Raw genomic sequence first — 576,716 nt, 5'->3', positions numbered from 1 at the left:
GATATTTAGCTGATGCTTTGACAAGTGGAATAAGAAATGACACCTGACTAGATCACAAACAACACAGAGCTGCTGCTATTCAGGAATTCTTTTTCAGTGCTGTGGCACCAGTTCTTAACTGGAGTTTATTTGAAACTTGTTCTTCAGTTTTCGTTTATTTCAAATCCCTTCCTACCATTGTTCTTTGTGAACACGCAGTAGTTCTGTTTAGCTGTACTGATGTTACAAGATGATCAAGAAAGCGGAACCAGTCTGGGTATTTCATGCTTTGGTCCATCAGGACAACTGTCACTGTCAAACAAAGGAAACTCTGAGTATAATCACGAATCAGTAATTCATTGTTTTGTTCAACCTGTTGTAAGATTCCCAGAAGAACAGTTTGTTAATGTCGAAATGAAAGCAAAGCTTTACAGAGCTTGTCTTCAATACTTCAATAACTAATATTTACGACTTACTGCAACCATAATTACAATGAGTTCCAGGGTCAATAATTAAGTTCTCCTGATGAAAATACTTTCTGTACTTTTCGACAGTTAATTGTTGAAGGTATGAAGCCGACAAAATGTTTTGCTTTATGCTACAATGAGCATGTTTTTCACGTCCTTAAAACTGCGCTTACTGTGAAGAGGTGCAGTCAAAGAACCTCTTTTAATTCTATATGTTCTGTGTGGAAAGTAATGATCTGAGTGTAGCACGTCTTAGTACTGGAGAGACAACCGTCATACAAACAAAAACAATGTGCCAATATTATTAATATTTAAAATCAACCATAAAAGAAAGCAAAGCGTATGAGCAATACTACACACCCCTATGGTTCAGCAGCAATACGTGTGGGATTAGAAACACTTTAGAAACTTGGCAACAATGACATCAAGTGACCACATTAGAAACCAGCAGGAGATATGGAAATAAGCTCAAAAACATCTAACACACTGTTCACAATTGAACTTGACATCTACTATAAGTAATATGCCTACAATGGAGAAGTATCTCATACAACCCCACTACCACCAACCTGAGTCTGATCAGGGGCCTTTTTAGTGCAAAGGAAGGGTTTTGAAGGACAGCATTTCAAAATGAAAACAGATGCTAAAATAACATTCAGGGACTCTGATTGGCACCGTACTGCTTCTTTTACCAAAATGTTAAACAATTAAGCATTTTGAAAGCAATAAGGTAGAAACAACTCTTACTTCTGAGTTCAACGTGGATTTATAATCAACAATTCTGGAGCTGAGGACACCATCAAACCAACACATTTAACAACCACCATGAATAAAACACTGGAAAATGTCAATATATTGAGCGGAAGTTGGCTTAGATGAAAGTCAGAACAATGCACCACCACTTGATTATTCAATAAGATAAGACAGTTCTAGCACTTTTAAGATATGAGAAAATGTTTGATTACTTAATCATTAAAAAATCTAATCACTTCTTAATTATCACCACAGTGTGGTTTTAGCTGATCTTGATTTAAAATATTAAAACTAGGAAATTTTAACACCTAAGAGCAGCAGTTGTTGGAGCAGCAGCAGCAGCAGTTGTTGCATCATTAATTTGTTGAGGAACCAGCAGTTGTAGTTGAGGAAGGGCTTGTGTTGCAGACAAAGGTTGTTGTTGTTGGTGGTGCTGCTGTTGTTGTTTGGGGAACAAAGTGGTTAATGATTCCGAATGGTGACACCTCCAGGAATGAATGAGTCCTGCCCCCTGGATATACCTACCTTAAAAAAGCCCCCACCACTGGTCGCATTGGGGGTCTAATCATAATCCACCATAAAGATTTGAAACTGTCATGCCTCCCTCCTCTGTGTAAACATCCACTCTCTAGTTTCATACTTATTATTTACCAGCCACCAAAGCAACACCCAGGTTTCATCAGAGAAATGTGTGAACTCCTTTCAACTTTCTGCACATCATCACCCAACGTGTTGATACTCGGAGACCTGAATATCCATGTGGACACACCTTCTAACCATTCTGCTGCTGAGTTCTTAGAACTGCTGGACTGCTTAAACCTGAAGCAGAAAGTTGAGGTCCCCACTCATAGGGCCACAACCTCGACTTAGTCATTACTGACTAAGTAATGACCCCATTTCTAACCGCCAAGTATACGACCTGGGTGTCTCGGACCACAAAATCATTTCAATGGACTTCCCTTCATATACATCATTTTCCAACTCCTCTTCTGCAAACTCTCTCCTTCCACTGCTATGCTGATGATACTCAGCTGTACGTGAGACTGAGCCCGACCCCACCGACACTTCCATCAACTCTCACCTGTTGCCTGGAGGACATCAAGGCGTGGATGACAGAGAACTTCCTTCAGCTGAACAGCATAAAAACCAAAGCCCTTCTAGTTGGTACCACCCACCAGCTTCATTCCTCCCCCATTAACTGTATCTCTTTTTGTGGTCGCACCATTACCCTCTTCAACTCTGTTAACAACCTGGGGGGTTAAGTTTGACCCTCACCTGTCATTTGAAACACATGTCCAACACCTCTGCAAAATTGCATTTTTTCATCTCAGAAACAGCCAAACTCCGCCCCTCCCTCTCCCTCTGCGACGCTGAAAGGCTGGTCCAGGCCTTTGTCTCCTCCAGGCTGGACTACTGCAATGCTCTTCTCATTGGGATCTCTGGCAGGAGCCTTCAAAAGCTCCAATATGTTCAAAACAATGCTACCAGGATCCTTATGAGGGTGCGAAATATGAGCACATCACTGCTGTTCTCCAGACACTTCACTAACTCCCCATCCACCTTTGCATTGAATTCAAACTCTGTCTACTTACCCACCAGAGCATCCATGGAAATGCCCCACAGTATCTTAATGAACTCCTCACATTGCAATCTACAACAAGACACCTTCGTTCTACCAACACTTATCACCTCTACCCCTCCACAACAGACTCCACTCAATGGGGGATCGAGCCTTCTCAGCAGCTGCTTCACGGCTCTGGAACACTCTACCTGAACCTGAGGGCACCACAGACTGTGGACTGTTTCAAAAAACAGTTAAAGACTTTTTTGTTTAGTAAAGCATTTTAAAGTGATCATTATCTTTTTTATATATTATTTTATGTTTTTTATGTTTCTATGCTTTACATGTTTTTATGTTTTATTCTTGCTTATAATCTGCTTGTGTAGCACTTTGAGATTTGTAAACAAACGTAAAGTGCTTTATAAATAAAATGAATTATTATTATTATTATTAAAAATGAGGTGGGGAAGGTGCCTGTTGTTAGAGATGTACGAATGATTTGTGTAATAGCTGGGATTAGTGTCTGTGCAACTGCATTAAGGAGAGTGGAGGGGATGGGATGCAGAGGACAGGTGGCAGGATGGTTAGAGAGGACGAGGGTGGATGAGTCGTCCTTGGTAACAGTTGGAAATGAGGAGAGTGATGCACAGTTTGAATAAGTTAGCAGGATGAAATCAGCAAGGTTGACTGATGACTGACATAAAGCAGGAGAAAAAAGAGGTCGAGGTGGAAGTGGTTTAGGTGAAAGTGCACGTTTGGGGGGAGGGGCTATCTGTGAGGAGGAAAATAGAATTAGTATTAGGAAGTGAAAAGACAGAGGAATTGGGATAAAGATAAAACTAAGTTGTCCTACGATGTCCCTGCTTGGTGCAGGTAAACTTCAGGTCTTTACAAATTTAGGGCTGAAGACAAGGGACCAATCTTCCACTGACACTCAGGCCAAACTGTCCCCTCATTGAAACCAAACTAATTTATGAGCCTTTGTTAGTCAAAGGTGAGAATGCTCTGTGATTACTAAGCTGCTACCACCACCAGCAGACTAATGTTTCTACATGAACAGCTGCTGGTAACCTGCCATATGCACTTTCAATCTGTTTATGTTCAACATTTTTTGGTGTGTGTTATATTTAGCTTGAAGATCTGAAGCAGTTTAGTGTTCTGTATTCTCAGAAATACATATGTAGATTGATAACTCAGTTATTTCCTAAAATATTTCGTCACTGTGGTTTTTATCTAATTTAAGTAGTGGATTTATGTGACACTACTTTCAGAAACATCAACCAACCAATGATTCAAACTGTATATAGCACTTTTTGTTCAGGCTAGTGCAATATGAAGTGCTTTACAGCTCAGTGGGTATCAGGCACACAGCAGGTATGGATGCTACTGTATCTGGGCCTGAGTCCTGAAGAATAACCTTTTTGTACGTCTCCAACAGTGTAAAGAGAAAAAAAATAATGTGAAAACTACAAACTTTCTGTCTTGTCAGAAAATGATCAGAGAAAATAATCAAACTTAGAAATGTAAAGTAACAACATCACTTACAGTAGAGGCAGTGGGTTGATGTCCAACATGAACCTGAAAAAAATGGTTGATATGAAAATGTCATTGTAGACTTTATCTTCCAACAGACTCGGTCAAAGTTGTAGTTCCAGTACAGACGTGAGGACTGGACAAGACTCACTGAGCAGTTCACTTTTCATACCTGTTCTATTCCTCAACAGCTGCACAAGTCCAACCAGAAACAGAACCAGGACAACCACAAAAGCCAGAACTGTTACGCCTGTGATATAGATAGAAGAAGTTAAATTCACATACAGACTGAAGGAGAAAACCTGATTTTAAATGTAAAGGCTACAGACCAGATACATAGAACTTTTCAAAAGGAGAAAATAATTATCAACTCATTTCACATTTGTGTTGAAAACAGCAAATGTTCAAAGAAGCATTTGCAGTAATGAATCGAAACTAAGGTCGAAGATCAGTGATACTATAAAAAGGCAGCGCATTGCATTTACCAAAGAAGAAAACTTTCTGGAGGCCTCGTGGTTCACTGTGTCACTCTGTATCTTTGTATCAGCAAGATGTGCAGGTGAGATGGAACAGCAGTGACCACACGAGGAAGAACATAACCAGAGTGATGCTGAATGTAGTGATTCAAATGACAAATGTGTCATTAGCTACAGCAGAGACAGGATCACAGTTTTTCTTTAATTCCTATCAATAATTTAAGTATCAGATCAAGAACAGTCTGGATCAGGAAATCCTACTGACTGCTGCTTCATCCATCAGCATGTATTAGTTCATTAGGTACTAAAGCTGTCAGATACAGAGCTGTTCTCTTCACACACCTGACACCTGAACAACACAGATTCATTATGGATGATCGATGGCTTTGACTCACCCAGAAGTTCAAAAGTAAATTGAATCGTCATGTTGTCTGGACTGAAGTGAAACCCGTCAGCACTGATCCTGGGTCTGACTGGCTCTTCCTCTTTCACACTTCACTAAGGTTTTGTCCTCTACAGGATTTGGACTATTCTCTTCTGAAATCTGCAGGACTCTCCAAAGATGAGATGGACAGTGACAGTTTGAAAACCAGATCCAAACTAATCTAGAGGTTGGACTGTGTTTAGTTGTAGTTGTCATCAGATGGGAGGAGTCAGAATTAAATTTAGCTTCACACTGAGGGGAAATGGGTGTAAGAGAAAAGCTTTTTTTTAAATAACACTATGTCAAAATATATCATTTCTCAGCATCTACAGCTCTTGGTTGTGTGATCTTACTACTTATACTGTCAAACACTGATGATCTTAGACAGTTATTACATCTACGTATGTGAGTGTGATTGAAAACAGCTTCATATTTGTTTTAACACTTTTAAAACCTTTAACAATATTTATTGCACTCACTTTATGTCACCTTATGGTGTTGTAGTTGTCAAAGCTCTCTCTCTGTCTGTACCCACCTGGGTTCCTGGGTTTGGTTCTTCTGCTTGACCTGTTGGACTTGGTTATACTGTGCAGCTCACACACCAGGTGTGTGAGAAGCGCTCAGTACTCACTTCCTAGGGGATTGTTCTCCCCCGTTGTGTTTGTTTTTCACTGATTTGGTCCAGAGTTGCTGATTGTTTCACTGTTAACAGAAATGTAGAAATGTGCAGGAAGTTCAGTTTTAGCTTCAGTTTGATCAGCAGCTGTTGATGTGTTCTAATGTTCACTCTGTACAACTCACTCATAGGAACAATCAGTCCATACAGAAAGAGCACTAAAGGTCAGAGGTCAGCTCACCTGCAGCAGGCAGCACAGTCAGGCGTAGAAAAGAACCCTGAGCCTGGTCTTGTTGGAGGTTTACTTCTTTACAGAGTTTTTCCTGTCCACTGTTGCCAGGTGCTGTTTAAGGGGCATTTATTGGATCTGTTCTGTGAATCTGTAAGGTCTCACCTTGCTTACCTGGGATTCTTTATTATTATGTAACTGTTTATTTTACTACTGTATTATATTTTACTGCACTGTTGGAGAAGATCACCCACAGTTTATGGGCAATGACAATAAAGCCTATTCTATCTATTCTATTTGAATTTTGTTGTAAATTGGGGGTAAATGGTAAAGAAATGGCCACTTAAATGGTGCTTTTATCCAAAGCACTTTACAATGTTGATTCCATTTATCCATACACACCGATGGTGGTGGCCACCATGCAAGGTGCTCACCTGACCCACCCTGGTGCTAAATCAACTGTGAAGCACCACAGTGCTTTTTTTTTACATTCACCCATCCTCTGTACATCCTCTCTACATCCTCTGTACATCCTCTACATCCTCTGTACATCCTCTGTACATCCTCTGTACATCCTCTGTACATCCTCTGTACATCCTTTGTACACTATGACAAGGGCATTTTTCAAAACTTAAAGAGCAACTTCCCAATTTTCAACTTGCTTTCTAAGGCTTTAGTTTAGAATGTAAATATTAACTTCACTCTGACTTTTCTATATTAAAATATTTCTGTTTCTAGCTGAGAACTCCTCCAAATGACATCACCCAGAGGACATCTTTTTATAATAAGGAGTTCAAGTGATGTCATCTGGAGGAATTTTTCAGCTACAAGTAGAGATATTTTGATGTGGGGAATTCAAAGAGAAGTTTAATGGCATTTATGTACATGTACTACCCAAACTAGCTGTGCTGACCCCTGAAGGGAAAGCTGAAAGCCGTTGATCTTTGACCTCCATTGCTCCACTTACCACTATCTTGCTTTTTTCTCCTCTTCTTCCTTTTTCGCTCCCAGAATTATAACTCGTCTTCCTTTTCCTCAGCTGGTCGTCCTTGTTCTTGTTGCAAGCTTTGCACACAGCCAGGGCTGTACAGAGTTTAACTTTGGTCAGCCCTTGGGGGCCCCCTACTGGTCTGGGACCCAACCAGTTGCTTGCCTTCCCTGCTGACATGGAGCCCCTCTGAATACATTCACAGTATTAGTATTAGTACACCAGTTGACCAGTCTGTGTGATCAGTTAGACACTTACCGAAAAGCAGAGGTTAAAGTGCTTGAACAGCTCTGTGAGCGAGCAGCAGAAGCTCTGCAGAGTAAACACTGAAATGATCAGGTTTGTTTGCTGATTTTTAGTAAAATAAATAGGGAAACCAAAAACACAAAATGACCCATTTTTCTTTTTTAAATTTCATGTTTGTTGCTTTGGGATGACATATGTCTTCAGTGTTCAGCATAATTTGACCTAATAAATACTTGCAGCCAATGGCGCCCGAATATAGTATCAAGTTCTAGTTCAGATTATTATTATTAGCCAACCACTAGCAATAATTAGCCTCATTTAATCTGTCAAATGCACAAGAAACTGGTTACGTTCAGAGATACTTGCAGTAAAGTTGTATCTGTCCACAACAGGGCTGGTTGCATTTAGCACACCAGTATTTACTAAAGAAGTGGAAAGTAAAGTTACCCCAGAGTCTAACAGTCTTCACACTTTAACATAACTGCGGTTTCTGCCTGGGAAGCTGCAAGTGTGAATGTTGTTACATCATGATGCAGCTGATGCAAGTGTTTTAACGCAATAATGTACTCGACTATTTCCAACAATATCACATTATGTTTTCGTTATAGTAATAGGTGCACTGAGAGAAACCATGAGCTGATGTGTCTCTGAGCAGCAGGAACTCACAGAAGAACAACATCGTTTACTCCATGAAGACAAGATGTTTTATTCAAGCATGTGAAAACTACAGTAGAAGCAAAGGAGTAACAGTTCTGAAAGATCATGACGGAAGATGGAAGGAGGCTGATTTTCCTGAGTATCTATGTGTGTTAACACAAACTATTTAGAGTGGAAGTATTCATCTTCATTATAATGGTTGTTGTTGTTGGAACAGCAGTTGTTGTTGTTGGGGAACAAAGTGGTTAATGATTCTGATTATGTCAAAAATTAGAATTTAAATCAAATGTCTGAGGTGTTTGATTATTTAAAATTCTTCCTGCTTTTAAAGAAGATTTGAGACATCAGGTAAAATGGTTATAGACCACAGATACAATCGAATAAGTCTTGTATTGTACTTTAACAAGTAATAATTTGTTTACTTTAAAGTCTGGAACAAATGCAGCTGCTGCTCTTGAATTAAAGTCAAACTAAAACAAACTCAACTGAAAGTAGGGACAAAAATTGAGATTGCTCACAGGCCACTTTATTAGGTACACTTGTACAGTTCAATCCAATTCAGCAGCTCTGTCATAATTTCAACTTTTTCAAGGTTATAATTGCTCAGTGTTTAGGTTGGAACTGTCAGAAAGGGGCTAATTCTACTGAGTGTTTATCATTGAGGTCACAGTGGATGGTGGAGAACCTCTTAATCTAATGCACTCAACCTTTCTGACAGTTTCATCTTAAAAACTGACTTAGGTTACAGTCTTGAAAAAGTACAATTCCTGGCAGGATTAGATTGTACAGTTGTACCTAATGAAGTGGCCAGTGAGTGTATGTCATCACAGTAACAACAAGTGGCACCTGTATTTAAGAATTTAGTCAGATTGATTTGGTTCAGTTTGATTTTGTTTGCTGACAAAGGCAAAAAGCCTTGATGCAATCATTTAATGTGTGTGCTGCTTTTATGCATTAAAAATGTTAAAACGGGTCGGTGGTGACCCCAACACAAGAGGAAGGTAAAACATGTAGCAGCAGATGTGGCAGCTGGCCCATCTTCACAATCACATTCATAAGAAAAGTTTACTGGCCCAAGACAAGAGAACTTGTTTGTCGAGTACATGACAATTCAAGTAGATCACAACAGAATGTGCTACAATGCCAAGTACATCCAGCTTATGTTCTGAAGAAAGCTTACTGGAACTATAATTACAGTGATCAGACAGTAGTAGTACACACCCCGAACAGTACAAATGACCAGAAAAGTGGTACAAATTATCACCTTCAACTTACAAACTGAGAAATTAGAACTTTGTCAAAGTAGAGCTCATGGCTGAGCTGCTGTATTGGTTTGCTCACGTGGTCATGAGGCCCGATCAGTGTACGTACAATCTACTGCTTGGGATGAGAATGTGTTGCTTGTGCCATGTCCTGTTTTTTTGGTTTTGTTTGTTTGTTTTTTGGACACATTTTTAAAAAAAGCCCTGATCTTATGACGTGGTTGGAAAAACGTATTTAAAGGTTTTACATAAGTATATTAACTGTTACTGTGTGTAGCAGGTGTTGACTGGACATTTTCCCACGAGGTATTTGCTTTTGCAGAAGACAATAAAGCAACCACAGAAATTGTCTTCTGGTCTGTCCTGCACATCAGCAGCACAGTGAGGGAAACATGTACAACAAATATTTTATAAGCCTTATATTCAGAGCTCTACACATTATCAGATACATCTCAATACACCAGGAAACATTCTTCTTTTAACAACAAATATTCATATTTTTAGAAACATGAACATAACTTCACAGTTTAAAGCATGAAAACCCCTTCAGAAATAGTCCACTTGTACCACCTAGTGGTCAGAGTGAAGACGTACATGTAGTTGGGTGACGGGACATGAACAACAGAAATGATAACAAAATAGAAAGAAACCTGCAGAAGACCTGCACATCTGACCCCTACATGCACAAAAAAGGAAAGTTTCCCCACAGTTACATTAGTCACACAGGACATGGCTCAATTACACACAAATACTAAGTTGAATTTTAAAAGTATGAATAACATTCACAACACAAATGGAAAATAATAATGATAAACAAAGTGCATTTGTAACCCTTTTACACCTGGACTACAATGTAATGTCACTAAAAGCACTACAATGACACAAAGAAGTAAAAGAAATGAAAGATGGAGGTTTTTTATCATACTCATGACAGTAAAAGAGCTCACAGGAGATTTGCCCTATATGTGTTCAATTAATGTGTAAACTTGGCAAAGTTGAATCAAAGCTCCATTTGAAAATGAAAATGTATTTTGATACATGTAGAAACAGTTAAAAATGAAAGTTTAACTTTCATCCAATTTGAAAAATTTGGGAAAAACTAGTTGCAGCACTTAACTACAATAATCTCTTTGAATCATTTCACTAACGATCTGCTGATGGACTGCTGACCATTCTGGTCCTGCTTGATTTGAGTGCAGCTTTCAACACCATTTCACATAACAGTTTGTTGGAGCGCGTAAAACTATTGGCATTAGTCGTGTTCCTCTCACCTGGTTTACTTCGTACCTCTCTGATCGCACGACTAAAAACGTTATTCACAGCCAGATCCTGTCAATAGTGATTTTCCACTGGGCTCCGTCGTCGGCCCTCTTTTGTTTTTAATCTCTTTGCCATATTTTCAGGGAATTAGTATTTATTTCCACTGCTATGCAGATGATACGCAACTTTATATGTCCACCAAGCCCAATGCTACTGCTCAGAAATCCCTCAGCTGTAAAGAACCTGCAGGAAGGCGGAGTTAAAGTGGAGAAAATCCAAATTGGAAACACGCCGGGTAAATTCCAGAGAAAAAATAAATAGGGTCACATGGTGGACGTGAACATTTGGAGTGTACAAGTGTAAAATAAGCATTATCTAATGTAGAAAAAGAGTATAAGAGCTCTAGGTTTTGGATTGTTAGACATGCATCCTTCGACTACATGGGTACACTGTGTCAGTCTGCTTCAGATAGCCAGAAGTTCACAGAGACCAACAGGGGATATCAACCTGTCTGACCTGATGAGGCTGCCAAAGGCAGTTAGACCTTTGAGCCTGACTGATGATGTTATTCCATTGCAAAGAAAGCAACCAGATAACTGCATCATGCATCAATTATCATTTTCTTACTCTTCAATCAGCCTTATTTGCCAAACATCACTGAGGTCGTGAGTAGACTGATAGTTGAGACAGGACAAGAAATGATACATCTGATGTTGTATTCATTTTATTACCTCAAATACTTTGATGGTTTGATTTTTTGCTTTTGCATTTTCTAAATAAAATACAACATCTGTAGTTAAACTAAAGGTTTCTTTCCTTTCATTCTGAGCTTTATAGGGGTTTAATTAAGTGTCTGTAGCCTCATCTTGTTGATCAAAACAAATAGATTGTGTGACTAAGCCTGGTAAAAGTACACTTGGAGCTTAAAAATATTCCAGCAACCATGACAACTGTTACTATAAGAAAGAATCTACTGTTAACCAGTGTGTCTCATGATTGTATTTTCACAGCTATGCAGGTGCTGGTGAAGACGTGAGGAGGAAGGTAGTGAACAGCTGGATGAAATTCGTTACCTCGGTCTAAGTAGAAACCTGTGGTTTGCTATGGGAACAAACTGTTTACTACCAAATACCAAAATCCCACTGTGAACATTCTATATTATACTATTGCTACTATGACTACCTCAATGTCTCCAGGCCAAAGTTTCCTTCTGTAGTTAGTAACATGCTGATTCATATGGATTTTTAACTGTTTACTATGTAAAGCAGCAGAGAAACTACAGTCACCACGTCTGTGAGTTTAAAGCGACATATTCAGATTTATTCTTTTCTTAAACCAACAATTTACACCCGTGACGATTGAAATAAACTTGAAAATAACCAAAGCAGCAAATACACATATGCAAGCAGAAGAAGAAGTGATGATGCTGCATTTTTCACATAAGTGCAAGTGTAAAAGCAAAACCAACTAACAGTGTTCTCACTACAGAATTACTGCTGTTTCTGCCTGGAAAGTTACAGTGTGAATCCAAAAGTTGTAACATTATGATGCATCAGCAATTGTAATAATGCAATACTGTCCTCGACTATATCTAATAAAATCACATTAATGCTTTAATCTAATGTTTATGCTTTAGCAATAGGTGCACGGAGAAGTAATGAGATTACAAGACAAACCATGAGCTGATGTGTCTCTGAGCAGCAGAAACTCACAGAGGAACATCATCATTTACCCCAAGAAGACAGGACGTTTTATTCAAACATGTAGTAGAAGCAAAGGAATAACAGTTCTACAAGATCATGAGAGAAGATGGAAGGATGCAGATTTTCCTGACTATGTGTGTTAACACAAACTATTTAGAGTGGAAGTATTCATCTTCATTTTTATTGTTGTTGTCAGAGCAGCTGTTTTGTTGAAGCAACAATTGTTGGAGCAGCACTTGTTGTTGTTGGAGCAGAAACAGTTGTTGTAGTTGGGGTGGTAGTTTGTTGTTGTTGATGTTGGGAGAGCAATTTGTTTCTGTCCTGGGAGCAGTAGTTGTTTTATTGTTGTTGTTGTTGGAGCAACAATTGTTGTTGTTGGAACAGCAGTTGTTGTTGTTGCAGCAGCAGTTGTTGTTCTTGGAGCAGCAGCAGTTGTTGTTGTTGGAGCAGAAACAGTTGTTGTTGTTGTTGGGATGGTAGTTTGTTGTTGTTGTTGTTGGGGGAGCAGTTCGTTCTTGTGGTTGAAGCAGTAGATGTTGGAGTAGTTGTTGTCCAAGGAGTAGTAGTAGTTGGGAAAGTTGTTGTCAAAGGAGTAGTAGTAGTTGGGAAAGTTGTTGTCAAAGGAGTAGTAGTAGTTGGGAAAGTTGTTGTCAAAGGAGTAGTAGTAGTTGGGAAAGTTGTTGTCAAAGGAGTAGTAGTAGTTGGGAAAGTTGTTGTCAAAGGAGTAGTAGTAGTTGGGAAAGTTGTTGTCAAAGGAGTAGTAGTAGTTGGGAAAGTTGTTGTCAAAGGAGTAGTAGTAGTTGGGGAAGTTGTTGTCAAAGGAGTAGTAGTAGTTGGGAAAGTTGTTGTCAAAGGAGTAGTAGTAGTTGGGAAAGTTGTTGTCAAAGGAGTAGTAGTAGTTGGGGAAGTTGTTGTCAAAGGAGTAGTAGTAGTTGGGAAAGTTGTTGTCAAAGGAGTAGTAGTAGTTGGGAAAGTTGTTGTCAAAGGAGTAGTAGTAGTTGGGAAAGTTGTTGTCAAAGGAGTAGTAGTAGTTGGGAAAGTTGTTGTCAAAGGAGTAGTAGTAGTTGGGAAAGTTGTTGTCAAAGGAGTAGTAGTAGTTGGGAAAGTTGTTGTCAAAGGAGTAGTAGTAGTTGGGAAAGTTGTTGTCAAAGGAGTAGTAGTAGTTGGGAAAGTTGTTGTCAAAGGAGTAGTAGTAGTTGGGAAAGTTGTTCTCAAAGGAGTAGTAGTAGTTGGGAAAGTTGTTGTCAAAGGAGTAGTAGTAGTTGGGAAAGTTGTTGTCAAAGGAGTAGTAGTAGTTGGGAAAGTTGTTGTCAAAGGAGTAGTAGTAGTTGGGAAAGTTGTTCTCAAAGGAGTAGTAGTAGTTGGGAAAGTTGTTGTCAAAGGAGTAGTAGTAGTTGGGAAAGTTGTTCTCAAAGGAGTAGTAGTAGTTGGGAAAGTTGTTGTCAAAGGAGTAGTAGTAGTTGGGAAAGTTGTTCTCAAAGGAGTAGTAGTAGTTGGGAAAGTTGTTGTCAAAGGAGTAGTAGTAGTTGGGAAAGTTGTTGTCAAAGGAGTAGTAGTAGTTGGGAAAGTTGTTGTCAAAGGAGTAGTAGTAGTTGGGAAAGTTGTTGTCAAAGGAGTAGTAGTAGTTGGGAAAGTTGTTGTCAAAGGAGTAGTAGTAGTTGGGAAAGTTGTTGTTGCTGTTATTGGTCCAGCTGTTGTTTGTGACTGTGCTGGTGCTGTTGTTGTTGGTGCTGCTGTTGTTGTTGGTGCTGCTGTTGTTGTTTGGGGAACAAAGTGGTTAATGATTCTGATTATGTCAAAAATTTGAATTGAACTCAAATGTCTGAGGTGTTAGATTATTTAAAATTCTTCCTGCTTTTAAAGAAGATTTGACACATCAGGTAAAATGGTTATAGACCACAGATACAATCTAATAAGTCTTGTATTGTACTTTACCAAATAATAATTTGCTTTAGTAAAATAAATATTCTGTTATTTTTCTAAAGAACTATTCAGTTTAAACTTCCTAAGGGTTTTAAATCAGTCTGTGTAAGACCTGTAGAACGTGTATAGTCAGAATAAGTCGAGTTACCTGCACAGAGCAGCATCCAGGTGAGAGTCAAAGAAACAAGCAGCTTCATTGTGATGATCTTGGATGTTGATGCTGTAAGTTCACCTGCTCTGTGCTGCAGCACTTTATATACTGTACAGGTGCTGGATAAATTCAGGAGCGACACATGACACCTCCAGGAATCGACGTGTTGCTGTCACTCACCTTTGTCACCAAAAATGTTTAATGACAACACCCACCACACCCACTTTTTAACATAGCAGACTTAAAATGTCACAGTAAAAATACTTATTACTTCCTCCTTGCATAAGTTAAAACAGTGTCCTTCTGAAAATGTGTCATTTGATTCACCCTAACAACATTTCATCCACAAGTCCCAGCAGGTTAAATATAGTGGAAGACACCATTTTCTCAGCGGAGCAGTAAGGTTTTATTTTAATGCTGATGGAGTTATTGTATTGTCTTTGCATCCACGTCTCCTGCAGAAGCTGCATTTCCTTCCTGCTGTATCTATTCTAGTTTACAAAAAGGTGGAAATGTTCACATTTAGTGAATAATAAATTCCTTGCTGTGGAATTAACCTTCAAACTCTGACTTTTGTTACTAGTTAATGAGTTACAAGGTCATTTGAAGCCTCTGTTGCAATGTGCCTTTGGGTTCCCATCTGGAATGTTGTTTGTTCTTTCTTATAAATACTTATAATTATTCATTTTGCTTGTAGCCTATAATTGTAAATGCACTTGTTCTCTTCTGCAAACACCTTGATACCACTTGAAGTGATTTTACACATTTGTGAGCACCTCTGTTGCACCATCACCCGTATTCATAGTTGACTTTTTATGTGCCTGTTGCTTTTAATGTGGAATGATGTGAAACTGGAATCTCATCATTACATCCAATGATTGTTTTGAGCACATACATTATAAAAGCTGTGTAGCAGGGTTATTGTGATTCAATGAAATGAAACTGAACTCACCACCTTTAGTTTTCATTTTCAGTAAATGAAACCAAAGAAGAAAATGACTTAAAAACCAACATGTCGTCATTGTTCTGTGAATAAGTTCATGCAAAGTTCTGCAGATACAGACAAAGAGTGAGATCTCTTTTACTTCAGACGTGTGGTCAGTGTAACGTGGAACCCAGTATAGTTGCCAGGGCAACATGTCACTTTCAAAACAAGTCAAGGATATTTAGCTGATGCTTTGACAAGTGGAATAAGAAATGACACCTGACTAGATCACAAACAACACAGAGCTGCTGCTATTCAGGAATTCTTTTTCAGTGCTGTGGCACCAGTTCTTAACTGGAGTTTATTTGAAACTTGTTCTTCAGTTTTGGTTTATTTCAAATCCCCTCCTACCATTGTTCTTTGTGAACACGCAATAGTTCTGTTTAGCTGTACTGATGTTACAAGATGATCAAGAAAGCGGAACCAGTCTGGGTATTTCATGCTTTGGTCCATCAGGACAACTGTCACTGTCAAACAAAGGACACTCTGAGTATAATCACGAATCAGTAATTCATTGTTTTGTTCAACCTGTTGTAAGATTCCCAGAAGAACAGTTTGTTAATGTCGAAATGAAAGCAAAGCTTTACAGAGCTTGTCTTCAATACTTCAATAACTAATATTTACGACTTACTGCAACCATAATTACAATGAGTTCCAGGGTCAATAATTAAGTTCTCCTGATGAAAATACTTTCTGTACTTTTTGACAGTTAATTGTTGAAGGTATGAAGCCGACAAAATGTTTTGCTTTATGCTACAATGAGCATGTTTTTTCACGTCCTTAAAACTGCGCTTACTGTGAAGAGGTGCAGTCAAAGAACCTCTTTTAATTCTATATGTTCTGTGTGGAAAGTAATGATCTGAGTGTAGCACGTCTTAGTACTGGACAGACAACCGTCATACAAACAAAAACAATGTGCCAATATTATTAATATTTAAAATCAACCATAAAAGAAAGCAAAGCGTATGAGCAATACTACACACCGCTATGGTTCAGCAGCAATACGTGTGGGATTAGAAACACTTTAGAAACTTGGCAACAATGACATCAAGTGACCACATTAGAAACCAGCAGGAGATATGGAAATAAGCTCAAAAACATCTAACACACTGTTCACAATTGAACTTGACATCTACTATAAGTAATATGCCTACAATGGAGAAGTATCTCATACAACCCCACTACCACCAACCTGAGTCTGATCAGGGGCCTTTTTAGTGCAAAGGAAGGGTTTTGAAGGACAGCATTTCAAAATGAAAACAGATGCTAAAATAACATTCAGGGACTCTGATTGGCACCGTACTGCTTCTTTTACCAAAATGTTAAACAATTAAGCATTTTGAAAGCAATAAGGTAGAAACAACTCTTACTTCTGAGTTCAACGTGGATTTATAATCAACAATTCTGGAGCTGAGGACACCATCAAACCAACACATTTAACAACCACCATGAATAAAACACTGGAAAATGTCAATATATTGAGCGGAAGTTGGCTTAGATGAAAGTCAGAACAATGCACCACCACTTGATTATTCAATAAGATAAGACAGTTCTAGCACTTTTAAGATATGAGAAAATGTTTGATTACTTAATCATTAAAAAATCTAATCACTTCTTAATTATCACCACAGTGTGGTTTTAGCTGATCTTGATTTAAAATATTAAAACTAGGAAATTTTAACCCCTAAGAGCAGCAGTTGTTGGAGCAGCAGCAGCAGCAGTTGTTGCATCATTAATTTGTTGAGGAACCAGCAGTTGTAGTTGAGGAAGGGCTTGTGTTGCAGACAAAGGTTGTTGTTGTTGGTGGTGCTGCTGTTGTTGTTTGGGGAACAAAGTGGTTAATGATTCCGAATGGTGACACCTCCAGGAATGAATGAGTCCTGCCCCCTGGATATACCTACCTTAAAAAAGCCCCCACCACTGGTCGCATTGGGGGTCTAATCATAATCCACCATAAAGATTTGAAACTGTCATGCCTCCCTCCTCTGTGTAAACATCCACTCTCTAGTTTCATACTTATTATTTACCAGCCACCAAAGCAACACCCAGGTTTCATCAGAGAAATGTGTGAACTCCTTTCAACTTTCTGCACATCATCACCCAACGTGTTGATACTCGGAGACCTGAACATCCATGTGGACGCACCTTCTAACCATTCTGCTGCTGAGTTCTTAGAACTGCTGGACTGCTTAAACCTGAAGCAGAAAGTTGAGGTCCCCACTCATAGGGCCACAACCTCGACTTAGTCATTACTGACTAAGTAATGACCCCATTTCTAACCGCCAAGTATACGACCTGGGTGTCTCGGACCACAAAATCATTTCAATGGACTTCCCTTCATATACATCATTTTCCAACCCACAATGTGAAAAACCTAAATGTCTCTGATTTAAATGCTGACATCAAAAATCTCTCCATTGTCCTAAAATTTCCCTCAGTGTCTGAACTGGTGGGCTACTATAACAACAGCCTCCAGAATATCCTTGAGGCCCCTGCTACCTTGAGCGTCTCTTTGTTTCAACCAACTTAACTGTCCATAACCTGAAGTTATGGCAAACTGTCGTCCAATGTTCCATTCCTATCAAAGGTCTTAGAAAAAGCTGTCTCAGTCCAGCTCCAGTATCACCTCAAAAGACACAATCTGTTTGAAAAATTTCAATCTGGCTTCCGCCCCTCCCACAGCACAGAGACAGCCCTGGTCAGGGTCACCAACGACCCCCTAATGGCTGCTGACCAGAGCTTCCCATCTCTCCTCATTCTTCTGGATCTCACTGCCGCTTTTGATACAGTTGACCACAAAATTCTCCTTCATCGTCTGCAGCATATTGTTGGATTTTCTGGCACTGCTTTGGGGTGGTTTGGTTCCTATCTCACAAATAGAGTATGAGTATGTGGCCATAGGGGATGCCAAATCTCAGTCACCTGTGGGGAGCCACAGGGGTTGGTTCGACCGACCCTTTTCAACGTCTATATGCTCCCACTGGGCCACGTCATTGGCAAGCATGGAATCTCCTTCCACTGCTATGCTGATGATACTCAGCTGTACGTGAGACTGAGCCCGACCCCACCGACACTTCCATCAACTCTCACCTGTTGCCTGGAGGACATCAAGGCGTGGATGACAGAGAACTTCCTTCAGCTGAACAGCATAAAAACCAAAGCCCTTCTAGTTGGTACCACCCACCAGCTTCATTCCTCCCCCATTAACTGTATCTCTTTTTGTGGTCGCACCATTACCCTCTTCAACTCTGTTAACAACCTGGGGGGTTAAGTTTGACCCTCACCTGTCATTTGAAACACATGTCCAACACCTCTGCAAAATTGCATTTTTTCATCTCAGAAACAGCCAAACTCCGCCCCTCCCTCTCCCTCTGCGACGCTGAAAGGCTGGTCCAGGCCTTTGTCTCCTCCAGGCTGGACTACTGCAATGCTCTTCTCATTGGGATCTCTGGCAGGAGCCTTCAAAAGCTCCAATATGTTCAAAACAATGCTACCAGGATCCTTATGAGGGTGCGAAATATGAGCACATCACTGCTGTTCTCCAGACACTTCACTAACTCCCCATCCACCTTTGCATTGAATTCAAACTCTGTCTACTTACCCACCAGAGCATCCATGGAAATGCCCCACAGTATCTTAATGAACTCCTCACATTGCAATCTACAACAAGACACCTTCGTTCTACCAACACTTATCACCTCTACCCCTCCACAACAGACTCCACTCAATGGGGGATCGAGCCTTCTCAGCAGCTGCTTCACGGCTCTGGAACACTCTACCTGAACCTGAGGGCACCACAGACTGTGGACTGTTTCAAAAAACAGTTAAAGACTTTTTTGTTTAGTAAAGCATTTTAAAGTGATCATTATCTTTTTTATATATTATTTTATGTTTTTTATGTTTCTATGCTTTACATGTTTTTATGTTTTATTCTTGCTTATAATCTGCTTGTGTAGCACTTTGAGATTTGTAAACAAACGTAAAGTGCTTTATAAATAAAATGAATTATTATTATTATTATTAAAAATGAGGTGGGGAAGGTGCCTGTTGTTAGAGATGTACGAATGATTTGTGTAATAGCTGGGATTAGTGTCTGTGCAACTGCATTAAGGAGAGTGGAGGGGATGGGATGCAGAGGACAGGTGGCAGGATGGTTAGAGAGGACGAGGGTGGATGAGTCGTCCTTGGTAAGAGTTGGAAATGAGGAGAGTGATGCACAGTTTGAATAAGTTAGCAGGATGAAATCAGCAAGGTTGACTGATGACTGACATAAAGCAGGAGAAAAAAGAGGTCGAGGTGGAAGTGGTTTAGGTGAAAGTGCACGTTTGGGGGGAGGGGCTATCTGTGAGGAGGAAAATAGAATTAGTATTAGGAAGTGAAAAGACAGAGGAATTGGGATAAAGATAAAACTAAGTTGTCCTACGATGTCCCTGCTTGGTGCAGGTAAACTTCAGGTCTTTACAAATTTAGGGCTGAAGACAAGGGACCAATCTTCCACTGACACTCAGGCCAAACTGTCCCCTCATTGAAACCAAACTAATTTATGAGCCTTTGTTAGTCAAAGGTGAGAATGCTCTGTGATTACTAAGCTGCTACCACCACCAGCAGACTAATGTTTCTACATGAACAGCTGCTGGTAACCTGCCATATGCACTTTCAATCTGTTTATGTTCAACATTTTTTGGTGTGTGTTATATTTAGCTTGAAGATCTGAAGCAGTTTAGTGTTCTGTATTCTCAGAAATACATATGTAGATTGATAACTCAGTTATTTCCTAAAATATTTCGTCACTGTGGTTTTTATCTAATTTAAGTAGTGGATTTATGTGACACTACTTTCAGAAACATCAACCAACCAATGATTCAAACTGTATATAGCACTTTTTGTTCAGGCTAGTGCAATATGAAGTGCTTTACAGCTCAGTGGGTATCAGGCACACAGCAGGTATGGATGCTACTGTATCTGGGCCTGAGTCCTGAAGAATAACCTTTTTGTACGTCTCCAACAGTGTAAAGAGAAAAAAAATAATGTGAAAACTACAAACTTTCTGTCTTGTCAGAAAATGATCAGAGAAAATAATCAAACTTAGAAATGTAAAGTAACAACATCACTTACAGTAGAGGCAGTGGGTTGATGTCCAACATGAACCTGAAAAAAATGGTTGATATGAAAATGTCATTGTAGACTTTATCTTCCAACAGACTCGGTCAAAGTTGTAGTTCCAGTACAGACGTGAGGACTGGACAAGACTCACTGAGCAGTTCACTTTTCATACCTGTTCTATTCCTCAACAGCTGCACAAGTCCAACCAGAAACAGAACCAGGACAACCACAAAAGCCAGAACTGTTACGCCTGTGATATAGATAGAAGAAGTTAAATTCACATACAGACTGAAGGAGAAAACCTGATTTTAAATGTAAAGGCTACAGACCAGATACATAGAACTTTTCAAAAGGAGAAAATAATTATCAACTCATTTCACATTTGTGTTGAAAACAGCAAATGTTCAAAGAAGCATTTGCAGTAATGAATCGAAACTAAGGTCGAAGATCAGTGATACTATAAAAAGGCAGCGCATTGCATTTACCAAAGAAGAAAACTTTCTGGAGGCCTCGTGGTTCACTGTGTCACTCTGTATCTTTGTATCAGCAAGATGTGCAGGTGAGATGGAACAGCAGTGACCACACGAGGAAGAACATAACCAGAGTGATGCTGAATGTAGTGCTTCAAATGACAAATGTGTCATTAGCTATAGCAGAGACAGGATCACATTCTTTAATTCCTATCAATAATTTAAGTATCAGATCAAGAACAGTCTGGATCAGGAAATCCTACTGACTGCTGCTTCATCCATCAGCATGTATTAGTTCATTAGGTACTAAAGCTGTCAGATACAGAGCTGTTCTCTTTACACACCTGACACCTGAACAACACAGATTCATTATGGATGATCGATGGCTTTGACTCACCCAGAAATTTAAAAGTAGATTGAATCGTCATGTTGTCTGGACTGAAGTGAAACCCGTCAGCACTGATCCTGGGTCTGACTGGCTCTTCCTCTTTCACACTTCACTAAGGTTTTGTCCTCTACAGGATTTGGACTATTCTCTTCTGAAATCTGCAGGACTCTCCAAAGATGAGATGGACAGTGACAGTTTGAAAACCAGATCCAAACTAATCTAGAGGTTGGACTGTGTTTAGTTGTAGTTGTCATCAGATGGGAGGAGTCAGAATTAAATTTAGCTTCACACTGAGGGGAAATGGGTGTAAGAGAAAAGCTTTTTTTTAAATAACACTATGTCAAAATATATCATTTCTCAGCATCTACAGCTCTTGGTTGTGTGATCTTACTACTTATACTGTCAAACACTGATGATCTTAGACAGTTATTACATCTACGTATGTGAGTGTGATTGAAAACAGCTTCATATTTGTTTTAACACTTTTAAAACCTTTAACAATATTTATTGCACTCACTTTATGTCACCTTATGGTGTTGTAGTTGTCAAAGCTCTCTCTCTGTCTGTACCCACCTGGGTTCCTGGGTTTGGTTCTTCTGCTTGACCTGTTGGACTTGGTTATACTGTGCAGCTCACACACCAGGTGTGTGAGAAGCGCTCAGTACTCACTTCCTAGGGGATTGTTCTCCCCCGTTGTGTTTGTTTTTCACTGATTTGGTCCAGAGTTGCTGATTGTTTCACTGTTAACAGAAATGTAGAAATGTGCAGGAAGTTCAGTTTTAGCTTCAGTTTGATCAGCAGCTGTTGATGTGTTCTAATGTTCACTCTGTACAACTCACTCATAGGAACAATCAGTCCATACAGAAAGAGCACTAAAGGTCAGAGGTCAGCTCACCTGCAGCAGGCAGCACAGTCAGGCGTAGAAAAGAACCCTGAGCCTGGTCTTGTTGGAGGTTTACTTCTTTACAGAGTTTTTCCTGTCCACTGTTGCCAGGTGCTGTTTAAGGGGCATTTATTGGATCTGTTCTGTGAATCTGTAAGGTCTCACCTTGCTTACCTGGGATTCTTTATTATTATGTAACTGTTTATTTTACTACTGTATTATATTTTACTGCACTGTTGGAGAAGATCACCCACAGTTTATGGGCAATGACAATAAAGCCTATTCTATCTATTCTATTTGAATTTTGTTGTAAATTGGGGGTAAATGGTAAAGAAATGGCCACTTAAATGGTGCTTTTATCCAAAGCACTTTACAATGTTGATTCCATTTATCCATACACACCGATGGTGGTGGCCACCATGCAAGGTGCTCACCTGACCCACCCTGGTGCTAAATCAACTGTGAAGCACCACAGTGCTTTTTTTCTACATTCACCCATCCTCTGTACATCCTCTACATCCTCTGTACATCCTCTGTACATCCTCTGTACATCCTCTGTACATCCTCTGTACATCCTTTGTACACTATGACAAGGGCATTTTTCAAAACTTAAAGAGCAACTTCCCAATTTTCAACTTGCTTTCTAAGGCTTTAGTTTAGAATGTAAATATTAACTTCACTCTGACTTTTCTATATTAAAATATTTCTGTTTCTAGCTGAGAACTCCTCCAAATGACATCACCCAGAGGACATCTTTTTATAATAAGGAGTTCAAGTGATGTCATCTGGAGGAATTTTTCAGCTACAAGTAGAGATATTTTGATGTGGGGAATTCAAAGAGAAGTTTAATGGCATTTATGTACATGTACTACCCAAACTAGCTGTGCTGACCCCTGAAGGGAAAGCTGAAAGCCGTTGATCTTTGACCTCCATTGCTCCACTTACCACTATCTTGCTTTTTTCTCCTCTTCTTCCTTTTTCGCTCCCAGAATTATAACTCGTCTTCCTTTTCCTCAGCTGGTCGTCCTTGTTCTTGTTGCAAGCTTTGCACACAGCCAGGGCTGTACAGAGTTTAACTTTGGTCAGCCCTTGGGGGCCCCCTACTGGTCTGGGACCCAACCAGTTGCTTGCCTTCCCTGCTGACATGGAGCCCCTCTGAATACATTCACAGTATTAGTATTAGTACACCAGTTGACCAGTCTGTGTGATCAGTTAGACACTTACCGAAAAGCAGAGGTTAAAGTGCTTGAACAGCTCTGTGAGCGAGCAGCAGAAGCTCTGCAGAGTAAACACTGAAATGATCAGGTTTGTTTGCTGATTTTTAGTAAAATAAATAGGGAAACCAAAAACACAAAATGACCCATTTTTCTTTTTTAAATTTCATGTTTGTTGCTTTGGGATGACATATGTCTTCAGTGTTCAGCATAATTTGACCTAATAAATACTTGCAGCCAATGGCGCCTGAATATAGTATCAAGTTCTAGTTCAGATTATTATTATTAGCCAACCACTAGCAATAATTAGCCTCATTTAATCTGTCAAATGCACAAGAAACTGGTTACGTTCAGAGATACTTGCAGTAAAGTTGTATCTGTCCACAACAGGGCTGGTTGCATTTAGCACACCAGTATTTACTAAAGAAGTGGAAAGTAAAGTTACCCCAGAGTCTAACAGTCTTCACACTTTAACATAACTGCGGTTTCTGCCTGGGAAGCTGCAAGTGTGAATGTTGTTACATCATGATGCAGCTGATGCAAGTGTTTTAACGCAATAATGTACTCGACTATTTCCAACAATATCACATTATGTTTTCGTTATAGTAATAGGTGCACTGAGAGAAACCATGAGCTGATGTGTCTCTGAGCAGCAGGAACTCACAGAAGAACAACATCATTTACTCCATGAAGACAAGATGTTTTATTCAAGCATGTGAAAACTACAGTAGAAGCAAAGGAGTAACAGTTCTGAAAGATCATGACGGAAGATGGAAGGAGGCTGATTTTCCTGAGTATCTATGTGTGTTAACACAAACTATTTAGAGTGGAAGTATTCATCTTCATTATAATGGTTGTTGTTGTTGGAACAGCAGTTGTTGTTGTTGGGGAACAAAGTGGTTAATGATTCTGATTATGTCAAAAATTAGAATTTAAATCAAATGTCTGAGGTGTTTGATTATTTAAAATTCTTCCTGCTTTTAAAGAAGATTTGAGACATCAGGTAAAATGGTTATAGACCACAGATACAATCGAATAAGTCTTGTATTGTACTTTAACAAGTAATAATTTGTTTACTTTAAAGTCTGGAACAAATGCAGCTGCTGCTCTTGAATTAAAGTCAAACTAAAACAAACTCAACTGAAAGTAGGGACAAAAATTGAGATTGCTCACAGGCCACTTTATTAGGTACACTTGTACAGTTCAATCCAATTCAGCAGCTCTGTCATAATTTCAACTTTTTCAAGGTTATAATTGCTCAGTGTTTAGGTTGGAACTGTCAGAAAGGGGCTAATTCTACTGAGTGTTTATCATTGAGGTCACAGTGGATGGTGGAGAACCTCTTAATCTAATGCACTCAACCTTTCTGACAGTTTCATCTTAAAAACTGACTTAGGTTAGAGTCTTGAAAAAGTACAATTCCTGGCAGGATTAGATTGTACAGTTGTACCTAATGAAGTGGCCAGTGAGTGTATGTCATCACAGTAACAACAAGTGGCACCTGTATTTAAGAATTTAGTCAGATTGATTTGGTTCAGTTTGATTTTGTTTGCTGACAAAGGCAAAAAGCCTTGATGCAATCATTTAATGTGTGTGCTGCTTTTATGCATTAAAAATGTTAAAACGGGTCGGTGGTGACCCCAACACAAGAGGAAGGTAAAACATGTAGCAGCAGATGTGGCAGCTGGCCCATCTTCACAATCACATTCATAAGAAAAGTTTACTGGCCCAAGACAAGAGAACTTGTTTGTCGAGTACATGACAATTCAAGTAGATCACAACAGAATGTGCTACAATGCCAAGTACATCCAGCTTATGTTCTGAAGAAAGCTTACTGGAACTATAATTACAGTGATCAGACAGTAGTAGTACACACCCCGAACAGTACAAATGACCAGAAAAGTGGTACAAATTATCACCTTCAACTTACAAACTGAGAAATTAGAACTTTGTCAAAGTAGAGCTCATGGCTGAGCTGCTGTATTGGTTTGCTCACGTGGTCATGAGGCCCGATCAGTGTACGTACAATCTACTGCTTGGGATGAGAATGTGTTGCTTGTGCCATGTCCTGTTTTTTTGGTTTTGTTTGTTTGTTTTTTGGACACATTTTTAAAAAAAGCCCTGATCTTATGACGTGGTTGGAAAAACGTATTTAAAGGTTTTACATAAGTATATTAATTGTTACTGTGTGTAGCAGGTGTTGACTGGACATTTTCCCATGATGTATTTGCTTTTGCAGAAGACAATAAAGCAACCACAGAAATCGTCTTCTGGTCTGTCCTGCACATCAGCAGCACAGTGAGGGAAACATGTACAACAAATATTTTATAAGCCTTATATTCAGAGCTCTACACATTATCAGATACATCTCAATACACCAGGAAACATTCTTCTTTTAACAACAAATATTCATATTTTTAGAAACATGAACATAACTTCACAGTTTAAAGCATGAAAACCCCTTCAGAAATAGTCCACTTGTACCACCTAGTGGTCAGAGTGAAGACGTACATGTAGTTGGGTGACGGGACATGAACAACAGAAATGATAACAAAATAGAAAGAAACCTGCAGAAGACCTGCACATCTGACCCCTACATGCACAAAAAAGGAAAGTTTCCCCACAGTTACATTAGTCACACAGGACATGGCTCAATTACACACAAATACTAAGTTGAATTTTAAAAGTATGAATAACATTCACAACACAAATGGAAAATAATAATGATAAACAAAGTGCATTTGTAACCCTTTTACACCTGGACTACAATGTAATGTCACTAAAAGCACTACAATGACACAAAGAAGTAAAAGAAATGAAAGATGGAGGTTTTTTATCATGATCATGACAGTAAAAGAGCTCACAGGAGATTTGCCCTATATGTGTTCAATTAATGTGTAAACTTGGCAAAGTTGAATCAAAGCTCCATTTGAAAATGAAAATGTATTTTGATACATGTAGAAACAGTTAAAAATGAAAGTTTAACTTTCATCCAATTTGAAAAATTTGGGAAAAACTAGTTGCAGCACTTAACTACAATAATCTCTTTGAATCATTTCACTAACGATCTGCTGATGGACTGCTGACCATTCTGGTCCTGCTTGATTTGAGTGCAGCTTTCAACACCATTTCACATAACAGTTTGTTGGAGCGCGTAAAACTATTGGCATTAGTCGTGTTCCTCTCACCTGGTTTACTTCGTACCTCTCTGATCGCACGACTAAAAACGTTATTCACAGCCAGATCCTGTCAATAGTGATTTTCCACTGGGCTCCGTCGTCGGCCCTCTTTTGTTTTTAATCTCTTTGCCATATTTTCAGGGAATTAGTATTTATTTCCACTGCTATGCAGATGATACGCAACTTTATATGTCCACCAAGCCCAATGCTACTGCTCAGAAATCCCTCAGCTGTAAAGAACCTGCAGGAAGGCGGAGTTAAAGTGGAGAAAATCCAAATTGGAAACACGCCGGGTAAATTCCAGAGAAAAAATAAATAGGGTCACATGGTGGACGTGAACATTTGGAGTGTACAAGTGTAAAATAAGCATTATCTAATGTAGAAAAAGAGTATAAGAGCTCTAGGTTTTGGATTGTTAGACATGCATCCTTCGACTACATGGGTACACTGTGTCAGTCTGCTTCAGATAGCCAGAAGTTCACAGAGACCAACAGGGGATATCAACCTGTCTGACCTGATGAGGCTGCCAAAGGCAGTTAGACCTTTGAGCCTGACTGATGATGTTATTCCATTGCAAAGAAAGCAACCAGATAACTGCATCATGCATCAATTATCATTTTCTTACTCTTCAATCAGCCTTATTTGCCAAACATCACTGAGGTCGTGAGTAGACTGATAGTTGAGACAGGACAAGAAATGATACATCTGATGTTGTATTCATTTTATTACCTCAAATACTTTGATGGTTTGATTTTTTGCTTTTGCATTTTCTAAATAAAATACAACATCTGTAGTTAAACTAAAGGTTTCTTTCCTTTCATTCTGAGCTTTATAGGGGTTTAATTAAGTGTCTGTAGCCTCATCTTGTTGATCAAAACAAATAGATTGTGTGACTAAGCCTGGTAAAAGTACACTTGGAGCTTAAAAATATTCCAGCAACCATGACAACTGTTACTATAAGAAAGAATCTACTGTTAACCAGTGTGTCTCATGATTGTAGTTTCACAGCTATGCAGGTGCTGGTGAAGACGTGAGGAGGAAGGTAGTGAACAGCTGGATGAAATTCGTTACGTCGGTCTAAGTAGAAACCTGTGGTTTGCTTTGGGAACAAACTGTTTACTACCAAATACCAAAATCCCACTGTGAACATTCTATATTATACTATTGCTACTATTACTACCACAATGTCTCCAGGCCAAAGTTTCCTTCTGTAGTTAGTAACATGCTGATTCATATGGATTTTTAACTGTTTACTATGTAAAGCAGCAGAGAAACTACAGTCACCACGTCTGTGAGTTTAAAGCGACATATTCAGATTTATTCTTTTCTTAAACCAACAATTTACACCCGTGACGATTGAAATAAACTTGAAAATAACCAAAGCAGCAAATACACACATGCAAGCAGAAGAAGAAGTGATGATGCTGCATTTTTCACATAAGTGCAAGTGTAAGTGCAAAACCCACTAACAGTGTTCTCACTACAGAATTACTGCTGTTTCTGCCTGGAAAGTTACAGTGTGAATCCAAAAGTTGTAACATTATGATGCATCAGCAATTGTAATAATGCAATACTGTCCTCGACTATATCTAATAAAATCACATTAATGCTTTAATCTAATGTTTATGCTTTAGCAATAGGTGCACGGAGAAGTAATGAGATTACAAGACAAACCATGAGCTGATGTGTCTCTGAGCAGCAGAAACTCACAGAGGAACATCATCATTTACCCCAAGAAGACAGGACGTTTTATTCAAACATGTAGTAGAAGCAAAGGAATAACAGTTCTACAAGATCATGACAAAAGATGGAAGGATGCTGATTTTCCTGACTATGTGTGTTAACACAAACTATTTAGAGTGGAAGTATTGATCTTCATTTTTATTGTTGTTGTCAGAGCAGCTGTTTTGATGAAGCAACAATTGTTGGAGCAGCACTTGTTGTTGTTGGAGCAGAAACAGTTGTTGTAGTTGGGGTGGTAGTTTGTTGCTGTTGATGTTGGGAGAGCAATTTGTTTCTGTCCTGGGAGCAGTAGTTGTTTTATTGTTGTTGTTGTTGGAGCAACAATTGTTGTTGTTGGAACAGCAGTTGTTGTTGTTGCAGCAGCAGTTGTTGTTCTTGGAGCAGCAGCAGTTGTTGTTGTTGGAGCAGAAACAGTTGTTGTTGTTCTTGGGATGGTAGTTTGTTGTTGTTGTTGTTGGGGGAGCAGTTTGTTGTTGTGGTGGAAGCAGTAGATGTTGGAGTAGTTGTTGTCCAAGGAGTAGTAGGGGTAGTTGTTGTCAAAGGAGTAGTAGTAGTTGGGGTAGTTGATGTCCAAGGAGTAGTAGTTGGGGTAGTTGATGTCCAAGGAGTAGTAGTAGTTGGAGTAGTTGATGTCCAAGGAGTAGTAGTTGGGAAAGTTGTTGTTCTGGCAGCTGTTGTTGTTGTTGTTGGTGCAGCTGGTGTTGCTGTTGTTGTTGGTGCAGCTGTTGTTGTTGTTGTTGTTGTTGTTGGTGCAGCTGTTGCTGTTGTTGTTGTTGGTGCAGCTGTTGTTGTTGTTGTTGTTGGTGGTGGTGCAGTTGTTGTTGTTGTTGTTGGTGGTGCAGCTGTTGTTGTTGTTGTTGTTTGTGACTGTGCTGTTGTTGTTGTTGTTTGGGGAACAAAGTAGTTAATGATTCTGATTATCTCAAAAATTAGAATTTAACTCAAATGTCTGAGGTGTTTGATTATTTAAAATTCTTCCTGCTTTTAAAGAAGATTTGAGACATCAGGTAAAATGGTTATAGACCACAGATACAATCTAATAAGTCTTGTATTGTACTTTAACAAGTAATAATTTGCTGTAGTAAAATAAATATTCTGTTATTTTTCTAAAGAACTATTCAGTTTAAACTTCCTAAGGGTTTTAAATCAGTCTGTGTAAGACCTGTAGAACGTGTATAGTCAGAATAAGTCGAGTTACCTGCACAGAGCAGCATCCAGGTGAGAGTCAAAGAAACAAGCAGCTTCATTGTGATGATCTTGGATGTTGATGCTGTAAGTTCACCTGCTCTGTGCTGCAGCACTTTATATACTGTACAGGTGCTGGATAAATTCAGGAGCGACACATGACACCTCCAGGAATCGACGTGTTGCTGTCACTCACCTTTGTCACCAAAAATGTTTAATGACAACACCCACCACACCCACTTTTTAACATAGCAGACTTAAAATGTCACAGTAAAAATACTTATTACTTCCTCCTTGGATAAGTTAAAACAGTGTCCTTCTGAAAATGTGTCATTTGATTCACACTAACAACATTTCATCCACAAGTCCCAGCAGGTTAAATATAGTGGAAAACAGTAAGGTTTTATTTTAATGCTGATGGAGTTATTGTATTGTCTTTGCATCCACGTCTCCTGCAGAAGCTGCATTTCCTTCCTGCTGTATCTATTCTAGTTTACAAAAAGGTGGAAATGTTCACATTTATTGAATAATAAATTCCTTGCTGTGGAATTAACCTTCAAACTCTGACTTTGGTTACTAGTAAATGAGTTACAAGGTCATTTGAAGCCTCTGTTGCAATGTGCCTTTGGGTTCCCATCTGGAATGTTGTTGGTTCTTTCTTATAAATACTTATAATTATTCATTTTGCTTGTAGCCTATAATTGTAAATGCACTTGTTCTCTTCTGCAAACACCTTGATACCACTTGAAGTGATTTTACACATTTGTGAGCACCTCTGTTGCACCATCACCCGTATTCATAGTTGACTTTTTATGTGCCTGTTGCTTTTAATGTGGAATGATGTGAAACTGGAATCTCATCATTACATCCAATGATTGTTTTGAGCACATACATTATAAAAGCTGTGTAGCAGGGTTATTGTGATTCAATGAAATGAAACTGAACTCACCACCTTTAGTTTTCATTTTCAGTAAATGAAACCAAAGAAGAAAATGACTTAAAAACCAACATGTCGTCATTGTTCTGTGAATAAGTTCATGCAAAGTTCTGCAGATACAGACAAAGAGTGAGATCTCTTTTACTTCAGACGTGTGGTCAGTGTAACGTGGAACCCAGTATAGTTGCCAGGGCAACATGTCCCTTTCAAAACAAGTCAAGGATATTTAGCTGATGCTTTTTCAAACAGTGGACAAAGAAAAGTGGAATAAGAAATGACACCTGACTAGATCACAAACAACACAGAGCTGCTGCTATTCAGGAATTCTTTTTCAGTGCTGTGGCACCAGTTCTTAACTGGAGTTTATTTGAAACTTGTTCTTCAGTTTTGGTTTATTTCAAATCCCCTCCTACCATTGTTCTTTGTGAACACGCAATAGTTCTGTTTAGCTGTACTGATGTTACAAGATGATCAAGAAAGCGGAACCAGTCTGGGTATTTCATGCTTTGGTCCATCAGGACAACTGTCACTGTCAAACAAAGGAAACTCTGAGTATAATCACGAATCAGTAATTCATTGTTTTGTTCAACCTGTTGTAAGATTCCCAGAAGAACAGTTTGTTAATGTCGAAATGAAAGCAAAGCTTTACAGAGCTTGTCTTCAATACTTCAATAACTAATATTTACGACTTACTGCAACCATAATTACAATGAGTTCCAGGGTCAATAATTAAGTTCTCCTGATGAAAATACTTTCTGTACTTTTTGACAGTTAATTGTTGAAGGTATGAAGCCGACAAAATGTTTTGCTTTATGCTACAATGAGCATGTTTTTTCACGTCCTTAAAACTGCGCTTACTGTGAAGAGGTGCAGTCAAAGAACCTCTTTTAATTCTATATGTTCTGTGTGGAAAGTAATGATCTGAGTGTAGCACGTTTTAGTACTGGAGAGACAACCGTCATACAAACAAAAACAATGTGCCAATATTATTAATATTTAAAATCAACCATAAAAGAAAGCAAAGCGTATGAGCAATACTACACACCCCTATGGTTCAGCAGCAATACGTGTGGGATTAGAAACACTTTAGAAACTTGGCAACAATGACATCAAGTGACCACATTAGAAACCAGCAGGAGATATGGAAATAAGCTCAAAAACATCTAACACACTGTTCACAATTGAACTTGACATCTACTATAAGTAATATGCCTACAATGGAGAAGTATCTCATACAACCCCACTACCACCAACCTGAGTCTGATCAGGGGCCTTTTGAGTGCAAAGGAAGGGTTTTGAAGGACAGCATTTCAAAATGAAAACAGATGCTAAAATAACATTCAGGGACTCTGATTGGCACCGTACTGCTTCTTTTACCAAAATGTTAAACAATTAAGCATTTTGAAAGCAATAAGGTAGAAACAACTCTGACTTCTGAGTTCAACGTGGATTTATTATCAACAATTTTGAAGCTGAGGACACCATCAAACCAACACATTTAACAACCCCCATGAATAAAACACTGGAAAATGTCAATATATTGAGCGGAAGTAGGCTTAGATGAAAGTCAGAACAATGCACCACCACTTGTTTATTCAATAAGATAAGACAGTTATAGCACTTTTAAGATATGAGAAAATGTTTAATTACTTATTAAAAAAATCTAATCACTTCTTCATTATCACCATAGTGTGGTTTTAGCTGATCTTGATTTAAAATATTAAAACTAGGAAATTTCAACAACTAAAAGCAGCAGTTGTTGGAGCAGCAGCAGCAGCAGCAGTTGTTGCACCATTAATTTGTTGACAAACCAGCAGTTGTAGTTGAGGAAGGGCTTGTGTTGCAGCCAAAGGTCGTTGTTGTTGTTGTTGGTGGTGGTGGTGTTTGGGGAACTGGCTTTTGCAGTGTTACTACTTCCTCCTTGGATAAGTTAAAACAGTGTCCTTCTGAAAATGTGTCATTTGATTCACCCTAACAACATTTCATCCACAAGTCCCAGCAGGTTAAATATAGTGGAAGACACCATTTTCTCAGCGGAGCAGTAAGGTTTTATTTTAATGCTGATGGAGTTATTGTATTGTCTTTGCATCCACGTCTCCTGCAGAAGCTGCATTTCCTTCCTGCTGTATCTATTCTAGTTTACAAAAAGGTGGAAATGTTCACATTTATTGAATAATAAATTCCTTGCTGTGGAATTAACCTTCAAACTCTGACTTTTGTTACCAGTAAATGAGTTACAAGGTCATTTGAAGCCTCTGTTGCAATGTGCCTTTGGGTTCCCATCTGGAATGTTGTAAAACCAGAACCTCATCCTTCCAACCTGTTCAGGAATGGTTTTAAGTGTCATGCTCATGCTGAAACTCCATAAAGGTGATGAGTAAACACATTAAGTCCTCGGCTTCAACTTGTCTGTCAAAGATGAAATACATTGTGAAAAATGGCAGCAACAAGGTCCCTGGGTTCAAACTGACAGACTGAGATTTTTTTAAGTTTCAATTTATCCCAGGAGCTGTGACTCACAGAGTAAGAACTGTCACAATGAATCCTAGAAGAGTGAACATGTTTGTCAGGAGACTAAAAATACAAGCAGATTATGACAGGAGGTGGCAGGATGCCAAGAACATCCAGGTTCAATCATCTGAAAAAAATACTGTTTAGCTTAAGTGAACACATTCTTATTCTGAACGACAAAGTTTGCAAACGTATTAAAAATAAAAAAAAAACCTTAAAAATTAAATAAATAAATTACACTCTTACGTCTAGATCGAGAACAACAGGGACTATTTTCTCCTTAAAGTTTCCTTAACTGTAACTTGGTTAACGTTAGAACTCGCAGTGCGGCTGTAGTAATTCTAAGTAATTATGTTCAGCTGTGCTGATGGTCCATCTGTGTGTTTCCACTGAATAAAAGTCACTATACTGATTGTAGCAGAAATGAGGAGACAAGGCAGCACAACTCGTCTGGCTCTAAAAAGCCGACTTACATTACACCAAATCATGTGTCATCACTCACGTGTTAAGTTCACTTTCTGTTCACAAGGGAATGATGTCACCAATCAATCACACATACCAACCCGTATCTAATATTGTGGTCTGGGCCTCTACTGCCTAGATAACTCTGAATTTTGTGTTACAAGTTCACTTGAAGCCTAATGACATGTTAAAGTATTTTACTCGTCACTTTCACAATGTGCCTACGGTTTCATTTTTCCATTGGAAAAAAAAAAGATCTAAATGAAAGAATCGTTCAAAGAAAACTACTAAAAAAAAGGCAAACACTAATTGGTGTCCTCATTTTGTGTGTAGCTTCACCTGCAGACACATGTCCCAGCAGCCTCTGAGACTACACACTGCATGTGGTGGATTAGTGCTGCAGCACCAAAAACTGCAGAAGTGAGATCAGTGTTTCAGCTTGTCAGGACTAAAAATGCAAAAGTAAACCAGAGTATCAGATTGTCGTTACCGTTTTCAGTGTTCAAACACCATCATATTGTTGATGCCTGTGTTTAACTCATCAATGTCCTCGACATTTATCAAGAGGTTTTTAGCCAGTCCACGAAACAAGACTAACGTAAGGATCTTTTAAAAAATGTTATTACATTCAAAACTCATTTAGAGCTGTTTCACCGTCAGTGTCACGCTCACACCGAAACTCCCCAAAGGTGAAAAGTTAATACATTAACCCCTGAGATTTGTCAGACTGACAGATTGAGATTCTTTCTATAGTTCAACCCGTCTCAGGACTTGCAGAGTAAGAAGTGTCAAAATGAATCCTCCATGAGAGAACATATTTGTTGGATAAGTAAAAATCAAAGCAGATGATAGTCTGCAACTAAGTTCAACTTGTGTTTCTCATTTGTAGTTTGGCTGCCAGTTGTCATCAGTTTTAGTGGCGCTGGTGTTTTATGGGCTGGTTTCTTTTGTTCACAGATAAAAAGCATCATCATCATCATCATGTCTGAAAAACTCCAGCTACTAGTATCAGGACCTACTGAACATACTAGTATTTCTTTAGTTCTCAAGTTCTTTAGTGCTGCGTACTACACACCATGAAGCCACAGTGAGGCAGGACACATGTGATACACATGTACTGAGAGACGCTGGTCCTCACAAAGTGCTCCTCTGGTCTTAAGTATACAACTTATGTAGGTGTGGCAGCTTTCACCCTGTACTCCAACTTGCCATAAGGAAAAAGAAGTAATTTTTTTCACTTCATCCTTACAGTTGTTTTTGTACAATTATAAAATCCCATTTAAAACAGACATGCAGATTTTTGGTTTAGTCTGTAAAGCATGACAATCACAATGTCTTGATAAGAGCAAAAGCAGCAAATACAAATGTGCAAAAAAGACAAACCAGAGAATTGATGACATTGTTGCATTTTTTATGTGATTTTCTAATGTGAAGTATTAACTACAACACAAAGTTACAGTGTTCACTATAGAATTACTGTTGCTTGGGAAGCTACAAGTTTAGATGTTACATGTTGATGTGAATCACGAGCTTGTGTATGAGAAGCAGGAACTCACAGAAGAACATTATTACCTCAGGAGGACAGGTTTTATTCAAGCATGCAAAAACTGCAGTAGAAGCATAAGAGTAGTATTTCTATTAGATCATGACAGATGGATGGTTGTGTGGACAGCGGTTGTTTTTCTAGCAGTAGTTTTAGGGACAACTGTTCTGGTTCCGGCAGGAGTTGTAGGGACAGCGGTTGTTTTTCTGGCAGCAGTTGTTGGGACCCTGGTTGCTGTTGGGGCAGCTGTTGCTTTTGGAACAGTAGTTGTTTAGGAGACAAAAGTGGTTAGTGAATTTAATGTGAAAAGTCAACATTTAATTGAAATGTCTGTGGTGTTTGACTATTTGAAAACTTCCTGCTGTTAACAATTAAATGGCTGTGGACCACAGAGACCAGTTTTTTAAATATTTTAAAACAAAATTTGCTGTTCTTTTAGTAAGAGATTATCAAATGTAGTCCCGGTGAAAATTTCATAGGAGTTTTAGATTAGTCAGTGTAATATCTGTAGACCACCCAAAAACCATTGAGCAGTCTTGTTGAGATGCTAACGTAAGCTCATAAGGACAAACATTATGTTGCTGTGCTTTGCAGGGAAAACAGCAACATATTCAGTGACCCAACGACCTGGCTGTACGGTGGCTCTCTAGCCCATGGAAAGGCCGTACATTTAGCCGCCCCTAGGAAACATCTCACATCTCAACTCCGAGATGGAAATGTATTTTCACTAAATAGCAACTTTGAAGATAAACTTAAAGATTAGTCTTTTTTTATTATTATTCTTACACCACAGAACCACTGAAGGGAAAACACATTGTTCATGGTAAAGAGCACAGAGGACAAAGGATGGAAACACACTCTGTGCTGTGACAGCAAATATGTCTGTGGCACTGCCAGATCAAGATTCCTTGTTTTGTTCAACCTGTTTCACCAGCAGTGATTCACAGAAGAACAATCAAATTTAATTCCAGAAGAGAGAATGTTTTATTCAAGTATGTGAAGTAGGTGAAGTCAAAGTCTTACAGAGCCAGTACTTGACATATTGCATAAATGTAAAGCTGTACTTATCACAACCTCACTGTCTGCTTTTTGTTTTTCATCGGGAATGTTGAGAAACTGGAAATGTCACCTCTGATGTAACTGTGATAAAGGTAAAGCATCGGTAGTGTTGCAATCGAAGGGTAAATCCCAATGATCACATTGAATCCTGGGAGACAGAATGTGTTTTTCAGCTATGAGAAGACAAAAGTACATGTTGAGAGACGCTGTTAATGATAAAAGAAACATTACAACACTTGTATTTACTTAGTAATACTAGATTACATGAAGTACCATGAAGTACCTTGTTTTGTTTTTTTAGTTCTTAAATCCAACCTTATGTTTTCTGAATAAAATCAATGTCTTCAAACGTCTGGAAACATCTGCAGCAAATTACACAGGAAGTTAGATTGTAATAGTAAAGTAAACGCAATTGTTATTACTAAGGTGCAAAGCTGTAAGAGTCAGAGCTGAACCCCCAACAACTTGACTCCTACATCCCAAAGAGATACCGCTAAGCTTGAGGCAGAAAAGTAAGGAGTTTCTGCCAGAGGTTTACAGTGCGATAGTATGTCAGCTGAACCCTTCTTCACTTGAGGGACAAGTGCTCAAATGCAAGCAGAGATTTACAGCTGAAGACATTTCAAAGCTGAGTTAATTTGCCTTTGTCAAAAGCAGAATTATTGAGGAAATTAAAGCTCTGCAAGAAGGAAAAGCTCACAAGAATGAAGATAGATCCATATTTGGAAGACAGAGGGTTAAGGATCACCCAGCTATCTTGTACATGGATGAATGAACTGCACACTGAGGTAGGAAGTACATTCTCACAGGATTTAGATAAGAAGAGTGTGCTCAGAAATACAAAGACGTATATCAGAGGATCGGTTCCTTTACAAGTACTGGTGTGGACTATTTTTGCCCCTTTGAGGTCAGCAGAGTGAAGACATGGTCTGCTTTACATTTATTCAGCTCACTCTCTGGATACCAGCTCATGTATTAATGCAGTATGGTGTCACCTGACCAGAAGAGGCCAAGAGGCACTTCTTCACCGAGAAAACAGATGAGCATTTACAGATCGGTACCAGTCCAAGATTGAGTGGCCCCCCCTGAAAACCACCATAAAGAACCTGCCCCCTTTAATTAATCAAATTCATTTCATACAAACTATATAGTCGTCTTCAATGACATAAATGCAAAACATGATGAATAAATAAAAAAAAAAAAACATAAGTAAATAAATAAATCAAAGAGGAGATTTATGGATGTAGTGAGGGAGGACATGAAGTTAGTTGGTGTGAGTGAAGAGGATGCAGAAGATAGAGTTAGATGGAGGCACATGATTCGCTGTGGCGACCCCTGAAAGGGAGCAGCCGAAAGGAAAAGAAGAAGAAGTCAAACAATCTGAATTTCAAGGACTTTAGATCTGTCTGGAACTTTTATTTTGAAAATCTGCATGTCTGTACATGTGTCGATACCGTTACAAATATTTGGAAAGATACACATAAAAATATTTTGTTATATTAACATTTTATGTTTGAAAGAGACCAAATTTATTTTATTTCTTGTGTTTCCTGTGTTCACTGCTGAATCAGAGGAACAGAACAGATTAGATGTAAAAAAGACAGACGATCACCAGATGGAGGAAGAGACTGATGACAGACACAGAGAGAGGAAGGACAACATCTGAACCAGGAGGTGGAGCAGCAGAGTTTGTAGATGATGTGGTGGTGTGAGGATCAGAGGTTGGAGGAGGATCTGTAGACAGAGGAGCAGAATCTGGTTCAGTGATCAGTTTATTATCAGGTCAGCAGGTTAGTTCATATCTTTAAACAGGAAGTGATGTCAGTGTCCTGACCTCTGACCCTCAGCTGGACCTGAGGAGATTTTCCATGGACATCAGTAGAACATGAGTAGAGACCTTCATCAGACCGTTGGACTTTGTGGATGATGAACACGATCTTAGGGTCAGATACAAGTTTGGTTTCATTAAAGAAGAAATAAGCTTTGACAAAGTCACCAATTGTCTTTTTACATTGAAGAGTGACATCACTTCCTGTCATCACAGGATTCTCAGAGAACTTCAGGACCAGACGATGATCTGAACAACAGAGACACAAACAGAGACAGGGTCCAGTGTTCACCCAGACTCTCAGAGAATGAAATCAGTCCTTACTGGCTCTGTGACATGTTACTGTTAGGACCAGGTGGAAAGTTACTGAGTCTCTACATCCTTGGTTTCACCTCCATCACTGCACTGATGGACAAATGTAAATGTTAAATGTTCAGGAGTTTAGTTTCATTCATGTTTTCACCTCCATCATCTCACCTGCAGAAACAGTGAGTCCAGACAGCAGCAGGACGACAGACACACCTGGAACAGGAGGACACAGGTCACTGAAGGTCAGAGGACAGAGGAGACTGTAATGTTTTGTTTGTTGCTGTTAGAATTTTACTCTCGTACAAGTTGATTATCTAGTTGATGCTTCTGCAGCCTCACTGCTTATGATACTAGATACTGTTGCTCCTCTGACAAAGAAAGCAGTGAATCAGAGGAGCCGACCTCCACGGTACAATTCACAAACACGCAACTTAAAGCAGGCGTCACTAAATTCAGAAAGGAAGTATCACGGCTGTGAGGCTGAGTCTTGTTGCCCTGGTGATCAGTGCTCTCTCCTCTCTCTCCTGATCTCCAATCAGCCTCACTCTGTTCACCTGTTCCTCTCTGCCAGATCGTCTTTTTCATCTCCTGGGTAAACAAGCCATTCTCTGGTCCTAAAAACCTGTATGCTAAAATGTAGCTTAAGTTCTCTGTTGTGTGATTTTTGAGTGTCTGAGTTTTTAGTTTGTTTGGTACTTTGTTACCTCCCTGCCTGGCAGCAGTGCTCCTGAGGACGCCTGTCAGTAAGTGACTTTTTGTGCTCTGTGCATGCAGAGTAGGAACTTTGTAGATAAACTGTTTAGGAAGAGGATTTTTATACAATTCTACGAATCAGGGTTTGAGTTTCCTTCTCCCCTGCATCTCTTTGTTGATACTTTACAGTATTTGTTTGGGTTTTTCTGTGTTTTGTCTTCCTGTTTTTTTTCTGGCAGCCGCCTTTAGTTGCTCTCCCCCTCCCCGGTCTCCCACTGTTGATTCTCCTGCTCTCCCTGGTCTACACCACAGCACCACCATCTCTCCTACAAGACTAGTAAGATACTTAATCCTGCCTAATTACCCCGTCCCTTGATTATCATTCACCTCTGTCTCTTTTTCTCTTCAGAGCACCCTACCACCTTACGGCCACCTCCACCTTCCTCCCCACTCCTGTTCGCTCCCCCTCGGTTATCACTGTCTGCTTCACTTTGCAATGAAGACTGTTTCTGCCGTCCATCCTTCTGTGTTCTGCTCCTTTCTGGGTCCAACTAAAACAAAACCCTTAAACAGGATAGGTAGTGATGTTCCAGAAATTTAGAAGAATCACATTTAGCCTGGAAAAATAGTTCAAAAATGTACAAAAAAGCCAGAACAGCATATTATTCATCATTAATAGAAGAAAACAAGAACAACCCCCGGTTTCTGTTCAGCACTGTAGCCAGGCTGACTAAGAGCCATAGTTCTGTTGAGCCTAGTTTTCCCTTAACTCTGAGCAGCAATGACTTCATGACCTTCTTTATGAATAAAATTGTAGCTATTAGAGAAAAACACCAGATCCTCCCCCCAAATATTACAGATAGATCTTCATGTACAGCAGTGCTGGAGTCATCAATAAGGCCCCAAACCCTGTTAGACTGCTTTTTACCCATAGATCTCTCTGAGCTAACTTCAATTATTACCTCATCTAAACCAACAACCTGTCTGCTAGACCCTATTCCAACTAAGCTGCTCAAGGAAGCTTTACCCTTAATAGATACGTTCATATTAGATATCATCAATCTATCTTTAGAAACAGGCTATGTACCACAGGCCTATAAGGTAGCTGTAATTGAACCATTACTTAACCCTCCTGTTATGTTCGTTTCTGAGGAACAGCCTTGATGTGTCCCTCGGGTCAAATTGACCCGGGGGACACTTAATTATACAAAAGTGTCAGAAACCAAAAAATCCCAAAGAACATTGTTTATATCTCATCATTAACTCCATTACTAACCATTTAAATCAATATTTAGTTCAATAATGTTGTTTACTGTTTACAGATCATGGTTCAATGAGCATAGGTCACTCGTTTATTACAAAAAGATCATGTTAAAACTTTTTTTAATGTAAACTGAAAAGACCTACACATAAATTACAATAGTTTTATATGCAATTGATTTTTAAAAAATTTATTTTATATTTTGAATTTTTTTTTGTTTATGGAGTGATGTTGATAAATTAAAATGAGACACTTCTTCTGTTCAGGGTCAAATTGACCCGTTTTAAAGTTAACAATCTAAAAAAAATACTTAAAAGTATTTTTTCACTTTGAAACTTTTCCTGCTTGGTTTAATTAGTGTAATCAACATATAAAATAAAAATGGTTCAGTTCACATATTTGTAACCTTCCTACATGTTTCTATTACAAAGCTACTGTTCGGGTCAATTTGACCCGGCGACAAAATAGAAGCTAAAAACAGTCAGATAGATCAAATACTGTTTGTTTCTTTGCAACTATGAGACATAATACACCCCTGTCTCACACTCACACTCACAAACACACACACACACACTCTCTCTCTCTCTCTCTCTCTCTCACACACACTCACACACACACACACTTACACACACACACCGAACACACACACACTCACACACACATGTATTCTCTTGACCTCATCTTTGAAGTGTGAGAATGCAGGTGTTGACTTTTGACAGGAACCTTCAAACTCTACCAACATTAAGTGGCCACTCAGATGTGTATTTGGGGATGAAGACCACTGATTTTAAACATTTTTTGATGTGAATGTCTTCAAAGATGAGGTCAAGAGAATGCGTGTGTGTGTGTGTGTGTGTGTGTGTGTCTGTGTGGTGTGAGTGTTGCTTCATGAATTCCTATCATGTTTAATTAATCATCAGGTCTTATTTTAGCTGGAGAGTGAGGATATCTACCTAACACCTCAAGACACCAGGAAAGAAAACAACTACATTCTACATTGCATTTATATTGAATTATTATAAGAACAGAAAATTGTTCCATACTGACAGAAATTTGAGCTTCTGCGATGACAAACTCTGCTTCAAATCATCTGCAGACTCCTGGTGAAGAATGTTCTAGAGGTGAAAAGAGCATCAGACAGTGTTTTACATGTGTTCAGGTATAGAACACATTTAAGTACCACAGGTGATAAAGATCATTATTTCTTCAAACCCATTTGGGTCACAGAAAAAACAGAGAAAAAACAATTACATTCAGTTTGAAGCTTCACGCGTCCATTATTAGACCTTATCCTGTTCATGGGGGAGCTGCAGCCGACACCCAGCTGCCACTGGACAGAAGTTGGAGTAAACCCTGGACAGTCCACCACACGGTCACACAAAGAGATACAACCATTTACCAGAGAACCCTGAGGAACCCACACATACATGAAGAAAAACAAATTCATTCTTTTTCCTTTTATTTTAAATTTGATCATTAAATTCTACTGCATCTTCAATAATTATCAGCTGAGTGTGGTTTTAGCCATTTTATCTTGATTTGGCACCGTCAGAACATGTCGCTGCTTATTTTAACTACTAACAGCAGCAGCTGTTGTTGCTGGGACGTGGTTGTAGTTTATGAAGGTCTTGGAAAACAATGGCTGTTGTTGCTGCAGTAGATCTTGTTGTCAGACTTGTCCAGCAGCTGTTGTTTCTAGGGAATCATATACTAGATTTTATCTGGTTATATGCTTATAAGAAATTACAACTTTTGTGCTTTGTAAAAATAAAACATTGGCTATTCCTCAATTAAGGATTATTACTGGGTCATCAGTTCTGGTGACAGTTAAAGGAGCCAGAGAAACAATCAGCTTCATCATGATGAACAGGTGAGAAATGCTGAGTAGTTTTCTGAGATGTTGATGCTGTGGTTCTGTTCACCTGCTCTGTATTGCTGCAGCTTATACACTGTTCAGGTGATGCATAAATTATGCATGAAGTCTCCAGGACTGGGCGTGTTCCTGTTTTTGTAGCACGAAAATGTGGAAAACGCTTTCTTTCAAAAACGCAAGACGTCAACACACAAAGCCTTTTGTTTGTTGCTATGACTCATTTTTCCAGCTGTTGGTTCTTTCTTATAAATACTTATAATTATTCATTTTGCTTGTAGCCTATAATTGTAAATGCACTTGTTCTCTTCTGCAAACACCTTGATACCACTTGAAGTGATTTTACACATTTGTGAGCACCTCTGTTGCACCATCACCCGTATTCATAGTTGACTTTTTATGTGCCTGTTGCTTTTAATGTGGAATGATGTGAAACTGGAATCTCATCATTACATCCAATGATTGTTTTGAGCACATACATTATAAAAGCTGTGTAGCAGGGTTATTGTGATTCAATGAAATGAAACTGAACTCACCACCTTTAGTTTTCATTTTCAGTAAATGAAACCAAAGAAGAAAATGACTTAAAAACCAACATGTCGTCATTGTTCTGTGAATAAGTTCATGCAAAGTTCTGCAGATACAGACAAAGAGTGAGATCTCTTTTACTTCAGACGTGTGGTCAGTGTAACGTGGAACCCAGTATAGTTGCCAGGGCAACATGTCCCTTTCAAAACAAGTCAAGGATATTTAGCTGATGCTTTTTCAAACAGTGGACAAACACAAGTGGAATAAGAAATGACACCTGACTAGATCACAAACAACACAGAGCTGCTGCTATTCAGGAATTCTTTTTCAGTGCTGTGGCACCAGTTCTTAACTGGAGTTTATTTGAAACTTGTTCTTCAGCTTTGGTTTATTTCAAATCCCCTCCTACCATTGTTCTTTGTGAACACGCAATAGTTCTGTTTAGCTGTACTGATGTTACAAGATGATCAAGAAAGCGGAACCAGTCTGGGTATTTCATGCTTTGGTCTATCAGGACAACTGTCACTGTCAAACAAAGGAAACTCTGAGTATAATCACGAATCAGTAATTCATTGTTTTGTTCAACCTGTTGTAAGATTCCCAGAAGAACAGTTTGTTAATGTCGAAATGAAAGCAAAGCTTTACAGAGCTTGTCTTCAATACTTCAATAACTAATATTTACGACTTACTGCAACCATAATTACAATGAGTTCCAGGGTCAATAATTAAGTTCTCCTGATGAAAATACTTTCTGTACTTTTCGACAGTTAATTGTTGAAGGTATGAAGCCGACAAAATGTTTTGCTTTATGCTACAATGAGCATGTTTTTCACGTCCTTAAAACTGCGCTTACTGTGAAGAGGTGCAGTCAAAGAACCTCTTTTAATTCTATATGTTCTGTGTGGAAAGTAATGATCTGAGTGTAGCACGTCTTAGTACTGGACAGACAACCGTCATACAAACAAAAACAATGTGCCAATATTATTAATATTTAAAATCAACCATAAAAGAAAGCAAAGCGTATGAGCAATACTACACACCCCTATGGTTCAGCAGCAATACGTGTGGGATTAGAAACACTTTAGAAACTTGGCAACAATGACATCAAGTGACCACATTAGAAACCAGCAGGAGATATGGAAATAAGCTCAAAAACATCTAACACACTGTTCACAATTGAACTTGACATCTACTATAAGTAATATGCCTACAATGGAGAAGTATCTCATACAACCCCACTACCACCAACCTGAGTCTGATCAGGGGCCTTTTGAGTGCAAAGGAAGGGTTTTGAAGGACAGCATTTCAAAATGAAAACAGATGCTAAAATAACATTCAGGGACTCTGATTGGCACCGTACTGCTTCTTTTACCAAAATGTTAAACAATTAAGCATTTTGAAAGCAATAAGGTAGAAACAACTCTGACTTCTGAGTTCAACGTGGATTTATTATCAACAATTTTGAAGCTGAGGACACCATCAAACCAACACATTTAACAACCCCCATGAATAAAACACTGGAAAATGTCAATATATTGAGCGGAAGTAGGCTTAGATGAAAGTCAGAACAATGCACCACCACTTGTTTATTCAATAAGATAAGACAGTTATAGCACTTTTAAGATATGAGAAAATGTTTAATTACTTATTAAAAAAATCTAATCACTTCTTCATTATCACCATAGTGTGGTTTTAGCTGATCTTGATTTAAAATATTAAAACTAGGAAATTTCAACAACTAAAAGCAGCAGTTGTTGGAGCAGCAGCAGTTGCTGCATCATTAATTTGTTGACAAACCAGCAGTTGTAGTTGAGGAAGGGCTTGTGTTGCAGCCAAAGGTTGTTGTTGGTGGTGGTGCTGTTGTTGTTGGTGCTGTTGTTTTTGGTGCTGCTGTTGTTTGGGGAACAAAGTGGGTAGTGATTCTGATTATGTCAAACATTTGATTTGAACTCAAACGTCTGAGGTGTTTGATTATTTAAATTCTTCCTGCTTTTAAAGAAGATTTGAGACATCAGGTAAAATGGTTATAGACCACAGATACAAGCTAATAAGTCTTGTATTGTACTTTAACAAATAATAATTTGCTTTAGTAAAATAAATATTCTGTTATTTTTCTAAAGAACTATTCAGTTTAAACTTCCTAAGGGTTTTAAATCAGTCTGTGTAAGACCTGTAGATGTCACACTTTGATGTGTATTTAATGTTTTGCGGACCCAGAAAGAGAGACGGAACCAGGCGGTTAGGAGGGCGTGAATGTTTATTTAGGGGAAGGTATAGTGGATTGGGTCGGGGGAAAAGGGGAGCGATTGGGCGGCGAGTCACAGGTGGAGGTTGAATGGTGACCGCGGGAGAAGGAGCCGTGGAGACGAGGAGCCGAGGGGATCGCTGAACACAGCAGGGCGGCCGGAGGATCTGAGGGCAGAGAGACAAAGAGCAGGTTAGCTGTTACTAACTAACGGGTCTTACCAAGAGCCTAATGTACACGAGTACCAAGGAGGTTACTGCGACGATTTGGCAACTTGTGGCGTGGAGGAGACGGTATATGAACTGCTGTCATCAGGATGAGTGATTGCTTGCAGGTGTGGCCGCCGCTGCAGTCCAGGTGCTCTGGGAGAAAGAAAACAAACAGGGAGAGAGAGAGAGCAGGGGGGAAGGGGAGGATAGAAGGGCGGATGCTGTGACAGTACCCCCCCTCAAGGGTCGCCTCTGGGCGACCGGCCAGGCTTGTCAGGGTCAGCCTGGTGGAAGGACCTGACAAACTTAGGATCCAAGATCCAAGCCCGGGGAACCCAGGAGCGTTCCTCCGGACCGTAACCTTCCCAGTCCACCAAATATTGGAGACCCCGGCCCCGAACGTCCAAGATGCAACGCACAGTGTAGGCGGGGTGATTGTCGATGAGCCGGGTGGGAGGTGGGGGGGGTCGGTCGGCGGGCACAAAGGACTGGAAGAGACTGGTTTTAACAGAGACGTGGAACACGGGATGCACTCTCATATTTCTGGGGAGTTTGAGCTGTACAGCGGATGGGTTAATTATTCTTACAACAGGGAAGGGGCCAATATATCTGGGGGCTAATTTACGAGATTCGATATGCAGAGGAATATTTTGAGTGGACAGATAGACAGTCTGACCTGGTGTATAGGTGGGGGCCGGGGTTCTCCGACGGTCGGCGAGGTGCTTGTTCCTTTGTGTCGTCCGGAGGAGGGCTGCCCGGGCCTCTCTCCATAGCCTACGGCAACGGCGGATGTGTGCGTTGACAGACGGAACTGCGATCTCCGTCTCCTGATTTGGGAACATTGGCGGTTGGTACCCTAAAGAGCACATAAAGGGCGAGAGACCTGTGGCAGAGGAAGTGAGAGAGTTATGAGCATATTCAATCCATGGAATGAATGAACTCCAGGTGGCGGGGTTAGATGAGGTGACGCATCTGAGGGCGGTTTCCAGACTCTGGTTTGCACGCTCAGTCTGGCCATTGGATTGGGGGTGGAACCCGGAAGACAAACTGACGGTTGCCCCCAGAGCCTTACAGAAGGCCTTCCAAACCTGGGAGACAAACTGTGGGCCACGGTCCGAAACAATATCGTGAGGATTCCATGGAGACGGAGAACATGCTGGGTGAGAAGCTCAGCTGTTTCAGTGGCTGTAGGTAATTTTGTCAGGGGGACAAAGTGGACAGCTTTGGAGAAGCGGTCGATGATGGTGAGGATAGTGGTATTTCCATGAGATGGTGGAAGTCCTGTGACGAAGTCCAGGGCAACGTGTGACCATGGGCGACTGGGTATAGGAAGGGGTTGAATGAGGCCATCAGGTGGTTTCTTGGGAGTTTTTCCCCGGGCACAGGTGGCACAGGCCGCCACGAACTCCGGGGTGTCCTTAACCAGAGACGGCCACCAGAAGTGTCTCCGGAGGAGGTGTATGGAACGGTCTGCCCCAGGGTGACAGGAGAACTTGGAGCAGTGGGCCCACTGGAGGACCTGGGAACGAACCCGAGAAGGAACGAAAAGGAGACCAGGAGGCCCGGTGCCGGGATCGGGCTCCTGCTGCTGGGCTGGCGCACAGTTCGTTCGATTTCCCAGGTGAGGGCCCCCAGTACACATGATGGGTGGAGAATGGGTTCGGGATCATGGGGGGGATGTCTCAGGGGCGTGGATGCGGGACAAATTGCCGGGTTTGATGTTCTTAGACCCGGGGCGGTAGGTGAGCGAAAAATTGAAGCGGTCAAAGAAAAGGGACCATCGGGCTTGGCGGGAATAGAGTCGCTTGGCGGTCCTGAGATGAGCGAGGTTTTTATGGTCAGTCCAAATGATAAATGGTTGTGGCGCCCCCTCTAGCCAATGGCGCCACTCCTCCAGTGCCAGCTTAATTGCCAGGAGCTCACGATCACCCACAGAATAGTTCCTCTCGGCAGGGGACAACTGGCACGAGAAGAAGGCGCAGGGCCGCAGCTTCTGGTCGCCCTCACTGCGCTGGGAAAGGACGGCACCCACGCCAACCTCTGAGGCATCCACCTCAACTACAAACTGGCGAGAGGTGTCGGGCTGAGACAGGATGGGAGGAGAGGTGAACTGCTCCTTAAGTTGGGTGAACGCTCCCTCGGCTTTCTCTGTCCAGCGGAATGGGGCAATGGGAGATGTTAGTTTTGTCAGGGGGGGCGGCAATTGTGCTGTAGTTCTTGATGAATCTGCGATAGAAATTGGCGAAGCCTAGAAAGCGTTGCAACTGCTTCCTGGTCCCAGATCTGGGCCATTCCGTGACTGCGCGTGTCTTCTCGGGGTCAGGCTTCACCTCTCCCTCACCAATAAGGAATCCTAGGGACGACACAGTTGAAACATGAAATTCACACTTCTCCGCCTTAACAAAGAGTCTGTTCTCCAGTAGCCTCTGTAATACCAGTCTAACATGTTGTTGGTGATCGTGAAGATTGCGTGAAAAAAATTAATATGTTATCCAGGTAAACAAAAACAAACGGTTGATGAAGTCACGGAGCACACTGTTGATCAGAGACTGAAAAACCGCTGGAGCATTAGTTAAACCAAAAGGCATTACCAAATACTCGAACTGGCCCAGTGGTGTGTTGAACGCTGTCTTCCACTCATCCCCCTCACGGATTCGGACCAGATGGTAGGCGTTACGGAGATCTAGCTTGGTGAAGATGGTTGCACCCTGTAAGGACTCAAAAGCAGAGTTAAGCAGAGGGTGAGGGTATTTGTTCTTAACCGTTATGTTGTTTAACCCCCGGTAATCTATACATGGGCGGAGAGTCTTATCCTTCTTACTGACAAAGAAAAAACCCGCAGCGACAGGGGAGGAAGATGGACGGATGAGACCGGCTTGTAGAGACTCCCTGATGTATTTCTCCATGGCCTCCCTTTCGGGGCGAGAGAGGTTGTACAGGCGACCGGTGGGTAACGGTGCCCCAGGCTGGAGATCAATAGCACAGTCAAATGGGCGGTGGGGAGGAAGTGACAGGGCTTGCTCTTTATTGAAGACTGGGGCGAGGTCATGATAGGCTGGGGGAATGAGGGACATATCCGGTGTGGGGGGAAGTGTCCACGGGAGGAGAGTGGCGACCAGGGAATGGTGCTGAAAGGAGACAAGAGTTGTGGCAAGAGATCCCCCAGCCAATTATTTTATTGGAGAACCAATCAATGTGGGGATTATGTTTCCTTAGCCAGGAGTAGCCCAGAACCAGGGGATTGTCAGGCGAATGCATAAGGAAAAAGGACATGTCTTCTTAATGGTTGCCAGAAACTAACAGGTGTAGAGGGGCTGTTTTGTGTGAAATCTCCGTGACCACTGATCCATCAAGGGTTCTGACCTTCAAAGGCTGATCCAGGGGAATAAGGGGAAGAGACCACTGTTTGGCTAGGGAGGGATCTAGTAGACTATGCTCTGCCCCAGAGTCTACTAGTGCCAATAGGGGGAGGGAGACTGACTGGTAAGAGAGGGTTGTGGACACTGTTAGCCGGGTTTGGGGGTTGTCGGGGAAAACGGCTCCGCTCATCAGGCCCCCCAGTCTCCCTGACAAGCTCCCCCTTTTGGCCGTGAGGGACACTGTGCAATGAAATGTCTGGTGGAACCACTCACCAGCCTGAAGCCGGCGTTGTCGCTCCGTGGGGGAAAGTGCACGAGCCAGTTCCATGGTTCCGCAGGGAGCTCAGAAGGGGCTGAAGCACTGGATACCGGAGAAACGAGACTCTTAAGGGGGGGAGTGCGCAGGCCCTGGGGAACAGATGCTGGTTTCTGTCCTCTCTCTCTCCGCCGCTCACGGATGCGGTTGTCCAGACGGATGGCTAGCTCAATTAGCTCGTCCAGGGAGTCGGGAGGATCCCGGTGTGTCAGCTCATCCTTCACCGGGTCGGACAGTCCGTGGCGAAAAACAATCCGCAGAGCGGCGTCGTCCCATTGGGCCTCCGTAGCGAGCACCCGGAACTCCACCGAGAAATCCGCCACACTACGAAAGCCCTGGCGGAGAGAGAGAAGCCTGTCGGCTGCGTTCTTCGAACGCGCTGGGTGATCAAAAATTGTTCTTAATTCCTCGACAAATGTGTGGAATGGAATCAGAAACGAGTTACCCAGCTTTGCCTCTGCCCACTCGAGAGCTCGTCCTCGGAGCAGTCCGACAACATAAGCGACCTTCGCTGCATCTGAGGCGTAGGTTTGGGGCTGCTGGGCGAAGACCAGACGACACTGGAGGAGGAAGCCCCGACACTTATCCAGGTCGCCGGAGAAGGGCTCGGGGGGAGGCACGTATAACTCGCGGACCGCGGGAGCGGTAGGCGGCTGCGGCGGTGGAGCAGGCTCAGCGGAAGAGGCCGACATGGAGCACTGAACCCTAAGTGTGTCCGTCACCTGTGAGAGCTGCTGGGAATTCCGGTCCAAGGCCTCCTCGATCCGCAGCATCCGGTGGTCATGCTGGGCCAGGAGAGCCCCCTGGCTGGAGACCGCGTGCTGCAGGTGGCTCGCGTCTGCTGGGTCTATTCTGCTGGCCAAATCGTTCTGTCACACTTTGATGTGCATTTAATGTTTTGCGGACCCAGAAAGAGAGACGGAACCAGGCGGTTCCGATGTCCGGAGAACGGAGAGGCTGGTCCGAGGAGCTCGATGCCTTGTGCGGGGGGGAGCGATTGGGCGGCGAGTCACAGGTGGAGGTTGAATGGTGACCGCTGGAGAAGGAGCCGTGGAGACGAGGAGCCGAGGGGATCGCTGAACACAGCAGGGCGGCCGGAAGATCGGAGGGCAGGGAGACAAAGAGCAGGTTAGCTGTTACTAACTAACGGGTTTTACCAAGAGCCTAATGTACACGAGTACCAAGGAGGTTACTGCGACGATTTGGCAACTTGTGGCGTGGAGGAGACCGGTATATGAACTGCTGTCATCAGGAAGAGTGATTGCTTGCAGGTGTGGCCGCCGCTGCAGTCCAGGTGCTCTGGGAGAAAGAAAACAAACAGGGAGAGAGAGAGAGCAGGAGGGAAGGGGAGGATAGAAGGGCGGATGCTGTGACAGTAGAACGTGTATAGTCAGAATAAGTCGAGTTACCTGCACAGAGCAGCATCCACGTGAGAGTCACAGAAACAAGCAGCTTCATTGTGATGATCTTGGATGTTGATGCTGTAAGTTCACCTGCTCTGTGCTGCAGCACTTTATATACTGTACAGGTGCTGGATAAATTCAGGAGCGACACATGACACCTCCAGGAATCGACGTGTTGCTGTCACTCACCTTTGTCACCAAAAATGTTTAATGACAACACCCACCACACCCACTTTTTAACATAGCAGACTTAAAATGTTACAGTATAAATACTTATTACTTCTGCACTCTAGAGACAGTGTAGCTGGTTTCAGAAGATAGATAGAAGCTACAGATGTTCAAGTTATCTGGTTCTTTTAACAATATCCAAACTTCTTTGTCCCGTTTCTTATATCTTTGAACACTTGTTTTTTTCATGGGATACTTCCTCCTTGGATAAGTTAAAACAGTGTCCTTCTGAAAATGTGTCATTTGATTCATTTCATATACGAATCCCATCAGGTTAAATATAGTGGAAGACACCATTTTCTCAGTGGAGCAGTAAGGTTTTATTTTAATGCTGATGGAGTTATTGTATTGTCTTTGCATCCACGTCTCCTGCAGAAGCTGCATTTCCTTCCTGCTGTATCTATTCTAGTTTACAAAAAGGTGAAAATGTTCACATTTATTGAATAATAAATTCCTTGCTGTGGAATTAACCTTCAAACTCTGACTTTTGTTACTAGTAAATGAGTTACAAGGTCATTTGAAGCCTCTGTTGCAATGTGCCTTTGGGTTCCCATCTGGAATGTTGTAAAACCAGAACCTCATCCTTATTAAATAATAATAATTTTAAAAATGTTATTTAAAAAAGAATAATGATCTAATAATAATTATAATGATAATTTTAAAATAATAATATAATAATATAATATAATAATAATGATAATTAAAAAATGTTATTACATTAAAAACTAATTTAAAAGTGTGCGGCAGCTGTTTCATCTTCAGTGTCACGCTCACACCGAAACTCCCCAAAGGTGAAAAGGTAATACATTAACCCCTGAGATTTGTCAGACTGACAGATTGAGATTCTTTCCATAGTTCAACGCGTCTCAGGACTCGCAGAGTAAGAAGTGTCAAAATGAATCCTTCTTTGTTGGATAAGTAAAGATAAGAGCAAATATTAGTCTGTACCTGTGTAGCACTAGTTACCTGAAGTGGAAAAAGTACTTGTACTTGTGTTTCACTTATCTTGGTTATGTATCTATTTTCATTCATTTGTATTTGTTCTGCACACTGTGAAAACTCAAATATAAAACATGTGTCTATACCAATTCACAACAGCCTGATTATCTAATCCATGACCCTGGGTCACCATGGAGACAGCTGCTATATTTCTGTCTTCCTGCTGCAGCGGATGGAAACCATCACAGACACAGAATAGGCCAAATCTGTGGAGTACGGTGACCTGTTCAGTTACTGTTCTAATAATGAAACAGCTCTCATGTGTTTTCCAGAACCTTCAAACCTTTTAGAATTAAAGTGATCTATGTGTTCAGTTCTCAGTTCCCGTGGAATGTTTGACCAGCAGACTGAGGAACTGTAAGTGGTCACATGTCGAAGTGTCCTTGAGCAAGACACTGAACCCCAACTTAGTTGCTTCCGGTGAGTGTTGGCCAGCTGCATAGCAGCTCCCCCATCGGTGTATGAATGTGTGTGTGATTGTGAGTGTGAATGGGTGAATAAGAAGCAGTGTAAAGCGCTTTGAGTGCCAATAGGTAGAAAAGCGCTATATAAGTGCAGAACATTTACCATTTACCATTTATGTTTCTCAACCCGTGCTCCACAAGGCTGTGTGTTAGGCCCCACTCCTCTTCTAGTTTAATTTAAATATTAGACCTGCCTGCACAGGTCCTGTTTTTATACTGTGTACAGATGACCCAGCGTTCCTGGTGTTTCAAAGACATAAAATAAAGAATCTTTGTCTCCATAATCTTTGAATATTCATTGTCTTACATAAGAAACTGTCAGATAATAGGCTTCTTGTACACTTATGTAAGACAGTCTCCTGGTGATCAGAGTCTAAGCTAAAAAGCGATTTGGGTTTGTCAGTGGAAGAAAGAATGAGGATCAGCGGCTCATAAAGCTTCACTAACTAGTTGGACTTCATTCTTGATAAGTGGCGGCTGATTCCTACTTCTTTAATGTCATTTTTAGTCTTTAAAACATGAGAATTTTCTCATCATTGGTGCACATTGGAAACAAGGCCCAGGAAAAGGTTGTGGGCTCTCGGTTCCCTCCAGCCGATCAACTAATCATTCACAAGCAGGTGACACAGAGTTACAACATATAACCATGTGCAAGGTCCCTATTTAAAAATCTAAAAATGTATTGTTCTATTTATAAATGCTTTGAATAAATAATTTTACATTAAAATAATTGATTAAATTATTAGTTTACTTAGATTAGTTGATTTTTTTTTTGATAAAATTAGCAAATTCTCTTTTAGTGTATAATTAATAATTAGTTAATGAAATCTTCTATATATTGCGTGACTCTTCTGGTCTTTCACAAATCATATAACCTATGTAGCAAAAGGTGTGGCAGCTTTCACCCTGTACTCCAACTTGCCATAAGGGAAAGAAGTACATTTTTTCACTTCATCCTTACAGTTGTTTTTCTACAATTATAAAATCCCATTTAAAACATGGTTTCAGTCACAGATTCCCTCTGTGGTGAATAACATGCAGATTTTTGGTTTAGTCTGTAAAGCATGACAATCACACTGTCTTGATAAGAGCAAAAGCAGCAAACACAAATGTGCAAAAAAGACAAACCAGAGAATTGATGACATTGTTGCATTTTTTATGTGAGTTTCTAATGTGAAGTATTAACTACAACACAAAGTTACATGTTACATGTTGATGTGAATCACGAGCTTGTGTATGAGAAGCAGGATCTCACAGAAGAACATTATTAACTCAGGAGGACAGGTTTTATTCAAGCATGCAAAAACTGCAGTAGAAGCATAAGAGTAGTATTTCTATTAGATCATGACAGATGGATGGTTGTGTGGACAGCAGCTGTTTTTCTGGCGGTAGTTTTAGGGACAGCAGTTCTGGTTCCGGCAGCAGTTGTAGGGACAGCAGTTGTTTTTCTCTCAGCAGTTGTTGGGACAGCAGTTGTTTTTCTGGCAGCAGTTGTAGGGACAACAGTTGTTTTTCTCTCAGCAGTTGTTGGGACAGCAGTTGTTTTTCTGGCAGCAGTTGTAGGGACCCTGGTTGCTTTTGGGGCAGCTGTTGCTTTTGGAACAGTAGTTGTTTAGGAGACAAAAGTGGTTAGTGAATTTAATGTGAAAAGTCAACATTTAATTGAAATGTCTGTGGTGTTTGACTATTGGAAAACTTCCTGCTGTTAAAGAGATACGATTAAATGGCTGTGGACCACAGAGACCATCTACTAAGTTTTTTATATATTTAAAAAAAAATTTGCTGTTCTTTTAGTAAGAGATTATCAAATGTAGTCCTGGTGAAAATTTCATAGGAGTTTTTAAATTAGTCAGTGTAATATCTGTAGAACCTATATAGTCAAAAGAAAGAGTTACCTGCACAGAGCAGCACACAGGTGAGAGTCAAGATAACAATCATCTTCGCCATGATTGACAGGTAAGAACTGCTGAGTAGCTTCCCTCGATGCTGATGCTGTAGCACTGCTCACCTACACGTTATATACTGTTCAGCTGGGGGATAAACTTAGACAGACACGTGACACCTCCATAAATGGGCGTGTTGCTGTTACAACATCGGAATTTAGACTGTCAGCTCAGACTTGTCAGTCAAAAACAAATCAATTCATCACACGCACCGGTTTTGTTCATGCGATTCAAACTTCCACTTTAGTTTTCAGCTTCAACTGTCTGATTGTTGGTGTCATTTGGATCATAGTCAACCACTGTAAACCTGCTTCTTACTTATTACATTCAGCATCAAGACTGCAAACACAGAGCTGCTGTTCTTCAGGAATTCCTTTGTTTTTCAGCAAACAACCTGCTCTTGGTCAGGGAAACTGATTCCACAGTGGCCCCAACTCTTTGCTGATCTACAGCCAAGAAATGCTTTTGTCGGGGGCTGGGGGTGGGGAAACTGTGACTGACCAGAGGAACTCAAGCTCTGTTGGAAAGCTAGAAATCTGGGTATCATTTATTGGATTGGTTGGTTAGCTGGTTAAAGGCTAAGAATAGGAGTTAGGAGCCAAAGTGTCCTACATGATTGCAGTTAGTGTCCAACATAATCATAGACCACCCAAAAACCATTGAGCAGTCTTGTTGAGATGCTAATGTAAGCTCATAAGGAGAAACATTATGTTGCTGTGCTTTGCAGGGAGAACAGCAACATATTCAGTGACCCAACGACCTGGCTGTACGGTGGCTCTCTAGCCCATGGAAAGGCCAAGTGCTTCTCAACAGGTTGAGTGGAACCAACTTTGAAGCGGTGCTAGCACCAGCCCAGAACTAGCATGTAGTTTGTCTCTGTCTCAACACATGACTCCTAATCCAGTGTCTTCAGCCGTACATTTAGCCGCCCGCCCCTAGAAAACATGGACAAAGGATGGAAACACACTCTGTGGTGTTTCTGTAGTGAGACAAAGCAAACGTTGAGTTAATTGACAGCAAATATGTCTGTGGCACTGCCAGATCAAGATTCCTTGTTTTGTTCAACCTGTTTCACCAGCAGTGATTCACAGAAGAACAATCAAATTTAATTCCAGAAGAGAGAATGTTTTATTCAAGTATGTGAAGTATGTGAAGTCAACATGTAACTAGTACATGGAACTTGGAAAGTGTCACTTCAGGCTCTCACAGCTATGATAATGGACGAGATGTCATCCATTAAAGCAACTGCACAACTCACTCAGTGGAAGGATGTGAACACAGCAGACAAACCCTGCAGATCAGGCATCTATGTGGTTGAGAAGTGAGGCCCTGATACAAAGCCCAAACTATACAGGGACCAGAATTCCTGTTAAGAGCAGAATGTGAATGTAAAGAACAACTAGGGTTGATCCGATAACCCAACGGACAAAGAGGCAGCCGGTGTTCCTCATACAGCCTGATGAAAAAACAGACAAACCCAAAGCAACGGCTTGACTCCAAAGTTACATCCCACAGAGATACAGCTAAGCTTGAGGCAGAAAAGTAAGGAGTTTCTGCCAGAGGTTTACAGTGTGATAGTATCTCTGCTGAACCCTTCTTCACTTGAGGAACAAGTGATCAAATGCAAGCAGAGATTTACAAACCACGTACTTGCAATATGGTGTCACCAGAAGAGGCCTAGAGGCACTTCTTCAGTGAGCAAACAGATGAGATGTTCGAGGGGGAACAAGAAACTTCAGATCATGCACAGATTCACCGACATCAAGAAACAAAAATTACAAAAGGCATAAAAAAAAGAAAAAGAAACCACAAAAATCCTTATTATCCCCAAAACCAACAACGTCCAAACAGCAAAAAGCAAAGTCATAGCCCACAACCAGGGGAATAAAACCACCAACATAACCACAATAGCAACGTGAGGCTTCAGCGTGTGGTGGTTGGATCAAACTTACTGAGGATGAGGAGCTGAATGGACAAACATAATTTTGGGGAGCAGTTCTTCACTGTTCACCACACAATAAACTGTACTTCCTTGTTTCTACGTCACATGTCACTGACTGAGCCAATCAGAAAGTAGGAGCATAAATGGAAACGACACCACACAAATTACTTAAACATGCTCATATGTAAATTAACTATAAATGTAAATTAGGTTTAAGTGAAATATATGGATTCACATATGTAAATAAAATTAATTCTTACACACATATATTTGCATGTCTTGGTTTTGTAGGTCAGTGTGTGTTAGTACCTGTTTCCCTGTAGTAGATGGACACAGTCAGACCAGCAGAGATGCAGTACTGACACAAGACCACAAGGTGGCACCTCAGTCTGACCACAGGCAACTGTTGATTGGACCCATGAGCAGGTAAAAACCACAAGTGACAGGGTTTGTTTCAGGTGTGTAGATGACAACCACAAACCAGTTTGTCATAGCTCCGTATAATACAGACAATGAAATATAATTCAGTGTGACACTCATTGTGCAGCTCCAGAAACTGAAACACATGCGCATGTAACTGGAATTCAGGTTTGTAGGGGTCTGTTGTGAGAAGCTGTGAAAACCTGTGAAGACATGGTTCCCCCTCAGTCATGTAGAGCTCGATTTAGAAGGGTGGGTATATACACAGTAGCTTAGGAAGCCAGAACTCTTCCAACTGGACTAAGAGGAGAGGGAGGAAGAAGTAGAGTCCTTTGTCTGTGAGCTGGGAATTCTAATCTTGTGGACTGGACTGGAACTGGAACCAAACTTGGAGGTTCCTCCACCTCAGCAGCATGTTGAAGTTTGACTTCACTGAAACATATTTACAAGTTTGAATCTTTTATCGTAACTGAAAAACCATAAAGCAGAAAGACATCAAGTGTTTAAACTGACAGAAACAATCTGAATTTTGAGGACTTTAGATCTGTCTGGAACTTTTATTTTGAAAATCTGTGTGTATGTACATGTGTAGACACTGTTACAAATATTTGGAAAAATACACATGAAAATATTCTGTTATATTAACATTTTATGTTGTTTGACTGAGCGCAAATGTATTTTATTTCTTGTGTTTCCTGTGTTCACTGCTGCAGCAGAGGAACTTCAGCAGAACAGATTAGATGTAAAAAAGACAGATGACCACAAGATGGAGGAAGAGACTGATGACAGACGCAGAGGGAGGAAGGACATCATCTGAACCAGGAGGTGGAGCAACAGAGGTTGTAGATGATGTGGTGGTGTGAGGATCAGAGGTTGTAGGAGGATCTGTAGACAGAGGAGGAGAATCTGGTTCAGTGATCAGTTTATCATCAGGTCAGCAGGTTATTTCATATCTTTAAACAGGAAGTGATGTTAGTGTCCTGACCTCTGACCCTCAGCCTGCTCTGAGGAGATTTTCCATAGACACCAGTAGAACATGAGTAGAGACCTTCATCAGACTGTTTGACTCTGTAGATGGTGAACATGACCTTAGGGTCAGATACAAGTTTGGTTTCATTAAAGTAGAAATAAGCTTTGACTATTTCACCATTTGTCTTTTCACAGTACAGAGTGACATCACTTCCTGCCATCACAGGATCCTCAGAGAACTTCAGGATCAAAAGATGATCTAAACAACAGAGACACAAACAGAGACAGGGTCCAGTGTTAATCCAGACTCTCAGAGAATGAAATCAGTCCTTACTGGCTCTGTGACATGTTACTGTTAGGACCAGGTGGAAAGTTACTGAGTCTCTACATCCTTGGTTTCACCTCCATCACTGCACTGATGGACAAATGTAAATGTTAAATGTTTAGGACTGTTTAGGTTTCTTGCTGTTAGAATTTTACTGTCGTACAAGTTGATTATCTAGTTGATGCTTCTGTAGCCTCACTGCTTATGATACTAGATACTGTTGCTCCTCTGACAAAGAAAGCAGTGAATCAGAGGAGCCGACCTCCATGGTACAATTCACAAACACAGCTCAAAACAGGCAACACGAAAGTTAGAAAGGAAGTGGTGTTCTAGAAATTTAGAAAAATGTCATTTCAACTTCAATTATTACCTCATCTAAACCAACAACCTGTCTGCTAGACCCTATTCCAACTAAGCTGCTCAAGGAAGCTTTAATGATGAATCCTCCATGCAAACAAAGGTTAGCTATGGAGTTCCACAAGGCTCTGTGTTAGGACCAATACTTTTTACTTTATATATGTCTCTTTTAGGCAACATTATTAGAAAACACTCCATAAATTTCCACTGCTATGCTGATGATACCCAGCTATATTTATCTATGGAATCAGAAGATACTAACCAATTAGTCAAACTTGAAGCATGTCTAAAAGTCCTGGATATCCTACAATTTCCTACTTCTAAACTCAGACCAAACTGAAATTATTCTCTTTGGGCCTAAAAACATGAGAAATGTGCTGTCTAACCATATAGTTACTTTAGATGACATAACTTTGGCCTCCAGTACTGCGGTGAGAAACCTTGGAGTTATTTTTGACCAGGATTTGTCCTTTAACTCACATATAAAACAAATTTCTAGAACAGCCTTCTTCCACCTACGGAACATTGCCAAAATTAGTAGTATCCTGTCTCAAAGTGATGCCGAAAAACTGGTCCATGCATTTGTTATCTCTAGGTTGGACTACTGTAATTCCCTACTTTCAGGATGCCCCACTAACTCCCTAAAGAGCCTGCAATTAATCCAAAATGCTGCAGCAAGAGTGCTGACTGGAACTAGCAAGAGAGATCATATTTCACCTTCACTAGCTTCTCTCCATTGGCTTCCCATTAAATCTAGAATAGAATTAAAAACCCTGCTTCTTACATATAAAGCTCTGAATGGTCAGGCTCCATCATATATAGAAGACTTCATAGCACCATATCATCCCAGTAGACCACTTCGATGTCAAAATGCAGGCCTACTTGTGGTTCCCAGAATTCCCAAAGGTAGAATGGGAGGCAGAGCCTTTAGCTATCAAGCTCCTCTCCTGTGGAACCAGCTTCAATCCAAATTCGGGGGGCCGACACCCTCTCTACTTTTAAGACAAGGCTTAAAACCTTCCTCTCTGATAAAGCTTATAGTTAAAACTGCTCACTCAACCTGAACTAGCTCCTACTTAAGATGCTATAGGTTAAGAGTGTTGGGGGACTCCTGCAAGTGCAATGAGCTCCCCTCCTCATTTTCTCTATACATTTATTTGTCTCCACTGTATGTTATTAATTTTGTGTCCTACCAACCTGTATGATGTTGTTGTTGATTTTGTTGTTGCTTTTGTTGTTGCTTTTCGTTGCTCTGTTCTTTTCTCCCTTCACTTTCCACTCACAACAAACCGGTCAACACAGATGGCCACCCACCCTGAGCCTGGTTCTGCTGGAGGTTTCTCCTGTTAAAGGGAGTTTTTCCTCTCCACTGTTGCCTATGGCTTGTTCTAGGGGGAATTGTTGGGTTCTCTCTATACATCTTTATAATCTTGACTTCATTCTGTAAAGTGCCCTGAGATGACTTTGTTGTAAATTGGTGCTTTATAAATAAAGTTGAAATGAACTGAATTGAATTTGGACTATTTCACACCGACTGCAACATGTTTAAAAGAGCATCATTAGCAGCTCTGTTCAACAGAGACTCTACTAAGAATGTGTGTGTTTGACTCACTGAGAAGAAGAGACACAGCTGGAGTCTTCATGTTGTCTGGATGAGGACTGAGGACTTATATCCAGTCGAACAGCACTTAACTTTAGCAGCATAAACAAAGATTTACTAAAGTGCATAAAACATATTACACGTGTATCAGTACAACAGATATCAACGTATGTGTAAATGAAAATACAAACTGGATGGAAAATGGCAGCTGCACTTAACGGATCAGAGATTTTCCTCCACTCACACATTCAACCAACATACAAAACACAGCTGCAACTAAAATACAATATGAATGTTATCCTGATACTCAAACACGTTAGAGAGTCATTACAAGCGTGTTTTGGCGTCAAACACTGTGAACATACCTGAAATAGGGAAGAAAGAGTCATGTGGGATGTTTCCTCAGTGAGAGATTTACTGCAGTGAGGAAAACAGGCGTAACTTCCCACGAGAACCTCAATGCAGATGTGCTGGTGAACTGCCAACGTCGGCAGGAAGTTAACTGTTGTAGCCTATTGTGAGCAAATGTCTTTCTCCAACAGCACATGTACATAACAAAAGGCTGCAGACTGCTTCAGAGCAGCACACGTTTCTTTATAATAACGGACACGACAGGTTTGATTTTAATTTAACTTCATGAATTCCTTTCATGTTTAATTAATCATCAGGTCTTATTTTAGCTGGAGAGTGAGGATATCTACCTAACACCTCAAGACACCAGGAAAGAAAACAACTAAATTCTAAATTGCATTTATATTGAATTATTATAAGAACAGAAAATTGTTCCATACTGACAGAAATTTGAGCTTCTGCCATGACAAACTCTGCTTCAAATCATCTGCAGACTCCTGGTGAGGAATGTTCTAGAGGTGAAAAGAGTATCAGACAGTGTTTTAGATGTGTCCAGGTATAGAACACATTTAAGTACCACAGGTGATAAAGATCATTATTTCTTCAAACTCATTTGGGTCACAGAAAAAACAATTACATTCAGTTTAAAGCTTCACGTGTCCATTATTAGAACTTATCCCGTTAAGGGTCATGGGGGAGCTGTGGGTAATGATACTACTACTCTCCTTTCGGCTTATCCCGTGAGTTCAGGGTCACCACAGCGGATCCTTGTCCGCATGTTGATGTGGCACAGTTTTTACGCCGGATGCCCTTCCTGACACAACCCTCCCCATTTTCTACCGGGCTTGGACTGGCACTGGGGTTCAGTGTCTTGCCCAGGGACACTTCGACATATAGCCAGGGTACCACAGGTGATAAAGATCATTATTTCTTCAAACAGAGAAAAAACAATTACATTCAGTTTAAAGCTTCACGCGTTCATTATTAGAACTTATCCCGTTAAGGGTCATGGGGGAGCTGCAGCCGACACCCAGCTGCCACTGGACAGAAGTTGGAGTAAACCCTGGACAGTCCACCACACGGTCACACAAAGAGATACAACCATTTACCAGAGAACTCTGAGGAACCCACACATACATGAAGAAAAACAAATTCATTCTTTTTCCTTTTATTTTAAATTTGATCATTAAATTCTACTGCATCTTCAATAATTATCAGCAGAGTGTGGTTTTAGCCATTTTATCTTGATTTGGCACCGTCAGAACATGTCGCTGCTTATTTTAACTACTAACAGCAGCAACTGTTGTTGCTGGGACGTGGTTGTAGTTTATGAAGGGCTTGGAAAACAATGGCTGTTGTTGCTGCAGTAGATCTTGTTGTCAGTGCAACAGTTGTAGTTGTTGGGGCAGCAGTTGTCACTTGTGCAGCCGCTGTTGTTTCTAGGGAATCATATACTAGATATTATCTGGTTAGAAACCAGCAGGAGATATGGAAATAAGCTCAAAAACATCTAACACACTGTTCACAATTGAACTTGACATCTACTATAAGTAATATGCCTACAATGGAGAAGTATCTCATACAACCCCACTACCACCAACCTGAGTCTGATCAGGGGCCTTTTGAGTGCAAAGGAAGGGTTTTGAAGGACAGCATTTCAAAATGAAAACAGATGCTAAAATAACATTCAGGGACTCTGATTGGCACCGTACTGCTTCTTTTACCAAAATGTTAAACAATTAAGCATTTTGAAAGCAATAAGGTAGAAACAACCCTTACTTCTGAGTTCAACGTGGATTTATTATCAACAATTCTGGAGCTAAGGACACCATCAAACCAACACATTTAACAACCACCATGAATAAAACACTGGAAAATGTCAATATATTGAGCGGAAGTAGGCTTAGATGAAAGTCAGAACAATGCACCACCACTTGTTTATTCAATAAGATAAGACTGTGCCAATGTGCCTTTGGGTTCCCATCTGGAATGTTGTAAAACCAGAACGTCAACCTTATCAAATAATAATAATTTTAAAAATGTTATTTAAAAAAGAATAATGATCTAATAATAATAATAATGATAATTTTAAAATAATAATATAATAATATAATATAATAATAATGATAATTAAAAAATGTTATTACATTAAAAACTAATTTTAAAGTGTGCGGCAGCTGTTTCATCTTCAGTGTCACGCTCACACCGAAACTCCCCAAAGGTGAAAAGGTAATACATTAACCCCTGAGATTTGTCAGACTGACAGATTGAGATTCTTTCCATAGTTCAACGCGTCTCTGGACTCGCAGAGTAAGAAGTGTCAAAATGAATCCTTCTTTGTTGGATAAGTAAAGATAAGAGCAAATATTAGTCTGTACCTGTGTAGCACTAGTTACCTGAAGTGGAAAAAGTACTTGTACTTGTGTTTCACTTATCTTGGTTATGTATCTATTTTCATTCATTTGTATTTGTTCTGCACACTGTGAAAACTCAAATATAAAACATGTGTCTATACCAATTCACAACAGCCTGATTATCTAATCCATGACCCTGGGTCACCATGGAGACAGCTGCTATATTTCTGTCTTCCTGCTGCAGCGGATGGAAACCATCACAGACACAGAATAGGCCAAATCTGTGGAGTACGGTGACCTGTTCAGTTACTGTTCTAATAATGAAACAGCTCTCATGTGTTTTCCAGAACCTTCAAACCTTTTAGAATTAAAGTGATCTATGTGTTCAGTTCTCAGTTCCCGTGGAATGTTTGACCAGCAGACTGAGGAACTGTAAGTGGTCACATGTCGAAGTGTCCTTGAGCAAGACACTGAACCCCAACTTAGTTGCTTCCGGTGAGTGTTGGCCAGCTGCATAGCAGCTCCCCCATCGGTGTATGAATGTGTGTGTGATTGTGAGTGTGAATGGGTGAATAAGAAGCAGTGTAAAGCGCTTTGAGTGCCAATAGGTAGAAAAGCGCTATATAAGTGCAGAACATTTACCATTTACCATTTATGTTTCTCAACCCGTGCTCCACAAGGCTGTGTGTTAGGCCCCACTCCTCTTCTAGTTTAATTTAAATATTAGACCTGCCTGCACAGGTCCTGTTTTTATACTGTGTACAGATGACCCAGCGTTCCTGGTGTTTCAAAGACATAAAATAAAGAATCTTTGTCTCCATAATCTTTGAATATTCATTGTCTTACATAAGAAACTGTCAGATAATAGGCTTCTTGTACACTTATGTAAGACAGTCTCCTGGTGATCAGAGTCTAAGCTAAAAAGCGATTTGGGTTTGTCAGTGGAAGAAAGAATGAGGATCAGCGGCTCATAAAGCTTCACTAACTAGTTGGACTTCATTCTTGATAAGTGGCGGCTGATTCCTACTTCTTTAATGTCATTTTTAGTCTTTAAAACATTAGAATTTTCTCATCATTGGTGCACATTGGAAACAAGGCCCAGGAAAACGTTGTGGGCTCTCGGTTCCCTCCAGCCAATCAACTAATCATTCACAAGCAGGTGACACAGAGTTACAACATATAACCATGTGCGAGGTCCCTATTTAAAAATCTAAAAATGTATTGTTCTATTTATAAATGCTTTGAATAAATAATTTTACATTAAAATAATTGATTAAATTATTAGTTTACTTAGATTAGTTGATTTTTTTTTTGATAAAATTAGCAAATTCTCTTTTAGTGTATAATTAATAATTAGTTAATGAAATCTTCTATATATTGCGTGACTCTTCTGGTCTTTCACAAATCATATAACCTATGTAGCAAAAGGTGTGGCAGCTTTCACCCTGTACTCCAACTTGCCATAAGGGAAAGAAGTACATTTTTTCACTTCATCCTTACAGTTGTTTTTCTACAATTATAAAATCCCATTTAAAACATGGTTTCAGTCACAGATTCCCTCTGTGGTGAATAACATGCAGATTTTTGGTTTAGTCTGTAAAGCATGACAATCACACTGTCTTGATAAGAGCAAAAGCAGCAAACACAAATGTGCAAAAAAGACAAACCAGAGAATTGATGACGTTGCATTTTTTATGTGAGTTTCTAATGTGAAGTATTAACTACAACACAAAGTTACATGTTACATGTTGATGTGAATCACGAGCTTGTGTATGAGAAGCAGGATCTCACAGAAGAACATTATTAACTCAGGAGGACAGGTTTTATTCAAGCATGCAAAAACTGCAGTAGAAGCATAAGAGTAGTATTTCTATTAGATCATGACAGATGGATGGTTGTGTGGACAGCAGCTGTTTTTCTGGCGGTAGTTTTAGGGACAGCAGTTCTGGTTCCGGCAGCAGTTGTAGGGACAGCAGTTGTTTTTCTCTCATCAGTTGTTGGGACAGCAGTTGTTTTTCTGGCAGCAGTTGTAGGGACAACAGTTGTTTTTCTCTCAGCAGTTGTTGGGACAGCAGTTGTTTTTCTCTCAGCAGTTGTTGGGACAGCAGTTGTTTTTCTGGCAGCAGTTGTAGGGACAACAGTTGTTTTTCTCTCAGCAGTTGTTGGGACAGCAGTTGTTTTTCTGGCAGCAGTTGTAGGGACAACAGTTGTTTTTCTCTCAGCAGTTGTTGGGACAGCAGTTGTTTTTCTGGCAGCAGTTGTAGGGACCCTGGTTGCTTTTGGGGCAGCTGTTGCTTTTGGAACAGTAGTTGTTTAGGAGACAAAAGTGGTTAGTGAATTTAATGTGAAAAGTCAACATTTAATTGAAATGTCTGTGGTGTTTGACTATTGGAAAACTTCCTGCTGTTAAAGAGATACGATTAAATGGCTGTGGACCACAGAGACCATCTACTAAGTTTTTTATATATTTAAAAAAAAATTTGCTGTTCTTTTAGTAAGAGATTATCAAATGTAGTCCTGGTGAAAATTTCATAGGAGTTTTTAAATTAGTCAGTGTAATATCTGTAGAACCTATATAGTCAAAAGAAAGAGTTACCTGCACAGAGCAGCACACAGGTGAGAGTCAAGATAACAATCATCTTCGCCATGATTGACAGGTAAGAACTGCTGAGTAGCTTCCCTCGATGCTGATGCTGTAGCACTGCTCACCTACACGTTATATACTGTTCAGCTGGGGGATAAACTTAGACAGACACCTCCATAAATGGGCGTGTTGCTGTTACAACATCGGAATTTAGACTGTCAGCTCAGACTTGTCAGTCAAAAACAAATCAGTTCATCACACGCACCGGTTTTGTTCATGTGATTCAAACTTCCACTTTAGTTTTCAGCTTCAACTGTCTGATTGTTGGTGTCATTTGGATCATAGTCAACCACTGTAAACCTGCTTCTTACTTACTACATTCAGCATCAAGACTGCAAACACAGAGCTGCTGTTCTTCAGGAATTCCTTTGTTTTTCAGCAAACAACCTGCTCTTGGTCAGGGAAACTGATTCCACAGTGGCCCCAACTCTTTGCTGATCTACAGCCAAGAAATGCTTTTGTCGGGGGCTGGGGGTGGGGAAACTGTGACTGACCAGAGGAACTCAAGCTCTGTTGGAAAGCTAGAAATCTGGGTATCATTTATTGCATTGGTTGGTTAGCTGGTTAAAGGCTAAGAATAGGAGTTAGGAGCCAAAGTGTCCTACATGATTGCAGTTAGTGTCCAACATAATCATAGACCACCCAAAAACCATTGAGCAGTCTTGTTGAGATGCTAATGTAAGCTCATAAGGAGAAACATTATGTTGCTGTGCTTTGCAGGGAGAACAGCAACATATTCAGTGACCCAACGACCTGGCTGTACGGTGGCTCTTTAGCCCATGGAAAGGCCAAGTGCTTCTCAACAGGTTGAGTGGAACCAACTTTGAAGCGGTGCTAGCACCAGCCCAGAACTAGCATGTAGTTTGTCTCTGTCTCAACACATGACTCCTAATCCAGTGTCTTCAGCCGTACATTTAGCCGCTCGCCCCTAGAAAACATGGACAAAGGATGGAAACACACTCTGTGGTGTTTCTGTTGTGAGACAAAGCAAACGTTGAGTTAATTGACAGCAAATATGTCTGTGGCACTGCCAGATCAAGATTCCTTGTTTTGTTCAACCTGTTTCACCAAAAGTGATTCACAGAAGAACAATCAAATTTAATTCCAGAAGAGAGAATGTTTTATTCAAGTATGTGAAGTACGTGAAGTCAAAGTCTTACAGAGCCAGTACTTGACATATTGCATAAATGTAAACCTGTACTTATCACAACCTCACTGTCTGCTTTTTGTTTTTCATCGGGAATGTTGAGAAACTGGAAATGTCACCTCTGATGTAACTGTGATAAAGGTAAAGCATCGGTAGTGTTGCAATCGAAGGGTAAATCCCAATGATCACATTGAATCCTGGGAGACAGAATGTGTTTTTCAGCTATGAGAAGACAAATGTACATGTTGAGAGACGCTGTTAATGATAAAAGAAACATTACAAAACTTGTATTTACTTAGTAATACTAGATTACATGAAGTACCATGAAGTACCTTGTTTTGTTTTTTTTAGTTCTTAAATCCAACCTTATGTTTTCTGAATAAAATCAATGTCTTCAAACGTCTGGAAACATCTGCAGCAAATTACACAGGAAGTTAGATTGTAATAGTAAAGTAAACACAATTGTTAATACTAAGGTGCAAAGCAAGAAACTGCACACTGAGGTAGGAAGTACATTCTCACAGGATTTAGATAAGAAGAGTGTGCTCAGAAATACAAAGACGTATATCAGAGGATCGGTTCCTTTACAAGTACTGGTGTGGACTATTTTTGCCCCTTTGAGGTCAGCAGAGTGAAGACATGGTCTGCTTTACATTTATTCAGCTCACTCTCTGGATACCAGCTCATGTATTAATGCAGTATGGTGTCACCTGACCAGAAGAGGCCAAGTGCCACTTCAAAAACATAAGTAAATAAATAAATCATGTGTGAGGTAAACAGATGAGATGTTCAGGGGGGGGACAAGAAACTTCAGCTCATGCACAGATTCACCGACATCAAAAATCAATAAAACATGGTGGAAAAGAAAATGCCAAATCCAAAAATTACAAAAAGCATAAAAAAAGAAAAAGAAACAACAAAAATCCTTATTATCCCCAAAACCAACAACGTCCAAACAGCAAAAAGCAAAGTCATAGCCCACAACCAGGGGAATAAAACCACCAACATAACCACAATAGCAACGTGAGGCTTCAGCGTGTGGTGGTTGGATCAAACTTACTGAGGATGAGGAGCTGAATGGACAAACATAATTTTGGGGAGCAGTTCTTCACTGTTCACCACACAATAAACTGTACTTCCTTGTTTCTACGTCACATGTCACTGACTGAGCCAATCAGAAAGTAGGAGCATAAATGGAAACGACACCACACAAATTACTTAAACATGCTCATATGTAAATTAAACTATAAATGTAAATTAGGTTTAAATGAAATATATGGATTCATATATGTAAATAAAATTAATTCTTACACACATATATTTGCGTGTCTTAGTTTTGTAGGTTAGTGTGTGTTAGTACCTGTTTCCCTGTAGTAGATGGACACGGTCAGACCAGCAGAGATGCAGTACAAAACCACAAGGTGGCACCTCGGTCTGACCACAGGCAACTGTTGCTTGGACCCATGAGCAGGTAAAAACCACAAGTGACAGGGTTTGTTTCAGGTGTTTAGATGACAACTACAAACCAGTTTGTCATAGCTGCAAGGACATCGTGTCCCGGGTTTGTTTGTGTTAGGCATTATGTTGGGTTATGGTCATCAGCATTGTCTTGGTTAAAGTAAAGCATGGACGAGTTTAAAGTGAGGTTCATTGATTTAGCCATGAGTGTCACAAGTTTAATGCCAGTAGTACAGTTGGAGGTTTGAGTAGACCAAAGGGGAGCCACTCCACGACTTCCTCATTTTATACTGTTTCTGATCTTATTAGTCATGTAATGAGGTAAGACCAAGCAAAAAGAGGGATTTGGGTTGAGTATAATAAATGTTTGAGTTATAGAAGTTTAACACAATCTGCTAAAGTTGATGATGTTGTGAGTGTTTGAATATTTATCGGTAAAACAGTAGCTTGATATGACTTGTCTGCTTTTATAAGAGAAGCTGTGAAAACCTGTGAAGACATGGTTCCCCCTCAGTCATGTAGAGCTCGATTTAGAAGGGTGGGTATATACACAGTAGCTTAGGAAGCCAGAACTGTTCCAACTGGACTAAGAGGAGAGGGAGGAAGAAGTAGAGTCCTTTGTCTGTGAGCTGGGAATTCTAATCTTGTGGACTGGACTGGAACTGGAACCAAACTTGGAGGTTCCTCCACCTCAGCAGCATGTTGAAGTTTGACTTCACTGAAACATATTTACAAGTTTGAATCTTTTATCGTAACTGAAAAACCATAAAGCAGAAAGACATCAAGTGTTTAAACTGACAGAAACAATCTGAATTTTGAGGACTTTAGATCTGTCTGGAACTTTTATTTTGAAAATCTGCTTGTCTGCACATGTGTCGACACTGTTACAAATATTTGGAAAAATACACATAAAAATATTCTGTTATATTAACATTTTATGTTGTTTGACAGAGCGCAAATTTATTTTATTTCTTGTGTTTCCTGTCTCACCTCACCCTTAGAGGTCTTTTCCTTTCCGATCAGCGAACCTCGCCTGTCTCCGCTGCTGGACACCAGCTTTTCGTCTGTCCGGTCTGATTCCTGGACCCCCTGCTCGTCTCTACACCCTCACTCTTACCCCGCTTTCTTCCCCGTTCACCTTGATGTTTGTGAACGTATCTGTGGCCCCGGGTCGTTTTTTAGTTCCTAAAACTTCCTTTTATTTCCTATTATTTAACCTTTGATCCAACCCAAACCCTTCCAAAAGAGGGAAAAGGGGAGAGATCATTTTGACATATCGTTTCACCATGATAAACGTTTCCTCTTTAATTTTTTCTACTTGTGGAAACGTCGGTACAACTGTATTGGAAACAAAATACTAGTTTTGAATAAAGAATGTAGAAAAAACAGAAATTCTGCCAAATTCTGTCGGTGCTGTTGTTAGAACTCTGTAAAGATCCTCCCAACACGGAATGAATTAAAATGAATTAAATCCAAATCTGCCGACAAACTGTTACGTTTAGTTGAAGAATAATTTTATCTATCTGTTTTTTTTTTCTTTTTTGTTCAGTACAAATGAATGAGCCGGCAGACATGAAGGCGTCTGTGGGGTTTGTGGTCTGGTTGCCAGGACAACAGCAGGTGAATTCAAATTCGTCAAAAGTCCAGATCGTCCGGTGTTAAACTATAAATGGTTTTTTTTTCAGGCCCCCTTTCACAAACCAGGAAATAAGCATTTAAAAAGAAATAGTCTTCACATCAATACGTTCTCTCCATAGTTTTAAATGAAATTCACTTTGGTTTTGACAGCAATGGATTAAAGTAGTGATGGGAGAATCGAGTCTTTGTGAAGCTTCGAACCGGCTCAAGCAGTTTAATCAGAAAATGGTTCAGCGCTTTGAAACGTTTGAATCACTACGTTGGTGACATCTGCTGGAGAAATGTGTGTCTGAGAAATGTGTGAGAACAGACTTTTCTTTGAAGAATTGCAACATGTTAGAATTCTGCTAAAATAAAAAAGTTTGGGAGAGTGTGGGAAATAATTTCAAATTCGAAGAATTACAACACGACCAGGTGACATGGTCACGTTGATAAAGGCTTCAGAACATTCCAAACACAAGTGTCGTAAATTTTTTATTTCGTTTCCGCCCATCACTAGATTAAACCAGGAGCCCTCTTTATTACAGGAATCCCTCCAACTTAGCTGCATGAAGGAAACAAATAAAAATCAGGGAATCGAACCCTTGAGCTTTGATTGTAAATGAATGACAAGTAATATCACAGACTTTCAGACCACAACCTCGACACAGCAAGTGATACAGGAGTCTCTGTGTGATTCTTTTGAAGTTGTGATCATCAGAACTTTGCAACAGGTTTTGACAATTCATTCCACACGCCACAAAATGTTGTCATTGGAAGGAAATTTAGAAGAAAAGGTATTAAATTCTCTGTGATATGACACACTGTGGATGGCGGATGCAGCTCTGGAAGCTGGAGACCTCAATCTGACTCTGACTAATCCTGTTGGTTCTGACAGTGGAAGCTACATCTGCACCTTCTTCTTCTCTTTGAAGTGAAGCTGGTGGTCAGAGGTCGGTGCTGTAGACACAGGTCACAGTGCTCTAAACATTTTAATTTGTGTGTTTCTTTAGGTTTTTGTTCAGTTTGGTTTTGGTGGCTGCATCACCGCGGTTCTCCTGCTCCTCCTGGGTTACTTCAGCCCACGCTTTCATACGTGGTTAGTATTAACGAAGGAACAACAGAGCAGGTGTGTAAGCTTGTCTGGGTGTGTGAGAGGCAGTGTTAAATAATGTGTAAACATTTAGGTTTCATTTGCACATGGTTCCTTTCTAAATACATTTTAAGAATAAATGTTTGAACACTTCAATGATTTTGAAAAGAATTCCAGTCTAGATGTGTACGTTGGGCTTTCTCCATTTTAAAAAATGTGTTGTCACAGTTCTACAGAGCAGAGTATCAATGGCCCACAAGGAGAAACAAAGTTAGATAAGTGTTAATAAATTCTGAAAATGTTTAATCCACAGGGCAACGCTGGTGTTTAAGTTCCACTTTTTCTCTCTGCTGCAGTCTGATAAACATGGGGACTTTCACCTCAACAGCTGTGGGGTTTTTCAGCCTGTCACTCGAACCAGCTGCTTTTCACTGCATTGCTGTACGGCTGAGCATGGGGCCGTAAATCTGACAGAAATTCTAAACAGCAAAGCAGCAGTGGTCCGATGACTGTTGCAGTAGATTTGACCTGATGACAGCACGTGCATCGGTGAGCAGTTCAGTCCGACCACAGCAACAGAGAAGCAAGCAGACCTTCATGTTAACATCTTCAACAGAATGAAGAAACACCAGTTCAGGGCTTCAGCCTGCAGTCTGTGGACTGAACCCTCTGAGCAACTTTCACAGTTGTTCCAAACATCAGCCCGAAAAGACCAACGTCATTATCTGTGCTGCAGGCCATAATTATAGCATATGAATAATTAAGCTCTGGTTTTACTGATGTAATGATGATCTAACAAGAGAATCCACTTTTATAACTGTACTGCAATAATTCAAGAATTAAATATGTATTTTAAGTTTACCAAACCAGCAGATGTCGCTGTGCCTCCACTGATCGATGATCCTCAGTCACTAACCGCTGACTGTAACACACAGGTCTGTCAAACAAATGGGGAGAAACGTGAAAAGCTGTGTACAATAAAAAGGAACAGGAAGATGAGCTGAAGCCGGTGTCTCAGGTACAACTTATCTTTGTTCAATATGAAAAAAAGCTTCAATGAATAAGCTTCAATTTAAAACAAAACTTTAAAATGTTTGCATGCATTTATGGCATCGGTGTAGTTAATAAACATTCCAATATCTTTTTAAATTTGTGTTTTTTATTATTTCATTAATGCATTTTCATTGTTTAGCTATTTAATCTTTTTTTGTATTTGCTGGATACATTATCTAAATTTTTATCTTAGTTTTTGTTCTCTTTTTGATGCACTTATGTATTTATGTTGTTCGCCTCATATGAAAGAGTTGACTGGATTTATGTGGCTTTATATCGGAATAAAAATTTTAACCAAGATAAAGAAAGATATCAAATTACTGATGTAGAGTTTTAAGAAAAATCAGACGAAGGTCACTTCCACGGAAGCCGATACAAAGCAGATTGTAGCGTCACCATGGTAACGCTGGGTGTTTGGGGAGAGGCGTTTTTGTTGCTTCCTGTTTGTTGCCATGGTTCCACCTGATGAGGCGTGTGGTTCCTCCCTCCTCCCTCTGTAGACTTTAACCCTTTACTGTCTTCCGGACTTCAGATCTACGTCATCCATGACGCCGTGGCAGCTTATCCATCCGGGTGGGTCTGTTTGGAGTTTCTGGGCCCCGGTTCTTCGTATGTGGATTTACAGGTTAGCTGATGGTTTTATTGACTTCTTGACGGTGATTAGGACTCAGATCAGATGTTTAACATGTCTTCCCTTCTTAATTTTAACAAAATTTTAATTTTAAGAAAAACGTCAAGCTGTTCAAAAGCAAAATAAGTCAAACAGTTGGCACCATGTTGTTCGTCTCTGTGTCGCAGTCTCCCGTCCCCAGTCCCCAACCCCCGGTCCGTAGATCAATTGGTGCCTGTTTACGTATTATCTGAGTCTGAACGATATTTTATTTTGAAAAGCTTTTTGTTTTGAGAAATTAGCGGCTTCTCTCGGTTACGTCTCGCGCGCCAACATTGAACCCACTGCCGAGGAAAATGAGTTAGAACCAGAAGAACAGGCCTCCACTGAAGACATTTGCCGTGAACTTCTAGCACAGGTGCCTCTGTGACTCGGCATTGAAGACATTGAGACATTGTCTTCAAGTTGGCAGATAAAGTAGCTGCGTTTAAAGCCAAACTGGATTTGTGGGGACGGCGCGTGAACAGAGACATATTGGACATGTTTCAAACATTAGCGGGGATTTTGGGTGACACTGAGCCTGAGCCTTCATTCTCCCAGCTGGTGCACGATCACCTGTCTTTGCTTTTCAAAGACTTCGAGCGCTACTTCCCAACCACACAAGACCCACGAACTGGCAAAGACTGGATCCGCGACCCATTTGTCAACAAACCCGGTGAATCCAGCAAGTCTGTGAAGAAGAAGATCAGCTGCTGGACATCGCAAATGACGGCGGCCTTGAGACAGCAACTCTGCCGGTGTTCTGGATTAAAGTCATGGCAGAAAACCCCGAGATCAGCACCACAGCACTGAAAACCCAGTCGCCATTTCCCACGTCCTGTCTGTGTGAAGCGGGGTTTTCTGCAGAGACAGCAACCAAAACCAAACAACGGAGCAGGCTGGACATAAGCAACACACTTCGGGTGTCATTGTCTCCCATCTCTCCCAGATGGGACCGTGTCCTTGCGGAGAAACAAGCTCAGGGCTCCCATTGATTTGTCGTTAGCATGAGATAAAAAATTTATGAAAATAAAATGTTCTTTATATTCGTTTTTGTGGCGTATCTGTATCTTATTCTGAAGGGATGTTTAAACGTTATCATAGCGACCAGAGTCAGACGTTTCTTCCGCTGGCCCATCACTGAATCCTCCTACCCCTTACCAGGCTGGACCCCATCAACGCTCCGACTACGGAAATTGACTGGTCATCGTCACGCGTGTATGGACAATGTCTGTCCACGCGTCCTCCCAGAGACTGGGGGGAGGCAGGAGAATAATGAAAACTAACATTGTTTGAGCAGCACACATTAAAAGTTGAGTCACACAAAGCAAAAAACAAGCAATGAAAAGACACATGAACACAGGTTGATGTGATCAATTATTTATATTTCAATATTTTATTCAATAGTCTATTGTAGCTCTGAATAGAAATATATCAATATCCATTTATATCTAAATATATATATATCCAGTCCGTTCCCAACAATTCACCATCAGATTACTGGAACCAGTTCTATCCTGGTTCCACTGAGGATTCACATGTGATTGAATCATTTGTGCAACATTTTACAGTTTATCAATTTAACTCTTTTTTTTTCTCGTGTTGATCTTTGTTTCTAATGCCAATAAATGTGGTCTAGTCAACCACAGTCCAACTTTTCAAATCCAAATCTTAAGTGAGGATGAGACTCTAACTTGACCTGTTAACCTGTTTCAGATTAGAACACCCAGCATTTTTCATTTGGATCTAAGGCCACGCATTACACCTGACTGTCAGTTTCCTTATTGATTTTAAAGCACCACCACGCCTCCTGTGTATGAACCAGTCTGTGCTGAGTTGTTCCAAAGTGCAGGGCATAAACTTTTGCTGAGGCAGCTTTTGGGACCGTCTGAGGATCTTAGAACATCAGAAAAAATTTATGTGAATTGATTCACTAACATTTGATCTATTACTTTTCTTTTCTCTGTTTCTGAACTTTGATTTGCATTTATCTGTACAAATGCTGCCATATAAATAAAGTTGTGATTGGTTGATTAGTGAACAGTGTTCAAATGTGAGAGACTATCTTGTTTACAATGTCTGAATCTTAGAACAAACCTGCTCCTGAGCAGGTTTGAGAACGTGGATCTCAAGCTCCGCATGACTTTAGAGAAACCAACAGATCTGGGATGATGATTAATAGTTGACAAAATTATCAGCTAACATGTTGATCCAGGTACGAAGAACAGGGGCCAGGACGTGACAGAACAACAGAGGTCAAACTTTGAAGGTCAGACTTTATTACATGTGCAGCATCACACATCCACAGCATAACAGTAACACAACACATCTGTATCTGAACATAGTTTACTGAGCTGCATCACATGGGACAAGAACAGCAACAACAGAAAAAAATGTGTAATAATATTAATAGTAATAATAATAATCCCATAGTGAAACATAAATAATGGGACAATATGCAGAAACACCAGCAAGAAAACAAGAAGTTCACATTAAAAGTTCTTTCCACTGATTTCACAAAAGTAAAGTTTCTCTTGAGTCTGTGTTTCTGGACCTTCTGTTTCGTTGACGTCCCAACAGTAAACCAGCATTTTTATTTCATACTGAATAACTTCTGACAGTCTGCTGATTTTTCCTGCTCGTCCGAACTCACAGATTCTGGATCATAGGAATAAATAACTGGTCTGACTGTAGCACAAGTTCATTATTTCTGCTGGGTCAAACTAATCAGCCCCCACACACAAATATCAATCATTCAAAACAAAGTTCCAAATTCGACATTGACAAGATGTCATTGATGTCAAAACATGTTCTGCTTCTCACAGTTTGGGAGCTGTTCCTAAAACTGATTGGCTAAATGGGGGAGATATTAGTATATGCTGGGCTACAGCTACATTCAACTAACCTAGACTTAACTAGAACTACACCTGGACTGAACTTGACTTACACCTGGACTGAACCTGACTTACACCTGAATTGAACCTGACTTACACCTGGACTGAACCTGACTTACACCTGGGCTACACCTGGACTAGTCCAGAAGAGAACCTGGGCTAAACCTATACTACTCCTAGCTTACACCTGAAATAAACTCTCTCCTAACCTGGACTACGTCTAGCCTACACCTGGCCTACAACTGGAGGGACAATGGACTGAAACTGGGCTTCACCAGGACTGGTCTACACCTGGACAGCCCCCGGACTACAGTCCAACCGTTGGAGAGCTGGATCAGGTCTGATAGCTCTTATAGGCAGCAGTTTGACCTAATGCTATCAACACTGACATGGGACATCATGGTGTGTCACACGGCGAGAGGAGCCTCTGATCCACTGAAAGGACCTTGTTTCCCAGGTGTTTCTTTTGCTGCTGGTATCGACAGGCCAGCAGGAGGAGGATCAACGTGAGCAGGACGAGCAGGATGACAGACACAATTCTGCAAAAACAAAAAAAAACACAATCAGCTTCTCCACAAACCACAGGTTTTACCACAGGAGCATTCATTTTTGTTATTTTAATCCTGTGGAAGTAATAAATCATCTCCACCCCCTCCATCACTTGTCAGCAGCTGATTGGCTGAAGTCCTACTTAAGGCCAAAGTGTGTAACTTCTTACATAACTTAAAGGGCAACTCCACTAATTTTCAACTTGCTTTCTGTGGCTTTACTTTAAGGTGTAAATGTACATTAATGCTTTGAAACTTCCTTATATTAAAATATTTCTCTGCTTCTAACTAAAAAAAAAACCCTGTCATTAACTCATCATTATGAGTTCAGATGATGTCATCTGGAGGAGCTGTGGAAAAGCAGGTTGACCATGGTTACAAACTACATAGTATGAGCGACATGATAACATAATTAGAACTGAAGGTTCCTTCAAGTGATGTCATCTGGAGGAACATTTTAATATAGGGAAATCAGAGGGAAGTTTAATGGTGTTCAGTTAAATTTACTACCCAGACTAGATCCAAAAGAAAGCAAGTTCAATATCAGTGAAGGCGTCCTTTAACGTGAAGAGAACTGGCCCCAGAGTTGAGAAAATTTTTTCCAAAGATTTTTGAGCGAGACTCATCCTTCTGGCCAATCAGAGGAGGACACACCCAGGGTGGCACTTGCTGACATTAAAGAACATGTGTGCAGCGTCAGCATGTGATGTCCTGGATCCACTGATTTTGAGTTTCATTCTGCAGCTGCTTGATTCCCAGAAGTTGCAGATTTTAACTTTAAGATTTCCTAAATTTTGAGCTTGGTGAAAATCTTGTGCGGAGATGAAGTGAAGCAAAGGGAAACAGTTGGTTCAAGTTTCACAAAAACCCAGAGTAACAGCCAAGTGTCTTTCATTTATGGTTTTACATTGATAAGGTTGGTTAGAAAGGTTGGCTGGTTAGAAACCACGGGTCTTTCTGGAGGATGGATCTGGACATAATCTGGACATAATGGTTGCTCCAAAAGGACATGTCCAATCTGTAGAACTATGCTATTCACCAACCAAATTTGTTCAAAGACCAAATGCAAAAAAAAGTGGCTTGGCAGCAGTTTCTGTTTTACTGCAAGATTGTTGTGTAAGACATGAGTGACTGTAAACATACAAGCTGAGACGTGATGCAAAGCATGTTGTCTGAGGGCACAACAGTGTTCAGAGGATTTTAAAGACTTCACTGTTTGTATTTTGACTGACATCGTTTCAACTGCCTCAAATGTTTCAGCAGCAGGAAACATTTTTTACTTCTCTGAGTTTCTGGAGATTTGAAAATAATTAAAAAGTCGACAGACCAATAGTTAAGATTGTTAAAAGTGATTGGTCCTTACACTATAAGAGGGACGGTCCATGGTTTGAAAGCAGGGACTGTACACAAGAAGAAGAAAAGGGAAAAAGAGGAGGAGAGGTTATTAGACTCAATTAAAAAGAGACGTCAGACCCTCAGTCTTCCTCTAAAATGTGTGAGCTGTGAACAAGCTGTGGCCGGCTGAGGTTACCTGGTCCTGTGGTTGACGCCCAGGTTAGTGGGACCGTTGTTGTGGTTATGGAGGTTCGGTTTCTGCATACAGAGTTTGCAAATGTGGAACACTTCACCAGAGTGTCCTGATCCAACACTGGAGGACAAAGAAGACAAACAGCAAATCAGTTCATCTATCAAACGGGGCTTTTAAACAGAATTCTACTTATTTCAACCAACAAACAAATAAGTCGCAGAGATCATTGCTGATAATCAATAGTGCTATTTAAAGTAATTTTACTGGTTTGTTTAACGGTCTGCTGAGACTGAGGAAAAACATATGAATTCCTTGTTACTGTCTGTGTGCAGAAAAAGGAATGTAGAGATAAACCGCACTGCAGGACTGAGAGCTCTGATTGGCCCTAAAGCTTATCTTGTTTGGTTTATCTGAGGGCTCATGTCACACACTGACCATCAGGACAAACAGCAGATTAAACACAGGGTTTGGTGCTTAGTTCTGGAATGTGCTGAATCCACAGTCAAACCCCAGCTCATTTCGGACTTTACCTGAGCAGTCAGTGCACTCTTCACACTGGACCCCCAATTTCCTGTTATTGTTCACAGAGCAGTTGGTCTTCACAAAGTAACCTGAGAATCACAGACACACGCAGCAGGATTATTTAACTGTTGCTCTCTGACTCTGTCGCTGCATTGAGGCACAGCAGGAAATTCTGGCTTGACTTCACCTGCTCCCAAGGAAAAAGCTGCAGCAACGCTTGTAGTGTATAGAATAACCAACGTGTCTCGACACGTCTGATAACATTTAAATAGACTGGGTGTGAAACTAAATGTTTTTTATAAAGTGAGGGGGAACCAATCACATACACACCACTGAAAGTAGGAGCATTAACATGGATGTGGTGGTATGTTGTGTACTTGTAACTGACCCTGAAGAACACCTCAGGCCACACCCTGTTAGTCTAACAGGGAAGAAGATCTTTGAAGTTAAGTTACCTTCTGGACACGTTGGACACAGCAGAGCTCCTGCAGCGCTGTATTCAAAGGTCATCTTCAGCAGCAGCCATGCAACGCTCACCTGAAATCAAAGTGAAGGTGACCTTTCAGGTGAAGGTGTCTCTAACAGAATCAAACTGTGGCTTTAAACACTCTGAACCCACCAGTCAAACATGCATCCACATCATCAACCACGTGGACGCACAAAACCATCCCAAGGAGACATGAAACCACTACAAAGCGATGAGAAACAACCACAGAGAGACAGGCCAGGACAGTGAAAAGAAACCATGCAGCAGTCTTGTCTGCTTCTTGCTGTATAGTTCCTACCTACGAGGGACAAGTGGGTCCATATATGTTCTTAACATCTGTCTCCAGCTGTTGGCCATTAAAGCGTCTTTGAACTGTTCACTGTTACTAATGGATTCGACATGTCCTCTGGATCCTGTTCTGGCTCTGACCTAATTAGGTCTCAGGTTGAATTTTAAAACTCTAAATAAACTCTGATTGTGTTGTCGCTCTCTTAGCAACTAATACTGCAGTTAATCCTCACCTGCATACCTGAGGGAGCTCTGCCCCCTCCACACCCACCTGTCTGCAGTAAAAGACAGCAGGCGTCCCTGCTCATAAACTCATAAAGTGCTTAGAATCACGGACAGTTCTCAGTCACATCAGACCAGTTATACACGACAGACCATCCATCCATCCATTCACCATCTGTACCTACTCATCCTGTTCAGGGTCGTGGAGAGCTGAACCTATCCCAGCTGCCATTAGGGAAGAGGCAGGATACAGCCTAGACAGGTCTCCAGTCAATCGCAGGGCCAACACAGAGAAACATAAGACAACCATTTACACTAGAAAGGACTACAGTGAGTTCTGTAAGTTCGCAAAAACTTGAATGCATCTGTACATGCAGGAGGGAAGAGAAAAGGCCACGAGAAAGAAACAAAACCAGCACAAAGAGACAAAACCTCCACGGAGCCAAAAACCACCATAAATGAAAACAAACTACAAATAAATGTAATGTTTAAAGCTCAGAAGAAAAGGTCACTTTCAACAGATTTGACTCATTTTAGCAAGCAGCCTTTTAAAAGAAAAAAACGGAATGAAGTGTGTGCAGCAGAAGCATAAAGTAGAGTCACATGAACCACGACAGCAGATCTGAGCATGTTTCAGCGAGAGCAGCAGTAGCAGAGCGACTCACCTGTAGTTTGTCCATTGTGTCCTCAAAGTCATGCAGACTGAGCTCACTCGAGGTTTTTTTATGTGCCGACCCAACTCCTCAGAGAGGAAGAAAGGGGGAGGAGATAGTCCTACCCAGGAGGAGGAGGAGGCCCCTCCGCTGGTGACGCAGCTTCAGGTGACGTCAGAGTGTGTTTGAATACACACAGAGTGATGTGAGTTTCACTGGACCTAAGAGGACAGTCCAACACAGTCCAGGACAAGTGAGACCCCACACAGGTGCAGAAACCACGCCTGGACAAAAAGGAGGACAAATGGCTGCAGTCATGTTCCGTACTCAGGTGTGCCCCAGGTGTGTGAGCTGCTATGACAGGCCCTTTCTCCACCCATCTCACTGTCCTCACTATATCACCTTGACCAGCCCAAAGCTCATACATCTGTGAGCCACCTGGTTTCATGAGTCATCAGGGGTCAGTTTCTCGCAGATATGTGAGACTTAACATCAGTTAAGCCCTTATCCGTTTCCATGGTAACAACCAGTGACACCTGTTGATGAAAGATGGGAAAACGTGGATCAGATGAAATTGATTTTGGGATTCATTCCGGCATTGAAATCTCCTAACACATTTTTCTTCTGCAGTGAAGATGCTCCGCTGATTCATGTTCAGCCCCACAGGTGGTATCGTCTCAAAAAAGACAGGATTCACAACCAGTCAATTATGTGAAATTTGCTCCCCAGCAGCAGGAAATCAGCTCTGACAGGTATTTCAGGTGTGTCATTAAGAAAATCATGTCAGACGCAACAGAATAAATCACACTGCCAGGTCACGGGCACAATCCCAAAATAGCAAAATGAGCAACGATAACAGCAGCTAAGACACCAACACTGACTGCATCATAACAAACAGCAGCTTAATAAGTCTGCAACGAACACCTACTTAGACCACAGGGGTCAGGACCCCCCTGAGGAGCTGGGATTCCTGGTTTCTTACATATATTATATTAATATATGTAATATTAAGGGTCCTGATACGGGCAGAAATAAAGGTGTGTTCGTATCAGGGGGACTGTGGACCTCCTGCCACAGGGTAGAATCTGAAGCTGGTTTCTTGGTCACGGTCTGTCTCTGCACAAGCTGGATTTCATCAACTGGCTAATGTGTGACTGTTCCAGGCAGCAGTCCCTGACCATGAGACTCTCTCAAAGACTGCTGGGTAGAAGAGAACCACCACAGAGCCCGAGTCTCCTCAGGAGCTCCAGCCTCGGTGGTGTTCTGGAGTACGTCGTGTGTTGCAGCCCCCCCTGCTGGCAGCAAAGTCCCTCGATTCACAAAAGCCACTTTTGTAAGTGAACAAACCACTGGCAACATTTTATTACTATGATCAGTGTTATTTTGTTATATTGTTACTTAGCAACATAACCTCTCCTGACAATAATATGATGTACAATAACATATTTTCATTTGCACAGAAACATCACAATACGAGCTGTAGCCATTACACTTCTGAAAACATTCAACATAGCAATATGTAGCAAAGAAACACAGTTTCACTGTCTGGTGCATGTTTGCATGTTTGACCAGAAACTTCCGTCAACCTGTCAGTTGTTGTAAAGCGCTGTATACATACGTTTTGTATATTTGCATATATACTTTGTCTTTTAAGTCATATAGTCATTTCATGGCAATAATTTCTGAGAAACTAGGCATCTGATACAACAATGTGACCCACTGCTTTCACAGAGCAACTCTAAGCAGCGTGTCACTTAATAATGTGACTGTTCAATTAGATCATATCAAATCTGATTTTGTTAAAAAAAATAAAAAGAACAAGGATTTTATGAGCAGAAAACTGACGAAAAATGGCTGTTTCACCAGTTTTACAGTTTAAATTCACTGAAGTTAAATGTCTGCTGAAGTCAGTTGAAGCCCAAAGGCCCAACATGTTGAAAGTGACAGGCAACAACTTAACCCTGAATAGTAAGGACTTCAGCAGTGGGACTCTGGACAATGTTGTGACATGAGGGTCCTGCTCAGCCAGACCATGGCCCCCAGTTTCCTGTCGGGCCATAAGTTGCAGAAACTAACCCAGCTGTGCTTCCTGCAATGTGCAGGAAAACCCGTACAGTCTTGAAGGGCCAGCACACCTACACTATGTTTAGAAAAGGAAGCACACAGTAAAAATAAAAACTATGTAATCAGGCTCCGATTTTTTTTTTTTTGGTCATCTGAAACCACGATCCAGCCCCTGCAGGTCAGACCACAATGTGCAAACTAACACAAAACCCAGGTGGACCAGTTTTTGAGTTTTTATAACTCGAGGTATGCCAGGAAACAGCGCCCTCTGCTGTGGTTGACCTGCCTAAAGTTATCTCCATGGAGACAAGTACTTCATAACAGTTGGTGGTGGATGAAGTACTCAAAACTGTACTTAAGTAAAAGTACAAATAAACAAAAAAAGATTTCCCACTGACATTTTTACTGAAGTAAAAGTAAGTAAGTACATGATTTCTATTTTACTTACAGGATTAAAAGTATTGGACTATTCTTTTTGTGGCCCAGAGCTGCTTTATGTTTTTTATAAATGATGAGCACAAGCTTTTAGACATGATCTGATGCTTTTCTAGTTTTATTTCTAAACTACTCATGTTATGTTACTCAGGGACAGTAACAGCCCGACTAACACTGTCATTTCAGAAATAAAACACTGGGAGCGCTGCTCGTGTAAATGTGTGTTTGAGAGACAAATGTTCTGTCTGTCAGGACAGGTCTCACACACATCATTAAATGTGTCCTGCAGTTATTCATAAAAACATTTCAAATTAAAAATGAGGCCGATGCTTCTTATTGAAAACTTCTGGATCATCAAGAAGTGCTGATGTAAGTCACACTGTGTTCTGCCTTTAATGTGAGAAACTTTCTGCACGAACATAATTTTGAATGGGAAACAGATGAAGCACAGTGAAGGAGAAGAACTCACGGTTTAAAACAAACAGTGAAGCTGTGCTGTTTCTAATGTTCTAACTTCAGTTGTTATCTTGTATTGAATTTATCTTGTAACAGGATCAAGTTTAATTCAAACTCTCTGAAACATTTGTCTTATTGTTGTTAAACAGTTGAAGCAGAAATGTGTCCAAAAATAATCTGAATATGAAAAAGTGCAGCTTCACACACGTGTCCCACATGTTCTACACTTATCTTTGTACTTCTGTTTGGGGGCTTTTACTTTGAAAGTCTGTGGGTATGTGCATGTGTCAAAACGTTAATAAATCATAAACTGCTGTAATTCATTTCTCAAACATGTCCTTTAAAATGTTTGTTCAGTTCAGCGTCTATCTCATCTCAGAGACAGTGGGACAGTTTATTTAACTCTCTGAGGATCATTGTACAATTTACAATCATTGTGTGTGTGTTTGTTACATTTCTTACATTGTGTGAAAAGTCTGTATTTCTTGTGTTTCCTGTTTTCCCTGCTGCAGCAGATGGACTCCAGCAAAACAGATCGGATGTAATACAGACAGGCAACCACCAGATGGAGGAAGAGTCTAATCACAGACACAGAGGCAGAAGGTACAGCATCTGAACCACGAGGTGGAGCACTTTCTGCAGAGCTTTTAGATGATGTGGTGTTGTGAGGATCAGAGGTTGTAGGAAGAACTGGAGAGATCATGAGTAGAGACCTTCATTTTTGTGGATGGTGAACATGATCTTAGGGTCAGATACAAGTTTGATTACAAGTTTGATTTCATTAAAGTAGAAATAAGCTTTTGTCGTTTTACAGTGCAGAGTTACATCACTTCCTGTCATCACAGGATCCTCAGAGAACTTCAGGACCAGACGATGATCTGAACAACAGAGACACAAACAGAGACAGGGTCCAGTGTTAATCCAGACTCTCAGAGAATGAAATCAGTCCTTACTGGCTCTGTGACATGTTACTGTTAGGACCAGGTGGAAAGTTACTGAGTCTCTACATCCTTGGTTTCACCTCCATCACTGCACTGATGGACAAATGTAAATGTTAAATGTTTAGGACTTTAGTTTCATTCAGGTTTTCACCTCCATCATCTCACCTGCAGAAACAGAGAGTCCAGACAGCAGCAGGAGGACAGACCAACCTGGAACAAGAGGACACAGGTCACTGAAGGTCAGAGGAGATTGTTTTAGTGTTTCACTGCACTCAGACTGTTCTTGATTAAGTCTTCAGTGAGTTGCAAAAGAAAGTGAAGAAGGAAAGATTACTGTCAGTGCCACGTCCAACACAATGGAGATCGTTCATTTACCAAGAATAAATTCTTTGGACTTCAAGGATGTGACTTCCTGGTACACCACTGATGACGCATTACTGAGCAGCTGTGTGATCCTCTTCCTGCTCTGTGAGTCTTTTCCATCTGCAGAAAAGTTACACACTGATACACACACAACATCCGATGGCTACATCAAAACCAGAGAAACCTCAGTTAGAGACTGACACAGTGGAAACTGCTGTCACAGTCTGATGAAAAGCCTGAAGATCAGTTTCTAGTTTTCTGTCTCTCAGGACCATCCTTTACTCTGCCCATCCACAACAAGCAGAACAACTGGCTGCTCCATCATCCAACATGTGGCTCCCTGGAGCTCCACAAGCACTTTTGGTAAATGGCCACTTATAAAGCGCTTTTTTCCAAAGCGCTTTACAATGTTGATTCCTATTCATCCATTCACACACACACTCACACACCGATGGCAAGTGGCTGCCATGCAAGGTGCTCACCTGACCCACCGGGAGCAACTTGGGGTTCAGCATCTTGCCCAAGGACCCTTCAACATGTAGCCAGGAGCAGGGATCGAACCACTGTGGTCTGTGGACAACTGCCTTACCAACTGAGCTACAGCCGCCTTTTGACATGTTTTCAGTGATCTGAGGCTCAAACCAGGATCATGGTGGTTTGTCAAAGAGCCAAGATGAAGCAGAAAACTATGTCTTCATCAGTAAAACTGACTGCAACATGTTGACACTCTACTGTTTGACTCACTGAGGAGCGGAGACACAGCTGGAGTCCTCATGTTGTCTGGATGAGGACTGAAGGTCTGAAGAGCAAAGAGACGACTTGTTTTTAGTGAAGATGTGACTGTTCATTCTGAACTTTATCTTTAATGGTTTTAAAATTATTTTCTTAGTTAGTTTCTAGTTAGCATTGGAATCCAAAATCAATGTTTATCAGTATTTTTAGTATCAGTATCACATTATTGTGTTTATGTTTGTGCTGTTTGATGCTCCACAGTGCCCTTTGACCCTGGGTGATGTGTTCCAAAGTCCACACACCCTGGTTTTAAAAGTCCAGGTTATTGTATTGCATTTAAACTTGTTCCCTAATCACCTGAGGAAACCTGGTTTCTCTTCTGAGTTACCATCAAACTGGCTCCTCACTGATCACTGAACACACAGCAACACGACAGAATATTGATGGTTAGGTTTTGCCTGGTTAAAGCTATTTTTGAGGCAAATTGAATTAAAAAGAAGAAGAGCAGTAACAGAAAAGTCCCACTTGACCTTTGAACCTGAGGCTCCCACTTGAGGCCAGAGAGTTAACTGTCAACTATAACTTGATCAGCATTAATTTTAGTCCACATTTCTTTTTGAACCCCCCAAGTTTTTGTATTAAACTATTTGTAGCTCCATAACCAGACAGTCACTGTAGATTTTGGTTTTGTAATAAACATGTTGTGTAACCCTCATATACACAGGTTGTATGATGTGATTAGGGCTGCACCTAATGATTTTTTTTTTTTTTTTTTTTGCTGAAGCTATCGATGATGTTTTCAATTAATCGATTAATCTATACATTATTTTCCCACCAGTTATTATTCACTGGGTCTAACACGGTTTATAAAGTTATTTGCGTTGGACCCAGAAAGGAGCAGAACACTGAGGGTTTAGAAAAGCAGAACAGTTTTATTATAAAGATAATGAAATGAATGAATGAATGAATGATTGAGGGTGACCGGGGTCACAACTCGGGACCGGAGAGGGAGGCGGAGGTGGCCGGGGAGCAGTAGGGAACTATGAGGGGAGAAAGAGGCAGATGTAAATGATCATAAAAAGTACAGGGAGCATAGGCAGGAGTGGAGACCTTACTGTGGGCGGACGGGTAACGGAGCTGCAGCGGAGCCCAGGAAGGACCGGAGGACCCAATGGCAGGAGACCGGGAGGGCAAACAGGAAAAAACCCGAACAAAGTACAACTGAAAGGCAAGTAGCAACAAAAATACCGCGGAGAAGGCAAAAACTCAGACCCTGATAAAAGATTAACACAAGACTTGCTTCAGAAATGACTAATTCATTAGGTAAGTAACTAACTTGCAAAGAGTAAAACATCGCTCGTAGAAAACTGGATGAAACCGGCGTCGTCTGAGACGCTGTCACCAGGCAGCAAGATAACAAGAAATCTCTAAACAGAATAACCAGACTGGGAAGTCGAACTAGACCTTAAACGAAGATTCTTTCGGGACCAGAGACAGACTTGTCACTCGGAGGGTAGGAAACACGATCTGGCAGAGAGGGACAGGTGAACGGGGCAGATAAGGGAGGCAACAGGTGAACAGAATGAGACTGATTGGAGATCAGGACAGAGAGGCGAGAGGAAGCAGAGTGGGGAGGAGAGAGAACTGATCACCACGGCAACAAGACTCCGCCTCACAGCCGTGACGGGGCCGCCCGCCGGACAAAGACGTGATCACCTGAAACCTTTCGTAATTGCACCAGTGTATCCCGAGCAAATCTCGGCAAACTATACCTTGTTAGGAAGCAGAAAACCTCCCGATTCCAAAGAACCAACTTAAGATTGAAGGACAATTTCTACAAATGTAACAATAATTCATACTCAGCGAGGCAGTAAATCTTAAGTTTTAGGATGTTTGCTGGGGCACAGAGTTATTGAATCCTCCGTTGCTTTACACCATTTTCTCAGCACGAACCCCAAGAATCAACTGCTACTAAACGTTGGGTCTAAAAACCATGTTATCCAAGAGAAAAAGCCCTAAAACCGTCGTTCTTCACTGCTCAGTCATTGCTAAACATGGGTACAACAAGGAGCCAATCAAAGCCTCCGACAGTGACGCACAACGTAACTCCTCGGCTGTCACAGCCAAATAATGGTGTGTGTTCCCTGTGATGATGTAAAAACATTGTTTAGATAATCTACTTATTAGTTTTTATAGGAAACAGTTTAGCAGTAAAGCTGTAACAAACATACAATGAGAACTTTGTCCGGGCCACTGGAGCCTAGAGTCCATTAAGATCCAGTTGGTTAATAATTTTCAACATTCAAAATAGTAAATGTCTTTGTAGCTTTTTAGTAGTAGACATCTTTCATTAAGGTGCTATAGTGTTTTAGTTCTGTGAAGCGATGAAAGCAGGGTTTGGAGATGGTCCATTTAGATTCATGGACGTGAACTTCTTTATGTGTTTAACCAAAGAACAATGAACAATGAACTATGTTGAACTTGAATCTTTCCAACACGTCTTTAACAGGATGAATACGATGGCTAACTTTAAAGCATTCGACTTCACCCTTATTACTGATGCAATACGTATGTTGGATGTTGCAAGTTTGTTCCATATACCAACATCTCCCATTATTAGTGTCTCTGCAATCACAATTCTTTAAGATCTGAAGAGAACCAGAGGGAATTATATCAAAACGAAAGCTTAATCTTTTGCATGTGACTGGTACATCAGGTTTTTGAAGGAGTTCAGAATCTGAAAGTCACACACCATTTTTACTTAACTGTCTTGCCAACAAAATTCCATTTTCAAACAGTGATTTTTTTCTTATTTATCACAATCTTATTATTCCACAAGTCCGGGCTAAGACAGTTTACCAGGGTCCACAGAGTGTCCACATTTTAAAATGAATTCAACAATTCACTTAACTTTAACTGTGTTGTTTAGAGTAGTACAGTATACAGTAACGTTTCAGTTAGACATGACTTCATGACTTCTTTTCCGAGCGAATGGGTTTTTCTCTTTCAAATGAAACCACAGACCTAATTCTTTAATTATATTATGTATAGAGATAAAGACATATTCCTTCTGTTGTGCATAACAACACTTTCATTTTTGTTTTTTCAATGCTAGGATCAGTATTTCTTCTAGACCCGTGTAGTTATACCTGGAATATCTAACTGACGTCTTGCTGATAAGCTAAAAAAGTTAAATAGGACACTTATATAACACCTGCCACTGCCTCCACGCTGAGGCCCTCAGACTCTAAACCCTTCGTGACTCTGCTCAGTGCATTGTTTCCAAAGTTGCTTGGCTCTTTCTGTCTGACAAACCTCAAAAACCCTGGTATCTCTTTACAGATCAAGGCCATCGGTGGAAAACTCCTTGGACCTTCCTCATTGACATTTCTGCTCTTTTGGTTTCACTCGCACCTTTTCCAGAAATTAGGTCAAGCATATACATAACTTTTGTTATGTAAGCTATTCCACAATATATATGCAGGTGTCATGGCCACCAGCTGTCTGCTGCTACAATCTGCTTTTAAATTCACATACTTGAAGGGCAGGGATTTTCTTCCTAAATTAAATTAAATGTTATTGTTCTTCTTGTGTAATTCACATGCTGGACCGGTTGAACAGAACAAAGAATTTCAATCTCTCACAGAGCCCGGGTACATTGTGGCTGTCATTTCTCATAGCTTACAACAGTGTGTTTGACAGACAAAGCCGAATGTTGAATCAATGTTGAATCATGTGTAATCCGACTGGTAGGTCTCTTCTCTAAGTGTTGAAGTGAAGGATTTATGAAACTCTCCTGTTAGACCATCATTACCTGAGGACATTTAATACGTTCATCTGCTTCACGTAGGGTGATCTCTTCTTCACATAGTCCTTTAAACTCAGTATTTAAAGAAATATTGATTAGAAAGGTCTCAATGTTAGATGCTAAGGAGACTGAGGAATGTAAGTTCTGATAAAAGCTTTTTGTGAGTGTTTCATTAACGTGGCTCTTTAGGTAGTTGTTGTTTTTTTTACATTTTTTTAATTGTTTTTGAGTGCAAATTCTAACAGCCATTCAACAGCCAACTTAAGTGTGACAGTGGCTCAAAACAGCTTTGCATTTATGACAATATCTTTCAAATTTCCTGAAGTTATAATAGGCCTAAATCTACATAGATGTAATTGTTAAATGCTCATATTTATGTACTAAACCATCAACCATCCTATATCATCTAAAGATTATTTTAATTAAGAATTAATCTTTAAAACGAGAATAACCGATGAAATTACACCAGTTCTTTACTTGTTAAGAGAAGCAGAAGCAATTGTGTCTTTAAATTTCAGTGAAAATTAAGTTATAATCAACAACCCACATAGTGGAGATTTGTAGGATTAGCAAGCAGTAAACATGGCAAAGCCATCCGAGAGCTCTGGAAGTGTCAAATATACGACCAAATTCCACTAATGTGTTGGCTGCTGATTTGGAGAATGTGTTTCTCTCATTCCTCATGTACAGGGACAGACTTGTTTGATAGTGATAATAATAACATAATGATAATATCTGGATGAGAATTTACATAAACATCAGTCATAGACATAAAATCAATCTGTTTACATTATAATTTGCCCTAAAGTAACTTATTGAGGTCATGTGATCACAGCTGATAACCAAACAATCCATTCTCATCTCTTTAACCAAGAAACAAATGATGACGTCATACTGAAAACAATGGATTCAAAATGATCAAGACAGAAAGGCTCTAAATGTATTGTTCCATGGAAAATAACTCTCATCTTATGATAAAATAATTTGAGCAGCATAAACAGACTCCACATCAGTGTTACACAGTCTCTATGTTAAGTTTGTTAACCAGGGACCTGACTGTATGACATGTGTTTAGTTACAGGACCATGATGGTAGATAACAACGTTACTTTTCAGCTAAGCTGGATCCTGGAGATGATGGATTATGATGCCTGCAAACTGTTGGTTACTGTGATCTAACTCTTTTGCTTCCTTATGCAGCCTCTCTCTCTTATTCCAAGAGCAGAAACTCATCACCTTTCTACAGTGAGATGTCTGACATACGATCAGTGTTACTTCACATGTCTAATGCAACTGTTAATGGATGGAATGTTGTTAACTCAGTTACAATGTTACTTTTCCCAAATGGTTCCAAGCATTACACAATCCCACCACTGGAGAGAACCAAGAAGATTTTGCTGTTATTACATAATGTGATGTTTGAGGTTTTGTGTTTTTCCATCTTATTGTTTAGGTTAAGGTGCTGATTTTGTATCTCATGGAAACATGACCTGAAAATGGAAACAGTGAAGATTCCAGGTTCTAGATATGTTTTTGAAATATTCACCAATCTGAAACACTCTGGACAAACAGGGAGTTCAAGGAATCTGATAATGATCATATTCTTTAAGATAATAATGTTGCTGCATAGCTTGATATAACTGTTTGTGTAAAAACACTGAATTAGTTTCAGCAGGAAACCTGAAAGTGGAGGCTGTAGCTAAGAAAGTTGCACAACAGGAAGTGACGCACACACACACACACACACACACACACACACACACACACACACACACACACACACACACACACACACACACACACACACACACACACACACACTCACATGTTGAACAAACACAAAGGTGTGTTCCTCACTTACTGCTATGCAATGGTTTTCTATTGCAGAAGATAGGGAACTTTGGAAAAAGAGCTAACAGATTCCAGAATGAAGTTTGGATCTCAGTCTTCATAAAACTTATGAAGTTGACTGTGATGGAAAATCAAGTAGGATTAAATTATTACATTTGACTCTTAGCATTTTACCTAGGTATAATAGCAACTTATACTCAGTGTACTTTTAAAATGTTCAAACTTTGTCTCATCTCCATGTTTAGTCTTGAAGTGTTTGTAGTTATTGTCTAACAGCAGACCATCAGACACTGTAGTGACCCAGAGTCACTTCATGCTCACAGCTGCTTATCAAAGTGCTGAAAAGGGAAAAGGTTTCCAGAAAAGGAGAAAAGTGCTGGGAGCAGTAGCCTGAGGGTGGAGAATGTTCTGCCCAGCAACAGAAGCTTCTAAAACTAATGTGTGATGTATGAAGTTTAGAACTGCATAGGATGGAGAACTGAAACTCTGTTGATGTTCTTCTCTCTTCCTGGATGTTGAAGCTTCTTTACTGATGACACTTGAGGTGTCTAAGATCAGATATGGTAATTTTTGCCATGACAATTTGCTGTCTGCAGGATCTGTGAGTGGTCACCGGAGGAGCCAGAGTGAACAGTGGTTTGCATGAACCCTGGAAAAGAAAACAAATTCCAGTCTCAACCTCCACTGAAAGAATCAGTGTAGAGATGGAGAAATGAACACAGCGGCTCCTGTGGTGACTGCCGCCTGATTCATGAACTAAAAATTAAAACTGGTCAACATGGATACTGGTTGAGTTGTAAAGAGGTTTCTAAATTATTTTTGTTGAGCTTAAGTTGCCATTCTTGGTTGAATACGACTCCTAGTCATTTGGGAAGGATAAGTGTCAAAAACCAAGTAGGAAGAAGGGGCCAACAAATAAAGCTAGTGTAACAGGAGCTTATAAAAGTTACCCTCACCCTCACAGAGATGTCTGTGTTGAAGGCCGTGCATGGACTCCCATGGGAAACCAGGGAAGTAAAGGGGCTTGGACCCCACAGGGTCCAATTGTTTAGATTATGAAAACCAAGTATGGTGACATTTATTAGGGGAAAAAGGCACCACGTGAATTCTTTGTCTCTCTTTGCCTTTTACATTTGTCATTCTCAAGACCCTGTCACAGGTTATTACAGGGCAGAGCAGTTGGAACAGGACAGGTCCAAAAGTAAAATTAAGGGTTTTGGCATTGTCTTACTGGAAGTGTGGCAAGAAGTGCACACATTTAGACTAAGTCCTAGGAATTAAGTGACAGTGAGAGAATGGAGGAAAAAGAGGGCAAACAGACACAAGAGAGAATAGTGGATTAATCTAAATGTTAAGATTCTGAAAAGTATGGTGACAAAAGTCTTAAATGTTTGAAACTTTTGGTTGAGTATGTTGGTTTTCCTCCAGGAGGTTGCTTTAATAAAATACGCTAATAAAATTAGAGGAGAAAAATGTTAAATCAAGAAAAGAAACTGAGGCTAAAAAGAGAGTCACAAAAAGACAGATGTGTAACTTACATAATGTAAATATGTGAACAAAGAAAAATGTTTAGGGAAAGAAGACGACTGTGACAGTTGCAGACAAAGTGTTGGTTACTCTGATCTAACTCTTTTGCTTCCTTATGCAGCCTCTCTCTCTTATTCCAGGAGCAGAAACTCATCACCTTTCTACAGTGAGATGTCTGAGATACGATCAGTGTTACTTCACATGTCTAATGTAACTGTTAATGGATGGAATGTTGTTAACTCAGTTACAATGTTACTTTTCCCAGATGGTTCTGCATCACACAATCCCACCACTGGAGAGAACCAAGAAGATTTTGCTGTTGTTACATAATGTGATGTTTATCATAGAAGAAGAACTGAAGACAAAAAACAGTAGAGATGTGGTATTTTAGATTTTAGATCCACAATTTTTTAATTGTTCACGAATCTGGAACAATCTGGACAAACAATTCAATTCAATTCAACTTTATTTATATAGCGCCAATTTACAACAAAGTCATCTCAGGGCACTTTACAGAATAAAGTCAAGATTATAAAGATGTATAAAGCGAACCCAACAATTCCCCCTGGAGCAAGCCATAGGACAGAGTTCAAAGAATCTGATAACAAAATAAATGAGTCACTGACTTAATTTCAGCAGGAAACACAAAATTGGTTGCTGTAGCTAAGGAAGCTGCCCAAAAGGAAGTATCTCAAACACACACACACACACACACACACACACACATGTTGAACAGTCTCAGACATTTTATCATCACTCACTGTTGTGCAAAAATGTTCTATCTCTGAGACAGAAATGTAAAAAAAGGGGGTTGCAGATTCCAAAAGTTCCAAAAGTTTTCTCAAACACTGCTAAAGTTGACACACGGGTTAAACCATGTGTCCAAAGGGGGAATGTTGATTTATTACAGCAACAGTGGTTTAACAAAGAGTGTATGTTATATGCACAGAAATATTCTCAATCCTGAGATATTGTCTTCTGTCATGACTGACATGTAGTCATATACAAACTGAAACTTGTACCTGGAAGAAACAGGTCTCCCTTGGACTAAGGTTTCTTCGGTTGGCTTAAATAATATGAGAATAAAACCAGAAATGTAGGTTAGGGAATCTCCAAATTTTGGGAATAGGACTTTTAGCAAATTCCTGACATCCTGACACTACTGTAGAAATGACATGTTGCAGTATTGCTAGACGTTGTCTTCTGCTTTAGCAGGTGAAGGACATTCTTCCTATTCCAGCTGAAGCTGATGTCTAGGAGATGGAACAGAACCTTCCAAACGATGAACACAAACCCCATAAGGAATGATAAGGAGGACGAGTGCCTGCACTCTGAGTCCTCAATCCGTGAAGAAGGAGATAACTGAGTGGGACTGAAGCAATGGTGGGAACAACATCATGGAGAAAAGACAGAAAGTTCTTGAGTCATGAATGCTGCTGGTCTACAGCTCACAGCACACTGGTCAGTGAGATGTGCCCATGATGCAGGAGCTTTGGAAGCAGCAAAGATCTAGGACATTTGGCAGCTACTGATCACTGCTGTTCCATGTCTTATGATTAAATTGTAATCAAAAGGAATGAAGGAAAATCAAGACTGTACACTTTTAATGCTTATGTTTAGTTTAGTTGTACTGATGGAATGTGCTCATTGTGCTTCTGCAGGATGTTTTATGGGGATGTTGTGACACTTTTTTTGTTCTGAGAAGTGTCTGTGGAGGTGAACAAGGTCAGCTAAATGGTTCACTGCCCACACGGACTCATCTCCAGGTTACACCAGATTCCTATGTGCTCAACGTATGTTGGAAAAGTTACCATAATAGAAAAAAGCTGGAGGCAGCAACCTGGGGGGGTAAAGAGTGTTCTGCCCAGCAACACGAGGATAGAAATTCATGTTTGACATGTTAAGACTTTAGAACTGCACTGGATGGAGGCTTGAGACTCTGTTGGTGCACTTCTCCCTTGCAAGAAAATAAAACCCTTAAACACATCCTGGATGTGGAGGTTTCTTTAGTGATTACACTCAAGGTGTCTGTTACCAGTAATTGTTGTATTTTGCCGTGACAGTAGTTATAGCTGGAATATCTAACTGACGTCTTGCTGATAAGCTAAAAAAGTTAAATAGGACACTTATATAACACCTGCCACTGCCTCCACGCTGAGGCCCTCAGACTCTAAACCCTTCGTGACTCTGCTCAGTGCATTGTTTCCAAAGTTGCTTGGCTCTTTCTGTCTGACAAACCTCAAAAACCCTGGTATTTCTTTACAGATCAAGGCCATCGGTGGAAAACTCCTTGGACCTTCCTCATTGACATTTCTGCTCTTTTGGTTTCACTTGTAGCTTTTCCATTAGGTCAAGCATATACATAACTTTTGTTATGTAAGCTATTCCACAATATATATGCAGGTGTCATGGCCACCAGCTGTCTGCTGCTACAATCTGCTTTTAAATTCACATACTTGAAGGGCAGGGATTTTCTTCCTAAATTAAATTAAATGTTATTGTTCTTCTTGTGTAAGTCACATGCTGGACCGGTTGAACAGAACAAAGAATCTCAATCTCTCACAGAGCCCGGGGACATTGTGGCTGTCATTTCTCATAGCTTACAACAGTGTGTTTGACAGACAAAGTCGAATGTTGAATCAATGTTGAATCATGCGTAATCCGACTGGTAGGTCTCTTCTCTAAGTGTTGAGGTGAAGGATTTATGAAACTCTCCCATCATTACCTGAGGACATTTAATACGTTCATCTGCTTCACGTAGGGTGATCTCTTCTTCACATAGTCCTTGTTGTTTTTTGGCGTGCTTCCATCTAAGGTCCCTTGCTGATCTCGATATGAACCTCATTCTAATGGGACGTGGTTCCGGGCTCTTCTCTTCCCCGGTTTTTAGACGACCCAGGCGATGCGCTACGTCACCACTGCTCTGCAAATTTCTCTTACTCTGACTTTGACATTGTCCTCTGCATTTTCAGCCGGTCCATACAAACAGACACTTTCTGCTGTAACGCTTTACTTAAGTAATTCCACACTTTCTGTTTTCATCATGTCATTCTCTTTCTTCAGCTCCATAACATCTCTGTGGATTGAGCTCGGAGCTTCACTCATGTTTTCAATCTCAGCTGAATTTTTCGCGATCATCCCATCGAGATGATCGGCCCTTTTGTTAATTTTTCAGAGACATTATTTTGCACTTCAACAGGGTTCTGGAGTTTTGGCAGAGCTTGGTAGCATTTTTCATTTTTTCGCAGCTTGACTTTTACTTGGTGTACTTGACTCGCAATCTCTGTCATCTACAGCTTTACATTGATAAGAGTGAGTTATCCTTTTTCTTTCTTTAGCCAGTTCCACTTCCGTGCCGTCCTTGGAAGCAGATAAGTCTCGAGCAGACATGGTGCTTAAAACTAGCTGGATTTTTGTTAACTTACTTTAGTGGTGAATAAGTTGTCTTGGGTTCATAAAAAACATTGTTTTTCAAGTTATTGATGGTTGTTTTTTCTGGAGAATATAAATCCTCGGCTTAGTTGCACAAGTGTTCAATAATTTAGAAAATATTAACAAGAATTCTCGTCACCGGAAGTCTGTCGCAGAACACATGCTTGTTCAAGGCGGCATCTTGGCCCTTTTCCCCCATCAGACCTATGAGTTATTTATACATAATGTAGGTCGAGCTTTTTTCGTTGGTTTATAACTGGATATCAATTTCTTCCCAGATACAGCCAACTTACTTTGAATTCACAAAGCATCGATTCACAAAGCAGCCGTATTTACATAATCAATTACATAAATTACGTCGACGCATCAACCCACACATCAACCAACAGCTGATGACACTGTGTTCTACTGTTATGAATAGAACTCTCTGACTTCTTTCTCTTTTTTAACATTCAGTCATTTATAACATTTCCTAAAACATCTGGTTACTATTGCTGGTTAAAACTGCAACGGTTTTGTATATGTATCTGCACCAACAAAGGGATCTATAGTATGTGACACTGAGTCCAAATATGAATATGTGTAGTTGTTGTTCTGCAGTGACGGAAAAAGACATAAAAAAGGAGAATCACTGAATCTGTAACAACAACTTCCAGAGGCAGGGGGCTGATCCTGAACCTGAAGAAAAACTAGAATCCTCAACACATAGAACCTTAAAGAACCTTCCATTGAATAAACAATGAAGCGACTGAAACTCTGCATGTATCCAGAGAGTGAACTGTGGTTTATGTAGTGCAGCACTGGTTCATATCAGTTCATATCACATCTTATCAATCTACTGTTTGGTTTCCGGCTCAGTAGTAACATCCAATAATAACCAAACAGGTGAACAGAGAAACCTTCACTGACTCACAGGTGTATACACCGTTCGCCTGCTGCAGCTTGCTTCTGTTAAAGGGAGGTTTTCCTCTCCTCTGTTGCCTAGTGCTGCTCAAGGAATATGTGTTGGGTTTTCTCTACAGGCATGTTCTCCATGTTTCCTCCAAAGACACTAATGTTGGATTCATTTTCTGTAAGTGTGAATGTGAATGTTTGTCTGTCTGTGTGTGCCTCTTTGTGTTCTCCCTAAAACAGACCTGTCCAGGGTGGACTCCACCTTTTGCCCTAAGACAGCTGGAATTGGCTACTCCCCCCAACCCTAAACAGTAAAAGCGGCATGATGAACGGTCTCGATGACACAGATGCTCTTGTTAGCAAACTGTCAGAAGCTTGGTTTTTGCGTGGAAATGATAGTAACTTTCCTTTGAGTTGTAAAAAGATGATCTTTGAACTTTTTTTTATCAGTTTGGACTCTGGTGACATTATATAACACCTGCCTCCAGGCTGAGGCCCTTAGACACTAAACCGTACGTGACTCTGCTCAGTGCATTATTTTCAAAGTTGCTTGGCTCTTTCTGACTGACAAAGGTCAAAAACACTGGTATCTCTTTACAGATCAAGGCCATTAGGGAAAACTCCTTGGGCCTCCCTCACTGACATTTCTGCTCTCTTGGATTCACATGTAGCTAAAGACAAACACATCTTTTTCAGAAATTATGATGAGTGATAGTGAACACACACTGTTGTTATAAGTGCTATTCCATGACACATAATGCACTTTGGTGGCACCAAGCCATCTGCTGCTACAATCTGCTTTGAAGTTCATACTTGAATAGCAGCCACTCTCCTCCAGAATTGTTCCTCTTGTGTAAGTCACTGCTGGACCGGTTGAACAGAAGAAAGAATGTCAATTTGTCAGGAGTCCAGGGACATTGTGACATTGTGTTTGACAGGCAAAGCCGACCTAAATTAACAGCTTACACGCTTTTGGTTTTAAGTTCATTCAAGGTGAAAGTTAGTTTTAGCACCAGTGTGGACCTAAACATGACGCACTCATCATGAAGAGTCCGAATTTTAAAATTAAAACTGACTAATATTCATTTTGTTTAGATGGACAAAGTAAAAGACAGAAAGTATAAGACCATCATTTGACATTGTTGGCACAGTCTCAATATGACAGGTTTTCAACATCAGCTCTGTGTGATTAAGCCATTTCAGTTAATTTGATATGGAACCATTTTGATACTTGACAATTAGAAGAAAATACTTCATGCATATCGGTGCATCTTTGCACAATTTCCAGTCAGTGCTCTGCTATATGATGGTTAAGGTCCTTCTTCAAATGAGCCTGAAAGGGAGTAGGCTGAAGCTGAAGCCTATTAATTATAAGGTCTGACTGTATCAGAGCCACTGTGTGATGTGAGCATTATCATTCCGTTTACTCATAATGGAAATGTGCACGGTTTAAGTTATAAACCAGAGACTAAGACACCTCTTGGTCTTGCATGGCCTATACCTGAAAAAGGCCCTTTGTCCATTGTCTTAAATGTAAAAAAAAAATTCCTTTTTGTATTTTCTCAACTGTATTTATATTCATTCTGTTCCTGTAAATAATGAATACAATGTTTTACTATCTTTCCAAACCACAGGTATTTTTTTATGTAATAATAACCCTGCTGAGCAGGATGGTTTTAATTTTATTTCTGACGTTAATCACTGAATGGTGTGTAAAGGGTGTTTCCTGTTTCTCCACATTCTAAATGAAAAGTGCTTATAGAAAAGAAGCCTAGACTAACCTCTAAAGAAGAAGCCATAGAGTTAGTTAAATCCCTGTCCTTAAGGAAGCCACTGGTCTGCAAACGCATCATTGGAGAACCTCAGCTTCTGGACAGAAGTAGGATATCTGTGGTATTACTTTTTCCATGAGCACCAACATACATTTACAGACAGGACTCACATCACCACAGGATTAAATATGGAAAATATGATTAACTAATTCAAACACTTGTTCACAATGCACCTTGGTGACAGAAAAACCCTGCTTGGTAACATCACAGCTGTTTACTGCCTCTCCCGAAATACAGGAATTCACTGCTTATTACTCTGGTTCTTCCAGATTTTAAACCTAACAGAGTGGCTACATATCAGTGACTGTAATCAATATTCTTCAAAAAGAAACATCTACACGTGTAACATGTGTTTCAGGATTGTGGGAGGAAACCATACAGCCCTGAGGAATCCCACACGAGCACGTGGAGAACATCCGAACTCCACATGGTCGGCCGGAGACACGAACTCAGCTCTCAAAGCTGCTCTCAAATTATTCCATCTTAGACCAGACACAAATCTCTAAAAATGCAATATCACTGCCACTGCTGTTTCACTTATTACTGCATCAGAACTTTCTGTACAGCTCTTTTCCCTTTTATTCTTCCAATAAACTGCTAATGCTACTATTCAATGATCGTAACACTCATCAATATAATTATCTGCACGCACACAATTTTTTTCCATTTGCCACCTGATGACCTAAGCACCAAATTCTGTCATTACTGATTTTATTACTATTACTGTTGTTGTTTTACTTTATTACCATATATTTACTCCATAAATCTAAGGTGGATGGTGGTGACAAAGAAGGTAAATGGTCTGTTTGCACTGGTACAATTCTTCATAGAATATCCTTCAGAGAGCCCCGCACACAGTTGCTTGCTTGAGGTTTTTGCTGTCAAAAGTGGTTCCACCGGTTATCAAAACACGGATGCCATTAAATTTTCTCATTGTTTGTATGTTTGAAGGGTGTGTTCAATAAAGACGTGAAAGATAATGACAGAAAATTTGAATATTAGTTCCTCAATTCCATTGTTGTTAGTGCACAGTAACTCTTTCATAATATGACTCATATTTCCTAGCAATTTCAACTATTACATATAAAGCTAGAATGAAATGCAGTTCGGCTGGTGTGGTGATTTGAAAGACTGCACAACAACTCAATTATCATTTTCAATAAAGCCCTTAATACTAAGGAACTCTGTGTATTAAAACACACAGATGGTGAATTCAACGTGTAACTTGCTCCATAAATGATGCTGAATGAAGATTTATGATGTTAAAGTTTATCAAACATTATCACATTATCAAAAGGTGTAACTATTTATCTTTCCATGAAAAACATGCCTTTATTCACCTGTCAAGACAAGTCAGTGTCAGACAATGGCCTGAATATTAGTGGTATGGAGAAATGGATGAGTGGCATGAAGCAACCACAATCCCTGAAATAACATGTTTAAAGGAAGATTATTGTTTAAGCCATAATCATCCATCCACCCCAAATGTATTTCTTTATAAGGACATCAGCTCACTTCATCAATCTTTCTACAGTAGCTACAGGTTCAAAAACAATTAAACACACATTAAAAAAAAGTGTTTTTATTGTGTGAATGGTTGCATTCATCCGTTTTTTTTCTTCTTTTTTTCCGTCTGGAGAAGGGAAATAATAATAATGTATTTGTTCTGTGTGCATTTTGTTTGCGTGCACTGACCCGAGAACATTACGTTTGCTATATTCAGAATGGGTGTGTAAGTGTGTGTTGGCATGATGCTGTTGCTCTGCCAAAGCTGAAGTGTCAGTTTCAATTCTAAGCTTGAAAAATTAGTAACACGCCTGCTGCTGGAGGCTTCATACCTGAGCTGCATTTTCTGTGCACCTGTTGAGTATATATAGTGCAGAAACACCGATCAGATTTAGTTCAGCATCACCATTCAGGGAAACTAATCTATAGTTCTCACCTGTTCATCATGATGAAGCTGATCATCGCTCTGACTGTCTTATTGACGCTCTTCTTCTCAGGTAATTCTACTTATTCTAAATACGCTGCTTCTACACCCACTTAAAAAGACACATGAGGATCTTTTTTAAACCATTTACATTTGAAAGAGAATATTCTTACCTAATAGTAACAGATTATTTACTTTATTAAAGAAAAGCACATTATAGGATAATACTTATTACACCATATTCAACCTAGTTTTATTTTACATTATTATATGTTTCAATATTTTAATTACAAGTGTGCAGCCGAAGGGGTTTAAATTTAAATGTAGACACTAAATAAAAACGATTAGAACAATTTAAAACGTTGTGGTTTGGCCTAATATCACATCACATGCTACATGACTTGCATCAAGTGGCTGCTTACAACAGCTGCTTCTTTTCCTTTCGGCGGTCGCCAAAGCGAATCATCCGCCTCCATCTAACCCGATCTTCTGCGTCCTCTTCTCTTCCCAAAAACCATCTCTTCTCTCATTACATCTGTAAAATTCAATATGAAAGTCATGATTCGCATGTTTAATTTGGCCTGCGTTTTCCTGACACAAGAAGACTCTGGCTTGTCTCCCCGTGTGGTTGCATTACAACAGCAGAAATAGCAGTTGTGTTAATAACTGGACTCGAACCCTGGTCTTGTGTGTTCTGTGACCTGTTCAACCAACATGACGTTCTCCCGACTAACTCTTGAAAGACTAAATACAATTTAATGGTCCTTGATTTTAAAATGGCTAATTGTGGCTAGTTTCTGTGGATCACCATGTGAAAGTACTAACCATTGCTTTGTACCATTGCCACCTCCCGGCCTGTGTCTGGGTGTCACAAAGCCCATAATGCTCCTTAAATTGTTCATTTAAAGAACCAACCAGCAGCGGCTTAAGACGGTCTTTGTTTTTCCTTTAGAAATAATAAAGGGTTCTGTATTATGCTCTGAGGTTGGCCTGGCTTCCTTAATGGTGACAGAGGCATAAATAAAGTACAGAACATAGAATCTCTAAAGGAATTTGCCCCTGCAATGCTCCCCCCCCCTACCCCCCCCTTCTCGCTCGTGCCCTACGTGTGCCACTGCCACAGTATTACTGACTGGACCAAATGTGAGGATGTGTTTAAACGTTAGCCTGTGAGAGCGGTGAACTAAGTGACTGAAAAGAGACACGGTTATCGAAAATTCTCCACCTGATCGCGTGTCTCTACCAAGGATTTTAAAAAGTTTCAGTACGGCAAACCACAGCCCCATCCAATGTGTACTTAGATCTCATTGTTCAAAGTATGAAGTGTTTTTAAAGTGTTTTCCCTGAGGCCGTTTGTGGAGCGTTTTCTGTGCTGAGAGAGGTGGTGAAGTGCTGCTTTGACTTCTTCATACAGTCAGGATCAACAGTGCTGACAGTTAAAACAGTGAAACCAGTGAAATTATTAAAGCCTATTAGCACAGTGAGGCAAACTGAGGCACAGTCAGGGAACATGACGCTGCCTCCCCTTCATGTGTATTAACCTTGCATATGGAAAATCTAGATTATAACGTGTACAAAAAGTAATTCCATCAACCAACATTGTCAATGTTCTCTGTTGTATGAGGCCATGTCAGCTGAAATATGGAAGCTCTAACAGTTTCTACCAACACTTACGACAAATTTTCACCTCGCTATAACGACACTTTTGCATTGGCAAAGCTGAAATATTTTGACCTTCCCCCCAACACACACACACACATGTCCAGCAGCCTCTTGGTATAACACACCGAGAAGAACTTCAAAGAACCATGGCCGGTTAAAGACCTGTTTTGTTCAGCGGTTGGTTCTTTAGCTTCCTGAAACTGGTTACATGGTTCTGTACCCTGATTTGTGCGATGTTATAATGGACATGGTTTAACTAAAACACAAAATAACTTATGATAAGTTTGCAGATCAAGAGAAACCAAAGCTGTACTAATAGTTCATTCCTTTCAGGATTTTATGATGTTCTGTGATGTTTTAAATTGCAAAGCTGTGCTGAATTTATATTTGAATTGAGATTTCGTACAGTTACTAAGCTTTGTCACATTGAATCAATAACATCTTTTTGAGTTGGCGACAACTAGCTGTTTCTCAGTCCACATTCTTCTCATGTGTTCTTTCAGACTTGTGAAATATTTTTGCATCTAAGCAGCTAAACATTAAGTAACAGATCAAATAACCAGGAGTTTATCCGTCCATTTTATCGAGGATGCTTCCTTGAGCCAGGTATCCCAGAATGCCTGGCATGTCAACCAGAGCTCTCAGCAGAGAGTTTAAGTGAACCTCAGTGCTAATAAAAATGTTATTCTAGTTCTACTCTTACGCCACTTTATTATCTATTGTCTTCCTGTGTGAAAGCAGCCTTTTGGGTTTAGAACTGATCGGATGTTTTTGGCATACTGTGCCAAAAAACAGTAGTTTAGCAGCCTGCAGCCCAGCTTTTGCAAGGAACAATTCAAAAACAATCCAGCTACATTTGTAAGGATACAACCCATTAGTTTCAGGGCTGTTTTGATTCAATTCAGCTCATCATTTTAATGGAGCTCCTCTTCAAATTATACACATAAAGTGTTTGCCTTTTTGCAGTGGTGAACCTGAGTACATCCGCTAAGGCAGTGGTCCCCAACCCGGTCCGTAGATCAGTTGTTGTGGGTTTACATATTATCTGAGTCTGAACGATATTTTATTTTGAAAAGCTTTTTGTTTTGAGAAATTAGCGGCTTCTCTCGGTTACGTCTCGCGCGCCAACATTGAACCCACTGCCGAGGAAAATGAGTTAGAACCAGAAGAACAGGCCTCCACTGAAGACATTTGCCGTGAACTTCTAGCACAGGTGCCTCTGTGACTCGGCATTGAAGACATTGAGACATTGTCTTCAAGTTGGCAGATAAAGTAGCTGCGTTTAAAGCCAAACTGGATTTGTGGGGACGGCGCGTGAACAGAGACATATTGGACATGTTTCAAACATTAGCGGGGATTTTGGGTGACACTGAGCCTGAGCCTTCATTCTCCCAGCTGGTGCACGATCACCTGTCTTTGCTTTTCAAAGACTTCGAGCGCTACTTCCCAACCACACAAGACCCACGAACTGGCAAAGACTGGATCCGCGACCCATTTGTCAACAAACCCGGTGAATCCAGCAAGTCTGTGAAGAAGAAGATCAGCTGCTGGACATCGCAAATGACGGCGGCCTTGAGACAGCAACTCTGCCGGTGTTCTGGATTAAAGTCATGGCAGAAAACCCCGAGATCAGCACCACAGCACTGAAAACCCAGTCGCCATTTCCCACGTCCTGTCTGTGTGAAGCGGGGTTTTCTGCAGAGACAGCAACCAAAACCAAACAACGGAGCAGGCTGGACATAAGCAACACACTTCGGGTGTCATTGTCTCCCATCTCTCCCAGATGGGACCGTGTCCTTGCGGAGAAACAAGCTCAGGGCTCCCATTGATTTGTCGTTAGCGTGACTTACTGCGCTAAGGTACCACACTTACCCATAGTTTTTGAAGTAACTGTAGTGTGTCCATTTCATTCAACTACAATTAGGATGAAAATATTGTATTATTGTATATTGTATCTGCTAGATTTAGCTTTAATTACTGTCAGATGCAGAGTCTTACTATAAATGAAAAAAGTAGCTGATTGACTTTTATGGATTAAAGTACCTTTAAAGTAGTACAAATGAGCTCCACCTTTACAGCTGGGCAATAAACGGTGGAGACACCTGCTGCTTCACCTTATCTCACAATACTGAGGGTGTAGTTTTCACTGAAAAGCATTATGACATGCTTGTTGATATGGAGACCTTGTGACACATCTGACGTGAATGAATGTTTATTAAACGGTTGCTATATCAGATTTCATTCTTTTCAGGTGCCCTGCAGCCACACATACTCACACTGAGAAGAAAAAAACACAGCACTGGGGAAGATTTTAACAGAACTAAACTGTATCTTATTCAAAGAGCATGTAAATGAGCCCATTGTTACATAGCAGCCTGAGCCCAGCTCCTGGACAGAAAAACCGGGGAAGCTGATGCTCCCATTAACCCAGCACCAAAGATACCGGTCCACAGGCAACACTGTGTGTGTGTAGAAAGACAAAGATGATCATCAGCAACTGTTGCTGGACGTCTGGCTGCATCAAGACGAACAACACAGCTGGGCCTTAAGACCCAATCTTAGCTCTTTTCGACCACCAGGTGGCAGCACCGGCACATGAATCATTAACACCATGTTTTTGTTCAGATGGTTGGATGCTTCAGTGATTCCACTCCGCTTCATCTCTTCATCACTAGTATTTACACTGGACCACACAGTACCATCCCAAGCCATTTTCATAGACATGTCAATGTTATTGTGGAAATGAGATGAATATTACACAGTCCTCAGACAGTGTTTCACAGGATTATTTAACATGGCTATACTAATGTGAGCTGAAGTACAGGGGCTAATGCTGTCAGGCTAATTGAGTGGGTTTTACCTACAGCACATTAAAAATAAATGACATCATTAAAATTTTGTTACATATGAACCCCGCTGCACAAAAGCTGAAGTGTTTCTCGGTGTCCCGCTAGCATCTGTTAGCTTCTGTTTGTTTACGGTGAGTGATGAGATGTCAAAGGTCACTGCTGTCTTACGGGTTCGGGGGACAGTGATGAGGCTGAAACGTGTAAGGATCTTGTTGAAAAAGGAAGAAAAGACTTGATGATGAGATTCACAAAGGAGTAAAATAAAATTAGTTCTTGCAAAACAAATCATAAAATACATTTAAAAATTGTTATTGCTTCCTGTTAATTACAAACATGTCAGAGCTCTGAACGTAGCATGAACACAAATGTCTATTTTTACACCATGTTCTGTGAGTTTTTCCCCTTTAAAATCCTTTTCAAAAGCAAGACGAATTTTCAAATGATGAAACTTCTCTGACAGGTAATATTGAATACAACTTGTGATGTTCACATGTTCACTGACGTTTTTTTTCCCCACAACAGCAACTGCTGCACCAGTAACAAATGCTACAACCACAGCGAAAGCTGTAAAAACAATCAATGCTGCTCCAAAGACGACTGCTGCCCCGAAAACAACTGCTGTCAAGACGACAACTGCTGTCCCGAAAACAACTGCTGTCAAGAGAACAACCGCAGCCCCAAAGACGATTGCTGTCCTTAAATCCACTACTGTCAAGTGGACAACCAATGTCCCAAAGACGACTACTCCCACTAAGAAGACTACTTCCCGAAAGACGACAGCTGCTCCAAAGACGACTGCTGCCCCGAAAACAACTGCTGTCAAGACGACAACTGCTGCCCCAAGAACAACTACTACCAAGGCGACAACTGCTGCCCCCAAAACAACTGCTGCCCCAACAACAACTACTACCAAGGCGACAACTGCTGCCCCCAAAACAACTGCTGCCCCAACAACAACTACTACCAAGGCGACAACTGCTGCCCCAAAAACAACTGCTGCCCCAACAACAACTACTACCAAGGCGACAACTGCTACCCCAACAACAACTACTACCAAGGCGACAACTGCTGCCCCAACAACAACTACTACCAAGGCGACAACTGCTGCCCCAACAACAACTACTACCAAGGCGACAACTGCTGCCCCAAAAACAACTGCTGCCCCAACAACAACTACTACCAAGGCAACAACTGCTGCCCCAACAACAACTACTACCAAGGCGACAACTGCTGCCCCAAAAACAACTGCTGCCCCAACAACAACTACTACCAAGGCGACAACTGCTGCCCCAACAACAACTACTACCAAGGCGACAACTGCTGCCCCAACAACAACTACTACCAAGGCGACAACTGCTGCCCCAAAAACAACTGCTGCCCCAACAACAACTACTACCAAGGCGACAACTGCTGCCCCAACAACAACTGCTGCCCCAACAACTGCTGCCCCAACAACAACTACTACCAAGGCGACAACTGCTGCCCCAACAACAACTGCTGCCCCAACAACTGCTGCCCCAACAACAACTACTACCAAGGCGACAACTGCTGCCCCAACAACAACTACTACCAAGGCGACAACTGCTGCCCCAACAACAACTACAACAACTGAAACACCCACAACAACCACAACTGAAACACCCACAACAACCACAACTGAAACACCCACAACAACCACAACTGAAACACCCACAACAACTACAACTGAAACACCCACAACAACCACAACTGAAACTACCACAACAACCACAACTGAAACACCAACAACAACCACAACAGAAACACCCACAACCACAACAACTGAAACACCAACAACAACTACAACTGAAACACCCACAACAACCACAACTGAAACACCCACAACAACCACAACTGAAACAACCACAACAACCACAACTGAGACACCCACAACAACTACAACTGAAACACCCACAACAACCACAACAACGGAAACACCCATAACAACCACAACAACTGAGACAACCACAACAACCACAACTGAGACACCAACAACAACCACAACTGAAATAACAACAACAACCACAACTGAAACACCCACAACAACCACAACTGAAACACCCACAACCACAACAACTGAAACACCCACAACCACCACAACTGAAACACCCACAACAACCACAACTGAAACACCAACAACAACTACAACAGAAACACCCACAACCACAACAACTGAAACACCCACAACCACCACAACTGAAACACCAACAACAACTACAACAGAAACACCCACAACCACAACAACTGAAACACCCACAACAACTACAACTGAAACACCCACAACAACCACAACTGAAACACCAACAACAACCACAACAGAAACACCCACAACAACTACAACTGAAACACCCACAACAACCACAACTGAAACACCCACAACAACCACAACTGAAACACCAACAACAACTACAACTGAAACACCCACAACAACCACAACAACTGAGACACCCACAACAACCACAACCGAAACACCCACAACAACCACAACCGAAACACCCACAACAACCAAAACTGAGACACTAACAACAACGACAACAACGGAAACACCCACAACAACCACAACAACTGAAACACCAACAACAACCAAAACTGAGACACCAACAACAACGACAACAACGGAAACACCCACAACAACCACAACAACTGAAACACCCACAACAACCACAACTGAAACAACCACAACAACCACAACTGAGACACCCACAACAACTACAACTGAAACACCCACAACAACCACAACTGAAACACCCACAAAAACCACAACTGAAACACCAACAACAACTACAACAGACACACCCACAACAACTACAACTGAAACACCCACAACAACCACAACTGAAACACCCACAACAACCACAACTGAAACACCAACAACAACTACAACAGAAACACCCACAACAACCACAACAACTGAGACACCCACAACAACCACAACCGAAACACCCACAACAACCACAACCGAAACACCCACAACAACCAAAACTGAAACACCAACAACAACGACAACAACGGAAACACCCACAACAACCACAACAACTGAAACACCAACAACAACCACAACTGAAACACCCACAACAACCACAACTGAAACAACCACAACAACCACAACTGAGAAACCCACAACAACTACAACTGAAACACCCACGACAACCACAACAACTACAACCGAAACACCCACAACAACCACAACAACTGAGACAACCACAACAACCACAACTGAGACACCCACAACAACCACAACCGAAACACCCACAACAACCACAACAACTGAGACAACCACAACAACCACAACTGAGACACCAACAACAACCACAACTGAAACACCCACAACAACCACAACTGAAACACCAACAACAACTACAACTGAAACACCCACAACCACAACAACTGAAACACCCACAACCACCACAACTGAAACACCAACAACAACTACAACAGAAACACCCACAACCACAAAAACTGAAACACCCACAACAACTACAACTGAAACACCCACAACAACCAACACTGAAACACCCACAACAACCACAACTGAAACACCAACAACAACTACAACAGAAACACCCACAACAACTACAACTGAAACACCCACAACAACCACAACTGAAACACCCACAACAACCACAACAACTGAAACAACAACCACAACTGAGACACCAACAACAACCACAACTGAAATAACAACAACAACCACAACTGAAACACCCACAACAACCACAACTGAAACACCCACAACCACAACAACTGAAACACCAACAACAACCACAACTGAAACACCCACAACAACTACAACAGAAACACCCACAACCACAACAACTGAAACACCAACAACAACTACAACTGAAACACCCACAACAACCACAACTGAAACACCAACAACAACTACAACAGAAACACCCACAACCACAACAACTGAAACACCAACAACAACTACAACTGAAACACCCACAACAACCACAACTGAAACAACCACAACAACCACAACTGAGACACCCACAACAACTACAACTGAAACACCCACAACAACCACAACAACGGAAACACCAACAACAACTACAACTGAAACACCCACAACAACCACAACTGAAACACCAACAACAACTACAACAGAAACACCCACAACCACAACAACTGAAACACCAACAACAACTACAACTGAAACACCCACAACAACCACAACTGAAACAACCACAACAACCACAACTGAGACACCCACAACAACTACAACTGAAACACCCACAACAACCACAACTGAAACAACAACTGAATCATCCACAACAACAACAACTGAAACTACAACAGAAGCCCCCACAACAACAAGTGAATCACCCACAACAACAACAACTGAATCACCCACAACAACAACTGAAACTACAACAGAAGCCCCCACAACAACCACAGTTGAAACAACAACAAGTGAATCACCAACAACAACAACAACTGAATCACCCACAACAACAACTGTAACAACAACAAGTGAATCACCCACAACAACAACAACTGAAACACCCACAACAACTACAACTGAAACACCCACAACAACCACAACCGAAACTCCCACAACTACCACAACTGAGATACCCACAACAACCACAACAACAGAAGCCCCGACAACAACCACAGTTGAAACAACCACAACGACTGAAGCCCCGACAACAACAACAACTGAAACAACAACAGAAGCCCCCACAACAACAAGTAAATCACCCCCAACAACAACTGAAACTACAACAGAAGCCCCGACAACAACCACAGTTGAAACAACAACAACTGAATCACCGACAACAACCACAACTGAAACTACAACAGAAGCCCCCACAACAACCACAACTGAAACAACAACAACTGAATCACCCACAACAACAACTGAAACTACAACAGAAGTCCCCACAACAACCACAACTGAAACTACATCTGAAGCCCCCACAACAAAAACAACTGAATCATCCACAACCACAACTGAAACTACAACAGAAGCCCTGACAACAACCACAGTTGAAACAACAACAACTGAATCACCCACAACAACCACAACTGAAACAACAACTGAATCACCGACAACAAGCACAACTGAAACTACAACAGAAGCCCCCACAACAACAAGTGAATCACCCACAACAACAACAACTGAATCACCCACAACAACAACTGAAACTACAACAGAAGCCCCCACAACAACCACAACTGAAACAACAACAGAAGCCCCCACAACAACAAGTGAATCACCAAACACAACAACAACTGAATCACCCACAACAACAACTGTAACAACAACAAGTGAATCACCCACAACAACCACAACTGAAACTACAACAACTGAATCACCCACAACAACAACTGAAACACCCACAACAACTACAACTGAAACACCCACAACAACCACAACCGAAACTCCCACAACAACCACAACTGAGACACCCACAACAACCACAACAACAGAAGCCCCGACAACAACCACAGTTGAAACAACCACAACGACTGAAGCCCCGACAACTACAACAACTGAAACAACAACAGAAGCCCCCACAAAAACAAGTGAATCACCCCCAACAACAACTGAAACACCAACAACAACCACAACTGAAACACCCACAACAACCACAACTGAAACACCAACAACAACCACAACCGAAACACCCACAACAACCACAACTGAAACTCCCACAACAACCACAACTGAGACACCAACAACAACCACAACAACGGAAACACCCACAACAACCACAGTTGAAAAAACCACAACTGAAACAACAACAGAAGCCGCCACAACAACAACTGAATCACCCACAACAACAACTGAAACTACAACAGAAGCCCCCACAACAACCACAACTGAAACAACAACAACTGAATTACCCACAACAACCACAACTGAAACAACAACAACTGAATCACCCACAACAACAACAACTGAAACTACAACAGAAGTCCCCACAACAACAACAACTGAAACTACAACAGAAGTCCCCACAACAACCACAACTGAAACTACATCTGAAGCCCCCACAACAAAAACAACTGAATCACCCACAACCACAACTGAAACTACAACAGAAGCCCCGACAACAACCACAGTTGAAACAACAACAACTGAATCACCGACAACAACCACAACTGAAACTACAACAGAAGCCCCCACAACAACCACAACTGAAACAACAACAACTGAATCACCCACAACAACCACAACTGAAACAACAACAACTGAATCACCCACAACAACAACAACTGAAACTACATCTGAAGCCCCCACAACAAAAACAACTGAATCATCCACAACCACAACTGAAACTACAACAGAAGCCCTGACAACAACCACAGTTGAAACAACAACAACTGAATCACCCACAACAACCACAACTGAAACAACAACTGAATCACCGACAACAACCAAAACTGAAACTACAACAGAAGCCCCCACAACAACAAGTGAATCACCCACAACAACAACAACTGAATCACCCACAATAACAACTGAAACTACAACAGAAGCCCCCACAACAACCACAACTGAAACAACAACAGAAGCCCCCACAACAACAAGTGAATCACCAACAACAACAACAACTGAATCACCCACAACAACAACTGTAACAACAACAAGTGAATCACCCACAACAACCACAACTGAAACTACAACAACTGAATCACTCATAACTGAAACAACAACAACTGAATCACCCACAACAACAACAACTGAAACACCCACAACAACTACAACTGAAACACCCACAACAACCACAACCGAAACTCCCACAACAACCACAACAACAGAAGCCCCGACAACAACCACAGTTGAAACAACCACAACGACTGAAGCCCCGACAACAACAACAACTGAAACAACAACAGAAGCCCCGACAACAACAACAGAAGCCCCGACAACAACCACAGTTGATACAACAACAACTGAGTCACCGTCAACAACCACAACTGAAACTACAACAGAAGCCCCCACAACAACAACAACTGAAACTACAACAGAAGCCCCCACAACAACCACAACTGAAACTACAACTGAAGCCCCCACAACAAAAACAACTGAATCACCCACAACCACAACTGAAACTACAACAGAAGCCCTGACAACAACCACAGTTGAAACAACAACAACTGAATCACCGACAACAACCACAACTGAAACAACAACAACTGAATCACCCACAACAACCACAACTGAAACAACAACAACTGAATCACCCACAACAACCACAACTGAAACTACAACTGAAGCCCCCACAACAAAAACAACTGAATCACCCACAACCACAACTGAAACTACAACAGAAGCCCTGACAACAACCACATTTGAAACAACAACAACTGAATCACCGACAACAACCACAACTGTAACAACAACAAGTGAATCACCCACAACAACAACTACTGAATCACCCACAACAACAACTGAAACTACAACAGAAGCCCCGACAACAACCACAGTTGAAACAACAACTGAATCACCGACAACAACTACAACTGAAACTACAACAACAACAACATCTGAATCACCTACAACAACCACAACTGAAACAACAACAAGTGAGTCACCCAAAACAACAACTACTGAACCATCCGCAACCACCACAACTGAAACAACAACTGAATCACCCACAACAACAACTGAAACAACAACAGAAGCCCCCACAACAACAACTGAATCAACAACAACAACTGAATCACCAAAAACAACTACAACTGAAACTACAACAACAACAACATCAGAATCACCTAAAACCACAACTGAAACTACAACAGAAGCCTCCACAACAACCACAGAAACAACCACGACAACTGAATCACCCACAACAACCACAACTGAAACTACAACAACTGAATCACCCACAAGTGAAACAACAACAACTGAATCACCCACAACAACTACAACTGAAACACCCACGACAACCACAACAACTGAGACACCCACAACAACCACAACAACAGAAGCCCCGACAACAACCACAGTTGAAACAACCACAACGACTGAAACAACAACAGAAGCCCCCACAACAACAAGTGAATCACCCACAACAACAACTGAAACTACAACAGAAGCCCCCACAACAACAAGTGAATCACCCACAACAACAACAACTGAATCACCCACAACAACAACTGAAACTACAACAGAAGCCCCCACAACAACCACAGTTGAAACAACAACAAGTGAATCACCAACAACAACAACAACTGAATCACCCACAACAACAACTGTAACAACAACAAGTGAATCACCAACAACAACCACAACTGAAAGAACAACAGAAGCCCCCACAACAAAAACAACTGAATCACCGACAACAACCACAACTGAAACTACAACAGAAGCCCCCACAACCACAACTGAAACAACAACAACTGAATCACCCACAACAACAACTGAAACTACAACAGAAGCCCCCACAACAACCACAACTGAAACTACAACAGAAGCCCCGACAACAACCACAGTTGAAACAACAACTGAAACTACAACAACAACAACATCTGAATCACCTACAACAACCACAACTGAAACTACAACAGAAGCCCCAACAACAACCACAGTTGAAACAACAACAACTGAAACTACAACAACAACAACAACTGAATCACCCACAACAACAACAACTGAAACAACAACAAGTGAGTCACCCAAAACAACAACTACTGAACCATCCGCAACAACCACAACTGAAACAACAACTGAAGCCCCCACAACAACTGAATCACCAAAAACAACTACAACTGAAACTACAACAACAACAACAACTGAATCACCCACAACCACAACTGAAACTACAACTGAAGCCCCCACAACAACCACAGAAACAACCACAACAATTGAATCACCCACAACAACAACTACTGAATCACCCACAACCACAACTGAAACTACAACAGAAGCCCCGACAACAACCACAGTTGAAACAACAACAACTGAAACTACAACAACAACAACATTTGAATCACCTACAACAACCACAACTGAAACTACAACAGAAGCCCCAACAACAACCACAGAAACAACAACAACAACTGAAACAACAACTGAATCACCCACAACAACAACAACTGAAACAAAAACAGAAGCCCCCACAACAACAACTGAATCAACAACAACAACTGAATCACCAAAAACAACTACAACTGAAACTACAACAACAACAACATCTGAATCACCTACAACCACAACTGAAACTACAACAGAAGCCTCCACAACAACCACAGAAACAACCACAACAACTGAATCACCCACAACAACCACAACTGAAAGAACAACAGAAGCCCCGACAACAACCACAGTTGAAACAACAACAACTGAATCACCGACAACAACCACAACTGAAACTACAACAGAAGCGCCCACAACAACCACAGAAACAACCACAACAATTGAATCACCCACAACAACCACAACTGTAACAACAACAAGTGAATCACCCACAACAAAAACTACTGAATCACCGACAACAACTACAACTGAAACTACAACAACAACATCTGAATCACCTACAACAACCACAATTGAAACTACAACAACTGAATCACCCACAACAACAAAAACTGAAACTACAACAGAAGCCTCCTCAACAACCACAACTGAAACAACAACAACTGAATCACCCACAACAACAACTGAAACTACAACAGAAGCCCCCACAACAACCACAGAAACAACCACAACCATTGAATCACCCACAACAACAACTACTGAATCACCCACAACCACAACTGAAACTACAACAACTGAATCACCCACAACAACAACAACTGAAACTACAACAGAAGCCCCCACAACAACCACAACTGAAACAACAACAACTGAATCACCCACAACAACCACAACTGTAACAACAACAAGTGAATCACCCACAACAACAACTACTGAATCACCCACAACCACAACTGAAACTACAACAGAAGCCCCGACAACAACCACAGTTGAAACAACAACAACTGAATCACCCACAACAACTACAACTGAAACTACAACAACAACAACATCTGAATCACCTACAACAACCACATCTGAAACTACAACAGAAGCCTCCACGACAACCACAGAAATAACCACAACAACTGAATCACCCACTGCAACCACAACTGAAACAACAACTGAATCACCCACAACAACCGCAACTGAAACAACAACAACTGAATCACCCACAACAACAACAACTGAAACTACAACAACTGAATCACCCACAACAACAACAACTGAAACAACAACTGAATCACCCACAACAACAACAACTGAAACTACAACAGAAGCACCCACAACAAGCACAACTGAAACTACAACAGAAGCCTCCACAACAACCTCAGAAATAACCACAACAACTAAATCACCCACAACAACCGCAACTGAAACAACAACTGAATCACCCAAGCAAGTCTCAACTGAGACCACCACAACTCAGGGAACAACAACTGAGACCACCACAACTCAGGGAACAACAACTGAGACAACCACAGACACAACAACTAAGACACCCACAGACACAACAACTGAGACAACCACAACTCAGGAAACAACAACTGAGACAACCACAGACAGAACAACTGAGACACCCATAGACACAACAACTGAGACAACCACAACTCAGACAACCACAGACACAACAACTGAGACTACCACAGACGGAACGACTGAGACACCCATAGACACAACAACTGAGACAACCACAGACACAACAACTGAGACAACCACAGACACAACAACTGAGACCACCACAGACAGAACAACTGAGACACCCATAGACACAACAACTGAGACAACCACAACTCAGGGACCATCAACTGAGACCACCACAACTCAGGGAACAACAACTGAGACAACCACGGACACAACAACTGAGATTACCAAAACTCAGGGAACAACAATTGATACAACCACAGACACAACAACTGAGACCACCACAGACAGAACAACTGAGACACCCGTAGACACAACAACTGAGACAACCACAACTCAGGGACCATCAACTGAGACCACCACAACTCAGGGAACAACAACTGAGACAACCACGGACACAACAACTGAGATTACCAAAACTCAGGGAACAACAATTGATACAACCACAGACACAACAACTGAGACCACCACAGACAGAACAACTGAGACACCCATAGACACAACAACTGAGACCACCACAGACAGAACAACTGAGACACCCATAGACACAACAACTGAGACATCCACAACTCAGGGACCATCAACTGAGACCACCACAACTCAGGGAACAACAACTGAGACAACCACAGACACAACAACTGAGATTACCAAAACTCAGGGAACAACAATTGATACAACCACAGACACAACAACTGAGACCACCACAGACAGAACAACTGAGACACCCATAGACACAACAACTGAGACAACCACAACTCAGGGAACAACTGAGACCACCACAACTCAGGGAACAACAACTGAGACAACCACAGACACAACAACTAAGACACCCACAGACACAACAACTGAGACAACCACATCTCAGGAAACAACAACTGAGACAACCACAGACACAACAACTGAGACAACCACAGACACAACAACTGAGACAACCACAACTCAGGGACCAACAACTGAGACCACCACAACTCAGGAAACAACAACTGAGACCACCACAGACACAACAACTGAGACAACCACAACTCAGGAAACAACAACTGAGACAACCACAGACACAACAACTGAGACACCCATAGACACAACAACTGAGACAACCACAGACACAACAACTGAGACAACCACAACTCAGACAACCACAGACACAACAACTGAGACCACCACAGACAGAACAACTGAGACACCCATAGACACAACAACTGAGACAACCACAACTCAGGGACCAACAACTGAGACCACCACAACTCAGGGAACAACAACTGAGACAACCACAGACACAACAACTGAGACCACCACAGACAGAACAACTGAGACACCCATAGACACAACAACTGAGACAACCACAACTCAGACAACCACAGACACAACAACTGAGACCACCACAGACAGAACAACTGAGACACCCATAGACACAACAACTGAGACAACCACAACTCAGGGAACAACAATTGAGACCACCACAACTCAGGGAACAACAACTGAGACAACCACAGACACAACAACTAAGACACCCACAGACACAACAACTGAGACAACCACAACTCAGGAAACAACAACTGAGACAACCACAGACACAACAACTGAGACACCCATAGACACAACAACTGAGACAACCACAGACACAACAACTGAGACAACCACAACTCAGACAACCACAGACACAACAACTGAGACCACCACAGACAGAACAACTGAGACACCCATAGACACAACAACTGAGACAACCACAACTCAGGGACCAACAACTGAGACCACCACAACTCAGGGAACAACAACTGAGACAACCACAGACACAACAACTGAGACCACCACAGACAGAACAACTGAGACACCCATAGACACAACAACTGAGACAACCACAACTCAGACAACCACAGACACAACAACTGAGACCACCACAGACAGAACAACTGAGACACCCATAGACACAACAACTGAGACAACCACAACTCAGGGAACAACAACTGAGACAACCACAGACACAACAACTGAGACAACCACAACTCAGGAAACAACAACTGAGAAAACCACAGACACAACAACTAAGACACCCACTGACACAGCAACTGAGACACCCACAGATACAACAACTAAGACCACAACAACTCAGGAAACAACAACTGAGACAACCACAGACACAACAACTGAGACCACCAAAACTCAGGGAACAACAATTGATACAACCACAGACACAACAACTGAGACCACCACAGACAGAACAACTGAGACACCCATAGACACAACAACTGAGACAACCACAACTCAGACAACCACAGACACAACAACTGAGACCACCACAGACAGAACAACTGAGACACCCATAGACACAACAACTGAGACAACCACAACTCAGGGAACAACAACTGAGACAACCACAGACACAACAACTGAGACAACCACAACTCAGGAAACAACAACTGAGAAAACCACAGACACAACAACTAAGACACCCACTGACACAGCAACTGAGACACCCACAGATACAACAACTAAGACCACAACAACTCAGGAAACAACAACTGAGACAACCACAGACACAACAACTGAGACCACCAAAACTCAGGGAACAACAATTGATACAACCACAGACACAACAACTGAGACCACCACAGATAGAACAACTGAGACACCCATAGACACAACAACTGAGACAACCACAACTCAGACAACCACAGACACAACAACTGAGACCACCACAGACAGAACAACTGAGACACCCATAGACACAACAACTGAGACAACCACAACTCAGGGAAAAACTGAGACCACCACAACTCAGGGAACAACAACTGAGACATCCACAGACACAACAACTAAGACACCCACAGACACAACAACTGAGACAACCACATCTCAGGAAACAACAACTGAGACAACCACAGACACAACAACTGAGACACCCATAGACACAACAACTCAGACAACCACAGACACAACAACTGAGACCACCACAACTCAGGGAACAACAACTGAGACTACCACAGACACAACAACTGAGTCAACCACAACTCAGGGAACAACAACTGAGACAACCACAACTCAGGGACCATCAACTGAGACCACCACAACTCAGGGAACAACAACTGAGACAACCACGGACACAACAACTGAGATTACCAAAACTCAGGGAACAACAATTGATACAACCACAGACACAACAACTGAGACCACCACAGACAGAACAACTGAGACACCCATAGACACAACAACTGAGACAACCACAACTCAGGGACCATCAACTGAGACCACCACAACTCAGGGAACAACAACTGAGACAACCACGGACACAACAACTGAGATTACCAAAACTCAGGGAACAACAATTGATACAACCACAGACACAACAACTGAGACCACCACAGACAGAACAACTGAGACACCCATAGACACAACAACTGAGACCACCACAGACAGAACAACTGAGACACCCATAGACACAACAACTGAGACAACCACAACTCAGGGACCATCAACTGAGACCACCACAACTCAGGGAACAACAACTGAGACAACCACAGACACAACAACTGAGATTACCAAAACTCAGGGAACAACAATTGATACAACCACAGACACAACAACTGAGACCACCACAGACAGAACAACTGAGACACCCATAGACACAACAACTGAGACAACCACAACTCAGGGAACAACTGAGACCACCACAACTCAGGGAACAACAACTGAGACAACCACAGACACAACAACTAAGACACCCACAGACACAACAACTGAGACAACCACATCTCAGGAAACAACAACTGAGACAACCACAGACACAACAACTGAGACACCCATAGACACAACAACTGAGACAACCACAGACACAACAACTGAGACAACCACAACTCAGGGACCAACAACTGAGACCACCACAACTCAGGAAACAACAACTGAGACCACCACAGACACAACAACTGAGACAACCACAACTCAGGAAACAACAACTGAGACAACCACAGACACAACAACTGAGACACCCATAGACACAACAACTGAGACAACCACAACTCAGGGACCATCAACTGAGACCACCACAACTCAGGGAACAACAACTGAGACAACCACAGACACAACAACTGAGATTACCAAAACTCAGGGAACAACAATTGATACAACCACAGACACAACAACTGAGACCACCACAGACAGAACAACTGAGACACCCATAGACACAACAACTGAGACAACCACAACTCAGACAACTACAGACACAACAACTGAGACCACCACAGACAGAACAACTGAGACACCCATAGACACAACAACTGAGACAACCACAACTCAGGGAACAACAACTGAGACAACCACAGACACAACAACTGAGATTACCAAAACTCAGGGAACAACAATTGATACAACCACAGACACAACAACTGAGACCACCACAGACAGAACAACTGAGACACCCATAGACACAACAACTGAGACAACCACAACTCAGACAACCACAGACACAACAACTGAGACCACCACAGACAGAACAACTGAGACACCCATAGACACAACAACTGAGACAACCACAACTCAGGGAAAAACTGAGACCACCACAACTCAGGGAACAACAACTGAGACATCCACAGACACAACAACTAAGACACCCACAGACACAACAACTGAGACAACCACATCTCAGGAAACAACAACTGAGACAACCACAGACACAACAACTGAGACAACCACAGACACAACAACTGAGACAACCACATCTCAGGAAACAACAACTGAGACACCCATAGACACAACAACTCAGACAACCACAGACACAACAACTGAGACCACCACAAATCAGGGAACAACAACTGAGACTACCACAGACACAACAACTGAGTCAACCACAACTCAGGAAACAACAACTGAGACAACCACAGACACTACAACTAAGACACCCACAGACACAACAACTGAGACAACCACATCTCAGGAAACAACAACTGAGACAACCACAGACACAACAACTGAGACACCCATAGACACAACAACTCAGACAACCACAGACACAACAACTGAGTCAACCACAGACAGAACAACTGAGACAACCACAACTCAGACAACCACAGACACAACAACTGAGACCACCACAGACAGAACAACTGAGACACCCATAGACACAACAACTGAGACAACCACAACTCAGACAACCACAGACACAACAACTGAGACTACCACAGACGGAACGACTGAGACACCCATAGACACAACAACTGAGACAACCACAGACACAACCACTGAGACAACCACAGACACAACAACTGAGACCACCACAGACAGAACAACTGAGACACCCATAGACACAACAACTGAGACATCCACAACTCAGGGACCATCAACTGAGACCACCACAACTCAGGGAACAACAACTGAGACAACCACGGACACAACAACTGAGATTACCAAAACTCAGGGAACAACAATGGATACAACCACAGACACAACAACTGAGACCACCACAGACAGAACAACTGAGACACCCATAGACACAACAACTGAGACCACCACAGACAGAACAACTGAGACACCCATAGACACAACAACTGAGACAACCACAACTCAGGGACCATCAACTGAGACCACCACAACTCAGGGAACAACAACTGAGACAACCACAGACACAACAACTGAGATTACCAAAACTCAGGGAACAACAATTGATACAACCACAGACACAACAACTGAGACCACCACAGACAGAACAACTGAGACACCCATAGACACAACAACTGAGACAACCACAACTCAGGGAACAACTGAGACCACCACAACTCAGGGAACAACAACTGAGACAACCACAGACACAACAACTAAGACACCCACAGACACAACAACTGAGACAACCACATCTCAGGAAACAACAACTGAGACAACCACAGACACAACAACTGAGACACCCATAGACACAACAACTGAGACAACCACAGACACAACAACTGAGACAACCACAACTCAGGGACCAACAACTGAGACCACCACAACTCAGGAAACAACAACTGAGACCACCACAGACACAACAACTGAGACAACCACAACTCAGGAAACAACAACTGAGACAACCACAGACACAACAACTGAGACACCCATAGACACAACAACTGAGACAACCACAGACACAACAACTGAGACAACCACAACTCAGACAACCACAGACACAACAACTGAGACCACCACAGACAGAACAACTGAGACACCCATAGACACAACAACTGAGACAACTACAACTCAGGGACCAACAACTGAGACCACCACAACTCAGGGAACAACAACTGAGACAACCACAGACACAACAACTGAGACCACCACAGACAGAACAACTGAGACACCCATAGACACAACAACTGAGACAACCACAACTCAGACAACCACAGACACAACAACTGAGACCACCACAGACAGAACAACTGAGACACCCATAGACACAACAACTGAGACAACCACAACTCAGGGAACAACAACTGAGACAACCACAGACACAACAACTGAGACAACCACAACTCAGGAAACAACAACTGAGAAAACCACAGACACAACAACTAAGACACCCACTGACACAGCAACTGAGACAACCACATCTCAGGAAACAACAACTGAGACAACCACAGACACAACCACTGAGACAACCACAGACACAACAACTGAGACCACCACAGACAGAACAACTGAGACAACCACAACTCAGGGACCATCAACTGAGACCACCACAACTCAGGGAACAACAACTGAGACAACCACAGACACAACAACTGAGACAACCACAACTCAGGAAACAACAACTGAGAAAACCACAGACACAACAACTAAGACACCCACAGACACAACAACTGAGACAACCACATCCCAGGAAACAACAACTGAGACAACCACAGACACAACAACTGAGACCACCACAGACAGAACAACTGAGACACCCATAGACACAACAACTGAGACAACCACAACTCAGACAACCACAGACACAACAACTGAGACCACCACAGACAGAACAACTGAGACACCCATAGACACAACAACTGAGACAACCACAACTCAGACAACTACAGACACAACAACTGAGACTACCACAGACGTAACGACTGAGACACCCATAGACACAACAACTGAGACCACCACAGACAGAACAACTGAGACACCCATAGACACAACAACTGAGACCACCACAGACAGAACAACTGAGACACCCATAGACACAACAACTGAGACAACCACAACTCAGGGACCATCAACTGAGACCACCACAACTCAGGGAACAACAACTGAGACAACCACAGACACAACAACTGAGATTACCAAAACTCAGGGAACAACAATTGATACAACCACAGACACAACAACTGAGACCAGCACAGACAGAACAACTGAGACACCCATAGACACAACAACTGAGACAACCACAGACACAACAACTGAGACAACCACAACTCAGACAACCACAGACACAACAACTGAGACACCCATAGACACAACAACTGAGACAACCACAACTCAGGGACCAACAACTGAGACCACCACAACTCAGGGAACAACAACTGAGACAACCACAGACACAACAACTGAGACCACCACAGACAGAACAACTGAGACACCCATAGACACAACAACTGAGACAACCACAACTCAGGGAACAACAACTGAGACAACCACAGACACAACAACTGAGATAACCACAACTCAGGAAACAACAACTGAGACCACCACAGACAGAACAACTGAGACACCCATAGACACAACAACTGAGACAACCACAACTCAGACAACCACAGACACAACAACTGAGACCACCACAGACAGAACAACTGAGACACCCATAGACACAACAACTGAGACAACCACAACTCAGACAACTACAGACACAACAACTGAGACTACCACAGACGTAACGACTGAGACACCCATAGACACAACAACTGAGACCACCACAGACAGAACAACTGAGACACCCATAGACACAACAACTGAGACCACCACAGACAGAACAACTGAGACACCCATAGACACAACAACTGAGACAACCACAACTCAGGGACCATCAACTGAGACCACCACAACTCAGGGAACAACAACTGAGACAACCACAGACACAACAACTGAGATTACCAAAACTCAGGGAACAACAATTGATACAACCACAGACACAACAACTGAGACCAGCACAGACAGAACAACTGAGACACCCATAGACACAACAACTGAGACAACCACAGACACAACAACTGAGACAACCACAACTCAGACAACCACAGACACAACAACTGAGACACCCATAGACACAACAACTGAGACAACCACAACTCAGGGACCAACAACTGAGACCACCACAACTCAGGGAACAACAACTGAGACAACCACAGACACAACAACTGAGACCACCACAGACAGAACAACTGAGACACCCATAGACACAACAACTGAGACAACCACAACTCAGGGAACAACAACTGAGACAACCACAGACACAACAACTGAGATAACCACAACTCAGGAAACAACAACTGAGAAAACCACAGACACAACAACTAAGACACCCACAGACACAACAACTGAGACAACCACATCTCAGGAAACAACAACTGAGACAACCACAGACACAACAACTGAGACACCCATAGACACAACAACTGAGACAACCACAGACACAACAACTGAGACAACCACAACTCAGGGACCAACAACTGAGACCACCACAACTCAGACAACCACAGACACAACAACTGAGACCACCACAGACAGAACAACTGAGACACCCATAGACACAACAACTGAGACAACCACAACTCAGGGAACAACAACTGAGACAACCACAGACACAACAACTGAGACAACCACAACTCAGGAAACAACAACTGAGAAAACCACAGACACAACAACTAAGACACCCACAGACACAACAACTGAGACAACCACATCTCAGGAAACAACAACTGAGACAACCACAGACACAACAACTGAGACACCCATAGACACAACAACTGAGACAACCACAGACACAACAACTGAGACAACCACAACTCAGGGACCAACAACTGAGACCACCACAACTCAGGGAACAACAACTGAGACAACCACAGACACAACAACTGAGACCACCACAGACAGAACAACTGAGACACCCATAGACACAACAACTGAGACAACCACAACTCAGACAACCACAGACACAACAACTGAGACCACCACAGACAGAACAACTGAGACACCCATAGACACAACAACTGAGACAACCACAACTCAGGGAACAACAACTGAGACAACCACAGACACAACAACTGAGACAACCACAACTCAGGAAACAACAACTGAGAAAACCACAGACACAACAACTAAGACACCCACAGACACAACAACTGAGACAACCACATCTCAGGAAACAACAACTGAGACAACCACAGACAGAACAACTGAGACACCCATAGACACAACAACTGAGACAACCACAACTCAGGGACCAACAACTGAGACCACCACAACTCAGGAAACAACAACTGAGACCACCACAGACACAACAACTGAGACAACCACAACTCAGGGACCAACAACTGAGACCACCACAACTCAGGAAACAACAACTGAGACCACCACAGACACAACAACTGAGACAACCACAACTCAGGAAACAACAACTGAGACAACCACAGACACAACAACTGAGACACCCATAGACACAGCAACTGAGACAACCACAGACACAACAACTGAGACAACCACAACTCAGACAACCACAGACACAACAACTGAGACCACCACAGACAGAACAACTGAGACACCCATAGACACAACAACTGAGACAACCACAACTCAGGGACCAACAACTGAGACCACCACAACTCAGGGAACAACAACTGAGACAACCACAGACATAACAACTGAGACCACCACAGACAGAACAACTGAGACACCCATAGACACAACAACTGAGACAACCACAACTCAGACAACCACAGACACAACAACTGAGACCACCACAGACAGAACAACTGAGACACCCATAGACACAACAACTGAGACCACCACAGACAGAACAACTGAGACACCCATAGACACAACAACTGAGACCACCACAGACAGAACAACTGAGACACCCATAGACACAACAACTGAGACAACCACAACTCAGGGACCATCAACTGAGACCACCACAACTCAGGGAACAACAACTGAGACAACCACAGACACAACAACTGAGATTACCAAAACTCAGGGAACAACAATTGATACAACCACAGACACAACAACTGAGACCACCACAGACAGAACAACTGAGACACCCATAGACACAACAACTGAGACAACCACAGACACAACAACTGAGACAACCACAACTCAGACAACCACAGACACAACAACTGAGACCACCACAGACAGAACAACTGAGACACCCATAGACACAACAACTGAGACAACCACAACTCAGGGACCAACAACTGAGACCACCACAACTCAGGGAACAACAACTGAGACAACCACAGACACAACAACTGAGACCACCACAGACAGAACAACTGAGACACCCATAGACACAACAACTGAGACAACCACAACTCAGACAACCACAGACACAACAACTGAGACCACCACAGACAGAACAACTGAGACACCCATAGACACAACAACTGAGACAACCACAACTCAGGGAACAACAACTGAGACAACCACAGACACAACAACTGAGACAACCACAACTCAGGAAACAACAACTGAGAAAACCACAGACACAACAACTAAGACACCCACAGACACAACAACTGAGACAACCACATCTCAGGAAACAACAACTGAGACAACCACAGACACAACAACCAAGACACCCATAGACACAACAACTGAGACAACCACAGACACAACAACTGAGACAACCACAACTCAGGGACCAACAACTGAGACCACCACAACTCAGGAAACAACAACTGAGACCACCACAGACATAACAACTGAGACAACCACAACTCAGGAAACAACAACTGAGACAACCACAGACACAACAACTGAGACACCCATAGACACAACAACTGAGACAACCACAGACACAACAACTGAGACAACCACAACTCAGACAACCACAGACACAACAACTGAGACCACCACAGACAGAACAACTGAGACACCCATAGACACAACAACTGAGACAACCACAACTCAGGGACCAACAACTGAGACCACCACAACTCAGGAAACAACAACTGAGACAACCACAGACACAACAACTGAGACCACCACAGACACAACAACTGAGACACCCATAGACACAACAACTGAGACAACCACAACTCAGACAACCACAGACACAACAACTGAGACCACCACAGACAGAACAACTGAGACACCCATAGACACAACAACTGAGACAACCACAACTCAGGGAACAACAACTGAGACAACCACAGACACAACAACTGAGACACCCATAGACACAACAACTCAGACAACCACAGACACAACAACTGAGTCAACCACAGACAGAACAACTGAGACAACCACAACTCAGACAACCACAGACACAACAACTGAGACCACCACAGACGGAACGACTGAGACACCCATAGACACAACAACTGAGACACCCATAGACACAACAACTGAGACAACCACAGACACAACAACTGAGACAACCACAGCTCAGGGACCAACAACTGAGACCACCACAACTCAGGAAACAACAACTGAGACCACCACAGACACAACAACTGAGACAACCACAACTCAGGAAACATCAACTGAGACAACCACAGACACAACAACTGAGACACCCATAGACACAACAACTGAGACAACCACAGACACAACAACTGAGACAACCACAACTCAGACAACCACAGACACAACAACTGAGACCACCACAGACAGAACAACTGAGACACCCATAGACACAACAACTGAGACAACCACAACTCAGGGACCAACAACTGAGACCACCACAACTCAGGGAACAACAACTGAGACAACCACAGACACAACAACTGAGACCACCACAGACACAACAACTGAGACACCCATAGACACAACAACTGAGACAACCACAACTCAGACAACCACAGACACAACAACTGAGACCACCACAGACAGAACAACTGAGACACCCATAGACACAACAACTGAGACAACCACAACTCAGGGAACAACAACTGAGACAACCACAGACACAACAACTGAGACAACCACAACTCAGGAAACAACAACTGAGAAAACCACAGACACAACAACTAAGACACCCACTGACACAGCAACTGAGACACCCACAGACACAACAACTGAGACCACCACAACTCAGGAAACAACAACTGAGACAACCACAGACACAACAACTGAGACCACCAAAACTCAGGGAACAACAATTGATACAACCACAGACACAACAACTGAGACCACCACAGACAGAACAACTGAAACACCCATAGACACAACAACTGAGACAACCACAACTCAGGGACCATCAACTGAGACCACCACAACTCAGGGAACAACAACTGAGACAACCACAGACACAACAACTGAGATTACCACAACTCAGGGAACAACAACTGAGACAACCACAGACACAACAACTGAGACACCCATAGACACAACAACTCAGACAACCACAGACACAACAACTGAGTCAACCACAGACAGAACAACTGAGACAACCACAACTCAGACAACCACAGACACAACAACTGAGACCACCACAGACGGAACGACTGAGACACCCATAGACACAACAACTGAGACAACCACAACTCAGGGACCAACAACTGAGACCACCACAACTCAGGGAACAACAACTGAGACAACCACAGACACAACAACTGAGACCACCACAGACACAACAACTGAGACACCCATAGACACAACAACTGAGACAACCACAACTCAGACAACCACAGACACAACAACTGAGACCACCACAGACAGAACAACTGAGACACCCATAGACACAACAACTGAGACAACCACAACTCAGGGAACAACAACTGAGACAACCACAGACACAACAACTGAGACAACCACAACTCAGGAAACAACAACTGAGAAAACCACAGACACAACAACTAAGACACCCACTGACACAGCAACTGAGACACCCACAGACACAACAACTGAGACCACCACAACTCAGGAAACAACAACTGAGACAACCACAGACACAACAACTGAGACCACCAAAACTCAGGGAACAACAATTGATACAACCACAGACACAACAACTGAGACCACCACAGACAGAACAACTGAGACACCCATAGACACAACAACTGAGACAACCACAACTCAGGGACCATCAACTGAGACCACCACAACTCAGGGAACAACAACTGAGACAACCACAGACACAACAACTGAGATTACCAAAACTCAGGGAACAACAATTGATACAACCACAGACACAACAACTGAGACCACCACAGACAGAACAACTGAGACACCCATAGACACAACAACTGAGACAACCACAACTCAGACAACCACAGACACAACAACTGAGACCACCACAGACAGAACAACTGAGACACCCATAGACACAACAACTGAGACAACCACAACTCAGGGAAAAACTGAGACCACCACAACTCAGGGAACAACAACTGAGACATCCACAGACACAACAACTAAGACACCCACAGACACAACAACTGAGACAACCACATCTCAGGAAACAACAACTGAGACAACCACAGACACAACAACTGAGACACCCATAGACACAACAACTCAGACAACCACAGACACAACAACTGAGACCACCACAACTCAGGGAACAACAACTGAGACTACCACAGACACAACAACTGAGTCAACCACAACTCAGGAAACAACAACTGAGACAACCACAGACACTACAACTAAGACACCCACAGACACAACAACTGAGACAACCACATCTCAGGAAACAACAACTGAGACAACCACAGACACAACAACTGTGACACCCATAGACACAACAACTCAGACAACCACAGACACAACAACTGAGTCAACCACAGACAGAACAACTGAGACAACCACAACTCAGACAACCACAGACACAACAACTGAGACCACCACAGACGGAACGACTGACACACCCATAGACACAACAACTGAGACCACCACAGACAGAACAACTGAGACACCCATAGACACAACAACTGAGACAACCACAACTCAGGGACCATCAACTGAGACCACCACAACTCAGGGAACAACAACTGAGACAACCACAGACACAACAACTGAGATCACCAAAACTCAGGGAACAACAATTGATACAACCACAGACACAACAACTGAGACCACCACAGACAGAACAACTGAGACACCCATAGACACAACAACTGAGACAACCACAACTCAGACAACCACAGACACAACAACTGAGACCACCACAGACAGAACAACTGAGACACCCATAGACACAACAACTGAGACAACCACAACTCAGGGAACAACAACTGAGACCACCACAACTCAGGGAACAACAACTGAGACAACCACAACTCAGGAAACAACAACTGAGACAACCACAGACACAACAACTGAGATCACCAAAACTCAGGGAACAACAATTGATACAACCACAGACACAACAACTGAGACCACCACAGACAGAACAACTGAGACACCCATAGACACAACAACTGAGACAACCACAACTCAGACAACCACAGACACAACAACTGAGACCACCACAGACAGAACAATTGAGACACCCATAGACACAACAACTGAGTCAACCACAACTCAGGAAACAACAACTGAGACAACCACAGACACAACAACTAAGACACCCACAGACACAACAACTGAGACAACCACAACTCAGGAAACAACAACTGAGAGAACCACAGACACAACAACTGAGACACCCATAGACACAACAACTGAGACAACCACAGACACAACAACTGAGACAACCACAACTCAGACAACCACAGACACAACAACTGAGACAACCACAACTCAGGGACCAACAACTGAGACCACCACAGACACAACAACTGAGACAACCACAACTCAGGAAACAACAACTGAGTCAACCACAGACAGCACAACTGAGACACCCATAGACACAACAACTGAGACAACCACAACTCAGACAGCCACAGACACAACAACTGAGACCACCACAGACACAACAACTGAGACAACCACAACTCAGGAAACAACCACTGAGACAACCACAGACACAACAACTGAGACCACCAAAAGTCAGGGAACAACAATTGATACAACCACAGACACAACAACTGAGACAACCACAACTCAGACAACCACAGACACAACAACTGAGGCCACCACAGACACAACAACTGAGACACCCATAGACACAACAACTGAAACAACCACACCTCAGGGAACAACAACTGAGACCACCACAACTCAGGGAAGAACAACTGAAACAACCACAGACACAACAACTAAGACACCCACAGACACAACAACTGAGACCACCACAGACAGAACAACTGAGACACCCATAGAAACAAAAACTGAGACAACCACAACTCAGACAACCACAGACACAACAACTGAGACCACCACAGACAGAACAACTGAGACACCCATAGACACAACAACTGAGACCACCACAGACAGAACAACTGAGACACCCATAGACACAACAACTGAGACAACCACAACTCAGGGAACAACAACTGAGACCACCACAACTCAGGGAACAACAACTGAGACAACCACAGACACAACAACTAAGACACCCACAGACACAACAACTGAGACAACCACAACTCAGGAAACAACAACTGAGACAACCACAGACACAACAACTGAGACACCCATAGACACAAAAACTGAGACAACCACAGACACAACAACTGAGACAACCACAACTCAGACAACTACAGACACAACAACTGAGACCACCACAGACAGAACAACTGAGACACCCATAGACACAACAACTGAGACAACCACAACTCAGGGACCAACAACTGAGACCACCACAACTCAGGGAACAACAACTGAGACATCCACAGACACAACAACTGAGACCACAAAAACTCAGGGAACAACAATTGATACAACCACAGACACAACAACTGAGACAACCACAACTCAGACAACCACAGACACAACAACTGAGACCAGCACAGACAGAACAACTGAGACACCCATAGACACAACAACTGAGACAACCACAACTCAAGGAACAACAACTGAGACCACCACAACTCAGGGAACAACAACTGAGACAACCAAAGACACAACAACTGACACAAGCACAACTCAGACAACCACAGACACAACAACTGAGACCACCACAGACAGAACAACTGAGACACCCATAGACAGAACAACTGAGACAACCACAACTCAGGGAACAACAACTGAGACCACCACAACTCAGGGAACAACAACTGAGACAACCACAGACACAACAACTAAGACACCCACAGACACAACAACTGAGACCACCACAACTCAGGGAATAACAACTGAGACAACCACAGACACAACAACTGAGAGCACCAAAACTCAGGGAACAACAATTGATACAACCACAGACACAACAACTGAGACCACCACAGACAGAACAACTGAGACAACCACAGACACAACAACTGAGACAACCACAACTCAGACAACCACAGACACAACAACTGAGACCACCACAGACAGAACAACTGAGACACCCATAGACACAACAACTGAGACAACCACAACTCAGGGACCAACAACTGAGACCACCACAACTCAGGGAACAACAACTGAGACAACCACAGACACAACAACTGAGACCACCACAGACAGAACAACTGAGACACCCACAGACACAACAACCGAGACAACCACAACTCAGACAACCACAGACACAACAACTGAGACCACCACAGACAGAACAACTGAGACACCCATAGACACAACAACTGAGATAACCACAACTCAGGGACCAACAACTGAGACAACCACAGACACAACAACTGAGACACCCATAGACACAACAACTGAGACAACCACAGACACAACAACTGAGACAACCACAGACAGAACAACTGAGACACCCATAGACACAACAACTGAGACAACCACAACTCAGACAACCACAGACACAACAACTGAGACCACCACAGACAGAACAACTGAGACACCCATAGACACAACAACTGAGACAACCACAGACACAACAACTGAGACCACCACAGACAGAACAACTGAGACACCCATAGACACAACAACTGAGACAACCACAACTCAGGGATCAACAACTGAGACCACCACAACTCGGGGAACAACAACTGAGACAACCACAGACACAACAACTGAGACCACCAAAACTCAGGGAACAACAATTGATACAACCACAGACACAACAACTGAGACCACCACAGACAGAACAACTGAGACACCCATAGACACAACAACTGAGACAACCACAACTCAGACAACCACAGACACAACAACTGAGACCACCACAGACAGAACAACTGAGACACCCACATACACAACAACTGAGACAACCACAACTCAGGAAACAACAACTGAGACACCCATAGACACAACAACTGAGACAACCACAGACACAACAACTGAGACAACCACAACTCAGACAACCACAGACACAACAACTGAGACCACCACAGACAGAACAACTGAGACGCCCATAGACACAACAACTGAGACAACCACAACTCAGGGACCAACAACTGAGACCACCACAACTCAGGGAACAACAACTGAGACAACCACAGACACAACAACTGAGACCACCAAAACTCAGGGAACAACAATTGATACAACCACAGACAGAACAACTGAGACACCCATAGACACAACAACTGAGACAACCACAACTCAGGGAACAACAACTGAGACAACCACAGACACAACAACTGAGACACCCATAGACACAACAACTGAGACAACCACAGACACAACAACTGAGACAACCACAACTCAGACAACCACAGACACAACAACTGAGACCACCACAGACAGAATAACTGAGACACCCATAGACACAACAACTGAGACAACCAAAACTCAGGGACCAACAACTGAGACCACCACAACTCAGGGAACAACAATTGAGACCACCACAACTCAGGGAACAACAACTGAGACAACCACAGACACAACAACTAAGACACCCACAGACACAACAACTGAGACAACCACAACTCAGGAAACAACAACTGAGACAACCACAGACACAACAACTGAGACACCCATAGACACAACAACTGAGACAACCACAGACACAACAACTGAGACAACCACAACTCAGACAACCACAGACACAACAACTGAGACCACCACAGACAGAATAACTGAGACACCCATAGACACAACAACTGAGACAACCAAAACTCAGGGACCAACAACTGAGACCACCACAACTCAGGGAACAACAACTGAGACAACCACAGACACAACAACTGAGACCACCAAAACTCAGGGAACAACAATTGATACAACCACAGACAGAACAACTGAGACACCCATAGACACAACAACTGAGACAACCACAACTCAGGGAACAACAACTGAGACAACCACAGACACAACAACTGAGACACCCATAGACACAACAACTGAGACAACCACAGACACAACAACTGAGACAACCACAACTCAGACAACCACAGACACAACAACTGAGACCACCACAGACAGAATAACTGAGACACCCATAGACACAACAACTGAGACAACCAAAACTCAGGGACCAACAACTGAGACCACCACAACTCAGGGAACAACAATTGAGACCACCACAACTCAGGGAACAACAACTGAGACAACCACAGACACAACAACTAAGACACCCACAGACACAACAACTGAGACAACCACAACTCAGGAAACAACAACTGAGACAACCACAGACACAACAACTGAGACACCCATAGACACAACAACTGAGACAACCACAGACACAACAACTGAGACAACCACAACTCAGACAACCACAGACACAACAACTGAGACCACCACAGACAGAATAACTGAGACACCCATAGACACAACAACTGAGACAACCAAAACTCAGGGACCAACAACTGAGACCACCACAACTCAGGGAACAACAACTGAGACAACCACAGACACAACAACTGAGACCACCAAAACTCAGGGAACAACAATTGATACAACCACAGACACAACAACTGAGACCACCACAGACAGAACAACTGAGACACCCATAGACACAACAACTGAAACAACAACAACTGAATCACCCTCAACAACCACAGTTGAAACAACCACAACAACTGATGCCCCCACAACAACCACAACTGAAACAACAACAACTGAATCACCCACAACAACCACAGTTGAAACAACCACTACAACTGATACCCCCACAACAACCACAACTGAAACAACAACAACTGAATCACCCACAACAACCACAACTGAAACAACAACAACTGAATCACCTACAACAACCACAATTGAAACAACCACAACTGAATCACCCACAACAACAACAACTGAAACAACAACATCAACTGAATCACCCACAACAACCACAACTGAAACAACAGCAGAGGCCCGCACAACAACAACTGACTCACCCACAACAACCACAGTTGAAACAACCACAACAACTGATGCCCCCACAACAACCACAACTGAAACAACAACAACTGAATCACCCACAACAACCACAGTTGAAACAACCACAACAACTGATGCCCCCACAACAACCACAACTGAAACAACAACAACTGAATCACCCACTACAACCACAGTTGAAACAACCACTACAACTGATACCCCCACAACAACCACAACTGAAACAACAACTGAATCACCCACAACGACCACAACTGAAACAACAACAACTGAATCACCTACAACAACCACAACTGAAACAACCACAACTGAATCACCCACAACAACAACAACTGAAACAACAACAACAACTGAATCACCCACTACAACCACAGTTGAAACAACCACAACAACTGATGCCCCCACAACAACCACAACTGAAACAACAACAACTGAATCACCCACAACAACCACAGTTGAAACAACCACTACAACTGATGCCCCCACAACAACCACAACTGAAACAACAACAACTGAATCACCCACAACAACCACAACTGAAACAACAACAACTGAATCACCCACAACAACCACAGTTGAAACAACCACAACAACTGATGCCCCCACAACAACCACAACTGAAACAACAACAACTGAATCACCCACAACAACCACAGTTGAAACAACCACAACAACTGATGCCCCCACAACAACCACAACTGAAACAACAACAACTGAATCAACCACAACATCCACAACTGAAACAACAACAACTGAATTACCCACAACAAGCTCAACTGAAACAACAACATCTGAATCACCGACAACAACAACAACCGAAACAATCACAACAATTGAATCACCCACAACAACAGCCATCGATCAGAACAGAATAATAACTGAGACGTCAACAACTCAGTCACCTACAACAGCACTGACAAGTGAGACACCCACAACAACAACCACGACACCAACAACAACTACGACACCAACAACAACAACTACGACACCAACAACAACAACTTCGACAACTACAACACCAACAACAACTAAGAGACCCACAACAACAGCAACTAAGAGACCTACAACCACAACAACAACTAAGAGACGTACAACCACAACAACAACTAAGAGACCTAAAAGACCAACAAAACGTTGTTGGAAACGAAAACATCATCACCCGAGGAAATAAGAACAACTGAAAGATTAAAAGTAAGATCCAGGGTAGTACAATAAAAATAGCTGAAGTTACCATAGCAACTGCTGCAAAAACTCAAGAAACAACAACAACTGAGATACTCACCACAACAACTCAGAAAAGTAAGACAATAGCTGAAGAAATTCACAGCAATCACTGAGACAGCCACAACAACTACAACTCACACAAATACAACAATGACAGCTGAAGCAAACTCAGGAAACCATGACAACCATACCTGAAGCAAACACACGGACAACCACCAAGATACCTACAACAACAATGACAACTGCAGAAACCATACCATTACTTCTTCACTACTTATGGGCCTGATACTACAGACTCTAATTTAGTCACACTGGTCAACAGTATGCTTTTATAGTAGCAGCTGTTTTGGTTGCTGAAATAATTTAAGCAGTGAATAATAATGTTACTGCTAAGGAGACAATAATTTAAGGGTCATGATTAAACCAATTAGAGCCTTCATCTAGTGAAGCTGTTGTAATCACACATAATAAATACACCACAAAATAATTTTAGTTTCCATCAAATCAATTGTAATAATAGTAATCACACATCTTCATGGACGCACTTCCGTAATCATTAACTTTACTCATACATAGTTCTAAATTCCACCTTTCTTTCTATCCTCTATCTCCTCTTACTGCTTGTTCCAAAGTGCTGGTCCTCTTCCCCTTTTCCATATTTTCTTTCTCTGGTGGTCTTATCTCTGATATCAGGGACATGCAGCTGATGTAATCAACCACCAGTTCTGGTTCTTTGTCTATGGGCTGAACCTGTTCAGGCTTTTTTCTTTCTAGTTTTAGTTCGGCCTCTAGGAGGATTTCTCCTGGGAGAAATCTCTTTATGCCAGCTTCTCAGCTGAGGTTTCAATAACCTTTTTCTCATCCAATGTCCTCACCTGAGGCGGCTCTCCAAGCAACATAACTTGCCCCACAGACAAACAACCACTGAAAAAGTGACTGTTGTGTCAGCAATTTCTGCTGCTTCAGAAACAACTGCTCTTCCTAATCGGCTTCCAAGACAAGAACTGCTTCTAACAACATCTCCAATTCTTACTAGACTATGCACACAGCAATTTTAAGCCAAGCCCCATTACACATTTTCCTTATTATATTTACTGATGCAAGCAACATGTAAACGAGGGTATAAACACTGGTGGTGGAGATATTCTTACGATTATTACATCATATATTATTATACTAGCATTTCTTGGATGAACAAAGAATCTGAATTAGCAAATATTTTCATTATCATTTGCTTTTATTGTTTTAAAATGTGTTTTGATTGAGAAAAAAAGGGATCGTATGTTTTACTTTGAGGGCACTGTGACATTTTCAAATTGTATCTTGTGTTATGCATATTAAAAATAAATTAATTAATAATCAGCTGCTTACTTGTGAAAGAGTTACTGTCTGGAAACCTACAAAGAGTAAAATATCTCATTTTACTTTTCTTCTACAAAGACTTACTAACCATAACCTGGAAATACTTGAGTAAAGTAAATGCCAGTAAACAGTAGAAGTGTGAATCAAAGCTTAACTCAGAATACAATCATGTCATGCCCATGACAGTGACATAGTATCGCAACACTAGTTATTCTTTGAGACACAATGTAGTGAAACCAAATAGTTCATATCATCACAGCTACAACTGAAGAACTAGACAGACACATTATAATATTTTAAACAGACAGAAAGACAATGTGCATGTACATGTCTCTGCCGCATCAATTCGTCATTCTTACGGCCGATGCTCGTCTTTCTGCTGTGGCATGGGATGAGATATGCCATAGCACTTTGATCCTAAGCACTTTACAGTGTTGCTTCTCCTTCACCCACTCACTCACACACACTGATGGCAGTGGCAGCCATGCGAGGTGCTTACTCCACACACCGGGAGCAACTTGTGGGCAACTGTGGCGCAGGAAGGTGGCGCTGTCGTCCACCAATCTCACAGTTATTGGTTCAGTCCCCACCTCCTTCAGTCACATGTCGAAGTGTCCTTGAGCAAGACACTGAACCCCAACTTAGTTGCTCCCAGTGAGTGTTGGTCAGCTGCATAGCAGCTCCCCCATTGGTGTGTGAATGGGTGAATAAGAAGCAGCGTAAAGTGCTTTTAGTATCATTAGTTAGAAAAGTTTATGAGTGCAGACCATTTATATACATTTTTAGTCAAATTTTTCCCAAAGGACACGTCGACAAATAGATAGGACCGGGGATTGAACTGTTGACCCTCTGGTCTGTGGATGAATTCCTTACCAACTGAGCTACAGCTGCTCGTTGAGTACAATATATGGTCTGTAGGTGCTCAGCTTACAGTTACAGCCCCCGTACGAGCACAAATCATTGGCTGCTATAATGTACTGTACCAGTAGCACTGTATTTGTACACTAGCTATGTAATATGCTAAAAAATATATACAGTATAATATTCAATGCTGCATTTAAACTTAGTGTGTCGCTCTCAGTAATCAAGAGCTCGTTCAGCCTTTATTTGTATTTTCTCTGCTCTTTACAGTGTTTTCTTCTCCCCCCATAAAGGACAAATGAGGTTTAGAGGCTGTTTCACTGTTTATGTGATCACATTAATCTAACACTGCTCAGTTTAAATCATATGCGTCATTTTAATGTAAGTAAAAATTGGTTTTACCTGGGAATTACTGCAGTCTGCTAGTGTTTGTTTTAGTTTAGCAGTCAGGTGGAAGTCATTTCGGACTTATCAAAAACAAAATTTTCAAAAAAGAAACCAAACTAAATGAAATGAGAAGATGAGATTTTGACTTAAAACGAGAATTCTTTTAGCTGTTTTACTCTCATGATATTCATTCTAAGCATAGACTATAAAACAGGCCACAAGACCACCCGCTCCTTCTGGGAATCACTAAGTAGTTTACTGCAGTAGTACAACAGTTGAATAATGTGATTGTTCGGTTAAAAGGATTTGGTCATGAAGACAGATTGTGGGAGAATGGGAGGAATCACAGTTACAGTAGTTTCTCTCTCTGAGATTTTTCTCCTGGTGAAGGACAAAGGAGGCAATAAATTCATTGCATTTGGGTCCTGTGATTTTATTTATATTTTCTATTAAGATTTTGTATCTGAAAAGTATGTGAAGCTGTCAAATAAATGTAGCAAATAGAAATATAACAACTAGCTCAAATGTAGTAAAGCAGTAGTAGTTAATGTGTTTGAGTGTAGTACTTGGGTGAATGTACTTAGTTCCAACAGGGAAACATTTTATATATTCTGTTATCTGAATAGAGAAAAAATTCCACTAGTTGCAGCCAAGGCCCTGAATGGTAATGTTTCATACTAGCTGCATCAGTGTTGTGTGGACTGGTGGCCCCTGTGTCAGAACGTACACTATATTGGCAAAAGTATTCGCTCACCTGCCTTTACACCCATATGAACTTTAGTAACATCCCATTTTAATCCATAGGGTTTAATATGACGTCGGCCCTTTGCAGCTATAACAGCTTCAACTCTTCTGGGAAGTGTGTTTATGAAATACATAATACACAGTGCTCGCAGTCTTCGCTCTAATTCATCCCAAAGGTTTCTATCGGGTTCAGGTCAGGACTCTGTGCAGGCCAGTTCTTCCACAAGTTCTTCCACACCAAACTCACATATCCATGTCTTTATGGACCTTGCTTTGTGCACCTGAATTCATTTATTTGGATGGTGAGCGAATACTTTTGGCAATATAGTGTATGTCAAATCGTTTAAGAGAAAAAGGCCCCTAATTTGCATGTTTGCCACAGATGATCATATACAGGGTAACGGTTTGTTGATGTCAGCATTTGTGACGTCAGCATGTGTGTATCTGACAGCGCCGTCTTCCTGTGAAGAAAGTTTTGTTATTAAAATGACTAATGAATCTGTACAGTTCTCAGTGTTGCTTATCCTGGTTTATGTGTCTGTCCGGCTCGACTCACAGTGCAAGACCTAGTGCTGCTCAAAGGGCATTTCTTACGTTTTCTCTACATATCTGTACAGTCCTGACTTTACTAAGTAAAGCGCCTTTAACATGTATCTATTGGTGCTACATACATGAAGGTGAATTGACTCAAAAGTAGAACCTAGCGGACAAAGCAATACATGTAACTTCCAGGTACAACGTGATTTATGGCTCCACTGCCCTGTGGTCAGGTGACCTGATGCCAGACACTAGAAAAAGTATGAGACTGTATTGGCAAAATGATGGTCAAAGCCGAACCATAGAAGACCAAATAAAGGAACAGAGGATTATGTGAACCTGGTCTGACTGTGGTCCTGGATCAATTCCTTGTTCTTCACAACGAGACTGGACCTGTGTTTTCTCTGTATGAGGTGTATGTCGCAGCTGTGATGGATGATTAACATGTCTGATTCACCAAGAAGCAGAGACACCAGTGGAGTCTTCATGTTGTCTGGACACTGACTGAAACTGTTCAACTGTAGGGTTTGACCTCTAGCACCCTCTACAGGACTCTGATCACATCGTCCCTGAAAGCTGCTGCTCTTGGACTTTCCTGAGTCGGAGGTTTTCAGACTGAGAATCTTCTTCTTCTCAGAGGGAAATGTAAACACACATCCGAGAGATGCTGACATGATTCAGTTTGACTTCCACTTCCTGAGGACATCTTTACATCTGACATCCATCAACAGTAAACGTCCTGAAATCTGCTTTGTTTTACAGTGTTATGTATCGATTTCACCTTCAGCAAACAAAGTCTGGAGGTGTGAAATATTACTTTGAATAACATTTTGGGAAACATTTATTATTCAAACTCTACTATGGAAATCTGTCAACAGGAGGAAACTGGAAGTAAACCAGTTTTTAAATGATTGTTTGGGTTTAATTGTCTTTTTTATCCAAAACAGAATAATTCATCCATCAGACACTTTTATCTAAAGCGACTTAGAAGTGAGGGCCGCAGACACACAAATATATTTATTAATGATATTAATAAAGACAAAGCGTTTTTTACAAAGTACAGTGCAGATACCAACAGTTTCTATTGAAGCAACTCTAGTTGTTATCATAGCAAGCAGTTGGTGTCACACTTGTCAAAGCTACTGTCCTTGTCAGGGCAGCAGTTGTTTCTGTCGGGGCAGAAGCAGTTGTTGGCCAGTGGCAGCTGCAGGTTTGTGGCAGCGGCCATCGGTGTTGGGGCCGCTGCAGCTGTAGTTCTTGCAGCAAAAGTTGCTGTTGTTGGGGCAGAAGCAGCAGGAGCAGCAGATCCTAGGACACAATTTAAGAACATCTAGAGAACTGTGCTTAAGGAAAAAGTCATCAGCCAACCTGCCAATTTAATTTGATGTACATCACAGATGTGAAAGACCTGAATCCTGTACTTCTGAATTCAAAATTTTTTAACTCTTGATTTACAGGTCTCAGCCTAAGTACCCCAAGTTTACAGTGTACTTCTTTGTACTACTGGTGGAATTGTACAGCATTTAACAGTGTATAGTATTTGTAGGTACAGAGAAAGAATGGGCAAAGTTTAGGGAAGTTGAAAAGAACTTTCTGGCATGTTTGTAAGATTGTTGCATTCTAAAACAAATGCTTTTGTTGCACGTCCTTCCTCATTGTGCCATTCGGGTTTCTCGATACATTTAGTGGTTCCCCAGCGTTGCTTTGGCTTTTAGGCTTTTGGCTCTGATGAGTCTGTGACAGCCTGATAATAACCCAACTTAAATCGAACTGAATACATGTGATCACATTATCACTATCAAAGCCTAGTTTCTGTTCAATCAAGTAAAAGTCGCCTAACAATCGGACATACCAGCCCTATCTAATATCTTGCTCATGTATCTGTTTTCATTCACCCTGATCTGTCCTGTCAGTGCCTATGTTTCCCAAATCTATATCATGAACTTCAACATTTTGTCACACAGCTGAGTGAGTCACGCTCATATTTTCATTTTCACTTTGTTTGCTGTCGACATACTGATCTGCTGTGTTCTAATTAAACCCATATTGACAAAGCTGATCACGCAATATTTAATGTAGTTAAAAGTGCAGTGTTTTAGATTTAGTGGCATCTGGCTGTGAGGCAGCAAATTGCAACAGTTTCGACTGTACCTGCATCAGCAGAATAATTATCTGTCACACAGAGTGTGTCAGTGTTAATTACAAGGGCTCCTTAATTAGCATGTAATGTGCCATTAGAAAGAGAATAGCTGTGTGCAGGTCAGGAATTGGTCCAATCCCCATTGGGCTTTGAGTCAAACACACCAGAGAGTAAAGTAAGGAGCAACTTTTACTTAGGTGGCTTTTACTTTTACTTACTTATCGTTACAAACCACCAAACCACATAGCGTTACTGTTACATCAACTTGTGTAAGCACCTGTAAAGTTTGCTTATGAAAAGTGCGTTTACATTGATTGTTCTGTTGTGTTATTGTTCAGACAGGCTTTAAATCCACAGCCTGTAGAGCGAGTGGTGTATATGTTTGTCTGGATCAGCAGAATGTTTATCTGTAAAACAACAGAGACACAACATCACACATTTTGATTTGAGGGAATATCAAATGATAAAACCATGTGAAGCTGTCCAGACATTTCTAGTAAAGCCTGGTTTTGACAGATACTGACTGTAGCAGGAAAGTACTAGACATTTACAAGAAGTTGTTGATCTCACGGTTGAGTGGTAAGGTGGAGTGGGAGGAGTTAGGGAGTCAAGCTCTACATCTTTCCAAAAGACTAACTTCTGGATAACGTGGCAGCTTCCGGTGTCAACCATCTTGTTGGCAGTCTGTGATCTTTATCTGCAGACACGTGCCTCTCTGCTGGACTGAAGAAAAGCTGCTGGTGGTGAGTAATTGACCCACTTAGATAGGAATCGATCCTGTAACTTCTATTGAAACAGTGTTCTTCACAAACAAACACACAAAAAACAAAATACAAAAAAATATGGAGGAAAATAAATTTCTACTATCCACCTCAGTGCTGGCTTGTGATTGCTGTGCGTAAGCTCCGAATGGGTCTACGCTCACTTAAGACCACCCAGTGCAATGTGTATAGGATAAACTACCAACAGCACCCACTCATCCGACTCATGCACTGAGGTAACGTAATACATTTTTTCATGATTGTCATAAAGCTTCTTCCTTTTCAGTCACTCAATCATAAATTTTGATCAGCACAGGTCGGGTTAGTTGGATGATGAGGTGGGCTCCAGGATGTGCTGACTACTTCCCATTTCCTCACATTTTGAACCTATTCTGTTGCCCCCCCCCCATTTAGCAAAAGACCGGAACCACCACAACCAGAACCAGAACTGCTCCAAATAGGACCAAAAGAAAGGCTGTGGGAAGATCATGGGCCTCGTTTATCAACCTGTCATACACACAGTTAGCTGTAATTATGCATAAATCATTTCTAAACACACAGCCTGAAATGTTGTAACCTGTTGTTCCTGTATTTTTATTTTTATTTAGGAACCAAAATATCATGTGGTGTTGTTAAATGTCCTTTGTCATCCTGTTTCTTGCTGCGGTGCACCGGTGTGCTGATGTGGCAGAACTGTCCAAAAAATTCAGTGATAACCAGTAATGAATCCATAATCAATTCTAATTATTTTTTAGTTATTCTAATCAATAACCCCTGTTTTTTTTGTAAACTCATCCATGATGTTTGCGACTTTATCCACAAGAAAAGGCTGCTAGGACTTTGCTGCTGTGTGGTATTTAGGAACGTGTTTCTCTGTGTAAATGAAGCTGCATGTGCACGAGCAGATGGAAATAGAACAGCCGAAATTCTTCGTCGCTCAATGCACGAAGGTGATTTGCACCTCTGTTATAAATACCCGTTTTCTTGTTGGTACAGATTTTTCCCCACACGCACATTCCAAACTTTTCATACTGGAATGTTTAGAATGAACTGGTCCTTACAGACTTCTGTGTGGGACAAAGCACTGCTTGTCTCTGAATCACTCAGTTCTTCAGCACTTTCAGTGACTGATGTGAAGCGAAAACAAACAATAATACTAACGTCTGGGATGAAGATAAGAAATTTCTCATCCTCAAACCAAAGGTCATTGCTTATTAGCTCATGTTTGTTAGCCACCTAATTTTAAACCAGGATTTGGGCAAAACTTTACCCACGTGTTTTTGTAATAACCACGACATATGAAACAGTACTTCTTTTATAGTATAAAAACTTGATGAGTATGATGTGAATATATGAATATGATATGATGAAATATTGACAAGTTTGTATTTTGACTATTCTTGACTAAATATTTACTCTGACTATTACCACATTATAAAAATCCAATTTATTTATTACAAACAGGGAGGCACACGATAAGACTTTAAGTATTTAGCTGATGATAAAACAATAATCATGTTACACATAACAAATAATAATAATACACTGAAATAATGAGATCAAATCAAAATTATAACAGCTGAGTAAGAGCAATATATCAAATATAGACGATGCCGTATAACCAATATGCAACTATAAAAAGACATGTCTTTTAACAAATGAGTTAAGGTATGAGTGACGTACACAGGAGATTCTTTCAAAGCTTTCAGCGCTAACAAAAACATTGTCTTGTCATTGCGTGACATTAATTGATCGATTTTATCATGACAGGGAGACAAGTGTGTGACAGATGACATCAAAAAAGGCTTTATCACCATTATTACACTGTTTGCTTCATGCTGCTTCTTCTTGGCTGGAATGTTGTCGAACTGGCAACACTCCATTTGGCGACGGCCTTATGTGAGTTGTGTAGCCGCAGGTTTGGCAGCTCTTTCATTTTCAGTGTCTGGTCCATTGTCAAACTTCCCAGCAGTGACAAGTACATGTGTCACTAAAGATTGTGTAATATGCAGGGAACATAAAACCCAACCCAACTAATGAGCACCACAGCCTCCAAGTGCACCAATGTCCAAAACTACTAAGAAAACATTTTATGGTTTTAAGTGCAGTTGTCTCTGCTGTCTCTATAGTCACTTCAAAGCTGACACTCTGTAACATGTCCAAGTATACAGAACCCCTTTCTGCCAAGTAAACCATCCTCAGGTTGATGGCTTCTGTTTGCCTAGAACAGCAAAAAAGCCAGTTCGCACATTCTCAACAACTCTTCAGATATAAAACAACTCTTTAAATTACAGCCTGATCAGAGCCTACGTGAAATGTTTTGTCCAAAGCTAGAATCAGAAGTGTTGACAAATAAATTGTGTTAACTGCTTCTTTGCGGTTTTCACATTCCTCGTTTCACAACATGCTACTGCTTTTATTGCTTTTAAATCGATCCTTCCATCTATTGCAGGTGAATTAGGCCTTTTTAAAGTTGAACAAGTTTTGAGGGTGAAAATCCCGGGAAACCTAATTGCATCATACTTTGAAAAAGGTTGGACAGTTTAGCAATGTCCCATTGTCCCAAGACAAACGTCTCCAAAAAGAGAGAGATGGGGTGTGTCTGGGATTGTGGATTTCATGGTTATACAGACTCTAAATACAAATAAAACCTGATTTGCTTTGATTTCATTTTCTAAAGGTTTCTGGTCTGTGTACACAAAGGCTGACTCTGCACAAAAGCACCTCCAAGTGGCTTTCGGGTTATTATGGTCCTCACTTATGTTTTATTGTTAATCGACTTCACAAATGTTGACTTGTTGACTGCTCTGCATGCAACCAGTTTAAAATGACTGAACCTTTCAGCTTTCACCTATCGCAGTCATGGTTAAAACCAAAGCTCAGGTAAAAAATGTTTTTCAGAAAAGACTTTTCTCAGCTTAATGGAACTGTCACCAATGAATGATGTTGGTATTTTCTCTGTATTATCTGTCATGGGTGTGAAAAAAACCCTGAATTGTTTCGTTCATACCTGTTCATACCTGAGAGGATGCTTTTGTATGTGACTTGGTTGCAGATCACAAGAATATGTCAGTAGGCACAAGAGGCCCCCAGGCATTTCTACATTCCCGTATCAGGCCTTCGTTGAGAGAATTTGCACACTGCTGTCTGACTGCTGTCATATGATTAAATGTTTTCTGAAGTAGACTGTCCAAGGTGGATAAGTGGTTACAGTGGTCTTATACATCAGAGTAAGCTGATGGCTTCTATATATTGTCTTTGTATTCACTGCTTCTGAAGAAAATTCATAAATCTGTCGATGTTGCAGTAGAAATTACAAACTCAGAATTTACAAGTCCTCTATAGGAGCCGGGAAGCTTAGGGCTGTACATTTACTGTACACTAACAAGTGTGTCCCATCCAAACCCAGAATTTGGACACCAGTTTGAGCGACTTTACACTTGGTAAGTGTTGAGGTGTTGTTACATACACTTATCACTATTATTATTTTTAGAGACGCTTCTTCTTTTTCATTTGGATTGTTGTGAAACTGGAAAATCACCCTTTACACTCACTTCAACCATGAACCACATATCAGATAGAACCTGTTTGGCAGGATTATTCTCCTATGCTAAAGCAAACTGCTTAACACTAAACTGTAATAAAATGTCAAACTTAAACAAAATGAATTAATTATGTTTCCTAACAAAAAATTATTAAAAATTAATGTTACGATTCTGTATGTGTTACGTTTTATATATAAAATTCTCCATTCTTCAGTCTATGGCGCAGTGGAGAACATCCTATTTATTCTCCTGGTTTCAACTTCCCCTGTGTCTTTTGAGCCGGGAAGCCTAGTCCCCTAGTAGACTTTCAGAAGGCCCTTCACTTATTCTTGCTACCCGGCCACGGTGGTGCAGCGGTCCATCTTAGTGATGATCTTCAATCTCAGGTCAGCTGCTCTTGCATTCAGCTCGTCTGCTGTTAGTGGGCCTTGGAACATAATCCAAGAGTGAGGGTGATGATGCCATCTGCCCCCGACCCGTCGTCCTGGCTCCCCCTTGCCGGGGAAATTGTTTTGTATCTTTTTTTGTACTAGTTAACATTAGAAGACGCTGTAGCTCAGTGGGTAAGGCAGTTGTCCAAGGATCCTCAGTCCCGGCTACATGTCAAAGTGTCCCTAAACGCTAAGTTGCTCCTGTTGGATCAGGAGAGCAGGTTCCATGGCAGCTGCTGCTGTGAGTGTGTGTGAATGGATGAATGAGAATCAACATTGCAAAGCACTTTGGATAAATGTGCTATATAAGTGGCCATTTACCATTTAAAAGCAACGCAGCTGAAGCTGCTGAGATCAACTTTTAAGGTGGAATGTGTTTTAATGTGATATACTCTGCATGAGTTCAAGTTGTGAATCAGTCAATCCACTTTAAATTTAATAGAACACCTTTGACCATTACATGTGATTTTATTTTGATCATGCAACTCTTTCTGTTCACTGGTAGGAAAAAAGTCTCCCCCCTCTGTGCTCCAGCAGAACCACATCTGTGCCATCAACAGACAACTCAACAATCATCTTTGGATGAAAGCCACTTAAGTATGTTGTACACTTTGTGACATGGCTTATTGAAAATTTACACTTAGATTCTAAGTAGAAACATGGTCAACTATATAATTTAAATTGTAATAAAATATTCTATGTTCAATGAACTAACAGATACTGTGCTCTGTGGTAATATTTATTGTTATCAGAATATGACATTAATCATCAATATATAAAGTTTCGGTCATATCACATAGCCCCAGAGTGTCCAACAATTTCCTATACAATAGTTATTATAACAATTATTCCAAAACTTTAACCATGTAGTAGTATAGTAACCATGACAATAAATGTCCAATATCACTTTTTAAAATGCTTGTTATTTAATACATGGACATAGTTGTCTGTATCACACATGTAGCCAGTACTTATTATTATTGATCATTTGTTCTTATGACATGTTTATTATGTCTCACTTCTCCTAATACCAAAGATAATCATGTCATTACGTGACAAAGACTGACTTTGTCTCGATACAAAGAGACGTGTATGACAGACTACATCAAAGAATGACTTGTTGTGTTGTGAAACTGGCAACACTCCATTTACTGTCTTATCTGAGTTATGTAGCAGCAGGTTTGGCAGCTCCTTCATTTTCAGGCCCATTATGAAACTTCCCAGCAGTGACAAGTACATAAGTCACTAAAGATTGTGTAATATGCAGGAAGCATAAAACCAAACACCTTTACATCTAATGACCACCACAGCTTCGAAATACACAGGCATCTATGTTAGATTCGAAAAATGGAACCAATAAATGAAATACCCACTAGAAAAGATTTTACAGATGCTGCTGTTGCAGGTTTATCAAGAGAAAAAAGAAAATTTGCTTAAATCAGCTGTAAAAGCTTCTCTGACTATATTAAACAGAGTAAAGCTCTGATACCCACTTCTAATGCTGAGGGCCATGTACGTTACTAAGGTTATTGTTCAATATTCTTTGTACACTTGATAAAATTCTCCCACATCCAACTAAAATCAGTAGTGAATAAGCAGTTGATTGATTTTTTCTTTTAGTCTGCAAAACACAAAAAACATTATGAAAATACCTCATAGTAAATCATATCATCTTTTTATTCAATCAAAACCTGAAAACCTACACATATTAAAATATTTTTTAAAACAGTAAATATATAATTATACAAGGTTAGTCTAGAGGTCTAGATGAAGAGCATAGAGGAGATTTATGGATGTAGTGAGAGAGGACATGAAGTTAGTTGGTGTGAGAGAAGAGGATGCAGAGGACAGAGTTAGATGGAGGCACATGATTCACTGTGGAGACACCTGAAAGGGAACAGCCCAAAGGAAAAGAAGAAGAAGTAATAACTGTAATAAGAAAAACCCACTACCAGTGTTTACACCCTTGTCTAGCAACATTTTGAAAATGTTGCTTGCATCAGGAAATATACAAATTAAAAACATGTTCTAGAATATGCTTAATATTGTGTTATAGCAAAATTGCAAAGTGTGCACAGTAAAGTAGAAGTTCCCCAGGCAGGATTGCCTTACAATAACTGTGTCACTGTATAAGAAATCAATTTATTGTTTTTGTTAGGACAATAAAGATTAGAACATTAGAAGTTCTTGTCTTAGAAACCAATGAGGCTGGGACAGAAGAGGTTGAGGACAGAATTTGTTCTTGAAACAGCGGTTTTAGTTGAGACAACAGTGGGTGTGTTCATTGGGATAAGTTATGTTGTTTGTCAAGCAGTTTATAGTGAAACACCTGTAGATTTTAAAGCAGTGGTCGTTGTCTTGACAGCCGTAGTAGTTTTGGGGGCAGCCGTCGTTGTCTTGACAGCCGTAGTAGTTTTGGGGGCAGCCGTCGTTGTCTTGACAGCAGTAGTAGTTTTGGGGGCAGCCTTCGTTGTCTTGACAGCAGTAGTAGTTTTGGGGGCAGCCGTTGTTGTCTTGACAGCAGTAGTAGTTTTGGGGGCAGCCGTTGTCTTAACAGCAGTAGTAGTTTTGGGGGCAGCCGTCGTTGTCTTGACAGCAGTAGTAGTTTTGGGGGCAGCCTTCGTTGTCTTGACAGCAGTAGTAGTTTTGGGGGCAGCCGTTGTTGTCTTGACAGCAGTAGTAGTTTTGAGGGCAGCCGTTGTCTTAACAGCAGTAGTAGTTTTGGGGGCAGCCGTTGTTGTCTTCACAGCAGCAGTAGTTTTGGGGGCAGCCGTCGTTGTCTTGACAGCAGCAGTAGTTTTGGGGGCAGCCGTCGTTGTCTTGACAGCAGTAGTAGTTTTGGGGGCAGCCGTTGTCTTCACAGCAGTAATAGTTTTGGGGGTAGACGTCGTTGTCTTGACAGCAGCAGTAGTTTTGGGGGCAGATGTCGTTGTCTTGACAGCAGCAGTAGTTTTGGGCGTAGCCCTCGTTGTCTTGACAGATGTAGTAGTTTTGGGCGTAGCCCTCGTCGTCTTGACAGCTGTAGTAGTTTTGGGGGCAGCCGTCGTCTTGACAGCTGTAGTAGTGGTGGTTATTGGTGTTTCAGTGGTTGTTTCAGTTGTTGGTGTTTCAGTAGTTAATTCAGTTGTTGTTTCAGTGGTTGATTCAGTTGTTGGTGTTTCCGTTGTTGATTCAGTGGTTGTTTCAGTGGTTGTTGGTGTTTCAGTTGTTGATTCAGTTGCTGGTGTTTCAGTTGTTGATTCAGTTGTTGGTGTATCAGTTGTTGATTCAGTGGTTGTTTCAGTTGTTGGTGGTGTTTCGGTTGTTGATTCAGTTGTTGGTGTTTCCATTGTTGATTCAGTGGTTGTTGGTGTTTCAGTTGTTGGTGTTTCAGTTGTTGATTCAGTGGTTGTTTCAGTTGTTGGTGGTGCTTCAGTTGTTGATTCAGTTGTAGGTGTTTCAGTTGTTGATTCAGTTGTTGGTGTTTCAGTCGTTGATTCAGTTGTTGGTGTTTCAGTTGTTGATTCATTTGCTGGTGTTTCAGTTGTTGATTCAGTGGTTGTTTCAGTGGTTGTTGTTGTTTCAGTGGTTGATTCAGTTGTTGGTGTTTCAGTTAATGATTCAGTGGTTTTATCAGTTGTTGGTGGTGTTTCAGTTGTTGATTCAGTGGTTGTTTCAGTGGTTGTTGTGGTTTCAGTGGTTGATTCAGTTGTTAGTGTTTCAGTTGTTGATTCAGTGGTTTTTTCAGTGGTTGTTGGTGTTTCACTTGTTGAGTCAGTTGTTGGTGTTTCAGTTGTTGATTCAGTTGTTGGTGTTTCAGTTGTTGATTCAGTTGTTGGTGTTTCAGTTGTTGATTCAGTTGTTGGTGTTTCAGTTGTTGATTCAGTGGTTGTTTCAGTGGTTGTTGGTGTTTCAGTTGTTGATTCAGTTGTTGGTGTTTCAGTTGTTGATTCAGTTGTTGTTTCAATGGTTGATTCAGTTGTTGGTGTATCAGTTGTTGATTCAGTGGTTGTTTCAGTTGTTGGTGGCGTTTCGGTTGTTGATTCAGTTGTTGGTGTTTCCGTTGTTGATTCAGTGGTTGTTGGTGTTTCAGTTGTTGGTGTTTCAGTTGTTGATTCAGTGGTTGTTTCAGTTGTTGGTGGTGCTTCAGTTGTTGATTCAGTTGTAGGTGTTTCAGTTGTTGATTCAGTGGTTGTTTCAGTGGTTGTTGTTGTTTCAGTGGTTGATTCAGTTGTTGGTGTTTCAGTTGTTGATTCAGTGGTTTTTTCAGTGGTTGTTGGTGTTTCACTTGTTGAGTCAGTTGTTGGTGTTTCAGTTGTTGATTCAGTTGTTGGTGTTTCAGTTGTTGATTCAGTTGTTGTTTCAGTGGTTGATTCAGTTGTTGGTGTTTCAGTTGTTGATTCAGTTGTTGTTTCAGTGGTTGATTCAGTTGTTGGTGTTTCCGTTGTTGATTCAGTGGTTGTTTTAGTGGTTGTTGGTGTTTCAGTTGTTGATTCAGTTGCTGGTGTTTCAGTTGTTGATTCAGTTGTTGGTGTATCAGTTGTTGATTCAGTGGTTGTTTCAGTTGTTGGTGGTGTTTCGGTTGTTGATTCAGTTGTTGGTGTTTCCGTTGTTGATTCAGTGGTTGTTGGTGTTTCAGTTGTTGATTCAGTGGTTTTTTCAGTTGTTGGTGGTGCTTCAGTTGTTGATTCAGTTGTAGATGTTTCAGTTGTTGATTCAGTGGTTGTTTCAGTGGTTGTTGTTGTTTCAGTGGTTGATTCAGTTGTTGGTGTTTCAGTTGTTGATTCAGTGGTTTTATCAGTTGTTGGTGGTGTTTCAGTTGTTGATTCAGTTGTTGGTGTTTCAGTCGTTGATTCAGTTGTTGGTGTTTCAGTTGTTGATTCAGTGGTTGTTTCAGTGGTTGTTGTTGTTTCAGTGGTTGATTCAGTTGTTGGTGTTTCAGTTAATGATTCAGTGGTTTTATCAGTTGTTGGTGGTGTTTCAGTTGTTGATTCAGTGGTTGTTTCAGTGGTTGTTGTGGTTTCAGTGGTTGATTCAGTTGTTGGTGTTTCAGCTGTTGATTCAGTGGTTTTTTCAGTGGTTGTTGGTGTTTCACTTGTTGAGTCAGTTGTTGGTGTTTCAGTTGTTGATTCAGTTGTTGGTGTTTCAGTTGTTGATTCAGTTGTTGGTGTTTCAGTTGTTGATTCAGTTGTTGATGTTTCAGTTGTTGATTCAGTGGTTGTTTCAGTGGTTGTTGGTGTTTCAGTTGTTGATTCAGTTGTTGGTGTTTCAGTTGTTGATTCCGTGGTTGTTTCAGTTGTTGGTGGTGTTTCAGTTGTTGATTCAGTTGTTGGTGTTTCAGTTGTTGATTCAGTTGTTGTTTCAATGGTTGATTCAGTTGTTGGTGTATCAGTTGTTGATTCAGTGGTTGTTTCAGTTGTTGGTGGTGTTTCGGTTGTTGATTCAGTTGTTGGTGTTTCCGTTGTTGATTCAGTGGTTGTTGGTGTTTCAGTTGTTGGTGTTTCAGTTGTTGATTCAGTGGTTGTTTCAGTTGTTGGTGGTGCTTCAGTTGTTGATTCAGTTGTAGGTGTTTCAGTTGTTGATTCAGTGGTTGTTTCAGTGGTTGTTGTTGTTTCAGTGGTTGATTCAGTTGTTGGTGTTTCAGTTGTTGATTCAGTGGTTTTTTCAGTGGTTGTTGGTGTTTCACTTGTTGAGTCAGTTGTTGGTGTTTCAGTTGTTGATTCAGTTGTTGGTGTTTCAGTTGTTGATTCAGTTGTTGGTGTTTCAGTTGTTGATTCAGTTGTTGATGTTTCAGTTGTTGATTCAGTGGTTGTTTCAGTGGTTGTTGGTGTTTCAGTTGTTGATTCAGTTGTTGGTGTTTCAGTTGTTGATTCAGTGGTTGTTTCAGTTGTTGGTGGTGTTTCAGTTGTTGATTCAGTTGTTGATGTTTCAGTTGTTGATTCAGTGGTTGTTGGTGTTTCAGTTGTTGATTCAGTTGTTGGTGTTTCAGTTGTTGATTCAGTGGTTGTTTCAGTTGTTGGTGGTGTTTCAGTTGTTGATTCAGTTGTTGGTGTTTCAGTTGTTGATTCAGTTGTTGTTTCAGTTGTTGATTCAGTTGTTGGTGTATCAGTTGTTGATTCAGTGGTTGTTTCAGTTGTTGGTGGTGTTTCGGTTGTTGATTCAGTTGTTGGTGTTTCCGTTGTTGATTCAGTGGTTGTTGGTGTTTCAGTTGTTGGTGTTTCAGTTGTTGATTCAGTGGTTGTTTCAGTTGATGGTGGTGCTTCAGTTGTTGATTCAATTGTAGGTGTTTCAGTTGTTGATTCAGTGGTTGTTTCAGTGGTTGTTGTTGTTTCAGTGGTTGATTCAGTTGTTGGTGTTTCAGTTGTTGATTCAGTGGTTGGTGGTGTTTCAGTTGTTGATTCAGTTGTTGGTGTTTCAGTCGTTGATTCAGTTGTTGGTGTTTCAGTTGTTGATTCATTTGCTGGTGTTTCAGTTGTTGATTCAGTGGTTGTTTCAGTGGTTGTTGTTGTTTCAGTGGTTGATTCAGTTGTTGGTGTTTCAGTTGTTGATTCAGTGGTTTTATTAGTTGTTGGTGGTGTTTCAGTTGTTGATTCAGTTGTTGGTGTTTCAGTTGTTGATTCAGTGGTTTTATCAGTTGTTGGTGGTGTTTCAGTTGTTGATTCAGTTGTTGGTGTTTCAGTTGTTGATTCAGTGGTTGGTGTTTCAGTTGTTGATTCAGTTGCTGGTGTTTCAGTTGTTGATTCAGTTGTTGATTCAGTGGTTGTTTCAGTTGTTGGTGGTGTTTCAGTTGTTGATTCAGTTGTTGGTGTTTCAGTTGTTGATTCAGTGGTTGTTTCAGTGGTTGTTGTTGTTTCAGTGGTTGATTCAGTTGTTGGTGTTTTAGTTGTTGATTCAGTGGTTTTATCAGTTGTTGGTGGTGTTTCAGTTGTTGATTCAGTTGTTGGTGTTTCAGTTGTTGATTCAGTTGTTGATGTTTCAGTTGTTGATTCAGTGGTTGTTTCAGTGGTTGTTGGTGTTTCAGTTGTTGATTCAGTTGTTGGTGTTTCAGTTGTTGATTCAGTTGTTGGTGTTTCAGTTGTTGTTGGTGTTTCAGTTGTTGATTCAGTTGTTGATTCAGTTGTTGGTGTTTCAGTTGTTGATTCAGTGGTTGTTTCAGTTGTTGATTCAGTGGTTGTTTCAGTTGTTGGTGGTGTTTCAGTTGTTGATTCAGTTGTTGGTGTTTCAGTTGTTGATTCATTTGCTGGTGTTTCAGTTGTTGATTCAGTGGTTGTTTCAGTGGTTGTTGTTGTTTCAGTGGTTGATTCAGTTGTTGGTGTTTCAGTTGTTGATTCAGTGGTTTTATTAGTTGTTGGTGGTGTTTCAGTTGTTGATTCAGTTGTTGGTGTTTCAGTTGTTGATTCAGTGGTTTTATCAGTTGTTGGTGGTGTTTCAGTTGTTGATTCAGTTGTTGGTGTTTCAGTTGTTGATTCAGTGGTTGGTGTTTCAGTTGTTGATTCAGTTGCTGGTGTTTCAGTTGTTGATTCAGTTGTTGATTCAGTGGTTGTTTCAGTTGTTGGTGGTGTTTCAGTTGTTGATTCAGTTGTTGGTGTTTCAGTTGTTGATTCAGTGGTTGTTTCAGTGGTTGTTGTTGTTTCAGTGGTTGATTCAGTTGTTGGTGTTTTAGTTGTTGATTCAGTGGTTTTATCAGTTGTTGGTGGTGTTTCAGTTGTTGATTCAGTTGTTGGTGTTTCAGTTGTTGATTCAGTTGTTGATGTTTCAGTTGTTGATTCAGTGGTTGTTTCAGTGGTTGTTGGTGTTTCAGTTGTTGATTCAGTTGTTGGTGTTTCAGTTGTTGATTCAGTTGTTGGTGTTTCAGTTGTTGTTGGTGTTTCAGTTGTTGATTCAGTTGTTGATTCAGTTGTTGGTGTTTCAGTTGTTGATTCAGTGGTTGTTTCAGTTGTTGATTCAGTGGTTGTTTCAGTTGTTGGTGGTGTTTCAGTTGTTGATTCAGTTGTTGGTGTTTCAGTTGTTGATTCAGTGGTTGGTGTTTCAGTTGTTGATTCAGTTGCTGGTGTTTCAGTTGTTGATTCAGTTGTTGATTCAGTGGTTGTTTCAGTTGTTGGTGGTGTTTCAGTTGTTGATTCAGTTGTTGGTGTTTCAGTTGTTGATTCAGTGGTTGGTGTTTCAGTTGTTGATTCAGTTGCTGGTGTTTCAGTTGTTGATTCTGTTGTTGATTCAGTGGTTGTTTCAGTTGTTGGTGGTGTTTCAGTTGTTGATTCAGTTGTTGGTGTTTCAGTTGTTAATTCAGTGGTTGTTTCAGTGGTTGTTGTTGTTTCAGTGGTTGATTCAGTTGTTGGTGTTTTAGTTGTTGATTCAGTGGTTTTATCAGTTGTTGGTGGTGTTTCAGTTGTTGATTCAGTTGTTGGTGTTTCAGTTGTTGATTCAGTTGTTGATGTTTCAGTTGTTGATTCAGTGGTTGTTTCAGTGGTTGTTGGTGTTTCAGTTGTTGATTCAGTTGTTGGTGTTTCAGTTGTTGATTCAGTGGTTGTTTCAGTTGTTGTTGGTGTTTCAGTTGTTGATTCAGTTGTTGATTCAGTTGTTGGTGTTTCAGTTGTTGATTCAGTGGTTGTTTCAGTTGTTGATTCAGTGGTTGTTTCAGTGGTTGTTGGTGTTTCAGTTGTTGATTCAGTTGTTGGTGTTTCCGTTGTTGATTCAGTGGTTGTTTCAGTGGTTGTTGGTTTTTCAGTTGTTGATTCAATGGTTGTTTCAGTGGTTGTCGGTGTTTCAGTGGTTGATTCAGTTGTTGGTGTTTCAGTTGTTGATTCAGTTGTTGATGTTTCAGTTGTTGATTCAGTGTTTGTTTCAGTGGTTGTTGGTGTTTCAGTTGTTGATTCAGTTGTTGGTGTTTCAGTTGTTGATTCAGTGGTTGTTTCAGTTGTTGGTGGTGTTTCAGTCGTTGATTCAGTTGTTGGTGTTTCAGTTGTTGATTCAGTGGTTGTTTCAGTGGTTGTTGTTGTTTCAGTGGTTGATTCAGTTGTTGGTGGTGTTTCAGTTGTTGATTTAGTGGTTTTATCAGTTGTTGGTGGTGTTTCAGTTGTTGATTCAGTTGTTGGTGTTTCAGTTGTTGATTCAGTGGTTGTTTCAGTTGTTGATTCAGTTGTTGGTGTTTCAGTTGTTGATTCAGTTGTTGGTGTTTCAGTTGTTGATTCAGTTGTTGGTGTTTCAGTTGTTGATTCAGTTGTTGATGTTTCAGTTGTTGATTCAGTGGTTGTTTCAGTGGTTGTTGGTGTTTCAGTTGTTGATTCAGTTGTTGGTGTTTCAGTTGTTGATTCAGTGGTTGTTTCAGTTGTTGGTGGTGTTTCAGTTGTTGATTCAGTTGTTGATTCAGTTGTTGGTGTTTCAGTTGTTGATTCAGTGGTTGTTTCAGTTGTTGATTCAGTGGTTGTTTCAGTGGTTGTTGGTGTTTCAGTTGTTGATTCAGTTGTTGGTGTTTCCGTTGTTGATTCAGTGGTTGTTTCAGTGGTTGTTGGTTTTTCAGTTGTTGATTCAATGGTTGTTTCAGTGGTTGTCGGTGTTTCAGTGGTTGATTCAGTTGTTGGTGTTTCAGTTGTTGATTCAGTTGTTGATGTTTCAGTTGTTGATTCAGTGTTTGTTTCAGTGGTTGTTGGTGTTTCAGTTGTTGATTCAGTTGATGGTGTTTCAGTTGTTGATTCAGTGGTTGTTTCAGTTGTTGGTGGTGTTTCAGTCGTTGATTCAGTTGTTGGTGTTTCAGTTGTTGATTCAGTGGTTGTTTCAGTGGTTGTTGTTGTTTCAGTGGTTGATTCAGTTGTTGGTGGTGTTTCAGTTGTTGATTTAGTGGTTTTATCAGTTGTTGGTGGTGTTTCAGTTGTTGATTCAGTTGTTGGTGTTTCAGTTGTTGATTCAGTGGTTGTTTCAGTTGTTGATTCAGTTGTTGGTGTTTCAGTTGTTGATTCAGTTGTTGGTGTTTCAGTTGTTGATTCAGTTGTTGGTGTTTCAGTTGTTGATTCAGTTGTTGATGATTCAGTTGTTGATTCAGTGGTTGTTTCAGTGGTTGTTGGTGTTTCAGTTGTTGATTCAGTTGTTGGTGTTTCAGTTGTTGATTCAGTGGTTGTTTCAGTTGTTGGTGGTGTTTCAGTTGTTGATTCAGTTGTTGGTGTTTCAGTTGTTGATTCAGTTGTTGGTGTTTCAGTTGTTGATTCAGTGGTTGTTTCAGTTGTTGGTGGTGTTTCAGTTGTTGATTCAGTTGTTGGTGTTTCAGTTGTTGATTCAGTGGTTGTTTCAGTGGTTGTTGGTTTTTCAGTTGTTGATTCAATGGTTGTTTCAGTGGTTGTTGGTGTTTCAGTGGTTGATTCAGTTGTTGGTGTTTCAGTTGTTGATTCAGTTGTTGGTGTTTCAGTTGTTGATTCAGTGGTTGTTTCAGTTGTTGGTGGTGTTTCAGTTGTTGATTCAGTTGTTGGTGTTTCAGTTGTTGATTCAGTGGTTGTTTCAGTGGTTGTTGGTTTTTCAGTTGTTGATTCAATGGTTGTTTCAGTGGTTGTTGGTGTTTCAGTGGTTGATTCAGTTGTTGGTGTTTCAGTTGTTGATTCAGTGGTCGTTTCAGTTGATGTTGGTGTTTCAGTTGTTGATTCAGTGGTTGTTTCAGTTGTTGTTGGTGTTTCAGTTGTTGATTCAGTGGTTGTTTCAGTTGTTGTTGGTGTTTCAGTTGTTGATTCAGTGGTCGTTTCAGTGGTTGTTGGTGTTTCAGTGGTTGATTCAGTTGTTGGTGTTTCAGTTGTTGATTCAGTGGTTGTTTCAGTTGTTGGTGGTGTTTCAGTTGTTGATTCAGTTGTTGGTGTTTCAGTTGTTGATTCAGTGGTTGTTTCAGTTGTTGGTGGTGTTTCAGTTGTTGATTCAGTTGTTGGTGTTTCAGTTGTTGATTCAGTGGTTGTTTCAGTGGTTGTTGGTTTTTCAGTTGTTGATTCAATGGTTGTTTCAGTGGTTGTTGGTGTTTCAGTGGTTGATTCAGTTGTTGGTGTTTCAGTTGTTGATTCAGTTGTTGGTGTTTCAGTTGTTGATTCAGTGGTTGTTTCAGTTGTTGGTGGTGTTTCAGTTGTTGATTCAGTTGTTGGTGTTTCAGTTGTTGATTCAGTGGTTGTTTCAGTGGTTGTTGGTTTTTCAGTTGTTGATTCAATGGTTGTTTCAGTGGTTGTTGGTGTTTCAGTGGTTGATTCAGTTGTTGGTGTTTCAGTTGTTGATTCAGTGGTCGTTTCAGTTGATGTTGGTGTTTCAGTTGTTGATTCAGTGGTTGTTTCAGTTGTTGTTGGTGTTTCAGTTGTTGATTCAGTGGTTGTTTCAGTTGTTGTTGGTGTTTCAGTTGTTGATTCAGTGGTCGTTTCAGTGGTTGTTGGTGTTTCAGTGGTTGATTCAGTTGTTGGTGTTTCAGTTGTTGATTCAGTGGTTGTTTCAGTTGTTGGTGGTGTTTCAGTTGTTGATTCAGTTGTTGGTGTTTCAGTTGTTGATTCAGTGGTTGTTTCAGTTGTTGGTGGTGTTTCAGTCGTTGATTCAGTTGTTGGTGTTTCAGTTGTTGATTCAGTGGTTGTTTCAGTGGTTGTTGTTGTTTCAGTGGTTGATTCAGTTGTTGGTGGTGTTTCAGTTGTTGATTTAGTGGTTTTATCAGTTGTTGGTGGTGTTTCAGTTGTTGATTCAGTTGTTGGTGTTTCAGTTGTTGATTCAGTGGTTGTTTCAGTTGTTGATTCAGTTGTTGGTGTTTCAGTTGTTGATTCAGTTGTTGGTGTTTCAGTTGTTGATTCAGTTGTTGGTGTTTCAGTTGTTGATTCAGTTGTTGATGTTTCAGTTGTTGATTCAGTGGTTGTTTCAGTGGTTGTTGGTGTTTCAGTTGTTGATTCAGTTGTTGGTGTTTCAGTTGTTGATTCAGTGGTTGTTTCAGTTGTTGGTGGTGTTTCAGTTGTTGATTCAGTTGTTGGTGTTTCAGTTGTTGATTCAGTTGTTGGTGTTTCAGTTGTTGATTCAGTGGTTGTTTCAGTTGTTGGTGGTGTTTCAGTTGTTGATTCAGTTGTTGGTGTTTCAGTTGTTGATTCAGTGGTTGTTTCAGTGGTTGTTGGTTTTTCAGTTGTTGATTCAATGGTTGTTTCAGTGGTTGTTGGTGTTTCAGTGGTTGATTCAGTTGTTGGTGTTTCAGTTGTTGATTCAGTTGTTGGTGTTTCAGTTGTTGATTCAGTGGTTGTTTCAGTTGTTGGTGGTGTTTCAGTTGTTGATTCAGTTGTTGGTGTTTCAGTTGTTGATTCAGTGATTGTTTCAGTGGTTGTTGGTTTTTCAGTTGTTGATTCAATGGTTGTTTCAGTGGTTGTTGGTGTTTCAGTGGTTGATTCAGTTGTTGGTGTTTCAGTTGTTGATTCAGTGGTCATTTCAGTTGATGTTGGTGTTTCAGTTGTTGATTCAGTGGTTGTTTCAGTTGTTGTTGGTGTTTCAGTTGTTGATTCAGTGGTTGTTTCAGTTGTTGTTGGTGTTTCAGTTGTTGATTCAGTGGTCGTTTCAGTGGTTGTTGGTGTTTCAGTGGTTGATTCAGTTGTTGGTGTTTCAGTTGTTGATTCAGTGGTTGTTTCAGTTGTTGGTGGTGTTTCAGTTGTTGATTCAGTTGTTGATGTTTCAGTTGTTGATTCAGTGGTTGTTTCAGTGGTTGTTGTTGTTTCAGTGGTTGATTCAGTTGTTGGTGTTTCAGTTGTTGATTCAGTGGTTTTATCAGTTGTTGGTGGTGTTTCAGTTGTTGATTCAGTTGTTGGTGTTTCAGTTGTTGATTCAGTGGTTGTTTCAGTTGTTGATTCAGTTGTTGGTGTTTCAGTTGTTGATTCAGTTGTTGGTGTTTCAGTTGTTGATTCAGTTGTTGGTGTTTCAGTTGTTGATTCAGTTGTTGATGTTTCAGTTGTTGATTCAGTGGTTGTTTCAGTGGGTGTTGGTGTTTCAGTTGTTGATTCAGTTGTTGGTGTTTCAGTTGTTGATTCAGTGGTTGTTTCAGTTGTTGGTGGTGTTTCAGTTGTTGATTCAGTTGTTGGTGTTTCAGTTGTTGATTCAGTTGTTGGTGTTTCAGTTGTTGATTCAGTGGTTGTTTCAGTTGTTGGTGGTGTTTCAGTTGTTGATTCAGTTGTTGGTGTTTCAGTTGTTGATTCAGTGGTTGTTTCAGTGGTTGTTGGTTTTTCAGTTGTTGATTCAATGGTTGTTTCAGTGGTTGTTGGTGTTTCAGTGGTTGATTCAGTTGTTGGTGTTTCAGTTGTTGATTCAGTGGTCGTTTCAGTTGTTGGTGGTGTTTCAGTGGTTGATTCAGTTGTTGGTGTTTCAGTTGTTGATTCAGTGGTCGTTTCAGTGGTTGTTGGTGTTTCAGTGGTTGATTCAGTTGTTTGTGTTTCAGTTGTTGATTCAGTGGTCATTTCAGTTGTCGTTTCAGTGGTTGTTGGTGTTTCAGTGGTTGATTCAGTTGTTGGAGTTTCAGTTGTTGATTCAGTGGTTATTTCAGTGGTTGTTGGTGTTTCAGTTGTTGATTCAGTTGCTAGTGTTTCAGTTGTTGATTCAGTTGTTGGTGGTGTTTCAGTTGTTGATTCAGTTGTCGGTGTTTCCGTTGTTGATTCAGTGGTTGTTTCAGTGGTTGTTGGTGTTTCAGTTGTTGATTCAGTTGCTAGTGTTTCAGTTGTTGATTCAGTTGTTGGTGTTTCAGTTGTTGATTCAGTGGTTGTTTCAGTTGTTGTTGGTGTTTCAGTTGTTGATTCAGTTACTGGTGTTTCAGTTGTTGATTCAGTTGTTGGTGGTTCAGTTGTTGATTCAGTGGTTTTATCAGTTGTTGGTGTTTCAGTTGTTGATTCAGTTGTTGGTGTTTCAGTTGTTGATTCAGTGGTTGTTTCAGTGGTTGTTGGTGTTTCACTTGTTGATTCAGTTGTTGGTGTTTCACTTGTTGATTCAGTGGTTGTTTCAGTTGTTGGTGTTTCAGTTGTTGATTCAATGGTTGTTTCAGGTGTTGTTGGTGTTTCAGTTGTTGATGCAGTGGTTGTTTCAGTTGTTGGTGGTGTTTCAGTTGTTGATTCAGTTGTTGGTGTTTCAGTTGTTGATTCAGTTGTTGGTGTTTCAGTTGTTGATTCAGTGGTTGTTTCAGTTGTTGGTGGTGTTTCAGTTGTTGATTCAGTTGTTGGTGTTTCAGTTGTTGATTCAGTGGTTGTTTCAGTGGTTGTTGGTTTTTCAGTTGTTGATTCAATGGTTGTTTCAGTGGTTGTTGGTGTTTCAGTGGTTGATTCAGTTGTTGGTGTTTCAGTTGTTGATTCAGTGGTTGTTTCAGGTGTTGTTGGTGTTTCAGTTGTTGATGCAGTGGTTGTTTCAGTTGTTGGTGGTGTTTCAGTTGTTGATTCAGTTGTTGGAGTTTCAGTTGTTGATTCAGTTGTTGGTGTTTCAGTTGTTGATTCAGTGGTTGTTTCAGTTGTTGGTGATGTTTCAGTTGTTGATTCAGTTGTTGGTGTTTCAGTTGTTGATTCAGTGGTTGTTTCAGTGGTTGTTGATTTTTCAGTTGTTGATTCAATGGTTGTTTCAGTGGTTGTTGGTGTTTCAGTGGTTGATTCAGTTGTTGGTGTTTCAGTTGTTGATTCAGTGGTCGTTTCAGTTGTTGTTGGTGTTTCAGTTGTTGATTCAGTGGTTGTTTCAGTTGTTGTTGGTGTTTCAGTTGTTGATTCAGTGGTTGTTTCAGTTGTTGTTGGTGTTTCAGTTGTTGATTCAGTGGTCGTTTCAGTGGTTGTTGGTGTTTCAGTGGTTGATTCAGTTGTTGGAGTTTCAGTTGTTGATTCAGTGGTTATTTCAGTGGTTGTTGGTGTTTCAGTTGTTGATTCAGTTGCTAGTGTTTCAGTTGTTGATTCAGTTGTTGGTGGTGTTTCAGTTGTTGATTCAGTTGTCGGTGTTTCCGTTGTTGATTCAGTGGTTGTTTCAGTGGTTGTTGGTGTTTCAGTTGTTGATTCAGTTGCTAGTGTTTCAGTTGTTGATTCAGTTGTTGGTGTTTCAGTTGTTGATTCAGTGTTTGTTTCAGTTGTTGTTGGTGTTTCAGTTGTTGATTCAGTTACTGGTGTTTCAGTTGTTGATTCAGTTGTTGGTGGTTCAGTTGTTGATTCAGTGGTTTTATCAGTTGTTGGTGTTTCAGTTGTTGATTCAGTTGTTGGTGTTTCACTTGTTGATTCAGTGGTTGTTTCAGTTGTTGGTGTTTCAGTTGTTGATTCAATGGTTGTTTCAGGTGTTGTTGGTGTTTCAGTTGTTGATGCAGTTAATGTGTCAGTTGTCATTGTTTCAGCTGTTGATTCAGTTGTTGTTTCGGTTGTTTGTGTTTCAGTTGTTGATTCAATAGTTGTTTCTGTTGTTGGTGTTTCAGTTTTTAATTCAGTGGTTGTTTCAGTTGTTGTTGGTGTTTCAGTTGTTGATTCAGTTGTTGGTGTTTCTGTTAAGTCAGTTGTTGCTGTTTCAGTTGTTGATTCAGTTGTTGATTCAATAGTCATTTCAGTTGTTGATTCAATAGTTGTTTCACTTGTTGGTGGTGTTTCAGTTGTTGATTCAGTTGATGTATCAGTTGTCGTTGTCTTTGGGACCGTTGTTGTCTTTTTAGTAGTAGGTTTTGTTGTGGTAGCTGTTGTCTTTGGGACCGTTGTTGTCTTTTTAGTAGTAGGTTTTGTTGTGGTAGCTGTTGTCTTTGGGACCGTTGTTGTCTTTTTAGTAGTAGGTTTTGTTGTGGTAGCTGTTGTCTTTGGGAACTTTGTTGTTTTTTTAGTAGTAGGTTTTGTTGTGGTAGCTGTTGTCTTTGGGACCGTTGTTGTCTTTTTAGTAGTAGGTTTTGTTGTGGTAGCTGTTGTCTTTGGGACCGTTGTTGTCTTTTTAGTAGTAGGTTTTGTTGTGGTAGCTGTTGTCTTTGGGACCGTTGTTGTCTTTTTAGTAGTAGGTTTTGTTGTGGTAGTTGTTGTCTTTGGGATGGTCGTCGTTTTTTTAGTAGTAGGTTTTCTTGTGGTAGTTGTTGTCTTTGGGACCGTTGTTGTCTTTTTAGTAGTAGGTTTTGTTGTGGTAGCTGTTGTCTTTGGGACCGTTGTTGTCTTTTTAGTAGTAGGTTTTGTTGTGGTAGTTGTTGTCTTTGGGATGGTCGTCGTTTTTTTAGTAGTAGGTTTTCTTGTGGTAGTTGTAGTCCTTGGGACTGTCGGTTTTTTTTTTGTAGTAGGTTTTGCTGTGGTAGCTGTTGTCGTCTTGACAGTAGTTGGGGTTGTCGCAGCTGGTAACTTTGGAACAGCAGTTGTTGCTTTGACAGCAGGTGATGTAGCAGCTGCAGTTGATTTTGAGGCAGTGGTGGTTGTCACTGGGGCAGCAGTTGCTTTTTTGATAGAAGTAAATGTTCAGGCAGGAGTTGATGTTCCAGCAGAAGTTGTCACAGTAGGGAAGAAAATGGTCAGTAAATGTGATCACACATTAGTTGTTTCTTCCTTGGTCTAAGGTGTTTGATGATTATAAGATACTTCTGCATGTATTTAAAGGGTTTTTGAAAGGGGCACTACAAACAAAGTAACATTTTGATTTCTGAATGTGAAAGCAGTGTAAATAAAATGTGTACTTTTTTCTTTAGCTGTATTCCTCAAATTCTGTGCATAAAGTCACCCTAGTAAAAATAATATGGCAGGTTCATATCTGCATTTATGCATTTTGGATCTTCTGTTGTAACCTAACCTACATCCACCCAGCTGCCAAGGCATTAAACAACACCTCAGGCTCATTCTTTACTCCCAAAAATACATTTACACATAGAACCTGTGCTTCACCAATAGCTGTAACCACTGTGTACACAACACATTTTAGAGTCATTTTCATTAGTTTAGGCAAGATTATTATAGTTATGTATATGTATCATTCAGGACTACAGGTCTGACTGTACAACTCTGGCAGAAGCTCTGAGTTTATTGAGCAGCATGATGTTTCTTTTTCTGCTCAAACTGAATGTTACTGTCATTTAAATATTTTGAAAGCATAAACCCTGATTTTAACATGGATTTGCATTTTAAGTAGTTTTAGTAAAACAAAAACATAAATCTGTCTGACATTACAGTTTCATGGACTGAGACCCAGTGTCTGTCAGCCTGTTTGGTGTTGGTGGTCTCTCTACATTTTATACTTTATTTATTCATTACACATTTTATTGTATTTTAACTGAAACCGAATCTTTTAACTGAGAGTCTCAGTTAATCAGGACCATTTTACTCTCAAAATCCATCTTTACCTCAGCAGACACTGTTGTGGATTGTAGAACACACGCATTTCGCTGCTGTTTCTCAATTGCTCCTTCATTTAATTGGGGTGTGGCAAATGTAATATTGTCCTCTTGTGGACATATACGTCTGCCGTGCAACTATAATAAAAACACTTGCAGGTCTGTAGGTCCTAAGCCCGTAGGTCGAAGTTTCTGTACATGGAAGAAAAAACTTCCGCCTTAACGCTTAAACTGGATGCAAACATTCTTATACCAGTTTAATTTACGCTGGAAACTGCTGATTCCAGCAGTAACAGTAATCACTGCTCCACCTGGTGGATCAAAACAGCAACAGCATTCTGAGGAGGTGATTCAGGGACAGCAACAAGGCAGGTCTGATTTCATTTCATCATCGCGGTGGGTTGACATTCAGTGGATAACATGTATAGAATACATGAACAGATTTCACCTTGAATCACAGCACAGTTTTAGGCTGCTCCATCTGTAGCTGTTAACCTAGCTGCAGTGCTAACAACACTAACAGAAAGAGCTTGAGAGACAGGTTAAGGTCAGTTTGTTAGCTTGGGCATAACATTAAATATCCGCAGCAACAAACAGTAAATATAGTTACATAAAGAACCAGAGTAGAGCTGAAACACGGTTGAAGAAAGAACTCGTCTTTGCACCAAACCAGTTCTGTTTGTCACGTCCACAGACTGTAGCTTCCTGACATATTTCCTGCTCACATGATTTTTCATTGACTATCCTCAGTCCCATTAACCAACACACTCACTTTCCACAGGTTTAATATTGATTCTAATGAAATTCCAGAGGAACTGAGATATAATTCTGAGCTCACCTGGATACTCGCAGCACTTACAAGCACACCTGAGACACGCTGACATACACCACAGCAACCATGATCCTTCAGAAGCTTGGCTATAAGTTTAACATAAACTATAGGGGACAGTAACCTCCACAGAAAAGGAGGCTGGCAGCCAATATCAAGGCAACAAGGACAGAAACTAGTCATGTATTGGAATTGCAGAAAACCACGATGAAGAAAGGCTTATCTCAGAAGTACAATAAACTGTTTATACCCGAGGCTTTGGAGACTCACAGCCCTGGCATATATCAAGGGTCAAGCAGTAGAATATGTAGAGTCACATAGATACTTCAGAAACATCACTGACTCCAAATTACATTTTGAGGAAAACTGCACAGCTGTATCAACGCTTACACTGTTTGAAACACATTGACAAGAAAATGAGCTCAATCTTTTCTCGTGATTTTGTGGAATCTGTTTCATCCTTTGCTTTGGTCTCATGGTTTGGGAGTATTTCTGTTGAAAAATAAGAACTCCCTAAATCAAGTAAAGAGATGAGCGAGTAAACTCATCGGTCAGCCTGAGAACAGCCTGGACTCCCGGAGTTTCAGTTGCTTCCTTCTGGATACAGGTTTTTAGTACCAAGGAGTAAAACCAGACATTTTAGGAACATCTTTCTTTTTCTGCTATTACATTGTTGAACACGCGGTAATTTCTGTTCATTTATCTTTAATGGAGTTTTAACAACTTAATTAAATTGCCCTCACTGGTTTTATTATGTTTATTTCTTTTTCCCTAAAATACACTTTTCTTTTTTTATTTTATACCTATTTTGATTTGTTTAGCACTGGAGCACTTAAACTGTTTCTACTGATTTCTTAGTAAGTTTTGGCTCCTGATGTATTTTCTATACTATGTGGTGTTTTGGTTGAATAGCTGGCTGTGTATTGGACCTGCCTCTCTCGAAACTGTCAGACAAATTTACCTACGGGTACAAATCAAGTAATCTGAACCAGTAATCTGAACCTAGTGGGACAAATGAACCCACCCTGAATATACAGTGCCTTCTTGAACCACAAATGTAAATGCATTTTTCTGGGGTTTTGTGTGATGGTTAAACACAAAGTGCTACATAATTGTGAAGTGAAAGGAAAATGATAAATGGTTTGAAAATATTTTACAAATAAATATCTGAAAAGTGTGGCATACTTTGACTTACTAAAGCCTAACTAAAAACCAGTGGAACCAATTGGCTTCAGAAGTCATCTAGTTACACACCATCCCCACCGTGAACAGTTTCTGTAATTTAACTGTAAGGTCATATAAACTTCACAAAAATATATTACTGCTTGAAATGAAAACGCTACTGTTTGCATGATAGATCGTGGTAAATTAACTTTCAACAAAATCCCAGATTGTCTGGTCCCACCCCCATTGGATTCTCTGTCCTTGTCAAACAGACATGGCCAAGGTGGACACAAGCTTAACAACATTTTGCATAACAGCAATTGTGATGAGGTCATTTTGTTGGACGGTTTGTAATTGTACTAAAAATAATCAAGTTGACACATTGTGTGCTTTAAAACAGCTGGTAGAGACACATGAGTGGATTTTTGGAGACAGTCCAGGATGTTTAATACAAGAGACAACACTGTATTTCTCAGTGTCAACACAACTATCAACTGAAAAAACAGGTTTTTTATTTGGCTGGTGGTTGGTTGCTTTGACAATAGGATTTGTATGATCATTATGGGTATTGTCACAGCCAGACACAGGTTGGGAAGTGGTGATGGGACAAAGCTATTGTTGTTAAATAAAAGTAGACATTATTATTCGTTTTATATTCAAGGACAGTCACATTGTACTTAGCCTCTGAAGAGTTTGGAAGGAGAATGTCAGAGGGGTTGGATGGGTTACAAAATACACAAGACCAGCGTTCAATTCCAGTGTTAAACTCCTGCTATTGCTGCTGTTGCCACCAGCTATGCGATGCCAGTTATGTGACAGTTATGTGATATTAGGGCAGTAGTGGTTTTTAATGCAAACCCCAACTTTTTAAATAATTCCAATCCTCTTTTTTATGCCTAAACCGAATCTTAATGTTTGTGTGCTTAAGCCAAACTACTGCACACTTGCAATCATCATCATGTTTTTAAGTGCTTAAAGGGCAAAAAATTTGCTAGAAACTGACCGTTTTAACGAAAACCATTGTGCTGCGTGGTGCAATTATAACAGACATCTGCTTCAATAGATATTGTAAGCAATGGTTCTGTTGGTTAAATAAGAGGGACGGGATACACAACCTACACGAGGGTTAAGGTTAGATGACTTGCTGGTTCACAGAGGGTCCAGAGGATTTAGCTGAGAAATACTTTCAACGCAAAACTGACAAAAAAAAAAATGTGTTTAAATGCTAAATGTTTTTTTCTCGCAAAAATCACCTGCATGGATAATATGTGCTAATAAATCACCATGTAATAATGTTTTCGGTACAAAATGTTACAGTTTAGTGCCCCTTTAAAACATAAAGGTTGACTATAATAAGTCTTATCCTATAATGTGCTTTCAAAAAATGTCATTTGCTTTTCTTTAGTTAAATTAATAATTGTTACTATTAGGTAAGAATATTCTCTTATGAATGTAAATGTTGTAAAATAGATCCTGTGTTTCTTTTTAAATGGGTGTAGAAACAGCGTTGTTAGAATAAGTAGAATTACCTGGGTCGAAGAGCGTCCATAAGACAGTCAGACATACGATCAGCTTCATCATGATGAACAGGTAAGAAGTGTAGACTAGTTTCCCTGGATGGTGATGCTGAGGTAAACCCAATCAGTGTTTCTGCACTTTTTATACTCTACAGGTGCTGAGAACATTCTCTGCAGCTCAGGTATGAAGCCTTCCGGAAGCAGGCGTGCCTGCACACACACACACACACACACACACACACACACACACACACACACACACACACCCTTTCAGAATGTAGAAAATTTAATTTTCACAGGATGGTGCATCCAAACAAAATGCACACAGCAGAATTATCTGATTATTTTTTCTATAATCTGTTTGCTTTAATACACATACTTCCTTAGTATTAAGAGTTTTATTGTAAATAATAATGGAGTTGTTGCGCAGTCTTTGAATTCATCGCTCCAGCAGAACTGCACTTCATTCCAGCTGTATATGTAATTGTTGAAATTGCTAGAAAATGTGTCATCTGATGAAAGACTTCATGTGTACTAACAGCAGTCAAATTAAGGAACTAATATTTTATTATTTTTTTTTATATTTATTTATTTTTTTTGCTTGATTTAAGCCTTTGTATTGAATCTACACCATCACTAGACTCTACGCAGAACCCGACTGCAGAGCCTGAAATAAACCCAGGCAGAAATGTACAGACGCACCAAAAGTAATGGCACTGCTTTAGCTTTCTGGTTCTCTGCATAAACTGGTCATGAAATGTGATCACAAATAAGCTGATTATTTCTAAGCTGATTAAAGATCATGACAGTTTGTCTTGTATGTCCTTAAGGTGAAGTGGAAAAAGTGATGGCAACAGTGTTTTAATAACTGGTTAAGCCACTTTTGACAGCGAAGGAATTTTAAACAAATCTTCCTCACAAAACCAGTTCAGCTCAGCAATATTCTCGGAAAGTTTTTGATGAATGCATGTTCCACAGCATCTTTGTTGGGTTGAGGTCTGGGCACTGACAACACAGAGATTGTTTCTCCAGAGCCACTTCACCAAGCCAGTAGATTTACTTTTAGCTTAGGGTCTTTATAATGCTGCCCTCCAGCATTGACAAGCAGGACAGGGTTAGGGGCATCAAAGCAGCCCCAAAACATGATGCTCTCTCCACTGAGCTTCATTCATCCACACAGAAAGGCCACATTTGGCCAGGGTGTGAACCCACAACCTTCTAGCTGTGACTGTTACGTATTTAGTATTCAGTATTTAAGGACCCAAGGAAGGAGACAGCAAAGAGGTTTCAAACTAAAAGGGTTTTATTGTAGGGAACTGAGAATGAAAACACCAGAGAAAACAAGAAATGACAAGCAAAGGCAATAGACTAAACCAAAAATATGCTAAATACAGGAGTGAGGACAACTAAAACTAAACCTCGCCTGAGCTGGAGAAGGAGGGATCCCTATCTGTGAATACACAATAAACTAAAGAGTGTGCACATACGGGGACTAGACAGACCAGTAAAGGATCAAACTAATGATCAAACCAACAAATAACCAAACATCAGATACAGAGTCCAAAAGAGGAGTCAGGGTGAACAGAGGAATCCAGAGTCAAAGCAGACGCTTGTTATTCTAGGGGTAGACAACTGAAAAAGCAAGAAAGAAACGGTGGAGAACTGTGGGCAAAGCTGGGTTAAACAGAAAGGGGCACAGGGGAAAATATTCAGGGCTGATGACGGGCAGTGAAGTGAAGCTATGCAGCACATGTAGACCAATTGTCTTTTTGTATGGCGTGTAAGAGAAGGGAGAGGCAGCCAGCAAGGGGGAGGGGGGGATGGGGGAGGAGAGGTAAGAGAGAGAGAAAGGGAGGCGAGGCTTTGAGTCACTCCCCATCCCAGTGAGTGAGGCCTGACCCATTTCCTGATCCTTTCTGAAACAGCCCCCAAACCCTGAGGAGGGGGCTCGAGGGGCATGTGGAGTATGGTTACCCAGTAAACCCTCCCTCCCCACTGGGGCATCAATGTTTGAATACCAATATGTGTTTATCTGATAATAATTAGGAAGGAAGAAAATGGGGAATAAGAATTTTTGAACTTTTGAAGAAATAACAGAAAGAAAGTGATAAGTTCAGAAAAAACATTGATCGTTTATTTGATTAGTACGATTGCGATGTTATATTTGAAAGTTAATTAGGTGGTTTGATTGAGTGGCATGTAAAATATACTAAACAAAGTAAAGTTATTGTGTAAATACATTATTATTATTATTATTATTATTATTATTATTATACAATAATAATAGTTTTCAAATTGTTAAATTAGTTATAACAACAATAACAAGACGTGCACAGAAAGTGTCTTGGCTCCTTACACCTGGAGTCTCCTTCTCTGCCAGAGTCTTGCTGCTTCCCCTTGTTGAAAGCTCAGCTTCCTGATTGGGCCTGATTCCTGTATTTGGACTCTGTCACTTGAATGTTTGGTCCGAGGTTTGTTTTACCATGTTCCCATTTTTGCCCTTCTTGTTAGCACATTCAGGTTTATGCTTATATCTGTTTGTGCTCTGTGCTATGTACTTTTCTAGTATTTGTATATATCTGTTAACATATATCTGTGTATATCAGTTGGTGAGCACATTTAGGTGAGTAGTCAGCTGCCGTGTTTGCTCTCTGGCTTCCCTGTACTCATGTTCGTTCTTTAATGAGCCCATTTAATTAACTCTGGTTCATGTTATTGTCCATCTTAATTATTCTAGCTCTATGTGTTTGTTCTGCTCGGATTTGTGTATTTTGTAATTTTTGGAATGCAAATTCAGTTTTGCTTTGGTTAGTACTTTATAATCTCCCTCCTGGAGAGTGTGTGTGCTTCTGATTTGTTTTTTAACTTGGGGTCTGTGGGCTGCACATTAAAGTGGTCACTGTTCAGTAACGACTTAGACTTTACAGGCTACATTCAAATCTACCTTTTATTTAAAAACAATTCTTATCCACTAACATCAGAGATGACACACACATACATGGTAACAACAATTCCAGGAAGCCTCTGAATAGCAATATGAGTTTCCTCTCTCACTCTGATACATACTGGAATTTGCCTCTCAGTATTAGAAAAAGTCACATGGTGGTGACACAGGTGTGGGGCAGAGCAACTGAGCATAGTGTGAGTGCAGCTAATGTCAAGTTGAAAATATGAGAATCCACTGTAAAAATGAAACGAGTGATGGATTTTTATAAAACCGCACCTGTGGTGTTGACATCAAAGGGAAGAAAAACGGAATCCTAAAGGTTCTGTATGTAGACACTGTTGATGAAGTGGGGGGAAATGCAATGAGGGAAACATCGGCAACATGTCCAGCAGCAGCATCGGACCCTAACGCAGTTTGAAATGTTGAAAAGAGGCTGAGCAGTTCAAGTAAAAACAAAAAAGAGGAAAACACACCTAGTAACATTTAATGAATTACCGTAAATCAACCAGAACATAAGACACAAATTGTCATCATAATTTATTCCTGCATTGTTGAATTCTAAATTGTAATTTTGATTAGTCACACAGAGCTGATTTTGAAAACCTTGATCCCAACAATGTCAAAACATGGCTTTAGATTTCTGTCTTTTACTTTGTCAGTTTAAACCAAATGAATCTATTAGTCAGTTGTAATTTTAAAATGCCGACTCTTCGTGTTTAGGGTGGTGACCCTAACCCTTCATGGTGAGTGCATCATGTTTAGGATCACACTGGTGCTAAAAGCCGAGCTAACTTTCACCTTAAATGAACTTAAAAATAAATGCGTGTAAGCTGATGATTCAGTTCGGCTTTGTCTGCCAAACACACACTCGGAAACAATGTCCCTGGACTCAAAAATGACAGACTAAAATTCTTTCGACTGTTCAACAGGTCCAGCAGTGACTTACGCAAAAACAAAAATTTAATTTAGGTCCGGAAGAGATTGTCTGCTATTCAAGTATGTGACCTTTGAAGCAGATTGTGACAGAAGATGGCTGGGTGCCGTGAGGGTGCATTAGGTATTGTTGAATAGCATTCATGACACCTGCTCTACCTGCTGAGTCACAGTCATCCCCGAAATAAAGGGGAAATATAATGCATTTGTCAGGCGGGAATTTGCAGAACAATAAATAAAAAATAAAGGGACGATTCATAAAGTTTTATAAGCTGATGTACCAGGATGAACCTGAAAGAAGAACTAAAGGTTGGAGGAAGAAATGCTCTGCCCTTGATCCAAACCATACAGGCTGATCTGTGAAGTACATTGGGCTGGTTTCCTGGTTTGGGCTGCATGGCTGCTCCTGGAACAGGCTCACTGGCCTTAATGATGATGGAAGGAAGCAGCAAAATGAATTCAGAGGTGCACAGAAACATCTCATCTGCAAATCTACAGAGAAATGCATAAACCACAAATGTGGAGGAGCTTCTTCAAGCAATGAGCCAATGATCCAAAACACACTGCCAGAGGGAAACGGGAAGGTTCTAGACTTGCCGAGTCAATCGACAGTCCCTGACCCATCATGTTTTTCAGGAGGATAAACCCCCCAAACCAAACATCACTGAAGGAGGCTGCAGCAAAGGCCTGGAAAACATCATATGACGGGAAACTTGCTTGAGGAGGGGACTGTACACAGGCTGATATAATATTAAGATGTGGCCCAGAATGTAGTCAGACCAGTAGAAACGTACAAACAATAAGCCGCGTGAGGATGAGATAACATTGTGTAATTACAATGTTCCTAAAGTCTAAAGTCAGAGTTATCTTGCTCTGTGTTCTGTGACAACACCGTATCCTAATGTAAAAGAAGAAAAGCAGGTTGGGCCAATGCTTTTGGTGACTTGTTCCCTTATTGCCTGGCTTCTCATTCAAATATCTCACGTGTACTGTTCAATTATAATCGTGACAGCTTTTCTTTGTTTTATCAGTGTTTTTCTCTAGAGTTGATTTGCTTGTGTTATTTTCATTGCTTATTGATTTTATTTCAATCTTTAATCTTTTATCAGTTTGCATTGGTCTCACTGTCCTATAGACTCTTATGTCTCATTGCCTTTATTTCGTGGGCCTTGTTCTATTATTATTATTTTCAATCCCCTTGTTTAATGGTCTTTATTATCATTTTATCTTCCATTGTCTTTGCTTGGCACGATCGTCGGTAAAGCACTTTAAATTGCATTAACTGGTGCGACATGTGCCATATAAATAAAGTTTTGATTGATTGATTAAATGTGTTACCTAAGTGATCTGGGAACAGTTCACTTTCTTTTCTGTGTGGTGTTCCATTGTTCTGCACGTCACCTGACAGAGACTCTGCACACGGGCTATTCTCAGAAAGAGAGAGGAATGAGGAAAGAGGCTGTTTTATGTGTTATGTAAAACGTTATATCTCGTTATATCGTACGACAGGTGACTGGAATGGCACAGAGGCGTATTTCCAAAACAAGTTCTTACAGCCACACCGATACTACCACTGAGGCTAACATTCATGTAATTACTAATAAAATCTGACATTTTGAAGGAGGTGTTATTTGTTCAAACACAGAGAAACTTTAATATTTGCTAAATGGCTTCAATTCTTCAAACTGTGGACTGATGAGAACATGTTATGGTGGAAACATGAATGTATCATTACTTGCTATTTGTAGCATAGTAGTACTAAATCTGAGGGTATCGTCTCCATGTTGTCTGGACAATGACTGAGAGTCTTCAGCACTGATCCTGGGTCGGACTCACTGGATTTGTCCTCTGACGCCCTCTGCAGGACTCTGATCACACTACTGGCTCTGAATCTGCAAACGTTTCCCTAAGTTAAACACAATGATCCTCTAAACAGAAGAAGGACAGGTGATAAAGACTAGGGGTGTGAAAGAAGGACGTTTGTCTGGATTTTGTGGACATTGGGGGACAGGAAACTGAGACCTGGTTTGAAGCCTGTCCCCCTGTAACTTGGTGATGGCTAGTTTAGTGAAGAACTCTCACCATCAGTGTCTGTAGCCCTGAGGTGATAGAACTTTACTGTGTTCTACTTGAGGTTCCTGAGGTCACGTTCTGCACTGAGGCTCTTTTACAGCATTGTAGCTTTGAATAAACGTTCTCTAACTGTGTCTTCCCACCAAGCTGCTGTTATTGATAAGAAAGACAGTTTCTTCTGAGGGGGCTTATGTTTGAAGACTTGAAGATGAATAATGTGTTAGTTATTACTGCATTTTGTCCACATATTTTTAAAAGTATCTTTCTTTAGGTAAACTGCAAAGAACCTGTTAGTGATTTTTTAGATGTATTATTTACACATATGATCATGATAGTAATAAACTATATATTTGCTGTACATTGTTTGTTTGTCTTTTATTTTATTATTTTGTCCAACTATAAATGTTTCACATTTTACTCATCTGAACATTTTTATCAATTATTGTCTTAATCAGAATTAGGAATATGAGCTTCAGAAAACATTTAGCTGCGTATTGTATCAGAGCTGTCAGTCAAACTGGTTTTGAGAGCATCATCCAATCCTATGGTCTGAATGCTGGAGGTGGGCGGGACATGGTGCCGGACTGATGGGAGAGCAGGGATTAGGACTGCGTTACCCAGAATACACTGGGTGTGTTTGTAAAATCCCTAAAGAGGATTTAGGTGGATCAGAGGGAGAAAGACGACATGCCGCTGAAGAGAGAAGGTGAGATGTTTTCCTAAACATTATTTCACTGTTTCACTGTGTGCTTACCATGGTTCATGTGGCTGTATCTGTGTGTGTGTGTGTGTGTGTGTGTGTGTGTGTGTGTGTCCACTCTTCTATTTGTTCTCCAAATGTTCACACTGTTTTCCCAATGACATCAGTTGAACATTACCTCAGTGTTTGTCACCTGGTGACCTTTGAACTCTGACCTCAAACAGCCTCAGTGACTGTTAAACTGCGCTCGTCATATTTTTCTTCTTTTTACTGGTTTGACGTCAGAGTGTTGAGTGTTTGTCGGGCTGCTTCCACCACAACCATCCTGCATCATATGAGCTGCACTTTACTGTGAGACTGACATTGTGCTACTGTGAATACTGGTGTTATTAATACTGTAATACTAGAAGGTAGAGCAGTGCTGAGAAGTACCTAAGTACACTTACTCCAATAGTAAGAATTCGAGTTATCACAGTGCTGCAGGTCAGTTCTAAGGTCACTGAAGTGCTGCTGTTAAACCCTCAGGTCTATGAAACACAGTTAATGTGATATACAACATATAAATAAATCAAAACTGAACAGATCACAGATTGACATTTAATTTGTGCAGCTGAAGATTCTCTGCTGTTCCGTCTGTGGACGGCACTAAACAAAGCTGTACCTAATAAATGGAAACTGATGACAACATGTATCAGCTGATTCACTTTATATCATGTTTGAATCAAAGTATATCAGGCAGAACTGTTTTCCTTGACTTTGTTTAGTTGTTGCTTTGCGAGTGCACCAGCTGATACCTGTGTTGTTGTTGTGGAGCCCACAGCTCCAGCTCTTTACTGAGACACCAGCATGTGACTGGGGAGACCAGCAGAGAGCAGTAGAGTCCAGTAAAGCCTGTACCGGGTGTCTTTTTCCTCAGATACTGAACGGGCCCTGCAGGTGATGGAGGCCTGTCAGGCCGGAGCCTCTGAAGGGGTCAAAGGTCGCGCAGAGAAACTGCTCAGCATCTTCCAGAGTGACTTGTTCCAGGCTCTGCTGGGTAACACATGTTAAACACACACCGACGAGTCAGACACACATGTTTGATCAGGGCTGATCTTCAGCCTTGTGTTTCACAGGGGAGCTGATCCAAAAGTAACAGAAACACTCGTCAGTATAAACTAATGCAATTAACAAACTACAGACCACCGTCAGGATATGATGCAGGGGAACTAATCATTTCCATTTCTTCTGGGAGCAAATGTAATGGTTTTGTATCTGACACCAAAGTGATGATATTTTTTAGCTGTTGTGTTAACACACTAACACTAGTGTTTTCATTAGAGAAAGTGATGTGGCCTCATGACTAGAGCTCAATTTAACCCCGACAGCTCCCACTGGATTGAACAATAGTCACAGAAAGCTCTTTAAAAGTTGTTAACATTGGCCGTTTAATCAATACTGACACCACCTAAATGTAGATTCATTAATACTTAGTGAACGTCTTAGATGCTGCACTGCTGTAGTGATGATTCCCAGTTTTCCATGGTGGTTCCATGGCCGCTAATGTTCGATAAATAACTAGGTAGAACACAGCAGTAACAGTACCTAATGATGTTGGCACAGCTTGTCTCTAAAGGCCCAAAGGTCTTCTAACTGCCTCTAAACCTGAAGACGAGAGGACCAGGTACCAGTACTTGGGTCCAGACTCTTTTCTGGGGTCAGATTGGAGTTAATCAAACAGAATGACATAAAACAGAGAGAAGAGGAAGAAAGTGCTGCTCATACAGAGCTGTGACGATCCTGTTTGAATACATGAGCAGTGATAAACTGCTTCTTCAGAGTTGACTGATCTCAGGTCTGATGCGTCGACAGTGTGAGTGGTGGTAATCTGGTCTTAATGGTGACACATCGGTCCAGCGATTGGAGGAGATCTGGCTCCACATGTAGGGATTAGTCCTGAGTGTGATCTGCTGAAGGTGAGAGCAGACGTGTGCACGTGACGTCACAGATGGACGACCGAACATACAAATGTCCCCGCTGTACAAAAAAACATGAGGAGACAAACTTTGACTGTGACTTTATAAGGTACTGTTATTGTACCTTTACTACACTATTCTCCAGCTGCAGTTACTGTATTTTTAAAAAATGTTTTATTGTAACATTATGCAAATTACAAAACTTTATTAATAAATCTGCAGTTTCCAGCCTATTCCATATGTGAATAGTTACAGCAGAGAACCACTGAAACGGAGTCTATTGTAACCAGAGCTGGAGAGTAACTTAATACATTTACTCAACTAGGAAATGTTCCATTTTCCTACTTTATATCTGTTTGATGTTACTTTTATTCCACTACATTTAAGAGGGATTTTTCCCCTCGACTGCTCCCATCTAACCGGTTTAGTAAGTGCAGAAACAGAATCTAATGAAATCATAAAACCTGGTGTATAATTCTGGATCTGTCAGTACGTAAGGTGTTAACATTGGCTCCACCTTCACCTGCTGCTCTTTCTGTTCCACACCAAGTAACACTGATCTTTAACTTTAGTTTTTAAGGATTTTCACCTCTGAAAGTTTGTCCAACAAATCTGAAGTAAATGTGTAGATTGATGTAAAAAATAAAATAATAATCTGACAGTTTAAAATAAAGCTTGTACTACTGCAAATGTTAGAACATGATGGTACTTTGCCTTGAGAAGGGCCAGTGAGCTGTTCTACACCTCCGATATGGTTTCATGAAAATAATTGTAATATCCAGAAATGTACATTAAAATCCAAAATTTGAGTTTTTTAAAACTGTGTTTTTTACTTGTTAATCTTGGGCCTCAGATTTATCTGGTGCTATAAATAAAGTTTTACATAGTACTGCTATTTGCTACTTTTATTTTGATACTGATGATACGTGTCATTTTTATAGCTTCATCAGTATTTTTACTCTAAGTACACAATCAGAGATTTGAGTCACCAAAGTTAACAAGTAACTATATGTAAAATTGTAAATTGTAAATTTGCAAAGTAAATACATTTGCTCCTGAACTGTATCGGAGTACAAGTATAAAGTAGCATCAAATACATGAAACAGTAACTTTTTATCACTTATTATGGAAGAGGAGCGATAGAATTGGTCCGAGCTCAGTCACACACTTGACATTATTTGTGTGTGTGTACGCAGACATCCAAGAGTTTTACGAGCTGACAGTTTGTGAGAACCAGACGACAATCCGACAGCAAGCACCTGCACAGGTAAACACACAAACACACACTTTATCTCTGATCCACATAGCAACACCCCTCACTGTTACCTAGCAACAGCTGCAGCAGCATTACCGGGGCAACAGCTGCATAACACCATGGCAACAGGAGCCCAACCCCCACCTCCTCCTCCCCTCTCGATCTCCCATTCTCCCTCAGCGTGTCTCTACCTTTCCCTCTCTTTTTGTCATCAACCATCGAGTGACTCAAGGAGGTGTACACCCCCACCTCCCCAACCCCCTCCCAAAAAATTAAAAAAACACCAGTCTTGTTCATCTGTCTCGCTCTCCTCCTGCACTGCTCGCTCGCCCCCCTCTCTCTCTCGCTCGGTGCTGACAGACGGAGGGATACAAGAGGCGAGAGAGCGAGGGAGGATAGACAGATAGACGAACGAGGAGAGAGAGAGAGAGAGGGGGGGGAGGGCGACAAACAGAGAGAGACCGAGCATGAGTGCGTGAGTGTGTGTGGAAATGTGTGTGTGTGAGAGTGTGTGAGTGTGTGTGTGTGTGTGTGTGTGGATATGGACTGCCTCTGCATTGTCACCACCAAGGTAAGAGCAGACCGCCCGCAAGCATCCACTAAAAGACACACTCCCACACACACACGCACACACACACACAAAGATATGTGTGTCCTCATAAAACGTGTGTGTGTGCACTCGTCCCCATGCACCATCAAAGCTTGTGTTTTCATGTGTGTGTGCTGCCACCATCATGTTTCCATTCACTGTCCCGTGTCTCTGACTGTCGCTCCTCACGCGTGTGTCTGCTCTGTGTGTGGTTAGCGTGGTCACAGTAGCATGTATGGTAGCTAGCTGCAGCCTGTAGCTAGCTGTTAGCAGGGCCGTACATAGAATATTTAATTCTGCACATGTGAGAACATCATGCCACATGTTTAAAGGTGCATGAAAAAAAAAAAACTGGCCTGCAGACATTTGAGCAAACAAGCATGAAAAATGTCACGTTTCACCTCCAAACTTACATATTCCACCAGTTTCAATTTCAGAAAAAGTGCAACAAGTCAGGTCTCGTGCTAATGAAATGCCGTGTCACTGTATTGTGTTATAAAGTAAAGTGTGCGCTCAGATATTTCTGAATTGTTTACTTTGGTAATTTTGTCCCCGTAAACTGTTAATGTGAGTGTCTCTGTTGGCTTTACAATCACTAATTTTGTGCATCACATGTTAAAAAACACAGAGCTTCATTTCACGACACGGCACGAAATAAGTTGTTTTATTTTTAGTGCGACAGAACAATAAGAATGTGATTCGTCTAAATCAGGGACAGGAATTGATCAATTTGAACTCATGTCGATGACGTTATCAATGTTTATTAGGCCGTAAACGATGGTATTTTAATCCAGTCTGGTCAAGATGGTCAATCTTTGATTTATGTACTAGTGGCTTCATCCTAGTTTGGTCAGGTATGTTTTAGTGTTTTAACCCTGGTTTATTTTATTATACACTGGCATTTTACATCCAATATGTACTTGTGCTTAACCCTGGTTCGGTCCAGTGTAAACAGGTGTTTTAGGCTAGTTTGGTCCAGTACTTACTCAGTACTGATATTTAAGTTCTGTATATTCAGAACTTGTTTTCTACCTACAGTTTTTTCCCTCACATTTACCGGTGTAATTTTTGTCTAAATATCTTTTTTGCACACACTCAGAGAGGTGGATGTGTTGGCTCAGAAATAACTCGTTCTATCTTTAGCTACATCAGTGCTGCTAATGGACACACACATACAAACACACGTACACACTCAGCCTCAGAAGCCTTGTGGTGCATCCAGACCAAGACTATAACTTTGCTTGCTCCTGATTGGAAGCCCAGACCACATTTAGACTGGTTTTAGACCAGTGGGCACCAATTCAGACATTCTTACACCAGATGTTTAGTGGTGCTTTTACTATTTATTTATTTTGGCTATTGTCATCAGTCGACCAGTTAAAACTCATTTTATACTTATGACAAATTCAAATTTGTTTAAAGAAATTATTCTGGACATGTTGGATCATTTTCCATAACTGTAGGGCAAATTGAACACAGTGTTAGTTGGGTTTCAGCTTGTACAAAACTACATTTAAACTTTGTTTAGATTGTCTATATGGGCTGTGGACCAGTTATGGCTTTTTAAATGTAAATTTCCAGAGTTGCCAAGTTACCATTGATGTCAAACAATGTTTTAGCTCAACTGATGAATTCTGGATCATTGTTGACCAATTCCATTTTTTTTCACACCAGTGTAAAGATTTTAAATTATTTGAGGCAAATTTTAGGCTACACTACAATTTATGTTACTATAATTTATACTTTGTACTTTAGCTTGGTTTCAATTTAACAATAGCAAGTGTACAGCTGTGACACACATTACTTTGTCATCAAAAACAAACTCATCAGATAGGCTGGTCTTTAACATCACACTAACTTGGCGGAGGCATTATTTTCCCAGAGCCTTCTAATATTACAATACTATCACTAATGAATATAGTCAATGCAAATGCCTTTAAGGCTTAAGATAAATAGATGAGCATTTCACTCATTTGTGGCATTTTTGGTTTTATTCCTGTTTCACTTTTATACAGAAGCATAATTGGTCTTCTTTGGAAATTAATAAAGTTAGTATTAAAAGTAGCAGTGTATTTTATTTCATAACAAGTGTGCAGACTTCCCTCTTGTTCACAGATCTTGGATCTTGGATCTTGGATCCTTAGATTTGAGGTGTGCAGTTGAACCCTTTTGTCCAGGTGTGGTTGCCTTTACACAAAGCATAATAGTTAAAATCGTGTGAGAACTGGCTCAAGAAAACAGGTTTGTTTTGTGTTTTTAGTTTTGGGTTGGTCCAAGTGTTACTGTTGTTCTGGCTCTAATTTAGCTCAGATTATGTGTTGGTTAGACCTTTACTCATGTGGACTCTGTTGTTCCAGCTCAGATTTGCTCTGATTACATGCTGGTTGTAACACTCCCCTAAGTGGAGGTAGACTTGTTAACAAAACATTTACAATCACTGAGAAAAAGTCATTTTACGTGTTTACAACTTTGTTATAAAGTAGTATCACATTAACAATGTGCTAACTGTGTAAACTAAAAATAAATGTTGAATGTTCAGTTAAGTTGGAGAAGTTATTTTTGGTCTGTTGGAGCAGTTCTGTCCCGTTCTGACACAATCTGTTGTCACTGGTTCAACCTGGAACCAGAACAAAGCTCAGTCATATAAGAACACGGTTATTTGAGTTAACGTGTTTCACAGTAAATGTGTCGGATGTGTCTCGCAGCGTGTGGCGTGGCGTCTGCAGTGCTGCAGGCCACATGTCAGTCAGACACACGCGTGTAAACACAGACTGTAATTATCAGTCAGGCAGATTTCCAGCTACACGTCAACACACTTTACACAGCCGAAGTATTTATAGACTGCTTTTTACTGTGACTTCACATTCAGAAAGCTACTTAACTCCTCACTGTCTGAAACTGATCTCAGTCTGTCAGTGTTCTCGGTCAGAAGTCAGAAGTCGTGGCTTCTCATAACTCATCTTCTGGTGCTTCATGAGTGGGTGATTTACTGATAAGTGTGTGTTTGTCATTTATAGACAGAGTTACTTCTTTGTTACTTCACGGACACCAGTCATCCTGTGTCAGTCACTTTTACCGGACAGCAGATACGTAAGATACGTATGTTTGTTTATATTGCACTTCAAGAAAGAAAAGTGAACTATACAGTGGTTTATGATAAAAACGATGAGGAAAACTATGCAGTGAAATAAAAAAGAAAAGTAATAAAGAAGGAGATGAGGCTAGTAACAGCTAAACAAACTACATCTAAACAAGTTGGTCTTAGCTGCTTTTTTAAAAGTGTCCACAATGTCCACAGGTCTTAGATCCAATGGGAGAGAGTTCCGGAGCTAAGGAGCTACAAACTTATATGCACGGTCTCCTTTTGTCTTGAGCCTGGAAGGGAAAAGGACAAACAAGTCCTGATCAGAGGACCTGCGTGTTCTGCTTCTCACTTATAGCTGCGGTAGTTCTGTAACGTAGGCGGGAGTCTGAACCAAGCGATGCTCCAAACCTGGAATTTTGAACTGGATTCTGGATTCGATTGGAAGCCGGTGTAAAGAAATCAGAACCGGGGGTAACATGAGATCTGCTGGAAGTCTTTGGTATGTCTTGGTAATGCAGGTGAAAAGGGAACTACAATAATCAAGACCAGATGAAATGAAGCCTGAATGTTCATCTCCATTTGAGTTTGGGTACAGTGGTCCTGAGACTGGCAAGTCCCTTAAGCGATAACAGGAAGGAACGGAGGAATTCACACGCAGGTCCGGACTCAAAGCTCAGCTCATGTGGCAGAAATAAGAACTGCTGTTAACTGTGTCTGATTATGGGTCACAGGTCAAATTTAACTTCTGTCTTCCGTCTCTCTTTATGAATCGACGGTGGCTCCTCCTCTGTCCGGTGATGTCAGTTGCCAGGCAACAGAGGATCCTAGGGCCTTGTTACTATGGCAATGGCATCACCACCTCTGCCTCTCATTCTCAACTTTCCATCATTATTTCTTCCTTCTGTTCTTTTCTATATTTGTTCTTTCGATTCCTTTTCTTTTTTCTGCTTCTTTTCCTTTAGGTTCTTTCTTCACTATTTCTTTCTTTCCATTTTCTTTCCCTCCTATTATTTAAATGTTCTTAAATTACTTTTTCTTCTTGTCTTGTTTCCTTTCCTTCCTAATTTCTTTCCTCCTCCCTTTCCTGCTATAAACATTCTGTTTCCCTCCTGCCTTCCATACCTCTCCTGCTCTCCTTGTCATCCATCATTCCTTCCTTTATTCCCTTCATTAAATTCTCTCTGGTCTGGAGGAGGTTTGGAATAGAGATGAGTGTTCAGGTCACCTTGATGTATTTTTCTGTGTTTCTCTCTTGTCTGTATGATGTGTAAGAGAGAGAGAAAGATTATTATGTCGTGGATTATGAACCAATCAGCTCAACTTTATCTAACTTTGACATTTTGAAAGAAATAGAAAGTGTATGTAAAATGAAAGATGAGCCATTGTAGAACTTCTTTACTTCTATTCTGACATTAATGACCTAGTGAGCACATTTCCATTGGCTGCTTAGAGGTTAGTTAATGATAATTTGATGCTATCATAAAGCATTCGTTCATAAAGGATGTTTTCATTGGGCTTTGACCTAAACTTATTGAAAGCTAATTCTAAAGAGCAAAACATGGATTAAATCAAACAACCCTGCAGTTTTACAGCAACACTGAGGTTCTGTTGACTTTTGCAGACTATGGTAATTAAGGACGTTTGAGTTTTGGGCATCTATAAGGCTTTGCCTCTGTTCTTTGAAGAAGTTCTGGAGGTTATGTAGGGTTTTCTAGGTTAGAGCTTGATACCTACTGCCGTAACCACATTGCCATTGGTATAAAGGTTGAAATTTAAAGACTTTTCAATAATTCCTGGGCACTTGGCAGCAGCTGGTTTATGATTTGGAAAGATGTTACACTGCAAAATAAGGTTGTAAAGGTCACCGTTCACAAACTTTTGCATTTTAGTTTAGTAACGTCCAGTGTAACAGTAACTGTTACCATTAGTATGAGCTCTGTGTTTGTGTTACGGTAATGAAGTTGAGCAGGTCGTGTTCACAGATGCTGATGTTTACTGTCTGTAAGACTTTGTGGACGTTCACCTCTAGTTCTGTGTCTTTGCAGAAGTATCGCTATCAAGACGATGAGACTCCACCAGTTGACCCCAGCCCCGGTCACGTGACCCACGGACGCAGTACTGAGCTGAGCCACGCACACCTGGACGGATACACACACCCTGCTGCACTCACAGTACGTACATGCACACAAACTATCACTATGCTCTACCTTTCCAAGACCTCAGCCATCAGTGTTTAGGTTTTTATGGAGCAATGTGAAATCCTTGAGAACATCCTGGAGGTCATTGGGGAGGATGAAAATGCCTTTTGAGGTGCTGAATGAGATTCCATGTCCTTGGAAGGAGGTTTGACAGATCATGAGAACTAGTCAGGTTCCAGAATTCTTCGAGGAGGCTGTGCTGTGGTCCTTGATCAGGTTGATCAGTATTTGAATAGGCACACCAGCTTGGGGAAGGGACTCTAGAGTTTCTCAAGAAGACTACAACAGCTCCTAAGGATGCATGAGGAGGTTTGAAAAAACGGGATGAAAACATTGCTGGGCTTTGGGGAATATTTGGTGGACAGCTGGGTTAGTTAAGAGGCACTTGACGATGTTAAAGGTTACTGCTTGTTACTAAAGGTCAAAACTGTAAATGGATCTAAGATGCTTTGGATGGTTGTAGCGATGTTTGAAGGGGTGTTGAGAGGTCACTGGGGAGGTTTTAAACGTCCTCAAGTCCTCAACTTGTCAGAGGTTCTTTTGTCTGAAGGTTCAAGATGCCTGACATGCTCATTATGGTGCCTAACCAGAAAACTAGAGCGTTTGTGTGTATGAATCAGATTAGATGCAGTTCTTTACTCCACCAAAAGGAGGTAGCAACACACCGCCTGCAGCTCTGATCTGTGTGAGTGTGTGTGTGTGTTTAATGAGCATCCATCTGCCCCTCTGCCCCACAGACACACAGTGTGATAATTAAACAGAAGCACTGTAAGTCACAGAAATACCTGTTCAGTCTGATGTAGGTCAGTACAGGTCATGGAGACTAAATGTCACGTTTCATTATTGAACTTTCTGCAATTTTTTTCTGTGAAATCTGTTTTCTGCTTTTGTAATCTGACATGAATGTGTGTCAGAATTCATACAGGGAACCGCACAAACCAATCAGAGGATCCTGAGTTAAAATAGTCCACAGGCCTTCAGAGAGGACTCATAGGTCCTCAACAATAAAAATCCTGTCGAGTTTTATTTATCCAATTCCAGTTCCAGTCCAGTTTGCACACATTTGGCATTGCAATGTGCAACAACAGCAACAAAGCAAATTGATCAATATTATAAAACCAAATCAAAGAAGGACCACAACAGCACCTTCATGTGTGGGCGAGTTGATAAAGTCTTTAAGCTTTGAATTGGGAAGGAATAGTAGGTAAGAAGCTGTGAGGGTCATGTAGGATGTTGTAGAGGTTAATGATGGGTTTATAACAACCTTCACTTATTTCTCTGGCTCTTGTAGTTGTTGAGAGTGAGAAGTCTCCAAAAATCGTTCAGAGAATTAAGGTTCTAGGCGTTTTAACGAGGTCATTTAGAAGGTTTAGTGTGGTTGTCTTAAAGAGGTTCTAGGGGTCATTGATGATACACATTTCCACTGCACTGAAGAGTAGCAAGGAATAACTTTGGTTCTCGTGTGGCACTGTCCTGTTTGTTTGCTTCAGCTTCTGATTGACTGAATGCTTTCAAAGCAACCAGGGCACTGGCACTGCAGGACCAGGGCTGACCAGCCCCTTCTCAGACTTTAAGAGATCTAGGGGGTCATCAAGGAAGGTAGAAAGTTCTCAGAGATGCCCCAAGGGTCGTTCATGAGGTTCTACTCATTGGAAAGGTTGTACAACTTTTTGAAGAACACTCAACGGCATTTAAGCTATATGGGTCTGTAAGAAGGTTTTAGGGTTGTAGAATTTCTAGAACTCTTCAAAAAAGGACGTATGAGTCCGTGAAGAAGACAGGCAGTTCTTCAAGAGAATATAAAAGAATTAGATCCTCAGGCTTAATCAGTGTCATTACCAGAACTTAATGATTGTGAACAGTTCAGACTGGACACGTGTCTTTGACGAACTAGTGAACTGATGTGATGTCACTTTTCCTGGTGTGTGTGTGTGTGTGTGTGTGTGTGTGTGTGTCAGGTGTGGTCTCAGCAGCAGCAGGTCTGAGGTCAGTTGTCCCTCTGTCAATAAGATTTAACCAGAGACACAGAGCTGCTGAGATCAGTCCTACAGCCAGAGGGAGTTCTTCACTCTTAATTACTGACACACACACACACACACACACACACACACTGAGGCGTGGGCTGCTCGTGCCCACTCTGAATGTGATGCATCCCTCCGCTTTTTTTTTTTTTTTTTTTTTTTTGCTCAGCCATCACCATGGCAACAGTGAGAAATGTGGGGAGGGGAGAGCACAGAGGTGGGGGGGTGGGGGGTGGAGTGTTGCCATGGCAACAACATGGCCAAAATGTTTCTGTGGGCTAAAATCTTCTTTTTGTTAAATTTCTATTACTCTTTTCCTTTATGTCCCCTCCCTTTTGATCTGTCCCTCTCTCCTTCCCTCTTTCTCTCCCCCTCTCCCGTTCTTTCTCTCGGGCCAAGTGACATCACAGAGGGGAGGGGATTCCTTCAGAGAGGGAGAGAGAGATGCAGAGAGAGAGGGAGAGAGAGAGAGAGAGAGAGAGAGAGGGAGATGTGCAGCGGGGCGTTAGGAGGGTCGAGCAAAGAGAGAAAGAGCGGGCGAGCGGAGGAGGAACGAGGGATGACAGAGAGAGCGACTGATGAACACCCTCTCTCTCTCTCTCTTTTCTTTTTTTGGGGAGGATTCGTTAGTTTATTTGCTTTACTTCTCTGGTTTCACTCTGCAAAGGTTTCGTGTCGCTCGTTTCCTCCCCTTCTCCTCCTCTCTCCCTCTCTCTGGATGAACGAGGGATGACAGAGTGATGTGCTGAGCTGTCAGTCATGTCTGAGGCTATCCGCTTCGTTAGGTGTCGTTTCCTGGATGTGAGTCTCTGCTGAGAAAGACCTCTCCTCCTCCTTTTTCTCCATCTCCGTTTTTTTTCCCCTCCCTGCTTTTTTGCTTGTTAATTATTCATCTGTCACTCCATCATCGATCTTTATGTAACAACCGTCCTCCAGAAGAAAGAGAGAGAGAAGTGATGTTTGTGTCTGTGTGGTACGCCAAGAAGATGGGACGAAGATTCATCAACAACGTGCGAAGAGCAAAGAGACACAGGCAGAGGATGATGGTAGGACGCTTTCATTTAGTCCAGAAGTCATTAACGGTAAATCGGAGTCTTAGTGGAACTCATTAGCATATGATTGGCTGTGGAGAGCAGGAGGAGGAGGCCTTTGCTGGACCAATCGTGGTGTAACAAGGTGAAAGTTTAGGTAGCCTCCCTCTGGCAGGAGGTGGGACCACTGGGAAGGACAGAGAGTGTGGTTATATCTTCCTTTACATTTTTTAAAGATAGATGGGCACTTTCTTAGCATCATTTAATTCAAAGATGTGATCTCCAGACGTCATATTCCGCTTTAAAATGCTGTTTTTGCTGTGATGTAACCGTGTGGCTGCAGCGATTCGTATTCCTGGTCCAGAATTACACATTTCTCCAGAACTGTTGCATGTTAAATGGTCACTTATACATCGCTTTTATCCAAAGTGCTTTACAATGTTGATTCTCATTCACACACTCACACACACACACTGATGGTGGAGGCTGCCATGCAAGGTGCTCACCTGACCCATCGGGAGCAAGTTGGGGTTCAGTGTCTTGTTACATGAATTGTTCCCTTCAGGATGAACTGTGGTGATGCTCTGATGTTTCTTGTGGTTCCATCATTAATTAACACTTTGTACATCTGTGACTAATCTTCATGCTAAGTCTCAGGAATTATCAGGCCCACGTAGAAATGTCCTTGTTTGTTAAAGAAAGGCAGATTATATTACATCAAACCCATCAGAAGCACATTGCAGACAAAAGCTGTTTTTTTAATGCAATATCTACAGGAGGCCTATCATCAGCAAACATTAGTCCCCTGATCTAATTTCACGCTGTGTTTGCTGATGCAAGTTTATCCATTTAAAAAGCCAATAATGGCAGCATGGTTGAAAACATACATGGTTGTACAGTAGTGTAGAAAGTCAGAGCTTTAAAGCAGGAGAAAAAGTGAACAGTTGATGGAAATAAACATCGTACTTTCACGTATCATTTCACAGGGTCATTACTCCCTGACAGTCAAACCTTATGACGTTGGTCAGTTCTTCTTAGTGCCACATGTGTATGTATTTATTGGTGATAAAAATGGTTCAGACATTCATGTTCAGCTCAGGATGAACATCTCTGATCCTCTCTGCCATCATCAGATCAATATTTAATTCCTCCACATCCTTTATTTCTCATCAGCCTCAGTTGGACACTGTGCTTACAGCTAATTAGCTAATGTTAGCATGATATCCTGCTACGATATTGCTGCCTTCGATGCAAATATGAGGTCAGAAATGTCTGAGATGAACATTTACACTTCAGAGTTTCTAAAATCAAATGTAAACATGACAGGTCATGAGAAACTCCACGGATGTTTGACAGACACGTCGTGAACGTTTGAGCCAGGATATATGAATATATACACATGATGAAAAGCAGGAGGGAAAAAAAGGATGAGCAACGAGGCCAATAGACTGTCTGACTTTACATAATATAACAAATCAACTAATATTACTAATATTCTCAGTTAGTAGTAAATTATTCATTTACTGCTAAAAAGTTTCTGCTGATTTCCGCCATGTTTGTCATTTATCAGAGCTCGCACTTCGAGGGCCAAGCTACCACACGTCATAATATCCAAGCTCTGACGTGACACCGAGCCCAGCGTGAGATGATGAACTTGCTAAATATCAGCATGTTAGCATTGTACTGCTAGCATTTAGCTCAGAGCACCACTTTGTAACGGTACAACGTGACACTGATGAAGCTAATGCTAATGTTTAAAATTCATGAAATAATCTGTGGTAATAATATTCAGTTCCAGGATTATGTTTGAAGTAAATCGTGTTTTGCTGGAGCAGAATACAAACATGGTTTCTTTGAGTCACAGGTGGATTTTGAGTGGCGTTGGATAAGTTGTTGTTTAGGTTGTTTCCCCAACAAAAAGTCACAGCGTGTGGTACAAATACTCTATATTCTGAGTATTATGACTGAATTTCGGGGTTTGGACGTGTTGACATAAAGTGACTGATGGCTAATGACCAACAAGCCTGATTCATCTTCATTTGACTCACATGAACACTTTTGTCCAGCAGTGTTCTGGTGTTTGACATTTGACAAAGCTCTTTATCAGGATAAATCCCCCTAATAAAAACCATTCTGTTTCTCTGTGTGTTTTACTGGGAGATGCATGTGTTGTGACACAGTGTTGTCAGGCCAGACGAGCCAGCATATGATGTGAATGTAGCGTTAATCATGACTCAGATTTTGACGAGGATTTCGAGCATATTTCGTCTTTCTTTCCTTGACTTTGCATCGTAAGCTTTAACCTGTTTCAGGTTTTACACGACTTCCTCAAACACACACGAGCAGTAAATGTTAATTTACTACCGAGCAGAATCAAGCTGGGTTTCACACTTTCCCGTCATTTTCCTGCACTGATCCTCTGTTGACGGCGACAAACAGTGAGGGAAACGTTTCGCCACAGCCGAGTTAATTGGAGCTATTTCTTCACGCAGCCACAGCTCTTTGTTCAGCATGTAGCAGCGAGGCTGATGGAGATCCATGGTGTTGGATCTCCACCCCGCTCACCTCATAAATAACAGTTAACCTCGCAGCCTGCATCGGCTCACCCTCTCACTGATAGATGTGGAGAGGTCCTCATCCCGGTGCTGATGTTTCTGACCTTTTTACACTCGGAACAACACTCTGTGCTTTCACTCCGCCTGTGGTCGAGAGACGTGCACTCACAGTGGCAGAGAGAGAGCGAGCTGTCAGGGGAAATGAGGAATGAGTTTAATTAATTCAGTGTGAACTGTAACACACACTCACTCTCTCTCTCCTGCTGTTCCCGTGGCTCTCTCGCCCTCTCTCCCTGTTATATAACTCTATTGAAGTTCTTGTCTCTCTCCTCCAGATTCTCCAGAGACAAACAGAATGAAGTGAACCGTGTGTTGTAGTGTTGACGGCTGTTCAGAGTTCACTGTGTTACCGACAGACAGACAGGTTTTTACCTCTTTACTAATTGATCCTTTTGAGTTGGGTTTATTTGCTGTGCTCAGTGGGGGAGGGGGGGGGGGTCCTTTATGCTGTGGTGCTCAGAACTGAACGGGAGCACTTTGCCGCTAATGCAGTGCAGATGAGTGCATTAGCTGATGTTTCAGCCTGAGTGAAGCCATTCACACCATATATGTTGTGCAAAGATGTGCGAGTCAGTGGCAGTGAAGAGAACAACCACGGTGCACACAGTCCTGCAGAAGACGGCCCGTCCACCCTGTAACCCACCGTATACAGTAAACAGGTGACCTCTCAGATCAGCCTGAATAAATTTAATGCATTTTCAGGATGCTATGAGAATGATGCTGCAAAATGATGTGCTAAATATTAAGGAGCAGACCATCTCCTACCTTAGTTATTCAAGTAAAAAGACAAATAACAGGTTTTATCATATCATACAAGGCCTGGTTCTTTTCTGAAGTTAAAGTGCTGAACCTCACTCACCCCAACCGGTCAAGGCAGATGGTCGTCCACCCTGAGCCTGGTTCTGCTGGAGGTTTTTACCGTTAAAGGGAGTTTTTCCTCTCCACTGTTGCCTATGGCTTGTTCAAGGGGGAATTGTTGGTTTCTCTCTATACATCTTTATAATCTTGACTTTATTCTGTTAAGTACCTTGAGATGACTTTCTGTCAATTGGCGCTATATAAATAAAGTTGAATTACAGTCCTGCATTTAAATTCTTACCTAAAGGGCGAGTGCATTAAAATTGCAGCCAGATGTCCTTATAAAGCAGGTTTTTCTTTCTGTTCACAAAAACCTCTCAGAGATGTGTTGACGAGCACCAAAATCCATAGTCCCCATTCTCTGGGAAAATGTATTAAAAGCTTTTTCTGAAGGTGAAAACATTTTAAATGGATGTCATCTAATGTTGCCTCTCTTTATTTTCTACCCTCTGGTACACTCCACCACGCTCTGCACAGCCTTTCAGACACTTATCAGCCATTATCAAACTAAACCAAAGACGAAGCTGCTGAACTTACTAATGCAGTTGAAATGGTTAAAATTAGTTAGACGGCTGTTAATCAAAGGTGAGTCATCAGTGCATTAAGGGAGCTGCTTGAGATGGAGTTAGTCTGAAATAGTCCAGTGTCTCTGGCCCCCTCCAAAGGCTCCACAATGGGTCATCTGGGCTATAGCAGTTTTCTAAATAATGTTGAAACTAAATTGGATTATTTGGATTCATGGTCGCTGTGAAAAGTGTTGAAAAAACCCACCTGTAAAAGAATCGTAGCCAGTGCTGGTCATCTTTTGAAATTCTATGTTGCCCTAGTGTGCTGCCTTTTTTGGCTTAAACCCAGATTCACCTCCTTCTACTGATGTAAATACTAATAACACTGACATGTTTCTAAAGGTCAAAAACAACATAAAAGCAATTAGAATGTTCCCTTTCTTCTTCTACATCAGTCCACTGTGTGCAGACTCATCCACAGCGCCCACTACTGCGTTGGAGAGCAACAGCAGGAAAATGTGTGCAGAGCTCGTGGGCAGCATGAACACATTGATGAGGTTCAGGCCTTTGGGCCAAAACGTAGATCCACACAGACCCCAGCTGGGGCAGATCGTCTTTTGCCGTGCTGCTGTTTAATTTGCTGTTTGCCTAGAACTGTTAATGTAGCTGGTTTACAGGAGCAGCTTAGAGATTGTTGACACACCTGTAGACGTCTTCACCAAGTTCGAGAATTGTCAGTTTTACAATTTCCTCACATCGCTGACTCTGACTTGAACATTTGTTCCCACTTGGCAACATTTACATTCATGCGCTTTCTCTGCTCGGCATGAGGGCTCGTACATCAAAATGATATTTTTTCAAGCTATGAGTCCTCCAGTCATTTTTAAAAACACTTCTTCAAATATTCGGAATTTGCCAAATCGCTAAATGTCAAGTATAGATAATTGTCTTTTTCATGGGCGTCACAGAAACCTCTGCATGTTAAGCTTCATCCTGTAAAAAGTAAAAACTCCTGTGTTGCATCTGTCAACATGTTTCTGTGCCTGTAGAGCCGTTTGTCAGTTTGTCTCCCCTCTGATGTAACCGTCCTCACTTTAGAGCTAAGTTCTACCAAAAAGGACAGAATATGCAGCACACATTTGAATATTTGAAGGGACGGGGAGTGTTTTGGAATGGCCTGTCTCCGTGCATTCGCTCTCTCAGCTGGTGAAATTTCACTAGATTTCAGATTTGGAGTCATATCAGCTCTTTTCTCCAGCTCCATTCAAAATAAAGAAAAACAATGTAAAATGATGAAATAGCCAGAGATACGAGCCCCGAATTCCTCGATAAGAAGCCCAATGTGCTCTGAGTTCAAAGGGCCGTGCATTTTAGTCCAACACTGGCTTTGGGAAGTTCAGCACTGAACATGTTCGACTTTGAAAAAACAGCTACTTTCACATCCCAGACGTTGATGCTCACGGATGTTTTTGTGTCGGTGGTTCGTGTTAGTGAGTAATGTGCGTGACTCCGATGTGAAGACCACCTGAAGAGCCACATACTGACACATTGAACTGGAACACGAGACGTAAGCAAACAATAACCATATCATCACTTGTGCAACTTGTGCTGTGTTATAACCCGTTCCGTCTGGTTTGTCTTTGCCAAAAACATTGAAACGTTGTGGTCTCTTCACTGACCCCCATCTGCAGTGCTGCCCCATGTTTGTTTCACCAGCTGTGAGGAGCTGACACTGACTGATGACGACAGGCGACATGTGCAGACAATCCGAGTGCTGTGGCGGCGGCCGCAGGGCCGCAGATCAGATATGAAGAAACCTGATCTGGTTGGTTCACACGTGGAAAGTTTCTGCACCTTCACTGATGTTTTCATTAAGAAGCGACTCGTCGCCTGTGCAGGAAGTGATGTAATAACCATGTTTTGCTGATGACTGTGTGGATGAGATGCTCTGAGAGAGATGTTGTCGCTATAGCTACAGTTACAGTTGCCTAGGTAACATGCCCCCTGAGGGCTGAACAGCTGTTACCATGGAGTTGCCGTGGAGACGAGCAGAGCGCGATGCCGGATGTGATTTAACCCTGTGTGTCTCTGTTTGTGTGTTCTTTGCAGATGAACGGATCAGAGGGAGAGCTGGAGTATGAAGAGATCACACTGGAGAGGGTGAGGACACACAGTGTAACACACACACACACACACACACGCACACACTGGGAGCTCCTGAAATAGCTCCTCTCTGCTCTGTTTTTAGAAACTGTCACTCTGTGTTCAAAAGAAGGCTTCACCCCCCCAAAAAACAAACTCCACCCGGCTGACATCAGCGGGCTATTTTTAACTGGGCGCAGGTTATTTTAGGAAACATTTTAAAAATCCGAACGAGCGAGGCTGAACTTTAATGAGTGGAGCTTCAGACTCTGCTCGGATACAACAGCAACGTTCACAGAATCTGTCAGAGCTGAAATGTATAATTACGTGAGTCACTTCAGCCTGAATATCAAACACTGACACTTTTCTAAATGTGTCCAAAGTACAGAGCACAACCAGTTCTCAGGAAATTTCATAAACACTTTGCTTCATGACTGCACACTTACAGTTCAACAGCCCATGTCCACCATATGTCTTAAGTCTTTTCAGTGACGTAAAACTAAGTACTTGTTTACCCCAACATACTTCAGTTTGAAGGTTCTGTGCTCAGTTGTTTCCAATAACTAAACTTCAGGTGGAATAATGCACTTCTCACTGCACAGCATGGATTTACCACTCTACACACAAAAACAGAAAGTCTGAAGCTTTTATGAATCACTTTTTTACTTTAATGGACAAGAAAGGACATGAACAAAGCCTCCATCTCCGTCATCCAGTAATATAATAATGTAACACTGATTTACTGCCTAATCACTTAGTGCTTTCACACTAACACTCACTGAAGTGAACAGTCTAAATGCTGTTTGTATCGTGAAAGAAACCTGTAACATGTTTTAATTCAAACTTGGCTGCAGGTTTGTGAAGTTCCGCTTCATTTATCTGTACAAATGTTCACTGACACTTAAAAACATTCAGTTGGAATAATTTAGTTTTTAGACACATTCCTCCTAAACCTTGAGGTTTAGTTTTCACCGTGATATGTTTGGAGGAGATTGAGAAGATATACACTTTATCAAGAATGAATCACATTGTGACAATCATTTTAGGAGAAGAGGCAGCAGTGTATCACTTCGTGGTCTCTGAATCCCAGGTTTAACTAGTCTGTTTTCAGGTTAATCCTGGTCCAGTAAATCTTTTTAGGTAACTGGAACCACCGTATTTCACCAAACCAAACAGTCCACATCCTTGTGTGTTTCAATTGGTGAATCAAATTATTTACTATAATCTGAAACAAATATATGGCCAAAAGAATTTGGACAACTCTTGAACATAAAATGTCCTTTTTGTCTGTCTTTGTTAGTTTAAGTGAAGATAAAACTGAATATTGGAACAAGCAGTGATATTTTAGACAGGTGCTCAGAGTTTGTGCCCAGCTATCTGCTCTCTTAAGTTGAAGGCGTTGTCAGCTTGACACTGGTATAATGAAGCTCTAGCACAGTCTATGTGTAATCCTGACCTTTGTGTTGGCACGAGGAACATTCACTTTAGCTAAAGATAAGTTCAGCCTTGTTATAATTATTGTTAGGACTCAGAAGAAGTAAAACTTTCTCCTGGTTCCACGAATCTGAATTATGATTCACACGTCCAACTTCTCCAGAAGGATTTCAAATCCAAACTTAACACTATAACCTCTGTACCTGGAGATGATCCACACTCCAGATTGATGAGCTGAAACAAAGTGACAGGTGTAACAGCTTGGTGCATCACGGGATGTTCCTGAAGACACAACACAACCTGTGGCTGGATTAGAATGAGTCTCTAATGTGTGTGTGTGTGTGTGTGTGTGTGTGCAGGGTAACTCTGGTCTGGGCTTCAGTATTGCAGGAGGAACTGATAATCCTCACATTGGAGACGACCCGTCCATCTTCATCACCAAGATCATTCCTGGGGGAGCTGCTGCCCAGGACGGACGCCTCAGGTACACACACACACACACACACACTTTCTTTAGCACGTCTCCCCACGCTCAGAGATAAGAACAAATCTCTCTCTGTCTGCAGGGTGAACGACAGCATCGTGTTTGTTAATGACGTGGACGTTCGGGAGGTCACTCACTCCTTCGCCGTGGAGGCGCTGAAGGAGGCGGGGCCAGTCGTCAGGCTGTACGTCCTCCGGAGACGTTCGCCAAGTGAACGCATCACACAGATCAAACTGATGAAAGGACCTAAAGGTAGGAAAGGAGATGAGGAGTCAGGAAGGAGAGGAGAGAAAAGGAGGAGAGGAGGTGTAGAACTGTTATGAAACAGTATAAACCTGCTGCAGTGTCGCCCTCTGGTGGATATTTTAGATCTTTTTTTTAGTCACTTATATTCTTTCGAATTTAAATGAACAGATAAAACTTTAACTATTGTAAATTCTATATGAATATTCTTTACAGTTCAACTAATAGAAAAGTGAGATTTTGCAGTAGATTTAAGTAGAGACTTAACTTTCAAAGACCCTTTTTAAACACTGGTTCTTTCTTGTCTTTAACTAAAATTTGAACTTGCTGTCCTTCCGTTAATTCTGTTATCAAAACTGTTTCACACTGGATCATATTCTCAGGTTTCTTTGCTAGTTTAGACCTTTAACCTGAGGTCTCCCTGTCTGCTCCAGGTCTGGGCTTCAGTATAGCTGGGGGTGTGGGAAACCAGCATGTTCCAGGAGACAACAGCATCTACGTCACAAAGATCATCGAGGGTGGGGCGGCTCACCGCGATGGACGTCTACAGATTGGGGACAAAATCCTGGCTGTACGGAGAAACTCACAGTAACTGTACTTACATGTTCATTGTCAGGGTTAAAGACTGAAATGTCCTTTGACCCCCCCCCTGCAGGTGAACCACATGTCTCTGGAAGACGTTCTGCACGAAGACGCTGTGTCGGCGCTGAAGAACACAGGGGAGGTGGTCTACCTGAAGGTTGCAACACCCACCTCGCAGTACATCCACCCTGCAGATCGCTACAGCCCCCCCGACCTCACCAGCTGTAAGTGCACCACCTGCTGCAAAGGGTTTGTCTCTTAGTAAAAGTCATCATCACATCACAGATCACAGAATATCTTACAGTCCACAACTAGAAATGAAAATATAATTATTATAACTTTTCTCCTGTTGATTGTATTTTTTATTGTATCTTTCTATGATTCATCACCTACATCCTGTAGATTGTGTTTTACATTTGCCTGTTTGCAGTTGTTAGCAGAGTGTTTAACTGAGCTTTAACTGTTGTGGTCTGAGCACTTAAAAACAGTGTTGTGTCCAAAATTACTGCAGAGCTGAGCAGGAAGGCTGAAGAGGACAACTGTGAGACTAAAAAACTGAATATGTTGAGTGTTTTAATTCATTAAACTCAAGGTCCACTTGCTTCGACGCGGCCCAGTTTGGGACGTCTCCATGGTAACAGAGCAAATACCATCCACTTGTAGACTGTGAGATGAGTTTAGAAAACTCAGGTAAAACTAGTTCACCTTGAGTTGAGCAGGACTGAAAAAGGGTGACACAAACAAGAGAAAATGAAAAGCTTAAGGAGAAATCTTTACTGAGAAGCTACTAACATGTTGGTTAGTGTGTTAGCGGTCAGCTCAACAGCTACACCTGATAAGCTAACCAGTCCTTTATTTTTTAAGTCTGTGCATGTTCATCATTCAGTTAGTGTGTTATTTTCCTCTGGTCTCTCTGGTTTTATCTGTCAATATACAGAAAAACCTGAGGGTTTATGATTTTTGAAATGTTGAAAGTTGAAACGTCATCAGTTTGCTCATTTATCTCCAAGTACGTCTTTTCTGTGACTGTTGTGTCTTCATCTGTCTCAGTGACCAGATACAGTGAGGTAGACGGACTGCACTCATATTCAGTAGCACTGTTCCACATTAGAAGACAGTTTTGTCTCTGAGACACCCACTCACACATTGCTGACTCTGAGCAATTATGCAGAGTGTTCGATCACCAGTGACCCAACAGTGGTTGGTGGATGAGCTGCTCTAACACCTGACTCAGAATGTGACGGATCCAACAGAGACTAGTGTCACATTAGTTACACATGGTTTCTCCCTGGTCTCTGCAGCCTACATGGAGCCAGACTACATGTGTGACTACCCACAAGCCCTTCCTCCCCCGTCGCCGCGACGATACTCACCCATCCACCGCGGCATGATGGGAGAGGACGACTACTCCCGAGAGCCTCGCAGAGTCTGTGTGCAGCGTGGGTCCACGGGTCTGGGCTTCAACATCGTGGGGGGAGAGGACGGAGAGGGGATCTTCATCTCCTTTATACTCGCCGGAGGACCAGCAGACCTGAGCGGAGAGCTCCGGAAGGGGGACCAGATCCTCAGCGTGAGTACAGATACTAAATGTTAGTACATTGACCAGATTCTCAGTGTGAGACTGGATCATAGGTGTGAGTACAGACCAAATCCTCCGTCTGAGACCAGATCCTAAATGTGATTACAGACCAGTTTCTCAGTCCGGGACCAGATCCTCTAATATATTATTATCATTTATTAGGATATATTTTAATACTGAGAGAAATCAGGTAATTTTCTCGTGTCTGTGTCTTATTCAGAAAAACAGTGATGTTTATTGTCATTTATGTTTCTGTCAGCAGAAAATAGTTTAAGCATCCAGTTACATAACAGTAAGGTTTGAACTGCTGCTGCTGCAGTGAACTTTGACCACCAGGTGGCAGCAAACACATCCAAACATGGTCAGTCTGTGTAACTGAACCTGAGAGGACGTTGTCTCTGTCTGTGTGCGTCCAGGTGAACGGTGTGGACCTCAGGTACGCCACACATGAACAGGCGGCAGCAGCTCTGAAGAACGCCGGACAGACTGTTACCATAATCGCACAGTACAGACCTGAAGGTGAGAACACACACACACACACACACTGTAAATCAGGTAGAGGATGGTTAAAGTAATGGTTGCCATGGTGATCTTTCTTGTGTGGCTACTGACCTCACAATGATTGTGTCTGTGTTTGCAGAGTACAGTCGTTTTGAAGCAAAGATCCACGACCTGAGGGAGCAGATGATGAACAACTCATCTGGAAGTCTCAGAACCAACCGCACCTTCTACGTCAGGTGAGCTGGGTCCCCTCACCTGGACAGGTAGCTCACCTGTAATAGTCCAGCTCCACCTTAATAAATCCACTGTAAATGCACTGAGAAAAGAAACTAGTCCGCAGCCTGTGACACCTTCACAAGCTCCCTGATCCACCACCTCGACCAGCTGATTACTCTTTTTATTTCATGAATGTAATATGAGTCCGTTTGCAGGTCACTGTTCGACTACGACAAGCAGTGGGACTGCGGCGTCCTGTCACAGGCTCTGGACTTTAACTTTGGGGAGGTGCTTCATGTGTTAGACAGCACAGACGACGAGTGGTGGCAGGCCAGACGGCTGAACCAGCAGGGGGAGCTGGAGGAGCTGGGATACATCCCCTCCAAACACAGGTTAGTATTTATCACCACTGGGGCTTTAACACACTCCTGACATGAGAGCAAACTGTGTGTTTGTGTGTTTCAGGGTGGAGAGGAAGGAGTGGTCCCGGATGAAGAGTAAAGGTAAAACATGATAAACAAAGACGGAAACATGTGTGAAGCTGTAAAGAGAAACACTGTTTTAACACGTTTTTCTTCTGACAGGCAGAGAAGGGTTTGTTCACAGCTACGAGCTCGTGACTCAGATTGAAGGTCAGTCACCTTTAACCTTTGACCTCAAAGTCCTTTCATCTTAATACTAGCAGAAATTTGTCAACGTAATTTCTTTTTAAATTGTTCTGATACACTAGTGTTTCATCATGTTTTGTAGTTGGTACATTGATATAAATTCACATCCTTTGTTTCATAACTGGCAGGTACAGCACGATTCATTTCAAATGAACCAATACGCATTAAAGTAAATAAAATTTAATTCATTTAAATGAAATATGTCTCACAGTAAAGAACTAGATGAAGAAGGAAACGTCGTCTTCTATGACCCATTAAAGATCCAACACTGAGCGTTTGAGTTTGTGCAGGTGTAAATAAAAACTTTATCTTTATGTCCTCAGTGGACTACGCTCGTCCTGTCATCATCCTGGGGCCGACCAAAGACAGGGTCAACGACGACCTGCTGTCTGAGTTCCCAGACAAGTTCGGCTCCTGCGTCCCTCGTAAGTCTCCAGCTTTCAATGGTGAAAACGAAGGCAGTGTGTGAACAAACAGGAAGTCACTGAATAAGAATTCTCTCTCTGCAGATACGACTCGCCCTCGGAGGGACTACGAGGTCGACGGACGGGACTACCACTTTGTGGGGTCACGGGAACAAATGGAGCGAGACATCCAGTCCCATCGCTTCATCGAGGCCGGACAGTACAACAACCACCTGTACGGGACGTCCGTACAGAGCGTCAGACAGGTGGCTGAGCAGGTGAGACATGCATGTTGCCATGGTGATGTTGCTGCAGGGTCTGGGTGGTGTTGGTTTACAGGTAAGGGTGTGTGGGGATTCTATGACCGTGAAGCATATTAGGATTAGTGGACTAATGTTTCTAAATCTATGCTTAGTGAAGGAGGAAGCTCAGTGTCCATGTGTAGTCAGTGTCAGTCAAAATGAGTGGACTTGAAGATGATGACCTCCCACTGGACAGTTTACTGCTCAGGAGATGAGATGGAGCAGTTAGGTTTAGTGCTGTAGGACCTACAGCTACTTAAGCATCATGTTTAACCGGCTACTGTTGTGTGGGTCAGCGGCTGTGTCAAACTGAGTCAAAGAGTCAAACTGAAAAGACACAGATTGGAAGACTTATTAATATGGGCTCCACCTGTTGGAGCTTTTCTGGCTCCAGAAAAAAGTCACATCGTCTGCAATTTGAAGGAGCATTTGAAATGGTCACATATGCTGTTAGAGGATATTGTGGTTGCCATGGTGACGTTTTATTTCCTGTAGCAGTATCTTTAAAATATTTTACTGATGTTATCAGTGGTAATTGTAAATGTGGAATGAATGTGATGTTTTAAAGAGATTGTTCAGTACTTTACATTGTGAGGTGTCTTCCCCAGGGGAAGCACTGTATCCTGGACGTGTCGGCCAATGCAGTGAGGAGGCTGCAGGCGGCTCAGCTCCATCCCATCGCCATCTTCATCCGACCGCGGTCCCTGGAGAACATCCTGTAAGTCCGTGAGGTGACACACTGTGACACTGGGACCCGATTCTCAAAGAAGTGGATATTCACACTCTGTGTTTGTGTGCAGGGATCTGAACAAGCGTCTGTCGGAGGACCAGGCGAGGAAAGCTCTGGATCGAGCCATCAAATTAGAACAAGACTTCCTCGAGTGTTTCACAGGTAAAAACTCCACACGCATTATGGGAAATGTTGAAGCGTGTTTTAGGTTTGGTGTTAACCGTTCTGTTTGTGTGCAGCCATCGTGCATGGCGACAGCTTCGAGGAGGTCTACCACCTGGTCAAAGCCGTCATCGAGGAGCAGAGCGGCCCTTACATCTGGGTGCCCACCCGGGACAGACTCTGAAGCTGACCAGAGCAGACCTTTGTCTTTTTGTAATTTTTCTTTTCTTTGTACGGGAGGACGCTGCACAAGCCCAGTGACTGGACAGATGGTCCACGAGAAGACGATGGACGTGTCGCTCTCTCCACCTGTCTGTGTGTCGGAGGCAACGACGGAGACGGACAGACGATTATGTGTTGACTCAATAATCCTGTATTATCAGTAAATAAGGAATCAGAGACTGTAGAGTTGAGTTGGTATTGAAGTATTTATATTATCCTCTTTATTTATTGATTTATCTATTTATTTCTTTCTGTAATGTGAAAATGGTGAGCGTGTGTGTGCGTGTGCGCGTTTGTGTGTAGTGTACATACAGACTTGTGTGACTGTAAATACAACAATGGGGCTCAAACACACAGTCTATTCAGGGCTTAAAGTATCAAACAACCACTGGACTACAATACCCACAATCCACCTCTGCCTGGATTACAGCACATACAACCCACCCCACAACACCTAAAGCCCCCCCTCTACTGAACGTCATCCCCCGTAACTCCCTCAATCTTGACTACGTGAGTCGCAGGAACATTACGTCTGGACTACAACGACCTAAATACTCATTCGTCTACACTGCAACATATCACCCTAAACCCCCTCGGCCTCGACTCCAACACCCAACCGTCCCTTCTATTTGAACTACAACACCTACAATTCATCGCAGTTTACTGGGAAACCACATTGAAATCAAGACGTGAGCTACAGCCCGAGTGGTGGCGAAGCGTCATTCTAACACTGACTCTGACCTCTGTTCAGCATCTCTGCACTACAACATCCACAATCCCTTTCTGTAAGGACTACAACAACTAAAATGCCCCTCATCTGGACTACAACACCTGTAACCCATCTTCTCTGGACAGTGGACAGTTAGGACCATTTTTAGCAGTCTCTCTCTCTGGTTGCTTGGCAACAACATGAAGGTAAAAGTAAAAGCACTTTTCATTTTTAACAAAAAGGCTACAGACCACATTACCCACAGTTTCCTGTTGTGGTTGAGGATTACACCATCCACAGATATCAACAGCACAGAAGGACTACATCACCCACAAGTCCCAGCTACTGAGCTTCAAGCCACAGTCCCTGGTGGTGGCTCTGTATTGCCAGTGCCAACCACAGGACTCCATTACCCACAATGCTTCGGGAGATATCATCTTGGAGAGTGAGCGGTGTGTGACAACTGGGACTGATGGTGGATCCAACATGGCTGCTGCTGCTCCCAAACTGGTTTCTGATGGTTCCAGTGGGTTTTTAGACTGAATATCAGGGTCATGTGAATAATTATAATAATTATTATAATAAAAAGTAATTATTGAGGATGTAATATCATCTCTTGCACACACACACATAAACACACACACACAGCAGGGTCACCTGAGGTCCTTGTTTCTTTCTGAGCACTGACACAAACACGCTTAATAAAACTACAGTACATCTGAATATTTAGTATCCTGTGACACACTCCCACAAACACACCAGTACAGAGGACGCTGTTGGTTTGATGACTGGCTTGTTGTATAATGAATCAAATTATTATAAATGAAATTCAACTATTGAAATATTGAAATAAATTCCTTATAAAACCTGAATGTGAGATCTGTCTGCTTCATATATTGATACTTTAATGAGTCAAACTGATGACTGTCAGCTTAAATACAAATCCTTCAGCTCATTTGCAAATGATTAATGGTCAAAGGACATGAAAGCAACATTACAGGAACAGTGAGAAATTACATTTTCACCGTGGTCCACACTGACTTTACTTAATCAATTATGACTTAAACTCATGTTTAATATTTACGCTTGAACATGAGCCTAAATTTCGTTACTCAAGGTGCAAATTTTAGAAGAACTAAACAACGGAACTTAAAATGAAATACGAAATTTAACTTAAATATGAATCACTCTGAAACTGACTCAGCTTCCATGTGAATTAACCTGGATTTGCTTCACACTGACCAATCTGAGAAAAGTCTCAATCTCTGTTTGATTCGTACATTTATAGCTGCTTATTTGTTGTAGCTTGATAACTAGGACCACCTGAAGGGCTGTGCAGAGCCTGGGGGAGCGTAAAGATCAAAGTGAAAGGAGAAGTTTCGGTTCAAACCAAACTGGACAAAAACCACGTCAGCCAAGCAGTTTGTGAGGAGTAATCTGACTGACATGTTTGTTACTGTCGAGTGCATTTCAGCTACATTTGTTAATGTGTGAAACTTTAGGGCCTCGGTCGACGGTGTAAAAAAATTAAATCTTAAATAAAAACTGTAATTAAGGTTTGAGGCCTGTAATGTTAACAGGATATGAATTTAGACATGAACACACGATGCTATGTTGTACTACGAACTGCAGCTTTAGGAAGATAGGATTTTGCACATATTCTACTATACACAGTATGGATTAAATTTGAATAGTCATGTCTCAAAGTGGAATTTGTTTTTAAAATCTGGTGAAACTTTGATAGAAAACAGTTATTTTAAATCCATTAAAAAGAAAAACTTTACAGTACTTACTTCTACTTTTCATGTTTTCAATTCAATTCAATTCAACTTTATTTCTACAGCACCAATTCACAACAAAGTCATCTCAAGACACTTTACAGAATAAAGTCAAGATTATAAAGAGTTATAGAGAGAACCCAACAATTCCCCCTTAAACAAGCCTTAAGCAACAGTGGAGAGGAAAAACTCCCTTTAACGGAAGAATCCTCCAGCAGAACCAGGCTCAGGGTGGACGACCATCTGCCTCGACCGGTTGGGGTGAGTGGAAAGGGGAGAGAGAAAAGAACAGAGCAACAAAAAGCAACAACAAAACATCGGGCAGATTGATAGGACCAGTAGCTGCACGCTGGAAGACACACAGCTTCAAAGCCTGGGACACCTGCAGACAGGGACAGACAGAGGGGGACAGAGAAGGACAAAGACAACTACGGGAGAGAACACACAGAGTTAATGACATACAGTGGTGACAATTGCGGGGTGAGAGGAGAGGAGAGAGGGACAAGAGGAGGAAAGGAGCTCAGTGCATTGGGGGGTGGGTCCCCCAGCAGTCTAAGCCTATAGCAGCATAACTATAACTAACTATATGCTTTATTAAAGAGGAAGGTTTTAAGCCTAGACTTAAAAGTAGAGAGGGTGTCTGCTTCCTGAATCTGAAGTAACAAATGCATGGACCAGTTTTTCTGCATCACTTTGAGACAGGATGCTCCTAATTTTGGCAATGTTCTGTAGGTGGAAGAAAGCTGTTCTAGAGATTTGTTTTATATGTCTAGAACAGCCTTTTCAAATGAGCAGTAAGAGCTGCATGAAATTTTCGTGATACTTCTGCACCGTTATTTTAGTACTTCCTCTTTGTATGTAGAAGCTGGATCAGTCTAACGTTGTGCTAATGTAATGTACCACATTTTCAACACATCTTAATGATTTTATTTCAATCTGTCCATTGTGGTGCTGTACTGATGAACTGATGAAAACACTTATTTGACTTAATTGTCAAATTCTTACAGCAACTGTCTACGCTGAGCACAGTGTGGAGCTTGTTAACAGGAAATGTTGAGCGTGAGGGCATCACTCTGATGGTTTGACGGAAGTTCAGTCCTTGTCCAGACAACATGAAGACTACGTGTGTGTCTCAGCTTGTCGGTGAGTTAAAGCTTTTGCAGCTTTTAAACGTTGATTTTTGAGGATCAGCAATGCGACAAACATACAAATAACATGAATGTGATGAACTGTAGACTTCTCACATATTTAAAACACGACAGACTGATTTAAATTGGTCTCCTTAATATAACCTCAAATTATTTTAAAGCACACCAAGACACAGTCCTCTGATATGAAGCAGTAGATAGTAGAAGTACAACACAGTACAGATTTGTGTATTAAGCACCTAAATGAGGTGATGGCGAGAGGAGGGATAATGATAAAAAGGATTTATTAAAGCTTTTTGCATTTCTTTCTCAGACATACAACATTGTTGCACAGCAGTGAGTGATGAGAAAATGTTGATAAAGCTCAAGCCCTTTTACTGGGAAATATTAAAAACCTAGTTGACTCACGCAGGAAAGAATCACTAGCTTATCTGATGTCAAATTTATGGGGCAGCTGCTTTTAATACTGAGCAAAATGTTTTACTGCCTACCAAAAAAAAAAATCACCTCTTGATCATTGTATTCAGGAAATTGACTCTCTCCCTCAGAATTTAAACTTCCGGTGGTTAAGATTTAACTCTGATATTTAAAAAGTTGCTTAATCAAACCCACATTTATTCCAGCATGTTTGAGCTTTATCAAGAATTTCTTCATTGCAGTTTGCAAATCAGTGTGTGTGTGTGTGTGTGTGTGTGTGTGTAAGCATGTCTTCATTGCAGTGTGTGTCAGTGTGCATCACCTCCCTGCTTTTGATCAGTCATCAGCAACTGTCCCCGGGACACCAGCTTTTCCTCCACCCGTCAGTTTGCCACTGGCGATGACTTCTCAGGACAATCTCTGGGTCTATGTCCTCCTCAATCCCAGAGGGACAGTCCTTTGCACAATGTCCCTTTTGCTCATATGTGTGTGATCCATCTGCAGCTACTGAACGTCAGCCACATCCAAGTCCTCGTCCTCTGTCTCTCCATCGTCCACAATTTCCTTTTCCTCCACGGCCTCTGTCAAATGAAGACATCTTCATCCTGTATCACAGACTGTCTGGGCCTGCCCTCTTCCATCTTTCCCCTCCTGAGGTGGTCGCAAATGAGGCAGATGATGAGAATGCAGAAAGGGAGGAAGATGAGGACGAGGACGGAGATGTGGTTGAGTCCTGGTGGATGTTGTTGTGGGACTGGCTGTTGTTGCACTCGTTGTTCATGGTGTCCTTGCGGTGGTGCATGTGGCAGCACTGACGGGTAGGAGTCTAAGCCACCGTCTAGTTTCAGTGCCGTGATGTGTGGACAGAGAGAAGACACACTGGGAGAATGTGGTCGTGGGTGTTTTCTACTGAAGCGTATTTTATTAAAGCAACCTCCTGGAGTAAAACCAAAATACTCAACCAAACATTTAAGACTTTTGTCACCATACTTTTCAGAATCTTAACATTTAGATTAATCCACTATTCTCTCTTGTGTCTGTTTGCCGTCTTTTTCTCTCCATTCTCTCACTGTCACTTAATTCCTAGGACTGAGTGTGTGCACTTCTGCCACACTTCCAGTAAGACAATGCCAAAACCCTTAATTTTACTTTTGGACCTGTCCTGTTCCAACTGCTCTGCCCTGTAATAACCTCTGACAGGGTCTTGAGAATGACAAACGTAGAAGCCAAAGAGAGACAAAGGATTCACTTGGTGCCTTTTTCCCCTAATAAATGTCACCATACTTGGTCTCCATTATCCCAAGAATCGGACCCTGTGGGGTCCAAGCCCCCTTACTTCCCTGGTTTCCCATGGGACCCCATGCACGGACTTCAACATAGACGTCTCTGTGAGGGTGAGGGTATCTTTTATAAGCTCCTGTTACACTAGCTTTGTGACTATAACTTAAAGTCCCTAATCACTGAGATATGTTGGCCCCTACGTCCAACTTGGTTATTGACACTTATGCTTCCCAATTGACTAGGAGTCGTCCGATTCTAACAGATTATTCAACCAAGAATGTCAACTTGAGCTCAACAAAATAATTTAAAAACTTCTTTACAACTCACCCAGTATCCATGTTGACCACTCACAGATCCTGCAGACAACACCAAAATGTCATGGCAATGCTGCTGGGCAGAACATTCTCCACCCTCAGGCTACTGCTCCCAGCACTTTTCTCCTTTTCTGGAAACCTTTTCCCTTTTCAGCACTTTGATAAGCAGCTGTGAGCATGAAGTGACTCTGGGTCACCACAGTGTGGGATGGTCTGCTGTTAGACAATAACTGCAAACACTTCAAGACTAAACATATATACGAGATAAAGTTTGAACAACATTTTAAACATCCTTCAAAAGTACACGTTTCCATTATAACTAGGTAAAATGCTAAGAGTCAAATGCAATAATTTAATGAGAATTGATTTTCCATCACAAGAAGGCAAACAAACAGAAATCACTTCAATGGGAGGACAAGAAAACACACACTAACAGAGAGAACTGAGTAGGCAAAACAGTGAACAGCTCCAGGAATACGATGAGCGTTGGCCAACCAAAGAACAGAAACTAGACAAAGGTAGGGGTTGTGGTCCTGCCAAAACAGGAACCAGCATGGGAGCAGGAGTGGTCAGAGCAGGGTTGAAGGCCCGCCCAGGCGTCAACATGGGGAGGAGCACTACAAAATAAAAGCCAGAAACAGGAAGTAAAGCCGGTGAAACAAAAAACAAGCTGAAGTCCATGAGCTTTGAAGAGCTCTTGGGGTTTGCTTCTGACGCACATTTGTATCTCACAGCTTGAACCCAAGTCACCTGATTGACAGACCTGTTACCTTGTCCAACCTGTTGTAGCTCGTGAAGCTTACAGTTTGTAAGGACAGTTACTGTAGGACTGTCAATCATACACAGCCTGTGACGACATTTGCACTGGTGCTTTAACGCAACCTCACATTAGTAAATGATTACAGCTGACAAATTCACCAAAAATCTAGATCTGATTCCTGGTGGAGCGATTTGAAACCAACAACTTGGACTTAAAGTTTATAAAAAAGTAGTGATGTGACTGATATGTTTCTGTTATTCATAGTGTCCATCTGCTTTAGTTTGCTTTTAGTGTCCTCTGTCCTTTAGTGACCTGTGTCCTCCTGTTCCAGGTGTGTCTGTGCTGCTGCTGTCTGGACTCACTGCAGGTGAGATGATAAAAGCCAAACAAAAAAGTGATAATAATAAAATAAATCAGAATATATTTACTTTGCCTTTGTTTTTCAGTCTTCGTGAACGTCAGTCCAAATCGTGCTCAGTTCTTAACTGGAGAGACTGTGTCTCTGAGCTGTGAGGGAGTCCAGAGTTCTGCAGAATGGACACTGAAGAGGAAAGATTATGGCAAAAATGAGACATGTGGTAGAGATCAACAAGACTTTGGGTTGTTTAATGGCTCTTCCTGTATCATCTCAAAGCTGTCCCCACGGTCAGACAGCAGATTGTACTGGTGTGAAGACAGAGCTGGACAGAAGAGTCCAGAGCTCAAAATCTTCGTATCTGGTACAGAATCTGAGCATGTTGCTTCTCTCTCTGTGGTTCTGTGATCCTTTGGTTGCACTATTGTGTTTTTGATTGTTGCTTTGTGAACATTTTGTAGAAAACGACTTTAGTTGTTTTGAACGTTTCAGTTTGAAAAGTCTTTCAGCACTAGTACATAAATGTTCAGTCTTTCCAAGACTGACTCTGTATCTGGCCTAATGTTTGTGTCCCTGCCCTTCTGTTGTTCAGACCATGTGATCTTGGAGATCCCTGCTTTGCCCGTGATGTCAGGAAGCGATGTCACTTTACGCTGCAGGGCCCGTTCTAAGAGCTACAGCCTGAACAGTATAAGTCGAGAAAGAGTCTTTGGGATTAAGAGAGAAGTAGATAATCTCCCATCAACGTTGACTATTTATAACGCCCAGTGGTCTGATGAAGGTGTCTACAGCTGTACAGCAACAGAGATCGACATGATGATGATCTCAGGAAAGAGCAGGCTCGTGGTCAGAGGTCAAGACTCATTCACATTCTGACAGTTTATTCCACAAAGAAATATCATTTTAAACATCTCTAAATAACTTATTCTTAAACTTAAAGTTAAAGTTATATGGACGTGTCTTTTTTATCCACCCATGTGTTGTTTTTAGCAGTTCCACTTAAACTCCACTCAACTTCACACACTCACATTAGGACAATTGACACAAAAACAGAAAATGAAATATGCAGATGATATTAGAAGTTGTATAAATTCCATGTCTTCTTGTCCTGTTAGAAACAGAAATGTTAACTCACAACATGTTCATTAACACACAGCTGTCTGCCTCCACAACTACAGATCCTCCTCCTGCTACTACTGCAACTGCACCGACTATTCCTACAACACCACCTCCTCCTCCTCCTCCTCCTCCTCCTCCTCCTCCTCCTCCTCCTCCCTCTGTGTCTGTGTCCAGACTCTTCGTCCATCTACTGGTCTTCTGCCCATTCTGCATCTGTACTGGTCTAATGTTGTCCTTCTACAGCAGCAGGACAGGTAGCTGACAGACACACGCACTCAAACATCACGTGACTGCTGGCAGCAGTTTCTGAGCAGTTTCTTCCCCCTTCACACAAATCGACAACAGTTTCGGCCTGTTTCGCATGTTTGGATCATTCTCGTTTAAAGTCATCGTGACGACTACACGATGTGTTGAGCGGAGCAGCGGGTGAAGGCTGGTCTTCAAACCCGGTTCAGTTCTGCTTCCTTGACATGTTTCAGATCAGATTTGTTTGAGTTTTTAGCAGTTCCACCTAAACTCTTTATTTAAACATCCTTTTAGACTCCAGTAATAAAATGCTACACCGTTTCAATAAAGAAATGTCCAAAGCTGATGACTAAAAATAATAACTTCACCCTACATTTTCTAGCCCCACCCACAGGAAAGAAAGCAGTCATCCCCATGGAGAAGACCCCAGCTATTGATGAAGAGTATGACGACCCTGGTGATGTTGATGTCATCAGTGAGCCTGACCTCACTGCTGCATAATAAGGAGCCTGTGTCTGTGTTACTGTACTAACCTGTCAAATGGGATTTTAATGTTTAAGACAATAAAGGTAAAACTGTTGTTCTCTGTATGTTTTGACTCTTAATGTTCTGATGCACGACTGTGGGGACAGTTTCCACTTTTATTGTTTCTATTTTAAAACTGCAGTCATTTCAAAGGACTCTGAGATTGATCCCCAAATCCAGTGGTGGCTGATGCACCACCTTGATTCACATGTGGGTCACTGATTAAAAAATAAAGATGAACCCCCAATGAATTTCTACCTCAGCGTTTGTTTCCCGGTCTTGTGAAGTACTGCAGAATATGTGTAAAGGTACACAAATCCTCAAATGTGGCCAGTTGAGTCAGTGCAGACGTTTGAGAGGTAAAAAAAGCTGGAGTATGGAGTTAGAAAGAAACTGACCTCCACCTTCACTGCTAGCTGCTAGCATAACACATCCTGGTCTCCAAGGCCCCAGGGCATTGTGGGGCACTCAGAGGGTTTACAATAAAATACTCTAGATCCTTAAAAATGTCCATTGTTCAGTTTTACATCACTGCTGATTTTACTGACGACATGTATTTATTTACAGTGGATCAGACGAACAAGCAGGCTAAACTTTTTTATGTGTACGTGTGGAAACTACGCAGAAAATAATAAAAATAACACCAACATAAACCTAAAGCTGGTCAAAACTAACTAAAGGAAACTGTGACTCAGCAGCATCTCAGGCCCATTGCTATTGAGCAACTAGCCACAGATCTGCATCTGATCTGCAACAAACAACCAGTCCTGGTCTTGGAAGAAGCTGCCCCTACAAAGACAAACTAGAATTCATTAATAATCAATGACTGTTTCTATGTAGAAACAATATAAACCTCATTAAATATATTATTCTAGTTTGTCTGTCACTGGAAAGTCAACAATGGATGTTGTTTAGGGGACTTTAGAGACTATTTCCTAAAAATCATAACCCCCCTCTGTTTCAGCCCAACTTGGTATAATCTGATTCCCCCCTGTTACAAAGAGGTTTAGAACTAGCCACTTCCTGTTTGACAGTCTGGGCCTGTCCCCTGTTGGTGAATGGAGTGGAGGGTAACTATCACACTGACAAATGTTTTTAGGAAATGTGTCAAAGTTATGTGGTTTTGTCTTCAACCTGTAAATGGTGTCACATGCAGTTTTCTTCTTCAGTGACACCAGCTTCCTATAAGATGCTCCAACGTCCTGTTTGGACATTTTCCTCAGTTTCATATTCACACTGTTTGCTGCAGGAGTTTGGAGATAAAAGAGGAAATTTCAGCTTCTTTTCCTTTTATTCTTTCTTTCAGCCTTTTACTTTTCAAACCAAGTGTCTCCAGCACTTTTGAAGATTTCTGTGCCGTTGCACATTATGACCTGGGTCATTGCTATGATTATTATTAATATTAATATTATTGGTTCATTTTATTTCTCGCTCCTCCTCAGGTGTGTGTGTGTGTGTGTGTCTGAGGGATGGGCCACGGGTGGTGTCCACTGATTGGCCCGTTTGAATTAATTGCTGCCACAGGATTGGAGCAGCTGAGACTACAAACCTGTTCAGTCCCAGATGACAGCAGCCTCTGTCACCAACAGACTGTGATTCTGTGAGTTTGCGATCAGTTAAAGATCTGTGTGTGAAAATGAGACTATTGGATCAATGGAATCTGTTTAATATATAAATTAGTGAATGTGAAACCAAACTGTTCTGAAGCACTGAAATAATATGAAGCAATCGTGTTAAATGGTTCAGGGTTTCAGTTAAAAACAGGGACATCTGCTGGCAAATCATTGATGTTACATGTCGATGGGCAAGATGAGTGAAACCTTAAATCACTGGTAAACAGACTCTGCAGCTCTGAACGAGCAGAATGAGAAGTTCACCTGATGTTCAAAATCAGTGTGTCACCTTTCTGACTGTGATGTAATGATATATAGATAATTCATAAATTCCAGCAGTATCCACAACTTAAGGGAAGTAGATTTAAAACATTCTGTGCAAATCAGTCCTTCAAGACACTTTTTAATACTGTATTATTTTAATATTATATTTATATTGACTTGTATTGATTCTTCTTTGTAAAACAGGTTTTAAAATGAGACCTTGTGTCTTAAAGACACCAACCTGTGTGAATAAAGAAATAATAATAAAATAAATAAGAGTATTTAGGATGTATTGTGTAGGAGCCTGCTCAGCACCCGTCGCTCTGCCACAGATGACAGGGTGTCCAGCTCTGTGCACACTATGCCTTCCTCACTAGCTTGTCCAGAAGTGAGACGTCCTTCATCTTGATGTCCCCCCCAGCACACCACCGTATAGAAGAGGGCGCTCACTACAACACTGATAAAACATCTGCAGCAGCTTTTTGCAGATGTTGAAGGACACCAGCCACCTACTTCTGAGGAAGTACAGGTGGGTCTGACCTGTCCTGCACAGAGCTTCCATGTTAGCAGACTGGTCCAGTTTTAAATCCAGCTGCACTCTCAGGTATCTTTACAACCTCCATGCAGTCACCGTTGATGGTCACAGGCTCCAGTTGAGGCCTGGGCTTCCTGAAATCCACCACCATCTTCCTGATCTTGGTGGTGTTGAGGTGCAGGTGGTTGGAGTCACACCATGAGACAAAGTCCTGGATCTGTCTCGTGTATACATAGTCCTTTCCTCTCCTGATACAGCCTGCGATAGCTGTGTCGTCTGGAACATTTGCACGTGGCAGAATTCTGAGTTGTACTCTCAGATACTGCCTTGACTGGTTGGGGTGAACACACAGAGTTAATGTCATAAAGTGGTGACAATTGTGGGGTGAGAGGAGAGGAGAGATGGTCATGAGGAGGAAAGGAGCTCAGTGCATTGGGGGGTGGGTCCCCCAGCAGTCTAAGCCTATAGCAGCATAACTATAACTAACTATATGCTTTATTAAAGAGGAAGGTTTTAAGCCTAGACTTAAAAGTAGAGAGGGTGTCTGCTTCCTGAATCTGAACTGGTAGCACTGTAGAGGGTCCCAGCTCCAACACTCAGGCCTTCATCAGTTGTGGGGTTTACTCCATCTGGACCAGCTGCTTTGCTGGGACGAAGCTTCTTCAGCTCTTTGTCGTGATCATGGGTGGGGGGACATTCTCCTCCATGCTGTAGTTGGCACGTGGGGAGAATGTAGTGATGTAATAGATTACACATGTTCCAGTATTACACAACTTATTGATGCATGTTATTTACACATTGTTACTACATTGTATTACTATATATGGTGTTTGTTCAGTCCAGGGGAAATGTCAGGAAGGTCAGGATGACCTGGGTTTGTCCCAGGATTAAACGGTTCCCAGTAACTATGTGGGTAACAGTAGGGGCATAGAATCTTTGAAAAGCATTAGGAGACAAATGAGATATGAAAAGTGTTGCTAAGGAGGTGGGAGAGTTTAAGGGTCTCTGTTGGGGAGACGCCTGAGCTGCTGCTTTTACTGATGCTTATCTTCAATGAGTGAATTTTTCATCCTGTCTGATGCAAATCAGAACCTTTCTGTACTTTTGTACAATAAATATATTTTCTTGACATATAAACTTGTTGTGAGCTGAGTTTATCCACAATAAGAAAGACAGAGCAGGCTGGAAAAACCTTGGCAGTGCTTGGTGATAAATTACATCAAACTATTGTCAGTTTACCCACAAAACAGTGCAGCAGCTTTTTATTGTAAATACACAATATTTTTGGGGTTTAAAGGAACATTTTACTAGTTATAGTTATAAATAATGTGTAGGATCCAAACAACCTCCCTGACTAAAATCCAGAACAGCCAGTATTAAACATCCACTCGTCCTTAATCCAGACGATGATCAGCTGTAAACAGACAATGTGCACAGTTCTACTGTTTTTCAGAATCAGATTCTCACTCTGTTTACAGATCAGGTCTATGTAACAGTGGACTGATTCCATCACACAGACTTTACTGAACACATGTAGTATCACTGATTGAACAGCAGCTGTCACCATTTTCTCTGTCACTTCTTCTAAACAGTAAATCAGCTGCTTCATCTTGTCAGCAACGGTTAATCTTAATTCACTTTGATTAAGTTCCACAGCAAATGTACTTACTGTCTGTTGTCCACCTCATGGGTCTAGTTACTTTGGACACTTGGATGGTTTGTGTTCCCTGTCTGGAGTTCAGTCAGGTCATTTTCAGCTTTTGTGGCAGTGACTGATCTGAATTATTGCTGAGTTTAGTTGTTGTTTGCTGGAATCTTTGAAATTAGTTAATAATTCACCTTGTTGGTGATGAAACTTTTCTGAGTGAACAGTTGAACGTGGATCAGTGTTTGACTCGTCACAGTAAAAAATGGTGACACCTGCTGTCTAATCCCTGATATTACATTTGTCTGTGTGAAGTTAAAGTGGGACCATGAAGACACAGTCAGTGGTTTTAATGGTTTGATTTTGTTATTTTGCTGCACTAAAGCTGGTTTTCTGTGCAAACTGTGTTTGACATAATGGGACAGATTGAGGTCCAGTACATCTTTGTGACACCAGTCTGATTCTGACACGAGAATGAAATTTAATGAGATGGTCACATGATTCATCAAGTGGTAAAGTGATACATCAAAACATCTTGCTATTGTATTTCTAAAGGAAAAACCAGAGTCAAGTCATCACTAAATGTAGTTTTATGGTGTGTATTGTCTTTTACAGTAAATACAAACCTGTTTCAAAAATGTCCCTGTTTGTGGTTCGGTTGGACAGAAACTACAAAATGCTTTACACAAGATAAATGACTCAAATAAAAAGAGGAATCAAATTAGACACTAACATAAAAGGTCCTGATGAAAATAACAGGTTTTATCTGGAAAAAAAGATTTTATTATTGTTTCAGAGCAACTCCAACACAGCAGTGATGAAGAGGAGACAGAGTGAAGTAGGAGGAGAAAAGGAGGAAGAAGAAAATCAAGGATGATGCTGGAAAACAAGACATAGAATGAGGAGATGAAGAGTAGGAAGAGGAAGATAAGGAGGAGGAGGAGAGGATTAGGAAGAGGTGGGCGAGGAGGAAGAAGAAGAGAATGAACAGGAAGAAAAATGTGGGAGAACAAAATGATGAGGAGAGAGAATGAAAATAAAAATGACAATGTGAGTGAAGATGAAGGAGGAGCTGAGGAGAAAAGAGAGGAAGATGAGAAAAAGGAGGATGAAGAACAGTGTGAAGAGGACAGAGGACAAAAAGGAAAAGGGAGAGAAGGAAGATGAGGAAGGAAGAAATGTCCAAGGCCATGTTTCCCTGAGGAGGTGTGTGTTGTGTGTCAGTGTGTGTAGGTGTGTGTGTTGTGTGTCAGTGTGTGTGTGTGTGTGTTGTGTGTCAGTGTGTGTAGGTGTGTGTGTTGTGTGTCAGTGTGTGTGTGTGTGTTGTGTGTCAGTGTGTGTAGGTGTGTGTGTTGTGGATGCTCCACACGTCTCCGTTCAGGGCGTTAGCAGCTCCCTGCAGCGTCCAGGTGAACAGAGCCAGCTGTCGTCTGAAGAGCCTCTCGTCAAAGCGTCCGGGGTCAGAGGTCAGCAGGCCCAGGTGCTCGGTGAGCGCGCTCAGAGTGTGGTTTCCACGGCCGTGGATCACATGACGAAATGGGGCCTCCACCGCCGACACGTACTGAGACAGGAAGTAGTACTCCACCTGGAGGACAGACAGACATGTGGTCATTATTCTGTGTGTTTAGGTTTCTTCACTATCACAGTAATCCAGTAATACTAGCTGCTGGTATCAGAGCAAGTACTGCAGTACTCTGCAGTATCCAGAGGTAGCAGAAGTACAGAAACTCAGAAAATAAGGACAAAGATGTGTGAGCAGAGTTTGGTAAAGGTGGAGCTGATTTTACCACGTTCGTGATGTCAGTGTGGTAGCAGCATGCAGTATCAGCAGTAGTGTTTGCAGTACTTGTACCTTCATGATACGTGTGTTGTACAGTCGTGCAGTAGTCAGGTCGTGCACGTCGCTGTAGTCGATGGCTCTCTGCAGCGTCTCTGCAGCCCGACTGTAATCTCCTCTGGCACTGAAAACCCACTGAGGAGACAAACCTCTGGACTGAGGACAGAGACAGAGACACTCAGATCTCTGTCACATGTGAAAGTTTTCCTTTTTACGTCTGGTACCTGTATGAAGACACCAGGACACTCACTGATCCAGGTGAGTTACCTGTAGCTCAGCAGAGTGTTTGTTGAGCTGAGCGCTGAACTGCAGCACCGTCTGGGCGTAGGACGTGATGCGCAGCGGCAGGATGTGGTCGTGGGCCAACCGCAGAACCATCTCCCCCACCAGCTCCCCTAAACTCCGCCCCGTGACCCCCAGCCGACCCCCCAGCACTTCCTGCAGGCGGGAGGCGCTGTCCAACGGCGTGTTGACGAAGGGGTACGTTCGCTCCTAAACACACGCAGACACTGATGACATCACTGTCACACAGTACACAGTGTACTCAGTGTGTGTATATGTACCTCAGAGAATCTCAGCTCCATGGCTGGAACTCCTGCAAACGCCGTGAAACTGTACGCTCCACTGTTCAGGTACAGCGGCTTCATACTGAAGGAAACACAGGAGGAGGATTAGTAACATTTAATGTCATGTCAGTGTTTGTGTGTGTGTGTTTCCTCACATCCTCCAGCTGCCTCCTTCTCTCTCAGCCTGGCTGTAGACTGTCTGACCTGCATGTTTAGGATGCTCCACCTAAAACACACAGGTACGATACCAAACTCAGGCCCAATCAGAGCTTCAACCTTCTCACAGAGACACAGACATGAGAAGATGAACATATACACATGATCCCTCAGTAACATGGTGACCTGTCTGATGGCAGCATCCAGCAGGTCCACCAGCAGAGGACTGCTGTAGGCCGTCAGGACATCATCACCTGGTTAACAGACAGAGTTGTGTCAGTGTGTGGTTGGTTGGCTGAATGAAGACTGTCTCCTGTGGAGGAGTGAGAGTTGTTACCCATGATGGCCTGGTCCAGGCTGAAGTAGGCTACAGCCTTCAGGTGCAGCATGGACAGGTAACCCTGGCAAACACAAGTAAAAGTCATTATGTTGGTGAGACAGCAGGGACATAGCAGGTTTTCTGTCACATGTTGTTAAAATCACGTGGACAAACCTCCAGCCATTCAGTCGCTCCAACGTTCCCAAAATCTCCAGCGTCCCAGCTCACAAACAGCAAACTTCGTCTGGGACTGAATCCTGAAAAACCCATGAAGTCATTCAGACTAAACTGTGAAATCAGTGTATTGTTCCTAACTCTGCCTGTTGTGGAGGGGAAACCTGCTGGAGGACTTCAGACACCAGACAGGTAGAGGGAGCTCTTCAGTCATAGCAGACAGACGTGACAGACACAGGCCAAAATATTCACTGTGTTCAGGGGTTTGTGCAGCTTTACACACAAACCATGAATCAGTTCCAACCCTTCAGTACTGCAAAGTGTCCCTTTACTTTCTATTCATCCTACAGATGACACTGCTCTGCAAGAACCTGGTGACAAGTAGGCAACTACTCTGAGCAACCCAGAAATCACCTGGTAAATCCAGGAACCACGTCTTCCAGAGTCTTACCGTTCTTCACCATGACAGAGAAAGTTCGAGCCAGCTCCAGAAGAATCGCTGTTCCAACTCCAGACTTCACAGCTCCTGGACCCAACGCGTCCCTCTGAGCTCCCACTATGATGTACTGGTCTGACAGAGACATACTACACATTACACTATTATTACAGCGATGCTGTCTGAACCCAGTTGATGAAAGTACCTACCTGGCTCCATGCGTCCCTCCAAAGAGGAGAAGATGTTGTTGAGCAGGATCGGTGTCATCACATTGTGGACAGACATCTTCACTTTACGTCCAGAGCTGAACTCCGGACCAATTACGCAGCGTACGTATGGCAGCCGTCCCCGCCATGATGGAGGACAGGAAGGACCTGACAGCTGGCTGAGAAACAGAGGAACATAGTGAGGTCACAGCGACACCTTAGCAAGTGACCTGAGGGGGCAGAGCTCACCTGAGCAGCTTGGCAGCTACTGTGGCACTTATTGGCAGAGCTGGGATGAGTGGCAGGCCGGAGGACTGGATGGGTGGGAACTGAGTATGATTGAAGGAAGGGAAGCCAGGAGTGAAGGGGTCACCTGAGCCCAGGTGGACCTGTGAATGGAGGACACAGAGGGAGGTGCTAATTGGTCGGGAGCAGCCACACGTGGACATGAGGTTTTATTTATGATTCAGTGTGTTACGTGTTCAGACACGGCCGTGTGTGTGTTCAGTCCGAGACGGCGGGGGTCCTGTGGCAGGTCTGCAGGGTCAGGGTAGATCAAAACTCCACCTGCACCATTCCTCTCCGCTGACCACACCTTCTCAGCAAAACTGACCCCGCCCCCGACACGCATCACCACCACACAGCCCTTCGCAGACACCCCTGCACTCTTTAGCCAATTAAAATCCTCCGGACGGCCGTAGTTGGCGTAGACCACACCCCCCTGCAGAGAGACTGGTAAAGGTGACTGGAGTCTTAGTTACCATGGTGACAGAGACATCCTGTTTCTATCTGTCTCACCGTGGTACTTCCTGTGGCACTGTATGGACAGTAGTCAGACGGATTCAGAGGAATCTGTTCAGAGACTATTCCCGAAGAGTCCACCAGCCAGAGAGAACTCCTCTGAGACCTGCACACAAACAAAGACACATTATGTAGCTGTTGGGACACATTGTGGTATTATTGTCTGTCTGGGGCAGGTTCAGCATCGACTGGTGTTTCTGTGATGCTTCATTCATCTTCCTACCTGTCTGGGAACTGCAGTGTCGCGTACAGAGACTCGGCCCAGGTGTGATCCATCCGCAGCTCTCTGAAGCGTCGGAGGATCTCTGAGGCCAGAGACGTTCCCTCTGCAGAGCCCGGAGGATGGCTCGCTCTGCTGACTCGGCTGATGGGGAAAAATGAGACCATCAGAAAATATTTCAGCAGAAACATTTTGTGTTGTTAATAGAAGTACAGTGTTAATTATGATGCAGTAATTTAGGGATAATCTCTCCCTCAGAAAACGTGGAAAACCTTAAACATCACTTTTAATTGTTTAACAAATTGTTACAGTCCCTTTTGTCCTGTCGGGATCCTGTATGTTATTTCTGATTGGTCAGTGTTTGGGCTGTTGACAGGTTTTGATCTGAGCCTCTGAACTTGACCCTTTCTGGAGCAGGTGAACTGTGGTGATGTGTCCTGATAAAAAGTGATCCAGCTTCGAGATGCCACCAACAGAAGCTCATCTCAAACTAATCTCACGTTGTGGGACAGTCCCCAGATGTTCTCTCCTACCTGACCATGTTGTGGATGTCTTCGTCCTGCAGCAGCCTCCTCATCATCCCCCTCAGCTCTCCCAGGTAAAGGCCTGCTCCTCCCTCTGCAGGTGCTTTAGCCCCACCACCCAGCTGTTTGTCCCCCTCCCCCTCCACCTGGGAGCAGTTCTTTCCACTGAACACAGCATAGGCCAATAGGAACGCTGAGAGAGAGACAGGACACGCCCACTTCAATCTGATGATCAATCTGACCAATAATAAAGATTCTGTGTGTTTGTGTTTGTACCGATGGTGAAGATGACGACTCCACACGCACTCAGCAGCACACCAGCTCTACGGTAACCATGGCGATACCTCAGTAACAACGCTGTGATGTCACTGCTAGGCCCCGCCCCCACTTCCTCCTCATTCTCTGATGTCACAAACCTCACCTCCACCTTTGGAGCTCCTCCGTCCTCTTCATCCTCAGACACTGAGCGGTGGAGGGACGCAAAGGAAGACTGGGAAAGACAGGGGACAGTGTAACCATGGTGACAGATCAGTAGGGGAGGAGTTTATTTCTCTCCACAATAGTGTCTCACCTGTGACAGCCGACTCCTGATGGCGTCCATGATGATCTACAGACATCAGGGGACAGTTAAACCTGAAAAATCTTTTCTGTTCACAGTGAAAACAAAACAGAAACACAACAACTCTCAACAGTTTCTTTCTCAGCAATAATGTCAAAGATGAAACAAATGAACTGTAAAGATTCACTGACCTGCTGATTCCTTCCTGATTCCTTCAGCTGTCAACAACAGAAGAACTGAATAATCTCAGTGACGACAGTGATTGTATGGAACATTTGGAGCAAACTCTGAGTCTGCTGTGTTTGTCTCTTTGGGGAGGTCAGAGGTCAGTGTGTGTCGTCTGTTTGATCTGCTTAACTTTATTAACAGCTAAACAAACACACCCTGTCTGCTGTAGGACGTCCTCTAAAGAGTTAAACCAGCTGCTGCTGCTTTTCATACTGGTCTTACATTAGTGAGTGAAGTGTGTCTCTGTAATTACAGCAACTGGTGAATAAAACCTTCAAATGTAGTGATATGAGTCAGAGAGAGACACAGTTTGTGATCAGTGAGCAGGTTTTCTTATGGAAGTCTGGAGGGTTAAAACTAGTGAATAATTAAAACAGGACACAGTCAGAAACTTGATCATGTTTAAGGACAAACAGTCTGTCACTGATACATTTGGTGTTAAAACTGAATGTTGTGTCTACACAGAAAATCTAGTGTAGTTAACCATCACTGTGTAAATGCAACAAACACCTCAGGTCACATTTACACGTATGAAGTGTGACACTGTTACCTGATCATATGGTGCTAAAAAATGCATCCTATGGCTGAAATGCTTCTGGTGTGGACACATAGCAGGTTTACATCAGTCTGCAGAGAATAACTGTCCATGTCAAGTCACTGACCCACTAACATCTCTTCTTCCTCCCCTCTCTCGTCTCTCCATCTTTGTCCTTTTATTTTCTTTTTTATCAGTTAACCAGTAAAACTGTGTTTTAAATGTGTTGACTTCAAAAAGTCCATGTTTGCCCTGCAGTGACCTGATGTCACACCGTGAGTCCACCTCTATGGTTCAAACTGACCCGGTGACAAACCACCATCTTACATCTGATTACTGGGAGTCATTAGGATTCAGAATGAATAAGAAAAGTGTCATTTGAGCTACAGCTCAGAGCTCAGTAGATGAATATTCCATTATTATATTACAGGTACAGGTAAAACTTTGTGAGAGGTGGGGTCTCCAGTCTGTCTGTGGGCCAACACAGAGAGACACACACACAGACAAACAACCACTCACACTAAAATTCACACCTACAGACAGTTCAGTCACCATTTAACCTGACATGCATATGTTTGGACTGAGGGAGGAAACTGGAGGAAACACACACAGAAAGGCTGCAGCCAGCAGGTGGATTCTAGCTGTGAGGTGGCAGCATTAACATTTATTCCTAATTGTGAGTTTTCGCTTCAGCTTTTGACACAGATGGATCAGTGTCTGGAACAGGAACCAAGTCATTTCCCACTGACACCAGCAGTAAACGGCAGTTCTTCTACTAACACCAGCACCACTGTGGGGGCTGGGGTGGGTCAGAGACACTGATGACTCTTCAGACCTTTCTGTTGAGTAACTGAGTAATTTAGTTACAGCTTGAAATCGCTGACAAAGCATCTTCTATGTGTTTCTGTGATAAATGAATTTAGGGTTTCAGCCTGTGATCTGATACAGTCATTTCTTCAGTGTTTGATTTGACTTTCTGCTAATATCATTTGTTGGAAGGTTGTTTTTTTTTCACTACTATTTTGTTTTAAGGTGAAATGAAGAAAATTAAGAAAAATATAAAATATAAAATATTCTCAGTGTTGGTGACTTCACTTCTTCTGCTTCGTAATCGTTTTAAGTATATGTCTGCAAATCCGAGCCTGGTGTGGTTGAGTCTACAGCACTGGATTTGTAACCACACACACACACACACACACACACACACTTAAAGCTAAAAATCTAACAAATGCCATAGAAAGGATCACAGAGGTCTTAGGTCAAAGGTTTTGTGTTTGTCTAAAGTCAGTAACCAGCCTCTGACATGGTTGTTGTCATCAGGGGTGAAAACACTGAAGAAGTTACTGACAGAAAACATGTAAAAATATTATCAGAAGCATTTAATAGAATTTGGCAGATTTTACACAAAACTGTGGAAGCAGCTAAGATATTTCTGCACACTATGATTATTTCCCAGCTGCAAAATGTCACCTTCTACCAAACAGCAAAATCCAGGTGCAGTATCTGGATTTGAACCAGCAGAGGTCAGTGCCCAGGAATATTTATCACACAGTACATGGAGTGAACCAGAATCAACTTCACCAATACATGTAGTTTTTAGCTTAAACAGGTGGTTCAGTTAGTCTTTAAACATCTGGAGTCACTGAGCAAACCCTAACCATGAAAACACGATGTCTGATATCTGATGTGTTAGTGTGTTTGTCTCTGTACTGTTTTACTGTGTCTGCTATTGTGTCATCATCATGTTTTTACTGTGAGCTGTCAAAGAAGCTGCAGACCAACATTAGCTTTAAGCTACATTTGGTGCAGTACATCAAATAGTAATATTTCTTCTTAAGACCACACACGGTCCCTGACCTGATGCTATTAACATGCTGCCTGAACTGTATCACTCAGAAAATACAAAATAATCTTTGATGGTAAAACACGACAACAGGAACAGAAAGAAGAAACAGAGTCACTGAGCTGATGTTATCATCTGCACTGTGAGTGAAACTTCTGCTTTTTCTATCTTCTCAGCAGATCTGTTCATGTCCACCTCATTGTTTTAACCACGTGTCAATCGCTCTGCTGCTGTTCAGGAAATAAGATCATCTTAATAATCTTATCTCTGCTGTCCACACCCAGAGTCTTTCTGTTTGTCCTCCAGCTGCAGGAAGCTGTAACTATGACCAGAATAAGTTATGGTCACGTTGTTCTCAACAACACGTCAACAACAAGTCTGAACAAAGTTGTAAATATGCTGAAATATAGCTCATGATACATTCACCATTATTGATTTAAAAATGATGAATAACCAATGAATGTGTTAAACATCATGTTAAATGTGACACTGCAGCTGCTTTAAGGTGACGTTTTATAGCTTAGTGTAAAATGACAGATGAAAGAAGGAGCAGCTGAACACTAACAGGGTTTCTGTGGAAGAACGTCTCCAGACTCTGAGTCTGAGCTTCATGTCCACACATCAGATCTGCTGCTGCTGACACTGACTAGTTCCTGCAGAAAAGAGCTGATGGAGGAGTCAGAGTCTAATTCCTTTCTGTTTTTGATTTTCTGCTGAGATCTGAGGACAAAGACACAACATCAGGTGAATTATCTTTATCAGGACATAACTGTTCCACCCAGAGTCAACAGGAATCAGCTGTGACCATAAAGATTATGGATGGATGGTCGATGCAGGAGAAGTTTTCATATTTTCCTCTGAATGTGAAACAATGATAAACAGAAGTTAGGTATCCAAAACCAACCAAACCGTGGAGGTCAGAGGTCACCGAGTTTGTTAAACATTACAACAGTGTGGACCTGAGCTGCAATTAAATATATGTGCACAACAATATATTTAATAATATATATATATATATATATATATATATATATATATATATATATATATATATATATATATATTGTTTGTTTGTTTTTTGATAAAATATAAAATAAATCAGACATTTAAAATAGTTAATAATAATCACTAATCAACTAAACTGTGTTAACGGTAACTACTCAAACACAGGTCAGACACAGAGAAAGACGGACAAAGACATGACACTGTTTGATCAATGCAGGCACTAAACAGTGACTCAGCAACACTTTATCACACACAGTGGGAGTAAATAAGTAAATGGTCTTTATCACAGGAAACTTCAGCTGTCACATATAGAACACGGTCTGATGTGTTACTTTCTTTTCTAAGTGTCAAGTTTCCATTGTCATTAATGTTTCACACAGTTTCAGTAAAGTTGATTTTATTTTTCCATGGCTTCTAAATTCAAAAGTTTTTATTTGCAGTTAAATAATATTGCTAATATCAAACATTCTTTCTTCTGAAGGTGCTGAACAGACTAATTATTGCCTTTGTGTCCTCACACCTTACTGTAATGTTCGTGCTCCTGAATTAGTTGATGATCTGCAGCCCAACAACATACCTCAAATGTGGCTTCTCTCCACTGGCTGCCATAGAACTTAGAGTCAAATATAAAATATGAATTGTATCTACAGCTCTCCATGGCAAAGCCTGTGACTGCACCTCTGAACTGTGTCCATATGGAAATGTAGAGTCTCTGAAATGGGCTATCTAGTGTCTTCTGCATGTGGAAAACTGTATTTACTGTTCATGCATTTAGACCGTAAAAGCAAATCATTTTGCATTTACTGTAACTGTAGATCTTTCAATTGGCATCTTTAAAAAGTAATTCATATCTTATTGGGGGGGGGCACCTGCTGCTGCTGCTGCTGCACTGACTTGGATTTGTGCAGTGTTCTTTCTGCTCTTTGTAGGCATTTTACTTTAAAGAGAAAAATGTTTGTGTGATTTAAGGTGGACTGAAATTATTTTTATTGTATAATTGTTGTTAAAGCGCTTCTCTAACATGTGAACATTACAGTAAGAGAGAGACTCTACAAAGTTTCTGATTAGTGACCATGACCTCTGAAGGAAGACTGAAGGTATAAGAATTTGTTTTAACTCATGAAGTAGTAGTAAAATTATTTTTAATTTATGAAAGATTTATTAAAATAATTTATTCATGTGTGAATAACTGATGAATTTGGAATGAACACATTAAGTTTGTGTGAGTGATGAGATTAACGCATGTGTGTGTCAGTAATAACCAGTTTTCTTCCTCCTGTGTTTTGTGTGTCAACTTTTAAAAATCTCACGTTCCAGTCACACTGACCCACTAACACACTCCCTCAAGACATCAGCAAGCTCATGTTTGAAGTTTGAAAGTTATTAAAATGAATAGGTACATTTAAATAAATAAATGTAACTGTTTTGGTTTTTTTATATATAATTTTTATGCAGGTTTGTACAGTTTTTATCTTGATGAAGTTAACATATGGTAGCACCTGCCTGCTGCAGCAGACTGACACCAATCAGACCAATAGAGATGTAGTACATACAGGAGACCATGAGGTGGATGAAGAGTCTGATCACACACACAGAGCAGAAGTACAGAAAACTCCCATGATGCAGTTCACCAACAGTAAATGTTTCTACAAAGTCTAAAATTTAGTTTCAGATTTTTCTCCATAGACAGAGGATCTAAAATATTTGTACATTTTGTAATGAGTGCATCGAGTTTACTGGAAACATCAGTGATAATGGAAACTTAGAGAAGGAAGTAACACGTTGAAATCATATAAGAGCAGAATAACAGTGTCAGGTTGACTTCTGTGTTATAAACAGAAGAAGACAGACACTGTCCAAACTTTGGTGTCTCTTTATTTTTGTCCTTCACATTTACAGACATGAGAGGTTTAAAAAACACATCTGAAATAAAATAGTCTGACAAAACCTTTAACTGTGACTTTAATAATTAAACATGTATTAAACATGTGACAGTGACCATCACAAACACTGATGTTTGTATTAGATCAAGAAAAACTTTGTGCACAAAAAAAAACAAAACATACAGCATAAGTGCTAATTTCTTTAATGAGAGTAATGATTTTATAAATCTTTTAATGATGCACCTAAAAGTCAGCCATCTCTGCACTCACCATCTCTAAAGTTGGAAAAAAGAACCCTGACCCTCAGCCACTCTGGGTATTTCTGCACAGTTTTGGTTATGACATTGTTGAAGCCAATTTGCACACATTTGTGCACTCGGGCAAAAGATTCTACTTTGCTTATTTATCAAGGCAAAGGTGCAAATCCACAGCCTGTTCCTGAAAGCTGGGGACACATCTGAAGATGGAAAGGTGAGAACTGAGCCAGACCGGCACTGACCAGGACCAACTAGGTCTGAGCAGTCTTCAAGACCAAACCACCTTCATAATAGGCTGTACAGTCATTAGGTGTGTACCAGCCTTTAGCAGACCAGTTTGTGCTGGTTCTTGTTGGGTGATATCACCTTTGCACGTTTTTATACATATAAACCTCTAGTAAATCAGGCCTTTACTGTTTTATTGTGTTCATGCGTATGATCAACCCGTGCTTGGACGACTTCCCTGTGGGTTACTGTGCAGCCTGGACTCAAAAACCCTGTTCCTCCCTGTGTGTAATAATAAACAGTTACATTTGCATCACACCTGATTCCCTGCCTGTTCTGTACTTAGGTCCCTGCCTGGTCAATTCTTTACCAGAAACATACCAAGTTTGAATGTAGTAAGCTTGAATGATGTTCTTCTATCACCTCCCTCCTGCAGTAACTAGTCAGTGTCCACCATGGAGACAGTTGTACAGAGAAAAAGAATCACGGTTTCAGCTTAGAATCAGTCTCAGAATCCATGACAGCAGCACAAAGGGCCTCTGGGAGACCCAGAGTGAAAGAGACACACCATCACTACAAATGAGGTTGTCACATCATTGTGTGGACTTGTTTTGTCTCAGTGGTTTCATCTCTTCAGTATCATTTTCAACACTTCGTAAATACTCCTCTGTCTTTGTGCAGATTTCAACAGTTTCTGGTCATATTAGACGTCCCTCTGGTTGTGTGGGTGACTCTTCAACCATTTGTTGTCATTAGCATTATTACTGGTTGTCATGTTCTGTATTGGTCTCTTTGTGGCCATTTTGTGTCTCTTAACAGACCTGTGCAACTTTTAAACAAGAAAGATTAACACTTACATCAAGGCCCAACTAGCTCGTGCTCAGTAGGTTCATTCACTAATAAACATCCATCCATGTCTGTTATCTGAGTCACTTTCAGCTTTCAGTCACTAGCATAAATGTGTGTTTTGTTGGTGCACACAGTAAAGTGTGTTGGAGTTGTGATGGGTGGATGAATCCTTAGAAGCTCTGTGTCATCATGTTGTCTGTGTGATGACTGGCTGACTCCATCTTTACTACTTCCCTTCCAAGGTCTGTCCTCTACAGGGGAACATGAGTAGTTTTTTTATTTTATGAACAGAAGCAGAGTGTTGGTCAGATGCTGATTAAATATTACTGTTGTTAAAAGTTCACACTTAACAAGAGTTGGCTCACATTAACTAGTTCATTGTTCACAAGCTTTAAATTTCAATGAACTAGTTTACGTTGATTTTTTACACCTCAGAAAACATTGGCTCTTAACAAAATGCCAAAGACCTACATCCCTGAAAACACCCTCACTGACACTTTGAAAATAGATTTGAGTTTTTTTGTATTGTGTTCCAGAGCAGAAACAAATAAATGATTAGTTACAGAAGTGGAATTTACCAATGTACGTTGGTTGTTTTTCTAAACTCTCTTCGGTGACATTTTAGAGAAGCTGAGTGTGTTGAAATGCAGTTAAAGTGGACACAGGAAGACGACCAGATGTACATGGAGGATATGAAAAACAGAAGTACCGTTTTCTGTCAGAGAAATTTCACACTGATGCTGTTAAAACATATCTCATGACTTAAATATAACTCACTTTACAGCTGATAACATACACTCAGCTCTGTCTCTGCTCAGTTGTTTTTTCACCATTTGTGTTTCTTCTTGTTTATATCATTTCTATTTTTTAGCAATAAGGACCACCAGGTTATTCTGTAGGTAAAAGTCTGTACTGGCTTTGAGATGGTTCTCAGTCATCGAGGTCACGGTTTTCCCAAATGCAGCTGAAACAAGAAGATTACAATTCACACACTTCAACTCACGCATATATCAAAAGACTGATCATTTCTTTGTTGTCCTGATAAGGAAAAAATTACTTTGTGTTCGAAGCTTCACAGTGTTTTGATTCTGCATTGGCGACAGCAGTAACTGGAGGCAGTATGGTGGTAATTTATCAGTCTGTCCATCTGTCCATTCTTGTGAATGCAATATCTCAGGAATGTCTTGAGCTCAAGGATGAATGGTTTAGATGTTGCTATATATAATGCTATATCTCAAACTCTTTTAGGGAAAATTGATTACATCTAGCAAAAAACATGCACTTGGACTCATGGATGAACTGATCAGAAAATAAATCTGGATGTACTGTATATGTCGACTCCACTTGCCTGGTTCTTGGATGCATAAAACCACAAGGTGACAATTCTAGTTTGTTATATTAATTATATCATATTGATATTGCTCTGATTTATATTGGTTTAAAATGTTGATTATGTCATATTTGCTTTTATTTGTCTATTTGTCTACTTTTGCACAGCATTGTAATCACTTCATCTACTCAGATGTAAAAACTGCAAAATACACAGTCAACATGAGTTTGTTTTGGCAGATTAGTTATTATCCTTTCCTACAATTATATGTATTAGCATGTCAAAAATATATGTGACAAATTGATTGATCAAGTTCAACAAAATAAGCTTTAATGTGAAAATCATTAATAACAATTTAGAGAGGAAATTTAATGATTGTCCCATGACGCACAATGGATTTCTATGACATGTGGCCCTCTCTGATAAAGAAGGAGAATATCATAAATATATACAAATAAAAAAATATTGAAACAATCAACTTCTGTAATATCAGATTAAACAGTCTGACAGAGTGATTATTGTGCAGTTCTGAAGTCAACGCTAAGTGGTGCCATCAGCAGTAATGTCATCATACTGTTCACAGTGGGACATCTCCATGGACACAACTGATTTGCTTCCTGTGAGAAGAGGTAACATTTTTGATGGATTTAATTTTAAGATCCTATTATAATCTGATGTGTTTCTGTGTGAACAAATATGTGGAGCCTACCTTTTTTTCTGCTGCAGCTAATCGACACCATCAGGTGGGTGGAGATACAGTATGGACAGGAGACTACAACATGCAGAAAGACTCTGACCATAATCAAGAGAGGAGTACGAGACAAAGAGACTGGATCATCAGTATGATTGAGGGCTGTTGAAGTAGGACTGTAGACAGTGATGGTATGTGGGTTAGAGTTTGTAGATGATGTGGTGGTGTGAGGAGGAGCAGAGGTTGGAGGAGGATCTGTAGACAGAGGAGGAGAATCTGGTTCAGTGATCAGTTTATTGTCAGGTCAGCAGGTTAGTTCATATCTTTAAACAGGAAGTGATGTCAGTGTCCTGACCTCTGACCCTCAGCCTGCTCTCAGGAGATTTTCCTAACAGATCAGTAGAACACGAGTAGAGACCTTCATGAGAACGTTGCACTTTGTGGATGGTGAACCTGACATCAAGGTCAGTTTGAAGGAGGTTTTCATTGAAGTAGAAATAAGCTTCAACTGCATCACCCTTTGTCTTTTTTTCACAGTACAGAGTGACATCACTTCCTGTCATCACAGGATAATCAGAGAACTTCAGGACCAGAGGATGATCTGAACAACAGAGAGACAAACAGAGACAGGGTCCAGTGTTAATCCAGACTCTCAGAGAATGAAATCAGTCCTTACTGGCTCTGTGACATCTTCCTGTTAGGACCAGGTGGAAAGTCATTTTCTGACCTTTAATTACTGAGTCTCTACATTGGTTTGTGCTTTTCTATATTACTCTATATTATCAACATCACAGATGAACTGGGACAAAATTCTTCACAATCTCTGCACTGTGAACAAAGCACATCAGTTGTCTTCATAACAGATCTGGTCCACTCCAGGACCATATAGTCCTGGATCTGTTGCATTTCAGATCTGTGGCTCTGTGACCACTGTCCCAACACTCAGATCAGAATTCTCTCTACACAAAACAACTATAAAAGCAGAGCATTTATCTTCTCACCTGCAGAAACAGTCAGTCCACACAGCACCACCACAGACACATCTGGAACAGGACACAGGTCAGTAAAGGACAGAAATCACTGAAGGACAGAGGTCACTGTTGGGTTGTTTTTCAGCTTTTATCATTATCTTAAAGCCTATTTATGTTTATTCTTTGCATTATTTTCATACTAATCTCATTTAAGTTTTGCAATAACTTTCAATTTGTTTTCAGAATACAAGGATCATGTAAGGAAAAGATTATTTAAGAGTAAACAAATGTCAGCGGTCAATAAAGGACAGAACTGTTTATACTATATTTTACATATTTCAGTGTGTCTGAAGTTTAAACATCATTTATAAAATGGGTACAATGCAAAATATGATCTGTTGTTTTAACTTATACATATAAACCTAAACATATAAAATACATATTTCTAAAACAACTAAATAACATGTTACCCTGACTCCAGTACAGGAGTCCAGGTCAGTCCTCGCATTAAAGTGATAATTTGTAGCCTGCCAGATGTTGAACAGAACAGGTTTGTACTCTAGGCTGAGGTGAATGAAATCATCCAGCTGTTTCCCTTCTGCCTCTTCACCAGCACCTGCACAAGCCTGAAACTACAGAGACTAATAAAGTCAAACTGCTTAATGGCAGCGTCCTTCTTATAGGAACAGTTGTTGTGGTTGCTGGAAAATATTTATGCTGCATGTATATTTTTACTGCTTAGGAGATGTCTCCTAAGCATACCCAGGCATGTCCCACACATGTCCCACCATACACTGTTCATGCACCATTTGTTAACTGCTTTAATTGTTTTTTTAGTTTCCTTTTCTTCTCCAGCTGTCTGTGTCTGCACAGCCTCCTTGTTACTTCCTCATTACAGCATTACATTCATACAGCACAGCACAAGTCAAAGTCCAATTACACATAACATTTTAAATCCTTTTAACCATTTTCTTAATTTTCTACATACGTGAATAATTTTTATTAGCACTTTGAAAACCAATCTCATGGCCTCAGATAATGGACTCGTCTCTATACTTGTTCTGTTAGATCTTAGTGCTGCATTTGATACCATTGATCATAACATTTTATTACAGAGACTGGAACGTTCATTTTAGTGACCTCCGATTTGCGTAATCGGGCGTCATTAACTCCCACGTGAATAATAATATTACTGTATTTACGTTTATCCTTAGCCAGGAGTTTCAAATATGATTCAACGTCGCCCGCTCTGGCCCCAGGAAGACATTTGACTACGGCCGCTGGAGTCTCTAACTTCACGTTTCTGACTATGGAGCTGCCAATTACCAGAGTTGGTTTCTCAGCGGGTGAGTCGCTGAGTGGGGAAAATCGATTAGAAACGTGAACCGACTGGTGGTGAACCTCGGGCGTCTGTTTAGCATTAGATCTCTTACGAACCGTCACCCAGCCGGACTGGCTTCCCAGCTGCTCGGGAACTGCTGGGGGACAGCTAGCTGTGGCTATGCTAGGTCAGACGGCACCAGCTACCGGGGCCTGACTAGCTGGATTAGCTATACTTTCAGAAAGGACTTCTGTGGATTCAGCCATACTTTAATAAGCTTGTGTGTATGAAACTGTTTGTGAACCTGCTTGTGAGATTGCTGTTCTTAAACTTGTATGTACAATTGGTTCATCATCGGCTAAGTTAAGAAGCAAATACAATAAATGTTCAATGTTAGTACTTGCTGGACCATCAGATTCAAGTAAGATCGCCTCTACACCCATTCTTGTCTGATGCAGGATTCTAGCTGCTCAACAGTCCTGGGCCTTTGTTGCTGGATTTGTTGTTTTATGATGCACCAAATGTTTTCTATTGGTGAAAGGTCTGGACTGCAGGAAGGTCAGTTCAGAACCCGGACTCTTCTTTAAAACCAGGCTGTTGTAATGGATGGAGTATGTGGTTTAGTATCGTCTTGCTGAAATATGTGAGGCCTTCTCTGAAAGAGACATTTTCGAAATCCTCCAAGTACTTTTCAGCATTGATGGTATCTTTCCAGATGTGAAAGCTGCCCACACCATAGGCACTAATGTTCCCCCCCCATGCAGTGATGTCCAGAAGAGAATCATGTCCTGCACCAAGAACAACATGTCAGTCGCTCCTTTACATTTAGCAGATCACTTATTTATTCAGCTTTCCATCTTTCTCCCAAGATCTTCACATACCTCACTCGATTGTCTTCCGGACCTCCCCGTAGCTCAGTTCCTAACCCCAGGCTTACTGATCTCATCCATTGGATTGCACTTAGAACTACTGAGAGGAAGTAGCAAAAATCCAAGACTCTGTCTGCTCTTGCTGAGTTTGTTTGTTTGTTTGCTGAGAGTGTATTTGTGTCTTTTTCTCCTAGTGACACCAGGCCAAAAACTGAATACTACCAGGACAAACTTAGCAACACCACTGACAAAACAAAGCTGTTCTCCACTGATGAATCAGTCCTCTACCCCCCTTCACCTCCTCCTTCTTTACTAATAAGGGGGCAACCATCAGTTTCAAGTTCTCACCTTGAGATGGTGACATCCTGCTAACTTCATGTAACAGTGAATCACTCTCCTCATTTTCAACTCTGACCGAGGACAACACATCCACTCTCCTCCTCTCTAACCACCCTAAAACGTATCGTCTGGATCCCATCCCCTTCAGTCTCCTTCAAGCAGCTCCACCCACACTACTCGCAGCCATTACACAAATTATTAACACATCTCTCACAATAGGCACCTTCCCCACATTATTTAAACAGGGCCAGATTACTTGACTTTATAAGAAACCTATTCTCAACCCAAATTACACAACTCTCTCTTATCTTCCTTTTCTGCCCAAGACCCTTGAATAATCTTCAATCAACTCACAGATTTCCTTTATCAGAACAACCTCCTTGATAAGTGCTGCAAAAGCTACAAGTCAGTCTTCTGTCATAATTCTATATCTGCAGCCTTTGACACTGTGAAACATCAGATCTTCCTGTCCACATTCTCTGATATGTACATCTCTAGTACAACTCTGGTATGGCTCAAGTTTGACCTATCTGGAAGAACCTTCAAGGTATCTGGGCAAAGGCAGGATTCATGTGTGGGGCATCAAGTCAAAAGCTTTCTTGTAGTTAACCCAGGCCATGGGCAGGATGGCATGGCTGCGCTTGCAGTTTCAAGTTACTCGTCTCAATAAGCGACAAGTAAGGCAGTTGTCCACGGACCACAGGGTCAGTGGTTCAATTCCTGGTCCCTCCTGGCTACACGTCAAAGTGTCCTTGGGCAAGACACTAAACCCCAAGTTGCTCCTGGTGGGTCAGGTGAGCACCTTGCATGGCAGCCCCCGCCGTAGGTGTGTGAGTGTGTGTGTGAATATGTGAATGAGAAGTAACATTGTAAAGCGCTTTGGATAAAAAGGCTATATAAGCAGAGATTTACCATTTACTATCTAAGCTGCTATACCTGACAGGAACTTCCATGTTGTGCAGAGATAATTTATCACTCAGTAGTTGCACACCTCCCTTCTCCCTTGCTTCAGGATCAGGACTGCTCATCCAACAGATGTCCGGACATACATAAAGCATAGTGGTAAGCCGGGAAACATAGCATAACTATAGTTGGCATCACCTGATTTAGTGATGGTCATCCAGTACACAGGATGCATGCAGCTGTACTTTGCAGTCAAAGCTGAGCTTATATCAAACTAGAAAAAGTATTTCCAAAAAAAAAAAAAAAAAAAAAAAAAGCTCCATGAAGGCTTAAGCGCTGAAAGGATTTACCAAGCAAAACTGAAAAAAATTCCTTGAGGCTTTTATTTTGAAACTATTGGGCTGACTTTGATGTCTGTGATGTCATGGGGCAGAATGTCTCCATTCATTTGAATGACAAAAAATTGCTTAAAATTATATTTAAAAAAATGTAATATACTGTATATGAAAAAGCTCAATACAGGCAATATCGTCCCTTATGAGCTGAATGTTTTGAAGTTTGAACAATGTTTATAGCTGAAAGTATGCAGAAGTAACTAGGTGCCAAATGCGTACAGAAGGCTGAACTCAGAATAATGACTTGGAAATACTTTTTTTTTAAACTTGGATCTTCATGTACAACAGCTCTAGAATCCTCAATAAGGTCCCAACCAAATTGCTTAAAGATGATCTACCTGTAATCGACACGTTCATATTAGATATCATCAATCTATCTTTAGAAGCAGGCTATGTACCACAGGCCTATAAGGTAGCTGTAATTATTATGGCGGTTATCAAGACAAATAGCTGCCTCAATGAGGTCTTGGAGTGTCCTTTGTTTGGGTTACGGAGCCAAAGTGTCCTTGGGCCGATCTGCCAGAATGTGTCGTACAACGCTGGAGCATTCCATTCACTGTCTGCAGCCAGTGTGCCAAAGTCTATAATATAGTCTATGATGTGGCGTGTGCCCTGAGTCAGACTGGACAGGCTGAGTGCAGCTTCCACCTCTGGGCTAGAGGGGTCAAAGATTTGTGAGAGCTTGGCCCCAAAAGACTTAAAAAAGATTAGGATATCATTACTGTGGCTGCTGAAGCATTCACAGTAGATGATGTACATATGAAAACATGCAGAGACACAAAGAAAGACCAGGTGTTGACAAAGGGGCTGACTTCACATCATCCCCTGATTTTAAACTGATTTTAGAGACACAGACAGACAGACTGTCATGACCCTTAAAGCCAAACAACAAAAAGTAGGGGCCCTGGTAAGGGACTGGAATCAAGATGAATACTAACAGGCCACAGTCCCCATGCTGGCACTGTTTGCTGCATCATGACAACCCTTTGGCAGCGGTCAGCACTGTGCTACAATCAAGACACATTAAAACTTTATTCAAAACAACGAACAAAATCATACAAATGCTGTTCTGTTGGACAGACTGAGTCTGAAGTCAGCACTTTACAACATGTTTCACCATAGCCATGGTTACTTTATTACTCACAGTCACTTTTGTTTTTTATTGTGTTTTGTTGTTCATTCTGTTAACCTGTCACTGTGTTGCTCTATCATTAAAGTCAGTTTAAGCTTGCAGCTTCTCTCTGTACTGTAAATATGGGTTTTTTCTGTAATACGTCAATGAATGTAGAAAGTGTGTGTTTGACTCACTGAGGATCAGACAAACAGATGAGGTCTTCATGTTGTCGGGATGACGACTAAACGTCTGAACAGCAGAGAGACGACTTCAGAATAAACACTTCCTGTTAATAACTTCAAACCAGTCGCTGGCTGATGCTCAGTGTAGAGTTGAGAGAAGAGTTACCTGAATTTATAGAGTGGATATGATGTTAAATGACAGCAGATTAACTTGGCAGATCTATGAACAGTTATTGTTGTGAATTATTTAAAAAAACAGATAAACACTCTTCAGGTTTGATCCTCACTGTCTCCTTCTTCTTTTCCTTTCGATTGTTTCATTTCAGGTGTCTCCACAGCGAATCATGTGCCTCCATCTAACTCTGTCCTCTGCATCCTCTTCTCTCACACCAACTAACTTCATGTCCTCTCTCACTACATCCATAAATCTCCTCTTTGGTCTTCCTCTAGACCTCCTGCCTGGCAGCTCCAACCTCAGCATCCTTCTACTGATATATTCACAGTTTCTCCTCTGAACATGTCCAAACCACCTCAATCTGGCCTCTGAATTTATCTGCACCACTCTAACATACTTCTCTGTCACTCCAGACTTCTTCATACAAAACCACAACTCCTGTCTCTACACCCTGTCATTAACCCTCATTGTAAGGGTTGGACCACTCAAGGACAGTCAGAGATATTTTCTGAGGACACTCCAGTGTTGTCTTGGTTGTTTGCTTCAGGTCATCATTGTACTAAAAGCTGAACCACCACTGCAGTCTCAGATCTGATGTCCCCTGGAGCAGGTCTTCTTGAAGTAAGCCTCTTTATTTGGCTGCATTCATTCTTGTACCAGTTCTAACTAGTCTCCCTTCCCCTGCTGCTGAGAAGCCCCCCACAGCATGATGTACCCCAATTATGCTTCAAATAGGGATGGTATTAGCTGAATGATGAGCAGTGCATCCCATCAGACACAGAATATTGTCCTCCCTTTAAGTGTTGGTGGACAAACTGCAAACACGCTATGGCTTCTGTCTAACCACTCTACCACAGAGGTCTGACTGATGAAGTTACTGAGGATCAGCTAAGTTTGACTCAATCAGACTAATAGCACACATATAAGAAGGAATAACACGGAGAACAATTTATCACATCTAACATAATAAATAAAAAACTGCATGAGCCCAATTCAATTAAATAACACTAGTTACACCAAGAGGAGACATGGAGGGGTCAGTAACTTTCATCAGGGTATAGGACAGAGTCCAAGTAACACAGGACACCACAGGTCCACGTTGTGACCGCTTCGCAGTGACTGAAGAGACTGTTGTTAAGACTTGTGTCACGTAGTGGGGTTTACTGAGTCACCACTAGCTTTGGCTGGACCACTCACTTCAGCCTGAAATACTCCGGTCAGCCAACAAACCTGCTGCATATGCCGTTCAACCACCTCTTATCAGTTCACTCACTGCAGTCCACCATTAAACCATCACACTAACACTTCCCTTCACCTTCATACAAACAAACAATAAGGTGCTGAAACAGATTCACCTTGTTACATATAGTCATATTTAATGTCTACATGATTCTACTTTACTAGTAAAACACATCAGAAAAACTTACCATAGTATCTGGAGCCACCTGATGCTGTTTGACACCACATCTGAAATCCATTAAAGTGAATAACCTCACACCCTCCTCTTTATATTCACCATGACATCATCGCGGCAATGTGGAGCTCAGCCAATGATGTGCTGAGTGTTTAAACAGGGAAGTGGTGAAAATAAGGTCTCACTGCTGTTCAGATGTTCAGTCACCATCCAGACAACATGAAAACTCCATCAAACTCTCTGCTTCTCGGTGAGTCAAACACACAAAGATTCATTCATTACAGACAAAACACACATTTGCTGTAACTTAGAGACGAGGGTTCAACTGTAAAACAACTTAACAATACAAGAGGGAAATTTCTTTGCCTTTTTACAGCTGCTCTGATCCAAAGGAAGAAAACAATAGATGTGAAGATAAATGACAAAAGCTTGTCAGTTATATATAACTGGTGTAATGGTTAAACAGTGATTTGAGATGAATGTGACTATAAATCATAACTATCCTGCGTTAGTCCAGTTTCAGTTCTAGACAGCATCCTCCTCTCAGCTACAACATGCAGAGCGTCCAGCTCCATGCCCATAACAGAGCCAGCTTTCCTAATCTGTTTGTCCAGTTGTTAGAATCGACGACCTTTGTTGAAAGATGTTGAAAGACCGGAGCCTCCACAGTAACTTAAGCTGATTCTGGGCTTTTTTTAAATCAACTCCTCTGAAGTGTATTTTCCAGTGTCTTGTCTAAGTGGACTCCAAGTATTTGTAGTGTGTTAAACGTTCATCTCCTCCCTCTTGATAGTGTGAGGAGTAATGAGAGTCCTGTATATTAAGTCCTCCACCAGTTCCTTTGTTCTGTTGATCTTGAGCTACAGATAATTAGACCCACACCATTTCACTAAACTATCCACAGCTGATGTGTACTGTGATGTCTCCAGTCTGAATCCTACAAACGTTATCAGAGACCTTCTGAAGGTGGCAGGACTCTGAGTTGTGGCTAAAGTCTGAGGTATACAGAGTAAAGAGAACGAGGAGAAAGGAAGACAGAACTGTCCCCTGTGCTGCAGACTGCAGTGTCACAGGGTTTTAAATGTTGGACGATTGGTCAGTGCCAGTGTTTATTTATTGCATTGTTATGTTTTCTAGCTCATATTTTTATGGCTCTATATGCATGTTTTCATTGTGAACTTGACACTACAGTGACAGACGTTTAATGGTAACCACCTGGTGCTGGCACACACTCGTTGTGAGAACTGTGGCACCACTGGGTGACATGAGGAGGCCATGTGACAGGAAATACCCACCCAACCTCCCTGCAGAACTCACCACCCTTTCTTAAGTTGTGGCTGGTCAAAGAAGGTGCTGGATGAACTCCAGAACCAGGCTCTCAAAAGCCTTCATAATGTGACCTGTCACCACCACTGGCCTGTAATCATTGCCTGGAGTCTGTGAGCAACATGTTTCACATGACAGCTTCCTCCAGCTCCCTCACTGTTGATGTGCAACAGGTTTGCAGGTGCTAACACACTAATAACAGCCATTACACTGTCGTGGATAAACTCAGACCACAACAAGTTCATATATTAACAAACTAGATTTAGTCTACGATGGTACAGAGAGATTCCAATTTGTATCAGACAGGATGAAAAACGCAATCAGTCAAAAGAAGCATCAGTCAGAAAGACAAAAAGTAAGAGCAAAAAAGAGCAAATAGAGAGAGAGTGAGCCAATAGAAACCAAGACTCTTATAGTCTTCTGCAAAAAAACCCTTCACGTCACATCTTTCACTAAGTCTCCACTGTCTCCACCTTAGCAACAGTTCTTAGGGACAAACACCAGGTCCTCCTGACCCTCTCTGTTATGACACACACACACACACACTCACACACTCACAATAGCTTCCTGTCTCCAGTAAACAACCTACGAGTATACTACTTACAAATACTCCTTCATTCCTACATGTACTATAACTTATATATTATATTAAAGATTAAGTCTTATAAAATAATCTCTAACCACTACAACACAAATCACTAACACATCTCTCTCAACAGGCACTTTTCCAACCTCATTCAAACAGGCTCAGATCTCCCACTGCATAAGGAGCCTTCTCTTGATCCCTCCCTTGTGGAGAATTACAGACCCGTCTCTCTTCTTCCATTTGTGGCCAAGTCCATGAACCGAGTGGTCTTCAATCCACTCTCAGACTTTCTTTCCAAGAACAACCTCCTCGATGTCAACCAGTCTGGCTTCCAGAGGGGTCACTCCACAGAAACAACACTCCTGACAGTTGTGGAATCTCTGTGGGATGTGAAAACCACATGTCAATCTATCTGTAGCCACTAGCTCTTCTTGTCCACTCTCTCTGACTTGAACATCTCTGGATCAGCTCTAGCCTGGGTTCGGTCTTACCTATCTTACCTTCAAGGTATCCTGGCAGGGGAATGTTTCTCACTCTCATAGCCTCTCTAGCAATGTGCCACAGGGCTCAGTTTCTGTTCAAAAAAACCCCAATTATTCTTTTTGCTCTTTCTTGCATCTCATGAAACGGAAACACTTCTTCTGACAGGACTTTGCTTTGATGTTTTCACCTTGACTTAGATTTTTGCTGCCTTGTACCTCACTTGTAAGTCACTTTGTAAGTCATTTAAGACTAGCTTCCTATCAGTCACATGGACTCAGCAAGGTGCAAATCACATGGCAACATAAATCTTTCATCACCTTATATAATTATGCCTTACAACATATTACACATTCATCGTAATGTGTGTAGCAGATCTTATCTGCTATTCACAAATCGTGTCCTCTTCTCAGTGAAAACGTTATCATCCCCTAACTCACCCTTACTGGGTTTCATCAAATTTGGTCAAGAATCTCTAACTCAAATACGAAGCTGCACTGGGATTAAAATCCAGCCCTGGACATTTGCCCAGATAGGCCAGAGAGTAAATCCTGGTAAATGCTGTAGATTCTATTTTAGCACTGAATCAGCTTTTTGATAAAGCTTATAGTTAGTTATAGTTATGCTGCCATAGGCTTAGACTGCTGGGGGACCCACCCCCCAATGCACTGAGCTCCTTTCCTCCTCTTGACCATCTCTCCTCTCACCCTGCAATTGTCACCACTGTATGTCATTAACTCTGTGTGTTCTCTCCCGTAGTTGTCTTTGTCCTCCTCTGTCCCCCTCTCTCTGTTCCTTTCTGCAGGTGTCCCCCGGCTTTGAAGCTGTGTGTCTTCCAGCGTGAAGCTACTGGTCCTACCAATCTGCCTGATGTTTTGTTGTTGCTTTTTGTTGCTCTGTTCTTTTCTCTCTTCACTTTCCACTCACCCCAACCGGTCGAGGCAGATGGTCGTCCACCCTGAGCCTGGTTCTGCTGGAGGTTTCTTCCATTAAAGGGAGTTTTTCCTCTCCACTGTTGTCTATAGCTTGTTAAGGGGGGATTGTTGGGTTCTCTCTATATATCTTTATAATCTTGACTTTATTCTGTAAAGTGTCTTGAGAGCTTTGTTGTGAGTTTGTGTGTGTTTGTTGTCTCCTACTTCATCTAAATCTTTCCAGAATTTCTCATTCTCTTCTAACTCACATCCTACCTGTGGTTCATAACCACTAACAACATTGAACATCACACCTTCAATTTCCAGCTTCAGACTCATCAACCTGTCTGATACTCTTTTCACCTCTAGAACATTCCTCACAAAATCCTCTTTCAGGATAACTCCTACTCCATTTCTCCTCCTATCTGACCCATGGTAGAACAACTTGAACCCTGCTCCTAAGCTTCTAGCCTTGCTACCTTTCCACCTGGTCTCCTGGACACACAGTATATCCACCTTCCTCCTCTCCTTCTTCGACCAACAGTAGCCCAATTTCCACTGGTACCCTGTAGGTCAACAGCACCGGTGGCGGTGGTTGTTAACCTGGGCCCTGACAGATCCGGTATGGAAGTCATTGTCACGATTCACATGTTAATTTGGTTAATTCAGATGTCCTTCCTGACACAACCCTCTGCATTTATCCATAATTAGGACTGACACAAGAAGGCACTGGCTTGTGCCCCGTTGCGGTTGCATTCCACACTTTCCATATGGCTGCAGCTAAAGTTATTGCTATAGACAGGAGTGTGTGTATTTTAGTAAAGGTATAATTTAGCTCCATGTTATTCTTTTTCATTTCTCATTGTAGAATCTCAAAAAGTAAAAAGACTTTTCTTTGTATCAATGCTGTGGATACATATATCTTGTTTGAATGAACTTCATTTCAACTATCTCTACACAAACCTGATCAGGGGCTTTACTGACCTCTGACCTTCAGTGACCTGTGTCCTCCTGTTCCAGGTGTGTCTGTCCTCCTGCTGCTGTGTGGACTCACTGTTTCTGCAGGTGAGATGATGGACGTGAAAACAATCACTGACACTCCAACAATACACAGACATTTAATCTGTCTGTCTGTGTGTCCTCCAGTCTATCTGAATGTCAGCCCAAACCTTCAGCAGTTCTTCACCAGAGGTCCTCCAGTATCTCTGAGTTGTGTAGGAGAAGGACAGACAGTTGATGGATGGACAGTGAAGAGGACCAGAGAGGGACAGACTGAGCAGTGTGGAGCAGACAATCAAGACTTTGAAGTTTCCTCTTCTTCCACTTGTGTTCTTAGTCTCACAACTACTTTCATTGAAGTTTACTTGTGTGAAACCAGTTTAGGAAAGAGGAGCAACCAGGTCACCATCACTGTAACTGGTACAAAACTGGTTTCATCCTGTCAGCTGCAACATAATACCTTTACGTGACTTTGTTGTTGTAACTGTCTCTATGTGTCTCTGTGTGTGTTCTTCAGATAAAGATCTGATCTTGGAGATCCCTGCACTTCCTGTGATGACAGGAAGTAATGTCACTCTGCATTGTAGAAATAAGAATAGTGGCATAGTCACTGCTTATTTCTATAAGAATGAAACCTGCACTGATTTAAAATCAGAGCACATCATCAGTAAAGTGCAACAGTCTGATGAAGGTTTCTACTCATGTGCTACTGATAAGTCTGGAAAATCTCCTCAGAGCTGGCTGAGGGTCAGAGGTCAGGACACTGACAACACTTCCTGTTTAAAGATATGAACTAACCTGCTGACCTGATAATAAACTGATCATTGAACCAGATTCTCCTCCTCTGTCTACAGATCCTCCTACAACCTCTGATTCTCACACCACCACGTCATCTGGATCCTCTGGTGCAGACATCACCACTTCCTACACTGCTGTAGCATTTATAAATACTGATCCTCCGGCCTTATTCTCTCTCCCTCCCTCACTCCTTATCCCAGTTGCAGTGGTGGCCCCTGTCGCATTTCTGGTTCTCCTGGTTTTGGTTGTGGTTGGACTGTGGCTGTGGAGGAAACAACCAGGTATGAAAAGAGTCTTTGCTGATATAAACAAACTGGAACTATACTTATCAATGAGTGTAATCCAGTCAGCAGGTCTGAACTAGAATTACAACTTGTGTCATAGTCACGTCAAGACGCTTTACAGAATAAAGTCAAGATTAGAAAGATGTATAGAGAGAACCCAACAATTCCCCCTTGAACAAGCCATAGGCAACAGTGGACCATCTGCCTTGGCAGATAGGCAGAATCGAACATCTGCCTTGACCGGTTTGGGTGAGTGGAAAGTGAAGAGAGACAAGAAAAAAGCAACAAAAAGCAACAACAAAACATCGGGCAGGTTGAAAGGACGCTGGAAAACACATATTTCCAAAGCCGGGGACACCTGCAGAAAGGGACAGAGCGAGGGAGACAGAAAAGGACAAAGACAACCAGAATATCTTTCACTCCTTAGACTTTCCAGCATGAAATGTGGAGCTTGTTTATTCTAAGGTTAACAAGATGTCAGAATAACACCTTTGTCCTGAACAGAGCAATCATACTTTGACAACACCTGCTTGTGTATCGTTTTTGCTTCAAAGAAGTTCACCTTTACATATTCATCTGTACCAATCGTGAGGAGTTTCCATGATTTTGTTCTTAGTGGGTCAATAGTTCACAACCAGCAGTTCATGTGTCCTTCAATCTAACAGGGCTGCAGAGAGATTTCTGCACAGACAAATAACTGTTTCCCCTTCTGAGTTACAGACATGTCCCAATGCAGCCAGAGGAGATCACTGTTCTTAATGATGACAGACTGTCTGATGTTTAATTTTAAAAAAAGACCTTGTGGATGTTTATCAATATTTGTGTTTAATTTTTTGTTTGTTTCCCCTTCTCTCAGGAAGAAACAGTTCTTCTCCACCAATGGATGTGACTTATGCTGATGTTACCATCAGAGAGAGACTCAAAAGGGGAGGTAGGCCGTACAAAGGTCTTCCACCAATCTCACAGTTGTTGGTTTGATCCCTGGCTCCTCCAGACACATGTTGAAGTGTTCTTGAGCAAGACACACTGGACCCCAACTTAGTTGCTCCCGGTAACCGTTGGCCAGCTGCATAGCAGCTTCCCCATCGGTGTGTGAGTATGATTGTGAATAAGAAGCAGTGTAAAGTGCTTTGAGTGTCAATAGGTAGAAAAGTTCTACATAAGTGCAGAACATTTACCATTTACGTGTGTGTGTGTGTGTGTTAAGGATCTTCCCTCACAATCAATCTTCAATTACAGACACTGGCTACAGTGAAACTTAGTGTTTATTAGTGAACATGAAGCCATGTTTGTCATTATAACCAATAAATGCTGCATCAGCACTGGTTAAACATTAGAAGCTGCTGAATTTTCTACACTCATACTTCCTAAAGACAATAAATGATAATGTTGGAATTTAGCTCTAAAAACTACATAAGATGGAAAAAACAACACCATTAATTCTGTCAGCTCCTTTTTTTTTCTTTGTTTTTTACCTTTTTAGTATCCTAGTTAGTGTTCTCATCACCCTCTAAATGTCCTGTTTTTTCTTTACACACTTTATACACTTAAGCTGTATTCTGCAGGATACTTTCTGAAGTGTTTATCATAGTGTACGTGATAAAAGCAGCTTCTGTATTTCCACTCTGTAAAATCATAGTATTGCTGATGGTGTATTATGTTGTGGGCCATGTATCATTTTCAACCCTAAAGCAGGTTTTATTCTGCTCTGGTCCTGTAAATTTTCAAATCCTTTAAAGCCGAATTAAGTTAACTTAAATAGTCCAAAATCACACATTTGTCTCAGTCACATTTACAATTGGTATAGCAATGATTTAGACCTTTCAAATTCCTTGGGAGAAAAACTTATAAAAGAGAGAGCATCAGAGGGGCAGAGATGTCCAAAAGGTGTTATGTGTAAAGAATCATGGACAACCAGAAAGACAAGATTTGATATTACTGTCACTTTATGCAACTACAGTTCATAGAAAAATACCATACTTTTTCTTCTATATAAGCCTATTCTGTTTCTCTCTTCCAGGTCCTAATGAGGTGACTTATGGTGAGGTTGTGATTACAAATCAGAGAAAGGCTGGCATGAAAGCTGGTAATCACATACACAGACAAACATTCATATGTCTACTTTTACGTATCTAAGAAAAAATGCCTGGGAGGTAAAATCTGACCTAGTAGTCTCTGAATTCCTGTAATTCTTCCTGGTCCACAATGTCTAAAAAGGAGAATAAACTCTTTTGGTTGCATTCTTTTCTAGTAAGTCAGACAACAATATTTCTCTAAGTTTAACCGAGTGGTATGAGTGTAAACACAACCATAAAAAGTTTAATAAAACAGTAGTTAGACAAACTGGATGTTGTATTGCAGGATTTTGTCAGAAAGCAGTTTATGGCATATGTGCAACTTTCCATTTACATGAATTATCAACATTTACTCAGTTGTATTAAACCTGTCTGAGAAAATTAGCACATACATTATTGTGATTAATTTGGAGTTAACAATAGGGCTGCAGACCACATGCAAAAACTGTTTAATTAGCTGGTCTGTCCTGTGTCCTATGTGAACAGGTTGGTCTGTTTCAGCAGCTGCCTTAATGTAAAGGTTAATAACTAGGTGCTATAGTTTTTAGGGGTCTAAAATATTGACTTATAAATCCATAGTAGATGTTCACTGGCCCATAAGATCGAACCTGAAACAGACCCAACATGCACAAATTCATTTTCAGGAAAGAGGGATCAGGTCTAGTGGGAAGCCAATCCTGGTTAAGGTTATTATGGCCAAATTATCATATGCATTTACAGGCAGAATTATGAATAAATTGAAACTTTTCTCAACCAGCTCTAAGATGGTTTAAATCACACCTGGACTGGAGACAGCAGTGTGTTTAACTTAACTGTCTGAAATCACCACTTCAAAAAGGTTCAATATTGGGATCCTTACTTTTCTTACAGGTTTCCATTGGAAAAAAAAATGTATTCAAGTGCATAACAGTTGATAAAATATTAAAGTGAAGATGTGAAGACAAGAGGGGCAGTGAGTGGGAACTGTTTGAAGGTGCAGAACTACTTTAGTTCAGTTGTCTTTTACAGTTAACACATATGGAGCACAATACCTTAAGATTTAAATTCACAATCAGAACTCACAGTTTTTAATATAAAGATGGAACAACAACAGTGATGTGAACACTGACAAGCTTTGTTGGTTTTGACAGCATGGGCTGCTCAGTTGTAGTGATGTTTAGTTGTATTGCCCCTATAAAAATAAATAAAATATTTTTAAAAATGTATATACACATACTGTACATGTAAGTGATTATCAGCTGTGATAATGAGATACAGAAACTCTCTCTGTGCATTTGTGTTGCAGAGCAGCCATCTGATCCAGATGTTCTTTATTCATCAGTGAGAGCAGGTAACATCACATGTAAATGTGTCAAACTGTATGTGTGTGTCAATGAATGTGATAAAATATGATTTATAAATAAGAGAAACAATTAACTGACAGTGATTTTTGACTGGTTAGGAAAAGAGCAAACGAATGGAGCACTTCGCCATTTTCAGCCTTAATTGTAGCCTTGTGTCCATGTAGGCTGCTGATATCGTAAATTCATTGCCAAAATGCTCCTTTAAAAGCTCCCTGGCCCTTTGATATAATCTTGGATTGGTTCCATATGAAAGCAACTTTGCACCATCTCCCCTGGTTGTCCACTTATGTACCGCTCTAAAAGGTAGAGCTGATCTCTGTCATCAGCCGATTTATTCTCCAAACTGTGTTCGAATACTTTAATGAAGAGTCTATAGTCTAGAACATGGGTCAACATGGAGGCACCTGTGTAACATCACATAACTGTCATAGAATTACTACTTCTTACTGTGTGTGAAATGACCATGTTTGACTTTGAGCTGGACGAAGTCAATGTAACCCACTTTGGATTCGGCGTCATGCGGATGTTTTCCATCATTTGAAATGGGCTGATTTGTTTGAAAGTTGACGGCGATATGATCACCACTGTCCATGGGGACGATTTGTTAGTAGTGATGTTTGAGAAGATTAGATTTTTTAAACAACGTTTTTTTGTGGAATACCTGATGCGGCCCAGTCACACCCAGACTCTGCCTCCGGCGGCCTCCAGGTAATTTGAGTTTGAGACCCCTGGTCTAGAAGATCTCCACTAAAGTTAGGAACCATTTAAGGAGGTTGAGCATAACACCTGTGGTGTTTGAATATCAGTTAAATCATTGTTGACCTTTTAAAACTGGAAAATGGTTAACAGCATTTGCTTGGAAATCAGTGATAAGTCTCTGCCTTTACACTCCCACTGTATCCAGCACCAAAACACCCCATAACAGGTTCATAACTTTATTCCTCACACTTTATAGTCGCATTGACAGGCACTTTGTCCCTTGCATATGTTGTCTGTGGCTGACTAAGATTGAAGTTGTCATTGCTGATGTTTGCTACAGAGCGAACAGAACTGTATTTCCTGGATCTCCTTGAGGATGCTGCAGACACACTGTCTTCAGGACTTACACTGTTATTTGGCCTACTTGCATCCTCAATGCGCTGATGTGCCTCTTTAACCCAACGGACAACAGTTTCATCACCAAATGACCTAAATGAACTTGCCTTCAGCTCAAACCAGTCTTGGTGATCGCTATTCACATTCTCTTGTGATTTAAGCTTATGGAGTAATTCTTTGACTGAGATATTTATGTTACAAAACTTACCAAACGGTTGAACTCTGTCAACAGTTTGATTTCCACCGCCTCCACGCAGCCATCATCCTCCATTAAACGGTGCATCTTGCTCTTTTGTTTTCCCAGTTGGTCCAACTTGACCTTTCGTGTCCATCAGACTTTGCAATGATTTCTCTATGGCCTTGAGACTTGGCTTTGCCTGTCGTTTTCCACATTAGCTGGATCAATTTCTCTTTCCATTATTCTCTGAGTTGTGTTTAGCCCGTGTGGAGAGGGTTTCTTACCAATGTAGAGGTGATCTTACTCGAATCTGATGGTCCAGCAAATACTTTACTTCGGAGATTGTTGTATGATGAACATTGAAGATTTATTTTGTTCGCTTCTTAACTTAACCGATGGCGGATCAATGGTACATACAAGTTTAAGTACAGTAATCTCACAAGTACGTTCACAGTTTCATCAAAAAGCTTCTCAAAGTATGTCTGAACTCACTGAACTCAGTAAGAAACTTTCACTTCCACCTTGTAGTCAGTTTCTGTGCTCAGTTACCGTGTCACGTCTGCTCTCTTCAGTAGCTGAACTGAACTCTCGTGTAACAAAATCATTGCTATGCATTGTTTCCTTGACAGCAAACATAAAAGGTAAACTACAAGGGCAACCACAAAGCCATATGATGTCACTAATAACGTCATCAGTACACATAAATATAAAACAATACACGACATAAACAAAAAACAGAGGAAACCCTGGTTAACTCATACACAAGTGTTTTAATGATAATTAATAAACCTTAAACATGTCTCTCCCTCTTGTTCTCATGTTTACTCTTTTTTGTTGTTGTTTCTTTATGCAAGGAGCAAAGTGCCATAATAATTAACGTAACATGAAAGAATACAAATGTAGGCTGTATCCATGTAGCTGAGCTCAGTTGTTTAGATTAATAACCTAAGTTTACCACAGACAGAAAATTTACACTGCTACAACTTCAACATGCAAAAAATATGCAACACTATTTGGAGAAAATACATGGATCCTGCTGCATGATGCCCACAGATACTTTCTACAGTTTGAAAAAAGGAGCTACATTCCACTGCATATTAGGCTGATCCAGATGAGACAATGTTTGAAAGCTGCCAGACAGTGACATATGATAAGGACAAAGTTAGACTCAGTCACAGTTTGATGTGGATGTGCAGAGTGTGCTACAGCCCACTTTCACTGACAGTTTATGTGCTATGGAAGCTGCATCACCAAAGACAGTATCAATACACCTTAGTGCCCCATCCTCCCTCTGTGTGATGTCATGTTGTATTCAGAGAGCACTGAAATTCATCTTCAAACCAACTTTACTGCAGTGAAACCACAAGCATCCCATCTTAATTAGAACAAGAATTATCCATTCCAACGACTTCATAATTGTGGCCACTGGATATATTTTCCTCCAGTGGGGGCTTAGTAGTTTAAAAAAATGGCAGACATTTAAGGTGGCTTTGGATGTTCTAATCAAAGAAATGTCAATATTTCACAGGCATTAAATTATATAGTATTTTACTGTTATATACATGAATAATTAAAGGTTTTACATTAAGTTAGATTTATTTTAAACTAGCCAAATGTTACTGCCTTGACACTAAGTGAAGCTAAATTACATTTTGTCAGGTAATGACAGATGAGCATTTTATTAAAGTTATGTGTTAGTAAGATGGTGAATCATAATCAGTATTTTTTACACCTGAATAGAAAATCTACATTTGTATTGTTCAACTGTTTAATGTAAACCTGCTGAAAGCACTTTCATATGAATGTAGGGCTTCAGTCTATAAAAAAGCCAAACTCTTGCTCCCTGGGGTGAGGATTTCATTAAAAAGACAAAGGTCAAAACTTTTTTTTAATTTTTTCTGTGAATTGTTAAGATAAAATCACTAGCAGTGCCAGGTGATGTGACTAATAAGTGTTAATAAGTACAATAGTGTAATAATTATGTTTTCTTGTTGGCAGGGTATTGAAGGGGACCAGACGAGTTACATCTGCCACTGATTCTTCTGTGTTCTGATTAGGAAAACCTTACTTTATTTTGTTCATGACATTCCTCATTTAGCCTCTAATTGTCAGCTGTGTCTGGATTATTCTGTAATGCATTGCTACAGAAAATGTTTCACCACTTTCAATGTTTAAAGTCAATGAAATAATCATTTGTAAAACTTTTATTTTCACTGAACCCAAATAAAGCAGAAATGTGTTACATGTTGAAACAGAAAACATATTAAATTTCTATATAAATTACTTGAGTTTCCAGTCCAGAGCTGCTCAGCCTTTTCTGTTCTCATCTGAGAGACTTAAATTTTAATTAATTAACATCAGTTCAACAGTACAATAATTACTATAATCTGCTGAGCCAAGGAAAAACGGGATTGATCCGAGTTGATCTTCTTGTCAGATTGATTCACTTTTCTACATTTTTACCTAATAACACTTCAAAGGTAAATTTGATAAATGACTTGATTCAGCAGAGCATGTTGGAAAGTAAAACACTACAATGGCAACTTACAAAAGATGTTAGACTTTTTTTGACAATGACAACACTTCTAACATGCTTTTGTTATGATTTCCCTCATCTCCTGTAATCTCTCCAAAATCACATCAGCCACACACACTGGGTGAAAAATTTTCTGAAAAAGATTGGTTGAGCAGTTCTTCAAAAATAAAGCTGCAAATCATCGTTACATTTTATTACACCTGCATGACTGCTGTGTGGGGATTCTTGACAACACTATTAATTTAGTAAATAAAACTTTTGTCTATTAAAATTTTTAACTCAGTAGAACTTAGTTGGGGATATTCAGATTGATCTATAAATATGCATCATTATTGTGCAGCTCTGAGAAAATGCTCAGTGGTAAGTTAAGCAATGATGTCGTCATAGTCTTTGTCACTATTGGTCATCTCCATCTCAGCTGGTTTGTGTCCTGTGCATAGAAAGAAAAAGTTATGATGGTTTCACAGGTTTAAAAAAAAAACGCTTGATTACAATGCAGTGTGGTTCGTCGTGTTTGTTTGCTACCTGTCTTCCTGCTGCAACAGCTCAGCGCCATCAGGATGGTGCAGATGAAGTATGGACAGAAGACAAGAAGATGGAGGCAAAGTCGGACCAAAGACAGAGGGGAAATAGGAGAGGAGGGGGCTGGAGGATCAGTATTTATAAATGCTACAGCAGTGTAGGAAGTGGTGATATCTGCACCAGAGGATCCAGATGACGTGGTGGTGTGAGGATCAGAGGTTGGAGGAGGATCTGTAGACAGAGGAGGAGAATCTGGTTCAATGATCAGTTTATTATCAGGTCAGCAGGTTAGTTCATATCTTTAAACAGGAAGTGTTGTCAGTGTCCTGACCTCTGACCCTCAGCCAGCTCTGAGGAGAGTTTCCAGACTTATCAGTAGCACATGAGTAGAGACCTTCATCAGACTGTTGCACTTTACTGATGATGTGCTCTGATTTTAAATCAGTGCAGGTTTCATTCTTATAGAAATAAGCAGTGACTATGCCACTATTTTTATTTCTACAACGCAGAGTGACATCACTTCCTGTCATCACAGGAAGTGCAGGGATCTCCAAGATCAGATCTTTATCTGAAGAACACACACAGAGACACATAGAGACAGTTACAACAACAAAGTCACGTAAAGGTATTATGTTGCAGCTGACAGGATGAAACCAGTTTTGTACCAGTTACAGTGATGGTGACCTGGTTGCTCCTCTTTCCTAAACTGGTTTCACACAAGTAAACTCCAATGAAAGTAGTTGTGAGACTAAGAACACAAGTGGAAGAAGAGGAAACTTCAAAGTCCTGATGGTCTGCTCCACACTGCTCAGTCTGTCCCTCTCTGGTCCTCTTCACTGTCCATCCATCAACTGTCTGTCCTTCTCCTACACAACTCAGAGATACTGGAGGACCTCTGGTGAAGAACTGCTGAAGGTTTGGACTGACATTCAGATAGACTGGAGGACACACAGACAGACAGAGTAAATGTGTGTGTATTGTTGGAGTGTCAGTGATTGTTTTCACCTCCATCATCTCACCTGCAGAAACAGTGAGTCCACACAGCAGCAGGAGGACAGACACACCTGGAACAGGAGGACACAGGTCACTGAAGGTCAGAGGTCAGTAAAGCCCCTGATCAGGTTTGTGTAGAGATAGTTGAAATGAAGTTCATTCAAACAAGATATATGTATCCACAGCATTGATACAAAGAAAAGTCTTTTTACTTTGTGTGATTCTACAATGAGAAATCAAAAAGAATAACGTGGAGCTAAATTATACCTTTACTAAAATACACACACTCGTGTCTATAGCAATAACTTTAGCTGCAGCCATATGGAAAGTGTGGAATGCAACCGCAAGGGGGCACAAGCCAGTGCCTTCTTGTGTCAGTCCTAATTATGGATAAATGCAGAGGGTTGTGGCAGGAAGGGCATCCGACGTAAAACACATGCCAAATCAAACATGCGAATCGTGACAATGACTTCCATACCAGATCGCTCGGGGCCCGGGTTAACAACGACCGCCACCGGTGCTGTTGACCTGCAGTGTACAGGTGGAAATTGGACTACTGTTGGTCGAAGACGAAGAAGAAGAGGAGGAAGGTGTGTTCGTAGGCAGAGAGAGAAGAGGAAAACTAAGAATGTAGGACTGACAGTAGGGACTTTGAATGTTGGGACTATGACAGGGAAGGACAGAGAGTTGGTTGACATGATGCAGAGAAGGAAGGTGGACATACTGTGTGTCCAGGAGACCAGGTGGAAAGGTAGCAAGGCTAGAAGCTTAGGAGCAGGGTTCAAGTTGTTCTACCATGGGTCAGATAGGAAGAGAAATGGAGTAGGAGTTATCCTGAAAGAGGAGTTTGTGAGGGATGTTCTAGACGTGAAAAGAGTATCAGACAGGTTGATGAGTCTGAAGCTGGAAGTTGAGGGTGTCATGTTCAATGTTGTTAGTGGTTATGAACCACAGGTAGGATGTGAGTTAGAAGAGAAGGAGAAATTCTGGAACGATTTAGATGAAGTAGAAGACAACAAACACACACAAACTCACAACAAAGTCATCTCAAGACACTTTACAGAATAAAGTCAACACTATAAAGATGTATAGAAAAAACCCAACAATTCCCCCTTGAACAAGCCATAGACAACAGTGGAGAGGAAAAACTCCCTTTAAGGAAGAAACCTCCAGCAGAACCAGGCTCAGGGTGGACGACCATCTGCCTTGACGGGTTGGGGTGAGTGGAAAGGGAAGAAACCAGAGAAGGACAAAGACAACTACTGGAGAAAACACACAGAGTCAATGACATACAGTGGTGACAATTGTGGGGTGAGAGGAGAGGAGAGAGGGTCAAGAGGAGGAAAGGAGCTCAGTGCATTGGGGGGTGGGTCCCCCAGCAGTCTAAGCCTATAGCAGCATAACTATAACTAACTATAAGCTTTATTAAAGAGCTGAATCTGTGCTAAAATAGAATCTGTACAGCATTTACACTCTGGCCTATGTGGGCAAATGTCCAGGGCTGGATTTTATTCCCAGTGCAGCTTCGTATTTGAGTTAGAGATTCTTGACCAAATTTGATGAAACCCAGTAAGGGTGAGTTAGGGGATGATAACGTTTTCACTGAGAAGAGGAAACGATTTGCGAATAGCAGATAAGATCTGCTACACACATTACAATGAATGTGTAATATGTTGTAAGGCATAATTATATAAGGTGATGAAAGATTTATGTTGCCATGTGATTTGCACCTTGCTCAGTCCATGTGACTGATAGGAAGCTTTAAAATCATTTAAATTGACATTTAGTCTTAAATTAATTACAAAGTGACTTACAAGTGAGGTACAAGGCAGCAAAAATCAGAGTCAGGGAGAAAACATTAAAGCAAAGTCCTGTCAGAAGAAGTGTTTCCGTTTCATGAGACGCAAAAAAGAACAGAAACTGAGTCGTACGGCACATCGCTAGAGAGGCTATGAGAGTGAGAAACATTCCCCTGCCAGGATACCTTGAAGGTAAGATAGGTAAGACCGAACCCAGGCTAGAGCTGATCCAGAGATGTCCAAGTCAGAGAGTGGGGACAAGAAGAGCTAGTGGTTCACACTGTTAAAGGCTACAGATAGATTGACATGTGGTTTTCACATCCCACAGAGATTCCACAACTGTCAGGAGTGTTGTTTCTGTGGAGTGACCCCTCTGAAAGCCAGACTGGTTGACATCGAGGAGGTTGTTCTTGGAAAGAAAGTCTGAGAGTGGATTGAAGACCACTCGGTCCATGGACTTGGCCAGAAATGGAAGAAGAGAGACGGGTCTGTAATTCTCCACAAGGGAGGGATCAAGAGAAGGCTCCTTATGCAGTGGGAGATCTGAGCTTGTTTGAATGAGGTTGGAAAAGTGCCTGTTGAGAGAGATGTGTTAGTGATTTGTGTTGTAGTGGTTAGAGATTATTTTATAAGACTTAATCTTTAATATAATATATAATACATATGTTTTATTACATGTAGGGATGAAGGAGTTTTTGTAAGTAGTATACTCGTAGGTTGTTTACTGGAGACAGGAAGCTATTGTGTGTGTGTGAGTGTGTGTGTGTGTGTGTGTGTGTGTCATAACAGAGAGGGTCAGGAGGACCTGGTGTTTGTCCCTAAGAACTGTTGCTAAGGTGGAGACAGTGGAGACTTAGTGAAAGATGTGACGTGAAGGGTTTTTTTGCAGAAGACTATAAGAGTCTTGGTTTCTATTGGCTCACTCTCTCTCTATTTGCTCTTTTTTGCTCTTACTTTTTGTCTTTCTGACTGATGCTTCTTTTGACTGATTGCGTTTTTCATCCTGTCTGATACAAATTGGAATCTCTCTGTACCATCGTAGACTAAATCTAGTTTGTTAATATATGAACTTGTTGTGGTCTGAGTTTATCCACGACAGTGTAATGGCTGTTATTAGTGTGTTAGCACCTGCAAACCTGTTGCACATCAACAGTGAGGGAGCTGGAGGAAGCTGTCATGTGAAACATGTTGCTCACAGACTCCAGGCAATGATTACAGGCCAGTGGTGGTGACAGGTCACATTATGAAGGCTTTTGAGAGCCTGGTTCTGGAGTTCATCCAGCACCTTCTTTGACCAGCCACAACTTAAGAAAGGGTGGTGAGTTCTGCAGGGAGGTTGGGTGGGTATTTCCTGTCACATGGCCTCCTCATGTCACCCAGTGGTGCCACAGTTCTCACAACGAGTGTGTGCCAGCACCAGGTGGTTACCATTAAACGTCTGTCACTGTAGTGTCAAGTTCACAATGAAAACATGCATATAGAGCCATAAAAATATGAGCTAGAAAACATAACAATGCAATAAATAAACACTGGCACTGACCAATCGTCCAACATTTAAAACCCTGTGACACTGCAGTCTGCAGCACAGGGGACAGTTCTGTCTTCCTTTCTCCTCGTTCTCTTTACTCTGTATACCTCAGACTTTAGCCACAACTCAGAGTCCTGCCACCTTCAGAAGGTCTCTGATAACGTTTGTAGGATTCAGACTGGAGACATCACAGTACACATCAGCTGTGGATAGTTTAGTGAAATGGTGTGGGTCTAATTATCTGTAGCTCAAGATCAACAGAACAAAGGAACTGGTGGAGGACTTAATATACAGGACTCTCATTACTCCTCACACTATCAAGAGGGAGGAGATGAACGTTTAACACACTACAAATACTTGGAGTCCACTTAGACAAGACACTGGAAAATACACTTCAGAGGAGTTGATTTAAAAAAAGCCCAGAATCAGCTTAAGTTACTGTGGAGGCTCCGGTCTTTCAACATCTTTCAACAAAGGTCGTCGATTCTAACAACTGGACAAACAGATTAGGAAAGCTGGCTCTGTTATGGGCATGGAGCTGGACGCTCTGCATGTTGTAGCTGAGAGGAGGATGCTGTCTAGAACTGAAACTGGACTAACGCAGGATAGTTATGATTTATAGTCACATTCATCTCAAATCACTGTTTAACCATTACACCAGTTATATATAACTGACAAGCTTTTGTCATTTATCTTCACATCTATTGTTTTCTTCCTTTGGATCAGAGCAGCTGTAAAAAGGCAAAGAAATTTCCCTCTTGTATTGTTAAGTTGTTTTACAGTTGAACCCTCGTCTCTAAGTTACAGCAAATGTGTGTTTTGTCTGTAATGAATGAATCTTTGTGTGTTTGACTCACCGAGAAGCAGAGAGTTTGATGGAGTTTTCATGTTGTCTGGATGGTGACTGAACATCTGAACAGCAGTGAGACCTTATTTTCACCACTTCCCTGTTTAAACACTCAGCACATCATTGGCTGAGCTCCACATTGCCGCGATGATGTCATGGTGAATATAAAGAGGAGGGTGTGAGGTTATTCACTTTAATGGATTTCAGATGTGGTGTCAAACAGCATCAGGTGGCTCCAGATACTATGGTAAGTTTTTCTGATGTGTTTTACTAGTAAAGTAGAATCATGTAGACATTAAATATGACTATATGTAACAAGGTGAATCTGTTTCAGCACCTTATTGTTTGTTTGTATGAAGGTGAAGGGAAGTGTTAGTGTGATGGTTTAATGGTGGACTGCAGTGAGTGAACTGATAAGAGGTGGTTGAACGGCATATGCAGCAGGTTTGTTGGCTGACCGGAGTATTCCAGGCTGAAGTGAGTGGTCCAGCCAAAGCTAGTGGTGACTCAGTAAACCCACTACGTGACACAAGTCTTAATAATAGTCTCTTCAGTAACTGCAAAACGGTCACAACGTGGACCTGTGGTGTCCTGTGTTACTTGGACTCTGTCCTATACCCTGATGAAAGTTACTGACCCCTCCATGTCTCCTCTTGGTGTAACTAGTGTTATTTAATTGAATTGGGCTCATGCAGTTTTTTATTTATTATGTTAGATGTGATAAATTGTTCTCCGTGTTATTCCTTCTTATATGTGTGCTATTAGTCTGATTGAGTCAAACTTAGCTGATCCTCAGTAACTTCATCAGTCAGACCTCTGTGGTAGAGTGGTTAGACAGAAGCCATAGCGTGTTTGCAGTTTGTCCACCAACACTTAAAGGGAGGACAATATTCTGTGTCTGATGGGATGCACTGCTCATCATTCAGCTAATAAAATCCCTATTTGAAGCATAATTGGGGTACATCATGCTGTGGGGGGCTTCTCAGCAGCAGGGCCAAGGAGACTAGTTAGAACTGGTGCAAGAATGAATGCAGCCAAATAAAGAGGCTTACTTCAAGAAAACCTGCTCCAGGGGACATCAGATCTGAGACTGCAGTGGTGGTTCAGCTTTTAGTACAATGATGACCTGAAGCAAACAACCAAGACAACACTGGAGTGTCCTCAGAAAATATCTCTGACTGTCCTTGAGTGGTCCAACCCTTACAATGAGGGTTAATGACAGGGTGCAGAGAGAGGAGCTGTGGTATTGTATGAGGACGTCTGGAGTTTCAGAGAAGTATGTTAGAGTGGTGCAGATAAATTCAGAGGCCAGATTGAGGTGGTTTGGACATGTTCAGAGGAGAAACTGTGAATATATCAGTAGAAGGATGCTGAGGTTGGAGCTGCCAGGCAGGAGGTCTAGAGGAAGAACAAAGAGGAGATTTATGGATGTAGTGAGAGAGGACATGAAGTTAGTTGGTGTGAGTGAAGAGGATGCAGAGGACAGAGTTAGATGGAGGCACATGATTCACTGTGGAGACACCTGAAAGGAAACAATCGAAAGGAAAAGAAGAAGGAGACAGTGAGGATCAAACCTGAAGAGTGTTTATCTGTTTTTTTAAATAATTCACAACAATAACTGTTCATAGATCTGCCAAGTTAATCTGCTGTCATTTAACATCATATCCACTCTATAAATTCAGGTCACTCTTCTCTCAACTCTACACTGAGCATCAGCCAGCGACTGGTTTGAAGTTATTAACAGGAAGTGTTTATTCTGAAGTCGTCTCTCTGCTGTTCAGACATTTAGTCGTCATCCCGACAACATGAAGACCTCATCTGTTTGTCTGATCCTCAGTGAGTCAAACACACACTTTCTACATTCATTTATTTGATACACAGAAAACCAGAGATGGGAGTAAGTTATGCATGTGCAGGTCACCAGCAAGTCTCAAATCATTTTGGATTGAGTAAAGAAAGTACAGTTATACCCTAATTTCCACATTTAAATCTTTTGGAAGACTGTGGTCTCAAATTGTGAGATGACAATTGGCAATTCAGTTTGCAAAGTGTCTAATCAGTCCTCAATTTAGTTTAAAGTATTTGGATAAAGAATTTAAATAAAAGCTAAATCAAATGCAAAAGCTTTTTGTAGTGGCAATTCAATTTGCAGTGTAGTCATGCCATTTTAACATGCATTATGAAATTAACAATTTTGTATTAAAATTTGCAATTCAATGTCCAATTCAATTGAAATTATTTTAATAAAAAAACCTGAATAAAAGCTAAACCAACTGCAAGTCATACTGCCATGGTTTTCTGGTTTCTTTTTTCATAAGTGCAGTCAAACAGCGCCCCCTCTCTGTTTGGTAATAAATCCATAGCATGTGTTGGTAAAATAGGTAGAAACCCACACACCAATGCTGCTATGCAGCTGGCCAATACTCACTGTGAGAAACTAAAGGACACTTCAACATGAACCCACAACCCAGTGGTTGGTGCAGAGCCAGCTCGAGCCATTTGGTGCCCTAGGAGAGATTATAGATTATAGAGGTGGGTCATCCCAGGTGCTGCTGGGGTTCTGCCTTAATGAGAGGACTCACAGATTGCATTGCCATTTGAGTTCTGACACGTTGGCAAACCGTGATGACAACTGAAAACGCAAATAGAGAGGGGCTCTGTTTAACAGCACATTTGAATAAAGACACCAGAAAACCATGGCGATTTCATATGCAGCGGATTTAGCTTTCATTCAGTTTGTTTAATCAATATAATTCAAACTGAATTGAAGATTGAATTGCAACCTTTACTCAGACACTTGGACAAGCTAAAGTTCAGCTGGTTTAAATTGGTTTTTCATGTTTTGAGGCAATAAAAATAAAAGCATGATTGTTATTTATTTTCTCAAACATTACTATTAAAACCCCCTTTTTACTGTTTGTTAAAGTAAGTACAACAAATGAGGGCTGTAATGTAAAGTGGAGCCTCTTATCCTCTACTTATCTGTAGTTATACAGTGGTTCCACCTATTCACACGCATCACTAATAAGAAGTGGTGAACGTAAGTACATTTGTCACGTACCAGTACTTTACTTAAGTAGATTTAATTATGGCTACTTTGACTTTTACTCCATCACATCTAAGAGCAAACATCTGTAGTTTTTACTTCTCTACATTTCTAATTGCAGTTGCGTTACACGTTACAATAACGTTTTTTATGAGTCACAAGCAACAAGGAATCGCTTTATTAAACCAGGTGCTTGCAGGCTGTTAGTCCCTCCATCTGTAGCCTTAAATAAAAGACGTAATGGACATATTAGCAGTACTCAAACTGAGCCCGTACTCAGTGACTGTACCCTTTAGCGTGCTGTGATGAGTTTGGCTTGTCCACAGAGATCTGCGTTCACTGTTCAGGAGCGCAAAGCCCCAGACTGCTGAATCCATTGTAAATTTGCCTTCAAATGGGATCATTGAAGACGGTGTCAAAGTTGATCAAACAATATAACGACCAGCGCTCCAAACGTTTTCTTAACTGAACTTGGCGTTGCCTCCCTCTCCATCTTTTTGCCATGCGGTCAGAAAGGGGCAGATGTGAAGCTGAGTAAAGCCAGGACATAGCTGCTTCCTTCTGATTCACACATAAATGACTAATTTAATAAAGAGATTTTTTTTTTTGTCCTCCTGTCCTCTGAAGTGCTCAGTGGGCTTACAACCATGCACCTTGTTTACTTGGATTAAATCAGGTGCAAATAACAAAATATTTCTACAAGAGAAGCACAGACATTTGCTCTCATATTTTGTCCTTGTCAAGAGATTTCTGTGGCTCTTTGTGCTGTGCATCCTGACGTTTTATCAGTGGTTGATTTATGAAATTACAGTCTTAATTTGGCTGTTACTGTCAAGGGGACCTGGTGGCTCAGTGGTAGAGCATTGGGTTGGATGCAGAAGGCTGCAGTTTCGGAGAAAGAAAGAAAGAAAACAAGACAGGTAGCTAACATGAAACACAAGGATATACATAAGGGATAACTAAAATGAATCATAAACCGAGCAAACCAAAACCTCGGACAGGGAACAGAGTTCAAAAACCAGAGTCCGGAATCCAAAGACAGAAGACAAGAAAACCAGGGTGAAAAGATGTGTTATCCAGGAGTTAGAGGGTGAGTAAGGCGGGAATCTGAAACCTATACTAAATCTAAATGGATAGACGGGGAAAACTAAAGAAATTAACAAACAGGTAAACACCAAATAAAAGACACGGATGAGAAACATAAAACACTAAAATGGAATGAACACATGGATATGACAAAGAAAACTAATAAACAGGAACTCAGGGGAGGCAGACATGAACAAATTGAACATAAAGCACTGGCAAATAGAATAAACACAGAAGCATATCTAAAACATGAAATAACCAGGACCAAATAAGTGGAAAATAACAAGAGGCTAGATCAAATCACTGAATTCAACAAAAGGCAAACCTCAGACCAAAACTACACAGAAAACACAGAGTACAGGATACCAAAGTCCAAGATACAAGAGTCCAGATTTCCCAAGAGTTCAAGAAACATAAGTTCAGGCTTTACCAAAAGTCCCAAGTCTACTGTGGGGTTGGTGAGGACAATAACAACGACAGCAGTGACCACAAGGATCTGCCTGGAAGTAAGGGGAAGACTGAACTTAAATAGAGGAGGGAACAGGTGCAAACAATGAGGGACAATGAGGGTAAAGCTGGGCAAAAGGAACCAGGCACAGGAAGTAAGGAGAAGGGGCCACAAAATAAAAGTCCAGAAACAGGAAATGCACTGTGATCATGACATCCCCTGCAGCAGTGATGTCTGGATGTTGTTACAAGCACTGGAGAAGTCTAAAAACATGAGTCTCACAGTACTCCCAGGGGACTCCAGGGGACTCCAGGGGACTAAAGGGGGATTAGGGCCCAATGCAGCAGGTAGAAAAGAGTTTCATTCTACCTTTTACTTCATCACACAGTGTCTGAGAGCAAATCTTTCTATGTCTAAGTGGAGGTGAGAGGTTTGCTTCCAAGGGTTATTGAGGTTTGCTGATCTGAGTCCAAATAATTACACATATGTGTTATATACGTAGTCATACAATGGTCATGTGATCTGAACTAGACTGGGCCATTATCAAAACCTGTAATATTTAAAATACATTGTTTTATTAGTGGAGTATTTTTACTTTAGTACTTTAACTGAAATTTAGATAATCTGCTTAGTACTATTACTTGAGTAAAAGACTTGTGTTAGTACTTATAGTAGAGAATATTTTAGGCCAATACTTACACTTTTACGTGAGTATTGAGTTTTTGTACCACCACCTCTGCACACACAGTGCATGTGATAACATGTTGCTTTGTATGAGGTGCCTTTAGTGTCCTCTGGTCTTTTGGACCTCTATCTTTTAATGTATACTTTCATTATGTGTCCTCTGAGCTTCAGTGACCTGTGTCCTCCTGTTCCAGGTGTGTCTGTTCTCCTGCTGCTGTCTGGACTCACTGTTTCTGCAGGTGAGATGATGGATGAAAACATGAATGAAACTAAAGTCCTGAACATTTAACATTTACATTTGTCCATCAGTGCAGTGATGGATGTGAAACCAAGGATGTAGAGACTCAGTAACTTTCCACCTGGTCCTAACAGTAACATGTTACAGAGCCAGTAAGGACTGATTTCATTCTCTGAGAGTCTGGATTAACACTGGACCCTGTCTCTGTTTGTGTCTCTGGTGTTCAGATCATCGTCTGGTCCTGAAGTTCTCTGAGGATCCTGTGATGACAGGAAGTGATGTCACTCTTCAATGTAAAAAGACAAAGGGCGACTTTGTCGAAGCTTATTTCTACTTCAATGAAAACCTCCTTCAAACTGACCTTAATGTCGGGTTCACCATCCACAAAGTGCAACGTTCTCATGAAGGTCTCTACTTGTGTTCTACTGATCTGTTAGGAAAATCTCCTGAGAGCAGACTGAGGGTCAAAGGTCAGGACACTGACATCACTTCCTGTTTAAAGATATCAAGTAACCTGCTGACCTGATGATAAGCTGATCACTAAACCAGATTCTCCTCCTCTGTCTACAGATCCTCCTACAACCTCTGCTCCTCCTCACACCACCACATCATCTACAAACTCTAACCCACATACCATCACTGTCAGTACTTCTACTTTAAAATCTTATGTTACTTCTAATTTCTCCCAAACTTCTCTTTTCTCCACCTCTCTCCTGGCTCCAGTTGTAGCAGCTCTGGGTTCTCTGTTTATTCTGGTTCTTGTCGTGGTTGGACTGAAGCTGTTGCGGAAACAAACAGGTATGTTAACTGTCTGATATGAATAACAGAATTGAACTAGACTGGTCTCTGCCATCCTGCCACTACATTACATACACAATACAATTTGGTGAGTCTGAAATCCTATATTGGGTCATCTGGTATCTTGAGAGAGATGAAGAGCTGTGTCTATTGATATTTATTAAGAAATGATGCTGCTATTTTCAAAGTTCCTTGGCTAATTTCTTGGTACAGTGCCCCATCTGGCTTTCTAGAAGGCACCTGTCTGACTGATGCACATTGTCTACAAAACCAAAGTTGACATTCTTTTTACTTTCTCATAAATAGTGGAGTATTTCTTCTTATTTTAGTTTCTTCTTCTTCTTCTTTCTGTATGACCTGGGAACATGAAGGTCCTTATAAACGAAGGTTCAATAAACTGAATTCAGTGCGATTTCTTACTAGCATGTGAATTTTGTTTTATATTTTGTTATATATTTGTATCACATGTCTATTGTCAATTTACTCATTTTCTATAAAGTAGTTTGAATAACTGTTTAACTAGCTGTACTTAACCAAACTAAATTTCTCAATATGTTGGCCTTGCTGTTTTCTGGTGTTTCTGCTTCAACAACTGCCCAATGTTAAAAAGGCCTAAGCCAATAACAGGAGATGCAGGAATAACTCAGTTTTCTCTGCTTTTGCCTTTTGTTTATTGAAGCTTTCTTCATTAAAAAAACAGGCTCAGAATAAGATCGAAACAGTTGAAACAGAATCGAAACAGGATTGAAAAAGATTGTAATTATGTGTAATGTTACAAAGAGAAAGTAAAAAGAAAAATGCAATGTAACATTATAGTATATCCACCAACAATATGAGCCATTTAATCTCACAGCAATGTTACAGGTTAAACATAATTTGAAAAGAAATACAGTATCATGTACACTTTATAGAATCATTTCATATGCACATGGCTAATTAGCACCATGCTGAATACGAGTAAAACACTCATTACATTTGATACCATAGGTCATACAAATACTGATAATACAAACCTAAAACATGTTGTAAACAAATTAGTTCTTCTTCTTTTCCTTTCAGCTTCACAACCGTCTTGAATATCTTTCCTTTCATTCTCACTGATACTCTTCTCCACACTCTCCGTTATTCTGAACCGTTGACCCTAAGTACTTAAAGTACTTAAAGTCCTGCACCTTCTTCACCTCTGCTCCCTGTAACCTCACTGTTCCACCTGGGTCCCTCTCATTGACACACATGTATTCTGTCTTACTGCGGCTAAGCTTCATTCCTCTGTTTTCCAGAGCAGACCTCCACCTCTCTAGATTTTCCTCCACCTGCTCTCTGCTCTCACTACAAATCACAATGTCATCTGCAAACATCATAGTCCATGGAGATTCCTGTCTAACCTCATCTGTCAGCCTGTCCGTCACCAGAGCAAACAAGAAGGGGCTCAGAGCTGATCCTTGATGCAGACCCACCTCCACCTTGAACTCCTCTGTCACACCTACAGCACCTCACCACAGTCTTACAGCTCTCATACATGTCCTGCACCACTCTAACATACTTCTCTGCCACTCCAGACGTCCTCATACAATACCACAGCTCCTCTCTCGGCACCCTGTCATACGCTTTCTCTAAATCTACGAAGACACAATGCAACTCCCTCTGACCTTCTCTGTACTTCTCCATCAGCATCCTCAAAGCAAATACTGCATCTGTTGTTCTCTTTCTAGGCATGAAACCATATTGCTGCTCACAAATGTTCACCTCTGCCCTTAGCCCTGTCCTGAAGGCCAAACCTTTCCATCACATTCTCATCACCTCTGTTCCCTTCACCTACATGTCCATTGAAATATGCACCAATCACCACTCTCTCACCTCTGGAGATGCTCTGCATCACTTCATCTAACTCACTCCAGAATTTCTCCTTCTCTTCTAACTCACATCCTACCTGTGGGGCATAACCACTCACAACAATGAGCATCAACCCTTCAATTTCCAGCTTCAGACTCATTGACCTGTCTGATACTCTTTTCACCTCTAGAACATTCCTCACAAACTCCTCTTTCAAGCATGTCTTTTACGTCGGATGACCTTCCTGACACAACCCTCTGCATTTATCCAGACTTGGGACTGACACAAGAAGACACTGGCTTGTGTCCCCTTATGAATGCATTGTTGTAACCAAATTAGTTAGCTAACCATATCACCATAGCAGTAGTTTACAAAATCTTACATACTAATATCATCCCTTCGGTTAACCACACTGATGAATTGTCCCCTTCTTATTCCGGTTGAGTTAAAAGAGTAAAACAGGCTATAAGAGACTTTTCAACACTTTTAAATTAAATTCAACCTATAACTCTGCATCTGCTCTCTGCTGCAGCCAGATCACCTCTACTGCACGATTGTTTTTCATGTCCCCAGAACTGCACTTACATAGTCACCTAACCTTCCTTTTAACGTTGTTTACCTATCACTCCTCCTCTTCTCAATTACAATTATTTATATATGTACCCTGTTTTTCATTAATTTTGTGTTTTATTTATCCCATTTTAGGTTAACATTACTTTTTCAAATTTTAACTTCACACCTCCCACTTGAGCTCGTGGTTATTTAACCCAAGGACATCACATCTTTTTATTGCTCTTCTGCAGGAAACAAAACAACCAGTCACCTGACATCTTTGAAAAAAATGGTGGCATCTTGGTAATGTTATTGATGTTTTTCCTTGTGGGATCCTTATGAGCTGGTTTCAACACTGAGACCAGGTAGCTTGGCTCAGAAATTCCATTCTCTTCCAGGAGTCCTAATTATTTACTAGCACTGTTTTTTTTTTTTTACCACTGTAGTGTTAGTAATGGCTTTCCTCTAACCTTCTGCCAGCCCTGGAGACAGCTTATTTAAGAAATTCACCTACTCATCAATTAAGTCCTTTACTGTCTACCACTTCTTGAACCATTGTCTTTCTTATATTGTTCTCTTGGACACAGAAAGAAATGATGGTTTGAGGATCCCACCTTCTTGCAGTCTTTATTCTTGTGGTGCAAAAATAAAGGGGGCACCTGGACACTTACAGCATTATAAACCCTTTTCATTCTGGTTTCAGATCTGTATATAATACTGTGACAGCATGTTTGAAAGTTTTGCATGACATTAGGTGTGCATTTGATGAGGATTACTGTGGTGTAGCTGTGTTCATAGATCTAACAAAAGCCTTTGATACAGTTGATCATACCCTGTTTTTGAACATCTTGATAAAGCTTGGTATTGGTGCTGACGCTGTCAACTGGTTTTGGAGCTGTGACTGTGGCCGCTGTGGCGACCCTGAATGTACGGGATAAGCCGAAGGGACAAAAGAAAACTATTTGTATAGAATTTGTAGATTTATACAAGTATTTAGGTTTTTGATTGGACAGAAATCTCAATTTTGAATACCACATTGAGTCATTATGTAAAAAACTTAAATTCACACTTGGTTTCCTTTACAGGCTTAAGTCATGTTTTTCATATTCTGCTCATAAACGTTTGGTTATTGGTTTGTTTCAGTCACAGCTTGACTACGGTGACTATGGTTTTGCTTGTACTTCAGTTCCGGCTTAACTTGATCCTTTGTTCTTTGGTTACAGAACACATTACTGTGTGCTCTATAACCTGGTTAGTTGGACTTCTCTTTCCAATCGCAGGAAGTAGCACTGGTACATTTTTATCAGTGAGATATAATGAGGTAAACTACCTCATTATATCAAGTCTACATTTGTCCCTGTGCAATATTCATACAATCTGAGATCCACTAACCAGCTTCGTTTAAAGTTCCCAGCTGTGAGAACTGAAGCTGGTAGAAAACTTTTATCATATTTCCGTCCTTGTTCATAGAACGATTTGCAGACCCAAAGTTTTTCATCTTATTATCCTCTTTTAAAAAGAAATTAACTGCAATTTACACCACTTCCTGTTCCTGTTTTTAGTGATTGTTTTTATTTTATTTTGTCTTTTTTGTTTTACTTTACTGTATTTGTGTCTTACTGGTTATGTGATCAACGTTACTTTTTTTAAAGAGGTTTTTTCACTTCACATGCACACGGCTAACTAGCATACCATGCTGAATACAATTACATTTTACACTATATACCACACAAAAACTGATAGCAAAAACCTAAGACATGTAACCAAATTAGTTAGCTAACCAAATTACCATACCAGTAGTTTACACAATCTTACATACCAGTAACATCCCTATGGTTAAACACACTGATGAAGCATCCCCTTCTTATTCTGAGTTAAAAGAGTGAAACAGACTTTTCAACACTTTCAGATTAAATTCAACCTACAACTCTGCATCTGCTCTCTGCTGCAGCCAGGTCATCTATACTACACGTTTGTTTTCCATCTCCCCGAAAACCATGCTTACAAAGTCACCTCCCTTTCCAATTAATGTTGCTTGGCAACCACTCCTCCTCTTCTTAATTACTATTATTAATACACCCCCTCCCCTTTTTCTTGCCATTTTATGTTTTTTTTTATCCAATTTTAGGTTAACATTACTTGTACAAGTACAACTCATTCCCTGTAATTGGTAGTTGTCAAAGTTATACTTTCAAAAAATGTACTATTAGACCCTGTTACTGAAAATTCTAATTTATATATAGTTGTTTTTGTTTTACATACCCTTCTGTTTTAAACACATTGAATTTGACATAAAGTTATGGATATTGCAGGTTCATGCTCCCTTTGAATCTTTATAACTATATAATATTTAAATATTTTTAGATATATAGATCAGTTGTAGATCATCCTCAAAAAAAATTATTTATAATGTAATGCACAAAAGTGACAAAGAACAGACAAAGATTGGAAGTAATAACTTTCCTTCCCCAAGTTTGAACGTCTCCAGTTCTAATCTACGTGCCCACTGCAGTCTTTGTGTGGAGTTTCTGTCAACCTCTCACCATATCACAGCTGGGAAAGAATTCAGCCCCCTATGACCCTGAACAGAATATATAAACCTGCTTTGAGCTGGTGGGCATAAACACACAAAACACAAGAAACTGAAGCCCTCCACTGACCTGGGATCACCATAATCTGAAATGACATGTCATCTAATTATACTGAACTGAATACTGTGAGTTACTAATGATAGTGAGCCAGATAGTTACATACCTGTTAACCAGTTCACACCTCTATATGCTAGTTTCCTCTATACAGCTCTATACAGCTAGTTTTGTTCACTATGTGTTTCTCCCTCTTCACTCAGGAAGGAACAGTTCATCTCCTCCAGGTGATGTGACCTATGCTGATGTCAACGTCAGACAGACAGCAAATAAAAGAGGTAGACTGTGTGTGGGGAAAGGGGAGGGTGGGGTTGTCAGTGAATGATTGTTTGCCATAACTTCTGGATTCAGGGAGGTTTTTTTAAATGTGGTGTAATTATTGCAGTTTTCAATGATGTTGGGACTGTGGCACTCTGGAGAGAGTGATTAATTATGAGGGGGCTTATGTCTGAGACATTAGCTTTTACCAAGGGAGGGGGTCCAAGGGGCATGTTGAGGGTCTCATCCTCTGTATGATAACTTCTTCTTTCACTGTAGTGGCAGAAAACTGTGACAGGCAGCCTTCTGGTCTTGAAGTGGGCAGGTCTGGGCCTCAAGGATATTCTGGAGGCAGTTGTTATACTATTCCACTAGTTGAGGAGAGTTGTGGGACAATGGAGAGATGTCAGCATTTAAATCAGAGAGATTTAGCTTTTTCACATTGTGGGTTGGAAAATGATGTATATGAAGGGAAGTCCATTGAAATGATTCCATGAAATGGAAATGTTCTCTCTTTCAGGTCCTACTGAGGTCACTTATGGTCAGGTTGTTATTAAAAATCATAGGAAGACTGGCAGGAGGACTGGTAATCACACACACACACACACACACACACATCTACTACTATTACATCTATCAAGAAAGTGTCTGAAAGGTGAAAACTGACTAAGAAGTCTCTGAATTTCTATGGTCCCCACGATGCCTCACAAATAGAAGTTCATTACATATTTTTTAAATGTTTGTTGAAACACTGAGCATTGAACATTTTTCCATCATTAAGATCTTAATATTTTTTGCTTTTTTGCCATATGATTGAGAGTTGATGTAAACCAGATTTATTCTTAACAGCCTCTAGTAGATTGTTCAAATACTGAAATCCCCTTTTTTCCTCTGTGCTAGTGGTAGCTTTAAGGTAATTTCCTCAAAAAAGCTGCAGATTTGGATGAACTGATTAGATTTTAATGGTCAGAGGTCAAAAGTCACTTGACTAGTTGTAAACTGCAACTTGGCTGGTTTGTGAAGGCATACAACTGTGCAGCTGGGGTTTGTTTTATATCAACCAGCTCTAAGGTTGGTCTTGAGTCCTGACTGATGTTGGGAAAGGGAAATGTAGCAGAAACTTCACTGAATAAGCCGTCAGCATGATCTGTAAACAAACTTAGTGTGTGGCTTCTTACTGAGCCCAAACTCAGTGATCACAGATTGTCTTTCTGACCCAAAACTAAAAAAAAATCACTAACTAAAAATTATAAAAGTGAAAGATTATATTTGTATAAATAGTGCTGTTAATTGTTGATGATCCAGAATAAAACAGGTCCATGTCCTGTTGTTTCAGATTATTTGTGAAATTGGTAGATTAAATATCTGAAATTTGATCATTATGTTGCCATATACTGGCAGGTGCACACACACATACTCTACATGCAAGTGACTGCAAGCTTGACTTTTTCATCAACGCATACATGATGGTTTATACTGTAACACTGTGTGTTTGTGTTACAGAGCAGCCATCTGATCCAGATGTTACGTATTCATCAGTGAGAGCAGGTAACGTCACATAGACATGATTTATATAGTGTGTGTCTGATTGTGGGAATGTTAGAAGAGATGAAGTATAATTTATAAATAAGACAAAACAAACCACAAATGTAAAGAGGCTCAATATGAAATAACTGATGTGATGTTCGTATCTCAACAGGAATTTGAAGACGAAGTACAGACAGATCTTCACATTAGTAGCTGAATCAGTTGTCTTTTATTTGGAAATAGATGTTGTATTGCTGGACAATATTTTAATTTTGAGATGAGTTATTTATAGTAGTTTCTACTATAGATGTGTCAGTTTTATTATTTTACTGGTGAAATTATTTCTTGAATGTTAAAATTTAATCTTTTTTTTATCTTTAATTGCATTAATTATTAAAACCCTTACTTACTACTAGTTTAATAAATCAGTATATGAACTCAATATGTCAATATTCTCTCCAATTGTCAGTCTGTCCTGAAGGACAGGACAATCATATTACCTTTGATACTGTTGATGTTAGGTGGCATATTCTAAAATAAAAACAAGACAACTATTGGTTTTAAAATATTTTTTAAATGAAAGTCTACTAAAATAAAACATTTTATTTACATAGCACTAAACAAGGTGCTTGACATCAGCATAAAAGCAAATTGATCAATACTGTAAATGAAAACAACTCAAATCAATGTATATACACATATGTAATACTTCAAAAAGAAACAGAAAAGTGCTATAAGAAGAAGTGTTCAAGTGGTGTTGTGTCCATTTCATGAGAAACAAGTGCAAGAAAGAACAGGATGTTTTGTCGTTTTCCTTAAGATTTCAGTGCATAGGAAGTGGTGGAAGAGTTCCATTTTCAGCAGTTTTTTTTTATATTAATAGTGAGGTTGCTGAGCGTGAGGTAGCTTGTTTCACCATTGTGGGATCATTGAGCTGAAAAGTTTTGCTTGGTGTCTTTTGTGGGGTACTGAGACTACCAGACTGTGTGGGTGGGTGGGATTAGCAGATCTGAAAATATAGCTATGGTGTTAGTGGGCAATGTGGTCTGTCTATGTGGCTGAGAGAGGAGCTGAGCAGCACGGCAGGTGAACGTGACTGACAGACTGAGCCCAGATGAGGTGAACTGATAAACCACTTTTATTGTGTGAGCATAACTGTAAACACTCATTCACCTCAAGCTTTAGGGTTTTGACTTTGTGACACCAGATCACAAAAAACATCATATGGCCTTTTTAAAGGAGAGGAGTCTATGTAATTTTGCTATTAAAGAAATGTATTCATTTTCACTCAGTTGTCAGCTTAAACTAAGTCACCGTAATCCAACAGTCCTACAGTAAATCTTTCTTCATGAAGGTAAAAACTGCTCAGTGTAAAAATGCTAAGGTGTTTTCAAGCTTTGTATTAAGGTGGACCCAAGTGAAGACTGTGAGAGGAAGTAACTCATGGACCAGTTTATTGAAAACAAACACTAAAAAACGAATAAAGATTGTTCCTAACAGGAGGGTACAAGGTAAAACACAAGAGGTAACAAAACACACTGGGCTCCATGAAAACAAGGTAATATAAACAGGTGTGAACAATAATGACTGATAACAAAATGTAAAGCTGGTGAAAAGGACTGAGACAGGAAGACAGAGAAAAGGCTACAAAATAAAGGTCCAAGGCAGGAAGTGAGATGAAGGACCAGATCGTAACAGGTGTTGAAAAATAAAACAACACACTTGTAGCATAACGTTATTTATTTAAAATTGATTTATTAAAACTGGTAACAAAAAAGTATTTTTGAAGCACTGGTATCAAACTACCAGCATCAAACATTTTTTGACAAGACCCAGTACAAGATAAATAACTCTCAAGTCATCTGGTAGTTTATTCCAAAGAGCAGGACTGAAGTATCTGAAAACTTCATCTGAAGACCTGCACCCTATTGTGGGTACAGTTAGAAGATGACTCTCAGATGACCTGAGGAGTTTGGCTGGGCTAAAGTGAGCAGCCAGACCCCTCAGGCCATCTGCCAGTGGAGTTAAACCATTAGGTGTTTAAGCTGCTTTCCCACTGCATAGTACCAGTAAGCAGAATTTCGAAGTAAAATTTCTACTGAGAGCCAATGAAGACTTTAAAGAACTGGAGTCAAAAAAAATAATGACCCAGCTGTTGTCAAGTTGACAGGTTAACCTTATGGTGACCCCGTCCACTCTTAACAGTATTACTCTTCTTAAACTACTCTTCCATTGCATAGTACAGGCTCAACTCAACTCAACTCTACTCACTTTGGTTCATTTTCCAGTGCTAAGTTGAACTACCTGGTCATCATACTGCATAAAGCCACAGTGACATCACTGTCAATGTGACACAGGAAAAATTAGAATATCAAAGCAATTCCATTCCTGACTGAAAGTACAGGACTATTTGTCACAACAAGAAGATGTTTTTTCTTTTCAGAAGAGGCTGAAGGCAGGAAGACAAATAAGCTGAAAAATCAGCCAGGAGGGTTTTAGAAATACTCTGTTGGAATTTGGTTTAGATGATGAGATGACTGTGGTTGTAGTGACCAATCACCAGTCTGCAATATTTTCATGTCACCTTCTGCCTCGTGCCTCAGCTCATTTGGAACGCCCATGGAGGTGATACTAAAATTGGACCAGGCAGCTGGTCCTATCCATAACTCTTTTATTAGGGAAGCAGAAAAGGTGAGTAGAGTTGCTCTGGTACTATACAGTGGGAAAGCAGCTTAGTCTCACAAAACCCTCCACATGTTTGCCATCTTAGAGTAGGACCCACTTGCTATTTGCTATTTGAAGAAGTCATTGCAGTTCACTCCTACACCTACACTTAGAATTAACCCAACAAAGCACAATAGTGGGGCACAGAAATGTAAAAACCACTTGCTAATGTTGAAGATAGCTGAGGGTTAACTTCACTGTGGCCTGGTGAAGGAGAATCAGCCCAAGACACAGCAATGTCTTTTTTTGCTGAACAGAAAATTTGGAGTTCAATAAAATAAAAAAAAAACGAAAGAGTAACAAACTGCTCTGGTCTGCTTCAGACTGTATCACCATTACTTTATACTTGGTTCCATGTGAAAACTTGAAACTGCAGTTGACCATTGTCTTCTAGTAAAAAATGACTCAAAACTGAAGTTGCTAGTCTAAAAATACAAAAGACTGCAAAAATATCAAATCCACGAATACAAAAAATAACTGTTGGCTCTTCCTGACAGCAAAAGCAGCACCCATACGTAGGCAATCTTACATTCACAGGTTTTAGTGTAAAATGCACAGTACAATGAATGCAGAAATTTGACTTTTCACTGCATCTGTCTAAGAATTGTGGCAGGACACCACGTGTACTTCTCATGTACTAACAAGAACAAAAACATTAGGCACTAACATCGATCAAAATAACTTTAAACAACACTTCGCATTTCAGTCACATTTTACAGGATATTTACTTAAAAGTTCCAGGGGCAACATGGCGTTTTTCAGCGCGGCAGTAAACGTCATGACTTCCTGCTTTTTGGTAGCTCAGAGGTGTTCCCTGTATGCCTTACCCCAAAGGGGCAGAGATAGAAATTGCACTGCGTTTCCCACCTGGCTACATAAGGAAACAGCAAACAAAGAAATTGTTTTATGTGCTGGAACATGTTTTTGACAGATTGGTAATGACCACATCAGAATAGAAACATACTGTATATGTAAGAAGCACCTGGATAATTAATCTTGCTGATGCAGGGAAGCTGAGCAAAGGGGAGGCGTGAGAGAATGATTTGTAAAGTTTGCACTGACAGAATCGTCACATTACCAAACTGAAGTAAAATAGATGCAGTTTTATTTGATGATCTTTTCATTCACGGAATACATTTTACAGTCCTGTTAAAATGTATGTCTGGAAATTTTCTAAGTCTACATTCTTTTGCCTGGTGCAGGTCCCACAAAAGGGGAATTACCATAGAAAGTAGTGGGGCAATGATGCCAGTTTGCATAAGTAAGTATTGTCTTTTGGGTTGTCCTCTGTGCATGTGTCAAACCTCTTCTAGATCAGAACAAAAGGTCATGGAAATACGACTATAAAATCTCCATAACAACAGATTTAAACAAATGAACGTAACTATCTCATGAGCTAAAATGTTGGTAATAAATCCTCATTGCACAGGAGACTTTGTATGTACTGTATACTTATAGTTGGTGCTTCATGCTTCTAAATTACTGTTACACACTGAGGACAGTGTCATGACAGCAATAAACAAAGAAGACTCAAATCCTGCAGCTACTTGGTTTCTGGCTTTGTACTCATCTGGCACCCCTCTGGAAACTCCAATCTCATCCATGTAGATTGTGTCATCAAATGACCCCTTACGGGCACCGCGTTTGCTCCTAAAAATGCAATGTGGTTGTGTTACCTGTGTCTTGTGTGCTATTTGTGGTTTCAAGCCCCTTGTTCATATGACTGTTATGGTAGGGGGATATGAGCTGTGCCTGGATGTTGTGCTAGTTTGATTGCTGAAGAAAGGTAATTTCCCCAAATGTCTGTGCAACATTACATTTGAATAAAATGAGTGTGATCTTACATTTCATTATTGAGTTTTGATGATTTGTCACTCAAGTTTACACACCACCAAGAAACACAAGAGCATCAGTTTCAGGAATGTGCACGGCTAAAGTGAAAACTCCAGGACTGATTATTTCAAAGGCAAAGAACTGTTGAAAATCAAAGTGATCTTGGCCAGGTAATAGATGAAACTCTTTACTTTATTTTAAGATACTGGGATAATTATCTTGTTAGATTTCTTAACAATATCTTACACCATTAACTTAACCACTATGAAAGTATGAAAAATGGTCACTGATAAACCATAGCCAAATCCCATTTTTATTACACAAACTTTGAAGGACAAGGCACTGAGTGTGATCTCATGGCTGTTATCATGTAATTTATTTTAGACCAATGAATTAATTAGTTGGCACTTAGAGATATTTTGTAATGACTAAAATGTAAATGCTAAAGAATGACCTAAGCTGACGAAAAGTGGAAACGTTTAACCAGGAGTAGGACATTCAAATCAAACTGATTATTATGAGCATATACTTTGATATGACACATTTGATGTGCATATGTCGTGCCCTGGTCCCCTTCTCTTGACTGTTATACTTCCACAAAGGCCATTCCTGATGAAACATCTTCAGAATGTGGAAGGATTAACTTGGCATCCAGATGAAGCTGGCAAATGTAATTTTTATTTGTTATTGGTGAAGTTCTGTCTGATAATAGAAACAGAAATGTACATGTAAACTAATAATATACATTAAGTGATATCACCTTAACACTTGGTACATTTTCAGTGGTGTGAAAACTTCAGAAATCTTTTGGTTGGTTCTGTAGCCATCTGCTGGTGATGCTCAGCACTGCTCTTTGAAGTCACTACTGTCACCCAACATTAAATTTCAAATACATGTTGTACAAAACGGTGAAGGTGAGATAATGTGAATTGCACTGAAATAACCCATGTTATCACTGTTTTGTTTATTTAAACTGCAAAATTAAAAAGACAAAATGTCAACTGGCCTTTTCTCTTCCTACGTGGAAACATTATATTAGTTTCTTCAGTCTGACTGAAAGTTGGTAAGGGGTCCCAGTTATATACTCTATGTTTGTTTCTCACCTGGCCTAGACTTGTTAGGTAAATAATTGTTGATGGGGTTACCGATATCCACAATCAAACCCTTGCAGATGATCCAAAACGCAGCAGCTCGCCTCATTTTTAATCAGCCAAAAAAGACCCATGTCACACCACTTTTTAGATCTCTACACTGGCTTCCTGTAGCTGCTCACATCAGGTTCAAAGCTCTGTCTCTTGCTCACAGGGTGGTTAACTCGACAGCTCCCGCTGACCTCAACTCACTCATTCAAGTCTACAATCCTTCCCCCTGGCTGCAGTCTACCAACGAACGACGTCTGGTGGTCCCAGCACCGCATAGAAGACACCAAGCAAAACTGTTTAGCGCAATGATCCCACGATGGTGGAACGAGCTACCAAACTCTGCACACTCAGCTGACTCTCTCCCAATATTCAAAAAACTGCTGAAAACAGAACTCTTCCGCATCTTCCTATGCACTTAAATCTCTTAAAAAAAAACAAACAAAAAAAAAAAACAACAACTTTCTGCTCTCTTGCACTTGTATCTCGTGAACTGTGAACACTTTTCTGATAGGACTTTGCTTTGATGTTTTCTCCTTGAATTAGATTCTTGCTGCCTTGTACCTCACTTGTAAGTCGCTTTGGATTAAAGCATCTGCTACATGACTAAATGTAAATGTAATGTAAATGTAATAATAGGGGATGTCTTATAGCTTTGTATAAGCCATGTATATATTTTGGTAATACAAGGCCAAATACACCTGGTGATAATGTGGAGCAAAACAGAAAGTCTAACTTTTATTCACTTTGTGTTTCTTGTGTTTTAGTCACAATTTTCTTTCTTCTGTGTTATCAAAGTACTGTAATGACTAGAAAAATGCCTTAAATGTTGATTCAGGGTCCTCAACAAATCCCTTTGTGGCTTGCCCATCTCATGAAAAATGGTTACCTTGGGAAGCAAACATGCAAATCTGAGTGTCCTAAACTCAGAATGCAAAATGATCCACTGGAGACATCATTAGCTGAGGCAGAGCTGAGCACCATAACAAAGGATCATCTGATCATGATTTGCATTAATCCTGTATATTCTGTGCAGAATTATTTTGTCCTGTGTTGCTCACTATGTTACTAGTCAGTAACAGAATCCCATAAAAAGTTTTCTTACTATGGGCATGGACCTATACTTTTTAGTAAAATTGTGTGTAGCTGAATGAGTGTTGGAAATCCTAGGCTGGCATTGGTTACTGTGGCCTCACATCTTATAAGTGTTGCCTCTTGTCTGCTCAGTAAACAAAGAACTAGGCATTGAGTAAAGTTAACTCTTTGATGCACATGAATTTCTTAAACATGTCTGTTACATCCCTAGGTGATGCAGACAGCACCTTATTCCATCTTTGGGATGAACCTATTTGAGCTGGGTTTTGAGCCCCCATGTTGTGTCTGGTATATATAGACCACCCTGTTACAATAAAAAATTTATTTGTCACTTAGCTGACTCTTTGGCAGGGATAATCCCTATATTTGACCGAGTTTTAATACTTCAGGATTTTAACATTTTAACATTCACCGTTGGCCAAAGACTTTTTAAATCTCATTGACACTTGTAATCTTGTGTAGCATGTGTATTAATGTAACAGATTTATATTTCACCAGAAATCCACCAGCTTCTTATGATGTTTTATTTTAATATGTGTTTGTCTCCGTATATTATTTATAATTTTTGAGGGAACATTTTATTTTATTTTCCACATGTGACCATTGACCAGTCATTGATGTCACTTCCCACCGATTTGTGCTGCTTTCCTCAGTCGGCCAGTGGTCTTGCTGAGGAGAGGTCCGTGTAGGAGCCTGATCAAATAAAGTTGCTGTACTGAGGTTTTATTTTATTTTACACAGAATTTTGATTTCCCTTCCAGTTGGCTAAACAGCTGTGGTCCTCACTTCATTCCTCACAACACAACGCAGGTTTTTTCCACAAAAAGAAGAGGTTTCATTTGAGGCACCTGCTATACTTGTACAGTTTGTGTCTGATCCCACACAAGAACTTGGGCAAACTCTTGATTTTGCCTTAACACAAGGTTTTAATGTTTTTAACCTTGAAGTCTGTGATGCTGTTTTCAGACCCTAAGCACGTTGTATTTGACATGCTCCTCCTTGTCATACAGTCAAATCAGGCGCTGTCATGTTATTAACTCCTCCATTGCTGCTCAGTTCTCCACTGCACTCAGTCATAACCCAGTCATTCTATTCTGGCATCTCTCCACTGGCTGCCCATTCACTTTAGGATCCTTTATTTGTTTTTCTCCTGGAAGTGCTGAGGTCCAAGCAGAAGCTCAGAGGGGACAGAGCCTTTGCTGTTGCTGCACCTAAACTATGGAATGTCCTACCTCTGCAAATTAGGCAGGGCCCTTCATTGTCTGTATTGAAAACTCATCTGAAAAGCCATTTTTATTCTCTGGCTTTCAACCCAGCATGAGACTCTGTTCCTGTTCTATTGTTTGATTGATTTGTTATTTTTTTTATATTGTTTTAAGTTTTGTTTTAAGGTGTTTTTGTGTTAAAGTGACAAATAATGATAAATTGATAAAGTTGAGTTGAGTTGAGTAATTTGTCAAGCCGGTTCCCTGTGCTTTGATTCAGGTGTTTAATACAACCTGTCAAACCATATTGGGAACTGTGGCTCCGCTGAAAACAAAGCTTTCTAAACACAGATATGAGCCCTGGTAAATGATGCTACGCGTGCTGCCAGGCGGGAGTGCAGGAGAGTTGAGCAAAAGTGTAAGAAAGACACGTTATAGGTGTTTTTATCAGAGAACTGTGAAAGCTGCTAGAATCAAGTATTTTTCTGATATTGTTTGTAACTGTCACAACCCTTGTATTCTGTTTAAAATCATAAATTCTGTTCTTAATGTCCCTCAATAAACCTGTGTGGAGAGCTCTGCTGAAGTGTGAGAACTTCATGAGCTGTATTATTCATAAGGTTGTGAGCACTAGGGCCCTCATCAGACCTTCTTCTTATGACACTTCTCTATCACATGCTCTGCTGTTTTGGATCAGTTTGAGGTTGTCAGTCTGCCTTTTTTGGAAGAAATAATTGGTCTTATGAAGCTGGATCTCACCAACACTCCAATTCACTTCGTCTTTTTGGAGAGGTCTTCCCCACTTTGGCTCCATACGTGCTCAGTATTATTAATGGCAGCTTAGCAAATGGGACTGTACCTGTTTTAAGCATGTGGTGGTGACACCACTGATTACAAAGACTGACTTAGACTTTCCTGTGTTTTCAAATTTTAGGCCATAGTTATCATGACATAATTATGTCATGATAACTATATGGGGTGACTGTGGCACAGCAGGTAGAGCGGTCGTCCACCAGTCTCACAGTTGCTGGGTAGTGTAAGCTAAGTGTAACAACTTAGCAACTTAGCACCAAGTGAAATCTTTGTCTCTCTTTGCCTTCTAAGTTTTGTCATTCTCAAGACCCTGTCACAGGTTATTACAGGGCAGAGCAGTTGGAACAGGACAGGTCCAAATGTAAAATTAAGGGTTTTGGCATTGTCTTACTGGAAGTGTGGCAAGAAGTGCACACACTCAGACTAAGTCCTAGGAATTAAGTGACAGTGAGAGAATGGAGGAAAAAGAGGGCAAACAGACACAAGAGAGAATAGTAGATTAATCCAAATGTTAAGATTCTGAAAAGTATGTTGACAAAAGTCTTAAATGTTTGAAACTTTTGGTTCAGTATTTTGGTTTTCCTCCAGGAGGTTGCTTTAATAAAATACGCTAATAAAATTAGAGGAGAAAAATGTTAAATCAAGAAAAGAAACTGAGGCTAAAAAGAGAGTCACAAAAAGACAGATGTGTAACTTACATAATGTAAATATGTGAACAAAGAAAAATGTTTAGGGAAAGAAGACGACTGTGACAGTTGCAGTCAAAGTGTTGGTTACTGTGATCTAACTCTTTTGCTTCCTTATGCAGCCTCTCTCTCTTATTCCAGGAGCAGAAACTCATCACCTTTCTACAGTGAGATGTCTGAGATACGATCAGTGTTACTTCACATGTCTAATGTAACTGTTAATGGATGGAATGTTGTTAACTCAGTTACAATGTTACTTTTCCCAGATGGTTCTGCATCACACAATCCCACCACTGGAGAGAACCTGGAAGTGTCTAGGAGAGGTGGCAGTAGAGTTTCTGACTAGTTTGTTTAACAAGATCTTGGAGAGTGAGAGGATGCTGAGGACTGGAGGAGAAGTGTACTGGTGCCAATTTTTAAGAACAAGGGAGATGAGCAGAGCTGTGGCAACTACAGAGGAATAAAGCTGATGAGCCAAACAATGAAGTTGTGGGAAAGAGTATTGGAAGCTCAGCTAAGGGCAGAGGTGAACATTTGTGAGCAGCAATATGGTTTCATGCCTAGAAAGAGTACAACAGATGCAGTATTTGCTTTGAGGATGCTGATGGAGAAGTTCAGAGAAGGTCAGAGGGAGTTGCATTGTGTCTTTGTAGATTTAGAGAAAGCGTATGACAGGGTGCCGAGAGAGGAGCTGTGGTATTGTATGAGGACGTCTGGAGTGGCAGAGAAGTATGTTAGAGTGGTGCAGGACATGTATGAGAGCTGTAAGACAGTGGTGAGGTGCTGTAGGTGTGACAGAGGAGTTTAAGATGGAGGTGGGTCTGCATCAAGGATCAGCTCTGAGCCCCTTCTTGTTTGCTCTGGTGATGGACAGACTGACAGATGAGGTTAGACAAGAATCTCCCTGGACTATGATGTTTGCAGATGACATTGTTATTTGTAGTGAGAGCAGGGAGCAGATGGAGGAAAATCTAGAGAGGTGGAGGTCTGCTCTGGAAAACAGAGGAATGAAGCTTAGCCGCAGCAAGACAGAATACATGTGTGTCAATGAGAGGGACCCAGGTGGAATGGTGAGGTTACAGGGAGCAGAGGTGAAGAAGGTGCAGGACTTTAAGTACTTAGGGTCAACGGTTCAGAGCAACGGTGAGTGTGGAAAAGAGGTAAAGAGGCGAGTGGAGGCAGGTTGGAACAGGTGGAGAAAAGTGTCAGGTGTGTTGTGTGATAAAAGAGTATCAGCAAGAATGAAAGGAAAGGTGTTCAAGACGGTGGTGAGACCAGAGATGTTGTTCGGCTTAGAGACAGTGGCACTGAAGAAAAGACAGGAGGCAGAGCTGGAGGTAGCAGAGCTTAAGATGTTGAGGTTCTCTTTGGGAGTGACGAGGATGGACAGGATCAGGAATGAGTACATCAGAGGGACAGCTCATGTTAGATGTTTTGGAGATAAAGTCAGAGAGGCCAGATTGAGGTGGTTTGGACATGTTCAGAGGAGAAACTGTGAATATATCGGTAGAAGGATGCTGAGGTTGGAGCTGCCAGGCAGGAGGTCTAGAGGAAGACCAAAGAGGAGATTTATGGATGTAGTGAGGGAGGACATGAAGTTAGTTGGTGTGAGAGAAGAGGATGCAGAGGATAGAGTTAGATGGAGGCACATGATTCGCTGTGGAGACACCTGAAAGGGAACAGCCCAAAGGAAAAGAAGAAGGCTTTGCATCTGATGTTTTACATCAGAGGTCTGTTTTGTATGCATCTGGTGTACAGAGGTGCTGAGTTATATTCGTAAAGCCTCATTTTCCTCTTTGACAAGTATTTCACTCAAGCGCTGTAGGAAGTTGGGTGAGTCAGTCTTTCTTTTCCTTAAGTGCAGCTGGATCAGGTCAGCAGCAACTGCCCCTTTCAGTAGTTGCTCCAAATGAGCTCTATTCATGTTACTGTGAGTAAGGCCTCCTCTCTTAACAACCTTAGAGAAACAGAGCTCCAACCTTCGGAATCTGACAAAATCATATATGTTTCTCTCCAGGCTGCTGTTGCATCAGCCAGATTTTGCATCTGGATTACTGATTCATACAGCCTTGGCCATTTCTCCTACTGGACCCTTTAAACTTTACATTAGCCTGTATTTTTTCTCTCTGTCTATACAATCACTCTCCTCTACCATGAGCCATGCTTACTCCAGGCAGTGGTCAAGCTGCTGAGGAGGTACTGAGAAGATGTGACGGGGTGAATGTGGTGCGGAAAGGTAGAGAGGTCTTCCACCAATCTCACAGTTGTTGGTTTGATCCCCAGCTCCTCTGGTCACATGTCAAAATGTCCTTGAGCAAGACACTGAACCCCACCTTAGTTGCTTCCGGTGAGTGTTCCGGCTAGCAGTGGAAAGCGCTTTGAGTACCAATAGTTAGAAAAGCGCTACATAAGTGCAGATCATCTACCATGTGCAGTCGAGATATCAACCTTCAGAGGTAATTGTTTTTTTCAAAATATCACCAAAAGCCTGTAGCACTAACCTAAGCCCACACCTCAGATGCACCTTCCCGCACTGGCTGCAGTTTGGGCCTCTTTGCATTCTTACAGAACCATAAGGCCATTCAGTCTCTAAAGAAAGATTCCTACCTGTATAGGCGATCATACTCGTATCTGATGGTCCAACAATTATCTACTCTGGAGATCATTGTATAACAAACATTCAACATTTATTGCATTCTACATTTCTCAGCTTAGCCTATAACGAACTAGTTCTACAATAAATGTTTATGAATAGCAAATTCACAAACAAGTTTCTCAAAGTGATTCCTAAATCCACAGAACATTTATCTATTCCACAGAACCCAGTAAGAAACCAAGTAGCTACACACTGAACCTTTCACTTCTACCTTGTAGTCAGCTCCTTTGCTCCAGTTAATTGCTATGCATTGTTTTCTTGACAACTGGACAACAAACAAAGGTTAAACTACAGAGGTAAAGTATAAAGGCAATCATCAAAGCCATATGACGCCACTAATGACACCATCAGTACACCTAAACATTTACTTCTTAATCTAATTAACCTTACAATACACAACATAAAAAAAACAGAGGAAACACTGGTTGGCTCATTAACTACTCTTACCCTTATCCAGGTACTTGATAGAGTCTTTTCAATATATGCTATTTTCACCTCTTTTGGGATTAGTTATTACTAATGGTCCATGAGCCTCATGCAAACCTTCACCTCTGCACCATCTCTTCAGCTCAGACACTAAGTCAGTGTTATCTGCCATGGTTTTGGATTATGTTTCAATAATTAATTTATTCTTACTAAATACCAAAGACGAATCCCAGTGGTGCCTCCATTTATGTAGCCCATCTGCTCTCTTTTAGATGCATGAGGGGCCCTGACTTCTTTTACTTAGCTCTTAACATAACTTTGATGACATTAATATTTTTTCAGTCTTGCTGGTGCACTATGTAATTTATTTCACCTTTTAGATGCAGATTATCCTCTGAATATAACTTAACTTCAAATACACTTATTAAATCACCTTGTAACCCACCCTTGGGGGAGCTACAGGGACCATGGCCCAGGGAAAGTTTACACATTTCATATATATGTGTATTTGTTCATAATACTGTGCAAATATTTCCTAGATTTACATTCCAACTTTTCTACAACAGAAAACCTGTTACAGTACTGTGTAAAAGCCACCTAGTCACTATAAAAAAAAAAAAAAAAAAAAGGACTTCAATAAATTCTTATCAGGGCTGGGGGTTTCTAAATTGGCTACGAATACAATATACAGACTAACTTGGCCAATCTATGGGAAACATTCAACTTGATGGCTAAATACAAAACATAGCTAAAGTTATTGAATAAAAAAACCGCACGTTTACTAAATTCAATAATTAAAACAAAATCAAAGGCACGCACAGTGAAAACACGCTATAATCAGTCGGAATCCACTCTGCCATATATTCTGATGCTACCGTGTGTTGTTCAAAAAATAAATACAGATTTTTGCAATTGCATTTGTGTTTTTTGACGCGATAAATGTCCGTTATCCAGGTTTCATAATAAACCCAGGGATATCTGCTGTGGATTAATCACCCATTACATGACCTTTAATTTGAAGAGTGTGAGCGGAAGTTGATGCTGTTTTCCTTCACGTGGGCGGAGACTTCCTGTTAAAATCGAAAGTAAACGTTTCTTTGTGCGTCAGTGTTTTATCAGGAGGAAGAAAGAAGAAAATTGGCTGTGAACTGATGTCCTGAAGCTGTTTCTGAAGTAGCGGTTAGTTTAGGAAAAAGCAGATTTATAAAGATTTTGTGGCTGTTGTGGTTTTTACGGAGGATAAAGATGTTTGTGGCGTTTGTGATCCTCCTGCACGGTAAGAAAATTGCTTTGAACGGCAGATTTTATACAGCTCAAATGTAGATTCAGTGTAAACTCCTTGGCGGTTTCCCACACAAATCTGTCAACACACTGCTGTAAAAAAGTAGAAAACTAACATCCACATGCTGCAGAGATGAGCGGACCGTTACATGAGCTTCCGTGTCTCTGCTTCACGTTGGGCGGATCCCGCCGTCACATTGATGAGACATGACGATAGTTTATCAAATTTCACGGTTTTTGTTGGGCTGTGGTCAATCCAGACAACACAACCTATAAAAACTAATGTCTTTACTCAGTTAGAACTCGTGTTGTCTTTACACAGCGAACGAATTGTATCCTAAAATGTAACAAAATTATACATGTAACGTTTATATCCTTTGTTTTATTTCCAGCCCATGGGTAAAGCCTGAGTGTGACTAAACAACACCCCCTATGGGTGGAATAACCTTTTAAGGTGGAACGGAAAATTACAATAAAGGTTCAGTCACATTTGGTTTCCTTCCAGCAACATTTCCTTCCACTACACCGTAAATTATTTTTAAATTGTGATCCATGATACTTGGTAAATTAAAACAAACAAAGAAACAACACTTGTCTTTTGTAAATAATGACAACACTGATTCTTTAATGTAGGTTAATTTGGGTACCATTTGCATTTGAACCAGTGATAACCTCTGTGTGATAACAAAAAGTGTAGTTTAAAAAATTCTAGTTGTAAAAGACATGAGGTAAATTGTCAATTTTAACATTTTTGTTATTTATTTACATTCACATTTGGAACAGTTTACAAAACTATATACATAGTAAAAATATACAAAATAAAAGTAAAACCCCTGAAGTTCAAATTGTTTTTAATGAGAGCAAACTATTCAGGTTTTATATGAGTTACAATTTTTTTTCCAATTCAGAATCAAGATCACAGTTTTCTCTAACAATTCTTGAAAAACATATTTCCTACTATAAATTACAAATTTTTACATTATGCTTCTCTTAATGAAGACAACACAATATCATAATTACTGAAATGTTACTGTCTCAGATATGCTGCACATAAATCACCTGTCTGCTCCTAGTTACTGGTGTGTGTGTGTGTGTGTGTGTGTGTGTGTGTGTGTTGAAACAATGCAGAGTGACAGAGAGGGAAACCTTCTCTACACATTTTACACACATCAGTCTAACTAATCTCACAGCACAGCTGCTGTTATTAAACTGTATTTTAGTTCATTTCATCAGACTGGAATGATTGATTAAAATATGAATTGTCTGCAGCACCAGCTTGTTTCTGATCATATTTTTGTCTCTCACCATGCTCACTCATACTTAAACCGTTGTTCCAAGTCAGCCATTTGATATAACTTATATAAACTTTAACAACTGAATATAAGAGATGCAAATATAAAATAGATGTGGTAGTTAAAGAAGGCAAAGAGATGAAAAAGATAGTGTACCTGGTGCTCTGGCTAAAAAAAAAACTAGGGTGAGGGTGAAGGTGGATTACAAAGCATTTTTTCAGGATTGTTCAATGAAAAAGGGTTTGGGCATAGGTTGCATAAAAAGAATGAGCAGAGTCACTTTACAGTGATCAGTCAATGAACACCAGTCGCCACAAGCCTACTACTTGTCTCAGTTCTGCACAGCTGATCAATCACAGCACGAAAGGATTAATGTCAGAGTGTTAGTTTCAGTGCGTTACTTAAGTACATCAACACACACCTATTGGCAATATATGGAGGGTGGGGTTATTTTGGTACCTGACCATCCAACCATGCAGTTTGGACAGACATAAAAATGTCTTCTGGCTCTACTTCTATGAGGTCAATACAGGGTCACAAAGATTTTGTGCTTGTACAAAAGATTTTTTCTTGTAAAATCTTTGTACAATTGTAAAAAACTAATTTAAATTGTATAAAGGCTTTGTACTTTTAGTTAAAATATTTCTACATTTGTAAGAAAGAATTTCTTCATAAAAATAACTGAGGTGGTGTAAATATGTGTACAGATACAACTCAGAAAACTACGAGTACAACTCAGTGCTCATCTTTCCCGCAGTTTGTACAATACTGAAGTTACAAGTAGGAATGTAACCCTGTCTTTACATCTGGTTTATATTGACATACTGGTTGGACAGTGATGACCCAAAGCTTAGTCGTACTGTCCAGTCAGAGGTCAGCTGGTCCCTGAAGATGGATAATCAGTGACATCAATTGAGTGAAATCATCAGTATTTAACAGCTAGAGATGCAACCCAAACTTTTGACAGTTATGAACAATATTATGACAGTACTTTTTAACCTTTTATAGATATTTTTGTGCTCCACATATCACTATGGAGATAGGTTTAATTAATGCTATAGGAAACAATTGTAAACATGTGCTATCTATCTTATATGCAGTTAATTGGCTGTTTAATTTCAGGGTGGCCTCTGTATCAATTGAATATTAATAAACCACCACCAGAATATTTAGTGTGTATGTAATGTGTATGAAAAATGGGCTTTTATTTATTCATGCAAGCTAGTGCTCAATCCCAGAATAATTTGACAATCGTGAACAATGGCTTTGACTCTACATTTTTTAACCTTTTCAGATATCTTTCCCGGTGCTGGGATATATGAACCAAAAATTATAATGATTAAATATACCTCACCCTGCCACATCCTTTGTTTTTGCTTTTGTTTTAGTTTAATTATATATTTCTTAAAAAAATTATAAATAAAATTGGTAAATAAATTAAAATGCCCCACTTATGTTCCAGATGACGAATCTCTTTGTATTTATTATATTTATGCTTATAGTGATGTAATGTGTGATGATGTGTAATGATGAATTGTCTCAAAATTTTACAGTACATGAGCCTTAGAACTAAAAATATGGCTGTCACATTGTTAGCAGCTTTCATATTGTCAAAATCAAGAACATGGTGTGTTTGTGTGGGCCAAATTAAGAAATAAATTAACATAATGGACATGTTCATTCTCTTTGCTTCTGTACAAGAAGAATTAGATCATATGACCTAAACTATCTGCACTGTGGGCAGCAAAACTAAATGACTGTTTTTTTTTTATATATATATACCTTTAGTTTCCAAGCATGCCTCAGGTGTGGAGGTGTTTGAGGGGGAAGAATCTGTTCGGCTGCCCTGTCAGGTGGATGTCTCTGTAGCCAGTGGCTCTTCGGTGGTGTGGGACCGTCATGACATCTATCCCTCAATGATTCACTTTCGTCTAAAGAGCACAGATGAGCTTGCTGAACAAAATCCACTGTACAAGAACCGAACATCGTTGAACTCTAATGCTCTGCAGACTGGTGACGTCAGTCTCACTCTGAGAAAACCCAGTATCAGGGACACTGGAACCTACAACTGCACCATCCGCAGGTTTGGAACAGACCTGAGCAAATCAGCAGTACAGCTGCTGGTCAGAGGTCAGTACTGTAGATTACTGTAGATACTGTTAATTCATGAAACTGCAATATTTGAAAATTTCCTAATCAGAGGAATGATCAAATGATCAAAACTCATAGTGTAAGGTTTAATGCCATTAATTCAGTTAGGTTTTCAGATGCTGATGGGGCTGAAGTCATTATGGCAGATTAATATAAAGCCTGCAGCAGCAAAAAACACGTATTTTTTTTTTATACCTTCTAAATTATATTTATTTTTTCAGTCTTTAGCTGAATAAACAATGAAACTGTGAGTTGATGAGATTCTTTATCGCAGTGCAAAAAACACTAATACAACCATGGTAATGCTTCCAGCAGCAGTTTAAAAGTAGAGAGAGGTGCTTTTATATACCAGCTGTGAGGATGAGTTGGTAAATGTGTCTTTCAGTCTTAAAAAAGGTTTAGCAGAGAAGTGGTAGGAAAAAAAACAAGACACAGGAAGACAAAGTCCTTTCTAAGTGGATTAACAGGTTACCCAGCTGATTTTGTTGACAATTTGACATGATAAAAAGAAGTGTGTTTATAAAGTGTTGCATGATGTAACAATATATAGGTGAAAATTGCTTAATAACCTGTTTCTGTCACTGGCAGCAGCCTAATGACATTCACTACAAAAGACTATTAACATTAATAGGCCTAAGTGTGTGGACACACTTTTTGTGTGTTAGTGAATGGTGGGATAACAAATTTTCAGAAAATAAAAGAATGTCACATTTTAAGGGCTGGTATAATGGAAAACCACAAAGGAGTATTAAGCTGGATTGTAAGGATGGTGGAGGTCGTCCTCTGCTGTCAAATGACTAAACTCTGTCTTTCCTGTGTTTGAAGTTATTTAAATGTTTTGATTCTCCTGCTGGGAGAGGGCACAGTGTTGGGACTGCAGTGTGACGTGACCATGAAATCGGAATCACAGTATAAGCCCAACCCTTTCCACAGTTATGCTGACAGTGTAAAGAGCTGTAAGGAGCATACATACATACGGAACTTAAATTCTGTAGACAGAGGTGAGGAGCAATGAGAGTGTTAAACACTAACTACCTGATGAACTTTTAAAACAAGAACAGCTGTGGACGTTTGTTTCTTCTGTGTTTAAACTAAGCTCGCTGCCTCTAGCTACATTTGAAAAGGACTGTTACACATATTGTAATGTAACTTTTATTGACAACAATCAGGGATTGACCTAATCATGTATCAAATACCTTTAACAAGTGAGTATTATGTTTGGATTTATGGAGCTGAAAAATAACACAACTATCAGGAAGCAAAAAGTTCTGCGGCTTAGGGGCAATGACAGTAAAGGTCCTGTCACCCCAACACTTTGACTTAGATCTGGGCACAGCTAGACAGTACTGTTGATTTGATCTGAGACTGGAATTTGCCACATGAATAGTCACCAGATCAGCCAAATAAGAAGGTGCCAGACCATAAAAGCACATTCTCATCACTCACTACTCATCTCATTCCACCACCACTTATTTATTATTATTTACTTTTATCATTCTACATTTACTGCACTACACTGTTTACCTGCTGTTTTTTGCACATTCCAATGCAATTGCACTTTTTTTACATGCTGGACATTTAAATGCACTATACCGTTTACATGCTGCTCTTTTTTTTTAACACCCCTAGCACACTTAACTGAACTGTACTGTACTGTAAAATAGTATACAGTAGGTTTACTGGTCGGCACTGTCTTGGGTCTTGTGTCCTGTCCTGTGTTACTTGTGTTGTCTGTCTACACTGTCCCTCTGTACTGTTTTTTCGTCTGCACTGTTTGCACTTGGTTGCACTCGATGCACTTTATTATAGCTTGTGTTGTTTGTAGCACCTTGGTTCTTGGAGGAACGTTATCTCGTTTCTACTGTGTACTGTGTACCACTGTGTATAGTAGAAATGACAATAAAAGCCACTTGACTTGACTTGACTTGACTTGAAAAGAGCAACTCCACCAATTTTCAACTTCCTATTATAGCTTTAGTTTAGGGTGTAAATGTACATTCATGCAATTTCCCTCTGTCTTCCCTATATTAAAATATTTCCCTGATTTCAGCTGAAAAACTCTCCAGATGACATCACCTGGAGGAGTTTTTCATCATTACAACCTCCATTAGTAAGATCGACGAGATGACATAATGTCAGCTGAAGGTTTCTCCATATGATGTCATCTGTTTGTTTTTTTTCAGCTAGAAGTAGAGAGATATTTTAATATAGGGAAGTCCGAGGGAAGATTTTTGGCATTTATGTACATGTACTACCCATAGACCCAAAAGTACCAAGTTCAGAATCAATGAAGATGTCCATTAAGGGCTTTAAGAAGTGAGTAATAATATCTTAAATTGGATCCTGAAGTGAATAGGAAGCCAATGAAGAGAACGCAACACAGGGGTTATGTGGTACTGCACACCAAAGCACATTACAGTAGTCAAGCCTTGAGAAATTTGATGAGAGAGCACAGTTGGAAAAAACAGTTTTTAATCACAGGGCTAATTTGTTTATCAAACTGCAGCTCACTGTCAAAAAGAACAACTCGACATGGCCAAAAATTTCGGCACCCTTGCAATTGTGTCAGAAAATCCAACCCTTCTCTCCGAAAATTGTTTAAATTGCATCTGTTTTGGTATTTAATTCAATTCAACTTTATTTATATAGCGCCAATTTACAACAAAGTCATCTCAGGGCACTTTACAGAATAAAGTCAAGACTATAAAGATGTTTAGAGAGAACCCAACAATTCCCCCTTGAACAAGCCATAGGCAACAGTGGAGAGGAAAAACTCCCTTTAACGGAAGAAACCTCCAGCAGAACCAGGCTCAGGGTGGACGACCATCTGCCTCGACCGGTTGGTTGCTGGTTGATGCAGCAGTCTAAGCCTATGGCAGCATAACTATAACTAACTATATGCTTTAATTAAAAGGAAGGTTTTAAGCCGAGACTTAAAAGTAGAGACGGTGTCTGCTTCCTGAATCTGAACTGTAAGCTGGTTCCACAGGAGAGGAGCTTGATAGCTAAAGGCTCTGCCTCCCATTCTACCTTTGGAAATTCTGGGAACCACAAGTAGGCCTGCATTCTGAGAGCGAAGTGGTCTACTGGGATGATATGGTGCTATGAGATCTTCTATATATGATGGAGCCTGACCATTCAGAGCTTTATATGTAAGAAGCAGGGTTTTAAATTCTATTCTAGATTTAATGGGAAGCCAATGCAGAGAAGCTAGTGAAGGTGAAATATGATCTCTCTTGCTAATTCCAGTCAGCACTTGCTGGATTAATTGCAGGCTCTTTAGGGAGTTACTGGGGCATCCTGAAAGTAGGGAATTACAGTAGTCCAACCTAGAGGTAACAAATCCATGGACCAGTTTTTCGGCATCACTTTGAGACAGGATGCTCCTATTCATGTGTTTACTGTTTTTGTTTGCATTGGAACAACACACAAAAAAATTAAAAGTCAAATCTGATGCAATTCCACACAGAACCCAAAAATGCACAAAATTATTGGCACCCTTAACTTACTTAACTTTGTACTTGGTAGCACCCCTTTGGAAAAAATAACTGAAATCAATTGCCTCCTGTAACCATGAATGAGTTTCTTCCACCTCTCTACTGGGATCTTGGACCAATCTTCTTTTGCAAACTGCTCCAGGTCATTCAGATTTGATGAATGTCTTCTCCCAACTGCTGTTTTGAGATCTCTCCACAGGTGTTCTATGGGATATAGTCATGCTCTCCATGTGAAAAGCAGAAAAGATAGGAAAACACTTCCACCAAACCAAGACTATAAACAAGTACAAGCTACTGATCAATAAGTAAGAAAAAACCCAGCTAGAGGAGTAAACATAAATTAAATTTTTAAAAATACTATTTGTCCATTTTAACTATTTAGTCCATTTAGTCCCCCTCCTTTTTACAGAAGGGGGATGAGTTGAACAGTTTAATGGCCACTGGGAAAAAGGATCTCCTCCCCCAACAGGACAGGCTGGATTGTGTTAAAAGCACTGGGGAAGTCAAAGAACATAATCCTTACAGACCCCCCCAGGCTGGTCCAGGTGGGTGTACATGCGATGTAGCAGGTAGATGAGAGCATCCTCCACCCCCAGCCCAGGCTAATAAAGTGGAAAAAACTGGAAGGGGTCCAGAGGTGGTTTTGCCAGAGGAAGTCCAAGACCAGTCTCATCAACACTTTCATGGTGTGGGGGGTTAGAGCCACAGGTCTGTAGTCACTTGGGACATGGGTTTGGGCCACTTTCTGTCCTGGCACCAGGTATTATGTTTTCCATCCCACAGGCACTCTCTCCAGCTGCAGGCTCAGGTTGAAGATGTACACAGGCGTTCAGTACCCTGAGGCGGACTCCATCAAGATCTGCAGCCTTTGTGGGGGGGCAAACTACATAGCTCTCTCCTCACCTGCTCTGCTAAGATGGTCATTGCTGCAGAGATGGGAGTGGTGTTCGAGTCATGCAGGGGCGAGATGTGGGCACCTGTGGTGAAGCTCCTTAGGGGGGTGTATATGATGCACATCAAATCTACTGAAAAAGGTGTTAAAATCAGTAGCTCTATCCACACTCCCCTCTGTCCTCTGGCTGCTGGTCTTATATCCAGTGATGCTCTTCATGCCACTCCAAACTGCCTCCTTCCCCTCTTTGTTCTTCACTGACAGTCGTCTCTGGACCGCCCTCACTGCTTCCCTGTCACCTGATTATTTTAATGTCCTTTGTGACCCATTGTTTGTTGTTTGGGAAGCAATGGATAGTTTTTGTTGGTGTACAGATGTCAACACAGAAGTTGATGTAATCTGTAATGCAGCTTGTCAGTCCATCAATGTCCTCACCATGTGTCTCATAGAGTGTTTTCCAATCCGTGGCCTCATATTGAAGTAGAATAATAGCAAAATTATTTGTATGTGTACAGGGATTTGTGTGTCTGTACTCGGATTTGTGTGTCTGTACACAAATCTGTAACTGTAAAAAATATGTGTGTATGTAAAATAATGTGCGAATGTATTCACTCAAAAAACCAACTGTAAATGTCTAATAATCTGAGAAAACACTAAGGTTTTAAGTAAAAGTGGTGGAAAGCCTCACAATTGTGTTTTTACGGGTGGAATTGTGCTACTGTTTTGCCTGTGTGTTACTATGTTGTATTTGTGCGACCTCAGCTATACTCTGTTAACTAAATGGACCAAAGAGAAAACAAAAGCAGATGAAAGGAAGAAGTGAAAGTGTAAGAATTGATTTTTGGGAAATAAAGGAGAAGAGATTGTGTTGCTGTGTTCATGTGTTTGCTTTGTTACAAATGTCAAACAAATGTTTTCTGTTTATACCAGAAAAATCAGCTTCTGGAATTTATACATGATATTTATGACACAAGTTTAATTTCAGTGCGATTTTGATCTAATTTCATTTAAAGTCATAAATCTGTATGTGCTGAACCAAAGTCACATCATTAAACCAAAAACTGTCAGTGTCAAAGTGAATAATTACTCAACTCCAGAACAATTGGATTTAAATTAATTTGTTTTTCAGGATCAGGTCATATGTCAAGTAGACTCAGGTCAGAAAATGTTGTCAGTTCATCAAAAATCTGTTTAATGTTGGATCATTTTCAGGTCACATTGTTGTTTGTGTTTGTGTTCACTACAGAACCTCCAGTGTGGCCCAAAGTTCTTAAAGTCCTGGTTCCATTGTTGGTCCTGGCTGCTGTTGCTGGCTTCACCTGGTATCGCTGGTCTAAAGACAGAGAAGGTAAGAATCATGTGTGAGTGGTAAAGTAGTGATTCAGATAAACTGCTCCACCTGCTCTAACAGCAGAGTGAAGAAGAGATTCTCCAAGTCAGAAAGCAGGTGCTGGCAGAACATAGTTATTACACCTGCTGTTCATGATGAGATATTCTTCCTTTGAAGGAGACAATGAGAATGTAGAGAGAGAAATACAACAAACTTGAGACTTTAACTTTCAATTCTTTTTCAAAAAGATGACAATGTCTCCATATTTATCTGGGAGGGAATAGACCTGTTTGCAGCTGCTGTCTGGAGAACTGTCAGACACAGTGATGCAGCATCCTGTCATCATGAACATGTGATGTAATAAGTGTTGTAGCATTTTTATTTATTTAAATTTTATAAGGATGTTTAGCTGAAGATTGAAGAAGTGCAGCAACGTTACAACACAGCTGGGTTCTCAGCATCAGCAAACTGTATTTGTTTAATATGAAGTAGGTAACATTAATGTTAATATGTTAATAACTATGAAGCTGAGGGTTTGCTCCTCAGTCTAGATACAAAGAAACTTATTGAACATTGAATTATTCACGGGTGTGAAAGTGTGAGTTTGTGTGTGCACTTATGTTTGTAAAAGACCCCCACACTTCTGATATTGTATTATTTCATTATCTTTGAAAGCTTCACTCAATTGTCTCCACATGATAAAAGATTCTGTTTGCACATGGACACATAACTCTGACTTTATAGGTGTAAATTATCAACACTCTTCCTCATGGAGACACTGAAGACGTCCTTATCAGATCCACCTCAGGTTGTACCTGAGATTTTGACAGGGATGATAAATTCTCTTTCTACACCACCTACTGTGATGTAATGATGTGGGGTCAAAAACAATAAACTGTGAGATTGACTTTAGTTTGGTATATTTCCAATATCTGTATAAACTAATATCATCTCTCAAGCTTCATATAACCTAAATAATAAGTTCCCATAAGTCATCTCATAGCATTTAATCTTTGAGGAAATAGGAACATTTTTAAATGTCTGATGGAAACACAGATGCTCATTATATTCACGTAGCACATGCTGACTAATCTGAACTTTGTTCCAGTTTAGATTGTGTGATGTTTATTATTAAATTAATATGAACATCCAGTTTTATAGTACAAGCTAATGCTTTGTTTACTTTCTGATAGACTGGTAATCTCTGACACTATAGGAGTTATCAATGATAACCTTATCTACACTTAAATCTGCAGGATTATCACACACGTGATGTCTAAATACTTATGTCTATATGTGGATGTGCTTCTTTAATATCACTAGATGATTTCAGATTGTGTCATATTCTGGTGATTTCTGTCACTTGTTGTTCACATAGTGATTAGAAAGTCAGACTAATGCAGAATCTGTATCTGGACTAAGAAAACGAGTTTCATCTTTAAAGTATCAGGAAGGTCACTTGAAGATCAGTTCAGGCTGGACCTGGACTCACTCGTCGTCTTTGTCTTCACCTAATTCTTTTTCTTTCTGTGTAACTTTGTAACATTTTAACTCTTCTTACCCAGCTGCCAAAGCCAAACTGAACTTTTCCTCAAGTTACAGACTGAAGCAGCTTTTTGAGATTAGACCAAGAGTTTATTTTTATAAACTGCTCAATACAGTAACAAGGCTACGTTATTGATTAACGTGGTTTGATTGATTAATCTTTTTTTTTTTATTCCCAGTGTGAGGCCTTTTATCAATATTAGTATTGATTACCCATATTGCTACATTATGTCAGTTTCGTAGACGTTAATAAACTCTAACCTTCTACAACAGAACATTCTGAGCAGAAACACATCTGTATTTTAAAGACTTGAATAACTGTGTGTATTTGTATTTACTACATATATAACACAACCTTGCAAACTGCACAGTTATACTGTCAGTGTGTAATTGTTGTTTCCTGTGCTTAACTCAGTCATGACTTTGTTAATGTACTAAAACCTGTTTGTAAAGAGTTTGAAGAGCTTTGGAAGTTGGGTTTGTAATGTTTTCGTGGTTTGGTTTAAGGGTTTGTATCAGTGTGTAGAGTTAAGCAGAAATAACCTGTAGTTTCAAAGATACAAACTGTAATAATGTCAAACAGAGTTACATTCTACATTTGTCATTGTAGATCCACACTGTCTACATTTGGATCAGACTGATTCAAAAGTGTCTGTTGCTGCTGTTTGATCATTCTGATTTTCTCTCAGTCCAACAGGTGGAGGTGGATTCATTGGCGGAGTTTGTCCAGCTGCCCTGCAGAACCACAGTTCTGTCAGTCTGCAGCCTGGATTATCTGGTTCGTCTGTGCCGTAGAGCTCCGTTGTTGCCTGAAGACGTCAGAGTGGAGTGGACAGACAATAATAACAGGAAGGTCTATGTGTATGAGAACAACTCTGACCAACCTGAAGAACAGGACAGTTCTTACAGACACCGAGCAGAGATGAAGAAAAACCTGCTGAAAACTGGAGACCTCAGTCTGACCCTGAAAAAACCCACAGACACAGACAGAGGAATCTACACCTGCACCGTCTACAGCAGGGAGAAAACCATCCTGATGCAGAAAGCTGTGAGGCTCCAGGTCAAAGGTCAGTTCAGTCTTTATGCTACATGAACTGCTTCCAGTTTGTAGAGATTTTAACACAGGTTTAATTTCAGCTTCATAGTTTGATGCTCTATGACTCTACAACACAAAGCAGGTTTGGATTCAGTTCCAGAAAAACTGAGCTCAGATTTGATGATTCACCACCATAACAGGTCATTAAAGAGAAAAATCCTCAGCTACATCATGAACCAACAACACTGAAGAAAATGGGACAGTGAGATTCTGTACAAGCATAATAGTGAGAAAAGGTGTGGAATTGTTATGGAACTGATAAATACAGTTATTAGCCCTGTTTGTGAAAAACCCTTCACTTCTCCATGGAAGTGACCATGAACAGAAGTGATTAGAGTTTAATTGCTTCTAAAAGAACAAAGACAAAATCTCCACTAAAATATTTAGTCAGTTATAATATTGATAAACTATTAAAGTTTTTTTCCTGGAAAAAAAAAACAAGAAAAACAGAAATTGTTAGATCTTTAACATGAATAGTCAGCAGTGAAACCTTTCTGACTCTTGACAAACACGTCTTATGATGCTTCCTAACTAGGTTGGCAGATTTCTCTGAGGGATCTTAGCCTGTTCTTCCTCGGCAAATGAATCCAGCTCATCCAAAATGTGGTTTATAATCATGGATTATAGGATGGAGATCAGGGCCTTGATTTTAGTGTCTTTCAAAAACATTTGGAGCAACGTTTTGGGTCATTGTCTTTGTGAAAGATCAACCAGGTTAAAGGCTTCTTCCATCCTTCATCAAACTAAAGCAGCATCCATGATCCCAAACAACTCAGACTTAGTCTCATCAGACAAAAAGCAGTTTATGGTCAAACTTCAGTCAGGTTTTGATGTGCTGCTGTGTGAGCAGTGGAGTTTTTCTGAGATGGTGACCTCACAGTCCACCACAACGAAGAGCTCCGACCACAATCTTCCTTGAAGCATCAAGTCAACATAAGGCCAGTTCAGGAACCATCATCTTTGCAGAATTCTGGAGATTCTTCTGGCATCAGTCAGATGGTTTGTTTCTAACAGAATCTGCCTGCTTGTCATTGGGTCTAATAATTTTGAACTTTAAATATTTAAGTTTGTAGCTTGTAAGAAGTGACTTACATATACAGTACATTTATACGCATAGAGGACTCAGGAGGTACAGTGGAGTAGTCCTGCACCAATCCCAGGTTTCGATTCCCAGCTTCTTCATGTCAAAGTGTTTTTTAGCAAGACAATGCTTGTGTGTGTGTGTGTGTAAATGGGTTAATGAGAAGCAGTGTGAAGCACTTTGAGTACTAATAAGGTAGAAAGGTGCAGAGCATTTATCAAGTACTTTAAAGTTGGGAGGATGTTTGAGATATGACGAACACGTCTATGGATATGAGGTGGATTTGTTTGTAGAATTGGAGATTGTTGGATTTTGATTGTTGTTGCTTGTGTATTATAATGCTGTGTGAATGGATTTTATTGCTGATGATTGAAATGTCTAGTTAAAAAAAGAAGTGGAATTTACTGCAGGACTGTTGGATTAGACTGACTTAGTTTGAGCCCAAGAAACTTCCAACTGAGTGGGAATTTATTCATCATAAGTCTCCACATAGTCTCAGTGATGTCTCCTTAATCAAATGGACACTGGGTGAAGTTTAAGAAGAACTAGAATGGACATTTCCTGAAGAAGATGTGTGATTGCTGAAAGGCAGCTGCTCGCAGCCTTCACTGCTGCAAGATCAGAAGCTCTGAACATTTGAAAAGCCAGATCACTTAAAAAACAAAATCTAAACAATTGCAGCCTAGCAGGTTTAAAGGCATTGAACACTTTAGATGTAAAAACAGATGCTACAATTTATTTTTACAATTGCAGCATCACAACTCACCAGCAGGTGGCGCTATGCTACCATTGCTGCTCTCAGAACTGAAGCACGGAAACGAAACTAATGCAAAAAACATTCATCTGCAGTCCCATGAAGGGCTATATGGTGGTGTGGCAGATCTAAACATGTAGCATGTATAGGTGGACATCATAATGCAGCTGTGTATCAACTTTCACCTCTCTGACAGTTATAGTTTTGGAGATATCAGGCATAGATCAAAGCCTGTAGGGCCCTTAGTTGCAAACCGTGTGCAGAGTGGCATCCTACACGTATGACCAAAGTTTCATGAAAATACATTGTCCTGTTGAAGAGTTATGCTCTGAGTTCTATCATTGGCCACTTGGTTTCCCTAGAGAGGCCCAACTGTAACATGTGAAACATGTCATCATGGGGCAGCTGTAAGTTTCATAACAGTATCACATGGAGTTTTTCAGATATAACTGTGTGAAGATGACTCTCATAGACCATTCAAAATAACATCATACAAATATTCATAACAATGATTGTAGATCAGCTTTCAGCATGGAAACGTTCAGCTCACCTCTCCTGACTGTTGGACCCATGTTTCTAGCTGTCAGCGTGTAGCAGTAGCAGCATCTGGAAGATTCCAGAAACGAATGAACATGGACTCAGTACCTGTCACTGGTCCCTGTCCTCTGTCTGCTGCTGTCTCAGTGTCCATCAGTGTCCCACTTGTAACACATTAGCTGAGTCTTCACTCAGAGACAAGAGGCTGCTCCACAAACTAGATTCTTTTTACTAATTTCACTCTGGAATTATTAATATCCTAGAAACTCAGAGCACAATTCATTATTCATATTTGTGTGCTGTAGTTATTTGTTATTATGAGGTGATTTACTTTATTGTCCCAGATCCTGAATCTTTGTGTCCCAGCCTCTTTTTTCCAACTCAGACTCTTTCACTGTTTAATGAGCTTTAATATCACAGTGATTTTTATCTGCACAGAATTCAAACAACAGCTCACGTCTTTATTCAGCTGTTGCTATGGTGACTCACACAATCTGAGATCTGCTGATTAACTCAGAATAAGAAACTAAGACATCACTGAACTGACTCATCAGTTTCTCTATCAGATCCTCAGTAAAACCTGGATCCTGTCAACATTTAGTTTGTAACTTTCACTGATAGGAAACAAACATGTGTTTGACTTCATATCATTTACTGAGTGTTAGTGAAGTCAGATGATGGGACAGTGATTCTGTGTCAGAGACAGGAAATAAAGGTTTAACAAACAAACTGAGGGACTGAAGACAAAGACAACACTGTCTCTGTTACATGGAGACATGGAGACATTTCAGACTGGAACCAATCAAACATGTTTTCACTTCATCCACTCAAAGAAAATGTGTCAGAGCTGCTGCTGCTGTCTGTCCACATGATGTTGAGCTTTGTTGTCCTCTCAGTCCCACAGGTGGTGGAGGTGGATTCAGGGGTGGAGTCTGTCCAGCTGCCCTGTACAACCACAGTTCACCTGCCTGAAGACGTCAGAGTGGAGTGGACGGACATTTGGGACAGGAAGGTCCATGTGTATCAGAACGGCTCTGACAAACCTGAAGAACAGAACCAGTTTTACAGAGGACGAACAGAGTTGAAGAGAAACCTGCTGAAAACTGGAGACCCCAGTCTGACCCTGAAACACCCCACAGACAGAGACAGAGGAACCTACACCTGCACCGTCTACAGCAGGGAGAAAACCATCCTGATGCAGAAAGCTGTGAGGCTCCAGGTCAAAGGTCAGTTCAGTCTTTATGCTACATGAACTGCTTCCAGTTTGTAGAGATTTTAACACAGGTTTAATTTCAGCTTCATAGTTTGATGCTCTATGACTCTACAACACAAAGCAGGTTTGGATTCAGTTCCAGAAAAACTGAGCTCAGATTTGATGATTCACCACCATAACAGGTCATTAAAGAGCAAAATCCTAGCTACAAAATGGGACAGTGAGATTATGTACAAGCATAATAGTGAGAAAAGGTGTGGAATTGTTATGGAACTGATAAATACAGTTATTAACCCTGTTTGTGAAAAACCCTTCACTTCTTCATGGAAGTGACCATGAACAGAAGTGATCAGAGTTTAATTGCTTTTAAAAGAACACAGACAAAATCTCCACTACAATGTTTTTTCAGTTATAATATTGATAAACTATTAAACTTTTTTCTTGAAGAAATAAAACTAGAAAAACAGAAATTGTTAGATCTTTAACATGAATAGTCAGCAGTGAAACCTTTCTGACTCTTGACAAACACGTCTTATGATGCTTCCTAACTAGGTTGGCAGATTTCTCTGAGGGATCTTAGCCTGTTCTTCCTCGGCAAATGAATCCAGCTCATCCAAAATGTGGTTTATAATCATGGATTATAGGATGGAGATCAGGGCCTTGATTTTAGTGTCTTTCAAAAACATTTGGAGCAACGTTTTGGGTCATTGTCTTTGTGAAAGATCAACCAGGTTAAAGGCTTCTTCCATCCTTCATCAAACTAAAGCAGCATCCATGATCCCAAACAACTCAGACTTAGTCTCATCAGACAAAAAGCAGTTTATGGTCAAACTTCAGTCAGGTTTTGATGTGCTGCTGTGTGAGCAGTGGAGTTTTTCTGAGATGGTGACCTCACAGTCCACCACAACGAAGAGCTCCGACCACAATCTTCCTTGAAGCATCAAGTCAACATAAGGCCAGTTCAGGAACCATCATCTTTGCAGAATTCTGGAGATTCTTCTGGCATCAGTCAGATGGTTTGTTTCTAACAGAATCTGCCTGCTTGTCATTGGGTCTAATAATTTTGAACTTTAAATATTTAAGTTTGTAGCTTGTAAGAAGTGACTTACATATACAGTACATTTATACGCATAGAGGACTCAGGAGGTACAGTGGAGTAGTCCTGCACCAATCCCAGGTTTCGATTCCCAGCTTCTTCATGTCAAAGTGTTTTTTAGCAAGACAATGCTTGTGTGTGTGTGTGTGTAAATGGGTTAATGAGAAGCAGTGTGAAGCACTTTGAGTACTAATAAGGTAGAAAGGTGCAGAGCATTTATCAAGTACTTTAAAGTTGGGAGGATGTTTGAGATATGACGAACACGTCTATGGATATGAGGTGGATTTGTTTGTAGAATTGGAGATTGTTGGATTTTGATTGTTGTTGCTTGTGTATTATAATGCTGTGTGAATGGATTTTATTGCTGATGATTGAAATGTCTAGTTAAAAAAAGAAGTGGAATTTACTGCAGGACTGTTGGATTAGACTGACTTAGTTTGAGCCCAAGAAACTTCCAACTGAGTGGGAATTTATTCATCATAAGTCTCCACATAGTCTCAGTGATGTCTCCTTAATCAAATGGACACTGGGTGAAGTTTAAGAAGAACTAGAATGGACATTTCCTGAAGAAGATGTGTGATTGCTGAAAGGCAGCTGCTCGCAGCCTTCACTGCTGCAAGATCAGAAGCTCTGAACATTTGAAAAGCCAGATCACTTAAAAAACAAAATCTAAACAATTGCAGCCTAGCAGGTTTAAAGGCATTGAACACTTTAGATGTAAAAACAGATGCTACAATTTATTTTTACAATTGCAGCATCACAACTCACCAGCAGGTGGCGCTATGCTACCATTGCTGCTCTCAGAACTGAAGCACGGAAACGAAACTAATGCAAAAAACATTCATCTGCAGTCCCATGAAGGGCTATATGGTGGTGTGGCAGATCTAAACATGTAGCATGTATAGGTGGACATCATAATGCAGCTGTGTATCAACTTTCACCTCTCTGACAGTTATAGCTTTGGAGATATCAGGCATAGATCAAAGCCTGTAGGGCCCTTAGTTGCAAACCGTGTGCAGAGTGGCATCCTACACGTATGACCAAAGTTTCATGAAAATACATTGTCCTGTTGAAGAGTTATGCTCTGAGTTCTATCATTGGCCACTTGGTTTCCCTAGAGAGGCCCAACTGTAACATGTGAAACATGTCATCATGGGGCAGCTGTAAGTTTCATAACAGTATCACATGGAGTTTTTCAGATATAACTGTGTGAAGATGACTCTCATAGACCATTCAAAATAACATCATACAAATATTCATAACAATGATTGTAGATCAGCTTTCAGCATGGAAACGTTCAGCTCACCTCTCCTGACTGTTGGACCCATGTTTCTAGCTGTCAGCGTGTAGCAGTAGCAGCATCTGGAAGATTCCAGAAACGAATGAACATGGACTCAGTACCTGTCACTGGTCCCTGTCCTCTGTCTGCTGCTGTCTCAGTGTCCATCAGTGTCCCACTTGTAACACATTAGCTGAGTCTTCACTCAGAGACAAGAGGCTGCTCCACAAACTAGATTCTTTTTACTAATTTCACTCTGGAATTATTAATATCCTAGAAACTCAGAGCACAATTCATTATTCATATTTGTGTGCTGTAGTTATTTGTTATTATGAGGTGATTTACTTTATTGTCCCAGATCCTGAATCTTTGTGTCCCAGCCTCTTTTTTCCAACTCAGACTCTTTCACTGTTTAATGAGCTTTAATATCACAGTGATTTTTATCTGCACAGAATTCAAACAACAGCTCACGTCTTTATTCAGCTGTTGCTATGGTGACTCACACAATCTGAGATCTGCTGATTAACTCAGAATAAGAAACTAAGACATCACTGAACTGACTCATCAGTTTCTCTATCAGATCCTCAGTAAAACCTGGATCCTGTCAACATTTAGTTTGTAACTTTCACTGATAGGAAACAAACATGTGTTTGACTTCATATCATTTACTGAGTGTTAGTGAAGTCAGATGATGGGACAGTGATTCTGTGTCAGAGACAGGAAATAAAGGTTTAACAAACAAACTGAGGGACTGAAGACAAAGACAACACTGTCTCTGTTACATGGAGACATGGAGACATTTCAGACTGGAACCAATCAAACATGTTTTCACTTCATCCACTCAAAGAAAATGTGTCAGAGCTGCTGCTGCTGTCTGTCCACATGATGTTGAGCTTTGTTGTCCTCTCAGTCCCACAGGTGGTGGAGGTGGATTCAGGGGTGGAGTCTGTCCAGCTGCCCTGTACAACCACAGTTCACCTGCCTGAAGACGTCAGAGTGGAGTGGACGGACATTTGGGACAGGAAGGTCCATGTGTATCAGAACGGCTCTGACAAACCTGAAGAACAGAACCAGTTTTACAGAGGACGAACAGAGTTGAAGAGAAACCTGCTGAAAACTGGAGACCCCAGTCTGACCCTGAAACACCCCACAGACAGAGACAGAGGAACCTACACCTGCACCGTCTACAGCAGGGAGAAAACCATCCTGATGCAGAAAGCTGTGAGGCTCCAGGTCAAAGGTCAGTTCAGTCTTTATGCTACATGAACTGCTTCCAGTTTGTAGAGATTTTAACACAGGTTTAATTTCAGCTTCATAGTTTGATGCTCTATGACTCTACAACACAAAGCAGGTTTGGATTCAGTTCCAGAAAAACTGAGCTCAGATTTGATGATTCACCACCATAACAGGTCATTAAAGAGCAAAATCCTAGCTACAAAATGGGACAGTGAGATTATGTACAAGCATAATAGTGAGAAAAGGTGTGGAATTGTTATGGAACTGATAAATACAGTTATTAACCCTGTTTGTGAAAAACCCTTCACTTCTTCATGGAAGTGACCATGAACAGAAGTGATCAGAGTTTAATTGCTTTTAAAAGAACACAGACAAAATCTCCACTACAATGTTTTTTCAGTTATAATATTGATAAACTATTAAACTTTTTTCTTGAAGAAATAAAACTAGAAAAACAGAAATTGTTAGATCTTTAACATGAATAGTCAGCAGTGAAACCTATCTGACTCTTGATCAACCAGGTTAATGGCTTCTTCCATCCTTCGTCAAACTAAAGCAGCATCCAAACAACTCAGGCTTGGTCTCCTCAGACCAAAAGCAGTTTATGGTCAAACTTCAGTCAGGCTTTGATGTGCCGCTGTGTGAGCAGTGGAGTTTTTCATAGATGTGACCTCACAGTCCATCACGATGAAGAGCTCCCACCACAATCTTCCTCGAAGCATCAAGTCACCATAAGGCCAGTTCAGGAACCACCATCTTTGCAGAATTCTGGAGATTCTTCTGGCATCAGTCAGATGGTTTGTTTCTGACAGAATCTGCCTGCTTGTGCTTGGGTCTAATAATTATGAACTTTAAGTATTTAAGTTTGTAGCTTGTAAGAAGTGACTTACATATACAGTACATTTATATGCACAGAGGACACAGGAGGTACAGTGGAGTAGTCCTGCACCAATCCCAGGGTTCGATTTCCAGCTTCTTCATGTCAAAGTGTCTTTTAGCAAGACAATGCTTGTGTGTGTGTGTGTGTGTGTGTGTGTGTGTGTGTGTGTGTGTGTGTGTGAATGAGCAGTGTAAAACACTTTGAGTACTAATAAGGTAGAAAGGTGCAGAGCATTTATCAAGTACTTTAAAGTTGGGAGGATGTTTGAGATATGACGAACACGTCTATGGATATGAGGTGGATTTGTTTGTAGAATTGGAGATTGTTGGATTTTGATTGTTGTTGCTTGTGTATTATAATGCTGTGTGAATGGATTTTATTGCTGATGATTGAAATGTCTAGTTAAAAAAAGAAGTGGAATTTACTGCAGGACTGTTGGATTAGACTGACTTAGTTTGAGCCCAAGAAACTTCCAACTGAGTGGGAATTTATTCATCATAAGTCTCCACATAGTCTCAGTGATGTCTCCTTAATCAAATGGACACTGGGTGAAGTTTAAGAAGAACTAGAATGGACATTTCCTGAAGAAGATGTGTGATTGCTGAAAGGCAGCTGCTCGCAGCCTTCACTGCTGCAAGATCAGAAGCTCTGAACATTTGAAAAGCCAGATCACTTAAAAAACAAAATCTAAACAATTGCAGCCTAGCAGGTTTAAAGGCATTGAACACTTTAGATGTAAAAACAGATGCTACAATTTATTTTTACAATTGCAGCATCACAACTCACCAGCAGGTGGCGCTATGCTACCATTGCTGCTCTCAGAACTGAAGCACGGAAACGAAACTAATGCAAAAAACATTCATCTGCAGTCCCATGAAGGGCTATATGGTGGTGTGGCAGATCTAAACATGTAGCATGTATAGGAGGACATCATAATGCAGCTGTGTATCAACTTTCACCTCTCTGACAGTTGTAGTTTTGGAGATATCAGGCATAGATCAAAGCCTGTAGGGCCCTTAGTTGCAAACCGTGTGCAGAGTGGCATCCTACACGTATGACCAAAGTTTCATGAAAATACATTGTCCTGTTGAAGAGTTATGCTCTGAGTTCTATCATTGGCCACTTGGTTTCCCTAGAGAGGCCCAACTGTAACATGTGAAACATGTCATCATGGGGCAGCTGTAAGTTTCATAACAGTATCACATGGAGTTTTTCAGATATAACTGTGTGAAGATGACTCTCATAGACCATTCAAAATAACATCATACAAATATTCATAACAATGATTGTAGATCAGCTTTCAGCATGGAAACGTTCAGCTCACCTCTCCTGACTGTTGGACCCATGTTTCTAGCTGTCAGCGTGTAGCAGTAGCAGCATCTGGAAGATTCCAGAAACGAATGAACATGGACTCAGTACCTGTCACTGGTCCCTGTCCTCTGTCTGCTGCTGTCTCAGTGTCCATCAGTGTCCCACTTGTAACACATTAGCTGAGTCTTCACTCAGAGACAAGAGGCTGCTCCACAAACTAGATTCTTTTTACTAATTTCACTCTGGAATTATTAATATCCTAGAAACTCAGAGCACAATTCATTATTCATATTTGTGTGCTGTAGTTATTTGTTATTATGAGGTGATTTACTTTATTGTCCCAGATCCTGAATCTTTGTGTCCCAGCCTCTTTTTTCCAACTCAGACTCTTTCACTGTTTAATGAGCTTTAATATCACAGTGATTTTTATCTGCACAGAATTCAAACAACAGCTCACGTCTTTATTCAGCTGTTGCTATGGTGACTCACACAATCTGAGATCTGCTGATTAACTCAGAATAAGAAACTAAGACATCACTGAACTGACTCATCAGTTTCTCTATCAGATCCTCAGTAAAACCTGGATCCTGTCAACATTTAGTTTGTAACTTTCACTGATAGGAAACAAACATGTGTTTGACTTCATATCATTTACTGAGTGTTAGTGAAGTCAGATGATGGGACAGTGATTCTGTGTCAGAGACAGGAAATAAAGGTTTAACAAACAAACTGAGGGACTGAAGACAAAGACAACACTGTCTCTGTTACATGGAGACATGGAGACATTTCAGACTGGAACCAATCAAACATGTTTTCACTTCATCCACTCAAAGAAAATGTGTCAGAGCTGCTGCTGCTGTCTGTCCACATGATGTTGAGCTTTGTTGTCCTCTCAGTCCCACAGGTGGTGGAGGTGGATTCAGGGGTGGAGTCTGTCCAGCTGCCCTGTACAACCACAGTTCACCTGCCTGAAGACGTCAGAGTGGAGTGGACGGACATTAGGGACAGGAAGGTCCATGTGTATCAGAACGGCTCTGACAAACCTGAAGAACAGAACCAGTTTTACAGAGGACGAACAGAGTTGAAGAGAAACCTGCTGAAAACTGGAGACCCCAGTCTGACCCTGAAACACCCCACAGACAGAGACAGAGGAACCTACACCTGCACCGTCTACAGCAGGGAGAAAACCATCCTGATGCAGAAAGCTGTGAGGCTCCAGGTCAAAGGTCAGTTCAGTCTTTATGCTACATGAACTGCTTCCAGTTTGTAGAGATTTTAACACAGGTTTAATTTCAGCTTCATAGTTTGATGCTCTATGACTCTACAACACAAAGCAGGTTTGGATTCAGTTCCAGAAAAACTGAGCTCAGATTTGATGATTCACCACCATAACAGGTCATTAAAGAGCAAAATCCTAGCTACAAAATGGGACAGTGAGATTATGTACAAGCATAATAGTGAGAAAAGGTGTGGAATTGTTATGGAACTGATAAATACAGTTATTAACCCTGTTTGTGAAAAACCCTTCACTTCTTCATGGAAGTGACCATGAACAGAAGTGATCAGAGTTTAATTGCTTTTAAAAGAACACAGACAAAATCTCCACTACAATGTTTTTTCAGTTATAATATTGATAAACTATTAAACTTTTTTCTTGAAGAAATAAAACTAGAAAAACAGAAATTGTTAGATCTTTAACATGAATAGTCAGCAGTGAAACCTATCTGACTCTTGATCAACCAGGTTAATGGCTTCTTCCATCCTTCGTCAAACTAAAGCAGCATCCAAACAACTCAGGCTTGGTCTCCTCAGACCAAAAGCAGTTTATGGTCAAACTTCAGTCAGGCTTTGATGTGCCGCTGTGTGAGCAGTGGAGTTTTTCATAGATGTGACCTCACAGTCCATCACGATGAAGAGCTCCCACCACAATCTTCCTCGAAGCATCAAGTCACCATAAGGCCAGTTCAGGAACCACCATCTTTGCAGAATTCTGGAGATTCTTCTGGCATCAGTCAGATGGTTTGTTTCTGACAGAATCTGCCTGCTTGTGCTTGGGTCTAATAATTATGAACTTTAAGTATTTAAGTTTGTAGCTTGTAAGAAGTGACTTACATATACAGTACATTTATATGCACAGAGGACACAGGAGGTACAGTGGAGTAGTCCTGCACCAATCCCAGGGTTCGATTTCCAGCTTCTTCATGTCAAAGTGTCTTTTAGCAAGACAATGCTTGTGTGTGTGTGTGTGTGTGTGTGTGTGTGTGTGTGTGTGTGTGAATGAGCAGTGTAAAACACTTTGAGTACTAATAAGGTAGAAAGGTGCAGAGCATTTATCAAGTACTTTAAAGTTGGGAGGATGTTTGAGATATGACGAACACGTCTATGGATATGAGGTGGATTTGTTTGTAGAATTGGAGATTGTTGGATTTTGATTGTTGTTGCTTGTGTATTATAATGCTGTGTGAATGGATTTTATTGCTGATGATTGAAATGTCTAGTTAAAAAAAGAAGTGGAATTTACTGCAGGACTGTTGGATTAGACTGACTTAGTTTGAGCCCAAGAAACTTCCAACTGAGTGGGAATTTATTCATCATATAATAATTTTTAAAGTAAGAAAAAGACTAAAAATTGCAAGATTTTCTGTCCAGACAAAGAAGCATATTGTTTAGTCTGATTTTTTTTTGTCCTTTTGGTTTATCCTGTGAGTTCAGAGTCGCCACAGCGGATCATTGTCCGCATGTTGATTTGGCACAGTTTTTACGCCGGATGCCCTTCCTTATGCAACCCTCCTCAATTTCTACCGGGCTTTGACCGGCACTGCACAGCTGGGGAGGGGAATGGGCTGTTAGGGGTTAGTGTCTTGCCCAGAGACACTTTGACATATAGCCAGGGCATTTGTTTAGGAAAAATAAGAGTGTCCCACATAGACTCAGTGATGTCTCCTTAATCAGATGGACACTGGGTGAAGTTTAAGAAGAACTAAAATGGACATTTCCTGAAGAAGATGCGTGGAATTGCTGAAAGGCAGCTGTTGCAGCTAATCACAGCCTTCGCTGCCGCAAGATCAGAAGCTCTAAACATTTGAAAAGCAAAAGCGCTTGAAAATAAAAATCAAAACAATTGCAGTTTCACAAACAGCCTCAGCGTGGTGTGCATAGCTGTTTACTTTTACATTTAGTCATTTAGCCAAAGCAACTTACAAGTGAGGTTCGTGGCAGCAAAAATCTAAATCAAGGAGAAAACATCAAAGCAAAGTCCTGTCAGAAAAGTGTTCACAGTTCACGAGATGCAAGTGCAAGAAAGAGCAGAAAGGAAGTTTTGTTTCTGAGTTCTGTTTTCAGCAGTTTTTGAATGTTGGGACTGAGTTTGCTAAGCGTGCAGAGTTTGGTAGCTCGTTCCACCATCGTGAGATCATTGTGCTAAAAAGTTTTGCTTGGTGTCTTCTGAATGGTGCTGGGACCACCAGACGTCGTTCGTTGGCAGACCACAGCAAACGAGAAGGATTGTAGACCTGAACTAGAAACCGCAATTTCCGAGGAAGTTACGTGGAAGAGCTCATAAGTAGCCTGATAGAGGCCAACCGCACAGAAGCTGCAGAGAGCGGAGGCGTTTGCACGTTCAAAGTCGCAAACGCTGAAGAGAGATAAATACAAACAAAAGGAGAAAGAAAGAAGATTACAATAAAAGGAAAAAAAACTAAAGTTTAGGAAAAATTTAATCCAGAAAACAAAAAAAAGTAGAAAGTAACAATGGAAGAAGTAAATAAGTAAAAAAAGTTGATATTTAAAGTGAAAAGAAACAAAGGAAGAAGAAAAGTTGCTCTTAAAAGTGTAAAGAAAAAATTTAAAAGTAACAAGTTGAAAAAACAAAAGTTAAAATAAGTAGAAAGAAACAAAGGAAAAGGTAAATATTTAAAGTTAAAAGAAACAAAGAAAGAAGAAAAGTAAGAAATTGCTATTAAAAGTGTAAAGAAAAAAGGAAGAAGTAACTAATTAGAAATGAAGGAACCATTTTAATGTTTTTTTTTAACTGAAAAACTGAAAACAGCTTTTAATTTGAAAGTGTGTTTCCTGTCTGTGTGTGTGTTGGGTTGTGTGTCTGTCCACTGTAGAGAGATTTCACCACAAAGTCATTTTAGCATTTAAATGCTAAAAAGGGGATAAAGTATGATGCAATGCTTTTATTTTGAAAATGTGTTTCCTGTCTGTGAGGGAGTGTGTAACTCCACTGTGTATGTTGAGGGAGAAAAACTCAGGTAAAGTGTGTGGACACAGCTCTGAGGCTGATCACATGATCTCATGCAGCTGTGTCCGTTACCATGACAATGACTGCTGCCTGCCTGCTAAATCATGAGCCAAATGCAAAGTCAGGGTGGGAAAGTGCGGAGACTTTGCCTCGTAAAATGTTCAAAATATGAAAAAGTATTAGTCCTATTGGAAAAATTCAAAAACTGTGAGCTGCAAAAGACTTCAACGATCACGCTGAAGTACTTGATTTGAATATACTCCATAAAATCAAGGCGTGGTGGCGATTTTATAACAGCCCCCTGTGTTACAGCTCTCCCACTAATAATAATAACTAGAATGGGCATTTAAGCAATTACACGCATTTTCTGTAGGAAATGCGTGTAATTGCTGAAAGCCAGCTGCTGCAGCTGCTGAACGTCGTAGAAGCGACAGCACTCGAACAAAACAATAAAAATCGTTTGCAGTTCGCCCAGCGGAGCAATAGAGGCAACACTGTAACATGTAAAGCATTTCATCATGGGGCAGCTTTCCAGAAAGTTTCATCACGTTAGCATGTGTAGTTTTGGAAATATTGAGCTGCTTAGAAGTGACAGCACATGAAACAATGAAGAAGTTTTCAAAACTGAGAACTGTGATTGTGTTTTGAAAATTATTTGAAGTTTAAATGCCAGCAAGACATTTTAGAAAAGTTGGGTCAGTAGCAACAAAAGACAAAAGGAATAATTGTGTAATAACATGTAACAACAGATGAGGTTTACTGGCAACAGTTCAGGATGATGATTGGGTAGAAACAGAACATCCCACAGAAGCTGGTAGAAGTAAAATGGAGAGAGGTTCATTACTTTGAAAGTCCTGATCCAGCTGGTTTCCTGCTGCTGGTTGGAACCTCCCATCTCCTGGTTCAGGTCTTTATGGTTCAGGACTGAGAAAGTCAATGCTGACTTGAAGCAGGAGACAGGACGAGTTGACTTGTTCGGTCTTGAAGCAAAAGCAAGAAATGAACCTTCTAAACACATCTGTCACTAACAAAACCAGACCTGGAGGAGAGAGGCTGGGAGACTAAGAGATTTAATCTGGAAAACAGCAACAGAGTTTGACTTTGAAATGATCCAACAAATGGAGAAGTGAGCTGAGTGAATCCTGCTCCACAAACACTGACGCACTGATGTGATGAATGTTTCTGTGGATCCGCGAAATGCTGCTTGTATCTAAGACACGTTACCTTGCTGCCTTCATCAAACTGTCAAAGTGACGGCTTTGTGTCCTTCAAACATTCCTCATGGCTTCATTCAGACGGGGAGAACCATGGTACACAAGCAGTATCTGCCACACTCATGATATTATTGTAGTTTATGTTTGGATTTTAGTCATTTTAGTTGAGTATAAAAGTGAACTAAGGAGCAGTGTGATACTAAAAATAATACTTTTGAAGTTAATATTTCAACACTAAACACTCATTATCAGCCTACTGTTCATTTCAGCCTGGCAAAGTTAAACAGAGTGTGAAAGACCTGTTTTCATCAGCAGCATTAGTTCTTTAAAATTAACTTTATGATTTCTGTGCCACAGATGCTGTTTAATTACTTTCACTTCACTTTTACATTTTCTTCTGCTCAATTATTTTATTTCAGCTAACAAAAAGTTGTGTTTTTGTTTTATAATAATTCTGTTGCGTATCTGTTAATGTGACTGCAGGCTGTTCAGACTTGGTCCTTGTTGAAAGTGATACAGAAATCTTACAGAGGACAGGGATCAACATCATTACCATGTCTGCTCTAGTTTGATTGTCACTAGAAATTTTATAGAAAAGGGACAAGGCTGATCATTGAGACATGAAGACAAAATGTTCAGCTGCTGTCCGATTACTGGAAATCACTGCATTTGTGAAAATGGGTTTAGGATTCATGTCCACAACACACATGAAGACAAACAGATTGACAGAAACATGTTTGGGTCTGAAATCTTCTTCTCTTGAATGTTGACTTTGAAATGTCCCAAAGAAAAGCAACAGACAGCAGGTCAACACGGAGATGACACATTATTGTGAAGCAGCACATGGACAAAACATCCCAACAGCATCAAGACTCTGATCAAAAGCTGCTTTTAGTTTCTAGATTTCTGTCTCCTGTTACCTTCTGCTCTGATCTGGTTCTGTCCTTCAGCTTTCTCTACAACTGTGTCCTCTAAACTGCTGCTGCTGTCTGTCCAGCTGATGTTGTGATTTGTTGTCCTCTCAGACTGTCAGGTGGACGTGGAGGAGGGAGTGGAGTCTGTCCACCTGCCCTTCAGGACCATTGGTGACCTGCCTGAGGACGCTACAGTGGTGTGGAGATTTGAACCAGTGATGATAGTTCATGTGTATCATAAGGGCTCTGATCAGCCTGAAGAACAGGATGAGTTTTACAGAGGACGAACTGAGATGAAGAAAGACCTGCTGAAATCTGGAGACCTCAGTCTGACCCTGAAATACCCCACAGACAGAGACACAGGGACATATGTCTGTCAAGTCTTTTATAATGGAGTCATCAAGAGACAGACAAACATTAATCTCAGGGTCAAAGGTGAGACGTCTGAATTGGTTGTTTGGTCTATTTTCTTCATAGAGTTGTTGACTGTATGTTTTTCATCAATCTAGAAACTGTTTCACTGCTTCTGTTTGTTCTGAATGAACCTTAATGACCTCAGTGAAGCAGGTGCTGATGTCAACAAGAGGCCACACTAAGAAAAAACCTCACATTTTAGTTTGAAATGAAAAGATGGACGACAAGAACTGGTGCTGTGCTAACATGACCACACAGGGTAACACAGCAAATGTCCTCCAGCATTTAAAAAGTCCATTTGTACAAGTTAGTGATTAAAACCATGTCGGCTGATGCAGCCTCCAAACTTTACATGGGTCACTAAGCCAAGTATCAGCTGACAGAAATGTGAGAGCATCACTTTAACAATGTTAGTTTAACATAGTTTATCATCAGAGCTCACTGTGTTCTGGAGAACATGTCCATGTGTAGCAACAGGAGTTATCAATATTCATATTGATAATGTGAGTGGTTTGTATATCTAGGACCCAAGTGAGGAGATGGAAAGAGAAGTTGTGGTGGTAAAAAGGTTTAGTAACATGATCCAAAACCACAGAAAATGATTCCAAACACATAAGAGTAAAGGGAGTGAGCAAAAACACACGGTTCAACTAGACTCACTACTACGTCCAGGGGACCATTTCCTACATATTCTCCTTAATACATCAATATTTCCTCTGACTTGTCATCGGAACTAGATGATCTAAATCAGGTCAGGTCCAAATTTGGGTTCAATTATTCGTAATTAACCACAATAAAAGGTTCAGTTAAAAAAATGTTTAATGGTTTTAACTGATTCACAGTTCTACTGTTAATACACGTGTAGAGTTGATCTTACTCGTATCCAGTGGTCCAACACTTGTCCACTCCAGAGATCATTGAATGATGAACACTGGACATTTATTGAATTCCATGTTTCTCAACTGAGCCGATAACAGAGTAATTCTACAGTACACGTTTAAGAACAGTAGTTTCACAAACATGTTCACAAATCAATTCCACTGAACAAGGTAAGAAACAGTTTGTTTCCACAGACACACACACTTCTTTGCTCCAGTTACTGTGTACACTCTTGGAGACACTGAACTGCTTCTCATGTAACAAACTTTCTAAATAAATTGTTTCCTTGACAACTGGTTAAATAATCTTAAAAGGTAAACTTTAAAGGCAGCTTAATTATGCTTCAATATTAGAAAAGAAACAACGATGTAAACATCGTGACTGATCTCCTATGTTGTTCTCTCTTCTTTCTTCTAGTGTCACCAACACACCAACACAACACACTGTAGCAGATCAGTCTTTACCACTGTCTCATTCTGATTCTTGGAGTAGACAGACCTTAGTTATGGGTTCATCAAACTCATTGATCTTTGTCTTGATGCAAACCTGGTGGACTAAACAATGTTCATCTTCCATTGTATAGATGATTTTCCCAACCACCTACAGCAGGCATGAAGATCATCTTTCAGGAAAATTCCCAGAGGCATAGATGGTTGGGTTCTTAAGAGAAGAAGATGATTTAGCATCAATGCCTCCAAGTCATTTGGATCGTTGGAAGGTGTAGTTATTGGCCTCAGCTTCACAGAGTAATGTCTGCAGACCCTCTTCATCCAAACATTGATCTTTCAGTGTAGGTCTGAGTATTTTCCTAATGGAACAAATTAAACGCCAAACCCTCCATAGTGAGAAGCAGATGGAGGATTAAACATCCACTTGATGCCACGCTGAGTCAGCGTATTTTCTATTTTGGATGTGTTCTATTCTTCAGGAGTCCTTTTGAGCTTTCTCTCGGCACCAACAAAGTTTGTTCCATTATCTGAGCGTATATCTAAAACTTGACCTCTTCTTGCAGTAAAGCGTTGAAGTGCATTAATGAATTAATCCATGTCCAATGATGCTGCCACCTCTATATGGACAGCTCGAGTAGCCAGACATGTAAATATTACACCATATCTTTTTGCAGTTGTTCTTCCTCTTGTAATAATAAGGGGACCAAAGCAATCAACACCTGTTCTAGTAAATGGTGGTTCATCAGGTAATACTCTTAAGTGGGAGATCTGCCATTTGTTGCCACCTGGTTGCTCCATGTATCTTCAATAGGCTCGACATCTAGATAGAATCTTTCTGATTGCTGAGATTGCATTTGGAATCCAGTATCTCTGACATAAAGTGGTTGCGACCACAATGGCCTACCTGTTCATGGATGTCCTGCAATATGAGCTGTGATACTCAATGATCGTTAGCCAAAATAGCAGGGTGCTTGGATTCCTCTGACTACCACCTACACGAAGAATTCCATCCTGAAGCACTGGATTAAGTTTATGTATGTGGTTGCTCTAGTTTCACTGGTTGCTTTTTTAGCAGAGCCGAAATTTCCTCCTGAAAATTCTTCAGCTGGCAGTGATGAATTATTTCCACCTCTGCTTCCTGAAGCTCATCCACAGTTAGATTTTTCTTTCTTGGTTTGTAGTTCAGCATTTTTCTTTGAAGCTGAAGACATTGCTTCATTTTGGACCATACTTTCCGATAGCTCCTTTCTCTTTCTGGACAAAGTTAGAAGTGTATCCTTTAATCTGAGGAGCCATGCTTCAGCCCTTTTTAGCTGTGTCCATGATGAGTAGTACTATGTCAACCTTTGCAGTGTATCTGTGCTTTCTTCAGCTGTGAGAACATTCACTGTGAAATTTCTTTTCACCTCAGGATCTGCTGTTTAAAGATCTTGGAGCTGCTCTGGATTTTTCGGCCTTTTCTTAACGGACTGTGTGAGAAGTCTTTTTCAAATTTCCAGTTTGTTTTGCAGAAAAGCGATCACGTTCTGATGCACAGTCTGCAGGATTCAGCTGAGAGTTTATGTAGTGTCACTGTGAGACTGTTGAGGTCTGCAGAATGGCTGACACACTATTAGCTACAAATATCCGAAACCTTGGGTGAACTCTTGCCTTTCCCAACACAATGGCGCTGGGAGCTTGATTACTGCTGGACCAAATATGTTACTGTGTGTATACTTTCCTCACTAGCATCTGCAAAATTATGCAGTTGAGCAGACACAGTCTGACCAAAGTTTTCTGGCTTGAAACAACTATTAGTTCCAAAGTCACTTAACTGCTCTAGACTTTGTACCCAATAAGACCACCTTTGGGCAAGATGTTAAGGTCTCATCCCATTTACAAGGTCATCCTGCAGAGCTCCTGCATAATTTTCCTGGCACATAAATTCACAGGCCCAAGTATTCCCAGTGGATCATACACTCAGCTCAGCATGGATAGAATCCCTCTTCTGATGGGGGTCTTACTTTGGATAACAACTTGAATTGATCTGACTGAATGCAGCATTGCCCAATACCCTTTCCATTGGAAGTGCAGTTAGATCCAGATCGAGTACCTAGTAAAAGTACAACCAGAAAAGTTGGGAAACTATGTAAACTGTAAAATAAAAGTGCAATGATTTGCAAATTATTTGAAATCTGTTGTTGACTGTCAATAGTACAAAGACAATATACAGGACTTAAAGTTCTCTGGCAGGGTGTTGGAATTCCAGTGCTGTTAAAATGAAGTAAAAACAATGGTCCAGGATCCAGGCTGTATATCTATGTATGCAGCCATAAGAAACTATGTTTCTATTAATAAAGTGGATGCACTTCATACTGTGACTAAATGAAGTCACAGCTCAATAATGTCTGCGACTGCACTGCTCTGAAAACATTGTCCTGGACTCAAATATACGTAGTTAGCAGTTTTCTGTTATGAGGACATTTCAAGGTAACATGAGGATTCTCATCTAGTAATGATGAGATCTGCTGTTGTTGGAAGGTGCAGTTGTGTCAGAATCTGTAGTTGAACAGAGAACTACAGTATTTGATGTATTTAGTCTGAGTTTATCAAGTATTTGAGCCAAAGATGCTCAGTGGAAGTTGTCCAATGCTCTTTGTTTCTAATTCCATATGAACTGACTTTGGCTCCGTGCTTCAAATAGTTTACTGAGGGTCCTGATTTTTGATTTATTGACATGATGTGAACATTTAAAGCTAAAGATTCTGAAAGTGATGCAGCATCAGCTGATAGTTTTACTACATAATGACGTCTCACTGTGTTTAGAGTTGTTACAGAGACAATCTTTGGAACAGGCAGCAGTGTCTTGTTGGAGCAAACACACCTCACAACAACTCATTTCATTTGTCCTGTCAGCAATTTAAATCCTGGAATTAACATTAGTGACAGCTGCTCTGAGCTGCTGTTTGATGATTTACTCTAAGGAGAAAAGTTTCTTACAGCTGATGTTGAGCTTTGTGTCCTCACAGGCTGTCAGGTGGAGGTGGTGGAGGTGGTTTCAAAGGTGGATTCAGAGGTGGAGTCTGTCCAGCTGCCCTGTAAACAGTTCACAGTTCACCTGCCTGAAGACGTCAGAGTGGAGTGGATGGACATTTACTACAGGAAGGTCCATGTGTATCAGAACGGCTCTGATCAGCCTGAAGAACAGATCAGGTTTTATAGAGGACGAACAGAGATGAAGACAAACCTGCAGAAACCTGGAGACCTCAGTCTGACCCTGAAACACCCCACAGACAGAGACAGAGGAACCTACACCTGCACCGTCTACAGCAGGGAGAGAAAGATCCTGATGATGAAACAAGTGGAGCTCAAGGTCAAAGGTCAGTTCCAAGTGTTTAAATGAACTGCTGTTGAGTTGTCAAATTTCTATATTGTTATTATTTCTTTTCAATTCCTTGTTAATTAATATATTTAATATTTGTTTCATTATGTATTTATATATTCATTCATTGATCTATAATTCATATTTTAGATTTTAGATTTACTAACTAAATTTATATTTATGTGGATTTATTACCTGTACTATTACTATCAATGCATGTATATAAGTTTCTCTAATTAATTGAATGACTGTAATAGTCAGTGGTGCATAGTTTAATTGTAATGACTTTTTCCTCAAACAATAAAATAATCCTTATTTCCAATAAGGTTGAGACACCATTTACAATTAAAAAAAAAAAGCATCTAATAGTTCGAAATTGAACAGAAAGACACATATCAAATGTTGACACTGAGAAATCTGATTGTTATTTGAAAAATATTTTTTCATTTTGAATTTGATGTAAGAAGATGTTTCACAAAAGTTGGGACTGAGTCAACAAGAGACTAGAAAAACCATGTGATGCTAAAAACCACATCTCTAAGCAGCTGATGTGGTTAAAAAGATGGTTTGGATAAAAGGGGGCAGTCTGAACTTTGTTCAGCACTGAGGGAAACCAGAGTCAGCTCCTATGGAAAGTTTCAGGATGTTTGAACCTGCAGTTTGGGGTGAAGATGTACATCAACATCCAAGGTTGGTTGGTTTGTGGCCAACAGCAGAGGTGTGTTGATGACGAGTGAGAGTCTGGGCTGTAGACTCAGGGGGGAGGGTTCAGTGTTGGTTTGGTGTCTGTGTGGTGGTTTAAAAATGGCCACAGTGAATATTGAAGCTCATCAGATGTGTTATCATTTATTTTCTGCAGCAGCAAAAGAAGATCGAGTTCTTAATGAATCACAGTGAGAAAGAAATTGTTCCAACAGATTAGTCACATCAACACCTGGTGCTGCAACAGGTATTTTTATTCCAGATTGACTTCAGTTCCAGCTCAGTACCACCACCACCTTTCAGTTCTAAGAGATGATCACTGTGTTAGAACCAGTTCATCATGAATGAATCAGCTCTGATACGTGACCCCTGACTTCTGTCACCAAAGGAACAAACAGCAACATCAGCTGATTTATTGATCTAATAAGCACTGAGATAAATCCAGGTGATTAAAGTGATGGATAATAGTGTTTAACACAGGAAACATCCTGAAACAATGAGCAGATGGTGAATGAAGACAGGATGATAGTGATGAGGTTTAATCCCCATATTGATCATCAGAATGTAACAGAAGAACAAAGGTCAGATTACGTTTCCTCATGTGTTCAGATCCATGTCAGAGTCTCCTGGGTTCATCCTGAGTGGGATCCTGATAAGGAATCACAGTGTGGTCCTCTGGATAATTTACACTTAGAGAGTCAAGGCTTCAGTGTCCATGTGTCTTTATATGTCCCAGGAGAACAGTCTGTGTTCATCTAGAGAAGGTTGATTTAAGTTTCTAAGACACAGGTCAAAGGTCAGTTTGTGACCTCTGCAGCCTTGTGTGAGCCACAGAGGAAGGTTTCTGGGTCAAAGGTCAAAGAGACAAAGAGAAACAGCTCATTGTTCTGGTAAATTGTGGTTCTACAAACTGTTAGTTGCTGTGTCTCCATGTGTTGATGATGATCTAATGAACTGTGACTGTTCAAACCTGCTCTCACCTCCAGACTTTGGCTATTTAAACACTGAAAGCAGCAGCTGACATGTTGATGGAGACTTTATTTTATGTGCATTTATATCAAAAATATCATTTAACCCCTGGAAACATGTGGGTTCTGATCTGGTTCTTCAGCTTTTTCTACAACTGTGTCCTCTAAACTGCTGCTGCTGTCTGTCCAGCTGATGTTGTGGTTTGTTGTCCTCTCAGGCTGTTGGGTGGAGGTGGAGGAGGGAGAGGAGTCTGTCCAGCTGCCCTTCAGGACCACAGGGCACCTGGTGCCTGAGGACACTACAGTGGTGTGGAGACATGGACCAACGATAGTCCATGTGTATCATAACAGGTCTGACCAGACTGAAGAACAGGACCAGTTTTACAGAGGTCGAACAGAGACTAACCTGCTGAAAACTGGAGACCTCAGTCTGACCCTGAAATATCCAACAGTCAGAGATGAAGGAGAATATGTCTGTGAGGTGTTTTATAAGGGAGTCATCATGAGACAGAAAAGAGTCTATCTCAGTGTCGAAGGTGAGAATTGTGTGATTAGTAGTTTTGTATATTGTCCTCACAGACAAAGTTCTACAAAGTGTCTCCACACACACAGCAGAGCTGCAGCAGGTGAACAACTTGGTGAATCAAAGTCGTTCCTGAAACACCTGTCAAACCAAAGTCAGCTCTGCCCACAGTCTCCTGTCCACTGTCACTAGATGTCTTTAATAAGCATTTATCCTGACTTGTCTGAGACAGCAGTGTCCCCCACAGACCAGCAGTGATTATTATCAGGACTGTTTGTCTCTTTTCTTTCTGTGTGTGACTGGAGACAGAGTCAAGCTGAAATTGTGGCTTTGCTGCAGCTCTGTTCTTGTCTTTGATTGGACAGAAGCTGAGTGAAGCTTCAGCTCAGCTGGGCTCCGTCTCCTCCTGCACTTCACCACTTGTGAACAGACCACATCATTAACACCATTCATTCATGTCACTCACTGCTTTCTTCAAGTGCTGATGAAATGCTGAGAATCAGTCAGCAGTTTCCCAAACTGCTTTTACCTTCATACATGTGAAGCTGCACTGTCAGCACTTTTCTTACTTATCACACTTTGCATCAAATGATCCAAGTTTCACCAAGTTGTTCATAATTGTTGTTGACTTTATGAATTAATATCTCACAGTAGCTCTTTCATTGCCGATGTGTTTACTACTGTCAGAACCTGCACTGATCCACATCTGATCACATTTTCTATAAACCACAATAAGAAAAACACATCAGTAGTTACAGGATGTTTTTCTCTGTGTGATGTAGAAATGTGTTCATCTGACTGACTCTGATTTCTCTTTCTGCAGAGAAACCAAAGTTCAAAATTCCTCGTCCAGCTCCTCAGATGGCTGAGTAAGTTTTTACTTTTAAATCTTCTATTTGTTAATACAAATAGTTTCTGGTAAAATAAATCAACACATGGATCCAGATACTGTATCATATGATTCTATTTCTGTAAAGAAACCAGGAAGTTTATTCATGTATTTTTTCACCATGTCAGCATCTGTCACACACATTCATACAAACACTGATTGATGATTGACAGCTTATTTTCCCACTTGATATTGACCCACTTTACTTTATGTATTATTTAATCAGCATGTAGAACATTTGTCATTCTGAGCTGCTGACTGATCCAGTTATTAGTGTATAAGATCATTAGAAAATCCATAATCCAGGTTCATCTGACTCATGATCAGTGTTTGTCTGAACACAGTTGTTTAGGATTCTGGCTGCAGGGTTGGAATAATCGAAGAACTAATCGGGGCCCTAACATCTTAAAAATGTTACACAGCACTAAATAAACACTTACTTTCTAAAGCTTGTGATCAGTTACATTAAATCCTTTAAGTGGAACAGAGATAATTTTCTGTCTCCTCTGCAGGTTTGAGCTGATGAATGAAACATCAGCAAACAATGAATCAACTCCACTGAACCAACCTCTCTGAAGACGGATCAATATGTTTGATTATTGATCTGATCTGACTCTGGATCAGAAGTGAAGGAGCTGTTGGATGATGGACAAAGACAGGAGGACATTTTGTCTCCTCCTGACTGAAAATGTATCAATTTGACTTGTATTATAAATCATATAAATAACATGTTAAATGAATCATAACCAGACTAACTAACTAATAATCATTATAAAACTGCAGTGGTCCTACTTTTCTAAACTTATCAAAGGTTTGAGTCCAGCTGCCTGTCATACCCCCACCAGCCCCCTCCCATGTTTCCTGTCCAGCTCTTCTCTCAGTTCTATCACATAAAAATATATTTAAAACCTGCAGCAACCAGAACAGACACAATCACAATTAAACTGAAAAGGTCAAAGTTTTATTTCTGTAAAAGAGGAAAGTGACTGTTACACTGAGATCAGAGTTGAACAAGAGCAGATTCCCAGTATTTCTGTGAACTGGCCCATAAACATGATGATCACACAATGGATTTAGTTGATCTCTGTCTAATGGACATGAAGTGGTTTTCATCAGTTCACCTGACATCAACATACAGGCCAGTTCACTCATGTTCTGTTTGTGTAGCACAGGCCACAGTTCCACATTCATCCTCTCAGCGTCTGAGGTCACACTGGAGCCTGTGTGATGTCACAGCACTGCTGATGTCACACAGTCTAATCCAGCATTAGTCCCAGTGTGACAGTGAACATGATGCAGTCTATACAAACACTCCACCAAACACATCTACTTTCTAAATTCTTTATCATTATTATCATCAATGCAAATCTCTGCCACAGCTGCACCACGTTTTCCTGTGTGTAAAACAAACACAGGAATTATTTTTGTGCTTGCTGCCGTATTTTAACACAATTCCTCTGATCTATGTTAGTAACTTCAAGTAATTCATGTCCATTTAACAAAGAACTATTTCCACCCAATCTGCTGGTTCCTCCTGGAATAATGTCAGAGTCAAAGTCACTGAAAGCAGCTTTGTGACACCTGGTGGCTGAAAGATGAACTGCAGGTTGGATTGAATGAGTCTGATTCAGAGTTAAACACTTTGAATGGTGATTATTGATGATCAGCTCTGTGACTCTGGTTTAGATCCTCTGAACTCTGACAGAGGTCTCACTCTGTGTTTCTCTCTCACATATGTAGAATAGAAATGTAACCTCTAACACACAGTACACAGCATGTGTGACAGTATCATGGATAGAAATGTTCTGTATCAGCTTGTTGCAGCTTGGATCTGATGGATCAGCAGAACTGATTCTACACATCACATTTAGTTTGTGAAGCTTCAGCTGTTTGGACACAGTTCAGGTTGATCTGCTGTTTGTGGACGTTGTCTCTCTGAAATGTTGTGTCCATCTGATGGAAATATTGTGGCTTTAGCATCTGCTCATCTTCAAATGCTCTTTGTTACAGAAACACTTAAGCTTCAGTGAAGATGATCTGTAGTATTTGATCATATGAGCTTATTCAAGAATAAACATGTTTGATGTCAAACACGTCTTTTTAATGTGTTCAAGTGAGTTTGAAGTGAAGCTGCAGCAACAGCTGGAGAACATCTGCAGCAGATTCTAACTTTATATTTAAATACAAAATACACTGAGGTATTAAGTGATGATGTTTTATGACAGGTGAAGCTACAAAACTGTAAATTAAGTCATAAGTTAATAACAGTGTGTCTCTGTTTTATGAGTGTGCAGCTCTGAGCTCATGTTCAGTGGTGGACAGTGACAACAATGATTGTTCATATCAGAAAGTGACGGACAACGACAGATGTTACTGGAGAAACAAGTGTTAAACATGATGTTAAATATAGTTTTGTTCTTTGCATCTAGTGACTTATTATGTGTGTGTGTGATATATTATGTGATATGAATTAATCTGTGTTTTCTCTGATGAATAAATACATAATACATATGATGTACACACTGTACTGCAGTGTCTTTTACTACACAGTCTGTACAATAAGGACCTTTGAGTTTAAATGTCTTCATGCTGTAGTAGATGGACATCATCACACATGTAGAGATGAAGAACGGACAGAAACCAGCAGGTGGAGGAAGAGTGTGATCACAGACAGAGAGGGAGGAGGCGAGGGGGAGGAAGAGTTTCTGGAAAGTTTAAACAGGGTGTGACGTGTACAGGAGGAAGTGGATCAGAAGGTTGTAGGAGGAGAATCTGCTTCAGTCATCAGTTTATTGTCAGGTTGATATAAACAGGAAGTGATGTCAGTGACCTGACCTCTGAACCTCAGCCTGCTCTGAGGAGACGGTTGAGAAGCATCAGTAGAACATGAGTAGAGACCTTCATCAGACTGTTGGACGTTACTGATTCTGAACTCCTTCACTTACTTCTTTGTCTGTAGTCACTTTGTCGTTCTTAGGAAAAAAGTTGCTCATGTGGGGCCATCTTTGTTTCTGCAGCGCAGAGTGACATCACTTCCTGCCACCACAGGAAGTGCAGGGATCTCCAGAATAAAAGCTACATCTAAACAACAGGGACACAGACAGTCACATGCAGGGAGACAGTGACTTTGTTTCTTTGACCTGAGGAACAACATGACAGAGGTCATCATCAAACATCAGGGCCTCATTGTTCAAATACGGACGACTGAATGATCCAGATTCCAAAGTAGAACGTCTGACATGAGTTTGGCTCCTTGACACTGGATTCAAATATATCTGGAGTTGTGTCAGAGCAATAAGTCCTCCATCCCTCAAAGGTTCAGCTTTTTTTAAAGGTAGCTGTACCATAATCAAGAATGGGCCAATGATCAGGACACTTTCAGGTACAAATGTCTTGTTTCCTTACAGATGAAATGTTACTGAACTTGTATTATTTGTTAGTATGATTAAGTTGTAAATGAGAAGATGCAGAGAGTTAAAAAGTCCTTATCAACTAAATGTAATGAGGTTTTCTAATGAAAGAGTGAAAATAAACTTTATTAAGGGACAAGTTTCCAGGATGGGGTTGAGGAGGGGGGCAGGTGTTGAAAGTAGAGGACTGTCAATCCAAAGACTTAAGTCTGGTTCCTGAGGCAGTAAAATAATCTTGTGGGTGGTCAGGAGCTGGTACCAATGGGAGGTGGTGAGCAGCCACAGGGAAATGATGTGATTGAGGTTAAAAATCAGATGATGCCCCAGATGACAGCAGCCTCTCTCTCCACCAACCAACCAACCAGCAGTGTGTTTGTGACTAGTTCATAGAGCCCAGTGTGAATAGAAGCTGCTTGTGAGCAGGGATTCAGTACAGAGACAGGGACAGAATCCTTGTAGGAGTGAGAAGCCCTTTGATTTTAAGACATCAGTAACCTTTGGTCTGAGGTTTGGTAAAATTCCTGTTAGCAGTCTTTGATTATCTGTGTCTTATTAATTTGGTTTATCTCTGTTTTGTCAGTTTCCTTATTTTACCCCATGTGTTACCTGTTTTAGTAAGTTCATGTTTATCTGTGTCTTATTTGTTTAGTAGCTTATGTTTTTCTCCGTCCCCTATTTCATTTGGAGTTGTTATTCAGTTTGTTACTCTCCTAGTTTTTCCCCGTGTGACCATTTAGGTTTTATTCTTTGATTTCTCGGTCTTATTTATCCCTGAGCCTTTGTTTCTGTTCCCCTCTTGTTGTCAGCGTTGTTGTAGTTTTGTTTTCTATAAAGTAAACTCCCCTCCTGTTCTGATCCTATGGTTAGTTTGTCTTAGTCTTGTCTGTTCTGAACCAGTTTCTCGTCCTGTTAGGAGCGATTTCTGTTTGCCTCTAAGTTTTCTGTCAATAAAAGCCTTTTGTTATTTTCAATCACTCGCACTGTCTCATCTCTTGGGTCCAACCGTGACATTTTAATGGCTGATTTGGATGCAAACCACTAAAAACCACCTGGTGAAGTGGCTGGTCCAGAACATTTGAAACAAAGTCCAGACCTCCTCAGAACTGGAACATCCTGATGGGCTGGATAATTCACCCTTTCTATGTGAATTACCGGACAAGTCGCCTTAAAAGCCTGAGAGCAGAACCTGGAGGCTCTAAGTGACACAGGAAAAACTGCTGAAAGCCAACAAACTTTGTGTTTGGGACAATGAGACACAGACTCTGTGGTCCTATGTGGACTATTGGTCCTCCCTGTCTGTCTGTGTTTGGATGTTCTGGCTGACACAAGGACGTCAAAACCACCTGACTGCACGACTTTGTCTGTATATGTGTAGACCACATGTCTGTACAGAGAAAATGACCTCATCAGACCAAAGAGCAATGCAGTCGAAACACGATACCTTCTGTACCATGTCCACTGATGTCCACCTGCTCGCTCCTCTGTCCTGAACTGGTTTCACACCAGTAAACTCCAGTGTAGGAGGCAAAGAGGTCAAGAACACAGGAGGAATGTTTAAACAGTCCAACGTCCTGACGATGTTCTCCACACTGCTCAGTCTGTCCTCCTCTGGTCCTCTTCACTGTCCATCTTCAACACAGCTCAGAGACACCGAGTCTCCACTGAAGAACTGCTGAAGGTTTGGACTGACGTTCAGAGACACTGGAGGACACACAGACAGACAGAGTAAGTGTCTGATTTCCAGACAGCAGCAGCACAGACACACCTGGGACAGGAGGACACAGGTTTAAATTGGAGTTTTTTGACTTTGTCCACAGACTAACATGAGCTGCCACTATAGGATGAAAATGAGTTTATCTTTCTAAAATCTGAAGCTGTCAGCTATGAAAACTGTGTATTTGTACAGAGAAAACACAGAAATACACCAACTCACATGTCAGTTGGACTGTGACAGTAGCAGATATCAGAAATATGGACATGGGACAGGTGTTCAAATCAAACAGCAAAACAATCCTTCACACTAACTTAAAGACAGTGTAGAGTCACATGAAGAAATGCTGCAGCCTGAACAAGACACAAACAGTCCATCACTGTCTGGACAGTGATGGACTTGGAGGAAACATGGAGGATGCAACAAAAAAACCATTTCTCCCCACTCAGCATGAAAACAATTGTGTCTGGGTCACTGATGCTCTTTAGGATAAACGTCCAGAGGACAGACAAGGACACTTTCAGTCTTTGAGGGGGCAAACGTCCTACATGAGAGCAAATAATAAAACCTTCATTTGAATGATCTCAACTGTCAGAACAACTGCATCACATCACTAGTATCTGTTCTCACAGCAGTTCTGCTCCTGCTGAAGGTCAGAGGCTTCAGAAACAGGTTTAGTTTGAGGGGAAAGTTCAGCACAGTTCTCCTGTCTGCTCACTCACTGCATCAGGAAGAGTCCGTCAGACCAAGGTGACTTAAAGAGCTCAGACTGAAGACACTTCACCTCAGAGTCCAGGACGTCTCTTCAGCTTTTGTTGGATAAAGACAGAAAACTACAGTTGTGATGTTACTACTGATCCAGCTTCAGTACAACCTGAGAAAGGTCACTTTCAGTTTTCTACATACAAACAACCTTTTGGTGAAAAACAGAAAACAGGAAGAAACCCAGGAATCACCACAACTGATTTCTGCTAAAAACCAAAGATGACACAGTCCAACACAGAGCTGAGCTGAAAGATGGTGGTTATAGTAGTAAGCAGCTCAACCACACAAAGACCTTTAAAACTCTTTAACACGTGTGTGTGGGCCCTGGCAGAGCACGATCTGAGTTTTCTGCCTTCAAACTGACCTCCTTTACAGGGAGGACCTGACCATCCAGCTCCCTGACTTTGGACACTTTACATCTAATCTACGCCCTGAAAATTCATAAATAGTCGCTTATATTCATAGACCATCATTCATAGACCATCAGCGGGTCGAGGAGGAGAGTTCGGGGTGATTTTAAATAGTGACTGCAGAGAACTTTAACAAGGTCACATTATACTGTGCCACAAGGACACGATCTAAAACCTTAGCAGCCATCCATCCTGAAGGGACTTAAGACAGCTCAAGGGAGGTGATCTTGGTAAAATTATTGGGGTCATAGGTGATGTGTCAGATCAGATCAGCGGGACCCTCTGCATGTTGTGGCTGAGAGGAGAATGTTGTCCAAAGTCCTCCCTCCCACCCAGTCCACTGTGTGCTGGCTGCACAGAGGAGACTGATCACAGTCCAGTTCTCCCCAGAACAACACAGCAGATCCTTTCTCCCAGTGGACATTAAACTGTTCAACTCATAAAAAGGAGGCAGACTGACAGGTTCAAATGGACAAACAGTGTTTGGTTGATGTTCTTTTTCTTTCTTTCTACTTTCAGAGGAGAGCAGCTGTAACAAGGCAACACAACGTCCCAATGGGATCAATAAAGTTGTTAAATCTTGAAAACATTAAATAAATATTAAGTTTAATGTTGGATCATTTTCAGGTCACATTGTTGTTTGTGTTTGTGTCCACTGCAGAACCTCCTCCTCCAGTGTGGCCCACAGTTCTTGCAGGTGTCCTGGTTCCATTGTTGGTCCTGGCTGCTGCTGGTGGTTCCACCGGGTGTTGCTGGTTTAAAGACAAAATAGGTTTGTGTCATGTGTGAGTGGTAAAGCGAACGTGTTGAGTTGTTTAAAATTGTGCTCAGCTCACCTGAAGAGCAGGTTAGTCAGATGTAGATCCACCAACAGGTGTTTCAGGTAAACTCCTCTGTAACATAGAGTGATGAAGATTCAGTTTAACAGTGCTGGTTGTTAGCTGTTAGCTAACAGCTGCAGACTCTCAGAATGGTTTATATCTAAGTTAAATGATGTTACCGCTGCTCTGCAACAAGTGTAAAATGCCCACTGCTGAGCTCAGCACCCAGCATGTCACATACTGGTTCAACACAATACAGGACTGGTCCTAGTTTCCAAAGAAAGGTCAGAGATCAGGATTGTTGGCGACCTTCACACGGAGCTTAATCTTCCAGCTTAAGCTTGTAGCAGCAAGAGACTCAACATCAGTCCCCTCTGCTCCTCTCTATGCTTTTCTACTGACAGGTGCACTGCACCACACTCTGCACAGCCCTTCAGATACAGACTTTATCAAATTATAGAGCAAAAATCAAAGATCAAGCAGAAATGGTTGAGAATCTCTGACTGGTGAAAAGGACAAATGACATTACAGGAGGCATCAGCATCACTTCACTGTACGATGCTATGGCATCTGCCAAATGATATTTGAAAAATACATGACAGACTGTAGCTTTAATTACAGGGAGTTTTTGGTTTGCTGGATAAATGCAATAATATATTGTAAGCAGTGTCACTGCAAGCACAAAGGTTATATTATCACCGAACTTAATAAAACATAAACATACAACTGATCTAATGATGAAAAGACCATTTATTGTACTGAGTCTGTTAGTTGCTGTGTCACAGCTGCAGATAGAAACCAGGAGAGAAAAGTCGAAACAGAGGTCAAACAGAGATGAAGTCTGGAAAACAGGTGCTGTTCTTCAGGCTGGTCAGAGATGTTGTCATACACATGGACCTTCCTGTTAAACATGTCCGTCCACTCCACTGACAGACACTGATCTGTGGTGATGAAGGGCAGCAGGACAGACTTCTCCCCTGAATTCACCTTCACTTGCACCGTGTACAGCAGGGATGGAAACAGAAAGATGTAAAGCTCCAGTTCAAAGGTCAGCACTAACTTCTCTAACAGCTTGACTATAATGTGCTTAAACAGTCTCAGTGATCAGATTGATTGAAGTGTTTGACCATTTTTTATTGATTGGTAATTGAAGCCAGTCGTCCTCTGACGTTTTCAAAGCTTCAGCTGCAGGATGCTGATGTTTCCCTCACTGCTCCTTCTCCCTCTTCATCTACTTCCATCAACACTGTGAGTTCCCTTTGATGGTGATTTTAGAAATTACCTTTAGAATCTGCTTTACTTTCCCATCAGTAGAATGTCACCGATCTAGTTTAGCTCCACAAACCTGCTCCCTGACAGCTTTTCTTCCACAAACCAGTCTGCAGAAGTTCTCTTTCCTCATTTATAGCCACATTCATTTTAATCCGTTAACCTGGAGAGAAAAGGACAGTAGCTTATTAAGCTGAGGACACACCTGAAGACAGTCAAAGACAGATTTCTAGTCTCTGACAGTCTGGAAGTAGCACACGCTTAACGAGTGGACGTTCTACATTCCAAATCCCACGGGAACTTTGACTTTTTAACCACAATTTGTTGGTAAAAGAACAAGAGACGAGGACGAAAGAGTCTCCGGAGAGAAGTGAAGGTAAAATAAAAAAAAAAAAGTTTCTGGAACAGCACCTGGGTCTTAAGACTAAAGACCAGAACCTTCAGACAGCGGGACCAGGACCAACAGGGTCTGAGCAGTCGTCAGGACCGAACCACATTCAGAATCGTTAGGTGTGTGTGGTTCTTTAGTTTGTTCATCGTGTTTGATCAGTGTGAGGACACTGTTAAAGTAGAACTGTCCTCTACACACAGACTCTTACTGAAGGCTGGAGCAGAGACAGCAGCTGGACTTGAGGACAACCCTCCTCCACTGGTCTTCACTGATTCTTCTCCACCTCTGGTTCTGCCAGGATGACGTCACTGTCTCTCATTCAATGGGAGCATTTGCTGTTGGCTCATTGCAGAATAGGACAATTATAGATGGTGTTTGATTTTTAATAATTCTTATTTTCCTGATTTATGTTCTTATTCAAGCACTGGTCTCTGCACTGCTGTAATGTTCCAATCTCTCTTTAACTCTCCTGTTATGTTCGTTTCTGAGGATCAGCCTTGATGTTCCCGGGTCAATTTGACCCAGGCCACATTTATTATACAAAAGTGTCAGAAACCAAAAAGTCCCCAAAAACATTGTTTATATCTCATCATTAACTCCATTACTAACCATTTAAATCAATATTTAGTTCAATGATGTTCTTTACTGTTCACAGATCATGGTTCAACGAGCATAGGTCACTCGTTTATTACAAAAAGATCATCTTAAAACTTTTTTTAATGTAAACTGAAAAGACCTACAAATAAATTACAATAGTTTTATATGCAATTGATTTTTAAACATTTGATAATTTAAATTGAAACACGTCTTCTGTTCAAATTGACACGTTTTAAAGTTAACAATCTAAAAAAACTACTTAAAAGTATTTTTTCACTTTGAAACTTCTCCTGCTTGGTTTAATTAGTGTAATCAACATATAAAATAAAAATGGTTCAGTTCACATATTTGTAACCCTCCTACATGTTTCTATTACAAAGCTACTGTTCAGGTCAATTTGACCTGGCGACAAAATGGAAGCTAAAAAGAGTCAGAAAGATCAAATACTGTTTGTTTCTGAGCAACTATGAGACATAATACACCCCTGTCTCACACTCACTGTGAGTGTGAGACAGGGGTGTATTATGTCTCATAGTTGCAAAGAAATAAGCCAAGCAGGAGAAGTTTCAAAGTAAAAAAATACTTTTAAGTAGTGTTTTTAGATTGTTAAACTTTAAAACGGGTCAATTTGAACCCGAATAGAAGAGGAGGGTTAAAAATGAATCATTGAAGATATAATGTGGACGTTTCTCTGTGTAACTGGACACATTTAAATATAGTTGCTAAATGTGGATGAGCAAGATTTTTAAATATCTAAAATGATAAACTCCTTTGAGTTTATCATTGATAATGATAAACAAAAAGCAGATGATCACTGCATTAATATCACTTTATGTTTTCTGTCTGCACTGGAATCCAGTGGTAGCTCAGCTCTTTATTTACCAGTTACCATTGTGACTCATAGAATGTAATTAGTTTTACACAGTGAACAAACTGACTGACCAGTTCAGAGCTTTCTGAGATGAAGAGAGACCTGCTGAAACCTGGAGACCTCAGTCTCCACAGACAGAGATGCATCTGTGATGTCTTTAACAAGGGAGTAATGTTGAGAAAACAATGTGTTCAGCTTATGGTCAAAGGTGAGAATTCTCTGAATCGTTGTGTTGTATTTATTCTTTTATGCCGTCAGTCTCATCTGTGAATAAGTGGAACAGTAGAAACAAAGCAGAGTGATTCACAGTCTTTGACTCATCAAACCAAACCAAGTGAGCAGCTACACAGCAAAACCCCCAGTGTTAAGTTCATTGTGAGAGTGAGTTACCACTGGTGAAGAAGTTTCCTGCTCTCAGCTGGTTCCAGTGCGGAGGATTTAATGGTGCTGAAAAAGTAGGACAATAGTAGAAGCAGCCCGGGTCCTATTTAAATGAAGTCCTCATTCACACCTCTCAGGTGTGAGACCATCTCCATGGTTACCCCTGCCCAGCACCTTTGTCCAGAAGTTTGTTTGGGGAAATTCTCCATGACAGTAGCTTAGAGTGAGAAACAAATGAGAAAAAAAAAGAAAAATTACTAGAATGTGCATTTCCTACAGAAAATGCTGCAGCCATCGCCGAATCTGCAGCTCTGAACGTCGTAGAAGTGACAGCACTCGAACAAAACAATAAAAATCAAATAAAAAATGATTGATTGATGGTTAGTTGCTGCTTGGAACAATGTTGGAGTTGAACTCATATCTCTGGTTATTACAGCCCCCACTTTGCCAGCTCCCCACTCAGCTGCTATGATAAACCTGTCTGTACATGTCTGTAGGTGAATGATTTCAGAGGCATGTGGCAGTGAGCTGTAATCCAAATATGAACCGTTACCTTTGCAGTTTAGTTGCTAATGAACCTTTTAGGAGACAGGATGAGTGAATGTGTATGAAACAGTGTCATCTCATCATGACCCACGTTAAAGAGACAGAGACACAGTCTATAGGACATTTTATGTCCATCACATCATGTGACAAAGTCACATAAACACAGGGTTATGACAGCAGCTGTGTGACAGAGCAGACTGTAGATTCAGGGCTGTGGACTGATGATGATGATGATGAGGAGGAGACTCTGCGACAGCTGGTGGCTGAAAATATGAACTGCAGGTTGGATTTAATGAGCCTTTTTCTGAATGAAACCCACTGCATTGCTGACAGACCACCACCAGTACAGCAGACACACAGCACAGACACCATGACACTTTCAGTGGCTCCATCTGTATCAACAGTGACTGGGAGAAATTGTGGCTTTGCTGCAGGTTTGTTCTTGTTTAACAGGTTTATTGGCTTGTTATATTGTACAAACACAGGAGCTGAGTGTTTAGCCTCTGCTCCTGCAGCTCATGTCATGCAGGTCTCTGGTCTCAGCCACAGAGACAGTGAACAGACCACATCAATAACACCATAACTATATGTTCACTTTCTTCAAGTGCTGATAAAATGCTGAGAATCAGTCAGCAGGTCTCCTCAGTCTCACCAGCCGCCCAAAGTGGTTTTACCTTCATACATGTGAAGCTGCACTGACAGGACTTTTCTTAGTTATGACTCTGGTCTCTTTTTCTACAGAGAAGCCAAAGAATTTCATTGGTCCAGCTCCAAATCTTTAAATGTGTTGATGAGACAAACAGAGCTGATAGATTCCTTCACCTCCAACTCTTCATATTGTGGATACAGCCTTTAATAAAACATCAAAATATCAGTTTTCTGGTTGAATGAAAAACCTGACAAATCATCACATGGATCCAATTATCATTTAATTTCACAATTTCTAGAAATCAATATTTTTTTCTCATGGCACCATGTCAGCAGAGGATACACAAAGTCCCAGTACCTCAAGTCAAATAAAGAAACTTTACACACAAATATGATGTTGATTTTACTTGTAAATCAAGTTTTTCTACTTCTTATCAGTGTGAGCACATTGGTGTGATGGCAGCTGTTCTGTGTTCATGTTACAAAAAGCCATAATCCAGGTTCATCTGCTGCAGAACTCTTCATTATCTTTTCTCTGATTCTGGCTGGAGGGTTGGAATCTAAGGACTAATTAAGTGACTAAAACGTTGCATCAGTTACATGAAAACATTTATGTGTAACAGAAACCATTCAGCATGTTTGATCTGCTGATCAGTCTTTGATTATTGATCTGACTCTGGATATGATACAGAAAAGGTCCCATTGAAAACAATATATAGTATAGAATAGTATATTTGTCCAGCAGATGGTGCTAGTTTATGTTAGTCAAAGCATGAGGCCACATTTCTGCATGGTGCCCTGCTAATGACATGATACGTGTGTGTGTCACTACTGATGTTGCTGAGTGTGTCCAAGTTCATACGAGTTTTCTCTTAATAGGCCAAAAAAAGGTGTTGTGTAATTCTAATGGCTTTTGAAGGGTCACAAACCCAAAAATATCATTCATATTTGATATTTATATTTCAGGCTGAAGTGATTTTAAAGTGGAAAAAATACTAATATTTAATATTTGTACTGCAGTTTTTGGGAAGGTGCCATTTTCTGTCTAAGAACCTCACAATGCTTAATAGTAACATGTATTTAAAACTGTATGTGCTTAATGACGACCAATAAAAACTCTAAAGACATGAAAGATCATTTGCTTTATCAGACTAAAAATTGATAATAGTGTTGTTTTGTTGATATTTGTGACTTTGGTGAAGATTTATGCAGAAAACCAGGACATTACTGTTTCTTGGGACCATATATAAGGTACAATAGTGTCCACTGTATGTGTGGACCCTGAGAGCCCCCCCATGTGAAACAGGTGAAGTTGTTAATATTGTCTCTGTCTCAGGGCTTCAGCACCATCAGACCAGTAGAGATGCAGTACGGTCAGAAGACCACGAGGTGGAGGAACAATGATCACAGACACAGGGAGGAGCTAACAAGACACAATGTGGATCCTGAGCTCAGCACGTTTTGCTGCAGATGATCAGTTTTCTGTTTCTAAGTCGTCCACAGTCATAAAAGGTGGAGACAAACATGGATCCTGCTGTGTGACGACCACAGATACTTTCTACAGTCAAAGACAAGGAGCAAACGTCCACTGCACATTAGTTTGCTCAGTGTCTGTTTGAGACAGTTTCACATGATAAGGAGACACGTGATGTGGACGTGCAGAGCAGTTTATCCGCTATGACAGCGTCCTCACCAGAGCCAGTATGAGTCCACCTTAGTGTCCCCATCCTCTCCCTGTGTGATGTCCTGTTAATACGTCATAACCACAGGATATTTGTGTCTCCTGAATGACACTGTGGGAGCTCAGTGGTTCTGAGCTGGTTTGGGACGTTCTAATGTAAGAAATGCTGATATCAAACCACTGGGACAATATTTCAGAGACATGAAGTTATTTTAATGTTATGAACATGATGAATTTTATATACGACACAAACTTCAACTTATTTTACACTAACAAGATGTTACTGTCATGACACTAACAGAAGCTAAATGTGATTCTGTAAACTAATGACAGATGAGAATTTTATTAAAGTTATGTTTTAGTAAGATGATGAATCACATTCAGTCTTTTTTGGGGGCTAAGCCCCAGATGTTTACTACAGCTGGCTCCACCCCTGGTCAGGACAGAAACGTGTTGGCTGTTTTTTTATTATCAGTTTCTGTGTTCAGTCACATTCAGGAGATCAGGATCAGATGTGGATGTGTCCTCAGGGGCCTGTGGACACTGACGTACACAGGTTGTTGTTGATTTGTTTCTTTTTGCTTTGAGTATTTTCACGTTTGCTGAACCTCTGAAACACTAATGACCACAGAAACTTTGCATATGAATAAATGGAAAGTTGACACATTGAGAAGGAAGTTGAGATCAGATAAGAGCAGAATGAGCTGAGAGCTGAGGTTTCCTGAGTTAAACTGTAGCAACTGTAGTGTCTCTGTATCTTTGTCCTCTACATTTACATACATGGGGGTCAGAATATTAAGAACACATCTGTGTATAACAGTCCAGTACAAAACCACCTTCAACTGTGACCTTAATACCAAACTTAATTTGGTTTAAAACTGAAACATTCTCAGCTTTTAAAGACCCGTTTTCTGACCTGATGGTTTATTACATCACTTGAAGCTGAGCAGGTAGTGAAGCTAAATCAGAAGAGCAGGAGGATTCAATTCTTTTATTAAAAACTAAAATCTAAAAATACCACTGTTTAAGCCGCTGCTGCATTTTTTAGACAAAACAACATTTAGGGCTCAGCATGCACAGGCCTTCAAGAAACCTCCAACACAACCTCAGCAGTTCCAAATACACACACAGCACTCGCACTATGGGGCACAATTCTGACCTGTTTGGTCCAGACACCCACCCACCCAGCCTGGACTCTGGCCTCCTAACTTTTACCCCCACCCACCTGTCCAGCCACACTATTGCCCATCAGTTCTTCCCAAATCTGTTACAGACAGCAACAGTTAACAGTCATGTCAGGGGAATTACTTAGTTTTCAGGCACATGGTGGTTAATTAACAAAATAAAAGCATTATTATTGTTGGTGGTTCAGGTTCAGCTTAATTGATTTGTCCCTGTAGGTAGACGTGCTACAACATGATGGTGATTTCTGTTGACATTGACATCTCTTTCTTCCTCGAGTGCTTACTGTGTCTGATGGACCACAGGTGATGTCACTGCGTGTTACTTTGGTTGTGGTTTGGGTAATAAAAGTATCATTTGAGTTTTACAGTTCAGTGCTTAGGATGGAAAAACAGCCACAGACAATGGCAGAAAAGAAGAGGATGCAGAGGTCTGATGGCAGCTACAGGGAGCACAGAACAGGGCGTCATGTGACACAATGAGGCCACATAAAAAACCTCAATCACATAAAATCCCAAGGACTAAATTCTTTTTGTCTAGATTAGTGATGTAATTATCATAAAGCATCTGCTCATTCTGATCTAGGTTAATATATATTTTCTTTGCATGTTTGTCATAATTTGAACCTGTAAATAAAGTTATTCTTCCTGCTGCAGCAGACAGACACCATCAGACCAGCAGATGCAGTACAGACATGAGACCACGAGATGGAGGTTGGTCACAGACAGACAGTAGGTAAAGCAGAGGAAATGTGTCTGTATTCATTGTTTTAATAATCAGAACAAAAACAGCTGGTTTGGTTCTTTGTTCCAAAATGATCTTGGAGGATTTATAGACAGAACAAAACCAGATTAGTCAGAAATGAATGACTGATTGAAACATGTCTGATGGTTCTGTTATCAGGTGAGTTTCTGTGTCAGTCACATGGAGGAGACAGGTGTCACATGGAGGAGACAGGTGTCAGGGACAAGAGATATCACAGAGAATATAAAGATTTGTCTGCAACAGTAGGACAAAGGTCAAAGGTCATTACTGTTACTGTAGGGTCAGTACTGTTAACATGTTTCTCTGCTACTCTGTCTTTACTAAAAACTGTTTCAGTGTCCAGTTGATGACCATAAGACAGATGCTATGAGTGTGTGGATAAAGGTCCAACAGGAACAACCCTCTATCATCTGTTCTCAGGTGGTTCCACAGTTCACACATGAAAGTTTGGTGGGACAACAGCCCCCAGGTGACCATCACGGGTCCCTGTGTGTGTGTGTGTGTGTGTGAATATATAAACAGAAGTTAATAACACTTCCTACCAAAAGACAGTGAAAAGACAGAAAACTAATCCACACAGATAAAACACCAATAAAACTAATGAAATAATATTTTATTTCATATATTATGTATATTTTTATCTAGATAAAAATAGACATAATCTTAAATAAAATAATATAAATATATTAAACAGATAAAGACACAGATAACACATAACACAGATAACACACATAAAAGTAGACAGTATACACACTATATAAATAGTGAGATGAAACATTGTAACGACAGCAGAATAAGAGACGTGATGGAAACTTGTCACACAGAGGAGGAAGTAACACATTTAAATTAGATAAGATCAGAATAACCTGTTGTGTTAAATGTGACAATTACTGTACAAACTGTGGCGTCTCTTTATTTTTGTCCTTTACGTACATGAGGGGAGGTGTCAGAATATTAGGAACACATCTGAATTTAATGACCTTAAATAAACATAAATTAGATTTAAACATTTCTGTCAGTTTCAGCAGAAACTGAATCATGATCTTCATAAAGAGAAATATTCTGACCTGATGTTTGTATCAGATCACTATCATCTGATAAAGGACTCAGTCAGAGGAAATCTGGATGATGTTCTAATGAAAGAAATCTTTTTAGAACTAAAACTAAACCTAGATGGTAAAAACTGGATTTTACATTTGTTCATTTTTAAACTAGACAGCAAAACAACTAAATCCTTTGTTAATACTTGAAGAAATCTACGTGTTTTATTTGTTTGGACCTGGTTTCACTGTGATTAGTAAGTAGTTGAAATAACTGAGATGCTTTAATCTTATTGTGCAGATCTGGATTGTTCTCACTCAAAGTTAAATATGTAAATGTCTGCATCAATCCTGATTTGTAATTTAGCATCTGAACACTAGTGGATTTAAAATGGAGCAGTGTGTCATTAATAAAATGTAAATTTTCTGCTTTAATTTGAGGAGTTTAATATCAGTATTTGATGATTTGATGATTACATTTTTATACTCACTGCCCATTTTCAGAGGCTACGTCTGTCCTGTGCTGTGAGATGATGTCTGGCAGAAGAACTGTGTGAGATCACATTGCTGACATATGAAGGAGTCTAGGATCTTAATGCATGTGATGATCAGAGTCCTTCATTCATGTAGAACAAGTCACCACCATCAAAAACTGACAACAAGCATTTTCTTAATTTCTGGGGAAAAACAAGATGCATCTTTAAAAGTAGGACATGAAGTTTAGTGTGTTTTTTCCCAGGGTTCTCAGCATGATGCTAAAAAAAAGATCTTTATCAAACCACACAGCAGTTTTTAGGTTGAGACATTTTTAAGGGGTTAATTTAATCTGCATGAAGTGAACTGTGAGCTGTAGCTGTGATGAAGTTTGAACACTGTTTACAGAGAAACAACACTGATTCTCTTCCTTGAGTTTTCACATCAGCAGTCTTTGCTTTAGTTATTAGCAGCTGAAAGTGTAAAGCATTAAACAGTGACTGAAGTTTAAGAGGAGGATCTGTGGGTGATGGTGCACAGCTGTGTACATCTGTATCATTAGTAGAACTCTGAGTCTGTGTTAACACCTGAGTTATTAAAGAGTGGGATCAGCTCAGAACCACTGGTTATTTCATTGACACACATCTACAAAACCAACCTTGGTTTGTCAGACCTACATCAGGCAGCTACACATTAGTGTGACCTGATACATACATCAATACACAGAGCTGCACAGCTTTGCTTCTTTACAGCGAAACAATGAGATCGTTCATAACCTTTAACTTCCACTGTGTTACGACTGTGCTGCTTCTTGAAATGACACTGATGCTCAGACAGAATAGTGTTAGTCTGTAAAAATAACTTTAGCTGCTTACTATAAGTGTTTGTGACAGTCCGCCGACACAGAGACACTAGAGATATGGAGGCTTATAGTTCTTGAAATATTATTTAAACAGGAAGTGTCAGCGAGCGTAACATAAGCTGATTTACACACCTTTGATTGTACAGAGGGAGGTGAAGAAAAATAAGTGAGTTCAGGCAAATCAGTCAGATCTGCAGCAGCTTTTTAAAAATCAGCCTCTGAATTGTCGAGTAGGTTCTTTATACATAATTACCCTCATCAGAGAAGAACATTAGTTCATGACACTGTACCAGCCTGTGGTCTCATGGAGCAACAGCTACTGTTAAGATACAATTGTTTTCTGTTATTTTCCACTAGAGTCAAGGGAAGTTAAATACACAACTGTCATTTACCACCCTGGTTATTTTTGTGTCTGTTTCTGTGGTGAGATTTCCGAGAAGCTGATGATGCTGAAATGTGCTTAAAGGAAGTGAAGATGAAAATGTGCACAGAGAAGATATGAAGCAGAAGTTCAAGTTTCACACTGATGCTGGTAAAGGTGTTAAAACATTTACCTTGATTTAAATAGAAGTCACTCTATAGATCCTCTCACCAACCCAGCTCAGTGACTGATGTCCTTTTTATATCCTTTGTTACTTTCATCCATCTACTAAGAAACTTATTCAGAACAAACACCACCTGAATAAGCTGTAGTCAAACAGGCTTCACTTCTTTAATCATCATGTTCAAACCTTTTGGCTGAATGTGTGGATGTGTTCAGGTTTATTCATGGCTCTGATATTTCTTCAGAACATTTTAACCTAAAACCTACTGAATGAATGAAGGAAGAAATAAAACAAATGAAGGCTGAAGGATCTTTTTCATCAAGTTGTTTCCCCTTTAATCTGTACATTAATTAAACTTGACAAGACAGAAACATTTTGAATTGTACAGCAGTTTTTGGCCAGAGATCAAACCCAATTTGAGCCTTTATATACAGGAATCACAGACTATCAACATTACTAACAGGAAATAATAGGAGCTGGAGGAAATGATATTTAGACTCTTGCTGAAAATGTAAATACAGTAAAACCTTTGATGAACACAGACACTGTTTCGCTGTAGAAGCAAAAGTCAACCTGTCTGCAGAAAGATCAGGTTAGTACAGAGAATCCTGAGGTGGAGGAGAAATCCAGTTACTCTGCTGCTGCATGTCTACACAGGTTTCCAGTGAGCAGATTCCTTCAGAGCATGTAAACACTGGAAAGCTGATTTCTCTGAGGACCCCCGTTACTTAAGAGCATGTGAACCCAGTCTCTGTGTTGGCCCTGAAAGAGACTGGAGAGCTGACCAGGGTGGACTGCAGGGTGCAACCCTGAACAAGTGGTTACAGATAATGGATGGATGAGGAATCTATCATCCTAAATGACCACTGGCCAGAAGGTTTTACAGTGAGAGACTCACATCCTCATCTCCATCTTTTCCTGTCATCTCTCCACACAGATTAATCAGTGTTACAGACTGAGGGCATGTTTAGTGGTGACACCAGTGATGTCATCACACTCTTCATCATCCTGGGTCATCTCCATGGAGACGACTGGTTTGTTTCCTGTTGGTGGGAAGATGTGGTTATGTAAATCGTTTTAATTTCTTTAAGCTCTAACAACAATGACGTGATGTGCAAAACAGTTGAGATGCCGGCTGTTTGTGTGGCTGCCTGGTTTTCTACCTGTCTTTCTGCTGCAGCACATTAGCATCATCAGGACGGTGCAGATACAGTACGAACAGAAGACCATAACATGGGGGAAGAATCTGATCACAGACAAAAAAAGAGTAAAGGTGGAGGCTGTAGCTTCAGTGTTATTAAAGGCTGTAGCAGTGGTGGTGTGAGGATCAGAGGTTGGAGGAGGATCTGTAGACAGAGGAGGAGAATCTGGTTCAGTGATCAGTTTATTATCAGGTCAGCAGGTTAGTTCAGATCTTTAAACAGGAAGTGATGTCAGTGTCCTGACCTCTGACCCTCAGCCTGCTCACAGGAGATTTTCCATGGACATCAGTAGAACATGAGTAGAGACCTTCATCAGACTGTTGGACTTTACTGATGGTGAACATGATCTTAGGCTCAGATCCAAGTTTGGTTTCATTAAAGTAGAAATAAGCTTTGACTGCATCACCCTTTGTCTTTTTTTCACAGTACAGAGTGACATCACTTCCTGTCAGCACAGGATCTTCAGAGAACTTCAGGACCACTTGATGATGATCTGAACAACAGAGACACAAACAGAGACAGGGTCCAGTGTTAATCCAGACTCTCAGAGAATGAAATCAGTCCTTACTGGCTCTGTGACATGTTACTGTTAGGACCAGGTGGAAAGTTACTGAGTCTCTACATCCTTGGTTTCACCTCCATCACTGCACTGATGGAGAACTTACTGGCTACATCCACATCACAGCTGAACTGAGCCCAAATCCTTCAGAGTCTCTGCAGTGTTAACAAACCAGATCAGGTCTCTTCATTCAGATCTGGTCTACTTCCATATGTGGTTCTGGACCTGCTTTCTATGTGATCTGTGGCTCTGTGACCACTGTGAGATCACTGATCAGAATTGAAAATTCTCTCCACAGATCACCTGTTGTCATCATTCAGTGTCGGCTCCTCACAGATGGTAAAAGCAAACACCGAGCAGAGAAACAGCTGAGGATTCGGCCTTTTGTTGCCTTCTCATCATCATCATCATCATTAATATAATTTTTCTTGTTTATCATTCTGGCATTCAGATAATACTGTAGCAAAAGTGAGAAACACCACATTTTATTACACTAATGTATCCACAATGAGGCAAAACACTATTTCAGCACAATAAACACAGGGCGAGTGTTTTCAAAGGTTGGTGAAACTTTTAATGTACTGTGTGTGTGTGTGTGTGTGTGTGTGTGTGTGTGTTCACACCTAGACCTTGTCTTTATTCTTAGTCCTTATTAGTCAGGGTTGGTGTTTCCTTCCCAAGAGAGGAAATTTCCACCAGTTTGCAGATTTTACAGGCTGATAATGACATCATCAGTCCTGGTCACTGTACCAATAGTTTACCAGTGGAGTGTGAGTGTCCACATGTACTAACACAGGGGTCATATATGTTTATGGTTTGACAGTTACACAAATAATATTCTTTCTTTATTATTATTCACATTCACACATGACTCTTGTATCAGGTGTCTACAGTTTCTTTCACACATTAAATGTTTGTGTGTTATTGTTGGATTGTCAGTGATGGTTTTCACCTGCAGAAACAGTGAATCCAGACAGCAGCACAGACACACCTGGAACAGGAGGACACAGGTCACTAAAGGTCAGAGGTCACTGAAGGTCAGAGGACACTTTCTATTTATCTACAGTCACTGTGATTTCTTAAGGTACAACTGTACAATCTAATGCAATAAATCATGAATGAATATATTCAGGAAAATATCAAGATCAAAACTTTGTTTTTGGGAAGGTGCATTACAGAGGCCAAAACTTATGACTGTATGTAAAAGCAGACCAGGTTCTGCCAATGACATCAGATTTATTAATCTGGCTTTTTCATAGCATTTACTTTACACAAATCTGTGCAACAGCCTGGTGATTCAGCAGATTTTACAAGCAATAAACAGGACGATGACTAACTTGAAGATGAAGTTGCAGCAGTGTTGTTATCAAGCATGTACTTCACTTTAGCATCAGTGATTTTCCATTTTTCCAGTCATTTCTCTTGAAAAACCCAATAATATCTTTGACCATTTTACTAATGTTTGCTTTGCCAACTGACCAGCTATTTAGAGCTTGAGTCAGAAACTATTCACATAATCTGTGGACTGTTATGTTGTCTACTTATCTTGAAGGAACATCTACTTTGTGACCAAAATTTTTGTTGTTAGGACTGAAACCAATGATGTTCAATCATCTGCCTCCATCTAACTCTGTCCTTTGCATCCTCTTCTCTCACACCAACTAACTTCATGTCCTCTCTCACTACATCCATAAATCTCCTCTTTGGTCTTCCTCTAGACCTCCTGCCTGGCAGCTCCAACCTCAGCATCCTTCTACCGATATTTTCACAGTTTCTCCTCTGAACATGTCCAAACCACCTCAATCTGGCCTCTCTGACTTTATCTCCAAAACTTCTAACATGAGCTGTCCCTCTGATGTCCTCATTCCTGATCCTGTCCATCCTCGTCACTCCCAAAGAGAACCTCAACATCTTAAGCTCTGCTACCTCCAGCTCTGCCTCCTGTCTTTTCTTCAGTGCCACTGTCTCTAAGCCGAACAACATCTCTGGTCTCACCATCGTCTTGAACATCTTTCCTTTCATTCTCGCTGATACTCTTTTATCACACAACACACCTGACACTTTTCTCCACCTGTTCCAACCTGCCTGCACTCGCCTCTTCACCTCTTTTCCACACTCTCCGTTGCTGTGAACCGTTGACCCTAAGTACTTAAAGTCCTGCACCTTCTTCACCTCTGCTCCCTGTAACCTCACTGTTCCACCTGGGTCCCTCTCATTGACACACATGTATTCTGTCTTACTGCGGCTAAGCTTCATTCCTCTGTTTTCCAGAGCAGACCTCCACCTCTCTAGATTTTCCTCCACCTGCTCCCTGCTCTCACTACAAATCACAATGTCATTGTTTTAAACAATCTTGTTAAACAAACTAGTCAGAAACTCTACTGCCACCTCTCCTAGACACTTCCATACCTCCACAGGTTTGTCATCAGGACCAACTGCCTTTCCACTCTTCATCCTCTTCAACGTCCTCCTCACTTCACTCTTACTAATCTTTGATACTTCCTGCTCCACACCAGTCACCTCTTCTACTCTTCGTTCTCTTTCATTTTCCTCATTCATTAACTCTTCAAAGTTCTCCTTCCATCTTCCCATCACACTCCTGGCACCTGTCAATACATTTCCATCCTTGTTTTTAATCACACTAACCTGCTGCACATCCTTTCCATCTCTATCTCTTTGTCTGGCCAACCTGTATAAATCCACCTCTCCCTCTTTAGTGTCCAACCTAACATACAAGTCCTCATATGCTCTTTGTTTGGCCTTTGCTACCTCTACCTTCACCTTACAATGTATCTCCCTGTACTCCTGTCTACTCTCTTCAGTCCTCTCAGTGTCCCACTTCTTCTTAGCTAACCTCTTTCTCTGTATACACTCCTGAACTTCCTCGTTCCACCACCAAGTCTCCTTGTCCACTTTCCTCTTTCCAGATGACACACCGAGTACCCTCCTACCTGTCTCCCTGATCAAATTAGCTGTAGTGGTCCAGTCATCTGGAAGCACCTCCAAACCACCCAGAGTCTGTCTCAGCTCCTCCCTGAAAACTACATGACCTTCTTCCTTTTTCAACTTCCACCACTTTGTCCTCTGCTCTGCCTTTGTCCTCTTCATCTTCCTTACCACTAGAGGCATTTTACACACAACCATCCTGTGTTGTCTGGCTACACTCTCCCCTACCAACACTTTACAGTCACTGATACAATGTCAACACAAGAAAAATGATCTGCACTCATACAGCACTTTTCTACCTATTGGTACTTCTCATTCACCCATTCACAATCAGAACTGGTTGTGGGGATTGAGCCAGCAACTGGGGGATTGGTGGATGACCGCTCTACCATCCTGCACCACAGTCACCACAATGTAGTCCACCTAAGTGCTTCTACCTTCACTCTTGAAGTTTTCTTTTATCATTTGCTTTACTATGTGTCAATACAATGAAGAGTAGCCACCTTAACTTTACTCTTGTACAGGTTGATTATCGTGTTACACTGTAACCAGGCTGACTAAGAGCCATTGTTCTGTTGAGCCTAGTTTTCCCTTAACTCTGAGCAGCAATGACTTCATGACTTTCTTTATGAATAAAATTGTAGCTATTAGAGAAAGAATTCACCAGATCCTCCCCCCAAATATTACAGATAGACCAAAATTCAAAATATGATAATAGGATAAAATCACCAGTTGTCTTGAATGTCCTGTATAACTGTCGCCTGTTGTCACATAAACCTGCTGTCTGTAACACTTAGTGACAGAGTCCATTAAATGTAAATGTGTGTTTTGTTTGTAATGAATGAATGTTGAAGGTTTGTGTTTGACTCACCAAAAAGCAGAGAGACAGATGGAGTCTTCATGTTGTCAGGATGAGGACTGAACGTCTGAACAGTAGAGAGACAACTTTAGATTAAGTATTTCTGTCTTTGCATCCTCAACACTGTTTCTGGTGTTGAGTCTATGAGCAGAGTGAAGTGAGCAGGTACCTATCTGTATTTAGATTCATTCATCCTTTCGTAAACCCTGTTTCCTTTCCCTGTCCCTGCTGTGGTCTAATCAGACCAGAGAATCTGTCCTCATGCTCTCAGAGTTATTCTAATATTGTTTGACAAACTCCAGACAGGCAGTTGCTTCTGTCTTCTGTGTTTATGAGGATCAGGTTAGTTTGAATGTCTCAAGCAAATCAATATGGGACAATAAGTCAACACACAAGAAACAATATTAATACAATTCATTATTCATTCACAATTCATTCCAAGTTCTTACCATAGTATCTGCAGCCACCTGCTGCTGTTGAACACCACCTCTGAACTCCATTAAAAAGACAGTTACACACTCTTCTCTTTATACCAACAATGACATTAGCATGGAGCTCAGCCAATGACGTGATAACTGTGTGAACAGGGAAGTGTTGCATGTGATCTGAAGTGGTCTGTCTTGTCTGTTGTCCAGATGTTCAGTCGTCATCCAGACAACATGAAGTCTCCACCTTTGTCTTTGCTCCTCGGTGAGTCAAACTTCTTCCTACATTCATTACAGAGAAAACATACATTTACAGAATAAGCACAGAGTGAAACTGAGCCTGAGCTAAAACAGTGACACAGTCAGAGCTTCATCTGCTGGTTATTGTCCAATTAGTCAGAACAAGTCAGTATTTAGATAATGTGCTGTGCTCACTAATTTCTATCAGTCCACCAGGCTGACTGCATGTTTTCTTAGGATCCTCATGAACCAAATAATCATTTTACTCTCATCCAGTGAAATACTGTAATGTAGAGGTCGTCAATATTGAAGTAAAAAGCTTTATAATTAATAATTTAATAATAATTAATAATTTTACATTTTATATTAAGACAAATAAACAAAAAATGGTACAAGAGAGGAGAGCAGTCAGTCATCTCGCTCTAGAGTTGAACCCCGGTCTCCAGTGGAAAAATCCTGTGTCTTGTACCATCCACCTGCCTATGAGACTTTTTCTTTTCAAAACTGTGTCATTGAATTTGGTGTCAAATATTAAAGTGAGAGGGTCATCGATGTAAAGCAGAACGTCTTTTTAATGCGTCAGGAATGAGAAGGGGCAGTTTTCTCCCACACTCCAAAGACACATGTTACGTTATTTGGTGACTCTAAATTGCCTGTAGGTCTGAATATAAGTGTGAATGGCTGTTCTTGCAATGCATTTTCTGAATATTGATAATTGTCTTCTGCTGTTAAGATGCTACACGATTTTCAATAGCCCTTAAAAAATGACACAAAGTAGCAGTGAATAACACAAACACACGTTTATGATGATGCTAGTGTCATTTCCTTGGATCCTGAATGACAAACACTGCTATCAGGAGCTGATCCAGAACCAACTAAGTATTTCTACAAACTATTCTTCTCTCGGTTTTGCTGCAAACAAATACAAATTGCATTGAATCCATAGAATTTGTCATTAAACAGCTTTTCTAATGACTTGATCCTGTTTAACACAAAGAATTGTGACTATTGCCTTGTACTGTTCCAATGTTCAGCACTATACCAGGCAACACATTCTGTTCTGCAGTAGTTCACTAACTATATTACAGCTTCCCCATTAGAAGAATACAAAATAAGAGCTTCCACTTTTAGTAGAAGTCATACAAATCGTCAAATCCATGGATCAGTTTACTTTTGAAACACAGGTGACCTACACTCAGTGTTGTCCCTGAATGCACCACACAAAGACAGTGCCAATTGTTTTTACATAAAGCCTGAGCACAAAGGCGAGTGATGATTCTACAAGAAGATTAAAGGAACCATTTATTTTTGTGACACTGCAGTGAATGTGCAGGTTTCAGGGAGCTGCTGTTAATATGGGCCTCATGGAGCTTCCATGAGTGGTAAGATGTCTGCAGTGGGTTTGGGGAGGTGGGATTGTGGATGCATATGTCTCACGTCCCTATAGCAGTGTCTGATTAATCATAATCACTATTTTAATTTTATGCACCTGGGTTTCAGATTTCCACTTCAGTACAATAGAAGCAGATGAAACCTTCTTTCTTGCTTGTCCCTGATTTGAATCAGTCCCCAGAAACATCTTATTCAGAAACTGTGTCCCTGTTACACCTGCACTAGTTCTCGATCCTGGTCCTCACGGGTCCCTGCTTGTTTTTCATTCATCCCAGCACAACTCACTGCTAGTTTTCTGCGTAAGGTGCATTCAGTCAGTCAGAACCTGAGAGATACCACATAACTTTTCTACCTCCACCATCATCTAAGATGGCAGCTTCCAGATTCTTATGGACTAAACACACCTGGTGAAGCAAAGCTGTCGCTGACTAGAGAGCAGGAAGCAAAGTGTGGACTGATTTTGAGTCTTGTGCTACTATCATCCTAATTTGTTGCTTCTTAAACTGAGGTTTACAGGTGAACTGAGCCATGGAGGCTGATCAGTACTAACCCTAAACCCTAAACCCTACAGTATGGTGCACTGACATGTCAATGACTCATGAAACATACACATCACCTCCCAGGGCCTGGATAGGGGCCTTAAAGACACATTCTCTTTGAACAGTAATACCATCAGCCAAGGTTTTCTATCATTCCAAATGTTTAAAGACATGCTCACATTCAGCAGAGCTCACCAAGCTGAACCTCACGGTGTGTAATGGATTATTACTGTAAACATATTCAAGTCACTGGTCTATTGATTTAAAGCTTGTACAATGTCTAAAGTGATGCTGCAACAGAAATATCTTCATTAATTCATCTGATCCTCAATTGTTGAAAATTGTGAAACTGCCAACAACAGTCAATTAACATTTAAAGTCTGGTTTTCAAATACTTTGTGTGACATAACTCTATTCAAATATATTTAGTTTAGCATCACATTAGACAAATTAAAACTACCATAGTTAGGCTAGAAACAGCCCTTTTTCTTTGACTAAAAGCTGATAAACTGAGACACTCAGCTACTGTTAGGGGAACCTGCCCTGAGGTGACTCAGATGGACCTGATCAAAGTTTCACAGGTTGCTCTTCTTGGACCTTCTGAGCTGCTCTCTTGAGTGCAGGTCTTAATGGGCCATGACTGTCTCTTCAAGAGGAACAGAGGTTAGAATTCTGCACTGGACTGAAATAAATAAAAACTAAGCATATGAAGGAAACTTGCATCTGGCCAGTGTGGAATGTAACTTGAGCTTAAGTCCATTACATCTGAACACAACAATACAATAAAACAATTCTGGGAACAAATACTGAATTTGAATTGACTGGCTAATCTTTGACCACCACTATGTCTACCAAGTTATTACTGTCCACTGTAATTTAAGGAGATGGAGCTGGATTAACACACACTTTGATGCCACATTCACTCCCATTCAGGGGATAACAGGGGATTCGGTTTGACAATCACCATCTCTCTATTCATTGCTTACCTCGCTCGACCACAGAGGCAAACTTTGAATGGTGTTAGCTAAATAACAGCCACCACAATAAATAGATGTTTTTTCTCTAATTGACAGGAAGGATTTGAAATCCTAACACTTTGCTAAAGTTATTGATACAATATTGACCGGTTAAAGCAGATTTCAGGTTTTAACAAGTAAATATCACCAAGTCTGTCAATTAATTTTGAAAAAACATGTAAAAATGCTTAGTTAATGGGTACAAACTGTTTAAACTCATCTGTCTCTCCACGTGTCCACTGTAGAGGAAAATGGCGCATGAGCAGCAGTAGAAAACTTATGAAGTGACAAGGACAATGATGTGGTGACAAGACTGAAGAATCACTAAGGCAAAATCTAAGTAAACCTGTATGAAAAACTTACATTAGACCAGCAATTGTTCAAAGAGACTTAAAATGTGCAGCCACCCACCCATCAACTTCACTCGACTATCATTTGGTTCTGGTATTAATGACAGTTTTATAGGCAAATACATATGAGGCATAAATGCTTTATGATAACTAGGCCACTAAACAGCATGAAGTTTAAATGGGAGCTTGACACAGTAGAAACAATAGAGGAAACAGAATCTTGACTTTTGGAGACAGTGACAGGGTTTATGTTAGTGGACTAACACTGAGCATCATTCCATTAACTGTTTGCTGCACAGAAAAAGATTTAGCTCTACTGTAGATCATCTACAGAACATTTTGAATTATTGATGAATATTAATGCTGCTTCATGCATAATTGCTTAGCTGTTCCTCTCTCACACATAATGGAGATGCACTGTATTGTATGTTCCACTTTTCAGTTATTGTAAATACTTTGAAAATGCTTTATGCACTTTATATGGTTCCTGTGAGGATAAGTTTGATCTTATCCTAAAGAAATGAAGTGAGAAATGCACAGTTCTTTGTTCTGGTGTGAGGCCGTGTGGACGTCAGGAGCTGGAGATCAGCTGTGATGGAGCAGGATGTGAAAACTGGTGCATTGACGAACTGAGGGCTTAAAAACAAGAAACAACAGTAATGTGTCACAGACTGGTCTAGTTTTACAAGTTCTGCTCCATTTCCCACACATTAAATTCACACATTGTTCAAAAACTTTGTTATTACAACTTATCAGAACATGTTTAAACATGAAGGTTAATATTTGGTTTGTTCACTCAGCTGTTATCAAAACTGCTTTGGTTTCATTGTGATTTAATTTTGTCCTGTGCCCCATAGTGTCCATTTTAGTGACCTGTGCCTCCTGTTCCAGGTGTGTCTGTCCTCCTGCTGCTGTCTGGACTCACTGTTTCTGCAGGTGAGATGATGGAGGTGAAAACAAGCACTGACACTCCAACAATACACAGACATTTATTCTGTCTCTGTGTCCTCTAGTGTCTCTGATGTTCAGTCCAAACCTTCAGCAGTTCTTCACCAGAGGTCCTCCAGTGTCTCTGAGCTGTGTAGAAGACGGACAGACAGTTGATGGTTGGACAGTGAAGAGGACCAGAGGAGGACAGACTGAGGAGTGTGGAGCAGCTGGTTCATACTTTGGACGGTTGGATGGTTCCTCCTGTGTCCTTGATGTCTCAACAAAATTCAGTACAGATTACTGGTGTGGGACCAGTTCTGGACAGAAGAGCAACCAGGTCACCATCACTGTAACTGGTACAGAAACTAACTGCTGCAACACAACACATGTATATGACTCTGGTCTGTTGGTGTAACTCTGTCTCTATATGTCTCTGTTTGTGTTGTTCAGATGGTCCTCTGATCCTGGAGATCCCTGCACTTCCTGTGCTGACAGGAAGTGATGTCACTCTGAGCTGTAGAAAGAGAAATGGCGACAAAGTGAAAGCTTATTACTTAGTTAATGGAAACAAACTTGTATCTGACCCTAAGATCATGTTCACCATCCACAAAGTCCAATGGTCTGATGCACGTCTCTACTCATGTTCTACTGATGCCTATGGAAAATCTCCTCAGAGCAGACTGAGGGTCAGAGGTCAGGACACTGACATCACTTCCTGTTTAAAGATATGAACTAACCTGCTGACCTGATAATAAACTGATCGCTGAACCAGATTCTCCTCCTCTGTCTACAGATCGTCCTCCAACCTCTGATCCTCAAACCACCACTGCTCTCTGCACTGCTACAGCCTTTAATAACACTGATGACAAAGTGTCTTCCTCTCTGATCAGCACAGTAACAGTTTTAGTTTCTGTGGTTCTCTTGGTTCTGGTTGTGGTTGGAGTTGTCCAGCGGTGGAGGAAACAAATAGGTATGAAAACTGTGAGCTGATTTGAGCAAACAATTTAATTCAAATCTTTCAGCATTAAAATCCCAACTGAAACTTGAGTGAGAATAAAAGCAGTTTCAAACGATATTCATTGTTAAAAAGCTCATTGTCTATATAAAATTAAAACATTTTTTAAATATATTTGTAGTTCTAGAAGGAATTTGAGCAGACCATTTATCTACAGGGCAGGACAGTGATGGAGTGCTTAGCGCTGCCTCCTTACAGCTTGAAGGTCCCTGGGTCAAATCCCTGGCTGTCTGCAACCTTTCTGTGTGGAGTTTGCATGTTCTCCCTGTGTTTGTGTGGGTTTCCTCCACTTTCCTCCATCTGGCCAAAGACAAGCATGTTAGGTTCATTGGCAAAACCTGTCCAGGGTGGACCCCACCTCCCACCCTATGACAACTGGGATAGACTCCAGCCCCCCATGACCCTGAACCGGATAAGTGGTTACAGATACTGGATGAATAGTACACATTTTACAACAATCTACAGTTGATCATTTCCAGATTTGTGCATAGATTGTTTGTACTCACAGTTTTAACACAGATTTGTGCACATGCATTGTTAGTAAGACCCATGCAGAGAAACTGTCTGCACATCCCAAAACTGTCAAAGACTGGACAGTTCACAGATAAAGACTGTTTCCACCAACCATCACAGATTTCTGGTCTCTGACAGTCTGCAAGTAGCAAACACCTGAATTTAAAACCCTGCTTCTTACATATAAAGCTCTGAATGTTCAGGCTCCATCAAATATAGAAGATCTCATAGCACCATATCATCCCAGTAGACCACTTCGCTCTCAGAATGCAGGGCTAGTTGTGGTTCCCAGAATTTCCAAAAGTAGAATGGGAGGTAGAGCCTTTAGCTATCAAGCTCCTCTCTTGTGGAACCAGCTCCCAGTTCAGATTCGGGAAGCAGACACCCTCTCTACTTTTAAGTCTAGGCTTAAAACCTTCCTCTTTAATAAAGCATATAGTTAGTTATAGTTATGCTGCTATAGGCTTAGACTGCTGGGGACCCACCCCCCAATGCACTGAGCTCCTTTCCTCCTCTTGACCCTCTCTCCTCTCCTCTCACCCTACAATTGTCACCACTGTATGTCATTAACTCTCTGTGTTCTCTCCCGTAGTTGTCTTTGTCCTTCTCTGTCCCCCTCTCTCTGTCCCTTTCTGCAAGTGTCCCCAGCTTTGAAGCTGTGTGTCTTCCAGTGTGCAGCTACTGGTCCTAACAATCTGCCCGATGTTTTGTTGTTGCTTTTTGTTGCTCTGTTCTTTTCTCTCTTTATTTTCCACTCACCCCAACCGGTCAAGGCAGATGGTCGTCCACCCTGAGCCTGGTTCTGCTGGAGGTTTCTTTCGTTAAAGGGAGTTTTTCCTCTCCACTGTTGCCTATGGCTTGTTCAAGGGGAAATTGTTGGGTTCTCTCTATACATCTTTATAGTCCTGACTTTACTCTGTAAAGTGCCTTGAGATGACTTTGTTGTGAATTGGCGCTTTATAAATAAAGTTGAATTGAATTGAAATTGAATAAAACAACACTATGTTCATTTAAAGTCGCAGTTATTGTAGGTCTACCTCAGCTGTGACTTCATCAGCCGTTGATACTGGTCGTAACTATTAAACTATTTTAAAATAATCATTGTAAGAAAGACTGACAGAGACTGGGTCTGAAGACTAAACACTAGAATCTTTACACTGCACACTCTCAAATACTGTCTCTGCCGATTGATCCGGACTGGCACTGACCAGCTTAAGGCTTTTAGGGTCATCCGTTCTGGTGATGACAGAACACCAGAAGTACAAAATAATTGCAGAAATATTTAACTAATGCATGTTCATGTCTTTCTTCCTCTTTTCCTTCCAGGAAGGAAAGATTCTTCTCCTTCAGTGGATGTGACCTATGCTGATATCACCATCAGACAAACGGCCAATAGGAGAGGTAGACTGTGTGTGTGTGTGTGTGTGTGTGTGTGTGTGTGTGTGTGTGTGTGTGTGTGTTATTGCTGCTAATTATTCAGATCGATCTCCCAAACTTACCAAACATGCCTGACCTGATTTCGGTCCTTAACTTTCTGTCTATCTCTGGATTTAAAATTTGGAACATTATGGATTACTGATTCTGGAATTATATGGTACCTTTGCTGTGATGTTTTTTTTTTTTTGCATTACTCAATATTTTCCACCTCTGAAAGGAGATACAATCACTTGACACTGCCATTTTACCTCCTTCCCCACCCAACCAACTCCCCTGGTCTACAAGGAACCTCCCGTTCATTCTTGCTTCGTGCCTCCTGGAAAGCACTTCCATTAACCAATAAGCCCAAAGAAAATTTAGTTTCATTTCATCATTCTATGACTCTGCATTCGCCTGTGTTTATTGATCCAGTGTGTTGCCTACTTGTCAGATTGACCAAGCAGATAAGCACCTATTCATCCAGCCAGCAGCAACCCCCTTAACCCCTAAACATTCAATAAAACATCTATCATTCAATCATTTGTCAGCTGCTCCTTTTGGTTCCAGAACAAACGGTTCTTCTCACAAATAGACCCTCACATTACCATGTCTGTTTGCATTTGGGTCACAGTTTTTACCAAACCTTGACAAAATATTTTAAAGGATAATATAAGTCTCAGCTGTCTCAGTTTGTTTCCTGTCTGTCAGCAGAAAGATCTGTACAGTGAGTGAACATATCAACTTTTCTGTGAGCAGCAGGATGTTAAACTGCACAAAACTGCCAAGCTAACCCCATTAGCTTTAAGAGAGTTTATCTCCATGCATGGACATATGGACCCTGTCAGCCCAGACTATGACACATCTGTCATATGAATAATAACCTGCCTTAGATGTAATGGGTGTTTGCACACAGAAAGATTAGTGAATATCAGGTAAGACAGTTTAGTTTGACTGATAATTATGGATGCAGGTCTGCTAAAATCGAGAAATGTGGTGACCTCCATGCTCTGTAGCTGTAGCTCCCCTCCTATTGACTTAATCCTCATTTATGGATAAAATGGGCTCTTTAACTCACTGAAAATCACCAGTTTAAATGAATCATTTGTAAATGTTTAAATCTTTTATTCTTGTTAAAAACACTAAAACAGAATATTACATTGTAACAAAAAGCAAATCAAATATGAATCCAAGCGACTTGACTTTCCAGAGGTACTGCTCTGTTCTTCTGTACAGTGATGTGTGCCTTTTTTTTTTTTCTTTGCTTAACTGAATAGGTTACGTATTTGTTCCAGTGTAAAGATTCTAGTCTGGTGTAGTATGGTGTCACTAATCACCATCAGTACAGTATAAAAAACGTTGTTTGGCTCATACAATGTGACTGTGAAATCAACATGAGTTGGACATGGCTGAGTATGTGGTGTTATAGAGCAAAGCATCTTCCCTGACAAACAATCTTTGTCTGAGTACAGACACTGGCTGCAGAGACACTTTAACCAACATGTTCCTTACAGAATTAATGCTCATTGGAGAAGCTGAAACCCAATGTGAGCAGCTACATGTGATGTGGGGCGGCTGTAGCTCAGTTGGTAAAGACAGTCATACATGGACCACAGGGTCATTGGTTCAGTCCCTGGTCCTGGCTACATGTTGAAGTGTCCTAGGGCAAGACATTAAACCCCAAGTTTATACAAGTTGCTCCTGGTGGGTCAGGTGAACACCTTGCATGGCAGCCACCGCCATCGGTGTGTGTGAGAGTGTGAATGGGAATCAACATTGTAAAGCGCTTTGGAAAAAAACGCTATATAAGCGACTTTTTACCATTTACAGGAAGCCAGTGCAGAGATCTGAAAAGTGGTGTGACATGGGTCCTTTTTGACTGATTAAAAATTAGGTGAGCTGCTGCGTTTTGGATAATCTGTAAGCGTTTGATTGTGGATACTGGTAACCCCATCAACAAAGCGTTGCAGTAATCGAGACGAGATGTGACCAGCGCCTGTACAATGACTTGGGTTGTATATTCCGTGATGTAGGGTCTGATCTTCCTGATGTTGTAGAGAGCAAATCTGCATGTTCAAAAGACTGAGGAGATGTGGTCCTTAAAGCTCAGTTGGTCATCGATGATGACCCCCAGATTTCTGGCCGACTTAGTGGGGACAATCACTGTAGATCCAATGTTGATGCTGATGTTGTGTTGTCTCGAAGGTCTAGCTGGGAAGACAAGGACTTCAGTCTTGGAGAGGTTGATATAAATAAATACAGAGTTTAGGGAATCCATCCAATGTAACCACAAGGCGACACAAGCCAGTGTCTTCTCGTGCCAGTTCCAAGTCTGGATAAATGCAGAGGGTTGTGTCAGGAAGGGCATCCGACGTAAAACACATGCCAAATAAAAAATGCGAAACATGACTTTCACACCGAATCTGACTTCCATACCGGATCGGTCGGGGCCCGGGTTATCAACAACCGCCACCGGTGCTGTTAACCTACAGGCTACTGGTGGAAATTAGACTACTGTTGGTGGAAGAAGGAGAGGAGGAAGGTGTGTTCTTAGGCAGAGAGAGAAGAGGAAAGCTAAGAATGTAGGACTGACAGAAGGGACTTTGAATGTTGGGACTATGACAGGGAAGGATAGAGAGTTGATTAACATGATGCAGAGAAGGAAGGTGGACATACTGTGTGTCCAGGAGACCAGGTGGAAAGGTAACAAGGCTAGAAGCTTAGGAGCAGGGTTCAAGTTGTTCTAACATGGGTCAGATAGGAAGAGAAATGGAGTAGGAGTTATCCTGAAAGAGGAGTTTGTGAGGAATGTTCTAGAGGTGAAAAGAGTATCAGACAGGTTGATGAGTCTGAAGCTGGAAATTGAAGGCGTGATGTTCAATTTTGTGAGTGGTTATGCCCCACAGGTAGGATGTGAGTTAGAAGAGAAGGAGAAATTCTGGAGTGAGTTAGATGAAGTGATGCAGAGCATCTCCAGAGGTGAGAGAGTGGTGATTGGTGCAGATTTCAATGGGCATGTAGGTGAAGGGAACAGAGGTGATGAGACTGTTATGGGCAGGTTTGGTCTTCAGGACAGGGCTAAGGGCAGAGGTGAACATTTGTGAGCAGTAATATGGTTTCATGCCTAGAAAGAGAACAAGAGATGCAGTATTTGCTTTGAGGATGCTGATGGAGAAGTACAGAGAAGGTCAGAGGGAGTTGCATTGTGTCTTCGTAGATTTAGAAAAAGCGTATGACAGGGTGCAGAGAGAGGAGCTGTGGTATTGTATGAGGACGTCTGGAGTGGCAGAGAAGTATGTTAGAGTGGTGCAGGACATGTGTGAGAGCTGTAAGACAGTGGTGAGGTGCTGTAGGTGTGACAGACGAGTTCAAGGTGGAGGTGGGTCTGCATCAAGGATCAGCTCTGAGCCCCTTCTTGTTTGCTCTGGTGATGGACAGACTGACAGATGAGGTTAGACAGGAATCTCCATGGACTATGATGTTTGCAGATGACATTGTCATTTGTAGTGAGAGCAGGGAGCAGGTGGAGGAAAATCTAGAGAGGTGGAGGTCTGCTCTGGAAAACAGAGGAATGAAGCTTAGCTGCAGTAAGACAGAATACATGTGTGTGAATGAGAGGGACCCAGGTGGAACAGTGAGGTTACAGGGAGCAGAGGTGAAGAAAGTGCAGGACTTTAAGTACTTAGGGTCAACGGTTCAGAGCAACGGAGAGTGTGGAAAAGAGGTGAAGAGGTGAGTGCAGGCAGGTTGGAACGGGTGGAGAAAAGTGTCAGGTGTGTTGTGTGATAAAAGAGTATCAGCGAGAATGAAAGGAAAGATGTTCAAGATGGTAGTGAGACCAGAGATGTTGTTCGGCTTAGAGACAGTGGCACTGAAGAAAAGACAGGAGGCAGAGCTGGAGGTAGCAGAGCTTAAGATGTTGAGGTTCTCTTTGGGAGTGACGAGGATGGACAGGATCAGGAATGAGGACATCAGAGGGACAGCTCATGTTAGATGTGTTGGAAATAAAGTCAGAGAGGCCAGATTGAGGTGGTTTGGACATGTTCAGAGGAGAAACTGTGAATATATCGGTAGAAGGATGCTGAGGTTGGAGCTGCCAGGCAGGAGGTCTAGAGGAAGAGCAAAGAGGAGATTTCTGGATGTAGTGAGGGAGGACATGAAGTTAGTTGGTGTTAGAGAAGAGGATGCAGAGGACAGGGTTAGTTGGAGGCAGATGATTCACTGTGGAGACACCTGAAAGAGAACAGCCCAAAGGAAAAGAAGAAAATCCATTCTTTTTCCAACCTTTACTGTCTGAACTCAGACACTAATAACAGTGGTAGATGGTGATGAGATGTTACATACATCTCTGTTATGGTGGTTTCAGAGATGTAGTTAATGTCCTGATAGTATGACATTAACTAGTTAATTCATTAAGTAATGTCAGAGACGTAATGCAACATGATAAATTAGAGTATTTTTTAGCACTGTCAGTGTCCTGGTAAACTCATTCTTGTCATAGAAATGTTTGTTGCTTTGGTTTTGCTTTCACCTCTGTCACCCATCAGAAGTTGTTGTATTCTGCAGGATGTTTTAGGTGTTTTATTATGTTGGTCATGTTAAAAGTAGCTTTTATATATTTTCCCCCAATGAAATCCCAGTATTGTGGATAATGCAGGGTTTTCTCTGGTGCTGTATAATTCCAGCTAAATCAAAATAAAATCAAAATGAATTATACAGTCACAAAATTACAAATTTGTCTTAGTGGGCTTTACAATCTGTAGAGCACTGACACTGGGTGTCTTTAGACCCTCAAATCAGATTAAATTATTATTCTACTCTGTGTATCCGACAGCTTTAGTTACTTTAAAGAAGCAGAATTTAATAAACGCATAAAAACTGATGTATTATGGTGGATGAAATCATAAAATCCCCTTTACCTGCTGCTGGTGTATTTCCACACCAAGTCTAAGTAGTATCACTGACCTTTGTACTTAGTTTTTATTCAGCACTACAGCACTATGTTTTCTGTAGTTTACAACATGAGTTGATATTATTTTTTCCTTTTATACTTAGATTTGAGTTTTATCAACAGTATTTGCTTGTTTTTTTGGAGTCAATTAGTGAACAAAAGAAGTAAGTTGATGATTTTTCACAGTCTCCTTCAGTCTACACATGAATTTACCTAAACAACTTAACAAGACTTGAACATTTTAGATTTCTGTTAAAAGTGATTTGTTTTTTTCTCTCCCTGTCTCAGGTCCTGCTGAGGTCACTTATGGTCAGGTTGTGATTAAAAATTAGAAGAAGGCTGGAAGGAGGACGGGTAATCACATACAAATACATGTACAGAAGATTAACACACAGATCGATTTACTAATTTTAAGTAGTATTTGCCTGGAAAGTGAAATCTGATGTAAAACTCTCTAAAGTCCTGTAGTTCTTGCTAAACCACAATATCTGTAAACTAGAATAAATCATTTTGATTGCAAAGGGGGAATTTATCAATTTTAATGTAATTGTGAAACATTTGGTAATAAAACAAAAAATGTCCATCACTGCCTGTTTTTATAGATATATTTCCTGTAGGTTATATACATTTCCACTGACAGGTACCTACTCACATACTGTACATGCAGGTTACATTTTCATCAGCCCCATATATGATGATCTATACTATAACACTGTGTCTGTGTTTGTGTTACAGAGCAGGCGACTGATCCAGATGTTCTGTATTCATCAGTGAGAGCAGGTAACATAATATAGATATGTTTCATACTGTGTATGTCTGTGAATCATAGTTTATCTCTTTATGATTTAGAAGTAAGAGAAAACTGTAAAGTGAAACCAAATGAATCAGCTGATGTGACGTTCTCAACAGGAAATTGAAGATAGATTTCTGTTTCATCCTCATGAACACCTGAATCTGTGTCTCTTACTGGTATTTGTTTTTCAATTTAATGTCATTGATTTATGTTGCACATCATAGTAAAACTTGTACCACCATTAATTACTTTTAATGTATATGATCAGTGATGATGTATATGTGCTGTGACCCCTGGTTTTTAAAATAATAATAAAAGAATGAAAAATACAGCTGTTCTATGTTCCCAGTTTAAAACAGCTGTTGTGTTTGAGTGTCATTATTTCTTCATAAAGCTAATTCAACACTGAAGTTTCCCTGTAGTAAAGTATGTCAACCTTAACAGCACTATAAACAATTATAGATCTTACAGAACCCAACCAAGATGCCATGAGTCCACTTTAAGAAACATAAATCTCTAAATAGGTGATGCAACACTTTATAACCCTTTAAACTTATAAGCAAAGTATTAACATTTAATTTTTATGTCTCCTTGACCAAAACTGCAACATCTTAAAGTGTCCATCCACAACATAAAACATGATTCCTATCTAACGTGCTACCTACCTAAAATAATAATGATAATAATAATGATACATTTTATTTATAGGCACCTTTCTCAACACTCAAGGTCACTTTACAGACATCAGATAAAGCAACAAACAGATTAGCGATAGTAGCATAAAAGAAAAACCAACATAAGCAGTTGAAAAAGAAAAATGTTTTGATTATTGAGTTTAGGTGGAATAGACAAGACAGAAAAAGGTGAGTTTTAAGACAGGACTTGAACATGGGGAAGAGAGTCTATGGATCGGAGATCTGATGGGGGGGAATTACAGAGATGGGGACAGAATGACTGAATGCTCTAGCTCCCACAGACGACAGGTGAGCTTGTAGAGTGGACAGGAGGTCGGCTGAGGATGAACATAAGGAGCATGAGGATGTGCAGTATATAACCGAAGGAGATCTGACAGGTATGGGGGTGAGAGATTATGGAGGCTTTGAATGTGAGAAGTACAATCTTATAGATAAAGAGGAGATGGACTGGGAGCCAATGGAGTTATCTGAGGATGGGGGTAACATAATCTGTGAAGGGGGTTCTAGTGAGAATACGGGGAGCCGGGTCCTGAACCAGTTGTTGATGGGGGGATTTTTGAGGCAAACCAAACAAGAGACAATTACAATAATTTAAATGGGATGTAACTAAATCATGGATGAGAGTGGCCAGAGATAATTTTTTAAAAATTAAAAACTAAATTATTATTATTATTAAATTATTAAAAGTAGAAGGGTCTGAACCAGTTTTTTTTAAGAATGGGAGTAATAATTCCAATTTCCAAAGAGGATGGGACAATACCTATAGTAAGGAAGGTTGGAATAATATTGGTGATAAAAGTAGTCAAACTGATAAAAGTGCCCACAACTGTTAACCACAGTTGTGGGCAGGGGATCAAGTGAACATGAGGAGGGTCTCAATTTATAGATGATGTTGGAGATGTCATTAGTGGTTGGAAGTTGAAAGCTAGAGAGAAAAGAACAATGAGGGTAGGTAACAGTGAACAGAGGTTACAGCTAGGAGTAATACATTGAGTTTATAGCTGTTTCTGAATATTTTTAATGTTGAAAGTGAAAAAGGACATAAAACTATTACAAAGAGCAGAGGAATATATGTGTAATAGGAAAGAATACATGGGTCTGAGTATGCTCCTGATAGTGGAAAAAAAGGGCTTGGAAGTTTCTTTCCTCAGCATTTTAGGGATGAATAGTACATAGTTTTAGGAGATGATATGGCTTCTTGATAGTGAATTATGTGTGTGAGAAACATGTCCTTATGAATAGTGAGACCAGTTTTTTTGAACAAACGTTTCAGGGGGCGGCCCTTCAAAGGCCACCCTTCGTCCAGTCAAGCAGAGGAAATCAAGTTTGTAATCCTTGAGAAGATCACAGATGACCCTTGTTGGTAAGCGAGTGGATGTTGAGCAGCCTGAGGGAGATGATGCTGGTAGGACAAACTGTGTTAGCTATGTTAGCTAGTGCGTTGTGGTAGGCTGTGGGTCTGTCTGGCTTTCACGACGGACACCTGCATGTTGATCAGAAGGATGGTATGGGGTTCGTGCTGTCAATAGCAAAGCTCCGTTTAGAGCCTCTGTAGGTGCACTTACAACGAGGAGGAAGATGAGGGAAGTCGAGGCGAAGCCAGATAAAGCAGTGAAAGGAGAGTAATCAAGACTAGTAGTGTTATCCAGTTTTCCATGTCCATTGTGGGTGTAGGTGCAGACAAATGGAAAAATCCCAGTGGGTGCAGCAGCCAGGTGTAGGCAGGTAAACACAGGTATATGTCTTCCAGTGTGCAGCTACTGGTTCTACCAACCTGACCAATGTTTTGTTGTTGCTTTTTGTTGCTCTTTTTCTTTTCTCTCTCCACTTTCCACTCACCCCAACCGGTCAAGGCAGATGGTCGTCCACCCTGAGCCTGGTTCTGCTGGAGGTTTCTTCTGTTAAAGTTTTCCTCTCCACTGTTGCCTATGGCTTGTTTAAGGGGGAATTGTTGGGTTTTCTCTATACATCTCTTTACATATTCTGTAAAATGTCTTGAGATGACTTTGTTGTGAATTGGTGCTTTATAAATAAAGTTGAATTGAATTGAATTAATTTCAGTTGAGGGAGCAGCAGCAGCTAATCCCGCCAGCATCCACCCCCTGCCCACAAAGGAATGCTTTTAAAATGAAAGACCACCAACAGGAAATGAGGTTAGTTAATATTAAAGCTTTGCTAACAGAATCTCACTACATTGTGAACCAGGCTAGTAAACAGGAAGCAAACTGCTGAAGGATAAAAGTGTGTTTTAATGTATCTACATATGTCACAGTTCACGTCTTGGACTTTGTTTTCTTGCCCCCTCTGATCACTCTCACACACACCTGGTTTTAGTAGTAGTCACGTTTAGCACATATCATTTTTCTGTTAGTTTATATTCCTGTTGTAAGTTGGCTTTTGGACTGAGAATTAGTTTAAGTTTAGTTAATGACTTTTTCCTCATGTAGTTTGTTTCCATGCTCAGGTTTGATAGTAATCAATGTTTAGCTCCATTTTAGTTTTCTTTCTTCCTTTAGCTTTTTATTTTACATATGTTGTGTTAATGAGTAGTCTTCCTAGTCTCCCTTTTTTGGTCTCTAGTTCTGTTCCTGCTTAGTTCCTTTAGTTTCCAGAGAGACGTACATGTTCACCTTCCCTAGTATCTCCTTGTCTCATGTTTCTTGTGTTTAGTAATTATCTTCGTTTTGTTAACTTGCTTATTTGACTCTCCAGCCTGCTAATTATACAGATTGACCCCCCAAACTTACCGAACCTGCCTGACCTGATTTCTGTCCTGAACATTTTTCATTATGGATTACTGATTCTGGAATTATATGGTACCTTTGCTGTGATGTGATTTTTTGCATTACTCAGTTTCTTCCACCTCTGTAAGGAGATACAATCACTTGACACTGCCATTTTACCTCCTTCCCCACCCAACCACCTCCCCTGGTCTACAAGAAACCTCACGTTCATTCTCATGTGCCTTCTTGAAAGCATTTCCATTAACCAATAAGCCCAAAGAAATTTTAGTTTCATTTCATCATTCTATGACTCTGCACTCGCCTGTGTTTATTGATCCAGTGTGTTTCCTACTGGTCAGATTGACCAAGCACACAAGCACCTATTCATCCAGCCAGCAGCAACCCCCTTAACCCCCTGAACATTCAATAAAACATCTATCATTCAATCATTTGTCAGCTGCTCCTTTTGGTTCCAGAACAAACGGTTCTTCTCACAAATAGACCCTCACATTACCATGTCTGTTTGCATTTGGGTCAGAGTTTTTACCAAACATTGACAAAATATTTTAAAGGATAATATAAGTCTCAGCTGTCTCAGTTTGTTTCCTGTCTGTCAGCAGAAAGATCTGTACAGTGAGTGAACATATCAACTTTTCTGTGAGCAGCAGGATGTTAAACTGCACAGAATTGTCAAGCTAACCCCATTAGCTTTAAGAGAGTTTATCTCCATGCATGGACATATGGACCCTGTCAGCCCAGACTATGACACATCTGTCATATGGATAATAACCTGCCTTAGATGTAATGGGTGTTTGCACACAGAAAGATTAGTGAATATTCAATTCAATTCAATTCAACTTTATTTATATAGCGCCAATTCACAACAAAGTCATCTCAGGGCACTTTACAGAATAAAGTCAAGATTATAAAGATATATAAAGAGAACCCAACAATTCCCCCTGGAGCAAGCCATAGGCAACAGTGGAGAGGAAAAACTCCCTTTAACGGAAGAAACCTCCAGCAGAACCAGGCTCAGGGTGGACGGCCATCTGCCTCGACCGGTTGGGGTGAGTGGAAAGGGGAGAGAGAAAAGAACAGAGCAACAAAAGCAACAACAAAACATCTGGCAGATCGGTAGGATCAGTAGCTTCACGCTGGAAGACACACAGCTTCAAAGCCGGGGGACACCTGCAGAAAGTGACAGAGAGAGGGGGACAGAGGAGGACAAAGACAACTACGGGAGAGAACACACAGAGTTAATGACATACAGTGGTGACAATTGCGGGGTGAGAGGAGAGGAGAGATGGTCAAGAGGAGGAAAGGAGCTCAGTGCATTGGGGGGTGGGTCCCCCAGCAGTCTAAGCCTATAGCAGCATAACTATAACTAACTATATGCTTTATTAAAGAGGAAGGTTTTAAGCCGAGACTTAAAAGTAGAGAGGGTGTCTGCTTCCCGAATCTGAACTGGGAGCTGGTTCCACAGGAGAGGAGCTTGATAGCTAAAGGCTCTACCTCCCATTCTACTTTTGGAAATTCTGGGAACCACAAGTAGGCCTGCATTCTGAGAGCGAAGTGGTCTACTGGGATGATATGGTGCTATGAGGTCTTCTAAATATGATGGAGCCTGACCATTCAGAGCTTTATATGTAAGAAGCAGGGTTTTAAATTCTATTCTACATTTAATGGGAAGCCAATGGAGAGAAGCTAGTGAAGGTGAAATATGATCTCTCTTGCTAGTTCCAGTCAGCACTCTTGCTGCAGCATTTTGGATTAATTGCAGGCTCTTTAGGGAGTTACTGGGGCATCCTGAAAGTAGGGAATTACAGTAGTCCAACCTAGAAGTAACAAATGCATGGATCAGTTTTTCGGCATCACTTTGAGACAGGATGCTCCTAATTTTGGCAATGTTCCGTAGGTGGAAGAAGGTTCTAGAGATTTGTTTTATATGTGAGTTAAAGGACAGATCCTGATCAAACATAACTCCAAGGTTCCTTGCAGTAGTACTGGAGGCCAGACTTATGCCATCTAGAGTAACAATATAGTTGGACATCATATCTCTGAGATTTTTGAGCCCAAATACTATGACTTCAGTTTTGTCTGAGTTTAAAAGTAAAAAATTGTGGGACATCCAGGCCTTGATGTCTTGTAGGCTTGAAGCTTTATTAACTGATTATTTTCATCTGGTTCCATAGATAAATATAGCTGGGTATCATCAGCATAACATTGGAAATTTATGGAGTGTTTTCTAATAATGTTGCCTAAAGGAGACATATATAAAGTAAAGAGTATTGGTCCTAACACAGAGCCTTGTGGAACTCCATAGCTAACCTTTGTGTGCATGGAGGATTCATCATTAACATGAACAAATTGAAATCTATCAGACAGATAAGATTTAAACCAACCTAGTGCAGTTCCTGTAATTCCAATTTCATGTTCCAGTCTCTGTAATAAAATGTTGTGATCAATGGTATCAAATGCAGCACTAAGATCTAACAGAACAAGTATAAAGTTGAGTCCATTATCTGAGGCCATGAGAAGATCGTTGGTGACTTTTACCAGTGCTGTTTCTGTACTATGATGAACTCTAAATCCTGACTGAAAGTCTTCATACAAATTATTCCTATGAAGGTGATCACATAATTGTTTTGCGACTACTTTTTCAATTATTTTAGAAATAAAGGGGAGATTAGATATTGGTCTATAATTGGCTAAAACACCTGGATCAAGACAGGGTTTTTTAAGTAGTGGTTTAATTACAGCTACCTTATAGGCCTGTGGTACATAGCCTGTTTCTAAAGATAGATTGATGATATCTAATATGAACGTATCTATTAAGGGTAAAGCTTCCTTGAGCAGCTTAGTTGGAATAGGGTCTAGCAGACAGGTTGTTGGTTTAGATGAGGTAATAATTGAAGTTAGCTCAGAGAGATCTATGGGTAAAAAGCAGTCTAACAGGGAGTGGGGCCTTATTGATGACTCTAGCACTGTTGAACATGAAGATCTATCTGTAATTTTTGGGGGGAGGGGGTCAGGTGAGACAGTTTAGTTTGACTGATAATTATGGATGCAGGTCTGCTAAAATCAAGAAATGTGGTGACCTCCGTGCTCTGTAACTGTAGCTCCCCTCCTATTGACTTAATCCTCATTTATGGATAAAATGGGTTCTTTAACTCACTGAAAATCACCTGTTTAAATGAATCATTTGTAAATGTTTAAATCTTTTATTCTTGTTAAAAACACTAAAACAGAATATTACATTCAAACAAAAAGCAAATCAAATATGAATATTATGTTTTTGTTCCAGCATAAACAATTTTACAGTAAAAAAACAAAATTAACATTTAGAAAAGAGCAGCTTTTTATATTGCTGCCATGTTACACTTTCCATACTCTTTTAGTTATATGATTTTCATTTCCTCTCATGTCTCCACTGTCCCCGTCTAATATACCCAAAGTAATAGTTTGGTTAAAAAAGCAAAATATTTCAAGTTAAGTTCTTTTGTAATTATGACAAATAAGCATAAGAGGAATTACTGTGCAGTTTTGAGGTCAGGCTTAGTGATAACAGTGATGTCATCATACTCATCCATGGAGATGACTGGCTTGTTTCCTGTACATGGCAAAAGGAAATTACAATGATTTAACACACAAGGGTAAAAATTGATTTAGTTGAAATTGTGGTTATTCTGAGCATTTTTAGAAGCTAACATCATATCTGCTGTTTGACTTTGTGGTTGGCTGTACAACATTGGCAGGAATAGCAAAAATAGAGTCACCATAACAACTTCTATGGGTAATACTGCCAATAAAAATGTAACCTAGTGCTAGGTGTGTGTGTGTGTGTGTGTGTGTGTGTGTGTGTGTGTGTGTGTGTGTGTGTGTGTGTGTGTGTGTGTGTGTGTGTGTGTGTGTGTGTGTGTGTGTGTGTGTGTGTGTGTGTGTGTGTGTGTTAGCTACCCATCTTTCTGCAGCACATCACCATCACAATGGTGCAGATCCAGTATGGACAGGAGGCCATGAAACTGATCACAAACATAAGAGGAGAGGAAGAGACTTTGTCATCAGTGGTATTGAAGGTTGTAGCACTGTAGAGAGCAGTGGTGGTTGTAGATGATGTGGTGGTGTGAGGAGCAGAGGTTGTAGGAGGATCTGTAGACAGAGGAGGAGAATCTGGTTCAGCGATCAGTTTATTATCAGGTCAGCAGGTTAGTTCATATCTTTAAACAGGAAGTGATGTCAGTGTCCTGACCTCTGACCCTCAGTCTGCTCTGAGGAGATTTTCCATAGGCATCAGTAGAACATGAGTAGAGACGTGCATCAGACCATTGGACTTTGTGGATGGTGAACATGATCTTAGGGTCAGATACAAGTTTGTTTCCATTAACTAAGTAATAAGCTTTCACTTTGTCGCCATTTCTCTTTCTACAGCTCAGAGTGACATCACTTCCTGTCAGCACAGGAAGTGCAGGGATCTCCAGGATCAGAGGACCATCTGAACAACACAAACAGAGACATATAGAGACAGAGTTACACCAACAGACCAGAGTCATATACATGTGTTGTGTTGCAGCAGTTAGTTTCTGTACCAGTTACAGTGATGGTGACCTGGTTGCTCTTCTGTCCAGAACTGGTCCCACACCAGTAATCTGTACTGAATTTTGTTGAGACATCAAGGACACAGGAGGAACCATCCAACCGTCCAAAGTATGAACCAGCTGCTCCACACTCCTCAGTCTGTCCTCCTCTGGTCCTCTTCACTGTCCATCCATCAACTGTCTGTCCGTCTTCTACACAGCTCAGAGACACTGGAGGACCTCTGGTGAAGAACTGCTGAAGGTTTGGACTGAACATCAGAGACACTAGAGGACACAGAGACAGAATAAATGTCTGTGTATTGTTGGAGTGTCAGTGCTTGTTTTCACCTCCATCATCTCACCTGCAGAAACAGTGAGTCCAGACAGCAGCAGGAGGACAGACACACCTGGAACAGGAGGCACAGGTCACTAAAATGGACACTATGGGGCACAGGACAAAATTAAATCACAATGAAACCAAAGCAGTTTTGATAACAGCTGAGTGAACAAACCAAATATTAACCTTCATGTTTAAACATGTTCTGATAAGTTGTAATAACAAAGTTGTTGAACAATGTGTGAATTTAATGTTTGGGAAATAGAGCAGAACTTGTAAAACTAGACCAGTCTGTGACACATTAATGTTGTTTCTTGTTTTTAAGCCCTCAGTTCCTCAATGCACCAGTTTTCACATCATGCTCCATCAGAGCTGATCTCCAGCTCCTGACGTCCACACGGCCTCATGGCAGAACAAAGAACTGTGCATTTCTCACTTCATTTCTTTAAGATAAGATCAAACTTTATTGATCCCACGTGTACTCGTTAAGCAGCTCACAGGAACCATATAAAGTGCATAAAGCATTTTCAAAGTATTTACATAACTGAAAAGTGGAACATACAATACAGTGCATCTCCATTATGTGTGAGAGAGGAACAGCTAAGCAATTATGCATGAAGCAGCATTAATATTCATCAATAATTAAAAATGTTCTGTAGATGATCTACAGTAGAGCTAAATCTTTTTCTGTGCAGCAAACAGTTAATGGAATGAAGCTCAGTGTTAGTCCACTAACATAAACCCTGTCACTGTCTCCAAAAGTCAAGATTCTGTTTCCTCTATTGTTTCTACTGTGTCAAGCTCCCATTTAAACTTCATGCTGTTTAGTGGCCTAGTTATCATAAAGCATTTATGCCTCATATGTATTTGCCTATAAAACTGTCATTAATACCAGAACCAAATGATAGTCGAGTGAAGTTGATGGGTGGGTGGCTGCACATTTTAAGTCTCTTTGAACAATTGCTGGTCTAATGTAAGTTTTTCATACAGGTTTACTTAGATTTTGCCTTAGTGATTCTTCAGTTTTGTCACCACATCATTGTCCTTGTCACTTCATAAGTTTTCTACTGCTGCTCATGCGCCATTTTCCTCTACAGTAGACACGTGGAGAGACAGATGAGTTTAAACAGTTTGTACCCATTAACTAAGCATTTTTACATGTTTTTTCAAAATTAATTGACAGACTTGGTGATATTTACTTGTTAAAACCTGAAATCTGCTTTAACCGGTCAATATTGTATCAATAACTTTAGCAAAGTGTTAGGATTTCAAATCCTTCCTGTCAATTAGAGAAAAAACATCTATTTATTGTGGTGGCTGTTATTTAGCTAACACCATTCAAAGTTTGCCTCTGTGGTCGAGCGAGGTAAGCAATGAATAGAGAGAGGGAGCACAGGTTGGGAGAACAAAGCTGTAAATAAATAAGTTTCCTTCATATGCTTAGTTTTTATTTATTTCAGTCAGTGCAGAATTCTAACCTCTGTTCCTCTTGAAGAGACATTCATGGCCCATTAAGACCTGCACTCAAGAGAGCAGCTCAGAAGGTCCAAGAGGAGCAACCTGTGAAACTTTGATCAGGTCCATCTGTGTCACCTCAGGGCAGGTTCCCCTAACAGTAGCTGAGTGTCTCAGTTTATCAGCTTTTAGTCAAAGAAAAAGGGCTGTTTCTAGCCTAACTATGGTAGTTTTAATTTGTCTAATGTGATGCTAAACTAAATATATTTGAATAGAGTTATGTCACACAAAGTATTTGAAAACCAGACTTTAAATGTTAATTGACTGTTGTTGGCAGTTTCACAATTTTCAACAATTGAGGATCAGATGAATTAATGAAGATATTTCTGTTGCAGCATCACTTTAGACATTGTACAAGCTTTAAATCAATAGACCAGTGACTTGAATATGTTTACAGTAATAATCCATTACAGACCGTGAGGTTCAGCTTGGTGAGCTCTGCTGAATGTGAGCATGTCTTTAAACATTTGGAATGATAGAAAACCTTGGCTGATGGTATTACTGTTCAAAGAGAATGTGTCTTTAAGGCCCCTATCCAGGCCCTGGGAGGTGATGTGTATGTTTCATGAGTCATTGACATGTCAGTGCACCATACTGTAGGGTTTAGGGTTTAGGATTAGTACTGATCAGCCTCCATGGCTCAGTTCACCTGTAAACCTCAGTTTAAGAAGCAACAAATTAGGATGATAGTAGCACAAGACTCAAAATCAGTCCACACTTTGCTTCCTGCTCTCTAGTCAGCGACAGCTTTGCTTCACCAGGTGTGTTTAGTCCATAAGAATATGGAAGCTACCATCTTAGATGATGGTGGAGGTAGAAAAGTTATGTGGTATCTCTCAGATTCTGACTGACTGAATGCACCTTACGCAGAAAACTAGCAGTGAGTTGTGCTGGGATGAATTAAAAACAAGCAGGGACCCGTGAGGACCAGGATCGAGAACTAGTGCAGGTGTAACAGGGACACAGTTTCTGAATAAGATGTTTCTGGGGACTGATTCAAATCAGGGACAAGCAAGAAAGAAGGTTTCATCTGCTTCTATTGTACTGAAGTTGAAATCTGAAACCCAGGTGCATAAAATTAAAATAGTGATTATGATTAATCAGACACTGCTATAGGGACGTGAGACATATGCATCCACAATCCCACCTCCCCAAACCCACTGCAGACATCTTACCACTCATGGAAGCTCCATGAGGCCCATATTAACAGCAGCTCCCTGAAACCTGCACATTCACTGCAGTGTCACAAAAATAAATGGTTCCTTTAATCTTCTTGTAGAATCATCACTCGCCTTTGCTTTATGTAAAAAAGTAAATTGATCCATGAATTTGATGATTTGTGTGACTTCTACTAAAAGTGTAAGCTCTTATTTTGTATTCTTCTAATGGGGAAGCTGTAATATAGTTAGTGAACTACTGCAGAACAGAATGTGTTGCCTGGTATAGTGCTGAACATTGGAACAGTACAAGGCAGGAGTCACAATTCTTTGTGTTAAACAGGATCAAGTCATTAGAGAAGCTCTTTAATGACAAATGCTGAGGATTTAATGCAATTTGTATTTGTCAGAATTTTCCTGGACCCCTTGTGTACCTCAGACTGAACCAAGAGATGGAAACAAAATATGGTGAAAACTACACTACAGTATGAAATGCATCCAAGCCAATGCTAAAGTAGGTAGGTTTCATTATTTCTCTGGGCACAGTTTCACACTGTTTGTTAAGATGGCATTTAGCTTTTAATGTGTTTCAGAAACAATTGTAAACCTAATTTGAAAAAAACAATGTGTTATCAATATAATTTATTAGTTCCAACTTAGTTCCAGTTCTCTTTACAGTGCAGCTGCTTAGGGCAGCAACATGGCCAGAGCTGGCTGAAATAAGAATAAACATTGTCATGTCGGTGAAGAATCTCAGTCATCCAGAAATGTTTCTCTACTTATCCAAGCAGCTGCTTCAGTCTGAATAAAGTGGCTGTTGAACCCAGTTATATCCTCCAGAGTAGCCTTTGTTCCACACTGGCCTGAATAGGCTCATTAACATCACCATTTTACCTGCCAACAAAGGAAGATGCACAGTTGTCCTGAACACTGAGAATTACCAGAATTAAGTCACCACACTCACACATATAAGAAAAATGCAACCGCAAGGGGGCACAAGCCAGTGTCTTCTTGTACCAGTCCCAAGTCTGGATAAATGCGGAGGGTTGTGGCAGGAAGGGAATCCGACGTAAAACACATGCCAAATCAAACATGCGAATCGTGACAAAGACTTCCATACCGGATCGGTCGGGGCCCGGGTTAACACCGACCGCCACCGGTGCTGTTGACCTACAGGGTACCGGTGGAAATTGGACTACTGTTGGTAGTCGTTATGGAGTAGTTATGAACCACAGGTAGGATGTGAGTTAGAAGAGAAGGAGAAATTCTGGAGCGAGTTAGATGAAGTGATGCAGAGTATCTCCAGAGGTGAGAGAGTGGTGATTGGTGCAGATTTCAATGGGCATGTAGGTGAAGGGAACAGAGGTGATGAGACTGTGATGGGCAGGTTTGGTCTTCAGGACAGGAACACAGAAGGTCAGATGGTGGTTGACTTTGCAAAGAGGATGGAAATGGCTGTAGTAAAAACTTTCTTCCAGAAGAGGCAGGAACATAGGGTGACGTATAAGAGCGGAGGTAGAAGTACTCAGGTGGACGACATCTTGTGTAGATGCTGTAATCTGAAAGAGATCAGTGACTGTAAAGTGTTGGTAGGGGAGAATGTAGCCAGACAACACAGGATGGTGATGTGTAAAATGATGCTGGTGGTGAGGAAGAAGAAGAGGACAAAGGCAGAGCAGAGGACGAAGTGGTGGAATTTGAAAAAGGAATAATGTTGTGTAGTTTTCAGGGAGGAGCTGAGACAGACTCTGGGTGGTTTGGAGGTGCTTCCAGATGACTGGACTACTACAGCTAATTTGATCAGGGAGACAGGTAGGAGGGTACTCGGTGTGTCATCTGGAAAGAGGAAAGTGGACAAGGAGACTTGGTGGTGGAACGAGGAAGTTCAGGAGTGTATACAGAGAAAGAGGTTAGCTAAGAAGAAGTGGGACACTGAGAGGACTGAAGAGAGTGGACAGGAGTACAGGGAGATGCACCGTAAGGTGAAGGTAGAGGTGGCAAAGTCCAAACAAAGAGCATATGAGGACTTGTATGTTAGGTTGGACACTAAAGAGGGAGAGGTGGATTTGTACAGGTTGGCCAGACAAAGAGATAGAGATGGGAAGGATGTGCAGCAGGTTAGTGAGAAGACATTGTGAATATATCGGTAGAAGGATGCTGAGGTTGGAGCTGCCAGGCAGGAGGTCTAGAGGAAGACCAAAGAGGAGATTTATGGATGTAGTGAGGGAGGACATGAAGTTAGTTGGTGTGAGTGAAGAGGATGCAGAGGACAGAGTTAGATGGAGGCACATGATTCGCTGTGGAGACACCTGAAAGAGAACAGCCCAAAGGAAAAGAAGAAGAAGACTCACACATATGAGAAAAGAAAAGAGAAGCCACGACAACTACTAGAAAAAGGTTATAGGCTGCTTAAAATTGCTGGAAAGAGACCATGCCATCAATAGGGTGACCTACAACCGCCTTTATCCAGGAGTAGCCCATCCTTGCAATATTGACTTCCTAAGATACACAAGTAAGGGCCACACCCCAGACCCTTTGTTAGCAGCATGAACTCAGTAACTTACAACATCACAAAATACTTTGCCGCCATCCTATTACCATTAGATGGACACACTGATCACCACATACAAGATTTTGCAGCCAGGGTCAGAGAACTAAACCGGACACTGTTGAAAACATATTATCCTTTGATGTCACTTCCCTCTTCACCAGCCACCCCACCACTGATGCCCTGACAGTCAATAGGAAAAGACAAGAAGAGGACCACACCCTGCACAGCAGAAGCAACCTCAATCCAGATCAGATCTGCTCCTTCCTGGACTTGTATCTGAAAACCACATGCTTCACCTACAGAGCGGACTTCTAAAGACAGAAACATGGCTGTACCATGGGTTCTCCAGTGTCACCTGTTGTTGCCAACCTATACATGGAGGAAGTGGAAAAGAAAGCACTCAACTCCTTCCCAGGGACGGCTCAGTTCCGATATGTAGCTGACACCTGGTTAAAAACCAAGATCCAGGAGCTATGGTTTGACTCCCACCACCCACTGTAACACAAACTAGTTGTCATCAGGACCCTTCACCACAGGGACATCTGAACACAACTCTTAAGCCCTGCTGTTATCCTAAGTGGGCCTTAAACAAGATGGCATTTAGATCCAACAGAAGGATGATGGACAGAGCAGAAACCCAGAGTCAGGAAGGAAAAAGCTGGTGATTCCTTACATGGCTGAAGGGTCAGAGAAGGTCAAAAGGATCTTCAGAAAACACCACCACCTTAAACTTACCCTGAGGCTTCTGTGCCAAACCCTAACCGTTGTTGTTTCTTGTTCTCCCTAAGACTAATGTAGCTTTTTGTGCAGATAAAGTTGTTCCTGTCATGTCAAAGGTGAAGCTCCTGGAGCGTCCAATACTGACGCCAAAGGACATACAAAGCGGCACAATTTGACACCTTAGGAACCGTCACTATCTGACTCTGATGGGACATGTTGGAGGAAGCCAGCGTATCCAGAGGAAACTCACACAAGCACAGGGAGAACATGCAAACTCCACACAGAAAGTCAGCTCCATCTTCTATGCTGTGGTTTGATGGGGCAGCAACATGAAGGTGGCAGACAGTAACGGACTAGACAAACTAATAAGGAGATCTGGTTCTGTTCTGAGGGAGAAGCTGGACCCTCTGCATGTTGTGGCTGAGAGGAGAATGTTGTCCAAACTCCTCTCAGTCCTGGACAATCCCTCCAAACCACTGCACTGTGTGCTGGCTGCACAGAGGAGACTGATCACAGAACAACACAGAAGATTAAACTGTTCACTTCATCCACCTTCTGATCCAATTTTAAAGTAAAATTAATATTTACCTTCTTTATCTTATGTAGTTTTTAGTTGTATTTCAGTAGTTTGTATTTGTTCATTTGTATATGTGGTTTTGGTTTGGTTGAGTTGCTTTTCCTTTCTTTTCTACTTTTCCTGCAGAGACCAGCTGTAACAAGGAAACACAATTTCACTATGGGATCAATAAAGTGGTTTAATCTTGAATCTTGAATCTTGAATACATGTACCGTGGACAGAGAACTCACTAAAGATTTAAGATTGAAGATTCAGACTACTTTATTGATCCTATAGGGAAATTGTGTAAAACACAAAATGTTCTAGTTAATGTTAACCATTCTTTGTGTGTGAAACCCCAGGTGGCTCAATGTCTCACGGTCTTACAATAAACTGTAAATGACAATGAAAAGATCATTAAACAGGTTTTCTGTGACCTCAGAATTCTAGGGAAAGACCAAATCCTTCCATGTCTCGTATTGGACATCTGACGGCTTTCTGTGATTGTACACTTGCTTGTATGTTGTAATATAAAATGTTAAATTATCCGAATGTCTATTTCTATTTATTCCTGTAATTTTATGTTTTCTGGAAAAAAATCCGTAAAGATTCACTTTGGCAGTGACTTGTGTTTAGATGAAAGTGTCTGCTTCAGTTTTAAGATTATTGACCAAGATCAATGAACAACAGGTAATTTTATATCCTGTTAGTGTAGCAGAGCTTTTTGCTTCACTACTGTTGACGTCTACATTACAGTATTTCACTGCATGAGAGTAAAATGATTAATAGAGAAGTTTTGGTTCATGAGGATCCTAAGAAAACATGCAGTGAGCCTGGTGGATTACAGTATGATAGAAACTAGTGAGCACAGCACGTTATCTAAATATTAACTTCTTTTGACCATTTGGACAATAACCAGCAGATGAAGCTCTGACTGTGTCACTGTTTTAGCTCAGGCTCAGTTTCACTTGTGTGTTTTCTCTGTTATGAATGAAGGAAGAAGTTTGACTCACCGAGGAGCAGAGACACAGGTGGAGACTTCATGTTATCTCGATGACGACTGAACAGCAAATAAAGGACTTCAGACTTAACACTTCCTGTTTCCACTCAGCACCATCATTGGCTGTGCTTCATGTCATCATGCTGATGTGTCATAGTTGGTATAAAGTGTGGTGGAATGTGAAGCAATCTGCTATAACGAAGTTCAGATGTGGTGTATGACAGCAGCAGAAGGTTCCAGATACTGTGGTAAGAATTTATTTTGGGTGTTTTACTGAGGTTAAGAATAATAAGATCAATTTCAGACAGAAAAAGATGTGACAGTTCAATGTGTATCAGGCTGAATAGAATGTTCCAGCCAAAGCTAGTGCTGCTCAGCAAGCATTGACACATGACACAAGCCTGACAGCAGTGGAAGGATTAACAGCTGGTGGAGCAGATGATGTTCCATGGTGTTCTGGATTTTACTATAGGATTTATTGACTTGAAAACAACAATCATCATCAATCAAATACTATTCCTATGTTAAAGCATGGTGGGGGTGGGGGGGCTATGCAGGGACTTCTCAGCAGTGATGATGAGACAATGATCAGAAAGTATCCAACCCAATACATGGACGCTGTTCTGCTGCAGAGAACATAAGACCTGAGACTGTGGTTGAGGGTTATCACACTGCCCTGTATTTGGGCTTCAGAATTCACTTTTTCATGGCATAGTTTCAACAAGGACTTTAAATAATTCCTTAAACAGTTTGGTCTCATGATATCATGCAGCTCTCAAAGACATAGTAGATGTGTTGACTGTGGAGGAGGACATTTGAGTAAAGTGAAGTAATTGTCAAGAAAAGTCAAGAAACCAGTTTGAGATTATTTTAGCTTTGTGAAAGTAGCCCACTGTGTACAAGGTGCTTCATGTTGTTCATGGCACCTGAATGTTACAGTGTTCACAGATCTTCTGACTGTGTCTCAGTTAGAGTTTCCAGCTTTAGAGCTTTAGAGATAGGAGTTATTTTTTGATGTCCTTTCAGCTTATATGCCCCATGAGTTCAGGGTGGCTTTTGCAGCTCATCAGGATCATTGACCGCATGTTGATTTGGCACAGTTTTTACTGTTACTCTTTACTCTTCCTGACACAATCCTCCCCAATTTCTACTGGGCTTGGACCAGGGATGGGAATGGGCTGTTTCAGTGTCTTGCCCAGGGGCGGGGATTGAACCACTCACCATGTGATCCATGGACGACTGCCTTTACCAACTGAGCTACAGTTGCTCCTGCTGTTCAGAAGCACTGAGGTTTGCTAATAGCCCATTGTAGCATTTTGTATACAGGAATCAAACCTTTACTACTGTGAGTTACTTTAAATCCTTATTTTTCATGGTTGTGTCCATTGAACCAAGTTGTTCTCTGTCTTTATTAAACAAGCAGATTTGGACTGTTTTTGTATGTACATTTCTGTCTTTCACAATAAGTGAATTTAAATTGTTTCTATTAACATCCATTGTGATTTCTAGCTCACAGATGTGACTAACAAATACAGTTTCTGGAAATATAGTTCACCAAAGTCTGTTGCAAAGTGTACATTAGCAATATAACTCACTTTTCACCATAAATTACATCATTAATCCTGTTACTGGTTAACTTCAGCCCATCAACAACACACTGTGAACTCTGTGGCAACTTGTAAATCTGAAATCTTAAGGAATCACCTCAAATGCCTAAAACTAGACCAAACAGGGAAATCAGTTATACAAACAATATTTCTATATGTCTTTGACTCACATAAAACTTGTGTTTTTATTTTTACAAATATCCAGAGGCCATGAACTGATATACAAAATTGAAAATAAAATTTTTTGTGTTCACCCAGGGAAGCTAGCTAAACTATTAAAGGCAACTATCTTTAGACTGCTCAAATCCGTTTTTATCTTCCTAAACCCGACTGGACTTCCATCAGAAAGGCTTTAGACATCCTATGGAATATGTTGTGGTTAAATTACACATGCTCCTAACATGTTTCAGACAGGAGACGTTAGTTGTGTCCGTTTCTGTCTGTGAAGCAGAGGACTGACGCTCAGTGTAGAGATGATGTTACTCTAGTTGGCTCATACACTCACTTCCGTGAAAACTCCATCTAGTGGCGTAATTTGACAATTATAATATGGAGCTTGGTAAATACACAGGAATTTGGCCTCTATACACAAAAATACACAATTGTGACAAATAATTACTGGGTGTCACACATCATCATTACTAACATGAAATAGAAACAGCTGTGGCAGTAAAATGTTTATGTGTTTCTATCGATTACGCAAGAAGTTAGTGTTGTCTCAGAGCATTGTTCAGTCATATGGTCTGTAGATAATTGTCATGAGTTTGGACAAATGAGGTAGGTAAAGAAACTAAAACAGACTAAGAACAGGAAGTGACACATGGGGAACAAAAAATAAAAGCCAAGGGCAGGAAGTAAACCTGGAAAAAAACAGGGACAAACTAAACACAGGAACCGGATTGTGATCATATGACAGACCTTAACAGACTTCAATCAGTACAGACGGCTGCAAGATTAACTGTAAGATGTACATATTATACTAGTATTGACAAAATGCATATAAACTGTTCATATAGACAGTGGTGGTCCTAGAGTGTGTTGGGGCCCCAGGCAAAAATGTATGCATCATAAAACCACTATGATAAATATGGAAAATACAAAAACAAAATACACACCACACTGCACTGCACCTAGCACAAAGGTGGATACACCAGGTTAACAGGAGTTAACTCATGTTAAATGTCAAAGTGAACAAACAGTGGAAGTTCTGTTATTTAACTCTCTTCACCACAATTAAAGCTACACTAGCAGCATTTAGCAAATGCTAACATTACCTGTTCCAATTATCACTATCTTCCTTTTTTCCCCTTTTGTAATTTCATGTTCCAAGTGATAAGATGGAGAATGAAGAAAGTGTCAGGTCAAAAGACTTAGTGCAACTAAACACAGCATGAAAAGATTTTCCCCAAAATCTATGTTACATAGGAAAAATTAATTGCACTTAATACACTACTGCAGAAGACGACAGTGATCCTACAAATACTGAAGGTTTATCTATTTGTTTTTGGTTTAAAAAAAAAGTCACTAAATCTGCCAAATTATACTGCTGCAAACATTATACATATCAACTGTATTAAATAGGAAACTCCTTTCTCAACTTTGCTTTCTGAGCATCGACCAGTGCAGTGAAGACAGAAGTGTTGAGAAACATCTTTCTGCTGTTCAGTCATCATCCTGACAACATGAAGTCTTCATTTTCCTCTCTGGTGCTTGGTAAGTCAAACACATTCTAAATTCATTCATTCATTAAAGAAATACACAGTATCAAGCTAAAAGTGGCTCTGACAGGCAGCAGGTTTTCATCACAACAGTTGACAGCAAGTTAATATAACACAACATCACAGAACATAACATGATGTAACATAATTACAGATACAGACGAACAACAATAAGGTACAATGTGGGTAATAATGTAAGAAAGGTAAACAGAAATAAGAAAAGTGCAGTTGGCATTAAAGCTATGTGTCTATCTACCTATGTAAATGTCTAAATCTTTCTCTCATATATGCAACCCCAATTCCAAACTAACATAAATAAAAACAGAATGCAATGATTTGCAAATGTCATCAATCCATATTTTATTCACAATAAAACATAAACAACATTTTAGATGTTGAAACTGAGACATTTTACCATTTCATGGAAAATATGAGCTCATTTTGAATTTGATGGCAGCAACACATCTCAAAAAAGTTGGAAGAGGGGCAACAACATGGCAGGTCAATAACATGACTGGGTATAAAGGAGCATTTCAGAGAAGCAGAGCATCTCAAATGTAAAGATGGACAGAGTTTCCCCAATCTGTGACAAACTGCATCTAGAAATGGTGGAACAATTTCAGAAAAATGTTCCTCAACATAAAATTGCAAAGACTTTGAAGATCCCACCATCTACAATAAATAGAAGGAACACTTCCAGAAATCACTGTCTGTGACCAAAGTTCACTGCCCAATCCACAAATGTAAGTTAAAGCTGTATCATGCAAAGACAAAGCCATTTATGAGCACGAAATGCCGCTGTGTTCTGAGCCGAAGCTCATTTAAAATAGTCTGAGGCAAAATGGAAAACTTCCTCAGCTGTCGTAGAAAATACATCCTCCACTGAGTCTTTCTGAGGACACAGTCAATGTTGTTCTCCCACCTCAAGTCATGAGAGATCATGGACCCCAATAATTTAAAGGATTTCACAGGATTTCTAGAGTGATGGTGTTGAACACTGAGCTGAAATCAAACAAAAACCCGTGTGTATGTTCCAGGGCTGTTGAGGTGGTGCAGGATGTAATGCAGTCCCATGTTAACTTGTCATTGCCCTGTAGGCAAACTGCAGAGGGTCTAGTAGAGGCCCTGTGATGTTTTTTAGGTGGTTCCAAACAAGTTGTTCAAAGGATTCATTTAGTTCTGTGATAGCAGCTTTCTTAGGGGCTGGAATTATGGTTGAAGGTTTAAAGGTTGAGGGCCCTTCACACTGCTCCAGGGATCTGTTGAAGATTCAGGTGAAGACTGGTTCCAGTTGGTCAGCACAGACCTTCAGACAGGAGGGTCAGACATTATCTGGGCCTGCAGACTTCCTGGTTTTCTGTCTGTGGAAAAGTCTGCTCACCTCCTTTTCACATGTGCCGAGGGCATCCAGGATGTTTGGAGGGAGAGCTGGTGGGGGAGGGAGTGCACCTTGTGTGTCTTGAGATGGAAGAACAGATCTTTCAAACCAGCAATAAAGTGCATTTTTGTTCTCCTCAGCAGGTGACCTCCTGTAATTTGTGATGTCCTGCAAAGCTGTCCACACTGCTGTGGCATCACTGGCAGTAAATCTGTTTTCCAGCTGCACATAGTTTCTCTTTGCCATCTTGATCTTATTTGTCAGCTTCTATCAGCTTCCCCTTTAGTCCTGTGAAGCTGTCTGAGTTTAGCTGTGAACCACCACGGCTTGTTGTTGCTGTAGGTGCACATCCTCACAAAAACCGACACATGATGTCACAGTGTCATTCAGTTCATCCCGGTTTTCAGCTGCTGCCTCAAAAACACTCCAGTCTGTGCATCATCATCATAATCACCTGTCTAATCTAAGACAATCCAAAACAGCATCTCTGCCATGAGTTCTGCTTTTACAAAGTTAGAATTTCTCTGTTTTTAGATTGAAACTGTCAGAAAGGTGATAATTTATTGTCGAAGTCAGTGGGTGCTGGAGTCTTACTGGATCTTGTTATAAGAAGAGATGGTTCTAATGTTTTGGTGACAAAGCCTTCACATAGAAACACTGATGAAAGGGTCCAAATCCTCATGTCCAGGAAAAATACTGGCCTGTATGGCCACGCAAAACAAGTTGTCTTACTGTCCTCTGACCTTCAGTGACATGTGTCCACCTGTTTCAGGTTTGTCAGTGCTGCTGCTGCTGCTGCTGCTGTCTGGACTCATTGTTTCTGCAGGTGAAAACCATCACTGACACTCCAACAACTCTGACTCTCCACTTTCAACTCACCCCAACCGGTCAAGGCAGATGGTCGTCCACCCTGAGCCTGGTTCTGCTGGAGGTTTCTACCGTTAAAGGGAGTTTTTCCTCTCCACTGTTGCCTATGGCTTGTTCAATGGGGAATTGACTGGTTTTCTCTCTATATTTTAGTACAAGTTGCTAACTAGGTAAACTAGGTAAAAAACTAAGTCAAATTTAATCAGACTTGATTTTCCATCACAGTTGGTGATACTGCACCAACTGCAGTATCACTTTAAAAAAAAAATCATCTTTTTCCTTCTTTATCATATCTTATTTAGCTTGTTCAAGGGGAATTTGATTGCAGGTTGCCTCCACATACTTGTATAGTCTGGACTTTATTCTGTAAAGTGCTAGGAGATGACTTTGTTGTGAATTGGCACTTTATAAATAAAGTTGAATTGAATTGAACATTTTCTCTGTTCTAATGTTTCAGTCAGATTTGGTATATTTAATTTTTTTACAGTCATGTTTGTCACTGACAAAATTCAGATTTGGGCTCAGTTCAGCTGTGATGTGGATGTAGCCAGTAAGTTCTCCATCAGTGCAGTGATGGAGGTGAAACCAAGGATGTAGAGACTCAGTAACTTTCCACCTGGTCCTAACAGTAACATGTCACAGAGCCAGTAAGGACTGATTTCATTCTCTGAGAGTCTGGATTAACACTGGACCCTGTCTCTGTTTGTGTCTCTGTTGTTCAGATCATCATCAAGTGGTCCTGAAGTTCTCTGAAGATCCTGTGCTGACAGGAAGTGATGTCACTCTGTACTGTGAAAAAAAGACAAAGGGTGATGCAGTCAAAGCTTATTTCTACTTTAATGAAACCAAACTTGGATCTGAGCCTAAGATCATGTTCACCATCAGTAAAGTCCAACAGTCTGATGAAGGTCTCTACTCATGTTCTACTGATGTCCATGGACAATCCCCTCAGAGCAGGCTGAGGGTCAGAGGTCAGGACACTGACATCACTTCCTGTTTAAAGATCTGAACTAACCTGCTGACCTGATAATAAACTGATCACTGAACCAGATTCTCCTCCTCTGTCTACAGATCCTCCTCCAACCTCTGATCCTCACACCACCACATCATCTACAACCTCTGATCCTCACACCACTACATCATCTACAACCTCTGATCCTCACACCACTGCTTCCTACGCTGCTACAGCCTTTAATACCACTGATGTTATAGCCCCCTCCTCCTTTCCTATCATCACAGTTGTAGCAGTTGTGTGTTCTCTTGTTCTCCTGATCCTGGTTCTGGTTGGATGTCTGCAGCTGTGGAGGAAACAAACAGGTATGAAAACCGGTCTTAGACACCTCAAGTGTAATCATTAAAGAAGCTTCAACATCAGGATGTTTTTTAGGGTTTGATTATCTTGCAAGAGAGAAGAACATCAACAGAGTTTCAGTTCTAATTTTCCATCACAGTTGGTGATACTGCACTTTTTCCTTCTTCTTTCTCATATCTTGCTTGGCTTGCCCCAGGGGGATTTTCTTGGGTTGCCTCCACATACTTGTATAGTCTGGACTTTATTCTGTAAAGTGCCTTGAGGTGATTTTGTTGTGAATTGGCGCTATATAAATAAAGTTGAATTGAATTGAATGTTGCACTTATAAAACTGAAACATTTCTTCTCATAGCACAGCATTGGTCTCAATGTCTTCTCCCTGAATTACATTGCTGTCTTTGTACCTCACTAGTAGTAAGAGTTCCTGAGTTTATCAAGAGATTGGGTTTCAGCACAGATCTGGACATATTTAAAAAAGAGTATATGGCAGTGGACAGAACTATGTACAGCACTGTTTGTGTTCATTTCTTTTCATCCTCTTCATTCAGGAAGGAACAGTCTGTCTCCTCCAGTGGATGTGACCTACGCTGATGTCAAAATAAGACAGACAGCCAGTGAGAAAGGTAGGATACACTAGGACTGTACTGTACTCGCTAATGTAAAATAAACATGATCAACATAAAGAAAAAAATGTTTTTTGCTCAGCAGTGGCCATCATGGGCCTTCTCCTCCTCTGTCCCTTTCCAAGAACCATTAAAAAATGGCTCACTCTAAATATTCACAAACGCCACGGGTAAGATTTAAATCAGGATCAAACCTAAACATGTCTTCAATACAATTCATTTCTGCTTATGTGTGGACTTGATTAAACAGCAGTAAGTTACTTATATCACCAGGTTTAATTTCAATGGTCTATGTTATAACCATTACATACATCCAGTTTCAGGTCTGTGTGTCTGACTGCAGGCTACACACACACACACCTGCAGGATTGAGTGGTGTGACAGTGTTTGTGTTTTAGAACATAACTGCTGTGAAACAATCAGAAAATAACAGCTGTCGTTCTCACTATCACCCCTCTCTTCATTCACTCTCTCACTCGACCACAGCCGCTCTTGTTCTCACTCAAGGCCGAATGTTACTTTTCTGTTGATGCACATAAATGTTGATGTGGACCCATGTTTGGATACATTAGCACGTTTCTTTTATACTTGAACAGCAGACGTACGTGTCCACAAGAGGAAAGTATCACTTTTAACAAAACTCAATTTGCTGAAAATGTAGAAACAAGCCAGAAACTAAATGTGTGTATTAGTGTGTATTCTTCTGGGATTTAAACCTGAACTTTTTTAAACTACAATGGCTGCAAGGGGAAGAGGAAGTAATAAGTTGGGGTGAGGACAGTGAATATGCTTTTGTGACTTGGGGAAACTTTTATTCATTTTTGTTCAGGAATAACAATTTTTCAACAGTTGTGGGAGTTGGGAGATTTCCCATGTTACTGAACCAGTAACATGGTACGTTCCACAAGCAAGGCTTCAGACTTCATCACATACTTCTTCAAAACAGTCTTCGCTTCGCGCTTCAAAAAATATTTCCTGGATTATCCAACACACGCTCCAAAGCCTCAGCATGGCAAGTCACATCACTACTGTAAAGGTAAATGTGGATTTCAAGCATAAAATGCTACTGATGAGCATTTTCCAGACCTCTACAGGAAAGCTTCTTTATCAGGAGGCTGTGCTGAGGTGTGGTTTACTGAACTGAATTTCACAGCAGTAGAAAGCACAGAATTACACTGACAAGAGAAAGTATGTGAAGCCTCTGGAGTTGTCTTGTTTTCTGCAGCCATTGCTCAGATGAGGAGGTGATGGATTTGACAGACACAGTGAACTACAATGTCCTGTCTGTTGTTGTTACTAAATAAATCTATGAATATTTTCAGAGAAAACAGGAGGTCATTTCAAACACCAAATGGTCAAACTATTTTAATTTTCATTAACCAAATAGTTTGTGTCCCATGTGAAGTCTAGTTTGCTGCCTAAACTAGACTTTTCTTAACCTTTCAAATTTTTTTTGAAATACACATCTTAAAACACACTGAAAATAAAATTAATGCACTAAAGACTCAATAGCAGCAGTACAACAAAAGAATATATTAAACATCTGTCTGAAGATCTAGACAGGCAAGAATGGTTACAATTGTTGTTCTACTTTGGCGTTTTTCTATTTTCTGGTTCTATTCCTGTTTCCTGACTGTGCTGCCATTTATAAGAAGGGAATAGGTTGCTTATTACTGACATTATCCAATTAGCTTGTTCGGTGTACAGCTCCACACAGTGAGTTTTTGAGATTTGGAAGATGTGCATGTCGGGCCTCTGTGAGTCCTATTGACATTTATGTGTATCGACGGTATAAGTATAAATCAGCCTTGAGTTGACAATGAGGGGGCAGCTAAATGGAGCTTCTATGGACAGTGATGGGCACATCCTGTTGCCTTTAAATTAACTAAGTCAACAACATCATAGGCAGCTGGTTCTCATTTTTACTTAAAGGGGTGTGGAGTAAGTGGAGGACAGGCAGTGAAATTTAGGTACAATGTCTGAAAGAACAGCTCTCAGGTGGGACTTTGATTACTTTTCTGCCCACCAGCTGTTGGTGGGGAAAAAAAGAATAATTTGTGAATGTAACCTCACTAGAGTCTGGTGTAGGTATCAGATGGGCTCAGGCTGGGACAACCAACATGGAGAAATCCTTTTACACAGTTGTCAGTTTTCAAAGAACTGAGAACTCATTTTTCTTTACCTAAAACTATTATTCCAATTTAAGCAACCATCCCAATACACACATTAAACAAGTACCTCATAATTATGCCAGTTACACAAGGAAGAAAGACGTTGTGTGTTCCATTCTTCTTCTGTTGTGAAGATGTGGCTTACAGCAAGCACACTGCTGACACATTTGACCATGATCTTGGTTTGATACCCCTAAAAGAGAAAATAGAAGAAATAGAAGATATGCCAAACATCAGCCTGAGTGAATGCAGGCCACTGCACAGCACTAAGTCTAAGATGATTAAAAACATCAAAAAAAAAAAAAAACAAGGACATAAAAGTAGCAACAACAAGTTCTGAACTTTGTGTAGATTCAACCTGTAAAGGAAAAATGGAGGAAATGGAATGAGCACATAAACTGAGACACTAAAAAAGAAAATGAACCTTAGGCTGCTGGAACTACAACTTACTAATCCCCATAATAATTATTGGTGTCCGTTTCATCTTTAATGTTTAATCTTTGAACATTAGAGGTTTGAAAACTATAGTCAAATTCAAAAGCTTTTAAAAACAACAGTTTTTTTACATGTTTCTCTTTGTGTGAGGTTTTTGGTAAGAAAGACTCAGAACAAAGCTGTGACACAAATGTTTGGTTTAAAGCATTAAATAATATTTTAAAGTGAGGATGGGGCAGTGGGGAATGGAGGATGAGGAAGGGGGTTTTGGGCCATCTGGCAGGTAGGTGGTGCAAGCGACGAACCAGCAATAGACCACAAGCAATCAGAGCCTAATAATCCTACTTTCCTTTGGGGTGAGGACAAACTATATCTATCCAGATCTGTCTGTGTGTCTCTCTGTGTCTGAGACAGACTGGACACATGTCCAGGGTGGACCCTGACAGGATAAGTGGCTACAGATAATGGATGGATGGGTGGTAACGTCATTAAATAAAAAAACAAGGGGACTTTATTGTTTAAGTAGCACGTATGTACTTCACCAGTAGAGGGCAATGCAGAAGCTTTACATTAATCGCTTAGAGAATTTGTTCTGCTTTTTGTAAAATTGATGTAGTATTTTCTGCCAGTTGCCTCATTAGAATATGTCTATTGGGAGTAATAATGCCCTGCACAGAGGCAGTGCTGAGAAACAAACAGATGTGGGGAAATGGAACATTCCTGTCTAATTCCATGTTGTAAACATAAGATGGGGATGTTCCACCTTTTAGCATCAAATTAGCTTTTAGCTTCTAACCATAGTGTTACCCATGGTATAGAGAGTCGGAATGTTTATAACAAAGAAGAAACAAAGCCAAATCTTTTTAATGCAGAACAAAGAAAATATGTCCTACTGGGACAAAAGTCCACAAACAAAAGGAAATTGTGATATGATCACATGTCTGAATTATCAATAATGTCTAAGATGGATCTGTTATTAGGGTCCGAATTTTCTCAGTGATGTTGTCTAACACACTTTTGTGATGTTTGGTCAGACTAAAGCAAGAATTTTACAATCATTGTCATGTAATGAAATTGGTGCCATTTAGAGTAAGAAGCCCTTAAGTAAGTGTAGGAGGAACTTGGCCTTTTTCAAAACTTTCTGTATAGATTGTAGAGAGAAACAGCTGTTTGTTTAGAAAAATTGGTTTTAAAACAAAAAACATTCAACTGTTAAGGTTAAGATGCTTTATTGCCTTTGAACATTGATTAAGTGAGACAGCTGATCACAAAGTTACCTATTCCCTTCATCCATTTTATTATAACAGAGGGAGGTAATATCTTGAGATTCCCCACACACATTTCTATTAATCTTTAGTTTACATAAAGATCAACGGTTTTCAGCTTGTCCCTTTAGGACTCGCCACAGCCAAACGTGTTATGCACATTGATTTGAGTTGTTTAAGTTTTGTTGTTACTCTAAAGGCTTCCATCTTTCTTTCTTCAAACAAGAAAGTCACTTGACATAAGGGGCAATAGAGGAAAGTTGTCTTCATTTGCACCGTTCAATTGTTCAAAGTAGTCGTGGCCACAGTCCATTAAAACAGTTTACTGGCATAGTTGGGGTTTTGTTTCCAGTTGTAGCTAAGCTATGTGCACCCAACACATTCTCATCCTATTGTGTCAGATATTGACGCTTCCTAAGGCATCAGATTGTGCTGCTTCATACATCCTTTAGTGTCGCATATTGATGCCACAGGTAGCCTTTGGCGTTACTATTGGACACTCCAGAAGCGCCACTATTTGATGCCCTGGGAACAACGGCATCTGGTATTTATGCTTCAGGTACACTTTAGTGTCAGGATAGACAAAAACTTCAGGGTAAAGTTAAGTTACAATATAAATTACAAAAACTCTGCAAACTGTGACAGTGGCACAAATGTACTTCCCTAACATAGTAAGCACGTGCAGCACTTCATCCATTTTTATTCATTTCTTTTTTGTCCTTTCGGCTTGCACAAGTAATTTGTTATGGAATCTTTTTTAAAAACATGAAGATCTGATAAAACCCTTATTGCCAGGTTCATCAGTGGTGAGAGACTGTGACCTGTTAAAATTCTATCATCTTTTAAATTAGGCATGTTTTTTATTTTATTTATCATGTTTGTTCCTATAATGTTAGTTTAGATCAGTAACACTTATTCTTTTTAAAGGTTTGACAGTAAGCTACAGAACATTTCCTTTCAAAAAAAGCAACTGATTTTAATCCTTAAGCTTCAAGAACAAACTTTTTAATTGTAGCTATTCCATTTTGTGGCCTGTGGTTCTCCAGTTGACGCTTTGATTTGATATACTTCCATCCTACAATGACATCTAGTGGCCATTACTCATCACAGCTGTCTCAGTAATTAAATACCTGTAGATCCTTGACATATTCTGGATCAGTTTTCTCTTTGTAGCCCATAGATTCCATCAGCATATCACCCAAATTAGCCCAGTTCTGTTTGATCTTCACCTTCATCAGTTGTGTAGGGGGCAAAACGCAGCAGAACCATATTGAAGGGGATTGTGTACATTTCCCAAGCCTGTATGATGACTATTTTAGAGTTTTACAATGAAAAACTCAGTAAATCCCCAGTAAAAAGTGATTAAGTTCTGTGTAAGCTCATCCCTGCGTTACATACACTGAGAAGCCACTACTGTCTACATCAGCAAGAGAAAATGTAGGTGGCCATGACTGACAGGTGTCAGAACACATCAAACCATGTTGTGAATTTGTAGGTGAGAGTGGTTAGAGTGTCCATGCTGAACTAAGTACATTTACTTAAATATTGGAGCCTCATTAATTAGAACAGACACTGTTTCCTTTGTACTGTGTTTTACATTTACTTTCTTTAATTCAAAGTGTAAACAACATTTATTAAACTGAAAACTGGTGAAGTATTGTGGATGAAGCAGCTGTCAGTACATAGTTTTAAAATCAGCTCCACTTTTACCTTCTGCTGTTTTTGTCCCACACCAAGTCTCTGTAGTACTGATGTTTGTCCGTAGTTTTTATTACTACAGATGTTTCTTTTTTAAAATGAGTTTCATTTCTCTGGTATGTAGCCTCCAAAATTTCCTTTTTTATTGCTACTAACTAAAAGCTCATTTAGTTAAGATAAAGCATAATATGAATGTTACATTTTCACAGTAAGTAGTCAGCAATCAGGTTCTTGATGTGGTTCTCTCCTTAAATCTGATCTCTAATAAAACATCCTGTTTCATGTAAACCTGCTTTGATGATTCGTGACTACTAGACAACTCTTCAGCTCATTGATCCCACGATGGTGGAAGGAGCTGACTCTGCACACTTGGCAGCCTCACTCCTAATATTCAAGCTCTCCTACACCATCCTATGCACTTAAATCCTAAAAAGAAAACATCATCCATTCTGTTCTCTCTTTGCTTTAAATGTTTCCACCTTAACTCAGATTTTTGCTGCTTTGTACCTCACTTGTAAGTTGCTTTAGATAAAAGCATCAGCTAAATGTCATTGTACGTGAACATCTCAGATCAAAGAAACAATTAGAGAAAGAAATAATGCATCTGCTTAAACTATTCCTAAAAATACACAATGCAAAATTTAAATGGTGGCAGACAGGATAACTGTGTGAGGTCTCTCACCAAAACTGATTTTTATCACCCAAAATATTGTCAAAGTACAGCTGTTTCTCTCTGAGTGAAACAGAGACTAATGCAGGTCTTAAATTCTGAAAGGCTACCAGTGTATGAACCAGTCCATGCTGGCAACCGATTATCTAGCAGGTCAAGCGGGCCCTGCTTAATGTCAATGGCAGGAAGGCAGCTGCCCTAAAGACATCGCACACAAACTAGCAGCTATCTTCACTGACATATTTAACAGGTCACTATAGGAAGCCACAGTTCCCATCTGCTTGAAGTCCGCAACCATCAGCCCTGTTCCAAAGTGCCCTGCAGTCGCATGAATGAATGATTATCAGCCTGTTGCACTAACACCAATAATCATAAAATGCTTTGAGAGACTGGTATTAAAATATATTAAGCCGTTGCTGCCGACCTGGACCAGTTTTGCCTATAAAGACAATAGGTGCACCGAGGATGCCATCTCACTCATGCTCCACACTGCTCTCACACACCTGAAGAACCCCCAATACCTCTGAGAATGCTGTTAATCTCAGCTCTGCATTCAACACCATCAGCCCAGATAAACTGGTCACCAAGCGGTTTTTCACAGGGAGACTCTTCTTCCTGCAGACCCTCAGGAAAACTGGGCTCCCACAGAAACTCCTCACTTACTTCTAACAGTGCACCATAGAAAGTGTCCTGAGCTATGGATGCAAGGTGTGGTTCTCCAGCTGCACCTCGGAAGAGAAGAAAGACCTTTAGCGAATCACCAATACTGCAGAAAAGATCATCTGTGCCCTATTTCACCCCTGAAACATCTACACTGTGCCCAGCTGAGAACCAGAGCTGAAAAGATCAGATCTGACTGCACACATCCTGTACAGTGTCTTTTGTCCCTCTGTTCTGGCAGGCTTAGACTGGTGAGGGCACAGACAGACTGAAATACAGCTTCTTCCCCAGGGCTGTGAAAAGCTCTGATGGAAGCATGAGCTGCAATTTGCACCTTTAAATAATGAACACTCCATCCTTTCTGTTCCTTTATTCTATTCCTTGATCCTTTAACTACTTACTTTATGTGAATCATTATCCTTAAAGGAATTTACATATGCTTCTGAGAAAGGATTGGTTTCTCAGAAGAGAAAGAGAATTTTGTTGTACAGAAATGTGCATTCACAACAAAGAATTATCAATCTATTGTCGTGGCAAAATTGACAATCTCTGGTCAGAGACAGTTCAAGTGCAGGACATCAACCTTTGGTGAGGCAACTTTTACTGTTTATGCTCTGAGCCACTAGAACAGTGAGGATTTCAGAACAACAGAAAATCTGGATGTTTTTAAAGCAAACTTCTTAAATAAAGTAAATGTTAATAAATGCATTAAATCAATTGCACAAATAAAATTTTTAAAATAAACAATGGCATAAAAGGGTTTTGAAAGGGTTTCTTACAGGAAACAACAATTAGTGTGACAAATTCACGTTTGACAAATTCAGACCTGTCAAACATAACACTTAAAGATTATGACAAAATATTCTTATCAACATATAATAGCCAGCAAAGAGATGTGTCGATACTAATTAATAAAAACATCCCATTAGTCCTCAACACACCTGTGGTTGACTCAGAAGGAAGATTTATTATTATAAATGCATCAATTAATCACACAAAGCTCACACTTTATTTACACAATACCCCAATTCACTTTCCAGCATAGCAGCACAAAGGAACAACTTACCTTCACCAGCTATTTGAGAGCCCACCTTTTTAACCTGGAGTTTAATTTAAATATTTTATTTGTGCAATTGATTTAATGCATTTATTAACATTTACTTTATTTAATTACTTTCTCTTTTGACAACTTATGTTTTATTCATCATTGTTTTTATCAGTATCAATATTTAATCAGTCTCTCTCTCCTCCTGCAGAAGTCACTTATGATCAGGTGGTCATTAAAAACAAGAGAAAGGCTGGCAGGAGGACTGGTAATCTCACACACACACACTCTACATAAACAATTTATATATATATATGTCTGAAAAGTAGAATACATTCTTCTGAATCATAGGTTATGTTTAGGTTTATTACATATTTTAAAGTAACATTTTGTTGGGCAGCACAGGATGAACAGGATAATAGCTAACAGATAATAGATGGATAGCAGAGTTTAGCCAGAGGTCTCATGATCTATAAACCCAAACACACAGACTGAGGAACGTACATGATGTGGCAGCACTGTATACATCCTGATGTATTCTGGCAGGTACCTACACACATACTGTACTGCAAGTGACTTAGATTAAATGAGCCCCATATATGATGGTTCTCACTGAAAAACTGGGTCTGTGTTTGTGTTCCAGAGCAGCCATCTGATCCAGATGTTCTGTATTCATCAGTGAGAGCAGGTAAATCACATAGACATGTTTTATACTGTGAGTGTCTGAGTATGTGAATGTTAGAAAGTATGTGAAAACAAAACTGATCAAATATGAAATAACTGATGTGATGTTTGTATCTGAACAGGAATTTGAAGCCCACACTGACACATCAGCACCTGAATCTGTTGTCTCTTACTGATGAAATAAATCCTTTTTAAATGTTGCATTGCTGATGCTTTTTTTCCCTCCATTCTTTGTGTTTATTTTTGTATTGTAGGCAAGTCACCTCTTTTACTAGAGAAAGCTTTGTATAACACTTAGAGTATTGATATGTTTGACCACCAAGTCAGAAAATAACAAGTAGAAAATCCAGTGTTTGTTTGTAGTGAATGTGATATAAAAGCCATTAGAGAGCGAGGACTTATACTGTATAACTGACCTGAAACGAAGATGACTCCTCCAATTTACAGACAGCCGTTCTTGAAGATATTCACAATTTTGACCTCAGGTGTTCATGTAACAGAGACTCAGTCAGTCAATCTACCTGGCAAACACAAACATATGGTTACATTTCCAAAGTATTAAACCTTTTCTTTAAATATACATTAAAGGAAAATCCAACATAATCTGGCCAAGAGAAGAAAACTGAAAGGTACAACTTTAATGTTTTGTGCAGAACCTCAGTAGGTTTTTAAGCTCAGTTTACTAAGAAGAAACAAATCTGTAAAAGTCATCCATATATCCCTGGAAAGATCTTTCAGGATTCTTTGGATACAGGTCCAGTTCAGAATCATCAGATCAGAATTATCTAACAAACTACAAGGCAATTTATTCAGCATAAGAGAAGCACAGCAGAGCAGTTTGACCAGGTTATGGGTCTTTTAACCACTCAGCAGCTGAATTCACACAGTAGGACAAAGAAATGACTCAATGCAAATCGAACATTGGTGAACATACAGGTGAATACACAGTGGTCAGGAATCTAATTAGCAAGTCTGAGACTACTCATCTCCTCTGTGTTGCCTGCTGGGCGCATAATGTTTCTTTGTTACAATGTACAGACTGAAGGTCTGCTGAGGTGTGAAAGCAGATCTCAAACGATGCATTTGGTCACCATGAACAGGCTTTTTTCATTGGTAGAAAATTTCTCACATTCCCCCCAGGCCAGGATCTTTCAATTCAATGTTATTTATATAGCACCAATTCACAGAAAGTCATCTTAAGGCACTTTACAGAATAAAGACTATAAAGATGTAAATGGTCTGCACTTAAACATTGCTTTTCTACCTATTGGGACAGAGTACTTCTGGGTGTAGTTCCTTCCCCAGTGTGGGGGTCCTCTTGTAGTGCACATCTCTGCTCCAGTCTCCTGGTTTCAGGGTGTTTGACAAACTTGTGAGTGTTTGTTCGGAATAAGAAGAACACTACGAGGTTTTCCCAAACATTTTGGAACAGACTTAACTTCGATGTAGAATGACACCAATGCTTCTTCAATCCACATCAAACCTGTTTTTTTCATTATTTTGTTTTTTTTAACACCACTTTGTTAATTTGGTCTTGAGTCATTCTATTGCAGCTGCACTCTGGGGGTGATAAAACAGTAATACTTGAAAATAAACCCAATTTATTTTGGTAAATCATTTATACACCTTGTGTATATAGGCTTTAAGGATCCAATTAGGGAGATGGCAAGAAGGTTTAAGGTAAAGGGAGTATTTATTGTAAGGGCTAAGAGGGTGAACGCAACCAAAAATCACTCCACTGAGAGTCCAGGAAAACACATGCACTATACTAAAACTCAAAAAGCACAGTAAAAACAGAACAGTAACTTAGATACTAAAGAAAGGAAACACAAATTAAATTGTGACTATGCCAGAGGAGCAGGGAAACTGGCTACCTACCCACAGGTAAATGCACTAAACCAAAAGTATGAATCCAGACATAAACCTAAATTGGTTTGCACATATTAAAAGACAGAGCCCAGACTACACAATAAACCACAGAGTGTGCACATACATGGACCAGACATAACAGTAAATGGATGTACAAATACAGCCAACCAGTGAAACAACAGTCCAACTGGGGCGAAAGCTCCATGGTTGCTGTGCAGGAGGATGCAACAACATTAAACTAAACTGGCATAGAATTGTGGGGGAAGCTGGGTTAAATAGACAGAGGCACAGGTGAAAATAATCAGGGCTGATGACAGGAAGAACTGAAAGAATTGAAAACATTGAAACAAATTATTACAAGTTCTGGAGGGCTGTGCTCCCTAAAGCTCTATCATTTGCCCTTTGTTGCTTTCTATTTACATACTTGCATAAAGACATATCATCTGCGATCACGACATTTATTAATCACTGTTATGTGGACAACACACTGATCTTTGTCCTATTGAAAAACAGTGAATATTGTAATCTACATTAGAACTGTTTTTGTTCATGTTCAAACTAGTTTGAGATGTGTTGCTACTTTAAAAAAATATAATGATGCTAGCAAAAAAAGAAAACAATGCACAGTCAACATTTGATATGTCTTCTATTTACATTTTTTGAATGATTTGCAAATGCCACAGATTACTCTGGCCCTGCACAAAGACTATTAAAAACACCAAAATACTAGCCTTAGGATGTTTCAAGCTAAAATGCATAAAGCCAACAAAACATATCCGTTACGGGGTAGACATAGTCCTTAATCCTCCCTCAATAGATACATTAATCTTTTTAATCTGCAAAGGGAACCATGTGTAGGTGCATTTTGGGCATTTTTTCAAACCAAGATTTCTAAATGTCAGACTTCATAAGCCACACTTGGAGAAAAGACAGATCTGATAAGAGCGACTTTGCTAAAAATGCCAGGAGAGACTATTAAAATGTTATTTGGTGTGATAGGAACAGGAAGTAGATGTGATATGTTCTCATAACCGAAGAACAGATCACGGCTAAGGACACAGAGCAATAAAAGTTCATATTATGAACTTTCATATCATAAAATAAAATCATATGGTTTTGAATGTGCAAGTGTATGAACTATAGAGATGGGTTAATTATCTTATTATATCAAGTGCACAGCCAACTTTAATGCAACTTACTGCACACAGGGCTGATTCTGGATATCTTGCTGCTCTTGATGAGATTTTCACTGGCAACCTGCAGAGAACTGATGATTGCATTAGATGATTTCAATTTATTATTATATGAATTCTCTTCAAAGTAACCAGGTGTATTATGTGTCATGCCACAAACTTCATCTGACAGCAACTGTATTTATTTGAACACTACTGCCTGTTATGTATGGTATTTTTATACTGGCTTCAATCATGTTTAGGTTAAGTAACTGTACACAATGTAATCAGATTCTTCATATCACTTTTAAAACTTATGACCCATTCACTGACATGGTTTGTAGGTGGATGAACTTAACCCTGAACATAATGATAATTATATTGGAGCAAAAGTTTGGAATTTAAATTAAGTCCTTAGAACTTAAGAACGGAAGAGGCGAGTGAAAGCAAGTTGGAACAGGTGACACAAAAGCCAAAGGTATCAGTTTAACTGTCTAAAATGTTCTGCTGTAGTGAAGGGAGTGTGATGACCTCAGCCACATGCTGGCTTGTCAATTCAGGTTGGCTGTTTTCCCTGTCTTCAAGAAAGTCAGAGGGCTGAGCTGAGACTTAGATATGCAGCACATCTGTGTATTTTGAGCTTAGATCTCTCTTCAATTCATCTTAATTTCACACTGTCCGTCCAAACACTGCATACAACACTGACCTTCCCACAAACAAGGTTTTGATCTTGATATATTCCTGTCTAATATATTCATTCATGATTTATTGCATTAGATTGTACAGTTGTACCTTAAGAAATCACAGTGGCTGCAGATAGATAGAAAGTGTCCTCTGACCTTCAGTGACCTCTTACCTTTAGTGACCTGTGTCCTCCTGTTCCAGGTGTGTCTGTGCTGCTGTCTGGATTCACTGTTTCTGCAGGTGAAAACCATCACTGACAATCCAACAATAACACACAAACATTTAATGTGTGAAAGAAACTGTAGACACCTGATACATGAGTCATGTGTGAATGTGAATAATAACAAAAAATATTATTTGTGCAACTGTCAAACCATAAACATACTGTAATGCAATCCAGTAGGACTCCACCACCCACTGTGACCTCAATAATAGACACACACTGGAATTATCCCTTTTCTGACAGTTTCAGTCTAAAAACTGAGAAATTAAAACCTTGTAAAAGTAGAATTTATGGCAGAGCGGCTGTTTTAGATTGTACAGGTGGTCATAATGTTAGGCCTGATCTGTGTAAATGCATTACATTTGTTTGAGGCATAGTGGCAGGAGGATGATAGAAAGTTAGATAGAAAGAGCACACACACACATTTGTAGTCATTTCTTTCTCCTGTAATAATGTTGGTTGGTAAATTCCATGTAAATGTCAAGTAAAACAAGGTGAGTATTAATAAGATGCATTTATTGCACACAAGTCATTTTTCCTGTATCTCTCACTGGGGGCATGTTCCTCTTCTAACTGGCTGTATATGACAGAATATTCCTACCAATTCAAATGATCAGTGATAAAAGACAATGTATTTTTTTTTTTTTTGTCCTTTTGGTTTATCCCGTGAGTTCAGTGTCGCCACAGCGGATCATCGTCCGCATGTTGATTTGGCACAGTTTTTACGCCGGATGCCCTTCCTGACGCAACCCTCCCCAATGGGCTGTTAGGGGTTCAGTGTCTTGCCCAGAGACACTTCAACATATAGCCAGGGCCGGGGATCGAACCACTCACCTTGTGGTCCACTTTAGAAACAGTCCGAAGTCCAGAATCCAATAATCTCTCCTTAGCTCTGTCCAGAGTATAGAATTAATAACCCAGAAAATCCAAGAGATAACAAGATGTACAAGCAGGGCCTGGGATATGTAGGCGGGAGTCAGGTAAAGACAGCAGGCAGATCCAAAGAGCAGGTAAGTAGATCCATTCACCAGGAGTTATGTCCAAAAACACACTGGGTGGAAAATCCCTGAGACAGGACTAACAGAGAACCATCTCAGGAGGTACTGTGGGGAGAGATGGGTTAATATAGGCAGCTGATTTCTGTGTGGTAAAGTGACCGAAATTACTATAGAACAGGAAGTGAAGCTGGACCATGACATTTTTGTTTATTTGTTGTCAAAGTGCTGTACACTAATAAAAAACAACAAACATTACCCACCAAAACAATATAACATGGTAAAACTATAATAACTCTTATTACAAGTGCATGAATCAATGTCTCAGTGTCAGTGAAGGACAGGAAAGATCTTGTTTTGGAAATATTACGTAAGTGAAAAGGAGCAGTTTTGGTTTTATCCTTAATGTGATGAAAAAGAGAAAATGGAATCAAAAATAATACTAATTACTAATTACAATTTATTTAATAATGTTACTGTATGTTTGTGGAAGACAACATAACTGTCAAAGGTTACTATAGATTGATTTATTAAATATCTGTTTGTAGCTGAGCTAACCACAATCATGATTACAAAGGTTTTCATGTCATGTAGACATGTCTCAAGTTTATCTATTGTTGAATTATTATAAACCTTCACAGAGGCATATAGTTTAGCACCATCGGCATAACAATGAAAATTCACCCCACACTTCTGAATAATCTGACCAATAGGAGAAATATAAACCAAAACTGGAAACTGGATGCACAATAGTTATTTAGCTGTTCTTGATCAAGATGTGGTGCCCACATAAGCTAAGCAGCTGATATCATTTTTTTTAGATCCAGTATAATTCATTTTATTTAAATAAAAAATCTTGGGCAGCTAACAATGAGGACTTTTGAACTGGATTCTTTTGAGTGAGTTTAGTTACTGTCTCAAAAAAAAAAAAAATTACAATTGTGTTGATAATTCCTAATCAGAGTGAGAGTAATAGGCTGTTGTTGCAATATAGAAGGTATTGATATATTCACTAACAGATCTGTGTCATTTCGGTGATTGAAGTTCTTAAAGTTCTTCCATTTCCAGTCTCCTGCAGTTATTTTAAGAACACATGTATCATCTAAACCACAGTGCGGTTCTGGTCCTCACAGATGCCATAAGAACTAGTAAAACTAGAGGAGGTGAGTTTTTCTACTCAGTCTGTTGTCATGGTGAAATGAGGAAGCAGTTAGTTTTTCAGGGAAAGACAATATAGTGGCTGTTTATTATTCGAGCAGCACAGATATGTGTGGCCATATTTAAAGGCCAAGATATTGCTGCTTCAAATATAGTAAGAAAATAATCAGACAGAATGGATGTAATGGGCAAAATGGTCAGTTGAGAGACAGAAATACCACGAGTTAAAATCAAGTCCAATTCCACTAATGTTCATGAACATGTTGTGTTTTTTATTTTTATTTAATTTTAATATTCTAATATTTGTATTTGCATATGTAAAAACTTAAATAACCTGTTTGACAGGTGCTGTATAAATAAAGTTGTTTTGACTTTTTTTAGCTTTTATTTATATGTTTGTCTTTATAGTGTGATTTTATGGCCACAGACCTTTGACCTTGTGTTAAAGTCACGTGGACTTAAAAAAATGTGCCCCTCATATTGTGGTACTGACACATCTCCGCCTTTATTTTGAAGGTTGTAACCGGAACTTGATAATAGTTTTTATCTCTGGGCGGAGGACACTTCCTGTTAAAATCGAAAGTAAACGTCTCTGTTCTTCAGTTGAAGAAGAAGAACTGACGTCCTGAAGCTGTTTCGGATTTATTAGTAGGAAGAAGGTCGACGGAGACTTTGTGGTTGGAGTTTAACCAGGAAGATGAAGACGCTTGTGGTGTTCGTGATCCTGCTGCACCGTAAGATAACGGATCCAACATCTGCATTTAATCAAGACTCACATGTAGATTCAGACTCGTTTATGTGCTTCATAAACTGCTGATAACATGTCAGATCTCTACAAACTCTGAAAACATCGACGTTCAACAGAGATCAGTTAGATCTTCTTCCGGTTTTACGGTTGTCCCCCATTAGGCCGCGCTGGATTCCGCTTGTTACAGATCAAGGAGAATGACGTGTGTGTGTGTGTGTGTGTGTGTGTGTGTGTGTGAGTGAGTGAATCTGTTGATTCTAAATTTAACTGAAACCACAACCACCGAGCACATCCAGCACTGTGCGATGGGGTTTTTACGTCCACGTTCTGCTTCAGGATTTCTTTAATACTTGAAAGGCAGACGATATACACAGCACTGTAGTACTGATACTGTCCTCTTGTGGACAGTATCACATTCAACAAACCTGAATTTGCTGAAAATTAAGAAACAATCTGAAAACAGAAATTAAATACACAGGTAAACAATTCACAACACTCACTGTGTGTAAAGGTTAATGTGGACTTCAGTCATAAAATGGATCTGATTAACTAGGTGGCTGTGGCCTAAAAACAAAACAAAGCATTTATAATGACTGGAAAACACTGATTATAGTATTGAAAAACATAGTCCACTCCCAAATTAAAGCATCGCTACACAGTAATTTTCGTTTTCATTCATATCAGATTATTTTTTTTATGTAAAGGCCTTTGTCTTCAAATCAGAACTGGTCTTTTCTTTTTTTGTTGAGGTAATCTTTGTGATTTTGGTGAAGTTGGATGATGTAAATAGTGCCACACACAGCTACAAGATCTTCTAAAGCATCCGACTGAACACAGGATGAATCATTCTAAAGTGGGAGATATTTGTTGCTTTTACAATGTACCAGGTGTGGATTTTTTTTTTTTTTTTTTGCATTTTAAAAGCTTGTACATTTTTAAAATGTTATTTTCTAAATGTAAATTGTGTCTACAGCAATTTGAAAAATTTCTTAAGAGCACAGTACACTTTTCCCAGAGAAAGAATAAAAGTGAATGACCAACAGCTGAATTGGAAGGGAAAACGTGGTGAACACGAGACATTGAGAGGAATCTCAATTAGAGATGCTGAGTATAAAATAAGTTCATATGCGGATTATATTACTTTACTATTATATACTATACTCTTTCAGACCCAGATTCTAGTCTTCTTACTTACTAGTTCTACTCCCTTCTGAAACTATTTGGATTTTACTACAAATTAAATTTACATAAAACTCAAACACTGCTGTATAACTACTTACCTAATAACCACATATTAACATATGGAAAAGGTTTCATTGTGGTTGGAAAACAAACTATATAAAATATCTGAGTAATTATTCCAAAAGATTTGTCTAAAATGTAAAAATGGTCTTCTCGTCCACTAAGTATGTATAATCAAATAGAAATGATAAAGATGAATATAGTGAATATACTGTTAAAACACTTTAGTGAATGGAAACAAACAATCTCAAGGTTCATATGAAAAGGTCAAAAGGCCAAAATACATTTACAGTTATCAAAAGAGAAGGGAGGTGGAGCACTGCCATAACTGGAGGATTACTTTAAAGCAGCACAATTGAGATACTTTGAAAAAAATTATACTTTGGATCAACCTTAAAAAATTACTTCAATTTGTTACAGCTAATTTTATTGCTTTTTATTAAAATGATTACTTTGATTAAATGCTAATCAATAATTTGACTTTTTCCCAAAGCAAAAACCTGCATCCACAGAACTCAAAAAGATATTGTTTCACTTCGTAAGAACCCAATATTTCACTTTAGAAAAACCTAAAATTTACCAGTTACACTCAAGTGTAACTTTTACGTTGGAAGAAACTGATGAAACTTCTCTTAATTTTGTTTAAGCTAATTTTTAAATAAATTCTCAAGTTAAAAGTTTGACTCATAATACATTTAAAATGATTATATTACCTAAAACAATATCTTGTCCTTACTCAAATCCAGAATATACTTACACCTGAGCCATCAGATTCATTTTTGTAGATCAAAACAGTTAAATATTCTAATTTGTGAAAACTTACATTTTAACATTGAAGATTTTCTATTACAGTGAAGCTGTTTTTTTTCCTTGAGATAAAACTCTAAAACTTATTACAGATAAAATTAATTTACTGCAAAACAAAAATCTCACTGAAAAGACTTTCTCCTCCAAAGACTTGCACATTTATTAGTCTGTATGTTTTTAAATACACAACACCTTTTCTGTGTTCAACAAAAATTCAATAGGAAAAATAATAAATATACTAACATAAACAAAACAGTGTGCTAATGTGAAATTTATACCCAGAAACAAAAGTGTAATATACAACATGAACACAAACATTTGTTTATTAAAAAAATAAGTAATTTACAAAAATTTAATAAAAATGGTCTCCATTGTTAAAAAACGTGAGATGTGTATGAACAACTGTATAAACTGTATAAACAATTGCTAAAAATGTTCAAGTGTGGTAATTGAGAAATGATTAGTGACCCCAATATATGAATGTAATGTTATTTTAAAATATTCCAAAAGCAAAGTTAAGAGCAATTTTGTTTATCTTCTTTCTGTCAGAAATCATTGAAATTCTGACTGGTCAGATGGGTGAGACTCACTCAACAACTTCTACAAGGAAATACGTCTGTGCTTCTGCCAGTGCTGCTCAGTGACAATAAGAAAAAAACAAAACCTATGACCATGTTAATATTAAAAGAAAAAGATATATATATCTATATATGCAGAGATTTAAAAGTGTATCTAAGCTCAGTCGGAGAGCTTGAATTTAGTGTATAGATGAGGCCAAATAACATAGCGCCTGCATGTGAAACTGACAGCAACTCAATGACTTCCACACCTTCAATCACAATCCAGATTTCCTGTGGTGGCTGGAGAAGATCCTCTTCCTCCCTGAGATCAAACACTGCCATGGTTCTGATTCGGCTTAATCCTTTTGTACAACCTAATAAATGTCTGGAAGCACCTCCTGACCACCCAGAGTCTGTCTCAGCTCCTCCCTGACAACTACACAACATTCTTCCTTTTTCAACTTCCACCACTTCGTCCTCTGCTCTGCCTTAGTCCTCGTCTTCTTCCTCACCACCAGCATCATTTTACACACCACCATCCTGTGTTGTCTGGCTACATTCTCCCCTACCACCACTTTACGGTCACTGGTCTCTTTCAGATTACAACATCCACACAAGATGTCGTCCACCTGAGTGTTTCTACCTCTGCTCTTGTACGTCACCCTATGTTCCTGCCTCTTCTGGAAGAAAGTGTTCACTACAGCCATTTCCATCCTCTTTGCAAAGTCAACCACCATCTGTCCTTCTGTGTTCCTGTCCTGAAGACCAAACCTGTCCATCACATTCTCATCACCTATGATCCCTTCACCTACATGTCCATTGAAATCTGCACCAATCACCACTCTCTCACCTCTGGAGATGCTCTGCATCACTTCATCTAACTCACTCCAGAATTTCTCCTTCTCTTCTAACTCACATTCTACCTGTGGTTCATAACCACTCACAACATTGAACATCACCCCTTCAACTTCCAGCTTCAGACTCATCAACCTGTCTGATACTCTGTTCACCTCAAGAACATTCCTCACAAACTCCTCTTTCAGGATAACTCCTACTCCATTTCTCTTCCTATCTGACCCATGGTAGAACAACTTGAACCCTGCTCCTAAGCTTCTAGCCTTGCTACCTTTCCATCTGGTCTCCTGGACACACAGTATGTCCACTTTTCTTCTCTGCATCATGTCAATCAACTCTGTAGCCTTCCCTGTCATAGTCCCAACATTCAAAGTCCCTACTGTCAGTCCTACATTCTTAGCTTTCCTCTTCTCTCTCTGCCTACGAACACACCTTCCTCCTCTTCTTCTTCGTCTTCGACCAACAGTAGTCCAATTTCCACCGGTACCCTGTAGGTCAACAGCACCGGTGGCGGTCGTTGTTAACCCGGGCCCCAACCGATCCGGTATGGAAGTCATTAGCATGTTTAATTTGGCATGTGTTGTGCAAGTTGTTTTAGAGTAATTCAATTAGACATCCCCCTGCAAAGAATGAACACTCAGCGATATTGTGCTACTGGACAACACACCCACTCAATGTCTGGTCTCAATGTCTGGTTCAAAGAATCCAAATATTTAAAATTTAGGAGAAATGCACGAACATTTAAATAGTCGTATACGACAAAGATTTTAGTTCACTTAGTCCACCTGATGCAAGCAGAGAAACATTGCACAGCTATGGAGGCGCCTTTGTAACATCACATAACCGTCATAGAATTACTACTTGTTACTGTGTTTGAAATGAGCATGTTTGACTTCAAGCTGGACGAAGTCAATGTTACTAGCGTTGGATTCTACGTCATGTGGATTGTATTTTGTTTTTCGATAATTTGAAATGGGCTGATTTGTTTGAAAGTTGATGGCGATATGTTCGCCATTGTCCATGCGGACGATTTGTTATCATGTCAAATCTGCAAATTAAGGATCAACAACGATGTTCCCTTGACGATGTCACTGAAGGGAGTGGACCTCCGATGGGGCCAGCTCCCGCCCGCCATCCCGCTTCAGGCTGGAGCCTCATCGGATTCTTACCTGCCTCGGTTATATAGTCAACGGAAAATTGGTGTTGGGTAGGACATACCCCTAAATCCATGGGGTTATTATAGAAAATAAAAGCCCCTCCTGTGCTTCAAATGGAGCTCACTGACCTGAAGTGCAACCCTGACCTCAAAGCCAAGTTCAGGGACGTGAGTGGAAAAGCAGACAAGCTTGGGCAGTTTTTGAGAGAATTGACCTCCAGCTCCCCTGAGCTTTTCAGAATGTTCAAGCGCACCGATCGACTTTTTTGGAGCACATATTTGTGCGAAAAGTTTTTCTCTAACTTGAACATCAATAAGTCCAAGTACAGGTCCAGACTTAATGACGATCATTTTCAAGCCATACTGAGGGTCTCAACTGCTTCCTCCCTCAAGCCAAATGTGGCTCAGCTGTGTGAGAGGAAGCGCTGCCAGGTCTCTGGCAGCAAGAAGTAGGCAAGAGAAGCCAGATTCAGAAGAACCGTTCATGTTCAGAAGAACTCGTTGAAGTTAAAGAACTGTTAGTATTGATGTTTGAGAACATTAGATTTTTTAAACAAAGCTTTTTTTATGGAATACCTGATGCGGCCCAGTCACACCCAGACTCTGCCTCCTGTGCCCCCAGGTAATTTGAGTTTGAGACCCCTGCTCTAGACAGTCAAGACTTTTACAGATACTTACAACTTAGGCATCACTTCAACAATTATATTAAAGTAGGGATCCAATCTGTAAGTCAATCTGTTATTGACTCCTAGAAAAATTTTCTTAGTTAATAAGTTGAACATATACTCCTGTATACAAACATCCCAAAATCATTCCACATCATATATTAAAATAAAATGGTAGAAGGACGCAAACTTGACCATAACAGAGGAAGAATGGTTAAACATATGTGAAATGCAATCTACTACATCCAGCTCCAGACAATGGAGAGAATTCTCATGGAAGAATATTATCAAGTCCAACTCGAAACAAAAAATATTTACAGAATGTTAGATTGGAGTCGATATAGGTGATATAGCTGGAGACAATGTAACAATTTCATGGCTGATCATTTTCATATTTTTTGGTAATGCCCAGCAATTCAAAAATATAGGTCAAAGATAATAAAAGAAATAAAGTCAATATTGGGGCTGGAGATTGATTGTAACTTTATGACAATATATCTAGATAACATACTGACTACACTTAATACACAAATACAAGACAATCCCCTTCTTAAAAACACCTTTTAATACCTTCTTAACTAGGAAATGGTTGGAAAAGTAACCCAAAGAATGAGTAACATTTGTAGAAGACATTTAATGTATGAAAAGAATGACCTTTTCCTACAGAGTAGTTACTGATAAATGTATTAAATATTGGTCAAAATGCTCAATGTACCTAAACATATAGGTGAGATACAGTCATCCCCAAAACTAATGGCACCCTTGCAAATCTGTCAGAAAATGCAACTTTTCTCTCAGAAAATTGTTCCAATTGCAAATGCTTTGATATTCACATGCTTATTGATTTTGTTTGCACTGGAACAAGACAAAAAAACAAAAAAGAAAAGTCAAAATTGATAAAAATTCACACAGAACTCAAAAATGGACTGGACAAAATTATTGACACCTTGTCAAAATTGTAAGAAATAATTTCTTTTCAATCATGGCTTGGCAAGTAACAAGTCAATTCAACTTTATTTATGTAGCACCAATTCAGTCAACATTATAGAGATATGTAGGGAAAACCCAACATTTCCCCCTCGAGCAGCATTAGGCAACAGTGGAGAGGACAAATTCCCTTTAACAGAAGAAACCCCCAGCAGAACCAGGCTCAGGGTGAGCAGCCATCTGCATTGACCGGTTGGGGTGAGTCGAAAGTGAAGAGAGAAAAGAAAAGAGCAACAAAAAGCAATAAGAAAACATCGGGCAGGTTGGTAGGACCAGTAACTACACGCTCAAAGACACACAGCTCCAAAGCCTGGGACACCTGCAGAAAGGGACAGAGAGAGGGGGACAGAGAAGGACAAAGACAACTACGGGAGAAAACACACAGAGTTAATGTCATACAGTGGTGACAATTAAATGTATAGAGAGAAAAATAGGGGAGAGGAGCTTATTGCACTTGGAGTCTAAACAGTCTAAAGCTATAGCATGAACCTCTAAACCTATAACAGGTGTGGGCAATATAGTAATTGCACTTGCAACCAGTTAAAATGGAGAAAAGTTCACTCAGCCTTTGTGTTGTGTGTAACACTGAGCACTGAGAAAAGAAAGAATTGTAAAACATATAAAAAACATGGACAATCTCAAGGCTACAAGTCCATCTCCAGAGATCTTAATGTTTCCAATATCATCAAGAGGTTTACAGCCCATGGGACTGTAGCTAACCTCCCTGGATGTTTTCTATTGGTGGATCAAGAACCCTGATTAATTTCCAAACAAATTCAAGCTGATCTGCAGACACAGGGTACAACAGTGTCAGCTCACACTATTCGTCGCCATCTGAATGAAAAGGGAAGCTATGGTAGGAGACCCAGGAGGACAGTGCTGACACAAAGCTATAAAAAACAAGACTGCAGTTTGCCAAAACTTATGTGACAGAGCCACAATCCATCTGGGAGAACACACTGTGGACAGATGAGACAAAAGTTGAGCTTTTTGGCAAAGGACATCATGGCTCTGTTTCCAGAAAAAGAAATGAGGCCTTCAAAGAAAAGAACACAGTCCCTGCAGTCAAACATGGTGGAGGTTCAAAGATGTGTTGGTGCTTTGCTGCTTCTGGCACTGGACACCTTGACTGTGTGAACGGTATCAGGAAATCTGATCATTACCAAAGAATTGTGGGGCCCAACGTAGTGGCCAATGTCAGAAAGCTGCGTCTCCACCAGAGGTCATGGTTCTTCCAGCAGGACAATGACCTGAACACACTTCAAAAAGCTCTGAGATGGTTCCAAACAAAGCTCTGGAGAGTTCTGAAATGGCCAGCAATGAGTCCAGGATTGGATTGACACTACTTGTTTCCTGATAAGAAAAGAAAGATATATGTAACCCTATATACAATAACTACATTGCACAATATGTGAAACTGTATTAGAGCAGAACTATCAAAATGAGCTGGTCTTTCTTGTTATTTGTTATGTTTCTGTCTGGTTATTTATTATATAAATGTGTACACACAAATAAAAGTGAAAATAAAAAAAGTACAGTACACTAGTAACATTTCCTCCTGATATGTAGTGAAGTTGAAGTTTGAAGCAAGTACAAGTAGAATATTCTTACTTTAGTATAGTACTAAATGAGTAAATGTGTTGTTGCAGTCAGCTTTACTAGTATTTAGATGTGAAGAGCTTTTCAATTTCACTGAATTACAAACTACAATGTTGTTTGTGAAATGCTGAACTTAACTTAAAATGTTGTTTAAAATTATTTCTTTATATTTAATTATATTTTTGAATAGTTATTTGGAGAGTGCTTATCCTTCATTTGGCACTGCCTTTAAAATTAGGAAACACCTACTTTAAGACTATAATGTATGTAACTTTAATTTTATTGACCACGTTTACATGCACTCAAATTTACCAGAAGGGTGTTAAACAGGCAAATGTAGTAGTATAACAAATACCAGTGATGCTGTTTTATATGGGATATGGTCTTTTATCTGAGTATTTGTTAAAAAACATTTTGTAGACACAACACATTGATGTTCCATTTGAAAGAGCTTAGTGATTTTCTTGGTTGTCTTGTTTTTTACTTTGTGTTTAAGCTTATAGTGATGTAGTGTGTGTGTTAAGTGAAATGATGAATCAGAGAATTAAAACTTAACTTCAACAAAATGGCCGTCACTCATGTCAGTGTGAGCAGCTTTCACAGGGTCACAATCACAGGAACATGATGTGTTTGTGTGAGCCAACCTACATGTACACAACAGTAAAAAAACTGTACAACTGACATGTTTCATGTCTGTTTCCTTTCAGTTTCCCAGCAAGACTCAGGTGTGGAGGTGTATGAGGGGGAGGGGTCTGTGCTCCTGCCTTTCAATGTGTCAGTATCTGATTCCAAAGGCTCCACTGTGGTGTGGAACCACTTTGGCCTCAATCCTGATCCAGTTGTTCACTTAGTTAAACCGGAAGGTGAAGATTTAAGTGACCAGAACCCACAGTACCACGGCCGAACATCAATGAGGACTGATGCACTTGAGACTGGAGACCTCACTCTCACTCTGAGAAAACCCACCATCAGGGACAGTGGAATCTACACGTGCACTGTGCGCAGGGAGGGAGACGACCTGAGAGAGACTACACTACAGCTGCTGGTCAAAGGTCAGGACTGTGGATACAGGTCAAATGTCAGAATTTATTAAACTGATGATTTTTTCATTGTCACAGATGTTAATAAGAGGAATTCAGATCAGATGCATATGCTCCATACCTTCATTCATAATATAATATTTAATGTTTTTTATACCTTCTAAAACAAATATTTCTTATCTCACTCTTTAGCTGTTTTACAAAAACTAAATCAAATCAATTAAATGAACTATTGAACAATGGGTTGCAAGAGATTCTCTCTTGAAGTGCAACTGGAACAAAAGAGGTAAAAAACTTATCTACATTAAAAGTTTAATAGAAATGGGAAAGCAGTGTAAGACTTATTTCCCTTTAACTGTTCTGACACAAATACAGGTAAGTATAATAACTCTCCTTATGAGTTATAGTTTAAACAGGAAAGTTGGTTCACTCTCTCATGAGAGAAAGTGATGTCTTAACAAAGAAACTGTAGGAAAAGTGCAGAGGCAATGAAAAACTATTTAAGATGAGAAGCCGACAGTGTCCATACCTTAAAGGTGGTAATACTACTACTACTGAGCATGAATTGTGGAGAATTATGTCGACTAGACTGTGGTGTTGTGATTCCACGGCAAAGAAAGGGCTGAGAACAATGATGAAGACAAAATGTTAGCAATGAAGTGATGGAAGAGAGAAGCTTAAATAGTGCAGCAATTATTGAATATATAGTGGTGACGAGATGATTAAGTAACATCGTACTTCAGCTTGTGTCGTGTTGATGAAGGTGCATTTCCATTCAGGACTTTGTAGGTCATTAGAAGCACTTTAAAGTTTGTTCTGACATGAATATGGAGCCAATAAAAGGAGGCTAAAATGGAGTAATATGGTCCAATTTTCTGGATTTAGTTAAGATTCTAGCTGCAGCATTCTGAGCATATTGAAGACTTCTAGAACAGAACAGAACAGAATGTTCAGAACATTCCAATAATGGATTAATATCTCTGCATCAGCCATGGACAGAAAGATTGAATTTGAGCTGTTTAATGTAGCTGAAGAAAGCAGTCTTGGTGGTGTCTTTAATGTGTTGTTCAAAGGAGACGGTAGGATCAAGTGTAACACCAAAGTTCTTAGCTGTCAAGCTCTGAGAAATCACAGCTATCAAGTGTTATTGTTAATGACGTCTGTGTAGCTAGTAACCAGAATCTTAGTGTCCTCTGAATTCAGGAATACCGAGTTGTTTGACATTCTTTTTTCAAAGCAGAGAGGCAGGACTGTAATTTAGTAATCTGAGATGGATCTGCCTTTATAGGGATTTACAGCTTAGTATCCTCTGCATAACAATGAAATTAAGTCTGTGACTATGTATGATTTGGCTGTAGGGGAAATGTAGAGAAAAGAGTAGAGGGCCAAGAACTGAGCCCTGAACTACTCCATATTTCAGATCAGAAAAATGCTGATGTAGTATTTTAATAAGAAAAACTGTGTGTTCTTTAAGATAAGTAGGGTTTTGGCCAATCTAGGGCCTCATATCGTTTTCTCAAGATGATATAAAACAACACGTCTCCAACACACCCCTCACACTTTCCAAGTAGCCCAAAGGGTTAATGAACCCTACAGAAATTTTAAAACGTGATTAGTCGTTTCAGTGGTTTTCATTTAATTTGTTAATCAAACAGTACACTGCTGTCAAGCTTAATGAGTGGGTGGTGATCTGAGCTAGGCAGCAACCATGACCACAGCAGGTCCCCAAACCAGTAAGATGCTAAAAATGTACCACTTTCATGAAGAACAGGAAACTGAGTTTTTTTTTCATGGATGTGAACAATAAGTGTGTGTGTTTGATCTGTGGTGCAAGCTGGTCAGTGGGTAAAGATGTAACATGGAGCAGCATTTCACCAGGGTCCACAGCAACTCTTCACAGGACCTTCCTGTGGCAGGCTGCCTGAAGACAAAAGAGCTGAAAGTACTGCTTCAGAGACAGCAGTCTCTGTTCACCAAACCTACGAAGACCATTGCAGCAACAGAGGCCTCATTTTAAGTGGTGCACATCTTAATGAAGCACAAAAAGCCCTTCTCCGATGGCAGGATTGACGCAACCCTCCCCAATTTCTTGGGACCGGCACTGCACAGCTGGGGATGGGCTGTTTGGGGTTCAGTGTCTTGCCCAGGGACACTTCAACATGTAGTTGGGAAGAATGGGGCACGAAACTCCGACCCTATGGTCAGTATAACTTCCAGCTTTAGGTGGATGTAAACTAACATGTAGCAGTTAGTGATTAACCAACACGTTGTGGTGAACACATGATGGTGGATGGGGAACTGTGGGCACAGCTGCACGTTTCTGATTGTTTTACAGCTGTTTGGATCAATTTGTGGTGAAAAACGTTTTTATGCTGGTACCCAAAGGACCACTGAGTCCTTTGACTTCACCTGAGCACAAGTTTCTTTTCTTATCTCAGTGTTGTCCTGAAGAATTCATATCCAGTGATTTCTGAACACACATATTTATATTTCCGTGCTATAGTTACCTTTTTAACAACTAAATACACCCACTGTGGTATCATTTCTTTATTGTCACAAAATTGTCCCAGATACAAAATCTGTACCATCGACAGAAAGTTACTGAATGTAAAAAACATTAATGGTGTAAATGGTTGAAACACGTTAAACTCATGTTCCACTCTTTTATTTACATTGTTTGATTCTCCTGGTGGAGGCTGGTAACATTTTCATACATTAACTGTCTCTGTGTTCACTGATTCCACAGATGAAAATGAAAACACAAAATTACAAAAGCTGAGCTTTGGGAAGAGAAGACGTGAGTAAAGATGAGGTGAGACAGAGAGAAGGTGATGGAGATAAGAGAGTAAGAGCAGCTCTCTGTGCTGTAGTTATTACTGTGGAACCTTAATCTCAATCTAATAACACAAACCATCATCCTACTGTCAGAACCTCTTGTATAAACAGATTATTGTATAAAACATATTTTGCTGACATTTATGTTCTGTTTTAAAAACAATATTTTAATTAAATTCTTAAATGATTAAAACAACAAGATTAAATAAAGACAGAATATTTTACTAAATATTTGTTAAAATGCTTCGGGATATGAGACACAGTATCACAAAGGAACTGGTAAGGATTATTCATTAGAACGTTTAATCAGATTCTGATGAATTACTGCATGGCACATCATTTATGCTGCCACCTACTGACACAGTTTTAGGTATATTATCTTGAATCTAATTGAATATTTACAGCTGTGTATAAAAATTACTACCTCTGTTTTAAATTCTGTGTTTTTGTGTAAAAACATAATAGAAATTGTCTGAGTGTAGCAACAGATCCAAGATGTCAAATCTACAGCAGAGCAGGTTTGCCCTGAACTTTAGCCAGTGTAAACAAGAACCTTTCAGATTTCAATGATATTGGACGCTTAAGTCCACATCCAAATATGGATGTGGAAGTAAACCACTGAAATCAGGGTGATGATAAAGATACGTGCATTTACAAAGTTTAGTGTCACAATACATTTAACAATAAATCCATGTCACCTAAAATGTAGGACTGCATCTTTTTGTAAATCAGAAAAAAACAGCATTTCAGACCAATAGCTCGTTACCTTCATGGTAAAATGAAGTTCTAAATTCATTTGGTCATGTCAAAGTGGATTAAATAAGGCATTGGATTTTAACAACTAGCCGTCCATTTATAAATGTTTAAATTCCTTTTTGTCTGTCTCATCTGTCTTTTGATGCATAGCACAGCACAAAGAGAGAATGAAAAAGAAAGAAACCGATGACTAAAAGGAGCTCAAAGTAAACTCTTAGTGTTCATGTGCGGCACTATTGATGATGATGATGATTAGCAAAGCTGTGGCAGCTGTCTAATAAGACAAGACAAAAGCATCTGCACCAATCAAAAGAATCAGATTTTTGTGGGTTTACAGTAGTTGTACAAAGTTAGCAGCCATTGATTTTGAAGGAGGTAAACGGAGGTAATCTTAGGTTAAACATCAGCAGCACCATGCTGTGGTGTGCTGTGTACTTTAGCGGGGCAGCACACTGAAATCACCGCTGGCAGCACGGATCTCACAGGGCTGAAAATGTCAGGTCAAATGTATAGACTGAGATTAGATAAACTGAGATATTCAAACTTAGTGCATGTCCAGATCAGACCTACAGTTTTAGAGACAGACATGTGAACTGTGATCACTTCAGGAGAAGAGAAAGGTGCTTTTAAGTAACTTTTTAATAAATATATTTGTCACTGTGTGGAAAAGTCACTGCAGTACATGTTGAGATGAGAAAGGAGGAGCTGCTCCAGCTGATGTGACACCAAAACCACGCACAATAAAACATAACCGCAGCCCATGATGAATAAAAACTAATCCAAGTAATTCACGTAACATTTAACAATAGTTACACCCAAAATGTTACAGAGCACAGAATTTCCACTACGTGTAGTTTGTCTAACACTGGTGATCTGTAGACCTGTGCTTATAACTATAGGAGTTATGAGTGTCAGTGGTATGGCTTATATCAAATAATAGTTTAGGAATAGATTAAGGGTTTGTAAAAAGATTAAAATAATGAATTGCAGTCTTTCCCCTTGAATATTTCGTAGGCATGGTGGCAAGAGGATCATAGAGGTTTTGTGCGCAAACACAAACTGTTTTTGATGTTTATTTCTCATGCAGCAAATGTAACCACAAGGGGGCACAATCCAGTGTCTTCTTGTGTCAGTCCTAAGTCTGGATAAATGCTTGTGTCAGGAAGGGATTTCGATGTTAAACACATGATAAATAAACATGCGAATTGTGACTTCTGTTGTTCGAAGGAGGAGAGGAGGAAGGTGTGTCTGTAGGCAGAGAGAGAAATCAGAGGAATGAAGCTTAGCCTCAGTAAGACAGAATATATGTGTGTCAATGAGAGGGACCCAGGTGGAACGGTGAGGTTACAGGGAGCAGAGGTGAAGAAGGTGCAGGACTTTAAGTACTTAGGGTCAACGGTTCAGAGCAACGGAGAGTGTGGAAAAGAGGTGAAGAGGCGAGTGCAGGCAGGTTGGAACAGGTGGAGAAAAGTGTCAGGTGTGTTGTGTGATAAAAGAGTATCAGCGAGAATGAAAGGAAAGATGTTCAAGATGGTGGTGAGACCAGCGATGTTGTTCGGCTTAGAGACAGTGGCACTGAAGAAAAGACAGGAGGCAGAGCTGGAGGTAGCAGAGCTTAAGATGTTGAGGTTCTCTTTGGGAGTGACGAGGATGGACAGGATCAGGAATGAGGACATCAGAGGGACAGCTCATGTTAGATGTTTTGGAGATAAAGTCAGAGAGGCCAGATTGAGGTGGTTTGGACATGTTCAGAGGAGAAACTGTGAATATATCGGTAGAAGGATGCTGAGGTTGGAGCTGCCAGGCAGGAGGTCTAGAAGAAGAGCAAAGAGGAGATTTATGGATGTAGTGAGAGAGGACATGAAGTTAGTTGGTGTGAGAGAAGAGGATGCAGAGGACAGAGTTAGATGGAGGCACATGATTCACTGTGGCGACTCCTGAAAGGGAACAGCCCAAAGGAAAAGAAGAAGACTTCTCATACAGCACTTTTGGTTCATCATGGTGGACTGGATAAGTTAGGAATGATGAAATATGATATCTGGATTGGACCCAGTGGTCTCTTGATTTCTCTTTTCTTTACCATGTTGTATTTGTGCGACCTCAGCTATACTCTGTTTGAGTTCCCTGACTGCCTACTAATCATGGTGCTCTGGACTTATGGTTTGTTCTTTCCTGTTCATCTGGCAGTAAAATGTTTAAACTGCTCTTCCTTCCTGATTTTCTACACTCGGGTCCTTCATCCTGTTTTCACCACTTAAACTGACAGATGAAGCTCCAGTGTTACAGTGTGTCTGGTCTGAAAAAGATTTCACTCTGTGTGACAATAGAGACAAAAAACTAAATGGACCAAAGAGAAAAGAACAAGGAGATGAGAGAAGCAGATGAAAGGAAGAAGTGAAAGTGTAAGAATTGATTTTTGGGAAATAAAGGAGAAGAGATTGTGTTGCTGTGTTCATGTGTTTGTTTAGTTACAAATGTCAAATCTAAACCTGTTTCTACCAGGAAAACCAACATCTGGAATTTATACATGATATTTATGACACTTCAGTTTAATTCAGTGTGATTTTAATCTAATTCCATTTAAAGTCATAAATCTGTATGTCCTGAACCAACAGTCACATCATTAAACCAAAAACTGTCAGTGTCAAAGTCAAGAATTCATCAACACCAGAACAATTTGATTTAAATTAATTTGTTTTTCAGGATCAGGTCATATATCAAGTAGACTCAGGTCAGGAAACAGTAGTTTGTTGTCAGTTCATCAAAAATCTGTTTAATGTTGGATCATTTTCAGGTCACATTGTTGTTTGTGTTTGTGTTCACTACAGAACCTCCAGTGTGGCCCAAAGTTCTTGCAGGTGTCCTGGTTACATTGTTTGTCCTGGCTGCTGCTGGCTTCACCTGGTATCGCTGGTCTAAAGACAGAGAAGGTAAGAATCATGTGTGAGTGGTAAAGTAGTGATTCAGATAAACTGCTCCACCTGCTCTAACAGCAGAGTAAAGAAGAGATTCTCCAAGTCAGAAAGCAGGTGCTGGCAGAACATAGTTATTACACCTGCTGTTCATGATGAGATATTCTTCCTTTGAAGGAGACAATGAGAATGTAGAGAGAGAAATACAACAAACATGAACCTTTAACTTTGTCTGGAGAATGTCAGACACAGTGATGCAGCATCCTGTCATCATGAACGTGTGTGTACTTATGTTTGTAAAAGACCCCCACACTTCTGATATTGTATTATTTCATTATTCTTGAAGGCTTAACTCAATTGTCTCCAGATGATAAAGGATTCTGTTCGGACATGGACACATAACTCTGCTGCTTTATAGGTGTAAATTATCAACACTCTTCCTCATGGAGACACTGAAGACGTCCTAATCAGATCCACCTCAGTTTGTACCCAGGAGGTTTTGACAGGGATGATAATATATCTACACCACCTACTCTGATGTAATAAAGTGTGGTTAAAAACCATAAACTGTTATCAAATGAGATTGACTTTAGTTTGGTATGTGTCCAATATCTGTATGAACTAATATCATCTCTCAAGCTTCATACAACCTGAATAATAAGTTCCCAGTCATCTCATAACATTTGATTTTTGAGGAAATAGGAACATTTTTAAATGTCTGATGGAAACACAGATGCTCATTATATTCACGTAGCACATGCTGACTAATCTGAACTTTGTTCCAGTTTAGATTGTGTGATGTTTATTATTAAATTAATATGAACATCCAGTTTTATAGTACGACCTAATGCTTTGTTTACTTTATGATAGACTGGTAATCTCTGACACTATAGGAGTTATCAATGATAACCTTATCTACACTTAAATCTGCAGGATTATCACACACGTGATGTCTAAATACTTATGTCTATATGTGGATGTGCTTCTTTAATATCACTAGATGATTTCAGATTGTGTCATATTCTGGTGATTTCTGTCACTTGATGATCACGTAGTGATTAGAAAGTCAGACTAATGCAGAATCTGTATTTGGACTAAGAAAACGAGTTTCATCTTTAAAGTATCAGGAAGGTCACTTGAAGATCAGTTCAGGCTGGACCTGGACTCACTCGTCGTCTTTGTCTTCACCTAATTCTTTTTCTTTCTGTGTAACTTTGTAACATTTTAACTCTTCTTACCCAGCTGCCAAAGCCAAACTGAACTTTTCCTCAAGTTACAGACTGAAGCAGCTTTTTGAGATTAGACCAAGAGTTTATTTTTAGAAACTGCTCAATACAGTAACAAGGCTACGTTATTGATTAACGTGGTTTGATTGATTAATCTTTTTTTTTTATTCCCAGTGTGAGGCCTTTTATCAATATTAGTATTGATTACCCATATTGCTACATTATGTCAGTTTCGTAGACGTTAATAAACTCTAACCTTCTACAACAGAACATTCTGAGCAGAAACACATCTGTATTTTAAAGACTTGAATAACTGTGTGTATTTGTATTTACTACATATATAACACAACCTTGCAAACTGCACAGTTATACTGTCAGTGTGTAATTGTTGTTTCCTGTGCTTAACTCAGTCATGACTTTGTTAATGTACTAAAACCTGTTTGTAAAGAGTTTGAAGAGCTTTGGAAGTTGTGTTTGTAATGTTTTCCTGGTTTGGTTTAAGGGTTTGTATCAGTGTGTAGAGTTAAGCAGAAATAACCTGTAGTTTCAAAGATACAAACTGTAATAATGTCAAACAGAGTTACATTCTACATTTGTCATTGTAGATCCACACTGTCTACATTTGGATCAGACTGATTCAAAAGTGTCTGTTGCTGCTCTTTGATCATTCTGATTTTCTCTCAGTCCAACAGGTGGAGGTGGATTCAGGGGCGGAGTTTGTCCAGCTGCCCTGCAGAACCACAGTTCTGTCAGTCTGCAGCCTGGATTATCTGGTTCGTCTGTGCCGTAGAGCTCCGTTGTTGCCTGAAGACGTCAGAGTGGAGTGGAAGGACAATAATAACAGGAAGGTCTATGTGTATGAGAACGGCTCTGACAAACCTGAAGAACAGGACAGTTCTTACAGACACCGAGCAGAGATGAAGAGAAACCTGCAGACAACTGGAGACCTCAGTCTGACCCTGAAATACCCCACAGACAGTGACATGGGGACCTACACCTGCACCGTCTACAGCAGTGAGAGAAACATCCTGATGAAGAAAGCTGTGATTCTCCAGGTCAAAGGTCAGTTCAGTCTTTATGCTACATGAACTGCTTCCAGTTTGTAGAGATTTTAACACAGATTTTAATTTCAGCTTCATAGTCTGATGCTATATGCCTCTACAACACAAAGCAGGTTTGGATTCAGTTCCAGAAAAACTGAGCTCAGATTTGATGATTCACCACCATAACAGGTCATTAAAGAACAAAATCCTCAGCTACATCATGAACCAACAACACTGAAAAAGTCAAGTCAAGTCAAATCAAGCTTTATTGTCAGTTCTTCCACATGTACAGTACATACATACATACAGGGAACTGAAATTGCATTTCTCTCGGATCCATGGTGCTTACAGGTAGTTCTAACAGTGCAGCTAAGATCTAGAGATTAGCCAACTCATCACCAGCATCATTAATTACTCCATTCAGAGTGGCACAGTCCCAACATCACTGAAAACCGCAATAATTACACCACGTCTAAAAAAACCCTCCCTGGATCCTGAAGTCATGGCAAACTATCGTCCAATCTCCAATCTTCCATTCCTATCAAAGGTCTTGGAAAAAGCTGTCTTAGCCCAGCTCCAGGATCACCTCAAAAGACACAATCTGTTTGAAACATTTCAATCCGGTTTCCGCCCCTCCCATAGCACAGAGACAGCCCTGGTCAGGGTCACTAACGAACTCCTAATGGCTGCTGACCAGGGCTTCCCATCCCTTCTCATTCTTCTGGACCTCACTGCCGCTTTTGATACAGTTGACCACAAAATTCTCCTCCATCGTCTGCAGCATACTGTTGGTTTTTCTGGAACTGCTTTAGGGTGGTTCAGTTCCTATCTCACAAATAGAGCTGAGTGTGTGGCCCTAGGTGACGCCAAATCTCAGTTACACTTGGTCACCTGTGGGGAGCCACAGGGGTCGGTTCTTGGGCCGACCCTTTTCAACATCTATATGCTCCCACTGGGCCACGTCATTGGCAAGCATGGAGTCTCCTTCCACTGCTATGCTGATGATACTCAACTCTACGTGAGACTGAGCCCGACCCCACCGACACTTCCGTCAACTCTCACCTGTTGCCTGGAGGACATTAAGGCGTGGATGACAGAGAACTTCCTTCAGCTGAACAGCACCAAAACCGAAGCCCTTCTAGTTGGTACCACCCACCAGCTTCATTCCTCCCCCATTAATTGTATCTCTTTTTGTGGTCGCACCATTACCCTCTTCAACTCTGTTAACAACCTGGGGGGTCAAGTTTGACCCTCACCTGTAATTTGAAACACATGTCCAACACCTCTGCAAAATTGCATTTTTTCATCTCAGAAACATAGCCAAACTCCGCCCCTCTCTGTCCCTCTGTGATGCTGAAAGGCTGGTCCACGCTTTTGTCTCCTCCAGGCTGGACTACTGCAATGCACTTCTCATTGGAATCCCCGGCAGGAGCCTTCAAAAGCTCCAATATGTTCAAAACAGCGCCGCCAGGATCCTTATGAGAGTGCGGAAACACCAACACATCACTCCTGTCCTCCGGACACTTCACTGGCTCCCCATCCACCTTCGCATTGATTATAAAGTCTGTCTACTCACCCACCAGTGCATCCATGGAAATGCCCCACAGTATCTAAAGGAACTCCTCACACTGCAATCTACAACTAGACACCTCCGTTCCACCAACACCTATCGCCTCTACCCCCCCAGACCCAAACTCCATACAATGGGGGACCGAGCTTTCTCAGCAGCTGCTCCACGGCTCTGGAACGCTCTACCTGAGAACCTGAGGGCACCACAGACTGTGGACTGTTTCAAAAAACAGTTAAAGACTTTTTTGTTTAGAAAAGCATTTTAAAGTGATCATTTTAAAATGATCATTACTTTTTTACTTTAATCCTGTACTATTCTATGTTTTATATGTTTTTAGGCTTTACATGTTTTATGTTTTATTCCTGGTCTTAAGCCGCTTGTGTAGCACTTTGAGATTTGTTAGCAAATGTAAAGTGCTTTATAAATAAAATAAAATGAATTAGATCAAATAAATATAAAGATATAAAATACACTATACAATTCAACTATACAATAAGGGCATTGGTGAGTATGCTAATAAATTGAACACTTTAGAAGTGAAAACAGATGCTACAAATTTTATTTTACAATTGCAGCATCAAAACTTGGCAGCAAGTGGTGTTATGCTTGCAGCCATTGCCGCTGTCAGAACTGAAGCACTGAATAATGTAGAAATTACACTAATGCAAAATTTAAAAAACATTCAACTGCAGTTCCACAAATGGCCACATGATGGCGTTGTGGATTCAAACATGTAGCATGTGAAGCAGGACATCATAGTGCAGCGGTGTACCAACTTAATTTCTCTGAAAGTTTTAGATTTGAAGATATAGGGCATTGACTGAAGCCTGTAGCGCCCCCTAGTTGCAAACCGCCTCATACACGTATGACCAAAGTTTCATAATGAGTTATGCTCTGAGTTCTATCATTGGCCACTCGGTGGCGCTAGAGAGGTCAAACTAACATGAAACATGTCATCATGGGGCAGCTGTACGTTTCATAACAGTATCACATGGAGTTTTCCAGATATAACTGTGTGAAGATGACTCATAGACGACCATAAAATATAAAATCATACAAATATTCATAACAATGATTGTAGATCAGCTGTCAGCATGAACACGTTGTTAACATGTTACAGTTGGAACCTTGTTTCTATCTGTCAACGTGTAGCAGTAGCAGCATCTGAAAGATTCCACAAACCAAAGAACATGGACTCAGTCCCTGTCACTGATCCCTGTCCTCTGTCTGCTGCTGTCTCAGTGTCCATCAGTGTCCCACTTGTAACACATTAGGTGAAACAGTCCTCACTCAGAGACAAGATTCTGCTCCACAAACTAGATTCATTTCTATAATTTCCCTCTGGAAATATTAATATCCTAGAAACTCAGAACCCAATTCATTATTCATATTTGTGTGCTGTAGTTATTTACTATGAGGTAATTTACTTTATTGTCCCAGATCCTGAATCTTTGTGTCCCAGCCTCTTTTTTCCAACACAGACTCTTTCACTGTTTAATGAGCTTTAATATCACAGTGATTTTTATCTGCACAGAATTCAAACAACAGCTCACGTCTTTATTCAGCTGTTGCTATGGTGACTCATACAATCTGATATCTGCTGATTAAATCAGAGTGAGAAACTCAGAGTTCACTGAACTGAAAACGGTTCAGTTTTCAGTTTCTCTCTCACAGTTAAATTCAGAGTTTGTCAAAGCTTCTTTCGGAAATATCAACTTTAGATCTTCCATCAAATCTGATCCTGTCAACATTTAGTTTGTAACTTTCACTGAGAGGAAACAAACATGTGTTTGACTTCATATCATTTACTGAGTGTTAGTGAAGTCAGATGATGGGACAGTGATTCTCTGTCAGAGACAGGAAATAAAGGTTTAACAACCAAACTGAGGGACTGAAGACAAAGACAACACTGTCTCTGTTACATGGAGACATGGAGACATTTCAGACTGGAACCAATCAAACATGTTTTCACTTCATCCACTCAAAGAAAATGTGTCAGAGCTGCTGCTGCTGTCTGTCCACATGATGTTGAGCTTTGTTGTCCTCTCAGTCCCACAGGTGGTGGAGGTAGATTCAGGGGTGGAGTCTGTCCAGCTGCCCTGTGAAACCACAGTTCACCTGCCTGAAGATGTCACAGTGGAGTGGATGGACAAATACAGCAAGAAGGTCCATGTGTATCAGAACAGCTCTGACAAACCTGAAGAACAGGACCAGTTTTACAGAGGACGAACAGAGTTGAAGAGAAACCTGCATAAAACTGGAGACCCCAGTCTGACCCTGAAACACCCCACAGACAGAGACAGAGGAATCTACACCTGCACCGTCTACAGCAGTGAGAGAAACATCCTGATGAAGAAAGATGTGATTCTCCAGGTCAAAGGTCAGTTCAGTCTTTATGCTACATGAACTGCTTCCAGTTTGTAGAGATTTTAACACAGATTTTAATTTCAGCTTCATAGTCTGATGCTCTATGACTCTACAACACAAAGCAGGTTTGGATTCAGTTCCAGAAAAACTGAGCTCAGATTTGATGATTCACCACCATAACAGGTCATTAAAGAGCAAAATCCTCAGCTACAAAATGGGACAGTGAGATTCTGTACAAGCATAATAGAGAGAAAAGGTGTGGAATTGTTATGGAACTGATAAATACAGTTATTAGCCCTGTTTGTGAAAAAGCCTTCACTTCTCCATGGACGTTACCGTGTATGTGTGTGTGTGTGTGTGTGTGTGTGTGTGTGTGTGTGTGAATGGCTGAATGAGAATCAGTGTAAAACACTTTGAGTACCAGTAAGGTAAAAAAGTACTTTAAAGTTGGGAAGATGTTTGAGATATAACTAACACATCTATGGATATGAGGTGGATTTGTTTGTAGAATTGGAGATTGTTGCATTTTGATTGTTGTTGATTATGTATTATAATGCTGTGTGAATGGATTTATTTCCTGATAACTGAAATAATAATAATAATAATTTTTAAGTAAAAAAAAAAGACCCCATTTAGACTCAGTGATGTCTCCTTAATCAAATGGACACTGGGTGAAGTTTAAGAAGAACTAGAATGGACATATTCTGAAGAAGATGCATGTGATTGCTGAAAGGCAGCTGCTGCAGCTGCTCACAGCCTTCGCTGCCGCAAGACCAGAAGCTCTAAACATTTGAAAAGCAAAAGCGCTTGAAAATAAAAATCAAAACAATTGCAGTTTCACAAACAGCCTCAGCGTGGTGTGCATAGCTGTTTACTTTTACATTTAGTCATTTAGCCAAAGCAACTTACAAGTGAGGTTCGTGGCAGCAAAAATCTAAATCAAGGAGAAAACATCAAAGCAAAGTCCTATCAGAAAAGTATTCACAGTTCACAAGATGCAAGAAAGAAGAGAAAGGAATTTTTTTTTTTTAGTTCTGTTTTCAGCAGTTTTTTTAATATTGAGAGTGACTTTGCTGAGCGTGCAGAGTTTGGTAGCTCGTTCCACTATCGTGGGATCAATGAGCTGAAGAGTTTTGCTTGGTGTCTTCTGAACGGTGCTGGGACCACCAGATCTTGTTCTTTGGCAGACCACAGCGAACGGGAAGGATTGTAGACCTGAACTAGAAAAGGCAATTTCCAAGGAAATTACGAGGGAGAGCTGTGAAATCTCCCGATAGAGGCCAACCCCTCAGAAGCTGCAGCGAGCGGAGGCATTTGCATGTTCAAAGCCGCAAACGCTGAAGAGAGATGAATACGAACAAAAGGAGAAAGAAAGAAGATTACAATAAAAGGAGAAAAAAACAGTCCACGAAAAGTTGAAATCGAAGAAAAAAGTAACCATGGAGGAAGTAAATGAGTAAAAAGTTGCTGTTACAAGTGTAAAGAAAAAAGGAATAAGTAAATATTTAGAAATGAAGGGACCATTGTAATACTGAAAAACTGAAAAACAATTGAAAAGAGCTTTTAATTTGAAAGTGTCTTTCCTGTCTGTGTGTGTGTGTGTGTGTGTGTGTGTGTGTGTGGACTGTCGGGAGACTTTACCACAAACTCATTTTAGCATTTAAATGCTAAAAATCATTTAAGTGCTAAAAAGGGGATAAAGTATGATGCAATGCTTTTATTTTGAAAATGTGTTTCCTGTCTGTGAGGGAGTGTGTAACTCCACTGTGTATGTTGAGGGAGAAAAACTCAGGTAAAGTGTGTGGACACAGCTCTGAGGCTGATCACATGATCTCATGCAGCTGTGTCCGTTACCATGACAATGACTGTTGCCTGCCTGCTAAATCATGAGCCAAATGCAAAGTCAGGGTAGGAAAGTGCGGAGACTTTGCCTCGTAAAATGTTCAAAATATGAAAACGTATTAGTCCTATTGGAAAAATTCAAAGACTGTGAGCTGCAAAAGACTTCCTCTCCCACTAATAATAACTATGGGCATTTCCTACAGAAAAAGCGTGTGATTGCTGAAAGCCAGCCGCTGCAGCTGCGTCAGCCATCGGCGAATCTGCAGCTCTGAACGTTGTAGAAGTGACAGCACTCGAACAAAACAATAAAAATCATTTGCAGTTCGCCCAGCGGAGCAATAGAGGCAACACTGTAACATGTAAAGCATTTCATCATGGGGCAGCTTTCCAGAAAGTTTCATCACGTTAGCATGTGTAGTTTTTGAGATATTGAGCTGCTTAGAAGTGACAGCACATGAAGCAATGAAGAAGTTTTAAATTGCTATTCACCAACTCTCCAGCAGATGGCAGCCTGTCCAAAGGAATCAACTGTTGCCATCTTGCCCTCTCAACACTATTGAAGTTCTGAAGATAAGATGACGAAAATAAAAGCACCCACTATAGCCCCCTCCAGTGGAGAAACTTTTAACACCCGTGTTCAGGGCAGTGTCTTGCATGTATGTGTAAAGTTTCATTCAAATAAATCCGAACCAAAGTAGTAGTTCCTGAGTGTCTTCATGGGACAGTGAGGTCCTGTTACCATCAGAGCTGCTGCTGCTGTCTGTCCACATGATGTTGAGCTTTGTTGTCCTCTCAGTCCCACAGGTGGAGGTGGATTCAGGGGTGGAGTCTGTCCAGCTGCACTATGAAACCACAGTTCACCTGCCTGAAGACGTCACAGTGGAGTGGAAACACAGTAATGACAGGAAGGTCCATGTGTATCAGAACGGCTCTGACCAGCCTGAAGAACAGGACCAGTTTTACAGAGGACGAACAGAGATGAAGAGAAACCTGCAGAAACCTGGAGACCTCAGTCTGACCCTGAAACACCCCACAGACAGAGACAGAGACACCTACACCTGCACCGTCTACAGCAGGGAGAGAAACATCCTGATGAGGAAACAAGTGGAGCTCAAGGTCAAAGGTCAGTTCAGAGTTTTGATACTGAATTTATTGTTGCCCATGTTAATTCTAACTGTTGCTAATGTTCATACATAGACCAACTATTGCCAAGTTATTATTTTATTATCCTTATATTTAACATGTTTAAATTATAAAATAAATTATAAATTAACTTTCTAGAACATTCTGCTGTTTGATCAGAACCTCAGAGTCTTTTTCAGACCAGATCAGTTAAATTCTCAGAAGGTTCGAAGCAGAAGATGTGATGTTGGATTTTCTTCATCTCATTTCATTAAGTTATTAACATCACTGATGATTTTATTTCACTTCAAAATAAAACTCAACCTGCTTCCACATCATCCATCAAATCTGATCCTGTCAACATTTAGTTTGTAACTTTCACTGATAGGAAACAAACATGTGTTTGACTTCATATCATTTACTGAGTGTTAGTGAAGTCAGATGATGGGACAGTGATTCTCTGTCAGAGACAGGAAATAAAGGTTTAAGAACCAAACTGAGGGACTGAAGACAAAGACAACACTGTCTCTGTTACATGGAGACATGGAGACATTTCAGACTGGAACCAATCAAACATCTTTTCACTTCATCCACTGAAAGAAAATGTGTCAGAGCTGCTGCTGCTGTCTGTCCACATGATGTTGAGCTTTGTTGTCCTCTCAGTCCCACAGGTGGAGGTGGATTCAGGGGAGAAGTCTGTCCAGCTGCCCTATAAAACCACAGTTCACCTGACTGAAGACGTCAGACTGGAGTGGGAGGACAGAGGCAATAAGAAGGTCCATGTGTATCAGAAAAACTCTGATCAGCCTGAAGAACAGAACCAGTTTTACAGAGGACGAACAGAGATGAAGAGAAACCTGCTGGAAACTGGAGACCTCAGTCTGACCCTGAAATACCCCACAGACAGTGACAGTAACACCTACACCTGCACCGTCTACAACAGGGAGGGAAACATCCTGATGAAGAAACAAGTGGAGCTCAGGTTTAAAGGTCAGTTCAGTTTATATGATAACTGTTGCTAAGCTGTCATATTACTACATTAATATTATTATAATTATTATTTTTCAGTTATTGTTTTATTATCTATTCATATATAATCTATAAATTATTTTAGATTTATTAACTAAGTTATTATTAAAGCTGATTTGTTAACATTTCTATTTCACCTCATAAATGTATATACATTTCTCTATTAATTAGTTTACTAATGAATTGAATTTTCCTGGAACAACTTCAATCCTATCCATCTTTTTTAGATGTGATGAAGGTTCCTGTGGATTCATGTTGGACATGTGTTTGAAATGCTGTGTGGAACTAAGACTCAGAAGACATGTTTGGGTCTGAAATCTTCTTCTCTTAAATGTTGACTTTGAAATGTCCCAAAGAAAAGCAACAGACAGCAGGTCAACACTGAGATGAGACATTACTGTAAAGCAGCACATGGACAAAACGTCCCAACAGCATCAAGACTCTGATCAAAAGCTGCTTTTAGTTTCTAGATTTCTGTCCCCTGTTACCTTCTGCTTTGATCTGGTTCTGTCCTTCAGCTTTCTCTACAACTGTGTCCTCTAAACTGCTGCTGCTGTCTGTCCAGCTGATGTTGTGGTTTGTTGTCCTCTCAGTCTGTCAGGTGGAGGTGGAGGAGGGAGAGGAGTCTGTCCAGCTGCCCTTCAGGACCATTGGTGACCTGCCTGTTGACGCTACAGTGGTGTGGAGATTTGAACCAGTGATGATAGTTCATGTGTATCATAAGGGCTCTGATCAGCCTAAAGAACAGGATGAGTTTTACAGAGGCCGAACTGAGATGAAGAAAGACCTGAAAACTGGAGACCTCAGTCTGACCCTGAAATACCCCACAGACAGAGACAGAGGGACATATGTCTGTCAAGTCTTTTATAATGGAGTCATCATAAGACAGACAAACATTAATCTCAGGGTCAAAGGTGAGACATCTGAATTGGTTGTTTTGTCTATTTTCTTCATAGAGTTGTTGACTGTATGTTTTTCATCAATCTAGAAACTGTTTCACTGCTTCTGTTTGTTCTGAATGAACCTTAATGACCTTAGTGAAGCAGGTGCTGATGTCAAAAGAGGCCACACTAAGAAAAAACCTCACATTTTAGTTTGAAATGAAAAGATGGACGACAAGAACTGGTGCTGTGCTAACATGACCTCACAGGGTAACACAGCAAATGTCCTCCAGCATTTAAAAAGTCCATTTGTACAAGTTAGTGATTAAAACCATGTCGGCTGATGCAGCCTCCAAACCTACATGGGTCACTAAGCCAAGTATCAGCTGACAGAAATGTGAGAGCATCACTTTAACAATGTTAGTTTAACATAGTTTATCATCAGAGCTCACTGTGTTCTGGAGAACATGTCCATGTGTAGCAACAGGAGTTATCAGTATTCACATTGGTTACATGTGAGGGGACATGGAAAGAAGAGGTGTGATGGTAAAAAGGGTTTAGTAACATGATCAAAAACCAAAGAAAATGACTCCAAACGCATAAGAGTAAAGGGAGTTTGTGAAAACACATGGTTCATGTAGGCTCTCTACTACGTCCAGGGGGCCATTTCCTCCATATTCTCCTTAATACATTAATAATTACTCTGACTTGTCATCAAAACTAGATGATCTGAATCAGGTTGGGTCCAAATATGGGTTCAATTATTCGTAATTAATCACAGTAAAAGGTTCAGTTTAAAAAATGTTTTATGTTTTTAACTGATTCATAGTTCTACTGATAATACATGTGTAGAGTTGGTCCAACAATTGTCCACTCCAGAGATCATTGTATGTTGAACACTGAGCATTTATTAATTTCCACGTTTCTCAACTGAGCCGATAAGCCGATTGGTTTCCACAGACACACACTCAATCTTTCACATCTACCTTGTTGCGCTCCCCACTATCTTGTGGTCAGGTCCTTTGCTCTCTCTTGTAGTCCAGGTCACATTCTTTCTGTAGCTGAGCTGAACTGTTTCTCTTGTAACAAACATTCTGTCTAAATTGTTTCCTTGACAACTGATTAAACAAACTCAAAATATAAACTTTAAAGGCAGCTTAATTATGCTCCAATATTAGAAACAATGATGTAAACAACATGACCAGTCTCCTATGGTCTTCTCTCTTCTTTCTCCTGGTGTCAGAGGTCACCAGCACTTAACACACTGTAGCAGATCAGTCTTTACCACTGTCTCATTCTGACTCTTGGAGTAGACAGACCTTAGTTACGGGTTCATCCAACTCATTGGTCTTTGTCTTGATGCAAACCTGCTGGATTAGACCATATTCATCTTCCATTGTATAGATAATTTTCCCAACCACCCACAGCAGGCATAAAGATCATCTTTCAGGAAAATTCCCAGAGACATAGATGGTTGGGTTTTTACGAGAAGAAGGTTATTTAGTGTCAAAGCCTCCAAGTCATTTGGATCGTTGGAAGGTCTAGTTATTGGCCGACTGTTTATGATGGTTTCAGCTTCACAGAGTAATGTCTGCAGACCCTCTTCATCCAAACATTGATCTTTCAGTGTAGGGCTGAGTATTTTCCTAATGGAACAAATTAAACGCCAAACCCTCCATAGTGAGAACCAGATGCTACGGTAGGTCAGTGTATTTTCTATTTTAGACATGTTCCATTCTTCTAAAGTCCTTTTGAGCTTTGTTCCATTATCTGAGCGTATTTCTAAAACTTGACCTCTTCTTGCAATAAAGCGTCGAAGTGCATTAATCCTGCACCACTCTAACATACTTCTCTGCCACTCCAGACGTCCTCATACAATACCACAGCTCCTCTCTCTGCACCCTGTCATACACTTTTTCTAAATCTACGAAGACACAATGCAACTCCCTATGACCCTCTCTGTACTTCTCCATCAGCGTCCTCAAAGCAAATACTGCATCTGTTGTACTCTTTCTAGGCATGAAACCATATTGCTGCTCACAAATGTTCACCTCTGCCCTTAGCTGAGCTTCCACTACTCTTTCCCACAACTTCATTTTGTGGGTCATCAGCTTTATTCCTCTGTAGTTGCCACAGCTCTGCTCATCTCCCTTGTTCTTAAAAATGGGCACCAGTACACTTCTCCTCCAGTCCTCAGCATCCTCTCATTCTCCAAGATCTTGTTAAACAAACTAGTCAGAAACTCTACTGCCACCTCTCCTAGACACTTCCATACCTCCACAGGTTTGTCATCAGGACCAACTACCTTTCCACTCTTCATCCTCTTCAACGTCCTCCTCACTTCACTCTTACTAATCTTTGCTACTTCCTGCTCCACACCAGTCACCTCTTCTACTCTTCGTTCCCTTTCATTTTCCTCGTTCATCAACTCTTCAAAGTTCTCCTTCCATCTTCCCATCACACTCCTGGCACCTGTCAATACATTTCCATCCTTATCTTTAATCACACTAACCTGCTGCACATCCTTTCCATCTCTATCTCTTTGTCTGGCCAACCTGTACAAATCCACCTCTCCCTCTTTAGTGTCCAACCTAGCATACAAGTCCTCATATGCTCTTTGTTTGGCCTTTGCCACCTCTACCTTCACCTTACGCTGTATCTCCCTGTACTCCTGTCTACTCTCTTCAGTCCTCTCAGTGTCCCACTTCTTCTTAGCTAACCTCTTTCCCTGAATACACTCCTGAACTTCCTCGTTCCACCACCAAGTCTCCTTGTCCGCTTTCCTCTTTCCAGATGACACACCGAGTACCTTCCTACCTGTCTCCCTGATCACATTAGCTGTAGTAGTCCAGTCATCTAGAAGCACCTCCAAACTACCCAGACTCTGTCTCAGCTCCTCCCTGAGAACTACACAGAATTCTTCCTTTTTCAACTTCCACCACTTCGTCCTCTGCTCTGCCTTTGTCCAGTTGTGTCCATCTTCCTCAACACCAGCATCATTTTACACACCACCATCCTGTGTTGTCTGGCTACACTCTCCCCTACCAATACTTCACAGTCACTGATGTCTTTCAGATTACAGCGTCTACACAAAATGTCGTCCACCTGAGTGTTACTACCGGTACCCTGTAGGTCAACTGCACCGGTGGCGTAGTTGTTAACCCGGGCCCCGACCGATCCGGTATGGAAGTCATTGTCACGATTCGCATGTTTGATCTGGCATGTGTTTTACATCGGATGCCCTTCCTGACACAACCCTCTGCATTTATCCAGACTTGGAACTGGCACAAGAAGACACTGGCTTGTGTCACCTTGCAGTTGCATTGAACAGAGAACTACAGTATTTGATGTATTTAGTCTGAGTTTATCAAGTATTTGAGCCAAAGATGCTCAGTGGAAGTTGTACAATGCTCTTTGTTTCTAATTCCATATGAACTGACTTTGGCTCCGTGCTTCAAATAGTTTACTGAGGGTCCTCATTTTTGATTTATTGACATGATGTGAACATTTAAAGCTAAAGATTCTGAAAGTGATGCAGCATCAGCTGATAGTTTTACTACATAATGACGTCTCACTGTGTTTAGAGTTGTTACAGAGACAATCTTTGGAACAGGCAGCAGTGTCTTGTTGGAGCAAACACACCTCAAAACAACTCATTTCATTTGTCCTGTCAGCAATTTAAATCCTGGAATTAACATTAGTAACAGCTGCTCTGAGCTGCTGTTTGATGATTTACTCTAAGGAGAAAAGTTTCTTACAGCAAAGCAGCTGATGTTGTGCTTTGTGTCCTCACAGGCTGTCAGGTGGAGGTGGTGGAGGTAGAACCAGGGAAGGAGTCTGTCCAGCTGCCCTGTAAACAGTTCACAGTTCAGCTGCCTAGAAGCGTCACAGTGGAGTGGATGGACATTTACTACAGGAAGGTCCATGTGTATCAGAACGGCTCTGATCAGCCTGAAGAACAGATCAGGTTTTACAGAGGACGAACAGAGATGAAGAGAAACCTGCTGAAACCTGTAGACCTCAGTCTGACCCTGAAACACCCCACAGACAGAGACAGTAACACCTACACCTGCACCGTCTACAACAGGGACAGAAACATCCTGATGAAGAAACAAGTGGAGCTCAGGGTCAATGGTCAGTTTGTTGAGCTTTCAAATTACAATATTATTATTATTATTATTATTATTATTATTATTATTATTATTATTATTATTCCTTTTCAATTCTTTGTTAATTAAGATATTTAATATTTGTTTTATTATTTGTTTTAATATGTCATATATTCATTCATTGATATATAATTCATATTTTAGATTTATTAACTAAATTTATATTTGTACTATCACCTGTACTATCACTATTAATGCAAGTTTATAAGTTTCTCTAATTAATTGAATGACTGTAATAATTAGTTTAATTGTAATAATTTTTTCCTGGAACAATAAAACAAACCCCATTTCCAATAAGGTTGAGACACCATCTACAATGTAAATAAATAATGCATCCAATAGTTTGATATTGAACAGAAAGACACATATCAAATGTTGACACTGAGAAATTTTATTGTTATTTGAAAAATATTTTTCATTTTTAATTTGACTGAGTCAACAAGAGACTAGAAAAACCATGTGATGATAAAAACCACATCTCTAAGCAGCTGATGTGGTTGAAAAGATGGTTTGGATAAAAGGGGGCAGTCTGAACTTTGTTCAGCACTGAGGGAAACCAGAGTCAGCTCCTTTGGAAAGTTTCAGGATGTTTGAACCTGCAGTTTGGGGTGAAGTTGTACATCAACATCCAAGGTTGGTTGGTTTTTGGCCAACAGCAGAGGTGTGTTGATGACGAGTGAGAGTCTGGGCTGTGGACTCAGGGGGGAGGGTTCAGTGTTGGTTTGGTGTCTGTGTGGTGGTTTAAAAATGGCCACAGTGAATATTGAAGCTCATCAGATGTGTTATCATTTATTTTCTGCAGCAGCAAAAGAAGATCGAGTTCTTAATGAATCACAGTGAGAAAGAAATTGTTCCAACAGATTAGTCACATCAACACCTGGTGCTGTAACAGGTATTTTTATTCCAGATTGACTTCAGTTCCAGCTCAGTACCACCACCACCATTCAGTTCTAAGAGATGATCACTGTGTTAGAACCAGTTCATCATGAATGAATCAGCTCTGATACGTGACCCCTGACTTCTGTCACCAAAGGAACAAACAGCAACATCACCTGATTTATTGATCTAATAAGCACTGAGATAAATCCAGGTGATTAAAGTGATGGATAATAGTGTTTAACACAGGAAACATCCTGAAACAATGAGCAGATGGTGAATGAAGACAGGATGATAGTGATGAGGTTTAATCCCCATATTGATCATCAGAATGTAACAGAAGAACAAAGGTCAGATTACGTTTCCTCATGTGTTCAGATCCATGTCAGAGTCTCCTGGGTTCATCCTGAGTGGGATCCTGATAAGGAATCACAGTGTGGTCCTCTGGATAATTTACACTTAGAGAGTCAAGGCTTCAGTGTCCATGTGTCTTTATATGTCCCAGGAGAACAGTCTGTGTTCATCTAGAGAAGGTTGATTTAAGTTTCTAAAACACAGGTCAAAGGTCAGTTTGTGACCTCTGCAGCCTTGTGTGAGCCACACAGGAAGGTTTCTGGGTCAAAGGTCAAAGAGACAAAGAGAAACAGCTCATTGTTCTGGTAAATTGTGGTTCTACAAACTGTTAGTTGCTGTGTCTCCATGTGTTGATGATGATCTAATGAACTGTGACTGTTCAAACCTGCTCTCACCTCCAGACTTTGGCTATTTAAACACTGAAAGCAGCAGCTGACATGTTGATGGAGACTTTATTTTATGTGCATTTATATCAAAAATATCATTTAACTCCTGGAAACATGTGGGTTCTGATCGGGTTCTTCAGCTTCTCTCCAACTGTGTCCTCTAAACTGCTGCTGCTGTCTGTCCAGCTGATGTTGTGGTTTGTTGTCCTCTCAGACTGTCGGCTGATAGTGGAGGAGGGAGTGGAGTCTGTCCAGCTGCCCTTCAGGACCACAGGGCACCTGGTGCCTGCGGACACTACAGTGGTGTGGAGACATGGACCAACGATAGTCCATGTGTATCATAACAGGTCTGACCAGACTGAAGAACAGGACCAGTTTTACAGAGGACGAACAGAGATGAAGAAAGACCTGCTGAAAACTGGAGACCTCAGTCTGACCCTGAAACACCCCACAGACAGAGATCAAGGAGAATATGTCTGTGAGGTGTTTTATAATGGAGTCATCATGAGACAGAAAAGAGTCCTGCTTAGAGTCAGAGGTGAGAATTGTGTGATTAGTAGTTTTGTATATTGTCCTCACAGACAAAGTTCTACAAAGTGTCTCCACACACACAGCAGAGCTGCAGCAGGTGAACAACTTGGTGAATCAAAGTCGTTCCTGAAACACCTGTCAAACCAAAGTCAGCTCTGCCCACAGTCTCCTGTCCACTGTCACTAGATGTCTTTAATAAGCATTTATCCTGACTTGTCTGAGACAGCAGTGTCCCCCACAGACCAGCAGTGATTATTATCAGGACTGTTTGTCTCTTTTCTTTCTGTGTGTGACTGGAGACAGAGTCAAGCTGAAATTGTGGCTTTGCTGCAGCTCTGTTCTTGTCTTTGATTGGACAGAAGCTGAGTGAAGCTTCAGCTCAGCTGGGCTCCGTCTCCTCCTGCACTTCACCACTTGTGAACAGACCACATCATTAACACCATTCATTCATGTCACTCACTGCTTTCTTCAAGTGCTGATGAAATGCTGAGAATCAGTCAGCAGTTTCCCAAACTGCTTTTACCTTCATACATGTGAAGCTGCACTGTCAGCACTTTTCTTACTTATCACACTTTGCATCAAATGATCCAAGTTTCACCAAGTTGTTCATAATTGTTGTTGACTTTATGAATTAATATCTCACAGTAGCTCTTTCATTGCCGATGTGTTTACTACTGTCAGAACCTGCACTGATCCACATCTGATCACATTTTCTATAAACCACAATAAGAAAAACACATCAGTAGTTACAGGATGTTTTTCTCTGTGTGATGTAGAAATGTGTTCATCTGACTGACTGATTTCTCTTTCTGCAGAGAAACCAAAGTTCAAAATTCCTCGTCCAGCTCCTCAGATGGCTGAGTAAGTTTTTACTTTTAAATCTTCTATTTGTTAATACAAATAGTTTCTGGTAAAATAAATCAACACATGGATCCAGATACTGTATCATATGATTCTATTTCTGTAAAGAAACCAGGAAGTTTATTCATGTATTTTTTCACCATGTCAGCATCTGTCACACACATTCATACAAACACTGATTGATGATTGACAGCTTATTTTCCCACTTGATATTGACCCACTTTACTTTATGTATTATTTAATCAGCATGTAGAACATTTGTCATTCTGAGCTGCTGACTGATCCAGTTATTAGTGTATAAGATCATTAGAAAATCCATAATCCAGGTTCATCTGACTCATGATCATTGTTTGTCTGAACACAGTTGTTTAGGATTCTGGCTGCAGGGTTGGAATAATCGAAGAACTAATCGGGGCCCTAACATCTTAAAAATGTTACACAGCACTAAATAAACACTTACTTTCTAAAGCTTGTGATCAGTTACATTAAATCCTTTAAGTGGAGCAGAGATTATTTTCTGTCTCCTCTGCAGGTTTGAGCTGATGAATGAAACATCAGCAAACAATGAATCAACTCCACTGAACCAACCTCTCTGAAGACGGATCAATATGTTTGATTATTGATCTGATCTGACTCTGGATCAGAAGTGAAGGAGCTGTTGGATGATGGACAAAGACAGGAGGACATTTTGTCTCCTCCTGACTGAAAATGTATCAATGTGAATTGGACACAAAACAATCCTATAAATAACATGTTAAAATGAACCATAACCAGACTAACTAACTAATAATCATTATAAAACTGCAGTGGTCCTACTTTTTTAAACTTATCAAAGGTTTGAGTCCAGTTGCCTACAGCTACCTTTCTGTTTTACTTGTCCACTAGTAGTGCAACTGTGTCCTTATTCACTTGAGTAGTGAGGGGGAAGAAGAGGTGGGTTCACAGGCAGACTGAAAACTGACAGGTATATAGACAAATGTGAGTATTTCTGTGAAAGAGGAAAGTGACTGTTACACTGAGATCATAGTTGAACAAGAGCAGATTCCCAGTATTTCTGTGAACTGGCACATAAACATGATGATCACACAATGGATTTAGTTGATCTCTGTCTAATGGACATGAAGTGGTTTTCATCAGTTCACCTGACATCAACATACAGGCCAGTTCACTCATGTTCTGTTTGTGTAGCACAGGCCACAGTTCCACATTCATCCTCTCAGCGTCTGAGGTCACACTGGAGCCTGTGTGATGTCACAGCACTGCTGATGTCACACAGTCTAATCCAGCATTAGTCCCAGTGTGACAGTGAACATGATGCAGTCTATACAAACACTCCACCAAACACATCTACTTTCTAAATTCTTTATCATTATTATCATCAATGCAAATCTCTGCCACAGCTGCACCACGTTTTCCTGTGTGTAAAACAAACACAGGAATTATTTTTGTGCTTGCTGCCGTATTTTAACACAGTTCTGAGCAACTCATGTCGTCTGATCTATGTTAGTATCTTCAAGTAATTCATGTCCATTTAACAAAGAACTATTTCCACCCAATCTGCTGGTTCCTCCTGGAATAATGTCAGAGTCAAAGTCACTGAAAGCAGCTTTGTGACACCTGGTGGCTGAAAGATGAACTGCAGGTTGGATTGAATGAGTCTGATTCAGAGTTAAACACTTTGAATGGTGATTATTGATGATCAGCTCTGGTTTAGATCCTCTGAACTCTGACAGAGGTCTCACTCTGTGTTTCTCTCTCACATATGTAGAATAGAAATGTAACCTCTAACACACAGTACACAGCATGTGTGACAGTATCATGGATAGAAATGTTCTGTATCAGCTTGTTGCAGCTTGGATCTGATGCATCAGCAGAACTGATTCTACACATCAAATTTAGTTTGTGAAGCTTCAGCTGTTTGGACACAGTTCAGGTTGATCTGCTGTTTGTGGACGTTGTCTCACTGAAATGTTGTGTCCATCTGATGGAAATATTGTGGCTTTAGCATCTTCTCATTTTCAAATGCTCTTTGTTACAGAAACACTGAAGCTTCAGTGAAGATGATCTGTAGTATTTGATCATATGAGCTTATTCAAGAATAAACATGTTTGATGTCAAACACGTCTTTTCAATGTTTTCATGTGAGTTTGAAGTGAAGCTGCAGCAACAGCTGGAGAACATCTGCAGCCACTTCTAACTTTGTATTTGAATACAAAATACACTCAGGTATGAAATGATGTTTTATCACAGGTGAAGCTACAAAACTGTAAATTAAGTAATTTAATAACAGTGTGACCCGTGAACAGTGTCTTTTTTGAGACACTATAAACATGGTTGTAGTGGGAAGATCAGAAGAATTATGTTTGTTTACATAGACAGCAACAAAAATATGTTAAATATGTGAAATGTTCAGTCACTTCATCAGTAGCGTCATTGTGTGGATGTGTGAAGAGGCAACATGTGGTGCAGAGAGCAGGAATGTGGACGACACATTTTATGAGTCTTTGGATCAACTGACAAGGTTGCACCCAGTTGCATTAATAGACTCTGTCCACCAGAACAAAAGGAAGACAAAAACACAGAGACATGAGGGACAGCCAGAGGACCTTCACAACCCCCAAGATTGTCCTCAGTGTCACTTCCCCAGACACCACCTGTTGTAGCCCACTGCTCCCCCAGGTGCATGGGTTACATGCAGAGACTGAATTTCATGAATGTCATATATTCAACATGTATGTAAAAAATATTTATGTGTTAAATGATGAGCAATAAAGGTTCTAATTCTACATGAAGTTATATATTATAGTACACATAGTACATCTGATATACAAACTGTACTGCAGTGTATTTTACTACAGTCTGAGTACAAATAGGACTTTTCCAAAAAGCCATTTGAGTTTAAATGTGTTTATAACCAACCTGTCTTCATGCTGTAGTAGATGGACATCATCACACATGTAGAAATGAAGGACAGATAGCAGCTGGAGGAAGAGGAGGAGGTGGAGAACATTCTGCATTGACACAAACACAAACAGCTCCACATTAAAATCCTCCAACATTAAACACATTGGTGATGAACTGACCACAATGTAGGACTAATAAATACACAATTGCATTGTTGGGACATTCCTGTCATCATCATATTGGACAATATAGGAATATTATATGGACATAGAGTAATGATACTGTAGTGCAGCTGAACCTTCTGCTCTGTTCTTCACGTTCTCACTTGAAACTGCATCATGAAGCTGCTGCTGATTCTGTTTGACTGACAGCAGATACTGGAATCACAGAAATGTCCAAATACTGCAAACGTTCAGCAAACACAGCAGCTGTTGTGATACTGTGATACTGTGTGTCTGCCTGTATATTTCTTTGCTAATTTATCTATTTTATTGTTCAACTAGTGCCACTGTCACTGGGCTGCTGCAATCTTTAATATTTCCTTGGGGTTCAACACATTTTTCTTATCTTCAAAGTTAAATATGAGCTGCAAATATTCCTAACTAATTCAAATTAAGTTATTACATTACATATTAAAGTAGTCATGATATATATGATGACAATAACCATCTGTAAACTGGAACACTGCTGTTTCCATGCGATGATTCACCACATTAATGTAACAAATTCCTGGCTAATTAATGTTCATCATCCAGGGAAGCTCAGCAATAGGGAGGTTTGATTTGTGATTTGTATGTTGGAGTGTTTGAAGGTTTGAGAGGGGAAGTAACAAGCAACAAGTGATGTGTGATTAGTGTATTTATAATTACACACACTGTGTGTTGTCTTCATGTGATCTACACACAACATGTCAGCTCCTGGTCACTGACCTTTGACCTCTTCTTTGACTGTGCTGTCCCTGCTTTAGGTGAGGATAATATAATTGAGGGACACAACTAACGGCACACGTTCATGTAACCACCACAGCACTGTTTCTGATTTCATTTCAATTTTTTATAAGTTCTCATTCTGTGGAAATTCAGAGTTTGATAAGACAAGTTCAACTCAAGGGCTGCCGACCATCTCACGAGGAGCATCATTAGCAGCTAAGCACAAAGTTGTCAGACACTCATTGACCTTCTGCATATTTGGTTTTTTAACATAACAATCATACGAACATATGACGTATTGTAAGAGACACTGTGTCTGTAAAAACACTCTTTTTACAAACGTGATGAGAAGTGACATCACATGTTTTCATAGCTGAACGATCGTAGTTTTCTGGTATATGTAGAACATTTCTGTCAGCTTAGAAACGTGCTTCTTTCTGTCAACTCAGCTCTTTTCTCCCTGAAAACTTTGCTTTTTACTAACTAACATGAATCCACTGGAGCAGGAAGTTCACTCTGATGGAGGAAGCAGGAGGAAGTAATGAGCATCAGAAATTGAAAGTAAATGTCAGACGTTGCTGACGATTCAGACGATGCTGCACGGTGAGAAAAACGCTTTGACATGAACTTATTTCAAACTGGTTTGCCTCCACACACACACACACACAGAGCAGTAACAGTCGGATAAACACGCTGACAGAGCAGCTGTATTTCTTTCCACTAGCATTCTTATGCTAGGTACTAGCATGTCCATGCTGGACGTGGAGACATAAATTGGTCATTTCAAACTGAAAGCTCAATTCCTCAGGTCTGACTCATCACTGGGAGTGCACTGCTTAGACCGTGTGTAATTACTGAATTTTAAAGTTGTCACTGTCTAGATACAGTAAAATAATGTTTGTCTCGTGGACCATCAGGGCCAAAACACCTCCAGCCAGCTACCTGTTAAAGCTAATGTTACACTGTAAACCACTGTGCTGGTCACAACATGAGCAAATGCACCAGCTGCCTACACATCATTGATGGAGGAGACATGTTTGATGTGGACTAATTTCCTCCTTTTTCCTGTCTCTGACACACACACACCAACACACACACAAACAGTGACTTACTTGGGGTCAGTGTGTGTGGGTAGCTGAGAGGTGTGAGTTTAATGTATTCAAATGTAGTTTTTCAAGTATAAAGTGTCTCTGAGAAACTGAAAGATGCAAAAAGTATTATAACCGTCCCCAGTCTCTGTTTATTCCAATGATTATCTTGTAGATGAGGACTCAGAGATCCCATTGGAGGACATGGGGTGAAAACCCTACCACCTTCTGTGTTGAAGCCCTGTCCATGTCTCTGTTTTCTGAGTGACGCTGAGGACAATGGGGAATTATCAAAGTTTCCCAAAGCAAACACTTGCTCCAACAAGCTGTACCTGCTCACAGAGCACAAATCATATGAAGACTTTAAAAGTCACATGACTCATGGCCTCATAGCCACTGAGGGTTTGGATTGGTGTGATCTGTCTTGTGCTTGTAATCGGTGTCCTGTTGAAAGCTGTGCAACTGAAGACTTTTTTCTGTCTTTATCCCCCCACCACCCACCAATTTGCGAGTGACATATTTTATAATACAAGTAATTGCAGGTCTTAAAGTGTTCTGTTTGACAAATATGCAGGAACACATTGTGGCCAAAATTTCCAAATTGTCGTACTGTTGGATTAATGGATGGTCTTCCAGAATAAACTGCTGTTGTCACTGGTTTGGTGACTATATATCATAATTTAACATGTTACATAGTGTCAAGACCGTGACTCCGCTCCGTGTTGTCCTGGTGAGCATCTGTCTCTCCCTCCCCGCTGCGCTGCCTATCAGCCTAGACTCCCTACACCTGTTACCTCCCTTTCTTAAGCCCTGGTTACCTGTTGTTCTCCGCCAGATTATCTTCCTGTTTCCCCGAGTGACCAGTCTCCATGTTCTAAGGCACAAGCCAGAAGATAAGAGTTGTGTTTTGTTGATACTTTCTGTTGATTTGATACTTTGTCTGTTTAGTTGTTACTTTGTTAGATTCCTGCTCTATTTTTCTCCCAAGGTTTTTTCCCGGCCGTCCTTAGTTGTCCTGCACCTTTTGGTCTCCACATCGTCACCACCCCGGCTCATCCATTACTCATTCTCTTAATAAATTAACATTGCTTCCCACTCCTCTGTGTTCTGCTCCTTTTGGGTCCTGCTGATTTCTAATCCTGATAGATAGAATATTGGTTTAGATTTGATGTGCTCAGTGTATCCCAAGTGAAAGTACTAGGTGTATAATATGGAAGAGGATATTTGCAGAAATGACAAACAGGACTTGATTTGCAGGTTTATTGACTGTTTTTTTTTCTCACATGAAAATGAAGTGCTGTCATTACAGAAATGGTGAGTATGAACAGAAGGAATAATTACTGTGAAACAATCTGAATTAATGGCAGAGTTTGTAGCTGGTAGATGTACAGAAAGAGGCAAGAGGTTGCAATGAAAAAACACTCCTCTAAAAGGAGAAGTACTACTTCACTCTCTTTACTCAAGTACTAAGTACATGCTATAAAAAAATGCACTCAAAGTATAAAAGTACAAGTACACCACTAAGAAAAGAACGTATTTACACAGTATTGAATTTTCATCTGCTGACTGCAAAAATGTCCGTGTCTAGTTCAGGTTTGTTTGACAAAGTTGAACATTACGTCACCCAGTGGACTGGTGTGTTGTGCTGACGTGTTTTAAATCATTTTTGGAAGTTCGACTTGAATCACAGCTCCAAAGGCCATGTTCATCAGAGGTACACAATAAAACAGCAAAGTCAAGAGTATTAAAAAAAAAAAACACAGTGAATAAGATTCAATGACTATTATGGATATACAGGATACGCAAGTTAAATCTAGGAATGGGTCCTGCAGCGAAGCATGAAAAGAGGCCTTCGGCTAAAAAAAACCTTCCTTTCTGCTCTTTCTTGCATCTTGTGAACTGTGAACACTTTTCTTATAGGACTTTGCTTTGATGTTTTCTCCTTGACTTAGATTTTTGCTGCCTTGTACCTCACTTGTAAGTTGCTTTGGATAAAAGCTTCTGGTAAATGACTAAATGTAAATTATTAAAACCAGGATCGATAAGCTTCAACATTATCAGTTCTGATATCAATACTGAAGTAATTAGGAAAATCGTTTATTGAAATCCTTTATTATTGCAGACTAACAGTTAACTTGCACGTTTTATTTCAGCAACTCCGATTGTGATTAAGACATTCATCTGTTTTTGCTATTTCCAGTCCAGAGAGGTCTGTCTGATCCTGTGTGTGAGGGTTGGAGGCAAAACCAGGGGCAGCACAGACACAAAGAGAACTGAACCTTTAAAAGTGTGGTTACACTTTACTAGAGACAATACTGACTATGCCCATGTGGTTCAAAAGCAACAAGTCTTTGGCATATAAGGACAGAAACATGAGCAATCAGAGAGGAGGAGGATGGAGGTGTCGAGAGAAGAGAAAAGTGCTGCTGGATGCATTAGCAGGACGTCTACATCTGGCTTCCTGGTGTCAGTGGTGTTCGCAAAGTTTGTCCTGGTAGTATTCAGTTTTCCGAGTTCCTGGATTTGCACCACTTCCTCTCAGAACCCCTGTGCATGGCAGCAGTTTTTACCTGGAAAGAGCTGGAAATTGCAGTAAGTTTAGACGTGTAACACCTCAGTGTGAAGCTTAAGTAAGGTAGCTAAAATGATCTAAATGCTGTTTAAAAGTGGAATCCTGTCAGTGCAGCAAAGTAAACAAAACCACATGAATGATAGTGGAGAAAGTTGAACAGGATTTGAACTTTAATCTGTCCAACCACAAATTACACTTCACACTTTTCTTGCTCACCTGAGGATGGACATTTAATAAGACATTAAACATGATGCTGAGATAAACTCTCTCTTACTATCTGTTTGTCCTCACAGTTTCCCAGCATGCCTCAGCTGTTGACATGTATGAGGGGGACAAGTTTCTCCTGCTGCCCTGCGAGTTTAACACTTTGGACCCCATGAACCTCACAGTGGTGTGGAGCCACTACGATCAAGCCACAACCGTCAACCAGCATCACCAGGAAGGTGATGAACTTAAAAACCAAAACCAGCTTTACAACAGCAGAACATCGATGATGCCTGATGCTCTGGAAACTGGAGAACTCAGTCTGAATCTGACACAACTGCAACTGTCTGACAGTGGAACCTACACCTGCTCTGTCAGATCAGCCAGAGGAGAATGAAGAGTGACAGAAGTTCCACTGCAGGTCAAAGGGCAGTAACAACCGTAGTGTAGATACAGGTGATGCTTTTATTGGATATACAGTAATGCTGTCTGTAATGCAACGACAAGGGGGCACAAGCCAGTGTCTTGTTGTGTCAGTCCCATGTCTGCATAAATGCAGAGGGTTGTGTCAGGAAGGGCATCCGACGTAAAACACATGCCAAATTAAACATGCGAATCATGAGTTTTACACCAAATCTTCCATACTGGATTGGTTGGGGCCCAAGTTAACAATGACCGCCACTGGTGCTGTTGACCCTGTGGAAATTGGGCTACTGTTGGTCGAAGAAGAAGAGGAGGAAGGTGTGTTCGCAGGCAGAGAGAGAAGAGGAAAGCTAAGAATGTAGGACTGACAGTAGGGACTTTGAATGTTGGGACTATGACAGGGAAGGATAGAGAGTTGATTGACATGATGCAGAGAAGAAGGGGGAAATACTGTGTGTCCAGGAGACCAGGTGGAAAGGTAGCAAGGCTAGAAGCTTAGGAGCAGGGTTCAAGTTGTTCTACCATGGGTCAGATAGGAAGAGAAATGGAGTAGGAGTTATACTGAAAGAGGATTTTGTGGGGAATGTTCTAGAGGTGAAAAGAGTATCATGTTAGTGGTTATGAACCACAGGTAGGATGTGAGTTAGAAGAGAAGGAGAAATTCTGGAGTGAGTTAGATGAAGTGATGCAGAGCATCACCAGAGGTGAGAGAGTGGTGATTGGTGCAGATTTCAATGGACATGTAGGTGAAGGGAACAGAGGTGATGAGACTGTGATGGAAAGGTTTGGTCTTCAGGACAGGGCTAAGGACAGAGGTGAACATTTGTGAGCAGCAATATGATTTCATGCCTAGAAAGAGTGCAACAGATGCAGTATTTGCTTTGAGGATGCTGATGGAGAAGTACAGAGAAGGTCAGAGGGAGTTGCATTGTGTCTTCGTAGATTTAGAAAAAGCGTATGACAGGGTGCCGAGAGAGGAGCTGTGGTATTGTATGAGGACGTCTGGAGTGGCAGAGAAGTATGTTAGAGTGGTGCAGGACATGTATGAGAGCTGTAAGACAGTGGTGAGGTGCTGTAGGTGTGACAGAGGAGTTCAAGGTGGAGGTGGGTCTGCATCAAGGATCAGCTCTGAGCCCCTTCTTGTTTGCTCTGGTGATGGACAGACTGACAGATGAGGTTAGACAGGAATCTCCATGGACTATGATGTTTGCAGATGACATTGTGATTTGTAGTGAGAGCAGGGAGCAGGTGGAGGAAAATCTAGAGAGGTGGAGGTCTGCTCTGGAAAACAGAGGAATGAAGCTTAGCTGCAGCAAGACAGAATACATGTGTGTGAATGAGAGGGACCCAGGTGGAATGGTCAATATCAAAGCTACTGTCCACACTGGATGATACAGAGGAATCAGCTGTTTGATTAATGATCAGCATCTGTCACACAAGTTCATCCAAACACTGATTGTTGATTGACAGGTCATTCTCATAGACAGCTTATTTTATGATGACAGCTGTTGCTGACAGCTCCTTTTTTCACTTGATGTGTTCTACATAATCCAGGACTCATCTTTGTCTTTTTTCTGAACACAGTTCTTAATGATTCTGTGTTTCAAATGAGTTTATGACTGATCAGACCTCAAACATCTGAAGTGAGTAAAATGTTACACAGTACTGTAGCTTTTGTTTGGGTTGTGATCAGTTGCCACCAGTTAATTCATTTAAGTGTAACAGAGATAAATGATTGTCTCCTCTGCAGGTTTCAGGTGATGGATGAAACAGACAATGAATTGACTCCACTGAGTCCCCTCTGAAGATGGATCCATATGTTTGACTATTGATCTGATCTGACTCTGGATCAGAGAGAAAATGGAAGTGAAGGAGCTGATCAACAATGGATAAAGACAGGAGGACATTTTGTCTCCACAAAAACACTCCTTTGTTTACATGTAATTATGGAAATTTTACCACAGTGAACTTGATGTGTCATTGAATGAAGTCAGTTCTCTTCAAATTAAATAATAGAATTTTTCCTGGTTCTGTTTAAGCAGAAGGAAATGATCTAGGGTATTGTTTATTCAATACCTACCAATAGAAGTAGTTGTTTTAATAAAATGTTGCATGGCATGTTTTAATAAATGCAGCAAGGTGGTGTTTCATTGTGGCCAAAAGAAATCGCGTCTACCTACGAGGACATGAAGGAAGACAGAAACACAGAGGCCAGACAAGATAAACCTACAGGCCATGAGAGAGAAAACAGGTTCAACTTTAATCTGACAAATGTGTTTTTCTCTGAATAGGATTAATCATTTCTGTGGCCTGTAGAGACTGGGATCTTCATGAAGAACCAAGACAAAGCTGATGGGTTAACAGCTGTGATCTACATTATCTGCATCATTTCTGTTGTAAAAATGTTCGATTCATGGTTTTTAAAAAAGGGTTAGAAAAGGGTTCTTTTTAAAAGTTCATCTGTATGTGACTTTTATTTTGTCAACGGAAGTAGATGCTGCGCATGCGCCGATAACGTGACGAGAGGTGACTGTTAACGAGCTAGTGAGCGAATTGTGAAGAGAAAAGTTGTGTAAGAACAACCAGTAGTATCAGTTTTAGATTGTAAATCCCATAATCTGCAAGTGTACAGATGTTTCTGATGGACTGAGGGTTTATCAGCAGGAGACCTGCTCATTAATCTGACGGGGGGTAGTGACGGCGTCAACCGAGGGCGGCAGCTAGCTAACCTGCTAACCCCGCTCAACTGGATCAGAGACCACTTGGGACTGACTACAGCTATTCTGTCCTCTGGTTCGAGGACAGACACAGGGAGTAGCAGGATTTGTTGGACATAACACTCAACTGTGAAAAAAGGTATCACACTTTAGTTTGTTTGCTGCTCTCGTTGGAAGGAAACGTCCCCGAGCACCGGATCAGTTCTGCCACTGTTTTTGGTTTTTATCATTTTATTGAGTTTTTGATCAGAGGACAAAGTATTTGTCACTGAGGTCACACAGCCAGGACTGAGAACTGTTTTGTTTTTGAGACTGTAAAATTTATTTGACAACATTTTATTAGGGAAAAAGAGAAACTTAAACATTTAAGTATTTTACTTTTCTATTAAATGGGAATATACGTTTAATCTATGACTGTTTTGTTGTGTTTTTGTTTCTAATAATTTAAGGTGGATATCGCAATTCTGGTAAAAAGAGTTAAAGGGGAATTAAAAGAATGTACTTTAAGTCATATTCAGAAGATAATCTGCTTTTACATGTGAAACAAATTACAGAGTTTGACCCAAGACTAAAAATATTCAAGCAATAAAAACTGTGTTAAGGATTTTAGTAAAAGAACTCGCGTCTCCTCATCCAGCTAGAAGAGATGTGACGGGCTACAGACAGAATAGATGGATGGGTTATTAATAAAACACAATGTTTCTGCTTTTACTGTCCATCTGATGGAAATACTGTGGCTTTAGGATCCGTTCTCTAGATGTTCTTCAGCAGGACAAAGAGAAGATTACCGATAGTCAGGAAACACTGAAGATTAGTTTTAACATTATTGTGCTTTATAAAAATAAATGTGCTTTCATGTAAAACATCTTTCATGTGTCTGAGTTTGACGTAAAGAGTTGACTCTTCACCAGTGTTGTGTCGTTACTGTAATTACTTTCCCAGTAACTTACAAACCCAATTTCAGTAATTAGGTTAAAGTTGCTCCCTCTGAAAAGGTCTCATTACAACAATACCTGTCGGAACCTCATCAAAGGTTGATTTGAAATTTGATTTAATTTTGTGCATCACTATTAGCAGCACCATAAGCAGTGAGCTGGTGTGGAGGAAAACTGGAGTCCTGCTCCCAGGTCAAAGCTGACTCACCTGTGTGAGGAACCAGGTCACGTAGGACAGTTATTTCACAGTTTGTTTCGATTCCACGCCGGCTCAAAACTGTGTTTACAGCAGTGACTGGTGACAATGACATAAAACTGGGCCCAGATCTTAGATCATGTTCACAGGTTCTTTCAGCATCTGAGAGATTCTCATGAACACAGACTCGAATGATTTTTAATATTAATAACGTTTGTCTCGTTATGTCTGGAGTTTGTGCTCTGACAGGTTTCACACCAATCTGTGTTATAACTGTGGTTTCTGTGGTAGGAGACATTAGCACACACAGTGATTCATCAGTGGTTGTTAGTTTGTATGTTTATCATGTAAAACTTTACCAGGGCTAAACGAGAATCGTCTTAATACAACACGCTATAATTTATGAGTTATTATGAATGATTCAGTCTGCAGATTACAATCTGAGTTAACAAATGGCTTCATCATGTTTGTTTGTGACAGTAACATGATAACATGGCCTCACATACAGTATTTCAGGAGTTCATAAAGTCAATCAGTTATTGTTGGACATTAATAAATATTAGATCCAGGAGTGAATGAATCAAATATAAAAGACCTGTTGGACATTTAGTGACATGATTAATCCTGATACTTTGTGCACTTTTATCACTTTTCTTTTTCTGACATTAAAACCAGTTTGTCTCACTCTGACATACTGAAATTAAATCAAACTTTATTGATAGCGTGTTCACATCAACAGGACGTGGGTCAGTTATAAACAGTCCCCTTCACCCCTCGGTCTTCACTGCGCAGGCGCCGCTCGGTTGGCCTCTCAGACACATGCACGCGCAGTTTCGTCCTCTATCTGTGTTCTAAACTTCGGAAACGGCAGAGAGCTGTCTGATCCGGTTCACACTTGTGGACCCGGACCGGATGATGATGATGATAATGGTGTGTGTCGGCCGCTGATTGGCTGTTGGTAGAGAGACGCGCTGTTTACTGAGGCAGAGGAAGAGGAGGAGAGAAGACTGACAGCAGCAGCAGAAGAAGACGGACTTGTACCGGACTGACGTCGAACAAGAACCACATTAAAGAAGAACCCGAAAGGCAAACTTTCTCCAAACTTTGTGCGCGCTCCCGCTGCTACTCGGACACTGACGCGCATGCGCTCTTTTCTCCGAGTATAGCGGACCGTTTGTGTAATAGACCTCTGCGGTGACGTCATCGCCGAGCTGACAGGACCAGAGGGATCCTGATCAGGACCAAGGAAGACGGGAGCGCGCCTCCGTCGAACGCGTGCACATGAGCGTTTGTTTACAACATCAGGTGAGAACATGGACAGGTAGTTTTTACCTTCAGCGACACGTGACACACCTGAGGAATGAATCGATCTGAAAGCAGAACAGAGTTCGAACTCATCCGGAACAGCTGGAACACGAGTTCTCAGTTTGGTTAAAGGACACGATTCAGTTTTTCCTGTGTGTAACTGAGAACGTCTCTGACTGTGTCCATGTCTGTGCAGAGACAAACTGAGTTCAGCTTCTCTCAGCAGGTTATAGTTTATAAAAGAATCCTCACAGTCCTGTTTCTGAAGATTCACATGTCTCTGATGTGACCAATCAGCTTCAGACGTTTCCTCAGACGATCCAATCACAGGAGGAGCTGCCGTGATTGGTCCATTAATCCGTCTCTGTTCTGACCAGTGAGAAGAAACGTTTCTCTGATCTGAAGTGAGTCATGTCCAGTTAAAGTTAGGAGACGTCACCTTCATCAGGATAATTTAGAACAGCAGTCTGTCAGTGTCTTCTCCTGTTGACATGTCTCCACACTGAACTGCAGACAAAGACCTGAACTGAGGACAGGAATCCTGCTCAACCTGAACTCACCACAACCACTGAGCTGCACAGAAGGACTGAGAGTACAAGTACTCACCCAACAGGTACAGTACATGTCCAGACTGAGTGTGGTTACGATCCTGAAACTGAACCCAACACGGTGACTAATACTCACTGACACACACACACACACACACACACACACACACACACACACTGGTGTTAATCTGTGTTGTGCAACAGGCAGCCGCTGAAGCAACAGACTGAGAAGAAACAGGAAACACAGAACACGAAGAAGAGGAAGAAGAAGACCATGAGTGAGAGACGAAAGCTGCAGCAGGACGAGAGGCAGCGACCCTAACTACAGAGAGAGAGTCGGGATGAGTGGTGAGACACTTTAACTCTGGCTTTTCTGAGGACACAAACGTCCAGACGTGACACAGGAAAGTTTTTCAGCAGCTAGTGTTTAGTTTAGCTTTGAAGGTAAAAACAGCAGGAGAACTGATGTGTAACACGGTAAAAACACAAACCCATTAAACTGTGTCCTGTGTTAGAGTCTGAACCACGAATTACTGAAACAGAAACTGTCAAACTGCAGTTCGTGAAATTCTTTCTGTAAATTATTTTTGTGTCTGACAACAAACAGGTTTGACAGTTTTGAAGACACTACTTTTCATTATGTAAAATAATATAATCAGGTCTGATACTGTCCTTGTATACTTGTACTCATAGAACTTCTCTGACTACAAGCTCTGCTAAAGGCTTCAGACCCGTTTAATGACTGACAAGAACTGAGGGAGATCTAAGTGATTTTACGTCCATGTTCCTCTGTAGACTCTACAGTCTGTGTTTTCTGGGACTCTCCATCCAGAATCTCACCTCAAACCTGCGCTTTGTTCTGAAAGCTGCTCTGTTTATAAAAAGCTGTTTGTCGCCATGTTTGTTATGTTCTCGTAGGATTTGTGGCTTTTTGTTTACCTCAGAACTTCCAGTCTTCAGGTGTTTGCTCCGTTCAGACTAGAGTCTAGAAACCTGTGACAGGTGGTGGAAACGGTGTCTAAATGTGAACTGTCCCGTCTTTGGAAGTGTAGCACTATGAGTTATCAATATGAATATTGATAATAGGCCTCACACTGGAGCCTCACAATAATGTAGCAAACATGCACATTGTGAATAATTTCTCCTGGTTAAAGACACCAGATCAGTTATAAGAGATAAAGCACCTTAAAAACAACACATTTGGCCAAAGTGCTGGACACAAACATAACTACAGATAAAACGCACAAAGAATATAAATAAGACATTTAAAGGAACAAACACAAAAACAAATTTAAAACAAAGTTAAGAACAAATAAAAACAGTAAAAGCCAACATCTGAAATGAAGTTAAAGAGCCAGGGAGAAAAAATTAATTTTAAGAGACGATTTAAAAGCAGGAAGTGAGGTGACCTGATGTGCAATGGCAACTCATTCCACAATTTTGGGCCAGCGACTGAAAAAGCGCGGCCACCTCGAAGCTTCCTCTTTGTCTTAGGGCCGACTTAAAGTGAGTGGTGTCAGATGAATATTTAGTATATCAAAGAAACAAAATGATGAACAAAAAAAGTCTCTGATCCTCCAGAGAAGGTTGAGCTGAGCTTTCCAGCAGACATATATTAGAAAAGGAGGGTGTCCACTGTCCCTCCACTGGGAGACAGTGTAAAGGTCAGTGTGTTACCTTGGTGAGGAATCTGTCTCCGTGCTACAAATGGAAGTACTTGTACACTGTCTGGGAATAAAGGTGGTATCAGGACATTCCCTAATTAAAAGTTATAGACCAAGAATGAAGAAACAAAGGGAAACTAAATTTTTTTCATTTCTCACAAAATAAAACAACTTTTTACTAAATGTTTTCTGTTTTCACCTGAACATCTTGAGGCCTCAATTGAATCAATCAAAATTTGATCAAAGCTGCTTTTTGTTGTAATAATATAGTATATTTGCCAGCGAGACATTGACCGGTCCACTGTGTGTATCGAGTGTTAATAGGGCTGTGAATTTATAAAAAAAATTAAATGTGAGTAATCGCATTACTATCTGTAGTAAATCACATTCTATCTTCTCAGAACTTGATGTAAAGAGACACTTTTATGAGCACAGACGTAGACACATGGTAGTGATGGTACTGACTTCTTAAAGCTGATAAACATATGAGTTTATTAGTTAATTAGTTATTTTCTACAGCAGCAAAGTCACATAATACTGTTTGTCCCTCATCCTTTTATCTACATGAAGTTTAAAATGATTATAGAAATCAGTCACTATCATATTTTATACTATAACATTATTTCTTTTCCATCCGATGGGGTTCACAGATACAGCTGGGAGAGGGAAGGGCCAGGTTCAGTCCAAAATTATTCATACCCCTTAACTTTTTCACATTTTGTCACATTACAACCACAAATTTAAATATATTTATCTGGATTTTAACTGATAGACCAACCCAAAGTGGCACATAATTGTGAAGTAAAAGGATAAATGGCTTTCAAATTGGATGCGCTTAGCCTGAGCTATTGAGCTAAGAACCAGCAAATGTTTCACTCTGTAGATGTGCAAAGCTGGTTGAGACAATCCCCAAAAGACTTGCAGCTATAATTGCAGCTATAAAATTTTTTATTTAAAAAAAAAAAAAAGAAAGAAAGAAAGAAAATCATTTACCATTTTCCTTTCACTTCACATTCTGTACCACTTTGTGTTAGTGTATAAAATCCCAACGAAATACGTTTACATTTGTGGTATAAAGTGTCAAAATGTGGGAAGATTATGGAAATGGTTTTGTAAGGCACTGTCAGTTCAAACTGAATTACACTCATAGAAAACAGTGACAATAGTCAATTAGTTGACAAATTTGGAGCCAGAAGGTTTTAATTAGAGAACAACTGGGCTCCTTACTCAACCTAATTTAAAGGTTGGTTAAGTCTCACCATTCATGGGCTCAAATAATAACACTTTATTAGTAATGGACATAACTGATGGGTTGAAGCTGTATATGTGACGTGATAGAAATTTTCCCTCTTGAAAAGATTGTAGACAGAACTCAGCGTGATGAACCATCTCAGTTTAATACATGCCTGCATGGAGAAGAACATATGGATGTTGGGTGTTGTTTCTTCTGACTTGTGTCTCTCAAACCCCTTCTATTTATACTCAAACCCAAAACAGGAACCACCCTCACAAAACATGACTGAAGAAACCAGGTGCACAAAGTTGACAGTGATCACTCTTGTCCCTTTCTAGGTTATCTGACGATGTCAGTTCTGAAGCAATAAAACCTTTGTATTGCACCTTCTTGTAGATCTTGTGACCCCAGGACCCACTATCTACTACATTGCTTTGGGCCTTGTAACAACAAGGTGCCTCCTCTGATCTTCAGCAGTCCTCTAAACATGACACCCTGTGACTTCTTGTCCTCTTTGTGACCTCTTCAATAAGACCATCTTGGTTGACTATTAGATAATTATCTAACCATATGAATAAATTTACTTTCAGTTTTACACACAGATCTTTGCAGCAGGTCAAACTCAACACAACACCGGCAGCAAAGAGTGAAAGTACTGCATACTGGCTCACTTTGAGTACTGCTAATACTTCAAGTAAGTCTTTAAATAAGACCATGGACGGAAGTGTCTAGTGGCTAGTTCATGTCTCACTAGTGATTAGTTTTCAGATAAAAACAGAAAAAGTGGTAAATGTTTAAATTAACATATTTGTGTAGTGGATTAAAACTTTTGTGTACTACAGTAAGTACACAAACTTAAATCTACTTAAGTACATTTTTCACATATCTGTAATTAAGTACAGTAATGAAGTACTTGTGTGTTACTTTCTGCTGAATATTTCAAAGGAGAAAAACAGTAATCGGGTAACAGTGAAAAGTAAAAGATTTAAAAAGGCTCTATCGAAGCCAAACTACCACTTCTTTTAACTTTAATACTTTAACCACTTCTTTTTTATGACCTCAGCTTACACCATTATAACACCAGCATCTCTAAGTCAGCTTTGTCCACAGAGGATTTCAATTACACCCAAACAACTCATTTTAATTCAGGACCAGTAACAACTTCATACTACTCGAAATTAATACTATTCGAAACAAATTTATATAATGAGATTTGGTTCCTATTACACATCATGTTTTACATCTCGCCACAGATTTTCACTGATGTTCACCTTCAGGGACAAAAGCTTCAGCTTGTGTGTCCTCAAGTAGTTGATGGTGAATTCTGAATTGGAGATGTCACGTATTAGGAGAAGGTCTGGACCCAACCGCAAGGACACAGTTAGCAGGGTTTATTAAATAAAACACAGCATACAGATAAAACCAAAACAGCTTTATCTTGACCAGTGAGGGGGACAACTACATAAAGACATACACTAGACATACACATTGCCAAAAGTATTCACTCACCCATCCAAATAAATGAATTCTGGTGCACAAAGCAAGGTCCATAAAGACATGGATGAGTGAGTTTGGTGTGGAACAACTTGACTGGCCTGCACAGAGTCCTGACCTCAACCCAATAGAAAACCTTTGGGATGAATTAGAGGGAAGACTGCGAGCACTGTGTATTATGTATTTCATAAACACACTTCCCAGAAGAGTTGAAGCTGTTATAGCTGCAAAGGGTGGGCCGACGTCATATTAAACCCTATGGATTAAGAATGGGATGTCACTAAAGTTCATATGGGTCTAAAGGCAGGTGAGCGAATACTTTTGGCAATATAGTGTATAAAAAATATACTACTTTAACAAAAACTACAGGAACAGCAAAAACAGCCAATTAGTAGTTATGATTAACACCTAGTCGAGGGGGGTCACTAACAACTGACTTCTTAAAATGAAAAATCTGTTCTTTCTTGAACTTTCGTCTTATGAACTAAAAACACTTCTAAAAGCACTTTGCTTTGTTTTCTTCTTGACTTACATACTTCTGCCTTGTTTTTCACTTCTAAGTCACTTTAGATAAAAGTGACAAATGACTAAATGTAACTAAACATGGAGTTTATTGAGGATGTGATGCACAAATATTGAAATGTTTTGAGCACAGAGCATGTGCTTCTTCAGACTCCTGTTAATATGTTTTTATTTGTCCTGTTTGTGTCTCACTGTGGCTGCAGTGTGTTGTTGTGTGTTTTAATGTGTGTGTTTGTGTGTGAGGATGAGTGGTGGTAAGAAGAGGGGCAGTTTCCAGATCACCAGCATCACCTCAGACCCGAACCAGATTGCAGTCAGCCAATTAGCTCCCAGCATGGTTCTGAACATCCTCCAATCAGAAGCCTCTCCTTTCAACCGTCAGGGAAGCTCCTCCCAGCCGACCACACCCTCTCTGAAGAGGAAATACATCTCCCATGATGCCCCAGAGCAGGGGGCGGGGTCTTCCTCAAGGTTTAGGGTGGTGAGGTTGGCGGTGGGTGGGGCCAGCAGAGGTGGAAGGGGTGAGCCGTATCGCCGTGGGCGATGGACATGCACCGACTTTATGGAGCGACCTGAGGGGGCGGAGATCAGGCGTGTGATGAACAGCATGAGACACGCCCACTCACTGGAGTCCCTGGAAATGATAGGCCGAGACAGAGACAGGGGGTGGGTCCACTCCCAGGACACTTCCCACCTGCTGGCTCAGCCAGTCAGCGGCAAGGAGGAGTTGTCCAGCAGCCCACCCTCTCCAACACACCAGGAGCCAATCAACGTCCAGCTCCTGGACCAAAAGCCGCCAGTGAGAGTAGAGGGTATACAGTCCATCTCCCCTCCTCCTTCCCCCCGCCCACGAAAACCCCCTATTCCACTACGATTGGACATTGACGCCACGGGGAGGGTACGCACTTCAGCATATAAACATACAACATGTTACTGTTGGACGAAGTATACCTTTAACATGTGACCTGTCTCTGTCTTCAGTCTGTCCTCAGACTGTCCCACTCTCAGCCCAGCTCCCCCCCTGCTGGACCGTACCATCCCACACTGACCCCCATTCAAACTCCTGCAGCATTCAGTCTGGACCAGACGATGTTCAACCTGCCGGGGGATGACAGGTAACTTCCTGTTGTGGTTGTGTACTTGTGTTTGCATTGTATTCAGTGTTTTCAGTCTCATGTCTATCACAGGTTTCAGGAACTAAACTTTTATTAGTTCCTATATAAGACAGTATTGTCTGCTTACAGCTGCATGAGAGTTTGCTCATCCAGTCTGTATGTGTTTAGTAGCCTTGAAGTGGGCTTAGAACTGTGTTACTAGTTACCTGGTCCCTGTGTATCCCAGGTGAGATTATGTCCATAGAAGAAATCAAACACGTGACTAGTTGGTGTTGGTGTCACTGGTCCAGTTAGAGATTTTCATGGACAGGATTTAAAGCACAGCTGGAAGGAGGAGAAAGTCCAGTTTAATGACCTGAGAGTCATAGAACAGTATCGTCTGCATACAGGTGTAGACTGTCGAAGCTAAACAAGTTAAAACTGATTTGGCAGAAAATATCAGTGAGGGGAACACAAGCCTCTAAATGTTTGTGTACTACTGATGATATTAATACCAATAAGAATGCTGCTGCTTCTGCAGTCTGAGTATCACTAATATAACTACTACTGCAGTAAAGACCGTAGAGTTTTTCTCTTTTTATTGGTCTTTCTCATCAGCTCCACTGCTCTGAGCAGAGTTTTCTCCAAACTGGTCCTAGACTGGTCCTGGTGTATAACACACCCACGGGTTGAGTGCTAATGACCTGAAGTTAACACCAGTGCGACACAGCTGACCTAAATACCACAACACACACTTTCTGTGTACAGCACAATGTCAGCTGACTGTGGAAATAGACCTGTGGTGTGTTTCATTGTGGATTAAACAACAGCAGAATAGAGAAGCTATTCATTCACACAGTGTTCACACACACAACATCTGACTGAACTGTTTCTAAAGTAAAACTCACAGATTCATTAAACCAGATCTTCTCCGTCTAACTCAAGGTAAAAACCCACAATCTGTTTATTTGTGCAGTTGACTCCACTGTAAAATGTGAGTCTCTGTGTGTCCACAACACATGGCTTAATACTGAACCCTGAAGATGTCATTCACCTGCCCAGGTATTACAGTGATATTTAAACTTTCTTCCTTCAACAGGTGAACACATGAAGTCAACACATTATATTACAGTAATTATGTGTTTGAAAAACTCTTAACTAACTTCACATATTTTACTTATTGTACAATAAATATTGTGTAATTACTGTAATGTAGCTTTTTACAGTAATAATACTTTTTTCAGCTGACTCCTGTCAGTCCTTGTATATTGAGGTACCAGTACAGTCTCACGTTAAAAATGCATTAACTTAATTGTTTTAGTTGTATTTTCATATAAACTAGAGAACACGTCATTACAAATGCTCACATCAGGAGCAGTTTTCTCTGGGAATGAATGAAGCTCTGTCTGTGAGTGGGCAGCAATCCCACTGCTTTGTTCCTATTGGCTGAGACAATGAGTGGGCAGGAGCTGGAATGAGGCACCAGCCACTCAGAGAGAAGAGTATGAGTGTGTGTAGGACAGAGACAGACTGCAGGACTATACATGAAAACCTGTCTCTAGTTTAAAGTGCACATCTGGACAGACCGAGGCAGCTGCTTTCGGTTGGATCAGGACTCGGGGGGTCATTATTAGGAAGCTGTGAGTTCACACAGAACGAGCCAATCACAGAGCTCTCTATTGACAAAATGGACCTTAACAAGGGACATCACAACTTAACAAGGCTTTAAGGAAGGACAACAAAGAATCTGAACCATAACAAGAACATCCGACCTTCTGATTACAGACCCATTACACCTTACTGAGCGACAGCTTAGAGTCTGGACAAGGGACGAATAATTGTCTGTCCCTAATGAGGCACAGGAGGCTTTAACAATGGACATCAGAATTTAAGGAAGGACAGAGGACTTTATTAAAGGACTATATAGATTCTGGGCATTAACAAAGGACTTTAACGAAGACCATTAGACTCGTGTCTTTGATTACAAAGCCTTCAAGGTACATCCTAATTGGATGGCCATTGCTGATGCAGGGACAGATGACCGTAACAAGGGACGAAAGCTTTAACAAGGGCAGAGAACAAAGGGAACATGAGGCACAGAGGATTTAAATAAGGGACTACACAAGGTCTGGACTTTAAAAATGGACTACAGTTATTACCAAGAGGCATTACTCTGCAAATAAGCAAGAACCTTAAAGGGGACCAGTGGACAGTTGTGATTGGTCAGCCTGTTCCTACTGAGCTCTGATTGGATGTTCATGTCTAACAAAGGTCTGTGATTGGTCAGAGATGTACGGTGGCGCAAAAAAAATCATCTCGGGGGGGCAGCAGCCATCCCCCACCTTCTCTGAATCCCCCCCACCTCCTCATCCTCAGCGGCGTCCCCCATCGACCCCACCCCTCCCCCTCAGGAGACTGCAGCTTGTTGCTAAGCACCCAGAGACACCTGTTGTGTTAAGAGGGAATAGAAAGGTCAGAGGTCATGGTTCAGGTGTCAGGGAATCCTGGCCGGGCACTGGGCCGATGACCATGTCCTTGAGGGCTCGGCCAATCACTGAGATCCATCCCACAACCACCTACCAGTCACGGCCTCACAAGACCCTGTCAGCTCCTCACCCTCATCGGTCGGTCTCTGGGCGAGACTCGGATGCCACAATGACGTCACTGCTGTTGTTCTGTTACAGGTAACCATGGTAACCAGGTGGCGAGGCAGGGCTTCTTCTGCAGGTGTGGTCAGCATCACCTGGAGACACAGAAACCAGCAAATCAGGAGCTGTGTGTAAAAGTCTGATGTGGTTTACTGATTAATGACTCACCTGTCTGTGTCTCCACAGTGTTTCCAGCAACAGTCTGATCGCCATCGATAACAAGATCGAGCAGGCCATGGTAAGTCTGTCTCTGACTACTGTACCACAGCTGGACAGATGTTCTAGATGTCCCCCTTAGTCAAACACTAAGACACATAAATCAGATTTGAATTATAAACTTTGTCCCATGCTTTTTTTTTCAGATTTAAAAACACAATTCATTAAAAACTCAACTTTATTATGTAAAGTGCCTTGAGGTGATTTTCGTTGTGAATTGACGCTGTGTGAATAAAGTTGAATTGAATGTTGCTACATTTAACGTTTTGTCTGCATCTCTGTGTTTCATTGTGGAGGTAATTGTTCAGCTCTTTACTGACTGACAACATCAAAACCAAAGGTGTCACAGTAAGATGTATAACTGCTCCCTCTGCTGCTCAGTCAGAGTGATGCATCTGTACAGTCACAGGATCTTTGTCCACACTCTGAGCTCTGTGTGTGTGTGTGTGTGTGTGTGTGTGTGTGTGTGTGTGTGTGTGTGTAGGACCTGGTGAAGCGTCACCTCCTGCTGGCCGTCAGGGAGGAGGTGGAGCTGCTGAGGGAGCAGATCAGAGAACTGCAGGAGAAGAACCAGCAGCTGGAGAGAGAGAACCACATCCTCAGAGCTCTGACACACACTGTACAAAATACTCACACAACGTAACACACAGTGCACAATATACACACAACACAACACACGATATGCACTAACAGATAAACTACATGAATGAACCAGAACATTAGGACCAACTGTCTAACACGTTTGCCATGAAACCAAGTCTGACCCTCTTAGATCTGGACTCTGCAGGTCTCTCTGGGGGATGGGGCTCTGTAGGATCTGATGCCAGGAAATTGTTTCTGTCCTAGAAGCTGAAGATATGAGTTGGATCTGATCTGATCCAATTTATCCCACCTGATCTGGATCATACTGATACCTGAAGAATCTGATCTCACGTTTCTCAAACTGTTCCTGAATAACTTGCCGTGTTCAGATGTGGATCCTGAACAGCTCCTGAACCAGGTTTTCCAGCAGAATAGGATCCAGACCATCACCCTCCCTGCGCCAGGTCCAGGTCTGACTCTAACCTGTGGAGTGTTGGAGCCTGGACTGTGTGACTGGTCTGAGGATACATAACTTTATTATCAGCAGGATGCTGAACCAAGTGTTGTTGTTGGTTCCTGGTCCTGGTCCCTCACATTGAGCTTGAGGTGATCCAGTCCCCTGGTCCTCCTCTGAAGTTTTAACAGGTCTTGTTACCAGATTATGGATCTCACAGGTTTTTAAGATGTGGATCATCGCTTTATAACATAACTCATATTCCTAAGAATGTCATTGTCATGGTAACTAGTTTAACAGGCCGTAACCAGACTAACCAGGACTGTGGTAACCATGACAACAGGACTGTTTTCATCATGTTTGATATGTAGTTTAATGAATTAATAAATGTCTAAGTGAAGATCAGACTGCTGCCTGCTGGGTTTTATTGTTGGGGGGTTAGGAAAGGAAACAGGAAAGGAAACAGGACAGAAAGGAGGTTACAAATACATTTACTAGTTAGACGCTTTTATTCATAGTGACTTACAGTGAGGTACAAAGCAGCAAAAACACTTTAAAGATGTTAAGACTCCAGAGGTGATGATTGAGGCTGAAGTGAAAAACAGAAGAAGAAGAAACAGAATCTGAAGCCAACAGTTCACTTTGTTTTTATTCAGGTTTGATTTTAGTTTTCCCCTTTAATCTCTAATTTTACTGTGATTTTTATATTTGTACCTTGATTCTGCTGGTTTCTCTGGTTTAACTGGTGAATTAATTATTATCTGTAGTTTAACTTCTTTTACCGTAGTACATGTAGTAAAACTACTCTGGAAATACTCCTTGTTTGTTCTGTAGTTTGGTTGTGACTGCAGAAAAAACCCACTGATGCTGAGTTTAGGATCAGTGATCATTCTGCTGCTTTTCTATGTTTGACATTTACTCTTGGGTTCTGTTGAACACGTTTTACATTTATCCACATTCAACGTGTTTGCATCAGATTTATTAATTTTCTGGATTCTGATCAGTCTCTGCTCCACAGAAATAACATAAACCCCGACTGTTGTTACCAAGACGGGATCCGTTAAAGCGAGTGGCTGAATGTTCATGGTTGTTGGTTCTGTGTTAATATCTGTGTTTGTGTGGCAGTATACTGTACTCCACAGTATTACAGTATTATACCTCAGTACCAGAGTAAAAGTACTCTGTGGTTGTGTTCACAGTAAAACTGAGGAGTGGAACAGAAATATTCCGATGACCAGTCTGGATCAGCTGATCCACACTTCAGCTGCTCAGGTAACAACCAACAGAAGGAAGAGTGAAGAAGGATCTTTAACGTTAAACCTCTCAGTCTGACGCAGCCTCTACAGCTGAGAGTCACCAACACGGAAACTTTCCTACCAAAGCATCATTCTCTGTTAAAACGGAGAATGGCAGGACATGTCCTCACACTGTCCTCTGCAGCCTCTCAGTCTCGTCACTTCCCTAATGATCCAGGTGTGTCTCTCTTCTCCCAGTCCGTGCACATGATGGGATTACATGACCAGATTTACTAACAGTATTCAGAGAGAGCTGCACTGGGGGCTGGTGGTCATGTGATCAGGGATTTAAGGTGTCGGGTCCAAAATCGTGTTATACGTTCATCACCAGGAGACACCAGGAAGTATACTAACCATCCAAGTTGTTCAGTGACTTTTGGTCATACATACATTATGTTTCCTGTTTCAGCTGCACCATAAGAAGCTTTTAATTTGAAGGAGCAGTAACAGGAAATGTGTTGTCAGTACTGCTGCTGGGAGAGTGACAGCTGTAAACCACAGTAAACGTGAGACAGGGTTTGGTGTGTTTGTATTGTTAAGTCTCAGATTAACTGTAGAGCAGTGTGCAGCTACTGGTCCTACCAAAATAAATTACCTGTAATATCCTGTTCATGGCGGGTCTGGAGGCTGTTCCAGTCATTGGGTGAGAGGTCCAGGGTGGACCCCCCCGTGACCAACACAGAGAGACATACACAGACAGACAAACCGTTCACACTTACATTCACATCTACAGACAATTTTAGATATATAAGGAATTTCTTAAGCACTTAAGCTGCAAAGTTATATTTTATTGCCATGATAATGTCTCATTTGACATATGGTCTCACAAGTTGGTCACAAACCTTTAAACCAACCCCAAAACGATTCTCATCGGTTTACAAGCAGGCACTTAAAGTCCTTGATGAAAAAAAAACATTATGACATGATCATTATTGTAGCATTTTAGGCAAACACTGTAAAACTTAGAGATGCCAGCTTGGTCTTTAAAATTCTCCATTGTCCTGATCCACCACCTCTGTCTGAGTCTTTCACACAGAGTAGAAGTCTCACAAGATCTGCTGCAGCTTAAATTTTCTTATTCTGATGAGGAGAAGTTCATTTAGCCAATCAGCTTTCTCTATGAGAGCTGCTAGTTTCTGGAAAATCATACCATCACACATCCGAACTTTGGATCCATATAGGTCCTTCAAATACGGCCTTCAAACATGGTTAAAGGTCTGAGAACATAACTCCTACTTAGCTTTCACCTTATCCTGGGTTTGCTTGCGTAATTGCATATTTTGTGTTGGATTTGTGGCTTTTACTGTGCTGTTGGTACTAATACTGTTAAATGTTAATTTGTGTTTCAGTATGTTTTACTTTATGACGTGTCATTATTGTGTTTTACTTGGCATTTAATTGGTTAATGTGCATTGTCCACATGGAAAAGCTGCAGGGAGGTGCAGGAGCTAACCCAGTTTAATCTGTTCATTTAAAGTGTTGAATTAAAACAGTAAATTAGTAAAAATCAATCAGATCAGTTGGTGTAATAGAGTCATGATGGTACAGCTCTGAGGTCATGCTCCGTGGTGACATCAATAGTGACGTAATCGTTCTCTTCATCCACACGGTGACCTCCTCCATCATGCTGGGTCAGCGCCATGGAGACGGTTGCTTTGCTTCCCCTCCTCCTGCTGCAGCAGGTCAACACCATCAGAACGGTGCAGATGCAGTACGAACAGAAGACCAGGAGGTGGAGGAAGAGTCTGATCACAGGTATGCAGGGAGCAGGAGGAGGAAGAGAGGGGGAGGGTGGGGGAGGAGGGGAGGGAGTAGTGGTAACAGTGGAGTTTCCAGATGAAGTGCAGAGAGTGTTGGTGTGAGGATCAGAGGTTGGAGGATGATCTGTAGAGAGGAGGAGAATCTGGTTCAGTGATCAGTTTATTATCAGTCAGAGTATCAACAGGAAGTGATGTCAATGTCCTGACCTCTGACCCTCAGCCTGCTCTGAGGAGACGGTTGGGAAGCATCAGTAGAACAGGAGTAGAGACCTTCATCAGACTGTTGGACGTTTCTGATGGTGAACTCCTTCACTTTGACTTTGTCTCCAGTCACTTTGTCGTTCCGTAGGAAAAAAGCTGCTCGTGTGGAGCCATCTTTGTTTTTGCAGCGCAGAGTGACATCACTTCCTGCCACCACAGGAAGTGCAGGGATCTCCAGGATCAGATCTTTATCTGGACAACACAGACAGAGACATACAGAGACAGAGTTACTGCTTCCAGAAGTTACAGTAAACAGATCAGCAGCATTATTACAGAAACAAACCTTTACGAGCGACACTGATGTTGATCTGGTCTGTCCTCTGTCCTGAACTGGTTTCACACCAGTAAAGTCCAGAGTATGAGGACAACAGATCAAGAAAACAGGAGGAATCTTCAAACAGTCCAAAGTCCTGATGATCTGCTCCACACTCCTCAGTCTGTCCTCCTCTGGTCCTCTTCACTGTCCATCCATCAACTGTCTGTCCATCTTCAACACAACTCAGAGACACTGAGTCTCCACTGAAGAACTGCTGAAGGTTTGGACTGACGTTCAGAGACACTGGAGGACACACAGAGGAAAACATTGTCTTATGTCTGTTATGGGACTCTGCATGGAGACGTGATCAGAAACTGCTATGAAGTGTCAAAGTCCTGTCAGTGTTGGTTTTCACCTCCATCATCTCACCTGCAGAAACAGTGAGTCCACACAGCCGCAGCACAGACACACCTGGGACAGGAGGACACAGGTTTAAATGCAGCACTTTAGTCAAGAGACATCAGACCTGTCACCATAATTAGTCGTATTGCTATGAATAATACATTTATGGAAGGTTCCACAGCACAGTGGTCAACCTGGTTAGAGAAACCACATAAAGACATCAACACAGCATCATGCAGCACATTGTCAAGGAAAGACATGTCCAGGACACTGAGCTCTGCTACCAAACAGGTTTGTTCCTCCCCAGTCATTCTAAATCATTATACATCATTATAAAAACAGGTGGAATAAATCAACACGTAACAGATGATGCAGGGTGGATGTCGACAAGCAGTGAGCCTGAGAAACCAGAGGCTGAGCTGGACCCTCTTCTGTAACTCTATAGAAAGTCTGAACCTCAGCCCAGCTGAGCTTTAAACAGCAGGATTGTTGTTTGTGCAGCTGTCAGCAGGTTAATGAACAGGAGACAGCTGGAATACAAAGCGTTCACACACACAATTAGGTGAAAACTACAAACCACTTCAGCAATAAAAGGGGAAACACGACCTCCACAAAGTGACATGTGGTCAAACTGAGCTGCAGGCTGGACTTTATAAATCTGCTGTGTTGGTCGAGTGCTCTGACGGTGCTACACACTCTGTACATCAGGAGTTTGATGCAGGGAAGCTGCTCGTTTCCTGTGGAGTGACCTCGCTGCTCACATCAGACTCACTGATCCCCAAACTTATCACATTACGTGTTGAACTACTATTTTACATTTGGATCTTTTACTGCATAGTTAATATGTTCACCAACATTAAAGCTTCTTTTTCCTCGTTCACAGTTAAAAGTCGCTGAACTTTCAGCAAAGCCTTAGGAAAACAGCGCGCAGCACTTTTGTTGTTTGGTCATGTGACAAAGTGAAACCGAAGCAGGTGACACATGAACTCACACGATGCAGTTTCCTGTGTGAAAGGACAGCGGGCTCAGCTCGCTTCTCCTTTCCAATGGACAGTTGTTCTCAAGTTCCGAGTCCCCTATGTCCGTCCATGTCCCATGCTGACCACTGACCATCATCATCATCATCATCAGTCTAGTCACTCACACTGCAGCCATTGGGAGTCTGTTAGACACTGACGAACTCAGACGCACAAACGTGTTTCACTTCAGTCGCTGGCGTCTGTCTGGCGGCATTTTGTGAATAAAGACACAAAACTACAACGGTTTCTGGAGGCTTTGGATCCAGTTTCCGCTCAGTTTCCCTGCATTGTAAATGTGTGTTTTCTGAAGTGTGTGTGTGTGTTTGACTCACCGAGGAGCAGGGAGGCAGGTGCAGTCTTCATGGTGTCTGGAAGACGACTGAACAGACTCAACACTTCCTATAAATGAACTGTCAGCGTGCTGCTGTCATCACACTGGGTGAAGAGTTTCTTTATGAACACAGCAGCTCCAATATGCTGTGAGGTCACCGCACTCAAAATCCAGAAAAGTCACTGCAATAAGCACCTGAAAGAAATTCAATCAGTACAAAGAGGCATAGAATTTAAAAAGTTGTTATAGGCTTTGTTTGATTCACACTTGACAGTTTTACCTTGTGCATAATGGGAACAAAACTAATCCCTGAGCTACAAACGCTGCACACTAACAAAACTCAGATTTCTGGGAAAACCGATCGACGCGCTTTTGTTTTTGCGTTTGTGGTTCTGCATCGATCAGACTCAACTCTGCAGCTACACAGCATGTGTGTGATGATACACTGTCCCATTTTAAAACGCCTTTCCCCATGTTACCACCTGGACACCAAGCCTCCAAACATGGATCCCTCAGGACCCAACAGATCACAAGACTGTTTGGCACCAGTTATAAAAAAGAGCTTGAGGAACATGTCACATAGAAAAACTGAGGGTTCTAAAAAAAGCTTTTGTAAAAAGGTGATAATTTCTGTCATATTCATAATGAAGTAAAACGTGATGAAGACAATATCACAGCTTAAGTATAAAAATATTGTTCTAGCACTGAAAAGAACAGACCAAAACCAAATCTACAGTATGTGGGTCTGAGGTTAAAACACAGGGCAGCAGGTTACCTAAATAACCTAAATACACAGCAAACAGGAAAACCACTCGTGTCCCTCAGAGTACAGTGAACCATGCAGCACCCAGCGTGACATCCTCCTCAGTCACAGGTAGCGAGTGAGTTCACGGCTACAAACAACTTCATCAAAGGGTCAAAATGTCGACGTGTCACAAAGGACCGAGGCCAGAGCCCGTCACCGGAGCAGCATCCATCAGAGATAAAAGACCTAAGCTGCGAGTGAGAGAAACTCATCAAGATCAACATCGTGGTTTTTACATCAAAGACATGACGGGGGCAGTAATTTCATCTCTGCTGTTACAGTTTCAGACATCTTCCTCTCAAACATTTGTTTTCTACAAGTGTTTCAGGTCACGCTGCGAATACAAATTAGGACGTTCACATAAAGAAGCTGCTCCGTTTAAAAAGACGTCTCTGTTTCTGCCAGAAAAGATCATTGTTCGTCCTGCAGACACTGTTGGTTCAGTTGTGATAATGGTCTGTGAACAACAGGATTCCAGCTTCAAAAGACTGTGTTACAGTTAATGATTTCAAGCTTATTTGAATATTAGAGTTGGTTCATTCTTAACACTAAATAGAAATTACAGTAGTGTCACTGAGTTTTATTGTAAAACTGCTGAAATTATTGGAAGTATTTAATAATACATATTAACTCCACATATTATAGGGCTCTAGAGAATCTCTATAAATCAAGAAAGTTAAAACTAAGACCACAGTCAGTTCCTGTAAATACTGACGCACTGAATCCGAACTAAACTTTGACCTGGATGTTTGACTGAGGTGGGACCAGCTGAGATCTACAGTCTCACTCTGTTGGAGTAGTTGGAACTACAGGATCACTGCGGCTCTTCGGCTGAGTCACAGAGTGGAGCGTCTGTCCTCAGAAAGCATCTTTTCTTCACAAATGTTCTCACGTCAGTTGAAGCTGTGAGGGTAAATTTATTCAGTGGTGTTTATATATAAATGAGTATTTGCAGCAGTGACGATCAGCAGCAGCTAAACCCAGAAAGCCACAGTCCACAGGGTCACGTCTAAATCTTATATTGTGTTCGACATAACAGCGGTTGTTACTTTAATTATATTACGTGAGAATGAGGCTGTGTTCTCTTTAATTACTGTGGCATCGCTGCATGAAATGGACTTGTTCCCACAAACAATATCTGTAAATAAACGTGTTGTACAATATAAAATAAAAGGATAGTTTCACAATGATACAAGTGGAAGTAACACAGAGTGAAAGTGTGTTTTCAACCGCAGCTTTGGATCAGGATGTGAAATGTGACAAGAGTTCACTTCTTCTTTCAGACACTTCCAGTCTGAGCCGAACTTTACAGTAAATGCACCAACCTAACAAGTGATGATGAGCACGGATCCTAACAAACCATAAGCTGCACACACAAGGAAATATGATCGATAATTATTAAAAGAAAGAAGCAAAGTGAAAAAGCAACATAAACCAGCAGTGTTCAGTGATAACAGGAGGAGAAAAACAGAGATGGGCTCATTCAAATGACTGACTCTCCAAAAATAACAAAGAACTTTTTACTGAAACTACATTTGACAGCAGGAATCACTGAATATTAGTATTTTAACATTTCATATTAAAAGCTGTGTGGAACAAAGTAACAAAAACCTGGGAGCAGCTGATCACTGCTACAGGATCCTGACAGGGACTAAAATATTTTCATAAATCAAATTCTTTGTTGTTCCTGGATTTCTCACATTCAAACACCACATAATAATCACAGCTTTGTTTTAAAGTGTTTTTTTCTTTCTACTGGAGCTCAGAAAAACTTTACAACAGTCTGTGAAAACGCTGAACCCTCCATCGTCTCTAATTTGAGTAACAGACACTGTGAAATATGAAGCAACGTGTCATCCAGGACAGTCAGGGTTCAGGCCCAGTTAGCTCCGGGACTCTTGCAGACCATGGCCATGATGCAGGATACGTCCAGGTTTAATGAGTCTAGTTTAAAGTTTGAAATGCCCCATGATTGATCAAACCAAACATGGCTGACAGCTCCATGGGTGGAAACGTTTAGTGAACTGCAGGAGGAGAAACAAGGGTCATTTACACGAGTGTGGTCACATGTCATTTAATAACACAGCCAGTTTCATTCAGATCCATTTAACAACGTTTTGAGAACCTTGTCCTGCCACGGTGAGTGACATCACAGCTGCTCAGTGTCTGAGGTCTTTGGGGGCTGATCTAACACACCGTTTAAAGGATGAAGACCTGTGATGTGGCAGTGAATGCAGCCAGCAGCAGCCTGAAGGTTAAAGGAAGGTGACCGGAGGAAGGCCCAGAGCACCTGCAGAGCACCAGCACAGGTGTGTAACAGGTGACCCTTAATGAAAGAGCAGGTGGTTTGAGCAGTGTTCACACTCTTCATGTGGTGCACGTGTTCCTCTGTCCGTAACCTACTGCAGCTCCGTTTCTACTTCTACAGCGTCACAGCCTGCTCTGAGGTGTTGGCGGCCTCTGCTGGTGCCTCAGCCTCAGGTCATCATGTTGTTACTGATGCTGTGTTAGTTAATGAGAGCTGCCCTGCACAGCCCCCACCCTGTTCTTAGTGTGTCCTTTACTGTGTGCTCACTTGTTGACTTGTTTGTCTTGGAGCTTTATCACAGAAGACGTGCTGGTGGCCCTGGGCCTTGTTGTTACACCAGCACCTCAGTTTACATCATCCACATTGGTAGAAGTCAAGTAAATAAACTAGGACTTTCTCCTGGTGTTGGGACGTCCGCTGGTCCTGTGGGACATCTGAGCACGGCGCCTTGTTCACCAACAATTTTGAGCCTGTAAACCCAAATAATCTGAATAACCTACAGAGACTTTATTTCATGTGCTTTGAAAGTCTTCAGGTGCCGTTTACTTACTGTAAAAGTATTTGAGTCAAGTGTCACCTTCACATTTTGTGTTGTTGAACCAGTAGTTCAGTTTTCAACGCTCCTTAAATTAAACACAGATGTCGTTACATGAAGTATTTAGTATTTTGACACAAGCAATAATTTTAACTATTAATAAAAGTTACATTTCAGTTTGGTCAGATCACAGTTGTATTTGTGAAGTAACTGAAAAGCACAGGTGAAGTACAAAGACCTGAGTTTACTGGTTAAACACAGCAGTGGTTGTAAAGAAAAGCAGACGGATCTGATTTAAAGACAAACGAAAAGACACGGTTCCAACTGACCACCTGAGGCTGCTGTTTGGGATTTTAGGTTTTTGGACGTTCGGAGTCGCCGTAGTTCTTACGGAAACCGAAAGTAAACAGTCCTCTGCCGGAAAGTGTGTTTGTGTGATCCGGAGAAGCGAGACCCGGTAATAAACCCGCAGTTGGTCCAGAAAGACACAGAATTCCCGGGATTTTGTGGCTGATGACGATGAATCTGCGTTTGCAGCTTCTGGTTCCGCTGCTCGGTGAGAAAACGAACTCCGCTTCTCACCAGTAAACGCTACGTATCCGCAGTGGACCGTGAGTGAGGGCGCGGTTCCGGTCTGTGCGGTTCACGGCTGCGTGTTTATCTGTTTCCTACAAACTTTATTAACACCATCAATGCTGCTTGATCAGAGTCTTTTTCTTAGCCGGTTAAATGTGCTGAAACTCAAGCTGGAAGATTCCAAATGTGACAGGTTTGACTGAAGGGACACTGTCAGGACCCTGCTGTGTCCCTTCAGATGCAGATCCAGTCCTGCTTGGTCTGAGACCAACCACTGACACGTTCATCACAGAATCATGAAGGCAGGTGAATTAACTTCTTTGTGTCTGTGTGTCCTCTCAGTTTCCCAGCATGCCTTTGGTGTAGAGGTGTACGAGGGGGACACGTCTGTCCTGCTGCCCTGCCAGGTGAACGTCTATGTCTCTGAGAAGTCCACGGTGGTGTGGAGCCGCGACGAGCTCAGACAAGAGAAGGTTCACGTTCGTCAGGCGAGCGGGGACGACTATGGAGACCAGAACAAGGTCTACACGAACAGAACGTCGATGGCAACTGACGCTCTGCAGACCGGAGACCTCAGCCTCACCCTGAGGAAACCCACCATCGGTGACAGTGGAAGCTACAACTGCACCATCCGCAGGAGGGGAAAACTCCTGAGCACCACAGAAGTGGAGCTGCTGGTCAAAGGTCGATGCTGAAAATGATTTTTCCTGCTGTTTTCAAATTGATTATCAGCTTTTAGTTTTGCTTCATGAATACAATCATATTTGAGGTAGTGACATTACAGCAACAGCTCGGTTAAATGTTAAAAAGACATGTGGTACATGGTTTCCTGTCTCTGTCACTTCTGATAAACAGCAGCTTTCTCTGATTTCATTAAAGGTCCAATAATGATGTGAGAGGAGAATAACAGGCTCAGTCATTAGAGAGACTCTGCAGCTATGCAGCGCTAACTCTGTCTCAGAGACACAGAGGACGAGCAGCAAAGAGAGGGAAGAACACATTGTGTTGTTGTGTGACTTTGTCCATTTTTTGTGTGTTTATGTGGACTGCAGCTCCTTTTCCAGTCTGGCCCCTGATTGTGGCAGGTGTCATGGTTCCCCTGCTTCTTCTGGCCGTTTTTGTTGGTGTCATCGTCAGTCTGGCAAATAAGGCCATGAAGGACAGACTAAGTACGTGTGTGTGTGTGTCCACTGCAGTACTGTGTCCAGTGTTCAGTACTGTGATCAGGACGTTATTAACATCTTTGAAGGAGCTTCAGTAAACACAGATGATGAGCGATGAAAAACTGTTTCTGTATTTACATAAACCTTTAGTCCATTTAGACCAGCTCCAGGTCAAAGGTCACTGCTGCACCTGACGCCCCTGTTTCAGCTGCAGCTGTTTTTACTCCATCGCTGTAGAAAACACAGAGTTGGTGTCAGAGCTGCAGGTAGAAACCAGGAATGAAGGTCCACTGGTTGGACAGACAGTGGAAACTGATGTCTGATCAAACTGACTCAGATGTTGTTGCTAAAGATCAACCTGTCTTTTCTTCTTCAGATGACCAGTTGAAGGTGGTAGAGGTCACTGAGGGGACAGCGTCTGTTGAGCTGCCCTGTACAACCAAAGCTGACCTGACTGGGCAAATCAAAGTGGAGTGGAGACGCTCAGTTCCTCATTACATGATAATCTACATCTACGGGGACGATGGAAACCAGACTCAGGATGTCTCAGGACGCAGGGAAATGAAAAAAGACCCACTGAGAGGGAGTGGGGAAGGTGTGAAGGACTTCAGTCTGACCCTGAAGAATCCCCAGCTTGATGATGGAGGGGTCTACATCTGCACCGTCTACAGAAATGGAGACATTTTGAGACAGAAGATAGTGGTGCTGAGTGTCAGAGGTCAGTACTGTAAATAAAGATCTGTGAAATTAAAAGATGTAAATTCATACTCAGAGCAGACTTAAGCAGTTTAAAGGTTTGAATTTTCCTTCATCATTAGGAGCTGCAGAAAATCAGACCCAAAACCCTAAACCTGGGTCCTTCAGTGGACAAACTCTTGTAGATAAGAAGGAAATAAAATCAGGATCTGTGTAACTAACACAGAATTGATGACTGAGCCCAGTTCTCGTGCTGGTGCTGTCCACAGCTGGTGATCGGGTACCCGCACAGGTTGGCTGGCAGACAGGTGTCGTCCTCAGGTGAATCTCGAAGGAAATAAAAGACGTTTCATGTTACATTTTAGAGAAGAACATAGATCACTCAGTTGGTAGAGTTGCTGCCCACCGACCTCAGGGTCAGAGGTTGGCGCCCTGCTCTTCCTGTGGAAGTGTCCCTGGGTAGGACACGGAACCCCCAACAGCCCATCCCCATCCCCAGCCGTGCAGTACTGGTCCCAAGCAATCGGGGAGGGTTGCGTAAGGAAGGACGTCCGCTGTAAAAACTGTGCCAAATGGTTACATCAGCTGGAGGAGAATCTGATATTAGGATTGATTTGTCTGGAAACTGCATGTTTTCAAACAGTCTCTTTCTATTGTGTTGTAGAGCGGTTGTCCGCCAATCTCACAGTTGTTGGTTCAATCCCCGGCTCCTCCAGTCACATGTCGAAGTGTCCTTGAGCAAGACACTGAACCCCGACTTAGTAGTGTTGGCCAGCTGCATAGCAGCTCCCTCATCGGTGTATGATTGTGTGTCTGATTGTGAGTGTGAATGGGTGAATAAGAAGCAGTGTAAAGTGCTTTGAGTGCCAATAGGTAGAAAAGTGCTATATAAGTGCAGAACATTTACCATTAAGTTTTTTGTGTCTTCGGGACAACAGGACACGGTTTATTTGGAGCTGTGCTTGTGACTCATAAACGCACTTCACGTAATTTCTTGTATTTCCATAATGGATAACGCCGACACGTCGTCTCCCCACTAAATCTAAATGTGATGTGAAACAGAAAGACGGTGAAGTAACATCAGATCGGACAGGAAGTGCCTGCCCAGACACAGGACATCTGTGGAGAGACCTGAATATGGCAAAGACTGTTGACGCAATATTCAGCAGGGTCTTATCAGTTGTTATCAGTTATCAATTATTAACCATAATTGTGGTTGTGTAGCTTGGTAGATCGTTTCCTACTTTAAATATTTGAACTAAACCTGTTCTAACTCTCTGGGCCCAAACCCGACCCAGTGCTCTTAGCTGTTAAACCATATTATAACCCTGTGTTACCATATCCCCATTCTGTACTACATGTAACCCGCTGTCATGACAACAGAATGGTGTTTTTCTGTGTATGATAACATCTCTGACTGATTCTGGTTTCTCTCTCCTGCAGAGACCTGGATCAAAACCATCAGAGGCTTGTTTCCCTGCTGTACCAATAGGAGCAGAGCTGAGCAACGTCCAGGGAAAACTGAGTACGTTCAATATTCACGCTGAAATGTTTAACGGGGATCTGGAAACCACAGGAATCACAGTGTGGGACAGGTTTTCTGGTGGCGGTGTAAAGTAAAAACTCCGGCTGGGGTCTGAGTCGTCCTCATGAACAGAGGAACATGTGCGTTTCCCAGCTGAAGCTGAAGCAGCAATGAAAGCGTCAGAAGCCAAACGATGACGCTGTTGCATGTTACAGTAGTAACGCAGAAGCATAACCACAAGCAAAAACTCTCCCCATTCATTACAGTTTCCACACACACAAACACAACAGCTATCCCGCTAACATAAGCCCGACACCCGGAGCACCGGGTACCAAACCGAACAACGCAGCTAATGTTTCCCAGCATCCGACAAAGGAGCACATGTTACGTCTGCCACCTTCTTGTTAGTGTGTTTGTTAGAAACTTTGCTCCGTTTGCTAAACCTCTGTCCACATAAACTTTACTAACACAACCACACAGAACAACAAGCAGCTAGTTAGTTACTGATCCAGCAGCTCTGGTTCTGTCTCGTGGCCTTTGAACTCACCTCTGTCTGTCACCTTTTCAAACATCACCTTCTTGCAGCATGTGTGATGTTCATGAGCCGTGCGGATACACAGGGATGTACTGCGGGGGATTTAGAGAAGCCCTTCACTTTAATACAAGTCACTGTCCCATCAACAGTTGAGCATATTGGAGATTTGAAGGAGAACTTTGAGGTTTTTTAGTGAAGTGAATCACATTTTTACAATCTGATGAAATAAAACCTAAATATCTAACAAGACTAAAACCTTCATCATGTTGTCAAAGCTCAGTACTGAGTGTGTCTCTGTCTCCTCTGCAGAGCTGGGGAGAAGAACGAAGCACCAGAAACACAAAGTCTGACAGCTACTCAATCAGTTTGATCGCTCTGCTGATCAGTGATTGATTATCGATCCGACCTGACTCTGGGTCAGAGAACGACGATGGATGACAACAGGAGGACGTTTGCCCTTCTTGTTGACAGCAGAGACTCTACAGTTTAAGACGGTGTGTGTCTGACAGAAGCATGGTGTGTGTGTGTGTTAAAGGACAGTTCTTCATGAAGCGGAGTGAAGTTGAGCTGGATGTTTATTCTGCAGAACGTTCTCTCAGTGTCCGTCTGTGGAACAGATCTCTACACTTCAGCTTCACATGGTTCAGACCGACGTGGACTTTCTCTTCCAGCTGTGAAGGACACATGTTACACACATCACTCCAACCTTCAGCACTTTAAATCAAGTTTACACGGCTGGCGAGGAAAAGGTGAAAGGTTATATTGAAGATGAGCTTTAGTGTGTGTGGTACCAGTGTCAGCCATGTTTGTACTGTGTGCGGTTTGCTGCTCACGCTAAAGCAGAAACTGGCTGCTGCCTGATGAGCAGCTTTTACATTTGCTGTGCAGCCCTGATATAATGTTTACTCATCAAGCCATTTTGAATCCTATTTGTTATTGAGTCTGAATCGTTCAAAGTGTGTGGATGAATGAATTTCAGTGTGAATGCAGACACTTACATAAGGTTATTGAATTGCTATTTGTCTTGTTTAGTGCCCAAACACGTCAGTAACAGTAACTTTGTGAACCTTTGTGCTGCTGAACCACTCGCTGTAAACTGGATCCAGTGAGCTGTGTGTTCTTAGTGAGAGTTTCCTCTTCTGGGAGGAACTCTGACTACTTCCTCACTGTCCACGATCTGCAGGTTTCCAGCACCTTGCTGGGTCACATTGAACAACATGTTGGCATTTAAAAACTGAATTAAAAGGTGCACGTCACAGGTTTCATGCCTCTGGGCTTGTTTGATTTGTCCTGTAAATATCTCCCACTTCATTTCACAGAAACTAAAACAGGTCACAACACAAGTTTCTCTCAGATTTCTCTGCTGTATGATACTTAATCAGCCCACTTTTATAGCTCATATAAAATAGGAAGAAGGACCTTGTTGATCTTCTACACTCGAACACTGGACGCCTGACAAAGAACACAGAGCAGTTTGGGAGAGAAAACTCTGGATAAACCACCTGCAGTGAACTTTCACTGTCTGTCCCATCATGTCTGAAGTTGCTCTAATAAATGACCTTGCTGAGGTTCCGTCGTATTAACCTCTCAGGTGCAGATCACGCTGTGACAGTAAGTTCCAACAGAAACAAATACGATATATAATAAAAGTCAGTAGATGCCACCTGAACTGCTTCTGTCCATCGGTGGTGATGCATCGACTTGGTCACCGTGTTGCTTCAGGGAATCTGCATCTCTATTGCATCTCAAATTAGAATCACCAGATGTGTATATAGCCCACAACTGCATGATGGGAAATGTAGGAAGTGAGCAAAACAGTGAAATACACGAGGAAAAGCATTCTCTGCAGTCACCACACGGGGTCACTAAAAGAAAAACAGAATAATTATGCACATTCAACTGGTACTAATGTTATTTATAATGTACATCATATATATATGGTCAGAGTCAGAGTTACGTCATGTCTGCTGGACATTTCCATGTCTGATCTGAAACCAGCTGAAGTTAAATCACATGTTCCTTTTTTTGTGTGGTCTGACTCACATGACAAGGTCCAAACCACTTGGCTCTTTTCATTCTTCAACTTCAATCTGTGATCTTCTCGTGTGCGTCCTTTTCTCCGTCTAAAGGTTTGTAATACACACTTTTCTCTGCTTGTTCGTGTTGACAGTGTCAGGTAATTCCAGCAGAAACTCCAGTGACACTCTGGTAACTCTTTGACTGGACAAACGTTTAATGATCTCGGGTTGGAGGTTAGGATCAATCCTAAATCACTCAATGAGTCAGAAAATTCCTCAATGATGCAGTTGATATTATATATATATATATATATATATATATATATATATATATATATATATATATATATATATATATATATATATATATATATATATATATATATAACAGCCTTAAATTACAGATACAAGAAGGAGAACAAAAACAGAAAAGTACATTGGAGCCTAGTAGAATAAGATTTACAGTGAATAGTTATTAATTAGTTAGTAATAGAAAACAGTGTGTGAGACACAGCAGTAATATTCGTCTGTAAAACAGTGTCTAACTGAGGACACATATTTCAAATACATTTCAAATGTTGAGAGAAAAAGTCAGAGCGTTAGAAGTGGACATGGATGTCACTCCCAAAGAAAGACAAACAAACAGCAACATGAGGTGTGTTCCTCTGGTCTTCCAACCACCCAAAAGTCTGAAGAGCATTGTGAAAATCCTTTCTTAAATAGGACATTTGTCCTCTGCTGTGAGGTGTATGAGCTTCCTCCAGTCAGGGCTCTGTGACTGAGAGGAATGATGATGGGGGATCTCTCCCAGCAGGTTGGTGTGAAGGTGTGAAGCTGTGGACTATGAGTCAGTGTGAGTGCAGAGAGGACGGGGTCCCCCCGTCTAAAACCACTCTGTGTGGGGGACATGAGAGCCACACCAAAGGTCACAGGTCAGAACAACATGTCAAACTGTCCATCAGATCTCAGCATGGACATCACTGCATCATTATTCACACTCAAAGCTCACTGTGTGTTGTGTTGAAGCCCAGAGCAGCACAGACCGGACTTTACTGGACTTGGACTGGAACCTGAATCCAGCTGTGTCTCCAGGAAGAGTGACTGCTCTATGGGGCGTCCTATTTTCTTCAAAGATGGTCTCCACTCTGAGTTATGAGACGTACGATTTTTAATCTTCACTGACATGTTACAGTTTAACAGTCATGATTCTCGGTGCAATTTGTTTCTGAAGTTTGAGAAATGATGATGATCTGCTGGCAAAAGCTGAGTGGATGAAAAATTCAAACCACACGGAGCCTGACTGTATATGAATTTAATAAAAGGTCAAAGACACTTGTGACACTTACATTCAGCTGCAGAAACACTAAAGATCCATTTGATATTTCTGTATTGTTATTATATGAGGTGGCTATGGCTCAGTTGGCAGAGCATTGATTTCCAGTTCCTCCTGTTCGTGGGCAAGACACAAACCTCCTGTTCATTTGATGTGTGCTGCTACAGAGTGTTTGCTGAATGACTGGTTGGACATTTGTCCTATTGATTATTGATTATACTACTGTCATGTTCCCACAGTGTTGTCGTTGTCCTTGAAACCATTGGATAAAAACATGCTGTAAACGCATCTGTAAGTAATTAGTTATTAAAAGTAGCTGGTGAGAGCTGTCAGCACGAATACAAACTGATGGATGAAGCTACAGGCAGCTGCAGACTGAGGTGCTGAGTCTCAGTGGCATCAGCAGGACTAGTAAACCTTCACCACTACAGGGAGTCTCGCATTCAATGTCCACAGCCAAACATCGCTTCATGGACCTTTAGCTTGCGTGTGTCTCTGCGTGGACAGACATAATGTGATCTCATTCTTCCTGGTTCCTCCACAGAGTGGACCAGCAGAGCTCAGAGGTTCCCAGTGGTCAGTCTGTCCAGCAGCATCAAACACACCTGGACTCCATATTTATGGTCTGTACATGTACAACTACTACTTTTCCATCTGTTGTGTCCACAATAATGTCCATGCTGCACTTTTTAGACCAGTGGATTGTGAGTCTGTCCATTTACCATGTGGCAGCTAAGTGAACTTGCAGCTTACAGTTACATACCTGATGTGGCCCCTTCTGTCCTGTGTCACATAAAAGGATAATGTCCAGACATCATACTGCTGAATATGTTGCTGTACTTTTACTCAGCTTCCATCCATAACGTCAAGGAAATTCACAGACCTCACAAATACACATGAAGCCAAGCTTGAATAAATGTAGACAGGGTGGCGTCAGCCATTGATTCCATTTTGTGGTGAAGAGATGCCAGCGCTTCTCTTACAAAGTTGGTGCCATTGTCTGACTGAATATGAATAACTTGATAAAACATTGGAATCTGTTGATGCACACATCTGTATCCAGAGTGTGAGCCCTTTGGCAGACATGTGAATATTACCCCATCCTGTCCTACCACACCCTGTCCTCTTTGGATTTTAATTGGTCCAAAGTACCATTTATAAATGGAGCAAGGTCGGCAAAATCCTTTCCTTTAGCAAGTCTGCAGTGTTTTGCTCCTGTATCCTGCCGTAGTATCGTCTGCAAAAGCAACTTTCATTTATGATCTGTCTTACAACTGCCTTTGTGCTATTGATCCAGTACTTGTTAGTACGGACAATGTACGATTTGCACTGTATGTGAATGTTTCTTAAATTAGAGAGTATGTGTGGTGACAGGATCAGAGGACACCTGCTTTCTTCTGGCAAGGAGCTATTAGCCAATCGTCCTGCACCTTGTAGTAACCCATCTTCACTATACAGTTCAAATGACGACTTTGACTTTCCCGGTTACTAATGTCACAATTTCAAATAACAAATCTGTGTTCTTCACGGTAATAAAAACGGAAAGTTCTGCTCTCATTAGAGCGTCGGCAGATCAGGTTTGGTTTTCCATAACAGTCCAGTACCCAGTTTCTTTTGGTGATCAGTTTTTATTCCATTAACAGCTTCCAAAATCTTTGGCTTCCTCTTGTGTCGACACTTCTGCAGTAGCGCTGTTTTCATTTTAAAGGAGCCAGACAAGACCTCTCAGACCACATCCAGGTGGAATGGTAGTTTATCAACCAATCTGTGGTATTTGTTAAGTCTGTGACTTTCACAAAATGTATCTTTACTTCTTTTTTGGTTAATGTTCTGCTCATATAGTGCTTTTATCCAAAGTCTGGGCCTGGAAGCCTTGGAGAAAATTCTGCGACGCCGATTTTCCTCAGGAGAAATCATGACTGTACTGGTTTTGCAACATTTCCTCCAGTCTGCAACTAGAAATCCTGTTAACCTTTTTCTTAAGTGCACTCTACTTCCACATTTGTGCTACCTCCCAATAATGGACCATTATTTAGCCACCCTGCATAGGTGATCTGTACCGGCCCCCATACGTTTGTACGAGCTGGTGTCATTTTGAGTTGTTATCAGTGTTTCCTGCTGAGTCACAGGTGTCCTGACTGTGTTGAATCAATGTGCATCAAGCTACGATGAATTTGCTCACACTGTTTGCAGGTCACACACAGCTCAGACACAGGTCTGAGTATGTGGCTGTATTTATTGCTCCACATCCCAGACTTCTTGTGGAAGGCAGTAAAGGAATAGTTAACAAATAAAGTGGAAGTCGTCACAGAGGTCAAAAAGGAGAATTTGTGGCTCAGCTGGTAATGTAGTTTCCCACAGATGCACAAGCTCAGTCGTTCGCAACTTTGTAAGAGAAGCGCTGGCATCTCTTCACCACAAAATGGAATCAATGGCTGACGCCACCCTGTCTACATTTATTCATGTGTATTTGTGAGGTCTGTGAATTTTCTCGACTCCAGAGAAGCATTTAAGAAGATAAGAAGAGCAAACACACACACACAAAAAAAAAACTGGTTGAAGGAAATTGGTGTAACGGACCTGCAGAGAGCCTGGAGTGACTCAAGCATAATTGTTTTTATCATTAATCATGATTACACCTCTACCAACTTGATTTCATCCTACAGAAACAGCCCTCCTGATGGTTGTGGACGCCCTGTGAAAGGCGGCACTAGCCTTTCTGGGGCCCTAAGCGAGTTTTTTTTAAAAATAACTTTACATTTCATTGTATTGTAATAGTATTGAAACTTCAGATACATCTCAAATTGAATTTCCCTAAATTGAGTAACACTTTCAACCCTTTTAGAATTCTTTTATATGAACCTACTCTTTAAATGATGAGGGGTGGGGGTTACCTTCATGAAGCCCCATGAAAAGTCAGTAATACAATACCACAGGAATTTTCTTTTTATTATTTTATTTAAAAGAATATTTGTGAATTTCAACCAGCCTGTCTGCTTCCACTGTGTTAAGTATTAAGCAAATGCTTTAATACATTTTTTTAGCGAAACACAGGCTCAAATAAATGTGTATCAAGAAGAACCTGCTTCATGTGTATTTGCTGAGTGATCACTGTCCAGTCACCTGTGTAAGGGACTGAAGTCACTAAACCTCAGTTTCAATGCATCAAGTGAGGAGGTTTTCAATAATTTGGCTACTTCTGGTATTTACAGTAAACTGGGTGTTGATCCAGAAATGGGCCTTGATATCTTTATGGGGTCTTTTAATTTAGTTTGTCTTTCATTGTCATCACAGGAAGAAAGAGCATGGAACATGTTTATTACTGAGGAAAAGAAGTTCTGTGGTAGAAGCCCATAGCCACATTTTTCTCCACGGGTTCTCTGCTTAAGGGGCAGCACAGTGGTGGAGTGGTATGTGCTGCCGCCTCACAGCTAGAAGGCCCCCGTTTGAATCTGTGTGGAGTTTGCATGTTCTCCCCGTGTTTGTGTAGGTCAGGTTGGCCCATAGTGGGAAGGAGAGGACAGGAAGGAACTTTGACCCTCCACAGGAGCTGCTGATCCAGTTCTACACTGCTGTTATTGGTTTGGAGCAGCCACCAAACAGGACAAGAACAGACTGCAGGACTTGACCCCTCTCACGCTGGAGACAACCTCTTCCAGATTGTCCCTTTGGCAGGTGCTACAGGTACAAATACTCTTCCCTTATTTCCAGGCCATCACACTCATTAACTGCTGCCCTCACACTTCCTGATGTACGCACTAATACACAACCACCAAACCCATACACGACGTCTAAACACACACTGCACCTGGGTCTGCCTTCTTTAGGCCCCTCTTATGTTGTCTGTGGCTGTGCCACTTATTTTTTAATCCTAATTTTGTCTGTAATTGACATTGACCAATGAGGAGAAGGAGAATATTTAGTCTGGTGTTGTAGCTGCTCCTCTATCTTCACTGTCTGTCTTTGTTTCCCCTTTGATTTTCTCCTTTCTGTTTCGATACCACCTCCTGTCTTCAGGCTGCTAACCAATGGACTCATTGTCAGCTGGCTCCTCCCACACCAGCCATCTCTGTGTAGATCAGCATAGACTTCATCAGCGTAGCCACAGAGAAGCAGAGTTTTGTCTTGAGTTTTGCCCACAGTGGAGAAAAGGACTGAGTGATCTTGTAAAAGAAGAGAAAACAAACTCACCTGACTCATTCAGAGCAGACTGGTAGTAATGTTATGTTGGCAGTACGTCTCCGTCCGAGCTCTCATCATAGACAGCTCTGCAGACTCTTGGTTCCAGTTCTCTGCCTGTTTCAGTCCAAACTCTGTGTATCCAACAGACCCACACTGCTGCTGAACATGAGAAAGTCCAGCTTATTGCAGTACTGAGAGGAAGTGTACTCAATGTCACTCAGCTCAGGAACAAGACTTACGCTGTGTATTGATCAGTGATCGTTGTATTCATTCTACTGTAACTGCTGTGTAGATGGTGATGAAGTGGAAGAAGCTGAGAAAAGATGAAGCTGATACAGTATCCAGTAACTGTATACAGTAACTGATGCTTTTTTGTTTGTTGTACGTCTATAGCTAATACTGTTGAACACAGCTCCAACATCTTATCCAGATTAATGGATAAGAAAACAGAACAGCCTAAACTCACACACAATGACACATATTTCTTACATTTAGCCAATCAGCTTCCCACTTTTTATCCACAATAGCTGTTAGTATCAGAGAATTGTAGACATCACAATGTCTTTACCATCGTCAGCAATGAGCTTTAAATTGTGAAACCACAAACCGTCACACCCTGCACAAATCCAACACACAGTAGTTTACTTATGGCTTTGAAAAATCTTCTTCTTTTCCTTTGGGCTGACATCTACAAAGACACAATGCAACTCCCTCTGACCTTCTCTGTACTTCTCCATCATCATCTTCAAAGCAAAGACTGCATCTGTTGGACTCTTTCTAGACATGAAACCATATTGCTGCTCACAAATGTTCACCTCTGTCCTTAGCCGAGCTTCCGCTGCTCTTTCCCACAACTTCATTGTTTGGCTCATCAGCTTTATCCCTCATATTCACTTATGTTTCGATGTGAGTTATGAACGTGCCACTATCACCCACCCTCTAGCTATCGAGCTCCCCCATTGCTCAATTTTACTCATCGGCACCAAACTCACAATGTCTTACAGGCCGTGTTCTACAATGTTATCTTTGCTAAGTTTATTTCCCACTAACAACATGTTTTAAAATGCACATGTTGATACAATGTTGGCCACCGTATTATAAATGTCAAGCTTTTATTAACTCCAAACTACACTACTCTAACTCTACACACTACTGTAATGTAATAATCAGCACAATCTTTTGCCACAGTTCTTACATTTTAAAAACATCTTCTTACATGGTGGGAATAATATATTATTTTTTACATTAGACAAAAGGTTTATGCCACAAGTAAACAACTACATATTTAATTACGACCTGCCAAAAAAGTAAAGTAATGTATTACATACAGATGTAATACAAGTTTAGTTACTTGATGTATCACATCTATATGTTTACATGCATCCTGAGCATCATGAGCAGGTAGTAGGTAGCTTTTAAATTTTTTTTTATTCTTTCAATTAGCCAGGTGCCGACTCGTGATATCTTTGATTTAATGTGTGGTGCAAAATCTGGTGCTTGTCTTAGAAGGGGGCGACTGTGGTGCAGGAAGTAGAGCGGTTGTCCACCAATCTTGCAGTTGTTGGTTCGATCACCAGCTCCTCCGGTCACATGTCGAAGTGTCCTTGAACAAGACACTGAACCCCAACTTAGTTGCTCCCGGTGAGTGTTGGCCAGCTGCATAGCAGCTCCCCCATCGGTGTGTGAGTGTGTGTGTGAATGAGTGAATAAGAAGCAGTGTAAAGTGCTTTGAGTGCCAATAGGTAGAAAAGCGCTATATAAGTGCAGAACATTTACCATTTACCATTTACCATTCCCTTGTGGACCACTGGAAAATCCTCATTATCTTCTCTTATCTTTACCCATTATCAGAGACGCAGTGTATGTCTGTTGTTTGACCGACCCTTAGCTGTAGAGCAGATGCGTTGTCCTTTGTAGCAGCTGTGGCCATATTGTTTGGTCTTAGCTTGGAAATGGTCAAAATTCTTTTGTGGGTCTTTGCGGAGTTGCGCAGTTGCGCTCCTTAGCCGGACGCAACTGCTCTTCCCTCAGCTTCCTCTGCCAGGCTGTGGTGCGAGGCACAGGATGAGCAACTGAAGAGGTGGAGGAGACAGGAGTAGTGGTGTTGGTGGTGGTGATAGTGCCAGATACGGAGGAGGAAGCTGCAGTGGCAGAAGCAATGATGTCATAGAGGGCTGGTTCATAGAGGGAAGCTTCACCAGAGATGTCTTGGGGCGGGCAGTGGTGGAAGGGCTGGTCAGGCATGTATTTGGAACTGTTCCACAAAGATGGCCTTCACCAGCATGCTGGCCTTGGGAGACTGTGCTGCCACCATGAGGGACAAGTCCAGTATTAGAGCAGAGTCAAGAGCAACACACAATAAAGTGTTCAGTTAAAAAGAAGCATAACACGTTAAAGTAAAAACTCACCTTTGCACATTGTCAATGCCGGCCGTGTGGGCAGACTGGGAGGTCTTGAAATGGCCTTTGACCAGCCGGTCCTGGTGGCGTGGGAAAAAGGAGACTGCTGCCTTGTCCCTGTCTGACAGCTTCAGCCAGAGAGCAACAATGTCCAGTGCCTGTTGCTGCGTCACATATGCCTGGTGATGCAGCCCCATGAGGGCATAAGACAAAGCAGTGATGTTTGCTGATTTGCTGTTTCTGTCTTTCCTGCGTACGTCCTAAATGGCAGAGGAGGAAGAACGTTGACATTAAGCAATGTGTAAAAGTTTCAAAAAGATCAAACCTATTACAGCAAATAAAAGAAGAACAACAAAGATGTTTCTTGGTGCCTTGTACCTCAGGTGTAAGTTGCTTTGGATAAGAGCGTCTGACAAATGACTAAATGTAAATGTAAATGTAAGCTATATCTATCTATTAAATTAGATTAAAAAAGTCATTTAATCAAGCTTCAAGCATGCCTGCAAGACATACAGGTCTGGATGTCCCACTGTTCCCTACTTCTAAACTCACACAAAACTGAAGTCAGTATTTGGGCATAAATATTTTTGAAATATGATGTTCAACCATATAGCTTTTTGAGATGCCATAGCTTTGGCCTCAAGTACTACTGCAAGGAACCTAGTTAGTTTTGACCAGGATGTGTCAATTGTAAGTTCTAGTTCTTCCTGTGGTTTGTCAGATATCTGACAAACTGATTTTGCATATAAATTGAGTTGAGAGAAACCACTGGACAACTGCTACAGCCACCTTTTACATGCCTGTTATGAAACACTTTTTGGGAAAACCCTGCAAACTTCTTACTGTGGTGGAGCATTTGTTATCACAGTCCTCCAGGCCTGGAGGACAGCAGCTTGCCTTCTCCCTTCTCACTCTCCCTAAATCCCTCTCTGATATCTCTCTCGACTTTCTCCTACCTAGAAACAGGGATTTTATCGCCCTTCCTCACATTGACACCATATCCTGTTTTCCCCCAGTTCTTGGCAAAGACCTCATCCCGTGTTTTGTTTCCTGTTAAATGTTCTTTGAATTGTGGTCATAGTGGCCCTTCTTCTTCCTGTCTCCACAGTCGTGTGTGCATTTCCATTATATCCATCATATATACGTTTGAAAAAGTTGTATTTCAAGTTAGTTTTAATGTATCTTATTCTATTCTATTCGTTCTATTGCGTATTCTTTTTTACACAGGTCTCTCTCTGCAGCTGTAGCCGGTGTGCCACTTCCTGGGCTTTCTGTTGGTTGGTGTTGTCACAGGATATGTAGTTGGATTTGGTCTTGATAGCCCATCGCTGCAGAGACTTGCTAATAGCACTGATGTACCATTTAAAGATCTAATGGCTGTCAAAAAGTCACTTGTCGCTTGTTGGGCCAATGTGTGGGTATAACTGCAATGGTGGTAGCAGAGGAATGGTGCAGATGGATTCCAATACTTCGAATCCCATTGGCAAGGAAGTGCTGTTTCATAACAACCTGCAGAGGTCTCATATACTTTCTTGACATGCTTGCTGATGATGTACACAGAGTGTTTAAACAGGCACTTTGTTTGAACACCTCAGTGTGATGAATGATAACTCAGTTAAATCAGCTTCACTGTAAAAAGTGATTTAGTTGCATTTAATGTTGACATGAGATGAATGATCATAGTGTATAAAGGACAATATGTGTTCCAGAATAGATGTTTTCTCATTTCAGAACAGAAAGTCCTGCTAGTAGCAGAGTTTTTTTACTGTTACAGTTTAAAGTCAGTGGCTTTACACGTAAACCTCTTTATGGATTTGGAACTAGTTTTTCACACAAATAGAGACAAAGGACAGGGACAATTGGAATGTGATGGACATAGAAGTGTAAACAATTAGTGTAGTAGTAGTTACTAAGCAATGAATGAGGAAGCTGTTAATGAATGAGTAGTTCCTGAATAACAGAACGTATTCCAGCGACAGGAAAGTTAACAACTCGATCTTTCCTATTCTTTTGAGATCTCTTTTTGTGAGGTGTGGCTCTAAACCACACCTCCATTCTTTTATTGATTGGACACCTGACTCCAGTTGAACTTTAATAAATAATGTCAAACGTTTGATGTTTGGTGAATGAACTGATTGTTGCCAAACTCCCTGGTTCCGTCTCTCTTTCTTGGTCCGCAAAAAATTAACTGCACATCTAAGTGTGACAGAGTGAAGACAGTTTAAAAGTGTTTAGAGTAGACAATAAAAGGTTAAATCCTCTCTGCTGTTCACACACTCTGTTAAATATTGTGCCATTTGATCTTTATACTGTTGCTATGCAGGTAACTTTTTCACCTGGTGCTGATCTTTTCTCAACATCCCAACCCAGCAAATGCAATGAGGTGTTCCAAAGACACAGCAGCAGTGATGATGCTCTGGATGCAGAGAGGTGAGAGAACGGGGTCCCTGTTAGTCTAGATAGGAGGAATGATTGTAAAAGCAAATCAACATTGTAGTTTTTTATTTTGTAAAATGACTGAAACACGATGTTTGACGTGACGCTCTTACATCTACCACACGAGTGTTAATGTGTTAATAATCCACTGACCGCAATATTTAAAAGCTTTGATTTTTCCTGTGAACAGTTGTTGAAGCTCTTTACAAACAGCTGCTGTGCTCTTTCTGCACAGTGGAACATAGTTTTCAGGTTAGCAGCCACAATAAAGTCGTTTGAATGATTTGACTTGTATAGACAGAACCTGTCACCTGAACACCAGCAGAACCAATTTCTGCTCTTTTACATCAGACTGAATTTGAAATCAATGATAAATAAAAACTGCTTCCTCTGGGATCTGGCTTTTGTCTCCACCTGGTCACTGTATGTTTAAAATTGCCAAAAGCCATGAATCCTTTTCAAAGTAAAAGTTCATTTCTGCCTTTCAGCATTTTAGGAAGTGGAAACAAGAAGAAACAAGAGACTTTGCCAGTAAATTCTGCTATTCAGCCTCAGCTGCACAACCCGAGTCTCTGTATGAGGCAGAAACAAGAGGACATCTCTGAAGAGTCTGAAATGATAAAAATATATCAGTACAGATGCAGGGTTACATTACATCACAAAATAGTCAGCAACAGTATTTTTATTTTTTTTTTTTGAATAAAGGTTGCTGTCCCTTTACATGCTGTAAGCATGATGGAGCCGCTCTCGGGACAGGAAAGCAGGCTCCATCACAGTAGTCAGCTGGGTGGCTGTGACTGAGTATAAAACAGAGAGATCAGAGTTCCAACAGAAAAAGCTTCATTATTCGCATTTAAAAGCTGATCGTGTAGACAAGACTCACTTTTTGGATCCTGCATCCTCTGCCAGCCAGTCCTCCACAAAACAACCCTCAGCTTTGGAGCAGAAGTGCCACAGCACCTATAGATGAAAAGTTCATAGTTCTTTTTTTGGCTCTATGCCGAGTTCGCCGTCGCTCCCTGGCCAGACGCAGCTGCTCCTCCCTCAGCTGTGGTGCCAGGCACAGGATGAGCAGCTGAAGAGGTGGAGGAGACAGTGGTGTCACCAGCACTGTTGCTGGTTCTTGTTGCCCCTGGAGTAGTAGTGTTGGTGGTGGTGATAGTGTCAGAGACGAAGGAGGAAGCTGCAGTGGCAGAAGCAATGATGTCATAGAGGGCTGGTGTCCTGCACTGGGAGACAGCTTCATCGGAGATGTCTTAGGGCAGGCAGTAGTGGAAGGGCTGGTCAGGCATGTATTTGGGGAGATCGGGAGGTCTTGAAATGGCCTTTGACCAACCGGTCCTTGTGGCGTGGGGAAAAGGACACTGCTGCCTTGTCCATGTCTGACAGCTTCAGCCAGAGAGCAACAATGTCCAGTGGCTTTTGCTGCGTCACATATGCCTGGTGATGCAGCCCCATGAGGGCATAAGACAAAGCAGTGATGAGCTGGTATTGGCTGTTTCTGTCTGGCCCGTGTACGTCCTAAACGGCAGAGGAGACAGAACCTTGACAACAAGCAATGTGTAAAAGTTTTACAAAGATCAGAGCTATTACCAACAATTAAAAGAAGAACAACAGCATAGAGCATACAATATGAGATTAAAATTACTCACCTGGGACAAAATAGCACAGCTGCATGTGGAACGACTCCAGGGAAGTGGAGCCTCTGGTGCACAGGTAGATGGGGAGCTTGACTCTATATTCTACAACAAGTAGGAACAGGTGGTAGAGAGACAGTGCCCAGTACAAGTCCTACTTACCTTCTCATTATCTTGTTGCCACTGATACAGTAAAACACTGCAACTTAAATTGACTACAACACATTACTGATCCTCTGAAAACGAATAGTAACAGTAACAGTTATGAAAACAGTCAAAAATGTCAATATTCAATATGCAAATGAATGCTGGGTCCAGGCGAGTAGGTTTCATACAGAGTGGGACATCACATTCTAGGCACAAGGATGACATGCAAATTCGTGAATAAAATGAGGCTAAAACCTATTGACATAAAGAACTTTCCATAAAAGAATTTGAAATATTTTCTCTCTCTCCTCTAAGAAATATTGTTAGTATGTCATCTCAGTCTTATGTCTGGCTCAGCGAGTGAGAGAGTGAATTAAGAGAGCGAGCAGCATTAACAAAATCAAAGCAGTAAATTATTTTTGGATTATTGTAAAGCAATTACATTTTAAAACTCAAATACAGCCACACTAAGGATTTTGAGTGGAGGCAGCTAAAAAAAAACATTTTCATGTCTTTTTAAAATGTACTTTAAAATGCTTCCCCTGAAAGAGCCACATTTCCCATCTCAAAAACAAACCCTCCTCTCTTCACTTCTCGTAAATCTGCTGGTTTACAGTTATGGTTTTTACATGGACAAACATTGACTGGCTTAGTTCATCTGTCACTCACAGAAGTTCATACATTTTCATTGGCGACTGACTAAGAGGCTGAACTCTGGTAGACACCTTTAACAAACTGCAGTGTACAAAGAGGGTGTAGCTTTTCCTGTAGCTGAACTTCATGTGCTGTAGAGTCAATCCCATCTTAAGAGCTTTGCCTCTACTCTGACATTTTCTTTCTCAGCATTTGCAGGAATCCAAAGTAAGTAGCTATTAGTCTTTTCATTTGTGTCCCGTTCCCTTTTTTCCTCAATTAAGAGCCACTTCAATGTTATTACCCTGAAATTACCAAAATATTTGATAGAGGAAAGAATACTATGTATGAATAGTCTTACTTCTTCCTCTCGAAATGGAAAACAATTTGAACGTAAATTTGCGACTGTCAACTTTAATAAAGGGTTTGATATCAAATATTGGAGGAACTGTCTAAGAATTACTACCCATTGTAATTGTGAGCCCCAGTTATAGTGACTCATAAATATAAAAAAAATGTAATGTTTTAATATTTACATTTCTATTGCAGTCAAATATAAAAAGATGCTTGATTTCTTCCTTGCCAGGCCTTTACTGCAGCTGTCCTCAATTTCAAACAAACAATTGTCATCAGACTTAGGCGTGTGAAATGCATTCCTTTCCCATCTAGGTACACTGTAAGATGCCAAACATCATAGGCATATTACTATATTTTTATATATATATATTACTATCTTTTTTTAAACAGCAGACCACTCTAAAAATAATGCCAGTAAAATGTGGATGTGGTGAACAACACTAATATGGTATGGTGAGCTAAATCTGCTTTGTTTAGAGTTTGTACATATGTACATAGTACCAGGTCTCTTGTAAAAATCCACGCTCTACCAAAAAATGCTTTACCTTTCTTGACAACCATTGTGGACAATCATATTTCATAACAATATTGGAGGTTTTGGCTGAACAATGTTTTTAATACAAACAAAAAAAAAACAGCTCTATTAGATCAGCATGCAGACCACAATTTCACTTATATACAGTATTGTTCAAAATAATAGCAGTACAATGTGACTAACCAGAATAATCCAGGTTTTTAGTATATTTTTATTGCTACGTGGCAACAAGTTACCAGTAGGTGCAGTAGATTCTCAGAAAACAAACAAGACCCAGCATTCAAGATATGCAGCTCTTAAGGCTGTGCAATTGGGCAATTACTTGAAAGGGGTCTGTTCAAAAAAATAGCAGCGTCTGCCGTTGACGGTACAAACTCCAAACTAATTTTCTACAAAGGTTTTTGTTTCTAGGATTTAGCATCCTGTGAATCACTAATATTTAGTTGTATGACCACAGTTTTTTAAAACTGCTTCACATCTGTGTGGCATGGAGTCAACCAACTTGTGGCACCTCTCAGCGGTTATTCCACTCCATGATTCTTTAACAACATTCCACAATTCATTTACATTTTCTTGGTTTTGCTTCAGAAACAGCATTTTTGATATCACCCCACAAGTTCTCGATTGGATTAAGGTCCGGGGACTGGGCTGGCCACTCTATAACATTCATTTTGTTGGTTTGGAACCAAGACTTTGCCCGTTTACTAGTGTGTTTAGGATCATTGTCTTGTTGAAACAACCATTTCAAGGACATGTCCTCTTCAGCATAAGGCAACATGACCTCTTCAAGTATTTTGACATATGCAAACTGATCCATGATCCCTGGTATGTGATAAATAGGCCCAACAGCATAGTAGGAGAAACATGCCCATATCATGATGCTTGCACCACCATGCTTCACTGTCTTCACTGTGTACTGTGGCTTGAATTCAGAGTTTGGGGGTCGTCTCACAAACTGTTTGTGGCCCTTGGACCCAAAAAGAACAATTTTACTCTCATCAGTCCATAAAATGTTCCTCCATTTCTCTTTAGGCCAGTTGATGTGTTCTTTGGCAAGTGGTAAGCTCTTCTGCACATGCCTTTTTTAACAGAGGGTCTTTGTGGGGGATTCTTGAATAGATTAGCTTCACACAGACGTCTTCTAACTGTCACAGTACTTACAGGTAACTCCAGACTGTCTTTGATCATCGTGGAGCTGATAATTGGCTGAGCCTTTGCCATTCTGGTTATTCTTCGATCCATTTTGATGGTCGTCTTCCGTTTTCTTCCACGTCTCTCTGGTTTTCCCATTGATCAACGACCCATTTTCCTCAGGCTTTCAAATGCATGTTCAACAAGTGCTGGCTACATCCTTAAATAGGGGGCCACCTGATTCACACCTGTGTATTCACAAAAGTAATGACCTCAATGCCACACTGCTATTTTTTTGAACACACCCCTTTCAACTATTTGCCCAATTGCACAGCCTTACGAGCGTGAATCATGAATGCTGGGTCTTGTTTGTTTTCTGAGAATCTACTGTCTACTACTTCTTATTATCTAACTATACTGTGACTCCTGATGCCACAGATAGTTGAAATGGTGTGTAATGTTGGTGTGCTTTCATTTGTTTGGTTTCTGTGGCAATTCAGTTGCTTTTTACCAACACAGACAACAAAGGCCAAATCCTAAACATGAGAAAAACAACTCGTGGATTTATTTTCTACTTTTCTTGCTTCTTTCATTTTTCATGGACAAACTGTTGAAAGGTGCCCTCACATTAAGCCCCGTGCTGTGTTTTCTGTTAGAGCTTAGTGCTGCATTTGACACCAGTGACCACAAAAGTTCATTACAGAGATTGAAACATGTCATCTGGGTCAAAGGAACTGCACTAAGTTGGTTTAAACCATATGTATCCAGTTCTAATTTGTTCATGTTAATGATGAATGTTCCAAACACACACGAGTTATTTATGGAGTTGCACAGGTCTCTGTGTTAAGACCAATACTTTTTACTTTATAAAACCTCCCAGTAATTTCTATTGTTATGCTGATGTTACCCAGCTATATCTTTCTGATAGGACTTTGCTTTGATGTTTTCTCCTTGACTTAGATTTTTGCTGCCTTGTACTTCACGTGTAAGTTGCTTTGGATAAAAGCTTCTGCTAAATGACTAAATGTAAATGTAAATGTAAGCTATATCTATCTATTAAATTAGATTAAAAAAGTCATTTAATCAAGCTTCAAGCATGCCTGCAAGACATACAGGCCTGGATGTCCCACTGTTCCCTACTTCTAAACTCACACGAAACTGAAGTCATAGTATTTGGGCATAAATATTTTTGAAATATGATGTTCAACCATATAGCTTTTTTAGATACCATAGCTTTGGCCTGAAGTACTACTGCAAGGAACCTCATAGTGCGCTCCCTAAATCTCTCTCTGATATCTCTCTCGACTTTCTCCTACCTAGCAACAGTTTTCAGGGATTTTATCTCCCTTCCTCACATTGACACCATATCCTGTTTTTCCCCAGTTCTTGGCAAAGACCTCATCCCGTGTTTTGTTTCCTGTTAAATGTTCTTTGAATTGTGGTCATAGTGACCCTTCTTCTTCCTGTCTCCACAAGGCACACGCACACCAGAACATGTGCCACATAGTATTTCGCTCCTCCATTCATATGTAATATGAATTGTATATTATATTAAAGAATGATTATAATTAACACATTATATCATATATTAACTCCTATATGTAATCTCTAACCACTACAAAACAGTAAAACCCCTGTTGCCGGCTGACCAAGATTTGACCCAGGGACCTTTTAGCTGTGGGCCAGCAGGCCTCACCACCATGCTGCTCCTTGATTCACTCAACTTTAGCCTTTAATTTAATTAATTAGGACAGAAGCATCAGATGTTGAAGTAAATGGCTCCTATTTTCTTCCTGTGTTCACTAAAACATGGAGCCCAACTGAAATGCTTCACTTCACAAAAAAGCATAAATGGACAACCTGCCAACAGAGCAACAACATGCCGGACACACCAATAAGAAATAAGAAATCATCACAAATGGCACTGGCATAATTACAGTAATACTGTGGTTTCTCACACTGATTCAGCTTAATGATTCACAATGGATTATGGAAGTCAACTAGGAGTCATCTCAAATATGATATAATTATTCTGTAAATTTAGTACATTTGTGTGCATTTCCATAATATCCATCATATATCCCTTTAAAAAAGTTTTAATTCAACTTAGTTTAAATGTATCTAATCGTTATATTGCGTATTCCTTTTACACAGGTCTTGAACAACAGCGCATTGAGTCACCACAGGTCTTCCTTCTGTCCAGCTTTGAGCTGCAGAAGCATGATTTCCTTCTCTTACACAAGACCTTAGAGAGAGAACTTCCTGAACACAAGAGGTATGCTCTGCTTATGGCCATGCCCAGTATCAACCTGGAGATCATCAAGAAGAAGAAAGAGGCCTTTCAGGCCGAAATAAAATATTATGCCACTCTCTCTGCAGCTGTAGCCGGTGTGCCAGTTCCTGGGCTTTCTGTTTCTGTTGACACAGTCTTACTGGTTGGTGTTGTCACACGTTATGTAGTTGGATTTGGTCTTGATATCCCATCGCTGCAGAGACTTGGTAATAGCAATGGTGTATCATTTAAAGATCTAATTGCTGTCATAATGTCACCACTGGCTGCAACAACAATAACAGCTGGCCTTGTGTTGAGCTTGTTGGGCGAATGTGCGGGTATAACTACAATGGTGGCAGCAGAGGAATGGTGCAGATGGATTCCAGTACTTGGAATCCCAGTAGCAATGAGCTTGTCTTTCATAGCAACCTACAAAGGTCTCGAATTCTTTCTTGACATGCTTGCTGATGATGCACACAGAGTGTTTAAACGGGCACTAGGTTTGAACACCTCAGTGTGATGAATGATATCTCAGTTAAATCAGCTTCACTGTAAAACGTGATTTAGTTGCATTTAATAGTTGAGATGAGATGAATGATCATAGTATATAAAGGACAATATATGTTCCAGAAAAGATGTAGTCTCACTTCAGCTTTGAATAAGTTTTTTACTGTTACAGTTTAAAGTCCGCCGCTTTACACGTAAACCTCATTATGGATTTACTACTAGTTTTTCACACATAGAGAGACAAAGGACAGAGACAATTGGAATCTGATGGACATAGAAATGTAAACAATTAGTGTAGTAGTAGTTACTAAGCAAAGAAAGAGGAAGCTGTTAATGAATGAGTAGTTCCTGAATAACAGACTGGGATGTAATGATCAGTGAAATAGAATAACGGAAGCTGTTGGGGTAGCTACAGCCTCCATCTTTGCTCTGTTCCTCTGCCTTTTAGCAGCACACCTGCGATATGTCTGAGATTACTCTGGAACGTAAGTTAACAAGTCGACGTTTCCTATTCTTTTGAGAGCTCTGTTTGTGAGGCGTGGATCACATCTGGGCTAGTTCTAAACCACACCTTCATTCTTTTAGTGATTGGACACCTGACTTTAGTTGAAGTTTAATAAATGATATCAAACGTTTGATGTTTAGTGAGTGAACTGATTCTTGCCAAAGGAAGCATCAATGGTTGTCTCTCTGTGTATGTCCCTCTATATTGGCCCTGAGACTGGAGATCTGTCCAGGGTGAACCCTGCCCCTCACCCAATGAAAGCTGGGATCCGGTCCCACACCCCCCTGAACAGGACGAGTGGTTACAGATAATGGACTGATCTTTACCAAGCGATTTATTATAATAGTTTCTAACATCTCAGCTTTAATATCTAATTTATGATGTTAATACTTTTATTGTCATTATCTTAAGGGAAGTTTGAGAGCTCTGAGTACATGTAACAACTGAAATGTGCTTTCTTTAAAGGGTTTGATGCAAAATATTTGATAAGGTTTGTTGTGTAAAAATTACAACCGTCATATTTTAACTTGTTTAGCATTTATTACTTGATTGTATGGAATGAATTATTCTTAAATAAGCTCTGCTATTGTGACACACACACACACACACACACACACACACGATCATTAACACACGTATGAATCTAAACAAACACATACATCAATGAATCAATTTAGTTGTAACGGATGTTGACATGATACATGACTTTATGATTTTAAAGCTCCTGTTTTCTGTGCTTAAAGGATAAAATTGCATGTTACAGGAAGTACACTGTTTCTTGCTCCTCTTTGAATGACCTGTCAATTTATTCTTATGATTTTAGTTTAGATTAGAGGTCAGTGAGATTATGTAAGTTTCATGTTTGCCAAATAAATAAACTTGTTTCTTTTCTTAAACTATTACTGCTGCATCTGCACTTCATTTGCCAAATGTAAGGTGGAATTTATCTCTACACTAGAAGTGGAGCGTATGAGCCTGTAGGTAAGTTTAATAATCACCACACTCTGTTAAATCATTAACTGTAATGGTGTTTGAAATTTGGCCGTGCAGCCGACCGTGCAGTTCTGTTTGTGCTGAATTCGGCGTCTGATGTCACACACCTTCATGGAGCGGATAGTCCGTCAGAGAGGGTTTAAACAAAACTGATGGAGACGTTAAAGCTGTGAATCCTAACCTCTGTGAGACTCTCCTCTTGGACCTAAGATCACCTTGCATGGCAGCCACTGCCGTGGGAATGAAAAGCAACATTGTAAAGCGCTTTGAATAAAAACGCCATATACCATGAATTTTTATTCATGCTGAGGTTGTGAGTTTGCAGTTTAAGTGGCTCCTGCTCAGTCACAGATGGACGGCACTCAACTAACCAGGTCCTGCCGGAACTGGTAAAAGCAAATGGCTTGAAAATGGTTCCGTTTTTCCAACGCCATCTGCTGGACAGATCCTCGTGATACATGTGAACGAGCGACATAAATAAAAAAACTTGTTTCATGCTGCCATCATGGTCATGTTCAGTAAATTTGAAATGAATCCAGTGTGACAGCTTCCTGCCAGGAGAGATCAAGCTTCACTCGGTGGTTTATTCCTGTGGAAAAGTGAGGGTTTGAAACATCCAGCCACAAAACTGCTCAATCAATACTCAATCAGTGCTGTTAAGAGTAGTTTGGTTTGATGTGTATTTAAAGCAAATATTTCAGAGAACATCTGTTGTTCAGCTTTATGTGCTTTACGGCTAAAAACCATCTCTGACAGTGTCAAAGTGCAACCTGGAAAGAGATAGTAAAAGGTTAAATCCTCTCTGCTGTTCACACACTCTGTTAATTATTGTGCCATTTGATCTTTATACTGTTGCTATGCAGGTAACTTTTTCACCTGGTGCTGATCTTTTCTCAACATCCCAACCCAGCAAATGCAATGAGGTGTTCCAAAGACACAGCAGCAGTGATGATGCTCTGGATGCAGAGAGGTGAGAGAACGGGGTCCCTGCCAGTGTAGACAGGAGGAATGATTGTAAAAGCAAATCAACATTGTAGTTTTTTATTTTGTAAAATGACTGAAACACGATGTTTGACGTGACGCTCTTACATCTACCACACGAGTGTTAATGTGTTAATAATCCACTGACCGCAACATTTAAAAGCTTTGATTTTTCCTGTGAACAGTTGTTGAAGCTCTTTACAAACAGCTGCTGTGCTCTTTCTGCACAGTGGAACATAGTTTTCAGGTTAGCAGCCACAATAAAGTCGTTTGAATGATTTGACTTGTATAGACAGAACCTGTCACCTGAACACCAGCAGAACCAATTTCTGCTCTTTTACATCAGACTGAATTTGAATTAGAAAAAATCAATGATAAATAAAAACTGCTTCCTCTGGGATTTGGGTTTTGTCTCCAGCTGGTCACTGTAAGTTTAAAATTGCCAAAAGCCATGAATCCTTTTCAAAGTAAAAGTTAATTTCTGACTTTCAGCATTTTAGGAAGTGGTAACATGAAGAAACAAGAGACTTTGCCAGTAAAAATTCTGCTATTCAGCCTCAGCTGCACAACCCGAGTCTCTGTAAGAGGCAGAAACAAGAAAAGTACCTGGTCTGTCAGCACTGTTAGTAACCTGAGACAGGGGAGATGTAGATAATACATGACACACAGAGCAAAAACGTGTTCACAAACTGCACAGTGCTAAAAAGTACTTTTCAAACTACAGGTACTAAATGTACTTGTACTACTGCAGCATGTATCACTGTGTGTTTCTGCTGACATCTGCTGGTTTAATCTGAAGCTGCCTGACGTCCTGGAAAGAGGGAGATGTGACTGCTTCTGAATTCTGGTGTGATACAAATATTATTAGTGATGGAAGCGCGTTATAATGCAGCTCAACAAAATGAAGACACACACATTTTATCCAAACATGCTGCTAAAAGATTCTGAATTATTATTTGGAAGTAAGCAGAGTGTGTGTTGTGTTGGTTTTACCAGAGAGAACAAACCCTGCTGCACTGGGTCATGTGTGCCGTAAGCTCTTGATCCTTTTAAGTTGTGTTTCGTGTGAACGCTTTTCAGCGAGAGTGAGTGCTCTTTGTTTGTGTGGAGCTCTGTGTGTGCCCTGTTTGATTGGCTGGATTGGGGGCAGTGCTGGGAGCTGATTGGTCCATCGTGCACTTCCTGAAGTTTGAAAAGTCTGCTCCCCACCGGCTGGAATGGCTTCTCTGGCAGCAGCACATTTGGAATCTGGATTTTGGTTTGGGCACCGAGGAGGGAGCAGCCTTATTTGTTCTCGTATGTTGTTAGACAGCAGCATAGCCTACAGTGGAGGTTTGTCCTTCCTTCTTCTCGTCGTCGCCCTGCATCTCGTCAGTGTCTGGTAAGTTCTTTTATCGTTGCTTTTGGTTGGCAGTTTCTCTTTGTGTGTGGCGGTGCAGTATGGAAGTTGACGAGTTTACAAGAAATCTGACCCGTGAGACGTTGGAGTGATGCACCAAGGCAGATTTTTTATGTGTCTGTGCCTTTTAAATGGACTGGAAGCAGAAATCAGGGCAGTGTTGAGGTTAGTGGGGGGTGGTCATTACACCTGAGAGGTTGCAAGGGGACCTGGAAGTGGTGGCTGCCACGGCCCAGTCAGCCCTCAGAAGTCTGGTGGCTGTGTGGGGGACTTTGTGCACCTGGTTTCTTATCTCATGTTTTGTGAGGGTGGTTCCTTCCTTAGGTTTGAGAGATACAAGTCAGAAAATAGCAACATCCATGTGGTCTTCTCCATACTGACATGTATTAAACTGAGATGGTTCACCTCACTGAGTTCTGTCTTCACGATCTAGATACACTCGACTAAGTTAGAGGGAAAATTTCTATCACAGCTGTAGAACCTTAAAGCTTCTTGCAGGTCAGCATAGGTTTTCCCATTAGTGTGTGCAGCCCCCTCTGCTTCATCTTCTGACCAGTTTGATGTTTCTAGGCTTATTGCCATAGTTCCTCCCTTTAGGGCAACCGATGTAGGTTTTTACTTCCATGCTTTTAAACACGTGGCAGCATCTTTAAAGTGGCCAAACGATATCTGGAGTTTATGACATCACTGTTTAAATACTGTAAAAGAGATTTTCCACATTTAGTTTTCTTGATTTCTTCCTGTGTACAGGACTTTCTGTGTCCAACTGTCTTTGTAAGTGCAGTGGACATCTAGACTGATTCAGACACTCAGTACAGGACAGTATGTGGACTGTGTTCTTTCTTCAATAAGAAAACTTTTACTGCATCAGATTTTCTAATTTTTCCATGTTGCTCAAATGGAAATGTCCAAGTCTCCAAATCAATACATGAAATACTCTGAATTTCACATTTGGTTCCTTTTCTCCTGTGTATGACGCCAGTCGTGTGCAGAGTGTTTCATCTTTAGATCCAGATTTTTTCAAACATTTTTACGACAGATGACATCACAGTTGAAGCAGAGCTACAGTAACTACTGCTTCACCTGAACACAGCGTTGATCTTTCTGCTTTTTTTGGTCTGAGAACCTTTTTACACAGATTCTGAATTTTAAAAAAAAATCACAGTTCTCGGTCGCTGCCATATTTGTTTTGGCACAAGAGCACACATGAATTTCCTGGTCTCTCCTGTCTCCAGAACGTCCAATTGTTCCTGAGCAGTCGCTAAGTGTGTTTTCCTGAGTTTGCTCTGTTGTCAGGTGTGTGCTGCTCTCAGACTGTCAGTTTGTTCCCTGGGTTGAAACTACAGACGCACATGCCAACTGACAAAGACACAGTTTTGGATACTTGGGTACTGAGATCAGTCTTTTATACCAGAGATAAATACTTTGGATCTTTGGGAGCTCAAAAGCCAACTCATCTGCTCTTACACAACCTGTGCCAGAGGTCCCCCCTTCTTCATGGTCATCACACATAAAACATGACCAATAACTAATTTTCTAATTAAAAGGTTGTTTATGAACACATGGTGCTGTACCTACTTGGCATCAAGGCTACACATACTGCCCCCTGTCAGACTGGAGGAATTATGTCGTAAGCTTATACAACTTTTTGTGAGTCATTCTGTCACAGTCTCCTGTTTCACTTCCTGTTCCCAGCTTTTATTTTGTAGTACTTCTGTCTCCTTTCCTGTTCCATAGTTGATTCCCCTCCTCCCCAGTCCTGATTGTTTTCACTCGTCCCTGTGCCTATTTAAGCCCAGCTGTCCCCACAGTTCTGTCCTCAGTGAACCTTCCAGCTGTTTTGTGCACTAAACTGTGGACGTTTATAACCTGTTTGCCTGTTCACTCCTCACTCATCACACACCTGTCTGTTTGTCTGTTAACCTGTCTGAAGACTGTCTGCTACATCTGCTGCCTGTTACCTGTCTGACTGCTGGCTCATCGTTTACCTGCCTGTCTGTAGCCCACTGCCAGCAGACTACTCGGATCTTGCTTCTCCCCTGGTTCCTCCATATTGTCTGGCTCCTGACCGTTCTCCACTTTGCCCGACTGAACTCGTCGCTCTTTTCCATCTTCTGCAATCCTGTCTACAACGTCCAGTCTCCCCGACGCTGCCATTGGAAGACGCACTCATCAGTCCTCTGATCGCCGTTTCTCTTTAAGTTCTTTGTCAATAAACCTTCTTAACCTTCCTCCTGTGTTCTGTGTTTCTGGGTCCAAAGACGAACATTTATTTTTCAGGTTGAGTCTTGATTATTTTTAAACATGTAAAAATGTTGCAGAATAAACTTTTCTAACACAATGTTTCTGCATTTCTCATTATTTGTCCTCACATATTCACCACGATTGTGTCTTTATATTCTATTAATGAGCTTGTTGATGCATTTTTACAGGCTTTGTCGTGTGATCAAATTAGAAAGTCCGGAGTTTTTCAAAGTTTTACTGATCAGTCTCCAGCAGGGTGTGATGGTTTCTCTTCAGGTTGGCTCTCGTCTGCCATATCCCTCTGGTTACTGATGACATCATGTGATCTCGGCTCTGTGATTGGCTGCTTTGTGACTGAGTGCTCAGCTGCTGCAGGACTTTGTGTTCAGATTCATTTTTAAAGAATAACACTGATGATGATGGAGGTGTCAGAGCTGGTCCTCATCCTCTCCTGTGTCCTCTGTGTCTCTACTGATGGTAAGTCTGATTTAAACCTGATGCTTTGCAACAAAAATTAGTTTTAGTTTTTAAACCAAATTTAAACTGATTTAAACTTTGATTATCTAGAGTGAACTGTACAAGTAATTTATCTGTCTCAGATCTATTCTCACCTGTAGTCACAGCAGTGACGGCTGTTTGACTTGTGTTTCTATATCGTTGAACAAAATATCGTGGGCTCTGACATCTTTCTCTGGTGACAATGTAAACCACAAAAGTTTACATCATTCAGTCCATCTGCAGCTGTGACTGGTCATTATTGATAAACTATTGTTGATCAGGTGAAAATCAGATCCTGGACTGAACGACTTTACTTGAATTTGATGGGGTGCATTGGCAATGTGTACTCGCAATCTCTGTTATGACCTTCAATCAGTCGTCTTCCTTCTGTTTTCTCTTCAGTTGTTCACGAGGACCTTTCTATTAATGGCTGCTCGGACACTAATGGAGAGATGATGTACTCCCTGGACGGTGACGAGAAGTGGTACGCAGATTTTATCAACAAAAGAGGAGTCGAGCCACAGCCCAGCTTTATTGATCATATCAGCTATCAAGAAGGAACTTATGAATCAGCTGTGGCTAATCAACAAATTTGCAGAAGCAACCTACAAATACTGCGTAAAGTCAGCCAGACCATTCCACCAGAGCTGGGTGAGAATGTCTAACATCCCATACGTCTGTGTACTGCCCTGTCCTGATGTCTTCTCTTTCTGGGTGTATCAGACCTGAGAAGTGTGGTACTGTATAAAATGCTTTGATGTTTTCTCCTTGACTTAGATTTTTGCTGCCTTGTACCTCACTTGTAAGTCGCTTTGGATAAAAGCGTCTGCTAAATGACTACATGTAAATCTGTTAGTTGATCACAATATAACACACAAAGTCCTGCTTCCGAGGCCATTTCTGCGGCTTTATGCAGCACGTTTCTTAATGCTGCGCCTGTGTTGTCATTGTTGCATGTGATTTCTGAAATTGCAGAGCTTTGAGCTCATAGCCACCGTACAAAATCGACTTTGATCACTTTTCTTTGAAAACCACTTGCTGAACTCGTCATTCCGAGCAACAATAACAAAACCCAGTGAGATCCAGAGAGGACTGAAACACTGTGTTGTGTTTCTCTGCAGATCCACCAAGTAAAGTGATCATCTACACCAGAGACGCCCTGAACCATGGAGTCAACAACACCCTCATCTGTTATGTGACTGGTTTTTATCCTGCTCCTGTAAAGATCTACTGGAACAAGAACGGCGAGAACATGACTGAAGGAACCAATGTCAGTGTTCCCCACCTCAACAAAGATGGCTCCTTCAACCAGATCTCCAGACTGCAGTTCATGCCACATCACGGAGACATCTACAGCTGTACAGTGGAGCATCCAGCCCTGAACCAACCACTGACCAGATTCTGGAGTGAGGAAACACTACTTAAAAAAGAACCGATCACGTCTGTCTCCACATGTGGTGCTGATGTTAATGTGTCTGTGTGTTTTCTGTCTCCAGGTGTGGAGGTGAAGTGGCCCAGCATTGGACACGCAGTGTTCTGGGGACTCTATCTGACTGCTGGTCTGCTCGGTGTCTTTACTGGAGCCCTCTTCCTCATCGTGCAGCTGACTGCTTCAGGAAAATGTGGTCATGAGTGACGGACCCGCCGACCTGTCTGCTCAGTCGAATCAGAGGTGATGAAGGTGCATGGAAACAGCAGCACGGGGTTTTTAGTACAGTCCCTGTTTTCTTAGCAATCAGTGCCATCTGTACCTGATGAAGAGCCAGTTTAGGCTGGAAGCTCTTTAGTGGAGCCAATATTATGTTTTTTAAAACAGCCTTTTTCATTTGCAAGTTATGACATTTTTGCTATCAATAATAATTTTCTACATCTGTTAAAGACGCTTTCTTAGTTATAATAAATATGTAGAACATTTTGCTACAATTTATTTAATGTCTTCGTGAAAATGTGTTTTTCTAATTAAATGAACATTCAACATGTGTATCAGTGAATCTATGTACAATTTATGTCCTCATGTAAGACAGAAAGGTAACCTACTCAAAAGTCAATTATTACCCAGCTCCACATATGACGCCATCAAATCCCCATTCGTGTCCCAGGAAAATAAGTCAATTATTAAAGACATCTAGGAGTCACAGACAGCATTTCACTGAACAATTTGTTAAAAGATCTTCTTAAACCCGGTGAGAGTTTTACATAAATTCACCCGCTGACTGAAATACATCAAAGTTGTTCTGGCCCTGATTTTCTTAAACATAAAAGCCCCTTTGATATTAAAACATATCTCTCTCTCTCTTAAAATCGATTTTTACTTGGTCAAACTTTTTTACTTGCTTTATATATTATATCCATTTTAAAGTCTAAAGCATCATCAAACATCAATAACTGATTTGAGAAACAGATGTTTTCAGGGTTCTCGATAAAAACATTTATTGATAAATGTGATTAGTGTGACTGACTCCCCGGCTGGCTGTTGTCTTTCTGTGTGGGTTTCCACCTTCCACAGTCCAGTAACGGCAATACTTGAGTTCTGCATAAATACTGGTTCCTCTTTCATTCCCAGTGAATATGACATGGGAAATTAAGCTCTGCATCAACCAAAAAATACCACTGAGAAACAGTAATTGAATGGAGTTTGAATGGGGGTTAACTGTCTGTGGGGGAGGGGGTTCCCCAATTTTATTTGTGAAAGCATGAATATGGAACTGGGATAAACCGCATCACACATTCTTCCTCTTACCAGTGTAAAGTGAAACACATGCTCTCTCTGAACCGCTCTCACAGTCCTACTGTGTCTGACAGTTACAACCAGCATCACAGGTTCACTTGTTGCTTCACACTTCCTTTTTTTTCTTGCACTTCCCAGTTTTCTGAGTTTGTTTGTTACAGTACTTGGACATATGTTCCAGTGGTGGGTAAAAGTTCGGTTCAATCTGTGAAAAACACCAGGAGAAGCTTCATTGCCCTGAATGTTTCTTCCTCACAAACACTGATCTTAATATGTTTTTCTGTGTTCGCTGCAAAGGCTGAGAGGAATCTTTTTTTTAAAGCCCAGCTTCATAGGTGAAACATCACACAACTGACACATTTAAATTACAGTCCAAAAGAAAATTCTGGCTAAACATTTATTTTGTTTGACTGTACAATGCAACATGTGAAATAACTACGTGACATAACTACGGATCAGAGCAGCCGGGACGTGGTTTCTGCTTCAGTTTGTTAAAGTGTTAAACACAAGGTTCGTGTCACACATGAAACTATTCCTTATTTTCCTTTAACATAATTTGAAATGTATAACTGATGGACACTATAGAAGACTAAAACAAAATCCATCAGACCTCAGTTTTCTGCCTGGTAACAGGTGATGCTGTACTGTAGGTCATGTGACCAGGTCCTGTAGTCGTTAGAGCAGCTTTCAGTCAAACTGTGTCAGTGTTTGTGATGTGCACAGAGGAACATGGCTTCATCTTTTGTCAGCTTCATCCTCCTCTTCATCAACATCTACACAGCAGGTATGATCAATACACCGATCACTGATCAATACACCGATCACTGATCAATACATGCATATCTACTGAATTCTCTGTGTGTTTTGTTCCTCAGATGGGTGGATGTATTATTCAGCTGATCGCTGTGTCTTTAACTCCACTGAGCTGAGCGACATGGAGTTTATCCACTCTGAATACTTCAACAGGTTGGAGTTTACCAGGTTTGACAGTAATGTGGGACAATTTGTTGGATACACAGAGTTTGGAGTGAAACAGGCAGAGTACTGGAACAAAGATGCTGCATATCTGGCTTTGATGAGAGCTCAGAAGGAGACGTACTGCCTCCACAACGTACAAGTTGAATACCCGTCTGCTCTAAATAAGTCTGGTGAGTTTGTTTCTCTGTAACACACTCAGTCACACTCAGGTTCTTCTTCTGGTCCATCAAACCAAAGATTACATGTCTTTAGAATTAATAAATATTATAGATATATAAATATATTAATAAAATCTTAAAGCGTAAACAGTTATTACTGTGAACATAAACCACATTAGATCAAGTTCTTTGGTTTCTAAATGTACTAAGGTGCTAAAGTGTTAGTTTAACTGTCACCAAGCTGAAACTAAGCTGCTCTAATCCAACAATCCAGCTTGATGAAGGTGATAATGTTCAGGTTTTGTTCAGATTGTTTCAGAGAGAAGTTGATTCTGTGCAGGTGTTTCTGTCATTTATATAATTACCATTAATTACTGTGATAGACAACATGTTGAACAGAAAACCTGTTTCCAATGGATGTGGTGATGCTGTGACTTTATTCTGAGAACTGATCATGTGATTAGTTTTATCTGTATGTGAGGACAAGATTTAGGATCAGTCAGTTTGTGTCTTTATTACTACTGAGAGGAACAATGTGCATGTGTTCCAGTTAAGCCCTACGTCAGACTTCACTCAGTGGTGCCCCCTGTTGGTGAAGATCCTGCCATGTTGGTCTGCAGTGTCTATGACTTCTACCCCAAACAGATCAGAGTGAGCTGGATCAGAGACGGACAGGAAGTCCCCTCTGGTGTCACTTCCACAGTAGAACTGGCAGATGGTGATTGGTACTACCAGATCCACTCTCACCTTGAGTACACACCCAGGTGAGTCCAGGTGCAGGTCTGTGCTCAGAAGTCTCAGGGGTGTCCATATTAACTTTTGCCAACTTTGGAACCCCCACCATCACCGTAATCCAACACACAGCCCATTGCTTATTATACAAGACAGTAACACGTCTACAAGAAACTTTTAAAGTTCAGTTTGCACATATGTTTCCATATACAGTGTTTAGACCAGCTACTGTCCACAAATCCACCGTCCGCTTGTGTTATAACCTGATAAGCTCAGAGTTGGAGAATCTTCAAAACATGTTGCTGTTAGAAAAAGTTGTTTTTAATGTTCAGTCATGTTCAGCATCAGCACACAGTTAATCCAATGTTCTGCTCACAGACAACCTTAGTCTGTAAAGTCTTACTTTTCCATTTGTTAGGCTAAATGAGTTCTTGTCCTCAGGCAGAGGTACAGAGCAGGTGCTGCCATGTGTAGGTGAGACCTGTTTAGCAATTGTTCCCATGTGTTTCAGGCAAACAGGTTTCTGTAATGTTAGTTTTACTGTAATAAAGTATTTCACACAGACTGATAAGATGTTCAGCAGGTGAGGAACAGTTAGACCAGTGCAGTGACAGAAGCAGTGATGCGTGGGTTTGTTTTTCAAGCAGAGCTGGACAGAACATTTCCTGTGTGGTGGAGCACGCCAGCCTGAGAGAACCTCTGGTCATTGACTGGGGTAAGTACCTGTCTGTCTCTTCACCTGTGTATGTGTCTACACATGTGTATCTGCTCACCTGTCTGTCTCTGTCTGTCTCTCTCTGTCTGTCCTCAGATCCGTCCCAGCCTGAGTCTGAGAGAATTGTTATCACTATTATAACTTCGGAAATAATCTTGGGTCTGGTCTTATTTCTGGCTGGATTATTGATCTACTGTTCAAGGAAGACCCAAGCTCAGAGTCCCAGAAAGACGACTGAGAAGCAGTTCAGACCAGGTAACACCAGCTACAATCAGTTTAAGGCAGTTTGTACCAATTCACAGTACTGGTACATGCAACTAACAGGTGTTTTTCCAACAATAAATATAGACCCAAATGACTACTCTTGGTTTTAGCTTCAGGTTTTACTCATGAAGACTGTTGTTAGAAAATATAAATGTCCATGATATAACCAGAATTAACCAAAAAGCTGTTAATGGGAGAAAACCAGACATTTTGAATGTGGGAAAAGAGGGAAAACAAATTTTGGTCATAGCCAATCCAAAACCTTTTTTTTCTGAAAAGGAAAGAAACCAGTGGTGTATGAGCCACGTCCACAGAACAGGTCAGCAAAGAAAACCTGTGCAGACTAAGGGGTCTGTATATGCATGTAAACCAGATCAGGTGGCCGAGGAGATCAAGGAACAAAAATAAATAAAAAAGTCCAGGACAAGGGTCAGACATCATAAGCAGCAAGGCTCAGAACATATGGTTTGAATTGTAGAGAAAAAGTGGTCAATGTTCTGCACTTATATAGCACTTTTCTACCTATTGGCACTCGAAGCGCTTTACACTGCTTCTTATTCACCCATTCACACTCACAATCACACACACACTCACACACTGATGGGGGAGCTGCTATGCAGCTGGCCAACACTCACCGGGACCAACTAAGTTGGGGTTCAGTGTCTTGCTCAAGGACACTTCAACATGTGACCAGAGGAGCCGGGGATTGAACCAACAAATTTACAGAGAAATACATCAAGCTAATGTGAACGAGCTTCATTATGATCTCAAACACACTGTCAGCTCAACAAAGGACTTTATCACAAGGAAGGTCTTCCGTGTGATAAAGATCTTCCTCCTTCCTTATCACAAGGAAGGAACAGTGGAAGGTCTTTAAACGAGAGTCAACCACCAGATTTTAATCCACTTGAACATGTATTTCAGATAATGAAGGAGGCTGCAGTAAAAGCCTGGAAAATGATTTAGAAAAATACACAAACTAGTGATGTCAGTAAGTCAAAGACTCAATTCCGTTACTACAAACAAGGAATAATTCTGGTCCTGTTTCTACTGATGTTAAACCCACACTTCCCCCTACTTCTGAAGCAGACATGTGTCATGTTATACAACCCAAACCAGTGAGGGTTGTTAATAATACTACAGTGATTTTAAATTGGTTTCTACTATTGTGAAGCATGTTAACTTGCCTAGTGTATGAAATATGAATATATCTGCCTTGACTAGCTTTACCAAAGGTTTAACTGCTGTTGTCTCTTCTTTTCTCTCAGAGTGGATTCTGGGTCCCACTAAATACAAACCTGACATTGGAAAGTACACTATATTTGACAGGTGATTATGAATTTTACAGATTTACAAATGCACATGTTTGTGTCGTGTGATCTGCAGTGGACCAATTAGAAAGTATCTGATGCAGGTCATGTGATGATGAGCTCTGAAATGGCTGAAACATTTTGACAGATTTATAATCATATCCCACTTTTAATAGAAAATGAACAAATGAGTGTGTGTGTGTGTGTGTGTATATAACAATCTGCTGCCAGGCATCAAGCGGATGGTTTAAAGTCAAAGTTTTTATAAATATATGGCTGTATCTGGCTTTCTTTATCTTCCATCTCCTCTCTCAGACAATAAAACAGAAAAAGGGAAACGGTGTCTGGACCAGTCCCTGGGATTTCAGATTAAAACACCGTGAGTGGGGATGGTGCCTCTGTGTGGATCTGACCAACTGGTCCAGGAGGGATTTCCTCTTCAGGTTCCCCCTTCTCTCTAAACTGCCCCCTGGGTGCTGCTGTTGTTCTCATTTGAAGGAATCCTTGGTCAGACACACTCTTCCAGGGGAGCTGTACCTCATCAGGACTTTGAGTGATGCAATGCCCTCATTGGGAAACCAGGGCTCAAGATAACTTCCCTCAAGTAATGTGAACTGTCTTTACTTGAGGCGCCACACAGATTTCACTGATGATCAAACTGGTTCAATGTCCAAATTTGTGAAAAATACAACCACATACGTGATTTGAATGCTCACTTTTCTGACATCTGTCTATTAGATTTCTACACATATTACATCCTGCTCCTGAGTGAATTCAGGTGCAGTAAAACAGTTTTGAAGTCCTCATAGCTAAGTGTTGTCTCTAATAATAACCAATTAAATAATGAGGAATAACAGCACCACTACACAATGATCTTTCAGACTTGTCACAGCAGCATAAATCAAAGATATTCCTCAAAAACCCAGACTAACTGCTGGAATAACTGGGCAGGGCTAATAAAGGGGTGTAACTGAAACACACTGTAGGATCAACGAAATGTATTCTCATCAAGAGCTGACAAACGTCACATATCTGCAGGTTGAATAAGAAGTGAAACGTTTCCAACCAAGCAAAAAGAGGTCCAGCTGACATGACTCATGACTGAGAACCTTCACCAAGTCATGGTAGCATCACGCTCCTGGCACTAATCTTACCTAAACAGATAACTGGCTAATTTACCGCAGGGTCGACTGCTGACAGCAGCAGATTTGCTCATCCAGCACCTCACAAATCATCTGTGTACATCCAGCGATTTGTAATATTTGAGGTGTTGCACAGTGAGAGTTGCTGTGTGTTGAGATCATACAGCAGGTTTATTATCACAGGTAACCAGGGGTTGACAGAAGTCTCCTTATTCCGTCCGCAGATTCAAGTAATCAGCCACAATGAGACAAGCATTAGTTAAATGTATCTTGCTTATACTTACTGAAGTCAGGTATCACTTAGTATGTGTCAGGACAAACCATCAGCTGTCAGAAGACACAGGAGAGATCTTTCATTGCTGTACTTCAAATTACTCTCGGGTGTTTTAACGTGAAGGTCCAGTGAGTTGTCCAACCACCAGTTTCCTTTTTTCTTACTTCATTGTTCGAGTGAGGAGATGGAGAATGAAGAGAGCGTCAGGTCACAGTATAAAACGATGTTCCCCAGTTTCCATGTTAGACATGAATAATAAATTGCACTCTGTGAATTGACCATCACATATTTAAATCATTTGTAGCTGTGTTGTCCCTGATAATTAAATTAAATGTTAATGAGGTCAGTGACAATTGACTTTGTTCCTCAAACCTCTACATTTTGGTTCTCAGAGTATTTTTGAATAAATTAGTTTAACTCTATGTGTAATGTACCATGTTTTTAAAGCAGAAGGTGAAGTTTATTAAATGATCATGTTTTGTGAAATATTCGCTTTAATAAAAGTCACAAACAGCTCAGAGCTTCACTCCCCTTTATTAAAATCATCATGTAAAAATGGATTTCTTGTGTTCGCTTGTCTTTTCACCTCTTTTCCACACTCTCCTTGCTCTGAACCGTTGACCCTTAGTACTTAAAGTCCTGCACCTTCTTCACCTCTGCTCCCTGTGAGTATTTTATATGGACTTAAAAGTTTGAGAGTCGGAACATTGTTTCCATTGTAATGTATTTAGCAAGGATGGTTTCAGGCTGAGGGGAGAATGGTGGTGGAGTGGTTAGCTCTCTCACAGCTAGGAGGCTGCAGATTCGTGTCCCTAAACGAATGTGACCTTTTTGTGTAGGTTTCCTCCAGTTTCCTCTCAAAAACATGCATGTTAGGTTAATTGGTGACTCGAAACTGTCGGTATGTGTGAATGTGAGCGTGAATAGTTGTCTGCCTGTGTATGTCTCTTTGTGTTGGCTCTAAGACTGGAGGCCTGTCCAGGGTGGACCCCACCTCTCGTCTCATGACTGTAAACATTAAATGCAGTTACATATAATGAGTGAATGGATATAATATTGTTGAGGCAACAACTTCTCATCTCTCACAACATTAGTGAAAAAGTCTGTTTGATGTCATTTAAGTAGAATATTGGGGAACGAGTATAAACACACAAAAAATTAGGAATTATAACAATGCAAAAGTAAAATTCATGGCAGAGCTGCTGTATTGGGTTGTATTAGATTGTACAGTTGTACCTAATAAAGTGGCCAGTGAGTGTAATATTTTTATATTAAAACAACCAGGTGGTGTTATTGTTGTAGCTGTTTGGTGTTTATACTAATAATCACAATAATCACCACACCTCCAACTCATTTTCTGAAATTAATAAAACTAACTTTGAATGTTATCAATCTTGAATAACTTGAATAATCTGTGTGGAAAGACAAAAACAGTTGCATAAAGTGTATTTAAACAATAAAACGTCCATCCATTCATTATCTTAACTGTTTGAGGTGGGGTCTGTCACAAGTATATCTCAGGCCCACATGTTGGAAATTTCTCTACAAAATATATAGTTTAAAATTTAAATGGACCCACCTCCACTTTCGGTGACGCCCCATCCACTGGCCCAGGTGTCAGTGCCGTTCTAGAAGCTGCTGTTTGAAGCTGCCAGGCAGACGGGCAGAAGGTGGGTGGTGAAATTCACTGGTGAGGAGAGTTTCAGGAGGGAGATGTCATCATCACCAGTACTGGGGTTGAAGTTGGATGATTGATGATCTGCATTATCGTCTGATTTACCTCATTGGGGCTTATAGTTAATAAACCAAGATACACAACCAGATTGCTTGTGTTGTCCCTGTGGTGAGAAGAAAAACTACACGAATGAGCTGGACTGTAGTCCAGAACACAATTGCACAGGACCCAGTCTAGTCCAGTTTTTCATGTGTCTTTCCTTTAACAATATCGCAGAGCAACTTGTTGTTCTTGTCCATAACGAACACATCATTAAACACATCATGAAAACAGTCAGTGTACGCACCACATCACTACATTGTTTGTGTGTCCCATCCCATAAATCATCTCAAAATCCCTCAGACTGACACTCAGGACATGACCCTGGTGGCTTGTTGTTTTTGTCACAGGTTCAATCTCACCTTGACAAGCAGCTGGCAGCTCCCACTGTTTGGTAATGAGGGATCCGCCGCATTAAAGACTTCCATTAAAAAACAGAGCAGCCTGCCAGGGCCAGCTACCTGGGGGGGCACTCTGTCCTCCGGTGATCCTGGTGTTTAACACGGCCTTTCCACACACTAACGAGAGAAACGCAGTAAGTATGAAATATATTGCAGATAACCTATTGGTAAAACCAGTCTCATTTTCCAACAAGTTGTACATTTTACCTGCATTTTTTAACAAAAAAACAACAAAAACAATCATCTCTGACTCACCATCCAGTTGTGAACGAGACGCTGAAAAATAGAAAATAATAAGAAGAAAAAACTTGAGATCATTTTGTTTCACATTGTAAGACATGTAGCTACATGAGCCACAACATTATCACTGGTGGACCTAATAATGTCCTGGAGGACCAGGGACAGCATGTCTGCAGCTACACAGCAACATACACATGTTGTACTTCTCACCGCAGGCCAACGGAAGTGACACGCTTCATCAATTAGCCGAGAAAAACACCCAGACTCTCTTTTCATTGTACTTGTGGATTTTAACAACCCACAAGAGACGATACACTTCAAGCAACAGCTGCAGGACTGGAGTGTTTTTGAGGCTGCAGCTGAAAACCTGGATGAACTGACACTGTGACATCATAGTTCAGTTTTTGTGAGGACTTGTGTCCCAAACAACACTTATCGCACGTACAGCAACAGCTAAACTCAGACAGCTTAGCAGGTCTGAAGAGGAAGCTTATAGAAGCATGGATACACTCCTGTACAGGCCAGAAGTTCATTGACACATGAGATCAAGGTGGCAAAGAGGAACTACAACAGTTTTTCTGCCAGTGACATCAAAAATTACAGGAGGCCTTCGCCACCTGCTGAGGAGAACACAAGCTGGCAGACAGACTGAATGCACTTTATTGCATGTTTGAAATACCCAGACCAACACCCCCCACATTCATTAGCTCAGGGATCATCACTACCATAACTGTATACACCCCCCTAAATGCCCCCCACCAGGACTGCATACTGACCCCTTCACCTCCCTCCAGACACCCACCGGCTCGCCCCCGCCACCCTGGTAACCCTCACTCTTTCAAAGATAGAAAACCAGGAGGTCTGCTGGCCCAGATACAGTCAGGCCCCCCTGACCTCTAGGCCTGTGCTGAGCGACTTTCCACACATTCCTCGTATGTGTTAGCATGCAGGGCCAATAAAACTCATTGTGATTCTGAGCATTTCAGACAGACCTCACCTATGTAGTTACGTTGCAGATTCCCATTTGTGACCTACCTTCTTGTATTCTCATTTTGTTTACTGACATGCAGTCAGTGTAACACACACCAGGGTGGTATTTCAAGAAGCAGGTTAAGTGAAAATGAAACCTGAGTGTAGGGAAACTCTGGGTTTTCAGTTCCAAAAAGAGATAACTTTGACTCTGACTAATTATCTACAGTAACTTACTCTTTGAACACAACTTGCTTGTTGGCAGGTTTTTTCACAGATTCCTCCGTCTCCTCCCTCCTGCGTTGATCCAAACACACATTTTATTTAATGAAACGTGATATTAAAGAAATTCAAGAAAAAAATGGGACTAAATGTGAATCAAATGTAATTAGTATATTATTAAAATAATACAAATATTTAGTTTTTTAAACCAATGCATGCACCTCTCTCTCTCTCTCTCACACACACACACACACACACATGTGAAAAATATGTGCAATACATACTTGAGTGACATCCAGTCAATACAATATCACTGAATCATTTTCTTAGCAATATATAATACACCATTGATGACCAGTGGATTGTTTTTATATTTTTATTTGCTTTTGTATAGATTACTTATAATATGTGTGACATCAGGAGGGGCTCCAACAGAATTTCATTGTATGATGATGATCTTATCTTACATCTAGCATAATCATTTCTTAGTCTCGTACATTAGAATAGGAGTCTGGACAGACTTACATGTAAACTTGCCTGGTTTGTACAATCACAATGTGATAATTGTATTTGGGAATTTACTGAATTTACTGTGACTGTATCACAAATGACTTATTTTACTTGATTTTAAAAAATTACTTCCTCTCCAGTGTTTCCCTCACACATCACACAACATGATGTGTTCAGGTGTGGACAGTGAGGAGATTCTTACCTGGGGTCAGAGTCACCACACACATCACTTTGTAGGAAGCCATCGCTGCAAGTCTCAAGTCTCACATCTGCCATGGTATAAATACCTTCTTCTCCCCCCTCCCTCCCTCAGACACACCTTTCTACATCTTTGACAAACAACGAACCACACAAAACATTGTTGTTTTTCTTTGTTTCACCACAAAACATGTGGTTAATTGCTTCTTTCATATTGATAAAAAGACCTCTAACCTTCTCCAGCACTTGTCTGGTATACTGTATATCAGGCTGAATCAGATGAGCCCCTTTTGAAAAACAGGGCCCGGATAGACTTTAGAATCCAGAACAAGACTGGACTCAAAAGCTTCTCGTTTTTTAAAAGCCTCAGTAGGAACCAACTAGTGTGTTTAAGAATGATAATTTGATAAATATAAGTAAAACTCAGAAAGGACTAACAGGTAGTTTTATACAGGGGAACAGGTTCTCTTTGCTGTTTGATTACCCACATCTGTATGAAGGATACAAATCTGTTACTTTGGAACAAGTGAAACCAGTAAAAATTGGCCAAATGCCACAGGTACAGACAATAATCTGTGTGTCAGTGTTAAAGCTGAACATTTGAACAGGCTCATATTCATGTGTAGGTGCTGAGATGTGTTAGATAAAAACTTTTTTCTGTTAAAACTTCTTAGTCAGTATGCACAGTTAACATATCTCCTTCAAACAAAAACTATTTGATTCATTTAGATTCATGTGCATGTATGCAGAAGGAAATAAGTCAGACAGTAAGGACAGATGAACCATGTCTATTATAATGGTAAAACATGTTTGGGGCAAGATTATTTAAATGCTATTAAAGGTCCTGTCTCAGTATTAATTCATTTATTGTTTATGCTTTTTTAGGCTGTGTTGGATTGGTCCACTCAGGACTATTGTCAAACTGTATTGGTTTTAACAACTTCTGTAGAACATTCATCATAGACTGTACTTTTCAATCTGCTCACCTGCAGCCACATCCTATTCACCTAGACATCTGAAGAAGAAGCAGCACCTCCCTCTGGCTCACATCTTTACCATATCACACCACCAAAGTCAGTTTGCAGTGGAGGTAGATGCGTCCAACACTGGGGTAGGAAACATCTTTACACAACACTCACCAATAAACATCAGTCTTGTGCCTTTTTTCTAGAAAATGCTATTCTGCGACCTGCCACTGAGCCCGTGGTGGAGACTTGGCAAAACTGCACTCAACTCCTATTAAGGCTGCTCATTGCTTTTTTCCACCCGTTTCTCACAAAGTCACAGGGCTGCTATAAAAACACAGCCATTCATGTTTAAATGCTTGTTTTGTCACAAATTCTTTGGACCACTGCATTTTTTCATAGTTCATGATTTTGCTGCACATAAATCAATCTTGTCTCAGTAGCTTTTCAAATTAGCACCAACAAGCAGCTTATCACATTCGGAAAAACACAAAATGTTATTACCTAAATAAACGAGATTTCTGGAACGGAATCTATAATTTTTATAGTCCTCTACAAGATCCCATAATGAAGTTTAACTATTGTTTGTAAAATAGAAATATACGTGCTCTTCTGGTAACACTATTAGTTGAGCATGAATAAATGCTTCATTCTTCATTGAAATTAGCATTAGCATCCAATTCATAAATGCTTTATTCTTGTCTAAAAACATATCTGTAATACATTTAACAACTGCATTTACATACTTTATTAATGATCAATATATCACTTACATTAAGTAATAAATTACATATAAACCAGTTATTTAGGGGGTGTCAGAGGTTCATCACTTCAAAGGTGTAATAAATGATTAATAAACTAAGTGTATATTTATATATCTAATTATTTACATGTACTGATACTGTGTTAATAAACGTTCATTTGTTTACTATAAATCATGATTAGTTCAGGTAGTTAAGGCATTTTGTACTAATCCAGATGGCGACGAGCAAGTGACCACACTAGTGTCAAAGTCAAACAGTTAAGTCATGTCTATTGCTCTTATACATTTGGGTTTCAAACCAGAGGGTGTACGGCAGGAAAACGTGTTGTGCTGAACGTATCAGGCTATTGAGGCGACACAGCAGCACAAACAACGAGGTGCAAACTCTACACAGAAAGGATGCAGCCAGCCAGTCCAACAAGTTCAACGTGTCCAGACTAACTTGAGGTTTTCTGGCTTCACGTTTGCTGTCCAGGACACAGCAGGTCATCACCTGGCTCTAAGAAGCCAGGGTGTTCCTGTCAGGCTAAAAGCATTTTTAAGTAAAAGAGTTGGTAATTCAAACACACATCCCCAGATCCATATATAATGTAATAAAATCAATATGAAATTAGACAATAATACATTTGGAAAGATTAGCCAAAGCACAGTTTAACATTCCATTGTGAACATTACTCAGGTTACAGCTATGCAGATAAATATCTGTTATAGTAATAAGGGGACAATTTCTGCAGTAATACTAGTTGTGCAATAAAATGTGACATGTATGAAAGACAAAAAAGAATGTTTTTTTTACCTCATTCCTTTCTCCATCATTTACCAGAACAATCTTCATGTGCAAAGTCCTGAGCTTCTAAGCAATAAAGTTTTACCTATCAGGCCAATCAGAAACAGAGCTACAGCTGTGTCATTAATCACTAAAGGCAGAGAATTCTTGTTTGAAACAACAGCAGCAGACAGAGAAGGTCCGAAACCTGCTTTAGTTTTTCACATCCTCATCCGTTTAGTCAAACCACTAAGCAAAATCAATGTGTTCTGCTCTGGTTTTCTGCTCCCATTAATCTTATGGCATCACCGTGTTAACAGATGCTGCACACTTTCCAGTAGCACAGGTAGATCAAAGGTAGATCACTTTTTATTTGCACTAGGTCACCACACTACCTTTTCATGCAAGGCTACAGATCATGTTGACTTTAGAGGATCAAATCTGACCAGTCAGATTACTGGAAAGATGGAGTCATTGTTCCCACAGGATCTGTACAGAAACAAGACCAGGAGGAGGCCTATGTAATGTCATCCTCTTCTCACGCTGATGTGATCAGGTACAGGACGTGCTGTATGTGTGCTGTCTATAAATAGTCTATAAAAAGATTTTATAAAGTTGCACACACAGCCTGATAATGTTTTATGAATCTCATTTGCATCCTGAAGCTGCCCTGTGGGAAAGCAGGTCTGAAGTCTTCTTTTACCCGTTTATACGCATCATTTCTGCACAGTGGGGTTTAGATTTATCCAAACTGTGTCTAAAAAAACAGAAAGATAAGAATCCTCTCACCTTTATCTAGACACACTCACACAGTTCAATCAGCCAAAACATCTGATCACACCTGTTTGTGTGGAAAAGGTGTGATCAAAACCTCACTAGACTAGTATTAAATCTATTGTTAGTTTTTTTATGTGGAAACTTCTTTAATGGTGGAGGAGGAAGAGCAGTGAAACAGACATCCAGAAACGTTTATAACTGTCCAAGTCTAAAATGTTTTAACCAGGATATAACAATAATGAAAATGTAGAGGCTTCCTGTCTAAAGTTTTCAATGAGAGACTTTTTAAAAGAGCTTTAAAGTGCAGTTATGTGAGTAAATATCATTTCATGCACATACGCTTTTGCTGACTCAAGAGTCAGAAAAGCTCTTATATGATGAAAATTTGACAAGTTGAATTTGATAATACTTAGGATTTTTTTTTACAAGTTGCTTAAATGTTAGATTTAAGTCAAAGACCACACTGAGGTTCCACCACATCTAGACTCCACTGACTAAGACAGATATCTGCTGCCGTAAAAAAAAACATACAAACATATTTATTAGTATTAAGATGTAGACAGGAGTTTTGGAGCCAGTGGGACCCTGGTACCTGGTACCTGGTACCTGGTAAAGTATTGCAGCAGCTTCTTGTTTTGTCATTGCCATGTAATTGCATTTGGATATTTGGACAGACAATTGGCAGTGATGGACATAAAGACTAAGTAGGATTGAGCCTTGTGGCACAGAGCAGATGAGATAAGTATGATTGGTATGATTGCCTCCATTGGAGGGCACTTTTAGAAATATTAAAATAAGTACGTTTTTCAAGAGACACATCATGATTTGTGGTATCGAAAGCTTGCTTTAAATCTAGAAACACAGCTCCCACATAGCCACCATGGTCTAATAGATGTTTTATATTCTTGAGAACATAACAGGCGGCTGTTTCTGCAGAGTGATGTTTGTGAAATCTGAACCGTGTTGGGTGGAGCAGGGTACGACCACTTCTTAGTTGTTCAGTTAACTGTGTGATGACTCTGCTATATTCAGTGTTATTGGTAAATTCTTATTAGTCTGTAATTCTCTAGTTTTGTCTTATCACCAGCCTTGAAGGCTGCGGTAACCCTAGCAACCTTCCATGTCCAGCTTGCCATAGCTTCTTTATGGAGCATTAATAGTGCACTTGTGAAGCCAAAGGCATCTCTGGCTTTCACATTTTTTAGAGATGAGATTGGTTTTAAAACCTTAGTGACAGGTATATCTCATATACTGAAGACTGATTTACTAGTGTCCGGAGAATTATCTGAGATGTCTGAGCATTTAAGGTGCGTTGACAATTCTGCAACTGAGCTAATGAAAAATCTGTAAAAACCATTGACAATAATGTCTAAATTGTCAGTCATTGTGCAAACCTCTGCAATTCACATCTTTTTTTCATCCTAATAGCTTATTTAGATTTTCCCATATCAGTTTGTCCCTTGTATCATCTCAGTGAAGAAGTTTGCTTTAGCTTTAGAGACCATCTTACAACTTTGTTCGTAATAGATGTAAAACTTTGACATCACTTGTAAGGCCCCACTTTTAAACATTTCCTTAATGCTTTGTCTCTCTGTTTCATTAATTTCCAAACATCATCATTCAGCCATGTAAGATTTTTCTACACCATTTACTTGTGTAATGAGCTGGAGTTTCATTGATGGTTTTGATAACGTTGTTGGAGCCATCCTCAATGTTATTATCAAAACCTTAGACAAATCAAATTTTTGCAGTTTGTTGTTCAAATATTGTTGCTTCCATTTTGGTATAAAGTGATAGCTGCTAACTCTAATAGTTGTACTGGAATGCTGCTCTTAAAATAAAATTGTGGTCAGAGAGAGCAGATCAAATTTCTAGGACCTTTAATCTTCTATCAGGCTTGTCGGTGAATATTAGATCAATAGTTGTTTTTGATAAATGGGTTATTAGTGAAATTGTGTTGCTGCCTCTTCAGTTAGCGATAGTTCAGGTTTTAGTTGTCAGGTTACCCAATCACAAAGCAGATATACAAGCTGGTTGACTTGTCCTGTCAGGGCTGTCCTAGGCATGAGGGGATTCCATTTATTTCTGCAACAAAATTGTTATTTTTATTTTTATTTCATATAAAAACATCACAGAGATTAGAATACATGCTTTGAGTAGTCGTGTGTGTGTATGTGAGTCAACTCGAGTATCGCAAAATGTGTATTTTAGCACATCATTATCGAAATGTTCACACAATTGTACAGATTCATACAATATAAATATTGAAAGTGTATGTTTTTTGAGCTATCACCAATCAAATGAATGGCACTAACCTGCTATCCAGAAGTGCATGGGTGGCTTCAGACAGCAATATCTCAAAAAGTATAAAAGCCACAGCTTAGATATATACACGTATAAGTCAGGATTGTGATGTGGAATGTGTTTACAAGTAGGCAAACATTTTGATATAATTATGTCAAGGTAGCTTATGGTTCGAAAACGGGTACAAAATATGAAGTCAACCTTGAGCGAGGCTGTTTAAACACGGGCAACTCAACCGAGCGGTTGACCCAGTTTTCTGCCAAATCATAGATATATATTTTATTGTCTGATTTATGCCCTTCAACTAAGGTTAGGGTGTTTAGAAATGATAGCTGAAAAGATTTTTTGTTTTACCTCAACTTTCAAATGTAATCCTTGTCATTTCTGAGGAGCTGCACAGCACAGACTCACTTCAGTTGTTTTTCAACAGCTTTCAGACAATAATATTTCTTCACAGCAGCACCACCCAGTGGATTAATTGGTGTATGTACACTACTCATTGAGGTGAATGACGATTATCAGCCAAATACTAGGTTTGAGTTTTTACTACAGCAAAACGGCGGCAAAAAAAAAAGGTCAACCGCATAGTTACAATGACACTTAACCTTCAACCCAAACTGGAAAACTCAAAAAGCACTATTATTTGTTATCGTGTACCGTCCTCCAGTCCCTTATTCAGAGTTTTTGATTGAATTTTCAGATTTTCTATCTGATTTAGTGCTTAGTACAGATAAAGTCATTATAGTGGTGACTTTAACATTCATGTAGATGCTGACAGTAACTGTCTGAGCACTGAGTTTAATTCATTATTAGATTCGTTTTTTCCCAAAATGTAAATAAACCCAAAGTAGGCAGCATTCCACTCATTAGGAGAATCTCATTTAGCCTGGAAAAATGGTTTAAAAATGTACAAAAAAGCTCAGTGATGCCAGAACAGCATATTATTCATCATTAATAGAAGAAAACAAGAACAACCCCCGGTTTCTGTTCAGCACTGTAGCCAGGCTGACTAAGAGCCATAGTTCTGTTGAGCCTAGTTTTCCCTTAACTCTGAGCAGCAATGACTTCATGACTTTCTTTATGAATAAAATTGTAGCTATTAGAGAAAAACACCAGATCCTCCCCCCAAATATTACAGATAGATCTTCATGTACAGCAGTGCTGGAGTCATCGATAAGGCCCCAAACCCTGTTAGACTGCTTTTTACCCATAGATCTCTCTGAGCTAACTTCAATTATTACCTCATCTAAACCAACAACCTGTCTGCTAGACCCTATTCCAACTAAGCTGCTCAAGGAAGCTTTACCCTTAATAGATACATTCATATTAGATATCATCAATCTATCTTTAGAAACAGGCTATGTACCACAGGCCTATAAGGTAGCTGTAATTAAACCACTACCCCTTAGATTTCGCCCCTCTTTTTGTGCACAATAAAGCACAAGCCCGAAAAAAGCATTTCAAAAACAAAATGGCTGTAATTCCTAAATAGTAAGGCCCAAACTAATGAGCTCAGTTTCACTGGAAAAGAGACATTTTCTAGTTTTATAATAAAAGACAGACAGACAAGACAGAATCGTGTTATGTGATACTGAAGCAAATTTACAGAGGCAAGAATATGGTATAAATGTTGGATTTATCCTCATCTAAATCTTTAGTGGTTTTTTGAATGATGTAGTCCAATAGAAGTGTGCCAAGTGGAAAAAACAACAAAATAGACTCAAAGCCAAACTTGTGGAGCAGAAATCTGCCAAATTATGTGAAAAAATAACAGAAAATTTGCTTTCTGTATTGTTTTTGATAAGCGTGTGGCCAGGTGGACACCAAAGTGTCCCTTTGGACTTTCAACTCTGCACAAGGTAACCGAATGACTTTATTGATGTTTAGAACTCCATACACCATATTTTTAATACAAAATTCGAACAAAGTAATCATGTGAGCTTATCAGAGAGCTTAACTATCTGTTCCTGTGTGCTAAGCTCAATGCTGTGCGTCCTGCATCCACACTGCAGTTGTGCATAACCCTTATTCTTAGTGAAGTAGGCACATTTCACTGAGAATAAGGCAGTCGTCCATGGATCACAGGGTCAGTGGTTCAAACCCTGGTCCCACCTATATGTCAAAGTGTACCTGGTCAAGACACTGAACCCCCAACAGCCCTTTCCCATCCCCAGCTGTGCAGTGCCGGTCCAAGCCCGGTAGAAATCGGGGAGGGTTGCGTCAGGAAGGGCATGCGGCATAAAAACTGTTCCAAATCAACATGCTGGTCAGTTTGGGGGTTCAGGGTCTTGTCCAGGTACATTTCCACATAAGACATATGACTGCTGCTGATATCTCACCACAGATATCAGTTAATCAGTGTTAAGTTTTTTCTTGTATATATTATATTAAATATAGTTATATATTATTGTATTTTTTAGATTCACTTCATCACATCAGCTCTGGCATAAGCACCTTCTTCTCCCCCCTCCCTCCCTCAGACAAACGTCTTTCTGCTTCTTTGACAAACAATATCACATGTTTCTGTGTTAATGTGTCTGTGTTTTCAACAAATCAATGGACCGTTTCTCAAAAAGAAACACAAAAACATTAAAATTCATGAACATCTGTTTTTTCTAGAAAAGTTGCGTCAGCCCTTTTCTGAGGAAAACTTGCTTTTGGCATCAAATGCTGGCAAATCTTTTATTTTTTGGCCTTTCGGCTTATCCTGTGAGTTCAAAGTCGCCACAGCGGATCATTGTCAGCTCGTTAGTACATTCAGTCCAGTGTTCATTCAACCATCTCAAGTTGACAATTTTCATATATTAAAAAAAGCTTTACAGATAATAAAATATCCGGTGGGATAAAACATATTTACAAACCACTGCTGGAAAAGGCTCCAAAATAATCACTTGCAGATAATGAACGTCTATTTTAAATTAATGGGTTTTTAAAATATGTTTTACCATTAAAGCAGGTGGTTCCTGTCTGATCACTTCCAACTCTGGAATCACTTGTTGCATGAATAGAGAAAACTAATCCAGTCTCTGTTTATCTGTGGAACATCGGCTATTTTTACAAAGCACAGACTTTGCTGTTTCTCTTAAGTCATTAACTGCAAAACAAAAAAACAAAAAAAAAATCAATGTGCATAAGTAGAAGAATATTCTGTTTATTTCTACTGTATATTGGACAAGAAACCAAATCAGACACTGACATCACTACACACTGCAGATGAATCAACTTACAGTCAAGCAAAGTTCCCATAAAGAAATATATATACAACAAATGAACAAAAGGAGTTTGTGTTTTCAGTGGTTTGGATCTGAGATGAGGAGGCAGCATTAGAAACATTGTTCTGAGGAAAAGTTCCAGTGCAGAGTTTACGTTCATCTATGAAAATGTAGTTAACATTAGCAGCACAGTTAATGCTGCTGCAGAGCTACAACAACCTTTAAGGTGGAAAGTTTTCTTACACTTTACTCAGTGCTTTCATTCTAACACAACCTTGACTATTGCATGTGTTTTATTGGGTCTCTTGCATGACAAACATTTTACTGATGATTCATTTCAGCCTAGTTATGCAAATCTTTCTCCTCACTTGGAGCATCGTGCCTGTACGATCCAGCATCACCACAACAGACACCACTCTGTTAGCACCTACATAAGAACAATGTCAAACAGTCCAGAGATAGTCTTCAGATAAGAACCACAAAGTGTGCTGCATATTTTGTTTATTCAACTTTATCAGGATATGAGATGTTGGTCATATCACACAGCCCTGATCCACATGTCTTCACTGTGGCTCATGTAAACACTGGTAGTAGTATGTCACACTATAACATCACTAACAATTAGTTTGTTACCGTAGCTGAAGCTTATTTAACTTAATTCAATTCAACTTTATTTATAAAGCGCCAATTCACAACAAAGTCATGTCAGGGCACTTTACAGAGTAAAGTCAGGACTCTAAAGATGTATAAAGAGAACCCAACAATTCCCCCTTGAACAAGCCATAGGCAACAGTGGAGAGGAAAAACACCCTTTAAGGAAGAAACCTCCAGCAGAACCAGGCTCAGGGTGGACGGCCATCTGCCTTGACCGGTTGGGGTGAGTGGAAAGTGAAGACAGAAAAGAACAGAGCAACAAAAAGCAACAACAAAACATCGGGCAGATTGGTAGGACCAGTAGCTGCACACTGGAAGACACACAGCTTCAAAGCCCAGGACACCTGCAGAAAGGGACAGAGAGAGGGGGACAGAGGAGGACAAAGACAACTACAGGAGTAAACACACAGAGTTAATGATATACATGGTATATGATATGTTATACATGGTGAAAATTGCGGGGGGAGAGGAGAGGGGGTCAAGAGGAGGAAAGGAGCTCAGTGCATTGGGGGGTGGGTCCCCCAGCAGTCTAAGCCTATAGCAGCATAACTATAACTAACTATATACTTTATTAAAGAGGAAGGTTTTAAGCCGAGACTTAAAAGTAGAGAGGGTGTCTGCTTCCCGAATCTGAACTGGGAGCGGGTTCCACAGGAGAGGAGCTTGATAGCTAAAGGCTCTACCTCCCATTCTACTTTTGGAAATTCTGGGAACCACAAGTAGGCCTGCATTCTGAGAGCGAAGTGGTCTACTGGGATGATATGGTGCTATGAGGTCTTCTATATATGATGGACTCTGACCATTCAGAGCTTTATATGTAAGAAGCAGGGTTTTAAATTCTATTCTAGATTTAATGGGAAGCCAATGGAGAGAAGCTAGTGAAGTTGAAACATGATCTCTCTTGCTAGTTCCAGTCAGCACTATTGCTGCAGCATTTTGGATTAATTGCAGGCTCTTTAGGGAGTTACTGGGGCATCCTGAAAGTAGGGAATTACAGTAGTCCAACCTAGAGGTAACAAATGCATGGACCAGTTTTTCGGCATCACTTTGAGACAGGATGCTACTAATTTGTGGAAGAAGGCTGTTCTAGAGATTTGTTTTATATGTGAGTTAAAGGACAAATCCTGATCAAAAATAACACCAAAGTTCCTTGCAGTAGTACTGGAGGCCAGACTTATGCCATCTAGCTTTTAACAATATGGTTGGACATCATATCTCTGAGATTTTTGGGCCCAAATACTATGACTTCAGTTTTGTCTGAGTTTAAAAGTAAAAAATTGTGGGACATCCAGGCCTTTATGTCTTGTATCGATGCTTAAGTTCACCTCTGGTTGTTTTATTGTGCATGTCTCACAAGCAACCTGTGCAAATACGCCACTCATGTATATTTGATGTTGCACATGTCTAAAATAAGGTTGGTGGCTAAATGAGACCACAGAGGTTGTCAGGATCAATAAACATCATCATGATGAACATGGAGACTGTTGAGTTTATACTTCACCATCACTAGTGTTATCAGGTCACTGTAAGAATAAAGGATTTAGTAGAAACGGTAACTGCACTAAATGAAATGACAAAAAGTTTGGAGGTGCTGATGTGACTGTGGTGTAGTTCATTTATAACCTAAGAACAGCTGTTTTCTTCTGGTGATTCTCATTATGCTTCAAACAAGTGGTGATCATCTGTGAAGATCATCTTAATGAACAAGTTCAAATGTGTAAATATCTTAAATTTGGGGAAAATGCTATAAATCAGTTTGAATAAACTTAAAGTAGAACAAGCAATAATTTTAGAATCAGTCTTAACTCTTTTCTGTGGAGCATTTGTTTCAGCAGTGGTCAGACTGTCAAACCAAACTGTACCAGAGAAACTTAGCAAACTTTGTTTAGCACTGGACCATCATTTCCTCAATGTCCACAGAAAAAAATCATCTCTGATGGGCCAACGTCACAATGGTTTACAGATATTATAGTCATTGTTTTCCCCACAACCTTTTCCAGAAACTATAACCATCTCTTTATTTTCCCAATGTAAAGGTGAAGATTATGATCTGTGAACCAGCTCCTTTCTCTATGCTGATACATCTGATGTTGTTATGAGCCCAACCACATTTAAACTTATTCACTGAGTCATCATAAGTGGTCCAATCATTTGTGTAAAGTCTAGATTTCTGTGATTAGTCCTTGTCCATCCAGCTTCTGAAGTAATGATGGAGGAACATGGTGCAGAATCTCTTTAGTTTGTTTAAGTTAACCTGAAAAGACTTGAACTTGGTTTGGTAAAAAAACACAACAATGGTTTAGTTTGATCTATTGGTTGTCAAAGAAGCAGAAAGAGGTGTGTCTGAGGGAGGGAGGGGGGACAACAAGGTATTTATACCATGTCAAATGTGAGGACTTGAGATTTGCAGCGATGGCTTCTTACAAAGTGATGTGTGTGGTGACTCTGCTGACTCTGCTGACACCAGGTAAGAACCTCCTCACTGTCCTCACCTGAACACATCAGGTTTCACATCTGCTTACTGCTGTGTGAGGGAAACACTGGAGAACAATTAAAACCTCCTAATCAAGTAAAATACTATGTGCAATGCTAGTGTTTCTTTAGATCAAAGTGAGGACAGAAGGGAATTAAAACTGTCCAAACTGAGTCAATTCTTAAAAAGCTCTTTAAAGTCCAACATTCAATCTGTCATCTGTTGGAGAAAAATATATGTAATATAAAATATAGAAGAAAAAAATGTAAAAAAATAAACACTGATTAACTGATACCTGTGGTGAGGGGGCAGCAGTGGCTCAGGTGGTGACCGACCGTAGCTTCAGTGATTCTCAGCCCGACTGTGTAGGGACTCATGGGATAAACCGTAAAAGGACAGAAATTGTGGAACTGATGGAATGATGAACATTTATGAATTTATTTCCTCAGCATATTAGGTCATATTTTAGATTGTTATGGACGTTACTGCATGTGGACAGTGAACATTATTCTTGTTCTTAAATAAAAGAGACACATTTTAAATTCTATGATATTTATTTATTGATTCACTCATCTCTTCAAAAAATAATTTGAAATAAGTTAATATTTATGCTTCTGAAGCAAACATTTAGTTATTCAATAAATTTAGATCACAGAGTCTCAGAGTGTTTTTGAATTATTTACATTATGTTTGAGTGAAGTCTGTTTAAATCTTGGACAAAAGGGAAACAATATAGAGAAAAGAAATTGAAAGTAAATTCTCTTCAAATCTTTGGAATTTCAAATTGATTGTGTCATCTGTTGAATTTTGTGGAAAAAATCAGAATAAACAGCAAACAATTTAATAATGTTTAAAATAAATTAGAAGTAAATGTTAACAATGTTAAAAAAAAAACAAACAAAAAAAAACAATCCTCCTCTGTATAAACCACATGTCCAAATATCTGGTTTGATTATGGATCATCTTCAGACTTTAGTTTTATAGAAATATCAGATCATCAAGATGTTGTATATTTTTTAGTCAGAGAGACACTATTGATAAGCAGGAGACTCCAATATTTCCACAGGAAGTTGGATGTTTGTAATAATTACTGCTAAAGACCGTGATGAGAAAACAGGAATGAATGATTCAAGAGGAGTCAGATCAAATGAACATGTTTAGTGGAAACATTAGTGTCGTATAAATAAAAGTATTTGACATGACAAACTGTCCGTGTGTGTTTTACTACAACACTCACAATACTGAGGTTTATTCTCACTGGAACAGGAGCTTTTTGATTTTTAGCAAATACATTTTTATAAATTACAAAATTATTCACAATTTTTACAATCTTAGCATGTGCCGCAAGTTTTTAGCAACAATGCAGCGTGACAAGAAATATTATCTGGTGTTGATTTGAATCCAGCTTGAAAAAAAAACCCACATTGTGTTTGATGAAAGAGAAAAATCTGTTTTCAGCAGTAACAACTAAATGTTGGATTGAATAACCAACATTTTCTTATTACTTTTGTGTAACTGGAAAATACTCTTAGAGTTTTCAGGGGAAAATGTGTTTGAATGAGTTCAGTAATAAATGTTAGAGATGATAAAAATCAATCCTCTCCTGTTTCCACCACATGTCCAAATGTTGTACAAGAAGTATCAGAAAAGCCTCAACTGTTTCTTTGTGTTCTGTGTTTCAGAGAGTCTCTCACAGCTGGATGGTAAGTCCCAGTTTGCTCCTGTCTGATTTAGTTAAAGATGATCTTCACACTGTTGTTGGATAGAAATGTTTCAGGTTGTCAGAGGTTTGTGTCAAATCTAGAAGCCTGAACTTCAGACTGCAGTCAGATTTAAACCTACAGCATCATCGTCATCAAACAACAGTTTATCTGCAAACCTGAACAGTTTTCACTATGAGTCTCGTCCAGTGGTACTGATGATGGTGAGCTCAGTGTCACTGTCTAGCCACTGTCCCTCCAACAACAAACTTGACTTCCTGTCATGTCCAGGCTCTGTGATAGCTCTGACCCATTTCAACATTTGCATCAGTCATTATCAGTGTTTTTCAATTGTTGCAGCTCATCACACAAACTGTGGTGAAATAGTCAGAGACAAAACCTTTAAGACTCCACTGCACCAAACTGAAAAATCACAGGAGTCTTGGACATTATTTTGGTCTCTTTGTAAACTGTGGGATCTCCACCATCATCTAAAATAAATCTATGTGGATTTAACTAAGCAGTTGAAGTTTTCCAGGCTTTAAAGGTCAAATGTGTCTCCAGCTGATGTCTGTGGCCAGGTCCCACTGAGTAATCGTCTTCTGGGACTAGGCGTGAAGGTTACAGATGGTAAGTGGCCGTGGATGGCGAGTCTACAGAAGGATGGACGTCATGTGTGTGGTGGGACTCTGGTGAACGAGGACTTTGTGCTGAGCAGTGCCGACTGTTTCTCAAGGTGAGAGTCATGTTCTCACATGTTTTAAAGTGTTGAGTTGTCCTCAGTCCTAATTTAGCTCATGTTATCTCCCTCAGTTCAGCCACAGCATCTGATTGGACCGTGGTCCTGGGGCGTCTGAAACAGAACAGCTTCAACCCCTTTGAGGTGAAACTGAATGTGACAGACATCACTCTGAGCAACCACACTGGGCCTAATACAGCAGCGCTGCATCTGGCGACCCCCGCCCCCCTGTCCGACTCCATCCTGCCCATCTGTGTGGACACCGGACGAACCTTCAGTGTGGGCTCCACGTGCTGGGTTGCAGGCTGGAGCTCCGGGGCAGGAGGGGGTGAGTCCCTGACACTAGTCTGACACAGTAATGTTAACTGTCTGCATCATTTCACCTCTTTCCATCAAACATAGTAAAGTTAGAGAGATAATTACAACCTGCTTCTGATGCCACTTGTCACCATTTTCTGATTTTAACTTTAGAGGAGCACGTTCTGCAGGAATTCCAGACCTCTGTGGTGGACTGTGAGGACACATCGAGTGACACCATTTGTATAGAACCTTTGACACTGGAGCAGGTGAATAATCAGATTAGTATTATTATTGTTCCTACACACAGTGTGTTGGTGTGTGTTTGTATTTTATCAAAGTGTCTGTTGGTCCTTTAAAGGGTCAGAGGTCAGGGTCAGAATGACCATGAACCATTTTTCCTCTTTTTTCAGGTGTTTTCTGGATGTCCGTTGATGTGTCATCAGGACGGTTCTTGGTTTCTGGCAGGAGTGTTAGCAGCTGACGACAAACTCACCAGTGGACCACAAGCAGTACAAGAGAAGTTTGTCTGTGCAGTGGCCTTCATTCTGACGTCCTTGAAGTAAAGATAGTGTTGTTACTTGATGGGATACTGCAAGCTTTAGTCTCCAGGTCTGATACCACCTTGATCACCAGAGGGGGAGCTGTTCTCTCCTCCTTCTGTCTCCTTTTCATCCCCATGTATCTCCACTTCTTATAAAAACCTCCAACTACACCTGATTTCCACCATGTGTGTGACACCAATGACAATAAACAATTAATAATCTTAGACAAAGTCTGTTCTTAAAGCTCCTCTAATAATCCACATAGCAGAGTGTGTAGAGTAGTGAAGTTGTTCAATCAGACATCCAGGGTTCCTGCAGCAGACGTTCATGTTCTCCACTGCAGTGTGAGCTGCTGTTCACCTTGGATAGAGCAGAGTCTTCTTTCATCCACCAGTAGTTTCGCTCTGATTATCCAGCAGTGACTAACAGCTGTGCAGGAGAGGAGTCACACAATTATCCCACAAGAAATCTATTTTTTCATGATGATTTTAATAAAGGGGAGTGAAGCTCTGAGCTGTTTGTGACTTTTATTTAACCAACAGTAACCAAAATTATTATTTAACAAACTTCTACTTTAAAAAGATGGCATAAATCAAATTACTGATTCATTTATTTTGATTAGGGTGAAAAAATTAAAGTCACTTCTTAATATAATGCACTTAAATAACTCCACCACCACTATGACCTCAATAATGAACAGACAGTAGAATTATCACCTTTCTGACAGTTTCAACTTAAAAAGTGAGAGCTGCTGTGTTGCATTGCATTAGATGGTACAGCTGTACCTAATGAGGTGAGCAGTGAGTGTATATACAGCTTCTTTTAAACAGGCCACATTTAATGCAGCTTGTGTTAGAATGAATGACAGAGCTCGACACTGTGAGTGACTCAGAGTAGAAACACCCACTGATTCACAGTATTTCATTGTCACTTGAAGAGTTCACTGGTCACTGGGTCACCACTGTTCATCATGTTTGTTTCCTCCTCCTTGGTTGTTCCAACTGAACCTAAACTCTGAACAGCACAGAGCTGAGCCACTGTACAGATTCTTCTTCAACAGCTTCCAGGTTTCACCCTGCCAGTAATAATCCTACAAATAATGGTAGAACTAAAACTGCTAGTAACTATAGGGGCAAGAAAACAAAGAAACAAAAATTTAATCTAAAAAAATCAATGACTAATCACAATCAATGACTAATGAAAACAACAACAACAAGTTATAAAGTATGATAATTATTGTAAACATAAAAATGCTTTTCATACCAATTCAGATTTTCTATAGCTGCAAACGTAGTATTGGATTTACTCCAGTTTCATTTTGTGTCCTTAGAGTTACTCTATGCAGCAAAGCCTAGAAAGTCTATTTAATCATATCACAGCATTTCTCATATTTTGTGGTACAATCCACACATAAAAAAAGTGTCCTGCCTTTTTTTAGAAGGGAATCTTGGTTAATGCTGAACTCAAGAAAATAGCAGAGCGTCATAAAGTCACATGTTGTTAGGATTTGCAGTCAGTGAGGTCTGAGGGACAGAGTTATCTTGGAAGATGTAACGGGTGTGGATTGGACATGGAGAAAGCAACGCTGAAGACTCTTTTCCCACGATTAATTTGCTCCTGACAATTAAACAACCATATAAATTGTCTTCTGGCCTTTCCTGCACATCTGACCCCTACATGTACAAAACATAAAGTTTGCACTGAGAAATGCAGCTTAAATCCTGACAGGGTTACATTAGTCACATAGGACATGACGTTTGTTGTACTGCAAGTGGCTCCAAACAGACCTCAAAGTAAAATGAAAACATCCTAAAACTTACATTAATGGTCAAAACTCCACAACAAAAGCTCATTAACACAGTAATATTAAAAGCATAGCAACACAGCTAAGGTGACAACACATAACAACTTAATGTCTGAGGAAAATAGTAAAATACCATCTGCATTTCTCCACATGATGCGTAGGATGTGAGGAAAAGGAGGAGGGGCTACAGAAAGGGTGATGTGCAGCAAACCAAAACAAGAGCAAATAAAGATTGATCAGTTAGATAAAATTCACAAATACTAAATAGAATTTTTAAAATTAGAAATAAAAGGCACAACATAAATTTAAAACTATAATTATAAAACAAAGTGCATGTTCAACTTTACACAGACAAATGTCACTGTTGTGGTAAACTGATCTGAAGTCTTTGATGACAACATTTTGGATGGAAGCTGAATTGTGCTGAGCTGCAGGTCGACAATGAGCCCGTAATGAGTTAATGATGATAAAAACTGCAGTAACTAGATTGACAAAGCATAGATACAGACACATAACATTGTATTAGTTGAACCTTTTGACCTGCACAACGGCTGATGATCATGATCTAAATCCACTTTGAGAGTAAAGTTAGCCCACACAGCCTGTAAGCGTGAGCCTGTGAGCCCAAGTTGAGGGCCGAGGACACATAAATGCACACAGACAAACCTCAGCAGGAGAGAAGCAAAAATCATTTGTAGAAGAGCCAATTGTGAAGCTTTCCAGCACTTTTGTCTAAAAACCAAGAGTTTTTCATTTAGTTTTTGGAGTGAAGATATTTTACAGTTACAGATTTATGTACAGACACAGAAACAGCCTGAAATACAAATCCCAGCAAAGACGCACAAATTGACACAGTTACTCAACTATCCACACATGTAGATTCAGAGTCAGATTCAAAACTTTATTGTCATCATTCATGCCACATCATCATGTATGTGAACAAGATTTGGATCTATTTGCTTGCAAGGTAACATCAGAGAACTGTTGAAGGAATGGAAAAAACTTTATGCTTGTGCTGTATGAACAATGATTGAACCATTGCAAGCTTTTAACATGACCTGATGTAAGATGAACAGGAAGTCACTTTGCTAAAGTTCAAACTTGAGGCACAGCGCTTGCTCAACATGACCAGGTCAAGTAGTGACACATTAAGTGTAAAAATGGTGCAGACAGCATGGTAAAAAACTATAAAAGATGAAGAGAATTTGCCAGTGAGTGGCAATGGGAGTAAGGAGAAGCTAGTAGAAGGGAGTAGAGAGAGAAGACAGAGAGAGGGATGATGGTTAAGATTATAAGCCCCAAGAGGGGGAACAAAGGTTAAGGATGTCGAGAACCCAAGACAGAACCCAGAAACAGAATTTTAGGAATGATTTTAAAATTCAGGGAAGGAAACTACCAGATGAAATAGAGCCTGAGTGATAGTAACCTGAGGTGAAATTGAAGAGTCTAAAAGACAGTTAATATATAACAGAGAGGTTTTCTCTGTTAAAGGACATATTAAGAGATGAAAGTCATAACCGGTCAATTTTTACCACAGAAGCACTTGAGTTAAGGAGACTCAAGCAAGGTTGACCTTAAAAATTGCGAGTGCTTCCACAGAACATAGACTAAAAATAAGATCATAAAGTAAAGTAAAATAACAAACAAAGCACATTTGCTGTAAATGGCTTTGTAAAAATGTCTCAAGTAAATACTGTGGTATTATTTATGCTGCAATAATCACTGACCCAATAATTATTATGCAGGATGAAATAAACTTAATAGACATAAGAGACCGTACCATAAAATTTAAAATAACAATATACATGAGGTAGTAGTGACCACAGTGTTCTATGAGCAGGCAATGAGCCCCAGCATTGCACCTTCAAAACTGTACTGCACCGATTGTCTTCTACTGTCTTTGAAATGACTTTTCATTGACCTTTGTATGTGAATGTCAGTGAACTTGGTTGTTCATTTCTATGTGTGGCCCAGTGACAGACTGGTGACCAAAGAATCGTGGGAGACTCACCTGTAATGTATGAAACCATGTTGCTCCAAAGTGGTGTATGTCCACCACCAATCCTCATCTGTCGTCCTCTCTGAAGACAATCCATGGCTGCTGTGCAGCAGTGATGAAGCTGTCATGCACTTTTGTGATTGATGCTACACTTCCACAAACACCTTTCACTATCATGTTTGATGCCATCACCTTTATTCTATCCAAAAGGAAAATAAAACTGCTGATTCTATGTACATGCATTTCAACTACAGACACAGGGTTTTTGGAGAAGCTAAACCAAAATAAACCACTAAGGTAGTTTTTAAAGGACATGAAAGAAAATGCTTTGAAATCAAATTAAACGCATCAAATAATACATTTACCACTGTAGTTTCTATGGTGCACATCATGTTAGTACTTCTACCTAATTCTTACCTGATTTCTTCAATACGTCAGATGATCTTTTAGGAGCTACAAGTAAAGTGATGCCCCAGCGACAAACACATTTTGTCCAATGCTCTGTCCACACAATCAAACATGACCCTGCACTGAGTTCAATAAAACAGACCAAGGTACATAAAAAATAAGGTGGGTGGACAAAAATAACCGATTTTGTGTTGAGCCTGCCTGTTTCACACGACATGAATCTGATCAGTCAGAGCCATGCAGCATGTTTAATTTCTCACACTTGTTGACTCCTCCCTGGAACAGTTTCAGTTTTAGTCCAAATGTGGAGGCAAATCAAACATCTGTCATCCCCAACAACAGACAGTGGTTTCCACTAGACCTGACACATGACACAACGCTGACCGTGGATTCTGTTTGTATTTGAACTAACGCTAAACGGAAGATAAGCAGAAACTCACTTCCTGAAAATGTGCCAACTTGATGACTCTATGCACGAACAGTGAAAGTCTAAGTTATTTTTCTAGTAAATGGCTGATGTAACTACTGTAACACTACCTTAGAAGAAATGACAATCGAAATGCTGAGACATCCACATCTTTGGATTTTATTTTAAGAAATGCAAATAAACATGTTTCTCAGTTTGAATCATTAGTTGTAATCATTTTAGTGTCTTAATTATTAGTTATTAGTTCATCTTTAGGCACTTTACAGAATAAAGTCAATACTTTACAAACATGTAGATCAAACCTGTGGATGGAATAGATGTAGACTGAGCAGGAGTCTGATGATCCGGTGCAGGAACCACAGGACCTGATGCCTGAAGATGTGGATTGGCAGGAGTCTGATGGTCATGGTGAAGGACTCAGAAACATGACTCTGATGAAATGTGGGGATGAATAGGGTGGAGGACGACTGTTTCCATTCAACACTGAAATGACAGCTTGGAGACAAAGAGAATTACAATCTGACAACTATGGTTTGTCCATGGAGACTGTGGCAGCAGCTGATTGGTTTATAGACGTGAAATGTCCTCAGTCAACCAATGGAGTTTGGACGTGGAGTAAGAGAGAGGGTGAAAGAGGGAGGATGAGTGTTCATAGAAGAATGTCTTCCTGATTGAACTTCATTTGTCCCAGTCTTTGTATTTTAACACAACCTCCAGTAATCACAGTTCAGTCACAATTATGTGCCACTGTCAGTTTAAAGGGTAGTTCCACCCAAATGATCAATCAACAAAATAACATCAAAATATTCATGTCTCCATCGTGGTAGATGAACATTGACAGCCACTAACTTCTAGACTCAACTTCCTGCTTAGTCCTGGTACAAGCAGGTCAGTAGATGACAGACGTCCACATAGAATGATGACATAACCAGGTCACATCCATCCATCGCTAAACCATGGACAGACATAAACATTTCTCTGAGTAAAAGTATCATTACCACAGTGTAGAAACACTCGAACCAGTCAGAGTCCTGCATCCAAAACTCTAAATAACAGTAAATATATATGTAGCCCAGTGATAAATTTAAATATTTAAAATATATTAATAAGTGATTTAAATAGATAAATAAACAAAGTTTGTTAGATAAATAATTATTTACAAATGCACAGATGAATAAGTAAAACTGGGTCAAATTGTATATTTTGTTATATGGGTTGTAAAATGTTTCTGATATAAAATGTTGAATTCATGGGTTAAAATGTTTCAAATGTTTTGTTGTATGTGGGATCTATTTGAGGCGATAAAGTAGGATTTTATTTTGTTAACGGAAGTGAATGTGAACATGCGCTGAGAACGTGATAATAGAGAGCGAGAGGATGTTAACGAGCTAACGAGTTAATTGAAAGGGAATAAGTTTGAAGCTGTACGCTAGTAACCTGTGGTAACAGTCTTAGATTGTCAGCTCGATAATCTGCAAGTGTATAGTTTTTTCTGATGGACTAAGTATTTCAACGAGACATACGAAGTGTTTATCAGGAGAGGACCTGCTCATCAATCCGATGAGGAGTAGTAACAGCGTCGACCGAGGGAGGCAGCTAGCTAACCAAGCTAATCAAGCTAACCCAGCTAACCGTGTCGTGTTGAACTGTTGCTGATTTGGAGGACAGAGACACCTTTGGACAGGCTCTACAGACGTCTGACTCAGAGACAAGGACAGAGGGAGTCGCAGGATTGGTTGGATATATTGCTCACCTGTGAAAAAGGTATCACATGTTATTTTGTTTGTTGCTCTAGTTGGAGTGAAGCGGCCACTGAGTTTTTGGTCACAACGCCCCCGAGCACCGACTCCGGCCTGCAACTATTTTTTGGTTTTATTAATTCATTGCGTTTTTGATAAAAGGACAGTTAAAGATCTGTAACTCAGGTTAAACAGCCTTGAAGGGTGGATGTGTTTTTTGTTTTGATACTGTGCCATATATTTGAGAATATATTTTGTTTGAGAATAAGGAATGTAAACATTTTAAGTTATTGTATGTATTTATATATCTTTTTAGTTTTGCTTTTCAATTAAATAGGGATTTAAGTTTAAACTATAACTGTTTGTGATGTTATTGCTTCAATAATTTCAGATAGTTCTAAAAACATTTCTTAAAGAGTGAGTAAACTAGTATATTTGAAGTTAGTAATAATCTGCTTTTACAGCTGAAACTCAAGACTATAAAAATATTCAAGTAATTCAAATTGTGTTTAGAGCTAAGTAAAAGAACTCAGGGCCCCTCATACACCTAAAAGAGAGTAGACATATATACATAACAGTTTCCCCCACTTCCTGTTCCCAGCTTCAGCACTCATCTCTCTTCAAACCCAGCTCTCCCTTCTGTTCCCCGTCAAATCATTGTTTTGCTTTTCATGCAACACCCTGACTCCTGGTTTTCCTGACTCTGGTTATTTGGACTCTGTTTACCTGTTAGTCTTGGCCTGGGGTTTGGTTGCTGTGTTCCTTATTTTGTCCCTGTTTGTGTGGACGTTTGAGTTTCTAGTCTGTCCTGTAACATTCTTTAGATTTGTCATTAGTTTTATAACTGCGCAGTTGGTGCCACACTTTAGTTTTTAGTTTAGTTTGTTCCCTTTAGATCCCTTTTCTTATGTTCAATTCCTTAGTTGTCCCAGTCCAAATTCTAGTTAGCCGCACCAGTCATTCTGGCCCTGTCTTGTGTTTAGTTCTCCTCTGGCTTGTGTTTTCTTTTCAAGTTGTATTATAACCCTTTAGGGCCAAATCAGCGTTTAGCTTAGTGATTTTTAGCTTGGATATTCTGTGTTCGCTAATAAGTTAGTGTAGACGTCCCACCCCCTTCTCTTTGGTTTACCAGTCTTCTCTCCACCACTCCTTAGTTTTTGTATTTGTGACCACACTGGTATCCTGACTCAGTTTTCACTAGTCCTGGTCCCCTGTATTTGTTTAGACCCTTAGTTTTTGTATTATTTTTGTGTTCTGGGTGTAACGTCTGTTTAGTCCCCGAATTCGTTATTCCTTACTTTTTTTGTGCCTTTCAATAAATAAAGTCACTTGTGTTCTACGTCCCTCTCACTGTGCTACTTTTGGGTCCATACACGTAGTCGTGACAATATTACTCAATTATAACCATAAATGTGGGGCTAATTTTAACTTCAGTATATTATTCACTGCTCAGTGTCATAGTCCACAATAATAATATTCAACTAAATGTATTAGTTTATTATATTTTGGATTTAGATTCTGCATCTCCAAAGTTACTGAAGCTGTTAACTATTGTAGTAGAGTAAAAAGTACAGTCTTTTAAATTTACTGTACTTTCACATGTGGAAGTTATCCCTGGGCAAAACACTGAACCGCTAAAAGCCCACTTCCCCTTCCCCAGCCAAATCAACATGCTGACGAATGATCTGCTGTGGAGACCCTGATCTCACAGGATAAGCCGAAAGGACAAAAAAAAAAAAAAAAAAAAAAGTGGTGGTGGAGTCGCACTGGAGTGCACTATATTAAGAAGTGCCCTTAATGTTTTGGCCACCATAGTCAAAATAAATGAATCAATAATTTGATATATGCAATCGTTTAAAAGTAGAAGTTAATTAAATGATCATTTTGTGAACGTGCTCTGAGGAAATTGTTGGTTAAATAAAAGTCACAAACAGCTCAGATGCAGGTTCCTTTATTAAAATCATCAACAATGTTCAGAATAGAAATGACTGAACAGGAAACTTGAGGTAAACCTAATAGTTCTTATTGATCATTTAGTGATTTTTTTTTTCTGAAATGCTTTGAAATTGATTTTACACAAATGTAATAAACCAACATTTAGTTGTTTCTGCTGAAAAAAAAAACAGTTTTTTCTCTTTCAACATGAAGAGTTTTTTTTTTTTTTTTTTTAACCTGGACTCAAATCAACACCACCTAAAATTTCTTATCACGCTGCATCATTTCTAAAAACACGCTGAGAATATTTCAGACATTATTTTCATGAAATTGCAGGAGCAAGTGAAAATGATGAAAAATAGTTCATTAAAAATCAAACCTCAGTATTTTCAAAGGTCTTAGTAACACAGACACTTTTTATACAACACTAATGTTTCCACTAAATATGTTTATTTAATCTGACTCATCTTAATTCATTCAGCAGTAAAGAACATTTTTAACAATATCAGACATTTGAATCTGTGGTTTACACAGAGGAGGATTCATTTTTTATTATTTATAATAAATTATAAGATATTTTTTTAAACATTATTAAAAAGGATTTGCTGTTTTTTTTGTCATTTCTAAGATTTTCTAAGATAAGAAAAATAATTTAAGATTAAGATTTTAACAGAATTAACTATATATTTTTCCTTCTGTCCAAAATTTGATCTACATAAACATCATTCATACATAATGTAAATAATTCAAAAGTTCTCTGTATCATATTCCACTAATTACTTTACTACAAATTTTACTTCTAGTAAAAACATTAACATAAGTAAACCAATACAAAACAATCTAATGACAACATCTAATCTAAATCACCTGAATAACTAAATGTTTGCTTCAGAAGTATAAATATTATTTTAATTCAAATTATGTTTTAAGGAGATGAGAATAAATACTTGTCATTGAATTTATAATTTGTATCTTTTAATTAAGAAGCAGAATAATGTTTTTTTTCCAGATGCAGTAATGTCCATAACAAACTAAAATATGACCTAATATGTTGAGGAAATTGTAGGAAACCATCAAGATTTACTTCATCACATCAGCTCTGGCATAAGCACCTTCTTCTCCCCTGCTTCTGTGACAAACCATAGATCACATGTTTCTGTGTTAATGTGTCTCTGTTATCACCAAACCAATGGACAGTTTCTCAAAAACAAAGTTAAAAACATTAAAATTCATGGACATCAGGTTTTTCCAGAAAACCTGCGTCAGACATTTTCTGAGGATATAAATACAGGACATAATTGGACACTGTGTGTCTCACTGACGTCAAAGGTAACTTCAGCTTCAATATCAGAATCCAAAGTGACAAATGGACAGAATATGATGCCAGAGGGAGAAGAATAAGATCCGTTCAGCTCCTTAGTACATTTGTAGAAGTCCAGTGTTCATTTAACCATGTCAAGTTGAGTTTTTTCATATATTAAAAAAAGCTTTACAGATAATAAAATGTCCAGTTGGATAAAACATTTATAAACCACAGCTGACTCTGCTGACACCAGGTAAGAACCTCCTCACTGTCACCACCTGAACCAATCATGTATCAGATCTACTTACTGCTGTGTGAGGGAAACACTGGGGAACAAGTAAAACCCCTAATCAAGTAAAATACTAAAATCCTTCCTGCCCGCTGTGGTCTGCCAACGAACGACGTCTGGTGGTCCCAGCACCGCACAGAAGACACCAAGCAAAACTTTTTAGCGCAATGATCCCACGATGGTGGAATGAGCTACCAAACTCTGCATGCTCAGCTGACTCTCTCCCAATATTCAAAAAACTGTAAATACTAGGTGCAATACTAGTGTTTCTTTGATCAAAGTGAGGACAGAAGGGAATAAAAACTGTCCAAACTGAGTCAATTCTTAAAAAGCTCTTTGAAGTCCAACATTCAATCTGTCATCTGTTGGAAAAATATATGTAATATAAAATCTAGAAGTAAAAAAATGAACACTGATTAACTGATACCTGGGGTGAGGGGGCAGCAGAGGCTCAGGTGGTGACTATCCACCTGTCGACCGTAGCTTCAGCACGACTGTGTTGGGACTGATGGGATAAACTGTAACAGGACAGAAATTGTGTTTCATAGTGAGAAACAACAAAGTGAGAAACTGATGGAATGTTAAACATTTATGAATTTATTTCCTCAGCATATTAGGACATATTTTAGATTGTTATGGACGTTACTACTTGTGAACATTAAAATAATATTCTTGTTCTTAAATAAAAGAGATATATTTTAAATTCTATGATATTTATTTATTGATTCACTCATCTCTTTAAAAAATAATTTGAAATAAAATAATATTTATACTTCTGAAGCAAACATTTAGTTATTGAATTGATCTAGATCACAGAGTCACAGTGTTTATTAAATTATTTACATTATGTTTGAGTGAAGTCTGTTGAATAAATCTTGGACAAAAGTAAAAAAAAGGGAGAAAATAAATTGAAACTGAATAAATCTCTTCTTTGAAATTTAACAATTATGGTCATTTTGATTTTTTGGGGGGGGAAATCAAAATAAACAGCAAACAATTTAAAAATTAATTCGAATAATTAAAAGTAAATCTTAACGATGATAAAAACAAAATCATTCCTCCTCTGTATAAACCACGTCTTATTTCATTATACATATGAATCATTATTCACACTGTGGTTTTATAGAAATATCCGATCATCAGGATGTTGTATATTTTTTAGTCAGGGAGACACTATTGATAAGCAGGAGAAGCTGGATGTTTGTAATAATTACTGCTAAGGAAACAGGAATGAATGATTCATGTTCTGCCCTCTGTTTGAGTGCATGTATAACTGCTAAAAAACCTTTACATAGCTTGTGTATAGCGTTTTGTGAGCAGCAGTGCCCCCTGTGGTCAGGTAGTAGCAGGTTTAGAGCCTGGATTCCCCTGAGAGTTACTGAAGCAGGTGGAGGAGAGAGCGGGACTCTTCTTTATAACGTTGTAGCCTTGGACATTCTTTGTCCATAAGTATTTTGTTTATTCCCTTTTATGTGCTGTAAACATAATATGGTTGCTTCAATATTATTTTGCTTCAAAATCCTTATTTCATAGCTATAGTAAATTGTGGTGCTCATTGCAGTTGTGACTCAGTATATTTATATTTGAAACCTTGAATTGTACCTGTAAGATGTATGTTATGTTATTTTCATTCCTACTGTTATTTGTCTTCAGTTTTACAGTGAGTAGAGTAAAGAAAGAGAAAAGAAAAATGAGCCTTCATTAAACATCCAAGAAAAGTTAGGCCTTGTGCTTATTGGAGGATTTCACACTCACCATGTTAGCTAACTGTCCAGCATAGAACAAGTTCCACTCTTTGCGAGGACAGTAAAATTCAAGATGAATCAGATCAAATGAACATGTTTAGTGGAAACATTAGTGTCGTATAAATAAAAGTATTTGACATGACAAACTGTCCGTGTGTGTTCTACTACAACACTCACAATACTGAGGTTTATTCTCACTGGAACAGGAGCTTTTTGATTTTTAGCAAATACATTTTTATAAATTACAACATTATTCACAATTTTTACTTGCTCCTTGTGAATACTGTCTAAAATAATCTCAAACTCAAATATCACAGGAGTCTTGGACATTATTTTGGTCTCTTTGTAAACTGTGGGATCTCCACCATCATCTAAAATAAATCTATGTGGATTTAACTAAGCAGTGGAAGTTTTCAAGGCTTTAAAGCTCAAATGTGTCTCCAGCTGATGTCTGTGGCCAGGTCCCACTGAGTAATCGTCTTCTGGGACTAGGCGTGAAGGTTACAGATGGTAAGTGGCCGTGGATGGCGAGTCTACAGAAGGACTGCCGTCATATGTGTGGTGGGGCTCTGGTGAACGAGGACTCTGTGCTGAGCAGTGCCGACTGTTTCTCAAGGTGAGACACCTGGAGTCATGTTCTCACATGTTTTAAAGTGTTGAGTTCTCCTCAGTCCTAATTTAGCTCATGTTATCTCCCTCAGATCAGCCACAGCATCTGATTGGACCGTGGTCCTGGGGCGTCTGAAACAGAACAGCTTCAACCCCTTTGAGGTGAAACTGAATGTGACAGACATCACTCTGAGCAACATCACTGGGTCTAATGCAGCAGTGCTGCATCTGGCGACCCCCGCCCCCCTGTCCGACTCCATCCTGCCCATCTGTGTGGACACCGGACGAACCTTCAGTGTGGGCTCCACGTGCTGGGTTGCAGGCTGGAGCTCCGGGGCAGGAGGGGGTGAGTCCCTGACACTAGTCTGACACAGTAATGTGAACTGTCTGCATCATTTCACCTCTTTCCATCAAACATAGTAAAGTTAGAGAGATAATTACAACCTGCTTCTGATGCCACTTGTCACCATTTTCTGATTCTCCCAACTTTAGAGGAGCACGTTCTGCAGGAATTCCAGACCTCTGTGGTGGACTGTGAGGACACATCGAGTGACACCATTTGTATAGAACCTTTGACACTGGAGCAGGTGAATAATCAGATTAGTATTATTATTGTTGTTCCTACACACAGTGTGTTGGTGTGTGTTTGTATTTTATCAAAGTGTCTGTTGGTCCTTTAAAGGGTCAGAGGTCAGGGTCAGATTATGAGATAATAAATTCTAGCAGCGATATCTATTGTTAGATACTTTCTTCAATCCCAACAGGAAATTCACATGACAAATACCTCATACAATGTATTATGCGGTATTTGTCATGTACAAACATTGCAGGGACATGGACACAGATAAAAGTCAAATAATATGTGGGACTGTTTACAGGCAAAATATAAATAAAGTATGACTTTCACTTTTTGATACGTGAGGCAGCCATCTTGGAGTTGAAAATCTAACTTCAGGGCTCCAGTTCCAGTTAAAATTTCTATCAGTGAACTCTGATATTCTTACTTCAACACCATTTATATTGGTGTTGAAATGTTGAATTCAGTCATGCTCAGTATCAGCACACAGTTAATTCAATTTTCTGCTCACAGACAACCTTAGTCTCTCAGATCCTACTTTTCCATTTCTTAGGCTATATTTTGTCCTCAGGTAGAGGTACAGATGAGGAGAATGAGGGGAGAACCCCCCCCAAAACAAACAACTACTGAAGGAGGTTGCAGTAAAAGTCTGGTCAGGAACACATTGTGATAAATTCCAACCTGCAGTTCTCATTTTAGCCACCAGATGATGTAAAGTCTCTTCCTCATCCTCAGTCCACAGTACTGAATCCTGCTGCCTGTGGATGATAGATTAGATACATTAGATTTCCTATAGATTGTGTCTCTGTCTCCCTAACGTGGGTCATGATGACATTGAATTACTTTTTCATACATGTTCACTAACCCTGTCCCCTAAAAGGTTCCTAAGCAACTAAACTGCAAAGGTAAATTCATTTTGTAGGGAACATTTGATGCTTTGGTTACAGCCCATCACAACATGTCTTTGGAATGAAGCGAGTGATACATTTACCTGCAGACATGTAGACAGGAGGACATAGCAGCAGAATAGTTGGTATGAAAACAAAGTACAGTCTGAGCCAGACCGTTCTCCTTCCAAAGGCTTGGACGAGAAGAGATGTTATATCTGAATCACAGGCCAAAGCAGCGGGTGGCACTTTCAGTTCCTACATCTGTAACATGTTAGTCACGTAGCAAATAAGCATGTGATTAACTTTTACACGCTGGAGCCTCCAGACAGGTCTCCTGTCTGTCTCAGGGACAATACAGACAGACAACCATTCACACCCACAGACAATTCTCCAATGAAAAGTCACCAATCTATGTAACATGCATGTCTTTGGACTGTGTGAGGAAAGTGGAGGAAACCTGCACAAGCACAGAGAGAATATACAAACTCCACACAGAGAGGCCACAGCCAGCAGGTGGAGTCCTACTAAGGACCTTCTATGTGTGAGGCAGCAGTGCTAACCACTCCACCACTGTGCTGCTCAGTTGTAGATTGACATCGATCCACACACCCTAATGAAAGTCATTACTTGCCAGATCAACCGGGATATACCTGACAATAAAAATTCAAGCTGAGGTCCAAGTGGAGCTCATTATGTTGGAGCAGCTGTTTGACAACCAGAGCACTTACAGCTATATTTACACCTTTAACCACCAGATGCAACAGGGTCAATTTAGTCCATAAATCATGCTTCAGTAAAAAGACGTATTCGTGTCAGGTATGCAGGTATGCAGAAGTACAGGGTCACTCACGTGCATCATCTGAAATGAAATCAAAGTAACAAGAAAAACAAACACTGAGCGAGATAAACCAGTTAGATACCCAGGTCTGCTTGGTAAACATCAGACAGACCAACCTGCACTGTTACATAAAATGTTCTAGAGAAGCTTATTAAAGGTTATGAAATGTCTTATCTTGATCCTTTCATTTTTTTCTTCACTCACTCCAACCTAATCTAAGATGGTATCTTCCAGCTTCTGGTTGACTAAACACACCACATCCAGGTATTTGGCAGTGAGTAGAAACCACTTCAGCTTTAAGTCTGTAACCATTTGTTGCTACAGTGACAAAATAAATTACAGATTTATTAACTGCCTTAGGAAATTGTTGTATGGGAACTGCTAATGGCAACACCACAGGAGTTTGGTGTCTTGCCCAGGGACATTTCAACATACAGCCAGGAGGGAACAGGAGTCAAATAACTGACATTTAGTAAAATATTCAATATTGATATTTAAATTTATTGTAGCGTTTAACAGTGGTCACACTTTTTTATGTAATCAGGAAGAGAATACTAATATACCAAAGCTGCTGATTTGTTCCAAAACTCAGCACAATGACAGAATGTGACGCTCTTTGATTGGATGTTACTAACCGCAGTGGTTGTTTACATTTATTTACGTCTAACACGTTGTGTACATCACATTAGTAGATGAAGAGGGAGGTTCCTACATGAAAAAGTGGAGACACACAGAGAAGACAAAGAGATGGGAAATAAAGGAAGCAGATTGAGCAGGAAGACCCCTGCTAGTGGTCAGGGTGGTGATCAAAGTGGTGGAGCTGGCACTGTGGTTAGTGGAGGCTGGAGACAAAGGTCCTCCCATTGTCTGAAGCAGGAAGGTCTGAAATTGCCTCACTCTCCTGAAGACCATCATAGCTGCTCGTGTTTTGGTGGTGGAGCTGTCAACTGACAACACTGCCTCTTGGAACCAAGAGCCGTCCTGCTTGCACATCAATGGCCCCCCAGAGGCCCCCTGAACAAACGGAAGGCGGAAATGTTTAAGTGTGAAAATACAACTTTTGTCTTTGTTTCTGAGGCTGCCTTTTGGCAAAATTAGAAAATATGTCATGGTTTAAAAATAAATGTCTCACAAATTGTGTGTGATAGTAATTAAAGCAATGTTTGCTGGGGTCTTACAATATGGAGTGAGGCTCCAGTTAAAGATTATTTCTGTGATTATCATTTTGTTTTAATTTGTTAGATAATATATAAATATTTTTCTTCAGTGAATGTATCCATCAATCCAAGATTAGTCCATTTTTGGATAGTTTGGATAACTCCAATAAATAACCATAACTTATTTTAAAAAAAATAGTGAACTTACTTATTTTTACACAAAATGTTTGAAGAAATTGGCTTAAGAGAGGTTTTATTTGAAGTGGCATTGAGATTAGAATCTGTTATTCACGTGAGAGCTGAGTAAAAGAAACATTCATAGTTAATAAAAAATAATCGGCAAAGGAAAATATTCAGAATATCCAGATAATACAGAAGTAGTAGAAATAACTACAAGAGTTACCTGAAGTATAGCAGACAACCATATATACATGGATCATATCAAATATCAGATAACATGTTAAACCTGCCCAGAGAAATGAGGCAATCTTACTTAAAAGTAGTTTGCATTTCATTACATTTTAAAAGGTTCATTTTACCTAAAAGTCGTCCTGCCAAGTCTGGTGCATACGTTTGCAATGTCTAAGATCAAGTAGTTATTGGAGATATAAGGCAGTTTGGGGGCTGTAACAATAAGGCTTTACAGTATGTATGAATATAGGTATATAACTGGTCATTCTTATCAAATTTTTCATAGAGAGAACAATGACGAGAAGGAACAAGAAGGAACAATTAGTACTGAAACGTAATGCACTGTGATACAGGTGTCAGCCACTGAAGTACGACAGTGTGACAGTACAGAATATCTCCATGATCAAGTGAGGACATAAAGGGCGACTGAACAATAGTTTCATGATTTTTTTAAATGACAAACCTAAAACCTAAAGACACTCGTGAGATTCTGAGCCAAATTTTAGATGTGAAGCTTTAATGACAATCTCAAAGGAGTTTTTTCTCTCCACTGTTGTCTGGTGCTTGTTCAAGGGGGATTGTCTGGTTCTCTCTAAACATCTTTATAGTCTGGACTTTATTCTGTAAAGTGCCTTGAGACGACCTTGTTATGAATTGGAGCTATATAAATAAAGTTGACTTGAATTGGACGATAATTATTCAGTTCGCTGAGGTTCATGGAGCTATGGCAAGAAAATAAGTTCATACAGCAGGAATTCTGCCTTGCAGTAAAGTATGATAAACATATATGCTAGGTGAGAACAGGATGGACGGAATTATGATGATGGGATTTTTATTCTGCATGTACATTAACATACTGCTTCAAACATGAAATGAGGAGATGAGCCATTATAATCTGATGTTAAGGTGATTGTACTTAATGTTAGCAGTTGTGCTCCTGTGGTAACATTGAACCATTTAGTTTGAGTCGATGCTTTTCGGATAATGATGCATTGTCATCATGTCCATGAGCATAAATCACCATGAATTCAGGAGAACATAAATACTGCGATGCATTGACGAATTCCTCACAAATCAATCTAGTTATGTAACGGATGTAATCGATCACATCTTAGCCAATAGCAGGTCCTTGAGATGGGCCCAGTGTCTCATTCTACAGAATAATCTGTACAGCTAATGGATGAATGATTAGAGCTATAAGTTCATTATTCACCTGCTCCAGTGTGAAAGCAGATGTACAAATGCTGCCACTCGATATGTTCTCACAGGTCACCACAGAGGTCTGGATCTCCTTCAGAACTGCTTCCACTGAAGATGAGAAAATAAGAAAACGGTGACAAGCGGCATCAGAACCAGACAGTACTGAACTATATAACTTTACTATGTTCGATGTAAAGAGGTGAAATGATACAGACAGTTAACATTACTGTGTCGAACTACAGTTATGGACTCACCTCCTCCTCGCCCGGAGCTCCAGCCTGCAGCCCAGCACTTGGAGCCCACACTGACGTTACGTCCGTTGTCCAGACAGATGGGCTGGATGTAGTTGGACAGGGTGGGGGGGGTCGCCAGACGTAGAACTGCTACATTAGACCCTGTCAGGTTGCTCAGTGTGATGTTTGTCACATTCAGCGTCACCTCAAAGGGGTTGGAGCCGTTCTGTTTCAGACGACCCAGGACCACGGTCCAATCAGATGCTCTTTGTGAACTGGTTAAGATAAATCGAGCTAAATTAGGACCTAGGTGAGCTCAACACTTTAAAACTTGTGATTGGTTTCAAACCAGGATTTTTACAGGAAGGAACGGCTCAGTCATTTATTTATTATTAACTGGTTATTTTGGTGCCTTTGCATAGAGGACAGACAGGAAAACAGATCAGAGAGGGGAATAGCATGAGACAAAGTTCTTCAAACCCACCACGTTGTGATACATAGTTGCTTACTAGACAACGTGGGTCAGTGTTTTTAATGCAGTTTTCCATCAATAGGATACTTAATAGTTAAAAGTAAGAAAATATTGCTTTATACTTTATGTATTCTAATATGTTCTAGGTGAAAACAACAATGTGTCTTTCTCCTTAGTCTGCTCATTAGACCTTAATAACATTAAAAAACAATTACATTTCCTAAACTAGCTGGTCACTATGGTGACTGACTAGCAACAACAATTAGCATTCCATCCAAAATGTCACTCAAGGTGTCTCACTTTGAGAAACAGTCAGCGTTGCTCAGCACAGATTCCACGGCCACCAGAGTCCCTCCACACACATGACTTCCATTCTTCTGTAGACTCACCATCCACGGCCACTCACCAGCTGTAGCTACTGTGCTTCTTCCCAGGATGCGGGAACTCAGAGGTGCCTGGCCACAGACCACAGCTGGAGAGAGGAAGAAGATGTAGACAGTTTTTGTAAAGCTGAAGATTAATCGGCAGTTACTTAGTTAGTTATTTATTTTAAAAAGATTTCCTAAATTACCAAACACATCAGGTTAAATGTTGGAACTTTTAAAATAAACAATATAGATAATTTTTTTATTTGATTCCTTGACATCACACATTTTGAGTTTTTATATCCAAACATGGTACAATTTGGTAACGTTTTTTTTTCATTCGAGAAAATTTTTGTATAAGCTAAATAAATAACAAAATATATACAAATGTGACATTTTTTTTGGTATTTGATTAAAAATATTTTAAAACACAAGATTTTAAAATGGCCCTCACAGATTTCGTAGAAAGGTCATTAATAAATAGTTTTAAGTGATATTTCAATTTCTTATCCTGTAATTAGCACCAGGCGCATGTTCAATCTTACAGCCTATTTTAAATGAAGGAAAGTAGTCGCTCGATTTGGTTTGGCCCGTGCACTTATTTAGAACATTCTTTCTGATCAAAAATGTCCAAAGGTCTGAAAAGCAAATGAAAAAAAGTTTTTTTCTATATGAGAGATAACAATCTCATGTTGCGAGCTAATCAGTGCTAATATCTCTCGCTTTTAAAACCCCATATGAAAGTGTATTGACATTAATATCCACATTCTCTCCACAAACAAATGCAACCACAGTATTACACATTAGTTATGAATCCCAAGAAGACTTTTCTTTCAGAATTTAGATGTTGGGCTACTTCCTGCCCGATCGAGAAGACTGAAGTGAGATGGTTTACCCCTTAGCTACTTTTACCATCAGATAGACAAAAATGATATTTAACTCAAAGTGCTGTTAAGACTAAACTGACTTAACCAATTGCTGTCGCTGATGAAATGTGACTTTAGCATATATGGTGAACAATCCCAGCATAAATTTGGTAAACACAACATATATGTTGTGCTGGTGTATATTGCATGTATGTTACACATATGCTTTTAGATGGAATGTACATAAACATCACTATATAAAAAAACAATAGAAAAATTTTAAAAAGGATAAGATATAGTCCAGGCCCTTTGCAGAAATTTAAATGTTTGATTCCCTGATGAGATGGACCAAGCCTGAAACAGATAAGAACAGATAAGCCTAAGTAAAGAGATCATGGTACAGGATTGTTACAGCGCCAAGTGCTGCTGCCTCACAGCTTTAGGGGACTTTTAGGGGAAAGATTAATAAGGCTTTCTTCAGTCATAAACTATATATATATATATATATATATATATATATATATATATATATATATATATATATATATATAAAATAAATATTTAAAATTGCAAAGACTTACAAAAGACTAAGACTTAGAAAAATATTTCTTTTTTTTAGTATTTTATTACTGATATTATTTTAGACAAAATTGTACGTTCTGTTCCCTTTTGTTTTATATCATCACAGCAAGATGACATAAAATCCATCTGGTGTTTCCAATTTTTGCCACACTGTGGAGTAATGTGGCATTAATGTGTCACCTACATGAAAGGAACTCACGTTTGGCTGTAATTGTTGGAGGGAGGGTGGCTGGAGACAGGGGGGTGTGTTGAAGGGTAGTTTTAGTTAGAGACAGGATAGTTGGTGTGGGGGTGGTGGGTGGCAGGCTGGTTGGTGGGGGGGTGGTGGGTGGCAGGCTGGTTGGTGTGGGGGTGGTGGGTGGCAGGCCGGTTGGTGGGGGGGTGGTGGGTGGCAGGCCGGTTGGTGGGGGGTCGGTCGGAGACAGGGTAATTTGTGGGGCTGTGGTTGGAGGTGGTTGCAGGCCTGTACAGTTTACACTGAGGTCACTGTCAGTCCCATTGGAAGTGAAGTTGAAAAATCCTGGTGGGTCACTGGTGATCTGGCTGTTGATCCAGGACTGGTACTGGGACACTCTGGTGAAGACTCCTGGTAAATTAGGTTTACCACAGTCACTTCTAGAACTCACAAGCCCCCCCAGGATCCAGCGACTGTTCTGTTTGCTCACCAGTGGACCACCATCATCCCCCTTTAAGGACAGAAACATTCTGCAAAATCAATCTGAAAAACCAAAACCGGTAAAACATCAAAACGCCATATTTAAAATTGGTCACCTGACAGGGCCCCTTCCCTCCAGCAGGAACTCCAGCACACATCATGTTGTCTGTGATTGTTCCCACTCCATAGTCACAGTTACACTGTCTGTTCCCCACAACTGGCACTTCAACCTCCCTCAGGTTGTAGGGGGCAGGAAGGGGCACTGAAGAGACACAGATTCAGTTTGAATGATGCTTTAAAAGCAATTTTAACACATAATTAATGACAAAACACACAATGTGCCAATGAAGTGATGTGAGGAAAAGACTTCTAGCAACTGTGTACAGATGTAAACAATAAGACACAGTCCTGGTTCTGGCACTTCAGTTCTCTTTAGTTTTACTTCCTGCTCCTGGCTTTTATTTTGTAGTCCCTCAGCACTATTTCCTAGTTGGTTTCATTTAGATTTTTGTTTCTCGTTAACCTTGATTGTTTTCACCCGTCAGCTCATCTCTTCTTTCCTCGTCCCTAAACCCGTCAATGGACAGTCAATACATTTTGACATCGGTCTCCCTGTTGTGTGTTTCCTCAGTGCTCACTTTGGACTCTCTTCCCTTACGTTTTGGTTTTCTATTTGTTTCATTCAGTTTCAGCGTTTAGGTTTTCTCCACTTGTCTGTCTTTTCCCTGTTTTCCTCTCTCTAGTTTCTTAGTTAGTTCCCTTGCTTTCCCGGTCTGGTTATAATTTAGTTTATCCCCCATCTCCAGCGTGTTTAAGTTCTGTCTGTTTAACCTGGTTTATGTTGTTTGTACTACGTGAGCTTTTCCCGCCCTCCTCACGTTGTTTGCCTTTTTTTAAATAAACCTTCATTAACCATAACACCCCCCTCACCATCTCCTCTTTTGGGTCCTACCAAAATTAAATATACACTCAAAAGTGACAACACAAAGAACTCTGTCTCTCAGCTAAGCTAAATTCTGTTTTGTTTTTTTTGTAAGCATCATAACACTTAAGTATGTGAGAGTTTTCGTAAAACTACCGCCATCTAGCTTCAAGTGCCCGTACATCCATCTATTTTCTGTAACCGCTTGTCCTTTGTGGGGTCGCAGTGGGGGCTGAAGCCTTTCCCAGCTGTTATCCAACTTTTTACATCTGCAGACAATTTAAAGTTGCCAATTAACATGCATGTCTTTGGACTGTGGGGGAAAACATGCAAACTCCACACAGGAAGGCTGCTGTTGGTTGGGGAAGCAAACCTGCAACCTTCTAACTCTGTTGGTAACTTCGAAGATCTGAGCCCCATCTTAGAATATTAGATCCACTGGCATCAGTCTTTCCCTGACAGTAAAATCTGGTCCAGTGGATGTTTGACTCACCTCCACTTCCAATGTCCCCCCACCCACTGACCCAGGTGCTGGTGCCACTGTAGTAGGTGCTGTCTGAGGCTGCCAGGCAGACGGGCAGAATGTAGTTGGTGAAATTCACAGGTGAGGAGAGTTTCAGGAGGGAGATGTCGTTGTTACCAGTACTGGCCACGTAGCGAGGATGATTAATGATCTTTGTTACTCCCACAGTCATCTCAGGGTTGGTTGGAATAAGGTATCTGTGGCGACCCAGAACCACCAACATGTTTTTTATGTCATTGCTGAGGGAAAAAGAAAAGAAAACAGTGCAAAGATATTTGATCAGACTGTTGAAGGGCAGTTTAGTCATTTAGTTTGCATACAAGTAAAATATTTTGTAGGTGACTTTACATAAACAATAATTGGAGGATAAAATGTAAAAGTTGGAAATTAAAAAATTGGCCTCTGGACTCTGCCAAGCTCACACACCCTGTTCTCCGTCAGTTACCATATCTGCAGTCTACTTCCTCTCGGTCGATTGCCCCCTCTATCGCTCTACACACAGGTGTCTATGCTTCCAAGTTACACGGCCACACACTGACCTGTTAACCATCAGGTCATCAAGGAATTATTTTAACCTCCAGCGACCACTTATTCATTTCTGAGTTCTTGTTTCTACCTGAGCTGTTCAGACCCTGAACTGCCGACTGTTGGCACAGATTGAGCTGGACTGGCACTGACCAGAACCAACTAAGTCACAACTGAATCGCATTCATTCGGATTTGCCAAGAGACAGTGAACTTCTGTTAAACAGCATGTTTGCTGATATGATTTTCCAGAACCTTCACATGGATATTATCTATAATTTGACAAACCTTAGTGATAAAACTCTGTCCTTCACCAGCCTTTCAGTTACTTTTGCTGAGAGAAACTTTTTATTTAAGGTCAGTTTTCCAAAATGTAAAACTAGTGACTAGTGAATATGGTCCAAAATACAATGTTGGGGAGTTTCCTCTCCATACGGTTGCAGATAGAGGTTGTCAGGGCTGTGGAGAAGGAAATTCAGAGCAGAGTAGAAAACCACGATTTCCACCTCTGCTCTTTCTCCTTAGTTCACTCAACCTGTAGCTACATTTGGCCAACAGGTAGAACAGCTGGCTTACAAACTGTACGTCAACACATATATCCACATCCATAACACTGCAAATGTAGAATTCCCAAATATCAACATATCAAATAATGCACATTATACAGATGTGCAGAGGGAGAAAGATAATGATTAATTTACATTACATTGATTTACATTGAGTCACACCTTGATTAAAGGATTTTAGAAGTCCTCCAATATGAACACTGGCAGCAAGAGGGAGCCCAAGCATCAGGGGGCCATAATAAAGGGGTGCAAAAGGTTTGGAATCAGTGACAAAAAGAACAGGCCGCATGTTCCTCTATAATAACAAACCCTTTGGCAGTGATGGGACTTGACTTGACAACAATCAAGACGCACAAAGTTTATTCAACTAAACAACAAAACTGCATATGTCATTTTTCATTTCTGCCACTTACAGCACTAGTTCCTAAACATCTCAGGACGGTTGATTTGGAAACAGCTCACCTTGGGGAGCAGTGAGCAGCAGTCAGCACCCACTGATTGTTAATGAGGGATCCTCCACAGATGGCTGAACTGCCGGCCACAATGGCCTGCCAGGGCCAGTAACCTTGAATGGTGTCCTGTCCTCCGATAATCCTGGGGTTGATCGGACTTTTACCACACACTGAAGAACAATACACAGCAAAAAGCAAAGTGAGCAATAGAGTAGCCACTGCTTTTCTTCATAGTGTGTGTGTGTGTATTCTTAAGATTACACTCTGTTGGTTGACATTTCAGTCAAGAACAGTGAAATGGAAAATGATGAAACTAAATGAGTGTATTTAATATGATAACAACATGTTTTGTCACAGTAAGTAATTCCATCAGAAACTGACCTTTACATTTAGCCCAGAGTGGACACCGCTGTCCCCTGAGTAGTTGTCTGCCTGCTAACAAGGTCTGATATATAGAGTCTGAAGCAGGAGTTAAACTCAACTCTGATCATCATGGCTTTCAGAAACTTTCAGACAGGGCTTCATGAAGATAACCCCTCCCCCATTTAAAGAAGAGGTTCACCCAAATTAAAGCTGCAGCTTGATGATGCTGATGATTTAAAACATAAAACTATAATAATGAACTGACATGACAGGCTCTTACATTGGGCTGTGGGTTCTGCAGGGACAGGAACAATTGGAGACAGTGTAGGACACGTAACATTGAGGTCACTGTCTGTCCCATTGGACGTGAAGGTGACAAAGCCCGGCTGGTTGCTGGTGATCTGGGATTTGATCCAGGACTGGTACTGGGACACTCTGGTGTAGACTCCTGGTACCTCAGGCACAGCACAACCTGTTCCAAAACTGGTAATTCCTCCCTGGACCCAGCGACCGTTCTGTTTGATCACCATCGGACCACCAGAGTCCCCCTTTAAGAAGACAGACATAATGGAAAGAGAAACTGTAGGACATCAGTCCTAAACAGATAAAGACAGACATGGACATACACAGAACAGATATAAGAATGATCACCTGACAGGTGTCCTTCCCTCCAGCACGTAACCCAGCACACATCATGTTTTCTGTGATACTGTTGAATCCATAGTCACAGCTACACTGTCTGTTCCCCACAATGGGAACCTCAGCCTCCCTTAGGTTGTTTGACATGTCTAAAGAACCACAGAATCAGATTAATTTATAAGGACACTTATACTGAAAAGTACAGATACAAAATAGAAGTTGGTATTTATACCCACATCAGCATCTGCTGCATTAAACTTCTATTGTTTTCTCTTCACAATCACTGCTTTGGTTTTATATCTACAATGTTGTCCAATTGCTTCACCACCCACCTCCATCCTCAGTAACACCCCAGCCAGTGATCCAGATCTTGGTGCCGCTGTAGAAGGTGCTGTCTGAGGCTGCCAGGCAGACGGGGAGAATGAAGTTGGTGAAATTTACAGGTGAGGAGAGCTTCAGGAGGGTGATGTCATTGTCGCTAGTCGTGTATAGGGTGTAGTTAGGATGTTTGATGACCTGTGTTACCATCCGAATAACTACGTTGGGGTTTGATGATACAAAACTCTGGGCACCCAGATACACTTTCACATTGTTTGGGTCAGTGCTGGAGTAAGAATAGAAACAAAGCAGTTCAGAACAGGGATACAGGACTATAACATTAGCTTCCAATGCAGGTGGAGGAAGCATATGGTTGAGGTCAGAACTTTCATCAGGACTTTAAATAAATTAAATAAACATTGTGATCCATAGACGTAGGCTGTTAACATTGACAAACTGTACAACAATACTCTGATTAAGCACTTTTAAACTAAATACAGTTGTTAGGGTTAGAAAAAAAAGTCGCCTTAAAAATCTGTACTTCCTTAATGTTACATGTCAGGGTGTTTGCCAGGTGACTGTTATAACAACAGCAGCTGGGTTTTGTGTACCATTCACAAGAACAACCAACCCCAGAGCACTGAATCTGAATACTATGATCAGAGTCTGACGTTGACTTCAGCCACTAGAGGTCCAGTACAGAAGACAAACTTTGGCATTTTTAAAGGGAGGACGTTGTTTTTTCAGAGGCTTGAACAGTGACTTTGTAAACCGGACTTTGTGATTCATGCGATTCATGTCCAGCACTGCTCATAGCCTTTCTGGGGCCCCAAGTCAGGTTTTTAGTCTTTAGGGGCAACTACAGTAAGTATAACTGTACAACAAATAGTTTAGTTCTTAGATGATTCGTTATGTTTTCTTCTTGCACTAATGTCCTCACTGCAAATATTGTTAAAAATATGAAGCAACCTGATCTTAAAATGTTTGTATTATTATTCTTAGGCTCATATTCTGCAGTGTGACGGGAACAGTTATGGACCATTGAGCAGAAACCAGAGCGGGTGACGTTGAATCATATTTGAAACTCCTGGCTAAAGATAAGCGTAAATACAGTAATATTATTATTCACGTGGGAGTTAATGACTCCCGATTACGCAAATCGGAGGTCACTAAAATGAATGTTGAATCGGTGTGTAACTTTGCCAAAACAATGTCAGACTCCATAATTTTCTCTGGTCCCCTGCCAAATCTGACCAGTGACGACATGTACACCCGCATGTCGTCAATCAACCGCTGGCTGTCTAGGTGGTGTCCAGCAAACGATGTGGGCTACATAGACAATTGGAAACGTTTTTGTGGAAAACCTAGGCTGATTAGGAGAGATGGCATCCATCCTACTTTAGATGGTGCAGCTTTCTTATCCAGAAATATGGCTGGTTTTATTAGACAACCAAAAGTATGACAATCCAGAGTTGAGCCTAGGATGCAGAGATCCAGTCCTACACGCCTCTCTGCAGTATCCTTACAACCGTCACCCCCCCACAACTCCCACATACCTATAGAGACTGTGTCTGTTCCCCGACCAACTAAATTGTTTCACTCGCAGATTTAACCTCAGTACTCGCCTTGGGAAGCAGTGAGCAGCCGTCAGCACCCATTCACTATTGATGAGGGATCCTCCACAGAAGCTTTTCCCATGTATGAGCAGAGCAGCCTGCCAGGGCCAGCTGCCTGCAGAGGCATCCTGTCCTCCAATGATTTTGCTGTTTAACACAGCCCTGCCACACACTGAAGAGAGAGAAAAAACTCCGAATGAGCGGCACTGTCCCCACTGAGGTGATTCTTAGGGGGAGGAAACTGTTTTCTAAGCATCAGATGCTGTGAGCATGCACCATCATCTCATCTCACAATACTCTGATTTCTACCTGCTGTTTGAAGTTCAGGGTTCTGGTTTAACAAGAATAGTAACAATAAGAAATTGTAAAAGGTCCAACAAAAGTCTGCATAAGTAAATAAAGGAGCAAATCATATACATGAAACTCTAACTTACCATCCATCTGTGAGTGACACTCTGAAATATAGAAGAGAAATAAATTTATTTAGTCTGTGTCTACAGGTTTCTGTACACGAGGAAAATCTGATCTGCGTTGTAAAGCTTATCATGGAACCTGTCATTAGGAGGTTATTTCAATGGAATATAGTTTTTATTTAATGTTCTTTTATCCTAAATCTATTTGATTACAATTAAAAAAATATATCTCAAAAGTGTTGCTAAAATTAAAACCATTCCACTTTTACAAAGCCTTTCTTGTGTCCTACATTTGATTTTACCTTTTTTGACTGGGACAGGCTCCACTGACTACAGGGATTTACCTGTGATACCTTAAATAAAACTGTTTCACACCTTCTCCAGTGTTTCTCCTCACACAGCAGTAAGCAGATGTGAAACCTGATGTGTTCAGGTGTGGACAGTGAGGAGGTTCTTACCTGGTGTCAGCAGAGTCAGCAGAGTCACCACAGTCATCACTTTGTAAGAAGCCATCACTGCAAGTCTCAAGTCCTCATATCTGACATGGTATAAATACCCCCCCCACCCCCCCCTCCCTCAAACACACCTTTATTTATTTCTCTGAGCAAATATCTCCCCCTCCCTCCCTCAAACACACCTCTCTTTGCTTTTCTAATAACAATGGATCATACAAAAATGTGTTTGTGCCCATATTTCTCTGTTTCTTTAAACCAAGTCCGGTTCCACATCCTCTGACTGAACAAACCGATGAACACAACCTGTTCATAACATCTGATCATTATTATCAAATTAAAGAAATTAAATTAAGTTTGTTTTAAGGCTTGTTGGTCATTTCTAAGTAATAAATATGCATTTGTCATTTTTTATGTCTGCATCTTATTATGGAGATATTCTGAAGCCTTACTGTTACCTCACATGTCTTATTCATACACAACTGTAACTACTCAGCTCTTACGTATGTATGTTTCTTTTACTACTGCACTGAACCAGTCAAAGTTTCTTTTTTCTGTACTTTTCCCTGAACTCAACTAAAGCCAAAAGCTACAGGACTGAGAACAGAAACTGATCAAACACAGCTGTAACAATCACAGACTGGTCTCTGTCAGTGAACCTCTATCAGTCTTTTATTAAGACATTAAATCTCATCTATTCTCTAAAAGCCTGACTGATCAATATTTTTACCACTGATCACTTTAGAACTGTAAGTGAAACTCAGAAATGTTTTTTACGCAGCAGCTTTTAGTGAATGATTAATCCTGCAGGTATGAAGAAAACTTGGCCAATAAAAACTGGTCATGCAGCACAGGTACACTCTGTATATGTGTCACTTCAAAACATCGGTCTTAACATGACCCCTCAGGAAACTTTGTAAAGAGGTTCAGGTTTCTGTGTACAGTGGGTGATGTGATCCTGATCTCGGATTTTTGATGTTGATGATGGGTTTCCGTCTTGTGGTTCAGCCTCTGTATTTCTGCTCACAAATGGTGGACTGTAATACCTTCAGCCCTGCTCTGTGGAGGGTGTTGCTAACTTTTCCACTTCTTCTTTACAGCTGTCACAATGTTTCTGTCATCAGCTGTTGTTTTCCTTTGCTGACTTTGCTCCCAAATACAAACTTCTGGTTTCATGTTGATGAATCTTTCTTTTTAAACAAGAAATACAGTCCTCAGCTAAAACCCAAGGCTAAAACCAAAAGCAGTGATTAAGAGCTGTGATTTAAAATACTGAGGTGTAAATATTATTGAATAAAAGCTCAACGTGTAAATGTTAGTATCATATTCATCTCTTCATCTTAAACTCAAATGTCGTGAGTGTACAGAAAAAATCCTGATTTAGACTGGGTGTTCCAATATTTTTGAAAGGGACTGTCTGCATTAGAAGAACAGCAGTGTTGAGTTCAATGTGACCTTTCTTTATAATGTGGACAAACTGTCATTTCCAGTTTCTACGTAACCGATTAAAAAAAAAACATAATTTAACTGCTGGTCAAAGCAGTTTCACTAAGATCACTATTGAAACTACACATCCTCTGCCCTAAACTACCAGTCTGTTTAATAGAAACACTATTCGCCTTCAGAAGTTTATAAGACGATAGATCTGTTAGTTTGGAATATTTTCATTTTAGCTTAATGTATTTGTTGTAACTATGACATAACCAATGAAAAAAGTCCAAATCTGTTTTTATACTTCATCTTTAGTAAGGATAAATAATAATAACCACTGTACTCATGGAAAACCACAATAAAGCAAAAGTGCAGAGATCCTTGTGCTTTATAAAGCAGCATTGTGTATTTAAATATGAAACTAAGTACAGTCATTTCAGTTTTCAGGTAATTTAGTTTTAATTTCATTCAAATTAATTGTTAGGATTTTTGTTTACAGTTTCAGTTTCAGTTAATGATACAGTTATGCTCTAAAAAAAGAATCGGTCATAGATGAGTTAGACTAGTGCAGCTTTAAGGCTAAACTGTGTCTCATTTCATACGTTTCGTTCTGTCACATTATCAGAATCAATATCTGCAAGTATCATCGCATTTTTCTATAAGTAGTAGAGACACGTGGAGAAGACAGAGAGATGGAAGAAGAAGAAGAAAGGGGTCTGAGCAGGAGCTCCCCTGCTGGTGATCAGGGTGGTGTTGGTGCTGTAGTTGGTGGACGATGGAGACAAAAATGTCCCCAGTGTCTGAAGCAGGAAGTTCTGAAAGTGTTTCACTCTGGTGAAAACCATCACATCAGCTTGTCCTTCAGTGCGAGAGTCAACTGTTAACACTGCCACCTGGAACCAAGAGCCATCCTGCGTACACATCAATGGACCTCCAGAAAGCCCCTGAAATTACAGGAAAGAAGCATTGTCCACTGATTTTGTAGTAACCGTGGGCTGATTCTAACATCACTTCTGAATGGCAGCTGGGATTTTCTGAAGCAGCCCATGACCCTAAACATGAGAAGCAGTTTGGATGATGAATTGATGAATCTAACTTTAATTCCTAACCCTTTAAAGACCCACATCAAAGAGCAACAAAAACACTAATGAAACACAAACACATATCAACACATTGTGTGTGTAGTAACAACTATTCACCTGCTCCAGTGTAAAAGCTTCAGTACAAATCGTGTCACTCAAAGTGTTCCCACAGTTCACCACAGACGTCTGGATCTCCTGCAGAACTTGTTCCACTAAAGTTGTTGAAATCAGAAAATGATGACAAGTGGCATCAGATCCAGATATTTCCCTATATAACTTTACCATGTTTGATGTCTCCATGACTACTGTCATCGACTCACCTCCTCCTTTACCGGAGCTCCATCCCACAGCCCAGCACGTGGAGCCCACACTGAAGGTTCGTCCATTGTCCAGACAGATGGGCTGGATGTAGCTGGACAGGGTGGGGGGGGTCGTGAGATCCAGCACTGCTACATTAGACCCAATCAGGTTGGTCAGAGTGATGTTTGCCACATTCAGTGTCACCTCAAAGGGGCTGGAGCCGTTCTGTTTCAGACGACCCAGGACCACGGTCCAATCAGATGCTGTGGGTGAACTGATGGAGGTAATATGAGCTAAATTATGACTGAGAAGAACTTTGTTTCTGCTTTGTTTCAAAGAGGACTTGATCTAGTGAAGATGTAAATCTTTAAGATCTGCTTACAGAGTAGGTTCACTCAGTCCCTACAACAGCTAACCACTGTGGTGTGATGTAACACCCATCTGCTTTGGCTAAATATCTGATTGTTTGTGTGTCTTTTCACAGCCAACTAGGCAAAAACTGAATACTACATAGACACTGACACCAGGAAGCCTGATGGAGACATTCTGCTTACTTCACTCCACAGCACTTTACTCTCCTCACTCTCCACTATGACCAAACATGACACTCCTCCGCTTGAACCACCCTATCACCTGTTCTCTGGATCCCATCCCCCGCTTCAAGCAACTGCCCCCATGCAATTAAACTTTATTTATATAGCACCAATTCAATTCAAAGTCATCTCAAGGCACTTTACAGAATGAAGTCAAGACTATAAAGATGTATAGATGTAGATGAGAGGACCCAACAATACCCCCTTGAACAAGCCCTAGGCAACAGTGGAGAGGAAAACCGACATACTGCAGACCAAAACACTGGGGTCGGTGAGTGAGGTAGTCCAAAATCCAGGTCAACAAGCATGCTCTTTAATTTCTCCCCTAGCAGGACAGGCTAGATTGTGTTAAAAGCACTGGAGAAGTCAAAGACTGGCACCAGGCATGATGTTTTCCATCCCACAGACACCCTCTCCAAGGTGTTAAGGTAAATCCAAATTAACGTCGCACACAAATATTTCTAGCACCATTGGATTAAAATCCAATGGAATCGCTCTGTATTTACCATTGGTCATTTGTAGTTTCCATATATGAAGCTTTTAATAGACATCAACCACGTGCTGAACTCAGAATTAAAACTCTAAGTTGAATGAAGTTACTCTGACCAGTTTCCCCTGTCAGGGTTTGTCAACTATAGAGTTTGGGGTTAACCTCAAAGCTTGTGTTAATATGTGTCAAGGTGTCTCACCTTGAGAAACAGTCAGCGTTGCTCAGCACAGAATCCACGGCCACCAGAGTCCCGCTACACACATGACTTCCATTCTTCTGTAGACTCACCATCCACGGCCACTCACCAGCTGTAGTCACCACGTTTCCTCCCAGAATGCGGGAATTCAGCAGGGCCTGGCCACAGACCACAGCTGGAGAGAGAAGACAATTACATTCTGTAAAGCCATGTAAACTTGAGTGAGACAAACCCACAGGCCTGCTCCCATAGGTGTTTTGCCCAGGCAGGTTACAGCTGAATGATTAGGCCTTTGCTTCAAGCACTTTATCCATTAAACTAGTCCCAGTCTACTAAGAAAAGCTGATTCTATTATGTTCACTCTGTTCCTACTTAAAAAATAAATGTGCTGGCTCTGCTGTTTATTTCCTGTTGCAATGGTGAAACATTGTTTCTGAGCTTCATTGATGAGGGCTTTTGATAGACATTGTGCACTTGCTTATCAGAGTGAACAAACTATGAGTTTCCCCTTTAAGACTTTGAGTTCATGTTTAACCTCAGAGTTTTAAAGAGTTTTAACCGGCTTCCTCAAACACATGACTGGAACTCACATTTAGCTGTGGTTGTTGGAGGAAGAGTGGTTGGTGGTGGTGGCAGGCCTGGACAGGAGACACTGAGGTCCCCATCGATCCCGTTAGACGTGAATGTGACAAATCCTGGTGGGTCACTGGTGATCTGGCTGTTGATCCAGGACTGGTACTTGGACACTCTGGTGAAGACTCCTGGTAAGTTAGGTTTACCACAATCACTTCCAGAACTCACAACTCCCCCCAGGATCCAGCGACTGTTCTGTCTGCTCACTAATGGACCACCATCATCCCACTTTAAGGAAAGAAAAGTTCAGGAAATAGAACGTGAAGATGTAAAGCACCAACATAACATATACTTAAAGATGATCACCTGACAGGGCCCCTTCCCTCCAGCAGGAACTCCAGCACACATCATGTTGTCTTTGATTGTTCCTACTCCATAGTTACAGTTACACTGTCTGTTCCCCACAACTGGCAATTCAACCTCCCTCAGGTTCATTGGGGCGGGAGCCACTGAAGTGACACAAATTCAGTTTAATTAAATTTGCTTTAACTTGCTTTGCCAGTTTAACACAAAAGGGACGAATGAATGAGAAAAACCTGAAGCAAACAAATGTAGAAATGTGCCAAATAAGTAATGTGAGAAGAACATTTCTAGAAACTGTACATAGATGTAAATGAACCAATAAATATTTTCAAAATTACCAAATACAGTTTGTTATGATAACGATAACACATTCAATACATTTATTAGACCACGAGGAAAAAGTGATTTGGTGAGAAACAAAAAAATATGTTATTTGAACCTCCAGTTTCGCTTTTAATGAGTCTTTGTCCAACACATGCACTGTGGGCTGTAATATCATTCTAACTTTATTTATAAAGCACCATAAAAACAACACAGTTGGCCAAAAATCTGTGCACAGACATGAAGACAAATAAAACACATGAAAGAATTATAAGACAAAAAAACATCTTAAACTGAGTTAAAGATTTATGGATAGTGAAGACTTAAAAAACGGTTTTAAATTGGCCTGATGTGCAAGGTCACCTTGCACGACTTAAAGTAAGTGATCTGCTGACCTCAGAGAGTGTGATGGATGGAAGCGAGTTGTGAGAAAAACATGGATTAAATTCTCAAAGAGATGCGGAGAAAGAAAAGATTTGGCTTTGTCCAGTTGCCTCAAATGAAAAAAGCTGGACTTGACCACTAAACTAATTGGTGCATCAAGTTTGAGATCATTGTCCAGTCTCACACCCAGGTTGGTTGCTGTAGGTTTCAAATGTTAATTTAAAAAACCCAGATCAATCCATGACTTGGTTTCTTCCATGCACTGTATGAGTTGGGTTGTTGAGAAGGCATTTTCCTTTTTCAGGGGAACATAAATTTCCCTGTTTTCTGCATAAAAGTGGAACAAGATGCGATGTTCTCAGACAATTAAACCAAGAGGAAGTAAAAACAGAGAAAAGAGAAAAGGGCCAAAAATGGACCCATAAGGTGTGTAGTTCCAACACGGACACAGCTTCTCTCTGTTAAGTAAGACCTAAATCCCTCTAAAGCACCACCCTCGCTGTTCCTCCTCCACAACCAAACGTCCTCGGAGAGTTAAAATACGTGCAGCCAGGTGGTAAAAGTTCAAAAAAGGCACCGGACTCACAACAGTCATCCATGTTTCCGTTACACACAGAAAATCCAACTAACGGGACATAAAGAAAGTCTTAGAAGAAAAGTTTTGTTAGCTAGCGATCTAGCATTCACCAGGGCAATGCTAGCAGAAGACGAGACATTAGACAGCTGTGGGGCTCGAACAAGCGGCCTCAGGCTGCAAAGGTTCATTCTGTGCCCACGGAGGTAGGGAAAGGTGAGAGGACGAATCTGTTCCCCCTCATCCAAGCCAACCACAGGAACCAGACAGGAGCCGATCGGATCCTGAGAGCATCTACGCCCTCTGCCTGAAGGTGGCGTCGGAACATGGTAGAGGTTAATCGGTATACCGGAGAGAAACGGGGAGCAAAAGGTTCTCTGTCCATCCTGTCCAAACTGAGCCAAGTTTTCAAAGGAGAGTTGGAGGTTTACGAGTTTTTGGCGATGAAACACCAATAGAGAGTTGACTTTAACAGTGACAGTCGACAAGAACACTATAACCACAATCAAGGTTCACGGAGACAGAGGGCGAGCCACACACACCGGCACCATCTTATCAATTATTACATTTATTCATTTATTAAAATGATTAATTTCACTTTATTTAACTTACTCTCACCAAAAGATTATGATGTGTTAACTCTGTACAAACTGTTCCTGAAGTATTTGGTTACAGAGGGAAAGAAAGATCTAAAAAGAACCGCTGACATCATGCTTCCTCTGAGGGTAATTCTGGTGCAGTGGATGTAAAACTGACCTGTTCCAATTCCAATGAGCCCCCACCCAGTGACCCAGGTGCTGGTTCCACTGTGGTAGGTGCTGTCAGAGGCTGCCAGGCAGACGGGCAGAACGTAGTTGGTGAAAGTCACAGGTGAGGAGAGTTTTAGGAGGGAGATGTCGTTTTCACCCGTACGGGCCACATAATTGGGATGATTGATGATCTGTGTCACTTTCAGAACCATCACTGTGGGGGCGAATGACATTTCACTCTGTAGACCCAGAATCGCCAATGCCCATGTTGTGTCATTACTGTGGTAAAAAAAAAAAAATTCCAGTGCACAAAGATGTTACGAAAGAAGTGAAGAGGATCTTTTTCAAACATGTAAAGCTGTCAGTCATTCTCCGAGTGTTTGCTGGGGCCTCGTCTGTAAAATACTGACATTAAAGCAAGTGCAAAATAACTTAATGTAGGTGTTAATGTGAATGGACATATTCCAATCAGCCTCCACATGTCGTGCATTCTCACAACTGTTGATCCACCTGAAAAACATTTATCATCTGTGAAGGAACAAAAGGAAATTTCCAGAAAAGGACCCCCAGCAGTCGAAGTCTATAGCAGCAGAGCTAAGAGCTGGTTCAGAGACACTGAGCAGCTCAAGCTATAGGCTTTGTAAAAAGGAAAGTCTCTGTCCGAATGTGAACTGGGAGCTGGTTCCACAGGAGAGGAGCTTGATAGCTGAAGGCTCTGCCTCCCATTCTACTGTGTGAAACTGGTGAAAGCAGAACTCTGCACCTTCCTACGCACTTAAATGTATATATACTTTTAATCCTTTCTTCTTTTTCTTGCACTTGCATCTGATGAAATGGAAAAACATTTCTTCTGATAGGACTTTGCTTTGATGTTTACTCCTTGACTTGTTTATTCTGGATTAAACATCTGTGGTAAGCAGGAACATTTTTTAGACTACAAGTGTTAGTTCTCAGTGGGACTTTGATTTAAATACTCGCTCCTGTCTGCAGCCTTTTGTTATGCACATGTACACTTGAAGAAGGCTGATTAGAAACCCATTTGTGGATATACAAAGCAGATGGGGGGGGAATCAGGCTCCCCCCATCCCCTTCACTGATTATAAGAACTAGGTTTCCTGTTTACATTACAGTTAAGAAATCAGCTTTCCCAAGGACGCTGACTGCAGCCTGGTTAAACAGGTGCATGTAAACACACTGCATGAGCTGTAAGTTCAGCAGTATGAAGCGTTGTCACATTTTCATTCTGTGCACTGTGGTCATGACCACACTGATGGAAGCTCATTTAACCAGCATATGTCTGTGTCATTTGAACTTAACTCTCCTGCCACTTACAGCATTAGTTCCTAAACTTCTCAGAACTGCTGATTTTGAAACAACCCACCTTAAGAAGCAGTGAGCAGAAGTCATCACCCACTGATTGTTAATGAGGGATCCTCCACAGGAAGATATAGACCCAAGCACATACGCACTCCATGGCCAGTTACCCATAGGGGCCTCCTGTCCTCCAACAATCCTACTATTGATGGCAGTTTTACCACACACTGAAGAGAATCAGACAACAAAGACACAATGATTATATAATCGTTCCATGAAGAATCAGGGTCAGTTGTAATGTTTTAGAGGAAATATTAACAGTATGAACAGAGTTGGGTGGAACATTTGCCTCCCTTATTTTGAAATAATAAAATTTTTATAATAATATTTTGAAAGTAAAACTAATATCTTATTCATAAACATAATATTTAACGCATATTCAGATGTTACAAAAGTTCTTTTACCATCAGAAGTAAAACTGTGTATAAAAAACTAGTGGTGATGGACAATAAACAGTAAACAATTTATATTTTCTTGCCATTTACTCAGTATAAGAGTAACCTGTAACATTTATTACTAAACATCTTCAAACTGAAATATTTGTGGAAAGTAATGCACATATGTGAAATTTTAATTTGAGGAAATACTGCAGCTTTAAGATTAAAATATTATTTTAAAAATGTCTCACTCACTGTAACTTATACTTCTTGTTGTAACATGGAACTGAAAAAATACACAAATATACAACCCTGGACATACCAGGCACTTACGTTGGGCTGTGGGCAGTGAAGGGAGCGTTACAATTGGAGCCAGAGTTGGACAGGTGTTGTTGAGGTCACTGTTAGTCCCACTGGACGTGAAGGTGACAAAGCCCGGCTGGTTGTCTGTGATCTGGGTGTTGATCCAGGACTGGTACTTGGACACTCGGGTGTAGACTCCTGGATACTTAGGTAAACCACAGCCCTTTCCAAAACTAGTAATTCCTCCCTGGATCCAGCGACCGTTCTGTTTGCTCACCAGTGGACCACCAGAGTCCCCCTTTAAGAAAAAAGACATAATGGAAAAACTGCAGGAGATAAAAACCAGACAAAAACAGATAAAGACAGTGATGGACAAACACAGAACAGATATAAGAATGATCACCTGACAGGTGTCCTTCCCTCCAGCACGTAACCCAGCACACATCATGTTTTCTGTGACACTGATGAATCCATAGTCACACTTGCACTGTCTGTTCCCCACAATTGGAACCTCAGCCTCCCTTAGGTTGTTTGACAGCACTAAAGAGACAGAATCCCATTAATAAACTACATAAACAGACTTTGGTTCATACAAAATGCATCAATAATATTTATACGAACATCTACACACAAAAGTTATTATCTTTAGCCATTGTCTTCATTTGCTGATCAACTTCACTGCTCACTCACAAAGACATTTTGAAAAGTCATTTTATAGAACTTTTACTGGTAGATTTTATAATTTAATAGAACTTTTGATCGAAAGGTGCAAATACTTATGACATTGTTGGACATTGCTGGTCTGTGTTATGTCCTGCTGCCTGAAAGTGTAAATTCCTACAATACCCAGAACACACTGTGCTATTCATGGACTCACTAATACACACATGGAGCACATTTGTTTGTTCTTTAGTTTAGTTACTACGGTGTCAGTCTGTGTTGTACTGGGCCGTAAAGCTGTGATGGAAAAAAGTAAATCAGTTTTCACCGATAAGGAAAAGACTGATTTTATTTTCTTCAAATACATACTTCAGGCCAGAATACATCATCGGAAGAGACAGAACATTTTCTGAAGAATGTTTCCCTAAATGTTTTAGTTCACAAGATGAACTTCTACATCCCCATGTCACTCTATGCCACATAATAAATCACCCAGTTCAGATGGTTTCCAAGATGAATTTATAGGAACTTCAGGTCACTTCTTTACACTCATTTATCCATGATCTCAGCTGGCAGCTGCACTCACGACACCACCAGAATCAAATCTAAACCAATCTAAAATAAGTTTCTATATGCTGCTGATATACTAATACATAATAAGGCCTCGTCTTCTCCTCTGTCAGGTCATGATCTGATTAACAACTTCAGTAGAGGCTCCATCAGCCGCACAATGACCAAAATTCTACCTCTTACTAAAATGAACTGAAGTGCGTGGACACCCACAGCCAAATTCTGTTCTTTGCTCAGTCTCCTTTTCCCACTTTTCCCACCATCTCTCTTCATTTCTCCCTCTCTGCTCTACTGCTGCCTCTTTTAAGCACACGATGGTAGTTAGTGTATAAAAACCCAGAAATACCAACCATAAAAAACATGCAAACATGCCGTCAAGGTTCCAGCTGACTAGGGGAGTTTCTTTCTTACACTGACAGTTATTATCTCCCAAACTCAGACTTTGACCTTTGTCAATAAACTATGTTAAATTACTTCATGTCTTAATTGAACTTCATCCACAGATCTCTGTCAGGTGATACCTGACTCAACAGATCTATGTAGCATCTGGGGGTTGCATTATAAATGTTTTTTAAACCTTAACTCGTCAAACACAGCTTGGTGGAGCTTTTCAACTGCTGGAGGACGTTTGTGATGTTACCCTGTGTGATCGCTTCAGCAAAACATTTGTTCCTGCCTAACACTATCCTCCCATTAAAGACCAAAATATACCCAAATGACCGATGTGACTTCACTGTTTCACTTTGACACTGGTGGGTGGTGTCTGTGATCGACGCTCGGAGCTTTCGTCATTATCTGGCGCTGTGGGTGGAGAAAGTGTTGTATTTGGAGCAGTTAAAGGTTCTGTTCTTAATTGGCTCAGGTCATATCTTAGTAAAAGAATTTTCCCTGTCAATATTGACACCTGTTCCTCTGTTTCAATCGCAGTCTCCTTCAGTGTCCCTCAGGGGTCCATTCTCGGTCCTATTCTGTTTTCAGTGTACATGCTTTCATTGGGGTCTGTCTTATAGAAGAAAGGTTTCTTTTCCACTGCTATGCCGATGACAATCAGGTATATTTATCTTTAATTGCAATGAGAGGCAGGTCACTACAACCACCGTTTGACTATCTGAGGAACTTGAGAACATGGCCCTGTGTACATGTTTGGTGACTTCAAAACTGTAACTGCCTTCGATCAGGATCTTGGCTCCAAATTTGATAACAAGTATATAAACCTGTTAGTAATGTAGTGATCTGAGATTTGATAAACATATCAATTCAGTCCATCTTTCTTTAGCGGAAGTTAAGTAAAGTCAAGCCATTGCTTTCTTTTAATGATCTTGAAACAACAACTCATGCTTTAATCAGTTCCAGACTTGACTATTGCAGTGCACTGTACATTATCAGTTGTCCCTCTCTCATCTTCAGATGGTTCAAAAAGACACTGAACACCATGTTGCACTCTGTTTCATAGTATCTATGTAGTCCTTTGAAGTCTCTTCAATTGTCCTGTCCCTCCAAGTGTTCCTACAATTGAGCTATACTTGTGTTTATATCACTAACAAGTAAGTGCAAAAGAAGATAATTGCTATGAACATGATTTGGTTAATATCAACAGGAACATATATATGAGCAAACGCACTGTAATCCAGGTATTTGTGAGTTAATCATCTGTTGTTAAGGACGAACTGCTGTTTATGTTGCTGCCAACATTGTAGTTATGCTTTCATAATAAATGTGGTCCAGTTACTTCACCACCCACCTCCATCCTCAGTAACACCCCAGCCAGTGATCCAGGCATTGGTGCCGTTGTAGTAGGTGCTGTCTGAGGCTGCCAGGCAGACGGGCAGAATATAGCTTGTGAAATTCACTGGTGAAGAGAGTTTCAGGAGGGTGATGTCGTTGTCATCAGATGCACTGCTGCTGTAGTTGGGATGTTTGATGATCTGTGTTACTGTCCGATTTACCATATTGGAGTTTGATGAAAATAAACTCTGGCGACCCAGATACACAATCACACTCTTTGGGTCGGTGCTGAGGTAAGAAGAGAAACAAATTAGTCCAAAGACACGAGCTGAGCGGGGATGATGAGCACTAATACAAACATTTTAAGAGCATACATATCTATTCTAGTGTCCAAGACATTGTTCCTACAGGACTTTTTTAGTCTTTTCACCTTCAAACTACAGTTAACTTATTTGCACTTGTGTCCAATAACTTCAGTACACGCAAGAGCCGCAACATCAACACCACAAGTGTTAGTGTTGGCCCTTCATTCTGGACATGTGACCCACATTCTTCACATCTGTTGCCACAGAGAAACTGGAACTGTATTGTGTTTTTGTAATGAAGAATAATAATAAATTGTAATTTTTATCAATATTATCAACAAGTGATAGTCAAACATGAGTTAATACATTAATTTTAACCAACTAAAACATTCTTAGTGCACTTTGGAACAAGTATGTGAACCCTCCTGACTAAGGACAACATAAGTGGAGCGAGGAACTAGCTTTTATTGGAGTCTGGTCACTAAACCAGTTTGCGGGTGTTGAGCTACAGCAGTGGTTCTCAAAGTGTGGGCTGCGCCCCCTAGTGGAGAATAAAGACATGACAAGTGGGGCGCAGAACAGCAGGAAATGTGTCTTATTTTCTGCCTATCTTTAGTAATGCTGTGCTTTATTAACAATACAATTCATACACTCAAAACAAACATTCATGAGTACATGTAAATTAAAACATTAGTTAGGGGACCGGGAGGGAAAACCATTGGCAGCAGACAGCATGAGACCCAACAAAGTAAGAAGACACTTAGAGACAACACACCTCAGTCATGTCAATAAGTCAGTCGACTTCTTTCAGAGAAAACTTTCAGAATATCGTCAGCAGGAAAGTCGCACGTTAGCGTGCAGCTACTGGTCCTACCAATCTGCCCGATGTTTTGTTGTTGCTTTTGTTGCTCTGTTCTTTTCTCTCTTCACTTTCCACTCACCCCAACCGGTCGAGGCAGATGGTCGTCCACCCTGAACCTGGTTCTGCTGGAGGTTTCTTCTGTTAAAGGGAGTTTTTCCTCTCCACTGTTGCCTATGGCTTGTTCAAGGGGGAATTGTTGGGTTCTCTCTATACATCTTTATAGTCTTGATTTCATTCTGTAAAGTGCCCTGAGATCACTTTGTTGGGATTTGGCGCTATATAAATAAAGTTGAATTGAATTGAATTCACCTTAAAGCTCGAGATGTGGGGCAGGCACCTCAATCAAGGAAATACTGTTTTTGAGAAACACTGGCTTCAACAAGTTTACTGTTTCTGGAGCCACCAAATTGATCCCATGTATTAAGCAGCACGTTCCTTCCATGGGAGGATTATTTCAAAAATACTTCCCAAACAGCAGTGCTCAGTATGGCTGCTTTCTGGATCCATTCAATGCAGCGGCACCTGTCGATTTCAGTTCTGCTGAAGAGGACTAATTCATCAAGATGACTGAGTCAATTCTGGCTTGAAGTGGAAGAAGAGCATCCACTCATTGAGCATTGTTCTTCCCTTCACCACATTTTATCTTTTCAGCTGTTGGTTCGCTGAAGACAACGTGCAGATCTCAGCTCCACACTGAGTATGACTTGGGAGTGGCAGTATCAAACATGCAGCCCAGTTTTGAAAAGATGTGCAGTGAAAACAGGTTCATTCCAGCACTAATGCAGTGATACGACTCACATATTGTCTACTTCTCATTGTTCTTGGCTTGTTCATTGTTCTTCCCGAATGCATTTGCTCTTTTTTGCACATGATGGCAAAGTACAGCTAGGTGTTAACACAATCCCACTTTTATTGTCTCTATTTTGAACTTGGTGTAATTTGATGTTATTGATTTAAAGCATTAGTCTTTTTTTTAACTCAGAATATTTCATTACCGTTTTGATGGAGGCCAGGTGGGGCTTCAACCCACCACCCCCCCAAAATTTTTGAGATCCACTGAGCTACAGTGACACAAGCCACAATGGTCAATTATGCAAAAACTGAATCAGTGGAGCTGGTTGGCATCTGTACTTATTAATGTAACACATATAAATCCGAATGCATGGCGTCCATCAAAGGACACCACATACGAAGCTGCTGCTCCTCAAAACCATCACTGTGCATCTTCAGTTTTCCAAAGAGCACAATGGTCCTTTCTTGTCCACACCTCTACGTGGTTGTATGTTGTTTTGTGTCACAAATGTACTGTCAGTACTCACCTTTGGAAGCAGTGAGCAGCCGTCAGCACCCATTCATTACTAATGAGGGATCCTCCACAGAAGCTGGTCCCGTGTATGATCAGAGCAGCCTGCCAGGGCCAGCTGCCTGGAGAGACATCCTGTCCTCCAACAATCCTGGAGTTCAACGCAGCAATACCACACACTGGACAGAGATTAAAAAAGAAAAGCATAGAAGGAGCAGCACTGTCCCCACTTTCTTATCATCTTGTCTCACAATTAGTTGATTTCTAGCTGCTGCATTGTTTCTACATAGAGCTGAACAGAAAATACCAACAATATGAAATTATAGAGATTGTTGGTGCAAAACAAGTGAACACATAGACACAGAAACTCTGACTTACCATCCAGCTGTGAGTGAGACTCTGAAAAACAGGAAAAGTCTGATGTAATGTAACATGATGAGCTGTTAGAACAGTGAGCATCAGCTTTTATCTGATTAAAACTCTTTTTAACTCCACGATGGACTCCACCAACAAAAAAGATTCTGATCGTAGGAAAAACCCACATGGCTGTCTGTCATCACGTGTGGATGATAAAAAAAACCTTCAACACAACCACACATCAAGCAAATGCAACACAATACGCAACAAGCTGCTTTTGAGAACAGACACAGCACCAGCTCCTCTCTCCTTCTATTTTCTCTTGCTCTTATCATCCTTGTTTACACATTTCAGATGTTTATTAGATAATATTCACCTTATTCAGTCAGTGCACCATCAAAATAATTTTGAAGCAGGTACTTTACTGTAAAAATGTTTTGGGGCTTTAACGTTTAATGGCACTGTTCAAAATTCTGGGTGAAAAAAACACAAAAAATAATTATCTTCGTTAGGCTTATAAATCACCTCCATAGAATGGCAGATTTAATCAGGTATCTCTGAACTATTATACTAATCTCATCTCAAATAGTGACAAATTAATAACCACTAAGTTTTAGTTTTAGAGATGCTGATGTCTGGATCTTGTAACCAAATTAAGAGAAATAATTAGAATAAAAATTAAACTGAAAAAAAAGGTGATGATTGTCAGACAAGTTCTGAAGTGTACAAACCGCTGCCTCAGAACAAATAGTAAATCATAATTATGAGATAATGTCTCCAATCTTTTGTCTTTGAATGCAACACACTTGCAATGTCCTAGATTTGATAGGTTTCATACATTTCACTGTTTCTCCTCACACAGCAGTAAGCAGATGTGAAACCTGATGTGTTCAGGTGTGGACAGTGAAGAGGTTCTTACCTGGAGTCAGCAGAGTCAGCAGAGTCACCACACACATCACTTTGTAAGAAGCCATCGCTGCAAGTCCCAAATCATCACATCTGCTCTGGTATAAATACTTTTTTCTCCCCCTCCTTCAAACACACCTCTTTTCAGACAAACAATAGACAATTCAAACTTTTTAGTTTGATTTTTCTCTTTGTCTTTGCTTCTTTGACAACCAGCCACACAACCATACAACAACATCATGCGCTCGTATGTCTCTTTGTTTGACCAAACCAAGTCAGGTTTCACACTGATGAATGCACCATCACTTCTTGTCAAATTAAATTAGGTTTGTTTCAACCTCTTCAAACCTCTTTTCTGTCCCGTCATGTTACTTGATCATTACTTCAGAAGTTTTTTGGCTACTTTACTGACGAGGACCAGTCATTTCTTGTTATCTATGGAAAAAGGCTTAATGCTACAGCTCCCACACTACCTCATTATATCTACGACACACAATATAAAAACTACTTATCATTAGATGCTTCGTGTTTATAAATATTTACTGTGGATATTGGGGCTTTTAACATAAATCAGTACATCACATTGTTAATAACAGGAACAAAAAATGCTATGATTTTACTTTTCACGAATCTCTTTATTCTTTCCATTACTTGTTGATATAAACCTGTAGGATTTAATGTATTTGTTCTGAAAAACACACCAACAAAAAAACACATGTACAAATTGTGTCAAATTTACTCAACAGATGTAAATGTACTATTAAACCACTCTTCCTTAAGAGAACGATTGTGTGTTTCTACATCAATTAATTCAAGTTAAATTCAAACAAGATACAGACTTTGGTTTTTATTAATATCAACAAAAGGAAAACAAAGGGGAAATATTGCGTGGCTATTGGCTATTTTCTCTAAAACTCATTTTAAGTAAAGTGTCTGCATCATCAACAAGAGGAACCAGCAAACACCTTAGCTCCACTGAAATATCAGTGTTTACTGAATCTAAACAACAGAAGTAAAGTTTGGCTCTCTGGTGAACTTTGTAAAGAGGCTCAGGTTTCTGTGTACAGTTGGTGCTTGGATCAGTTTAAATCATTTGACAGGTGAGGAGTGACCTTGTACTATACATTTATACTTACATTTAGTCGTGTAGCAGGCGTGTTTATCCAAAGCGACTTACAAGTGAGGTACAAGGCAGCAAAAATCTAAGTCAAGGAGAAAACATCGAAGCAAAGTGCTGACAGAAGAAATCTGAAGAAATCCAGTCTAGGTCCAAAACACACTATCTTAAAGTCCAGAATTATCCAAGAGAAATAATGGACACACAGGTGAAGGGCATAGGCAGAGTCCAGAAAACCCAAGGCAGGAGATTTAGGAGACAAGACATGTGGGGAGGGAAAAGTTTCTGAGAGAAGAGGTAACAGAAAACAATCTGGCCGCAGACAGAGCTGAGTTAATATAGAAATAAACTGACTTGATTAGCACAAGAGTAAGTAGCGTGTGGAGATGATGCAGAGGAAGGACTGGGCAGAGCACAGAGGACGGATTCAGATTTCAGTCAGTCAGTCAGCCTGTCAGCCTAAAGCCTTCCACCTTTTCCCTCTCATTAAGTCCTTTGTTAAGTTTACAGTGTGTTTTAAAACCTTGTCCTGCTGCATAATCACAAGCTTAGTTTTGATGCAGTTCTCTGTAAATTGCAGAATCTAGATCTGCAATAAAGATCAATGAGCCTGTTCCAGAAGCAGCCATGCAGGCCAAACTGTGACACTAAGGGATGGATGGTATGGATTAGATCATAAACATATCTTTTCTTTCAACAAACATTAGTCTTTCCATCAATTTGGTAAATGTCTTTTTTGGTCTCATCACTTTGGGGGATTTTCTCTGCACTTTTTTTTTTTTATTTTTTTACAAATTCCAACCAGGCTTTCTGATTCTTATGCTGATGAGGGGTCTATATCTTGTGCTATGGCCTCTGTATCTCTGCTAATTCTTGAAATGCTGGATTGTGATCCCTTAATCCCTTAATCCGTGGAGGTTGTTACTGATGTCACTGATTGTTTCCTTGTTCTTAGCAGCCTGGTTTCTGCAGGTGTCCTCATCTTTGAAGCTGTGTGTCTTCCAGCGAGCAGCTACTGGTTCTACCAACCTGCCCGATGTTTTATTGTTGCTTTTGTTGCTCTGTTCTTTTCTCTCTTCACTTTCCACTCACCCCAACCGGTCGAGGCAGATGGTCGTCCACCCTGAGCCTGGTTCTGCTGGAGGTTTCTTCCGTTAAAGGGAGTTTTTCCTCTCCACTGTTGCCTATGGCTTGCTCCAGGGGGAATTGTTGGGTTCTCTTTATACATCTTTATAATCTTGACTTTATTCTGTAAAGTGCCCTGAGATGACTTTGTTGTGAATTGGTGCTGTAGAAATAAAGTTAAATTTGGCAACCTTGGTGCTGGTCCCGAGGCCGGATAAAAATGGGAGGGTTGCAGCAGGAAGGGCATCTAACGTAAAGACACATGTCATGGTGACTCCTGAAGGGACAAGCTGAAAGCTGTTGATCTTTGAAGTATGTGAAATATTTATATGTGCTCAATGATGGCAAAGGTTTTTTTTTTTTCTTATACTGAATAAATGCTAAAATTCAGAATTTTTGTCTCGTGTTCATCTTTATATCTTAAATGCAAATGTATTTAGTGTGTAGAAAAATGAATGCGTTAGACTGGCTGTTGCCAGATCGGGCTGTAGTTGGTCCTTCTGAATTTATATTTTTCTCCCTTTGTGGCCACTTCAATGTTAGAAGAACAGCAGTGTCGAGTGCAACCTGACGTTTCTTTATATTGTAGACAGTGATTTGTAATTTCTAAATAACAGTATTAACAAACACATTTGACTGCAGGTGCTTTGGAAGCTCTGAACTCAAAGCAGCTTCACCAAAAGCACATCTGCTTGGTGAAACCCCACATTCTCTGTCCTGCATTACTACTTTGTTTTAATAGAAACACTATTTGCCTTCACAAGTTGAAAGGAAGCATTTATTTATTTATGGCATAAATGGTTAATTATAGAATCAGTGATTAAATGAATTACTTCAATTAGTAAAGCTGTTGATATATAAGACAGTGTTCTGAAACTTCATGAAAACATCTTCAATAAGTAAAAATATCATATTATCACATGTTGCATCGTTGAATTGATTTTAAAAAGCCAATATATTTATAATGAACAGTAGGAAGCATCATACATTTCACACTGGAAGCTGTTAATGTCCAGACAATCTTCAAACATGACTGTGATTTTTATTTGTTGCTGATGCATGGTTTGCTAAAATAATGAGTAAAATATTAAATATTAGCAAAACTATTTAAAAGGGCAGCATGGTGGTGGAGTGGTTAGTGCTGCTGCCTCACAGCCTGACGGTTGCATGTTTTTGCCCTGGCCTGTCTGTGTGGAGCCCCCCCCCCCCCCCCCCCCCCTTCCCCCCTTCCCCCCTTCCCCCCCCCTTCCCCCCTTCCCCCCTTCCCGTGGGGATAACAGGTGATCAGAACATGCCATCACTTTTTTATCTAATCAGGAAGATAATACTAATATTCTGCAACTGCTGATTTGTTTCAAAGCTTGATCAAAAACCCACCATTACTCTCACAACAACAGAATCTGAAGCTCTTTCATTGGAGGTTGATGTTGGAGGTTTCTATAAAAAGAAGTGGAGACACATGGGGAAGACAATGAAATGGAGGAAGACGAAGGTGAACTGAGCAGGAGGACATCCGCTGGTGGTAGGGGGGGTGGTGGTGGTGTTGTTGACAGAGGATGGAGACAAAAATGTCCCCACTGCCTGAAGGAGAAAGGGCTCAAAGTATTTCAGTGTGGTAAAGACTTGTTCTTGAGTGGTGGAGTCAACCGTTAACACTGCCACCTGGAACCAAGATCCATCCTGCTTACACATCAATGGACCTCCAGAAAGCCCCTTAACAAGCAGGAAATATGGAAATGGTTAAGTTCAGCGTACCAATAACTTTGGATGCACCTTATGAAAATATCATATTTGTCTGTTTCTAAGTCTTCGTCCTGGCAAAATTAGAAAACATAAATTCAGTGTCATTATTTAAAAACAAGCATGTAATACACTACAAATATTAACTGTAAAATTGTTTGTTAATCTATTCAAGTACATACAAATTATGCATAATAATAATTGATTCAGTGTTTGCTGGGGCCGGTGTGGAGTTTGCATATGCTCCTGGTAACTGCATGGGTTTCCTCTGGTTACGTTGTTACTTCAGAGAGTCCAAAGACATCCAGTTAGGTTGGCTGATGACTTACCCCTACGGGTGAACAGTTTTTAGAGAATGCCACGTACCCCACCTCTTAACTCTTGCTCAGTGGTGGGTCTACAGTACCAGCTCCAGGCCCCACTCTGACCCTCTACAGGTAAACAATGGATGGATGAATAAAAATAACTCTATTCTTGTTATTTACCTGATCCAGTGTAAAAGCTTCTGTACAAATGCTGTCACTCGATGAGTTCCCACAGTCCACCACCGTGGTTTGGATCTCCTGCAGAACTTGCTCCACTAAAGTTGAGAAAATAAGAAAAATGGTGACAAGTGGCATCAGAACCAGTGTCATTACTGTGTCAGCCTAGTGTTATGGACTCACCCCCTGCTTGCCCAGAGCTCCATCCTGCAGCCCAGCACGTGGAGCCCACGCTGAAAGTTCGTCCATTGTCCAGACAGATGGGCTGGGTGTAGTTGGACAGGGTGGGGGGGGTCACCAGACGCAGAACCGCTACATTAAATCCAGTCTGTTGGCTCAGAGTGATGTTTGTCACATTCAGTGTCACCTCAAAGGGGTCTGAGCCTTTTTGTTTCAGACGCCCCAGGACGACCGTCCAATCAGATGCTCTGGGTGACCTAAAGGAAATAACATGATCTAAATTAGGACTGAGGGATCTCATAACTTTAAAACATCTGACTGGTACAAGCCCAACAGAAACTTGTCAGATTTGGCCTGATTTCAGCCCAGCTGGTTGCTATTTGTGAAGGATAATATTAATTTTGTCCAACTTTTTCTCCTTTCATTGTAAAACCAAAAAACATAAAACAATATTTATTTTTGTCCACTCTATGAATACAGCCATCTTGTTCGATCAAACTTTATAGGAATTGTCAATGCACATACGTGACCAGCGGCTTAGGGGTTTAGCTTTAATACAGGGACTGGGTCTTTACAGATTCAGAATATCAATGGACATGTTTTTAACTTTCTACTAAAAGCATATTACATCAAAGGATACAGTTATGTTGATTATCCGAATATCAAATCATGTCAACTCGACTTTTTTCTTAATGGTTAGAAACGTTTCGCTTCTTCAGTCTGAATAAAGTGGCTAGAAATCCCAGTCATATCCTCCAGAGTAGCCTTTGTTCCACCCTGGCCTGAATAGGCTCGTTAGGGTGGGAGATGGAAACAGGGTGGAGTCATCAATGAGTAACAATTACTCCCTAACCCCCTAAACCCTTAAGATGGGGGTCGTTAGGTGTGGCCCTCTTGGTGGATGTGTGATGTGGTCTTAATCTTCCTGGGGATGGATGATGGGGCAGCATGAAAAATGGGAGACAGGTTGTGCCTGAGGCCTCCTCCTCTGTTGAGAGAAGGATTCTCCATGTGAACATAAATGGCTTCACCTACTCCCCTCTTAATTCACACATCCACCAAGAGGGCCACACCTAACGACGCCCATCTTAAGGTTTAGGGAGTTAGACTCGTAATCGTTACATCTTGATGCCTCCACCCTGTTCCCACCTCCCACGTTAATAAACCCATTTAGGCCAAGGTCGAACACAGGCCTACTCTGGAGGATATAACTGGGTTCCCTGCCATTTTATTCAGACTGAAGAAGCTGCTTGGATAAGTACCAAAACGTTTCTAACCAAGAAGAAAGAAGTCCAGTTGACATGATTCAATCTTCAGATAACCAAAGCTGGATGACTGAGAATCTTCACTGGCAGCTATATTTCTTATTGTCAATAAGAACTGTGAGAGAGACAAACCCTCCCTACCCTGTTCATTAGACCTTAATGAAGATCATTTCCTAAACCAGCTGCCCACTGAGGCGACTGTGTAACACTAGAGTAACTAGCAACAACATTTAGTAATATTACATCCAAAATGTGACTCCAAGTGTCTCACTTTGAAAAACAGTCAGCGTTGCTCAGCACAGAATCCACGGCTACCAAAGTCCCACCACACACATGACTTCCATTCTTCTGTAAGCTCGCCATCCAAGGCCACTCACCAGCTGAAGTCACTGAGCTTCTCTCCAGAATATGAGAATTCAGTGCGGCCTGGCCACAGACCACAGCTGGAAAAAAAAAGACATAGGCAGCTTTTATAAAACCATGAAAAGCCAGATACATTTATTTTAAATAAAATAAGTAAAGTTACATTTACAAAGATACCAAACACATTAGGCTGAATACTGGCATTGTTTAAAACTGAACATATACAAGATTGTTTATTTTTTCAGCATAGTCACAAAAATGTTTTTAAATACAGATGTAGAAAAAAATGTTTTTGTTCATGAAAAAAATAAAAAAATCCACAATTTTGTCTTAAATACTTTAAAGGAAACATAATATGTGTCATTCAGTGTAACTATTGTACAAGTTTCTTTACTACACAGCCACAATAAGATGATATAAAATCAATGTCATCAGTGATAAAAACTATGACACGCTGTGATTTATTATATGTCGGATGGACATGACAGAAACTCACATTTAGCTGTGGCTACTGGAGGCAGGGTAGTAAGACGAATGGTGGCTGGACGGAGGGTATTTGCAGGAAGGTATGTTGAACGCAGGGTGGTTGAACGGAGGGTGGTTGCACGGAGGGTAGTTGGACTTAGGGTGGTTGGAGGGAGGGTTGTTAGAGGCTTGGTTGTTGGAGGCATGGTATTTGGAGGGAGAGTGACTGGAGGCTGTGTGGTTGAAAGGAGAGTAGTTGGAGGAAGGGTGTCTGGAAGAAGCATTACTGGAGAGACGGTGGCTGGAGGACGGGTAGCTGGAGGGACTGTGGCTGGAGACTGGGTGGTTGAAGGCAGGGTAGTTGGAGGGAGTGTAGTTGGAATAAGGGTGTCTGGAAGAAGCGTTGCTGGAGGGAGAGTGGCAGGAGGCTGTGTGGTTGAAAGGAGAGTATTTGAAGGAGGGATGTCTGTGGTAAGCATTGCAGGAGGATCGGTGGTTGGAGGAGAGGTGTCTGGAGGAAGCGTTACTGGAGGGATGGTAGCTGGAGGAGGTGTGTCTGGAGGGAGGGTGGCTGGAGGCTGGGTGGTTGAAAGTGTAGTTGGAGGAAGGCTGTCTGTAAGAAGCATTGCAGGAGGATCGGTGGTTGGAGGAGGGCTGTCTGGTGGGAGGGTGGCCTGAGGGACTGTGGTTAGAGACTGGGTGTCTGGAGGGAGTGTGGCTGGAGGCTGGGTGGTTGGGGTGGATGTGGTTGGAAGGAGGGTAGTTGGAGGAGCGGTGTCTGGAGGCTGGGTTGTTGGAGGGACTGTGGCTGGAGGCTGGGTTGTTGCAGGGACTGTGGCTGGAGGCTGGGTGGTTGGAGGGAGTGTTGTTGTAGGGCTTGTGGTTGGAAGGAGGGTAGTTGGAGGGACCGTGGCTGGAGGCTGGGTGGTTGTAGGGCTTGTGGTTGGAAGGAACGTAGTTGGAGGAGTGGTGTCTGGAGGCTGGGTGGTTGGAAGGAGTGTGGCTGGAGGCTGGGTGGTTGGAGGGACTGTGGCTGGAGGCTGGGTGGTTGGAGGGACTGTGGCTGGAGGCTGGGTGGTTGGAGGGAGTAGGGTTGTAGGGCTTGTGGTTGGAAGGAGGGTAGTTGGAGGAGTGGTGTCTGGAGGCTGGATGGTTGGAGGGAGTGTGGTTGTAGGGCTTGTGGTTGGAAGGAGGGTAGTTGGAGGAGCGGTGTCTGGGGGGAGCGTAGCTGGAGGGACTGTGGCTGGAGGCTGGGTTGTTGGAGGGACAGTGGTTGGAGGTGGCGGTAGGCCTGGACAGTTTACACTGAGGTCACTGTCAGTCCCATTGGATGTGAAGGTGACAAATCCAGGTGGGTCACTAGTGATCTGGCTGTTGATCCAGGACTGGTACCGGGACACTTTGTTGAGGACTCCCGGTAAATTAGGGCTACTGCAACCACTTCCAGAAATCACAACCCCCCCTAGGATCCAGCGACTGTTCTGTTTGCTCATTAGTGGACCACCATCATCCCCCTTTAAGGACAGAAACATTCAGTAAAAAGACGCCACAAGTAAAACACCAACATACCACATATAAAAGTGATCACCTGACAGGGCCCCTTCCCATCAGCAGGTGCTCCAGCACACATCATGTTGTCTGTGATTGTTCCTACTCCATAGTTACAGTTACACTGTCTGTTCCCCACAATTGGAACTTCAACCTCCTTTAGGTTGTATGGGACAGGAACGGTCCCTAAAGATTCAGCAAACAGGTTTTACAGGACAAACTAGAACAGAAGATACACTGAACAAGTAAGTGCTGTTTGAAACATGTTTGTCTGCTGATTTAGTCGGTTTTTATCTGTCTTTAATAGTTTTAGGAACTGTGGGTAGAAAGCTTTGCTCTTCTGAAGTGGATTTGGTCAGTTGTTGGCCGTAGTTTCAGCTCAGAGCATTTGAACATCACAGAGCATTCACACCTCTGACCTAACGAAGGCACAAAAACCTGTGTGACTAAGTCATTAGTGTGACTTCGTTCCATCTTTTGCTACACAGCTGTTCAGCTACTGGCACTTACAGAAGCCTTGATCCCCCCACAGAACCCTGCTGAACCCCCCAGAAGACAGGACTCCTCTCATCATCCTGGGAGACTCGAACATCCACCTGGACAAACCTCAGGTTGCTGATGTCCTTGCACTTCTGAGTATGTTCTGGACAGGTCCCCACTCAACCCACAAAGCTGGTAACTAACCCATTCTCACCCAGAACTGCATGACAGACAACATCTTAGTCACTCATCTGATTTACTGGATCACTTATTCATTCATATCACTGTCTTTCTTCCTAGACCCTAAATTTCCCCTGCAACTTCAGGTGTCTCATTCCTAAGCAGTTTCCCCTGTAGTCTCTGTAATTGTGTCCCCACCACAGGACCTCTCCCCCCTTGATACAGACACAGCCACTGACTGAGCTTCTGCACTACACTTTCAACCTGTTTGGATCATCTCTGCCCGTCCCTCAGCTCCTAATCCCCAATCCACGAACAATGCACTTCAACTCAACCTCTCCAAGACAGAAGTTCTAGTCTTCCCAGTCAGGACTTTAAATGCAACACAGCATCAGCATCAACATAGGATCTTCAGTGACTGTCCTCACAATGTTTGAGAGCCAATTCTTCCCGGGCAGAAATTCTTTCAATTTATTTGGTTGTAGTAACGCAAGCAGCAGCAGTAGCAGTGGCAGAGGAACCTAGGCTGGACATGGACAGAGTGAGACAGAGCCAGGCTGTCAACAAACAGGGCAGTGCATCATTGGCTGAGCAGTAAGTCCTCTTCTTTTTGTAAGCATCACTGGACGATGTGTTACGTAGGGATCACACATGGTGTATGTAATTATTTTTTTGGAAGCAGTCACAAGTCTGTCCCTATAGAGGAATAGTGTGCTTTCATGTCTCAGTCCCTTCCTGATGATAACACGCTGAAGACATTTGTTAGACCAGGATAAAAACAAACTTGGATTTGGTGAGAAACTGAATGTTTGAAACTCCACAGGTTCTTTTCACTTTTAGCACCATTACCAGAATAACCTGCTTCCTGCTCTGAGAGAAGAGAAATATGTGTGTGTTCTGTCCAACACATGTATTATGGGCTGTAATATTAAATATTTCACTTTGTTTAACTCACTGTGTGATCTGTGAAAATTCTGATCTGTTAACTAAACCACGACTATTTGTGGTATTTTGTTACCAACTGAGGTGAAGAGGGATCTAATTTTTTCATGTGTAAATGTTTGAACCACGGACATCATGCTTTTCTCTGAGGGTAAATCTGTTCCGGTGGATGTGCGACTCACCTTCTGCATTTCCGATGTCGCCCCACCCAGTGACCCAGTGACTGGTGCCACTGTAGTAGGTGCTGTCTGAAGCTGCCAGGCAGACGGGCAGAATGTAGTTGGTGAAAGTCACCACAGAGGCGAGTTTCAGGAGGGAGATGTCGTTATCCCCAGTACTGGCCACATAGCTGGGATGGGTGATGATCTGTGTTACTGTCAGAGCGATCTCAGAGGAGGTTGAAAGAAATAATCTGTAACGACCCAGGACCACTACAATATTTTTAATGTCGCTGCTGTGGAAAGAGAAACAAAACAGTGCAACGTTATTTAAAAACGGGTCAAGAGCATTTCCCCAAATTTGTGAAGGTTGTACTCATTCTAACAGCTTAGTCATTTAGTGTGTATTACGGTGTTTGCACGAGTATTTTTAAGTGCAAAACTGAGGAGTGAAAAGCAGAATGGAATCAGAAATGATTGATGTATTATGAGACCTGGAGATTAGATCGAAACATTCCACCCATTCCTTGTATATAAATGGCGTATGTGCTGAATTTCTCTGGATTCCAGGCACAAAATGTGGACGACAGGCCACACAACACATTGTTTGCGCCTCATATTGAGGCTAAAGGTCATCGTCATCATGCACTAGAGTCGGACCCAGGTCTCCCATGGAAAAGTCCTGTGTCAGCGTCAGCACGTAACGCAGAAGGTCTTCACAAAGCTGCACTTTTTAACGCCTCAGGACTGAGAATGGGCCGGACGCCACCTGCTAACTCTGCCAATAGATGATGTTATTACTAATGAATAGTCGATTAGACTGCCTTCATTCTGTAAGAGAGACAGCTGGCTGAATGCTGCAGAAGTTGAAGACTAAACGTCAGCGTAGATGTGAGGCTCACAAAACGTTTGGGATATTTGACTTTCAGGTGAAATTTTAGAATTAACAAAAAATGCACTGTGACCTTTCCAGGTGAATGTAATTTGACCTTCTCTAAACCTTCGAATGCACATTTCCAACTGTTCAACGTTTCAGTACAACACGCTGTTCTGTAACAAGGTGATTAACAGCAAAAATCCCAAAGTGAAACAACAACTGGACAATAATTTGTACTTAAACAGTCCTCTTCATCGTGCAGTTTGACACCTGTTGCTTTTGTTTCAATAAATTGTTTAAGATGAAGAAATTACCATTGCATGCGTCTGTTTAAATGCCCTACTTTCATGATATAATATCACTGTAGCATGAACTTTTTACACTTTCCTGCTCTTAGTTCTGGGCCAGAAACGTAAAACTCAAAAGCTCAAAAGTCAGTTTATTCGTCTTTGGTGTCTCTGAAGAAAAGGCCAAAGAAACAAATAAAGGTGTGTCCACCTGAGAAACCCAGGGCTATGAGCTCAGTTTAGCTACTCATCTATGTTCAAAAGCTTGTCTGTATACAGTACAACTGCTTTTTGCTCTTGTGCGGGAAGAGTTTCTTCCTAAAAAGAGCTGCTTTCTGCTGCAGATCCCAAAATAATGCAATGAGCGTGATGAGCGTGAACCAAAACAGTAAACTTGTGGTCTGAGCACTGAGCTGTAGGTTCATCAATAGCACTAGTTCCTAAACTTCTCAGGACGGTTGATTTGGAAACAGCTCACCTTGGGGAGCAGTGAGCAGCAGTCAGCACCCACTGATTGTTAATGAGGGATCCTCCACAGATGGCTGAACTGCCGGCCACAACGGCCTGCCAGGGCCAGTAACCTTGAATGGTGTCCTGTCCTCCGATAATCCTGGGGTTGATCGGACTTTTACCACACACTGAAGAACAATACACAGCAAAAAGCAAAGTGAGTAATAGAGTAGCCACTGCTTTTCTTCATAGTGTGTGTGTGTGTGTATTCTTAAGATTACACTCTGTTGGTTGAGGATTATGTCCACAGCTGGAGGTGGTTCCTTAGAGCCCACTGGCTCATTAGTCCCCCCCCATTTTGTAATATTTGTTTACAGTTTTCAGTCTTTATTTCCTTGTGTGAGAGATTTTATTCATATAGGTTGTTTGTGACTTTGATGAAAAAAAATCAACTGTTGCTGCTGCAAATGTGTCTTGAAGATTGAAGAGAAATGGAAGATGATGAAACAAAATGAGAGAGTGAGAAGTGCTGCAAAACTAAATGAGTGACACAATGTTTTGTCACAGTAAGTAATTCCATCACAAACTGACCTTTACATTTAGCCCAGAGTGGACACCGCTGTCCCCTGAGTGGTTGTCTGCCTGCTAACAAGGTCTGATATATAGAGTCTGAGGCAGGAGTTCAACTCAGCTCTATCAGGCTGTGATCAGTATGACTTTCAGTCTCATGTACAGATCACACTGATCTTTATGTTTATGACTTTATTAAATAACTGGCTGGGACAAAGTAGCAGGTTCATGAGGGAATGTGTGTCTCCAAACTGATGGAGCATCAATGTCCAACATACAGGACACAGCAGAGAGACTTTTTACTGTAAAGCGAACTGGAGGCTGTTACACACATTCCATGACGGAAATTCCACCTCCATTCATTGTTTTTATTTTCAGCAAATGCCAAAATATTTTTCCCATAAAGAATCAAACACTTTTGCTGATGAGTCAAGTTTAAAGTTTTTAGTTTTGCTTTATACATTCAACATTTTTTGCAGTGAGAACATTAGTGTACTGCATGAAACTTATCTGAACATTGTTAGAACCAAACCAATCTGTCACCAGATAGTAGGTCAAACACTGTAAGACTATTTGCTTTACTACTCACCGTAGTTGTTCCAGTCGAAGGATAAATTAAAAAAGTATTAGTATTTCAGGACATTGTCATGTAGGTAAAGCTGCAGCATGATGACACTGACTGAAGGAAAACAATAATTAATATTGGAATAATAACCCTGCACATGACAGGCACTTACGTTGGGCTGTGGGTTGTGTGGGGACGGTCACAATTGGAGACAGAGTTGGACAGGTGTTGTTGAGCTCACTGTCTGTCCCACTGGATTTAAAGGTGACAAAGCCCGGCTGGTTGCTGGTGATCTGGGTGTTGATCCAGGACTGGTACTGGGACACTCTGGTGTAGACCCCTGGGATTTGAGGCAGAGCACATCCTGTTCCAAAACTGGTAATTCCCCCCTGGACCCAGCGACCGTTCTGTTTGATCACCATTGGACCACCAGAGTCCCCCTTTAAGAACAGAGACATTATGGAGAAACTGCAGGAAATGACATCAGACAGAACAGATAAGAATGATCACCTGACAGGTGTCCTTCCCTCCAGCACGTAGCCCAGCACACATCATGTTCTCTGTGATTTTTATGAATCCATAGTCACAGCTACACTGTCTGTTCCCCACAATTGGCACCTCGGCCTCCCTCAGGTTCTCTGACACGTCTAAAGACAAACAAAATTGGATTCGTTTACATGGACATTGATACTGATACGTGCAGATTCAAACAGAAGTTTGTATCTTAACCCACAGTGTCATCTGCTGCTTTCAACTTCTACTGTTTTCTATTCAGTCATTTTGGTTTTAGTTTTATCTGCATGTTTAAGTTTATTGAGACATTCACACTGAATTCAGTATCAGTGCTGTGTTCTCACCTAATTCTATCATTGCAACATCCTGTTTCCTAAGTCAAAGACTTAAAACTTCTTTCTCTATCTTTACCTTTTCTCACACACGATGGGGAGCTGGGGCTTGAGTTGCTAACACCTGGAAGTTTTCACCTACAGCACCTTTCAACACGTAGATCGTTTTGAATATCACACAGTCAGGATAACTGAACCACATCCACGTGATTGCAGATCTATAAACCACGAGGCCAGCTGAGAAACTTCTGCGATGAGCTCTACATGCTGTTTTCCCATTTCCCTGGAGACACAAACATCCACCTGGACAAACCTCAGTTTTCCTGACTTCCCTTTAAAGGACAGGAAGACAGGAGACATTCCCTCTCCTACTAATCTGTGGCTCACTGACCTGAGCCACGGACCATGCTCAGAACTGCTTCAGAAGAAGTGGCACAGGTCCAACACTGCTCTTGCTCTTGCTGAATGTCCGGACCTGCTTTTGATGTTTTTTCAGTGTCATTAAAGCAAAAACTGATATATATGTGCATAGGAAGAAGTTTGTATCTTTATGTGCAACTCTTCCTATGAGTTCTGTTTTCAGCAGGTTTTTGAATATTTATATATATATTCAAAAACCTGCTGAAAACAGAGGTCTTCTTTATTCTCTGTTGTTCTGCTCAGAGTGGCCGTGACGACCCTAAACCAGGACAGACCCTCCACCGTGTTTCCCTGCAGGCTGCAAGCATCCATTCTCCCACTTCTCTGACTCCTCACATAATCACCTTAGCCTATAGAAACAATTGTTTTCTGACATTTTGGTTTTTAACACTGTGCACATGTTTCTCATGTTTTGTACTTGTATTCTAATAAAGAAAATGCAGCTGATCAGACCTCATATAACCACAGTGTAATGCAGGGAACCTGCACAAACTGTAAGTTACTTCTCTGAGGGGAAGTGTTTTTAATTTTTGTAGCTGAGAAAACAGTTGCCGTGGTCAGGTTGCTTCTCTACCCACCTCCAGCCTCAGTAACGCCCCAGCCGGTGATCCACACATTGGTGCCGCTGTAGAAAGTGCTGTTTGTGGCTGCCAGGCAGACGGGGAGGATGTAGTTGGTGAAAGTCACAGCAGAAGACAGTTTCAGGAGGGTGATGTCGTTGTTCATTGTATTGGTGTTGTAGCTGGCATGTTTGATGACCTGTGCTACTGTGCGAGACACCTCATTGGGGCTTGTTGATGTCAAGCTCTGGCGACCCAGATACACCACCAGACCAGTGGTGGTGGTGCTGAAGTAAAAAGAGAAACAGGTCAGTGCTGAGCTGAGCTGAGCTGAGCTGGGACAAACAGAGAACTTATCTCTATAATCTAGTTTGTGAGGAGATTGTTATATGTCACATCAGAGAGACATTATTCTTCCACATGAATTGTTTTACACTCAAACTACACATAACTTACTCGTGCATGTGTCCAATGATGTTTGTAATAAAAATTCATAATTATATTTTTTATGAACAGTCCTTCGTCACACAAATGTCAAAGATAAAACAGCACTGTGCTTCATAATGAAAACCTGAGGTTTATGCTGTATTAACTAAAAGATTCTGCTAATAACATCACCTACAGCTGACTGGAGTCACGAGCTTTTAATTGAGTCCATGTAAAAACTGAAGGTGGTTGGTCCAGGCCCAACACCTCCACATGTTAGCGTGTTGTGGTACTGAGATTTACCCTCAGTACTCACCGAGGGAAGCAGTGAGCAGCTGTCAGCACCCACTGACTATTAATGAGGGATCCTCCACAGAAGAGACTCCCGCTCTTGAACAGAGCAGCCTGCCAGGGCCAGCTGCCTGGAATGGCATCCTGTCCTCCAACGATCTTGTTGTTTAACAGCGGATTACCACAAACTGAAGAGAGAGAAAACGTGAGCAGCACTGTTCCCACTGTGGTTTGTCAGGACGATAAACTGTTGTTGGAGGATTAGATGCTGTGAGTTTGCAGCATCATCTCTGAATTCAGGCTTCTGCATGGTTTCTGCTTCAGGATTCAAGGTTCAACACAAAATACTACTGTGGATTTTTAAAAGTTGTCCATCAAAAGTCTAAAAATCTTTTTTTTTAAAGTTACAGGAGCAAAGGAAATAAATAACTCTGACTTACCATTCAGCTGTGAGTGAGACTCTGACAAATTAAAGGAATAAAAAAATGTATTAGACATTTCTGTATTAACTGACATTCTTGCCTGTTTTTATTATTTTAATTTCATTTCAATGACTAACTGACTACACAAGTTACATTTGCTAATGTCACAATATGGATTTAAAGCTACATTGAAAATAACATTATAAAGAACAAAACCCATCCAAATAAGCTGCGATGTGTGTTTTTACATTTATTTTAACTTTCTAAAGCCTTTATCACTTTTATGTGAGGATCTCTTATAAACCCAATATTTCAGAGCTATTACAACTGTGTGTGACTTTACAAATGCTGACAATGGAAGACAAATTCAGTTAGCGATTTCAAACGTCATGAAATGCCATTAATCTCAAGTTTAGTCACAGGAATAAAAGCTAAGAATAATTTTTTCCTTTGACAAAACGACACTCACACTCATTAACATTCTATTACTTTACCATTCACTCTCACACTATCTGAGACACTGGCCCGGATCAGTGGAAGAAGGTTGGAGACCAGTGTCTCTCCCAAGGACACAGAAGGCAATTAGTGGGCATTCGTCTCTGCCAGCTAAGTCACACTTGTTCCAAATTCAATTATTTTAAAATAATAATTCTAAAAAGTTTTGTTCAGTGGTGATTATTTCCGATCTACAAATCTAAAGCAGCAACTATTTGAGTTGCTCAAAATGAATGTGACTCAAAACATAAATTGTAGGACGTGGACATGACACTTGTTTGTCTTAACTAAAGACTTGACTTGGGAATTTCTAGACTTGTTCCACTCTGACAGGTACATTTATTACAAAGATTTAGGCTGTAAAATCAGGTTAATTATTCCTGTATCTGTACAGTATGTCAGAGAAGAACATAGTACATGTTGTCATTGCTCTTCATATAGTTTGATTTTCTTAGTTTTAACCTCAGTATTCACATTTCTTTAAAAATCTTTAGTTTGTTGTTTTTGTGATCTAGAAACATGTTCTGTAAAAGACTGTAAGGCAGCAACAGGGTAATGAAATTTAAGTGTCATATTAAAAAGATTCAGATGAAACTACTGTAAATAAGAAATAAGAAAGACCATTTGTTCAGGTCTCGTACTCATAGTGGTGAACGGACCCTGTATGAGATCCAATAATTCTGGACTTTACAGAGCGTTAGAGAACAAACTCAACCTGTATAAACTTAGTTCATTTTCATTTCTCCTGGATTTGATAACTTACATAAATTTCACTGATTCACACTGAGACAGAGTCCACTGACTGTGATACTTTCACATCTTCCCCAGTGTTTGTCCTCACACAGCAGTAAGCAGATGTGAAACCTGATGTGTTCAGGTGTGGACAGTGAGGAGGTTCTTACCTGGTGTCAGCAGAGTCAGCAGAGTCACCACACACATCACTTTGTAAGAAGCCATCACTGTAAGTCCTGAATCATCACATCTGATCTGGTATAAATACTTTCTTCTGTCCCCCTCCTTCCCTCAAACACCCCTCTCTCTGCTTTTCTGACAAACAATGGACCATTCATACCTTTTTAGTATTTGCATTTCTTATTGTTTCACTAAATCAAGTCAGATTCTGCTTCTTTGACAACCAACGGGCCATGCAACAACACTATGTTCTCGTATTTCTCTGTTTCATCAAACCAAGTCATGTTCCACACTGATGAATACACCAGCTGCTCTGAGATCTGATCATTTGAACATCAAATTTTAAACATTAAATTAAGTTTTGTTAAAGGTTGTTTGTTGATTCATTAAACTACAGATCCTGTACCATCATGGATGGACCTCTTTGCTGCTGAGGGACTGATCATTATTATCCATCTGT

General features: G+C 40.7%; 28 protein-coding genes and 8 long non-coding RNA genes across 51 annotated transcripts; 23 read left to right on the top strand and 13 right to left on the bottom strand.

Annotated features, from left to right (window-relative positions):
* Nucleotides 1–20,493: 20,493 nt before the first annotated feature.
* On the bottom strand, nucleotides 20,494–23,205 carry LOC137138299 (uncharacterized). Its single transcript, XR_010915931.1, has 3 exons — nucleotides 23,003–23,205; nucleotides 21,184–21,914; nucleotides 20,494–20,566 (listed from the first exon to the last, which is right to left on the bottom strand). It is a non-coding gene; the product is annotated as an uncharacterized lncRNA (long non-coding RNA).
* A 40,336-nt stretch (nucleotides 23,206–63,541) lies between these two features.
* Nucleotides 63,542–68,298, bottom strand: LOC137138308 (uncharacterized). The gene is made up of 2 exons (XR_010915933.1): nucleotides 64,460–68,298; nucleotides 63,542–64,157 (listed from the first exon to the last, which is right to left on the bottom strand). It is a non-coding gene; the product is annotated as an uncharacterized lncRNA (long non-coding RNA).
* Nucleotides 68,299–79,196: 10,898 nt separating this feature from the next.
* Nucleotides 79,197–84,365, top strand: LOC137137968 (uncharacterized). Its single transcript, XR_010915876.1, has 3 exons — nucleotides 79,197–79,999; nucleotides 82,134–82,224; nucleotides 82,734–84,365. It is a non-coding gene; the product is annotated as an uncharacterized lncRNA (long non-coding RNA).
* Nucleotides 84,366–98,924: 14,559 nt separating this feature from the next.
* On the top strand, nucleotides 98,925–113,892 carry LOC137138037 (mucin-2-like; the record flags this gene model as incomplete). The annotated part of the gene is made up of 3 exons (XM_067524941.1): nucleotides 98,925–99,003; nucleotides 103,964–105,019; nucleotides 109,706–113,892. Coding segments are annotated over exons 1-3 (5,295 nt in total), but the record flags the coding sequence as incomplete, so codon positions are not given.
* A 1,140-nt stretch (nucleotides 113,893–115,032) lies between these two features.
* Nucleotides 115,033–116,700, top strand: LOC137138333 (mucin-2-like; the record flags this gene model as incomplete). The annotated part of the gene is made up of 1 exon (XM_067525432.1): nucleotides 115,033–116,700. A coding segment is annotated over one exon (1,668 nt), but the record flags the coding sequence as incomplete, so codon positions are not given.
* Nucleotides 116,701–119,479: 2,779 nt separating this feature from the next.
* On the top strand, nucleotides 119,480–121,955 carry LOC137138035 (mucin-2-like). Its single transcript, XM_067524940.1, has 3 exons — nucleotides 119,480–120,591; nucleotides 120,748–121,436; nucleotides 121,943–121,955. Exons 1-3 carry the CDS (start codon nucleotides 119,491–119,493, stop codon nucleotides 121,953–121,955), a joined length of 1,803 nt encoding a protein of 600 aa, XP_067381041.1. The 5' UTR covers nucleotides 119,480–119,490.
* A 1,915-nt stretch (nucleotides 121,956–123,870) lies between these two features.
* LOC137138034 (mucin-2-like) lies at nucleotides 123,871–131,817 on the top strand (the record flags this gene model as incomplete). The annotated part of the gene is made up of 2 exons (XM_067524939.1): nucleotides 123,871–124,818; nucleotides 126,001–131,817. Coding segments are annotated over 2 exons (6,765 nt in total), but the record flags the coding sequence as incomplete, so codon positions are not given.
* A 14,462-nt stretch (nucleotides 131,818–146,279) lies between these two features.
* Nucleotides 146,280–166,413, bottom strand: LOC137137977 (mucin-2-like). Its single transcript, XM_067524848.1, has 2 exons — nucleotides 166,313–166,413; nucleotides 146,280–161,902 (listed from the first exon to the last, which is right to left on the bottom strand). Exons 1-2 carry the CDS (start codon nucleotides 166,362–166,364, stop codon nucleotides 147,870–147,872), a joined length of 14,085 nt encoding a protein of 4,694 aa, XP_067380949.1. The 5' UTR covers nucleotides 166,365–166,413; the 3' UTR covers nucleotides 146,280–147,869.
* A 6,512-nt stretch (nucleotides 166,414–172,925) lies between these two features.
* Nucleotides 172,926–200,316, top strand: LOC137137999 (disks large homolog 4-like). The gene is made up of 20 exons (XM_067524892.1): nucleotides 172,926–172,959; nucleotides 173,870–173,989; nucleotides 176,105–176,175; nucleotides 181,883–182,008; nucleotides 191,176–191,226; nucleotides 193,002–193,126; nucleotides 193,209–193,378; nucleotides 193,804–193,940; nucleotides 194,025–194,175; nucleotides 195,253–195,521; nucleotides 195,947–196,049; nucleotides 196,171–196,267; nucleotides 196,463–196,639; nucleotides 196,713–196,750; nucleotides 196,832–196,879; nucleotides 197,239–197,340; nucleotides 197,425–197,597; nucleotides 198,230–198,339; nucleotides 198,422–198,513; nucleotides 198,591–200,316. The coding sequence occupies exons 1-20, from the start codon at nucleotides 172,941–172,943 to the stop codon at nucleotides 198,695–198,697; spliced, it is 2,286 nt and encodes a 761-aa protein (XP_067380993.1). The 5' UTR covers nucleotides 172,926–172,940; the 3' UTR covers nucleotides 198,698–200,316.
* A 1,817-nt stretch (nucleotides 200,317–202,133) lies between these two features.
* On the top strand, nucleotides 202,134–207,628 carry LOC137138367 (uncharacterized). Of its 2 annotated transcripts, none has more exons than XM_067525490.1 (5): nucleotides 202,134–202,365; nucleotides 205,474–205,509; nucleotides 205,589–205,861; nucleotides 206,090–206,350; nucleotides 207,245–207,628. In XM_067525490.1, the coding sequence occupies exons 1-5, from the start codon at nucleotides 202,335–202,337 to the stop codon at nucleotides 207,361–207,363; spliced, it is 720 nt and encodes a 239-aa protein (XP_067381591.1). In that variant the 5' UTR covers nucleotides 202,134–202,334; the 3' UTR covers nucleotides 207,364–207,628. The 2 variants fall into 2 exon arrangements, with proteins under 2 accessions (XP_067381591.1, XP_067381590.1); XM_067525489.1 differs by lacking the exon at nucleotides 207,245–207,628 and adding an exon at nucleotides 206,676–207,238 and having other exon boundaries at nucleotides 202,144–202,365.
* Nucleotides 207,629–212,275: 4,647 nt separating this feature from the next.
* On the bottom strand, nucleotides 212,276–217,582 carry tfr2 (transferrin receptor 2). 2 transcript variants are annotated; one of them, XM_067525319.1, is made up of 18 exons: nucleotides 217,434–217,582; nucleotides 217,255–217,330; nucleotides 216,960–217,173; nucleotides 216,693–216,876; nucleotides 216,163–216,303; nucleotides 215,937–216,045; nucleotides 215,617–215,859; nucleotides 215,388–215,527; nucleotides 215,142–215,317; nucleotides 214,948–215,067; nucleotides 214,497–214,579; nucleotides 214,341–214,404; nucleotides 214,190–214,257; nucleotides 214,003–214,073; nucleotides 213,845–213,929; nucleotides 213,549–213,773; nucleotides 213,297–213,437; nucleotides 212,276–213,029 (listed from the first exon to the last, which is right to left on the bottom strand). In XM_067525319.1, the coding sequence occupies exons 2-18, from the start codon at nucleotides 217,282–217,284 to the stop codon at nucleotides 212,775–212,777; spliced, it is 2,349 nt and encodes a 782-aa protein (XP_067381420.1). In that variant the 5' UTR covers nucleotides 217,285–217,330; nucleotides 217,434–217,582; the 3' UTR covers nucleotides 212,276–212,774. The 2 variants fall into 2 exon arrangements, with proteins under 2 accessions (XP_067381420.1, XP_067381421.1); XM_067525320.1 differs by having other exon boundaries at nucleotides 217,255–217,290; nucleotides 217,434–217,569.
* Nucleotides 217,583–225,780: 8,198 nt separating this feature from the next.
* On the bottom strand, nucleotides 225,781–338,790 carry LOC137137365 (uncharacterized). Its single transcript, XM_067523544.1, has 5 exons — nucleotides 338,744–338,790; nucleotides 335,879–335,917; nucleotides 226,444–226,689; nucleotides 226,107–226,343; nucleotides 225,781–226,014 (listed from the first exon to the last, which is right to left on the bottom strand). Exons 1-5 carry the CDS (start codon nucleotides 338,772–338,774, stop codon nucleotides 225,938–225,940), a joined length of 630 nt encoding a protein of 209 aa, XP_067379645.1. The 5' UTR covers nucleotides 338,775–338,790; the 3' UTR covers nucleotides 225,781–225,937.
* LOC137137280 (uncharacterized) lies at nucleotides 233,991–239,088 on the top strand (the record flags this gene model as incomplete). The annotated part of the gene is made up of 5 exons (XM_067523351.1): nucleotides 233,991–234,021; nucleotides 238,098–238,142; nucleotides 238,224–238,496; nucleotides 238,594–238,830; nucleotides 238,931–239,088. Coding segments are annotated over exons 1-5 (744 nt in total), but the record flags the coding sequence as incomplete, so codon positions are not given.
* On the top strand, nucleotides 239,094–246,042 carry LOC137137367 (uncharacterized). 2 transcript variants are annotated; one of them, XR_010915713.1, is made up of 5 exons: nucleotides 239,094–239,155; nucleotides 240,015–240,089; nucleotides 241,179–241,244; nucleotides 242,524–242,563; nucleotides 245,848–246,042. It is a non-coding gene; the product is annotated as an uncharacterized lncRNA (long non-coding RNA). The 2 variants fall into 2 exon arrangements; XR_010915712.1 differs by having other exon boundaries at nucleotides 239,096–239,155; nucleotides 242,519–242,563; nucleotides 245,848–246,022.
* LOC137137361 (uncharacterized) lies at nucleotides 246,131–252,132 on the bottom strand. Its single transcript, XM_067523539.1, has 6 exons — nucleotides 252,085–252,132; nucleotides 247,927–247,971; nucleotides 247,573–247,845; nucleotides 247,239–247,475; nucleotides 246,911–247,138; nucleotides 246,131–246,815 (listed from the first exon to the last, which is right to left on the bottom strand). The coding sequence occupies exons 1-6, from the start codon at nucleotides 252,113–252,115 to the stop codon at nucleotides 246,751–246,753; spliced, it is 879 nt and encodes a 292-aa protein (XP_067379640.1). The 5' UTR covers nucleotides 252,116–252,132; the 3' UTR covers nucleotides 246,131–246,750.
* Nucleotides 252,281–265,881, top strand: LOC137137364 (uncharacterized). Its single transcript, XM_067523543.1, has 9 exons — nucleotides 252,281–252,321; nucleotides 253,757–253,910; nucleotides 257,533–257,577; nucleotides 257,804–258,046; nucleotides 258,147–258,374; nucleotides 263,608–263,682; nucleotides 264,183–264,248; nucleotides 265,166–265,210; nucleotides 265,362–265,881. Exons 2-9 carry the CDS (start codon nucleotides 253,880–253,882, stop codon nucleotides 265,367–265,369), a joined length of 741 nt encoding a protein of 246 aa, XP_067379644.1. The 5' UTR covers nucleotides 252,281–252,321; nucleotides 253,757–253,879; the 3' UTR covers nucleotides 265,370–265,881.
* LOC137137359 (uncharacterized) lies at nucleotides 278,834–319,177 on the top strand. The gene is made up of 12 exons (XM_067523534.1): nucleotides 278,834–279,042; nucleotides 282,128–282,469; nucleotides 288,126–288,227; nucleotides 290,444–290,821; nucleotides 294,119–294,448; nucleotides 297,721–298,050; nucleotides 301,134–301,463; nucleotides 306,723–307,046; nucleotides 311,362–311,712; nucleotides 313,603–313,920; nucleotides 314,731–314,776; nucleotides 315,309–319,177. The coding sequence occupies exons 1-12, from the start codon at nucleotides 279,012–279,014 to the stop codon at nucleotides 315,370–315,372; spliced, it is 2,946 nt and encodes a 981-aa protein (XP_067379635.1). The 5' UTR covers nucleotides 278,834–279,011; the 3' UTR covers nucleotides 315,373–319,177.
* On the bottom strand, nucleotides 333,508–335,182 carry LOC137137366 (uncharacterized). Its single transcript, XR_010915711.1, has 3 exons — nucleotides 334,612–335,182; nucleotides 334,329–334,511; nucleotides 333,508–334,208 (listed from the first exon to the last, which is right to left on the bottom strand). It is a non-coding gene; the product is annotated as an uncharacterized lncRNA (long non-coding RNA).
* A 3,166-nt stretch (nucleotides 338,791–341,956) lies between the features above and the next one.
* On the top strand, nucleotides 341,957–352,522 carry LOC137138033 (uncharacterized). The gene is made up of 9 exons (XM_067524938.1): nucleotides 341,957–341,990; nucleotides 343,585–343,629; nucleotides 343,707–343,979; nucleotides 344,074–344,316; nucleotides 344,417–344,593; nucleotides 346,478–346,552; nucleotides 351,804–351,869; nucleotides 352,251–352,295; nucleotides 352,425–352,522. Exons 1-7 carry the CDS (start codon nucleotides 341,957–341,959, stop codon nucleotides 351,845–351,847), a joined length of 891 nt encoding a protein of 296 aa, XP_067381039.1. The 3' UTR covers nucleotides 351,848–351,869; nucleotides 352,251–352,295; nucleotides 352,425–352,522.
* Nucleotides 352,523–359,030: 6,508 nt separating this feature from the next.
* LOC137137362 (uncharacterized) lies at nucleotides 359,031–368,190 on the bottom strand. 2 transcript variants are annotated; one of them, XM_067523541.1, is made up of 7 exons: nucleotides 368,150–368,186; nucleotides 367,169–367,290; nucleotides 360,663–360,707; nucleotides 360,313–360,585; nucleotides 359,976–360,218; nucleotides 359,684–359,875; nucleotides 359,031–359,336 (listed from the first exon to the last, which is right to left on the bottom strand). In XM_067523541.1, exons 4-7 carry the CDS (start codon nucleotides 360,575–360,577, stop codon nucleotides 359,257–359,259), a joined length of 780 nt encoding a protein of 259 aa, XP_067379642.1. In that variant the 5' UTR covers nucleotides 360,578–360,585; nucleotides 360,663–360,707; nucleotides 367,169–367,290; nucleotides 368,150–368,186; the 3' UTR covers nucleotides 359,031–359,256. The 2 variants fall into 2 exon arrangements, with proteins under 2 accessions (XP_067379642.1, XP_067379641.1); XM_067523540.1 differs by lacking the exon at nucleotides 367,169–367,290 and having other exon boundaries at nucleotides 368,150–368,190.
* A 148-nt stretch (nucleotides 368,191–368,338) lies between these two features.
* On the top strand, nucleotides 368,339–384,467 carry LOC137137363 (uncharacterized). Its single transcript, XM_067523542.1, has 9 exons — nucleotides 368,339–368,384; nucleotides 371,325–371,456; nucleotides 373,612–373,665; nucleotides 374,429–374,677; nucleotides 374,778–375,023; nucleotides 375,566–375,642; nucleotides 383,789–383,852; nucleotides 384,228–384,272; nucleotides 384,391–384,467. Exons 2-9 carry the CDS (start codon nucleotides 371,426–371,428, stop codon nucleotides 384,396–384,398), a joined length of 774 nt encoding a protein of 257 aa, XP_067379643.1. The 5' UTR covers nucleotides 368,339–368,384; nucleotides 371,325–371,425; the 3' UTR covers nucleotides 384,399–384,467.
* Nucleotides 384,468–390,931: 6,464 nt separating this feature from the next.
* On the top strand, nucleotides 390,932–426,907 carry LOC137137360 (uncharacterized). Of its 3 annotated transcripts, XM_067523535.1 has the most exons (12): nucleotides 390,933–391,103; nucleotides 399,696–400,040; nucleotides 406,448–406,549; nucleotides 408,442–408,819; nucleotides 412,421–412,750; nucleotides 415,376–415,702; nucleotides 416,365–416,691; nucleotides 417,324–417,644; nucleotides 421,407–421,745; nucleotides 423,611–423,934; nucleotides 424,743–424,788; nucleotides 425,321–426,907. In XM_067523535.1, exons 1-12 carry the CDS (start codon nucleotides 391,067–391,069, stop codon nucleotides 425,382–425,384), a joined length of 2,940 nt encoding a protein of 979 aa, XP_067379636.1. In that variant the 5' UTR covers nucleotides 390,933–391,066; the 3' UTR covers nucleotides 425,385–426,907. The 3 variants fall into 3 exon arrangements, with proteins under 3 accessions (XP_067379637.1, XP_067379636.1, XP_067379638.1); XM_067523536.1 differs by lacking the exon at nucleotides 412,421–412,750 and having other exon boundaries at nucleotides 390,932–391,103; XM_067523537.1 differs by lacking the exon at nucleotides 399,696–400,040.
* Nucleotides 426,908–431,727: 4,820 nt separating this feature from the next.
* LOC137137358 (uncharacterized) lies at nucleotides 431,728–436,492 on the top strand. Its single transcript, XR_010915710.1, has 3 exons — nucleotides 431,728–432,301; nucleotides 432,575–432,941; nucleotides 434,659–436,492. It is a non-coding gene; the product is annotated as an uncharacterized lncRNA (long non-coding RNA).
* A 983-nt stretch (nucleotides 436,493–437,475) lies between these two features.
* Nucleotides 437,476–448,924, top strand: LOC137137354 (TSC22 domain family protein 4-like). 2 transcript variants are annotated; one of them, XM_067523529.1, is made up of 7 exons: nucleotides 437,476–438,465; nucleotides 438,575–438,674; nucleotides 438,814–438,957; nucleotides 443,727–444,421; nucleotides 444,505–444,638; nucleotides 447,452–447,503; nucleotides 447,966–448,924. In XM_067523529.1, exons 4-7 carry the CDS (start codon nucleotides 443,768–443,770, stop codon nucleotides 448,122–448,124), a joined length of 999 nt encoding a protein of 332 aa, XP_067379630.1. In that variant the 5' UTR covers nucleotides 437,476–438,465; nucleotides 438,575–438,674; nucleotides 438,814–438,957; nucleotides 443,727–443,767; the 3' UTR covers nucleotides 448,125–448,924. The 2 variants fall into 2 exon arrangements, with proteins under 2 accessions (XP_067379630.1, XP_067379629.1); XM_067523528.1 differs by adding an exon at nucleotides 442,098–442,201 and having other exon boundaries at nucleotides 437,476–438,674.
* Nucleotides 448,925–450,525: 1,601 nt separating this feature from the next.
* LOC137137356 (uncharacterized) lies at nucleotides 450,526–453,939 on the bottom strand. The gene is made up of 5 exons (XM_067523533.1): nucleotides 453,843–453,939; nucleotides 452,519–452,560; nucleotides 452,117–452,392; nucleotides 451,780–452,025; nucleotides 450,526–451,696 (listed from the first exon to the last, which is right to left on the bottom strand). The coding sequence occupies exons 1-5, from the start codon at nucleotides 453,871–453,873 to the stop codon at nucleotides 451,347–451,349; spliced, it is 945 nt and encodes a 314-aa protein (XP_067379634.1). The 5' UTR covers nucleotides 453,874–453,939; the 3' UTR covers nucleotides 450,526–451,346.
* A 2,246-nt stretch (nucleotides 453,940–456,185) lies between these two features.
* Nucleotides 456,186–457,954, bottom strand: LOC137137357 (uncharacterized). 2 transcript variants are annotated; one of them, XR_010915708.1, is made up of 3 exons: nucleotides 457,819–457,954; nucleotides 457,505–457,577; nucleotides 456,186–457,424 (listed from the first exon to the last, which is right to left on the bottom strand). It is a non-coding gene; the product is annotated as an uncharacterized lncRNA (long non-coding RNA). The 2 variants fall into 2 exon arrangements; XR_010915709.1 differs by lacking the exon at nucleotides 457,819–457,954 and adding an exon at nucleotides 457,728–457,814.
* On the top strand, nucleotides 457,859–463,245 carry LOC137137355 (cell surface A33 antigen-like). Of its 2 annotated transcripts, XM_067523530.1 has the most exons (6): nucleotides 457,859–458,045; nucleotides 458,408–458,749; nucleotides 459,118–459,234; nucleotides 459,605–459,946; nucleotides 461,368–461,449; nucleotides 462,294–463,245. In XM_067523530.1, exons 1-6 carry the CDS (start codon nucleotides 458,003–458,005, stop codon nucleotides 462,352–462,354), a joined length of 987 nt encoding a protein of 328 aa, XP_067379631.1. In that variant the 5' UTR covers nucleotides 457,859–458,002; the 3' UTR covers nucleotides 462,355–463,245. The 2 variants fall into 2 exon arrangements, with proteins under 2 accessions (XP_067379631.1, XP_067379633.1); XM_067523532.1 differs by lacking the exon at nucleotides 459,118–459,234.
* A 17,574-nt stretch (nucleotides 463,246–480,819) lies between these two features.
* LOC137138032 (interferon-inducible GTPase 5-like) lies at nucleotides 480,820–482,975 on the top strand (the record flags this gene model as incomplete). Its single annotated transcript, XM_067524937.1, has 1 exon — nucleotides 480,820–482,975. A coding segment is annotated over one exon (765 nt), but the record flags the coding sequence as incomplete, so codon positions are not given.
* A 2,306-nt stretch (nucleotides 482,976–485,281) lies between these two features.
* Nucleotides 485,282–490,172, top strand: LOC137137352 (H-2 class II histocompatibility antigen, A-R alpha chain-like). 2 transcript variants are annotated; one of them, XM_067523527.1, is made up of 5 exons: nucleotides 485,282–485,431; nucleotides 487,970–488,170; nucleotides 488,594–488,842; nucleotides 489,313–489,597; nucleotides 489,688–490,172. In XM_067523527.1, the coding sequence occupies exons 2-5, from the start codon at nucleotides 488,107–488,109 to the stop codon at nucleotides 489,825–489,827; spliced, it is 738 nt and encodes a 245-aa protein (XP_067379628.1). In that variant the 5' UTR covers nucleotides 485,282–485,431; nucleotides 487,970–488,106; the 3' UTR covers nucleotides 489,828–490,172. The 2 variants fall into 2 exon arrangements, with proteins under 2 accessions (XP_067379628.1, XP_067379627.1); XM_067523526.1 differs by lacking the exon at nucleotides 485,282–485,431 and having other exon boundaries at nucleotides 487,748–488,170.
* Nucleotides 490,173–491,579: 1,407 nt separating this feature from the next.
* LOC137137350 (rano class II histocompatibility antigen, A beta chain-like) lies at nucleotides 491,580–497,008 on the top strand. Of its 2 annotated transcripts, none has more exons than XM_067523523.1 (7): nucleotides 491,580–491,703; nucleotides 491,795–492,067; nucleotides 492,606–492,819; nucleotides 493,435–493,502; nucleotides 493,599–493,757; nucleotides 495,035–495,095; nucleotides 495,392–497,008. In XM_067523523.1, the coding sequence occupies exons 1-7, from the start codon at nucleotides 491,649–491,651 to the stop codon at nucleotides 495,396–495,398; spliced, it is 837 nt and encodes a 278-aa protein (XP_067379624.1). In that variant the 5' UTR covers nucleotides 491,580–491,648; the 3' UTR covers nucleotides 495,399–497,008. The 2 variants fall into 2 exon arrangements, with proteins under 2 accessions (XP_067379624.1, XP_067379623.1); XM_067523522.1 differs by having other exon boundaries at nucleotides 493,432–493,502.
* A 1,067-nt stretch (nucleotides 497,009–498,075) lies between these two features.
* LOC137137353 (uncharacterized) lies at nucleotides 498,076–501,937 on the top strand. The gene is made up of 3 exons (XR_010915707.1): nucleotides 498,076–498,801; nucleotides 500,749–500,885; nucleotides 501,799–501,937. It is a non-coding gene; the product is annotated as an uncharacterized lncRNA (long non-coding RNA).
* Nucleotides 501,938–514,167: 12,230 nt separating this feature from the next.
* On the top strand, nucleotides 514,168–516,514 carry LOC137137351 (serine protease 27-like). The gene is made up of 5 exons (XM_067523525.1): nucleotides 514,168–514,423; nucleotides 514,985–515,156; nucleotides 515,234–515,487; nucleotides 515,631–515,725; nucleotides 515,870–516,514. Exons 1-5 carry the CDS (start codon nucleotides 514,294–514,296, stop codon nucleotides 516,020–516,022), a joined length of 804 nt encoding a protein of 267 aa, XP_067379626.1. The 5' UTR covers nucleotides 514,168–514,293; the 3' UTR covers nucleotides 516,023–516,514.
* Nucleotides 516,515–521,980: 5,466 nt separating this feature from the next.
* Nucleotides 521,981–533,581, top strand: LOC137137348 (tryptase gamma-like). 5 transcript variants are annotated; one of them, XM_067523519.1, is made up of 6 exons: nucleotides 521,981–522,403; nucleotides 528,095–528,266; nucleotides 528,352–528,605; nucleotides 528,752–528,846; nucleotides 530,785–530,828; nucleotides 531,254–531,704. In XM_067523519.1, exons 2-6 carry the CDS (start codon nucleotides 528,175–528,177, stop codon nucleotides 531,258–531,260), a joined length of 492 nt encoding a protein of 163 aa, XP_067379620.1. In that variant the 5' UTR covers nucleotides 521,981–522,403; nucleotides 528,095–528,174; the 3' UTR covers nucleotides 531,261–531,704. The 5 variants fall into 5 exon arrangements, with proteins under 5 accessions (XP_067379620.1, XP_067379618.1, XP_067379621.1 ...); XM_067523517.1 differs by lacking the exons at nucleotides 530,785–530,828; nucleotides 531,254–531,704 and adding an exon at nucleotides 533,401–533,581; XM_067523520.1 differs by lacking the exon at nucleotides 530,785–530,828 and having other exon boundaries at nucleotides 531,257–531,704.
* On the bottom strand, nucleotides 531,273–543,481 carry LOC137137347 (transmembrane protease serine 9-like). Its single transcript, XM_067523515.1, has 14 exons — nucleotides 543,300–543,481; nucleotides 542,863–542,883; nucleotides 542,438–542,600; nucleotides 540,827–541,098; nucleotides 540,507–540,643; nucleotides 540,136–540,403; nucleotides 539,503–539,662; nucleotides 537,921–538,189; nucleotides 536,622–536,767; nucleotides 536,050–536,536; nucleotides 534,338–534,509; nucleotides 533,587–533,840; nucleotides 533,346–533,440; nucleotides 531,273–531,578 (listed from the first exon to the last, which is right to left on the bottom strand). Exons 1-14 carry the CDS (start codon nucleotides 543,352–543,354, stop codon nucleotides 531,273–531,275), a joined length of 2,805 nt encoding a protein of 934 aa, XP_067379616.1. The 5' UTR covers nucleotides 543,355–543,481.
* A 1,899-nt stretch (nucleotides 543,482–545,380) lies between these two features.
* On the bottom strand, nucleotides 545,381–559,159 carry LOC137138031 (transmembrane protease serine 9-like). The gene is made up of 14 exons (XM_067524936.1): nucleotides 559,105–559,159; nucleotides 558,207–558,227; nucleotides 557,845–558,007; nucleotides 555,375–555,646; nucleotides 552,807–552,943; nucleotides 552,434–552,701; nucleotides 551,731–551,890; nucleotides 550,357–550,628; nucleotides 548,325–548,467; nucleotides 547,976–548,246; nucleotides 547,389–547,560; nucleotides 546,127–546,380; nucleotides 545,924–546,018; nucleotides 545,381–545,668 (listed from the first exon to the last, which is right to left on the bottom strand). The coding sequence occupies exons 1-14, from the start codon at nucleotides 559,157–559,159 to the stop codon at nucleotides 545,381–545,383; spliced, it is 2,571 nt and encodes an 856-aa protein (XP_067381037.1).
* A 3,611-nt stretch (nucleotides 559,160–562,770) lies between these two features.
* Nucleotides 562,771–576,301, bottom strand: LOC137138030 (transmembrane protease serine 9-like). Its single transcript, XM_067524935.1, has 14 exons — nucleotides 576,247–576,301; nucleotides 574,868–574,888; nucleotides 574,453–574,615; nucleotides 573,729–573,997; nucleotides 572,396–572,532; nucleotides 572,058–572,325; nucleotides 570,779–570,989; nucleotides 569,161–569,432; nucleotides 567,417–567,562; nucleotides 567,038–567,342; nucleotides 565,272–565,439; nucleotides 563,739–563,992; nucleotides 563,559–563,653; nucleotides 562,771–562,914 (listed from the first exon to the last, which is right to left on the bottom strand). The coding sequence occupies exons 1-14, from the start codon at nucleotides 576,299–576,301 to the stop codon at nucleotides 562,771–562,773; spliced, it is 2,508 nt and encodes an 835-aa protein (XP_067381036.1).
* Between the last annotated feature and the right edge of the window lie 415 nt (nucleotides 576,302–576,716).

Source organism: Channa argus, chromosome 12 (genome assembly GCF_033026475.1).
Source record: "Channa argus isolate prfri chromosome 12, Channa argus male v1.0, whole genome shotgun sequence".
Lineage (NCBI taxonomy): Eukaryota > Metazoa > Chordata > Actinopteri > Anabantiformes > Channidae > Channa > Channa argus.
The sequence above is the reverse complement of the archived record's forward strand: the minus strand, read 5'-3'. Positions and strand labels throughout refer to the sequence as shown.

Excerpts from the sequence above, each read along its gene's own strand:
- LOC137137350 (XM_067523522.1), top strand. The coding sequence starts at position 491,649 with ATGGCTTCATCTTTTGTCAGCTTCATCCTCCTCTTCATCAACATCTAC. Across the intron at positions 492,820-493,431 it reads CACCTTGAGTACACACCCAG|CAGAGCTGGACAGAACATTT; the intron begins GTGAGTCCAGGT and ends TTGTTTTTCAAG. Across the intron at positions 493,503-493,598 it reads ACCTCTGGTCATTGACTGGG|ATCCGTCCCAGCCTGAGTCT; the intron begins GTAAGTACCTGT and ends GTCTGTCCTCAG.
- LOC137137359 (XM_067523534.1), top strand. The coding sequence starts at position 279,012 with ATGTTTGTGGCGTTTGTGATCCTCCTGCACG. Across the intron at positions 290,822-294,118 it reads TGTGAGGCTCCAGGTCAAAG|TCCCACAGGTGGTGGAGGTG; the intron begins GTCAGTTCAGTC and ends TTGTCCTCTCAG. Across the intron at positions 313,921-314,730 it reads AGTCTATCTCAGTGTCGAAG|AGAAACCAAAGTTCAAAATT; the intron begins GTGAGAATTGTG and ends CTCTTTCTGCAG.
- LOC137138033 (XM_067524938.1), top strand. The coding sequence starts at position 341,957 with ATGGGCCATGACTGTCTCTTCAAGAGGAACAGAG. Across the intron at positions 341,991-343,584 it reads TCTCTTCAAGAGGAACAGAG|GTGTGTCTGTCCTCCTGCTG; the intron begins GTTAGAATTCTG and ends CTCCTGTTCCAG. Across the intron at positions 344,594-346,477 it reads GCGGTGGAGGAAACAAATAG|GAAGGAAAGATTCTTCTCCT; the intron begins GTATGAAAACTG and ends TTTTCCTTCCAG.
- LOC137137362 (XM_067523540.1), bottom strand. The coding sequence starts at position 368,180 with ATGAAGTCTCCACCTGTGTCTCTGCTCCTCG. Across the intron at positions 360,219-360,312 it reads GGTCACCATCACTGTAACTG|ATGGTCCTCTGATCCTGGAG; the intron begins GTACAGAAACTA and ends TGTGTTGTTCAG. Across the intron at positions 359,876-359,975 it reads GAGCAGACTGAGGGTCAGAG|ATCCTCCTACAACCTCTGCT; the intron begins GTCAGGACACTG and ends CTCTGTCTACAG.
- tfr2 (XM_067525319.1), bottom strand. The coding sequence starts at position 217,284 with ATGGACGCCATCAGGAGTCGGCTGTCACAG. Across the intron at positions 214,405-214,496 it reads GAGCGACTGAATGGCTGGAG|GGTTACCTGTCCATGCTGCA; the intron begins GTTTGTCCACGT and ends TGTGTTTGCCAG. Across the intron at positions 214,258-214,340 it reads CCTGGACCAGGCCATCATGG|GTGATGATGTCCTGACGGCC; the intron begins GTAACAACTCTC and ends TCTGTTAACCAG.
- LOC137137364 (XM_067523543.1), top strand. The coding sequence starts at position 253,880 with ATGAAGACCTCATCTGTTTGTCTGATCCTCA. Across the intron at positions 258,047-258,146 it reads GAGCAGACTGAGGGTCAAAG|ATCCTCCTACAACCTCTGCT; the intron begins GTCAGGACACTG and ends CTCTGTCTACAG. Across the intron at positions 263,683-264,182 it reads ACAGACAGCAAATAAAAGAG|GTCCTACTGAGGTCACTTAT; the intron begins GTAGACTGTGTG and ends TCTCTCTTTCAG.
- LOC137138367 (XM_067525489.1), top strand. The coding sequence starts at position 202,335 with ATGAAGACTACGTGTGTGTCTCAGCTTGTCG. Across the intron at positions 205,510-205,588 it reads GCTGTCTGGACTCACTGCAG|TCTTCGTGAACGTCAGTCCA; the intron begins GTGAGATGATAA and ends TTTGTTTTTCAG. Across the intron at positions 205,862-206,089 it reads GCTCAAAATCTTCGTATCTG|ACCATGTGATCTTGGAGATC; the intron begins GTACAGAATCTG and ends TCTGTTGTTCAG.
- LOC137137999 (XM_067524892.1), top strand. Across the intron at positions 182,009-191,175 it reads CACACCCTGCTGCACTCACA|ATGAACGGATCAGAGGGAGA; the intron begins GTACGTACATGC and ends TGTTCTTTGCAG. Across the intron at positions 195,522-195,946 it reads AGGGGGACCAGATCCTCAGC|GTGAACGGTGTGGACCTCAG; the intron begins GTGAGTACAGAT and ends GTGTGCGTCCAG.
- LOC137137354 (XM_067523529.1), top strand. The coding sequence starts at position 443,768 with ATGAGTGGTGGTAAGAAGAGGGGCAGTTTCCAGATCACCAGCATCACC. Across the intron at positions 444,639-447,451 it reads AACCTGCCGGGGGATGACAG|TGTTTCCAGCAACAGTCTGA; the intron begins GTAACTTCCTGT and ends GTGTCTCCACAG. Across the intron at positions 447,504-447,965 it reads ACAAGATCGAGCAGGCCATG|GACCTGGTGAAGCGTCACCT; the intron begins GTAAGTCTGTCT and ends GTGTGTGTGTAG.
- LOC137137355 (XM_067523530.1), top strand. The coding sequence starts at position 458,003 with ATGACGATGAATCTGCGTTTGCAGCTTCTGGTTCCGCTGCTCG. Across the intron at positions 458,046-458,407 it reads GCTTCTGGTTCCGCTGCTCG|TTTCCCAGCATGCCTTTGGT; the intron begins GTGAGAAAACGA and ends GTGTCCTCTCAG. Across the intron at positions 459,235-459,604 it reads GGCCATGAAGGACAGACTAA|ATGACCAGTTGAAGGTGGTA; the intron begins GTACGTGTGTGT and ends TTTCTTCTTCAG.
- LOC137138030 (XM_067524935.1), bottom strand. The coding sequence starts at position 576,301 with ATGGCTTCTTACAAAGTGATGTGTGTGGTGACTCTGCTGACTCTGCTG. Across the intron at positions 574,616-574,867 it reads GTCTCACTCACAGCTGAATG|TTTGTGGTAATCCGCTGTTA; the intron begins GTAAGTCAGAGT and ends CTCTCTCTTCAG. Across the intron at positions 562,915-563,558 it reads AAGCTTTTACACTGGATCAG|GCAGTGGGGACATTTTTGTC; the intron begins GTAAATAACAAG and ends TTTCTCCTTCAG.
- LOC137137363 (XM_067523542.1), top strand. The coding sequence starts at position 371,426 with ATGAAGTCTTCATTTTCCTCTCTGGTGCTTG. Across the intron at positions 374,678-374,777 it reads GAGCAGGCTGAGGGTCAGAG|ATCCTCCTCCAACCTCTGAT; the intron begins GTCAGGACACTG and ends CTCTGTCTACAG. Across the intron at positions 375,643-383,788 it reads AGACAGCCAGTGAGAAAGGT|CCTGCAGAAGTCACTTATGA; the intron begins AGGATACACTAG and ends TCTCTCTCTCCT.
- LOC137137356 (XM_067523533.1), bottom strand. The coding sequence starts at position 453,873 with ATGAAGACTGCACCTGCCTCCCTGCTCCTCG. Across the intron at positions 452,561-453,842 it reads ACCTGCCTCCCTGCTCCTCG|GTGTGTCTGTGCTGCGGCTG; the intron begins GTGAGTCAAACA and ends CTCCTGTCCCAG. Across the intron at positions 452,026-452,116 it reads CATCAGTGTCGCTCGTAAAG|ATAAAGATCTGATCCTGGAG; the intron begins GTTTGTTTCTGT and ends TGTGTTGTCCAG.
- LOC137137361 (XM_067523539.1), bottom strand. The coding sequence starts at position 252,115 with ATGAAAACTCCATCAAACTCTCTGCTTCTCG. Across the intron at positions 247,972-252,084 it reads ATCAAACTCTCTGCTTCTCG|GTGTGTCTGTCCTCCTGCTG; the intron begins GTGAGTCAAACA and ends CTCCTGTTCCAG. Across the intron at positions 247,476-247,572 it reads GGTCACCATCACTGTAACTG|ATAAAGATCTGATCTTGGAG; the intron begins GTACAAAACTGG and ends TGTGTTCTTCAG.
- LOC137137351 (XM_067523525.1), top strand. The coding sequence starts at position 514,294 with ATGTTAGAGATGATAAAAATCAATCCTCTCCTGTTTCCACCACATGTC. Across the intron at positions 515,488-515,630 it reads GAGCTCCGGGGCAGGAGGGG|AGGAGCACGTTCTGCAGGAA; the intron begins GTGAGTCCCTGA and ends TTTTAACTTTAG. Across the intron at positions 515,726-515,869 it reads AACCTTTGACACTGGAGCAG|GTGTTTTCTGGATGTCCGTT; the intron begins GTGAATAATCAG and ends CTCTTTTTTCAG.
- LOC137137360 (XM_067523535.1), top strand. The coding sequence starts at position 391,067 with ATGAAGACGCTTGTGGTGTTCGTGATCCTGCTGCACC. Across the intron at positions 391,104-399,695 it reads GTTCGTGATCCTGCTGCACC|TTTCCCAGCAAGACTCAGGT; the intron begins GTAAGATAACGG and ends GTTTCCTTTCAG. Across the intron at positions 424,789-425,320 it reads CCAGCTCCTCAGATGGCTGA|GTTTGAGCTGATGAATGAAA; the intron begins GTAAGTTTTTAC and ends TCTCCTCTGCAG.
- LOC137138035 (XM_067524940.1), top strand. The coding sequence starts at position 119,491 with ATGGATACAACCACAGACACAACAACTGAGACCACCACAGACAGAACA. Across the intron at positions 120,592-120,747 it reads AAACAACAACTGAGAAAACC|CAGGGACCATCAACTGAGAC; the intron begins ACAGACACAACA and ends ACAACCACAACT.
- LOC137138031 (XM_067524936.1), bottom strand. The coding sequence starts at position 559,159 with ATGGCTTCTTACAAAGTGATGTGTGTGGTGACTCTGCTGACTCTGCTG. Across the intron at positions 552,944-555,374 it reads GGGTGTTACTGAGGATGGAG|TGCTGTCAAACAACCTAAGG; the intron begins GTGGGTGGTGAA and ends CTGTCTCTTTAG. Across the intron at positions 547,561-547,975 it reads TCCAACAACCACAGCTAAAT|CTGTGGTCTGTGGCCAGGCC; the intron begins GTGAGTTCCAGT and ends TTCTCTCTCCAG.
- LOC137137977 (XM_067524848.1), bottom strand. The coding sequence starts at position 166,364 with ATGATGAAGCTGATCGTATGTCTGACTGTCTTATGGACGCTCTTCGAC. Across the intron at positions 161,903-166,312 it reads ATGGACGCTCTTCGACCCAG|CAACTGCTGCCCCAGTGACA; the intron begins GTAATTCTACTT and ends CTATCAAAAAAG.
- LOC137137365 (XM_067523544.1), bottom strand. The coding sequence starts at position 338,774 with ATGAAGACTCCATCTGTCTCTCTGCTTTTTG. Across the intron at positions 335,918-338,743 it reads ATCTGTCTCTCTGCTTTTTG|GTGTGTCTGTGCTGCTGTCT; the intron begins GTGAGTCAAACA and ends CTCCTGTTCCAG. Across the intron at positions 226,344-226,443 it reads GAGCAGGCTGAGGGTCAGAG|ATCCTCCTCCAACCTCTGCT; the intron begins GTCAGGACACTG and ends CTCTGTCTACAG.
- LOC137137348 (XM_067523516.1), top strand. The coding sequence starts at position 528,175 with ATGGCGAGTCTACAGAAGGACTGCCGTCATATGTGTGGTGGGGCTCTG. Across the intron at positions 528,606-528,751 it reads GAGCTCCGGGGCAGGAGGGG|AGGAGCACGTTCTGCAGGAA; the intron begins GTGAGTCCCTGA and ends TCCCAACTTTAG. Across the intron at positions 528,847-529,407 it reads AACCTTTGACACTGGAGCAG|GTAGAGGTACAGATGAGGAG; the intron begins GTGAATAATCAG and ends TTTTGTCCTCAG.
- LOC137137352 (XM_067523527.1), top strand. The coding sequence starts at position 488,107 with ATGATGATGGAGGTGTCAGAGCTGGTCCTCATCCTCTCCTGTGTCCTC. Across the intron at positions 488,171-488,593 it reads CCTCTGTGTCTCTACTGATG|TTGTTCACGAGGACCTTTCT; the intron begins GTAAGTCTGATT and ends TTTTCTCTTCAG. Across the intron at positions 488,843-489,312 it reads GACCATTCCACCAGAGCTGG|ATCCACCAAGTAAAGTGATC; the intron begins GTGAGAATGTCT and ends GTTTCTCTGCAG.
- LOC137137347 (XM_067523515.1), bottom strand. The coding sequence starts at position 543,354 with ATGGCTTCTTACAAAGTGATGACTGTGGTGACTCTGCTGACTCTGCTG. Across the intron at positions 540,644-540,826 it reads GGGTGTTACTGAGGATGGAG|ACATGTCAAACAACCTAAGG; the intron begins GTGGGTGGTGAA and ends GTGGTTCTTTAG. Across the intron at positions 536,768-537,920 it reads GGGGGACATTGGAAGTGGAG|TGCCCCTTCCTGCCCCCTAC; the intron begins GTGAGTCAAACA and ends GTGTCTCTTCAG.